The sequence below is a fragment of the Musca autumnalis genome, unplaced genomic scaffold (assembly GCF_047663935.1).
Source record: "Musca autumnalis isolate F117 unplaced genomic scaffold, ASM4766393v1 scaffold_1, whole genome shotgun sequence".
NCBI lineage: Eukaryota > Metazoa > Arthropoda > Insecta > Diptera > Muscidae > Musca > Musca autumnalis.
The window spans coordinates 271,085,600-271,556,924 of NW_027411644.1; the positions used below are offsets into that span (position 1 = coordinate 271,085,600).

Here is a 471,325-nt window from a genome sequence, read left to right on the forward strand (position 1 = left end):
CCTGCTTTAAAAGGATCTCGCTCTGCACGCAGTTTCTCATAAGAATTCTGCGTCAGTAGTCGCATTGTCTTCGTGCTTGCATATACAACCATGAAACCGCCAAACGTAACTTCACATCGGACTCTACTGAGTTTAGACCCACACTATGAACTACAATAACACAAACGATAGAGTAGAAGAACAGGGAGGGAGCAACCCTTTTAAAACCAGCGGAGGGACAAAACGCACCCTGTCTAGGATTGTAACCGCCACACAGAGCCTGTTTTTAAAAAGAAGTAAAAGACGACTATAAACATATTGCTCGCCTCAAATTGGAAGACGAAGCGACTTTCGTTAAACTCGGAAATAAGCTAAGCGCAATCAACTCAATAATGAGTGATGCGAAAAACATCCACAGAGATGATCCTATGCAGGCTATGGCCAATACCAACAGCTGAGTGAAAAAGGGAGCAAATTGCACTGAAGAAAGATGTGGAAGAGACCCACGAAAGCAAAAAGTACAACTGGAAAATAAGCACATACAAGCAAAATAAGTGATAACACAAACAAAGCAGCCAAAAAAGAACTGCTTCAATTTCACCGATGAAGACAAAAGTGAACAAAAATGTTCGCACATCTAGGCCTGAAACCAATCAAGCGCCCATAGGAGGATGAAAAAGATCACTAAGACCACGACTGAGAAGAAACAGCATCCAGATTTTCGAATAAATCTTGTCAGGGGTTGTCAAGCTCAAAACTTTATGATAAAGCAAACCGAAGAAAAGTCGGGCTGACATTTTTAACACCCTCCACCATGAAATATTCTGAGCTAATATGGAATAATTAGTTGTTCTTCCTTATTCAATTTAGACCGAAAATGTAGTGGTAACGTTATATGTATGGGGGGTATACCAAACCATGGACCTGTGTCCGCAATTTTTGGTAGGGAAGTTTTTTGACCACTAGGAACCCTAAATGTCAACTTATAGCTAATTCGGTCTGGAAATTTAGCTAAAACGTCAAAATACTTGAAATCGGGAGGTACCGTTATACGAGTTGGCAAACTATCGTACGATCAGATAACGAAGCCGACCGATTTTTTGACTCGCTCGCTCAGGTATATGTCATCTAATTGGCGCCAGCGCGCCAACTTGTTTACCAACTCGCCGCTAAATTTCGGTTTATTTGAGGGCGGGAAATTTGAGGGGAAGCAAGTTGATGGGCGGGAAAGTTGAGGGCGGCAATCCCAGACAAGTCCTTATACTGCACTCTTTCTAAACTTTGGGTGGGAGTTACAAGAAAGAGTGGTCCGTTGTATTGGATATTCGGACATATTTCGAGGCTGTAAGATATCGTTGTACAACGTTTGGACCAAATCGGTTTCTTCCTTCGAGGGTTATGTTAGGTATTACCCTGTTTAATTGGTGCAGGCTTTATCTCAGGAAGTATGGACTTGCCCCAGAAAAAATGCGCCCGTTAGAAAAATTTTTTGGCAAAAAAAATCAAAACGATCCGAGATGAGCTGTTAAACTGCAAATTTGTGGCCACTCAGAAACTCCCATTTTAGTGGTGTCGTCAAGTTTTCTTGCAGCTTTTAGGCCATTATCTTAGGATGTATGGACTTGCCCTTGAACAAAATATACCATCGTAAAAGTACATGAATGGTAAAGTAAAGGCGGCCGCAAGAATAATATACTGAACAATTTCAAAACTATCCGAGAGAAGATTATAAACTTTACTTTGAAGTTTTTAACTCTTGTGGGGGAGGTACCGGAAGGAGTGGACCGATATGGCCCATCTTCGAACTTAAACTAAATTCAGACTAAATATTACGAATGTCAAATTTTGGAGTCAAAAATTTGGATCCGATCGGTTGCTTCGTTCGAGAGTTGTCGTGCGCACCAGTCGGACTGACAGACGGTCGGACATTGCTAATTCGACTCCAAAATGTCTAAAACAGATTTCGTCCAAACCTACTTGGTGTCTAAACCCACACAAATGTATATAACTTCTTTAGCTCAAAGGCTGAGGGTATAAAAATAGATGATACATGGAACACATGGGAAATTTATAAAAAATTATCAATCGATAGTGATTTTTAAATGGTCGCCTGTTTCTTTGGCAAAACTGACCGTGTGGCGACTATACGCCTTGAGAAATGTAGGATGGTTAATTCTGAGTTTTACACTAAATTTTTTTTTTTTGCCTAGAGTCTCCTGAGAAATATAACGAAAAATAGCAGACGAATCGTTCAGCATCATGACAATGCGAGCTCTCACACATCGATTCAAACCAGCGCCTGTTTTACCGGACCAAACGTGGAATTGATGGGTTATGCGTAGGGTTTTTCATCGGGAATTCCCGAGACGGGAATTCCCGAATTTCCCGCTCATTTTTCAATCCCGCAATCCCGGGATTTGCCGGGAAAAATCACTTTTCGAAAACAATTGGCAACCACCCTTGATCATGAAAAACAGCTGTTTTGTTAGCAGCTGATGTATAGCAATTTCTCATAAACATAAATTGTTCCGGTTGTGTTAGAGGAAGGTAAGAAGAAAACAACACTAAAACATAATTATTTGTTATTAATTGGTGCAATTTAATATTTAGATGGAAACATCAGTGGTGTGGACACATTTTAAAAGAGGAACAGTGGATACTGCCGTCTGCAATATTTGTTCAAAAACTATTTCTTGTAAAGGAAAAAGTACGAGCGGTCTCATACGACATTTAAAAGGAATTCACTCAACAATTATTAATAATAAGGAAAATTCAGAAAGTCCACCCAAAAAAACACGAGTAATCCAGTCAACACTAGATAAGTATACATCAAAAAAGGATTCTTTATGTGTTGTTGTTGGAAAACTTGCCGCTGTTGATGGAATGTCAATCAGAACAATTACAAGGAGTTCCTTTATAAGGGAGTCTATGTCCATTCAAGGTTTCCATTTACCAAAAACTGAAAGAGACATACAACAGCTAATAATTCTGCATTTCACGGAAGTGAAATCATGCATGAAAATTGACATTGAAAGTATGTTGAATAAACGGCAGAGATTTTCACTTGTTATGGACGAATGGACAAGTATCAAGCACCGAAAATATTTAAACATCTGTCTCTTAGGAGATGAGAAAACATTTTTCAACTTAGGTATGATCTATATTCCTGGAAAAAGTGGAGCCAATGAAATAAGAGATTTATTAGACTATCGTTTGCAAGAATATGGTATTAGTTTGGAAAACCAAATAGTTGCAACAATTACTGACGGCCCTAATGTTATGAAGAAAATTGTGAATAATAGCCCAGCCAATGGAATATTTTGTCTCAGTCATGCAATACATTTGGCTGTAACGGATGTATTTTACAAGAAACCAACTGCTGAACATCCTGATAGTGATTCTTCTGTGAGCGATGGTGACGACTTTGATTTTGAAAATAATGACATTGATGGTGTTGGGGAGACTCTTTCAATAGATATTACCTACAAAACAATTTTGAACCAAACACGCAAAATAATAAAATTGTTCAGAAGAAGTCCTGCTAAAAACAATATTTTACAAAAATATGTCGTTGAAGATCATAACAAGGAAATTGCATTAGAACTTGATATTGTAACTAGATGGAATTCTATTGTACCAATGTTGACTAAATTTTTGCTTTTGAAAAAGTCAATTAAAAAAGCATTGATAGATTTAAATAAGGCGGAACTGTGGATTGAAAGTAATATTAATGTGTTACAAACTTTAGTCGATGTTTTGGAGCCCATCAAAATAGCTGTTGAAGCGCTTTGTCGTCCGAACATCAATTTAATTTCTGCTAATGCAATTTTGAATGTTCTCTGTAAGCAAATATCTACGATTAAAAATCCTTTGGCTCAAACAATGTTTGATAATTTAAAACAACGCATAGAAGAAAGAAGAGACAAAAGACTTTATACTCTTATGCAGTATTTAAAGGATCCAAACCTTTTTAATAGTACCGACCCAAATTGTTTATTTGCGCGTTCTACAAAGACACAAACTATTATGTATGCTGAAGATTTATTTGCTCGTCTTTTTGGTGATACAAATGCAAGTGACAACAATATAATTGTCGAGGAAGAACAAACATCAGATATTTTGTTCCAGGAAATTATTAATAAAGCTATTGATCAAGCCAACTTGACCACAAAGCCGATATCGAAAATGTCTCTGAAACAGGAATTTAAATATTTGGAAGGAAGTGGCAAGGTGACGGATAACCTCCAATGTTTATTTGACGCTCTTTTGACAATACGTCCCTCATCAGTGGAAAGTGAACGTATTTTTTCTTTGGCTGGAATATTTGTCAATAAAATAAGAAACAGACTTTCTGATGAAACTATAAATGCTTTGTCAGTCCTAAAAACTTATTTTTCTTCTAAACAAGAGAAACATATTTAATTTATTTATTTTAGATTTATTAATTTTTTTGTTTTGTTTTTCATACAAGGTTCCTGAATTGTTAATGAATTGATCTCAAATGTTTAAGTTTACTTTATTTTGCCCATTTGTAGTTAATAAAACTATTTTTAAAGAATTTTTGCTACTTTTTCTTATGGGCGGGAATTCCCGGGATTGAAAAATAATTCCCGATTTCCCGGGAAATGGATAGGACCGGGAAAAGAAAAACCCTAGTTATGCGCCGTACAACCCTAACTGGGGATCCAATGACTTCATTTTATTCCAGCATATCAAGAAAAAAAGGCGTGGTGGACGATTTTCATCGCCAGTAGATGTTGTAAAGCGTTCAAAAACCATGTTTTGGAGTTGTCTCAATCAAGCCACTGTAAACAACCCAACACATGGTCGTATGTCAAAATGTCCTGAGCACGCTTAGGCTAAAAACGGTTAAACTTAAAAAAAAAGTCAAATGACCCCTGTCGACACTGCGTGTTGCCTAGGCCAGACATTTTTCTAAAGTTCCTTGTAGTATTAATCAGCGAATAATACAGAGCTCGTGAATCGAATAAACTGTATCATGATACGAAAGCTGATGCTAAGGTCTCACAAGATATAGGAAAATCACGAAAAATTCTTCGTAGTACTCACAAACGAATATTATACCCTAGACAGACGGCAACGTTAATTTGCATTAAGATGTGCATTTAATTTTAACCTGACAGACGACAGTTTCTGCATTTACGAAACATCTGTTTGCTGGTAAACAACTGTTTTGTTGTTGTTTGCAATGCAAATTGTGTCTCAGAGCATGAATATGCTCTCTATGAAATACCTAAATTCAGTTTAAATTCCCTTTGATTTTGTGCATTAAGAATGTGGATAATGCACGAATTAATTTGAATTAAGGCAGATTAACGCTGCCATCTGTCTAGGGTATTAGGGGTTGTTTAAACGCTTAAAACAATAAGTTTTCGTAATTTTGCTGATAAAATTTTTTGGCGACGGTGAGCGCCGTTACTTTTTACTCAGTAATGAGTAAAGTAAGTTACCTTTTCTTATACAATTTTAAAAAAATTACTTGACCACAAAGCCGATATCGAAAATGTCTCTGAAACAGGAATTTAAATATTTGGAAGGAAGTGGCAAGGTGACGGATAACCTCCAATGTTTATTTGACGCTCTTTTGACAATACGTCCCTCATCAGTGGAAAGTGAACGTATTTTTTCTTTGGCTGGAATATTTGTCAATAAAATAAGAAACAGACTTTCTGATGAAACTATAAATGCTTTGTCAGTCCTAAAAACTTATTTTTCTTCTAAACAAGAGAAACATATTTAATTTATTTATTTTAGATTTATTAATTTTTTTGTTTTGTTTTTCATACAAGGTTCCTGAATTGTTAATGAATTGATCTCAAATGTTTAAGTTTACTTTATTTTGCCCATTTGTAGTTAATAAAACTATTTTTAAAGAATTTTTGCTACTTTTTCTTATGGGCGGGAATTCCCGGGATTGAAAAATAATTCCCGATTTCCCGGGAAATGGATAGGACCGGGAAAAGAAAAACCCTAGTTATGCGCCGTACAACCCTGACTAGGGATCCAATGACTTCATTTTATTCCAGCATATCAAGAAAAAAAGGCGTGGTGGACGATTTTCATCGCCAGTAGATGTTGTAAAGCGTTCAAAAACCATGTTTTGGAGTTGTCTCAATCAAGCCACTTTAAACAACCCAACACATGGTCGTATGTCAAACTGTCCTGAGTACGCTTAGGCTAAAAACCGTCAAACTTTCCCACAAAAATGTCAATTGACCCCTGTCGACACTGCATGTTGCATAGGCCAGAAAGTTTTCTAGTGCGCCTCTTAGTATTAATAAGCGAACAATACAGAGCTCGTGAATCGAATAAACTGTGTCAAGATACGAAGGTTAATACTAAGGTCTTACAAGATATAGGAAAATCTCGAAAAATTCTTCGTAGTACTCACAAACGAATATTATACACTAGACAGACGGCAACGTTAATTTGCATTAAGATGTGCATTTAATTTTAAGCTGACAGACGACAGTTTCTGCATTTACGAAACAGCTGTTTGCTGGTAAACAACTTTTTTGTTGTTGTTTGCAATGCAAATTGTGTCTCAGAGCATGAATATGCTCTCTATGAAATACCTAAATTCAGTTTAAATTCCCTTTGATTTTGTGCATTAAGAATGTGGATAATGCACGAATTAATTTGAATTAAGGCAGATTAACGCTGCCATCTGTCTAGGGTATTAGGGGTTGTTTAAACGCTTAAAACAATAAGTTTTCGTAATTTTGCTGATAAAATTTTTTGGCGACGGTGAGCGCCGTTACTTTTTACTCAGTAATGAGTAAAGTAAGTTACCTTTTCTTATACAATTTTAAAAAAATTACATATCAGCTTACTTAACTTAATTAATTTGCACTTTTATACAAAAGGTTCTCTTTGAAGGAAAATAATTTCGACAAAAAAACAATTTGTTATGGGATGAAACAGATAACAATTGTATGTGTATGCTAGTATATGTGATAAATTCATATTTTATGTTATTGTATTGTTTTCTATAATTTGCCAACAGTTTTTGCAAAAAAACATTTTCTATATTTTTTAAATATGTTCATTTGGTTATAACTTCAATAATATTTATGTCTTTTATACGAGTACGTATGTATGTCATGTGATTTCCCTACTTATTTTCTTGCTTTGTTTTTTGTTTTAGTTAATAACATTTAATAATTTGTTTTTAGTAATATTTTCATTATATATGTATGTATATAAGAAGGTAATTTCTATGTATATATGTATGTATAATATGTGTGTATATAATTGTAACTAATTTTTATTTTTCTTTTTATTGTTGTATAATTTTTCTAAAATCTTTTCAATAATTGTTGTTCTTCTTCTTCGTTTCGTTCATTTCATTTGTTCAAGGTACATTTTATGATATGTTTTTGAGTGGAGGAATGGGTTTGCTTTTGGAGTAATTTTTTGTTTATGTGGCTCGAAGCTTATTCGTTTTTGTTTTAATCCTGCAACAAATCTCTCATTATATCTAAAGAGTCCTGCAGTGATTTGGCATAACGTGAAGCACTGGTATCTTCACAGGCATAAAATGCTGAAACACAGAAAATTATCTGTTCCGGATGCGGATTATACGAACAGCCATAACCTTTGGGCGTCACAGGACCATAGCCCATGAAACTGTCCGTAGTTGAGGCCACCTAGATGTTTATCACAGTTTATTAAATTGTTGTTGTTGTTTTATATTCGTTTGTATGCCATTGAAGGTGCATAGAGGATGTTAGAGGTGAGAGAGTGCTCTGTGCTTAACAAATTTACCTTAAATTCAAATGTTGGTGCATTTTTGTTCACTAGTGCTCGTGATTTGGTGCTTAGAGTAATATTTGAGTGCAATATAACTGAAACAAGTAAGAAAAGCGTTAAGTTCGGTCGGGCCGAACTTTTTATACCCTCCACCACAAATTTCAGCCATTTCGGTGGATTAATGTGGCCACAACCTTCAAAATACTATATGATGGCGTGGACCTATACCTACAAATTTCTGGGGGAAAGTTTTATACTCCTAAAGAAGACTAAATACCAAATTTCAGCCATCTCGGTGTGATAATGAGGCTAAAACGTTCAAAATATCGAAAATCGGGAGATATTGTATTATGGGGGCTATATCAACACGTGGACCTATATAAACATTTTACGGTAGAAATGTTTCTTAGTCTCTGAAAAGACAAAATACAAAGTTACAACCGATTCTTTGGTCAAATGGGTCTAATACATTCAAAATATATTAAAATGACGCGTACTTTATAAGGGGCCTTATGTGAGTGCTATACCAAAACGTGGACCTATATAACCCAACTTTGGTAGGAATGTTTTCTGGCCTCTGAAGACACAAAATACCAAATTAAAATCAATTCTGTGGTCAAATGGGTCTAATACATTCAAAATATATTAAAATGACGCGTACTTTATATGGGGCCTTATATGGGGGCTATACCAAAACGTGGACCTATATAACCCAACTTTGGTAGGAATATTTTTTGACCTCTGGAGACACAAAGTACCAAATTACAACCAATTCGGTGGTAAAATAGGCCAAATATCTTAAAAATTCCTTAAAACGACGACGCGTCACGCGTCATTTTGTATGGGGGCTATACGAAAGCGTGGGCCTACATAGCCCGCTTTCAATACCAAAAGTCCTACGTAAATATAACATATTTTCCCAAAATTTCATCAACCTACGTCAATCCGTTCGGACGCTAGAGTGATTTCCACAGACGGACAGACGGACAGACGGACGGACATGGCTATATCGATGTAGAATTGCACGCTGATCAAGAATATATATACTTTGTGGGGTCTACAATGATTATTTCGAGTAGTTACAAACGTAGTGACAAACTTAATATACCCCCATCCTATGGTGGAGGGTATAAAAATATTGGTTTCAATTTATTTTAAGTTATTCTAAAATACAAAAACAACTATAAATTAAAAAAAAAAAAAAAAAAAACTTAAGATTTTCTTCGAACAAACAATGGGATGATAATGTTACGAATTTTGGTAATTACTTATTTTAGCGTCCAAAAAATGATCAAATAATTCGCGCGACATGTCCTTGTTAAAATAATGCGTTAGTAAGGGGTTTTGTAATGAGTATTTTACTGAGATATTATGCTTTTTTGGTTCGTAGATACCTTAAGAAAGCTATTGGCATCTCACGCTTAGAATAACTTGCGGTTCAAAAAATGGACAAAAATACGAATGAACAGCCCAATTGCTGACTACACCGGCCACATTTTAAGAACCCATGACTTGCGAATCTGCGCCTTGAATCACCGTACACTTTGTGGAGACTAAAGATTCATATGGATGAATAAAATAATATCGACAATAAAAAATGAGTTAAATTCTTCATCGCCAATTTTATCCGTGTCGATTGTCGATTGTTAGTCATGAAAACCACACGCAGATCAGAGAATTGCTCCATATCTTAAAGAAGAGTGCAACTCTTGATCTGAGCCGGGAAAGTTCTCCAGTGAGCAACTGGGAAGACATATCTCTGTCGTACGATGAGATGGATACCACGGTTACTCCATCTCCATCGAACAGAGAAATGTATGGATGAAACATCGGTCGTAACCGATAGACCCATTCTTCCCAGGCAGGACGAATGATGGATGAATTTGTAGATAACTACATGGACCACTCCCCTACATTCCCAGGGAAAGGAACGTTAAGCACAACTACAGAAAAGCACTGCATTAAAGGGACATCCTGTATCACTACGAAAACAGGTTTAATTAACTCAATCGTGGCCAACACTAGCCAAAAAAACGAAGGTCGTGAGGGTCGTCCAAAATCGGCCGTTGTGCCAAAAAAATTAAGCCGTTCGTGAACGGATAATGCAGGATCGCCATGTTATATACCGTGAGATAGAGGCATTCTTGGACATTTCTTCCACAAACTAACATTTCATATTGCATGAACACCTGAAGGCAAAAATGGATTTTTTCCCTAGATCCTGCAAAATTGGTCAATCGCCCAAAAAAGGCTCTTGAAGATTGGTTCAAGGAAATAGTGAATAAAAACAATCGCGGTGCTTCAAACGACATTTATAAGAACTTCACAGACGACGAATCTTGGATCTATGCTTAGGAGCTTGAAACAAGACAGGAATCGACCGTTTGTGTCTTCGAAAGCGAGCCAAATCCAACGAAAGCTGTTCGTGGAAGAAGACCTTCGAGCAAATGGTCGCCTGATTCTTCTGAAAAACTGTGGCGTGTGGCGACTATACGGCTTGGAAAATGTAGGACGGCTAATTCTGAGTGTTACACTACAATTTGTTTGTCTGAAGTCTCCTGAGGAATTCGAAAAACGAACAACAGAAGACGAATCGTTCTGCATCAAGACAATGCACAATGGGCCCAATGGTAGGTTTCTGAGGCAAAAAGTCTATTTTTGAAGTCATATATTTGTATAAAATAGTAACGGGATTAGATTCTTAACACTTTGAGCCACTTAGAAACACAATCATTTCCACCTGGCAACGCTTCATTGCCACATACCGGGCTGGCAAAGATATTGCATCTTACATTGTAAAATTTTATAAAAATTTATCAAACGAAGAACAAATTTGTTTCGCTCGACAATTAAAAACCGCTAACTTAATAAACAATTTTTTTAATGGATAACACGTGTAAAGGTATGTAAATTAATATTCTGATTAAGAATTAAAATAAGTTAGATTTGGTAAGGAATATTTGATGTAGACTTGTGGTATATTTTTAGTGTAGTTTATATTGTAGTTTATATGGTTTTTGGAATAGAACTCTCGGTATTGCGACGTATTGTCGAAACTATATATATGTGATATTACTATTACTATCACTATTACAGTGAGTACTATATGTGTAGAAAATTTCATGTCCGTATGGATCCGAAAACTTATAGAAAAATACTTACAGATAGCGTGACACTTAAAAATGTGGATATTTTTATTTATTAGACTGGGTTGGGACTGGACGATGCTCAATATGACACAAGTCGCCAAATTTTATAGTAATCTTATCCGAGTTACACCAAGCATTGGAATCTTCAATATTCTAGATCTTTAAATTTAATAACTGGTACTAAAAACACCTACTAAATTTCAAGATCTTAACCTATAATTATAAAGTTTTCAAATAACGGACGCGATCGCGGTTTTCTACTTCCAAAACATAAATTAATGATAGAGGTCACAATTACTATTGTTTTGTATACCAATACGTCTAATAATCTCTGAGATTTCGCGTTTGGCTAAAACACGTTGTGGGGGAGGTCTCCCACCCCCTCCATTTTTCGGTATAAAAAGTACCTTATGATAATTTTATCAAATTCGGTCCAGCCATTTCAGATGATTTATATTTCGAACATCATGGTATACCTGAAAAATTTTCTATACATATATATGTAGATATATCAGATCAGAACCAAATTTTCAGGACATGATTCTAAACTGAACAGGATTTACCATATCAAATTTTAAGGCGATCGGATGCAAATTGTGACCTTTGTGGGGCTTAAATATAAAATCGGATTAAATCGGATGAAACATATATATGAAAACTATGTCTATATCTGAACCGATTCTTACCAAATTTTGCAGAAGTACTTTTATGCCCATTATAAACATTGGAACGAAATTTGGTAGCTCTAGCTGCTTCCAGTGACTTGTTGCCTCAAAAACCTGTCATTGGGCCCAATGTGCAATGCGAGCTCTCACACATCGACTCAAACCAGCGCCTGTTTGCCGGACAAAACGTGGAATTGATGGGTCATGCGTAGTACAACCCTGGCTGGGGATCCAATGACTTCATCCAGCACATCAAGAAAAAAAGCGTGGTCAACGATTTTCTTCGCCAGTATATGCTGTGAAAGCGTTCAAAAACCATATTTTGGAGGTGTCTTAATCAAGCCACTTTAAACAACCCAACACATGGTCCTGAGTACGCTTAGGATAAAAACTGTCAACTTTTCTAAAAAAATGTCAAATGACTCCTGGCGACACTGCGTGTTGCCTAGGCCAGAATGTTTCTTCGTGCCCCTCGAAATATGTAATTCGAAACTGTCAAAGATTGCTACTCTGCAGCGAGCTGCATCAGTTCTCATTACAGGATCAGTAAAAATTACTGCTAAGGCGGCCTTAGATGCTGTATTGAATATTCCTGTTGAACTGAAGGCTCTGCACCAGGCATCCCGAGGTAATTTGAATATTCAGCATCAGCTATCCAGAGGTGCTTTTAGGCTCATAGAACTAAAAATGCGGCGTTTCTCACCGAATTGATATGCAAATGTTTTCTAATGGCACATGGTGGTCGGGTCTCCACCGCCGAAATTAAAATTTTTCATAAAATTTTCGAAAATTTAGCTTCCAAAAAGTCATATTTTGTCCAGTGGGCCCCCCGAAATGAATTTCTGTGCACTTTGGTGGAATGAGTAGGTCTATAAAGACTCCCTTCAGCTCGTCTATAAAGACCCCCTTCAGCTCGTCTATAAAGTCTCTCTTTAGCTCGTCTATAAAGACTTCCTCCAGCTCGTCTATAAAGGCCCCCTCCAGCTCGTCTATAAAGACTCCCTCCAGCTCGTCTATAAAGACTCACTTCAGCTCGTCTATGAAGACTCCCTTCAGCTCGTCTATAAAGATTCCCTTCAGTTCGTCTATAAAGACTCCCTTCAGCTCGTCTATAAAGACCCCCTTCAGCTCGTCTATAAAGACTCCCTTCAGCTCATCTATGAAGTCTCTTTTCAGCTCCTCTATAAAGACTCCCTTTAGCTCGTCTACAAAGACTCCCTTCAGCTTCTCTATAAATACTCCCTTCAGTTCGTATATAAAGACTCCCTTCAGCTCCTCTATAAAGACTCCCTTCAGCTCATCTATAAAGACTCCTTCAGTTCGTATATAAAGACTCCCTTCAGCTCATCTATAAAGACTCCCTTTAGCTCGTCTATAAAGACTCCCTTCAGCATGTCTATAAAGACTCTCTTCAGGTCGTCTATAAAGACTCCCTTCAGCTCTTCTATACAGAATCCCTTCAGCTCGTCTATACAGACTCCCTTCAGCTCGTCTATACAGACTCCCTTCAGCTCGTCTATACAGACTCTCTTCAGCTCGTCTACACAGACTCCCTTCAGCTTGTCTATGCAGACTCACTTCAGCTTGTCTATAAAGACTCCCTTCATCTCGTCTATAAAGACTCCCTCCAGCTCGTCTATAAATACTCCCTTCAGCTCGTCTATAAAGAATCCCTTCACCTCGTCTATAAAGACTCCCATCAGCTCCTCTTTAAAGAATACCTTCAGCTCTTCTATAAAAACCCCTTTAGCTGGTCTATAAAGACTCCCTTCAGCTCGTCTATAAAGACTCCGTTCAGCTCGTCTATAAAGACTCCCTTCAGGTCGTCTATAAAGACTCCCTTCAGCTCGTCTATAAAGACTCCCTTCAGCTCGTCTATAAAGACTCCCTTCAGCTCGTCTATAAAGACTTCCTTCATGTCGTCCATAAAGACTCCCTTCAGCTCGTCTATAAAGACTCCCTTCAGGTCGTCTATAAAGGCTCCCTTCAGCTCCTCTTTAAAGACTACCTTCAGCTCTTCTATAAAAACCCCTTTAGCTGGTCTATAAAGACTCCCTTCAGCTCGTCTATAAAGACTCCGTTCAGCTCGTATATAAAGACTCCCTTCAGCTCGTCTATAAAGACTCCTTTAGCTCGTCTATAAAGACTCCCTTCAGTTCGTCTATAAAGACTCCCTTCAGCTTGTCTATGAAGACTCCCTTCAGCTCGTCTATAAAGACTCCCTTCAGCTTGTCTATAAAGACTCCTTTCAGCTCGTCTATAAGGATCCCTCTTGCTCGTCTATAAAGACTACCTTCACCTTGTTTATAAAGACTCCCTTCACCTCGTCTATAAAGATTTCCTTCAGCTCGTCTATAAAGACTCCCTTCAGGTCGTCTTCTATAAAAACCCCTTTAGCTGGTCTATAAAGACTCCCTTCAGCTCGTCTATAAAGACTCCCTTCAGCTCGTCTATAAAGACTCCGTTCAGCTCGTCTATAAAGACTCCCTTCAGCTCGTCTATAAAGACTCCCTTTAGCTCGTCTATAAAGACTCCCTTCAGCTCGTCTATAAAGACTCACTTCAGCTCGTCCATGAAGACTCCCTTCAGCTCGTCTATAAAGACTCCCTTCAGCTCGTCTATAAAGACTCCCTTCAGCTTGTCTATAAAGACTCCCTTCAGCTCGTCTATAAAGACTCCTTTCAGCTCGTCTATAAGGATCCCTCTTGCTCGTCTATAAAGACTACCTTCACCTTGTTTATAAAGACTCCCTTCACCTCGTCTATGAAGACTCCCTTCAGCTCGTCTATAAAGACTCCCTTCAGCTCGTCTATAAAGACTCCCTTCAGCTCGTATATAAAGACTCCCTTCAGCTTGTCTATAAAAACTCACTTCAGCTCGTCTATAAAGACTCACTTCAGCTCGTCTATAAAGACTCACTTCAGCTCGTCTATAAAGACTCCCTCCAGCTCGTCTTTAAGGACTCCCTCCAGCTCGTCTATAAAGACTCCCTTCAGCTCGTCTATAAAGACTCCGTTAAGCTCGTCTATAAAGACTCCGTTCAGCTCGTCTACGAAGACTCCCTTCAGCTCGTCTATAAAGACTCCCTTCAGCTCGTCTATAAAGACTCCCTTCAGCTCGTCTATAAAGACTCCCTTCAGCTCGTCTATAAAGACTCCCTTCAGCTCGTCTATAAAGACTCCCTTCAGCTCGTCTATAAAGACCCCCTTCAGCTCTTCTATAAAGACTCTCTTCAGCTCGTCTATAAAGACTCCCTTCATCTCGTCTATAAAGACTCCCTTCAGCTCATCTATAAAGACTTCCTTCAGCTTGTCTATAAAAACTCCTTTCAGCTCATCTATAAAGACTTCCTTCAGCTTGTCTATAAAAACTCCTTTCAGCTCGTCTATAAAGACCCTCTTTAGGTGGTCTATAAAGACCCCCTTTAGATCATCTATAACGACTCCCGTGAGCTCGTCTATAAAGTCTCTCTTCAGCTCGTCTATAAAGACTCCTTTCAGCTGTTTTGTAAAGAGTCCACTTTTTCTCGCCTCAAAAAAGTTCCTTTCTTGTGATTAAATTTTTAACAATTTATAGCAAAATAATTAACTACAAAATAAATAAAATTAAATAAATATTTAATTAAAAATACAACTTAAAAATTAATTGTCACAATTGGCAAAGTGCGAAGTGCTCACAGTAATGTGCAATTATTATTTAAAGAAACAACAACAAAACAAAAAAAAAAAAAAAAACAAATTATGAATGTTTAAAAATAAAAACCGAAACCATTTCCCCTTACCTGGCTGGTGGATAACAGGAAGCATTGTGATATGGCATAGGATTCATCTGTAAAAAGTTCATGCAATTCACCGGTTGCCTCACGACTTGCCTCTCTTAAGCCCAACAATGGTATATCTAAGCCATGGCCAAGGATATTTTGAACCATAACTTCAGTTTGGCGGGCCACTGCACAACGGAATAATTCACGCAAATGATCTTTCTGTAAATGGGAGTTAATGGATATGTTTAGACATTTTCAATTGTCCGTATGGTATTTGCTTTGCAACTTACACTGTATATACTAAATTTGACTTTGCGTGGATCTTCCTCTTCTTCGCGATCACTTTCCAGGGTAACATTGGCACCTTCACCCTGGCACATGGCCTTCACCCAGTCCAAGGCCTCGGTACTGGCACTGCGTATACAATCTACACGACCCAATAGGAAACGCCGGGTTGAAGCACTCTCATAGGTGGCCACCAAATGGCCATAGAGTCTGCAAAAAGGGGACACATTAGCAAAGAGTGGTAAACGAATATGTGGGCCATATAATAACCCCAGCATGAGTAAAGGGGTTATCAAGGAAATGGCAAAGAAATCGTATTTCTGATATATTTTCTACTTACTTATAATAAGCCAATTGCAAGGATAATTGAATATAAACATCGGGACTAACTTGACAGGCTTTTATGAAATTTTTACCATAGCCCTTATAACGATAAACATAGAAGTCCAAATTATCGATGGCTCTGCAAAAAAAAAAAAAACGTTTTAACACATTTCCAACAACAAGAATAATCTTCGTGTCATACTTATCAAAACTAACAGCTGCTTCCGCAAAACGCCTCTGAATCTCTGGAGCAATTTCCCACTCCAGACGTTCGGGTGGTGGTAAATGGTGTTGTGGCACACCTTTGTCTTCACTGGGATTTGCAATAATCCCTTTATAGATTTTCTCCAGCAACTGGACCACGGCAATACCCTCCGAGGTGGAATGTTCATAGCAGAGACCCCATGTACCGTCGGTACAAATAATGATTTGCATGGTCTTGTCAAACCAACGATTACCCGAGTTATAATCACTGCCACCGCCATGCAACATTTCATGGGCCATATTTGTTTCATCGCGGCCACCAGCAAAGTGGGTGGAGGGTGTAGCACCAGTAAAGCCTCGGGCATTAAAATTCAACGGCAATGGCTCATCTAAAGCCAATAAAATCAATGCCGTCTCTATTAAATCTATGTTGCGTTGATTCTTCTCATCCAACTGTAGGGTGGCACGATCTCCGGCCCAGCGGGTGCGTGGCTCAGCTGTTAACAAACCCATTGGCGGTGGTTTCGATGGTAAGCATTGGGCATCGCTCATTACATAAAGTATCTGTGAAGCTATTTCACTCTCCGTCAATTTACCACGATCCTCAGCCTTAAGGACCACACAATACATTTGATTGCGACACGTTATAATCACATGTTGATTTTCCGTTTTTCGTTGTGGCAAATATTGGGAATCACGTTCAAGGCCTGGACGACGACAGGAGCCCAACAAACGATAATATTGAGCCATACACAGGGGTTGATTTTTCTCCCGCGACGTGGCTCTTTCTTGGGGCAGTTGGTCACTATCCAACATTTCTTTGTGCAACAAAATACCATCGAGAATGCGTGCCGCAAATCGGGCAACATCATGAACCGTGGCAAAACGTTGAGGTGGAAAAACCATACCCGGATTAGAGTTAATGGGCAGGGCCAAACGCACATCCATGTACATGTCATTTAGCCAATAGTAGTAGGCCTGTAAAAAAAAAAAACAAAACAAAAGACAACGGAATATGAATGAAAATTTCACAATTAGTAAATTGATTTATCGAGTACAAGATCTTGAGAAGAAGAAGAAGAAGCATGGTTCCTATCGGTCGGACAACTTCTTCATTGTGTTATACATGTTAGAATTTATGAACAGGGTCTTTGTGTGTTCTGTTTATGATAAGAAATCACAAAAATTCCTAAATTTTGTTAAAAAATTATTCATGTTTTCTGTTGTGGGTTTTTTGCTGCATTTATTAGGGTGTGACGATATTGGCAAATAATAAATAATTAAAGTTAGAAATTTTTGTCTCATAACAAAGGCTGTTTTTGAAGTCGGAAGTTGACTAGAATTCCAGGGCCTTGGTTTACTTCAAATGCCACCACGTTTTGAGGTGACCTATTTGAGTTTTCTTTCGAAGTTCTGCATGTACCGACAGTGGCTTCGTATTAAATCAAATTTTTATATTGAGGGTATATTAAGTTTGTTTTTCCGTTTGTAACGCATTGACGTAGGGGATGAATGATACCAAGCAACGGTCTTGACCGGCTTTAACATGGCAAAGCCCAGGATTTATCTTGGTCCCTCTTTCATCTCAAGTGAACACTGACCTCCCCGTGGTGTCACCTGGGGAACTGCCTTTAACACCCGTTAAAGGTAGTGAGCTAACATGTGCCGCGCGTTCACCCATAAGAACGTTAAAAACTTGGGTTTGGGCGTCGGGTTAGTAGCCCTCCCCTAGAAAAAACATCCTACTATGAAAAAACGAAAAAAAAACGCATTGAAATAATCATTTGTTACCCTATAAATTCTTGATCAGGATAAAATTCGGAGTCGATCTGAACATGTTCGTCTGTTGTAATCACTTAGCGTCCACAATAATTGAGCTAGAACTCTATATTATTGCACTCGAGTATATTTTTTTCATAGGCAGGTCAGGTTCAAAGATGGACTATATCGGCCCATGTTTTGGTATAGCCCCCATATAACGGTAACTTCCGATTTTCGGTAGCTACATTTTGACTAAACCTCCCATAATTTGACATTTGAGGTTCCATGCATTCCCGAAATTTATGCACCAAAAATAGATCCATGTTTTGGTATAGCCCCCATATAACGGTACCTCCAGATTTTCACTATTTTGAGGGTTTTAGCTAAATTTTTGACAGAACTCGGCCCGGCAAAACTGGTAAAGTTATTCTCCTTTCTAATGTTCACTTTAAAATAATTTCGAGGTCATGCGCAGGACACCGGAGGAGCTCGTGAAATATATCTTGGTCTGCTCGCCCTTATGTTAAAAGTTTAGCTTTTGTCCGAATTGTAACAAAGTTTTCCTCTGGGCTGAAACTGGAGACCAGATGTTTTGTCCTCTGACTAACTACAAATCCGTAACCAAATTGGTGCATCATATCAGAGCAGATACTATACAGTATGTCACATTCGGGTTTTGTTGTGACGCCTTTTCCAATCCATCGTGTTTCCTGTACCTGTGCGTAAAGTGCAACTTCTCTGTAAAGACTCCGAATATTCCAGGTGCCGATTTGCAGATCATGGTCCTTGAAACGTTTGTGGGTGGTCGTGAAGTTTGTTTTTTCATAGTATAATGTGTTCTTTATACGTGTGGGGGTTACTTAACCGACGGCCAATCAATTTTTTATCGGGTGAAACAGAGGCACATGTTAGTTCACTACATTTCACGGGTGTTAAAGCAGTTGTCCGGGTGCCACCGTGGTGCAATGATTTGCACACCCGCCTTGCACGCTAAAGGTCGTGGGTTCGATTCCCAGGCCAGGCAACATCAAATTTTCAACGGTGGCAAAATACCCCTCAGTAATGTTGGCGACATTTCCTGAGTATTTCAGCCATGTAAGACTTCTCTACAAGTGGTGTCCTTAGGACACGCCGTTCGGACTCGGCAATACACAGTAGGTCTCATATCATTGAGCTAATATGAATCGGGGTGCACTCATTGATATGAGAGAAGTCTCCCCTGTCCCGTCTGGGATGTTTGTGGAACAATTATATAATTATATAAAGGCAGTTCTCCAGGTGATATTGTGAAGGTCATTGTTCACTTGAGATGAATGTGAGGTCAATATAGGCAAGTCCTGGGTTTTGCCATGTTAAAGACGATCAGTTGTTGTTGTAGCAACGCAAATATGCTCGTTCGTATATTTTATTTAGTTATCCTTCTCTGGTTCCTCTGCAACTGGACTGCTTGATGTGCATTTTCCGGAATCTATGATGATGTTGAACATCTGGGAAACTGCTTCTCACCATGGGGAGGAGTAGCGCTTCTAGAATCTATGCTACTGGCGACAAGAGGTAGATTGACCTGTGCTAGCATCCTTGCCTGCCTTCAGTAGCGTGACTACTCTGCCAACTTTCTCGGCTTCTGGTACAATATGGGTGGTTAACGATAGATCGAACACTTGTTAAATACTCAACCCCGTGTTCATCCAGTGCTTATGCATTGTCATTGGGGTCCAACGCTTTGGATAATTTGGCGATTCTTCGGCTAGGAGAGCTATTCTTATACGGCATAGCAAACTACTTGTCGCCCTATCACTCTCGGTTTGCTCTATAAACTGCCGATTAAAATAATATGCGCACCCCTTCGGGTCAGTTACTGTCACACCTTTGAAAGTAACAGACGTTCTCTTGGATTTGAGAGAGATTTAACCGTTGACCGCAATTTACTCAATCCTGTAGCAATGTTGCATTGCTTCGTGTAGTCTTTATCCGATTATGTTCGCCTACTGGCCTGTTGACTTCAATAGAATGTTTTCTAACTCTTGGATCTTCTGGTTTCGTACGAGGAAGCTCATGACTCTCATTTGCTAGTGCCGTCATCTCTTTTGGGAAATTTGGTCTGATTTCGTGTATTCGACCGGCAGGTATGTAGCTAGCGGCTGCAGCAATGATGTCCCGGAAAATTATCTCAGTTCCGCAAGGATATGAGGGGATGGACAGCTCTCCGAAGCGGTAGTTGGTAAATTATCTAAAACCTAAATCAGTTTTTCTATGCTTCAGAAAAGTACGTGGGTCAGAGGTTATGAAGTGGGGTGGTCTGCTTACAGAGACGATGATCAGACCAAGGGAAATGAGGGGTTGCCAGGTGATGTCTGGAGAGCTGTGGCAATCTACTCTCATCCTTCTTACTCTAGTTCTTCATTCAACGCGCAAAACGTGGCCATTGTCTAGGACAGAATGCCAAAGCTCATGATGAGCATTGAAGTTCCCTAGTAACAGACGGTTAGTGCCCTCTAATAGCGAACTAATGTCTGGCATATAATGCAAGGCACAGTTTTTCATCGGTGATATGTACATACTCAGCAACCCTACCCCGACAATACCATACTTTACAGCAACCCCCACACATTCCACGTATTGGTCATTAGAGTCGAGCTCAAGCGTAATAAGTCTGCACCGTTGCAATTGAACTGCACGAATGATGAATTTGCGGGCTGCTGAACAACAACTTGGGATGTTAGATGCTGCGTTTGTTGTTGTTGTTGGGGAGACTACGGGGGTGTCTCTTATTCTGACGACGAAGATGATTCCAACGACGAAGTTGGAAACACTCTGGGAGATGCTCTGGTGCAGCAAACAGCAGTATCGTTTTGATTGCTGTCGTAATACGAAGGTGATGTCGGCCACCCAAACATTATTTTTGAGTTATCTGTAGCAGATTATTTAAAAAAAAAATACTCCGTTGCCCGATATAAACAAAACTTTAGAGCAACGAACAAAGCGATAGTCAACCTCGGAAAACTATCGATAGTCGGAAAACTCTCGATAGGTTTTCCGGCTCTAAGAATCAGTAGTTCTGCCTCTGAAGTGCACCCATTCCCTATATCCATTACATATCGCAGAAGTTGACATATGGTGGATGCGGATCTGGCAATCGAAATAGAATAAATGGCTCTGGGTTCTTCTTTATCTCGGTAGGGACTAAAAGAGCTCGAAGCAGGCATTCCGGGATACATTTTGCCGCTCCAATGGTAAAACCAATAAGAAAAAGATTAAAGTCGGGCAGGACCGACTATAATATACCCTACACCACTGTGAATATGTAAAATATATATGGAAGCTATATCTAAATCTTAATCGATTTCGATATATTATTTCTATCCTTATTTCTAGACCAAATTCCGTCAAGCATTTCTAATTTCATCAAATTTGGACAGATATGGGGTGTTTGGTGCATCAAATTCCGCAAAGCAGACCAAAATATATATGGGATCTATATCCAAATCTGAATCAATTAAGATAATTTTTTGGCACATTTATTTCTATACCAAATTCTATTTGGTATAGATTTTTTTACGATTTTTCGTAGGGGAACTCGATCAGATTTCGTTCGGAGAGAATGTCGGAAATAAATTTCCCTTCGAATATACCAATATTTTTCTTCCGATATTGGTACGAATTTGGATCGATATGTCGGAAACAAATTTGGCACAACAACCACCTTTTGTATATATCTAACTCCTTGCTGTTAGATATAAACTAAAGGTGGTTGGTTTCATTTTAGTTTGTTGTCGAAAAGCAAAATATAAAATTCGCATCTACAAGTTGTAAATATTTTAAATAAAATGCAATATATTATAATTCAAGCTAGTGCTGATAGACTCAACATATTCGTACACAAATTTTACAAATTTCTACTATAACTACGAAATAATAACAACAGTGAAGATCATTAGAACGTTAGAAATTATAATCTTCCAATAAAAACATAACGAAGATCGATTAATAAATAGGAGATGTCAGAGAATAAATTCTTTTCTTCGATATTCGTACGACGTTATTCCAAAATGGTTCAGAAATCTTTACGAAGATTCGGAAGGTACCTTCGATTTTCACACTACATTATACCGAAATCGTTCAGAAATCTGTACGAAAATCTGGAAGAAAAACTTCCCTTTCGGAATTTCCCAAGGATTTTCATCCGATTTCGTGATTTAGTTCTGAATTCTGACCGAAATCTATCCGATTACGCTCCGACATTTCGTTCCGAAATTATGCTAACCTTTTCACACAACTTTCTTTACAACTTTCGGATCTGACGTCGAACGTAGCGTCCGAATATTGTTCCGATTTCGTTACGATGTCGGTACGATAGGTTTGCTGGGTATCTACCATTTGACACGGTCAAAAGTGTGCCTCAACGGTTTTCGACCCCACAAATGTTAAGACAAGTTAAAGTCGATTTAGACATGTCCGTCCTTAGGGAATGTACCGACATAATCCATTTTGGAAATGGGTCTTATTTTGGGAGTCAATTCTCTCGATAGATACATATCTCGCCAACCAGTCATTTCATTTGCCCATCATATAATTTAGAGCTTTTGGGCCATTATATCGGGAAACATGGACTTGCCCACGAAAACCATAATATCGCTGTAAACTGGGCCACTAGGAAACCGCACTTAAACAAAAAAGTTGAATATTTGTGTAGGTGGTATCCTAAGGAGTAAACTAAGTTTGAACAAAATATTTCGGGATCTAAAATTTGGACAAAATCGGTTGCTCCGTTTATGAGATATGGCGCATACCATTTTAGTGAATATTTTGGAAAATTTGTGGGGTAGTACCGTCAGGAGTGGACCTATAAGCACCACCTTCGACTTTCATCTAATATTCGAGGAAATATTACGATATGCAGTATTCGGTTCGGGTGTTGTCGTGCGCAGCTTTCGGGTAATTTTTTCAAGAAGTATGGACTTGCCATTGAAAACACTTGTGCCATCATAATAGGGACATTGAATGCAAACTGTTGCAAGAAAATTCAAAACGATTCGACTTGCACTTTTCCGAAATTTTGTGTAGGGGGTATCCGAAGGAGTTGGCATATATGGACCATTTTCTAACCTGAACTATGTCTTATAGAAATATTACGATGTCCAAAGTATGGACCAAATCAGTTACTACCTCAGAGAGTTATCATGCGCACCATTTTAGTGAAGAGTTTTAAACTTTTGTGGGGGAGGTACCTGAAGGAGTGGAACGATAAGGCTCATCATAGAACTTGGCTAAATAGTATGGCTGCTAAATTTTGGACTGAATCGGTTTATCCGTTCGAGAGTTATCGTGCGCTCCATCCACTATACATGGTGCCATAGCGGGTTTGTACAGCATTCGGGCCATTTTCTCCGAAAGAAAAAACTTGCACCGTCGTAATGGGTGGCAGCGAATTCAAGTTGTTTCAACAAAAATCAAAACGATTCGAGAGGTGATCTTAAACTTCACATTTCCGAAATTTTGTGTGGGAAGTACCTAAAGGAGTGGGCCAATACAGTCCATATTCGAAATGTATCTGTCTGGTAGACGCTTCTAACCGTGCGCATAATTTTTGCGTAAAATTTTGAACCGATGTGGCCCATCTTCGAAATTAATTTAAGTTTGGACAAAATATTACAAAAGCCAAAATTTGGACCAAAACGGTTAATCCATTAATTATCGTGCGCACCAGCCAGCCAGACAGACGGAGGGACATGGCTAGCTCCACTCCAAATTTGTATACCCTCAGCATATATGCTAACGAGGGTGTATACACTTTCATACGGGCAAAATGTGTCTCATCGAAATAATGGTTTTAGACCCCAAGTATGTTTGGGCGAAATCCGTTTCAGACAATTTGAAGTTGAGGCTGGCTGGAGTGCACGGTACCGCTCCGGTACCTCCCCCACAAAAGTTCGAAAATGTTCGGAAAATTTGTGTGCAACGTGAAATTCCTACCAGACTTAGATGAGGTTCCAATATGGACTCAATCGGTCCACTTCTTCGGGTACCTCCAACACAAAAGTTCGGAAAAGTTCAGTTTAGGACCTGCTGTCGGATCGCTTTGATTTTTGTTGTAACAACTTGTATTCACCGCCTCCCATACTACGGTACAAGTTTCATCTGGGGCAAGTCCATACTTCCTGAGCAAATAGCCTGAAAAGTGCAAAAAAAAACCCCTATGACACCGTGTTTAGAGGATGGAGCGCGAGATAACTTTTGAATGGATCTGCAGACTCGGTTCAAAAATTGGCCCTCGTAATAATTTTCCAAACTCAGTATAAGTTCCAAGATAAGCCATATCGGTCCACACCTTCAGCTACCTTCCCCACAAAAGTTCAAAAATGTTCGGAAAAATTGTGCGCACAATAACTCTTGAAGGGAGTGGCCGATTTGGTCCATACTTTACACATCCTAATACATCTGTCATATGTATATGCGGTTTGAGTATGGACTATATTTGTCCATTCAGTCGGGTACCTCCCACACAAAATTTTTTATAAATTCACTTTAAGTCCTGCTCTCGAAACACTTTGATTTCTTTTGAAGCAACTTGCATTCGCTGCCTCAATTATGACGGTAAATGCTTTTTCAGGCGCAAGTCCATAATTCTTGAGAAAACAACCCAAAAGGTGTCCAAACTTAGTTTCAGTTCGAAGATTGGCAACAACTTCCTGTCACTTTAAAAAATGTCACTAAAATTGGATGCACGATATCCCTTGAACGGGGCAACCAAATCCTAATATTTTGTCCAAATTTAGTTTAACTTCTAAAATGGCCGATATCGATCTTCTCTTTATATTACCTCCCCCACAAAAGTTCAACAATTGTGTCGATCTGTCCGTAGATGAGGGTATATCTCTGTCGGCAAAGCCGGCTGATACTTTTTTACTTGTCTGATCCGAATTTCGTCCAAGCATACTTGGGGTCTAATACCATTATTTCGATAAGGCACATTTTTGGTAGTATCAAAGTTTATAACCCTCTTTAGCCTAAAGGCTGAGGGTATAAGAAATTGGCTCTTACCGGAATAGTGGTATCTGGAAACCAGATGTTTTAACCTCTTGGCTATTATGGCTGCCAGTGGGTCATCTCTAGGTTTTGTTGTGACGGCTCTCCCACTCCATCGTATTTCCTCTATAGCAGTTATATCGGCCTTTTACTTTTCAAGTACATCTGCCAATGAGTGAACTGTATCTTCTCTATAAAGAATTCGAACATTCCAGCTGCAGATTCACAGATCGTGGTCCTTAACACGTGTCTATCACAACCGATTTATGTTTTCTTCGTGGTAGAAAAAATTGAAAGTTCGTCTGCCTATGGTAATTTGTTGTTGACTTAATTTTATTTGGCAAAATCACCCATTATACTATTTCTCAATTTGACTTTGCTTGGATCATAAAAGAAACCTTGTCGACTAATCGAACCGTTTCATGTACGTAATTCCATCACAAGTATTTCTTAAGCGAGGGGAAACCCATTTTATCTATACTCCCACCAAAATTCAATAGCATCTCAACAAAGAAATTACATTTATTGCTACGGTTGGTTTTTCTTGCGAAGTGTCCCATAGATGTTCACTTTCATCTTAATTTTGAAAAATTGTCAAAATATGTTAACTGTCAAAAGATAACAAATCAAACAAAAAATAACACATTTTATGTTATTTTATTGTGAAATTTCCCATTGATATGATCAGTGAGTGTTTGGGGCCCTTATCATCATCAAAATTGCTTCTAAGATTTTTGATACCTCTTTATTTTCGGGCAATCGAATGATGTTGTCGCAGAAGAAGAAGAAAAAAACGTATAAATGTTGATATCGATCTGAAGATGGAATCAGTTCAACACATTCATCAATTGTCGACGTATACTAACTAGCAGGATGAAAGGTACAACAGAATCATCATCGGGAATAAATATATCAAAAAAAAAGAGAAGAAAATAAATTTAAATAAAACTGGAAAAATTGGAAATATTTGGAGTGATTGTTTTAAAATGTTTTTGTGAAAAGTAGAATTTTAAAAATAAATAAAAATTCTGCCCAATGGCACATTTCCAATATACAAAACTGAAACCATTAATCGCCTTAAAATTAATTTTCTTAATTTTTTCTTTTTTCTTTTTAGCTTTTGGACTAGTCTTAACCACCTTGGGCTTTGTAGCCTTGGCTCAAAGTACCCAACTTGATTACCCCCTGACATGTGCATCCCAAGAAATGGGAATACGTTGGCCCAACTACAATGACAAATCCGAGTATTTTGTTTGCAATCGTTTGGGTGGAAAACCCATGGTTATCGACTGTAATCCCGGTGAATATTTCACCTTTGTCTTGCAAATGTGTACCAGTGCTGGCAAATATATTCCCGCTCCTCCAGTAAGCAGACTACCAATTGCCGCCTCAGTGCCCGCTGATCGCAACCACAAGGAAACTGGCAGTGTAGGCCATCCACCAATTGAAAACAGCGAACATGAAATGCCCATTGTTCCACCAACTGTCGATATTGCTGCTGTGCCAGAAGCACCAGTTGTTGAGGCTGCTGTTGATGCCAAACCCGTTGAAGAAGTTGCTGTGGTAGATACAGCTGTTGTAGAAGCTGAAGCCAACAAAGAAAACGTAGAAGCTGTTGATGTTCCATTGCCTCCAACACCTGCTCCCACACCACCAGTTGTTAGTGTAGAAGAAGAAAAACCTGTTGCCAAGAAACCATCCGCTGACAAGAAGAAGTCCAGCTCTAAGAAGACCAAAAATGAAAAGAAGAAAACCAACGACAACAAGTCTAAGGCCGGTAAGAAATCAGGCAAGAAGCCAGCAAAGAAGGAAGATTCTGGCAAAAAGTCCAAAACTCAATCCAAGAAGAAGGAGAAGACACCCAAAGCTTAGGGAAATTTAAGAGACAAACATACACAAATTTAAATAGAATATTTCCGTTATTTTGAACTCAGCATATTCTGAGATGAATTTCCAAGTCCATCGGCTTGTTTTAACTTATATTAAAATATTTTAATAAAATCTATACAAGCGGAGATACACAGCAGCACAAAAAACATTATTTATTATAGGTTTATTTTTGCAGAATCCACGGGGACTGTATGACGTGGCTTTAGTTTAGGGTTGCTGAAGGCATCTGTGTTTACTGGTGATAAGATAGCCTTCATTTTGATAAACATCGGCAATTGAAGAAACGTAAAAAATCATTAAATTCGGCCGGACCCTACGCCATTAACTTATTTCAAATAAGTTTAGAATATTCCATGGCGGAGGGTCCGGCAGAATTAAACGATCGGGTGCCTCCGTGGTGCAATGGCATGCACACCCGCCGTGCACGCTGAAGGTCGTGGGTTCGATTTCCCGGCCAGGTAACATCAAGAACTTTTCAACGGTAATGTTGGCGACATTTCCTGAGTATTTCAGCCTTGTAAAACTTCTCTACAAGTGGTGTCTTAAGACACGCCGTTCGAACTCGGCGATAAACAGTAGGTCTCATATCATTGAGGTAGTATGAATCGGGGTGCATTTATTGATATGAGAGAAGTCTCCCTTGTCTCTTCTGAAATGTTTGTGGGACAATTACAATTACATTTCGAATAATAATTTTTCTTTCTGCTATGAAAGTATGAATGCCCACAATTTTAGTTGGAGAACATTTTTTACGGCCAGCTAAAATCTTGAAAATACCTAAGATCCGGAAGTACCGTTATGTGGGGGCTATACCAAAACATGGACTTATGTTGACAGTTTTATACCCTCAGAATTTATGCTAACGAGGGTATATACACTTTCATCGAAGTAATGGTTTTAGACCCCAATATTTTGTCTAAACTTAGTTCAAGTTCGAAGATGGGTTATATAGGTCCACTCCTCTCGGTACATCCCCCACAAAGGTTCGAAAATGTTCGGAAATTTTGTGCGTACGATAACTCTTGAAGGGAGTAACCGATTCGTTCAATACTTTGCACATCGTGATATTTATACCAGACTTAGATGAGGTTTCAATATGGACTCAATAGGTCCACTCCTTCGGGTACCTCCCAAACAAAATTTCGGAAAAGTTCAGTTTAGGGCATGCTCTCGAATCGCTTTGATTTTTGTTGTAGCAACTTGTATTCACTGCCCTCTATACGACGGCACATGTCTCATCTGGGGCAAGTCCATATTTTCTGAGAAAATAGACTGAAAGTTGAAAAAACACCGTGTGTAGTGGTTGGAGCGCAAGATAACTCTCGAACGGATCTGCCGATTCAGTCCAAAATGTGGCCTTCGTAATATTTTGTGCAAACTTATTTTAAGTTCGAAGATAATCCATATCGGTCCACTTCTTCAGGTACCTCCCCCACAAAAGTTCAAAAATGTTCGGAAAAATTGTGCGCAGGATAACTCTTGATGGGAGTAACCGATTTGGTCCATACTTTACACATCCTATACCTACCAGATATAGATTAGGTTCGAACTGTATTTGTCAACTCGTTCGGGTACCTCCCCACAAAATTTTGGAAAAATTCACTTTAAGACCTGCTCTCCAATCACTTTGATTTTTATTGAAGCAACTTGCATTTGCTGCCTCCATTACGACGGTAAAAGTTTTTTTCAGAGGCAAGTCCATACTTCTTTAGAAAACAACCCGAAAGGGATAAAAAACCCCTATGGCACCATATATAGTAGCTGGAGAACACGATAACTCCCGAACCAATCAACAAATTTGGTCTAAAATTTGGCCTTCCTCAAATTTTGTTCAAACATTGTTTCAGTTCGAAGATGGGAAAAACTTCCGGTACTTCCCCCCAGTATTCAAAAAATTTCACTAAAATGGTATGCACTATGTTTCTTGAACGGGCCAACCAATTTGGTCCAAACTTTGGATCTCCTAATAATTTGTCAATATTTAGTTTAATTTCTAAAATTGCCACTATTGACCTTCTCCTTAGGACAACTCCCCCACAAAAGGTCAACATTTATGTCTAACTGCAGTTTAGGGTCAGTTCAAATATTATTTGGAAATGTATACCGATGCTGTTCGTTGTGGTCCTGTTTATGTTTTTCGTGGACAAGTGCATGCTTCCTGGCGTAAAAATATGTATGAAAATATGATCCACTTCCATAATGGACTATGTCGGGGCGTTACGAAATAAGTGCCCAATGAAATAACTCCCCAAACTGAAAATGATATAAGTCCCCAAAATTTTATACACAAAACAACAACAACTATAATTTAAATTTTTGGGGATTTATTTCATTTTTCTGGGGATTTATTTCATACAAAAATTTGGGGACTTATTTCATTATGAAATAACTTCCCAAATTTAGAAATGAAATAAATCCCCAAAAATTAGTTTGGGGACTTATTTCATTTTTCTAAAATTGCAAATTATTTAGAAATTGCAATTATATCCCACTGGACACGCAGTCGTTGTGCTTTCTCATGTAGTTATTGCTTATCAAGTAGTTTTTTGAAGAGCGTCTACTGATCAGCATGGAAGTCGAAATTATTGCCGTTGAGAAAAAAGTTCGAAGATATTATATATTCCAAAAATGATTTACACACAACACCTGCATTTGCAGCATAAAAGGTTGCAAATCAAGAGTGAATGTGGAAGATGGAAAGTTTTTTAACAAAAAAAAAAAAAAAAAAAAGAAAATATGGAGCTTAATCATTATAATGAAGAAGGAATATATGTATATAACTAAAAGCATAGGGAAATATGATTGTGAAAGTAAATTGTTTTTGATGAATGGTAGTACCAGTAGTTGTTTGTGGGAAAAAGGACGTGTCTTGGTTTCAAGTTAAAAATTCGCGCGAATTTTTAACATGATACCAAGACACGTCCTTTTTCCCACAAACAACTACTCGTACTACCATTCATCGTATTTGATCGTAAATTGTTTTGTTGTGAAAATAGGTTGATATTTTGGTATGAAACCAAAATTCGCGCGAATTTTTGTGTTGTTGTTAGACAATAAAAACAACTTGCCAAAATTGTTTTTTTTCGATCTCTCAGAAGAAACCAGTATTTTTTGCTTTATGAAAGGTGTTCTTGAAATGCAGAAATTTGAACTTTGACAAGACTTTATGAGCACTATTCCTATAACACGGTGCCCTTGAAACAATTTTAAATTGAAGGTGCTTACACCTTAGAAGTTTTTGCGGATTCTGAAACTACAATGTTCATAGATATGAAAAATCAAAAAACAAAAAAATCGCCGGAGCGCTTTTTAAATAGATCGCGATTTAAGTTGACATTTTTAAGGGTTGTTTAGGTTTTCACGATTTTCTTTAGAAACCGCAAGTCCTATCAAAATGGGGCTAAAGAAAATGTTGTAGCTATGAAAATTCTCTACAAGATCGACTTTTATGGTATTTTCGTAGTTTTTACCATTTTTGAGTTATAGAAGTTCAAATTGGGACAATGCACTGACTGTATCGCCCCCTTACAAAACAATGTCATGAAGGGTGCGCCTTAACTAACTTTTGATGAAAACCTCTTACACAGGGAAAGTTTTTGTGAATTCTGAAACAGCAGTGTTCATAGATGAGAAAAATCCAAAAACAAGAAAAAAATCGCTGTGGGGATTTTTAAATAAATCGCGGTCAAAATCCATATTTTTAGGTGTTTTTTTGGTTTTCACGATTTTGCTTGGAAACCGCAAGTCCAATCGAAATGGAGATAAAGAAAATGTTGTAGCTGTGAAAATTCTCTATAGGATTGATGTTTATTATTTATTCCCAGCCTGTACCATTTTTGAGATAATGAAGCTCAGTTTACATTTTTAGGTTTTTTTTGTTAGGGTTTCGCGATTTTGCTTGAATACGGTAAGTCTTATCGATATGGGACCTGAGAAAATCTTAAAGCAGTGAAAATTCTCTACAAGACTGACTTAAGTAACTTATCCTTAGTTGTAACACTTTTTTAGAAATATAAGTTTAAGTTGGGAATTTGCAGTCATGACATTGTTTTATAAGAGGGCGATACAGAATTGATTTGAATTTGAATTGTCCCAATTTGAACTTCTATATCTCAAAAACGGTGAAACTGCCGAGAATGCCATAAAGATCAATCTTGTAGAGAATTTTCATAGCTACAATATTTTCTTTAGTCCCTTTTTGATTCGGTTTCTAAGCAAAATCGTGAAAACCTAAACAACCCCTAAAAATGTCAACTTAAATCACGATTTATTTAAAAAGCGCTCCAGCGATTTTTTTGTTTTTTGATTTTTCTCATCTATAAACATTGTAGTTTCAGAATCCGCAAAAACTTCCGAGGTGTAAGCACCTTCCATTTAAAATTGTTTCAAGAGCACAGCACATAATACAGCAATTTTTTTTTCTGTGTATATGTTATCAGTTACTATTTTTGCTGCATACGAACAAAAAACATAACAATCGATGAAAGTTTTTGCGGAATTATTTCATTTTTAAAATTGGGGACTTGTTTCATAATGAAATAAGTCCCCAAATTTGGGGAGTTATTTCATTTTATTTTGGGGAGTTATTTCACTTCGTTGGGGAGTTATTTCATTTAAATTTTTGGGGACTTATTTCATTATGAAATAACGCCCCAAATTTGGGTGCTTAATTCCTTTTCAGTTTGGAGACTTATTTTGTAACGCCCTATGTCGGCCCATTCCTTTATTACCTACTTTGCAACTGTTTTAAACTTTAATCTTAATCCACATTTTTGTCGGCAAGTTCAAATGTCCCAAAAGGGCCACAAAATTCTGAAAAGACCCTAACTAGGCTGAGGGTATATCTCCGCCGCCAATCCGACTGATACTTTTTTTACTTGTTTTATTTTTTACTTGGATGTTTTTTGTGGGATGTTTGTGGAACAATTATTATTATTATTACATTTTTTGACCACTGAGAACAAAATTTAGTCAATTTAGGCAAAATTTAGATAAAAACTTTAAAATGCCTGAAATCGTGTAGTACCGTTATATAAAGGCTATACCAAAACCTGGACTTATGTCCATAATTTTTGGTGGGGAAGTTTCTGTACCATTGGGAACTCCAAATGCCAAGTTACAGCCAATTCTGGTTAAAAATGAAGATAAAATCTTTAAAACACTTGAAATCGGGTGGTACCACTATATGGGGGCTATACCAAAACCTGGACCTATGTCCACAATTTTTGGTGGGGAAGTTTCAGTACCATTGGGAACCCCAAAAGCCAAATTACAGCCTATTCGGGTTAAAAATGTAGATAAAATCCTTAAAATACTTGAAATTAGGTGGTTATAGCGGTAATATGGGGGCTATACCAAAACCTGTACCTAGGTCCATAATTTTTAGTGAGGAAGTTTCTGTACCAATGGGGTGTCCCATTGCCAAGTTACAGCCAATAAGAAAGATACAATTCTCATAATACGTGAAATCGGGTGGTACCGCTATAGGGGGGCTATACCAAAACCTGGACCTATGTTCATAATTTTTGGTGGGGAAATGTCTGTATCATTGGAAATCCCAAATGCCAAATGACAGCTAATTCGGGCAAAAATTAAGATAAAAGCCTCCTCCTATGGCGTGCATAAATTAAAATATGCACCAACAATTAAACTTAGCTATTTTTAACACCATGTGATTATTTTCACCATTCAAGTACCATCCGATCATCTTCCACAATTATTAGCATCTTCCTTCGTGGGAAATGTTTTCGATATTGAACTAAAAATGCGTGATTATGGTTACACTACAAACAATTAAAAGTGGGAAGAAGGCGACGTCATGACTAATTCAAAGAGTTCCGCAAATTATTTTAATCGGACAAATAACCCGTGAGTGACAGGACGAAAAGAAGAGTATATATAGTCGCCTTAGATCTCTTTCTCTTGAGAAGGAAGTATCACAATTTACAATGGATGTTGTTGCAATTGCCACTTGGAACGCTAACTTTTCCAAAGCTTTGGACCCTGACGGAGTCTTTATGGTAATGTTGAAACAGATGGATTAGCCGAGAGTTGAGATGTCGGATTTTTTATGAGGAACCCCCCTTAAATGTTTAGTATCGTTTGATTTTAAGATTGCCAAAGTTTGAGCACATTCGGAATATGTTACCAACTCACGGTGCTCTTGAAGCAACTTTAAATGGAAGGTGCTTACACCTGATATGTTTTTGCGAATTCTGAAACCACAATGTTCATAGATGAGATGAAGTCGTCATTTTTAAGGGTTTTTTAGGTTTTCACGATTTTGCTTGGAAACCGCAAGTCCTATCGACATAGGACAGAAGAAAATGTTGTACCTATGAAAATCCTGTACAAGATTAACATTTACGGTAGTTTGGTAGGTTTTATCGTTTTTGAAATATAGAAGTTCAACTTGGGACAATGCACTGACTCTATCGTCCCCTTATAAAACAATGCCATGACTGCAATTTCCCAACTTAAACTTACATATCTCATAAATGGTACAACTTAAGAAAAAGATACGAAAGACAATCTCGTAGAGAATTTTCACGGCAGCAACATTTTCTTTAGACTCATTTCGATAGAACCTGCAGTTTCCAAGCAAAATCGTAAAAACCTAAAAAACCTAAAAATGTGAACTTTGACCGCGATTTATTTAAACATCCCTCCAGCGATTTTTTCTTGTTTTTTGATTTTTTCTCACCTATGAACACTGCTGTTTCAAAATCCGCAAAAACTTCCCAGGTGTAAGCGGTTTTCACTAAAAGTTAGTTAAGGCGCACCATGTATGACATTGTTTTATAAGGTAGCGATACAGTCAATGCATTGTCCCAATTAGAACTTCTATATCTCAATAACGGTAAAACCAACTAAAATACCGAATATATTAATCTTGTAGAGAATTTTAATAGCAACACCATTTTCTTTTGTCCCATTTCGATAGGACTTGCGGGTTTCAAGCAAAATCGTGAAAATTTAAAAAACCCCTAAAAATGTCAACTTGAATCGCGATTTATTTAAAAAGCGCTTCGACGTTTTTTTTTTTTGATTTTTCTCATCTATGAACATTGTACTTTAAGTATCCGCAAAAACTTTCAAAGTGTAAGGACCTTCTATTTAAAGTTGCTTCAAGAACACCGTGACCCGCAAAGTTTCCATAATAATTTGTATGGGGCCAAAGGGGAATTTTTACGAGAAGAAAGCCGGCTAAAGAATAAAATACTTCAAATATTCTGGACACTGACTTCCGCGTGATGTCACCTGGGGAGCTTCTTTAACACCCGATGAAGGTAGTGAGCTAATATGTAGCGATAAAACACGAACAATAAAAACTTGGATTGGGCGTTGGACTGGTAACCCTCCCTACAACACATCATACTATAAAAACATAGCCAAAGAAAAAGAAGAAAAACTAGCTCTGCAAACATATTTCAAGACCATGATCTGCGAATCAGCAGATTCCGCTCAACTGACTCACATACTCGAAAATAACGTTCCTTGTCCCGATAATGTGGAAGCGCAATAGCAAAGAATAGCTCACACTTTTCAAACTGAAGCAAAATCAATACTTGGGTACCAAAAACAACCACTTAAAAATTTATGGTATGGTCAGGAGTGTCGTAAGGCTACTGAGTAGCGATAACAAATCAATCCCAAACGACGGCATTGCGTGTTTACAACCTAGCCAAAGTGAGGTCCAGACAACTGTTAATGGGCTTAAGAACAATAAGACAGCAGAAGCAGATGGGCTGCTTGATACTGATAAGGAGTATGCATCAGTTGATCAGCAAAATTTGGCTGGAGGAATGCATACCCAACGATCTGTCTGCTATGTCCCGTTATAACGTGTGGTTTTATCTAGGGCTGAGGTAGGCTCAGTCGCTGCCAGGGTCGGCCTAAGAACCCACAATCCTTAAGTAAAACACGAGTGGTTACAAGTTTAATCTTTGTTGTGAACTCTTGGTGTTTACCCTGTCGGACTTTTATTAACCAGTTGATAAAATGATTGATAATAGATCGATAATTTTTAAACTGACTAAAAGCTGGCTGAAAAGTTATCTAGAGATGAACCACTTTGAACAGAAAAAAATTTCGGCAATTGTCCATGTCTAGATAACTTTTCGACCAATATAAAGTTAGTCGAAAAGTTATCTAGAGGTTAACCACTCTGAAAACAGAAACATGTACCGTCTGCAAAGTATTTGTGTTTGTCGAAGAAATAAGGCACAAATGTATAAATAATTCGCACTTGCTTTTTCTTAATATTCTTCGTATAAATGCAGCATCCAGTTATAGAATACAGTGTTGATGGACTGAATATATTCGTACATATTACTCATATTATTCTGGAATTAAAAAGGAACATAAAGGAAATATACAAATTTGCCACTTCTTCTCTCTAACAAAAAAGAGAGAGAGAAAGACAAAGAGAGGGAGAGAGAGAATATGAAAAGTCAAAAATAAAAAAGACACAGAAACAAAAATTGTTTTTTTTTTCACATTATGTTTTAAATTGACTAAAAATAGGCAAACAAAAGTTAGTTTATTATCAGTCGAAAAGTTATCTGGCGTTGGACAATACTGACTACTCAGGCGCTCATCGCCTTGTAAAATTAGTCAGTTGGCATAAGGCAAAATGATCGACAAAATGCCACTTATGTTTAAAAAAAACTAGCTTTATGTGAGCTTTAAATCGGCCACAGTCCCTACAGGGCACCGACGTAGCCAGGGGGGGGGGGGCCCGAAATGATTTTCAATCCCATAGGATATTAGCTTATGCTACAAATTTTTTTAATTATTGAATAAAATTTTAAAATGTTTTAAATGTTTCAAGAAATATGTAAAGTATTTGGAGGAAGTATTACAGAGAATTATTTAAATACATTGGTTACTTATTGTCCAACATATTTGAAAGTATAAAGACTAATTAACATGTTAGGATTTTTGAGCAATTTTCCGCATAGTTGTTAAGTTTTAAGGTGTTGTTTAAGCGTTTATTCGTAATTTTAGGCTGACGCAAGTGTTACTGAGTTCAGAACAAGATGTTCATTTGTATTTGTTGAACTTTGTTGCATATTACGTCCAATACTTTGGCTTATAAACAACATCTAGAAAAAACATTCTTGCGATATTTTGTCTTTGAAATTTTTGATAAGAGCAATTCAACAATAAAATATAAAATCGTTGCTTAATTTTGTGGTTTTAAATTTTTGTATATAGTTTCTAACACGTTTTTGTTATGAACTATTTTGAACATCATAACAATTACAAATTCTTTATTATGTTTGAAATTTGCAAAAAAAAACTATATCAACCATTTTTTATGATATAATTCTGTTCCACCGCAGTGTCGCCCGTTGAGATTATTTGAAACTGGTCTCTTGCTACAAATTAGTAAATGCTATTGTACAAAAAAAGGATTTTTCTGTCGTATTTTTCAGGGTGATTATGAATGAAGTTGATATTCATAATTGGGCTGTTCGACCCTTCGAATGATAATAAAATCAAGATTATTGAGGTTAAAGTTAATATTTTATTTATTGCATATTATTTCCAATATTTCGAAATTACATTGAAATGAATTGTATTTTGGGGCGTACTTTCAATGGATACACATTTCTAGAAATGTTCCCTTTTCCTTCTTCGGCAAAGGACTTTGTGACGACAAACGAAATCAAACAAGTGAGAAAAGGCTATAGTCGGGACGGGGCCGACCATGTGATACCCTACACCACTACCCCTGTGCATAAGCTTTTCACTGGAAAACATTTCTTTTAGGGAATAAAATCCGACTACCACCAAACATAATATACCTCTTTCTCTCTGGGACCCCCATAAGCAACCAACATTTCGTGACTATCCGATCAAAATTACGACCTGTAGCGTGATTAAAAGGTTTAGATGGACAGAAAGACGGACGGACGAACACACGTAGATCGACTCAGCTCGTCGAGACATTCATTTTGGTATATATAAGTATGGGTCTACGATGCGTTATTTCGATTGCGTTACAAACTTTTTGGCCAAAGCCAACATATAATACCCTCCCCACATAGTGGTGTAGGGTATAAAAAAACTTGTCGGAAACAGATTCTTCTTCGTCAAATTCTCAACAAGTATCAGTCGGCTTTGCGGACAGGAATATATCCTGAGCCTGTGTGCACTGAAACTTTCATCTATGGAGAGATTGAATAGCGGCTTCATAACCAAAATCCTTTAACCCGAAGGTATGTATTAGGAGATTTTCAGAATTGTCTAGCCATTTGCGGACGTATGAACTTGCCAACAAAATATAGATTTTATCATTGATCACAAGTGTTGCGATGAAAGTACCTGAAGAAATGGACCGGACCAACATAGTTTATTTTGGAAGTAGATATTATTTTGGGGGTCATTCCTCTTAAAAGATATTGCGCCCACCAGTCATTTCAGTTCTTCACCAATGTAGTTCATTTTCGAGTTAAAACTAAGTTTGGACAAAATATTACTAAATTCAAAGTTTGGTCCAAATCTGTTGCTCCATTCAAGAAAAATCGCACATACCGCTTTAGCTAAAATTCTTGAAATTTGAGGGGAAATACCAGAAGGAGTAGACCGAAAATCACCATCTTCGAACTTTATATAAGGCTCGCAGAAATATGGCGATAAACAAAGTTTGGACCAACGTAGTATCCGGTTCGAAAGTTGTTGTGCGCACATGGTAGGTGCCGTAGGTGTTCTTTACAGCTTTCGGGCCATTTTCTCTGGAAGTATGGATTTGCCCCTGAAAAAACTTGTACTGTAGTAATAGCGGACCCGAGAACGCTTGTTGCAAAAAAGCAAAGCGTTTATTTATTTAATATTTTTACTTATAACTAAATTATTAGCATAAAGGAAGTGAAACCATATTTAATAATTATCCAGAGAGGTCTTAAACTGCACTTTTCTCAAAAATTTAGAAATACTCTGTGGAAGGATATCGAAAAAGTGGATCGATATTGTCCATATTCGAATTTGATCGAAATTTGGACAAAATATCACGAAGGCCAAATTTTGGACAGAATCGGTTGATCTGTTCGAGAATTATCGTGTTCTCAAGGCAGCAACCCAGATGGACGAACATATATAAGTGGACTCCAACTTTTCTGAAACACATTTCTTCCAAACACTCTTTGCCCTTAAAACCATTATTTCTAAGAGGCACATTTTGAGTAAATGCTAAGAGTATAAAAAATGTAGATTGGAGAAAATTATGTTTATGGATTTGTATACATGTATAGACCTTGGATTGGCGCCAGAATTTCATTTTAAAAGTATTCAAGACTGGTTGCCAGAGTTTTCCTAGTTCCTGATCAACTTATGAGAAGATCCACGATAGGAAACCATAATTTCTATAAGAGAAGCCCGACGATTGTCCCGCGATTGGGTGCTAGAATTTCATCATGGATAGACTCACTATTGCTCAGCATTAGTTCTCTATCAAGAAAACCACTATCAGCCTTCAGAAATTCTTTGCGATAAGATCTACGATTGGACACCAAAATATACTTAGGGAAATAACTACAATTGGTTTCATTATGACAATAGCAACGATTGAATTTCCGAAATTGACCACATTCTGACACGGCAGCGTGATAAAAGACAAAAAAGAAGGCACATGTCTCGGCGTTTTTTCCTTTATTTATATAACTGCTAAGTATACCTGTAAATATAAAAAATATTACTGGATAACGTCATGATATCCGAACGTTACCTCTGCATAAATCAATTCTCTACTAATCTCATTTTCTTTTCATAAATTACTCAATAAAATTGGAGTGGAAAATTAAAGCCTTGATTTTGAGCTTTTGTTAAGTAGGAAAGGTCCTCATTATTCCATGTAAACAAAAAAGTTAAATCTTAAGATATTTCTAAGGGTTTTCGATTGTATACTAGGCCGGGGCGATTTGTATGGAAGGAAAAAAGTGTTATCGGGCGCCTGGAGTTTCTGATTCTTGGGATTGTACTGAGCAAAAAAGTCAACTAGACCATATGTCTACGGTGAAAATCGAGCCCCCGGATTTTGGCTTGAAGTTATTTTTCAAGGATTTTTGAATATTTTGGCATATAAGAACCAAACCTCTGAGATTTTCGATCCAACACAAAGACAAAAATTGTAGCCAAGACAATAATAAAGAACTCTCTAGTACATCGCAAAATCATTGGAACGCTCCTTCAGGTAGTTATGGCCTCGAGAAGGTGCACATTTTTCGGAAAATATCGATAAATGACACTGTGCTACAAAATGGGACTCAAAGTCAGTTGGTGGAAAATTCCTTTTGGAGATGAAAGCCCTTGGTGAGTGTACTAAGAACCCAAAAGGAAATATTCACCATAGGTCAAGTTTCCGAGATATCGCGTGATTAATGGTTTAATTTTGGACCCTTAATTTGTGAGAAAATAGCTTCATATCTCTCTCTACATTTCTTCGGTCAAATCGAATGGTGAATCTTTTTGTAGAATATTTCATCCCTCTAACTCAATTCCTTTCATGTCCTTTTCGTCCTTTATTTTTTGAACCATAGTAAAAGTAACACAAGACGAGATTTTAAAGCATCCAAATATTCTACAAAAATGTTGTTCAGAAGATTTTAGGTACGGTTCTCATTGATGACCAATCGATATTTCCCCGTTTTCATGGTCCTTTTTGACATTTACCCGGTTTTTGTTCAGAAAACTATGTTTTGTTTTTATGTATATTCGTTATTGGTCTGTGGTGCTTCTGAAATACTTACCATAAATAGCTCTTGTAATGACGAACACGTTAATAACAAATTTTATTTGAGGATAGATCCGGTTACCTATTTTTTTGAATCGGATATTCTGATATGAAAACCGGTTTTAACTAACCGATTAAGCGTATATGTATATCATTAGAAAGCTAATATAACGGTCAATCAAATGACAGCAAGTAGCTTAATACAACTTTGTTGGTTCCGTAGCTAGAAAAAAAAACAGCTTTCTTAAACCGATTTTGATGTAAAATATCACTGGTTGAAAAATTCTTTTTGGCGATGAAAGTGATTGATAAAAAAAACAACATAACATAAATTCATCTCGCCATAACTCAGAAGTTTGACCTATCTGACCTATATTTTACATCAAAATCGGTTTAAGAAAGCTGTTTTTTTATTCTAGCTTCGGAACCAATCGGTTAATCGGTTACTTAAAACCGGTTCCAAAATCGGTTTTAATATCAGAATATCCGGTTCAAAAATTTAGATAACCGAATCTATCCTCAAATAAAATTTGTTATTAACGTGTTCGTCATTACAATAGCTATTTATGGTAAGTATTTCAGAAGCACCACAGACCAATAACGAATATACATAAAAACAAAACATAGTTTTCTGAACAAAAACCGGGTAAATGTCAAAAAGGACCATGAAAACGGGGAAATATCGATTGGTCATCAATGAGAACCGTACCTAAAATCTTCTGAACAACATTTTTGTAGAATATTTGGATGCTGTAAAATCTCGTCTTGTGTTACTTTTACTATGGTTCAAAAAATAAAGGACGAAAAGGACATAAAAGGAATTGAGTTAGAGGGATGAAATATTCTACAAAAAGATTCACCATTCGATTTGACCGAAGAAATGTAATGTCAAAATGAAGCTACAATAACGCTTTAGAGAGATATGAAGTTATTTTCTCACAAATTAAGGGGCCAAAATTAAACCATTAATCACGCGATATCTCGGAAACTTGACCTATGGTGAATATTTCCTTTTGGGTTCTTAGTACACTCACCAAGGGCTTTCATCTCCAAAAGGAATTTTCCACCCACTGACTTTGAGTCCCATTTTGTAGCACAGTGTCATTTATCGATATTTTCCGAAAAATGTGCACCTTCTCGAGGCCATAACTACCTGAAGGAGCGTTCCAATGATTTTGCGATGTACTAGAGAGTTCTTTATTATTGTCTTGGCTACAATTGTTGTCTTTGTGTTGGATCGAAAATCTCAGTGGTTTGGTTCTTATATGCCAAAATATCCAAAAATCCTTGAAAAATAAATTCAAGCCAAAATCCGGGGGCTCGATTTTCACCGTAGACATATGGTCTAGTTGACTTTTTTGCTCAGTACAATCCCAAGAATTAGAAACTCCAGGCGCCCGTGATGGTTTTCAAATCGCCCCACTCTATTGTATACTCCTTATTTTGGTCTTACCGAAGTGGTATCACTGAATTACATAACATTCACTGTAGTTGTGAGTTATTTGATAAATGATACACCCAACAATATATGCGATTATTAATATATCCATTGTTTTGAACATATATTAACTCTGATATATTGTCAAAAAGACAAGGGACATTGGCCAAGAAGTCTTACGTCATTTTATTTAAAATATAGTAATGAACATTATTTTATCAGTAATATAAGTCTAAAATAAGGTTTACGTCTTTGATAAATAAGAAATTTTTGCTAACATGAACTTTCAAAATTTTGTCAGGTGGGCCCCCCCGAAATGAAATCCTGGCTACGTCCCTGCTACAGGGGTAGGTATTGGTTGAGTTCGTTTCTGTGTTATTCGGCGGCTGTCGGATCGGCAGTGGCTCGGTAACCGTCTGGTGTGGCTCGGCTCTACAAGACTCGGGCTGCTGTCGGCTCGGGGCAATCGGGTAGCTTTCGGCTCGGCAGTTGTCGGGTGGACTCGGCTCTACACGACTCGGCTCTGGGCTATCGGGCGGCTGAACATGAACTTTCAAATTTTCAAAATTTTGTCAGGTGGGCCCCCCCGAAATGAAATCCTGGCTACGTCCCTGCTACTGGGGTAGGTATTGGTTGAGTTCGTTTCTGTGTTATTCGGCGGCTGTCGGATCGGCAGTGGCTCGGTAACCGTCTGGTGTGGCTCGGCTCTACAAGACTCGGGCTGCTGTCGGCTCGGGGCAATCGGGTAGCTTTCGGCTCGGCAGTTGTCGGATGTGGTTCGGTAATGCTTTCGGGTGGCTGTCGGCTCGGCGATCGTCGGGTGTATGACACGAGTCGATGGCATTCGGGTTGATGTAGGGGAAAGAGGTCGGTCAATATTTAGGAGCTGACTATGAGCATTGAGCTGGCTATGAGCGTTGAGTTGGATATGAGCGTCGAGCTGGCTATGAGCGTTGAGCTTGTTAAGAGCTTGGAGCTTGCTAAGAGCGTTGAGCTTGCTAAGAGCTTGCTAAGACCTTGGAGCTGACTAAGAGCTTGGAGCTTGCTAAGAGTCTGGAGCATGCTAAGAGACTTGGAGCTTGCTAAGAGCTGGAGCTTGCTGGAGGAGCGTGTTCAAATCGTAGCTAACGAGTAACGAGACTGCGGACGAGTCACACGTCTTGCCGTACTTTGTCGGCTGGTGATCGACGACTTTGGTGAATAAAAACTGGGTGGTAACACGAAGTGAATGAGAATTATTGTGCAGCAGTGGTTATCGTTAATTACACCGAAATTAAATTTGTCCACTATGCTCATTGTGTAGTGGTGGTTGATGGTAATGAATACATGTAGAAATACATATATGAAACGGTCACGTTACACCGTGCACAAGAAAGAAGACAAGACGGTTTGTGCCAACTACTCCAGAAGCATGAGTCTTCTACCCATCGTATATAAAGTGCTGTCGGCCGTATTGTGGAAAAGGCTAAAACCTATGATCAATGGAATAATCGGGTCATGCCAATTCAGTTTTAGACCTTGGAAATCTAATGTTCATTCTAATTTATACAAAAGGAAAACATTCCGACACATCTATATATATAAAAGAGCTTAGTGAGTGAGTGAGTGAGTGACTGAGTGACTGAGTGAGTGACTGACATATCATCGCCCAGACGAAACCGCTGAAGCTAGAAAGCTGAAATTTGGACTGTGGGTTGCTGTCGGTGTGTAGGGGTGAGATAAGGCTGGGTTTTTGGAAATTCGACCTAGAAGGGTACGAAAAGTACTAAAAGGTACTAAATATGGTACCCTTTGTATTAGGCAAACGGGAAGAGCTAGAATTCTGAAATTTGGAATGAGGGTAACTGATATAGAGTTAGAAAGATGTACCAAAGGGTTTTTGGAAATTCGACCTATAAGTGTACGAAAAGCTACTAAATTTGGTACCAATTGTATATATTGAGCGGATATAGCTACAATCTTCATATTTGTTATGGGAATCAAGGTTGGGAAGTGGTGTTGATATAAGGAAATGATTTTGGAAGTTCGTACTAATGTGTACGAGTAGTACTAAATGGTACTAAATTTGGTACAATTTGGATTTGGGTGAACGGATAGAGCTGAAAACCTGAAACTTGGAATTTAGATTACCGTTGAAACGTACGATTGAGATATGGATGTACTTTTGGAAATTCATACTTATGTGTACGAAAAGTACTAAATGGTACCAAATTTGGTACAATTTGGATTTAGATAGACATGGAAACCTGAAATTTGGAATTAAGATTACTGATGGAGTAAAGGATTGAGGTAGTTTTGGAAATTCTTACTTATGGGTACGAAAAGTGGTAAACGGTACTAAATTTGGTACAATTTAAATTTAGGTGGACGGATAGAGCTGGAATACTGTAATTTGGAATTAAGATTACTTATGGAGTGTAGGATTGAGGTAGTTATGGAAATTCGTACTTATAGGTACGGAAAGTACTAAATGGTACTAATTTTGGTACATTTTGGATTTGGGTGAACAGATAGAGCTGGAATCCTGAAATCTGTAATTAAGATTACCTATGGAGTGTAGCATTGAGGTAGTTTTTGAAATTCGTACTTATGGGTACGGAAAATACTAAATGGTACAATTTATATTTGGGTGAACGAAAAGAGCTGGAATCCTGAAATTTCGAGTTAAGGTTACTGTTGGAGTGTGGGATTGAAGAAGTTTTGGAAATCCGTACTTATGGGTACGAATAGTACTAAATGCTACTAAATTTGGTACAATTTAGATTTGGATGGACGGATAGAGGTGGAATCCTGAAATTCGCAATTACTGTTGGAGATAGTTATTGAAATTCGTACTTTCATACGAAAAGTATTAATGGTATTATGAATAGAGGTGGAATTCGGAAATTTGATATTATAGCCGCTGTTGGTGTGTAGGGTTGAGATATGGATGTGGTTGTGGATATACATACAATAAGTGTACGAAAATTACTAAGTGGCACAGAATTTGTTCCAAATTGTTATTGTGTAAAGGCGTAGAGCTAAAATTGTGAAATCCGGTATTAGCATAGCAGTTGACGTTTAGAGCGGAGATAGAGATGAAGTTTTGGAAATTCGTACTAATGTATACGAAAAATACTAAATCGCGGTTGGGATATAGTTTTGGATAAAAGGAAGTAATTTTTGAAACTTATACATACTATAAGTATTAAATTTGGTACCAGTTTGGTGTTGCATGAAGGGACATACATAGGTGGAATTGTTGTATGAGGGATTGTGTTGGTGTTTATATACGGATTTTTTGAAATGCATACAAATTCTAAAATTAGGCTGAGGGCTGGATGATTTATTGAGAAATACGAAATGTACTAAATGGTATTAAATTTGACGTTGGGTTGGAAGATGGAAAAAAGGCCTAAAAATGTCTCAAGAATTAACTGCTATATATAGGGTAACATCCTCTGAATAATAGTTTTTTCATCATTTATATATTGTTTATTTGTATATTATTCCTTTTCCGCATACGAAGTAGCGGGTATTTTGCTAGTACCAAATATTTATCGACTATAAAACCCAATAATGTCAAAGGTGTTCCAAGCCATGTGTGAGTTTGGTATTCCTGCAAAATTAATATGCAGAATAACATTAACTGGCGCGAGAACATGAGTTAAAATAGGAAAAACCTCTCCGATGAAATATGGTTTCCGACAAGGTGAAATATATCGTGTTACCTATTTAACATCATGCTGAAAGATGTCATTCGATTTGCAATTGTGTACACACGCAACGATAACAAGTTAAAAGGAAAATTGGGAAGTACCGTTCTATGTGGGCTGTTTCAAAACTTGAACCTATAGCAACAAATATGCTTACTTAAGCCAAAGTAGCATCTGTTGGCCAATATAATTCTTCTTTTTATTTGACAACTGATGTCGTTTGTTGTGTTTACGGCGGTGCCGAGGTATACGAAGTCTTTTACTACCTCAAAATTATGGGAACCAACTTCAGCAGTTGGTCCGAGCTCAATGAACGCATTGCGCGTCGACACCATCAACTTGGTCTTCTCGCCGTTTACCGCCAGACCCACTTTAGCAGATTTTCCTTCGACCTTCGTAAAGGCATCGGTTACTTCTTTTACTGATAGTTTCCTCTGCAGTGTCATAAATATAACAAGCCTCATTTTTGAAATAAATAGAAGAAGAAGAACAGATGCTACCTTAGTTTAAGTAAACAGTTTAAAAGCAGAACCACTTCTATTCAAACAAAAATTACACTCTAGCAGAACACCGATACTACCGGTACTTATGTGTGGATCCGAAGCATGGGTACTTGCGAAAGCAGATGAGGAAGAAATTGTGGTGTTAGGGAGAGGCATTTTTCGAAAGATTTATAGAAAAATTTGAGATGACGTTGAATACCGGCTTCGTATAAACCACGATTGGTACCAGCGGACCGACATCGATGCATATAGTAAAATGTATCGAGTTACAACGATTGCGTTGGCAGCGATATGTCAGCAGGATGAAAAAAAACAGGTCAAAACTCTGATGGAATGACGATATCACAACACATGTCGTCCAAAATTGTAAATAAAGCAGAAGTCCGGGGTGTTTGGTAATCTATGCTTAGGTCGGTTTATGGAACAAAACTTTCTGTGTAGTACAAAAGCCATATAAATAGAAGTTGAAGTTGAAGTTGGAATTTATTGAGTCTTTTTACGAGTCATTAAAGCAAAATACAAACATTATTGGACATACTTAAAACTATAGTGTATTGTTTTAATAACGGTAGAGGAGATTCAACTCGTGTTTTTAGTGATACGATAGACAATTTTTTAAATTGGAAAATAAAGGGTAACACGCATGCTCATAGCGTTAACATCGCAGGCCATATAAATAGAAAAAAATTGAATATTGAATAAATAAACTCAATGGCTTAGTATGAGAATGACAATTAGTTGGAAATATTTTATCAGTCAAGGTGTACGATGACATTTTAATCAAAACCGTCACATTTGATAACTGGGTAATGTCTATTGTCCAATAGACATTAAGGCTGATAGTGGAAGAAACTTGGGTGAAATTTTGATATGATTCTGACTATTTACTGTTATTTATACACCACAGAATGACATTGAAATGGTATTTTCAAATTGCAAAACAATACCGGCAGTGCAAGATTGATCTATTACATGTACATATGTACATACATATACAGTGCCCGAAGTAAAGACAAGTTCACATTTCGGAAATTCATTTGGAAAATTTAAGGTTACCAAAACTAACGAATAGATGACTGTCAAAAATATTCTATCGGCGAGAACTGTGAATTGTTTGAATACATTTTTGAATTCCCTCTATTGCAGGGATGATCTTCTTTGTAAAGACAGTATACTCAGCGATCCCACTGAGTTGGCTTTGCATTTGCTTTTCTCCCTCCTGTTTTCAAGTTGATTGTATTTTGTTGGTCTCCACTACTCTATAGCTATAACCGAACATTTCACTTGCTATCAGAATAGCTATCGATCATGTTTTGCATGTCACACTTATGTATTTGTTTACCGCTATTCCATTTTATAAGGAAAAACAAAAATAGATTATTTTGTGACGAAATTGACTTTCTGAGAAAAAATAATTTGACCAATGTTCAAAATAATGCTTTATCGAATGTCACGATTAAACTCAAAGCGTTGCTGGGATTTTTAGGTATTAAAATTAAAAGCAACGTTGTGGTTTATATTTGGTATGATTTATTCTATTTGCCCAGCAAGAATTTGGGAACCACATGAACTGAATAACCCGTTACAAAGCTATGTAAACAGACTACTCTCTGCATTACCAGTAAACTGAAAAAAATGAGTTATTCTTAAAAATGTTTCAAGGAAAAACTACTTACTGTACTCATTACTAAGTCATAAAGAATCAACTTTGGTCACATTGTATATCGTAATTCCTTCCAGTCATATATCTGGTTTAAATAGTAGTAGTATATATTATTTATTATTTTTTTCAGATATAGTACATTTTTACAATAGAAGCATGTATATTAGGCCGGGGCGATTTGAAAACCTTAATGAGCCCTTCTCGTGTCTGATTCCTGGGATTGAACTGAGCAAAAAAGTCTACAGACCATAGGTCTACCGCGAAAATCGAGCCTCCCGATTTTGACTTTAAGTTTTTTATCCACGTTTTTTGGACATTTTAGCACGGCCAAACCATTGAGATTTTCGATCCCATACGAAGACAAAAATTGTAGCCAAGATAGAGATTAAGAACTCTCTAATACATCGCAAAAGCATTGGAACGCTCCTTCAGGCAGTTTTGACCTTGAGAAGGTGTAAACTTTTCGGAAAATGTCGATAGATGGCACTGTGCTACAAAAGCTGACCAGAAAAATATTCAAGCGTTCTGATGCAAAATTCTATCGTGTTGGGATCCATGGACAACGAAAATGCCTTTAGTTCGTTTGGGCCACTTCGTTTTATATTTTTATAACGGTAGACCATAGGTCTACCGCGAAAATTCCTGATGGCCCACAGGGTCTCTAACAAAAATTTCATCACGCCATAACGCGGAAGTTCGTCTCACGGCGGATCTGTCCTTCAGGGTTCATAATATACTCACCAAGGCCTTTCTTCTCCAAGAGGAATTTTCCGTGCCCCAGACTTTCACCTCCATTTTGTTGCACCGTGTTATCTAATCTAATCTAAAAAAATGTGTTCAGCGAGGTGAAATGTACCACATACGGGGCTATATCAAAGAGTCAACCTATCTTTAAATTTTTTGGCGGAAAAGTTTTATAACTGCAGGGAACTTCAAGAGTCAAATTGAGAGTAGTTTCATCAAAACAATGTAGACCCTCAAAAATGGACGCATGTTGAAGAATTTTAGTGAAGAAATTTCGTGACCGCTGAAAATTCCCGAAAATCGGGAGGTACAGTTATATGGGGGGATATACCAAAACATGGACCTATGTTGACGATGTTTGGTGGAGATATTTCGTGACCACTGAGAACCTCAAATGGCAAATTACAGCTAGTTCGGTTAAAAATTTTTGCTAAAATTCTCAAAATACCGAAAATCGGGAGGTACCGATATATGGGGGCTATACCAAAACATGGACCTATGTTGACGATGTTTCGTGGAGATGTTTCATGACCACTGAGAACCTCAAATGTCAATTTGCAGATAGTTCGGTTAAAAATTGTGGCAAAAATTCTCAAAATACCGAAAATCAGGAGGTACCGTTATATGGGGACTATACCAGAACATGAACCTATGCCCATATCCTTTGGGGTATAAGTTTGTTGATCAATAGGAACCCTAAGTGCCAAATGATAGCTAATTTGGTTTGCAAATGTGGCGAAGAACGTCAAAATACCTTAAATCCGGAGGTACCGTTATATGGGGGCTATACCAAAGAGTGGACCGATATAGTCCATCTTCGAACTTGACCTGCCTATGGAAAAGAGACCCTCGGGTGCAACATTTCAGCACTCTATTTCAATTATTGCGGACGCTAGAGTGATTACAACAGACGGACATGCCTAGATCGTCTTAGAATTTTATCCTGATCAAGAATATATACTTTATAGGGTCGCAAATGATTAGTTCGATGTGTTACAAACGGAATGACAAACTTAATATACCCTCCATACTATGGTGGAGGGTATAAAAATAAAATATCGTATGATATGAATTTTAAGGCACTGACCTATAGCTGTCTGCCTTCTATACAAAAATTAAGAAAGTTGTTTAAAAGATCGTTTTAATTAAAATCAAATTCAGACATTATTTGATTTCTATACTGAATACAGACTCTAATATAACTTGCTAGCTGATTCCAGTTTACAACATAACCATTTAATATATCAATTAATTCTTCTTCATTTAGCAAAACCTTTTTGAACAAGTAAAAAAGTGTCAGTCGACTTTGCCGACAGAGATATACCCTCAGCCCATGTGAACAGAAACACTTTTTGGACATTTGAACTTGCCGATAAAACCGACATAGTCCATTATCGAAGTGGATCTTATATTGGGAATCATATCTTTTCGATAGATATCGCGCTCACTAGTAATTTCAGTGAGTCATCGTATAACTTTTGGGCCAGTATGCCAGTAAGCATGTAAACGGGACCATTTCGAACAGCATCGGTATGCATTTTCAAAGGATTTTCGAACAGACCCTAACATGCACTTGGACACAAATGTTGAACTTTTGTGGAGGAGGTATCCTAAGGAGAGGACCGATATGGGCCATTTCAGAAGTTTAACTAAATCTGGACAAAATGTTAGTGGATCCAACGTTTGGACCACATTTTAGTGGCATTTTTTAAATATTGGGGGAAGTACCGGAAGCTGTGGACCGGTATTGCCCATCTTCAAACTGAAACTGAAATTTGGACAAAATATGACGAAAGCCAAATTTTGGACCAAATCGGTTGATCTGTTCGAGTGTTATTGTGCTCTCCAGTCACTACAAATGGTGCCATAGGGATTTTTTTACACCTTTCGGCCTGTTTTCTCAAGAAGTATAGACTTGCGCATAAAAAACTTTTACCGTCGTAATTGAGGCAGCGAATGTAAGCTGCTTTAACAAAAATCAAAGCGATTCGGAAGCACGTCTTAAAGTGGACTTATCCGAAATTTTGTGTGATAGGTACCCGAAGGAGTGGACAAATAAAGTCTATATTCGAACCTGATGTATATCTGGTTGATATATTTGGATGTGTGAAGTATGAACCAAATCGGTCACTCCCTTCAAGAGTTATTGTGCGCACAAATTTTCCGAATATTTTTGAACATTTGTGGGGGAGGTACCTGAGGGAGTGGACCGATATGGCTTATCTTCGAACTTAAACTATGTTTGGACTAAATATTATGAAGGCCAAATTTTGGACCGAATCGGCAGATCCGTTCGAGATTTATCTTGCGATCCAACCATCACACACTGTATCTTAGGTTTTTTTTTTGCAATTTTCAGGCCATTTTCTCAGGAAGTATGAAGTTGCCCCTGATGAAACTTGTACCGTCGCATGGTGGGCAGTGATTACAAGTTGTTACAACACAAATCAAAACGATTAGAGAGCAGGTCCTAAAATGAACTTTTTCGAAATTTTGTGTAGGAGGTACACGAAGGAGTGGACCGATTCAGTCCATATTGAAAACTGATCTATGTCTGGTAGAAATTTCACGATGTGCAAAGTACGGACCAAATCGGCTACTGCCTTCAAGAGTTATCGTGCGCACAAATTTTCCGAACATGTTCGAACTTTTGTGGGAGAGGTACCGGAAGGTGTGAACCGATATAACTCATCTTCGAACTTAAACTAAGTTTGGACAAAATATTACGAAAGACAGATTTTGGACCAAATCGATTGATCCGTTCGAGAGTTGTCGTGCGCTCCAGCCAGACAGACAGACGGACGGACATGGCTAAATCAACTCCACAATGCCTGAAACGGATTTCGTAAAAGCATACTTGGGGTCTAAAACCATTGTTTCGATGAGGCACATTTTGACCGTATGAATGTGTATATACCCTCGTTAGCATAAATGCTGAGGGTATAAAAACATAATATGTACTGAATTCTTTTAAAATAGGACATCGGCATAAAAATGTTGTAAATTTTCAACTTTTTGCTTTTTGCATAGTAAACACATGCGGATTCTGTTAGGTCCAAACATGTTTTTCTTGTGGTGAGTAATTGATGAGCTTAAATAGATTTGGCCCACACTTGGATCCAACTTCGAGTAAAAACGGGTTGTTTCAAGTTTCAATTTTTTGTTTGCAAATGTGCCGTTTAAAGACATGTCTCGGATAGTTGTGAAATTTTGTTTTGGATTAGCCTCAATATAATGTAACGTGATAAAATGTTCACGTACATAATACAAGAACTACTACCCTTAACATACAACCATACCAGCCATTAAATTACAAACCTACACTACGTCATTACTACCTATCTGCAGAGAAATAACGTCTTAGACAACAGAGATTTGCATTTTAGTGCAACATCACAACATTCATTGTCATTACTATAACAAGTAATTCTCATTTACCCCGTATCTCGAGTTACCCAGATATTCCAGAGTTGGATGTTGATGGCGAGCTTACTACTTCAGCGAGCTAGCTACAGGGGTTGGAAAAAAAGACTGTTCTATATCCGCTGACTTACACCTCGGTGTTATAGCTTTGGGGATACTTTTTGTGGGCTACCAATTAAGTTGTGGTGGCTAATACGTACACAGGGCTTTAGAGTCAGCTGTTCCACAGGGCTTTGGGTCAGCAGTTCCACAGGGCTTTCGGGTCAGCAGTTCCACAGGGCTTTCGGGTCAGCTGTTCCGTAGTTATAAACCAATATAGAATGGTAGAAATTAGACCACAACACTAGACTAATACCCGAACCCATCGTGTTCCCGATCATCTGCAGCCAAATACATCGTATCCCCGAGCACCAACAGCCGAACGCCGAATCCATCGTATCACAGATCATTCACCGAATACATCGTGATCCCGAACATCAGCAGCCGAACACCGAATACATCGTGTTCCCGAACATTAACAGCCGAACCCATCGTATCCCCGATCATATACAGCCGAACACCGAGTCCATCGATCATTCACAGCCACGCACAATATATCCCCGATTATCGTTAGAACAAACATAACCACCAAAGAATCGTCTAGAGCAGAACTCACCGACTCATCGCTAACCCGTATCCAGTCTGCCTGAACGATCTTAACGAACGATTTAATCCCAAACTCTACAATTGAATATATTTTTATCGCTTTTTAACACAAGTAGATTGTAAATTAGTATTTTATCAATAAAGAATCCGATTTCTGTCCCAAGGAAAGGGAGAATACTAGTCGTCCAATTTCGTATGGTTTAGAGGGTCCTTATGGAGACCCTGGATGCGACTGAGCTTACCCCAGCCGACGACAAAACCACGTTTCAATAACAGAACCATCCGTTTTTAGATACTTTGATATTTTTATATTCTACACAACACTGTGGTAAGGTGTATTATTTCTTTGTGTATAAGGATAAGAGTCGAGAGAGAGAATCATTTTCTAAGTCGATTTATGCATGTCCGTCCGTCCGTTCGCAGCGTGGAATATCATTGTTTTAGCCATAGAAAGAACGCTAATGCTTTTGGTGAAAATTGGTTCAGATTTGGATATAGCTCCCATATATTTTTCGGCCGATTTCAAGTATTTGCTGAACCACCCAGCCTATATATGTACAATTTCGATGAAGTTTGAAATATGCGACTGAATTCGGTTTAGAAATAAACGTGCCAAATTATATCGAAATCGGTGAAGATTTTGGATATAGCTCCCATATATCGACGCCTCCAAACAATAGTATGCTAAGTCGACTTAGCATGTTTTCAAGTTCTTTACATGTTTATATTTAACGTCCTTTTACTTAAATTCTGTCAAATTTTGGTAATGATCGGACAATCCGAACAGAAGTTATAAACAAATATTTCCTTAGCATAGTACTGAAGGTCAAAGAAATTTCCAAACTTTAAGAGCTTGTCCTGCAAAACTCGCTTTTCAGAATTAGCAAACTATTATTTGGAGGTGTCGAACGTCCTTTAACTTAAATTCTGTCTAATTTTGGTAATGATCGGTCAATCTGAACAGAAGTTATAAACAAATATTGACTTAGCATAGTACTGAAGTTCAAAAAAATTTCCAAACTTTGAGAGCTTCTCCTGCAAAACTCACTTTTTATACCCTCCACCATAGTATGGAGGGTATATTAAGTTTGTTTTTCCGTTTGTAACGCATTGAAATACTCATTTGCGACCCTATAAAGTATATATATTCTTGATCAGGGTAAAATTCTAAGTCGATCTGAGCACGTCCGTCCGTCCGTCCGTCCGTCTGTGGTAATCACTCTAGCATCCACAAAAATGGAGATAGGACGCTGAAATTTTGGGAAAATGCGTCTTTTGTTTGCAGGCAGTTCAAGTTCGGTGATGGGCTATATCGGTCCACGTTTTGGTATAGCCCCCATATAACGGTACCCCCCGATTTACGGTATTTTGACGTTTTTAGCTACATTTTCAGACCGATTTGGCTGTAATTTGACATTTAGGGTTCTTAAGTGTCAGTAAACATATATAACAAAACTTGTGGACATAGGTCCACGTTTTGGTATAGCCCCCATATAACGGTACCCCCCGATTTGCGGTATTTTGACGTTTTTAGCTACATTTTTAGACCGATTTAGCTATAATTTGACATTTAGGGTTCTTAAGTATCAATAAACTTATGTAACAAAAGTTGTGGACATAGGTCCACGTTTTTGTATAGCCCCCATATAACGGTACCTCCCGATATACGGTATTTTGACGTTTTTAGCTACATTATCAGACCGATGTAGCTATAAATTGACATTCAGGGTTCTTAAGTGTTAATAAACTTATATATTAGAAGTTGTGGACATAGATCCACGTTTTGGTATAGCCCCCATATAACGGTACCCCCCGATTTGCGGTATTTTGACGTTTTTAGCTACATTTTCAGGCCGATGTAGCTATAATTTGACATTTAGGGTTCCTAAATGTCAGTAAACTTATATAACAAAAGTTGTGGACATAGGTCCACGTTTTGGTATAGCCCCCATATAACGGTACCCCCCGATTTACGGTATTTTGCCGTTTTTAGCTACATTTTCAGACCGATTTAGCTATAATTTGACATTTAGGGTTCTTAAGTGTCAATAAATTTATATAACAAAAGTTGTGGACATCGGTCCACGTTTTGGTATAGCCCCCATATAACGGTACCCCCCGATTTGCGGTATTTTGACGTTTTTAGCTAAATTTTTAGACCGATTTAGCTATAATTTGACATTTAGGGTTCTTAAGTATCAATAAACTTATGTAACAAAAGTTGTGGACATAGGTCCACGTTTTTGTATAGCCCCCATATAACGGTACCTCCCGATATACGGTATTTTGACGTTTTTAGCTACATTATCAGACCGATGTAGCTATAAATTGACATTCAGGGTTCTTAAGTGTTAATAAACTTATATATTAGAAGTTGTGGACATAGATCCACGTTTTGGTATAGCCCCCATATAACGGTACCCCCCGATTTGCGGTATTTTGACGTTTTTAGCTACATTTTCAGGCCGATGTAGCTATAATTTGACATTTAGGGTTCTTAAATGTCAGTAAACTTATATAACAAAAGTTGTGGACATAGGTCCACGTTTTGGTTTAGCCCCCATATAACGGTACCCCACCGATTTACGGTATTTTGACAGTTTTAGCTACATTTTCAGACCGATTTAGCTATAATTTGATATTTAGGGTTCTTAAGTATCAATAAACTTATGTGACAAAACTTGTGGACATAGGTCCACGTTTTGGTATAGCCCCCATATAACGGTACCCCCCGATTTACGGTATTTTGACGTTTTTAGCTACATTTTCAGACCGATTTAGCTATCAATTGACATTTAGGGTTCTTAAATGTCAATAAACTTGTATAACTAGTGGACATAGGTCCATGTTTTGGAATAGCCCCCATATAACGTTACCGCCCGATTTCAGGTATTTTGAGAATTATACCAACAAGTTTTAACCGAATTATCTGTAATTTGAACATTTGACATTTGAAATTCTTAGTGGTCACCACACCTCTCCACCAAAAATTGTCAAGAAAGCCCCCATATAACGTTACCTCCCGATTTTCAGTAATTTGATGATTTTAGCTACAATATTAAACCGAACTAGCAGTAATTTGACATTTGAAGTTCTTAGTGGTCACAACACCTCTCCTGTAACGGTACCTCCCAATTTTCAGTAATTTGGCAATTTTAGCTACAATTTTTAACAGAACTAACTGTAATTTGACATTTCAAGGTTGTAGTGGTCACCACACATCTGCATCAACAATTTTCAACATAGCCCCAATATAACGATACTTCCCGATTTTCGTTACTTTGAGGATTTTACTTAAAATGTTTAACCGAACGTAGGTCCATTTTTTTGTATAGCCCCAAAACAAACCTCCCGATTTTCCGTACCTTAGCTTTATTTTTTGGACGAACTTTCTGTAATTTGAAATTTAAAAGTCAACAAAAATTCTGCAACAAAAATTGTTCATTTAAGTTCATATTTTCGTATAGCCCAGATACCTCCGAACTAGCTGTTAATGACATTTAAAGTTCCAACGTTATGTACCGATTTTCGATATTTTGAGGATTCTAGCTAAATTTTTTAACCGAATTAGGAGTTATTTGACATTAAAGCCTCCCATCAAAAACTGTCAACATAGGCCCATGTTTTATTATAACCCCTATATAACAGTACCTCCCAATTTCTAGCCCACCAAAAATTGTCAACAGTTAGATATAGGCACCATAAAAAAGGGCCTCCCGAATGAAGCATTTTATGTACATTATCTGACATTTTAACGTACTCACTTAAAGTTGGGGACAGGAATGAATATTTTATGGTGGAGGGTATGAAAAGTTCGGCCCGGCCGAACTTAATGCTTTTTTACTTGTTAGACTTAGCATACTATTATTTGGAGGTGTCGATATAATGTCAGCCGATTTCAAGTATTTGCTGCACCAAACACGCTGTATGTGTCCGATTTCGATGAAATTTGGAATGTGTTATTGAATTTGCTCTAGAAATATATTATATCCAAATCGGTTTAGATTTGGATATAGCTCCCATTTATATTTTCGGCCGATTTGAGGTATTTGATGGAATGTGTGACGGAATTTAGTCTAGAAATAGGTGTACCATATTATATCAAAATCAGTTCTCGGCAGGACTTGATCATGCGAACTTCTGATTTCAGATTACTTTGAAATGGGGTACATATTGACTAACGGATCCGAATTTTTGCTGGGTACCACCCGATTTCAGGTATTTTGAAGTTTTTTTTTTATCGATGGTTTTGGGTAAATTTGGATGTAATTTGGTATTTTGGGTTCACAGTGGTCAATAAACCACCACAAAAAAAAAGTTGAAAATATATTGTATTTTGTAATAGTCCCCATAAAACGGCTCCAGCGATTTCAGGTTTTTTAAGTATCTACATTTTCGGGTAAAATTGCTATTAATTCATTTGCAATTAATGGTTCCCAGCAGTTAAAAAATGCATCAAAACTTGTGGACATAGACTCACGTGGTGGTATAGCCCCATATAACGGTACCACTCGATTTTTTTCAAGTTTTAAGCCGACCAAATTAGCTAAAAATAAGTATTTCGGGTTCCCAGTGGTCAAAATGCCTCCACCTAAAATTGTGGGTATAGGACATACATATATGACTGCACCGTCCGACTTCAGTTATTTTGAAGATTTTTTCTACATTTCCTAGTGGTCAGAAAACTTACCCACCACAAATTCTGGACATTAATACTTTTTGTAACAAAAAGAAAATTAATTTTTACATATTAATTTTATACAGCCATAGGCTGAGTGATTTTGGCTAGGCCATGTCATGAGCATGAGAAATGACGAAGCCACTAAAAAGGGCCTGTGAATACTGATTACATGGCGGTACAGGCAATGCGGAGCAATTGGTCAATGACATCAAAGTGCGCGATATTCGAAATTACGAAAATAAAACAAGATGTGGGGAGAAGTGAAAACCAGTTCTTAGATCAGTTTATGGGTCAAATGTGAGATAGCAAAAAATATACGAACAGACACAACACGAAAGTTAGACAGATAGCCACAGCATATTCCAATCAACTAGCCCAATTACTTAATCAAAGCACTCCTCATCCCGATAACATATCAGCGCAATGGCAAAGTATTGCCCACTCCATGCAAACAGCCGCAAAATCCATACTTGGATACCAGAGACCTCCTCCTCCAGGAATCCATTGTATGATCAGGAGTGTCGTGCTGCTACCGAAGAGAAAAATGCGGCATATAGGGCTACCTTACAATCAGTAGCAACGCGTAGCGCACGAGAGAGATATCGGGAGAAAAGGAGAAACGTCTTTTCCGCAGGAAAAATAGGGAGATGGAAAAGTGGGAGTGTGAAAAAATCGAGATGTACAGGAACCAGAATGAAGTCCGAAAATTCTACCAATGAGTCAAGCATCAAACTGATGGCTTTGGTACAGGTACCTCCTCCTGTAGAGACCAGAAAGGTAATTTGGTAACTGATACAGATAGTGTGCTCAGGATATGGAAAAAAAATTTTCAAAACTGTTGGTATCTAATAGCAGCAAAGACGACAAAGATACCACAGACCCAATCCCAGAAGATGGTATTGAATGTATACCGCCCAGCCAAGATGAGGTGAAGACAGCAATAAATCGGCTGAGGAGCCGATGGCTTACCAGCCGACCTGTTGTAAACCGGAGGCGACACGCTGATAAGGTGTATTCATCAGCTAGTTAGCACCATCTGGCAGGAAGAACGAGTACCCGACGATTGGAACCTGAGTATCCTGTGCCCCGTCCACAAGAAAGGAGATAAGACTGTATGCTCTAACTATAGGGGCATAAGTCTTCCCTATTGCCTACAAGATCGTGTCAGGGATATTGTGCTAACGACTAAAGCCTATGGTCAACAAGATAATTGGACCATACCAATGCGGCTTTAGACCTGGCAAGTCCACTATTGACCAGATATTTACCCTGCGGCAAATCCTGGAGAATACACAAGACATGCAGATAGACACCTACCACCTTTTTGTCGATTATAAAGCAGCCTTCAACAGCCCGCTGCGTTCAAAGGTATTCCAAGCCATGTCTGAATTTGATATCCCCGCAAAGCTCTTACGGCTTTGTAAAATGACTTTAACTGACACGAGATCCTCAGTTAAAATAGGAAAGAACCTCTCCGAAGAGTTTTGTACCGAAAGAGGTTTCAGACAAGGAGACAACCTTTCGTGTGATCTCTCAATATCCTGCTGGAAAAGGTTATTCGAGAGGCAAACGTCAAAAGAAGTGGCCCAATCTACACCAATAGCCGCATGTTACTTGCTTATGCTGATGATATAGACATCATGGGATGATCAGTAAAGGAAGTAACTGATACCTTTATGAAGGTCGAAGGAGAATCTGCTAAAGTGGGTCTGGCGGTAAACGGTGAGAAGACCAAGTTGATGGTGTCGACGCGCAATGCGTCCATCGAGCTCGGACCCACGGTGGAAGTTGGTTCCAATAATTTTGAGGTAGTAAAAGACTTTGTCTACCTCGGCACCTCCGTAAACACAACAAACGACATCAGTTGTGAAATAAAAAGAAGAATTGTATTGGCCAACAGATGCTACTTTGGTTTAAGTAAGCAGTTTAAAAACAAAGCCTCATCTCGTCAAACAAAAACCAGTAAGGAAAGGATCATAGTCGGGCGGGGCCGACTATATAATACCCTAAACCTCTGTGAATATGTAAAATATAAATCGGAGCTATATCCAGATCTTAACCGATTTTGATATAATTTGGCACATTTATTTCCAGACCGAATTCAGTCACACATTCCAAATATCATTGAAATCGGACTTATATATCGTGTTTGGAGCTGAAAATACACGAAATCGGCCGAAAATATATATGGGTGCTATATCCAAATCTGAACCGATTTCGATATAATTTGGCACATTTATTTCTAGACTGAATTCGGTCACACATTCCAAATTTCATCGAAATCGGAAATATATAGTGTGTTTGGTACAGAAAATACGTGAAATCGGCCGAAAGTATATATGGGAGCTATATCCAAATCGGAACCGATTTCGATATAATTTGGCACACTTATTTCTAGACCGAATTCAATCAAACATTCCAAATTTCATCAAAATCGGACGTATATAGCGTGTTTGGTGCAGCAAATACGTGAAATCGGGCGAACATATATATGGGAGCTATATCCAAATCTGAACCGATTTCGATATAATTTGGCTCAATTTAAGTGGGAACCACATATGTAAAATTTCAGCTAGTTCAAGCAAAATACCTAGTTCCCTAAAATACCTTAAATCGGGAGGTATCGTTATATGGGGACTATACCGAACCGTGGACCTATCGTGACAATTTTTAGTGGAGCAATTTCGCGGCCATTGGGAACCTCAAATGTAAAATTTCAGCTGGTTTGGGCAACAAATGCGGCTAAGATCCTTAAAATACCTTAAATCGGGAGGTACCGTTATATGGGGGCTATACCAAAACTTGGACCGATATAGCCCATCTTCGAACTTGATCTTCCGACGGCTAAAAAAATGGTACTCCCCAATTTTCAGCGAAATCGGTCAACAAATGCGACCTGTATGTTGCGGACGGACGGACAGGCATAAATCGACTCAGAAAGTGATTCTATGTATATCCCTAGAAGGAACTATGGGTTTATCTCGCTTCCTTTTGTATGTTACATACAAATGCACTAACACATAATACCCCTTACCACATAGTGGTGTAGGGTATAATAACGCTCTACAGACCAGACAACATCAGAAATTTTGTGACTTGAGACATGTACGTATTTCATTTGTTGGAAGTGTTCGTTTGAAATCTAAACGTAAATTGCTTCTTACATCCTTCGATACATATAGCTTTTAGGGAATTTTTATGTGCCATCGTACATTCGTTCCAAATGTTAACTTCTATTTACAACCTATTTATGTATGCCGATAAAAAAATGAATGCGTAAGAAGCACTACCAAACTCGAGTGTGGTTTTCAAATTTGTTTTTTGTTTTGAAGCAAAAGCAAAGAAAATAATATTTCCAAAACGAAAGTTTAGGTTTGTTTCATGCGCACACATTTTCGTTTCGAAATACATAAACAGGCTGTTAATATTGCATGTGTACCCTTCATTCACATGAATTCCCAGTGGCAACTTAAGGGCCGACTGTGTCGTCCTTCCACCTTCTTATAATCTATATTTTATATACCTGATGAAGCTATAGCTATCGATATATTACCTTCTAATCCAAACACTTACTTGCCAATAAGACCAGAGCTTCGTTATGCATAAAATCTGGTATTTCCATTGATTTGTAACTTTCGTAAGTTTTACATATATAGCGCATTTAAAAAATAGCGCACAGGGGATAACCGTCTTCTCCGAAATTCAACAAAATATATAACATATTTCCACCATTGGCCATCTCTGTACATCATCTGACGATGATATGGAAATCGGTTCAGAGGTTTTGGAGATATAACATATTTAAACAAGTAAAAAGTCGTTAAGTTCGGCCGGGCCGAACTTTTTATACCCTCCACCATAAAATAGACTTAATTAAATTTTAGGTGGAACAACTTTTCGATAATATATAGACTCCTACTGCCACCCACTATTGCTTAAAATACACTGTGAACACAAATGTTGGGGCAGAGATAATTCCTTTTGGAGATAAAACCAAGGGCTTTGTGTATATTAGAAACCCCGAAGGACAGATGCGCCGTGAGTCGAACTTCCGCGTTATGGCGTGATGAAGTTTTTGCAAGAGACCCTGTAAGCCATCATGAATTAGCATTATATCTTTGTTTGTTGTTTTTGTAGAGCACTTAAGCAACAGTGAACAAAGATATAACGCTAAGTCCTGATGGCCCACAGGGTCTCTAACAAAAATTTCATCACGCCATAACGCGGAAGTTGGACTCACGGCGGATCTGTCCTTCGGGGTTCATAATATACTAACCAAGGCCTTTCTTCCCAAAGAGGAATTTTCCGTGCCCCAGACATTCACCTCCATTTTGTTGCACAGTGTAATCTAATCTAATCTAAAAATATGTGTTCAGCTAAGTGAAAGGTACCACCTACGGGGCTATATCAAAGAGTCAACCTATCATTAAATTTTTTGGCGGAGAGTTTTATAGCTGCAGGGAACTTCAAGAGTCAAGTTGAGGGTAGTTTCACCAAAACAATGTAGACCCTCAAAAATGGACCCATGTTGACGAATTTTAGTGAAGAAATTTCGTGACCACTGAAAATTCCGGAAAATCGGGAGGTACAGTTATATGGAGGGATATACCAAAACATGAACCTATATTGACGATTATTTTTGAATAGACAAAATTGTAGCTAAAATTCTCAAAATACCGATCATTACAGCTTTTTCGTTTAAAAACTGTAGCTAAAATTCTCAAAAAAATCGGGAGTACCGTTATATGGGGGCTATACCAAAACATGGACTTATCTTCACGATGTTTGGTGGAGATGTTTCATGACCACTGAGAACCTCAAATTGCAAATTACAGCTAGTTCGGTTAAAAATTGTAGCTAAAATTCTCAAAATACCGGAAATCGGGAGGTACCGACATATGGGGGCTATACCAAAACATGGACCTATGTTGACGATGTTTCGTGGAGATGTTTTATGACCACTGAGAACCTCAAATGTCAAATTGCAGCTAGTTCGGTTAAAAATTTTAACTAAAATGCTCAAAATACCCAAAATCGGGAGGTACGGTTATAAGGGGGCCATACCAAAACATGGACCTATGTTGACGATATTTCGTGGAGATGTTTCATGACCACTGAGAACCTCGAATGTCAAATTGCAGATAGTTCGGTTACAAATTGTGGCTAAAATTCTCAAAATACCGAAAATCGGGAGGTACCGTTATATGGGGGCTATTCCAAAACATGGACCTATGTTGACGATGTTTGGTGGAGATATTTCATGACCACTGAGAACCTCAAATGTCAAATTACAGCTAGTTCAGTTAAAAATTGTAGCTAAAATTCTCAAAATACCGAAAATCGGGAGGTACCGATATATGGGGGCTATACCAAAACATAGACCTATGTTTACGATGTTTCGTGGAGATTTTTCATGACCACTGAGATCCTCGAATGTCAAATTGCAGATTGTTCGGTTACAAATTGTGGCTAAAATTCTCAAAATACCGAAAATTGGGAGGTACCGTTATATGGGGACTATACCAAAACATGAACCTATGCGCATATCCTTTGGGATATAAGTTTGTTGATCACTAGGAACCCTAAGTGCCAAATTATAGCTAATTCGGTCTGCAAATGTGGCGAAGAACGTCAAAATACCTCAAATCCGGAGGTACCGTTATATGGGGGCTATACCAAAGAGTGGACCGATATAGCCCATCTTCGAACTTGACCTGCCTATGGTAAAAAGACCCTCGGGTGCAAAATTTTAGCACTCTATCTCAATTATTGCGGACGCTAGAGTGATTACAACAGACGGACAGACGGACGGACAGACGGACATGGCTAGATCGTCTTAGAATTTTATCCTGATCAAGAATATATATACTTTATAGGGTCGCAAATGATTAGTTCGATGTGTTACAAACGGAATGACAAACTTAATATACCCTCCATACTATGGTGGGGGGTATAAAAAGGCATGGTCGGGCCATTAGGTCCCAAATAAGTACCATTGAAAATTAATTTTCAAACCGATGCCTTTGCAAGATTTACAAAAATATCGCCCTCCGAAATTCAACAAAATATATTGCCTATTTTCACCAGGGGTCATCCCTGTACATTCTCTGAAATTTTCAAGAAAATCTGTTCAGCACATACACACATTGTCTTTTATATACATATAGGAATATATGCATATGTTGTAGGTAATACGAACCCCAATAGCTTCTCGGCGTTAATAAACATTTCCAATGATTTGCATTTTTTCCATGAAATTTATTTTATTGATATTTTATTTTACGCCTTATTAAAATTTATTAATGTTCTTTTCAACTATTGTTCAATGTTGTAGATATTCAGGCTTTGTCCATATTTTTTGCTAGAAATATTTTTAACTTTTTCGCTTCTAATCTTCTTCTCTCGCACAAATTGTAATTTTTGGCCAAATAAAAAAATGAATTAATGAATGAATGAAAATATCAATTCTATGAACAGATTTTCATATTTTGTGATATTTGTGGTTTGTCTTCGTATCTATTCAATTAGATTGTACTACGAATAAGTCTTTGTTTTGGGGATGGGGGAACACGCTTAACACAGAGAAATACCAGTTTAATTATGGTAGGTTTATTATCTCTTTTCCAAATATGTTCTGCAAGCTGATTGCGCTAGCTAATCTTTTTGTGGGTCTGATTAGAAATTACATAGAAATATCAAAAAAAAAAAGAAATTAAAAAAGGAACATACTGAAAACTATTGATACAAGAAATCAGTGACATTAACGTGTGATGATATTGTTTTTGTTGGTTTTGCTTGATTGACAGTTTTCAATAGGAATTCTAGACCAATTTTATTTCATATAAAAACCTCAAGTGGTTGATGAGTTAATCAGTGTTTTCCAACATCGTCTTCGGTTAACAACAATTTGAAAGAAATATTTGTTCGAGTCAAGATCAACGGAATAAATAATATTCAAAAAAAAAAAAAAAATGAAAGCGGGTAATTATTTTATTTTAATTTTGTTTTGGTTTCCTCCCTTTCCCGATTCAATGGATTCTATTTCAATTGTATTCTTATTTTTCTAGTATTTTTATTATTTGGGTTATTGGCCATGAGCCTCAGTGCAAACTCGGCAACATATGAGTGCGACCAAGTACCTGATTATACAACCGAACTACAATTGGCTTGTGAAGGTTATGAACTTGAATATCTTTGGCCATGTTATGGAAATGTGCAGCAGTACTATCGTTGTCAAGGTGCTGGAAATCCAATTTTGGTTAATTGCCCATCTGGTACCTACTTCAGTTTCGTATTACAAGAATGTGCCACTTGCATAAATTACATACCATCTCCATATTGTGAAACTTTGAAAACGGAAAAGGCTCCAGTTTGTGTACCTATTGCCGAAGAGGGTACTACCACTCCAACAACCACCCCAACCACCACCCCAACTACTACCCCAACCACCACCCCAACTACTACCCCAACCACCACCACCATTACTACTACCAAAGCTCCTGAAACTACTCCTACTACTTCAACAACAACAACTACTACTACCACAACAACAACTACTACTCCAGCTCCTACTACCTTGGTTCCCCCACCACCATATCCATCTACCGTAAATCCCGATATTCCAACACCACCTGTTGCTCCTCCCACCCCACCAACAATTGAAAATATTCCACCAATTGAAACCAATCCTAGCCTAAACTAATTTTCTGGCATACATTGAGTTGAATACAAACAAATAAATATTTGCAATTTAAGGGGTTATGACCACTTATTGAGCACGAAAAATGAAAATTGTCATGAATTGTTTACAAGAAATCTACCAAATTTTTTTCAGAAGATTTTGTTTTCATCTGATAGACCACACATTGAGGTACTTTTGGAATTTTTTTTTTTGCTGAAAAATATTGCACAGTGTTCTAACAAATGGTCGTCTACGAAATGCTGTTATTACTAAAGCAGTTTGCGGTGCCCACTGTAGCTCGAAAACGAAAAAAACCGATCAGTTTATGTTTTTTATGGGACCATTAATAACCTAACAATCTTGAACTTAAGCGAAGGGGAATTAAAAATATACATTTTAAACAAATTGTGAACTGTTAAAATTTCGATTTTAACTAAAAACAAGTAATAAAAGGATATATTCGGACGGGGCCGACCATGTAATACCATACACCTTTACTCCTGGGAATTAGCTTTCCACATATCAAACTTTCTTTATGGAACAAATAAATTTATTGTAAGAAGTAACTTTGTGGATCCTGGTACCGTATCACACCGAGCTTAAATGTTAATATAATAATTATTTCACAAACATCCTAGAAGGGACAAGGGAGACTTCTTTCATATTAATGAGTGAGTGTACACCGATTCATATTCGCTCACTGACCCACAGCTTATCTCCGAGTCCGAACGGCGTGTCCTAAGACACCACTAGAGAAGTTTTACATGCCTGAAATACTCAGAAAATGTCGCAAACCTTACTGAAGGATAATTTGCCACCGTTGAACATTTGATTTTGCCTGGATGAGGAATCGTTTTGAAAAGAGGTGGCAAAGCGGCCCATGCTGCAATGTATGTATAAAAATCCAATTGGACGATTAAAACGTTAGGGCACCATGCAATTTGCAGTAATGCAAAAACTGGGAATGGGCAAATGTGGTTCTCTACACAAAACCCATTATATATTAAGCAGTAGGCCCGTTATCTAGCAGACACGTTATTGCAATTTGCATCAGGGGGAAGATCAGTAGATCTATTTCCATATGTAGTTTACTTTGTCGGTATATGTCCTCCAGGAAATAAAATATAGACCAACATATTTTTTTTTTACTTTTCATACGATATTCACCGTCAACGCAGATTGGTCAGTAGATTTTTCGAAGAATTTTTCTCTCAAACACACAAAGCACTGCCATGTCTGCTTGCGCAAGTACCCAGGCTTCGGAGCCATACATCAGCACGGGTAGTATCAGTGTTTTGTAGAGCGTTATTTTTGTTTGACGAGATGTGGCTTTGTTTTTAAACTGCTTACTTAAACCAAAGTAGCATCTGTTGGCCAATGCAATTCTTCTTTTTATTTCACAACTGATGTCGTTTGTTGTGTTTACGGAGGTGCCGAGGTAGACGAAGTCTTTTACTACCTCAATATTATAGGAACCAACTTCCACAGTCGGTCCGAGCTCAATGGGCGCATTGCACGTCGACACCATCAACTTGGTCTTCTCACCGTTTACCGTCAGACCCACTTTAGCAGATTCTCCTTCGACCTTCATAAAGGTATCAGTTACTTCTTTTACTGATCGACCCATGATGTCTATATCATCAGCATAAGCAAGTAACATGTGACTATTGGTGTAGATTGTGCCACTTCTTTTGACGTTTGCCTCTCGTATAACCTTTTCCAGCAGGATGTTGAAGAGATCACACGATCTGAAACCTCTTTTGGTACCAAACTCTTCGGAGAGGTTCTTTCCTATTTTAACTGAGGACCTCGTGTCAGTTAAAGTCATTTTACAAAGCCGGATGAGCTTTGCGGGGATACCAAATTCAGACATGTCTTGGAATACCTTTGAACGCAGCGGGCTGTCGAAGGCTGCTTTATAATCGAAAAAAAGGTGGTAGGGGTTGATCTGCATCTCTTGGGTCTTCTCCAGGATTTGCCGCATGGTAAATATCTGGTCAATGGTGGACTTGCCAGGTCTAAAGCCGCATTGGTATGGTCCAATTATCTCGTTGACCATAGGCTTTAGTCGTTCGCACAATATCCCTGACACGATCTTGTAGGCAATAGGGAGTAGACTTATGCCCCTATAGTTAGAGCATACAGTCTTATCTCCCTTCTTGTGGACTGGGCACAGGATACTCAGGTTCCAACTACAAAGAAATAACAGGGTATATTAGGCTGTAACCCTGTTATCTTATCATGTACACCAACACAATTGACGTCAATAGAAAGGTCAAGCGTTCCTCTTCCAAGTATAGCTAACTTGCCCGGAATGTCTCTTCCAGGAATAAATATAAAAGCTGTATATTAAAATTTTTCACAATTTTCACACAAAAGTTGTGGTCCATTTAACCATCTTAATATTATCTGATCGCCATCTCAAATTGCAAGCTTCTTCTTTGTCATATTCTCTTACCTTATTTAAAATTTCGAGGCGATCGGACTATTATTGCGACCTACAGAGCAGCTACAAAATCGGATAAAAATTGTGTTTTTGGTCCATTTCACCCGCTAAATATTTCACGATCTCGCCGAGATATGAAGATTGGTATACCACATTAGGGGTCTTCGACGAGTATTTCGCGGTGTTACATGAATTTTTACCAAAACAAACTTATAATACCCTTCCCACATAGTGGTGTAGGGTATAAAAATTATAGTTTTTTCGCCATAAATTCGTCAAAATTTTTTTAAAAAGTCTCTCGCTTAAGTACAAGCTTTTTATGTGTATAATAATTAGAGTTGGGCAATCTCGTTCAATTGAACGATCCGGATCACTGTATCATTGAGCTTATATGAATCGGGGTGCACTCTTTGATATGAGAGAAGTCTCCCTTGTCCGTCTGGGATGTTTGTGGAACAATTATATATAATTAAATTTGTCATTCCGTTTGTAACACATTGAAATATTCCTCGGAGACCCTATAAAGTATATATATTATTGATCAGGGTAAAATTCTAAGTCGATATAACCATGTCCGTCTGTCTGGCCGTCTGCTGAAATCAAGATACAGCTCACAATATTTAAGAAAGAGCTTTGTAATTTGGTAAAGAAGTTTCTATTACTCCTAGGATGTTTGTTATTGCAAATAGGCTATATCGGTCCACCTTTTGATATAGCCTCCTATAGAACGGTACCACCCCATTTTCGGTATTTTGAAGGTTGTGGCCACAATATTTCTCAGAAATGGCTGAAATTTGGTATTTAGTCTTCGTTAGGGTTATAAAACATTCACCCAGAATCTTGTTGGTATAGCTCCACGCCTTAGTATAGCCCCCATAGAATGATACCACCCCATTTTCGGTATTTTGTAGGTTGTGGCCACAATATTCCTCAGAAATGGCTGAAATTTGGTATTTAGTCTTCTTTAGGGTTATAAAACATTCACCCAGAATCTTGTTGGTACAGGTACACGCCTTAATATAGCCCCCATAGACCGGTACCACCCCATTTTCGGTATTTTGAAGGTTTTAGCCTCATTATCCGAAATGCCTGAAATTTGTTCTATTTAGTCTTTGTTGGAGGTAAAAGCCTTTCTGAATGAAATTCGGTATAGGTCCAAGCCTTCAGCAGCCCACCGAAATGCTAGAAATTTGTTCTATTTAGTCTTTGTTGGAGGTAAAAGCCTTTCTGAATGAAATTCGGTATAGGTCCATACCTTCAAATAGCCCCCAAAGAACGGTACTTCCCGATTTTCGTAGTTCTGAAGGTTGTGACTTCAATATCCCACCGAAAGACTGAAATTTCCACGGTACTCTTGAAGCAACTTTAAATGGGAGGTGCTTACACCTGGGAAGTTTTTGCGGATTCTGAAACTACAATGTTCATAGACGAGAAAAACAAAAACAAAAAAATCGCCGGAGCGCTTTTTAAATAAATCGCAATTCAAGTTGACATTTTTAGGGGTTTTTATAGGTTTTCACGATTTTGCGTGGAAACCGCAAGTCCTATCGAAATGGGACTAAAGAAAATGTTGTAACTATTAAAAAATACTCTACATGATTGACCCCGATGATAATTTTGTAGGTTTTACCATTATTGAGATATTGACGGTGACGTAGAGGATGGAAGATACCAAGGAACGGTCCTGATCGGCTTTAACATGGCAAAGCCCAGGATTTATCTTGGTCCCTCTTTCATCTCAAGTGGACACTGACCTCCCCGTGGTGTCACCTGGGGAACTGCCTTTAACACCCGTTAAAGGTAGTGAGCTAACATGTGCCGCGCGTTCACCCATAAGAACGTAAAAAACTTGGGTTTGGGCGTCGGGTTAGTAACTCTCCCCTAGAAAAGCGGCCTGCTATGAAAAACGAAAGAAAAGAAAAACAAACCCCTCTAAATTTGACGAACCCCGCAAATGTTTTAAGGACCATGATCTTGCGAATCTGCACCTGGAATGTTCGCACTCTTTATAGAGAAGGTGCAGTTTAGGCATTGGCAGATGTACTTGAAAAGTACAGTACATCCAGGAAATACGATGGATTGGGAAAGGCGTCACAAGAACACCTAAAGGTGACGCACTGTGTTATAGCTACAATGACACAAAGCATAAGTTTGGTTGCGGATTTGTTGTTGGTCGGTGATTAAAACATCTGATCTCCAGCTTCACCCCAGTGAATGAAAGACTCGCTGCAATTCGATTAAAAGCAAAATTCTTCAACATCAGCTTTATTTGCGCTCATGCTCCCACTGAAGAAAAGGACGAACAGACCAAAGTTATATTTTACGAGCGCTTAGAAGAATCTTATGACCGTTTCTCTGCCTATGACATTAAAATTATTCTAGGCGAGTTTAATGCCAAAATTGGAAAGGAGAATATCTTTGGCGCAACAGTCGGGAAATTCAGTCTCGCACTCCTCGTCCCGATAACATATCATCACAATGGCAAAATATTGCCCACGAGGAGAGAGGAGAAACGTCTTTTCCGCAGGAAAAAGGGAAATGGAAAGGTGGGAGTGTGAAAAAATCGAGATGTACAGGAACCAGAATGAAGTCCGAAAGTTCTACCAAAGAGTAAAACATCAAACTGATGGCTTTGGTACAGGCGCACCCTCCTGTAGAGACCAGCAAGGTAATTTAGTAACTGGTACAGATAGTGTGCTCAGGTTATGGAAAGAATATTTTTCCAAACTGTTGGTATCCGATAGTAGCGATGACGGCGAAGATACCACAGATCCAATCCCAGAAGATGGTATTGAATGTATACCGCCCAGCCAGGATGAGGTAAAGACAGCAATAAACCGTCTGAAGAATAATAAGGCAGCAGAAGCCGATGGCTTGCCATCCGAGCTGTTCAAAACCGGATGAACGCGTACCCTACGATTGGAACGTGAGCATCCTATGTCCAGTCCACAAGGGAGATAAGACTGTGCGCATCAATTACAGGGGCATACGTCTGCTCCCTATTGCATATAAGATAGTATCTGTCATATTGTGTGAGAGACTAAAGCCTATGGTCAATTAAATTATTGGACCTTATCAGTGCGGCTTTAGACCGGGCAAATCTACAATTGACCAAATATTTACCTTGAGACAAATTCTTGTAAAGACCCAAGAAATTCATATCGACACCTTCCATCTTTTCGTCGATTATAAAGCAGCCTTCGACAGCCCTATACGTTCAAAGGTGTTCCAAGCCATGTCTGATTTTGGTATTCATGCAAAGCTCATTCGGCTTTGTAGAATGACATTAACTGATACTCGGTTAAAATAGGAAAGAACCTCTCCGAAGAGTTTATTACCAAGAGGTTTCAGACAAGGAGACGGCCTGTCGTGTGATCTTTTCAACATCCTGCTGGAGAAGGTGATACGAGACGCGAAGTTCAAAAGAAGTGAAACAATATACACGAACAGCCATATGCCGACGACATTGACATCATTGGTCTTACCAATCGAGGAAATAACTGACACCTTTGCAAAAGTCGAAATGGAATCTGCTAAAGTGGGCCTGGCTGTAAACGGCGAGAAGACCAAGTTGATGGTGTTGACGCGCAATGCGTCCATAGAGATCGGGCCAACTGTTGACGTTGGTTCCTAAAATTTTGAGGTAGTTAAGGACTTCGTCTACCTCGCCACCGCCGTAAACACAACCAACACACATCAGTTGTGAAATACAAAGAAAAATAGTCTTGGCCAACAGATGCTACTTCGGTCTGAGTAAGCAGTTTAGGAATAAAACCACAACTCGTCAAACAAAAACAACGCTTTACAAAACACTGATACTACCCGTGCTGATGTATGGTTCCGAAGCCTGGGTACTTTCGGAAGGGTACTTACTTTAAGAGAAAAATTCTTCGAAAGATCTATGGACAAATCTGCGTTGACGGTGAATATCGACGTCGTATGAACCACGAGCTGTATCTGCTATACAAGGACATCTGTATAGATAAACGTATCGAGATGCAACGATTGCGTTGGCTAGGCCATATCATAAGAATGAGCAATGATGAACCCGCTAGAAAGGCGTATAAATACGTGCCACATGGCGGTGCACGCAGAATTGGCAGGCCTAAGCTTAGATGGAGCAAACAAGTGGATGAAGAGATGCAAATGCGCGGTATTCCGAAAGTGAAGCAGTAAGCAGAGAGAATTGGAATTGTCTTAGTTCGGCTTATAGAACAAATGTTCTGTAATGGACAGGCTAAGTAAGTAAGTAATACTAAAGACCTCCAACAAGAAACCATGTTATGACCAGGAGTGTAGTGCTGCTACCGAAGAGAAAAATAGGGCTGAACTACAATGCGTAGCGCATGGAACAGGTATTGGGAGAAAAGGATAGAGGAGAAAGGTTTTTTCCGCAAAAAAGAGCAACATGAAAAAGCAACGGGTGTGAAAACAGCGAACAACACAATGACCGAAAGTTTAAAACGTTTGTGTAGGATATACCCGGAGTTGTTGTTGTTGCCAAAATTTGAGAGAAATATTATGATATGCAAAGGTTGGACCACTATAAGTCACCCTTTTCGATAGTTATCGTGTGCTCTAGCTATTTTAGATGGTGATTGTAGAATTTCCATTGTCCAAACATCATGTCAGGAAGAACATTTCAAATTAATCCTCGAAGAATTTTAAACTGCACTTAAGCAAACTTTTTATTTGTTTTGAGCAGGGTTTCGGAGTCGAAGTATTTTTGACACGACTCCGACTCCAGACCAGTTTTTTTCACGACTCCGACTCCGCGTCGACTCCGAGAGTGAATTCCTATACCACTAAAATTAAAAAAAATGTGCAAAATTTTTTAACTGTTTCCTATATTTCGGTCTATATAGGCTAATATGTTAGTTTTTCGTTACATCTTCTTTAGAAAGTGCATTCGTTCGAATATAATACTCATCTACAGAACATATGTATGTAAATATGAAGTAAAATTCATAGCTATATGCATGTTTGTTTCTGCTGAATCTTACATTGAAATAGCAACAAAATACAACGTGGAAAGTTTTTGCCCGTTTTACGGATATTTTGCACGAGCATATTCTTCTTTCAAAATTTGTGAAAATGAAGGGCCAATACAAACTATAAGGACTACATGCGATAAAAATTATAAGCAATTCATGACCAAGTTTTAAACTGAATGTAAGTCAATGTCCTTAGCCTTAAAAAGAGATCCCCAGTTGTAAATCCCTATAAAAGCCAGTTTTCATGATTTTTTCCGAGAAAACTACGAACATTTTTTGATAGATTTTTTTCTTCATCTGAACGAATCCCTGTTTTTAATAAAGCATTTTGCGGTGCCAACTCTAGCTCGAAAACTAATAAACCGATTGTCATATATTTTTGTGGTCGATTTCTAAATGTCATTTCGAGAAAAACACGTTTGTATTTTATATGCTGCATACAAAATACAATAAATGTTCCCTTCCGACGCTCATATCTAAGGAAATATTGTTCCGATCGACTTTGACCCTATATTCAATGCTATTTATACTTTTTATTTTTTCTGAAATTTACAAGTGGGGATCACCCCTTAAACTAAAAATGCTACATAAATGTTCGGGTGAACATTTTTGTACAAAATTCCATCTTGTGTTACTTTTTCAGTTCAAGAACAAAAAGGAAATGGAAGGAACTGAGCTAAAAGAACAAACAATGATATAAAGCTATTTTCTCAATCATTCTTGGGGGTCAATCAAAAAAACTCATTGCGATATAACTCAGAAGTTTCTGCTATGTGATACTTTGGGGTTCTTAACATACCCAATAGGGGCTTTCATGCCGAAAGGGAATTTTCCACCCCCAGACCTTCCTTGATTTCCATTTTGTGTCACAGGGTATTCAGTAGGATTTCCCATAGAGACCACAATGTCTTTAATAGAAGACAAGTATGACTTCTCATAAAAAAGAAGTTGAGAAGACCAGTAGACCTTTGTAAGAAGACCTGTAATTCTTCTGGCAAAAGAGGTGAAAGGTCTAATCTTAATTCGATTGTCACAGAACTTTACTTTTGTTTGCAAACATTTAAAGGATCGATTGGACCAACAAAATACGGATAAATTGACTAGACGTTAGAGGATATTATATATCCTGTGAATTGTCCTCTAACATAGTTTGTATATATCTTGTCTTATAGCTTTCTTTTAAAATAAATAATGATTTTGGAAAACTTGTTGGTGTGCCGAATTTAATGTTATATTTCTATAACGTAATTCTGCCCGGAGTCGGAGTCGAGTTATTTTTTTCGACTCAGACTCGGACTCCAGCAAAATTGCTCGACTCCGACTCGTAGACTCCGACTCCGAAACCCTGGTTTTGAGAGAGGTTGTCCGGTATGGAAAATCTTCGAACTTAATCTAAGTTTTAGAGAAATATTACTGCACAACTTCGGCCAAACAGTATACTAAATTCGTAAGTTTTCTGATGATTTAGTTGTTGCCGGCTTGTTTTATACCCTCAGCATTTATATACCCTCTATACAATTTGATACAACAAAAAATGATGGGTTTAGACCTCAAGAATGATTGGACGAAATCTGTTTCATGCAATTTGGAGTAGGTTGAGCAATGCCCGTCTGTCTGGCTGGCTGGTGCACACGATAACTCTCGAACGAAGTAGCCGATCGGGTTTGGCATTAGTAATATTTTATCCAAATTTAGTTTAAGTTCTAAGACGGACCATATCGGTTCACTCCTTCCGGTACGTCCCCCACAAAAGTTCAAAAATGTTCGCTAAAATGTTGCGCACTATAACTCTCGAAGGGAGTTAGTAACATTAATTGCAGGCAAAGATCGGCTTGGAATATGAATTATATCGGTCCGCTCCTACTTACCTTCCACACAAAATTCGAAAAAATTGAAGTTTAAGAGTTCTTCTCGGATCTTTTGAAATTTTTTCAGCAGGTTGTCCTTGCGGCCCCTTTTAAGACGGCACAATTTTTTTCTGGGGCAAATTTATACTTCCTGAGATACCAACTAAAATGGCAAATTCCCAAAATAACTCTCGCAGGGAGTTTCTGATTGGTCCTAACTTTGCACATCGTATTATTTCACCTAGTCATGTATAAGGTTGGAATATGGACTATATCCGTCCCGTCGGTCGTATACACCCCACACAAAAATTGGGAAAAGTGCAGTTTAACAGCTCATATCGGATCATTTTGAAATATTTTTAGGAATGTTCTTCTTGTGGGCCCTGTTACAACTGCGTATATTTTTCGGTCTTTACTACCTGAGATAATGACCCAAAATCTCCAAAAAAGCCTGCTGGTACCGACTAAACTGGGTAGTACGTAAGATAACCCTCGAAGGGAGAAACCGATTTGGTGCATCGTATTATGTCAGAATATCGACTACATCGGACCACTCTTTCGGTTACCTCCCACACAAAGTTTTGAAAGTTTGCATTTCAAGGACTCGTCTGGGATTGTTTTTAAATGTTTGGCAACAAAGGCAGCATACAACCCTAGTTAAGACGGTACAATGTTTTCGGGGGCAAATCCATACTTCCTGAGAAATTGACCCAAAACTCCGGGGCTGAGGGTATATCTCTGTCGGCACAGCTGATTGATTCTTTCTAACTTGTTTTTGGAGCTTTTGATATACTACCTGAGGAAGTATTGTAAAGTAACATAGAATTTTGTTCCGATCGACAAAGTTAATAAACAGTTTCGATTTTTCGAAAGTGACAAGTAGGGCTAATGGCTCCTTTAAGTAATGACTCCTTTATCGAAGTGCATCAAAATTATTTCTTTGGAATGTCTATTGCATAATACACATCCCACTATCATTTTTCAAAATAGCTAACATCCACAATCACATTGTGGTATAAGCTATGACTTTCTACTTACCCAATTATCTTCAGCTTCTCTCTTGTCCAGCAAATATTGATGTAACTTTGGTCCCAGACCATTTGGTGCCGTAAATTGTTTAACAATCGCCTTTGTACGTTCTAGCTGGGCAGGTGTAGTTATTGGTTCCAATGCCCTTATATATTCGGTCATTGTTTGTTCCAACGGTGGTACAGGTACTTTAGGGAGTGTCTGTAAAGAAAACGAATATTTTGTACAATATTTTCTATTTTATATTTTTTGTTTTAATATTTTGTATTTTAAATGTTATAATTTATAGTTTTTATTTTACTAGCTGAACCCGGTGCGCTTGGCTACCCCGACTAATATAGAATATAAATGAATGAATAATTATATTAACATTATTCCTTTAGTATTTTAATGCATAAATTTAGGAGATATGAATGCGTTCTATATCCATTCTGGGCTTTGTATGAAGATTATGGTATTTTTGTATGTGTCAGGAAACATATCTTTTCCAACTATATGTACACCTACGTAGGTAGCATTTACACATTTCATATACTCTTACACTCTTAATCACAGCTCCAAAATACTCGCTCGAATTCTACTCGCGAGTGAAATTCGAGCGAGTTCGAGCTGGAGTACTCCCGCGAGTAGAAAAAATCAATCGAGTATATTCTATTTTTACTTGTCACTCGCGAAGCATATTTCAGACTTGCTAGTTTTTACTTGCGAGTGAAAAGTGTTTGCGAGTACGAGTACTTGAAGAGTAAGAGTGGGAGTGAAAATGCTCGAAATAGAGTACGAGTTTACTCGAAGATTAAAAGCGAGTAGGAAGCATGTATTTATTATTTGACCGTTTGTGTGTTCGTGTGTGTGTGATAGCGAACAGTTTTTGTTGTTGCTGTGGACTGAAGGTAGAAAGGGCAATTTGTTCGAAAGTTCGGAGGGGGGTGGTCCGACTTTCCCTATTAAAGAAGAGAATTAATATAGGAATATCAATAAGTTTGAGTAACTTAAGTTTGAGGATAGTTGTAATTTATGGGAGTTATCCTTTCCAAGTGCCAAATTATTAGACAGCGGTATCCTATGCAAATGCATATATGGTTAGGATGGTCGTAGAGAAAATCTGATTAGACAGAAACTCGTTTTAACACAAAATAAAACGAATTAGGCCCAGAAATGTTTGCATATTTTGCATATTTTACATTTAGTGCATATTTTGACATATTTGCATAAAATGAGCATATGCAAAAATATATACAAGGATTTGTGGTCTAAAAATCCCACCGAAATGGCTGAAATGTGGTATTAAGTCTTTGTTAGGGGTATGAAACTTTACACCTGAAATTTGTCCGCATGGGCCCACGTCTTCATATAGCCCCCATAGAACGGTACTTCCCGATTTTCGGTACTTTGAAAGTTGTAGCCTCAATATCCCACCGAAATGACTGGAATTTGGTATTTAGTCTTCGTTGGGTCGGTATAGGTCCACGTCTTCATATAGCCCCCATAGAACGGTACCTCCGGATTTCTGGTATTTTGAAGGTTGTGGCCTCAATAACCCTCCGAAATGGGTGAAATTTGGTATTAAGACATCCTTGGGGGTAATAAACTTTCCACCTAAAATTTTTCGGTTTAATTTCAGGCTTTCATATAGCTCCCATAGAATGATACTTCCCGATTTTCGGTATTTTGAACGTTGAGGATGTGGTTATACATTTCTCTATTTTATTGACTTGTCTGAAAAGAATTTTAAACAGAAAAATTGTACAAACAAACATTTTCATGACAAACGCTTTCAAAGGCAGCGCAAAAAAAAAAACGTTCGTCATGAAGAAATACAATTCAACTGCCAAATATCCGTGGTTGTAGAAAAACCAAAAGTTCTAGAACAGAGAAGCCATCCCACAGTCGATACGTCTGAAGAGCTGCTCAACTAACAGAGAAACCAGGGCCCTATTCCTCGAAACAACTTATCGCTTTTCGTTTTGCATTTATCAAAAAGTAGTTATTTTGAAAAGTGATAACCTTTTTTTGTTCCACAAAATTACTTTTCAATTTCCCTTGCACTTAGCAAATTTGTCTATCACTGTTCTTTTAGCACAGTTGTTGTGCTCTCTTGCTCAATTTTTCCGCCATGTTGGTAAGTCTCTCAGTTCTCTTGCAAAGTGTGAATGATATTTGTTCCACAGAACGTTTTATCATCTTTGCATTATTTTTTACTTGGCAATAATAAATAAGACATGTAAAATTGAGACGAGCGAAAAAATGAAATGAAACTGATATTATTAAAAGTAAATAAAATAAAATAAAATAAAATAAAATAAAATAAAATAAAATAAAATAAAATAAAATAAAATAAAATAAAATAAAATAAAATAAAATAAAATAAAATAAAATAAAATAAAATAAAATAAAATAAAATAAAATAAAATAAAATAAAATAAAATAAAATAAAATAAAATAAAATAAAATAAAATAAAATAAAATAAAATAAAATAAAATAAAATAAAATAAAATAAAATAAAATAAAATAAAATAAAATAAAATAAAATAAAATAAAATAAAATAAAATAAAATAAAATAAAATAAAATAAAATAAAATAAAATAAAATAAAATAAAATAAAATAAAATAAAATAAAATAAAATAAAATAAAATAAAATAAAATAAAATAAAATAAAATAAAATAAAATAAAATAAAATAAAATAAAATAAAATAAAATAAAATAAAATAAAATAAAATAAAATAAAATAAAATAAAATAAAATAAAATAAAATAAAATAAAATAAAATAAAATAAAATAAAATAAAATAAAATAAAATAAAATAAAATAAAATAAAATAAAATAAAATAAAATAAAATAAAATAAAATAAAATAAAATAAAATAAAATAAAATAAAATAAAATAAAATAAAATAAAATAAAATTAAATAAATTAAATTAAACTGAAATAAAACGAAACAAACTAAAATAAAATAATATAAAATAAAATAAAATAAAATAAAATAAAATAATATAAAATAAAATTAAACGAAATAAATGAAATTAAATTAAAATAAAGTAAAATAAGATCAAATAAAATAAAATGAAGTAAAATAAAAAATAAAATAGAATAAAATAAATTAAAACAAAACAAAATAAAATAAAGTGAAATAAAATAAAATTAAGTGAAATAAAATAAAATGAAATAAAATAAAATTAAATTAAATTAAAAAAAAAAATAATAAAATAAAACAAAATAAAATAAATTAATATGAAATAAAAATAAAATAAAATAATTTTAATAAAGATTAAATAATAATTAAACGAAATAAATTAAAATAAGATCAAAATAAATCAAATGAAGTAAAATAAAATAAAAAATAAAATGAAATAAAATAAAAAAATAAACCAATATAAAATAAAGTGAAATAAAATTAAATAAAATTAAAGTTAAAAAATAAATAAAATAAAGTAAAATAAAATTAAGTGAAATAAAATAATCTAAAATAAAATGAAGGGAAATACAATAAAATTAAGCGAAATCAAACAAGTAAAAAGCGTTATGTTCGGCATAGAGTAATTAGTTTTCTTTCTCCACAAAGTAGAGAAGTTACTTGTCAAATTATAACTAATTCGTTCTAGAAATGTATCTAAAAACCTTAAAATAGCTGAAATCGGACGGTACTGCTACATGGAGGCTATAAAAAAAGTAGACCTATTTCCATAATTTTTTGTGGAAAAGTTTCTTGGTGATTGACTGAATTATACCGAATTGGGCCTGGAAATGTAGCTAATAACCACAAATTAGCTGAAATAGGGCGGTATATGGGGGCTATAATAAAAGATGGGCCTATGTCGGTAAGTTTTGGAAGCATATTAAAACTAATTCGTTCTGAAAATGTAGCTAAAAGCCTTAAAATAACTGAAATCGACGGCACTGCTATATGGGGGCTATAACAAAGATCAACTTCCAACTTGATTTAAGACACGTGTGAACAGCATTACATCCCCCTATCTCAACTCGTTCGGAAGATAGCGTGATTACAACAGACGGACGGATGTGGTTAAATCAACTTAGAATTTTACGCTGATCAAAAATATATGTATATATGTATATACCTTATATACGATGAGTTACAAATGAAATATTATGATGGAGGGTATAGTAATAAATAAAAATAGTCTCTCAAATAGAGTTTAGTCTAAATGTAAAATCGGGAAACATCGATTTGTGAGGTTGTTCGCAGGGTGGAAGTTCGGAATGGGGTTGTTCGTAGGGTGGAATTTCGGATAGTGAGAGTTCGAAGTAGGATGGTTGATTCAGAGGGTAGAAGTTACAATTTCTTGTCATAACCGTGTTTTCAGTATTTCCGAACAAAATCTCGCTTTAACAATGTACATTGGCAAAGAGAACGTTTACCTCGCAAATTTAAGGCAAACTTATCAAAATTTGATCTGCAAAATCAAAATGCAGAGTTTTCTGTGGAACGAAAGAGCAAATTTTTTGCAAAATCTTAGCAAAATACGCTTTGCCGTTACAACTTTTCACTTAGCAGAAATAACGTTTGTGGAACAGAAATAAAAAAAAGAGCTACATTATTTTGAAAAGTAAGCAAACTCACTTTATAATTAACAACTTATCACTTATCAAAAAATAATGGTTCTGTGGAACACTTAACTTTGAGCATTGTCAAAAATATTGATAAGTGCAAAATGAAAAGTTGATAAGTTGTTTCGTGGAATAGGGCCCAGGTCATAAATTTTGCATGTGCAAAAATTTATGCATTTTGCATATGTCATATGTTTCGATTGCAATTTAATCAAAAGCAAAAAATATGCCCAGTCTCAAAATTTTGCATGAATCGGACCAAAAATATGGGTTGCATAAAATTCCGCTGTTTACAAATGTTTTGCACTGTATAATTTGGCAAATTTATTTCTTGACCCAATTGCGTCACACATTCCAATTTTCATTGAAATTGGGCACACGTATCGTGTTTGGTGCATAAGATCCTTGAAATCGGCCGAAAATATAAAAGGGAGCTATATCCAAATCTGAACCGATTTCAATATAATTTGGCAAATGTATTTCTAGACCCCCAATTCCGTAACACATTCCAAATTTCATTGAAATTAGACATACATATTATGTTTGGCGCATAAAATACAAGAAATCGGACGAAGATGTATATAGGAGCTATATCCAAATCTGAACCGTTTTCAACATAATTTGGCAAATTTATTTCTAGTTCCAATTCCGTCACACATTCCAAATTTCATTGACATTGGACATACATAGCGTGTTTGGTGCATAAAATCCATGAAATCGGCCAAAACTATATGTGGTAGCTATATACAAATCAGAACCGATTTAAATATAGTTTGGCATATTTATTTCTAGGCCAAATCCCGTTACACATTCCAAATTTGGAGACTGTTTCTTCAACCGTTCATACTATATCAGCATACAAAATCTACATTTTTGGAGGTACCTCCGATCCTGGGACTATATCTCTGGATCAAGGCGGAATTTCGAAAATCAATATAGCCTATTTTACCCTCAAATTTTCAGGAAGATCTGTTTAGCCATTTTCGAGTACATAAATAACAAACAAACGTGCAAACATTTTTCTATTTTATATATAGATATTTTATATTTTACATTTTATATTTTATATATTATATTTAGCATTTTGTAGATTATAGTTTTTATTTAACTAGCAAAGTGCCCGCTAATTCGTATGCAGAAAGGATATAAAAGACAAATAAACAATATTTAATGTAGAAATGTTGAACACTGAAAATTTCGTTGTACTTATACCAATTTTAATTAATATTTTTTTTTTATTTCAGTTCTGTTCGTACCACTTTAGTTCGATGTTCACAAAAAATCATTTCACCGCTACACATTAACAGCGAGCCACATATTCTGAGGTATTTATGCGAAGAGATATCTGTCCTCAGAAGGTAAAACATTCTTCTGAAAATAAAAACACCCAAGACCAATTTTAGTATCTTTTCTTAGTTTTATTTCCAATACGATTTCAGCCCTCAGCGACCCTCATACCATATATCAGAATTTGTAAGCATTTAGAAAAAAATCTTATATTATTGTTCATGCAAACCAAAATGGTACCAAATTTGTACCTTTTCGTACATCTAGATATAACTTTCAAAAAACAAGTTAAAAAGTATCAGTCGGCTTTGCCGACAGAGATATACCCTCAGCCTGTGCAAATTGAAACACTTTTTTCACAAAAAAACTTATGTATTTAGGGGGTTTCAAAATTTTGGTCGTATGAACCGACAAAAATTTTGATTAGGATTAAAGTTCAAAAATTTTGCGGAAAAGGTACTTAAAGGAATGGACCGACATAGACCATGGGGTGCCATAGGGGGTTTTTACACCCTTCGGACTGTTTTCTCAAGAAGTATGGACTTGCCCTGGAACAACTTTTACCATCGTAATTGAGGCAGCGAATGTAAGTTGCTTCAACAAAAATCAAAATGATTTAATAGCAGGTCTTAAAGTGAACTTATCCAACATTTTGTGTGGGAGGTACGGGATGGAGTGGATATTTGTCCACTCCATATTCCATATTCGAACCTGATCTATATCTGGTAGATATTATGAGAATGTGTAAAGTATGGACCAAATCGGTCACTCCCATCAATAGTTATCGTGCGCACAATTTTTCCGAATATTTTTGAACTTTTGTGGGGTAGGTACCTGAAGGAGTGGACCAATATGGCTTATCTACGAACTTAAACTAAGTTTGGAAACAATATTACGAAGGCCAAATTTTGGCCGGAATCGGCATTTCCGTTCGAGAATTATCTTGCGCTTCCACCCATAAACATGGTGTCATAGGGTTTGTTTTTCAACTTTCAGGCTATTTTTTCAGGAAGTATGGACTTGCCCCTGAGGAAACTTGTACCTTCGTATAGGGGACAGTGAATACAAAATGTTACAACAAAAACCAATGCGATTCGAGAGCAGGTCCTAAACTGAACTTTTCCGAAATTTTGTGTGGGATGTACTCGAAGGAGTTTACCGATTGAGTCCATATTGGAACCTCATCTAAGTTTTGTAGAAATTACACGATGTGCAAAGTATGGACCAAATCGGTTATTCCCTGCAAGAGTTATCGTGCGCACAAGTTTTGCGACAATTTTTGAACATTTGTGGGGGAGGTACCTGAAGGAGTAGACCCATATGGCCCATTTTCGAACTTAAATCGAATCTGGACAAAATATTTCGATACCCAAAATTTGAACCGAATCGATTGATCCGTTCGAGAGTTATCGTGCGCACCAGCCAGCCAGACAGACAGACGGACGGACATTGCTAGATCTACTCAAAATTGTCTGAAACGGATATCGTACAAACATACTTGGGGTCTAAAACCATTATTTCGATGAGGCACATTTTTGGTCGTATCATAGTGTAAATACCCTCTTTAGCCTAAAGGCTGAGGGTATAATTATCTTCTAATGTCAACCCAATATATCAATCGCGATTCTCATTTACAACTATATCAGTTCCTCCAAAACCAATTATAGTACTTTACATATAAATACATAAGTACGAATTTCCTCCTCCCAATATATCAAAATTTCTACACCGACAATAACATCAAATATTAACAGTATGTAATCTTAATTCCAAATCTCAGGATTCCAACTCTATCCGTTCGTTCAATACACAACTGTACAAAACTTAGCATTCTTCGTAGCCATAAGTACCATTTTCTAAAACTGAAGTAGGTAATCTTAATTCCAAATTTTAGGCTTACAGCTCTATCCGTTCGCTCAAATCAAAATGCTACCAAATAGTACTTTCCATACCCATAAGTACGAATTTCCAAAACTTCCTCAATCCTACACTTCAATGGTAATCTTAATTCCAAATTTCAGGATTTAGTAATTTTCGTACCCTTATGAACGAATTTTAAAAACTTGCAGAATCCTACAGTCCGACAGCAATCTTAACTCCAATTGTAAGGATTCCATCTCTATCAGTTCACTCAAATCTGATTTGTACCAAATTTAGTATTTTCCAAATTTCCAAAACTACCTAGTTCCGCATTTCAGGATTCTAGCTTTATCCGTTCTCCCAAATCCAAGTTGTACTAAACTTAGTATCATTTAGTACTTTTCATACACTTATAGGTGGAATTCCCAAAAACCCTTTGGTACATCTTTCTAACTCTCCATCAGTGACCCTCATTCCAAAATTCTAGCTCTTCCTGTTTGCCGACCACAATATTACCTTTTAGTACTTTTCGTATCCTTCTAGGACGAATTTCCAAAAACCCACCCTTATTTCGCCCCTACACAAGAACAGCAACACACAGTCAAAATTTCAGCTTTTCAGCTTCACCGGTTTCGTCTGGGCGATAATATTTTATTTAGTCCCTCTACTGGTTCTTTGATTTACGAATTATCGACATGTAACAGTTACTGGAGTATCATATCCTGCTCCTTGGGCCAAATTTCGCATTCACAGTTTTTGCTCAAAAATATGAGTCTTTGGCTTTCCCAACACATAAAAGATTGTGAATTCGATTTATATCTAATATTATCAAAAAATTTGTTTCATGTTGCCATAGAAATTACAAAGAAACCTCCCCTTTAAAAGGACCAAAACTACCTTTAAGGTAACAACGCAACTCTGTTAGCATTTGTAGGTCTCACTCTCTCCATTTGTTTGAAGCTCCCCCAAAAAATTTGGGAACTGTTTCCCATTTTACTGGTAAGTCCCCAGAGGATAAAGACGACGAAGTTAGTTTACGTCGTCGTTTGTGATGAAATGAGTTTTATTAGGTTGTCTACAGCCAGAAGATTTTTATCTATGTGTGTGTGTGTGAGTTTGTGTTCTGATGATTGATACCATAAATGGTAGTGGTGTTTTGTCCGAACCCCAATAACAGAGACACTTATTCGTTTTCCCTCCAAACATTTGGAAGTTAAATATATCTTCTCTCAGTAAATGCGTCTCCGTAAAGTGCCTGCATTCAGTTAAAAATGCGACGGTTGTCTTTTTACAAGAACAAATATGTTGTTATCGCTTTTTTATCCGTATGTGGTCACAACTGCGTGACTTACAGGATTATAAAAAGCGACACTTTATGTTGTACAAAAACAAATGCTTCAAGTCTGGAGCATTGATACTACTATCTGTTATAGAGAGTATTGTTTTCAAAACAATAGTGGCAGCATTACAAAAACAATTTGATTGACGTGATTTCTTCATTCCTTGTAAAGTTCTGTTAGCTATCGGTACAAACTTTATACAAAAATTTAAATGAAAATAGAGCTGTTTAGTTTATTTATTGTTTATTTACAACTTTTATAAAAAAGTAAATCAAACGTGTTATTGTTCATTTAAACTCAATGTAAATGCGGTTATAAAAGGTGTATTGTATTATAAAAATTGTTTCTTTTTGATCAATTTTGAAATAAAATGCACCTTTTATAGCCGCAGTAACATTAAATTCAAATGAATAATAATACGTTTGAATAAACAATAAAAAACTAAATAGCCTTTTACAGATACTGTCGCTTCCGTCACTACTTAAAGTTTCGTAAGCGGTACCTGCATGAGTACCTAATGCACACTCAAAGTGCCCCGGTTCCGACACTCCAACTGAATCGCATAAGAAACATACAGCAGTGACGGAAGCGATAATAGAGTTTGGGCCGCATAAGTGGAACAGTTTCTTCAGTCATTTTTGTCTTTTCGGATACAAATGCGACTGTCGCAGTAGACACAACTATCGCCTTTCAGTGACTTTTGCGTCAAGCAGGCGATAGAAAATGTTTGGAGGGTTCATTCATGTTTGGCGCGACATGTAACTGTGTTGTGTTTGTAATGTTGTACTGGTGTTTTACGGGTATTAAGGATACGTGTACACATTATATCCTTGTTAATCCTATTTTAATACAACGAACGACAGAAACGAAATAAAAGCAACGTGGCAAATACATCTAAATGTTGATTTTATGTTTTGTGTTGATGCTGTGCATATAAAATGAGAAATAACTTTATTTTGTATTTGTTGGCTTCTCTTTTGGGGTCGCTAATCTTAGAATGGGGGAGTATATGCGTTGGGTGGGTTGTCTAAGGGATGTTGTTGTTTAACACGATTTTCATTTCAAATGTCTGCTTTGAAAATGAAAATCGAATTGTAAACGAAAGAATAAAAAAAGAAATGTTTCTTTACAACTTTCTAATACCTTTCGAATGGTGTTCACTTGAAACTTAGAAAGGGGCAAATTGTCTCCTTCAATTTTTAGCAGAAAATCCAATACAATTTTGTTGTTGATTCAGGTCATTTTAAAGTAGGTATTCAAGTTAATATTTCACTTTATACATACTAAAAAAGATGATGAAAACTAAAGTCTTTGGGTCTGGCCAAAATAAAGGCCTGGGTACATAAGCTGCCTCACACTTACTTACTTACTTAGCTGGCCCATTACAGAACATTTGTTCTATAGGCCGAACTAAGAAGAGATCTCCATTCCTCTCTATTTGTTGCTTTGCACTCTGGAATAACGCGCCTTTTCATCTCATCATCCACTTGTTTGCGCCATCTATTCCTTGGCCTGCCAATTCTGCGTGCACCGCCATGTGGCATGTATTCATACGCCTTTTTCATCATCGCGCATTCTTATGATATGGCCTAGCCAACGCAATCGCTGCATCTCGATCCGTTTAACTATATTGATGTCGTTGTATAGCAGATACAGTTCATGGTTCATGCGACGTCGATATTCACCGTCAACGCAGATTGGTCCGTAGATCTTTCGAAGAAGTTTTCTCTCAAACACACCAAGCACTGCCATGTCTGCTTGCGCAAGTACCCAGGCTTCGGAGCCATACATCAGCACGGGTAGTATCAGTGTTTTGTAGAGCGTTATTTTTGTTTGACGAGATGTGGCTTTGTTTTTAAACTGCTTACTTAAACCAAAGTAGCATATGTTGGCCAATACAATTCTTCTTTTTATTTCACAACTGATGTCGTTTGTTGTGTTTACGGAGGTGCCGTGGTAGACGAAGTCTTTTACTACCTCAATATTATAGTAACCAACATCCACAGTCGGTCCGAGCCCAATGGATGCATTGCGCGTCGACACCATCAACTTGGTCTTCTCACCGTTCACCGCCAGACCCACTTTAGCAGATTCTCCTTCGACCTTTATAAAGGTATCAGTTACTTCTTTTACTGATCGGCCCATGATGTCTATATCATCAGCATAAGCAAGTAACATGTGACTATTGGTGTAGATTGTGTCACTTCTTTTGACGTTTGCCTCTCGTATAACCTTTTCTAGCAGGATGTTGAAGAGGTCACACGAAAGGCTGTCGCCTTGTCTGAAACCTCTTTTGGTACCAAACTCTTCGGAGAGGTTCTTTCCTATTTTAACTGAGGACCTCGTGTCAGTTAAAGTCATTTTGCAAAGCCGGATGAGCTTTGCGGGAATACCAAATTCAGACATGGCTTGGAATACCTTTGAACGCAGCGGGCTGTCGAAGGCTGCTTTATAATCGACAAAAAGGTGGTAGGTGTCGATCTGCATCTCTTGGGTCTTCTCCAGGATTTGCCGCAGGGTAAATATCTGGTCAATGGTGGACTTGCCAGGTCTAAAGCCGCATTGGTATGGTCCAATTATCTCGTTGACCATAGGCTTTAAGCGTTCGCACAATATCCCTGACACGATCTTGTAGGCAATAGGGAGTAGATTTATGCCCCTATAGTTAGAGTATACGAATACACCTTATCAGCGTGTCGCCTCCGGTTTTGAACAGCTCGGCTGGTTAGCCATCGGCCCCTGCTGCCTTATTATTCTTCAGCCGATTTATTGCTGTCTTTACCTCATCTTGGCTGGGCGGGATACATTCAATACCATCTTCTGGGATTGGGACTGTGGTATCTTCGCCGTCTTCGTTGCTATTGGATACCAACAGATTTGAAAAATGTTCTTTCCATATCCTGAGTACACTATCTGTATCAGTTACCAAATTACCTTGCTGGTCTCTACAGGAGGATGTGCCTGTACCAAAGCCATCAGTTTGATGCTTGACTCTTTGGTAGAATTTTCGGACTTCATTCTGGCTCCTGTACATCTCGATTTTTTCACACTCCCGCTTTTCCATCTCTCTCTTTTTCCTGCGGAAAAGACGTTTCTCCTCTCTCCTTTTCTCCTTGTATCTCTCTCGTGCGCTACGCGTTGCTACGGATTGTAAAGTAGCCTTATATGCCGCATTTTTCTCTTCGGTGGCAGCACGACACTCCTCATCATACCATGGATTCCTTGGTGGAGGTCTCTGGTATCCAAGTATGTATTTTGCGGCTGTTTGCATGGAGTGGGCAATGCTTTGCCATTGCGCTGATATGTTATCGGGATGAGGAGTGCTTTGATTAAGCAATTGGGCTAGTTGAGTGGAATATGCTGTGGCTATCTGTTGTGATTGCAGCTTACCGATGTCTAACTTTCGTGTTGTGTCTGTTCGTACTTTGTTTGCTACGTTTAAGCGGGTGCGTACCTTTGATGCAACAAGGTAGTGGTCCGAATCAATGTTTGCGCCTCGGAACGATCGTACATCCAACACGCTCGATGAATGTCTTCCATCTATTACAACATGATCAATTTGGTTTCTTGTTTTCTGATCTGGAGACAGCCAGGTGCCCCTATGAATATCGACATGATTAAATCTGGTACTGCTAACTACCATGTTTTTTGCAGCTGCAAAGTCTATCAGCCTCATACCATTGTCAGACGTTTCACTGTGGAGACTGAATTTCCCGACTGTTGGGCCAAAGATATTCTCCTTTCCAATTTTGGCATTAAAATCGCCTAAAATGATTTTAATGTCATGGGCAGGGCAACGGTCATATGTTTCTTCTAAGCGCTCGTAAAATATATCTTTGGTCTGTTCGTCCTATTCTTCAGTGGGAGCATGAGCGCAAATAAAGCTGATGTTGAAGAATTTAGCTTTTATTCGAATTGCAGCAAGTCTTTCATTCACTGGGGTGAAGCTGGATACCGGATGTTTTAGTCTCCGACTAACTACGAATCCACAACCAAACTCATGCTTTACGTCATGGCAGCTATAATACAGTGCGTCACCTTTAGGTGTCCAATCCATCGTATTTCCTGTATGGCAGTAATATCGGTCTTGTACTTTTCAAGCTGCCTCACACAGTGGGTAAAAATACCGGTCTAGTGTGCAGAAAATAAAAAAATGTACTTGAGAGAAACTATGAAACGTTAGTACAGAATTGAACTAGAGTGTTGACTGTACTTAACGGCATATATGTATAACAATTAGAAATTGTTAGTCATATTCACTATATATTGAAAACGAAGTACTTTCAGTAATATTCAGTAGTATTATATCCCTCCCGATTAAGGATACACCCGTATATCCTGATTTGGCTTGCTTTTTCTTTCTTTGCTTATCGTAAAATTTCTACTAGACTTAGATAAGGTTCCAATGTAGACTCAATCGGTCCACTCCTTCGGTTACCTCCTTTTGGTTTGAGCTCAAGATAACTCTCAAACGGTTCTGCCGATTCGGCCCTAAATTTGGCCTTCGTAATATTTTGTCCAAACTTAGTTTAAGTTCGAAGATAAGCCATATCGGTCCACGCCTTCAGGTACCTTCCCCACAAATTTAACAAATGAATGAGTGACCGGTTTGGCCCATACTTCTTTAGAAAACAGCCCAAAAGGTGTGAAAATCCCTATGGCACCATATGTTGTCGCTGGAGAGCACTATTACTCTCAAACTGATCAACCGATTTGGTCCAAAATTTGGCCTTCGTCATATTTTTTCCAAACTTAGTTTCAGTTCGAAGATGGGCAACAACTTCCGGTACTTGCCTCCAATAATATGGTATGCATAATATCTCTTGAACGGGACAATCAATTTGGTCCAAACTTTGGATCTCCTAATATTTTATCCAAATTTAGTTTATCTTCTAAAATGGCCGATATCGATCTTCTCCTTATAGTACCTCCCCAACAAAAGTTCAACAATTGTGTCGATTTCTCCGTAGATGAGGGTAAATCTCTGTCGGCAATGCCGACCGATACTTTTTTACTTGTTATTACTTAAAAGTGCAGAATGGATTGATTTTGAACTCTAATTATAACTTCTACCATAAATTATATATACGCAAATCAGATTTCAGGATTATATGGTTAACATTTTAAAAATACCGATAATCGGGCGTAATCTTTCTATGGAGGCTATATCAAAAAGTGGACCTCTACCGGCAATTCTCTGTCGGAATATTTTATACCACCAACGAAGACTAAATGCCAAATTTCAGCCATTTTCGTTGAATAAAGCTGCTAAAATCTTCAAAATTAATCAATCGGGCGGTACGTCCTATGGGGGCTATATCAAAAAGTGGACAATTCTGAGGAACAGAATCCTCTTGCGAAGAAGTCGACGCTATAAAAAAATTATAATAAAGTGATTAAAATCTTCATTATATTTCTTCCATATTGAGATCAGGTATGAATATAGTAGTGATCCACAACTTCAGGCACTGCACACAAAATTCCGCAAAAATGATGTATAAGAACATGTCTCGGTTCGTTTTGAAATTGTTTGCAATAAATTGAACTTGCGGTCCCTATTATGACAGTACAATACTTCCTGGGATATTGGCCCAAAAGCTTAAAAAACTCCTGCCGGCACCAACTAAGCGATGAGCATAATTTCCTATCATCGTCTCCGTTAACAGACAACCCGTCTTCATAACCTCTGACCGACGTAACTTTCTGAACCATTGAATAGCTGATTGAGAATTTACCAATCACCGCTTCAGAAAGCTGCACATTCCCTCAGATCCTCGAGTAGCTGAACGAATTTTCAGTGACATCGTCACAACCCCAGTCGCTCGCTACATAGCTGTAGGTCGAATACTGGTCGAATAATAAATTTCCCAACATAAGCAAAGTGGTTGGCAAATAAGCGTGATAAACTTATACGTACGAACCCTGAATACCCAAGAGTTAGGCAACTTACTCTCGAAGTCAACAGGCTAGTAGGTCAGCTTAAGCGGAACAAATGTTTAGACCACCTGAAGCTATGCATAATTTCCAGCAAAAATACTCATTACAAAAGCCCATACTAACCCATTATTTTAATAAGTGCCTGTAATACTTATGTTAGTTCCCAAAAATAACCACTAATTGCGCGCGACATGCCCTTGTTATTAAGTTAGTAAGCAGTTTTGTAATGAGTATATTTTCTTTGTACAGATTAAGTAAATTGTGTCCAACGGTTAAATCACTCTGGCATCGGGGAGGATGACAGAACGGCTATTACGTTCAACTGCTTGACACATCCGTATAAGGGCCCTCTCAGTTGAGGAGGTACCACAACAATTTAAGATGATCAATGTCGTCCGAAACGCGAAATCATCCAAAGCATTGGGCCTACACGGAATGCTTAAGCATCCCGGTGTTGTGTATTTGACAAGTGTCCTGAATTTATCGTTAGCCACCCATATTGTACCTCCCCACTACTGAAGTTAGGCAAGGATCCCAACAGAGGCGATTCGTACTGGCTGATTCCAATCCAATCGGCAGTAGCGAAGATTCTAGAAAGGAGAACATTCTTCCAATGATGAGAAGCTGTTTTTTAGTTGCCCAACATCAGCATGGATTTCGTAAAATGCGCACTACCACAACAGCATTATGCGCCATATCGACACATATCAGACAAGGACTGAAACAGAACAGCTTGTGTGACCTACATTATAGCTGATGACCTATCGAATTCATTCGCTACCGTCAACCATGCCAAGCTGTTTGAGGACATAGAAAAGACTTGCTTCCAGTCGTGTTTAAAACTTTATGTGTGACGCCAGTCCTTTGTGGAATTAAGAATTAAGAAATCGAAGACCCGTAGAGGGAAACAGGGAATTTCCCATGTCGGGGTGATATCTCCGGAACTGCTTAACCTCTTATGAAATTGCACACCTTCCAGATGCCATAGAGATCGATTGATCGGATGATTGTACGATTTTGTCATCGGGTCCTATCTTCGATGACATATGTGATGGGTTTAATATCTACATAGCTGACATGGGGCAGTCCGGAGTATGAATACATATTTCCATTACCACACTGAAGGAAGAAGGTCCTCAAGTCTCTGGCTAGCAGCACTTCGAATGCTGACAAAGAAACCTTGTTGATCTCTCACAAAGGCCAGTGTAGTATCCAAATGTTAGTGCTACACAGTAGGGATAGGTAAGTCGACTTTAGATTAATCGACTTTTTGCAGTCAAAAGTCTAAAAATATTAGTCGACTTTTGTCTGGAGGGAAAATCGCATAACCGATTATCTTGTGATAGATTTTCGAGTTTGCCCATAGATTGTTGACTTGGCGGTTTTACACTTTTGGCGGTTTTTCAGTTTCAAAATAAAACTCGGAAATCGACGAAGAAACCTTGTTGACCTATTTCAAAACAATAGGCCGGTCTGTTGTAAGCCATGCGACGCCACTGTGGCATGCAAATGTTAGCGCTACGCAGTGGAACAATATTCAAACTTGGCAGAATGCCGACCTGGGACCGCAACATGGCGCCTCCTCATACCACCAATGAACAATCTTCATGAGGAGACGAACATTTTACCGGTGCATCAAGATGTACCTTCTTGGATGTTATTGCCGTGAGTATCCCTGCCACAATCTAGGGAACAGGCTTTCCCCACCCAGGGACGTCAGGAGAGATCTTCATAATCTCTATAGAGAGCGAGGCCCAAGGGTAGAAACGAGAACCTCTAGAACAACAAGTGCAGTTGAGAGGATTGTTGTGAACTGCTCATCGAATTTAGTCTTTACGATTCTGATTCCAAAGACATAACGGTCCGAAACCTAAAAACAAATCCTGACCAACAAAATTGCTGCTGCGCATGATACATATCGACTGACAATTGGTATATCGTGATATTTCTCTCCAACCTTAATCAACTTCGAAGAGGGACTATATCGGACCGACCGAACTCCCTCCGGTGCCTTTTGTAAGTTCAAAGTACAATTTTATGGCAACCATAAATTCAATAGCAACTTCAATCGTCAAGCAAAAATGTGCGGTGAGGCGGAGAGCTTATTTTCAGAAGAACAAAGGAAGAGCAGGAGTAACGTGAGAGTGAAAAACTCGTTATGGATAAAACTTCAGACTGAAGGGTAGAAGATGGTGAGAAGAATCTGCTAAGTGATACCATTGGCATACTCTGTGTCTGGAAAGAGAATTTCATCAAGCTTTTGGTATGGAATATGGGCGGTATTGAACACACACCAGAACCGATCCCAAACGATGGCATTGAGTGCTAATAACCTAACTAAAGTGAGGTCTGGACAGTAATTAATCGGCTGAAGAACAATAGAGCAGCAGGATGGTCTGACGATGGGCTTCCATGCCGAACTGTTCTAGACCAGTCGCGACATACTGACGGAATGCATACGAAACGATTGGAACCTCAGTCTGCTATGCCACGTGCACAAGAAGGTAATGCCAAACTATAGAGCAGACCGATAAAAAACATGTAACCTGTTCGACTATATAGCCACCTAGCCACCAGCAATACAACATCAAAAGTGTTCCAAGTCATGTGTGAGTTTGGTATTTCCACAAAATTAATACGATTATGCAGAATAACATTAACTGACATGTAATCAGCTGTTAGAAAAGGAAATAACATCTACTAGCCTTTTAATACCAAACAAGGTTTAAGACAAGGTTACAGTCTATTGCGTGACCGACCTATTTAAGATCTTACTGGAAAAGGTCAATGTATATGCATAACATGCCCTATATACAATGGAGGAATTATGCGCCTTTTATTCCTGGCTCAAGTATATGGGACTGGTTCTGTAATATCATCATCGCTGCTGGTGGATACGAGGGGCACTAGAAAACTTTCCTGCCTAGGTAACACGCGTTGTCGCCAGGCTTCATTTGACATTTTTTTTTGGAAAGTTTGACAGTTTTTAGCCTAAGCGTACTCAGGACAGTTTGACATACGACCATGTGATGGGTTGTTTTCAGTGGCTTAATTGAGACACCTCTAAAATATGGTTTTGAACGCTTTTACAGCATCTTGTGGAGACGAAAATCCTTGACCACGCCTTTTTTCTTGATGTGCTGAAATCAAATGAAGTCTTTGGGTCCCCAGTAAGGGCTGTCCGGCGCATGACCCATCAATTCTACGTTTTGTCCCGTCAAACAGGCGCTGGTTTGGATCGATGTGTGAGAGCTCGCATTGTTATGATGCAGAACGATTCGTCTTCTCTTCTTCGTTTTTCGAATTTCTCAGGAGACTTCAGGCAAACAACTTGTAGTGTAGAATTAACCGTCCTACAATTTTTCAAGCCGTATAGTTGCCACACTTTCAGTTTTATCGAAGAAACAGGTGACCATTTGATTCGAAGGTCTCTTTCCATGAACAACTTTCGTTGGATTTGGTCGCTTTTGAAGACCCAAACGCACGATTCCTGTTTTGTTTCGGGCACCTGAGCATAGATCCATAATTCGTCGTATGTGACGATCTTATACATGTAGTTTGAATCACCGTGATTGTTTTTATTCAAAATTTCTTTGCACCAATCCACAAGAGCCTTTTTTGAGCGATTTGCTGGATCTAGCGAGAATAATGTATTTTGCGGCCAGGTTCATGCAATATCAAATGTTAGTTGGTGGAAGAAATTCCCAAGGGTGTCTCTATCTCACGGTATATAACATGGCGATCTTGCATTGTCCGTTCACGCACGGCTTAATTGGCACAACGGCCGTTTTTGGACGACACTCACGACCTTCGTTTTTTTCGTTTGAATCCATTAAACCAGTTTTTCATAGTACTATAGGATGGGCCTTTATCGACACAGAAAGATTTGATTTCATCGATGTACTCTTGCCGTGATTATCGACGTCGAAAATTGTGAAAAATGGCCGGACGAAAATGTTCACAAGTAAATTCTATTTTTTTGCAAAATGATTTTTTAAGTCACTGTAAACAAACCATGTCAAACTCTCCCGAGCAAGCTTAGGCTAAAAACTGTCAAACTTTTCAAAAAATGTGACAAATGGCGTGTTGCCTAGGCCAGAAAGTTTTCTAGGTCCCCTCGTACTAACGGTTAAAAAAAGTTCTGTCAGATCAGATAAACGGTCAATTTTACGTTTCACACAGAGCGCACGATAACTCTCGAACGGATAAACCGATTTGATCCAAAATTTGGATTTCGTAATATTTTGTCCAAACTTAGTTTAAGTTCCAAGATGAGCCACATCGACTCCTTCGGTTACCTCACGAACAAAAGTTCAAAATGTTCGAAAAAATTGTGAGCACGACAACTCCTGAAGGGAGTACCCGAATTGGTTGATACTGCCCTGTATGAAATGTCAATAGTGAATCTATACTGACTTCCTACTGACATTGTCAACAGTACTACTGACAAACTGTAGACAACTCATGTAATTTCCTATAGACAATTTGTATGAACGTGTTCATTTGAAAGTCAGTACTGACATTGGAACTAGTATGTCAGTAATAAGTCAGTAGTTGCTGAGGAACCATGTGTTGACATTGGAGGTAGTGAGTCACTATAGACATTGGAGGTAGTAAGTCAGTAGAGACATTGGAAGTAGTAAGTCAATAGAGACATTGGAGATAGTGAGTCAATAGTACATAAAGGATCAAATCTTTCACTATTAATTTTTGGGTCTATTTGGAACTTTTTGTAGATTAAAAAGCTTAATAAGACGATGAACTTATACTTTTGTTTAAATAGTATATTTTATTAAAGAAAAACATATAATATGAAAAGTATAAAGCCAATGTTTTCAAGGATGTCTAACCAATAATAAAAAAAATCGTTTTCATTGTCAGAAATGTCATCACCTTTTTGTTTTCTTGGCCACAAGGATTGGTGTGATTTATCTGCTTAAAATATTTCTTACTCTGCTACACTAAACTTTTTATCAGGCGATTCGCTTAATATTGATATAACATCTAGGAATTGAAAAGAATAAACATGTATAAATAAGCATAACTAAACAAAATGTCCTTAAATTTGCTCACACATTACATTTGTGTAAACATTGGAAAAATCTCGCAATCGATTTTGCCAAAAACCCCTTCAACATTTTAACTCATTATTATGCCGTGTTCAAATATCGGATGTAAGTTGAGTTCATCATTTCCAACGAGACTGGACAATATATTCAGGCTCCATAATATTCTCTAAAGATTCCATAAAATGTCTAGCTGTCGAAGTTTCACCACAAATGTTGTCAGCCGCCTCAGAATTTGTATTTTGATATAGAATTGTCTATTTTTTCACTTGTCTGTTATTTTCCTTTCCTAATTTCCTTTGCTCATGCTTATTGTTATTAAAATTATATATTTTATTGATTTTTCACTAAAACACTTTTTTTAAACGAACCGACAAAATTATTTTACGCCAAACAATTAAGAAAATGTAGAAAAAATAAGAAGATGTCTTGTTGGGCTATCAGTTTTCAATATAAACAATGCTTCTTCTTATTAAAGTAAAAGTATCAATTGTTGACAACATGTAGACAAAGTGTTGACTTTGTCACCATAATAGTAGACAAAGTGGTGACATGTCGACACATGATCCCATACTTCCTACAGGGTGTGTACATTGTGAAATTTCTAACAAACATAGATGAGGTTTCAATATGGACTCTATCGGTTCTCTGCTTCGGGTACCTTCCACAAAAAGTGTCGGAAAAGTGCAGTTTAATTGCTTTGATTTTTGTTGCAGCCACTTGTATTCGCTACCCCTATTACTACGATACAAGTTTTTTTCAGGGACAAGTCCATACTTCGTGATAAAATAGCACGAAAGTTGGAGCGCACGATAGCTATCGCACTGATCAACAGATATGGTCCAAAATTTGGCCTTTGTAATATTTTGTCCAAACATAGCTTAAGTTTGAAGTTTCAGTTCATAATAGGTCGTCCAAATTTATTTAACTTTGAAAGTTTAACATTTTTGAGTAGGCGCTGTTTAGGGTCTGTGAAAATATACTACGGGAAATTATACCATTGCTTCTCTTTAAAACGACATTATGTTTTTCGTGGGAATGTCCATGCTTTGGTGTTCCAGAAGCTCTAAGTTATACGGTGATTAACTGAAATGACTGGTGGACGCGATATCTATCGGAAAATGTAATATGTCGAGCCATTCCTTCACGTACCTCTTCCGTAACACTTTGGGCTTTAACTTCAAATATATATTTTTGTAGGCAAGTTCATACGTAAAAGAGGGCCCCAAAATCTGAAAACATCCGAATACCTAAATATTGGGTAAAAGGATTTTGGTTGGATAGCCGGTATTCGATTATATCTATATTGTCCATAGATGAACGTTTCAATTCGCATATGCTAAGGGTATATCTTCTATCTAGTGGGGTGGGTATGAAGGCCAGACTAAAGACAAACTCATCTCTAGTTTAATGACATCTACAACACAGTTATCATAGGGTATTAATCGAAAGTCTTTATCGTTCAAAGGTCTATGTTTCATACTGTACAATAACTTATTTTCCACACTGTAAAACCGTAACGTAGAAACTGTGTTTGAGACAGAGACACGTAAACTAACATTGCGAGTAATCTTATTTGTTATAATTAGTAATGCAAATATTTTCAAACATGTCGGATGTTTGAGTGTTCTCCCCTTGTAATTTATTTCATTGCTCCCCCATGGAAATCATACTTTGTTTTACCATCATTCGTCAATAAAATACCCAGAGTATCCTGGGAAGGATATGCTGCTACTGTTTCACAAAGAAGTACTTTCCAGGTTTGTCTGTTTGTCCAACAGTAGCAATGAAACAAACTCATTGTTGATGCAGACATACAGACAGACAGCTAAAAAGAGACATTTCAGTCCGAGTTTTCGTCGTTGTCGTCATTGTTCGTTGATTTATTCATTGTGTCATTGTTGACTTATTTGTTTGTTTGTGTTGTTTTTCTCTTCCTAGCTTTTGCCTGTTTGTTTGGTTAAAGCTGCAGCTGTCACCATGACAATTCTATTGTGTTTTCCTGTCCTACCTACCTCTACGTTGTCCCCTCTGAGTATGGTTTGGTTTTCTCTAGTTTGTACTTTTGTGTCTGTATGGATGTCTGTGTAAACTTAATATATTCTCTGTTTTAATGTCAATCGCAGGAATGAAGATGGTCGAAAGTAAGGTATACAGCATCAAAAGAACAAACAAACGTAAGAAAGCAAAGCTGTTAAAACTAAGCTTTCAGGTTGTCTACGATTATTTAATAAAATATTTATAGAGAAAATATATAAATGGATTAGTACGTTAAATTCAAGGGTGGGGAATTTTAATTTAAAAGAATAAAAGTTTAACTCTAAACATTGACTACAACTAGAAAAAAAACAAGTAAAAAAATATCAGTCGGCTTTGCCGACAGAGATATACCCTCAGCCTATGTGGTTCAAAACATTCACCTACGGACAGATCGAATGTATTTTGGGTCTTTTCAGCCATATTTGGACAAAAATGTGGATTGGGATATAACTTCAAAAGTGTTGCGGAGGAAGTACTTAAAGTAATGGAAATTGATCTTATTTTGGGAGTTTTCGATAGATATCACGCCCACTAGTCAGTGGGTCATCGTATAACTTTTGGAGCAATATGCCAGGAAGCATGAACTTGTCCACGGAAATCGCTATAAACAGGACCACAACGAACAGCATCGGTATACATTTTCCAAAGGATTTTCGAACAGACAGTAAGCTGCACTTAGACACCGATATGGGCATTTAGGAGACGGCCGATATGGGCCATTTTAGAAGTTAAACTTTGGACAAAATATTAGGTGATCCAAAGTTTGGACCAAATTGTTTGCCACGTTCAAGAGATATCGTTCATACCATTCTAGTTAAATTTTTTAAATATTAGGGGGAAGTACCGGAAGTTATGGACCGGTATTTCCCATCTTCGAGCTGAAGCTACGTTTAGACAAAATATGACGAAGGTCACATTTGTACCAAATAGGTTGATCAGTTCGAGAGTTATCATGCCCACGAGCCACTTTTCGGGCTGTTTTCTCAAGAAGTATGGGCTTGCCTCTAAAAGAACTTTTACCGTCGTAATTGAGGCGGCGAAGGCAAGTTGCTTCAACAAAAATGAAAGCGATTCGAGAGCAGGTCTTAAAGTAAATGTTATGTAAGAGGTACCCGGAGCAGTGGACAAATATAGTCCATATACGAACCTGATCTATATCTGGTACATATATTAGGATGGGTAAAGTATGGACCAAATCGGTCACTCCCTAAAATAATTATCGTGCGCACTACTTTTCCGAATATTTTTAAACTTTTGTGGGTGAAGGAGTGAACCGATATGGCTTATCTTCAAACTCAAACTTAGTTCGGACAAAATATTACGAAGGCCAAATTTTGGACGGAATCGGCAGATCCGTTCGAGAGATATCTTGCGTTCCAACCATTACACACGATTACATAGGGGGTTTTTTGCACCTTTCAGGCTATTTTCTCGGGAAGTATGGGCTTAACCCTAACTAGACTTATAACGTCCTATGAGCGACAGTGAATACAAGTGGCTACAACAAAAATCAAAGCGATTCGAGAGTAGGTCCTGAACTGAACTTTTCCGAAATTTTGTGTTTGAGGTATCCGAAGGAGTGGACCGATTGAGTCTATATTGGAACCTCATCTAAGTCTGGTAAAAAATTCAAGATTTGCAAAGTATGGACCAAATCGGTTACTCCCTTCAAGAGTTATCTGTCACCAAAATTTCCCGAACATTTTCGAACTTTTGTTGGGGGGAGGTACCCGAAGGAGTGGATCGATACGGCCCATCTTCGAACTTAAACTAAGTTTGGACAAAATATTACGAATGATAAATTTTGGGCCCGATCGGTTGCTTCGTTCGAGAGTTATCGTGCGCACCAGTCAGCCAGACAGAAGGACTTACATTGCTAAATCGACTCCAAATTGTCTGACACGGATTTCGTCCAAACATTCTTGGGGTCTAAAACCATTATTTCGATGAGACACATTTTGCCCGTATGAAAGTGTATATGAAGAAAAGACAAAATTTTTTAGTTTTCCATAAAAAAAAATTAAAAAAATTTTTTTTAAGCTACATGAAAGATTTTTGGTACATAGATTGGGGAAAAAATGTCATTTTTAAATCTGTTCGTGATACTAATTTTGGTTGTTGCGCGCAAAAGTTATGGCGGTTTCAATTCTGATAAAAAGAAAAAAATCGTTAAAAGACTGTAATCATTATATTGAGAAACTCTCTTAATTAGGGGCTCCCTACATACTATATGTTTACTGAGGTCCCATAACATTAGTGAAAAAGTTGTGTATTTTCGCGGAAATTAGGAAAGCATTCAAAACAATTGGTAGTTTACAACTTGTTCTAATAAAATTCAAGCTGTTTATGCATCTGAAAAATGTATAAAAAATATGTACGTAATCTAAACATCGCGAAGATTCAAATGAAACCAAAACTATACACATCCGTTTAGCGGTTTGCATATTATAGCAAAAAACAAAAAATATATTAAGGAAATTTATAAAATTTTTGTAAGAGAAAATATTTATTAAAATTTATTTTGTGAGTTATTTGAACAAAATATAAGAAAAATAGGTCGGAGTTTTACTTCTATTTTAGTTAAATTTCACGCAATAAATCATATTTTTTATTCTAATCACTTCTCGAAAACACGCTAACATCTATCAGAAGATATGGATATCTTTCAAATAAATGTTGGGTTCCTTTAAATGGGGTATAATCTTGAAATAAAATTGTATCGGGTAATGTTCATTTTGAAATGCGTGTAAATCGCGAAATCCTCAAAATCACTTGATGCGCATGCGGTTTTCCAATACAGCGAATTCTTCTCTTTTAATTTGTACACATTTGCCAGGATTTACTTTGGCCGCTAAGATGTAGCATCGTCTGCAGTTTAGTGTGCAACAAAATGTATAACGCTTATATATTGCACAAAGTGCATACACTTTTTATGCGCATCCGATTTCACTATCAACCGTGAAAAAATACATCGATCTAAACATATTTCAATAAAATCCATCAAGAACCGTGGATGTAGCATCACACAGTATTTTTTGGATAAATCGGATACAGCTCCCACGCCACTAAATTTTTCAAACCGCTGTTTTCGCACAAACGCGAGTGATGATTCACTTTCTTCATTGAAATGGAAACGATCCACATAAAACACGAATTAGTCAGCGATATTTTGAAAAACATTTTTCGCAAATTTTTCAATTTTTGCAGTAGCCATTTCCGCCGTTCTAGTAGATGGATTTTCATGATCTGTGATTCATATGATCCGGATCGTCGAAAAACTAAAATATCGCGGGGTACCAGCACACTCAAAACGATATTGTAAATACTGTACCCAAAAAATAGGTTTTTTAGAAAAAATATCACACTAAATTTTGGCCTTTGGCAGTAGATTACTCTGCTGCTGTGTGGGCTACATACTCAATATACATATCAGATTATGCGAAATCGCGAGTTCTTTAATCCTATAATTGGTTTTTCGAAATATCCGATTGCGCATCCCAGTTACATAAAAAATACAAAAAACACCTGAAATCCAGCTTCAAAATGTCAGCATCCATAAAAGGTGGATGCAGTGGAAATTTTGGAAAGTGATACATTAGAAGTGTAATCTTCATTTTGTATTCTCCTACTTTTACTTTGGACAGATGTCCGTCATTTGAATGGTTTAATCAGAAATCGAATAGCAATGTAAAAAACCTGTTTAGCTTCGACGTTTTTTACCTATGTTTTTTCCTTTACGCGGTCGTAACTACCACGTAAATTAAATTTTTTTGCTAAATTTTTGAGCTTTGTACAAAAACATCTAAAATAATCCAGCAATAGTCATAGTTACTGGTAAACTACAATAGTTCGCGTATTATAATAGTGCAAACCTTGGCTTCATGGAAACTAAAAAATTTTGACTTTTCCTCATATACTCTTGTTAGCATAAATGCTGAGGGTATAAAAATACTGTTGTACTTGTATTCATGATCACAAGGAGTACCATCATTAAAATTTTAACACCATCCGGGGAGTGATCTTAATGAATCAAACTCGTGTGAAAGAGGTACCTGAATGAATGAACTGACATAGTCGATCTTAAAACTTGATTTTTGTTTGGGAGTCACTATTATGTCAGAAATTATGGACTTGGTCGCCAAAAATAATATGTCATTGTAGACTGTGTGAACTGAAACTTTCATCTGTTGACAATTTCGCATCGAATACCGACTACGCAACCAAAATCCTTTTCAGTTTCAGATTTTGTGGCCCTTTTTGGTCGTATGAATTTGACGACAACATATGTACATATAATTGGATTAAAACTCAAAAATGATGCCGTACCTGAAGGAACTGGATCTTATTTTGGGATTAATTTTTTCGATCGATATTGGTCGCTCCTGTCATTTCCGTAAGTCAACGTATAACTTGGAGCTTTTGGACTACTATGTCAGGAAGTATGTATGAACTTGCCCATGAACAAAAATGTTACCTTCGTAATGAGAGCAAGGAAAACAAATTGTTGCAAAACGAATCAAAACGATTCGAGCGTAGCACTTTTCCCAAATTATGTGTGGGAAATACCAGAAGTATGCCATAATCGAACCTGATTTATACCATGGACCATATCGGTTTCTTTCTTCAAGAGTCGTCGTGCGCACCATTTTAGCGAATATTTTTGAGTTTTTGTGTGGGAGGTACTGGAAGGTGTGAACGATATTGCCCATCTTCGAACATAAACTAAGTTTGGAAATAATATTATGATGGCTAAATTTTGAACCGAATCGGCTGATCCGTTCTAGAGTTATGTGCGCTTCAGTCACTACACGCGGCGCGGTAGGGGGTTTTTACAACTTTTGGACTTTTTTCTCAGAAAGTATGGACTTGTCCCTGAAGACATTTTAAGTACGTAATAGGGTAGCGAATGCAACAAAAATCAAAGTCATTCGAGAGCAACATTAAACAGCACTTTTCCGAAATGTTGTGTGGGATGTACCTGACATTTGAACCTACCCTTTGTCTCGCAGAAATATGACTATGTGCAAAGTATGACCAAATCGGTTATTGCCTTCGAAAGTTATCGTGCACACCATTTTACCGAAATTTTTGCCATTTTTGAACTTCAACTAAGTTTGAACAAAATATTACGAAAACGAAATTTCAGACTCGATCCGTTGAGGCCTCGGGAGTTATCGTGCGCTCCAGCAACTACAAATGGTGCGGTACGGGGTTTTTACAACTTTTAACTCAGTAGTCGTAAAGCTTATAAGTGCGACTGCGGCTTAATGCCTTCTTTGTCTGGATATACATTTAGAACAATCGGAAAGCTGAGCTCGCCCCATACCAGCTGCTCGGATATCCGAAATTAGTCCAAATTTCCAAGCAGATGCGCCGGGACTAACAAATAGAAGTGATGGACTTCGTTGTACGAACCCTGAAAGCTCAAGAGTTAGTGAACTTGATCTTAAAGTCAACAGACCACTTGGCGAGCATAAGCGAAAAAAGTGGCTAGACCACCGGAAGCAATGCTAGATTGGTACATATATGATTAATTAATTAAATCACTCTCGATTCCGAGAAAGAAATATTTTAGAACCTCTCTTACTTTCAACAGGGCACTCCCGAGAGTGATAACGTGTAGAGAAGTGCACTGCGCCGTGTAAGAGCCATTTCAGCCGAGGAGGTACCACCACAATTTACAATAAGCGATATTGACGTTGTCATCCAGAGTGTTGAACCTACACGGAATCTTTACTGTAATGCTTAAGCAAATGCATGCACCCCGAGTTAAGTATCTAACAAGTGTTCTTAATTTGTTGGTAGCAACCCATTATTGTAGCAGAAGCCTGAAAAGTTGACATGGTGGTCCCGCTACTGAGGCCAGACAAGGATGCCAGCAGATGTGAAAAGTACAGACTGATTTTCATCCTGTCACCAGTAGAGATGATCCTAGAGGCATTATTCCTCAGCATAATGAGAAGAAGTTTCCCAGTTGCCCAACATCAGCATGGACATGGTGTCATGAGTATGGACGGATTCTGGATAATACATAGTACCACAATAGCATTACACGTCATATCTATGCATATCAGCGGAGGACTGAACCAGCAGAGGCCTTGCGACAGAATAGTCATGGTGGTTCTTGATCTATCGTTGGATTTCGATACCGAGGACATAGAGAAGACTTTCCCCCAGCGTGTTTGAAAGGTTGTGCAATCAGAAATAAATAGAAATTCAGAAAGAGGAAGTCTAAGACCCGTAGAGTGAAACAGGAAGTTCCTCAAGTTCCTCTACCTCCACACGGCTTATAGGTAATAATGTATGTTGGTGATTGTATGATCCTGGTGTCGGGTCCTATCTTTGATGATATATGTAATATAATAAATATCTATATATCTAGCGCTGTTCTTTCAGCAGAGGAATATGAAAATATGAGCCTTTAAATCCATTGTCACACTGTTCATCACCCGGAGCTGAAATGAGGCTCCTCCTGAACATATTGGTCGATGGTGTACTAATTCCGGCAACTACACGCAAAAAAAAATCGGCCTCTCTAACATATGTCCCAAACATATTTTGCAGCAAACATATATATGTTTGCAACAGTCCCAAACATAATATATGTTTGGGTCTGCAAACATATATATGTTTGGGTGGAAACAAATATATGTTTGGGTGCAAACATATATATGTTTGGGTGCAAAGATATTTATGTTTGGGTGCAAAGATATATATGTTTGGGTGCAAACAAAGATATGTTTGGGTGGAAACAATTTTATGTTTGGGTGCAAACATTTTATATGTTTGGGTGCAAAAAAATACAAACCCAAAAGGCAAAAAAAAAAAAACAAACACATGCACCAGTGGGCGCTTACTGAGAGCAAGGGAGCGTAAAATTCAATGTAAAACACTTTAAAATGTGTGCTCACTTGCTCTCAGTAAGAGCTCACTGGCTATCTCTATAGTATACACACAAATGTTGTGGTTTTTTATTAAAAGGCAAAAGAACAACAAACACATAGGTACATACAAAATTCCAAAGAAATACATAACACACTTTAATAAAAGAAAAACTGATTGAAATATATAGAAACGTAGAAACGTAGTTGAACGGTTCTCCTTAGTTGTGAAATAAAACAAATTGCCCTCATAGTTGAAATCATCAGCGGGGAATCGGCATCTAGAATCAAATGATTATGTAATGTAATAAATAAATATGGATATGCCATATTTCAAATATACATAAGTATGTATGTAATTACCAATATTAAATGCGATTTCTTCCTTGTCCAATAAAATAATTCCATTCAACTTTCCGATTCAATTATAAAATGTATTGGGCATTTAATTTACTAAAAACACAATTTCTTTAAGAAAACACAAAACACTGATTTATTCACTCACTTTACCGTCTTGACTCTACAAAGGCAACTAAAACACTGAAGAAAGAAAAAAATATAATTCATATCATTTCTTCTTTTCTTCTTCGTTGGTTAACAACAAAACAAGAAACACACGAGTTTGACGCATACATGCCACCAAAGCCCCCTTCTTCGCTTCTACGTCTTCTATTATACAATACACACAACTCTTTATTATAAAGCAGCATTCCACAGCCGCGAGAGCACTGTTATTACTCTCGTTGACAAACATCCTCTCTCCACCCATGAAAAAAATGTTCTAACATAAAAACATGTTTTACCCAAACATATCAAATTGAGATATGTTACAAAATGTTGCAAACATATATTTGTTTGGACCCAAACATATTATGTTTGGATCCAAACATATATTTGTTTGCAACCGGTCCCAAACATATATTTGTTTGGATCCAAACATATTTCTAACATAAATTTTTCTGCGTGTAACTACATCAAGATATTGGCTGTAAGGTTCGATAGCATATTTAAGTCGTCCGCATAATTAGAAGTAGTAATGTTGCTTAAATCGCAGGCAGTCAGCACATGGGGTGCTGACAAAGAAATCATGTTGACCTCAAAAAAGTAATAGACCGTAAGATTTGCGGCGCCTGCGTGGTGTGCAAATGTTAGCGCTACGTAAGAATATTCATGCCAGAATGCCGACCTGAGGACTGCAACAGGGTGCCTCCTCATGACACCAGTGAACCACGTTCATGAGGAGATCAGCTCAACACGATGTTTTCGATGCAGTACGTGCTTGGGTGTTATGTCCGTGAGCATCCTTGACACAATCTAGTGGAAAGGCTTTACTCAACCAGGCACGTCAGGAGAGATCTCCATGATCTAGAGATGGAGAGAGAGGGCCAAAGCTACAAACAAGAAGCTATAGATCAACGAGCTTATCAGACACCACGCCTGATGCACTTGCGCAGTCAGTTCAAAAATATAATGCCGTACCCCCATCCACGCAGCAGAAGAACGCCAACTGTCAAAGTAATCTCGAATTATTTTAGGCCAATTAAAATTGGGTTCAAACTGATGGCACAATGCCCAATACTTGCCTTACATGTTGATTGGGACCTCATGACACGCTGCATGCACTAAACTGCCCAGCTAAACCCACTCGCCTGAATCCTGATTCTTTATGGATGCAGCCAGTCCAGGCTGTAGAATATTCGAATTTGAACTCAGAGTTGATTGGGACTTTAGACTAGACTTCGGATGAGCAGAAATCTGTACTTGTTGTCTTAGTGTCAAGTGGGGTTTTACGCGATGCCATCTAGGCACGTCAGGGGATATCTCCATAATCTAGAGAGAGGGCCAAGGGTACAAACGAGACGCTCTAGATCAACGAGCCTATCACACAGGCGTGGATATCATTCACACTGATGTACTTGCGCAGTCAGTTCAAAAATATAATGCCATACTCGGAGACCATCCCCATCAATCGCAGCAGAAGAACGCCAACTGCCAAAGAAAACTCGAGTTGTTTTAGCCCAGAACTGATGGCACGATGCCCAATACATGTTCTACATGTGGATTGGGACCGCATGACACGATGCCCAATACATGTTCTACATGTGGATTGGGACCGCATGACACGATGCACTTATTAAACGTTACAGCTAAACCCACTGACCTGACTCCTGATTCTTTATGGACGCAGCCTGGATAATTTTTGAATCTGTGTTCAGAGTTGATAGGGGTTTTTTGACTAGACTTCGGCTGAGAAGAAATCTGTATGTGTTATCTTAGTGTCAAGTTGGGTTCAAAGTGTTCACTTGGCTTTAGGAGTATTTAGGCAAGTTTGTGTTTTAGATTCATGTGGGGTTCTAAACGTTCCATTGTCGAAAAGGATATTTATTAATGTTATATGTAGTATCACGTTCTAAAAGTTCCCTTGTCCCTCCCGAGAGTGGTGTGTGTGTGTGTCTTAAAATCATGTGGCATTCTTAAATTACGCTAGACTTTAATGATAACTTTTCGCGCCTACGTGCTATTCCTGCTATGTCACAAACTACGTACAGTAACCGTCCTTCGTAACCTCTTGTTCTTTTCCTTCTAATGGCCTACAGCAAAATGGGCCTCAGCGTAATATTTCCTTAGTATTTCGGACATCTAAAACTTTCTTAAACTTTGGGACTCGGTGATAACAAGAAAGTCTTATATCAAGGAGCTAATATGAATCGGAATACACTCAGTGGTTTTAAAGAAGTCTCCCCAGCAAAAATTCGGATCCGGTAGTCGTTATGTAACCCATTACAAAGTAATGTAAACAAAAATAACTACTTATATTACTCATTACTATGTAATGAGTACGGTGGCACAGAGCTTGTGTGTCCGACTACAAATCAGAGGGTTGTGTGTTCAACGCTCACCGCCGGCCGGGTGCATTTCGTGTTCGTTCGTGTGTGTGGTATTGTATGTAGTGTGTTCGGCTACAAAGCAGAAGTTCGTATGTTCTAATCCAGCAAATAGCGAAATAAAATAAAAATAAAAAATATAAAAATATTTGTTTTTATCTTATAGCTTATTTTTCAACTTCTAGTAGTTAAAGAATAACTAGTTTTTCTAGTGGCTGCAGAATAACTAGTTATTCAGTGCTACATGCCCTTGTTAAAATAATGGGTTAGTAGGGGGTTTTGTAAGTAGTTACGGCTGAAAAATCCCTTACAAAATCCATAATTTGGTATAATAATTTGTTTGCTAGGGATTCGGGAACATACATATATAATACACATATGTATATGTATATTCACGGCTGTTGTTCTACCCTCAGCCTTTAGGCAAAGAGGTACCCTTTGATACTACGAAAATTGTTTCTCATCGAAATAATGGTTTTAGACCCCAAGTATGTTTGGACGAAATCCGTTTCAGAGAATTTGTCCGTGCGTTCACCGCCTGACTAGATGGCTGGTGCGCACGATAACAAAACGGATCAACCGATTTGGTTCTAATTTTTCATAATATACAGTTAGGCAAGAAAGGTATTGCAAAAACCAAAATTGTAGGAGATTTCATATTAATTGTTCGTTTATGGCAACAAATTATGTAAAATCTATACGGTTTTTTGTCCAAATATCTTGCTATAGGTCCTTACAACAATATTCCGTCAAAATATGCAAAGGTTATTTGCGATTTATAACAAATACGGTCAAAAATAAGAATTAACTACAATTTGGGGGTGACAATAAAAGTATTGCAAAAATTACCAAATCGATGGTTTCTTCGAGAACTACCAAAGGTGTGTTCTTTAATGAATTGTCTATCCACTTTGGACATTCATTGGAGCATTAATGAACTTAGTTGAACCAAAAATTAAGGCTCGGTATGTTCCACTCTAAGGATACTGGTTCCCCAATTTTTAGTAAATCTTGATCCTACGTTGGAGGATATTTTTGGAGTTTTTTGTTAAATTGGACCCAAACATTTTATGAGGGTTGATATCAGGATGTTGGCCCGATGTATTTAAGAGTTTTGTTTTGTTATATTACATCGGCAATTTACACAAATAAGATTAACATGTCATTATCTGAACTTTGGTGGTAGTGGTAGTTGACTTTGTTTGAGCTTTCGGGATCGATTTTTCTGACTTTCAGACTATTGACTATTAAATATTTCTTAATGATGTCAGTGGGGATGTCTTCCCAATCATTATTATATCCGTGGACCCAATTTCGCATATTATTTTCCATGGTAAAGAATATAGTACCCAAATATACGGTATTCCAGCTTCTCCAGTAGCGGTTTAATATCCATATTTGATGGGTTTTATTGGATTTGGCGCAACTTTTTGGATTTATTATGATAGCAGAGGATAATATCTATCCTCTTAGTAAACATTAAATCATATCAATACCATTGAGTGACGAAATAGTGCTCTGTCGTAGGTCGTTCCAAAATACTAAACTGGTGTCAATTTTTTCCATATACTTTCCAGAGGTATTTCGATGTTCTCAAAGCCAAAATCGGACTGTTTTGCATTCTTCCATTATCCTACAATACATATTGAGTCAAATATTCATTCTTTGCCTACTTGCCTGTGGCCTATTCGTCATTGTTTATTGTTAATATGGTCCCATGCGTTTTTTACCTGTCTGAAGACCCTCCATGACGGCATTTTTTTTATCACTGAACTTTATTACATTCAATACTGTTAGTGTATTATTAGCCGCAAAAGTCATACAAATGCATAATGACCTCAAAAATTTGCAACAATTTTATAGTTTTATAGTACTGATTTTCCCGTTGCAATACTTTTATTGTCACCCCCAAATAGTAGTTAATTCTTATTTTTGACGGTATTTGTTATAAATCGCAAATAACCTTTGCATATTTTGACGGAATATTGTTGCAAGGACCTATAGCAAGAGATTTGCACAAAAAACCGTACAGTTTTTACATAATTTGTTGCCATAAACGAACAATTAATATGAAATTTTCTACAATTTTGGTTTTTGCAATACATTTCTTGCCTAACTGTATTTATTTTAATAAGCCATATCGGTCCACTCCTTTGGGTACCTCCCCAACAAAAGTTCAACCATTTTCGCTAATGTGGTGCTCACGATAACTCTCGAAGGAAGTAACCGAATTGGTCATAGCTTTGATAATGGTAATATTACTTCCAGGCATAGATCTGGTTTGATTATGGACTAAATCGGTGTACTACTTAGTGTACCTCCCAAAAAATTTTAGAAAAAGTAAAGTTAACCAGCTCCTCGACGGTTTGGAATTTTTTGCTACAAGTTTTTCTAACGGGCTCTGTTACGACGTCGCAATTTTTTATACCCTCAGCATTTATGCTAACGAGGGTATATCACGAATGTTGTCAATTATTTCATATTCCATTTCAGAAAAAAGGGATACATTTTTTTCGCGCTACATCAACGATTTTTGATATGTAGGTTAAGAAAAAAATTCCCAGTACAAATCTGGTCGCGAGCCAATTTTTGGTTGTTGCGGACAAAAGTTATGGCGCTTTTATTTCGCTTTTTAAGAAAGAAAATATTATAAAAACGCTAATTTTTTTAATGAGCACAATTGTTACAAAAAATTTCCCTCGAAGTGACTTCAGCGAGTAGATTGCATAATACCTGCAAAATGTTACACAGAATACGCGGAATGTACATAAAATTGATAAATTATTGAATATAAGTCAACTTTTTTCAAAATTAAGGCCCATTTAGTGGTCATAAAATTACCTAAAAATTTGTTGTGGATCAAATCTTCACGGCGAATCAAATGAGACTAAAATCATGCAGATTGGTGTTATAGTTTCGATGTTACAGCCAAAATAAGTACATATTTTGGTAAAAAAAATAATTTTTTGTTTGAAAAAAATTGTTTTCACATCCATTATGTAGTAGAAAATATTGTAAAAATCTATAGGAATACTTCCTTCATTTTGCTTAAATCTCCCAATAAAATTGACGGATTTTGCTTTATTGACATTCATATTAAAGCTTTCCCATTAGGGAAGGTAATTGGGTTTATGAGGATATATCTCAAAGCTTCTGAAATGGAAATAGGGGTCACATAACCCATTTTAATTTATATGCATTTTAAAATACTTGTAAATCGCGTAATTATCAAAATCATTTTGTCCGCATGTGATTTTCATGTACAGCAAGACCATATCTATTATGTTGTATATATTTTTCAAAGTATAATTTGGACTCTAAGATGTAGCATCGGCTGCATCTTAGCATTAAAAACCCTATAAAATATCGCTAATTTGCGCAATGTGCATACAATTTTTGTCCGCATCCGATTTCAGTGTCCACCATGAAAATCTACATCGATATATATCTATTTGAAGGCGATAAATCAAGAACCGTGGATGTAGCATCACACACTATTTTTTGGGATAAAATGAATGTAGCTTCCTTATCAGTGAAGTTTACAAATCTCTGTTTTCGCTAAAACGATGATGCTGCACAAGTTTTTTCATTGCAGTGGAAACGATCCGCAGAAAACGCGATAAAATACGCAATATTTTCAACAACAATTTTAGGTGATTTTTCTACTTTGGAATTTCTCGTAACTCGCGTTTTAGTAGATGGATTTTCACGAGGAATGATTTATTGGATCCGGAACGTAAAAAAGTAAAATGTGCAATGGAGTACGAAGTATTCTAGAGACAATTGGAAATATTAGACCCGAAAAATATGATTTTTAGAAAAATGTTCGCACAAAATTTCCGCATTTGGATGCATTTTTTTATGAAGCTGTACAGACTACATTCACAATATACGTATCAAATAACTCAAAATCGCAAGTAGTACAATCCTATATATGATTTTTTGAAAAACCTGTATGCGGAATGAAATTAGGAGAAAATTTCAAAAAACACTGTAAATTTGGCTTCAAAATGTCAGCATCATTTAATGGTAGAAGCAGTTCAAATTTTGAAAAGTAATACATTAGTAAAATGATCCTTATTTAGTTTGCTTCTACTTTTACTTTGACAGGAAAATCGAGAGAAGTGTGGTTTACTCACAAATCGAGAGAAAACAAAAAAATACATGGTGGCTTCAACCCATTTTTACCCATTTTTTAACATAAATATACCCACAGCTTCCACGCAAATTATCTTTTAAGGCCAATATTTTTTGCCACGTTCAAAAACATTTCATTTTATCCAAAAATATTTAATTTTTATAATATACAATCACAAGTCGCGTGTTCTAAAAGGGTAAACCTTGGCTTCAGCTATGTTAAATTTTCAAAAATATTGGTGATATACACTTTCGTACGGGCAAAATGTGCCTCATTAAAATAATGGTTTTAGACCCCAAGTATGGTTTGGACGAAATGTGTTTCAGAAAATTTGGAGTCGATTTAGCAATGTCCGTCCGTCTATCTGTCTGTCTGGCTGGCTGGTGCGCACGATAACTCTCGAACGGATAAACCGATTTGGTCCAAAATTTGACTTTTGTAAAATTTAGTCCAAACTTAGTTTAAGTTCGAAGATGGGTTATATCGGTCCACTCCTTCCGGTACCTCCCCCACAAAATTTCGGATAAGTTCAGTTTAGGACCTTCTCTTCTCTTTTTTTGGTTGGAGCGCAAGATAAGTCTCAAACGGATCTGCCGATTCGGTGCAAAATTTGGTTTTCGTAATAGTTTGTCCAATATAGTTTAAGTTCGAAGATAAGCCATATCGGTCCACTCCTTCAGATACCTCCCCCACAAAAGTTCAAAAATTTTCGGAAAAATTGTTCGTACGGTAACTCTTGAAGGGAGTGGCCGATTTGGTCCATACTTCACACATCCTAATATACCTACCAGATATAGGTCAGGTTCAAATATGGACTATATTTGTCCCTCCATCCGGTACCTCCCACACAAATTTTCGGATAAGTTCACTTTAAGACCTGCTATCAAATCACTTTGATTTTTGTTGAAGCAACTTGTATTCGCTGCTCAATTACGATGGTAAAAGTTTTTTCAAGGGGCAAGTCGATACTTCTTGAGAAAACAGCCCGAAGGGTGTAAAAACCCCATATGGCACCATATGTAATGGCTGGAGATCCACTTCCATAATGGTCTATGTCTATCCATTCCTTTAAGTATCTCCTCCCCAAAACTTTTGATCTTTAATCCTAAACAGTCGGTTCATACGCCCAACATTTTTAAAACCCCCTAAATACATACTTTTTTGGGAAAACATTTTGTCAATATACACAGGCTGAGGGTATATCTCTGTCGGCAAAGCCGACTGATACTTTTTTAATTGTTCAGTAGCAAGTCCATAATTCTTGGGTAATGACCCAAAAGCTTCAGAAAAGCATGCCGGTACCAACTAAACTGGATACACCTAAGGTAATCCTCGTATAGAGAAACCGATTTGGTCCAAACGTTGTAAATCGTATTATTTCTTGCAGACTCGGATTATGTCCGAATATTGACTACATCGGACCACTATTTCGGGTATCTCCCACAATAAGTTTGGAAAGAGTGCAGTTTAAGGACTCGTTTTCGACAACATGTTGTGTATGCGGCCCTAGTTACGACAGTACAATTTTTTACGGAATGATACTTTCTTACTTCTTTTAATATCCCAGCAAACAAATCGTACCGACATCGTAACGAAATCGGAACAAAATTCGGACGCTGTGTGTCGGATCCGAAATCGTAACAATATCTTAACGAAAGTTGTTTAAAGTTGTTGGCATAATTTCGGAACGAAATGTCGGAGCGAAATCGCATCGATTTCGGTCCGATTTTCGAACGAAATCTGAAGAAAATCCTTATGAAATCCGGAAGGAAAAATTAATTCCGACATTCGCTCCGATATCGAAACGAAATCGGTACAAAATCTGAACAATTTCCCCTCTGAAAAATCGTTAGAAATCGAAACGAAATGTGAACGATTTTGCTTCCAAAATTGTTCAGACGTGTCGGACATTCGACATTTGGTTTGTGGGGATTTTTATACCTGTTTTTGATTGAATAGCGATCTTTATATTGGGATGTTGTTCTCGAACTGACAATTGCCTTTACATTTATTTGTAACTACTAAAATATTTAAAATACTTACGTCAGGAAATCCATATTCGTCTACGGATTCTGCAGTGGAAAGCCATCGTTTCGGGAATGAAAGTATTGAATCCTTCCAGCCTGAAAGTAAAACAAATCATACATTTATTGACACAACATTATAATTTTTTTATTTATATATTTAATTTAGTGGGATCTCCTCCCAAAATAAGTAGTTAATGGTAACGACTTCATTACCCAAGTAATGGTCGTCACCCTTCATTGTCTTCCACAAAAAACAAAAAAAGATTTATTTCTTATGTGTATTGTTCGTATGACAGATTTATTGTAACTGCTTTGGTAATTTTGATTAAATGTAACCAAATATCCCCCATGTTACGAAGGACATTGGTGGCCTTAAACTAGTGGCCAACCACAAAAACGACACAGGTGTAGGATTTAAGGGCTTAAGTCTTGTCTTGTGGTGTGGGTGTATTTGTGTGTGTGTATGAATTAATGATTTTCCCTCTTTTAATTAATGTCATTTATCATTTTGGTTGGTGTGTGAAGGTATGAGTCATGGTGTGTTGATGCGGATTAGGATTGGCAAAAACTGTTCACCCACAACTACTATTCTAATTGGTTTTTCCTCAATACTATGTTGACAAGGACAATCATTTGAACATGTGTGCGAACGAACTATCATTGAACAAAAGGGATCAAATGAATTCTATTGAATCTGTAAGGTAATACCAATACCTTCATACATATGTACGTGCAAATGACGATAGTCTGTTGAGAAACTAATTAATCGATTAGCTTAAAGCGAAATCATTGAAGGTGAACCGGAGATGTTTTCAATAGCATTGAATGAAAGATGCCTTGAATAGAATTGGGTACGTGGAAGGAAAAAGAGGGTATGAGTGAATTCAAGCTAGTTTACCCTACAGCACTATGTGGGGAGGGTATTATAAGTTGGTTTTGGCCAAAAAGTTTGTAACACATCGAAATAATGGTCATAGACCCATACTTATGTATATATACCAAAATGAATGTCTCAACGAGCTGAGTCGCTCTGGCTATGTGTGTCCGTCTGTCCATCTAAATCTTGTAATCACGCTACAGGTCGCAATTTTGTCGGATGGTCACGAAATTTTTGTTGCTTATGGGGGTCCCAGAGAGAAAGAAACATATTATGTTTGGTAGTCGGATTATATTCTCTAAAAGAAATGTTTACCAGTAAAATTCTTATGCACAGGGGTAGTCGTCTAGGGTATCACATGGTCGGCTCCGTCACGATTATATCCTTTGCTCCCTTGTTTTTTCTAGTTTACAAATTGTAGTGTACCACTCAGAATTAGCCATCATACGTTTCTCAAGCCGTATAGTAGCCACATGGTCAGTTTAGCCGAAGAAACAGGCGACCATTAGCTTTGAAGTGCTTTTTCCGTGAACAACTTTCGTTGGATTTGGCTCGCATTCGAAGTACCCCACGTTCGATTGCTGTGTTGTTTCGGGCTCATACGCATAGACCCAAGATTCGTCTGTGACGATCTTTTAAACGTCGTTTGAAGCACCGCGATCGTATTTATTGATAATTTCTTTGCACCAATCGACAAGAGCCCCCTTTTTTAACAATTTTCAAATTATGCTGGATCTGATGAGAAAACTCAATTTTTCCTGCCAGGAATTCATGTAATATCAAATGTTAGTCGGTGGAAGAAATGCACATGGTTGACTCTATCTCTCGGTATATAACATGGCGGCCTTGCATTATCCGTTCACGCACGGCTTATTTTTTTTTTGGCATAACGTTCGTTTTTGTACGACTCTCACGACCTTCGGTTTATAGCCAGTCTTTCATAGTGCTGTAGGAAGGTTCTCTATCGACATACAAAGATTTAATTTGATCGATGCACTCTTACTTACTTATCTGGCCTATTACAAAACATTTGCTCCATAAGCCGAACTAAGAAAATATATCCAATTATCTCTGTTTGTTTGTTCGCCTTCTGGAATACCACGCGGGGTGAAGCTGGCGACCAGATGTTTTAACCTCCGCAAAATCCGCAACCAAACTGATGTGTCATGGCAGCTATAATACAGTGCGTTCCACTCCATCGTATTTACTGTATGGCGGTAATGTCGGCCAATGCGTAAACTGCACCTTCTCTATAAAGAGTGCAAACATTTCAGGTGCAGATTTGCAGATCATGGTCCTTAAAAAGTTTGCGAGGTTCGTCAACTTTAGAGCGGATTGTTTTTCCTTCCTTTCGTTTTTTCATAGTAGGCTGCTTTTTTCTTTACTAACTCGACGCACAAACCCAATTTTTTAATGTTCTTATGGGTGAACGCGGCACATGTTAGCTCACTACCTTTAACGGGTGTTAAAGGTAGCTCCCTAGGTAACGCCACGGGGAGTTCAGTGTTCACTTGAGATGAAGGAGGGACCAAGATAAATCCTGGGCTTTGCCATGTTAAAGCCGGTCAGGGCCGTTCCTTGGTATCATTCTTCCCCGTCGATGTACTCTTGTCGTTATTATCCATGTTGAAAATTTTAAAAAAATGATTGGATGAGTGAATTCCATTTTCCACACTTCATCGTATGTCAAATGTCCTGAGTACATTTAGGTTAAAAATTGTCAAACTTTCAAAAAAATGGCGTCGGGCAACACTACGTCAGAAACTTTTCTTGTTCCCTATGTCATACGTATTTAGATCAATACACATCTGATTTCCACCCCAATCGCACGGCCTGTTCTTCGGTCCTTCACCGATACATTTGTATATGGCGGATAATGCATTCTCCGGAATCCATGCTGATGTTGGGCAACTGGAAAACAACTTCTCATTTTGAAAAGGAGTACTGCATGTAGAATCTTCGCTACTGGCGATAGAATGGAAATCGGGATGAACGCGCAATATGAATGACTAACGGTAATCACGGTGTACCTTAACCAAATTTAAATGGAAGGTGCTTACACCTGGGAAGTTTTTGCAGATTCTGAAACTACAATGCTCATAAATGAGAAATATCAAGAAACAAAAAAAAAAAATCGCCGGAGGGATTTTCAAATAAATCGCGATTTAAGTTCGCATTTTTAGGGGTTCTTTAGGTTTTCACGATTTTGGTTAGAAACCGCGAGTCCTATGTAAATGGGCCTAAAGAAAATGTTGTAGCTGTGAAAATTCTCCACAAGATAGACCTTCATGATATTATCGTACGTTTCGTCGTTTTTGAGATATAGAAGTTCAAATTGAGACAATGCACTGACTGTATCGCCGCCTTACAAAACAATGTCATTAATGCAATTTCCCAAATTAAACTTATATATCTTGAAAATGGTACAACCTAGGAAAAAAAATAAATAATCCAATCTTGTACAGAATTTTCAAAGCTTCAACATTTTCTTTAGTCCCATTTTGATATGGCCTGCGGTTTCCAAGCGAAATCTTGAAGACTTAAGATAAAAACCTAAAAATTTGAACTGAACCTCTATATCTCAAAAATGGTAAAATCTACGAAGAAACCTAAAGGTCACTCTTGTAGAGAATTTTCATAGCTACAACATTTTCTTTAGACTCATTTCGATACGACTTGTGGTTTCCAAGCAAAATCGTGAAAACCTAAAAAAACCCTAAAATTGTGAATTTTGATCGCGATTTATTTAAAAATCCGTCCGGAGATTTTTTTATGTTTTTTTTATTTTTCTTATCTATGAACATTGCTGTTTCAGAATCCGAGAAATCTTCCCATGTGTAAGCGGTTTTCATCAAAAGTTAGTTAAGGCGCACTGAGCATGATATTGTTTTATGAGGAGGCGATAAGGTCAGTGCTTTGTCTCAATTTGAACTTCTATATCTCAAAAACGGTAAAAACTACGAAAATATTATAAAGGTCAATCTTGTGGATAATTTTCACAGCTACAACATTTTCTTTAGGCCTATTTACATAGGACTCGCGGTTTTGAAGCAAAATCGTGAAAACCTAAAGAACCCCTAAAAATGTGAACTTAAATCGCGATTTATTTGAAAATCCCTCCGGCGATTTTTTTGTTTCTTGATATTTCTCATCTATGAGCATTGTAGTTTCAGAATCTGCAAAAACTTCCCAGGGGTAAGCACCTTCCATTTAAAATTAGTTAAGGCGCACCGTGTAATGTTAGGCATTTGTCATATACTCAACTCCAGTTTGTACAGTTGGTGAAGCATTACCATTGAGATTTTGTGTGTTTCTAACGATTTGGATGACATCTGCAGCATAGCTCGTCGTACGTGGTATCTTCTTCTCTGGGAGGCCTCCTATATGACATAACATAATCCTTTCACACTGTCTTACTACGGGTGCTCTATAAACTGTTGGTTAAGATATAATGTGCACTTCTTCGGATGTGTCACTGTCACGCCGTTGAAAGTAACAGTCGTTCTACAGCGATACCCCCGAATTTGCAACTCTAATATAAGTTGAAAGGAAATTGTAGTGTCTTGAAATCAAAAAGTGTTGCGGAACTGATAAAAAAATAGTTAAAGTGACATGATTGGTCGGTGACTACCTACACTTATAGTCAAGCGAAACTTTAATCACTCGGGTTCCACTTTATCAAATCTGCGACAGTTTTTGAGCGCAAATAAGCCTTGGGGAACCTAAAATCAATCGTAATATAATGTTGGGTTCCTGGTCGTTGTAACATTGTTCAATTTCTTACGGCTGGTAAAACAGCATCGGTATAGGGATAGCCAGATTTGGTACAAAGAACTCAGTTGCATGGTCACCAAGGCAATTCGGCCAATCATCTTCATACTCAAAACCAACTTTTTACTAAGAATAGCTACGAACCACTACAATATTTTATATTATGCAAATGGGAAGAAGACGACATTGCTGACTACTGCAGACTATGCAAAAATGAAGACGAAACAGAGACAATCGAGCACCTACTATGTCACTGTATCAAGAGGCTGAACCCTTCTAACACAATCTCCAGCGAAGCTGGAAAGAAAACTTTTGCTTTTAATTATTTTAATATCTTTTCTGTTTCTACAGTATCTACTTTCTCTATCTTTGCTTTCAGCACTTTGCAGGATGAACACAATGGTCTCCATGAGAAGTAGCTGTCAATTACGACAGCTACGTGCCCTTTAATTTAACATAGAAGTCGTTCTATCATCTTTTTTTGCGTATTTTGGAGTGATTTAACGGTTGTCGAGAAAATACTCAAATGTCTTTAGCAAATGTATTTATGAAGGCGGGTGGTCTGTTAACGGAGTCGGGGTCTGATGGGTTGCCAGGGCACGTTATTTATCAGAACTGATTATCTGAATGTATTATGTGGCCACTAGTGCCCTTTTGGTTAAGAGACCGTACCACAGGCTTTACGACCACCGGTACTAGTTGCGACTAGGTCATTGGAAAACACCTCAAATCTGCCCTCCAAAAGCAAATTAATGTCAGGCACACCATTATATCAGCGGTATGTACACATTAAGCACTTTTACCTTGGCAGTCCCACGCTTCACTGTTATATATCACCAGAGCCAAGTTGAAGCGATATAGGTCGATTCTGAACAGTCATCATCTATACTGAACTGACATCAACCCCATAACAACATCTGGGATATCTGCGTCGTTTTCGTTATACTGGATACCAACAGTTTGGAAAATGTTTTTCCACAACCTGAGCAGGACACCTGTGTCTGTCGTGCTCAAGAGAATGTGTCTGTAGCAAAGCCATCAGTGATGTTTCACTCTTTGGTACAATTTTCGCACTGGCTCCTGTATATCTCGATAACACTCCCGCGTTTTCATTTCTGTCTTTTCCCATTCTCCTTCGTACTGTTTATATGTCACATTTTTCACTTCGACAGCAGCACGACACTCCCGGTCATACCACGGTTTCTTTGGTGGAAATCTCTAATATCTAAGTAAGAATTTTTAGGCTGTTTGCTTGGAGTGGCCAATACTTTGCCACTGTGTTGATATGTTGCCAGAATGAGGAGTGTTTTGATGAATCAATTGGGACAGTTGAGTGGAATATGATGTGGCTACCTGTTGTGATTGCAGCTTACAGATGTCTAGCTTTCGTGTTGTGTCTGTACGTGCTTTATTTGCAACGTTTGTTTGCTCCTCGGAACTATCGTACATCCAAATCGCTCGTTGAATGTCTTCCATCTATCACAACGTGGTAAATTTGATTTCTTGATTTCTGATCTGGAGACAGCCAGGGGCCCTTATGAATGTCGAGATGCTTAAATCTGGTCCTGCTAACTACCATGTCCTTTTGCTCTGCGAAGTCTATTAGCCTCATTCCATTTTCAGACGTTTCACTGTGGAGACTGAATTTCCAGAGACAATTCTCCATTCCAATTTTAGCATTGAAATCGCCTAGAATATTTTTAATTTCATGGGCAGGACAACGATGAAATGTTTTTTTAAGTGCTCGTGGAATATACCTTTGGTCTGCTCATTCTTGTCTTCAGTAGGAGCGCAATGAGGTTGATGTTGAAAAATTTTGCTTTTATCCGAATTTTAACAAGTCTTTCATTCACTGGGGTGAAGCTGCCATGCCAAAGCCGGTCAGGATCGTTGGTTGCTATCTTTCATCCCCTTCTTCAGTGATAAACAGTGGACATAATTATTCCACTGACAGATCCAATCATCAAGAACTTAATCCATAATCTTTCACCACGTAGCACAGTGCGAAATATGGGAAGTTTAGTGGAACTTTAAGGAATTTTGAAAGTACATAAAATTAATTAAATTTTTATTGAATTCGAAAATGCCTTTTCTAGCATAGATTTAAACCTTTTTTATACTTATTTTACTGATGAAATAATTTTCATTATTTTTTTTAATTCATATGGCGTCAATTTTATCTTTTTTTTTAGGACTATTGTGGCAATATGTCACAGTTAATATATAGTCAAAACAATGAATATATTAATAATCCCATATATTTTTGGGCGCATAATTTATCAAATAATTCACAACTACAGTGAATTTTATGAAATTCAGTGATATCACTTCGGTAAGACCAAAAGAAAGCGGATACAATCGGAAAACCCTAGAAATATAACATTTAATTTTCAAATATCTTAAAATTATAATTTTCAAATATATGCAAAATCCCATGTCTACTTATCACAAAGAATTTCTGAAGGCCGAGAACTAATGCTGAACAATAGTTAGTCTATCCATCAAGAAATTCTAGCACCTAATCGCGGTTATGTAAATGACAAATTCTGTCGCCAAATCGTGCATCTGTCAATAGACTACTTTTGGCGTCCAATCGTCGGACTTCACTTATAGACATTCTGGTTTCCTATCCTGGATCTTCTCATAAATTGATCAGGAACAAGGGAAACTGGAATCCAGTCTTAAATTCTTTTAAAATTAAATTATGTCGCCCAATCCAAGGTCTATACCTGTATACCTTATTTTAGCAAAAATCCTTAAACACAATTTTTTCCAATCTAAATTTTCAAAATATCGTGATATTTTGATCAAGTTCGAAGATGGCCATATCGATCTACTCTTTCGGCAAACTTCCGCAGAGTATTTCAACATTTTTCAGCGAAGTTCAGTTTAAGGCCTCCCTGGATAGGCTGTATAAGCTTAAGACCTCAATGGTCATGGCTTCACTTCCTTTATGCTAATAATTTAGTTATAGGTAAAAATATTAAATTAATAAATAAAAAGAATTCTCTGGAAATGCTTTGCTTTTCGGCAACAAGTGTTCTCGGGGCCCCTATTACTACAGTACAAGTTTTTCAGAGGCAAGTCTAAACTCCCAGAGAAAATGGTCCGAAAACTGTAAAGAACACGTAAGGCAATCACGTACCTTAGTGCGCACGACAACTTTTGAACCGGATACTACGTTGGTCCAAACTTTGTTTATCGCAATATTTCAGCGAGATATTTAGATAATATTTAGATATTTAGAAATTTTTACTGAAGGTATTCCTTGTGTTTAGAGCGGTATTATGTTTTTCGTGGGCAAGTCCACATTTCCTGACATAAGAGTAAAAAGGTGAAAATTATACTTTGGCGAACTGAAATGACTGGTGGGCGCAATATCTTTTAAAAGGAATGATTCCCAAAATAAGATCTACTCCCAATTTGAACTATGTCGGTCCGGTCCATTTCTCCATACCTCCTCCGCAACACTTGTGTTCAATGATACAATATGTATCATTGTTTGCAAGTTCATAAGTCCGGAAATGGCTACAAATTTCTGAAAATCTCCTAATACATAGTTTTTGGGTTTAAGGATTTTTGCTGTGTAGCCGCTATTCGATCTGTCTATAGATGAAAGTTTCAATTCACACAGGCTCATGGTATATTCCTGTCCGCAAAGTCGAGTGGTACTTGTTGAGATTTTGACGAAGAAGAACCTGTTTCCGATATGTTTTTAGATTTCGTTTGTCGTCACCAAGTCCTTTACCGAAGGAGGAAAAAATTAACATTTCTAGAAATGTGCATCCATTGAAAGTACTTCCCAAAATACAACTGATGTGGGTTTCTATGACGTTTTCTTCTGGTTTTATTCAAAGAGTAATCGACAGAAAAATCCGTGAAGATAAAATTCCCCGGGCCCCCCCCCCCTGGCTACGTCGGTGGTATGCCATGACTTTTATATTTTTTCTTAATATTTTACAAAACAATTATGATATTTACAAAAAAAAAAAAAACATTGTTCCACAACATCCCATACGGGACAAGGGAGACTTCTCTCATATCAATGAGTGCACCCCGATTCATATTTAGCTCAATGATATGGGACCTACCGTTTATCGCCGAGTCCGAACGGCGTGTCTTAAGACACCACTTGTGGAGAAGTTTTTCAAGGCTGAAATACTCAGGAAATGTCGCCAACATTACTGAGGGGTACTTTGCCACCGTTGAAAAATGTTTGATGTTGCTTGGCCGAGGAATCAAACCCCCAACCTTCTGCGTGCAAGGCGGGCGTGCATACCATTGCATTTAAAAAATGCAAAAAAAACTCTTATTGTTTTCGTGCAATTTTAGTCGGAAAGAAGTGTTTTTTTAGGTTTTCAAAATTATTTTTTTCCGTGGATATTTAAAAAGTGAGTCCCGTACATTCCCGTATTAAGATATATATGATCTGGAAGATTGGGGTCTCCTCTGTTCGCAAAGCCGTAAAACAGCTGCGGAGACGTGCATTTTTTGATGCTGTGATGCAAATACCAATATACGTTAAAAATTGTAACGCAGTTCCAACCTGAACTTGATCTGAGAGAGCGCCACACTATCCACTAATATAAGAAACAATTTTGCAACATTTTAGGAATCTACGCCCTTTCTTTTAAAAGTTATTATTAAAGTTCCGCTAAAGTGTTCATATTTCGCACTGTGCGTAGGCGGTGTATTTGCACTTTTGGGCTTTTGTTGAGGGAGATATGGAGAGTATTACTATATGCCACAAAGACTGACTGCAGTAAAAACCTGAACTTAACTCCACTTTAAGCGGGAGAAACCCGTTTTGGAAACCGATATTCACATAAGGATATGCCTATTTCTGCCACAGAATTTTATGTTTTACGAAATTAAATAGTAAGCCCATGTGCACCAACAATTTCGGACGATCCGATTAGCGAGCTTTAGAAGGACAGACTGGCCGACGGAAACACATGGGTAGACCTACACAACTCCTCGCTGTGTTACCAACTTTTGAGCCAAACCAATCTTCCCCACATAGTGATGTAGCGTATAAATAATATAAAATTAAATTTCATTACCTGGTCTACAAAAATATCTTCCACATTTTTCTCCAATTACAGCCACATCAAAAACACCTTAATGAAAAAAATTATTTCATTTTCTCCTCCCTTAATTGGTTGACATCCCGCAATGAAAAATATTAGATATTGTAGTACTCCCCCGTAGCAACTCTTATTTTGGAAAGACAAATACAAATAGTCATTGTGGCAAAAAAGGCTTTAATGAAGATGAAATACATTTTGGGGATGTTGTGTGGAAATTGTTCTGTGGGAGGAATATATTAAATCTACAAAAGGACACGCGTCATTTACAAATATTGTTGTTACCAAGCATTTCTTAGAAGTACAACAACCCCAAAAACGTTGGTTAGTAACATTTATAAAAAAAATACCTTGGTCGTTTGGAAAATGCAAATTTCAAACATTTTCTTTTTTTAAAGATAAAATTTTATTCAAATTTAAAATGTCTACAAATATTAAAAATGAAAGCCTAAAGGAATAGACAGTATATCACCAATATTTTTGAAAATTTAACATAGCTGAAGCCAAGGTTTACCCTTTTAGAACGCGCGACTTGTGATTGTATATTATACAAATTAAATATTTTTGGATAAAATGAAAGGTTTTTAGACGTGGCAAAAATATTGGCCTTAAAAGATAATTTGGGTGGAAGCTGTGGCTATATTTATGTTAAAAAATTGGTAAAAATGGGTTGAAGCCAACATGTCTTTCTTTGTTTTCTCTCGATTTGTGAGTAAACCACACTTCTCTCGATTTTCCTGTCAAAGTAAAAGTAGAAGCAAACTAAATAAGTATCATCTCACTAATGTATTACTTTTCAAAATTTGAACTGCTTCTACCATTAAATGATGCTGACATTTTGAAGCCAGATTTACAGTGTTTTTTGACATTTTCTTCTAATTTCATTCCGCAAACAGGTTTTTCAAAAAATCATATATAGGATTGTAGAACTCGCGATTCTAAGTTATTTGATACGTATATTGTGAATGTAGTCTGCACAGCTTCATAGAAATCTGCATCCAAATGTGGAAATTTTGTGAGAACATTTTTCTAAAAATCATGTTTTTCGGGCCTAATTTTTACAATTGTCATTCGATTTCCTCGTACTCTATTGCACATTTTAGTTTTTTACGTTCCGGATCCAATAAATCATTCCCCGTGAAAATCCACCTACTAAAACGCGAATTACGAGAAATTCCAAAGTAGAAAAATCACCTTAAATTGTTTTTTTGAAAATATCGCGTATTTTATCGCGTTTTCTGCGGATGGTTTCCATTGCAATGGTTTCCATAGAGTCCAAATTATATTTCGAAAAATATATACAACTTAATAGATATGGTCTTGCTGTACATGAAAATCACATGCGGACAAAATGATTTTGATAATTACGCGATTTACACGTATTTTAAAATGCATATAAATTAAAATGGGTTATTTGACCTCTATTTCCTATTTCAGAAGCTTTGAGATATATCCTCATAAACCCAATTACCTTCCCTAATGGGAAAGCTTTAATATGAATGTCAATAAAGCAAAATCCGTCAATTTTATTGGGAGATATAAGCAAAATAAAGGAAGTATTCCTATAGATTTTTACAATATTTTCTACTACATAATGCATGTGAAAACAATTTTTTTCAAACAAAAAATTATTTTTTTGACCAAAATATGTACTTATTTTGGCTGTAACAACGAAACTATAACACCAAACTGCATGATTTTAGTCTCATTTGATTCGCCGTGAAGTTTTGATCCACAACAAATTTTGATGTAATTTTATGACCACTAAATGGGCCTTAATTTTGAAAAAAACTTAACTTATGTTCAATAATTTATCAGTTCTATGTACATTCCGCGAATTCTGTGTAACATTTTGCAGGTATTATGCAATCTACTCGCTGAAGTCACTTCGAGAAAACTTTTATGTAGCAATTGTGCTCATTAAAATAATTAGCGTTTTTATAATATTTTTTTTTTCTTAGAAAGCGAAATAAAAGCGCCATAACTTTTGTCCGCAACAACCAAAAATTGGCTCGCGACCAGATTCGTACTAGGAATTTTTTTTCTTAACCTACATATCAAAAATCGTTGATGTAGCGCGAAAAAAATTTATTCTTTTTTTCTGAAATGGAATATGAAATAATTGGCAATATTCGTGATATATGGTAAAAACCAAATTTCATTTGCAATTCCATTTGAAAAAAATTAAAATTTTTTTTGCGAGTACATCTACGATTTGTGGTTAGCGGTTAAGGGGAAAACTTTGGTTTTAAATCCGTTCTCGGTCACAAAATTGGCCGATGCGAGTAAAAGTTATAGCAGTTTTTATTCTCATATGAAGAAAAATATTTAAGAACGTCTTATATGTTTTTATGCATAAATCTCTAACACCATTCAATATATACGTGGACCTATACCGACAAAGTTCGGGTAGAAAGTTTAAGACCCCCAACGAAGACTAAAGATCAAATTTCGGAGGGACGTTGAGGCCTCAACCTTCCAAAATACTGAAAATCGGGAGGTATCGCTCTATTGGGGTTGTATGCAGGCGTGGACCTATATCTACAAATTTTAGGTGGGAAGTTTTACACAACGAAGTCTCAAAACTAAATAAAGCCATTTCGGTGGGATGTTGGGTCCACAACCTTTAAAATACCGAAATCGGGAGGTACCGTCCTAGGGGGGCTAAATAAAGACGTGGATCTGTACCGACAAGTTTCAGGCGGAAAGTTTTATACTCCAAATGACGACCAAATACAAAATTTCAGAAATTTCGGGGTGAAAATGAGCCCACAACCTTCAAAATACCGAATACCGGGAGGTACCGTTCTATGGGGCTGCAAGAAGGTGTAGACCTATATCGACAAATTTCAGGTGGGAAGTTTTGCACCTACAACGAAGACTCAATACGAAATTTCAGCCATTACGGGGTGATCATGAGTCCACAACCTTTAAAATACCGAAAATCGGGAGGTACCGTTCTATGGGGGCTATATAAAGACGTGGACCTATACCAACAAATTTCAGATGGAAAGTTTTATGCTCCAACGAAGACTAAATGCCAAATTTCAGCCATTTTGGGGTGATAATGAGGCCGCAACTTTCAAAATACCGAAAATCTGGTGGTACCATTCTATGGGGGCTATATGAAGACATGGACCTATACCAAAAAATGTCCAAAGAAAATATCAAATTGCATGCGTTTTGGTGTGATAATAATGCTAAAACCTTCAAAATACCGAAAATCGGAAGGTGCCGTCCTATGGGAGCTATATGAAGGCGTGGTAAAATGTTTTATACCTCCAACGAAGAATAAATGCCAAATTTCAGCCATTTCGGTAGGATGCTGATCCCACTACCTTCAAAATACTGAAAATCGGGAGGTACCGTTCTATGGGGACCTGTACCGACAAAATTCAGGTGGAAAGTTGTATACCCACAACGAAGTCAAAATAGCAAATTTCAGCCTTTTCGGTGGATTTTTGGTCCTGAAACTTCAAAATATCGAAAATCGGAAGATACTGTTCTATGGGGACTATGTGAAGGCGTTTACCGATATTACCCATTCTTAATACCAAATATTCTAGGAGTGATAGAAGCTTTTATACCAAATTTTAAAGCTCTATCTTAAAAATTGCGAGCTGTATCTTGATTTCAACAGACAGACGGACATGGTTATATCGATTTAGAATTTTATGCTGATCAAGAATGTATATACATACTTTATGGGGTCTCCGACGAATATTTCTATGTGTTACAAACGGAATGACAAACATAATTATACACTCCATATTATGGTGGAGGATATAAAAATGTTAACTTTGGCCCCGATTTATTTAAAAATCCCCCTAGCGATTTTTTCTTGTTTTTAGGTTTTTCTCATCTATGAGGTGTAAGCGGTTTATAAGGAGGCGATACAACTAGTACATTGTCCCAATTTGAACTTCTATATCTCAAAAATGGTTAAATCTACGAAAATATCATAAAGGTCAGTCTTGTAGAGAATTTTCACTTCTACAACATTTTCCTTAGTCCCATTTCCAGAAGACTTGCGGTTTCAAAGCAAAATTGTGAAAACCTAAAAAACCCGAAAAATGTGAACATTGGCCGCAAAAAAGACCTCAAGAAATTATTTTCGGCATTTGATTTTTCTCATCTATGAACAATGTAGTTTCAGAATCCGCAAAAACTTCCCAAGTGTAAAGCATCTTTCATTTAAAAGTAGTTCAGGCGCACCGGGCATAGTTAAGGATCTGTTCATAGGGTATTGAAGTGCAGTACTTCCTTTAGTGATTTTTTTGTGCCGTCATGGTTTCTCCAACAGAAATTGATGTATACTTTTAGGCGAAACGCTAATAGAAAGATAACAATTTTGCCCTTTGTGTACATTGGCAAATATTCATTAATAGAATAGTTAATGAACATTATTTCTTCGAACACTTATAAAAGTATGGCCAAAGAATATTTTCAAGGAGATACCATTTAAAGAATAACCTGAATCAATAACAATAAAAATCCAATTATTTTTCGACAAACTATCCACATATCCAAAATGAATTTGACAAGGGCAGAATGGAATGGAATCGATAAAATACAATGTATGAAATCTAATGAAAGTGTAATGCAAACCATTTGAAAATTCTCATCTTACATTGTAGAATTCGATGAAAGGCTCCAATTACATTTAGTTTCCTCCACAAGAGTACTTCAATTTTCAATGCAGTGTGTCTGTGCTGTTTTTTGTTTCTTTCAATTTTACACTCAATTTCCTTGGATACGAAAATAAAGAATAGAAACCTTTGCTCGCTTGTTTTGTGTTAGATATTATTGGGGGAAACCTTATCAAATGACCTCCACCTCCACCTCCCTTACAAAGGAAAAATTCAATGTTTTTAAATGAATTTCTTGGGAATAGACAAAGTTCACATTTATAGTTTCCTTTGAATTGCTTGCCATTACTTCTTCGTCTGGCCTTTGTATGACATTTGAAAGTGGAAACGGAAATGGTGTCTGTTTTATTTCATACGTTTTCTAAGACTGGGAGTATCTTTGGATGTTCCCAGGAAGGAAGGAAGCAAGAATGAAAATCAGACTTGTTAAATGGCGGCTGTATGTGAGTTTTTTTTTCAAGAAACGAGACTTAGGTTCCCGTTATCCTTGGAAGCAGATAAATCGTTGATTTTGAACTTAGCAAATATGTAATTTTGGCCTCAATACTATGTGGGAGGATTATTGAAACGTGTTTTTGACATTATGCTTTTTGTACCTTAGAATATTGACTGTAGATTCTTAAGAATATTGAAAGACAAAAAATCAATATAATGAAATAAAATTCAAAAACAGATTGAATTATGTTTATTTATTACACAAAGTATTTTTTATCTTATGAAAGTCTTTCTTTATAAATTTATGTATACAAAAGCAATGTTTTTTGTCCTTTTTAGCATTACCTTTCCTACAAACATAATTGCTTATAATAACATTAATATAAAATGGTTTTCCGTTATTAGCATCATGATAAGAGAGATAACAAAAGGACAATCTAAATCCTTGTCATTTGACAATAAACAGAGCGTCGAGAAAAGCCACACGACCGACCACCACCATCACCACTGCACGACGTCTCATTTAATAAAATTTATTATACCTTTTTTTGTCCATTATCTCTAATGCAGTCAAAAAAAGGAAACACAAAATAGCAGCCTCAAATAAAAATCTGCTTTTGGCCTAACCACTTAACAAAAGTTTTAACCAACCACTAACACATGTAAACCTGCTGCATGATGGGTTTTTATCAGCGATAGAATATTGGAGTGCGTGTGTTCAACTCATCGTTGTAACACTTGACTGTTTAGTTTGCCGTTAAATATCCGTGAACAGTACATGACATGCGGATGGAACAAAAGGTTGTTTCGAAAGAAGACACGTGCCTACAATTTGAACTTTTTCCAATTATGGATGGGTCTTGTTTTCAAATTAAAAGGGTTATATGAGTAGGAAAAATTGTGTTTTTTAACAATGCTTATCAAATTTGGATAAAATTTATTGGGAAATTGTATTGATAATAATTATACCCTACGCCACTTAATTTGAAACTCATGGAAATGACAGAGTTGTCTCCACGTATTAGGACTTACGTTGAAAGCTAACATCACACAATTAAACTTACATGGGATACTTTGGGGTAACTCACAAAATATTTAAGGATACGTCTCTTGGATGTCCTCTTTGGCTCTTGTACAATGTTCCTGCCCAAGTAAAAAGTAGCAGTCAATTTTGCCCACAGAAATATACCTTCAGCCTTCATTTCTCAAGTTACCTCGTCCACAAAACGTCAACACTTTACGCTTCAACACAGTCTAAGGCCACTTCTCGATTGGTATTGAAAATTTAAAAGCGAGTAACCCTGCATTTTTATTTTTTATTTATTATTTATTTAAATGTTTATTATAATAACAAATTATAATATAATTATAATTATAAAGCACTAGCAGCAAAGGCTATCGGCTTAAGCATTTTTAATAATTGTTCCACAAACATCCTAGAAGGGACAAGGGAGACTTCTCTGATATCAATGAGTGCAACCCGATTCAAGTTAGACGGTGCTCTTGAACCAAATTTAAATGGAAGGTGCTTACACTTGGGAAGTTTTTGCGGATTCTGAAACGACAATGTTCATAGAAGATAAACATTTTTAAATAAATCGCGATTCAAGTTGACATTTTTAAGGCTTTTTTAAGTTTTTACGATTTTGCTTAGAAACCGCAAGTCCCATCAAAATGGGACTAAAGAAAATGTTGTAGCTATAAAAATTCTCTACAAGATTGATTTCCATGACATCTTCGTAGTTTTTACTGTTATTGAGATATATCAGTTCAAATTAGGACAATGGATTGATTGTTTCGCCTCTTTATATTACAATATTATGCACAGTGCACCTTAACTAACATTAAATGAAAACCGCTTACACCGGGGAAGTTGTTGCGGATTCTGAAACAGTAATGTTTATAGATGAGAAAATCCAAAAACAAGAAAATATCGCTGGTTGGATTTTTTAATAAATCGCGATCAAAGTTCACATTGTTAGTTTTTTTAGGTTTTCACGATTTTGTGTCCTATCGAAATAGGACTAAGGAAAATTTTGTAGCAGTGAAAATTTTGTACAAGATTGGCTGATTGATATATTCCTAGGTTTTACCATTTTTGAGATATAGAGGTTCAGATCAAACTTTCAGATTTTTTTCTTAGGTCTTCAGTATTTAGCTTGAAAACCGCAAATCCGTTCGAAATGGGACTAATGTTGTAGCTGTGGAAAGTCTCTACAAGATTGGCTTTCGTAATTTTCTCCTAGGTTGTACCATTTTTGAGATATATAAGTTTAAGTTGGGAAATTGCAGTCATGACATTGTTTTATAAGGAGGCGATACAGTAAATACATTGTCCTAATTTGAACTTCTATATCTCAATAACGGTAAAAACTACGAAGATTTCGTAAAAATCAATCTTGTAGAGAATTTTCTTAGCTACAACATTTTCTTTCAGGCCCATATTGATATGACATGAGGTTTCCAAACAACCTCGTGAAAACCTAAAAAAACCCTTTTAAAATGTCGACTTGAATCGCGATTTATTTAAAAAACGCTCCGGCGATTTTTTTGTTTTTATACCCTACACCACCTTGTGGTAAGGGGTATTATGTTTTTGTGCATTAGTTTGTAACATGCAAAAGGAAACGAGATAGACCCATAGTTCCTTTTAGGGATATACATTAGGCCGGGGCGATTTGTATGGAAGGAAAAAAACCTTAATGGGCCTTTCTCGTTTCTGATTTCTGGGATTGAACTGAGCAAAAAGTCCACTAGACCATAGGTCTACCATGAAAATCGAGCCTCCCGATTTTGACTTTAAGTTTTTTATCCACGTTTTTTGGATATTTTAGTATATAACGGCCAACCATTGAGATTTTCAATCCAACACAAAAACAAAAATTGTAACCAACACAATAATTCAGAACTCTCTGCCTGAAGGAGCGTTCCAATGCTTTTACGATGTATCAGAGAGTTCTTAATTTTTTTATTGGCTATAATTTTTGTTTTTGTGTTGGATCGAAAATCTCAATGGTTTGGCCGTTATATGCCAAAATGTCCACAAAACGTGGATTAAAAACTTAATGTCAAAATCGGGAGGCTCGATTTCTACCGTAGACCTATGGTCTAGTCGACTTTTTTGCTCAGTTCAATCCCAGGAATCAGAAAAGCGAAGGGTCCATTAAGGTTTTCAAATCGCCCCGGCCTAATATACATAGAATCACTTTCTGAGTCGATTTACGCATGTCCGTCTGTCTGTCCATCTATTTTTGTAAACAAAGTACAGGTCGCATTTATTGTCCGATTCGCATGACAATTGGGGAAGATAGTTTTCTTGACCAAAGGACGAACGCTATTTATTTTGGTAAAAATTGGTTCAGATTTGGATTTAGCCCCCATATATGTATATCTTCGCCCGATTTAAGGCATTTGGTGCACGAAACACGCTATATATGTCCGATTTCAATGAAATTTGGAATGTGTCAAATTATATAGAAATCGGTTCAAATTTGGATATAGCTCCCATATATATTCTCGGCCGATTTCAGGTATTTGATGCACGGAACGCGCTATATATGTCCGATTTCAATAAAATTTGGAATGTTTGCCGGGATTTGGCCTAGAAATAAGTGTGCCAAATTATATCGAAATCGGTTCAGATGTGGATATATCTCTCATATATATTTTAGGCAGATTTGAGGTATTTGATGCACGAAACACGCTATATTTGTCCGATTAAATGAAATTTGGAATGTGCGACGGAATTTAGTCTAGAAATAAGTGTGCCAAATTATATCGAAATCGCTTCAAATTTGAATATAGCTCTCATATATATTTTAGGCAGATTTGAGGTATTTGATGCACGAAACACGCTATATTTGTCCGATTTCAATGAAATTTGGAATGTGTGAAGGTGGTTAGTCTATAAATATATGTACCAAATCATATCCAAATCGGTTCAGATTTGGATATAGCTCAAATATATATTCTCAACCGATTTGAGGTATTTGATGCACGAAACACGCTATATATGTCCAATTTTGATGAAATTTGGACTATGTGAGGGAATTTGGTCTACAAATAAATGCGAAAAAATTATATCGAAATCTGTTCTGATTTGGATTTATCTCCGATATATATTTTACATATTCACAGTGGTGTAGGGTATTATATAGTCGGCCCGCTCGACTTTGATTCTTTCCTTACTGGTTTGATGTTTCTCAACTTCCCAGGTATAAGCACCTTCCATTTAAATTTGGTTGAAGAACACCGTGGTTAGTTCACTGATAAGGACCTACCGATATCGCCCAGTCCGAACAGCGTGTATTAACGACACCACTTGTGGGGAAGTTTTTACATGAGAGGTATTTTGCCACTGTTTATAATTTGACGTTGCCTGGCCGAGTGCAAGTCTGGTGTACATAGCATTGCGCAACAACAAATTATTTTTTTTCGGTGAAGCCAATTTTTGTAGTAATTATACCCTCAGCCTTTAGACTAAAGAGGGTGTATACTAGTGTAGCGAGAATGAATGAACTTTTGCCTATTGGTGCCAAAAATAACGTTCATTTCATTTAATTATTAAAAAAAGGTAACGCATATTACGGTACCTACAGATTTTAAAACAAACTCGTGATACAAAATATATTTATATACGGCATAATTATTGTGTTGGTTCTGGCTTTGTTTTTTTTTTTTTGGTCTGTGGCTGAGGGTGTATCTCCGTCAGAACAACTGACTGATTCTTTCTTACTTGTTAGTTTTTATTTTAACGGACGGATGCCTTCGGCGTTAGCGATTCCAATTTAGCATTGATGTGGTCGAAGTTGTGGAGGAAATAGGGTGGGGGATAAGAGGCAGCCCTGTTTTCACCCCTGCACGTTGGGAACAGACAAATTTTTCGGCGTCTCTCGTATGCCATTATTTATAAGGGCGCTCCACATAGCATCTCTGTAGACGGAATCAAAAGCTTGTTCAAAATCCACGATTATGAGATATAGCGGTCAGTTTAATTCAACGGACTGCTCAGTAATTATACATACGTGTGTTGATATGATCTGCACACGATCTCGCAGGGCGTAAACCTGCGACCAGAGTTTCAAATACTAACGCCATATTAGCAAAAGCACCGAATATTTGCAGCTTTGCCTGCTAAAATTTCTTCGAAATATGTTTAGCAACAATGAACAACGGCAAAATTTCACAAAAATATTGCTACCGATGCTGATGCTATTTGAAAATGTCGCTATAATAATATAGTATCGGACACGCATACTCATATTTTGCAGAACACATGATCAACACATATCAGAAAAGAGAATAAGCAACAAAGTTTCAACGGCTTAGCCATGTTTTCAGCAAACAATTGTTTCTGAGATCGGGGTTATCAGTGTAATGCATTAAAAATCACGATATAATTAATTCCACTTTTTCGTTCAAAGAACATATGACATTTTGGTGAAGCCGTTCAAAATATATTTTTTTATTTTTAAACAATAATAATTACTATTTTTTAGGTTCTACCATATGATGGAGGCATTTTGACATTAAATGACACCTTTTTATTACTGCGTTGGCAACTCTAACGCTCTTACGAATGGTCAGCCGACTGCTAAATATAATCGATTATGCCCAACGAAAAAAAGATTAGTTCGGTTGCTTATTTAGCCGTGTGTGTCAAGATTAGCTTTGTCCCTTAACTTTTTTAATAGTAAAAGTAGCAAAAGAGAGTAGTTCTCTCTTCTCTCAGAAAACTGTGAAAATTGCTCTCACGTAACACGTTTTGCACAAAAGTAAAGAAACGGAAAAATAGTAGATCTGGCAGCAATGTCAAAAAACAAACATGGCTGCTTACAAAAAAAAAATAACAAACAAAAGAAATTTCACTGTTTTTTTTATTTTTTTATTTCACTGATTTAAAATTTTATTATTTTATTTTAATTCTTTTTATTTTGCTTTGACAAAGTGCGTAGTTTTCTTTTTTCCTTTTGCCTTAATTGTCAAATAAATTTCAAATCAGCAGTTTGACAGATTTTCCACTTTTTACATAACGAAATTCGTCGAGCAGAAAGTAGTAAAAGAGAAAGCCATTATGGCTCTCTCGTCTCTCACTCTCTTAAAAATTGCTTCCAGTTGTACTACTTTTTGAGGTTAACAAACGCTTTCCGAGTTAAAAATGAAGAAACTTTAACGTAAAGGAACACAGCTATTGTGTAGCAGTTGAAGTGTACTGTTAATGCTAATGTTTTTAGATGCTGGCTTTTAAAAACTGGGTGCGACCTATGCGAACAATACCAAATGCACAGTGGTTGTTTGGTTTGTCTGTTAACTAACAACAATTGTTGCAACAGTGGTAGTTGTTTTGTGTGTGTGGTTTCTTCCCTGCAAACCAAATGTCGGATGTCCGACACGTCTGAACAATTTCGGATGCAAGATCGTTTAGATTTCGTTCCGATTTCTAAACGATTTTTCGGAGGGGAAATAGTTCAGATTAGGAAACAAATTTCCCTAGGATTTTCTTCAGATTTCGTTCCGAAATAGAACCGAAATAGATCTGATCTCGCTCCGACATTTCGTTCCGAAATTATGTCAACCACTTCATACAACTTTCTTTAAGATACCGTTACGATTTCGGATCCGATATCGGACGTATCGTCCGAATTTCCCTAGGATTTTCTTCAGATTTCGTTCCGAAATCGAACCGAAATAGACCTAATTTCGCTTCGACATTTCGTTCCGAAATTATGTCAACCACTTCATACAACTTTCGTTAAGATAACGTTACGATTTCGGATCCGACATCGGACGTAGCGTCCGTATATTGTTACGATTTCGTTACGATGTCGGTACGATTGGTTTGCTGGGTTGATAAAGTCTCAATGTGTGGGTGGGGGTTGTGTTGTGGTTTCTTTTTACAGTGTAAATTGGATAGTCAGACGATGAGACCATTCAAAAGAAAAAGAGAACAAAGTTGAGAGCATTTACCAAACAAGAGAGGAAATATGAGAATGTAGGGAAAAATAGGAAAATGATTTTGCATCTCATGAAAATCTTACATATTTTTGAAAAAATTGTTTCTTTCGGATGGATATAAGAAAATGCACATGTAACTTATGTGAGGTACTTGTACAGTACGAAAAAGCTAAATCACGAACAAAAATATGTAAAAATTCTTGAAATATTTTTTTCTGTGTGCGTCTTAATCGGACTGTAGGGTATCGGAGGAGTGCTCCTTTTCGGACCACAGGGCGATACACTTTCAAGTCCCTTATAGATGTAATAGGCAACCTATGAGTCGGTTGCAACCACAGAATAACCAAGTGGAAGGAATTCAACTATCTAGATTCTTCAAGACTGTGTGGAATTCCTAAACTTCACAAAGGGAGGGAAGTGAACAGACAAGTTGAATACCTTACTAGTGTTCTTCGGGATTGCTGTCAGAATTCTTGCATTAACATATCCAGATAGGAAAACTCAACCAGTTTGATGGAATAAAGATTTGTCCAATCTCAGGAAAACCAGCAGGAGGTCATATAACAAGGCTAGCAGGACCAAACTTAGTGCTTATTGCGACCTAGACCTTCGGGGGGGAGGACGAATTGTTTCTTCCTCCTGGAAGTACTGCAGTCTATGTGAGGATGTGGAAAAGACTGAAACACTCTGCCAGACTGAAACACTCTGCCAAGATTCCAACATCGTTTCCCCTATGCTCTAGCAAATAAAGTGTGTCTATAATTAAAATAAAGGTAGGACTATGGCACACGACCAAACAACCCACCCAGCCGTCTGCCCAACCACCCATCCATGCACCATTACCACCTTTGTCTCCACTTACCCGTCTATACTTCAATTATGACCTCTGGGTTTGATTACTGTGTCTGTATGTATGTCTGGTTGCCAACAACAACCACTCGTCTACCAACGCCGCATACATTTTTGGGGTTGAATGCCGACCGACACCAGTCGAAAAGCAAAAAAATATATACATACATACATACATATATACCAGAGACGTGCTTCTTCTACTAAAATACCGCAACAAATTCTATTTTGAATAACAGTGGTCGGTTGTTATTGCCTTTGTTTCGAAGTCATAACAAATGATTAAGGTTTCCGATAGACTGGTTCAACATTGGTTAAGTTTGGGGAATATATACTAAAACTAATTATAATTAAGTAATTACAATCTATCATTTGTGGTGGTTGTGGGTTGTGGGGGAAATGACATAGTCTGTTTTCATTGTTCCAACTTTTCTAGATTTTGTCTGAGGCCATCGTTTCATAATCATAGAAATTAATATAATTGAACTCAAACGTGTGCCGCAGATATATAATTCTAAAATTGTATTATGTGAATTAGTGTAAAAAGAAGAAAATATTTCCTCTGGGATTGGATATTTCTACATCTTATTGTTGAAAAATCTTTAAGAGGGGAATTTAAAAGATAACGTAGGGCCGAATTTTGATGGATTGAAGGCGATGTAAATAACTCTGAAAATTTGTTTAAATGTAAATTACACTGCCGCTCACTTGAATAGAACCTTCCTGCGAATTTCTTTCAACCTCCATTTTTTTCCGAATTATTAAAAATATGAAGTTTTTAAGTTTTATTATATTTTGCTTCATGTGTTTGATGTAAACTTAGTCATTCATTTGCATTCAAATCCAAGTGGAAAATATTCTCTAAAATGTATGGGAATGACTTATGCGTAAAATATACGATTCTTGCAGACAGTACGCTTCGAAAGATAAACTTGTTGAAAGAAAAAAAGCGAGCTTTGTTAGGCATTACACTTGATTATTTAAAGAATCCTTGCCAAATCAGGATATGCGGGTGTATCCTTAATCAGGAGTGATATACTTTTACTGAATATTACTTAAAGTACTTCTTTTTCAATATAGAGTGAATATGCAGCGATATTCTAATACAATCTTTCTGTATTCCCAAGTTTTAAAGGGGGTTCTCTTCAAATGAACCAAATTTTTTGCTTCAGTTTTTGACTTTGTTGTTTTCCTTGTACAGTTCTTATATAAATTGGATTTGGATGCACGTGAATGACTGAGTTTACTCCAAACACATGAAGCAAACTATAATAAAACTTAAAAACTTCATATTATCTATAATTCGGAAAAAAATGAGGTTGGAACAAATTTTACAGGGGGATTCTATTCAAGTGAGTGGCAGTGTAGTGTAAACAATAAAAAATAAGTAAGAACGGCGTTAAGTTCGGCCGGACCGAACTTGTTATACCCTACACCACAAGTTGTATTGAAGTAAAATGGAATAATTAGTTTCCCTTCGTGTATGAAGAAGACTTAATACTAAATTTCAGCAATTTCGGTAAAACAATGTAAGGCACCATTCTATGGGGGCTATTTCAAAACGTCGATCTATAGCGACAAATTTCTGACGGAAAGTTCTTAGGCTCAAAGAAGACTAAATACCAAATTTCATATATTTCGGTAAGATAATGTGGCTAAAACTTAAAAAATACCGAAAATCAGGAAGTACGCTTCTATGGGGATGTAGGAAGACGTGGACCTCTGATAATACTTTCCCGGAATATTTTATAACTCTTGGAAGACGAAATAACGAATTTCAGCCATTTCGGTTGGATATTGACGTCACAATCTTCAGTATTACGAAAATCGGGAGGTACCGTTCTATGGGGGCTATATCGAAACGTGGACCTATACCGAAGAATTTTAGTCAGAAGTGGGGCAATATGAAAGCGTGGACCTGTACAGGCATATTTCTGGCGAACAGTTTTATATCACATTGAAGACTAAATACCAAATTTCAGCCACTTTGGTGGAATATCGAAGACACAGCCTTCAAAATACGAACAATCGGGAGGTACCTTTCTATGGGGGCTTAATGGACCAATACCGACAAATTTAAAGGGGAGTACCCCCAACAAAGTCTAAATACCAAATTTCAGCCATTTCGGTGGAATATTGAGGCCACAACGTTCAAAATACCGAAAATCGGGAGGTACCGTTCTATGGGGCCTATATGAAGGTATGGACCGATAACGACAAAGTTCTGGGGGAAAGTTTTATACCACCAACGTAGACTTAGTACCAAATTTCAGCCATTTCAGTGTGATAATGAAGCTAAAACCTTCAAAATACCGAAAATCGGGAGGTACCGTTCTATAGGGGCTATATGAAGGAGTGGACCGATACCGACAAAATTATGGGGTAAAGTTGTTTACCCCTAAAGAAGACTACATACCAAATTTCAGCCATTTTGGTAGGATAATGAAGCTAAAACCTTCAAAATACCGTAAATCGGGAGGTATCGTTCTATGGGGGCTATATGAAGGTGTGCACCGATACCGACTAAATTCTGGGGGAAAGTTGTATACCCCTCAAAAAGACTACGTACTAAATTTCAGCCATTTTGGTATGATAATGAAGCTAAAACCTTAAAAATACCGAAAATCGGGAGGTACCGTTCTATGGGGGCTATATCAAAACGTGGAACGATGTATCCCATTTTCAATACCAACCATCCTGCAAGTAATAAAAACTTCTGAACCAAATTTTGACTCTCTATCTTTAAAATTGCGAGCTGTATCTTGATTTCAACAGACAGACGGACGGACTGACGGACGGACGGACAGACGGACATTGTCAAATCGACATAGAATTTTATGCTGATCAATAATATATATACTTTATAGGGTCTCCGAAGAATATTTCGATGTGTTACAAGCGGAATGACATATGGTGGAGGGTATAAAAAAAATGTACTCCAACCTACTTTGCATCTTTGTAAAGTTAAACTTTCTTCTTTCATTGACAGGCTCTGCTTTTGGAATACCCCTACTAGAAGAACGGAGATATTTTCATATTTGAACATTCCGACGTCTGAATATTATGTGACCCTCGCCAAAATCATTAGCCTTCTTCTTCTCTGGGTAGCCTAATCAGCTCTCAAAATTTCGTGATGATTCAATCAAAATTTCGACCTACAGCGTCACTACAAAAACTTTGCATCTTTGTAAAGGTGAACGTTTCTTTTTCTATTGACAGGCTTTGTCTTTAAACAAACAAACAAATACCAGGTAGTTCGGTCAAAAAATGTAACTAAACTCATCAAAATACAGAAAATTCAGAGATACCGTTATATGGGGGCTATACCAAAACATCGACATATCTTGACGATTTTTGATCTAGATGTTTTGTGACCACTGGTAATCTCAAATGTCAAATTACAGATAGTTCGGTCAAAAATGTAGCTAAAATCCTCAAACAACCGAAATCGGGGGTTAGAGTTGCCAATTTTTGGTGGATATGTTTTGTGACCACTTGGAATCTCAAATGGCAAATAACAGCTAGTTCGATTAAAACTTTTAGCTAAAATCTTCAAAATACCGAAAATCGGAAGCTACTGCTATATGAGGGCTATACCAAAACATGGACCAATATTGACAATTTTTAGTGGAGATACATGGCAATCCACTTAAGTATCTATGAACTCAAAGGCGTCCTCGGGAGATGATAACACGATTAATGACCCCACTGACCCTACTTTTTGCAGGTGTGTTGCAAATGCAAGCGTTTCGCGTCATTGCTAAAGAGATGGAAAGGAGGGGACGACACCGAGGTTTCCACATTCAAATTCCTATATAATGAAATTGAATCCCTTCGAAAGGCATCCGGATCAAGTCATCACAATCTTGGTTGTGCAATTAGTGGACTACGTTGAGAAACTAATGAACCCTGCTCAAACGGCGGGGTGTTTTGGTGTGAAACATTGCAAAATGTCATTATCTTTAGTGCCTTCGTCATGGTCTCAACGTACGTTCAATTAAATTGGCAGTGGAATTTCTGTTTTATATCCCCGATTAACACGGATGTGACTCTGACTAAGGGTCTGTGGCAAACCTTCGTAGTGGAAACCTAATAATGGGACCCTTGTGATCATGGTGTGAATGTACATTTTACTAGCGGGTATAACAGAAATAAAAGAAACCCAAAGAGCAAATAGTGGAGTTTGCTCTTTGTGTTTCGTGCGATGATATTAGTGGGCGTTCCTATTGTCTCATAGGGTTTAAGGACGAGAGAAGAATTATTAAGGATTCGTGAATCAGCTACGTTTGATGTTCGAAAGTGGACGTTTTTTTATGCAGCGCTTATGGTTCGATGAATTTGGATGGGATAATTCCTTAAAACCACTTACTCTATCAAGCTGGAATAATTTTGTCTCGAATTCCACAGGTATTAAAGGAATTAGCATTCTACCCACCGATGAATTACTCACGCAGTTTTAATATTGATGGTTTCTGTGACTCATCAGAGTCTTTGTACAAGTCTGAATTGAATTTTTTTTCGAATCCGCTCCTTGCGAACTCTAAGGTTGTCCCATTGAAGAAGATGTCGTTGCTACGTTTGAAACTCTGTGGTATTCTGTTGCTGACAGAGTTAGTCGATTCAGTTCTGCCTCAGTTGGATATTCCGAAGTGTTCTTTGTTCCCTTATTCTGACTCCACTATTGTTTAATCTTTGTTCAAAAACCCGTCTTATGCTTGGACGACTTTTGTTGCGAACAGGGTGTTCATTACTCAGGAGAAAGTGGTAAATGACTGGCATCATGTTCCAACTGATGAAAATCCTGCAGATCTGGCAACTCGGGAGGACTACTTTAGAGTTATATGAAATGTGATCTGTGGTGGCACGGTCCAAACTGGCTCAGGCTACGTAAATCTGAATGGTCCCAAGGTACTGTGTACGATAACTTAAGTAAAAAACACTATTGAAGTTGTACATAGTATGTTCTGGCTCAAAGGAAACGGCAAACACAGATAATAACGGTCCTTCCTCCCGAACGAATTATCTTTCGCGCGAGAGTTTGTCTTGTTTCGAATAGTAACATATGTTTGTTTGCTTCTTTACCAAGGCTATATACCTGGATCCTGTGAGTGATCGTTCAATCCCTTCCTTCGTATTTACTCGGACAATGGCAAAAACTTCGTGGATGCTCATCTAGAACTTAGCTTGAATTTGATGAAGGCTGTCTCAGAAGTGAAGTATGATTATTTTACTCGATACGGGTTTCAAAAATTAAAATGACATTTTATACCCTCCGCCTTCACATGTGAAGGCTTTGGGAAGCTGGGGTAACAAACCTGCAAAGCGCATCTTAAAAAAATAGCAGGACAAATCCGAGGAGTTGTCACTATTCTGGCCTGGATAGATCCATGTCTGAATTCTAGGCCTCTTACTCTTTTATCCGATAGTATAGATGATTATGGCGCTCTCATTCCCGGTCATATCCTCATTGGCGCATCACTGCTGTCCCCAGCCGAACCTGACCAAGTTGAGAACAAAACATACCGCAGTTGCAGTTGATTGCCCAGGAGTTCTGCAGACGATGGAAGTCTGAATACCTGAAGGAGCTGCACAAACGCACCAAGTGGTAAATGGCTCAGTGTGATCTTCGACATTTTGGTGCTACATTGTGACTCACTTGTTGCGAACGAGTGGCACTTGATAAATTTGGTCAGGACGATAGTTGTGGGCAATAAAACCCTGAATCCGTTGCACAAATTGGTAGAGTTGGGCAATCTAGTTCCTGGAGCGGATCGATCTTTCTAGTTCCTTTCCCAAAAGGAACTAGTTCCTTAATATAGTTCCATAGTTCCGAGAGCGATATAGTTCAATGAATCTTTCATCTTTCCCTTTTATCGTTCTTTCTATTTCCTTCGTTCCAAATAGTTCCCAGGCCGAAATAGTTCAATGAATCTTTCTATTTCGTCGTTCTTTTTATTTCCTTCGTTCCAAATAGTTCCGAGAATGAAGTAGTTGAACGAATCTTATTTTTTCATCTTTTGGTGGATGAATTGAAATAAAAATAAATTGAAGCGATGCACCGAAGTGTGATTTACGTTTATTTAACAATGTGGCCGCGTCCGAATGGTTAGGGAAGCGAACGTGAAAAATCGAAGTGGGTGTGGAATTAAATGAAGAAAATTAGTTATACAAATGAAAAGAATTATATGTACGGTTGGAACTATATGAACTAAAGGAACTATATAAATGCAAGAGTCGGATATAGTTCCAATAGTTCCTTGTCCGGAATAGTTCCTTGGAACTAGTTCGTTCCGGAACTACACAACTCTACGAATTGGTTCTTCTTCCTCGTCCCAAATAAATCTTGGTCGCGTTGATGTATTACCCGATGAAAATACATTTTTGCTATTTTGTTGCCCTTAACTGTTTACTACTCTTTCTTCCGAAAAATAGACTTGCCCGCAGACCTTTACAACTTTATGAGTTCTATATATACATTAGGGTTATACATTTTTTGCAATTTTGAAAACTACTATGAAATACGTTGCGGTTTTTTCTCTATCGCGAAAAAAGTTTCCGCACCAAATGTATTGAATTTCACAGCCTGTTCATGTATGTCGCACGAAAACACGTACGCAAGAAAAGCAGTCACTCACTTCCGTCTAAAAAAATCGTTCATGTATTTCGCAAACTATCGTGCGACTCCCGTTACGTATCCTATGCGAAATACTACTAATTTGAATGTACATTTGTAGTTGTACAAATGTTCCATAAATTAGAGGTAAATGAGAAATAAAAATAAAATCCACATATACATACAAACATTGGAATGTGTGTGATTTGTTTGAGAAAATAAAATATGTCGGTATTTTGAATTATTAAAATAATGAATGAAACCGCCATTAAAACGTGTCTACAAAATTTTTTATTTTGTTTCAAGAATGTGTTGCATAAATTTGATTTAAGATTTTCGGTGTTATTCGCGAGTTTACGTTCTACTCGACAGCTACAAAGCAATAGAGTGATTCTGACATTATCTTTCTACAAAAGGCAGACCTTTCGAAATACATAAACCAAGTGTACGAAAAGTGTACGTTTACGTGTTATTTCGTATGGCTTGTCGGTCGCATAGATTTTCGTTTCGTAGGTATTTACATGAATAGAAAATGATTTTCTTTATAAACTCGCGAATTTTATGTTTATATTTATTGTACATATCGCGCAAGAGATTATGTGGTCATTTAAAAAATTTAAATTCAATTATTTAAATAGAAAAATATCAAAATCCCTAGTAATCGCAGTCGGTGCGGAATCTTTTTTCACCGAATCGTCTTAAAAAACTCGTTTTAGTTATCAGCACAATTTTCCCCACATGGTATTGGGGTGGTATTTTTTTGGTTATAGCCCCTTATATATGTACATATATGGCGTTTTCACAGTTTACAATGTCTGCTCTTGGCCTCTCATCTTGACATATTAATTTCTTTAAAATATATATTTTTACTTCAATATTAGTTTTTTTACTTACAAGATTATCCGATTCATTTCTTACCTGTAAGAGACAAAAGAATCGAGTTTAAATTATTTGTCCTTTAATATGCATGTATATATTCCGCTCACAGAATTTACTCCACAAAGGCAATTTTTTTTCAATTAACTGGAATCAAATTATCTAATTTATTTGGCCAGACAACATTCATTGATGTTGACTTTTGCCGCGCAACTCCATCTCCAACCACCAACTGGTTGCACTATAACATTAAGCTTATTGGAAAATTAGCTCACCAACAATGTCAGATTATGTTATATGTTTGTTATACATGTTAGATGATGTTGTTGAATCGGCTGACATGAAATGGGTCTAAATTGAAATGATGCTGAGAAGACATCTCTCGGTCGTATAACTAATTTATTGATTGATCATTTCTTTGATTTCAATTTGATGTGACGTCCAATTAGGCATAACAAACAAGTAAACCAAAAAAAGGAAAAAATCATCCCCCACGCGTGCTTTCCCTCCTCCCAATGGATAGCTTTATTTCCCAAGGGAAGTCAATGGTATAACGACGTTTCACTTTGAAAATCATAAAATATTTATAAGAATCAAACCTTTTCCCAAATACACTTTTCTCGGAAAAAGAAAACAAACTTGCTTAATTTTTTTAAGAGGATAACGATGTTTTTTATGCTCACATGTGTTCGTGTTTGGTGCTATTGATTGAATAAAAAAGAAAAAAAAAATGTAGGCACATTGAAAAAAGGAACTATGTATTTTACGTATGTATATGTATATGTATGTATCTGGGTGAATTAGGGATACACACGTTTTTATTTACATATTTACCGTATTCTGTTTTACTTTGCCAATGTCAACTTCAATTTGTTGTATTTTGTTTTATAAAAAATCCATTTTCTTGTCTGTTCCTTCCTCTAACACAAGTGTGACACCTTCCTGCCTTATAAATGTTTTCCGATGGTTTTGTTATAACGATATCTTAAAATGCTTGTCAAAATACGCCTCTCATAAATGTTGAGCAAGTGTGTTTTGCGTCATTATCAGGACAAATTTAAAACTAAGTGAAATATATGGGGAATTCTGGAGTGAAATCGTACACTTTTTCAAGATGAGGTTTCTGATTTCCTTTATTTTTTGCTGTGATGAAGCTGCTCACCAGCAAAACATTTTAGTATATTTTCAGATTTTTTTGACTAACGGTTCCAGAGATATCGCGCCTTGAAAAACTCAAGTTCTGTAAAAACTATGTGCAAAGAAATACTCATAACTTCTTTAATATTGGTCCAAATAGAAAATTTTTTTTTGTATTTTTTGTTGTATTTTTTCTGTTTTATCAGCTTGGAGATTTAATATTTAAAATCAATTTTTATCAATGATTGTAGTCTTCGAAAACATTTGTTATTTTCATTTATAAACATAGTTTCATTTATAAACATTTGTTTTGTAATTGTATTTAGGAATATATCTTAAACATCTTAAAAACTTCTTCAGTTTGCGATTTAAAGAATAGTTTAGCAATTAGTGTATCAGCATTAGGGCGTTTTACTGAATAAAGTTTTTTTGTGCCTGCGATAACTATGTCCATTTAATATCTCAAATTCAAATCCTCTTCCAAATCCTATTCATCTTCCGGTGATAATATCACTTTAATATTTGCTAAATTATTTATTTGTCATATAATTCCCAAACTGTAGTCTGTTGATCATCAATTAAGTTAGCTTGTCCGGCTGGTACAATAACAGCTAAACCATTTTCCAAATCGGAAAATGACGAAGTTTTTAAGATGTCTAATACCCTAGACAGACGGCAGAGTTAATTTGCATTAAAAATGTCCTAATTTGAATTTATTTTTCACCCTGACAGACGATAGTATCTGCATTTATGAAACAGCTGTTTGTGTTGTTTGTTTGTACCCAGCAGACCATTTCATAAAGCTTTACAAAAGTTCGCCAAAATATGCGAAACAAGTACACTTTCTACCCTTGATTTTTTCACCACGATGAAGCAAAAATAAATGTAATTTATTCGCGATATTTTTGAGTCTTTTTAATATTACAAAAATATTGCAAAACTTTAAAAAACATTTGAGGAAGATATAATTTTCGATAGAATTGGTATGGTGGGTAATGAAATTTTTTGTGAAAATAAAAATTTGAAAAAGAGATTTGTTAGAAGGCGTGAAAAACGATTAGCTGCTATTCAACTCGCGAAAGACCACTACTTATTTTGAAGAAACGCGAAAATTGCTGATTTGCTTTCCATTTTTATTTTCTTAAACATGGAAATTTGCCATATTGCCATATTGAAATTGCTAAATTCAGTTTAAATTTCCTTTGATTTTGTGCATTAAGAATGTGGATAATGCACGAATTAATTTGAATTAAGGCAGTTAATGCAAATTAACGCTGCCGTCTGTCTAGGGTATAAGATAAAAGTGCAAAACAAATTTTGATTTTTTTTTTTATTTTTTGGTAAAATAACAAATATTTTACAATGGTATAAAGAAAAAATTGTATTAACAAACTTAAAAAAATAAAATAAAAAAATAGTAATAATTCGAATCCCACTACCAAATAGGACTTAAAATTTTTGTAATTAATCATAAGTTAATACAAAAAAAACTTTCAAAGTAATCGAAGAGTACAATCATTGATAAAAAAAATCATTTTAAATTTTAAATCGCAAAAATTGCATCAAAGACCACTGTGCAACATTGTTTTTTATTTCTTACTAGCAGACCCCGGTCCGCGTTGCTGGCCCGTCGTAATGAGTTTTAATGACAACTTTTTATCAACTTTATGCTTGAAAATTCAAAAATAGGTATTTTCTACCTCACTTCTTCGGTCTATTGTCAAACCGAAAAGGATTTTTTGTCTGTAACCTTTCTTTTTTGGCCAATCTATGCTTTTTAGGATTTATTATCGTCCATGTCCCTGACTTTTCTTAAAGCGATCTAATTTTAAAGGTTCAAAAGTGGTTAAATCGAATTCTTCCGCTTATTGAGACTTTTCATGGCTGATGGACCGTTGAACCTCACCATTCAAGTAAATTTGTAAATATATAGTTTTTCTTGATCAACCACCGTTGTCTCGAAAACTAATTTGCAACCCGATGCACTCATAAGTTTAGCAAATATAGCGATTATAAAATAATAGGCCCCGAAATTCGTATACAAATATATAGCATTTTGGACCACGGGACATTCCTGAACATTTTCTGAATATTAGGTTCAGTAGTTTTGGAAAAATAATGTTTTGAAAAGAGTGGGCGTGGTCATCAGTTTTCAAGATATAACATATTAAAAAAAGTAGGCCTGTCCGGTATTTTGGGTCCAAATATGTACCTAGGGTGCACACAACTTCATTGCCTGCCAAAATGTATGCTGAAACCGATATAATCATACATTTATTTGACTTATATACAGCGTTTAACAGAAAGGCATGGGGAAGGTACCCCACCTCTTCCGAAATTCATAATATATACATAACAACGGCAAACATTGAGCTTTTGTCACAAATTTTATGGAAATCCCTTCAGTAGTATTGGAGTTATGACATATTAATAAAAACAGGCGTGGTCGGGCCTATAGGCCCTAAAGAAGTACCTAGATTGTAGATTAATCCGTAAATGTTTAATCCGATACATGCATAATTTTGGAAATATAACGTTTTTTAAAAATATCGCACAGGGAGGTACCCCGTTCCTTTTGGAATTCAATAAAATATGTAAACTGTATATGTAAAATATGTAACTGTATATGTAAACTGGGGCGTGGAAAACTTTTCTTTCCAAAAAACCTAAGTTGGGTTATGACAGCATTTGATTTTTATTCATAAAGGTAAGGCGTTTATTTCAAATATGCCCCCTTCAAAATTCAAGAAAATATGCCCGTACATTCCCTGACATTTTCAGGAAAATCGGTTCAGTACTTTTGTAGATGTAACATATTTTAAAATATGTAACATATGTAACATATTTTAAAAAGTGGGTGTGGTCAATTGGATCCTAAAAAAGTGGGTAAGGTCTTCCGAAATAGATACATTCGTAATTATTGTAAATATAACATTTTTAAAAAAGTAGGGTATAGGGGAAGTTCCCCGCCCCTTCCGTAATTCAATTGAATTTGTAGCCTATTTTAAACGGGGGCCATCCTTGTACATTCCCTGGCAATTTCAGGAAAATCGGTTCAGTAGTTTTTGTAGAAATTATAAAAATTGAAAAAAGTGGGCGTACATTTTCTTTGCATAAAAAAATATCGAAATCGGTCTAGCCGTTCTCAACTGATGCCATGACCAACGAACGACATTTGATTTTTATTTTTAAAGACTTAAAAGTTTAGAAAAATCGCGATTTCCTTGAAAATCCCTTCAGTAGTTTTGTAGATATAACCTAATTAAAAAGTGAGCGTGGTCGGATATTAAGTCCCCAAATTAGTACGTAAGGTTGGAGACACAATCGCCATTGACTCGCAAATAAATTCCGAAACCGATACATTCGTATTTGTTGCAAATATTGCATTTTTACAAAAATAGGGCATAGGGGAAGTACCCGCCCGATCCGAAAGTCAAAAAATATGTAGCCTATTTTTATCGGGGACCAACCGCTGAAAGTTTCAGGAAAATCGATCCAGTAGTTTCGTAGATATAACATATTAAAAAAAGTGGGCGTTGTCCAGTCTTAATGCCCCAAATAAGCACGTAAGGTCGGAGACACAATCGCCATTGACTGGGAAATTAATTTTCAAAGCGATACATTTGTAATTGTTGCAAATATTGCATTTTTACAAAAATAGGGCATAGGGGGTGTACCCCGCCGATCCGAAATTCAACCAAATGTGTAGCCTATTTCAACAGGGGGCCATCACTCTACGTTCCCTGAAAATTTCAGGAAAATCTGTTGAGTAGTTTCGTACATATAACATATTTATAAAAGTGGGCGGAAAAGTGGGCGTGGCCAATTTTTCTTTGCATAAAAACCTAAACTGGACTATGACTAACATTTCCACAAAAAATTATCCAAATCGCTCCAGCCGTTTTCAGCTGATTCAATTACCAACAAACGACAATTGAGTTTTATATATAAAGATTAATTAAAATCGTGTCATTTAAAATTTGTCTATACGAACTTTTTTCAATAATTTGAATTTTAATGATTTGATGAAGTCACTATAAGCAGATATATAACTGATTTGGAGCCATACTTTTCAAGAAGTATGGACTTTCTCCTGAAAAGAACTTTTGCCGTCGAAATTGATGGAGCGAATGCAAGTTGCTTCAACAAAAATCAAACTTATTCGAGAGCAGGTCTTAAAGTGAAATTATCCGAAATTTTGTGTGGGAAGTACACGAAGGAGTGGACAAATGTAGTCCGTATTCGAACCTGATATATATCTGGTAGATAAGTTAGGATGTGGCCGATAAGACTTATCTTCGAAGTTAAACTAAGTTTGGACAAAATATTACGAAGGCCTAATTTTGGACCGAATCGGCAACCACTTCACACGGTGTCATAGGGGTTTTTGGTAACTTTGAGGCTATTTTCTCAGGACTTGGCCCTGATGAAATGTATACCGTCGTATAGGATGCAGTGAATAGAAGTTGTCACAAATCAATTCATTCGAGAGCAGGGCCCTATTCCACGAAACAACTTATCGCTTTTCATTTTGCACTTATCAAAAAGTAGTTATTTTGAAAAGTGATAACCCTTTTTTGTTCCACAAAATTACTTTTCAATTTCCCTTGCACTTAGCAAATTTGTCTATCATTGTTTTTTTAGCACAGTTGTTGTGCTCTCTCGCTCAATTTTTGCCGCCATCTTGGTAAGTCTCTCAGTTCTCTTGCAAAGTGTGAATGATATTTGTTCCACAGAACGTTTTATCATCTTTGCATTATTTTTTACTTGGCAATAATAAATAAGATATGTAAAATTGAGACGAGCGAAAAATGAAAAGAAACTGATATTATTAAAAGTAAATAAATTAAACTGAAATAAAATGAAACAAAATAAAATAAAATAAAATAAAATAAAATAAAATAAAATAAAATAAAATAAAATAAAATAAAATAAAATAAAATAAAATAAAATAAAATAAAATAAAATAAAATAAAATAAAATAAAATAAAATAAAATAAAATAAAATAAAATAAAATAAAATAAAATAAAATAAAATAAAATAAAATAAAATAAAATAAAATAAAATAATATAAAATAAAATAAAATAAAATTAAATAAATAAAATAAAATAAAACTAATAAATAAAATAAATTAAATTAATATGAAATAATTTTAACAAAGATTAAATAATAATTAAATGAAATAAATTAAAATAAGATCAAAATAAATCAAATGAAGTAAAATATAAATAAAAATAAAACAATATAAAATGAAGTGAAATAAAATAAAATTAAGTGAAATAAAGTAAAGTAAATTGAAATAAAATAAAGTAAAATAAAAAAAAATAAGTGAAATAAAATAATCTAAAATAAAATGAAGGCAAATACAAATAAAATATAATAAAATTAAGCGAAATAAAACAAGTAAAAAGCGTTATGTTCGGCATAGAGTAATTAGTTTTCTTTCTCCACAAAGTGGAGAAGTTACTTGCCAAATTATAACTAATTCCTTCTAGAAATGTATCTAAAAACCTTAAAATAGCTGAAATCGGACGGTACTGCTATATGGGGGCTGTAAAAAACGTAGACCTATATCCATAATTTTTTGTGGAGACGTTTTTTGGTGATTGACTGAATTATACCTAATTCGGCCTGGAAATGTAGCTAATAACGCCAAAGTAGCTCAAATTGGGCAGTATATGAGGGCTATAATAAAAGATGGACCTATGTCGGTAAGTTTTGGAAGCATATTATAACTAATTCGTTCTGAAAATGTAGCTAAAAACCTTAAAATAGCTGAAATCGACGGCACTGCTATATGGGGGCCATAACAAAGCTCAACTTCCAACTTGATTTAAGACACGTGTGAACAGCATTTCATCCCCCTATCTCAACTCGTTCGGAAGATAGCGTGATTACAACAGACGGACGGACGGATGTGGTTAAATCAACTTAGAATTTTACGCTGATCAAGAATATATGTATATACCTTATAGTTGCAAATGATTATTTCGATGAGTTACAAATGAAATGACAAACCTAATATACCCTCCATATTATGGTGGAGGGTATAGTAATAAATAAAAATAGTCTCTCAAATAGAGTTTAGTCTATATGTAAAATCGAAAAACATCGATTTGTGAGGTTGTTCGCAGGGTGGAAGTTCGGAATGGGGTTGTTCGTAGGGTGGAATTTTGGATAGTGAGAGTTCGAAGTAGGATGGTTGATTCAGGGGGTAGAAGTTCGGAAAAATCTTTACAATTTCTTGTCATAACCGTGTTTTCACTATTTCCGAACAAAATCTCGCTTTAACAATGTACATTGGCAAAGAGAACGTTTACCTCGCAAATTTAAGGCAAACTTATCAAAATTTGATCTGCAAAATCAAAATGCAGAGTTTTCTGTGGAACGAAAGAGCATTTTTTTTTGCAAAATCTTAGCAAAATACGCTTTGCCGTTACAACTTTTCACTTAGCAGAAATAACGTTTGTGGAACAGAAATCAAAAAAAGAGCTACATTATTTTGAAAAGTAAGCCAACTCACTTTATAATTGGCAACTTATCACTTATCAAAAAAAAATGGTTCTGTGGAACACCTAACTTTGAGCATTGTCAAAAATATTGATAAGTGCAAAATGAAAAGTTGATAAGTTGTTTCGTGGAATAGGGCCCAGGTCTTAAATTGAATATTTCCGACATTGGATGTGGGAGGTACCAGAAGGAGAAGACCGATTATGTCCATATTGGAACCTCATCTATGTCTGGTAGAAATTTCGCGATGTGCAAAGTATGGACCAAATCGGTTACTCCATTCAAGAGTTATCTTGCGCGCAAATTTTCCGAACAGTTGTGGCGAGGTTCCCGTGTTGACCGGTATAACCCATCTTCGAACTTAAACTATGTTTGGACAAAATATTACGAAAGCCACATTTTAGAGCGAATCGGTTAGTCCGTTCGAGAGTGATCGTGCGCTCCTGCCAGTCAGCCAGGCAGACAGTCGGATCGACTCAGCTCATTTTGGTATACATAAGTATAGGTCTACGTCCATTATTTCGATGCGTTACAAAATGTTTGGCCAAATCCAACTTCCAACAACCAAACCAACTTTCCACATAATGGTGTAGGGTTTAATAACGAACGAAACATTAAGTAAATAACATTTACCGATTAGCGATACGTAAAATCGATTTCGGTTATTTGATTATTAGCCGTAAAATTTCTAAAATTCGTAATCGACTATTGACTGTGCGAAAACCAGATAATCGATTTTTCTTAATCAGCTTTCGAAAAACGAAGTCGACTATTATTCGTAGTCGACTATTAATCGTGGTCGACTATTAGTCTTAGTTGACTATTGGGTGTACTAAAACCGCGTAATCGACGGTACTTTTTTATACATATATACATCACCGATCACATCAAAGAAAATGGTTGATTATATTGGATTATAATCGGTTTTTGACCGTTAACGAATAATCGAGAGTCGACTTGTTGAATACTCTCAAATAAAAGACTGACAGAAAATCGAGTTTTTAAGTTTTTCAAGATAGCCGAATAATCGAAAACCCGATTATTGCATTTCACTGTGTATCCATTCATATTACCGATAGAAATAATGAAGTTGATGTTTTTTAAATATTAATTCCTAATAAATCGAAAAATATTGGTCACCTGATTTGATTAACCGGCGTATTTAATATTTTGCATAGATAGAAAAGCAATAAATATTGTTAATTTTCATCGAAGACTCGCATTTTTCTAAATTTTTATAGTGGGACATTTCTATATTTTATTACCTTCTCTAACAATATTATACTCATATATTGCCTGTAATAAACACATAAATTCTTTTCCCCAATTGTTAATTTAAAAAAATAATTCTTTAATCATTCTAAAAAAAATTATACCAAAATATCCGAAAACTGTTAAGTCATTACCATCGTTTACAACGTCTTTGGCAAAGTGATAAAATGATTCATTAGATCCGATAAACAAACATTATTAAGCTACAAAAATCACGCTTAAATTCCAATAATAATCAACCATGGCATATGTCTTAATCACCACCACCCCCCACAGCCACCCACTGTATGCCACAAAAATTGCTGAAAATACCATTGTCATGGCAATTATGGCTGGTCTTATACCAGCAGCAGCAAACCAACAACATTGAACCACCGCTGTCGTCTGTCACATAAAACGATAAAAATGTAATCCCTGAATGAAAAATAATGTTTTCACTTGGTATTAGGCAGAGAGTAAAATATATAAAAACTCCAACAACAAGGCTATGAAAAGAAGGTCTTAACAAGAAACAGAACAATTTTCGCCTTCAAAGACCTCTCATTAACTCAAAGGCAACATCACCCGCACCATCACTACCACCACTAACCAATCATTCAGCCAGCCCTGTTGAGCCTTTAAACATTTGGGGGGTTCTACCATGAAATCAAGCAACAAAACAAATGAAGCGCAAACATTTTAAATGCCAAAACAAATCCCATACATTTTGGAATTTTTATCATTAACAAGAAATCTGAATGAATGCCTGGCCGTAGCCCCATCACTGAGTAGAATGTTAAATATGTAGGCAATAAATGTACCAGTAAACTGGAAGAGAGAAAGGAGGGTACAGTGGGTACAATTTAATATGAAATATGTAGAAAAGAATTAATATTTGAAAAGTTTAATTAGTGCAGCCAACAATTGTTAAGCACCAGACAGGAAATTTTATTAAATAGGACGAAATATTTATTGTTGCAGTTTTAAGGTAAAGTTTTATTGATTTTAATAAATGAAAAGTAAAGTATGCCCATTGTCGCTATAGAATATCCGAACAATCAGAGCAATCATGAATAAAAACTCCGTGCGGAGTTTGTTCCCTTTCCCCAATTTCACATTTTTTTATTTCCCTATTTATGTCCAAAAAGGAAATTTTTTGTGGATTCGGTGGTTCTACTAGTTTTCAAAGTTTTAAAATATTGATATTAAAAAATTTAACTTTTTAAAATTATTTTTCGTGCGGAAAATTTCGAGGGAAATATTAATGATTACCCTGAATATCTTTACTTAGGTGTAGAAACTGGTCCAAGGGTCCCACATTGCACTCAAAAGGCTAAGTGGTTAATCCCCTTAGCGCATTGCCATGTGAAAATTCTCTACAATATTCAACACGATATTCGTACTCGGCGATAAGAAGGAGGCCCCATAACCTGTGGCGGGTTCTATGTAGTAGATTGACTCAAAATTTTATGTTTCATATGTTCTTATTTGTGTAGATTTTTCTATTTTTGGAGCGTCATATCCCTGAGTGCCAGCACCGGATTATTTTGGTCCGTGCCGGAAGGAAAATTCTGGACCAATATGAATGTGTTCTGTCTCTCACATCCGCATCCATCACACACAGCGGTCAATGAGATCTAAATAGATGTAGGGAACGTGTGCACTTAAGAGGTTTCTACGGCCTAGCATATGTCAGGGATTACAGCGATGGAGATTATGTGTGAAGATAACCCCAGAGTGTCATAGTCATCGTAGTCATCTGAATGCGACATTCCCAGCGACAGCCCCCCTAATAACAATGACACAAGCAGCGGTTAAACTAAAAACGAATTCTTTATTCAATTTAATTTTCTGAAGAAATAGTGGACTTCCGAAGAAATGGAGGACTTCGTTGGTGGGAAGAAAATTTGGGTCGGAGCGTTGCAGGAAGGTAAGCTCAAAAACAACTGCAACTTTCAGATCTGCCCAATAGTGAAAGTAGAGGATAGGTATTCCTATTGCACCAGGTTGTTGTATATAGACCTATACCTACTTCAGTAACTTATAGATACAATTTATGGGTGTAGCAGTCAAATGTGCAACTGATAAGGTTAAAGTGCCCAAAGTATACATCCCGCCGTGTAATAGCGGTACTCCTGGTAACAGGCCTAACACTAATGTGCTTATGAGTTGTGTGGCTACAACGATTATGTCTGGCCAACTGTGATCCGATTCACTTATTCTAGTGGATCATTCACCGGCAAAAACATATAGCTATTTATCCGCTCTACTATCACCATATCATTTTCTTCAATACCTAGTATGGAATGCCCCAACTCAATGGAAATATTAGAATTAGTGAATATTATCACAGTTCGGTAGAACTAATCGTTGTAACGTTTCAATAAGCAGAACGCCCGACTTCATAACCTTGAAATTCCGCACCGCACGCAATTCATCAACCATAAGAAACCTAACTGGTAGAAGATTAGTGAGTACTGTCTGCTCCAAAAAAAAAAAAAAAAAAAAAAAAAAAAACAGCAACAACAGTTGTCAGAAGTTTTAGATGTGCGGGTAGCAGAATGGATTTTTCGGGATATCATCACTGCGAAATAAACGAAGTATCCCACCATAGGCGGCGGAACTTGCAAATGAACGTGATGAGCTTCGTCGACCAACCTTAATGATGCCAGAATCAGGAACTGAAAATGAAAGTCAAAAGGTTGGTTGGTCTGCGAGCATAAACGAGAAAATGGACTGGATCATCTGTAGTGTCGTAACATTGGACGCCGTAGCGGTAAGCCATGGGCCATATTGATGCACTCCTACAAGTCCCTCCTCCACAAAAGTTCAAAATATTTTCGCTAAAACAGTGCGCACGATGTCTCTCGATGTGAATAAGTGATCCAAATTGGTCTAAACTTTGAATATCGTATTATTTTTCCTGCAGTGAGATTCTCAAACTCATTTTTTGAGTTACCGACAAAAATCGGTAAAATTGAAATACTTATTATTTCTGCAAATAACGATATTTTTCTTAATTCTCTTTCTAGTTAAGCTGTTAGACCTAAGAGATACATTGACAAATTAAGAGTCTACCAAAGTCCCACGCATCCAACCATTACGCTACGTTTCACGGGTGGTTAAGCCGACCTTCAGGCGTATTATATGTTCTTTTTGTGACAGACGAAGGCAAAGCTTGGTAACTAGTATATATATCGCACTTCATTAGATAAATGCATATGCGAAATTATGTCAGTTAATTGAAACTCCAAACTTTTCCTATAGACCTGCTTGGTAATCCCATTTTTCAATGTTCACGAAAACTGTGGTAAGTTTCATTCCTACGTCATTAGTAATTGCTCTTCTATATCAGATTTCGTTAAGTCAGCGACCAATAAAAAGTAGTAGTAAAATATTATCGATAGCAAAAGTGCTGTCAACTTTTATTTGAACTTTTTATTCATAGTTTTGCTTTTTAATTTTAACGTTTTTGGTCGGTAGTTCAAAAAACCTGTTAGAGAATCGAGATTAGGTTCGAATATGGACTATATCTCTTTACTTCTTCCGGTACCTCCCACTCAAATTTAAAGACATGTCTCGGATCGTTGTGCGATTGTTTGCAGCGGGGTGTACTGGCGGTCCCATATTACGACAGTACAATTTTCCGGGGCAAGTCCATAATTCCTAAAATAATTCCAACTAAAATCACTGATTATAACGAAATCACACGGCGGTGATTCTATGCACCGGATTGATTCAGAGAACCAGATGCATATTTTTTATCTCTACATACGTCGCGAATGCTGCAAATTTTTGCGGTAGAGTCGTACAAGTAACAGAGAAGGAGAACTTGCTTTCCTTATACACGGTGCTCTTGAATCAAATTTAAATGGAAGGTGCTTACACCTGGGAAGTTTTTGCGGATTCTGAAACTTCAATGTTCATAGATGAAAAAATCAAAAAACTAAAAAAAAACGCCGGAGCGCTTTTTAAATAAATCGCGATTCAAGTTGACATTTTTAGGGGTTGTTTAGGTTTTTACAATTTTGCTTAGAAACCGCAAGTCCTATCAAAATGAGACTGAAGAAAATGTTGTAGCTATCAAAATTATCTACAAGATTGACCTGTACGGTATTTTCGTATGTTTTACCATTTTTGAGATATTGAAGTTCAAATTGGGACAACGCACTGACTGTATCGTCCCCTTATAAAACAATGTCATGAAGGGTGCACCTTAACTAACTTTTAATGCAAACCGCTTACACAGTTGAAGTTTTTGTGAATACTGAAACAGCAATGTTCATAGAAGATAAAAATCGAAAAACAAGAAAAAATCGCTGTAGGGATTTTTAAATAAATCGCGGTCAAAATTCACATTTTTATGTGTTTTTTAGGTGTTCGCGATTTTGCTTGGAAACCGCAAGTCCAATCGAAATGGAGCTAAAGAAAATGTTGTAGCTGTAAAAATTCTATACAGGATTGACGTTTATGATTTGTTCTCAGGCTGTACCATTTTTGAGATAAAGAAGCTCAGTTTAAATTTGTAGGGTTTTTTGTTAGGGTTTCGCGACTTTGCTTGAATACATCAAGTCTTATAGGCATTTGACCTGAGAAAATCTTATAGCTGTGAAAATTCTCTTCAAGACTGGCTTATGTAATTTTTCCTAGATTCTACCATTTTTGTACATATACAAGTTTAAGTTGGGAAATTGCAGTCATGACATTGTTTTATAAGGAGACGATATAGAATTGAATTGAATTTGAATTGTCCCAATTTAAACTTATATATCTCAAAAGTTGTAAAACCTATGAACACATCATTAAGTTCAATCTTGTAGAGAATTTTGATAGCTACAATATTTTCTTTATACGCATTTTGATAGGACTTGCGCTTTCCAAGCAAAATTGCAAAAACCTAAACAACCCCTAAAATGGCAACTTGAATCGCGATTTATTTAAAAAGCGCTCCGGCGATTTTTTTGTTGTTTTTTGACTTTTCTCATCAATGAACATTGTAGTTTCAGAATCCGCAAAAACTTCCCAGGTGTAAGCACCTTCCATTTAAATTTGATTCAAGAGCACAGTGTATATTCATCGTACGAACCCTGAAGACCCAACAATTAGGGAACTTACTTTTGAAGTCAATTGGCTAGCAAATGAACATAAGTAAAAAAAGTGGCTACACCACCTATAGCAATGCAACATTGGTGCAGGATTAAATAAATGTTGGTCAACTATAAACTTACTCTTGAAGAAGGCGATAGAACGTCTGGACTTTCAACGACGTCACAGTGACAAATCTGAAGAGGTACGCATGTTAGTTTAACCGGCAGTTTTTAGAGCGCCCAGAAAGTTATAGGTCAAAGCGTGTTATGGCATATAAGAGCCGAGGAGATACCACCAGACGTCCTCCCAACTGCGAAATCATCCAATCAATAGTAATGCGTAAGCAACTGAATGAACCCGGAGTTGAGTATTTAACAAGTGTCCTCCATTTGTCGTTAGTCACAGAATGAAATAGGAATTTTCCCAAAGCGGGGTGATATTTTCGGAACTATTTATTTTTTCCACACTCTCCAGACGGCAATTAGATGATGACATGTATGTGTATGTATGTGTGTACGATCATGCCGTCGGGTTCTTTCGACGATGACATATGTATTTCGCCGCTAAATCCACTACCACACTCTTCCTTCCTGGACGTCTGAAATGAGGCTCCCCAGCAAATCGGATTTTCGACACATCTGAACTATTTCGGAAGCAAATTCGTTCAGATGTTGTTCCGATTTCTATACGATTTTTCGTAGGGGAATTTGTTCAGATTTCGGAGAGAATGTCGGAAGTAAATTTCTCTTCGAATATACCAATATTTTTCTTCCGATTTCGGTACGAAATTACAATCTTCCAATAAAAAAAAACAACGTAAGAAAGTAAAATTTATCAATAAAAAAACGAGCTAGGGAAAATGTTCTTCCTTCTATATTCATACGACATTCTTCCGATATCGTTCAGAAATCTTTACGAAGATTCGGAAGGTACATCCAATTTACATATGATATTATTCCAAAATCGTTCAGAACTCTGTACGAAAAATCGAAGAAAAAATTGCCCCTCTGAATTTTCCAAGGATTTTCTTCAGATTTCGTTTCGAAATCGGACTGAAATCGATCCGATTCCGCACCGATATTCCGTTCCGAAATTATGTCAACCACTTCATACAACTTTCGTTAAGATACCGGTACGATTTCGGATCTGACATCGGACGTAGGGTCCGAATTTCATACTGATTTCGTTACGATGTTGGTACGATTGGTTTGCTGGGTCCCATATACATATTGGTCGAGGGTGATCTGATTCCGATCACAAAGTTAAGATATTAAGTTAAAATTTCGATAGCATGTTTAAGTCGTCCGAGATCAGAAGTAGGAGTAATGTTTTTAAGTCGATTGCCGGCAGTACTTGGGTGCTGACAAATAAACCTTTTTAACCTCCTATAAGTGGTATGCACAAGTTAGCTCTAAGAAGTGGTAGGATATACAAATCAGGCAGAATGCCGCTCTGAGTACTGGAACGGGGAGCATTCTCATGACACCAGTGGAATACCCCCATTAGGAGACGATCGTTTTACCGGTGCACCAACACAACAACACATTTCAGTATAATACCTGCTTAAGTGTTATTACCCTGAGGAGAGGAGGACCTCTCATGATCTAGATTTATATACAAAGGTATAAACGTGACCCTCTAGGCCAACGAGTTTTTTAGGTAGGCTTGGATAGCATTCACAATGATGCAGTCGCGCAGGCAGTGCAGGGATACAGTTTGAATACGGTACTTGGGGACCACCCATTTTCCATCGCAGTAGCAGAACGCCAGCGCCCAACGGAAACATGAATCAGGTTGCAGAGAAACCAGATAACTGAAATATATATGAACGAACATAGTTGTTCTGCTACAACAACAACTTATGAGCCCGATAACTTACGAATTGAGTATCTAATTCGGCCGAAACATTGCACGACCTTCCAAACGTGCATCAAGTTTCAAGAGGGACAACATCTTCGGTTTGCTTCCTCACAAAAGTTCATAATGTTCGCCTAATTGCAGTTTAAGTACTGTTCGAGGTTCGCCTATAAAAACTTAAACAAAGGTAGCCCTGGACTTGCCCACGTTAATCATTGGAACGCTCTAAACAGTGCTATGCAGCGTTATAATGGTTTACGTTGACAAGCCCATGCTCCCAAAGCTCTAAAAATCTTACGGTGACCAACAAAAATGACTGGAGCACACGATAGCTATCGAAAGGAGTGACATATCCGAATGTTTATAATTTTAGCTTAAGTGCAGTATCTGTTCGAAGAGGAGGAGAATTAGGCCCACTGTTTATGACACCTATCCACGTTTTTTACTTGTTTAAGTAACATTTTTAGAGTACCCCTAGAGTGACAAGGCAAAGATGTGCAGTTACTGTCAATTTTTACGATAAGAGTAGTTTCTTCCATAACGTTAAATTATTCAAAACTTTGGTTCCGGACGGAATCATCGTGGTTATGATGTCACCAGGAGTACCTGACATATTAAAGCCCTCGACATATCAATATCCATCTTGACTTATCAATATCCATTCTGATAGTTACTGATGTCTGTAAAAAGGCAGGGTAAATCCGCTACTGAACCAACGTATATTAAGACCGATGCAAATGTGAATTGATTTACTTTTATCATCTGTTGCAAAGAGCTTTGAGGATTTAACTCTCTCGGCATCATAATGCTTATAAGCAGGCAAGAAAGACAATTTCTTACCTACATAGACTTAATTTGAAAATATACATTTTCTGGCCCAAAAACATACCAAAATTCCTATAAACGGATTTACCATTATTATAGAGACAGTAAAATGTGAGATTGCATTAATTTTATATAATGAGGTTTTCTTCCCAGTCGGAACACGTGCCAAAAACATCAAATTAGAAGGCATAATTATAGAATGCATAATATAATTCAATATTCGTTTGGAAGGTTATAAACAATCTCCTGAAATTCACGGTAACAATTTATTTTAATCAAATATTCTACATTTAAATCAAAACCAAAATAGGCCAAAGGCAAGTAATGCCTGTGCGTGAGTTACACCAACTTGACTCCCCACAAAGACCTGACATCTCAGCGGGCTACAGCTTACATACCGCCCTTTAATTGGCGTTCGTGAGGGTGGGGGATGAGCTGTCGGTTGTTATTCCCTTACAGCACCAACAACCAACCACCACAGGAATAACATCTTGCACACATCTAACACAGAGAAACCGCAACGGGTACCAACAAACAAAAACAAAAAACGAAACAGGAACCCAAGCGACAAGTAAAGATATCCACAATGAATGATGAAGCAGCCATCAGACATCATTTACTATAACCTTTTCTTTTAACATCCGCCCTGTATTGTTTCCTTTTTTTTATTGATGCTTCCTTTTTTTGCATTCTTTGGCGTATGAATTGTGTGGAACTTAACGTTTTATGTTTATTTTGATTCTCATTTTTACGGTAGTCGGTGGGTCTGTCATTCATTCGTTCATTCATTGCATATTAGATTTGTGGTATTTCAGCCACTCTACCCCTCTACCAGCATAACCTTAAGGAAGGAATCAGCATTATTCCTGCAGTGCTTGAACAACAAAAGATTTCGTTTGCAAGGAAATGTCTTTAAAGGATTTTTCTTACAACCTTAATAAGGAGAATGCCAAGTACACACACACAATTGTTCGTATCCTTCCGTTTCCTTTACAATTTGCTGAAATTGTGGTTTTTCGATGGTGGTGTGAATAAAATTCAGTATTTTTGCAAACCTTCTGGTTTTATTGCTTTCACTACATTCCTTCTTTTGCGAAGATGGCAATTGTTCTTTTTTGCGTTCTTTTTACAATTTAATTTTTTGGCGACAAAAAGGGGTTCGATGCTTACCTTTTAATTGTACCATAACGATTTAATGAACATTTTCCTTAAGCCTCGAATTTCAACGAAATAGTCTTAGAATTTTAATTGAATTTCAGTAAATGTTTCCACGTTTCGGTTTTGTTGACAGTAACAAAGGATTTTTCGTTGAATATTATTCCAGTCGGTTGAACATTTATAATTTTATTTAATTTCTTTAATCGTCAGAATTGTGTCTGAATTAGGGCCAATATTACATGTCTTCTTTTACTATTGGATGGATTTGAAAACGCAAAATAAACCTATTTGGAGGCATTACAACTATAATTTTCACATAAAAAGTAAATGACAAGAATGTCCTCCTTGAAATTTAATGATAACTTTTAACTTTAAGTTAACCAGAACGCCATAAATCTGTTCGCAAAATCCAAACTATAACAAAAGAAGACTTATAATAATGGGGGTTAGTATATATGGGGATGATAGAAAGGTAGGAATGGTCCTAACCGTCTTTGCGATGTTAAAATCCAGGTTTTATCTTAAACTGGCATTCTTATTCGAAAACGTCATATTAGGCGACCACCTGATTTTAGAGAAAGATGTTACCATAAATAGTGGGCCTAATTATTCCACTAACAGGCCCAATCTACGCGAAGAATACCAATCAACGCAATTCATATACACAAGAATACCACTAAATATTGGTAAATTCGTGGAACATACCTCAGGAAGAAATTGAATTGAAGTGCCAAAGGGTTAACACGGTGCTCTTGAACCAAATTTAAATGGAAGGTGCTTACGACTGGGAAGTTTTTGCGGATTCTGAAACTACAATGTTCATAGATGAGAAGAATAAAAAAAAAATATCGCCGGAGCGCTTTTCAAATAAATCGCGATTCAATTTGACATTTTTAACAGTTTTTTAGGTTTTGACAATTTTGTTTGGAAAGCGCAAGTCCTATCGAAATGAGACTAAAGAATATGTTGTTGTTGTTAAATTTGGTTCAATAGCACCGTGATTCAACTTTTGCACAGGAGGTACCTGAAGAAATTGACCTATCTTGGAACTAAATCTAATTTTGGGAGTCATTCCTTTAATTTTAATTGGTCACCGTGGGACTTTTAAGCGCTCTTGAGTTATTATGTCAATAAGCATTTGTGAGGGAGGTACCGAAAGGATTTGCCAGATATTATATGATATATAATATATTATATGATATATAATATGAGAGAAATATTACTATGTGCCAAGGTTGGAGCAATGCCGGTCATTCCATCAGCAACTTTCGGTAGGAATTTTAGAGCTATTAGACCATTATGTCAAGAAGCCTGTACTTGCGGATAAAAAAGGTCCTTCGGTCAAAACTTCTAACCGATTTAAGCCCTTAAACTGAAATTAAGCAAAATAATATTAATCTCTGTGAGGGGGTATCTAAATCTGTTGTACTTGGAATTTTATGTACGTTTGGTACAAATTTTACGATGTGCAAAGTTTCGCCCGAATCGGATACTCAAGTCGTAAGTTATCGTGCTCATCAGTCATTTCAGTTGGTGCCGGCACTTTCATACGGGCAAAATGTGCCTCATCGAAATAACGGTTTTAATCCCCAAGTATGTTTGGACGAAATTCGTTTCAGACAACTTGGAGTCGATTTAGCAATCTCCGTCTGTCTGCCTGGCTGGCTGGTGCGCACGATAACTCCCGAACGGATCAACTGATTCGAACAAAATTTTGGGAATCGTAATATTTTCCCAAACTTAATTAAAGTTCGAAGTTGGGCTATATCGGTCCACTCCTTCGTGTACCTCCCCCACAAAAGTTCAAAATTTGTCTGTAAAATAACTCTCGAAGGGATCAATCGATTTGGTTCAAATTTTACACACCGTACGAGGGCTGAACGATAACTATCTGGCCGAATCAAAAACGGTTTTATTGTTTCTTAAGTAGTCTCCAGCATGATTTATACACTTTTCCGTGCGCTCAAACCTATTGGCGAAGCACTTTTTCCACTTGGATTGAGACACCTCCAAAACATGGTTTTAGAAAGCTTTGACATCATTTTCAGGCGACAAAAATCGTTGACCCCGCCTTTTTTTTCTTGATGTGCTGGAGTCATATGAAGTCATTAGATTCCCAGTCAGAGTTGTACGGCGGATGACCCATCAATACCACGCTTTGTCTGGTCAAACAGGGACTGGTTTGAATCGATGTGTGAGAGCTTGTTTCGAATTTCTCAGGAGACTTCAGGCAAACAAATTGTAGTGTAACACTCAGAATTAACTGTCCTACATTTCTCAAGCCACACGGTCAGTTTTTTCAGCAGAAACAGGCAACCTTTTTCTTCGATGTGCTTCGTCATGAACAACTTTTGTTTGATTTGGCTCGCTTTCGAAGACCCAAACGGCCCATTCCTGCTTTGTGTCAAGCTCCTTAGCATAGATCCTAGATTCTTCGTCTGTGACGATCCTTTAAACGTCGTTTGAAACACCGCGATCGATTTTATGCTCAATTTCTTTAAACCAAGTCACAGGAGACTTTTTTCAGCGATTGTCCAATTTTGCTGGATCTAACGAGAAAAATCCATTTTTTCGGACAGGTGTTTCTGCAATATCAAATGTTAGTTGGTGGAAGAAATACCCAAGGATGCATCTATCTCACGGTATTTAACATGACAATCTCGCATTATCGTACGACGAACTGTCCTGAGTATGTCTAGGCTAAAAACGGTCAAGCTATCCAAAACAAAGTTTCATATGGCGCCTGGCAATACGCGGTGTTGCCAAGGCCAGGTAGTTTTCGTGCAGCCCTCGTATTTTTCTTTCCATATATAGATCGGGTCGAATATGGACTACATTGGTCTACTACTTCTGGTACCTCCCGAAAAAATGAACTTTAGGAGCTCCTCTCGGATCGTTTTAATTTTTTTTAGCAGGTTGTCTTAGCTGCACACCTTTGCGACGGTCCGTAAGATAACTCTCGTAGGGAGTTTCTGATTGGTCCAAACTTTGCACATCGTATTATTTCATCCAGTCACGTATCAGGTTGGAATATGGACTATATCGGTCTACTTCTTCGGGTACTTCACACACAAACTTCGGAAAAAGTGAAGCTTCCATTTGGGGATGGAAGATACCAAGCAACGGTCCTGACCGGTTTTAACATGGCAAAGCCCAGGATTTATCTTGGTCCCTCTTTCATATCAAGTGGACACTGACCTCCCCGTGGTGTCACCTGGGGAACTGCATTTACCACCCGTTAAAGGTAGTGAGCTAACATGTGCCGCGCGTTCACCCATAAGAACGTTAAAAACTTGGGTTTGGGCGTCGGGTTAGTAACCCTCCCTTAGAAAAAACAGCCTACTATGAAAAAACGAAAGAAAAGAAAAACAACCCCCTCTAAATTTGACGAACCCCGCAAACGTTTTAAGGACCATGATCTGCGAATCTCCACCTGGAATGTTCGCACTCTTTATAGAGAGGGTGCAGTCTTCGCATTGGCTGATAGACTTTGCAGCTGCCAAAAACATGGTAGTTAGCAGCACCAGATTTAATCATCTCGATATTCATAAGGGCACCTGGCTGTCTCCAGATCAAAGAACAAGTAATCAAATTGATCATGTTGTGATAGATGGAAGACATTCATCGAGCGTACATCCAGTACGATCGGTCCGAGGCGCAAACATTGATTCGGACCACTACCTTGTTGCAGCAAATGTACGTACAGACACAACGCGGAAATTGGACATCGATAGGCTGCAAACACAACAGATAGCCACAGCATATTCCACTCAACTAGCCCAATTGCTTAATCAAAGCACTCCTTATCCCGATAACATATCAGCGCAATGGCAAAGTATTGCCCACTCCGTGCAAACAGCCGCAAAATCCATACTTGGATACTAGAGACCTCCACCAAGGAATCCATGGTATGATCAGGAGTGTCGTGCTGCCACCGGAGAGAAAAATGCGGCATATATGTAAGTATACTTTACAATCCGTAGCAACGCGTAGCGCACGAGAGAGATACAGGGAGAAAAAAGAGAGAGGAGAAACGTCTTTTCCGCAGGAAAAAGAGAGAGATGGAAAAGCGGGAGAGTGAAAAAATCGAGATGTACAGGAGCCAGAATGAAGTCCGAAAATTCTACCAAAGAGTCAAGCATCAAACTGATGGGTCACCAACATCTACAATTTCCTCAGTCTTTTAAATCTCCATTATAAAATCTTGTTTTTTATATATAATGATTTTGTATTAAACGCCTAATTTCAATCTACTTAAAGCCGATAGCCGTAGTCGATAGTGCTTTTAGCTATAAGTTTATTATAATTTTTAATTGTAATAAATATTTAAATAAATAAATAAAATCAAACTGATGGCTTTGGTACAGGTACATCCTCCTGTAGAGACCAGCAAGGTAATTTGGTAACTGATACATATAGTGTACTCAGGATATGGAAAGAACATTTTTCAAAACTGTTGGTATCCAATTTCAGCGACGACGACGATACCACAGTCCCAATCCCAGAAGATGGTATTGAATGTATACCGCCCAGCCAAGATGAGGTAAAGACAGCAATAAATCGGCTGAAGAATAATAAGGCAGCAGGAGCCGATGGCTTACCAGACGAGCTGTTCAAAAACGGAGGCGACACGATGGTAAGGTGTATTCATCAGCTAGTTAGCACCATCTGGCAGGAAGAACGAGTACCCGACGATTGGAACCTGAGTATCCTGTGCCCCGTCCACAAGAAGGGAGATAAGACTGTATGCTCTAACTATAGGGGCATAAGTCTACTCCCTATTGCCTACAAGATCGTGTCAGGGATATTGTGCGAACGACTAAGGCCTATCTTCAACGAGATAATTGGACCATACCAATGCGGCTTTAGACCTGGCAAGTCCACCATTGCCCAGATATTTACCCTACGGCAAATCCTGGAGAAGACCCAAGAGATGCAGATCGACACCTACCACTTTTTTGTCGATTATAAAGCAGCCTTCGACAGCCCGCTGCGTTCAAAGGTATTCCAAGCCATGTCTGAATTTGGTATCCCCGCAAAGCTCATCCGGCTTTGTAAAATGACATTAACTGACACGAGGTCCTCAGTTAAAATAGGAAAGAACCTCTCCGAAGAGTTTGGTACCAAAAGAGGTTTCAGACAAGGAGACAGCCTTTCGTGTGATCTCTTCAACATCCTGCTAGAAAAGGTTATAGGAGAGGCAAACGTCAAAAGAAGTGGCACAATCTACACCAATAGTCACATGTTACTTGCTTATGCTGATGATATAGACATCATAGGCCGATCAGTAAAAGAAGTAACTGATACCTTTATGAAGGTCGAAGGAGAATCTGCTAAAGTGGGTCTGGCGGTAAACGGTGAGAAGACCAAGTTGATGGTGTCGACGCGCAATGCGTCCATTGAGCTCGGACCGACTGTGGAAGTTGGTTCCTATAATATTGAGGTAGTAAAAGACTTCGTCTACCTCGGCACCTCCGTAAACACAACAAACGACATCAGTTGTGAAATAAAAAGAAGAATTGTATTGGCCAACAGATCCTACTTTGGTTTAAGTAAGCACTTTAAAAACAAAGCCACATCTCGTCAAACAAAAATAACGCTCTACAAAACACTGATACTACCCGTGCTGATGTATGGCTCCGAAGCCTGGGTACTTGCGCAAGCAGACATGGCAGTGCTTGGTGTTTTTGAGAGAAAAATTCTTCGAAAGATCTACGGACCAATCTGCGTTGACGGTGAATATCGACGTCGCATGAACCACGAGCTGTATCTGCTATACAACGACATCAATATTGTTAAACGTATCGAGATGCAGCGATCATAAGAATGAGCGATGATGAACCCGCTAAAAAGGCGTATAAATACGGACCGCTTAGCGGTGCACGCAGAATTGGCAGGCCAAGGAATAGATGGCGCAAACAAATGGATGATGAGATGACAAGGCGCGGTATTCCAGAGTGCGAAGCAACAAATAGAGAGAAATGGAGATATTTTCTTAGTTAGGCCTATGGAATAAATGTTCTGTAATGGGCCAGCTAATTAAGTAAGTAAGAACTCTTCACGGATCTTTTTAATTTTTTTGTTTTTCAGTTTGTTGACCTAGCTCCCCCGTTTATAACGGTACATACTTCCTGTGATAATGGCCCAAAAGCTCAAAAAAATCTCTGCCGACAAGGGCTAGTGTGCAAGATAACTCTCAAACTTTTTGAAACATTTCTTCCAATCTTACTTTAACGTAATTAAATATTTCGAATTCTCTTTAAATCGGAAGTTTGCTTACCAAAAAGTTTGGCATATGCCGATGATTTGGTGTACCCCCTCATAACAGTATCTACCGAGGCTGAGGGTATATATCCCTCAACACAGCTGGTTGATACTTTCTTGCTTTTTAATTATACAGTTCAAATTTAAAACCTCAAAATACGAAAACCACTTTTTCATACCAACGCCTAGTGGCCAAATTTCCGAAAAACCTGACCAAAAATCGAAACAAAAATTTGTATCACTCTTTTAAAATGATGTTTTGTATGCAAATTTTTCCAAAACTCACATGAAGTACGACCTTAACCCAAAAATGTTGTTTTAATTTTGCATATTTCTGGAGTTTAGGTACGATATAGAGTTTTGGTGTATTCTAGGACCTTAGAGTAAAAATTTATGGCGAACAAATTTGTAGAATATTTTGATCTGATACAATCACATTTTATAGGATAAGGGACCAAGAAACCCTTTAATGACAGTCTGAGGGTTAAAAAATATGAAAAATTAAATCAGCGACCCGAAAAACATAAGAACCCGAACGTTAGGCCTAAATCCATTCATTTTTAGAGTTTTGGTCAGGTTTTTCGTAAAATTGGCCACTGTGCAACGATTCGTCTTTGGAATAGCCTTCTATCAAACATACAGATAACATTGTGACACAAAATGGAACTCAAAGTCTGGGGGTGGAAAATTCCTTTCTGAAATGAAAGCCCTTAGTGAGTATATAAATAACCCAAAAAGAAATTGTCCCATAGGTCAAGTTTTGAGATATCGTGTGATGCATTTTTTGATTTTTTTCCTATAATACATGGAAAAGTAGCTCTATATCACTGTTTGGCGTTATTGTATCTTCGTTTAGAGATGACATGTCTTCATTCAAATCGCTTGGCGAATCTTTTTGTAGAACGCTTCATTATTCTAACTCAGTTCCTTTCATGTCCTTTTCGTCCTCTAATTCATGAACCGTAGTAAAAGTACCACAAGATGAGATTTTTCAAAATCCAAATATTCTACAATGATGTTTCCCAGAAGATTTTAGGTACGGTTCTCATTGACAACTAATCGGCATTGTCCAGTTTTCATGGTCATTTTTGACATTTACCCGGACTTGGATCAGAATAAAACTATGTTTTGTTTTTCTGTATATTCGTTATTGGTTATGTATTGGTACGTAGACATACCTATTGGTTATTGCTTATAAAGACATCTGGGGTGCATCTGAAATGTTTACCATAAATAGCTCTCTTTATGCCGAAAACGCTAATGATAATATGATGAACCATGGGTCAAATGTCTTGATGAACTTTAAGTGCATGACAAAAAACAACTTAACACAAATTTCATCCCTCCATAACACAGAAGCTTGCTCTATGGCAGTACTGTCCTTCCGGGTTCACAATATTATCTTCATCGACATGCATCGCCAAGAAGAATTTTTCGCCCACCAAACTTTGATCTGCATATTTACGCGCAGTGATATTTAGGTGTCGATCTGCATCTCTTGGGTATTCTCCAGGATTTGCCGCAGGGTTAATATCTGGTCAATGGTGTCAGGTCTACAGCCGCATTGGTATGGTCCAATTATTTTATTGACCATAGGCTTTAGTCGTTCGCATTATATCCCTGACATTATCTTATAGGCAATAGGGAGAAGACTTATACCTCTATACATAGTTAGAGCATACAGTCTTGTCTCCTTTCTTGTGGACAAGACACAGGATACTCAGGTTCCAATCGTCGGGTAGGGGTTCTTCCTGCCAGATGGTGCTAACTAGCTGATGCATACACCTTATCAGCGTGTTGCCTCCGGTTTTGAACAGCTCGGCTGGTAGGCCATCGGCTCCTGCTGCCTTATTATTCTTATGCCGGTTTATTGCTGACTTTACCTCATCTTGGTTGGGCGGTGTACACTCAATACCATTTTCTGGGATTGGATCTGTGGTATCTTCGTCGTCTTTGCTACTATTGGAACCAACAGTTTGGACAGATGCTATTTCCACATTCTGAGCACACTATATGTATCAGTCACGAAATTACCTTGCTGGTCTCTACAGGAGGATGTGCCTGTACCAAAGCCATCAATTTGATGTTTTACTCTTTGATAAAACTTTCGGACTTCATACTGGCTCCTGTACAGCTAGATTTTTTTTTACACTCTCGTTTTACCATTTCTCTCTTTTTCCTGCGGAAAAGACGTTTCTCCTCTCTCCTTTTCTCCCTATACGCGTTGACACTGAATGTAGAGTTGCCCTATATGCCACATTTTGCTTTCGGTAGCAGCACGACACTCCTGGTCATACCATGGATTCCTTGACGGAGGTCTCTGGTATCCAAGTATGGATTTTGCGGTTGTTTGCATGGAGTGGGAAATATTTTGCCATTATGCTGATATGCTATCAGGACGAGGAGTGCTATCATTAAACTATTGGGCCAGTTGATTGGAATTTGCTGTAGCTATTTGTTGTGATTGCAGATTACCGATGTCTAATGTTCGTGTTTCGTGTCTGTTCGTACTTTATTCGCTAATTTAACTGGGTGCGTATCCTTGCTGCAACAAGGTAGTGGTCCGAGTCTTTTTTGCTAAGTCTATCAGCCTTATTCCGTTCTCAGACGTTCGACTGTGAAGATTGAATTTCCCGACTTTTGGGCCAAAGATATTCTGCTTTCCAATTTTGGCAATAAAATTGCGTAGAATAATTTTAATGTCATGGGCAGGACAACGGTCGTATGTTTCTTCCAGACGCTCGTTGAATATATCTTTGGTCGTTCGTCTTTGTCTTCGGTTGGAGCATGAGCGCAGATAAAGCTGATGTTGAAGAATTTTGCTTTTATCCGTATTGCTGCAAGTCTTTCATTCACTGGTGTGAACCTGGAGACCAGAGGTTTTTACTTTTGACTAACTACAAATCCTCAGCCTTTGTGTCATGGCATCTATAATACAGTGTGTCACCTTTAGGTGTTGTTGTGACGCTTTTCCCAATCCATCGTATTTCCTGTATTGCAGTTATGTCGGCCTTGTACTTTTCAAGTACATCTGCCAATGCGTAAACTGCATTTTCTCTATAAAGAGTGCGAACATTCCAGATTCGCAGATCATGGTCCTTAAAACGTTTGCGGGGTCGTCAACTTAAGAGGGGTTTGTTTTTCTTTTCTTCCGTGTTTTCATAGTAGGCTGCTTTTTCTAGGGGAGGCTTTCTAACCCGACGCCCAAACCCATTTTTGTTTTACATTTTTATGGGTGAACGCGCGACACATGTTAGCTCACTACCTTTAACGGGTAGCGAATGGCGTCAAATATAAAAATTGCGTTCTAGTAGGGACACCCGTTATTGTAGGGAAAATAATAAATTCATCACGCGATATCTCAGAAACTAGACCTATGGCGACAATTTCCTTTGGGTTATTTATATACTCACCAAGGGCTTTCATTTCAATAGGAATTTTCCTACCCCCAAAAATGCTGCTGCACAGTGTAATAAGCAACAACCTGCAGTTTAAAAATGAATTAAAAATGTTCTTTATTAAAATGTTAGCTATCAATATTAATTATTAATAACTAGGACCCAATACTGTACTTATAAATTTAGTCATTTTTATTTTGCGAGGATAAATAAAATAAATAAAATATTACTTCGAAGAGTTACCGTGAGAACAAGCCAAACAGACGGCCAATCCTAAATCGGCTTCAAAATTGTCTGAAACAGATGTGGGTGGTCTTAACATATGTATGTGGATTCTAAAACCACTGGGATACACTTTTGAAAGTTTGGAAGTGAATATGACTAAATTACAAAAATATATAAAAAATTAATAAAAATGGAAAATTAAATTAATTTCTATGAATTCCTTATACGAGTATTACAAGAAATTTGTTATATACAAAGAAAAATCACTTTTTTTCGTATTAAAATATTCGTTTCTCGTTTATTCATGATTCATTGCATACATTCTATGATTACTTTCGAATATGTAGAATATAAAATTTATAACCCTGAAATGATTGCTATTTTCAAAGCAAGTTTTTTTTCTGACGCAGAGAATTTACAATGCCGGTGCTAATGGAAATTGCAAACATGCAATTATCCTGTCGAAAACACATAAGCACACGTGTATATATGTATGTGTGTGTTCACATTCAGCTTCCGGTCATGTATCTTTCCTTTACCATTTCCATGATAATGACGAACGGTGAGGTTGTTGATGGTGGTGGTGATTTCCATTTACTTTATGTGCCTTCCGGTCATCGCCGTCGTCTTCGTCATTATCAGCCCCATCATCATTATTGCGTACCACCACAAATAGCAACAGTAAATTTGTTTCGCATGTGTTGGCTAATATTTGTGTTGTTGGCATAAACATCTGTATTTTCGTGTATTCATGTGGATGTACATTAGGTTTATGACTTTTTGACCTTTTTTCTCAAAAATGATTTCCTTTAGCGGGAATAAATGAAATTTTTCCTATTAATGACTAAAATATCGTTTCTTTTTAAAAATAATATGAAATGAAAAAAAAAATCCCAAAAAATTATTCTCTTTTGCACAACTGAATGGCCTTTAGCCTATTATTGACTATAAAAACTTTTATTCCATTTTATTACTGAAAATGTGTCGCACAAACCTCTTTTAATTGATATGATATATGAAATAAAATTATAAATTATTATTAAATTATATGTGATAATAATAAAATTATATGTGATAATAATAAATATATGTAACTAGGAGACCCGGCGAACTTCGTCTCGCAGTTTGTTAGGTACAGAACTTGATGGCTTTGATTCAAACCTATAATAATATTATTGCTATCACCTTGTTCAGTGGCAAATATTTCTTTGTTTTGAACTGTTTAGGATGATCTTTGAAGCAGATGCACATTAGATAATTGTACTTTCGACAATTGTCAGTTTGACGAAGAGAGAAGGTACTGAGAGGCAAGTGTTTCTGTTTTCTTCGACTCTCTCTCCTATAAACAGACAATAGCTGCGAGACTGCAACTGTAAATCGGGACAAAGATATATTTTTTAAGCAAATAACACATTTTGCGATTTAAATAAAAATATTCGGTAGCATAGTTGAAGCAAAATAATATCATTCATATATATATATATATATCATTCATATATTCGTTTCATAATCGATGGTTTTCAACAATTCTTGTTTTCACCACTGAACACGATATTTCACTCAAGTAATTGAACTCGTAGGAAGGAATGCGATCGTAGGAATTTGAATTTAATGCTGAATATAGTGCTTATTTAAATTTGCGTTTTAATCAATTAACCTATTTTGAGCAGAAAGATCCGATCGTTATCAGGTAACCACCTTCATCAGCTTTTTTCTGACTTCTCTGTTTAACGTGATCTCCCGAATTCTGCTTGCATTGCAAGTTCGGAATTAGATGCAATGGCTCTGGTAACACGGACAAATGCGGTAATTGAATTTTGACTGAGACTGTACTATCCAGTACTTGTTACATTGATCCTTGTTAGCAGAGCTATTCTATTAGTTGCCGTTCTCTGTGTGTTTCGGATGCTTGAAGTCTTGTCACACTAACACGTGACTGTTGTCGATTACTTGGTCACCCTATATTTAATTTCGACGTAAATAACATAGTCAAATTAATATCACAAACTTTTTAACGTTTAAAAAGTATTTACCTACTTATGTCGCCCGATAAAGAATATTTGTCAGATAATTAATTCGACCAAAAAAATCTCCGGTACATCCGATTTTTTTTTCTTTCCAATTTTGAATATCATCGTTTTTCGATGTACATACATACATACAGTGTATCAACAGTACCAGTGTACATATGTATGTATTTGGTCATTTGTAATTGCCTTCCAGCTCTGCGGGAACTAAACTGATTGAATTCATACACCTTTTCAGTGCGGATATCATTTTTTAGTATCATGACAGGATATGAACAGTATCAATATATATCTGGTAATCGTAAATTTTATACGGCATAAATCGGAAGTTGATTTTTCGAAGATGTTTTTACTTACAGTTTGAAAGTATACATATATCCCACAACCTCAGTTCCAATGAAATTACCTCGGAGCTTTTGATTTTTCAAATAACCCACCAATTTTGTGGATTTGTACTTTTTTCCTCAAAACTGTGGAAACCACTTTCGGCGTTATCATCTTCATCTTTTCAATCGGCATCTGACCGAAACCACCACTAATCTTTACAAACTCTAAACTAAGCCCTCTCCTTTTAACCATTTTTCGCTGTTATATTCCTAAAAAGACGCTTGAAAATAAATGAAAATCGATTTAATTGCGAATAAAAAATTCGATACAACTTTAAAAAATTGACAAAACAGAGGCGTACAATGGACCCTCACAGTACAATACAATTTTCGCCAAGGTATACTCCAAACGCGAATCGCGATAGAAATTTGTGGAAAAATTTACTTTCATGAAAAAATATTTTTGCAAAATTTTCGAAAATTTTCGCGATTTTTTTAGGTTTTATCCTTTTCTGCCATGAGACCATTCCGAATTGGTGCGAATTGTCAAAATCAGTTCAGCCGTTCTTGAGTTATAAGCGTAGTAACTAACATCATCCTTTTTTATATATATAGATAGATGATATGATGATAAGTGAGAAACAAACAAAAACAATAGCTTATGCCATTTTTATATCCTCAGCATTTATGCTAACGAGGGTATATACACTTTGATACGGGCAAAATGTGCCTTATCGAAATAATGGTTTAAGACCCCAAGTACGTTTCGACGAAATCTGTTTCAGGCAATTTGGAGTTGATTTAGCCATGTCCGTCCGTCTGTCTGTCTGGCTAGAGCGCTCGATAAATCTAAAAAGGCTCAACCGTTTCGGTCCAAAATTTGGCTTTCGTAATATTTTGTTCAATATTAGTTTAAGTTCGAAAATGGGTTATATCGGTCCACCCCTTCCGGTATCTCCCCCACAAAAGTTCGAAAATGTTCGGAAAAATTGTATACACGATAACTCTTGAAGGGTGTAGCGGATATGGTCCACACTTTGCACATCGTAAAATTTCTACCAGACTTAGATGAGGTTCCAATATGGACTCAATCGGTCCACTTCTTCGGGTATTTCCCACACAAAATTTCGGAAAAGTTCAGTTTAGGGCCTGCTGTCGAATAGCTATGACTTTTATTGCAAAAACTTGTATTCACTGTCCCCTATACGACGGTAAAAGTTTCATTAGAAAATAGCCTGAAATCTGCAAAAACCCCTATGACACCGTGTGTAGTGGTTGGAGCGCAAGGTAACTCTCGAACGAATCTGCCGATTCGTTTCAAAATTTGGCCTTCGTAATATTTTGTCCAAACATAGTTTAAGTTCGAAGACAAGCCATATCGGTCCAAAAATTTCGGATATGTTCACTTTAAGACCTGCTCTCGAATCACTTTGATTTTTGTTGAAGCAACTTCCATTCGCTGCCTCAATTACGACAGTAAAATTTTCAGGGGAAAGTCCATAATTCTTGAGAACACAGCCCGAATGGTGTAAAAACTCCTATGGCATTATATGTAGTGGCTGGAGAGAATGATAACTCTCGAGCTAACCGATTTGGTCCAACATTTGCCTTCGTCATATTTTGTTCAAACTTAGTTTCAGTTCGAAGATTGGTAATACCAGTCTACAACTTCCGGTAATATTTAAAAAATGTCACTAAAATTGTATGCACGATATCTCCTGAACGGGGCAACCAATTTGGTCCAAACTTTGGATCCCCTAATATTTTTTCAAAATTTAGTTTAACTTCTAAAGTGGCCCATATCGGCCCTCTCCTTAGATTACCGCCCCCACAACAGTTCAATATTTGTGTCTAAGTGCAGTTTACGGTCTGTTCCTTTGAAAATGTATACCGATGATGTTCGTTGTGGTCCTGTTTATAGCGATATTATATTTTCCGTGAACAAGTCCATGCTTCCTGGCATACTGATACAAAAGTTATACGACGACCCACTGAAATGACTAGTGGGCGCGATATCTATCGAAAAGATATAAATCCCAAAATAAGATCCACTTCCATAATTTAGCAACACTTTTGAAATTTAATCCTAATCCACATTTTTGTTGGCATGTTGAAATGTCCAAAAAGGGCCACAAAATTCTGAAAAGACCCCAAATACATTCGATCTGTCCCTAGATGATACTTTTTTACTTGTCTTAGGTAAAAACTCATCAAACAAGGAAAAAAGTATCAGTCGGCTTTGCCGACAGAGATATACCCTCAGCCTATGTAAATTGAAACTTTCATCTAGGGACATATCGAATGTATTTGTGATCTTTTCAGAATTTTGTGGCCCTTTTGAAAATACCGAAAATCGGGCGATACCGTTCTATTGGAGCTATACCAAAACGTGGACCTATGTACATAATTTTTATCAGAAAAGTTTTTTAGTCCATTGGGAACCCTCAATGCAAAATTTCGGCATATTTGGGCGTGAAACATATGTAAACTCTTCAAAATTCCGAAAATCGGGAGGTACCGTTATATGAGGTCTATATCAAAACGTGGACCTATGTCCATAATTTTTATCGGAAAAGTGTTTTGTAAGGTGAAAACCCCGCATCTCAAAATTCAACCAATTTGGTTTACCTAAACTTAAATATTCAAAATACCGAAACATTAAGAAGTACCGTTGCATGGGGACTATCCCAAAACGTGGACCGACCTTGCCAATTTTTTGCTCTCGACATTGTCAGTGAACTATAAGTATTTATACCCAAATTCATCTTTTATATTTGGCCACCGTTTATTTGAACTCGCGACATAGTGCAGAGTTTTTTTGGGGTTATGCTCCATTATCTCGGGAATTATGGACTTGCCCTCGAAAAAAAATTACAATGATGTAACGGGGGCCGCACGAACATCCTGTTACAAAAAATTTCATAACGATTCTTGAGGTGTCACTAAACTGCACTTATTTCAAATTTGTGTGGGAGGTACCTGACAGAGTGGACCGATATAATCCATATTCGAACCTGATGTATGCTTAGAGGTTGTATTACCATATTCAAAGTTTGGTTCAATTCGGTAACTCCCTTCGAGAGTTATCGTGCGCACAAGTTTTGCGACAATTTTTGAACATTTGCGGTGGAGGTACCTGAAGAAGTGGACCTATATGGCCCATCTTCGAACTTAAATCAAATCTGGACAAAATATTTCGATACCCAAAATTAGAACCGAATCGATTGATCCGTTCGAGTGTTATCATGCGCACCAGCCAGCCAGACAGACACACGCAGAGAAAAAAATATGATTGATCCAACAATATTCGTAGAGAAAAATATGTATTGTAAAGATATTGTTAAATTCCAAATGTAGTATTGTGATTCCAACAATTGGGTTTTGTTAAATCCAAAAATAGTTTTTGTCAACTGGACAATAGTTCTCTCTTTTCTTCGAAAATTTTTTATTAGATTAGATTTATTAGATTTTTTATTAAATTAGATTATGATAGTTCATACAATCGGTATTGTTAACGATTTTTACAATATTGCGGAAATTCGAAAGTTGTTTTTGTTTTCTATGTTTGGAACAAAATATGGTATTTTTGGATTTGGATTACAATGTTTGAACAAAACAAATACATTTTTGGAACCAAAACAAATATTTTTGTTCCAACAAAAGCGAAAAATATTTTTTCTCTGCGTGCAGACGGGCTGACATCGTACAAACATACTTGGGGTTTAAAACCATTATTTCGATGAGGCACATTTTGGTCGTATCAAAGTGTATATACCCTCTTTAGCCTAAAGGATGAGGGTATACAAATTATGCAGGGATACGAGGTTGTAAAAAAGTCATAACCCTAATGTACATCTATGTTTTTGGATGTGGTGGAGAAATTTGACAGGTTTATTGATAGATGTGTTGCGGAGTTTGTTTGGTCAAAGAGTATTTGGGGGAAAATTGTATGGGCTTTAATAAAGCTATCAAAGAAATACGAGTGCTGCACGATATCTCTATGACCTACACAAAATTGCGTGATGCCAGGGGCCATTTGCATTTTTTTTTGGAAAGTTTGACAGTTTTTAGCCTAAACGCACTCAGGACAGTTTGACATAAATAAATGTCTTGTGTTGTTTACAGTGACTTGAAAAAAATGACTTTGCAAAAAATTTTTAACATTTTTGTCCGATAATTTTATACAAAAAAACAAGTAGGAAAAGCGTTAAGTTCGGTCGGGCCGAACTTTTTATACCCTCCACCACAAAATTCAGTCATTTCGGTGGATTAATGTGGCCACAACCTTCAAAATACCGAAAATCGGAAGGTACCGTTCTATTGGTGCTATATGATGGCGTGGACCTATACCTACAAATTTCTGGGGGAAAGTTTTATACCCCCAACGAAGACTTAATACCAAATTTAAGCCATCTCGGTGTGATAATGACGCCAAAACCTTCAAAATACCGAAAATCGGGAGATATCGTCCTATGGGGGCTATATTAAAACGTTGACCTATATAAACAATTTATGGTAGAAATGTTTCTTTGTCTCTGGAAACACAAAATACAAGGTTACAACCGATTCTGTTGTCAAATGGGACTAATACATTCAAAATATATTAAAATGACGCGTACTTCATATGGGGCGTTATATGGGGGCTATACCAAAACGTGGACCTATATAAACCAACTTTGGTAGGAATGTTTTTTGGCCTCTGGAGACACAAAATACCAAACTACAACCAAGTCGGTGGTAAAATGGGACAAATATCTTAAAAATTCCTTAAAACGACGACGGGTCACGCATCATTTTGTATGGGGGCTATGCGAAAGCGTGGACCTACAAAGTCCTACGTACATATAATAGATTTTCCCAAAATTTCATCTACCTACGTCAATCCGTTCGGACGCTAGAGTGATTTCCACAGACGGACAGACGGACGGACATGGCTATATCGATGTAGAATTGCACGCTGATCAAGAATATCAAGTTTGTGGGGTCTACAATGATTATTTCGAGTAGTTACAAACGTAGTGACAAACGTAGTGACAAACTTAATATACCCCCATCCTATGGTGGAGGGTATACAAATTAAATCTTTGTGTGTCGATAAAGGACCATCCTATAGCACTATGAAAACTGGTTTAATGAATTCAATCGTGACCTACACTCGGCAAAAAGCGAAGGTCGTGATGGTCGTCCAAAAATGGCCGTGGTGCCAGGAAAGAATTAAGACGTGCATGAACGGATAATGCGTGAGATAGAGGCAACCTTTGGCAATTCTTCCATCAACCTACATTTGATATTGCATGAACACTTGGCCGAAAAAGTAGGGGTTTCTCGTAAGGTCCAGCACAATTTGACAATCTCTCAAAAAAAGGTTCTTGTGGATTGGTGCGAAGAAATTGTGTATAAATTCGATAGAGCTGCTTTAAACGACGTTTATAAGATCGTCACTGACAACGAATCTTGGATCTATGCGTATGAGCCCGAAACAAAACAGCAATCGAACGTTTGTGTCTTCGAAAGCGAGGCAAATCTAACGAAAGTTTTTCATGGAAGAAGCACTTCGAAGCAAATTGTCGCCTGTTTCTTTGGTAAAACTGACAGTGTGGCGACTATACGTCTCTGAGAAATTCGAAAAACGAACAAGAGAAGATGAATCATTGTGCATCATGATAATTCGAGCTCTCACACATCGATTCAAACCAGCACCGGTTTGACCGGACAAACCGTGGAATTGATGGGTCATTAGCCGTACAGCCTTGACTAGGGATCCAGTGACTTCATTTGATTCGAGCATATCAAGAAAAAATGCGTGGTCAAGTATTTTTATCGCCAGAAGATGCTGTAAAGCGTTCAAAGTCCATGTTTTGGAGTTGTCTCAATCGGAGTGGAAAAGTGCTTCAACAATTGTCTTGAGGGCATGCAAGAGTGTATAAATCATGCAGGAGACTACTTAAGAAAACAATAAAACTATTTTTAATGGTAAATATTTGCGTTTTCTTTGTAAGGCAAGAAAGTTATCGTGCAGCCCTCGTATTACTGTATATTTTGTACGGATTAATTCAGGATTCTTTACACAGCTACAAATAAAGCTGAAGCATAAATAATTTGGCTTACAATTATTATTTTTTTTTTTTAAGTTCGAAACTAAGTTTTCGAATAAGAAGGAAACATTGACGCATATGTTTTGACAGTTAGTTCAACCAACTGAATCTACATTCTGAGTATCATAAATATTTAAAGTGTTAGTCAGTCATTTACAAACATTTCTAGAATATTTTCTTAACCGCTGTCGACAGGTTACTTTGCTATTTTTAAAATATTCAAAAGCTTGCGGATTTAAATATGCCATAAACAACTTTACCCAACATAGCGGGAACATTAAAAACTTCTACATCTTTGGTGGATGCCTGTGGCTTTGAACATCTGGTTTTGCCATTTTTATGTCTCATTCCGACAAGATTTTTTGGGGGCAAAAGGCAACAAATGCAAGCCTATTGCCACCCACTGCCACCTTCTGTCAAACATCAACAACACAACATCATCACCATCATCTGCTAAGTTTTCTAGGTTTGATGTCAGCCGTTTTATGAAAAAACATCTTCATCCTGGGGAGAAGCGCTGCTGTTGCTGACGCTGCTTCTGCTGTTGTGCCATGTTTCTCCCTGATGTTTGATGTTTGCAAATGGGATTTGGTTGAAAATTTGTGTTTGTTTCCAATTTTAGGATGAAGGGGGGCGTTTATGGGGATGTTTGCTTGCCACATTTGCACTTGTTGTTGATTTTTCATTTTTAGCAATTCAACTAACTTCATTCTTATATTTTTGTTCCTGTTGTTGTTTGTTTATAATTTATTTATGGTGAGATGTGTTTTTTTCAACTTTTCTTTTATAGTTTGAGGAATTTTTGGGAGGTATGTCAATGAAATTTGCTTTATAACAATGTGTGGAATATTCTACGATGAAATGGTGTTGATTTAGGATGATATTGCTGTTGTTGTAGTTGATTATGCCATTCGGGAGGGTGTGAACTTAGTATTACACTGATAGATAATGAAGGTAATATTTGTTTTATTCTTTGTTGTAAAAAATGTCTGTCATTTTTTTATATGACTTGTTTCTGTAGTAAATAATTAGCACTTTGATGTTGTATTGCTAATATTTGTCATACAGCAATAAAATTTAAAATATAGCTGTTAATGTTGTAAGCATGTATAATAATAAAAAAGGACATTTCAATAGAGGTGGGAAGGCTATATTATTTCAGTGCAGAAGACAATTTAGTTATGTCATTCGTATAGAAATGGTGAATAATACTTTCTGGTAAAATGGCGAACTAATATCATGCAAGGACCATGAACTTCATATTATGAAACTGGTACCAACGGCGTTAAGTTCGACCGGCCCGAACTTTTTATACCCTACACTACGAACTGTATTGTAGAAAATAACAGGTTGAGTCTCATTCTTTGGAGGAGCAGAATACCTTAATTTATGATGATTACATTATGTTCACCATTTTCTGCGTGCAGGTTTCCTACCCAAAATATCAAGTTTCATCCACTTCAGAAGGAAAATGTAGAAAACCCCTTTAGAATTGCTTATATGGGGCGTCATGGTACCTCTTTCCAAAACATGTACCATACTTACAATTTTCCGAGTTGAGTTTTGTATCCTCAGACAACACACAATACCAAAATTCAGCAATCTCGGTTTGTAAATTTGACAAGAAATCGAAATACATTAAATTGGGCAATACCGGTTCATGGGGGCTAGACATAAACCTGCATGTATGTATATGGATAATTATTTGCGAGTAAGTGTTCTATCTACAGGGAACACAAAATTCCAATTAACAACCAATTTAGTAGAAAAATGTGAATAAAATCTACAAGAAATCATAAATCATGTGGTACCCGTACATAGGCACTACACCAAAACGACCCATACTGTCTAATTTTTTGCCTGGGATGTTTTGTACCTTCTATAATGTTTTGTGCCCCTAGCAAAGATTAAAAGCAAATTTCAGTAATTTCGGTTGAATAATAATTGTTCCACAAACATCCCAGAAGGGACAAGGGCGACTTCTCTCATATCAATGAGTGCACCCCGATTCATATTAGCTCAATGATAGGGGGCTTACTGTTTATCGCCGAGTCCGAACGGCGTGTCTTAATACACCACTTGTAGAGAAGTTTTACATGGCTGAAATACTCAGGAAATGTCGCCAACATTACTGAAGGGTATTTTGCTACCGTTGAAAAGGGTTTTGAAGTTATCTGGCCGGGAATCGAACCCACGACCTTCAGCGTGCAAGACAGGTGTGCATGCCATTGCAACACGGTGGCACCCAATTACGGTTGAATAATGTAACTAAAACTTTAAAAATACCGAAAATCAGGGATGCCGTTCTATGGGGTCTATATGAAGACGTGGGCATATGGTGGAAAATTCTATACCCTGAAAGAAGACTAAATACAAAATTTTAGCCATTTCGGTTGAATTTTGAGGCTACAGCCTTCAAAATACCGAACATCGGGAGGTACCATTCTATGGGGCTATATGAAAACCGGGGCCTATACTGATAATTCTCTTTATGACCTCCGCATACGGGCAAAATGTGCCTCATCGAAATAATGGTTTTAGACCCCAAGTATGTTTGGACGAAATCCGTTTCAGACAATTTGGAGTCGACTTAGCCATGTCCGTCCGTCTATCTGTCGGTCTGGCTTGAGCGCAAGATAACTCTCGAACGGATTCGGTCCAAAATTTGGCCTTCGTAATACTTTGTCCTAACTTAGTTTAAGTTTAAAGATAAGCCGTATCAGTCCACTCCTTCAGGTACCTCGCCCACAAAAGTTCAAAAATGTTCGAAAAAATTCTACGCACGATAACGCTTGAAGGGAGTGACCGATTTGGCCCATACTTAACACATCCTAATATATCTACCAGATATAGATCAGGTTCGAATATGGACTATATTTGCCCACTCTCTCGGGTACCTTCCACACAAATTTTCGGATATGTTCACTTTAAGTCTTTCTCTCGAATCACTTTGATTTTCATTGTAAAAACTTGCATTCGCTGCCTCCTTACGACGGTAAAAGTTTTTTTCAGGGGCAAATCCATACTTCTTGAGAAAACAGCCCGAAAGGTCTAAAAACCCCTATGACACTGACCCATTTGGTCCAAAATTTGGCCTTCGTCATATTTTGTCCAAACTTAGTTTCAGTTCGAAGATTAGCAATGCCGGTCCACAACTTCCGGTACTTCCACCAATGTCTAACAAATGTCACCAAAATTATATGCACGATATATCTTGAACGGGGCAACCAATTTGGTCCAAACTTTGGATTCTCTAATATTTTGTTCAAATTTTGTTATACCCTACACCACTATGTGGGGAGGGTATTATAAGTTGGTTTTGCTCAAAAAATTTGTAACGCATCGAAACAATTGTCGAAGACCCATACTTACATATCAGGAAAAAATGTCTAAAACTGTCTTTTCCATTTCAAAAAAATCAAAAAAAAAAAAAAATTGTTGGTACTACATCAATGATTTTTGGTATATAGATTAAGAAAAAAATCAGCATTCCAAATCTGTTTTCGTTGCTAACTTTAATCGTTGCGCGCAAAAGATATGACTGTTTTAATTATGATAATTAGAAAAAATTCTAAAAAAAATCGCGGCTAAATATAGTTAGCTGTTATATCCTGTTATCGTTAACTGAATTCGTAACCTTTGCGATGATGCAAAAAATAAGTCTCAATGGATTCGCGAAAAGTCAAATTTGTTAAATAATTTCACGTATTTACAAACATATTTTTGAAACAATAGCGCTCATACTTACGAAAAATATATAAAAAAATTATAACAGCATCCAGACATTTTGAGAAATAAAATAAAACCTAAGTTGTGAAGGTTGGAGCTATAGCATTCATGTTATTTGCAAAAATACGAAGAAACTATTACGAAAAATATAAAATCTAATTATTCTAATTTTATTTTTTATGGTTTTATAGGAAAAGCTGGAGAAAAAAATGTTTGAGTTCTTCGGCATTTTCGTCAAAATTCCACGCAATAATGATGATATTCCGTTGTAACAAATTTTTCGCTTATAGTTTTCCTATTTAATAATATTATTAGAACCTTATATTAAATCACAAGGAATTCCAATTGTAGCATAACGTTAAAATAATGTTATATATATTGCAACATTTAAGACGCATAAAAACCGCTTAATTATGAAAATGACATGATGCGCATCCGATTTTCCAACACAGCGAATCAATCCCTTTTATTTGATGTACAGTTTGTCAAATTCTATTTGGCGGCCACGATGTAGCATCTGCTGCATATTAGGGTGCAAAATACAGTAAAATGGTCATAATTTCCGCGAAGTTCATTTACATTTTATGCACATCCGATTTCAATAATCACCATTAAAAAATACATCATGCTATGCCGTTTCAATGCGATCCATCAAGCGCCGTGGATGTAGCATCGCACTCAATTTTTAGAAAAAATCTATTATATCTCTGGATTTACGAGAGCTCTTAAATATCTTTTTTCGTGCAGTTTAAACACTCGTATCGATCTATTTGTTTAAGTAGAACTGACACATCCAAAACGCGTTTTAATATGCGATATTTTCAAAATAATTTTTTGCACATTTTCGAAATTTGAGGGGTATCATATCCGCCGATCTAGTAGGTGGATTTTTACGCGTCGTGGCTTGTTAGATTCAGAACGTAAAAACACTAAATTTACGCTGGTTTCCACGGAAATCGAATGACGTTTGTTTTTTGAGAAAAAATTACGCACAAAAAATTCTTGTTTGGGCGCAGATTACTGTGATCCTGTGAGGACTACACCCTCATGTTATACATTAAACAAGTGAGCCAAGGCTATATTTTTGTCGGGCCGACTATGTGATACCCTACACCACTACCACTAAAATTCAAAATATTAAAATTGGGATAGCTTAGCGCCTTTGCTCTGAATGTCTTCATTAACACAGGTCAATTTTTTTTGAAACGCATTTAAGTGCATCGGCATTACAACCCAAATAAAAAATGGAAAAGTGGGATGTATGCCAACCATCAATAGGCTTCTTTCTCTGTTAGACCCCCATCAAACCCCAAAAATTCGTGAGGATTCGATCAAAATTTCGTAGTGTGATTGCACAAAAATGGAAAAAGGGATGCATTACCGACTATTGCGATATCTTTGTTGTTTGACCACCTATGACAACCTACTTCACATCGTTGTAAAGGTGATATTTTCTACTTTCCTTGCCAGGTTTTGCTTTCGATATACCTCATACAGAAGGGAGATATTAACTTTGACGTTGGTCTTTTTTCCAAATATTTTTTTTCACATTCCGACCCCTGAATAATATCCGATCATTATCAAAAATCAAAAGGTTTTTTCCTCTGTGGGAACCCCAATAACACCCAAAATTTCGTGACGATCCAATTAAAATTGCGACCTGTAGCGTGATTTCCAAAAAAAAGTGGAAAAATTATATGTATTACCGGCTAATGCGATATCTCCGTTATTTGGATACCTACGCCAACCTGCTTTACATTATTGTAATGATGGGATTTTTTACTTTCATTGTCAGACTTTGCTTTTGGAAGGTCCCGAACCAAAGCTGTGATATTCGTCATTATTATTAAAATTGCAAAAATGAAAAGTTGTGTTCTATTAGCGGCTTTTGCGATATCTTCGTTGTTTGACAACCTACGTAACATCGTTGCAAAGGTGATATTTTCTACTTTCATTAGCAGGTTTTGCTTTTGATATACCCCTTTTAGAAGCGGAGATATTCGCTTTGAAATAAAACGTTGACTTTTTCTCCAAATAAGTTTTTTGCCCATTCCGACCCCTGAATATTATCCGACCATCACCAAAATCAATAGGCTTCTTTCTCTGTAGAGAAAGATGGGGATCAGCCCCCAAAATTTCGTGACGATCCGATCAAAATTGCGACCTGTAGCGTGATTACAAAAAATGAAAAAATGGGATGTATTGCCGACTCTTTTGATATCCCCGTTATGTGGCCACCTACGCCAACCTACTTTGCATCCCTATAAAGATGGGATTTTCTACTTTCATAGTCATTTTTTTTTGAAGATCCCCAACCGAAGCTGTGATATTCGTCATTATTATTAAAATCGCAAAAATAAAAAGTTGGGTTCTATTAGCGGCTATTGCGATATATTCGTTGTTTGATCACCTATGAGAACCTACTTTACATCATTAGAAAGGCGATATTTTCTACTTTTATTGTCAGGTTTTGCTTTTGGTATACCCCGTATAGAAGCTGAGATATTCGCTTTGGAAAAAAACGTTGTCTTTTTCTCCAAATAAGTTTTTTGCCCATTGCGACCCCTATATATTATCCGACCATCACCAAAATCAATAGGCTTCTTCCCCTCCGGGACCCCCATCAACATCCAAAATTTCGTGACGATCCGATCGAAATTGCGACCTGTAGCGTGATTACAAGGTTTAGATGGACAGACGGACAGACGGACGGACTGACGGACGGACACACATAGCCAGATCGACTCAGTTCGTCGAGACATTCATTTTGGTATATATAAGTATGGATATACGACCATTATTTCGATGCGTTACAAACTTTTTGGCCAAAACCAACTTATAATACCCTCTCCACATAGTGCCGTAAGGTGTAAAAAGCCAAATCGCGAGTACTACAATCAACTAATAAGCTTTTAGGGAAATCCAGCTGCGCGTCCCGATTAGAGCAAAATTCAAAAAAACCAATTTTTCAGGTTTCAAAATGTCAGCAACCGTTTGAGGTAGATACAGTGGATATATTAAAAAATCATACATTAAAAACTTCAACTCTGAAGTGTACTCTTTAACTTCTCCTTTGAGCATTAAGCTCTACATCCCAGCAAAAATTCGGATCCATTAGTCATTACGTAACCCATTACAAAGTAATGTAAACAAGCTTCTTTTCCCATTACAAGTAATCTGAAAAATAATGGGATACTTCTTAAAAAAATTACAAGACAAACCTACTTACTTTGCACCTCAATAAGTAATGAGGATGGTGGCACAGTGAATGTCTGTCCGACTATAAATCCTAGAGTTGTGTGTTCAACGCTCACTGTCGGCACGCGAGTTTTTTTAATTAAAAAATAACAGTTTGTGTTGTACATGTGCACTGCACATTTAAGTTCTTAAGCAACCCTTAGTGTTCGTGTGCGTGGCATAGTATGTAGTGTCTTTGGCTAGAAATCAGAGGGTTCGTGTGTTCAACTCGCACAACGAGCGAAATAAAATAAAGTAAAATAAAAGTAAGAAGTGTGATGAAAATAAAAAAATATCTCTACATCAACTGTTCTAAAAATAGAATTTTTTTCAACTTACTTTTCAACTTCTAGTGGCCACAGAATAACTAGTTATTCTAGTGGTCATAAAATAACTACAAACTGAGTGCGACATGCCCTTGTAAAAATAATGGGGAAGAAAGGGGGTTTGCGAGTAGTTACGGCTGCCAAAAATCCCTTACAAAACCCATGATTTTGGGAGGACTTTTTTTGCTGGGATAGTGTTGTAAAACCACTAATTGGAAAATAACATAGTGAAACTCGTTTCCTTCAACGACCACAGCTTCCGCTCAAATTATTATTTTAAGAAACCCCTCGGTGAATCGGGCTAAAACAGTTTATTTTACCGAAATGCGGTCAAAAGTTATGGTATAGTAAAACTGATCGCGAGTTACAATACCCCATACCTCAGTTTCAACATAAGTTAATTTTGTACAAAAAACTTGATATACCAAAATGATTGTCTCGACGAGCTATGTGTGTCCGTCCGTCTGTCCATCTAAACCTTGTAATTTTGGGTGTTGATGAGGTTCCAGGAGGGGAAGAAGCCTATTGATTTTGGTGATGGTCGGATAATATTTAGGGGTCGGAATGGGCAAACAACTTATTTGGAGAAAAAGTCAACCTTTTTTTCCAAAGCAAATATCTCAGCTTCTGTGAGGGGTATATGAAAAGCAAAACCTGCTAATGAACGTAGAAAATTTTGGCTTTTACAACGATGTAACGTAGGTTGTTGTAGGTGTTCAAACAACGAAAATATCGCAATAGCCGCTAATAGAACACAACTTTTCATTTTTGCGATTTTAGATATAATGACGAATATCACAGCTGTGGTTGGAGACTTTGCAAAAGCAAAGTCTGACTATGAAAGTAGGAAATGCCATCTTTACAATGATGTAAAGTAGGTTGGCGTAGGTGGCCAAATAACGGAGATATCGCAATAGTCGGTAATACATCCCATTTTTCCACTTTTTTGTAATCACGCTACAGGTCGCAATTTTGATCGGATCGTCACGTTAATGGGGGTCCCACAGGGGAAAAAACCTATTGACTTTGGTAATGGTCGGATATTATTCAACCCCTGAATATGAAAAAAAACTTATTTGGAGAAAAGGCCAGCGTTTTATTTCAAATCGAATATCTCTCTTCTGTAAGATGTATATCGAAAGCAAAACCTGGCAGGGAAAATAGAATATATCACCTTTACGACGATGTGAAGTAGGTTGTCATAGATGGTTAAACAACAGAGATATCGCAATAGTCGGTAATGCATCCCTTTTTCAATTTTTTGTGCAATCACACTACAGGTCGGAATTTTGATCGGATCCTCACGAAATTTTTGGGGGTTGATGGGGTTCTAACAGAGAAAGAAGACTGTTGATGGTTGGCGTACATCCGACTTTTCCATTTCTTATTTAAGTTGTACTGACCATGTACTTAAATAAGTTTCAGCAAAATTGATTTATGAAGACATTCAGAGCAAAGGCGCTAAGCTATCCCAATTTTAATATTTTGAAGTTTACCAGTCAAAAGCTTATGCACAGGGGTGGTGGTGTAGGGTATCACATAGTCGGCCCCGACCCGACAATTGCCATGGCTCACTCGTTTAACTGCTAAAATGACCGATATCGGTCTTCTCCTTACACACACACACAAGTTCAACATTTGCGTCTAAGTGCAGTTTAGGGTCCATTCGATGATCCGTTGAAAATGTATACCGATGCTGTTCTCTGTGGTCCTACGAGTATTTACAGCGACATTACGTTCTCCGTGGACAGGTTCATGCTTCCTGGCATACTCTTCCAAAAGTTATACGATGACCCACTGAAATGACTAGTGGGCGCAATACCTATCGAAAAGATTTTATGGTCGGTCCATACCTTCAAGAAACACTTTTAAACTTCCACATTTTTGTCGGCAAGTTCAAATGTCCAAAAAGGGCCACAAAATTCTCTGTCGGCAAAGCCGACTGATACTTTTTTACATATTTTTTGCAAAGTGATTTTTTTCAAGTCACTGTAAACAACACAACACATGGTTGTATGACAAACTGTCCTGAGTATTTAGTTTGTGCCGTTTGTTTAGTTGGTGCCGTCAAGGTTTATTGGAGCTTTTAAGCCATTATCTCAGGAAGTATGGACTTGCCCCCAAAAGAAATTGTACCGTTGTAAAGGGAGCCGCCAGGGCAACCTGCTGAAACAAATTTCAAAACGATCCGAACTTCACTTAACCCAAATTTTGTTTGGGAGGTACCCGAAGGAGTTTACCGATATAGTCCATATTTGAACACGATCGATATCTCGAAGGAATAATACGATGTGAAAAGTTTGGACCAAAACGATTTCTCCCTTCAAGAGTTATCGTTCACACCATTTTACAGAAAAAAATTTGAACTTTTGTGGGGGAGGTACCCGAAGAAATAGTCAAAATAGTCAGGCTTAATAGTCGTTGTTTTAATTTTTATTAAAACAACTTCAATTTATTAGTGGGAAATTAGTGTTAAAAAACAAGAAACTAGGGAACTGATGAAGATCTGTGGCGAGATCTGAAACTATAGTCTTCCCTGCCTTACCCCTTGGTAAACATCGTCAATTTTTTCCCACTAATAAATTAAAGTTGTTTTAATAAAAATTAAAACAACGACTATGGGATTAAGCCTGACTATTTTGAAAAACAAAATAGAAGTCGTCATCCCAAATAAAAAACGCCAACCCTCCTAATAATTAAAATTGCTACTTGGACCATATTTGGTAAACAACCAGCCAGACGTCACTGCACGATTCAAAGTGTTTTAGTGCTTTATAAACTCAAAAAAACATGTTTGTTGAATTATGCCAAACTCGCAGTAAATTAGCTGTAACTCGATGCGGTTTAGACATATCAACATGAAAATTTGACACAAGATAAAATAGAAGTCGTAGAAAAAATAGAAATTGCTAACTCAGAAAACGTACTTTTTGAGTTATGCCACTTTTTGAATAAATAAATGTCATCACAAAACAGCACGATAAGAAAATAAATAAAAATATTTCACGAACTCAGTATCTAGGCACAAGAAATACATATGTGTTTAATATAATATACCTAATATACCCACTATATATGTATGTAGGTGTCATGAAACAAAACCATAGTAGGTTTTGTCGTCGATTAGTGAAAAAATTTTCATAATCCTAGCTACATGATCTATCCGCCCACTATGTTCATACAAATCAAATGGAAAATCTTTTAAAAGATACCCAAGTTGATTGATAAATGTTACATTAGGTTTTGCATATTCCTCTCTCTGTATGAAATGAAACACTTTTATGACATTTTCGGTTAACAATTATATTTCCTTTTCAATAGTATTTCTGTTATTTTATTTATTTATTTAGTTATTTTTTGGTTTTGTTTTCTGTTATTCTGTAATATTACATTATCGCTTTCTGTTGCTTTGCTGTTTTGAGTTTTCTTTTTGTTTTTTTTTTTTGTTTTTTAACATTGGTTGTGGTTATAATTATGTGATTTATTTTATTTCTTTTTTCGTATTGGAAATTTTGTTATAATATTAATAACATTTATCTCTAATTATTATAATGTGTATTTTGTTGTTGTAATAATAGTGAAATACTAACATATTAATTTGTAATTAAAAATACTTTCGGTTTTTAATTTTTTTTTTTAATATTTCTAATTTTTATATAAGAGGAAAATTTAGATCAACAACGGAAAAAATAAAGTTAAATAAAAAGATAAGGCAAAAAAAGTATAGAATCACAACGCTGTGAAATCGAAATTTTATTGTGTAAAAGCTTATTTCAACAGAAAATAAAATAAAATCACAACGCTGTGAAGTTGCAACTTTCTTGTGTAAAAACTTATTTAGGAATTTCGTATGTTTCCTTTAAATTTGTTGTTAGGAAATATGAAGTAGACCTGACACAATGTTCTAAGAAATTACAACTTGATCCTGTAGCAAAGACTCTTAATCCAGTTGTCGGTTATCAGCATGGGTTTCGTAAGTAGCACAGCACAACAACAGCGCTGCAAGTCAGCTTTACACAGCCGAAGAGTAGAACCAGTATAGGCCGTGCGATATGATAATGTTGGTTGCACTCCACTATGTTAAAAAACATATCGTGTAAAGTACCCATTATCAAAAGCATTTGATACCGTCAAGCACTCCACACTGTTTGAGGATATCGAACAGTGAGTTCTTCATGTACTGCAGAGATGAGCCCGAAACTGAATGTCCTGTCTAATGTATACGAATTAGGTAGTATGTTCAGGTTAAGCAGAAAAACGAACACACAAATATATAATTAGTATAATAGAACTATTGTTCCACAAACATCCCTGAAGGAACAAGGGAGACTTCTCTCATATCAATGAGTGGACCCCGATTCATATTAGCTCAATGATATGTGACCTACAGCTTATCCGAACGGCGTGTCTTAAGACACCACTTTGTAGAGAAGTTTTACAGGGCTGAAATACTCAGGAAATGTCGCAAACATTTCTGAGGGGTATTTTTCCACCGCTGAAAAATGTTTGATGTTGGGAAACGAATCCACGACCTTCAGCGTGCAAGGCGGGCGTGCATACCATTGCACCACAGTAGCAATATTTAAAATATTCGACCCTATCCCGTTGACTTCAAGGAACAGTTATCATAGTTTATGGGTTTCAGCTATCTAAATCTCTTATCTTCGGGTGATGACCTTTTTCGGTTTTCTGATGCTCCAGAAAGTTCTCTCAGCTAGATCACTCTCTTCATCCTTGTAAATCGGTTTTTTCTATTATAAAGAAATGTGGAATCGGGAGGGCTATTTAGGGAAATATTATAAGGTAAGGGACAGCAGTTTATAAGATTTTATATGTTCTCTTGTCCTCCATTCACAGTGCAAATGTGAATTTATCTATTTAAAGACCAGTGCGAACTGATATTCGTCATATAAGGGCATATATGTATATTAAACCAGTTCAATCCAGAATTCATTTTATAATTCCTTTCCACCCAAAGAAGCTGGCCGGAATACGGCATTTTTTATTACCTTACAACTCAAAGAATCTGACCTGATGTGGAAGAGTAAATCTTAACTTATCTCAGGAAGTCTCCTGGTTTTGCATTTTTGTTGGATGGTGTGGACAACGGCATCGAATCTGTCTCTCATATGACCAATTTTGGCCAGAAGATCGTGGCGTTTGGAAATTGATCAACGATAATAGAGATTATCATCCCTGAACCTGTTACCTGAAGTTATTGTCAAACACGACAGATGTCCGGTCATTTCGCCTACTAGAATTTAGTTGTTGTCACAAATCTATTCGATATCTTGCGGATGGTTTAGGTGAAAATCTACGGAATCGACTTCTGCAATAGATAATAGAGTTGTCCTTTGTAGTTCATTTAGCTGATCTCTACTTTTAGTTCGGCTCTTTTGAGTGAACTTGCACTCACTTTTAGTTCAGTAGTTCAATTTTCATAAAGTCTGCCGTTCAGTCGTCTTCGCATCACTTATCCCATACAACGAAATAAAGCGTTGTTGAAGTTCGAAGTATCGTGTGATATAGTTCATACAGCTGATATTGAACTAGAGTTGTATACTTCACGAATTAACTAGTTTAGTTGAACGGTTCACCGAAAAAACCGAATTATTATACGAGTGAACGACAATATTCGTTAATTTCAGATCACATATCAGCTGTTTGCACTATCTTCCAGGAAACTCTAAGTAGTTAAATTTCATTAAAATTAACTCGCTTTTATTTAGCTGTTGTGGGTAAAAGGAAATTTCCTTTTTCACTTGCATCATTGGTCATTAAGCACGACTCTAACGAGAAATTAATTAAATTAATATTAAAAATGATCTTCGCCCTAATAGGCAAAATTTTTAAATTAAAAATAAAAATCAGCTTGAGCCAGGCTGGGGTTTAAAATCTCATGAAAAAAAGTCTTGTCACGGCTACGCTAACCGTTTGTCCTGAGAGCCATACAATGATTGAGCAAATATTCAGCGTTGTTAAAAACAAATTGCATTTGAAAGAGGAAATGTTAGATGACAACGAAGCCGCTCCATAGCCGATATGTCTGAAGAGTCTCTACAAAAGGCGAAACATGTCACATAGTGGTGGTTGTGTGGGGGGTTCGAATCTTCGCTTTTCATTTTTCACTTGCATCGTTGGTCATTAAGCTCGACTCTAACGAGAAATTAATTAAAAAAAGGAAATGATGTTGCCAAGCTCTTATGTTAGTTTACAACAGTCTGAAAATTATCTACTGAACGAAAGATCAAATCAAAAGGAAAGCCCTGCCGATCAGCCGGTTTTCTGAAGGACGATTACACTACTGAACTAACAAGTATGAAAGTATCAGTCAGCTATGCTGACGGAGAGTTTGCTTCAAAATACATACATGAAATTTTTAGGTGCCGTAAATCATTGACAAATACCAACATTTTTTAGTGGGCAAATTTCTGACTCATAATAACGTGAAATACAATGTGGCGCAAAAGTAATCCTCCTATCAGAAAATGCTATAAATTTTGCGATTGGCCCCTAATGTCAGTTCTGTTTTGACATTTGTGTAGTAGACACATGCGAAATACACGTTAATAAACAATGTTACGCTACACTGCTCCAGAACGCGGAATATTGGTGACTATTAATTTGACCAAAAATAATCATGAGTGATGAGGCGCATTTCCATCTTAGCGGGTACGTAAATAAGCAAAATTTACGCTTCTGGAGCACTGAAAATCCGCCTGTAACCCATGAAGAGTCACTGTATGGTGTGCTGTTTTCGCTGGGAGTCATCGTACCTTTTTTCTTCGAAGACGTCGATGGCCAAACGGTTACTGTGAATGGTGAGCGCTACAGAGCAATAATCAACGAGTAATTTTTGCCGCAACTTGATGAATTGGGATTGGAAAACATGTGGTTTCAACAGGACGCTGAAACGGCACACACTGCACGTGCCACAACGGATATGCTGAAGGATGCATTTCCCGGGCGCCTAATCTCCCGTTTTGGCGATTTGCACTGGCCAGCAAGATCACCTGATTTTACCGCTCCAGACTTATTTTTGTGGGGCTTTTTGAAGTCGCGGGTTTATTTCAAAAAGGCTCAGACTCTTTCAGCTCTTAAAGACAATATCCGTCAAGAATGTGAGGACCTATCGCCTGAAGTTTTGGCCAAAATGATGGAAAATGCCATAAAAAGGGCTCAAATGACAATAAACTGTGGCGGAGGCCATTTATCTGACATCATATTCTCGACTTGATGTAAAAAAATTAAAAGACCAAAAGCAAAAAAATAATCCACAAGAGAAATCAAAGTTTTTATTTTTTTTAATTACAGCTAAAAAACATCGGAAGTTTACTTTTGCGCCACATTTGGCCTGTTCCTTTACTTTTGAAAATGGTAAAACCGGCAAAAGTAGCAAAAGTTGTAAACTGCTACCATATGAATTGTATGGTGTCTGAAGTAAAGGAACGCTTTTCGAGTAAAAAGTGGTAAAACTTGAAGATTCTTGCACGTAAATGAACAGGGCTATTGTATTAAATTACGTTAAACTAAGTTGGTAGGAAATTTTTAACAAGGTACCCAAATGAGTGGACTTATGTAGTTCATATTCCAACCTCATACTTGACTGGGTGAAACAATACAATGTGCAACGTTTGGACCAATTAGAAACGCCCTGTTATTTTACAGATTTCCATTCTATTTCCTGCGGTCAGGGTTTCTTGGAGAGTTTATGCCATTACCGCCGGAAGAATGGATTTGCGCCCGAAAAAAAATTTGCCGTCGTAAAAGGAGCTGCAAGGCCAACCTGTTGAAAAAAAATCAGAACGATCCGAAAGGAGCTCTTAAACTTCACCTCTTCCGAATTCTGTGTGGGAGGTACCCGAATGAGTGGGCCGATATAGTCCATATTTGAAACCGATCAATATCTGGAAGAAACTATACAAAGTTTGTGCAAAGTTTGGACCAACTCGATTGCTCCCTTCGAGAGTTATCGTTCACACCATTTTACAGAAAAATTTTGAACTTTTGTGTGGAAGGTACCTGAAGGAGGGGACCGACACACAGTGGAAAAAAGTACCGATTTAGCGCGCCAAAAGTAAAAATCTATGTTTTATTGCATTTTTGTCCATAAATTCGATATGAAAAGCTATAAATTGACAATTTTATTCATTTATTAATATATTTGGTAAATTTGTATTTTTACCGTAGAATGGTACCTATCGATTTTCGGTATTTTAAAGATTTCTACCACATTATCCAACCGAAACAGCTAGGATTTGGTATTTAGTGTCCGTGGGGGTTATGCATACACTCCTATAAACATTTTCGGTATAGGTCCACGTTTTCATATAGCCCCCATAGGCCGGTACCACCGATTTCGGTAATTTTTGAGGTTTTAGCCACATTATCCAACCGAAATAGATGAAAGTTGACATTTAGTCTTCGTTGGTGGTATAAAATATTCCGACAGGTACACGCATTTATATGGCCCCCATAGAAAGATACCGCCTTATTTTCAGCATTTTTACATAAAAAATACTATTAATAAAAATAGTAATAAAATAAAATGTTGCAGTTTGTTGCAGCTAAAATTTTACAAATTGGTTAAGAACTATGTGTACTAAAAATAAAATAAAAAATCTACGCGCCATCCCTCGACACTCCTTAGTAATAGCTTTAACAATTTGGAAAAAAATCGGATGTCACATGTTTTAAGTGTAAAATCCGAGTTGCAATAAATAACATCTTATATTCAACATTTTTTAAATCACCTGCTTCACGAAATGTTAAATTCAGTAAAGCTTTAAAATTACTTTGTAGGAAGAGTGCATGCGACGATCATAAATTTACTACTAAACTATATTATGAAAACTAGTTCAAAAAATGGCAACCAAAAATGGACCGTTATTCCGCTTAGACTGATGCAAAATAAATTATTTTAATAGCCGTTGCATTCTGTGGATACCTTAGATTAATACTGCAATAATAATTTTTAAATTGGCGTATGTGATTTTTTTGACTTTTGGCGCGCTAAATCGGTATTTTTTCCACTGTGCGACATGGCCCATCTTCGAACTTAAACTAAGTTTGGGCAAAGTATTACGAAATGAAACGAACGTCGGAAACAAACTTCGTCCAAACATACTTGGGGTCTAAAACCGTTATTTCGATGAGGCACAATTTTGGCCGTATCGAAGTGTATATACCCTCCTTAGGATAAACCGTGAGGGTATAAAAAACTACTTTATTCACTCAAAAGAGCTGAGCTCTAGCGTAAACAGAAAGTTGCAATTGTTATCGTTTATTCTTTAATTGAACTTAGTGAACGATCTGACAGACCTAGTACAGTCGCGAATCGTTCAACTGAACTAGTTCGTTCGTTCCTTCTACGGTACATGGGTACTCCGATAAACCTCTTTAAAATGAAGAAAATGTACTGTCATTAAAAAATGTTATCTCACAATTCTGGATACCTCCTTGCTTTCTTTCTTTAGAACAAGTGAACACTTACTCGAATTAAAAAAGTCTTGTCGATAGGCGGCTTAGTGATGAAGGATTGAATTACTGAACTAAAAACGATATAGTTCACTGAAAAAGCTGAAATTTAATGTGAACTGAAATTAACGATTATTATCACCCTTCTAATTTATTGAACTATAATGAAAAAAAAAAAATTACTGGCTTAGTTCAGTCTCTTGTTTGTACTGAACTGAACTAGTTCGTTCGTGGACTATACAACTTCCTTCTACGAACTATGGGAACTACGACAAACCTCTATAAATTGATCAGTTCTGTCATAGAATATATAGAATAGAATATGTTGTTAATATGAATGTTCTCTTTACTTTCCTTCTTTAGAAAATGTGAACAGCAGAATAATATTTAAAAAACATGAAATTAACAAAATAAAAATAAACGGAAAAAATAGCAAAAAAGTATAGCTCAAAAAAATTTTCAATTTTTAGAATACAATTTCCTTTATTTTCTAATTTTTAATATGTGTTTTTATTTTATATGAACTTAATTATATGAACAGATTGTATTTCGTATTTATTTCCATTTTTATTTAATTTTTTTCTTTTTTGAACATATTAACTCGAATTCTGTCTAAAATTGTAAAATTTTGTAATTTTAATTCAATAAGAGGATATATGAATCGGTAGTAGTTTTTGTTTTACTTTCATTTAATTTAAATATTAACTAAACCACATATTTAATTATATTTGTTTGTTATGTATATAGATTATATATCATTGCTACATTTTACATAAAACTAATATTTTGTTTATTTTTAATGTTATATATTTTATATAATCATTATTTGTTATGTATGTATATTCTTTTCGCATATGCATAATATTAATTTATGCGAGGATATGCTTAATATATATGCATATATGTATATGATTATTTATGTGATGCTATGTGAATGATATCTGTATGTATGTATATAATTAACATTTCATGATCATTTCTTGCTGGTGTTGCAATATTTAACTCTAGGCAAAGCTTTATTATTTCATTTCGAACTCCTGGGTCTAAATGCCAAAAGTTAGGCCCATTTATTCATAAACATAAACAAACCTTGAAGGTTTTTTTGCGTGTCTCAAAACTGTGTTTCTTCACTTTTTTGTTGCTTCTTTTAATAACACTTTGAACATGGCTAATTATGCATTACTAACTGTTGCTATTTTTTTTACTTTTAATGTCTTTATTATAATATTTATAGGTTATCTTTTTTTAGGGTTTCTCATGCTATCATAATTTTATATTACTTCACAAATATTACACATTTCCGGCTCTTTTGTTTGTTTATATCTTAATACTTATATTATATTTATATTACACGTAGGTATAATTTATTTAAATACAATTTAATGATATTTTTCTATATTTTAATTTTATATATTTTATTTATTTATTTTTGTTCACTTAATTTCTTTAAATATTTATTTAACTATGTTTTTTGTGTTTTCATGTTTTGGTGGTTTATTTTTTTATTTTCAAATATTTCTGTTGATCATTTTTCTATATAAAATAATTTCATAAATTTGCTAATCTTCACAAGAATTACTGTTTATAACATTAAAATTATTTTGTTGGTCTATTGCATGTTCGGTTTGGATCAAGGACTATTTGATTCACTTTCAATATTACTTTTTTTGGAAACCATATTTTAATATTTCTTATATATGTATAATAGGGCAATCTTACCAAAGTAGAGCAAAAAAATTGAAACGGCAAAAAAATAATTAAATTAAAATTGAATACTTCAAATAACATATGCAAATTGTATATCCATATTTACATTGTAGTACGTTTACACTAGAGTTTTTTGCCGGGTTAACCCACTACGAGAGGATTTATTTGACATTTGCGTTATGGAATTGACATTTGAAATCCAAACCCACTGGCTTAATCCGGTTAAGTGTAACCGAGGTGTTAGGCAATTTTCCTTGCGGCAATTGTCAGCTTGTTGATGAGAGTGGGTGGTGAGAGGCAAAGGGTTACCATATGCCTCACTTCTCTCCCTCAAACTGACAATTGCCACAAGGAAAATTGCCTAATATAAATATGGACTATGTTATTACAAAAAAAAAAAAAAAATATTTCCCAGCAAAAAAAATTATTATAAATCGGCCTAATAACCCTTTATTTTTACAAGGACATGTCACCAGCAATAAGTAGTTATTTTTCGCCACCAAAAGTCGATGAATAAGTAGTTAAATAAGCAATTAAAATTTTTAGTAACAACAGTAAGTACTTATTTGACGACTTTTAGTGGCCAAAACAACTACTTATGTTAAAATAATGGGTTAGTAAGTCAATTTGTAACGATTTTTTTGCTTGGTTATTAAAATCATTTTGAATTTGAATCTTCAATGACTTTTTGTTAAAAGTGATAAATATATACTCCATTTAAATATGTTTCAAATTGATTTTATCTTCAAGTTGTTTTTTTCAATTTTTCCTTTTTTGTTATTTAAATTTTAATTGAGAATATTGCTTTTGTTATTTTTCTGGTTGGAGGATTAGCATTTGATATGTTTATTTATACATTTATATGTTATTAAATTATAATATTTTCTTTTTCAATATATTTATTTATAATTTGATAATTATGTATATATACTTTTATAATTAATTTTAAATTATATACAATATGTTTTCTGTTAAATATATATGTATTTCTTTTAAATATTTATATACTGCTTTGTTTTGTCTGTACTTTTTGTTTGTTTGTAATTTTTTGTTTGTTTAATTGAAACTTTTTGATGGGAGATTTGTTTTTGTAATTGTTTTCGACATGCGTTTTTTTGTTTGTTTGTATATTATTTTAACTAAATTAATTTTTTATATATATGTTCATATAATATATATAATAATAATTTGTTTATGTATATGTGTGGTAAGATTTTAGGTGATTTAAAAATAATAATTGATAATTAAATAAAATAGTTGTTTAAAATATTTCCTTTTTTTAAATATGATATATTTATAACTGATTTTTATTTAGTGGTGTATAACTTAAGAGGGCAGACAAGTTCGACAAACAAATAATGGCTCTCAAGAAATAGTAATAAAACACATTTTTGGGATTGAAATTCCTTCTTCTTGTAAACTTTAAAGAAATAGCCCATTATTCCAGAACTACTTACAAATTACTTTGTAATGATTCGGATGGTGCTAAATGGCCTCCCACGATTTATTTGAAAAATTTAATGTTTTTGATTTTCAAGGAAAAAATCTAGTAGTAATAAAGTAAGGAGTCTGCATCACCATAAATAAAAAGTACTCAACCCGCTGAGATTACAAGGTGACCAAATGATGACCTTATTTATTCCCTTGAAGTGGACATCATGTAGAGAAGAATCATGATCAAAGCAAACATATTTTAATAGCAAAAATAAAACACATTTTTGGGATTGAACCTCCTTTACCTTGTAAACTTTAAAGAAATAGCCCATTATTCCAGAACTACTTACAAATCACTTTCTAATGAACGGATGATGCTAAATCCCACAATTTATTTGAAAAATATAATGTTTTTGGATTTTCAATGAAAAAAGTCTAGTAGTACTTTTTAATAAAGTAGGGAGTCGGCATCACCATAAAGTAAAAAGTACTCAACCTGCTGAGATTATAAGGTGCCCAAATGATGACCTTATTTATTCCCTTGAAGTAGACATCATGTAAAAAAGAATGATGATCAGAGCAAACATATTTTAATATAAATATATTAATATTTTGGTTTCTATTTAGTTCCCACGTTCAAAGTTAGTTGAACCATGTAAGGAATTTTATGGAGAATTTTATTATATAGACAGAGTAGGGAACGACTATAATGATTTGTGGCACTACATTAACTAAAGAAACAAGATGAATAATGGACCTAGTAGCAGTTCCTATGGTTCCATTCGTTGAAAAATACCTTTGAACTGATTCAGTCATGTCTTCAAAATTCAAAAATACATACATTAATATCGGCACAACCGGATCTAATTCATTACACGGATAGCCAAATGTGCTAGCCAGAAGGGTCTGTTCTTAATTAACAGCTTGTCACAGATAGGTGGGACCAATGAACGCAAACAAACAAAACGATTCCCTTACCATTCACACAAAGACACAAACTATTAATATTTTCTGAATCGTTTCGTTCTCAAAACCAAACAAAACCACAAACCTTTCAACTGAAGAAGGAAAAACATGTACGATTGTTGTTGATTCACGAACGAAACAAAATGAATCATTTGTTAAAGTTTGCTGTGCACATTCAGACACACACACACCTTTGATTGTTTAACAACTCTGTAAGCCAGAAATCGGCACACAACAACAACAATTTGAGCAAACACAGTTGTTAGTGCATGGTTTTTAAATTAGTGAGTGGAGAGAGAAGCTCTCTTTGCTTGCTCGCGAGTAAAGAGGTGCCGCATTCTGCTGTAAGCTAACATCACATACGTGGAATATACTGGGGTGGATGTTTCAATCTACCATCAAACGTTTGCAAACGTTTACAGAGTGTATTCGTTTCGTTTTCTATGAGTTGTTGTGAAGTTGAGAACTTTTCATTTTTCGTTTTGTTCGCACTCACAAATGTAAACAAAACGAAACTAAACAGCATATTCGGTCAACTTTGATTGTATTTCGTTTTGTTTTGTTCTTATGGAAACAACGAAACGAAACATTTGCAAACGTTTCATAAAATTTATTTCCGCACGCTGGGTGGGACACAAGCTTACGACATGAACATGATGTAGACATTTTTCTGCGCCTATTTGTTGTTGTAACAGTGTTTTTATTCCTAGTTTGTAAGTTAATTTTCTGCTTTATCTGGCTCTGGGTCCATCTCAAGTTTTAGGAATGTGGCTGCGTCGATGGAATGTAACCACAGAGTTAGTTGAGTAGTATTGTCAGGGCAGATGAAAAGGTTCAGTGTGCCGTGCGGGCCAAAGCCACATGCTGGATACATGTTTTCCATGGTGTCAACCATTCAAGTTTTATATGAATTTGGACTGCTGCACCACGCCAAGCGTAGTTGAGGCGAAACAATTCTGGTTCGTCGTGGAAGCTGTCGCTCCTCAGCCGCGATAAAGGGGAGATGTTTTTCGAGGACCGCATTCAGACAATAGTAGTTTATGGCATCTGATCTGTGCATCTGCGTGAATGCTATTTAAACTTGCTTGAAAGGCTTGTTCTTGTTCTTTCTTGTAACGTTTGACATCTTTTTCTAGATCATGAAGATTCCTCCTAACATGGCTGTGTGGTAGATCCTAGCTAATAGAGTTGGGCAATCTATCGATCTTTCTAGTTCCTTTTCCCAAAAGGATTTAGTTCCTTAATATAGTTCCATAGTTTTAAATAGTTCCGAGAACGATATAGGTCAATGAATCTTTCTCTTTCATCGTTAATTCTGTTTCCTTCGTTACAAATAGTTCCGAGACCGATATAGTTTAATGCATCTTTCTCTTCCGTCGTTCTTTTTATTTCCTTCGTTCCACATAGTTCCGATAGTGAAGTAGTTTAACGAATTTTTCACTTTCGTATTGTTTTCATCTTATGGTGGATTAATTTACATACAAATAAATAAATTACAGCGATGTAACGAGGATGTGATTTACGAAGTGAGTGTGGAATTAAAAGAAGAAAATCAACTATAAAAATGAAAGGAATAATATGCACGACTGGAACTATATGAAATAAAGGAACTATATAAATGCAAGAGCCGGATATAGTTCCAATAGTTCCTTGTCCGGAATAGTTCCTTGGAACTAGTTCGTTCCGGAACTACAGAACTCTACTATCTACCATACGATGATTAGGATGACTCTCACGCTAACACCAAAGCAAGTAGAACAACGTGGAGACACACTGCTGCAGTTCTCCGGGCAGCATTTTGAGAGTTTCGCGGAACAAACTGGCACTGCATAGCTTAGCACAGACCGACCTATCGCGTTGTATGTGGTCAACAATGTTTCTTTATCTGCATCTCAAGTACTGCCGGCTAGGGACTTGAGTACCTTGTTCCTACATCTCAGCTTGTAGCTGTGGCATACGCGGACGACATGAACATGCTGTCGAATGTGACCCCTAAAATTTAGGGTTAGTTTATGGTCGGAATTCTGGTACCGTCGACCATGACATTCAACACTCTTCTTAGCTCTGCCGCCAATGTTGTGAACAGAGTGGCCGTAGATTTAGTGACGGATATTCACATATTCCTCGTGTGGAAAAAGGAGGTAAGAGCAGTCAAAAAGGAGTTCTTCCTCTGACAAATGACATCTGGCAAAGTACCTGACGCCATACGTTACGATCTTAATGCCGTCTGAAGGGGGGCGGAACACAGAAGAGTTAGAGGTTAAACAGTTCCGGAGATATCACCCCAACTTTGGGAACTCCCTGTTTCAATCTACGGGGCTTGGACTTCGTGTTCATGTGTTCCAGAATTCCACGTATGACTGGCATCCACATATATAATTGATTATTTAATGTATCAAACTTGGCCGTAGACGACTCTACGGCTCGATATCCTCAATCATCGTGGAGTGTTTGACAGTAGCAAAGGCTTTTAAAAAATTAAGCGCCAACATCACTGTTCTATCATACAGCTTGCTCTGGTTGAGTCTGCAACTAATACATGTGGAGAGATGGCATGCAGCGCTGTTGTCGTGCTGCTTATTGAAGCTTTAGTCCTCGCCAGAGTCAAAAATAGTTATTCAGTTGCCGATCATCAGCATGGGGATCTACTATTTCTGACGCTGACGAGAACTAAAGCCTCAAGGGTCTTGGCTATGGGTGACAAAAGCGAAATCGGTCTGTACGATTCATCTTTGCAGACTCCTTGCCTAGCTTCAATAGCAGAAAGGTGTGAGTGGCTATCGACAGGTTGGGAACTTTAGTAAGATACTCTACTACCGGTGCATCCAGCTGTTTCATCATTACCATTGGGATTCCATTAGGGGCCAACACTTTCGATGATTTAGCGTTCCTAATGACATTCGCAACATTATCCATTGTAAATTGTGGTGCTTCATTTTCGGCAGGAAGAGATCTAATTCGACGTAGAACTCTTCTCTTCGTCCTGTTACTCCTGGGGTGCTCGAAAAACTGTCGACTGAAATAAAGTAGTCAAACTTGACAGAGGTCCTCTCTCCCTTCTGTTCGAGAGTGACTTAAGCGATACCCACAATTCGTTTATTCCGGCTCAAATGTTGCAACTCTTATGGTGATTTAACCACTTGTTCCGCTTATGCTCACCGACCAACCTGTTAACTTCCATTGTCAGCTTCCTGACTTTAGGGTAGTTACGGGCTTCTTTGCAAAGAAGTATAGTGAGGGCGCCCACTGAGTTTTTTTTGCATTTGCTTCGCTCTCTCACTTACAGTGTAAGTGAATGAAAACAAACAATAAACATTATGTGGTTGTTGTTTTCTTCACCCATACATACACACATACTAAAACATTGATGCAAATTCTTGGGTCACTGAGGTTGGCACGACGAAGCTCATAACGCTCATCCCGTCGCCTCTGCCGGGAAGTTTAGTCTCACTTCGGGTAATCGACCAGCAGGTATATGGTGAACGGCTGCAGAAGTGATGATGTCTCGGAACGTCCGTTCTGTTACCCGAGCATCAGAAGGGTTGTGCAGATCTCTGAAGTGGTGATTACTGAACTCTCTGAAACTCGGCCAATTAGCTTTACCATTATTGACGAAAGTGCGGCATTCAGAGGTGACGAAGCCTGATCGAGACAATTATTGGGAGATGGTCTGATCAAAGAGAAATGACTAGTTGCCAGGTGTCGCCATTTGTCAGACCAGTAGTGGGATTCTGTAACTCATTTTTGCTGTTACCGACAAAAATCGGTAAAATAAAATCGCAAAATTATGACTAAAAACATAAAGAAAAGTTGGCATCACTGTTTGTGTCGGTAGATGCTAGCGACTACTTTCTACTCATCGTTAACTTACCGAAAAATTTCGGTAATTATCGAAATTATAAGCATATTCATTTTACCGACGATTATCGATAACAGCAAAAATGAGTTACAGAATCCCACTACAGGTGACACGATGGTTATGTCTGGCGAACTTTGCCAGTATCCGCTAATTCTGTTAGGGGCGTCCTCATTGACCGTGCAAAACGTAAAGCTATCGATTTGCGCAGCCAACGCTAAACTTTTGTCGTTGTTTCGGAGGACCGAACGCCACAAATCGTGATGAGTATTAAGGTCACCCAAGACCAGACGGTTATGACTCAAAAGCGATGTATTTTTGGGTCTATAACCTGGAATACAGCTATTTATCGGCGGGATTTGTACTCTACCTCGGCAGTTTCACACCTGACTGCTACCCCCAGACATTCCATGTGCGGGTCATTGGAGCCAGGCTCAAGTGAGATAGGTCTGTATTGAACAGACTGTTGCAATAAGAAAGCTATTACCCCACTTCTGGTGCGGTCCTTCCTCACTACGTTGTTACCATCACAACACTGTAAGCTGCAGTTGCTGTTGAACTTGGTTTCCTTTACCGCCGCTACCCTGATATTCTTCCGACACATGAAGTTCACTATTTCCTCGATTTTTAATTTCAAAAAGAATGAATTTTCAGGGATTGGAACAACAGCAGCTTTTGTTAAATGCTGTTTGTGTAACTGCTGTTGGGTGTATTGCGGGGGAGTCGCGTAATCTTCATGCAGCAACATAGTCGCTGTCGTAGTCCTTGCATGGACAAGTCCAGAACAACCCCTTAAATACACCCACTCCCGACATCTATCGCATTTCACCGACGATTGGGTTTGGGCGAAGATGCGGATGTGCTAAAGGTGTGTTTACACTAGCAATCAATGTCATATGGCCTGAAAATTTCCTTCGTTATACAGTCGCTAATGTGTGCAATATTGGGGATTTTCCTTACGCCATTTACTTTTTGAGTCCCCACCAGCAAAAACGCAGTGAAATTACGTCTCCACATTGTCTTTGTGGGCAGATATGGAATGTTTTTATTTCTTTCTTCCGTCCCGGCACGGACCAAAAAGAATTCGGAGCAGACATTCCGGGACATGCTGCATCCAACACAAAAAAATGATAGTAATACAAACATGTGTACACTGAGGTTTTAGCCGCTGACCGGAACACGGGTATTGTTTGGTTCCAGGTGAATTCGGTATCGAACTCGCCGCCGCACAATGGTTCAGAAATCGATTTTCCTGACCAAAAATCAAAATTTTGTTTTGTCAAAGATATTTAATTTCTACATGGGATTCGATAGTAAACATATTGCAACTAAGGAAACAAAAAAATTAAGTCAAAATATTGGAAGGTGTGGGCGTGTTGTGCCCCTAAAGACGAACATTTTCCCCAATATTGGGAAATACGTAATTTTCGCAAATTTCTGTTAAAAGACGTAGCTATTTCTCATTGTTTTTTTGTAATGTAGGTAGAATTGTGTCCTTTTGTAAATTACCGTAGCGTTTACACAACATGAGCTATTTTATTTTTCCTCAGGTACTAAATTTTTTTGAAATTCCAAATTTAGTGAACTAGAACTTTTGTGGAACAACATGGAATAATGTTCTGTTTTCACAGAAAGATGCCCGAGAGTCTCCTTTTTCCGCCCTTTTATACCTTTGTACCCGTCCGTTCCGCCCGTTTAACACTTTTTTCAATTTATTAAAATTACATGGGTAAAAATGTGAGTTTTTCTATATCGTTTCTCATATGAATTACAGGTTTTTGACACAAATTGAATTTTTTTTAGTATTTTTTTTTGTAGAAAACGCAAGAAGTATTTTTTAATTTTTGAAAAAATTTATTTTTTTTCTATTTTTTTAAATTTTTTTTTGAATATTTTTTTTTTATTTTGTTGGTAATTTTATTGTTTATTTATTGGTGGTTGACCACATTTAATACATAAGAAGATATAAAAACCACAAAAACACACATATTTTCATGAAATATAATTAAAAATAAATCAAAAGTTTAACTTTGACCCTGAATTTCTCTGCAACTACCAGACCGAATTTAACATCTTATAATTCATCCGAATGCTGATTGTGTTATATGTCTAAAAAAAAACAGAATTATGAAAATATCTCTATCCTTTCAAAAGTTACAGAATTTTGACCAGGAAAAAACTATTCTGAACCACTGTGCGCCGTGGTATTGGCGACAAATTAAAATATTAATAATTGTTGTTAATTGACAATCAATTGACATACATATGTATGTACATATATAATCTGCACATGTAATCTACATATGTTTTGTAAAATTGTAGATCTGAAGTTATACACCAACAAATGATAAAAAAGGATATACGAGTATGTGTACAGTGAAACCTCTCAGAAATAATGCAAACAATACATGGAACATCAAGGAAATATGTTAATCTCAAATTAGCTAGACAGACGGCAGCTTTAATTTGCATTAAGATCTGCATTTAATTTTACCCTGACAGACGACAGTTTCTGCATTTACGAAACAGCTGATTGCTGGTAAACAACTGTTTTGTTGTTGTTTGCAATGCAAATTGTGTCTCAGAGTATGAATATGCTCTTCCTCTGACATGAATTTGGGCTCTCTTTTACAGTATTGCCATATTAAAATACCTAAATTCAGTTTGATTTTGTGCATTAAGAATGTGGATAATAGGTCTGTCTGGTTACTTTCCCAGCAAGAATTGTCCAGCAGGAACTTTCTCAGAGAGTAAGGAGTTTTTATTCTCTTTTACAAGAAAACTGTAAAAAGTAGACAGACACCTTCCCAGCAAAAACCAGCAAGCAATCAGCTGACTTGCCAAAACAGAACAATTTGTCCGCCAATAAAGGAAAAACATGTTGTATTTCATTTAAAATAAAAAAGAAAATTACCCAAAAAAGGAATTTTTCCGCATTACAACTTTGTTCTCCGAAGAAAAAATACAATTAGGCTTGCTATTTTCACAATAAAATTGTTTTTAATTTTCACAAACATAAATCACCGAATAATTAAAAACAGCTGATTGATTGTTTTCAGAAAGAAGAAGAGTTACAAGTGCTTGCTAGAAGAAATTAGTCCAGCAAGAATTTGCAAACTCTCAGTAACAGAACTGTCAAAATGTCTCTCTCGATTCGCTCTCTTTTGCTGGCTTTCTGTGTTAACAGATGGCTTCCAGCAACAATTGGTACAAATTGTTATAAGTTTTAGGGTAACCAGACAGACCTAATGCATGAATTAATTTGAATTATGGCAGTTAATGTAAATTAATGCTGCCGTCTGTATATGGTATAATTTGTTCTTTAATAACATAAATCCTCCAATTGATAATGTGCACAATTCTGAAAGGTTTCACTATAATTTATTACGAATTAAAAAATTAAAAATATATATATGAAATCGGAAAAATAGCTGTATAGTTTCAGGTTGCAGTTAATATTTTTGTTAGTTTTTTCTTTAATATAAAAATGGCCGTATTTTCTGATATGTTTATGGTGTACAGTTGTTGTGATTAAATTTAATAGACAATTCGTTTCACATTTGTTGTTGTTATATTTTTAATTAATTAATTAATTAAAAAAGAAAATCTAAGTTAACTTGTATATACTTAAGGTGATATATAACGTAATATTTATATATAAATAAATTAACACTAATCAGTGCATTGATTAAAACAAAAACAATGAAAATTATCTATTTAATAAAAACATTTATAAATCACATCAGAAGTAATTAACGCCATATCTATAAAGTATTTTGTTTGTAAGGTACACACATATTTATATATATCATTCATTTTTTAATTGATCCTTTTTTCGGAAATTTATGACTGTTTGACTTTTGCTGTTGCTGTTAAAATTCTGTACACAATGAGGGGCGGGAGTTGAGTCGTCATCGAAAAACCGTGTTTCCGCATTTTTTCGATCCACAGTCATAAATATTTAGGATTTGTAATTGATTGGTAGGTAGATAATAAATATATGTATATGTATATGTATATGGAACAAAATTATAAAAAACATATCATGCTTTTTTTTAATTTAATATTTGTATGTATATACAAAATTTGTTTGTTTGCAATTTTATAAATTTTTAAACACATATAGTGCAGTTTTTTGGAATAAAATACCTAATATATCGTTTAATTATAATTAGAAATATGTATATTTAATAGAGATATATGGCTATGTATATATTTGTATGTACTCATATATACGAAGTATATAATATGTATATAGATAATTTTACTTAGCAATAGTTGATAATATCACTTTTTGGTAATTTTTACTAGGCGAGTCATTCGACTCTGATATGTATCGTTACCTTGGTTGTGTCTTATGTTTAAAAAAACGTGGATTATTGTGTTGCAATATTGTCGGTAAAGGGGTTTACAAAGAATTTTTGGAAAAGTTTTATATAATAGTTCTTTGTTTCTTACTTAATATAAAACCAATAGAAGTGATGAGGTTGGTAATAATATTCGAAATCGCAGACCAGTAACTAGGGTTCTGATTAAATCCCATGTAAATACAATGCTGTGTAAAAAATGACATGAAGGCCTGGGGCTAGACACTTGTTCTATGAATATGAAACGATTAATAGGTTTGTCCTTTTACTTACTAAATTTTGCTGAACAAATTTCCGCAGTAATCTTTAGCAATATTTCAATTTTCAAATTTTGAGTAAAAGAACAACCGTCAGTAAAAAGTTGTTATAATTATTACAAATTATCGGGTACGCGGACAGGAATAATATTTTCTTTATACAATTTTTCATTTGAAATTTATTTCCTTTAGAAAAGCTTTAATTTTAAATTTTGCATAGAACAAGAATTAATACCCTGTCTTGCATTTTTTCGTAAGAAGATTTTAAATCATTTTTTTTTTAATTCTTTGTAAACCTTCTTTACCTTCAAAATACAACAGCAATAAACAAACTGAAAAGTAAATTCAACTAAAATAATTTTTTCTCAAACAAATTTTAAGAAAATTACAATCATCCTGCCGTTTTCATTTCAATATCGAATTGGTTTTAGCATTTTTGTGCATTTGATACATTTGATTTCTTCACATACATTCTTGATATGTCTCTGATATTGATATTGAAATGTGATTTCAGTAAGTGATATTTGTAAATGTCTTAAAATTTATTTTTCGAATTTCATTAAATCTAATTCTTAAATGCTAAATATGTTCGGTTTCGGTCTTTTCATTGATATGATACGATTTCTGGTTTCGACTTAAATTCTATATTTCTTTGGTTTGTTTAGCTTGTAATTTTTTGGTTTAAAAGTAGTTTTAGTACTTTTCTTGGTTTAAATGTAATTTGAGATTCTGTTACTGATTCCATTCGAAAAAAACGAATATACAAAATTATGAATAATATGGCAAATTGTTTTCTTAATTCACGGGTAAAACATTTTTTTAGCGTCATTGATAATTTAAATAAATATAAGCAAGGAGAAGATTTTAGACACAGAATCAATCAAAGGATAGGTTGTCCACACTGTCTATCAATAACGGCCCTGCAGTTCCCAATAAAAATCATTCAAAATAAATGAGCCGATAGACCCCAAATAGAACAGTTATAGAGGAAATACTTGTACAATTGTTACTGACATTTTATGGTCTGTTTCACTAAGACGATTCGAATTCAAATTCGTTCGATTACCAAACTCTTGTTGTTGTAGAAAATGTTTGTTTGATTGAACTCACAAGTAAATCAAATATTTAAAAAAAGAGATGTTTTGTAGTAGTTCGAAAAAATTTGTAAATTTATACAATTGGACGTATAAGCAACATGGAATGCTATAATCATTGCGTATACGCAGTATTTAATATAAGGACATATTTCCCGCATTATTATCACCCTTTATTATGTATTTAACTATAAAAACGTATATCTCATTCGGTCTACATTAACACTATGCAACACTGAAAATGCAAACAACTTCTAGTATGCATTTTTTGAAAGTACATATTTAGACTGCAAAAACCCTAGTAGGGTTTTGTCCTGTCAGATCCAGTTAGGATTTTATGGCCTCATCTAAACCGGGCTAAATCTACACTTTTTTGCATTTATCAGGCCTTTATCTCAGAAACGAATAGGAATTTGGCCATGCTGTCTTTAGCAATATTGTAGGCCTAAACTAGTAGAACTTATCTTTTGAAAAAACCACATCAGAAAAACTCCATCTAGGGCATCAAAATCTATAAAATATAGAAAATTTTACATAATTGCTGAAATTCTGGTCAGTATCGGCTAAACTACTGGGAGTTGAACCAAGTAACCTTTTGCAAAAATCTTCCAAATAAAGTTCTCAACAATTCTTTAGAACATTCTGAAACTCTAAAATGCTTGCTTCATGCTGTTTCAGCGGTATTTTGCATCATATCTTTTACAACACGTATTTCAAACACAGTTCACACCAACAGTTTATTCTCGCATTTCGGATTTCACTACTTTATTGACATTTTTATTAAATCTTCGTTGACAAATGTACTGAAAACGGCATAGAGGCATTTTACAACAATGACATGTTCTGAAGATTTGTGTATTACAGTCCGGGGAATATTTTTTCAAAAGAAAATATTCAGAAAAAATTAACGGTTTTGGAGATACGGTGCGAAATGTATAAAAATTGTGGAATTTTTGCATATATTTTGAAATTTGAGGCAATAAATGTAGTTTTTCGAGTTCATTATTTCTCCAAATATTTCATTCTTGTCATTGCCTACAAATTTGCTTCAGAGGTCAAAAGAAGATACGCATTGATTTCAGAGATATAGCCCCTAATTTCTTTAAAAACTCAATATTTAACCATGTTTAGATGGGGCCATAAAATCCGAGCTGAATCTGACACAACAAAATCCAACTAAATTTTCTTGTCGTTTGGGTCTGTACTTTCAAAAAATCATCAGTTCGAATTGTTTGCACAAGATCACCTTAAAAATGTTGCACAGTGTAATTAAACTACATGCCATGCAACACTCTAAGCTCTAAGCGACAAAAACCGATAACAGCAAAAATTATTTTGTAACAAATTTGCATGTTCCAGCATTTTATTGGCCATATATTACGGGTTAGAGGCTTCATGTTTTTACCAATTATTACTCGAAAAGTGTTCCATTGCCTCAAAAAAGGGACAGTTCACAACTTGACACAATTCAATGTTCGGAATGTGCAAACATAACAAATAAATGCATGGGTACCGAAGACCTTCACCAAACAACCTATGTTACAACTAGAGTTGTTATGCTGCTACCGAATACAAAATCGAAATGTAGATCGATCCTATGATTGATTAGCAACACGGTAACACAATGTCGGCGTACAAGGTTCAGTCAATGCACAGTGGTGGCACTTACATGGAAAGGTGTGACAAAAATACTTCTAAATGCTATATCGAACTGAAATTGTTATCAATGGGTCATAGTGGCCTAAAAACACTCTACGTAAAATATTGGGGTCCTCGGTCCAAAGTTTCGCGTGTTTCCTATGAAACGAATCATCTTGAATTTAAGTATTTTACTGCTACCAAGACATTGTTCAACCAAATTTACTGTAATCCGGTACCAGGAGTTATTATTGTATTGTAAGCATCCCCACGAAATATTTTAGTATTGGTCCATGATTTGGTTTACTCCCCAATGATTTATATATCGATTTATTTGGGCAGATGTCAACCAAATATTCTAAGCGACTATATTCTTATAATGATCGCAGACTTCGGAACATTATCTTATAAAGAAATGTCGTATCGGTCCACTTTTGACCACAGCCTCCATATAGGGTTACCATCTTTTTTTTGTACTTTATAAGATTTAACCACATTTGTCTGCAGAATTACTTGTAATAATGCATTTTTTTACTCAATGCGGGGAAAATTCTCCACTTTTTAGCGTGGTCCAACATTAGGGTGTCCCAAAAATAAAATAAATTATTTGTAAAAGTGATTACCCCAAATCTTTTTTTCGCGAGTTTTCATTACAGGTCTAAGTTACCATGACCATAGAAATCGCTAATAGCACAAAAAACGTTATATTGAAATCAAATTTAAGAAACGATAATAAAATTACTTAAAAGTAATCCAAAAAATATAAATTCAGCAACTATAAAAGGGTGTTAAACTTTTGGTCATAACTGCCAAAACCGCAAATTTCCGCAAAAAGTCTATACAGTTTTAAAATTAACAGGCGCTAGGCTACAATTTGGCACTAGTGGCCATTTGTTCGAATTTGTTGAAAGTGACTAAAAGTTTAAGGAAATCCATTCATCTATATTAAATAATTTCATTTTTACCAATATTATAACCAAAATATTTGGCAACCCTTGCGATTTAGATTAATTTTCATAACTAGGAAAATAAAGCTTAGGCAATTTACTAAATGAGTCATCTTAAGTTAAGGCGTTAAAAATAGTCCTTCGTTTCATAAATTCGCTTAGAATATAAGTATTTTTTCTGATTTTTGAATACATATTTTTCTTAAAAATTAGTCATGTTCATGAGGCGTTTTCTCCTTAAGAACCGCAAAAAATGGAAAAAATAGGTTGAGTTTCGAAAAATTTGGAATGTTTTGAAGCTATTTGCATTTTTAAATTTTTGAAACGAAGACATGATTTTTTTTATTTTTGTCGTTGGGCGCATCCACTGTGCAATGGCCCCAACTATAAAAATAAAATATCGATGACTTGATTTTAAAAATTTTAAAAAGGAAAATAGCTTCTAAGCCATTTTTGAAAACTGAACTTGTTTTTGTCATTACAGTAGCTATGACTATGACTAATTCATCAATGGACATCGACACACATTTCCTATACTCATGGGCAAAGGGAAGACAAACACAAGCACACGTACAATATAGGCAACATCCCTGTCAGCATTTGCCTTAGACGTCACAGCGGACACTAAGTCACTTCCGCGGCAGTCGCATTTTTTCCGAAAAGATAAAAATGACTAAAGAAACTGTTCCACTTTTGCGGACCTAACTGGCTTGTCGCTTCCATCACAACTGGGAGTTTTAAAAGCGATAAAATTGGCATTGACGAAAAAAATATTTTTTTTATTATTATTTTATTTTTTATTGTTTTATTATAATTGTAATTTTTTACTTATATTTTATTACTACTTTACATACTCAGCTGAATTGTCGTCAACATTAATTTTACCACTTTCAAAATCTGATATCGCCTGGCCCGGAATTAGAACCCGGGTATGCAGAATGCCAGCCGAGCATGCCATCCATTGCACCACCGTTCATAATGAGCATGGTTCAATGAAATTGTTTTTGTAAAATGACAACAGTCGCTTTTTACACTTTTTCGACACTTTTAGGAGACGCATTTGCTGAGAGAAGTTATATTTAGCTTCCAAATGTTGTTATCGGCAACATTTTTATATTATTTGAATGTTTCTATAAGACTGCCAAATTTCTATTTTTGTTAAAAATATTTTATTTACTTGTGATTTTAATCAAACAAAAATATTCTTTAATAATAACTGGAGTTTGGAAGTTATTCGAACGAATTTTAATTTCGATATAATATATATAATTGTTCCAAAAACATCCCATACGGGACAAGGGCGACTTCTCTCATCGATATATTCGATATATTACTATGATAACCTTGAATAAAGTATACAAACAACTTCGGTTTTATTGAAGTCCATGGAAGGCGAAAATACTTTTGTTATGAACTTTATCTGAAATAAACAAATAAAGATGTAAAATTCTGCAGCCCAATAATAAAACGCCAATGAAAATAAAAAAATTGCATTTGGAAAAGTAAAAGTTAGATGATAGCGAAGCCGCTCCACAGCCGATATGTCTGATGAGCCTCTCTCAATGGCGAAGCATGTTACATAGTGGGTTCGAATCGCCGGCTTTCCTTTTTCTCTTGCAAAAATCATCGGTCATTAAGCTCGACTATAACGAGAAATTAATTAAAAAGAAAATACCTTTGGGTTTTGGGCCACTTTAAAGGTAGAGAAAAAACGGGGATTCGCAAATTTTCAACTTTAAACTGGCATAACTTCTTTTTTCACAACACATTTGGTATTGATTTAAGCTCAGAAGTATATTTTCATTGTCAAGTGCTTCCCTCGGAATATGTCCCACAGAGATATCCGCCATGGAAATAAAATTCCACAAATTACAAATTAGGACACGTGGTCGTCTTTTTATTCATCTTTGTATTTGTATTTAACCACCAAATTCAGGTTAGCAAAAATTAGGTAAATTCTGAGAGATGCGGGTGAAAATAGAGGGTAAATTAGATGATCGAAGTTTAATCGACCTTCGAAGTTTGTATTCAATTTTTTTTCTTGTATTTTCAATTTTAATTGGGCACAACTAATTTTTTCACAACGGATTTTTATAATTGTTCTTTAGAACAATTCAAACATTATTTTTCAAACAAGCTATTAAATCTATTAACAAATGACTAAGTTTTAATGGTTTAAGGTGTTTCAACTTTTTTGTTTAAATTTTACATTTTTAACGTTGGACTACATGAGGCGTATGATTCTTATTACTGAAAATATATGTCACCCATTATCCAACGTTAAAGGATACAAAATACTAATCAAAAACCAAAAAGTTAAAGCGCACTTCATAAACTACAATTCAGCTTGTGTTTTACAAACTTTTGAGCCAAACCCAACATACCCTCTTCACATAGTGTTGTAGGTTATAAACAGGTAAAATACCATATTCCGTCAATAAGAAATAACCACCGCGAGGTAAGGTGGTGCGTTTGAGAGAAAAATATTTTCGAAATATCTACGGTCGGCTATGTCGACAGAGATATACTCTCAGTCTGTTAGAATTGAAACTCTTTTGGTTTTCCTATTTTTTATACCCTACACCACACTGTGGTAAGCGGTATTATGTCTTTGTGCATTTGTATGTAACATACAAAAGGAAACAAAATAGACCAATAGTTCCTTTTGGGAATACACATATCGTCTGCTCCGTCGGAAAAGGTCGTAAGTCCACTTTTTTTGGAAATCGCGTTTTTGTTACAGGATGAGAGTACAAGTCAAAACACGTCGTATGATACAAAGAAAATGGTTGTATGTCGCGTTTTTCTATATGTTTTGCCCTTATCGGAAAAGCTCGTAAGCCCACAAAACGTACAAATTTGAGTACGAAAAGGTCGTAAGTCCACAGGAAAATATATACTTTAAAGGAATGCTACAGCTAATGTAGTTCAGATATAATGTTTAACGTCATCCATGGTTGGGGTACAATGTAAAGAACTAGCCTACACCTTTGGATGATAATCGGAAGATATTTGGCGGAGCCTGTGGACCAAACTTTTGAACAAAAATGTGATAATTTCTATATTGCAACGAAAATTTACATTTGAAATCTATTTTCCCCTATAAGCGATCTGATTATGAAAGATGGACTTCTGGCCTTTCCATTGATACAAATTGGGATGCTGCATGTGTTCAAATACCTCATATATTGAAAAATTTTGTAAAAAAAAACAAAAATTTTACTGTTTTTACTGTCGTATATCTTACATAACTTTATCAAATGGTAATTTGTGGTTTCTCTAGGGACATTTATTCACATAACGAGATTAGTTTGTATTCTGAATTCAATAAAGTAATACCTACTAACGGACGGGTAAGTGCAATGTTTATATTATTAAATTATTCTAAAATAATAATTGATTGAAATGTAAGTTCGTAAGTTTTATATATAGCGCATTTAAAAAATAGGGCACAGGTGTAATCCGCTCCTGCGAAATTCAACAAAGTATATAGCCTACTTCCATTAAGGGACATCCCTGTGCATAATCTGAAAATTACATGGAATAAGTACTTAGGGTCGGAGATTCAAAAACCGTTGCCTCGCAAATTAATTTTCTGGCCGATACTTTCATAACTTTTGCAAAAAAGCGTTTTTTAAAACATAGGACCTGTCCCCGCCCCCTCCAAAATTCAAACAAATATAAAGCCTATTTTCACCTCGGTTGTTCCTTGCATATTCTCTGAAATTTTTAAACAAAAAATCGGTTCAGCCGTTTTTGAGTCTATGCGGAACATACAAACATACACACATTGTCTTTTATATATAAGATTTCACCCAAAAGTTTTGGTCCATTAAACCCGCTAATAATTATCTTTTCACCATGTTAAATTGCAAGCTTATTCTTTGTCTTAAACTCAAATCATTCTTAAAATTTCGCTCCGATCGGAATATTACTGTGATCTACAGGATAGCTACAAAGTCGGGTAAAAATTGTGGGTTTTGTCCATTTCACACCTTTCGATCATAACCAACATCTAATGGGGTCACTTCTGGTCGGAACCCGACCTCTCCAAAAAATTTCGAGACGGTCGGTCCAAAATTGAGGCCTGGAGTTTTATTACAATTGTTAATGGATGGACGGACACACATAGCTAGATCGCTTTATCTCGTCAAGATATGAAAAAATGGCATGGGGAGGGGTGTCTACAAAACATACTTGTAATACCCTTTCCACATTGTTTTGTAAAGTATAAATATTTTATTTTAAAAACGTCTGTAAATTGTAGGAAAAGGTCGTAAGTCCCTACAAAAATACAAAACTGTACAAGGAAAAGGTCGTAAGTCCAAAGACATTCAATTATCTCCCAAACGCGACGGAATTTTATGAAACAAAGTACAGGTATTGAAGCGGAATAAATAAACGAAGAATACTGCCTTTACCACCATAATAAAATCTTTAATACAGAAAGCGCTGGAATGTTTTTTCTTCCTCCTGAAAAATTTATTGAGAGGGACTTACGACCTTTTCCGACGGAGCAGACGATATAATCACTTTCTGAGTCGATTTATGCATGTCCCTCAGTCTGTCCGTCTGTCCATGTATTTTTGTTTGCAATGTACAGGTCGCATTTTTTGTCCGATTCTGCTGAAAATTGGGGACTAAATTTTTTTAGCCCTAGGAAGAACGCTATTGCTTTTGGTGAAAATTGGTTCAGATTTGGATATAGCTCCCATATATATTTTCGCCCGATTTCACGTATTTGCTGCACCAAACACGCTAATACGTCCGATTTCAATGATATTTCGAATGTGTGACTGAATTCGGTCTGGAAATAAATGTGCCAAATTATATCGAAATCGGTTAAGATCTGGATATAGCTGCGATTTATATTTTACATATTCACAGTGGTGTAGGGTATCATATAGTCGGTTGATCCTTTCCTTTCTGTTTTTTTTTTTTCAAAATGGTGTGGCCTTCTTTCAATGTATAAACTGACGGCTTGATAGCCAGGAGCGTACGATGACCCTCAACCCTCAATGTTTTGTCCAATCTCTCGTGTAACTCATCCACAAAAGTTCAAAATTTTTAGCATAAATGATGTGAAGAAAATAACCGAGTCCAGGTTCGAATATGGTCCACTCCTTTAGGTACTTCACACACAAAATTTCGGAAAAGAACAGTTTAAGGCGTGCTCTAAAATCGATTTACGACGATAAATTTTTTCAGAAGAAAGTCCATACTTCCCGAAAAAATAAACCAAAAGCTGTAAAAACCGGCAACAACGACAACTTTGAAACAGGATACTGCCTTGGAACATAATAACCTTAATTTTTTTCCTTTTTTTGCTAAAATGGTACGCACAATATATATTAAAGGGATGAACCGACTTGGTACAAACTGTGGCTCTCGTAACACATATTTTTTCCAAACTCAATTTAAGTTCGAAAATGGGTCATATCGGTTCACTTCGTGGGGTACGTCTCTCACAAAAGTTCAACATTTTTGTTTAAGTGAAGCTTAAGGTCGTCTATTTGATGATCCTATGGAAAGTTTTAACAAAGGTATTGCTTGGAACTTAAACTAAATTTGGACAAAATATTAGACAGGCCAAATTTTGGACCGAATTAGCAGATCAGTTCGAGAGTTATCTTGCGCTCCAACCACTATACAGGGTGGCATAGGTGTTTTTTGCACCGTTCAGTCCATTTTCTCAGGAAGTATGAACTTTCTCCTGATGGAAATTGTACCGTCGTATATGGGGCAGTAAATACAAGTCGTTACAACAAAAATCAAGCTATTCCAAAATTTTGCGTGTGAGGTAACCGAAGGAGTGGATAGATTGCGTCCATGTTGGAATTTCATCTAAGTCTTCAAGAAATTTTACGAAGTGCAAATTTTCCAAACATTTTCGAACTTCTGTGGGGGAGGTACGGGAAGGAGATAACCAATATAGCCCATCTTCGAACTTAAAATAAGTTTGGACAAAATATTTCCCAATCCAAATTTTGGACCGAATCGGTTGGTCCGTTCGAGAGTCATCGTGTGCTCCAGCTAACCAGCAGATAGACCGACTCAACTCCAAATTGTCTGAAAAGTATTTCGTTCAAAAATACTTGGGGTCTAAAACCATCATTTCGATGAGGCACATTTTACCGTTTTATGAAAGTGTATATGGTAAATTTCAAATTTCCTTTAAAATTACATAGAAAAAAAATTAAAAACTTTTTTGGCGAGCACATCCGCCATTTTTGGTACATGGGTTACGAAAAAAATCGTGGTTTCAAATCTGTTCGCGTTCACAAAATTGGATGCTGCACTCAAAAGTTATATGCGGTTTCACTCTCTTGTAAAGAAAAAATATTTAAAAATTCCTATTGTGTTGTAATAAGAACATGTATATATGAATCGTTAGCAGCATTTGATATCTATCCGTAGATGCTAAAATAGTTGCTAAATTTATTTTTATTTTCGCAGAAAATCAAAAAATATTGAAGAAATCTTGGAATAAATTTTATTTATTCTAAATCAGAGTCCAAAAAATCTCTAAAAAAATTATTTAAAAATTCGTACAGAATCTAGACAACGCGTAGAAAAATGTGAGACCAAAATTATAAAGATCGCGCTTATAACTTGCATATTACAGCAACAACAAAGAACGGAAACTTATTGTTGGAAATTATTTCAAAAATATATTTTTGGTTAAATACGAAAAATTTGAAAAATAAATGTTGGGGTTATTCTATTATTTCGCTAAATTTCGATCCAAATCCTGAAGTATTTTGCTTAAACTTCTACGAAAAAAAGTAATTAGTCATCGTGAAAGTATATTTGCTTTCTGTGATAAGCAATAGAAATAAGAAGTAGAGAGTAATATTGAAATTACAATCAAAGAAAAAACATAGAAGTTAAAAACCGTATAATTCGCGAATTGGTTTAAATCGGTTGAGGTGCATGTGCTTTTCGGATACAGGGAGTCCATGTCTATCAATATGCATGGATTTTCCCATGTTTCATTCAGCGGCCAAAGTGTGCCATCAGTTGCATCTTACTATTCAAAAAACATTCAAGTGGGCAAAAATTACGCGATGTGCATATGATTATAAGGTGCGTCCGATTTCAATGGCCGCCTATTAAAAATACGTCAATATAAATTATTTTAGACAGATTCGTCATGAACTGCGGATGTGCCACCGCATTCTATTTTGGGATAAATAGGGATATTACTCCTGAATCTTTGTAATTTGTGACACACCTTTTTGGCAAATATTATAATCGCGTATAAAGGATTACATTTATGCAAAAATAGTCAAAGAAAATCGCGGTTAAATTCGCGGAATTGTCAAAATATATTTTTGCAGATTTTCCTACTTTCAAGGTATCTATATCCGGCGTTTTAGTTTATGGATTCAAACACGGAAGGGCTTATTAGATCCGGCACGTAAAAAAACTAAAATCACGCGGGGTTCAGCGGTACCTGTACGACAGTTGTAATTTTAAAGCCAAAAAATAGGTTTTTTCAGAAAATTTACGCACCAAATCTTCGCCTTTGGACTCCTATTACTAGGAAGCTGTATGGAGCACACTCATGAGATATACATCGAACGACGTGGAATCGCGAGTTCTACAATCCTATAAACTAGTTTCGATTATTATCTAGTTGCACCATATAATTATAAGAAAAATTCGAAAAACACTGAAATCATAACTTCAAAATGTCAGCATCGATTTTAGGGGGATGCAGTGTATATATCGAAAAGTCATACACTAGAACCATATTGTCTAAGTGGTATTCTTTAGTTCTTTCTTTGAGCACAGGTTTGAATTTTCCGTGGTTTGGCCAGAAATCAAGAAAGAACACAAAAAAACTTGTAAACTTCAACACATTTTTCCCATTTTTTTATATTACCAGCAGCGCAGCTTCCACGAAAATTATTTGTTATGGTCCATATTATGAGATCGTAGCTAAAACACTTCAATATATATAAATGTATTCATATTTTATAAAATATATTAACAGTTCGCGACTTATTAAATGGTGAACCTCAACTTCAACGATTGTAAAACTTTTTTGAATATTACCATATAACCTCGTTAGCGTAAATGCTAAGGGTATAAAAAGCAATTATTTTCCAGTCCACTGGTAATGCAGATGGTTGCTTGTTTCCATTATTTTGTAAAGGTTTGTTGTGATACTATACGTGTTATGGAAAATTTTATTTTGTCAGAAAATGCTAAATGTTTAAGTTTACAAAAAAACTTGGTGTCATGTGGGTTTTGTTGACGTATTCATATATTGTGTACAGTAGGGTTATGCGTTTTTGACATTTTTTCTCAAAAATGACTTCTCGTAGCACGGATGAATGAACTTTTGCCTATTAATCACCAAAATAACGTGTATTCCATTGAAATATAGAAAAATTCAAGCACAAATAAATAGTTTTTGAAAAAAATGTATCAAACGAAAAAAAAAAAAATCTCAAAAATTATTTACTGTCGCGCGAATGAATAAACTTAAGCCAACTAATAACTAAAATAACCATTATTCCATTCAAATATTGAAAAAGGTCATGCATTGAATTTGTTTTGTCAAAAAATTATATTTTGGAAAAACGCTTACGACATTTTTATGATTCTCAGAATTCAAGAAACTTAGTGAGAAACAAATTTTTTGCAGTCTACTTATCTCATGTGGCTCTAAAATTTATTTTCAATTATAAATCTGCTTACAGTGACTTCAAAAAGTTGCCTATAATTCTGATAAATTCAAATTTTGCAATCATTTTTTACGTGAGGTTTTTCTCCGAATAACCTTTGAATTAATATGTTATGTAATCTTATGTAGAAACTCATCACGCTATGATACAGGGATATGAGGTTATAAAAAACTGATAACCCTAGTGTACATACGTGTATAACCTATCATAATGTAATAATTGTTTCTCTTTTAAAAATCTTCTCCTTGCTTAAGATTTTTATCTATACCAAAATAAAATCATAAAATTAAAAAACTAAATCTTAAACTCATAGAGTGTTCTACTTAGATATTTATAGTTTCCTCATTCCAGAATACGAATATAAGGCTACAAATATGCATAAATATTTTCCATTTGCATTTCAATATTGATATGTAAATAGAATATATGTATAGGCCATGCTTAAGAGAGTATGTGCCACGTAAGCTTGACTGACGCTTTGATGTACATTTTAAATGATATGCATTTATGTATGTATTTATATATACTGATAGAAATTTATATAAGATGTATATATATTTATAACTAGTATTTGTATATGACTTGATATTATTTTATATATAGCATAAATAATATCCATTTTGCCTAAAAGTATGCCTTACGACTAATGATATGTTTGTGATAATGGTTGTTGCTTGGAGGCTATTTGTTTTTTTTCTTTCTTAAAATTAATAATATAAGTACACATACATAGATATGTGTGTATGTATATTTGTTTTAATTACTTATGCTAATTTTTTATAATTGTAAGAAAAATATAGGATAGGAGAGTAGAATAAATTTTGTGTGTGGGGAAAAAATGTTGTATAGTTGTTTGGTGTATAATACATTTTTATATAAAAAAGAGTGTCACATTGTTTTATTTAATTACTTCTTTTTATCATTAGCTATATTAGTTTAGTTTGTTTTTTTGTTTTTGTTTATTTCTTAAAAGTTTTAACTATGTTATAGTGTAATAGAACCACTTGTAATTTTTTTAAGTTTTTTTTAGTTTTAACATTAACATGGTTAATTGTTTTCATTTTTTTCAACTGAAAAAAATATTTAAATTTAACAAAAACATATTTTCTTTAACTATAAAACGCACACTTTTCTTGTTGCTGTTGTTGTTTTGTTGTAGAGTTTTGTTTTAACGAAATTTCAATGCTAAACGATCTATAAAATAGAAACAAAAATAAATTACCGCTAATTTTGTATAAGACAACAGTTTAAAATCCTTGTCTGAAGGGATTTGCTGGACCACTTGGTGCTGGGGCCTGCTGTTGTTGTTGCTGCTGCTGCTGTTGAAAGGGATTTGCCATTCTTTGTTGAGGAAGATGTCTACTGTCTGATGTGGGTTGCTGCTGCTGATACATGCCACCCTGCTCCTGATAGCCCGGCTGATAGGATTGTTGATATTGTGGATCTTGCTGATAACCACCGCCTCCACCTTGTTGCTGATAGCCCCCACCCTGAGCCGATTGATAATCATAGTTACCCGCCTCATCCAAATTGGTCTCCTGCTCCTGTTGATATTGTTGCCCATATTCCAGGTGATTCTTAAATTCACCATCCACTGGCTGTTGATCTTGCATAACATACGTCTGGTATTCTTTATTCGGTGGATCTTGCATTAGAATATTAGCCTCATTTTCGAATGGTTTGAAATCGTAAATATTACGCAGTTTCCGTAATACGGGAACATATAGCAAGTTCGAAAATGCTATGAGGAAATTCAATGCTGTAAAACCGATGGCCTCTACCACGCCTCCCGCTATAATGGGACCCACGGCGTAGGCTATCGAATAAGAGATATCGGCAATGGCATAAATTGAACCATATACCGATACATAGCGTACATCCACCAAATAACCCAGTGTGGGCAAGAGGGCAGTATCGATGAGTGCAATGCCAAAGCATATGACACATATAGGAATCATGAGCATTTTATAGGAGGTACAGAAGGGTATGACAAAGCAGGAGAGACCTTCCAGGGCCAAACCACCGGCCGCCATTAACCATTGATGCTGGGGATATTTGCGGGCCATTTTCACTGTGATGATCACACCCAGCACGTGGGGGAAGAAGGCGGGTAGCCACACCATACCGATTTTCCAATTTTCTGTGGTCATATTATCCTCCATCCACAGTGATATTGTGGGTTCCAAAAAGGCCAGGGCCACATTAGACATTGTCAATGCACCGGCACACACTGCAATATAGGGATCCATCAGCAGACGCCATATGGGTATGGTCTCCTGTTTAACTTCTCTACTCTGGGCTAACTGTTCTTTGATTGGCTTCATAACAAGAAGCAGCATAAGGCCATCAATGAGGCACACAAGAGCCAATATAAGGAAAGGCACTTCTTTGCCAGCAAACTGATAAAGTGCCCCACCAAATGGCGGTGCCACAAGACAGCCAAAGCTAATGAATGCCAACGCAATGCCAAGGGCTTGGGATCGTTCATTTTCCTCGGTAAAACGATCGGCAATCATAGCTAAGCCAGAGGTATCAGCAAAAGCTGAACCAGCTCCCTGTAGAGACCGTGCAAAGAACAGAACGCTATAACTGGTGCCACATGCAAACACAGCTGTTGAGAAGAACATTATCGTGAGACCGATCATCATGGGTATATCGTAGCCAATCTTATCGATGAGACCACCTGAGAAGGGATTTACCATTAGCTGGACAATGGCTTTGGAGGCGAAAAGTATACCGGTGGCCGAATCCTGGCCATGATGATCATGGTGTACGGGCAGTAAAAGACCTGTGCGATTATCGCGTACGGGGCCAGGTGTTACTTCTTCCACTTCGAAACTGCCAATTTCTCTGAGATAATCGGGTATTATGGGCACTATTACCATATACAACATATTGTCCAGCAGCAGGGCAATGGACACAATAACCAAGACCAGACGTCGTTGTATGACTGGTTCCCGGATTTTTTCCCATACTATTTCCTTAACTTCTTTCACCTCCAAATTGATAACGGGTATGGTAAACGAAGACATTGTGTGGGTTTTTTTTAGATATGTTCAGTTGAGAGGGGGAGTTTCTTTTAAAAGGGTAATTTAACTAAATTGTTGTTGTTGTTGTTTCGTCTTAAATGCTAATTCTTGTTGTTGTGTGTTTTGCAAATTTTTTGTTTGTACTTTTTAGGGTTGAAAATATTTGAGTAATTCTCTAGCCGAACTATGTTTTTTTCGTATGCGAAATTAACAAAATGCTTTCAGCCTTCATTATTTGTTGGATTCCATTTCTTGTGTTGTTGCTGTTGTATTTCGTAGGGGGGTTTTGTTGTTTCTTCTTAATTCAGGCACATATTTCCTTTTTCTTCTTCTATGGGTTGGGGTTTCTTCCCTATGGCTCTTGCAGCTGCTTTGTTGTCTTGTCTTGTTGCTGGTGGCTTGGGTGGGGGCATCTATCTGCCTAGCTGTTGTTGGTTGCTGTTGCTGGAGTGTGAATTGGCTTTACGTTTGTCTAGTGGCCACAACCTTTAACGACACAGAAACAAGATTTCAATGATTATTCTTTTTTGTTTGTTGTTTTCGTTTTTATGCATATTTTATTTTAAAAATATTTTTTTTTGCAATTTATTATTTATTTCATTTAAAAGTTTTTTTTCATCCCCAAAAAGGATCAAAGTTTGTTCATTTTTAAAATTTCTAGAGTTTTTTTATGATTGAAATGTTGTTTCTGTGCAGCGAAAGGTGTATAGCTCTTGGTTTTTAAATAAACAATTTCAAAGGGAAGTTTCATTATTTCTTTTCATTACAAATCGAGTTTTGTTATTATTTTTAAACAATTTATTAATTTTCTTTTACAAATGTTTTATGATTTTTTGTTATTGATTGTTTTATCTTTTGCTTTTGGATTAAGGAAGCGAATGAAGTTGAATTATAATTTATTATCTACATTTCACTGTTTTAACATACATTTCAATCATAAAACAAATTATTTTACAAATATATAGATTTTTTAAGGAATGATGTAGCATTCAGGATAAATATGTTCTTCAGGATCATTAATTAACTGCTGGGAAAAATATATTAGAAGACAGAACGTCTTTATTTGACAGTGTGGAGCCCAAAATGAATAGAATATAAACTTCTTAATTTCGAATAATGTTAATGCAAATCTGTTCTCCACAAACTAATTTCCTTAGGAAGCATTTACATATGTCCTTAAATTTCATTCTTATTAACCACTATAACGTAGTTGTAATCGTGCTCCCTAGAAACCAATTTGTTTTCTTTTTTTGTCCAAAGCTCACTTTAGATAATCTATTTTTTCATCATTTTATGTAAAGGTAAGTACAAATGTTTACTATTTAAAATATAATTAAACATAAATTATTTAAATATTATTAAATTAAATTATTTTCATATAACATATTTATATATAAAATAGAAAACCGTTGAACAGATATCCTACAATTTTCAGAATATATTAAATAATTTTCTTAATGTAATGTATGCTACTAAAGGCCCCAGAAAACCTTCTGACCTAAGCAACTCGCAGTGTCGCCGAGCGTAATTTGACATTTTTTGGAAAGTTTGACAGTTTTTAGCGAAAGCGTACTCAGGACAGTTTGACATATAACAATGTGTTAGGTTGTTTACAGTGCCTTGATTGAGACACCTCCAAAAGATGGTTTTTGAACGCTTTTACAGAATCTTTTGGCCACGAAAATCGTTGACCACGCCATTTTTGCTAGATATACTTACTTACTTAGCTGGCCCATTACAGAACATTTTTCCATAGGCCGAACTAAGAGAAGATCTCCATTCCTCTCTATTTGTTGCTTCGCACTTCGGAATACCGCGCCTTTTCATCTCATCATCCACTTGTTTGCGCCATCCATTCCTTGGCCTGCCAATTCTGCGTGCACCGCCAGGCTGTCCGTATTTATACGCCTTTTTAGCGGGTTCATCATCGCTCATTCTTATGATATGGCCTAGCCAACGCAATCGCTGCATCTCGATAGGTTTAACAATATTGATGTCGTTGTATAGCAGATACAGCTCGTGGTTCATGCGACGTCGATATTCGACGTCAACGCAGATTGGTCCGTAGATCTTTCGAAGAACTTTTCTCTCAAATACACCAAGCACTGCCATGTCTGCACTGCCAAGTACCCAGGCTTCGGAGCCATACATCAGCACGGGTAGTATCAGTGTTTTGTAGAGCGTTATTTTTGTTTGACGAGATGTGGCTTTGTTTTTAAACTGCTTACTTTAACCAAAGTAGCATCTGTTGGCCAATACAATTCTTCTTTTTATTTCACAACTGATGTCGTTTGTTGTGTTTACGGAGGTGCCGAAGTAGATGAAGTCTTTTACTACCTCAATATTATAGGAACCAACTTCCACAGTCGGTCCGAGCTTAATGGACGGATTGTGCGTCGACACCATCAACTTGGTCTTCTCACCGTTTACCACCAGACCCACTTTAGTAGATTCCATCAGCATATGCAAGTAACATGTGACTATTGGTGTAGATTGTGTCACTTCTTTTGACGTTTGCCTCTCGTATAACCTTTTCTAGCAGGATGTTGAAGAGATCACACGAAAGGCTGTCTCCTTGTCTGAAACTTCTTTTGGTACCAAACTCTTCGGAGAGGTTCTTTCCTATTTAAACTGAGGAACTCGTGTCAGTTAAAGTCATTTTACAAAGCCGGATGAGCTTTGCGGGGATACCAAATTCAGACATGGCTTGGAATACCGCCATGGGGCTGTCGAAGGCTGTATTGTAATCGACAAAAAGGTGGTAGGTGTCTATCTGCATCTCTTGGGTCTTCTCCAGGATTTACGGCGGGGTAAAATCTGGAAAATGGTGGATTTGCCAGGTCTAAAGCCGCATTGATTGGTATGGTCCAATTATTTCATTGACCATAGGCTATAGTTGTTCGTGTAATATCCCTGACAATATCTCGTAGGTAATAGGAAGAAGACTTATGCCCCTATAGTTAGAGCATACAGTCTTATCTCCTTTCTTGTGGACGGGGCACAGGATACTCAGGTTCCAATCGTCGGGTACTCGTTCTTCCTGCCAGATGGTGCTAACTAGCTGATGAATACACCTTATCAGTGTGTCGCCTCCGTTTTTGAACAGCTCGGCTGGTAAGCCATCGGATCCTGCTGCCTTATTATTCTTCAGCCGGTTTATTGCTGTCCTTACCTCATCTTGGCTGGGCCGTATACATTCAATACAATCTTCTGGGATTGGGACTGTGGTATCTTGGTCGTCTTCGCTGCTATTGGATACCAACAGATTTGAAAAATGTTCTTTCCATATCCTGAGTACACTATCTGTATCAGTTACCACATTTCCTTGCTGGTCTCTACAGGAGGATGTGCCTGTACCAAAGCCATCAGTTTGATGCTTGACACTTTGGTAGAATTTTCGGACTTCATTCCGGCTCTTGTACATCTCGATTTTTTCACACTCCCGCTTTTCCATCTCTCTCTTTTTCCTGCGGAAAAGACGTTTCTCCTCTCTCCTTTTCTCCCTCTATCTCTCTCGTGCGCTACGCATTGCTACGGATTGTAAAGTAGCCCTATATGCCACATTTTTCTCATCGGTAGCAGCACGACACTCCTGATCATACCATGGATTCCTTGGTGGAGGTCTCTGGTATCCAAGTATGGATTTTGCGGCTGTTTGCATGGAGTGGGCAATGCTTTGCCATTGCGTTGATATGTTATCGGGATGAGGAGTGCTTTGATTAAGCAATTGGGCTAGTTGAGTGGAATATGCTGTGGCTATCTGTTGTGATTGCTTGATATGCTGGAATCAAATGAAGTCATTGGATCCCCAGTCAGGGCTGTATGGTGGGTAGGTTGTTTTGTTCTTAATCCTAAACTTTGAACTTTTGTGGAGAGATGCCCAAAGAAGTGGACTGATATAGACCATCTTCGAATGTGACGAAAGTTAGGACAACGATTATGATGTGCAAAGATTGGTCACTTTAAGAGTTACAGTTGGTAGCCGTAGGGTTTTACTAGCTTTAGGGGGAACTCTCTTAGTGAGTATGGACTTACCCTCGATAAATATTATACTGTCGAATAACATTAAACATTAAATTCCTCTTGGAGAAGAAAGGCCTTGGTGAGTATATTAAGAACCGCGAAGGACAGATCCGCCGTGAGTCGCACTTCCGCGTTATGGCGTGATGAAGTTTTTGCTAGAGACCCTGTAATATATCAGGAATTAGCGTTATATCTTTGTTCCCTGTTGCTTTATCTTATTTTTGAGATGACATGTCTTTAGTCAAATCGAATGTGGATTATTTTCGTAGAGCACTTCGACCTTCTAACTCGCTTCCTTCAAGGCCCTTTTCGTCCTTTATTTTAAGAGCCGAAATATTCTGAAAAAATCTCGCTCAGAAAATTTTAGGTACGGCTCTCATTGACAACTAATCGTTTTTGTCGCGTTTTCGTGGTCGTTTTGTGCATTTACCCTGTTTTTGTTCAGAAAAAGACTATATTTTATCTGAGCAAACAGGGGTAAATGTCAAAAATAACTATGAAAACGCGACAAAATCGATTAGTTGTCAATGAGAGTCGTACCTAAAATCTTCTGAGCGACATTTTTGCAGAACATTTCGAAGCTGAAAAACGTCATATAGTGGTACTTTTATACCGGCTCTTAAAATAAAGGACAAAAAGGACATTGAAGGAAGCGAGTTAGAAGGTCGAAGTGCTCAATAATCTCATTCGATTTGACTGAAGACATGTCATCTCAAAAAGAAGCTTACATAACAGCGAACAAAGATATAACGCTAACTTCTGATGGCTTATAGGGTCTCCAGCAAAAAATGCATCATGTCATAACTCGGAAGTTCGACTCACTGCGGATCTGTCCTTCGGAATCTTTCTAAGCTCACCAAGGCTTTCATCCCCAAAAGATATTATCTCTGCCCCAAAATTTGTGTTCACAGTGTAATGAGTTGCAAGGACTGTATACTGTAAAAATGACAAAGCCATCCGATACATGGCCCTAAACTGCAAAAATTTCCGAACCATTTTGAAATTTTGTGTGGAAGGTTCCCGATATAGTCCATATCCGAACAAGATTTAAGTAGGACCAATATCAATCACCCCTTTTGATAGTTGTCGTGTCAATCAGACATTTTAATTGGTCACCGCGGATTCTTTAGAGCGTTTGGTCCATTGTGTCACGAATTGTTGACTTGCATACGAAGAACATTATATAGCTGTAAAGAGGAGCACAAGAAGTACCTCCGTAAACATGTTTAAACGCCCTCGAAAAGACCTTAAACTGCACTTAAACAAAAAAATTTTGAACTTTTGTGACGGAGGTCCCCGAAAATCTTTTGCACTATAGACCTTCTTGGAACTTGAGAAATCTTACGATGTATAAAGTTTCGGCCAAATTGGATACTCAATTCATAAGTTTTAGTATTAACCAGTCATTTCAGTTTATGCCGGCAGGGTTATTGAGAGCTTTTGGGACATTGGGGGTTATTCTGAACGAATACTCACTGTGAGTTTTTTTCACTTTCTCCCTTAAGTTGAAACGGCGGAAAGACAAAACTCTCGGGGAATTGTCGTTCAGAATAACCCCCATTATTTTAGGAAGTATGAATTTCCCTCAAAAGCATTGTACAATCGTGAAAGGGAACGCGAGCGAGGACAACCAGCTGCAAAAAATGCATGCCTATTCGTTTTTTAGCCATCGCAATGAACTGGTAAAATGTTCACATCGATTATACAAAAATTGCGGCCTTTTAATAATTTCGTTAAAATTCACCATTGTTCTCACCAAATTACCGATCGCTATAAAATTTCACATTAAGATTTTTGGATCAAATGAAAACAATTTGCAAGCTGTCAGTGCGTTTTGTAAACATTACGCTCATCAAAGAGGGTAGTGATGAAGTTAAACCAATGGGGGAATACTCCAGACTTAAGCAAGCAAAATGTTATGTTAACTTTGATATATGCTTAGGTTTCTTTCTTACAGTGTTTACTGCCTGTTTCAGATACGATTAATCTGAAAGAATTTTTTGAAATTTTGCCTGTTAGGGCGAAGATCATTTTGAAAGAATTTTGTCGATATGCGCATTCGTAACGATGTTATAGCTCTTTAAATATGAAAAATATTTCCCAAATTTTGTTGATAATATTAAAAGTTTTGGATGGGGATTTGATGGGTGGGCTATAAATATACAAATTTAGTACAATAAGTTGACATCAACTGGACATGGGCAAAGTACCATTATCAAGAATTAAAAATTTAAATTTAATAAATAATCTTTTGATAGCCAACTATTGACATCTTGGCTTTTGATTTCCGTTCATTGGACAACTCTTCCTGCTACCTTCTGAGATATATCGATTCAGATTTGGATATAGCCCCCATATATCTTTCCCCGATATTGATATAACTCGATCAATTTTAATCCTTCATGTTTAATTTGTGATATTTTCTTAGGCCCCTGAGTCGTTTTACCGATTTTCGCAAATATGGGTTCAGATTTGGATAAAGCCCCTATATATTTCCCCTATTTTGCTATAATTCGCTCAATTTTTGATGAATAGTCTTTAAATTTAACATGGGATCTTTCCTCAGGCCCCCGTTGAGTTTTATCGTTGACCTATTTTGATGAATTTTTTGCAAAGATACTTACAGGAGTGAAAAATATCAACTTTGGTCCATATTGGTTCTGGTTCGAATATAGCTTCAATTTTTCATTTCGCCCGATGCCACTCCATTACGAATAATTACGTAAGATTTTCTTAATTTTATATAATTTTACATATTTTTTGAATGTTTTTTAATCGAGTATGCAAAATAACATGTAAAGTATCCGACGTCTAATTATTACAAATACTTTACACAAGTATTGTAAAGGAAAAAATTCCCAGCTTAAATATCAATAGCTATTGTAAGGGATCAGAATTTGTTTTCGGCGTAATATTCTTTTGTGTGTTTGAAAACTTTGTGGTATTTGTGTGTTTGATTATAACACCTGGAAAATTTCCCAAGTACTGGTGGTGGTAGACAAAAGTTTACTACTGCCACGCATCTAACAAAGTGGATGAAAATAAGCCATAAAGAATGAAGACGTGGGTAAAACAGCTCACTATGAACAAATCCCTCTTCGACGTGCTAACAAAGTTATTTCTAAACATTCAGGAAAACGAAAAGAGCAAAAGAGATCAAGAAAATGTAAAACAAGTAAACTTTTCTCTTTTGTTCATTGTTAGATTTCTATGTTTTCCATGAAAACGTTGAGTGGAAATAAATGCATGAAAATCCTTGCAAAGTTTTTTTGTTGTTGTTATTTTTGTTAAAGCTTTGGTTCTTAAAAGTTTGAAAAGAGTTTTCCATGGAAACGCTTACTATGGTAATAGAATGTAACAAAAGGTGAGAATGAAGCAAGAAAAAGTGTAAATGGTGTGATGATGCAGTTTATTGGGGCGGACTTCATATTTCGTCTTAATTAGAATATTGAAAAAGTGCAAAATATTAATCCTAAAATTTTTAAAGTATTTCTGCCTTGCAAAAATTTTAGAATGAGAGTAACTTGAATTGTTAGCACATAATTTTAAGTTTTTGTTCCTGTTTTAAAGCTGCTATACATTTATGCATGTTTTGTACATGCCTTGTCCAATTATTTACCAACACGCTCCTCTACTTGACTTCCTTCAAAGAAAAAAAGGCTGTAACAAATATTCATTTCAAATTACTGTTTCCATGGTTGACTGTCTCGCATATGATTATGTTACAGTGGTTCAGTGAGGTACGCAGGGGGGACCATGGGGGCCCGTCGCACAGTGTCACGACCGTGGCCAAAAATGGTAAAAACTAAATACTTCGTTGAACAAATTCATTGATGGGGAGTGATAGAAAACATATTAATTAAGAAGAATCTGAATTTTGGTACTGATACGTGAAGTAGTTTTTGCTATATGAGGATTTAAATCCGACAATTTTAGTTAATACGTATTTTTGTGTGTTTTTTCTAAAATTAACAAATTATATTATGCGTTAATATTTAAAATTTAAAAGTAACGGTAACGGCTGCAAAAATGGTTCCTAAGTTCTCTTGGGATGTAATAAACTTGGCTACACCTTTGTTTGCATGTAAATATTAATCATATGGTGTTTACATTTACCCAAACATGTATTACTAAGTTTATTAATTTTCTGAAGCAAATTTTAAATTGAGTGGAGTGGGAAAAAAATTGTATAAAAGTGTATATCGATATTTTTTGCTGTATGAGTAGCAAAAAGTGAGTACTTCAAATATATAAAGGTCCCAGCTGCAGAGGTTTGCAGACGAATGTGTCACTTCTCTTTTTCAGCGACCACCTCACTGAGAGGATACCCCCTTTTTTAACAAATCGTTTTGCGGTGTTGGCTATAGCCCGAAAATGAATGAACCGATCATCATATATTTTTGTGGGCTTATTAAGTACCTAATAGTCTTGCTTTAAAACGAGAGAATTTTTAAAAATATAAATTTTTTAAAAAATTGTGAACAGCGAAAATCAAAATTCAATTTTTTACAAAAAATTGACCGTTTTTTGACCATTAATCGGTCAAAAATTTTTTTAAAGGAAATTTCTCATATATAAAGACAAGAGTTTGATATATGCAATATGCTCACAAACAATATGAAGACTAAACACCAAATTTCAGTCATATCGGGTGGATATTGAGGCCACAACACTCAAAACACCGAAAATGAGGAGGCACGGTTCTATGGGGGCTATAGGAAGACGAGGACCTATACCGACATATTTCTGGTGGAAGGTTATAAGTCCCCCAACGGAGACTTAATACCAATTTTCAGCCATTTCGATGTGATAATCAGGCTAAAACCTCCAAAATACCGAAAATCGGGAGGTACCGTCCTATGGGGGCTATATGAAGGCGTGGATCTATGCAGACAAATTTCATGGTGAAGGTATAATGCCCCCTGCGAAGAATAAATACCAAATTTCAGCAATTTCGGTGCAATAATGAGGCTAAAATCTTCAAAATACCGATAATCGGGATGTACCGTTATATGGGAGCTATATCAAAACGTGGACCTAAGCCCACAATTCTCTATTGGAATGTTTGATACCTCTGCCGAAGACTAACCACAAAATTTAAATACTTTCGGTTGGTCATTGTGTCTTAAACATTCAAAATACCGAAAATCGGGAGGTACGGTTCTATGGGGGCTATATTAAAACGTGGACCGACCAACCCAAATTTTTGTCCTGAAGATTGTAAGTCAATAATAGGTACGTGTACCAAAATTGATGCACCTACGACAACTCCTTCTATTTTTGGCCACAGTTAATATGAATTCGCGACATAGTGCGTCGCGTGCTTCTAAATACGACCATTTTTTCGCACTCTTGAAAAAGACTTCATTTTTGCAAATTTCTGAAGAAAGAAATAGCTTTTCTCGGAATCTATAACAGATATTTTGTTCATTGTTTTTTGTTAGGTAGGTAGGATTGTTGTCTTTAAGAACCGTTTCAATAAATTACCGTAGCGTTTTTACGAAGTCAATAACATATCCTCATGTACTAAGTTTTAGTGAAATTCCAAATTTAGTGGATTAGAACCTTTAGGCAACAGCTTGGAAAAAAGTTCCGTTTTCAAAGAATGATGCCCGAGAGTGTCGTCTTTCAGCCCGTTTTTGAATTTTTTTTTAAATTCTTTGGTAAATATGTGTGTTTTCTATAAAATTATAGCTTTTTTAGACAAATGAACATTTTTTTTACCCTCAGCATTTATGCTAACGAGGGTATATACACTTTCATACGGGCAATATGTGCATCATCAAAATAATGGTTTTAGATCCCAAGTATGTTTAGACGAAATGTGATTCAGACAATTTGGAGTCGATTTAGCCATGTCCGTCCATCTGTCTATCTGGCTGGCTAGTGCGCACGATTACTCTCCAACGGTTGAACCTGTTTGGTCCAAAATTTGGCGTAAGTAATATTTTTTTTAATTAATTAATTGAATTAATGGAGCAAACATGGCCTAAAGGCGATGATATGATATCAACAAAAACTTCCGAAATGGGAGGCATTACAATTCATGAAGGAACCCCCCTTCGATTGTACATGTGTATGTATTGAGAAAATGATTCCTAGACAAAAAACTTAAAAAAAATTCATATCTACAAATTTGTAAAAATGGTTGTATAAATAGAAGTTATCAAAATCAGCATTTGTCTTCTAGCCATTTACATTCAAAGTATGCCTGATTAGCTGGCCACCAGCGAAACGATCGGAGCATAGGGGTTGGGTGTGTGGTACTTCGCTAGAATTAATTTTTTAATACAAACCTTTAGGCCATGTTAGCTCGATCAATTCAATTAATTAATTAAAAACTTTCATAAATAATGACCTTCGTCCTAAAAAGACAATAATAAATAAAAATGTTTTGTTTAACTTAGTTTAAGTTCGAAGACGAGCAATATCGGTCCACTCCTTCAGATACCTCCCCACAAAAGTTCGAAAATGTTCGGAAAAATTGTGCGCACGATAACCGATTTGGTCCATACTTTGCACATCGTGAAATTTCTACCAGACATAGATGAAATTTCAATATGTACTCAATCGATCCACTCCTTCGGGTACATCCCCACAAAATTTCGGAAAAGTTTAATTTACGACCTGCTCTCGAATTGCCTTGATTTTTGCTTCAGTAACTTGTATTCACTGCCCCCATTACGACGGTACAAGTTTTATCAGAGGCAAGTGCATATACCTGAGAAAATAGCCTGAAAGTTGCAAAAAACCCCTATGACACCGTGTGTAGTGGTTGGAGCGAAAGATAACTTTCGAACGGATCTGCCAAGTCGGTCCAAAATTTGGCCTTAGTAATATTTTGGCCAAACTTAATTTAAGTTCGAAATTAAGCCATATCGGTCAACTCCTTCAGGTACTTATCCCACAAAACTTTAAAAATGTTGAGAAAAATTGTGCGCTCGATAACTCTAGAAGGGAGTGACCTATTTGGTCCATATTTTACACATCCTAATATATCTGCTAGACATAGATTTGAATATGGACTATATTTCTCTACTACTTCGGGTACCTTCCACACAAAATATCGGATAAGTTCACTTTAAAAGCTGCTCTCGAATCACTTTAATTTTGGTTGATGCAACTTGCATTCGCTGCTTCAATTACGACGGTAAACATTTTTCAAGGACGTGCCCATACTTCTTGAGAAAACAGTCCGAAATATGTAAAAAGCCTCTATGGCACCATATGTAGTGGCTGGAGAGCACAATAACTCTCGAACTGATTAACAGAGTTGGTCCAAAATTTTGCCTTCGTCATATTTGGTCAAAACTTATTTTAAGATGGGCAATACCGGTCCCCAACTTCCTATACTTCCCCCAATATACACAGAAAAAAATATTTCAAGAATTTTTACATATTTTCGTTCGTGATGTAGTTTTTTCATACTGTACAGGTACCTCACATAAGATACATGTGAAGTTTCTTATTTCCATCCGAAAGCCACTATTTTTTCAAAAATATGTAAGATTTTCATGAGATGCAAAATCACTTTCCTATTTTTCCCGATATTTCACTATTCACTCTCATATTTCCTCTCTTGGTTGGTAAATGCTCTCAACTTTGTTCTCGTTTTCCTTTGAATGGTCTCGTGGTCTCACCATCGTATTGACAATGTATCAACAAACCACACCACACACATACACCACAACAACATCCCTAAACTACCAGTGTTGTTAGTTAACTGACAAACCCAACAACTACATTGCGTTTGGTGTCGAAAAAACAAAGTTCGTATAGTCAAATTCTTCGCAATTACATATTTGTAATTTCTTTAATATAAAGGCAACATATAATATCTCAACCTAGTGCTGATAGACTCAACATGTATGTACATATAAGCTTCGTTCCAGAACTAAAAGGTTTTTACACATTTAACACATTTTGCACATTTTTCCCCAAAATGCGTTCCCGTACAACAAAAAAGTTGCAAAATGTTCACTTCTCTTTGAACAAAAATGGCGCTGAATAGCTTTCTCTTTAGAAACTTTTTACACATACAAATTTGGGCGAGCAAAAATGTGCAACATGTTTGACGGCTTCTGATTGGTTGATTCACCGACTTTGACATTTGTTCCAGTTTTTTTTGACGTTTCTGCCATTTTTCCGTTCCCGTACATTTTGGAAAAATGTGTATGTGGAACACATTTTCGACAGTTTGCTCTTTTGACACTTTTATCATTAAAAAAGTACTAGAACGAAGCTATAGTTTTATTGTTCTGCTATGTTCACAAGACGATAACACAACTTCAGTGAATATCATTAGAAGAAACGGTTAATTACAATAATACAAAGTAAAAGAATTAATAAAAGTAGCAAAATTTGTCTCTGTTTTGGTTGGTGGTGTGTGGTGGCTAATCAAGTAAAACAGTATTTTTTTTGCTTTATGAAAGGCGTTCATGAAATGCAGAAATTTGAACTTTGGCAAGACTTTATGAACACTATTCCTGAAATGCAGTAATTATTTTTTCTGTGTATAAAAAATGTTACTAAAATGGTATGCACAATATCCTTTGAAGGGGGCAACCAATTTGGTCCAAACGTTGGAACGAACAGATTTTAACAGGGAACATGACAATGGTTGCCCCGTGGATGTAAAAAATATGGCAGTTTCAAACACTGAATTACTCATGTTGTGGTATACGGAAACATCCATCTAATGTAATATCGATCCCACCTCTTATTTATGACATTGATTCGGACAGGCATATAATTTCGTAGAGTTGTAGAAAATCTGCAAAGAACGTTTTAAAAACATACATTGGTCGCCCAATACAGAATGATTGTTCCTTGAGACAAAATAAAAACATATTTCCAATCACTTTGATTATTTAATGTTTCTTCCTATTTAGATATTATAGCGAAGTCTATCAGCATTATGTAATGGTTCATCCCACGAAATGAGAGACCCACGTGGGCATTATAACCCATTACAAAGTAATTTAAACAAGTTGTCTTCGGCATTACCAGTAGGCTGATTAGGGTTATTACTTTTTGACATTTTTTCTCAAAAATGATTTCCTGTAGTTAGAATGAATGAACTTCTGCCTAATAATGCCTAAAATAACATTCATTCCATTGCATAATAAAAAAAGGTTCCGCACAAACCACTTTGAATTTTTTTTTGTTTTGAAAAAGTACTGAGAAACGAAAAAAAAAATCTCAAAAAATTATTTCCTGTTGCACGAATGAACCCAGTCAGCATTTTTTGAAAATTTTAATCAAATTCGAGTCTTTTTTGATCCGACTGCACGATTAAAAAGCTAGAATATGAGCTCATTTTCTGATCATAAATGACTCCTTTGTCGGTAGGAAAACATAACCTCAGGCGACTCTTCTAAACAAATCACAAATGAGTCTTTTTCGAGTCGTATTTCAATCATTTATTGGTGTTTTGTTGATTAATTTCGGACCCTTTTTCGAGTCTTTTTAGAGTCATGTTTATAATCATTTATGAGTCTTTAGGGAGTCATTTATGAGTCTTTTTGTTAGACGAAATAAATTAAAAAAATTTTCTTTTTATTCTTCTTTGTTTCTTTCCTTTGTTTTATAGTCTTTTCTGCTTTGTTATGTCTTTTAATTATCCTTTATGTTGCTTGGTGGTTAGTATACTGATTCTTCATTTCACTTGGCAAAACCTGTTGTGTTGTGTTTGTCTGTACCTTTAATATTATACGTTACATTTATATCAAAATTTTGTAGAAAGTGTATATGAGAATTTTATTTTTTTATTTACAACCAAATAAAAATAAAACAAAGCAATCAGTTTTTAATCACCTAACTGTTCAAAATATGATCAGAGTATACATAATTATAATCACTTTTCAAACACCTGTATGTCCCTTTTTTGATTAAGCATTTTTCAATCTTCCAGATGATCAAAATGTGACAATAAATAACAAAAAATTGTCACATTTTAAACACCTCAATGATTTATTTGTGATTGCTACACATTTGTTGTTGTATTTTAAATTGAACTCTTTTTAATCATTACAGGGAGTCACTTTCGAGTCCCTTTCTGATCACACAAGCGACTTAATCAATTTTTGATCACCAAAAGGACTCTAAAAAGACTCCTCAATGTGATTTTCGAAAAAACAGTCTTCTAAATGCTATCTGGGAATGACCTTTTTGTCTATTAATGACTAAAATAACTTTTATTTCACATACATATTGAAAAAGGTCCGCACAAACTACTTTTAATATTTATGATATATGAAATAATGTTATATATAATACTAGCAGACCCCGGTCCGCGTTGCTGGCCCGTCGTAATGAGTTTTAATGACAACTTTTTATCGACTTTATGCCACAGCCGACCAAGAAGAGGGCACACAAAAATCTCAATATTTGCAACTTTTGACAGTGTGTTAGTAACGTTGTATGCACACATGCTGCAAAACAAAAACAAATCAAAACATTTGTGTGCTCTTTCGTTGCGTTCGGGTCGTGTGTGTGTGAATTGCCGAAAAACTTCGTAACTTTAACAATATCAAAGCACGTCATTGCTTTATGCTTGACAATTCAAAAATAGGTATTTTCTACCTCACTTCTTCGCGCCATTGTCAAACAGAGAAGGATTTTTTGTCTGTAGCCTTTCTTCTCTCTTACGGACTTTGTCGGATTTTTTCGCCAATTTATGTTTTTTTTAGGATTTATTATCGTCCATGTCCCTGTCTTTATCCTAAAGCGATCTAATTATAAAAGTTAAAAATATGGTTAAATCGAATTCTCCCGCTTATTGATACTTATATGTTTTAGCTTTTCATGGCTGATGGACCGTTGATCCTCACCATTCAAGTAAATTTGTAAATATATAGTTTTTCTTGATCGGGGGCGCAACCACCATTGTCTCGAAAACTAATTTGCAACCCGATGCACTCATAAGTTTAGCAAATATAGCGATTATAAAATAATAGGCCCCGAAATTCGTCTACAAATATATAGCATTTTGGACCACGGACATTCCTGAATATTTTCTGAATATTAGGTTCAGTAGTTTTGGAAAAATAATGTTTTGAAAAGAGTGGGCGTGGTCATCAGTTTTCAAGATATAACATATTAAAAAAAGTAGGCCTGGTCCGGTATTTTGGCTCCAAATATGTACCTAGGGTGCACACAACTTCATTGCCTACCAAAATGTATACTGAAACCGATATAATCATACGTTTGGCTTATATATGTATATAGCGTTTAACAGAAAGGCATGGGAAGGTACCCCACCTCTTCCGAAATTCATAAAATATACATATCAACGGCAAACATTGAGCTTTTGTCGCAAATTTTATGGAAATTCCTTCAGTAGTATTGGAGTTATGACATATTAAAAAAACAGGCGTGGTCGGGCCTATAGGCCCTAAAGAAGTACCTAGATTGTAGATTAATCAGTAAATTTTTAATCCGATACATGCATAATTTTTGCAAATATAACGTTTTTTAAAAATATCGCATAGGGGAGGTACCCCGCTCCCTCTGGAATTCAATAAAATATGTAACCTGTTTTCGGGGGGCGTGGTAAACTTTTCTTTCCAAAAAACCTAAGTTGGGTTATGACAGCATTTGATTTTTATTCATAAAGGTAAGGCGTTTTTTAAAAAAGTAGGGTATAGGGGAAGTACCCTGCCCCTTCCGAAATTCAACTGAATTTGTAACCTATTTTAAGCGGGGGTCATCCTTGTACATTCCCTGGCAATTTCAGGAAAATCAGTTCAGTAGTTTTTGTAGAAATGATAAAAATTAATTAATTTAATTAATCGAGCTTTTTATGACCTAAGGAGATTACATTGAAAAATTGATATCTAGCGAAGTCCTACACACACACATCAACCACTATGCGACGATCGTTTCGTTAGCTGGTTAGGCTAACATCATCAGGCATATTAGATGTTGTTGTTGTTGCTAGACAATTTTCGCCATTTGGAGCTCATATTAATACATCCAAGATTGCAATTTTTGCATTTGTGAAGTTCAAATTGACGCTTTTTATTTCCAAAGACGACTCATTTGTCCCCTTCTATTCCAGAAATTAAAAATTGAAAAAAGTGGGCGTAAATTTTCTTTGCATAAAAACCCAAGTCGGGTTATTGCGCACATTTTACAGATCGAATATCGAAATCGGTCCAGCCGTTCTCAACTGATGCCATGACCAACGAACGACATTTGATTTTTATTTTTAAAGATTTAAAAGTTTAGACAAATCGCGATTTCCTTGAAAATCCCTACAGTAGTTTTGTAGATATAACCTAATTAGTAAGTGAGCGTGCTTGGATCTTAAGTCCCAAACTAAGTACGTAAGGTTGGAGACACAGTCGCCATTGACTCGCAAATAAATTCCGAAACCGATACATTCGTATTTGTTGCAAATATTGCATTTTTAAAAAAATAGGACATAGGGGAGGTACCCGCCCGATCCGAAAGTCAAAAAATGTGTAGCCTATTTTTATCGGGGACCAACCCTGTACATTCGCTGAAAGTTTCAGGAAAATCGATTCAGTAGTTTCGTAGATATAACATATTTAAAAAAGTGGGCGTTGTCCAGTCTTAATGTCCCAAAAAAGCACGTAAGGTCGGAGACACAATCACCATTGACTCGGAAATGAATTTTCAAAGCGATACATTTGTAATTGTTGCAAATATTGCATTTTTACAAAAATAGGGCATAGGGGAGGTACCCCGCCCGATCCGAAATTTAACCAAATATGTAGCCTATTCCAACCGGGGGCCATCACTCTACGTTCCCTGAAAATCTGTTGAGTAGTTTCGTAGATATAAAATATTTATAAAAGTGGGCGGAAAAGTGGGCGTGGCCAATTTTTCTTTCCATAAAAACCTAAACTGGACTATGACTAACATTTCCACAAAAAATTATCCAAATCGCTCCAGCCGTTTTCAACTGATTCAATTACCAACGAACGACAATTGAGTTTTATATATAAAGATAAAATGATATATATGTAAAAATACGACTATAAAATAGTGAGAAACCATCGTGTGCCCCAATACCTTTTTTCAGTTAAATATCTGCTTATAGTGACTTCAAAAAATGGTCAAAAGTTCTGAAAAATAAAAACTTTAAAAGCTTTTTGTACTGAAGCCTTTCTTATCGAATCACTTTATAATTAAGATTTTATGTAATCTTATGTAGAAATTCATCACGCTATGATCCAGGGATATCCGGTTGTAAAAAAGTCATAACCCTAAGGCTAATACATTATGGCTTGTTTCTTTATAATTTGACCCACTGTAAACCAACCATACCAAATAACAAGGACAAGCGTATAACAACAACAATACAAAGTAATAATAATTTACTCAAGTGTTGTATGCGTTTGGGGTCGAGTTTTCTATACTTTTGACGGTCTGACAAACATTTCAACATTCACAACATCTACACACAGGTTTGTTAAATGAACTTAGCAGCAACCCCCAAAAATATACTACATATAACTTTAGACTAAAAATACAAAAACTCCTGAATGACGAGGAAAAATACAAATGCCGTTTCGTTCGTTACCTTTCAAACAAGCAAACAAAGAACGAGAACATGGTCATGAAAATTTAATGACTCCTTAGCGTTACTGATGCCTATTCATGCCTGAATAGAAGTTGAGAGGGGAGAGGGGGGGGGGGGGCGAAACGTTATAATAATATTTGTAAAGAATGAACAGAAAAATTGAGCTTTAACGAAGGTTGAGTTACTATATTGTCTACACCAACGCACATATTATGGTATACAACTGTATATATGAATGTACATACACATGTACATATGTATTTAAAGGTTATTTCTTATTCACTTTAACTAACATTGCGTGTAACTGAAGTGGTTCTTTTGAAATGAAAACGAAAAAATAAAACGACGACCACCTTCAAGCATTTCACCATTAATTAATGAAAAAGACATGGAAAGCCAGACCTGGTCAAAACACAAGTACATACGAGTATTGAAAATAAAGGCTATGTGGTTTGTGTGTTTTTGTGTTTGATTTAAAGTAGTATCGTAGTAATAGTAATAGTCGTAATTATTATTACGTTTTACCAAAGTTCATTTCCGTAATGACGTATTTATCGCTTTTGGGTTGAATTGTTAAGTTCTCATTTTCATATTTGTCATTTGTCGTTGGTAGTTACGGCTGGAAAGTGCATTGTTTGTGTAGAGGGTTTTCACGTGTACGTCATTGTATCCACCCGACTGACTCTACTCCACTTGAATGAGTAATTAGTTACCTATAAAAGGTTTACGAATGGTAAAACATTTGTATTGTTGGCTGACTATTGAAATATTCATTAAGATCTATGACATGGAATATTTGATAATTATCGCGTTCCTTTTGTCGCCAATGGACAAATGTTCAATTGACAAATCGATTTTTTGTTATAATTTTTAATGTCAATGGTTACAAAGGAGTAGGAAGAAACTTTACTAATTTTAGTTCAGATTTATATTAGCCAATTTACCTTTGGGCAATTATCAGTTTGTTTGGGAGGGTTATGAGAGGTAAAGGGTTTCCATATATCTCACCTCCCTTCGTAATAAAGTAACAAAAAAAGTGTTGTCACGGCGTGTTAGTGTTCAGAGTCAAACTTCTAACTTTCAAAGACTACGCTAAGCGCTTGTCATGAAAGCTATACAATTACTGAACAAAACATTCAGAATTGTAAAAAACAAATTGCATTTGAAAGAGTAAAAGTTAGATGATAGCGAAGCCGTCCCACATCCGATATGTCTGAGGAGCCTTCTTTACCAAAAGGCGAAACATGTCATGTCACATAGTGGTGGGTGTGTGGGTTCGAGTCGTCGGCTTTAATTTTTCAGATGTATTGTTGATCATAAAGCTCGATTTCCAAGGAGAAATTAATTAAAAATTAATACTAACAAGTAAAAAAGTATCAGTCGGCTTTGCCGACAGAGATATACCCTCAGCCTGTGCACATTGAAACACTTTTTTCATAAAAAACTTATGTATTTAGGGGGTTTCAAAATTTTGGTCGTATGAACCGACAAAAATGTTGATTAGGATTAAAGTTCAAACATTTTGCGGAAAGGGACATAAAGGAATGGACCGACATAGACCATGGGGGTGCCATAGGGGGTTTTTTACACCCTTCGGGCTGTTTTCTCAAGAAGTATGGACTTGCCCCTGAAACAACTTTTACCATCGTTATTGAGGCAGCGAATGTAAGTTGCTTCAACAAAAATCAAAGTGATTCAATAGCAGGTCTTAAAGTGAACTTATCCAAAATTTTGTGTGGGAAGTACGGGATGGAGTGGACAAATATAGTCCATATTCGAACCTGATCTATATCTGGTAGATATTATGAGAATGTGTAAAATATGGACCAAATCGGTCACTCCCATCAAGAGTAATCGTGCGCACAATTTTTCCGAATATTTTTGAACATTTGTGGGGGAGGTACCTGAAGGAGTGGACCTATATGGCCCATCTTCGAACTTAAATCGAATCTGGACAAAATATTTCGATACCCAAAATTTAAACCGAATCGATTTATCCGTTCGAGAGTTATCGTGCGCACCAGCCAGTCAGACAGACAGACGGACGGACATTGCTACTAGATCTACTCAAAATTGTCTGAAACGGATATCGTACAAACATACTTGGGGTCTAAAACCATTATTTCGATGAGGCACATTTTTGGTCGTATCAAAGTGTAAATACCCTCTTTAGCCTAAAGGCTGAGGGTATAAAAATGATCTTCGCCTAAAATGGCAAAATTTTCAAAAAAAGTAGCAATTTTTGCCTAACATAAATCTGAATAAATTTGTATAAATAAACAAGTATCAAGTAAAAAAGCGGTAAGTTGGGCCGGGCCGAACTTTTTATACCCTCCACCATGATATACTCTGATCGGTCGGTCGGTACCATTATATGGGGGCTACAATAAAACGTAGACCTATGTCCATAATTTTTGTTGGAGAAATTTCTCGATCACTGGTAACACTAAATGACAAATTATAGCTGAGTCGGTCTGCAAATGTAGGTAAAAATGTCAAAATACTTGAAATCGGGCGGTACCGTTATATGGAGGCTATACCAAAACGTGGACCTTTCTTGGCAATTTTTAGTAGAGAAGTTTTTTGGTCATAGGGAACCTCAAATGTCAAATTTCAGCTAATTCGGTCAAAAAATGGAGCTAAAAGCCTCAAAATACCTTAAATGGCGAGGTACCGCTATATGGAACCTACACCAAAACGTGGATCTATCTTCACCATTTCTGGTGCAGAAGGATTTTGATATCTTGAAACTCCAAATACCAAAGTGGAGCCAATTTGGGAGGAAAATGTAGCTAAACTCCTCAAAATACCTTAAATCGGGAGGTACCGTTATATGGGGGCTATACCAAAACGTGGACCTATCTTGACAATTTTTAGTGGGGAAGTTTCTAGTCCATTAAGAACCTCAAATGTCAAATTTCAGCTAGTTTGATCAAAAATGTTGATAAAATCCTCAAAATACCTTAATTCGGGTGCCAACGTTATATGGGGGCTATACCAGCACGTGGACCTATATAGTCCATCTTCGAACTTGTCCTACCTATGGAAAAAAGACACTCTGGTGCAAAATTTTAGCATTTTATCTAAATTATTGCGGGCGCTAGAGTGATTACAACAGACGGACCGACGGACATGGCTACATCATCTTAGAATCTTATCCAGATCATGAATATATATACTTTATAGGGTCACAAATGATAAGATCGATGGAGGTGGAGGGTGTAAAAAGGTATCAGTCGGTTTTGCGGACAGATATTTACCCTTAGGATGTGACATAATGAAAAGAAGCAAACCCAGTATGGGTTGTTTTTCCAAAACATTACTATTGTAATGAGTAGTGAGAAAACTATCCGAAATAACGTTTGAAATTTGCCCGCGAACACGTCTAAACCTTTTCTTAAGCCTAATTTTTGAATTTTGTGGGGGAGGTACCAAAAGAAGTGGACCGATATAGTTCATCTATAAATATTATATTGTCGTAATATGACCCGCGAGGACTATCTGTTGTAAAAATTTCCAAACTATCCCAGACATGTCTCTAATATGCACATTTACGAAAAGTTTTGGGTTTTTACAAATTTGTATAATTATGTCAGGTGGCGTGAACTCGCCATTATACCGCTGTAAACGGGACCACACAAATAATTTCGTTAAAAAATTGCAAAGGGTCCTCGAACAGCCCCTAAACTGCACTTTAGAAAATATTTTTAACTTTTTTGAGGGCGATGTTTCCAATAGAGGGCTTCCTGAAACTTTGACAAATCTGATACTCAATTCATAAGTTTTTTTAAGTCAATTTAGTTGATGTCGGCAGGAAGGATACACTTGCACCCGATCCGACAAGAGTTGATAAAGTGCACTTGTGCCAAAAATGTCGAAAATTATGTGGAAGCTACTGGATGGAGTGGACCAAAATAGTCCATATTCGAAGCTTATTTATGTCGGGAGGATATATAATAATTGTTCCACAAACATCCCATAAGGGACAAGGGAGACTTATCTCATGTCAATGAGTGCACCCCGATTCATGTTAGCTCAATGACCTACAGTTTATCGCCGAGTCCGAACGGCGTGTCTAAGACACCACTTTTGTAGAGAAGTTTTACATGGCTGAATACTCAAGAAATGTCGCCAACATTTGCCACCGTTGAAAAGTGTTTTGATGTTGCATGGCCGGGGAATCGAACCCACGACCTTAAGCGTGCAAGGCGGGTGTGCATACCATTGCACCACGGTGGAATCAAGGGAGGATATATTACGACGTGAAAAGTTTAGGCCCAATCGTTTACTCCCTTCTAGAGTTATAATGTGCAATATTTTAGCGAAAAATTTTATCATTGGTGGGGAAGGTACCCGTAGGGGTGGACCTATATGGCCCATCTTCCAACTGAAACTAAGTTTGCAGTTTATATCAAAACTCTCTAGATCATGGATCCGTATGACATACCTGAGTGAGGGAGTCCTATCCATCATACCGTAAATGGGATGACTCTCACGGTAACACCCGAGTAAGTACTGCATCGAGAACTGGCCATTGTGTTGCCGTCCTCAACACATTGTGTTCTGCTGCAGTTCTCAAGGCAGCGTTCTGACAGGTTTATGTTTTGTTCCATCGAGTTTCACTTAAGTTCACGGACAACAATGGCGGCGCATAGCTTACCGCAGACCGACCTATCGATTTATATGCCAACATGATTTCTTTATCTGCACCCCAAGTGCTGTCGGCTAGGAACTTGAAGACCTTGTTCACACTTCAGCTTATCACAGAAACCAACGACATACGCAAACGACGTGAACATACTGTCGAATGTGGCCTCCAGAATTTTATTAGTTATCGGAATTCTTTTACCAGTGACCACAATATTCAACTCTATTCTCATCTCCGCAATGCATGTTGTGAACAGAGTTCCCGTAGACTTACTGGCAGATATTTGCATGTACATACATCTTGCGGAAAAAGGTCGTAAGGTCGGACAAATAGCTGTTCAGACATTTTCAAATAACATTAGAAAACGTACCCCACGCTAAGATCGTACTATCATCCGCACACGTAACGACCTCAATGCCGACTAGAGTTAATATCACACTGCCTTGGGGAACTCCCTGTATCACTCTACGGGTTATCGACTTCTTGTTTCTGAATTTAAGTGGCACAACTGGCATTCACACATATAATTAAATATTTAACGTTTCAAATTCCTCCGGAGAGTAGTTTGTTCGATGTCCTTAAACAGTCTGAAGTATGTACTTGAAAGTATTTACGGCTTTGATAAGTCGAGTTACACCAACACCGTCCTATCGCATGGCTTGCTCGGTTGAATCCTCAACTAATGTGTGTGGAGATGGGTAGATATGTTGTAGTGCTGGGCCGTTTACGGATCCCATGCTGAAGATCAGCAAGTGGACAGCTATTTCTGACGTTGGGGAGGAGTAAAGCCTCAAGAGTCTTTGCTACGGTGTCATATTTGTTAGAACTATCTTAATCAATTTCGACCTTGATGGGCTTATGGATTAAGTAATAGATAATTAAATTGAATTAAATGAAATAAATTAAAAAAAAAAATAAAATCGGTTTGTACGATTCTCCTATCTTGAGTAGCGGAATAACCCTGTCCTTTTTCCAGACTTCGGGCAAGATGTAGTGGGCTACCGACAGCTTGAGAACTTAGTTGTGATACTGATCTACTTTAGAGTTTCAAAACTTGACTGTGGTCCTAGCTTCTTATTTCCCAGGGTTCGAGATCAACTTAACCGTTGGCAACAATTTACTTTTTCTGGCTCCAACCCTTCAGATGATCTATCCACTATTTCTACTTGTGCTATCAACTTTCAGTGTCAATGTCTCCATGCTTGACTCCTCGAAGCTTTGCTATTTTCGTCGCCTCTGCTGAGAAATTTGGTTTTACTTCGGGTATTCGGCCAGCAGGTATATAGCAGGTGGCTGTAGATATGATGATGCCCCGAAAAGTCCTTTCTGCTCGGCAGTTTTATGAAGCGGTAATCGGTGAACTCTCTGAAACTGGAACCATCAACTTTCGCGTGATTGATGAAGGTGTGGGTTCGGAGGTGATGGAGTCAGACGGTCTGACGCCACCCGTCATTTAACATTTATCAGCCCTGGTAACACGGTAGTACGTCTGGCAAACTGTGGCACTCTCCGCTAATTGTGGTAGGAGCGTCCTCATTAACCTTGATATCAATCTGCTCAACCCCTGTAGTCATTATCTAGGTCAGAATGTCATAATCCAAGATTAGCATTATGTTCCCCTAAGATCAATGACCAGACGGTTATGACCTCCAAAATGGCTTAAAGTTAATTTTATAGGTTACCACGCTCGTTTGCTAGTTCCGTTGCCTCTGATGATAAATTTGGTGTCCCAGAACGTCCTTTCTGGTACCAGGACATCAAATGGGTTGGGGAGTGATAAAAGTACGGCGTTCTGTGGTATTGAAATAGGGCTATCAGCTAATGGTCTGACAATGAAAAACGACGTTTAGCCAGGTGCTGTCGTTTGTCAGATCAGTTAAACGATGGAGACATGTGGCCCTGTCCACTAATTCGTACAGCTATAAATTTGCGCTATACTCTGCTCACTACCTAGTCCTCTAAGACCAATCGGATCTGTAACCTGGAGTACAGTTATTTATCGGCGGGTGTATACATCAAGCAATTATACGTCGCACAATGGTTCAGGAATCGATTTTCCAAAAATCAAAATTTTGTTTTGTCAAAGATATTTAAATTCTATATGGGATTCGATAGTAAACATAGTGAAACTAAGGAAACCAAAAAAAAATTAAGTCAAAATATTGGAAGGTGTGGGCGTGTTGTGCCCCTAAAGACGAACATTTACCCCATTTTTGGGAAATACGTAATTTTTGAAAATTTCTGGAGAAAGACGTAGCTATTTCTCGGAAACTATAACAGACCCTGTGCTCGTTGTTTTTTTGTAAGGTAGGTAGGATTGTGGCCTTTTAAAATCGTTTCAGTAAATTACCATAGCGTTTACACAACATGAGCTATTATGTTTTTCCTCAGGTACTAAATTTTATGAAATTCCAAATTGACTAAAACTTGACTAGAACTTTTGTGGAACAACATGTTTTCAAAGAAAGATGCCCGAGATTCTCCCCTTTCAGCCCATATATACTTTTGTACCCGTGCCGTTCCGTCCGTTTAACACTTTTTTCAATTTATTGAAATTACATGGGTAATAATGTGTGTTTTTCTATACTGTTTCCATATGAATTACATATAGCTTTTTGATATAAATTAACATTTTTTTGAGTATATGAGTTTTTATACAAATTATATAAGTTTTATGAAAACCCAAGGAGTATTTTTTAATTTTTGAAAAAATTTAAATTTTTTTGTAAATTTATTTTTACAAATTTTGAAAAAAAAAATATTTTTTCGACTTTTTTTTTTGAATTTTTGTTTTGGAATTTTCTTCTTTATTTGTTGGTGTTTGACCATCTTTAATACATAGGAAGATATAAAAACCACAAAAACAATCATATTTTGATGAAAAATAGTTAAAAAACTCAAAAGTTTAATTTTGACCTTGAATTACTCTGCAATTACCAGATCGACTTTGACCGCTTATAATTCGTCTGAAAGCTGATTGTGTTATCTGTCTAACAAAAAAATTATGAAAATATCTCTATGCGTTCAAAAGTTACAGAATTTTGACCAGGAAAAAACGATTCTGAGCCACTGTGCGTCGCTAGTTCTACACCTGACTGCTAGCACTATACATTCCATGTAAGGGTCATTAGAGATAGGATCCACCAAGATATGTATGAATTGAACAGACTGGTGAAACATGAAAGCAAGATAGTCCCCCCACCCCCACTTCCGGTGCGATTCTTCCACAGTACGTTGTAACCATCACAACGCTGTAAGTTGCAGTTGTTACTGAGCTTGGTTTACTTGACCTTGCTTCAAAGTCCATTGCACCTTAATTGCAAAAATAATACATTTTCAGAGGGGAAACAAAAACGACTTGTGCTGTGTGTTTGATTGCCGTTAGAAGACTGCTGTGGAATCACGATTAATGGGGGCGGTGTTCATGCCGCATGCAGCAACATATTCCTTGCTGTATGCCATCGCATGGGCGAGTCAAGATCAACCCTTTAGATGGACCCATTCTCGACATCTATTGCCTCTCACCGAAGTTTGAGTGTGGTGGATGCGGATGTGTTAAACCCATATTGGTTGTGGGTTTTCCTCCGGGCGACACAAACCAAAAGAATCAGGAGCACACATTTTGTTATATGCGGTTCTCAACCCAGAAAAACGATGCAAATACAAACATATGTACACGGAGGTGTCAGCCCCTAGCCAGAACACGGGTGTTGTGTGCTTCGGAATTTGGTCTATGTAGTAATAAGTGCACCATCAAATCAGCTTAGATTTATATATATCTCCATATATATTTTACATATTCACAATGGTGTAGGGTATCATATAGTCGGCACCGCCCGACTTTGATCCTTTCCTTACTGGTTTTTATTGCCCTTTACTGTGATACCCACATGGCAGACTCTTTCTCAATTGCTTGGCATTATAAATAATGCTTGCATTCCTCACTAGTATGCAACCTTGTAGGTGGATTAATTAAAATTAAAAATCAACCTCATGAAAAAATTACAATTTCCTTTTAGCTTCACTTAGAGTATGTATTATTATAATTCTCTCTTCTCTTTATTATAAAAACATAACGGAACATAATTTAGGATTTTGTGGCATATCAAGGTTTTTAATATCATCCCTAGTAAGAGATACATGTACAACATGAAGGTTTACCTTTCATATCCACAACATGTGGCACTTCATCAAAAATTCACAAGATAAATTATTTTCTTTCCTTCTTTTTGTGTAATATTTGTTTTTATCATCATTGTTTGTGTTACTGTTGTTCGTTATATTTCTTTGGTAATACATTTTGCATTAATATTTTATTTGGCTAAATAAACATTACCCATACCACAGACACACTCATACCTACATACCACATTGACAATAACTGCAGGGGAGAGCTCTATCTACCATGAAATTTTCTATTTTCCTTTTGTTGGAAGCTTTGAAACGGAGTGTTATAAATAAGGGATGACCTTTATACAAGCAGAGACTTATGTTCACCAAAATTTACCTTTTATTGGTAACTGTAATATTTGTTATTGTTGTTGTTCTGTCATTTTACAACAAGGATAACATTTTCCTCAAAACGACAAAAATCATTCTCGGAAAATTAATCATATTAGAAAAATTGTTTTGTATTATCTTTCTTGGGAAATCTTGTTCGTAGAAATGGAAAAGAAAAATAAATTTAGAGTATATTAGAAGAACGATTTAGAAGGTAAGTGATGGGTGATCCAGCAAGAGGTACTTTTTTCAACAGCCTTTTTTTGACAGATCACGCGTGAGTCGTGTCACTTGTCTTGTTATTTTTGTTTAGTACTGTTTGGCATTTTATCATGGAAAAGCTTAAGCTTCTACAACCTTTACAAATCGGTCAACTTTATTAGTAAAATTCGCGTTATGCGGGAAGTGTGTTTTGAGCCTAATTTTGTTCAGTGATGAGGTACATTTCTGGCTTTCTAGGTATGTAAAGAAGAAATATTGTCACATTTAGGAAGAAGAGCAACTTAAAGAAATTCAGAGCTGCCACGTCATCCAGAAAAAATAACGGTTTGTGGGTCGGTGGAATCGGTGGACCCTATTGGAATCAATAAAAAATGTTATAAGTACATAAGTTTTATGAATGTGGAGTAAAGGGGAAATAGCAAAAAATCCCACAGAATTGAATTTTAAACGAGAATAAACAGACGTACGTATGGGCATGTTCCCACAACATCCCCGATGGGACCAGGGTGACATCTCTCATATCAATGAGTGCATGCCGATTTATATTGGCTCAATGATATTGGACCTACTTTTTCTAGCCGCTCTCGCCATTTGTAAAGAAGTATTTCATGGCAGAAATACTCAGGAAATGTGCGCCAATGTTACGCTGAAGGGATTTCCCACTGCCGAAAACTGTGATCTTCTGGTCAGAGATTGAACCGCAGACCTTCTGAGTGCCGACGTGCTGCACAACGGTGGTACCTAATAAGATTTGTATATACACATGGAAGGGATTCCGATAAGTTTTCAAACGATAACCATTTTCGGGTCAAATATGCCGGTAACTGGGTCCCTTAAGAAAACAATACATTCCTATGAACAGTGTAAAACTTAAAAAAAAAAAAAGTAAAAAAGTGTCAGTCGGCTTTGCCGACAGAGATATACCCTCAGCCAATTGTGAAGTGAAACTTTCATCTACGGACAGATAAAAGTATTTAGGGTCTCTTAGAATTTTGTGGCCCTTTTTGGACATTTGAACTTGCCGACGAAAATATGGATTAGGTTTAAAGTTCAAAAGTGTTGCAGAGGAGGTACTTAAAGGAATGGACCGACATAGTCCATTGTGAAGGTGGATCTTATTTTGGGATATATCGGATATTTCAGTGGGTCATCGTATAACTTATGGACCAGTATGCCAGGAAGCATGGACTTGTCCACGGAAAACATAATACCGTTGTAAGCAGGACATCAACGAACAGCATTTTAGAAGTTAAACTAAATTGGGTCAAAATATTAGGAGATGCAAACTTTGGACCAAATTTGTTCAAGAGATATCGTGCATATCATTTAAGTGACATTTTTTTAATATTCGGGGGAACTACCGGAAGTTTTGGGCCGGTATTGCCTATTCTCGAACTGAAAGTATGACAAAATATTAGGAAGGCAAATTTTGGACCAAATCGGTTAGTTCGAGAGTTATCGTGCTCCCCAGTCACTAAATATGGTGCCATAGGTTTCGTAATTGAGGCAGCGAATGCAAGTTGCTTCACAAAAATCAAAGTGATTTGAGAGCAGGTCTTAAAGTGAACTTATCCGTAATTTTGTGTGATAGGTACCAGAAGGAGTGGCCAAACATAGTCCATATTCGAACCTGATCTATATCTGGTAGACATATTAGGATGTGTAAAGTATGGACTAAATCGGTCAAGAATTATCGTGCGAACAATTTTCCCGAACATTTTTGAACTTTTGTGGGGGAGGTACCTGAAGAAGTGGACCGATATGGCTTATGATCGTGCTTAAACTATGTTTGGACAAAGTATTGCGAAGGCCAAATTTTGGGCCAAATCGGTTGATCCGTTTGAGAGTTGTCTTGCGCTCCAACCACTACATACGGTGTCATAGGGGTTTTTGCATCCGTCGTAAGCCGGACAGAGAATACAAGTTGCTACAACAAAAATCAAAGAGATTCGAGAACAGGTCCTAAACTGAACTTTTCCGAAATTTTGTGTGGGAGGTACCCGAAGGAGTGGACCGATTGAGTCCAAACTAGAACCTTATCCAATTTTGGTAGAAATTTCACGATGTGCAAAGTATGGACCTAATCGGTTGCTCCCTTCAAGAGCTATAGTGCGCACAAATTTTCCGAACTTTTGTTGGGGAGGTACCGGAAGGAGAGGACCGATATAACCCATCTTCGAACTTAAACTAAGTTTGGTCAAAATATTACGAAAGCCGGACCAAATCGGTTCATCCGTTCGAAAGTTATCGTGCGCACCAGCCAGCCAGACAGACGGACGGGCATTGCTAAATCGACTCCAAATGGTCTGAAACACATTTCGTCCAAACATACTTGGGGTCTAAAACCATTATTTCGATGAGGCACATTTTGCCCGTATGAAAGTGTATATACCCTCTTTAGCATAATTGCTGAGGGTATAAAAACTTAAGAATTGTTGATTTTACAAATTTTTTATAAATAATAATCAATTTCAATACAAAATGGACGTTGATAATTTTGGCCAAAAAATTTGGTTTTGAGACCACTGTCACTGTCGTGAATGAAACACAAAGCACATGCCTAACAACCGCATTCGGACTTTGACATTGTTCAATATCTTTACACTTTTATATGAAATACATTAATATATAGGACTGAATGTATTGTCCCTAATTAGCTGTATGTATGTTGGTAGTATTAGCCATTTTGACAGTTTGTTTTTATGCCCACCATATAATGGAGGGTACAATTAAATTTGTCATTCCGTTTGTAAGACATCGAATTATTCGTTGGAGACCCTATAAAGTATATGTATATATTCTTGATCAGCATACAATTCTATGTCGATTTAACCATGCCCGTCTGTCCGCCTGTTGAAATCAAGATACAGCTCGCAATTTTTGAGAGAGAGAGCTCTATAATTAGGTCAACGTCACCGTCAACGTCTTCATATAATCCCCATAGAACGGTACCTCCTGATTTGTGGCCTCAATATCTCACCAAAATGGTTGAAATTTGGTATTTTGGCTTCGTTGGGGGTATTAAACTTTTCACCTGAAATTTATGGGTATATTTCCATGTCTGCATATAACCCCCATAGAACTGTACCTCCCTATTTTCGGTATATTGAAGGTTGTGGTCTCAATATCCCACCAAAATGGTTGAAATTTGGTATTTTGTCTTCGTTGGGGGTATTAAACTTTCCACATGAATTTTGTGGGTTCAGGTCCATGCCTATATATAGTCCCCATAGAGCGGTACCTCCCGATTTTCGGTATTTTGAAGATTGTGTCTTCAATACCCCACCGAAATGGCTGAAATTTGACACTTTGACTTCGTTAGGGATATAAAATACTCTACCTGAATTTTGTCGGTATAGGGCCACGCCTTCATATAGCCCCCACAGAACGGCACCTCCTAATTTTCTGTATTTTAAAGGCTGTGGTCTCAATAAACCGCCGAAATGGATGAAATTTGGTTTTTAGTATTCGTTCGGGCATAAAGTTTTCCACTTGCAATTTGTCGGTATAGGTCCATGTCTTTATATAGCCCCGATTTCGGTATTTTGAAGGTTGTGTCCTCAATATCCCACCGAAATGGCTGAAATTTGGAATTTTTTCTTCGTTGGGGTATACAACTTTCCACCTGAAATTAGTATAGATCCATGTCTGCATATAACCCCCATAGAACAGTACCTCCTGATTTTCGGTATTTTGAAGGTTCTGGCCTCTATATCCCATCGAAATGGCTGTAATTTGGTATTTAGTTTTCAATGGGGCTATAAAATATTGCAGAAGCGAATTATCAGTACAGCTACACGCTTTCATAGAGCCCCCATAGAAGCGTAATTAGTCCTCTTTGGGACCAAAAAACTTTCCCCGAAAAATTTCTAAGAGTAGGTCCACGTCTTGATATAGCCCCCATAGAACCGTACCTTTCGATTTTCACTATTTTGAAGGTTATAACCACATTTTCTCACCGAAATTGGTGAAATTTGGTGTTTAGTCTCTTTTTGGGAAAAAAAACTTTCGCCCGAAAATGTTTCAGTGTATGTCCACGTTTTGATTAGCCCCCTGTAACGTGGTTTTCTCGTCGGCTGGGGTAATCTCAGTCGCGTCCAAGGTCTCCATAAGGACCCACTAAACCTTACGAAATGAAAAGACTAGTATTCTCCCTTTCCTGGGAGCTAAATCGGGGATTTATTGATTAAATACTAATTTACAATCAACTTGTGTTTAAATGCGATAAGAATGAATTCAATGGGTATATATTTGGATTAATAGTTTGCATAAGTATTATGCAGACTCGCTGGGGTTTGGCAGCTGAGGAGCTCGTGTTGTGAAGCGGGTTAGTCTTCGGGGAAAACGGTGTTGTTTGTGTTCGGGTGTGAATGATGTATTCGGTATTCGTCTGTAGATGATCGGGAAGACGATGTATTCGGTGTTCGGCTGCAGATGGTCGGGAAGACGATGAATTCGGTGTTAGGCTGCAGATGATCGGGAAGACGATGAATTCGGTGTTCGGCTGCAGACGATCGGGAAGATGATGAATTCGGCGTCCGGCTGCAGATGATCGGGAAGACGATGAATTCGGTGTTCGGCTGCAGATGATTGGGAAGATGATGTATTCGGTTTTCGGCTGCAGATGATCGGGAGACGATGAATTCGGTGTTCGGCTGCAGATGATCGGGGAGACGATGTATTCGGTGTTCGGCTGCAGATGATCGGGAACACGATGGCTTCGGCGTTCGGCTGTTGATGTTCGGAACACGATGGCGTTCGGCTGTTGATGTTCGGGAACACGGCTTCGGGTGTTGATGCTCGGGTATCGGTGTTCGGGAGGCGATATGTACGGCGTTCGTATATTGACGCGATTAATTCGTCGCTCGGGTGTTAGTCTAGGACTACGGTCTAGTTTCTACAATGTACTACTACTACCCAAAGAGTGGAACAGATGACCCGAAGGCCCTGTAGAACTGAAAACCCGAAGGTCCAGTGCCGAATGGAACAGATGACCCGAAGGCCCTGTAGAACTGAGAAACCCGAAGGTCCAGTGCCGAATGGAACAGATGACTCAAGAGCCCTGTAGAACTGAAAAACCCGAAGGTCCAGTGCCGAATGGAACAGATGACCCGAAGGCCCTGTAGAACTGAGAAACCCGAAGGTCCAGTGCCGAATGGAACAGATGACCCGAAGGCCCTGTAGAACTGAAAAACCCGAAGGTCCAGTGCAATTTATTAGCTACCACAATTTAATGGGTAGCTGCCAAAAAGTATTCCCAACTCGGTAACACCAAGGTGTACGTTGGCGGATTCAGAACAGTATTTAGTTCCAACCCGTGTAGCTAACTCCCTGCAGTAGCCAGCTCGCCATCAGCAACCAAATCTGAAATATATGAGTGACTCGAGGCATGAAGTGAATGCGAATTATTCGACCTAAGCACTGACTACGATGGTTGCAAAAATACACTGGAATTAAATTTTCCAGTGTGTGGCCTGTTATACCACTAATGCCACGTAGAGACAATGTATGGTGGAGTGTTGTCAAAGCGCTGTTTACCAATGACTGTAAAGGGGTTTCTTTGTAGTAGTTGTTGTATTATGTACGTGAACATATTGTCACGTTACATCTCCCTCCCTCTTCGGAAAGGGATACTTCGTATACCGGAGGAACCCTTAAAACTAGCATAAGGATTCAAATTTCTTCTTCCTTCTTGACTTTTGTTTCCCTTTCCTTGCCAGTCCTTGGTTTATTCCTCTGCTGTCTTTATCACATTTTTGCTCGGGTTTGTATCTTCCTTTCGCCTGGTCAGAGTCTTCGCTAGTTGGTGAAGTTCTAGGGAGCGGTGAATCGGTTCTCCTCGATAGGGTTGCATGCTCGTTGACATTGAACAATACGGTAACGGTTCCTCTTACGTTAGGTTCCTCTTTTGCAATCGAAGCCGACCGTTGGCTGGGTGGCGTCGGTGCTTTGGTGACGCGGCGGTCAGTTGAACATCTGCTAATGGATTGCCGGCTGGGGTTAGATTCTTCCCCGACAATTTGGTTCGCGCTTTCTCCCAATGAAGAAATTAATTGTGGGCTAAGTCGCAATGGATTCGTCTGTGCTCTGGAGTTGTTGTAATGCTGCTGGCCCCTTTGGATATAAAGGTTCCTGTCCCTGGCGACGTCGTTCGTATCGTCCCGGCATTGACAGTTCCTTGTTAGTATTTCCTCCTTGCCACAATACGAACAGAAGATGTTCCACCTGGCTCTGCATTGGAAGCGAGTGTGCCCCCTTTGCTTACACCTCCAGCAATGCGTTGAACGGTGATAGTCTTCGGCCCGATAAGTAAGCATATGCGAGGTATGTGGACGTTCGGTACGGGCTTCATCCCCTTTTAAGAGTTCAAAGTCGTCCGTAAGTGACATAAGCTCGTCCAAGGTCTGGAAATCGAATCGGCGGATGTAATGGCGATATTCGGGGCGGAGACCATCGTAGATTCGGTCGAGGTGATCCATTGCTCTGAGGGTGGGATGTTGTTTCGCCATTGTCAACATCTGCAGGATAAAGTCCTTCGCTTTTTCCCGGTTATTTTGTCGGCAGTTGTAGAAGCAATGCTCTAATTGTGCTAGATGTCGCTTGGAAAAGAAGAACTTCTCGGCTTCCCTCCGGAAAGTGTTCCAAGACACGATGTCACTCTTTTTCACCCTGTACCATTTCAAGGCATTACCCTCGAGGATGATGGGTAGGGTGGACAGTAAACGGTCATTGGGTATCCCATAACACTCGGCCAATTCCTCAAACCTTTCAAGGAACTCCACCAAGTTTTCTTCGCCAGCGCATTTGAGGTTCCAGCATCGCACAACATTTATGATTTCGGAATCGCAAGTCCCTCGTCGGGAGACAAGTTCAGGAACGGTCAGGGATTGCTTTGTAACCAGAGTTTCCTCTTCGGCTCGCAACTCGTTTTCCAACTCCCGAAGAAAATGTTCGGTCTTCTGCCGCTTCTTCCGCACGAGGTCTGCTAATTGCTTCCTCAAGTATCCGACTGTTAAACCTTCGGTCGGTATTGCCGCTGCCTGACATTGTTCGACGAGCCGCTCCTTCTTTAACAGATAAATCCAACCCAATGACTCCGCTTCCATCTTCTTATCGCATTTCTGACTCGATCCGTTGTCGTTGGCGGTGGTTTCGGGTTTTCCGCAATGCGATTTCGAATCGGGTCCCTGCTCGGGCGCCATTTGTAACGTGGTTTTCTCGTCGGCTGGGGTAATCTCAGTCGCGTCCAAGGTCTCCATAAGGACCCACTAAACCTTACGAAATGAAAAGACTAGTATTCTCCCTTTCCTGGGAGCTAAATCGGGGATTTATTGATTAAATACTAATTTACAATCAACTTGTGTTTAAATGCGATAAGAATGAATTCAATGGGTATATATTTGGATTAATAGTTTGCATAAGTATTATGCAGACTCGCTGGGGTTTGGCAGCTGAGGAGCTCGTGTTGTGAAGCGGGTTAGTCTTCGGGGAAAACGGTGTTGTTTGTGTTCGGGTGTGAATGATGTATTCGGTATTCGTCTGTAGATGATCGGGAAGACGATGTATTCGGTGTTCGGCTGCAGATGGTCGGGAAGACGATGAATTCGGTGTTAGGCTGCAGATGATCGGGAAGACGATGAATTCGGTGTTCGGCTGCAGACGATCGGGAAGATGATGAATTCGGCGTCCGGCTGCAGATGATCGGGAAGACGATGAATTCGGTGTTCGGCTGCAGATGATTGGGAAGATGATGTATTCGGTTTTCGGCTGCAGATGATCGGGAGACGATGAATTCGGTGTTCGGCTGCAGATGATCGGGGAGACGATGTATTCGGTGTTCGGCTGCAGATGATCGGGAACACGATGGCTTCGGCGTTCGGCTGTTGATGTTCGGAACACGATGGCGTTCGGCTGTTGATGTTCGGGAACACGGCTTCGGGTGTTGATGCTCGGGTATCGGTGTTCGGGAGGCGATATGTACGGCGTTCGTATATTGACGCGATTAATTCGTCGCTCGGGTGTTAGTCTAGGACTACGGTCTAGTTTCTACAATGTACTACTACTACCCAAAGAGTGGAACAGATGACCCGAAGGCCCTGTAGAACTGAAAACCCGAAGGTCCAGTGCCGAATGGAACAGATGACCCGAAGGCCCTGTAGAACTGAGAAACCCGAAGGTCCAGTGCCGAATGGAACAGATGACTCAAGAGCCCTGTAGAACTGAAAAACCCGAAGGTCCAGTGCCGAATGGAACAGATGACCCGAAGGCCCTGTAGAACTGAGAAACCCGAAGGTCCAGTGCCGAATGGAACAGATGACCCGAAGGCCCTGTAGAACTGAAAAACCCGAAGGTCCAGTGCAATTTATTAGCTACCACAATTTAATGGGTAGCTGCCAAAAAGTATTCCCAACTCGGTAACACCAAGGTGTACGTTGGCGGATTCAGAACAGTATTTAGTTCCAACCCGTGTAGCTAACTCCCTGCAGTAGCCAGCTCGCCATCAGCAACCAAATCTGAAATATATGAGTGACTCGAGGCATGAAGTGAATGCGAATTATTCGACCTAAGCACTGACTACGATGGTTGCAAAAATACACTGGAATTAAATTTTCCAGTGTGTGGCCTGTTATACCACTAATGCCACGTAGAGACAATGTATGGTGGAGTGTTGTCAAAGCGCTGTTTACCAATGACTGTAAAGGGGTTTCTTTGTAGTAGTTGTTGTATTATGTACGTGAACATATTGTCACGTTACACCCCACAGAACAGTAGTTTCCGATTTTCGATATTTTGAAGGTTTTAGCCACATTATCCTTCCGAGAAGGTAAAGCATGTCTACACAGAAGTGTGGGTATAGATTCAATTTTTAATATAGCTGACATTGAAGATATATTGCAGAGTCATAGACTTCCACGCAGAAAATGATATAGATCAATATTCTCGTATGCATACAAGTACCTTAACGCCGTTCTTACGTGTTGACAGATATAAAGGTTAGACACCCATGAAAGGAACGCGTTTTGTTACGATTAAGGAGATAAAAAACGCGTTTCGGCAGTGTTCCGAGAATTGGACAAACAACGCTGGCATAAATGTATTACTGGGGTATTACTTTTAAGAGGAGAAGATAGTTCTTGATGAACACATAAATACTTTTATTTTTGATTATCTCAATTCAGCTGTAATTCTGCTTTTGCAGCTTTTGCCAGTTTTAATTGGGTACGCAATTAAGTTCGGTAGAGATTAAACAATTTCATTATATAAAATATTATTGATTTTGAATTACCTGAAATTTAGTTATCCTTGAACAATTGTATAATAAGTTGATTCTACTACACAACATACCTGCAAAAAAAAAGAATATTTTATTAAATAAGCATATCTCATATTATAATTTTGTTAAAACAATAATAATGAAATAAATATATCTAGAACTTGGAATAAATATATGATATCCTTAAAATCCACTTTAATACCTATTTGAATTCTGCCTAAATGTTACCTTAATCAATCTCTATGGCATAGGATTTTACTTCTAAACTTGCCAGTATGCCATAATGATGTTAGTTTAGAAGTTTATGAATAAATTATGACACTTTTTGTTGATTGTTCGGGCCTACATTAAAACTTTTAAGTCGCCATGGTATATAATGCTAATTATTATAGTTGGCATTTTCGTTGTTGGAAACTTTTTCAATTTCTTAGATTTACGTAATGTAAATGTGTCGTCCGTCCAACTATTTTAATATGCAAAAATATTTTTGTTACGTTATTAAAAGTAAATTTAAGCTTAGCAAGCCATCACTCAAAGTTTTGTATACCTTTAGGCGGTGTATTGTGGCATTGTTTTTTTTTTTCATAAAATTATCATATTTTTAAATCATCCCCCCATTATTAATGGAAATGTTTTGTTTTTTTGTAACTTTATATAAGGGGAAGGAAGGGCATCAACAACGGCAATAAATATACATTACATTATCTGCGACGATACCATCAGTAATATAAATGGACCAACATCACATCAAAAATATGTAGTGGGGGTAATCAAAGCATAGGTAAAACCACCGTTGGGGACATATTTGTTTGGGAAGTTGGAACAAAAAAGGGAAGATGCGGCAGTGGTTACAAAAAAGCAGGATGATGTGATTTTCTACATAAAAAATAGCAAAATCTGTTTATTTCTTTTTTAACGAATAAAATTCATCGAAATAATTTTCATAAAATTTAAGCCAAGATTTTAAATATTCATACATATTTTTATACCCTCCACCATAGTATGGAGGGTATATTAAGTTTGTCATTCTGTTTGTAACACATCGAACTAATCATTTGCGACCCTATAAAGTATATATATTCTTGATCAGGATAAAATTCTAAGACGATCTAGCCATGTCCGTCTGTCCGTCTGTCCGTCTGTTGTAATCACTCTAGCGTCCGCAATAATTGAGATAGAGTGCTAAAATTTTGCACCCGAGGGTCTTTTTTCCATAGCCAGGTCAAGTTCGAAGATGGGCTATATCCGTCCACTTTTTGGTACAGCTCCCATATAACGGTACCTCCGGATTTGAGGTATTTTGACGTTCTTCGCCACATTTGCAGACCGAATTAGCTATAATTTGGCACTTGGGGTTCCTAGTGATCAACAAACTTATATCCCAAAGGATATGGGCATAGGTCCATGTTTTGGTATAGTCCCCATATAACGGTACCTCCCGATTTTCGGTATTTTGTGAATTTTAGCCACAATTTTTAACCGAACTATCTGCAATTTGACATTTGAGGTTCTCATAGGTCCATGTTTTGGTATAGCCCCCATATAACGGTACCTCACGATTTTCGGTATTTTGAGAATTTAAGCTACAATTTTTAACCGAACTAGCTGTAATTTACCATTTGAGGTTCTCAGTGGTCATGAAACATCCCCACCAAACATCGTCAACATAGGTCCATGTTTTGGTATAGCCCCCATATAACGGTACCTCCCAATTTTCGGTATTTTGAGAATTTTAGCTGCAATTTTTAACCGAACTAGCTGTAATGATCGGTATTTTGAGAATTTTAGCTACAATTTTGTCTATTCGAAAATAATCGTCAATATAGGTCCATGTTTTGGTATATCCCCCCATATAACTGTACCTCCCGATTTTCGGGAATTTTCAGTGGTCACGAAATTTCTTCACTAAAATTCGTCAACATGGGTCCATTTTTGAGGGTCTACATTGTTTTGATGAAACTACCCTCAATTTGACTCTTGAAGTTCTCTGCAGCTATAAAACTTTTCCGCCAAAAAATTTAAAGATAGGTTGACTCTTTGATATAGCCCCGTAGGTGGTACTTTTCACCTAGCTGAACACATTTTTTTAGATTAGATTAGATAACACTGTGCAACAAAATGGAGGTGAAAGTCTGGGGCACGGAAAATTACTCTTGGGGAAGAAAGGCCTTGGTAAGTATATTATGAACCTCGAAGGACAGATCCGCCGTGAGTCGAACTTCCGCGTTATAGTGTGATGAAATTTTTGTTAGAGACCCTGTGGGCCATCAGGAATTAGCGTTATATCTTTGTTCACTGTTGCTTAAGTGCTCTACAAAAACAACAAACAAAGATATAATGCTAATTCATGATGGCTTACAGGGTCTCTTGCAAAAACTTCATCACGCCATAACGCGGAATTTCGACTCACGGCGCATCTGTCCTTCGGGGTTTTTAATATACACACACCAAGGGCTTTCATCTCCAAAAGGAATTATCTCTGCCCCAACATTTGTGTTCACAGTGTAATTTAAGCAATAGTGGGAGACAGTAGGAGTCAATCCATTGTCGAAAAGTTGTTCCACCTAAAATTGTAAAAGGACCCTAATTATTCCATTTTAATTAATTGAGATTATGGTGGAGGGTATAAAAATTTCGGCCCGGCCGAACTTAACAGCTTTTTACTTGTTATTTTTTCTTTTGAACTTTTTTATTAGCCGTCATGGTTGCAATTGTGATTATTGATCGTTGGACTCATACATACTTCCCATACATATCCCAAAAGGAACAGAGACCCAGAAAAAATCCTCATTACAAACCTCCTTTCCCACCCATTATTTTAACAAGGGCATGTCGCGCGAAATATCTGGTTATTTTGTAACCACTGAAATAAGTAGATACTGATTAGATTCTGACTACTTATTTCAGTGGTTACAATATAACCAGATATTTCGCGCGACATGCCCTTGTTAAAATAATGGGTGGGAAAGGAGGTTTGTAATGAGGATTTTTGCTGGGGAGCGTTCTTCATACTCTCTAAATCGCCAGAATAAAACACTTACATTTTTGTTAATGTTAGTTATGGTTTTAATCTTGAAGGGTGTTCCGTATGGTGTTCCGTATCAAACACAGACAAAATTATTTTTCTAGCTTTCCGCGAAATGATTTTCTGATCATTTTTTCGATAGTACCATGACATATAGGCATTTATTTTTGGTCATCAGGATAAAACAATTGTTGAGATATTATTGGAGAATTTTCTTGAAATAACAGCGTAAAAGGGCTAAAATTGATAGATAATTCTAACATTTGGGATTATCAGTAAGAGTTACGCAGTTATGTTATATTTCTGCACAATAAAATAAGATATGACACAGTCAACCTCGACGGACACAATCGAGCGCTACAGATGCTGATCAAAAATGTTTGTTAAAAAGTACTCTTGATACTTTCAACCAAAATCCTTTTTTCCACTAATTATTATATTTCGGAGGTTGCCTGATTTATTGGCTCTTTGTGGACATATGAACTTGTCGACAAAATATATATATTTAGATTAAATATCAAAAGTGTTGCAAAGAGGTATATGAAGGTATGGATCGTATTGGAAGTGGATATTATTTTGGGAGTCATTTCTTTTCGACCGTATAACTTAGAGCTTCTGGACCACAATGTCAGCAAGCATGTACTTTCCACGAAAAACATAATATGGCTGTAAACAGGACCACGTTTCCGAAGGATCTTCGAACAGACCCTAAATTGGACTTAAGCAAACATTTTGAAATGTTGTGGGGGAGGTTTCCTAAGCAGAAGATCGATATATACCATTTTCGAACTTAAACAAAGTTTAGATTCCAAACTCGGCTGATCCGTTCGAGAGTTATCGTGCTTTCCATCCACTACACAGGGCGCCATAGGGTTTTTTTTACACCTTTCGGGCCATTTTTTCAGGAAGTGTGGACTTTCCCCTGAACAAACTTGTACCGTCGCAATGAAGGCAGCGAATACAAGTTGCAAAAAAGTCAAAACAATTCGCGGGGAGGTCTTAAAGTGCACTATTCTGAAGAAGTTGACCGATATGACCCATCTACGAATTTAAACTAAATTTGGACAAAATATTACGAAAGCCAAATTTTGGACCGGAGCAGACAATTCAGACAGACGGACGGACATGGCTAAATAGACTCCAAATAGTCTGAAACCGGTTTCGTCAAAACATACTTGGGGTATAAAACCATTATTTCGATGAGGCACATTTTTGGTCGTATCAAAGTGTATATACATACCCCCGTTTGCCTAAAGGCTGAGGTTATAAAAAACTTGATGTTTTGGTCGATAAAATGATTTTTCCTCTAACAAGTGAGCCGTTTAAAGGTTTGGAAATATTCTCCACATTCAGATGGAGATAATCTGATATGAACGTAACAGCTACCATAGCTTACCACAGACCGACCTATGGCGTTATATGTGGTCAACAAGATTGCTTTATCTGCCTCCCATGTGCTGCCGGCTAGGGACTTGAGGGCCTTGTTCCTACATCTCAGACTGTAGAAAATAACTGTGGCGTGAGCGGACAATGGCATATCGAATATGAACCTTAGAATATTTATGTTATACAGCACGGCTTGCTCTGGTTGAGTCCTGATAAGTGTGGAGATGGCCTGCAGCGCCATGTAGATGATCGGGAACTTGATAATTTTTTTCTTAATCTTGTTCACTGGGTCAAGAGCCGTTTGCTACGGGTGACAAAAACGACATCCGACTGCACGATTCACTTTTGCTTGTATAATTGACTGGGTTCAGTAGCCATACCCCTCAGCCCATTTTCCAGACTTCGGACACGTGTAACGTGACATATAATGTAATTGACCTTAAAGAACCGTTTCTACAAAGTTCGTATGTTTTTGAAAGTTGTTTATTGAGACCTAAGGTACTTTTTATGGTTGTTCGTTTGATTAAACTTTGATCGATTTGATATCTGTAGACCCAAATCCGAGAAAAAATTATAACGGAAATTTGACCTTAACGATTTTGACCATGAAGATGAAGTTGAATGGATTCTATGCTTTCACAATTATTATTCTTTAAGACGAGAGCTACAACTTTGCTTCCACAAGTAAACCAAAATTCTTAGCGGTTTAGAATATATGAGCGTGATAAAATGATGCCTTTTGAGATCAAGCCCTCAGATCTTTGGGGGCCCATAACTGCGAAAATCGAAGTAACAGGGAAAAACGCCGGGACACGTGTCATCTTATTTTTCGTCTTCTATCACGCTGGGTTGTCAGAATATGGTAAATTTTCCATGATTAAAAAAGTTGCACACAGTGTTTTACAACAACATTCAATAACGATACCAATAGGCCTCTGGTTGGTTTACGTGTAGCGCCTATAACCTTGATAGCCTCACATAGTATAAATAAACCTTTTTAAAAACAACACAACTCATGTATTGGCTGTTATTCTGTTACTATATGTTGGCATTTATAACCTGAGAAAGCTCAGGAGGCCCTCCAGACCTAGATCGGGTGTCTTTTCAATCTTCGGTGCATTCGTTTTATCCATTGCTTTGTTTCCGTCATACGGAATAATCATCTAATAAGCAAACATACTTTACATTACTTCTACCCACCCTGATTGGGATAAACTGTTGAACATTGGAGAATTGTATTTCCGATTATCTACAAATCGTTCAGGAACTACTTACTTAATTTCCCAAGTCGTCAGTGCAAGCATAACGACCGATGAGTCGTCATCACGTACAACTTTGCTGGGAAATTTGGCCTAACTTCGGGTATTCTACCAGCAAGTATATAACGAGCGGCTGCAACAGTGCTGATGTCCTGGAAAGTCTTTCTGCTACCGGAACCTTAGAATAGTGTTTGGTGAACCCTCTGAAATCAATTGACCAATTAATTTTTTTGAAGTCGCCGGTCTACTGATGGAGATGACAGGCAGGTGTCGTCATTTGTCAGACAAGTAGTGTGATTCCGTTACTACTTAACGACATAATTGCCGTTAATCGTCGGTAAGTTAGCGATGAAACTAAAGCTGTCATTAAGCTCTACCGATAGCAACAGTGATGTCAACTTTCTTATACATTGCATTCATAATTTTGCATTTTAATTTTACCGATTTTTGTCGGTAACCAAATAATGAGCTACGGAATCGCACTGCAGGTGACACGTTGGCTATGTCTCGAAATATTTGGTCCAAATCTCATTCTAACAAACTCAGTTTAATTTCGGAAAAAGACAATATAAGCCAACGTTTGAGTTATCTATTAACTAGAAGTCAGTTGTCCATGAACCAACCCACCTAACATTTTTTTTTTCGAATTTGTTTAGAATTTCGGTCAGAATCTCTGAACAAATTTCCGATTCTGATGTCGAATTGGGTACGAAAGTTTTATGAATGTGGTCACCAAAATCGGAAAGTTTTTCTAAGGAAATTCTAAAAAAATATTAGAGTTATGCGATGAATTCGGTCCGAATTCGGAAGAAAATTCTTGAAAAATTCAGAGAAAAACTTAGATTTTCTGAAAAAAATTAGTCAGATTTTGGAAAAAATTATAGAAAATTTGGATTTTTTGAAGAAAATCGAGGAAAGGTTTAGATTTTTTAAAAATTTTGGAGAAAGAATCTTGGGCGCTGATGACATTGACACAACACCGAACAAACCCCACTCAGAGATAATTTTCTTTTTATGCGCTTTTCTTTTTATCCCTAAAGTTTTCATTTTGTGATTACAAGTAGAACAATGTGCACGAGTATTTTGAAGCAATCAACACAGGCTTCAATTAATATGTTTTGCGTTTATATTAAAAAAAAAATTGTCGAGGTCTTAGCAAAATGAAGGCCGAAAATTTTACCAGAGTATAAAACACCAGACTGAAGGGTATGGTGCAGCCACATTCTGGTAACGGATACAGACAGCGTACTGAGGATCTGGAAGCAGCACTTCATGAAGCTCTTAGTATCGAACATGGACGGCGATGAAGATACACCAGAAACAATCGTAAACGGCAACGTTGAATGTTTACCATTTAGGCAATGCGAGGTCATGACAGCAATAAATCGGCTGAAAACAATAAAGCAGCAGGAGCTGATGGGCTGCCCGCCGAACTGTTCAATGCTGATAAGGAGTATGCATCAGTTAATTGCCGAAATTTGACAGAAAGAAAGCAATCCTAAAGTTTGGAACCTCAGCCTCCTATGTCCCGTACACAAGAAAGGAGACAAGACGGTCTGTACAAACTACAGAGGCATAAGTCTACTACCAAAAGCGTACAAATGGCTGTCGAGCGAGTTCTATATGGGCGGGAAATATTTCTATAACAAATTTCATAAAAACCCTATAATTTGTTAGGCAAGTTCGTACCTCAGGAAAAGGTCACAAAATTCAGAATAACTCTTAAATAAATATAGTATTGATATATAGATTTTGATTATGCAGTCTGTAAACTTTTGCTTTTTTGAATATTTTCATCATGGAAGGTGCTTACACCTGGAAACTTTTTGCGGATTCTGAAACTACAATGTTCATAGATGAAAAAATTAAAAAACTAAAAAAATCGCCGGAGCGTTTTTTAAATAAGTTGATATTTTTAAGGGTTTTTTACGTTTTCAAGCGTTTGGTTCGAAACCGCTAGTCCTATTGAAATGGGACTAAAGAAAATGTTGTAGTTATAAAAATTCTCAACAATATTGATTTTTATGATATCTTCGTAGTTTTTACCGTTGTTGAGATATAGAAGCTCAAATTAGGACAATTGATTGACTGTATCGCCTCCTTATAAAACAATGTCATGGCTGCAATTTCCCAACTTAAACTTATATATCTCAAAAACGGTACAACCTAGGAAAAAATTACGAAAGCCAATCTTGTAGAGAATTGTTACAGCAACAACATATTCCTTAGTCCAATTTCGAAAGTATTTGTGATTTTCAAGCTAAATCCTGAAGACCTATGAAAAAAATGTGAAAGTTTGATCTGAACGTCTATATCTTAAAAATGGCAAAACCAAGGAAAATATCAATCAGCCAATCATGTACAGAATTTTCGCTTCTAAAACATTTTCTTTAGTCCCATTTCAGTAGGACTTGTGGTCTCCAAGCAAAATCGTAAAAACCTAAAAAAAAACTAAAAATGTGAACCTTGATCGCGATTTATTAAAAAATCCATCTAGCGATTTATTCTTGTTTTTGGATTTTTCTCATCTATTAACATAGCTGTATCAAAATTTGCAAAAACTTCCCAGGTGTAAGCGGTTTTCATTTAAAGTTAGTTAAGGTGCACTGTGTATAACATTGTTTTATAAGGAGGCGATATAGTCAATCCATTGTCCTAATTTGAACTTCTATATCTAGATAACGGTAAAAACTACGAAGATATCATAAAAGTCAATCTTATAGAGAATTTTCATAGCTACAACATATTCTGTAGTCCAATTTCAATAGGAGTTGCGGTTTCCAAGCAAAATCGTGAAAACCTAAAAAACCCTTAAAGATGTCAACTTGAATCGCGATTTATTAAAAAGCGCTCCGGAGATTTTTTTTAGTTTTTTTAATTTTTCTCATCTATGAACATTGTAGTTTCAGAAACCGCAAAGACTTTCCAGCTGTAAGCACCTTCCATTTAAATTTGATTCAAGAGCACCGTGTGTGTCCATTAAAATTTTTAATTTTTGGATATTTTATTACGGCGTTGCTGTACAAATGCCATTTGTCTAACTTTTAAGATGTTTTATATTTACCCACTGTGACCAGAAATTTGTTGCATTGTATCTCAATAAGCTTTATAGCGTTTTTATGTCAAAACAAAAATTTGGTTTGGTTCTTTTTTTCTAAACTTCGCGGCATGGTGAGGGAAAATCTCACATTCAATGGGGGGAGGGAGGAGGGTAATAAAGTAAAAGTCATACCGCACTTTGTGAAATATAACTCCCCCCATATCTGAAAGAAAGTTGATGAAGATAGCAAAAACAAAGTGGCATTAATGTACATACAAACACACCCAAGGATATTCTGATTATAACAAGGAAAACGGTGGTTGTTACCCCACAGTCAAATATCAGACATTGTAAAGCATGATCCTAGCTGGTAATGGGCTACAAACGACATAATATAGTACGAGTAGCTGCTGCTGTTTTTCGTTATAGATTCGTTACACAGCAAATGTTAACATTTGCTGTTCTTGTTGTTATTGTTTATTTCCTTCACAACCTAAAGCACAAATTAGATTTCTGGTCGTCGTCTTACATTTCGCTCTCTGGCTATTCGTATTCGATTCAATGTTTTGAAACATTAAATTGTTGTTTATTAACGCACACAGAAATCGAGAAACCGGTTGGTTGTAAATGTACGAGGAAAATTAACTGGTCTTTTGGGAATAGACCATTATCCTGTTAAGAGTTTTCTTTGCAGACAACAATGTAAGAGCTTTTCTTCATTTTTATATCCTGTGAGTGAATGGCATACGAAACAAGAAGTGGTATGGTATTGGCACATGTGTTGCTTTAACGAACCTACAAATGTTTTAACGTACGTGTGTTTTTATGTTTTCACTTTTGTTGTACATGACACATGAATATGTTGAGTGTGTGTAGCGTGTGTAGTGCAAAAGTATAGCTTATGTTCGAGCTTTGGTTCTAAAAATAAAATATCATAAAAACCAATAGAAAATGAAAATTTATGAGAATCGTACGATTTGTTGCTGCTATTCATTATTCTAGAAAATATACGCCCACTTTAATGTGTTTATACCCTAAAGTGAGGCAGAAAATTGCAATGAAATCCTTTTTTCGACATTTTTTTGTTTTTGTGTTATAAATTGATATTCCTTTGGGGTTTTCAAAATGTATGCTAAAAGTTTGAACATAAATAAAATCCTAAAAGGAAGGATGGAAGGACTTTTATTTGGAGCGTATAACTTTAATTTAGAAATGCGATTTTGGGGAATATTCAAACCAGCAATTCGTTTATATGTTTCACCCACATACCAAACATATCCAGGTTACTTGGGATTCGATCAGAAATACAACTCCACATAACATGTTCAACAGTTTGGAGTTAGCTGTCAATCATTTAAGTCAAATTTGGTTTTTCTACAAAATAATGTCAACAGATAAAAAATCGTTTAGCTGCCACTATTTGGTCATTACCAAAATTAAACAAGTAGAAAGTCGTTAAGTTCGTCCGGGCCGAACCTTCTATGACCCCCACCATAAAATTATTTTAACTGAAATGGAATAGTGAGTTTCTTTTCCTGTCCACAATTTTAGGTGCAAAATTGTTTCGACCACGAATACCCCAAATGCCTAAATTATCCCATCTAATCTAAACCAGTTCAACCATAAGACCGGTTCACCAGTTCACCCATAAGAACGTTAAAAACTTGGGTTTGGGCGTCGGGCATTGAAAGGCAACCTGAAAACCCGCTCTAAAGTTGACGAACCCCGCAAACGTTTTAAGGACCATGATCTGCGAATCTGTGCCTGGAATGTTCGCACTCTTTATAGGGAAGGTGCAGTTTACGCATTTACAGATGCCACACAGGAAATACAATGGACTGGGAAAGGCGTCACAACAACAGCTAAACCTAACGCACTGTACTATAGTTGCCATGACACAAAGAATGAGTTTGATTGCGGATTTATAGTTGGTCGGAGGTTAAAACATCTGGTCTCCAGCTTCACACCAGTGAATGAAAGACTCGCTGCAATTCGATTAAAAGCAAAAATCTTCAACATCAGCTTTATTTGCGCTCATGCTCCCACTGAAGACAAGGACGAACAGACCAAATATATTATTTACGAGCGTTTAGAAGAAACTTATGACCGTTGCCCTGTTCATGACATTAAAATTATTCTAGGCGATTTTAATGCCAAAATTGGAAAGGGGAATATTTTTGGCCCAACAGTCGCAAAATTCAGTCTCCACAGTGAAACATCTGACAATGGTATGAGGCTGATAGCCCTTGCAGCTGCAAAAAAGATGGTAGTTAGCAGTACCAGATTTAAGCATCTCGATATTCATAAGGGCACCTGGTTGTCTCCATATCAAAGAACAAGTAATCAAATTGATCATGTTGTGATAGATAGAAGACATTCATCGAGCGTGTTGGATGTACGATCGTTCCGAGGAGGAAACATAGATTCGGACCACTACCTTCTTGCAGCAATGGTACGTACCCGTCTAAACGTTGCAAATAAAGCACGAACAGATACAACGCGGAAGTTGGACACCAGTAAACTGCAAACGCAACATATAGCCACAGCATATTCCATTCAACTAGCCCAATTGTTTAATGAAAGCACTCCTCGTCCCGATAACATATCAGCACAATGGCAAAATATTGCCCACTCCATGCAAACAGCTGCAAAATCCATTCTTGGAAAGCAGAGACCTCCATCAAGGAATCCATGGTATGACTAGGAGTGTCGTGCTGCTACCGAAGAGAATAATGCGGCATATAGAGCTACTCTACAATCAGTGGCAACGTGCACGAGAGAGGTATCGTGAGAAAAAGGAGAGGGGAAAAACGTATTTTCCCCAGGAAAAAGAGCGAAATGGATAGGAGGGAGTGGCTTTGGTACAGGCACATCCTCCTGTAATGACCAGCAAGATAATTTGGTAACAGATACAGATAGTGTGATCAGGATATGGAAAGAACATTTCTCCAAACTGTTGGTATCCGATAGTAGCGAAGATTGTATTGAAAGTATACCGCCCAGCCAAGATGAGGTAAAGACAGCAATAAACCGGATGAAGAGTAAGGCAGCAGGAGTCGATGGCTTACCAGCCGAGCTGTTCAAAACTGGAGGCGACACGCTGATAAGGTGTATTCATCAGATAGTTAACACAATCTGACAGGAAGAACGAGTACCCGACGATTGGATCCTGATCATCTTGTGCCCTGCCCAAAAGAGAGGAGATAAGACTGTATGCCCTAACTATAGAGGCATACGTCTTTTCCCTATTGCATACAAGATAATGTCAGGGATAATGTGCGAACGACTAAAGCCTATGGTCAACGAAATAATTGGGTCATACCAATGCGGCTTTAAACCTGGCAAATCCACCATTGACCTGGAGAAGACCCAAGAGATGCAGATCGACACCTACAACCTCTTTGTCGATTATAAAGCAGCCTTCGACAGCCCCCCTACGTTCAAAGATATTCCAAGCCACGTCTGAATTTGGTATCCCTGCAAAGCTCATTCGGCTTTGTAGAATGACATTAACTGATACTCGGTCCTCAGTTAAAATAGGAAAGAACCTCTCCGAGGAGTTTAGTACCATAAATGGATTCAGACAAGGTGACGGCCTCTCGTGTGACCTTTTCAACATTCTGCTGGAAAAGGTTATACGAGATGCGAAGGTCAAAATAAGTGGCACAATATATACAAACAGTCATATGTTACTTGCTTATTTCGATGACATTGACATCATGCGTCGATCGGTTAAGGAAGTAACTGATACCTTTGAAAAAGTCAAAAGCGAATCTTCTAAAGTGGGTCTGGCGGTAAACGGCGAGAAGACCATGTTGATGGTGTCGACGCGCAATGCGTACATAGAGACCAGGCCAACTGTTGAGGTTGGTTCCTATAAATTTGAGGTAGTAAAGGACTTCATCTACCTCGGCACCACCATAAACACAAGCAACAACATCAGTTGTGAAATACGAAGAAGAATAGTGTTGGCCAACAGATAATACTTCGGACTGAGTAAGCAGCTTGGGGATAAAGCCACATCTCATCAAACAAAAACAACGCTTTACAAAACACTGATACTACCTCTGCTGATGTATGGTTCCGAAGCCTAAGTACTTGAGCAAGCAGACAAGGTAGTGCTTGGTGCGTTTGAGAGAAAAATTCTTCCAAAGATCTACGGACCAATCTGCGTTGACAGTGAATATCGACGTCGTATGAACCACGAGCTGTATCTGCTATACAACAACATCAATATAGTTAAACGTATCGAGATGCAGCGATTGCGTTGGCTAGGTCATATAAGAAGAATGAGCGATGATGAACCCGCTAAAAAGGCGTATAAATTCCAGCCACATGGCGGTCCACGCAGAATTGGCATACCAAAGAATAGATGACGCAAACAAGTGGATGAAGAGATGACAAGGCGCGGTATTCCAAAAAGCGAAGCAGTAAACAGAGATAAATAGGGATTTTCTTACTTCGGCTTATGGAACAAATGTTATGTAATGGACCAGCTAAGTAAGTAAGAAATCTAAACAAGTAAAAAAGTATCAGTCGTCTTCGCCGACAGAGATATACCCTCAGCCTGTATATAATGAAACAATTTTTTCCCAAAAAACGTATGTATTTAGGGGTTTTTAAAAATGTTGGGAATTTGAACCGACAAAATGTTCACTAGGATTAGAGATCAAAAGTTTTGCGGAGGAGTTACTAAAAGGAATGGATCTACATTGACCATTATGGAAGTGGATCTCCAGCCACTACATATGGTGCCATAGAGGGTTTTTACACCCTTCGGGGTGTTTGCTCAAGAAATATGGACTTGCCCCCGAAAAAACGTTTACCATCGTAATTGAGGCAGCGAATGCAAGTTGCTTCAACACAAATAAAGTCTTAAAGTGAACTTATCCCAAATTTTGTGTTGGAGGTACCGGGTTAAATGGACAAATATAGTCCATATTTGAAACTGATCTATATCTAGTAGACATATTAGGATGTGTAAAGTATGGACCAATTCGGCCACTCCCTTCAAGAGTTACCGTATGAACAAATTTTCCGAACATTTTTGAACATTTATGGGGGAGGTACCTGAAGGAGTGGACCGATATGGCTTATCTTCAAACTTAAACTATGTTTGGACAAAATATTACTAAGACCAAATTTTGGACCGAATCGGCAGATCCGGTCTAGAGTTATCTTGCGCTCCAACCACCTTACACGGTGTCATAGGGGTTTTTTTGCAACTTTCAGCCTATTTTCTCAGGAAGTATGGACTTGCCCCTAATGAAACTTGTACCGTCGTATGGAGGGCAGTGAATACATCTTGCTAAAACAAAAATCAGAGCGATTCGAGAGATGGCCCTAAACTGAACTTTTCCGAAATTTTGTGTGGGAGGTACCCGAAGGAGTGGGCCGATTGAGTCTATATTGAAACATTATCTAAGCCTGGTACACATTTTACGATGGGCAAAGTATGGACCAAAGCGGTTACTCCCTTCAAGAGTTATCGTGCGCACAAACTTTTCCTAACATTTTCGAACTTTTGTGGGGGAGGTACCGGAAGGGGTGGACCGATATAGAGTCGTATTTTTTGATGACTAATTCAATTTACAACAGCTTGTTTTGAAAATTCAAGTTCGATCAGCTGCGCATATGCATCTAGCTTGATAATTGTGATATGTATGAAATTAACAAAAAATTAGTATAAACACCGGGGAGTATTTCAGGATTTCGTGAAATCCAGTGGATTTTGTAGCGTAAGTGTAAACTTGGCATAATAAACCAATAAAGTACGCCTAACCACTACGGGTTCACAACTTTCAAAGGTCATATCTCAGCCAATTTTGCACCGATCGACTTGAAATTTTTTTCCGGCACACTCTATACTACCTGTACTTCAAAATAAGCCAATAATTTTTTTTGGATTTTTTGAAATTGACAAGTACGGATAACCCCTTAATCCTTCTCATATATCCATTCATGTCCGTCTGTTTAAATATTTTAGTGTTTCGATACAATTTTTTCAACAATTGTTGAAATAGACGCCATTTTGAATATATTATAAGTGTAATTCAATTTCCTATAATTTACAAACTTTTTTTAATTTATAAATGTAGGTGGAGCTGGCCTCATTCTTTCACCATTCATGTAGCAAATTAATTTTTAAATAATTTCTCTGGAAGTCAAGAAAGAGGCAAACATGCAACAAAAAAGCAAATTTATTATTCACTCGTTGATTCTTAGCCGACGTAAATGAGTAATTTACTTCGACGTAAGTTTACCTTAGTCATGTTAGGAAATTCAAACTAGGCTAGTGGTCAGTAGCTGACAGTAAAGGCAGAAAAATAAAAGAAAAAAACAACAAACTCGTTGTAACCGTGCCATTGTAAATGTCGTTGTTCGAATGTCTTGTGGTGGTGGATTAAGTATACATAATTTCAAGTGCAAGTGTCCACTACAATAACAAGAAATACAATATATACATTTTCTTCTTAGTCAGGTCGTTGCGCATTGAAATTAGGTTAATTGCAGTTTACAATTAGCCAAAGAACTTTTACATCAAATGCAAAAAACCACAATCACTTGTATATACACTCGCACACACATACATATATGTATGTATACGCTTAGGGGGCACACCTGTAAAATATAATTTCAATAGCAAACAACCAAGAATGAACACACCTTAATCCAAATACTACAAAAACACATACACCTATTGTAAGTGATGACGATGAACTATAAGAAGAAGTTAAAAAAAAATCAATAATGATTTACAGCAGTGCAGAAGATGGGCGGGTGTATGAATTTCTTAGCCATTGACATGTTTACCGATACTTAGCCATACGACAAAAAAATCAATCGTCATCACTAGCAAGCCTATATACGAGTAGACAGAATTAATGAACGAAAACATATCCTTGTAACATGAAACCAAGACCAATTTTTTTTTAATAATTTGTCTTATAATGCTGTTGTTGTTGTTTCCCTGTGTGCAATGTCACAATGACGGTAGACAACTATCACAACAAAAGATCAGCACGTACATATTTGCATAAGATTGAAAAGCAGTGATAAGATACCCCATGACATAGAGAGGGGGAAGAACTAAAAGATGATGGGAAAATAAGCATGGATTTATTTTGATTGGTGGATTGAAACAAGAGGAAGAAGGAGATGTTTTGAATTTTAATGGATTTATGCCATCAGCTTAGTTCTCAGGGGAGTGTGATAGGCATTTTTTGGCAATAGATTTTCTTTTGGATAATTGGTAACGTAAAATTGTCAGAAAGTTGGATAGAGATAATAATTATTATAGAATAATGTTTTTTTTTTCATTTCCATGGATTAAATTTAAAATTTGAGATTAAATTAAAATAAGTTAGGTGAAATAGAAGTCAGCGAACGCCAAGAATACCAATATATGAAGAACTATTGATCATTGTAATAGGGATAAACCTTCATCGGAGTGATCAATCACTACATTTTCTTTTAATTTTTTCCTTTATTGCCCCACACAACGACATCTGGAGTATTATGAGTGCCGGGTGACTACCCAACACCAAACCTTTGCTCCTATGTAGGTTTTCTGCTGCTACAACAACAACATAGGTGAGTCACCAGTGGTAGTTAGCTCGCCTAAGACGTCACTCCCGAGACACGCCGAGGAAGATCGTTGGTGAATTACACAAACAATTTCTACAGTATTATTATGATTAACTTTTATCGTGCATGTCGACACTTCGGAGTGACTTCCAATGCGATTGTGAACGTTTATTTAATAACTCAACACATTTGAATAAATATGGGACATTTTTTTTTCTGATGATTACATGGGACGGTGATGTAATGGTAAGCACACTCGTTTTGCACTCTGAAAAACAAGTAAACCAAGGATATAGTCGGACGGGGCCGACCATGTGATAACCTACACCTTTACCCCTGGGAATTAGCTTTTCACAAATCAAAATCGGCTACTTTGTATATTTTTCATACAAAAGTAATGATCCATTTCACCCGCTAAATAATATCAGATATCATTCAAAATTGTAGGCATCTTCTTTGACCTAAACTCTTACCCGGTGAAAATTTCCGTGACTATTGGGGTAAAATTGCGACCTCTAACGAGTTTATGATTACACTATATACGAATAACTGAAAATATTGGGATGTAACTCTGTTATCTGATCATGCACACCAACACAACTGGCATCAATTGAAATGTCAAGCGTTCCATTTCCAAGGGTAGCTTACTTGTCCGGAATGTATCTTCCAGGAATAAAGATATAAGTTGTATATTAAAAATTTTCACAATTTTCACACAAAAGTTGTGGTCCATTTAACCCTCCAAATATTATCTGATCGCCATCTCAAATTGCAAGCTTCTTCTCTGTCATATACTCTTACCTTATATAAAATTTCGCGTTGATCGAACTATTATTACAACCTACAGAGCCGCTATAAAATTGAATAAATATTATGTTTTTGGTCCATTTCACCCGCTAAATATTTCTCGATCATCACCAATAAAAATAAGGATCTATTCTGGCCTGACCCCGACCTCCATACAAAATTTCGTGACGATCGTTCCATAATTGCGGCCTGGAGCGTCTTTACAATTTATAATGGACAGACGGACGAACACACATCTCAAAATCGCTTTATCTCGTCGGGATATGATGATTGGTATACCACATTGGGGGTCTCCGACGAATATTTCGCGGTGTTACATGCATTTTTACCAAAACAAACTTATAATACCCTTTCCACATTGTGGTGTAGGGTATTAAAATGTAAAAAATAAATAGAAAAAAATAAAAAAATATATTGTTTTTAATTCCAAGAACTATCGCGGAAATGATCTCCAAGAAGTGTCCCTGGAGTGACTTCCAAGACGGCATAGTTCATTTCTTCACAATGGAGTTCACTTCAGGGTGACTTTCGCGACAATCGCCGCGACTGTTTTCATCGCCCTGAGCGACACGCCTAAGTCACTTCCATGATAGTTTTTGCTTGCAGGTCAAGAAGTATTTTTAGATCATAATTATTTAACATATCTTGAAAAGAACTGAATGTTTTTGCAACCCTAACCGAACGAACTGGAAGAAGTTCAACAGGGTACAGCTTTTACAGAGTGGCTGACTTCCGTATCTTCAGTTGCTTTACAAATAATTGAAGATCTACGAAGTATTATGTTTCTTAACGCTGCACAGTGCGAAATATGAGCACTTTAGTGGAACTTTACTCAAATTTTGAAGTACGTACAAATCATGATATTCATATGAAAAGCCATAGGTAAGTATCCCACCAAAAAATACGTCATACTTAATTTTGCAATTTTCCCCGCGAAACAACCAGAAATGAACATAAAAGTTGAGCTTTTTATTCATTATTATTTTTTTATTTATAAATATCACATCGATTTACTTAAGTTAATAAAGCGATAGTAACAAATGGTATTCCAGTAGGCTATGTTTTTCGTTCCTGTTGATTTTTTGGTGTTTACAGAATTGCAAAATATGATATAGTTTTTGTGTTATTCGTCCGCAAAAAAATGCTCTTTAATAAGTTCATAAGAAAAAATTCTCTTTGGAAGATTTCTTTATACCCAGCGTGGACCAGCGTACTAATATTTATATCATTTGAAAGGTAGGAACTTCCTCTATTGGAAAATTAAAAAATTAGCTGCGATTATTTGCGATTCTTAGTAATATGCCATGATTTTCAGTATGACCCCGAAAATATCATATACATAACAGTATTTTTCAAAAGTGGAGAGAAGAACCGACATTGGAAGCTATTGTTGGTTTTGTTGTAGAAAAAATGCGTTCGCCAGTTCTAAAAAATGATGCTCTTAGTAGTTTGAAAACTACTCTTGCTGTTATAATTGATACTATAAAGAAAAAATGGAAGAAATGTGGTCGAAATTTGACTTTTTTAGCAATAAAAATGCTAATATGCCATTTAGATATGGCACCATTAGCCGGATTTAGCCCATTATCAGGTTTTATTTGCTAAATCCAGCCAAAATCTACCAGATTTCCCATACAAAAATAAATCCTCCTTTTGAGTGGATTTGTTTTAAATCTGGCATAAATCCTCGTATACAACTCTGTTTTTTGCAACATGTTGCTAGAAAATACGAAAAGTTGCAAGCTGGCACAAGAAACAAGGTAGATGCATCGGTGAATTGCTACACTAAAAAAAATTAAAAATGTAAAAATTTGTTAACATGGCGGAAAAATTAAATTTGTTTTGATGTACAAAGTTGATATTAATCAACCAAGAATAATATTTATGATTTGTAAACAATAAAAAATTCGTTTATTTACATATTTCAGATGGACAAACTGCGATAAAATAATTCTTTATTTGCTCTTTAGTTAGCATTAATAGCATAATGTGCTAACATTTTCAGTATTAAATAATAAATTTGTAATTTGACGTGTGTTTTTTGAGACGAATTCAATTTACAAAAAATTCTTTTAACGTTTCAAATTCGTTCAGATGGGCTGATGCATCTACCTTGGTAATTGTGCTATGAACAAAAATCAGCTGACTGCCATTTAAATCCTCCAAAATGTATATCTAAATGCAATGAGATTTGTACTGGATTTATTATATCCAGTCGAGGATTTATGGCTAGTCTAAATGAGCTATAAATGGCTTTGATGTAACGTTAAATTCTCGAAGGCGGTAAATGATGAATTTCTTAGTAGTACAAATGCATGCAAACCTATACAAGAATTTAAAAATTGTCACCCAAAAGTTCAAACCAGAAAAGTAAAACACATTGTGCAGACAACTAGCTACGAGGAGTTAGCTAAAGCAACTTCTACAAGCCTACACCAATCAGTAGGCCTATTCTCTAACTTTTTAACAATTCGACAACGTTGTCGACAATAAAAATTGTTTGCAGTAACGATTGTGCTATTCTGTACAAATGTAGACAAATTGTCTGGAGCTGAGCAGGTGAGTTATCGGCAAAAGTTTACAGACATACAAAGTTCTGATGACAGTATGTTTAGTATATCAATGGTACCAATTCGATTGTGCGTCGTAAATGATAATGGAGAAAGCATCTTAGAAATTTGGAAAAACCCTGCACCCTCATCTACACGCTACTGTCGTCCTATCAAGTTCATGTTTGCAAAAGAAACAGTCGGTGTAATTACCGCAGAAGTAAACACTGATCAAATCAATCTATATATATAAAAGAGCTTAGTGAGTGACTGAGTGACTGAGTGAGTGACTGACATATCATCGCCCAGACGAAACCGCTGAAGCTAGAAAGCTGAAATTTTGACTGTGGGTTGCTGTCGGTGTGTAGGGGTGAGATAAGGCTGGGTTTTTGGAAATTCGACCTAGAAGGGTACGAAAAGTACTAAAAGGTACTAAATATGGTACCCTTTGTATTAGGCAAACGGGAAGAGGTAGAATTCTGAAATTTGGAATGAGGGTAACTGGTGGAGAGTTAGAAAGATGTAACAAAGGGTTTTTGGAAATTCGACCTATAGGTGTACGAAAAGTTACTAAATTTGGTACCAATTGTATATTTTGAGCAGATATAGCTACAATCTTCATATTTGGTGTGGGAATCAAAGTTGGGAAGTGGAGTTGATATAAGGAAATTATTTTGGAAGTTCGTACTTATGTGTACGAGAAGTACTAAATGGTACTAAATTTGGTACATTTTGGATTTGGGTGAACGGATAGAGCTGAAAACCTGAAATTTAGATTAAGGTTGAAGTGTACGATTGAGATATGGGGATAGTTTTGGAAATTCTTACTTATGGGTACGAAAAGTAGTAAACGGTACTAAATTTGGTACAAATTGGATTTGGGTGAACGGATAGTGCTGGAATCCAGAAATTTGGAATTTAATTACTTTTGGGGTGTAAGAATTAGTTAGTCTTGGTAATTCGTACTTATGGGTACGGAAAGTACTAAATGGTACTAAATTTGGTACAATTTAAATTTAGGTGGTCAGATAGAGCTGTAATCCTGAAATTTGGAATTAAAATTACATATGGAGTGTAGGATTGAGGTAGTTTCGGAAATTCGTATTTATGGGTACGGAATGTACTAAATGGTACTAAGTTTGGTACATTTTGGATTTGGGTGAACAGATAGAGCTGGAATCCTGAAATTTATAATTAAGATTACTTATGGAGTGTAGGATTGAGGTAGTTTTGGAAACTCGTACTTATGGGTGCGGAAAGTACTAAATGGTACTAAATTTGGCACAATTTATATTTGGGTGAACGGAAACAGCTGGAATCCTGAAATTTCGAGTTACGGTTACTGTTGGAGTATAGGATTGAGGTAGGTTTGGAAATTCGTACTTATGTGTACGAAAAGTACTAAATGGTACTAAATTTGGTACAATTTGTATTTGAGAGAACGGATAGAGCTGGAATCCTTAAATTTGGAGTTATGTTTACTGTTGTAGTATAGGATTGAGGTAGTTTTGGAAATTCGTACTTATGAGAACGAAAAGTACTAAATGGTACTAAATTTGGTACACTTTGTATTTGGGTGAAAGGATAGAGCTGGAAACCTGAAATTTGGAAATGAAATTACTATTGAAGTGTAGGATTGATATATGGGGTAGTTTTGGAAATTCGTACTTATGTGTACTAAATTTGGTACAATTTGGATTTGGTTGCACGGATAGAGCTGGAATCCTGAAATTTGGAGTTATGTTTACTGTTGCAGTATAGGATTGAGGTAGTTTTGGAAATTCGTACTTATGTGTACGAAAAGTACTAAATGGTACTAAATTTGGCACAAATTGGATTTGGGAGAACGGATAGAGGTGGAATCCTGAAATTCGCAATTACTATTGGAGATAGTTATTGAAATTAGTACTTTCATACTAAAAGTATTAATGGTATTATGAATAGAGGTGGAACTCGGAAATTTGGTATTATAGCCGCTGTTGGTATGTAGGGTTGAGATATGGATGTTGTTGTGGATATACGTACAATAAGTGTACCAAAACTACTAAGTGGCACAGAATTTGGTCGAAATTGTTATTGTGCTAAGGCGTGGAGCTGAAATTGTGAAATTTGGTATTAGCATAGCAGTTGACGTTTAGAGTGGATATAGAGAGGAAGTTTTGGAAATGCGTACTAATGTATACGAAAAATACAAAATCGCGTTGGGATATAGTTTTGGATAAAAGGAGGTAATTTTTGAAACTAATACATACATACTATAAGTACTAAATTTTTTACCAGTTTGGTGTTGCATGAAGGGATATACATAGGTGGAATTGTTGTATGAGGGATTGTGTTGATGTTTAGATACCGATTTATTGAAATAGATACCCATTCTAAAATTAGAGAAATACGAAATGTACTAAATGCTATTAAATTTGACGTTGGGTGTAGCAATGAAGATGGAAGTATATCATTAGTGCGTGAAAAGTACAAAATTTGGTATTGGGTTAAGGAACAGAAGTGAAATTCTGATATATTATTGACTTGTCAGGTTCATTGGTAGAGGTGGTCGTACAATAAGTGTACTAGAAGTATTAAATAATACTAAATATTGAGGCGCTGGTGTTGGGTGAATCGATAAATAAAATTTGTTGTGAGGATCACCGTTGAGATTGGATGAAAAAATTTATTTAAATCAGCCTTTGAATGTATGAAAGGTTTCTACATGTAATACCATTGACATTGGGTGAACAAGTAGAGCTAAAACTGGAAAGTTTGAGCTAAGGTCCTGGATTTTAAAAATTGTACTGAATAATGTACTATTGTTTCTAAGTTAAAACGAATTCGGTTTCTAAATAATGTACTGAATGTTTTTACGTCCTGAGAAAAAAGGCCTAAAATAAAATATCTCAAAAATTAACTGTTAGGGTAACATTTTCTGAATAATGGTATTCTACATTTTTATATCACAAATTCCAAAATTGGGTTGGAAAATGTGGATTAAATTTTTAAAATACCCATACCGTTCTTATAAAGCATGGACTGGAATTTAAAATGTAGGCCGCTGTTGAAGTATAGAGGTCTTTTTTTAAATTCGAACAAAACTTGTACGAGCAGTACTTGAAGGAAATTAAATATCAATTCAAATAGGTATTAGTACATCAAAATTTTCAATGTTCTCCATATTAAATATTGTTTATTTGTATATTATTCCTTTTCCGCATACAAAGTAGCGGGTATTTTGCTAGTCAACTTATAAATCAACTTATTCCGACTGCCATATTTTTAGATGGTAAACAATTTGAAGTTACAGCTAATATGATGCTTTGCATGATTGACGGTAAAGTTGGAAATGCTGTATCATCTTGTACATCCTCACAGACATGCTACTTATGTGGTGCTACACCAAAGGATATGAACAGCATCTGCAAAATATCTAAAAAAAATTAAATGAATCCTATTTATCCCTTGGATTATCACCCCTACATGCTTGGATAAGATTCTTTGAATGCGTATTACATATATCATATAAACATATTAAGATATGGCAAGCACGCGGAACAGAAAATAAAAAGAAAGTTGCAGAAAGAAAAAAAAATATATTCAACAAAAGTTTAAAGAGGATCTTGGCTTGCTTGTAGATATTCCAAGACAGCATACCGGAAACAATGGCAATACAGCTAGAAAATTTTTTAGAAATGCCGAAAAATCTCCCGAAATTACTGGAGTGAATTTGAAATTGATCCAGCATTTTTATGTAATATTAGAATGCATAAATAGTGGTCGTAAAATTAATTCTGAAAAGTTTGAACAATATGCTAAAGAAACACTAGATTTACAGCCTGTTTATGTATGTCGACCGAAAGGTTTTTTGCGCTTAGGAATTGGACACCTTCGAAACGAAAATCTAAGCCATACGAAATAACACGTAAACGTACACTTTTCCATTAAATTTGGGTTTATGTATTTCAAAAGGACTGTCTCTTATAGAAAGAGAATGTCAAAATCACTCACTTGCTTTGTAGCTGCCGAGTTGAACGTAAACTCGCGAATAACACCGAAAATCTTAAAACAAATTTATGCAACACATTCTTAAAACAAAATAAAAATTTTACAGACACGTTTTAATGGCGGTTTCATTCATTATTTTGAAGAAATCAATTAAATAAAATAATTCAAAATACCGACATTTTATTTTTCAAACAAAACAAATCACATACATATATTCCAATGTATGTATATGTGGATTTTGTTTTCATTTCTCATTTGGCTCTCATTTATGGAACATAGTTCTACAAATGTACATTCAAATTAGTAGTATTTCGCATAGGAAACGTAACGGCAGTCGCACGATAGTTTGCGAAATACATGAACGCATATTTAGACGGAAGTGAGTGACTGCTTTCCTTTCGTACAGGTTTCCGTGTGACATACATGAACAGGCTGTAAGTCTACACCTTCATATAGGCCCCCCTAGAACGGTACCTTCCGATTTTCGGTATTTTAAAGGTTGTAGCCTCAATATTTCACCGAAATGGCTGAAATTTGGTATTAAGCCTTCATTGGTGGTAGAAACTTTCCCCCGGAAATTTGTCGATATAGGGCCAAGTTTTCATATAGCCCCCATAGAACGGTACCTCCCAATTTTGCTGTATTTTGTAGGTTGTTGCCTCAATATTCCTCCGCAATTGCTGAAATTTGGTATTTAGTCTTCTTTGGTAGTACAAAACTTTCCACCTGAAATTTGTAGGTATAGGTCCCGCTTTATGTTGCCCCCATAGAACGGTAACTCCCGATTATCGGTATTTTTAAGGTTGTGGCCACAACAACCCACCGAAATGGCTGACGTTTGGTATTCTATGAGTCTATGTTGGAGGTAAAAACCTTTCCGACTGAAATTCATCGGTATAGGCACACGTTTCGATATAGCCCCCGTAGAACGGTACTTTCCGATATTCGTTATTCTGAAAGATGTGACATCACCAAAGTGACTTAAATTTGTTAATCTGTCTTCCATGGGGTTATAAAATATTCCAGAAAAGATTTATTAGTATAGGTCCACGTCTTCCTACATCCCCCATAGAAGCGTACATCTTGATTTTCGGTATTTTGAAGGTTTTGTCCACATAATCTTACCAAAATATCGGAAATTTGGGTCTAAAAACTTTCCGATAGAAATTTGTCGACGTTTTGTTATAGCCCCCATATAACGGTACCTCCCGAATTTCGGTATTTTGAAGGTTACCCACATTGTTTTACCGAAATTGATAAAATTTGGTATTTATTTAGTCATCTTCATAAACGAAAAGAAACTAATTGTTTCATTTTACTTAAATACAACTCATGGTGTAGGGTATAACAATGTCGGCCCGGCCGAGCTTAACTCCGTTCTTACTTGTTACTAGTGTTGGGCAATCTCGTTCATTGAGCGGATCGATCTTTTTCATTCCGATCACCAAAAAGATTCGGGTCCTTCACTTCGTTCGTTGGCTCTTTTTCATTCAATAAAACATGTTAGTCCATCATTTTCTTTTGAATATCGTTCATGGTTCCTCTTTTCTACATTGATTGTGTTGTGTGTGTCAGTTTGTGATGCTTTCGGTAACGCAGCTTGTGTGAGTTTGTTTGTGTGCAAAGAATGGTGGTTGTTTTCTTAACGTGGTGGTGGTGATTTTGAATATGAACGAAAGAAGCAAAAAGAACCAGGGAATCTAAAATAACGAGATGAACGAAATGATCTACTGAACGATACGAGCCAACTGAATCATTGATTGTTTTGTGTGTACAAATTTGTGATGCTTGCGCTAACGCAGCTTGCGTAAGTAGATTTTGTGTGTTAAACTAATTATGGTGGTTTTGCTGCAAATTTTGTAAGCAGCGATGTCTTGGCCATCAGAGATCTAAATGAACGAGATAAACGAATGTGCTGGATACGGATCCGTTCGTTCTTTTCACGGAATCGTTCCTTTGAGCCGGTTTGTTCATGAACGTCACAACTCTACTTGTTACTACACCTTTTTCAGATGTAATTCGAATTATTTTAATTGTAATTCGAGAATTCTATTTGTAATTCGTAACATTTCATTTGTAATTGGAGAATTCCATTTGTAATTCGAATTATGCCATTTGTAATTCGAATTATTCCATTTGTAGTTCGAATTATTCTACACCTTTTTCAGGTGTAATTCGAAACATTCCAGTTGTAATTCGTAACATTTCATTTGTAATTCGATTATTCTATTTGTAATTCGTAACACTTTATTTGTAATTCGAGAATTCCATTTGTAATTCGAATTATTCCATTTGTAATTCGAATTATTTTATTTGTAGTTCGAATTATTCCATTTGTAATTCGAATTATTCCACTTGAAATTCGAATTATTCCATTTGTAATTCGAATTATTCCATTTGAAATTCGAATTATTCTATTTGTAATTCGAATTATTCCATTTGTAATTTGAATTATTTTATTTGTAATTCGAATTGTTTTACTTGTAAATCGAATTATTCTACTTGTAATTCGAATTATTCCAATTGAAATTACAAATAGAATAATTCGAATTACAAATGGAATAATTCGAATTTCAAATGGAATAATTCGAATTACAACTAAAACAACTCGAATTACAAATAAAATAATACGAATTACAAATAGAATCATTCGAATTACAAATAGAATAATTCGAATTTCATATAGAATAATTCGAATTACAAATGGAATAATTCGAATTTCAAATGGAATAATTCAAATTACAAATGGAATAATTCGAATAACAAATAGAATAATTCGAATTACAATTGAAATGTTTCGAATTACAAATGGAATTCTCGAATTACAAATAAAATGTTACGAATTACAAATGGAATTCTCGAATTACAACTAAAATGATTCGAATTACACCTGAAAAAGGTGTATTTGTAATTCGAATAATTCCATTTGTAATTCGAATTATTCCATTTGAAATTCGAATTATTCCATTTGTAATTCGAATTATTCCATTTGTAATTCGAATTATTCCATTTGAAAATCGAATTATTCCATTTGTAATTCGAATGATTTCGTGTGTAATTTCAAATAAAATAATTCGAATTACAAATGGATTAGTTCGAATTACAAATGAAATAATTCGACTTACAAATGGAATAATTCGAATTACAAATGGAATTATTCGAATTACAAATAGAATAATTCGAATTACAAATGGAATAATTCGAATTACAAATGTAATAATTCGAATTTCAAATGAAATGTTATGAATTACAAGTATAATTCTCGAATTACAAATGAAATGTTACGAATTACAACTAAAATGTTTCGAATTACATCTGAAAAAGGTGTAGTTTTCTGTTGTACTACGTCTCTTTTATGCCATAAGTAAAAACAAACATAAAATATAACCAAACAACTTCAAAGCTTTTTTGGTTTCTTCATTGCATCTACAAAATTCGCATATATATTTCCCAAATAGCTGGGATATTAATTCAGCATATAATAATTGTACAGAGTGTTGATAGGCATAACATACACGTACAAAAGGGTTGTGTTCGTCATTTGGTTCGATGTCAAAAAAAAAGTCCGGTGGGTTATTTTATAAAAATATTTAAAATGAAAAATCACAAAATTTCTTTTTCCGTCTCTCTCAGAAAAAAAAAAATTCCCCGATTTCGGTACAGCATTCATAATATGCATGATTCTGATCATTGACAACCCTGTTGGAACAGTATCCAAATCTATTATTTTATTTAACAAACAGTTGTAGAAGCGTGTTCTAAATATAGATTAGCACATGTTAAGGTTAATTGTCGGCTTACATGTTTTAGCAAAACCATGAAACTGTAACAAAAGCGATAAGCACATACTGAAGGTGTTAAAATCCCACTGAAACTATGCATTTCAATTCAAGCGAACAGCTCTTAAATACATAAGCAAAGAATATATGTATAAGAAAATTACATAACAATAGCTACCCCTCTTTGTTTTTCATAAACTATGGAATATATTTTCACTTCAATGATTTATTTACTACAAACTATCATAAAATACTTTCCAAGAAATAAATAACAATACCCTTCATGTTCTCCCCTCTTAATTCTGCACCGATTCCCAATGGTAATAATCATAAATGTTTGTAGCAATTATTGGCCAACAACTTCCTTTTGGCATCATTAACGCCTTCCTGTTACACCATCTCTTCTGACAAACATCTTATAAACGACACAGAAAACATTGGCTTATCTCACTCCTCTGCCCCGCCGCCCTTAACGAGTTTGGCAAATTACTTTCCAGCTCATTTATCAATTGCTACGCTATGAAATAACAGACCAACAAAAGAGAGAAGAGAGACCTTTAACCTTCTGCCTCATAAATTTCAAAGAAATATTTGTTCCCTTTTTTCCAAATGTTCTTGTTGTTGCTGGCGTTGGTGTGTTGTTTCCTGAAATCCGATAAATGAAGTGCGTAGCTCAATACCACTCGAGTTGATTTCGATGTATCCTTTTGAATTTGGATCTTTTATGCCTACTTACAGTAACATACCAAACCAAATTCCATTTGAATAAAGTAAGCGTGAAAAAAGTAGCAGCATCAACTGGCCGGCCGGCCACCCCTTTTTTGGTCCTTAGTTCAGTGTCTACTGCAATAAAAAAGCACCACTTATCATTGTGAACGATGAGATGTTCTGCAGCTGAAGAGAATGGGTGAGTGCCAGAGGAGTAGTGAGGGTTGGATTTGAACCAGATGCTCACTGGGTTGGAGGTCGTTTGTTTGAAGTGGTTTTGTACGAAACATCATCCGTACCCATTTATTTTGCTTGTTTGCCTTCTAGCCTGCCAGCCAGACTCGTTTTGTTGAGCTATTCATTCAGCTAAGGCACAAACAACGTCGTCGACGATGACAATAAGAACACCAAGTAAAAAAGGAAAGTGTCAAGTGTTAGAGGATTTAGACAAAAGCTTTTGTTATGCGATACTGTTTTGTCCTTGTTGCTGTTGTTGTTTTTGTTGGCGTTTGAGTTTTTATTGTCCTCCCTTTGTGGAAATTTAAATTGTCCTGCCTGTGTGTTTGTGTGTCATTTTCTTTATTTTTTGTATTTGTTTGGTTTTACAATTATTGCAGTAATAATACGGATATTGCTGGCATGCGGTAAAGGTAATATAATGCAGTGCCAGATTCCATACTTTTTTGTTGGATGAAGGAAAATCTAAATTAGAAACTAAGACAATCAAATTAAAATGAACCCAATTTTTTTCATGCATTTTATTGTCAACCGCCAATGACCTAAGAAAAAAATTAAAAAAAAACATACGTGGCCGTATCTTCTTAGGCCTTGATGTCAAAAGGGATAATTTTGTCATGCACATATCTTCTAAACCACTAGTTGTAGCTCTCTTCTTAAAGAATAATAACTGTCAACACAGAATCTCTTCAACCTCACCTTCAAGGTCAAAATCGTCAAGGTCAAATTTACCTTTTTATTTTTTCTCGGATTTTAGTCTACAGATGTCAAACTGATCAAAATTGAAGCAAACAACCAACTAAAAAAATGTACGTTAGATCTCTAGAACATGGGAACTCTGTAGAAATGGTTCTTAATGGCCAAAATAGCAAATCAAATGAGATTTTTATCCTCTTTTCTCGGTTCCTGCCTCATAGATACTAAACCGTTCAAAATTCAAGAAAACAATGGACCACAATAATGTATCAAAGATATCAGCAAACAACTTTCTGGAACATACGAAATGTCTATGGCCGGTTCTTAAATGTGAAAATAGCCAAAAACTTTTGAAAATATTCGATTTTTATACTTTTTTCTCCGATCCCGCCCAAAAATTAAGGATATAGTCAACTACAAACATGTACCTAAGATTTCAATAAACAACTTTCTAGAACATAAAAAGATTCTAGGAACGGTTCTTCAAGCTGAAATTCACAAAAAATTAAATTATTTTTAACATTTCCCTGGGTCTGGAAATAAGACATTGTTCAAAACTCAAGGAAATTTGAAAGGTTTGTTATTTACGGAACTGAACAGGAAAGAATGATCTAAATTTTAGATCATGATCAAATGATCTAAAATAATCGAATTTTGAGCATGAAGAACCGTTTCTAGAACCTTTTTATGCTCTTGAAAGTTGTTTATTGAAATCTTAGGTACATTTTTGGATTTGAGTGTATAATTAATTTTTGGGCGGTTCGGTATCTGTGGACCGGAATCGGATCGGTTTGATATCTGTAGACTAAAATCCGAGAAAAAAAATAAAAGGGAAATTTGTCCTTGACGATTTTGACCTTGAAGGTGAGGTTGAATGAATTTTTTGTGTTCACAATTATTACTCTTTAAGACGAGAGCTACAACTTTTCTTCTACGAGTAACCCCAAATTCTAAGTGGTTTAGAAGATATGTGCTTGACAAAATGATCCCTTCTTACGTCAAGGCCTCAGGTCTTTAGGGGCCCATAACCGCGAAAGTTGAAGTGATAGGGAAAAACGCCAGGACACGTGTCTTCTTATTTTTGGTCTTCTATCCTGCCGCGGTGTCTGAATATGGTACATAAACAATGACTCAAAAAATTACACACAGTGTTATTATTCGGTCAGCATAATGAGTACGACCGGGAAAATGTCACAGTTCGCCAGACATCACCATCGTGTCACCTGGTCTGTTTAATGAAGTCACTGGCAACACGTCTTTTAAAACCATCTTCCTATAATCACCTTCACCAGCAGACTGCCGAACTTCATCACATCCAATAGCTGCACTTTCATGTCATGAAAATGCTAATAGGCACAGTTTCAGAGAGTTCAGCAATCAAAGTTTCAGTGAACTGCCCAATCCTTCTGATGTTAGGTTAGAAGGAAGAACGTTGCGGGACAGCTGCAGCTGTTCCTTATATACCTGTTAGTCGAAACCCCGTCCCCAGAGGCGACGGGATTAGCAAATGAGCGTCATAAGCTTTGTAGTGCCAACCCCTGTGACCCCAGAGTCATGGAGCTGAATCTGAAAGTTAACAGATTGGTCGGTGAACATAAACACAGCAAGTGGTTAAATCATCGGAAGAGTTGCAACGCTTAAGTCACTCTCGAACCCTGGAAAGAAGGAAGATAGAACCTCAATCACGTTTGGCGACATTATGCTGACTGATACGAAGAGATGCTCAAGTTATTTCAATCGACAGTTTATCATCTATCTGTGACAAGCTGAGATGTAGGAACAAGGTCCTCATGTCCCTAGCCGGCAGCACTTGCTGTGCATATATAGAAACCTTGTTGTCCACATATAACGCGATATGTTGGCCTGTGGTAAGCTATGCCACGTTAGTACGGTCTGCGACTATAAGTGAAACGCGATAGTAAACTATGAGAAACCTGAGAACTGCAACAGGGTGTCTCCTTATGTCTTCAGTGGACGATATATATGAAAAGACAAAAATTATTCCAGTACATCAACGCAATGACATGCTTTCGTTGCAGTAATTGCTCGGGTTTTACCGTGAGAGCCACGCTAACAACCATATGGTGGATGGGACCTCCTACCCAGGTATGTCAGGAGGGATTTTAACGATCTGGAAAGTAAGTAAAGGTTTAAATAGGATTCACACAGATGCGGTCCACAGAGAACAACCCCCATCTAGCCCAAGAGATGAGTGTCAGATGCCCCGACAAACCAGAGTAGTTTTGGCTCAACTAAGCTCGGGATGGTGAAGCCGTCTGAATTCTTATAGCGCAAGCATCGATTATACCGTGCAAAATATCTGCTCAGTATGAGGCACAGGCCCAGAAAGTGTCTCTGGATAAAATGCAGGAGTGTATTAGCATTAAGGCGAGTCTTCGATGCCTATAATATACCACACAACGTCCTCTGATAGATCATAAACGTAAAAAAAAACAAAGAATGAACCTCCCTAATATAAGTTACCCGCGCATATTTTGAAAGAACAATGATCTGCAAATTTGCAATTGGTATGACCGGATTTTTATAGAAAAGGCGCAGTTTGTGCACTCTCGAATGTACTTGCAATGTACTCGTATATGGTCGATAAGAAATACATCATCATGACTTTCTCCTTACGTCAAATTCCGCGGAGGACTCAATGTCAAAAGCATCGCTCCTAATACACTGTGCATTTTTAAGGTGATTTTGTGCAAACAATTCGAACTGAGAATTTTTTGAAAGTACAGACCCAAAACGACAAGAAACTCTAGTTGGGTTTTGTTGTGTCAGATCCAGCTCGGATTTTATGGCCCCATCTAAACATGGTTAAATATTGAGTTTTTAGAGTTTCAGAATGTTCTAAAGAATTGTTAAGAACTTTATTTGAAAGATTTCTGCAAAAGGTTACTTGGTTCAACTCCCAATAGTTTAGCCGATACTGGCCAGAATTTCAGCAATTATGTAAAATTTGCTATATTTTGTAGATTTTGATGCCCTAGATGGAGTTTTTCTTATGTGGTCTTTTCAAAAGATAAGTGCTACTAGTTTAGGGCTACAATACCGCTAAAGACAGCAAGGCGATTCCTATTCGTTTCTGAGATAAAGGCCTGATAAATGCTAAAAAGTGTAGATTTAGCCCGGTTTAGATGAGGCCATAAAATCCGAACTGGGCCTGACAGGACAAAACCCTACTAGGGTTTTTGTAGTCTAAATATGTACTTTCAAAAAATGCATACTAGAAGTTGTTTGCATTTTCAGTGTTGCATAGTGATATCAAAAAATGGGAAAATAATAGAAGATTGGCGAGGTTAGAAATCTGTTTATCTTTTGCTTATGTTTCAGTTATGTATATAATTACAAACTGTTAGTATACCCTCAGCCTTTAGACTAAAGAGGGTATATACAAATGATTTCCTGTAGCACGGATGAAGGAACTTTTGCCTATAAAATAACGTTTATTCCATTAAAATATAAGTAAGTTCACGCACAAATTATTAAAAAAAAATATTGTTTTGAAAAAATTTAAGAAATAAAAAAAATTCTTAAAAATTATTTCCTGTTGCACGAATGAATAAACTTAGGCATACTAATAACCAAAATATTGTTTATTCCATTCAAATATTGAAAAAAGTCAGGACAAATCATTTAGAATAATTTGGTTTTTTTTTTCGTTAAAAAATAATATTTTTGAGAAAAAAAAACGTTTACGACATTTTTATGATTCTCAGATTTAAAGACAATTAGTTTGTTTATCTCATCTGACTCTAAAGTATTTTTTCAATTATATATGTATCTGCTTACTGTTACTTCAAAAAATTGCCCATTATTCTGATTAATTCAAATTTTAAAATCATTTTGTGCGTAAGGGGTTTCACCGAATCACCTTATAATTAAGATTTTATGTAATCTTATGTAGAAACTCATCACGCTTTGATGCAGGGATATGAGATTGTAGAAAAGTCAGAACCCTAGTATATACTTTGATACGACCAAAAATTTGTCACATCGAAATAATGGTTTGGGGTCTAGTATCTGTTTCATACAATTTTGAGTCGATTTAGCCATGTCCGTCCGTCCGTCTGGCTGGTTGATGCGCACCGATTTGTTTCAAAATTTGGCATTCGTAATATTTTGTACAAACTTAGTTTAAGTTTGAAGATGGACCACAAAAGTTCAACATTTGTCTGTAAAATAATGTGAACGATAACTCTCGAAGGTAGTAATCGAGTTGGTCAACGGTTTGCTCATAGTAAAATTGATACAATATGGACTCTATCGGACCACTTCTTCGGGTAACTCCCACACAAAATTACGGAAAAGTACATTTTAAGACCTATTTTCTAGTCCCTTTGATTTTTATTGTAACAACTTGTATTCGCTGCCTTCATTAGGACGGTACAAGTTTTTTTTTCAAGGACAAGTCCGTACTTCCTGAGAAAATGACCCGAAAGCTGAAGAAACCCTTTATGGCACCATGAGTAGTGGCTGGAGTGCACTATAACTCTCGAACGGATCACCAGATTTTGTCCAAAATTTATCCTTCGTAAAAGTTTGGTTTAACTTCGAAAGTGATCCATACCGGTCTTATCCCCATAAAAGTTGAACATTTTTGTTTAAGTGCAGTTTAGGCTCCGTTCGAAGATCGTTTGGAAATTTACACCCAAGCTACTCCTTGTGGTCCATGCCTCGTGAGGTGGTGGTCCAAAAGCTCTAAAGTATATGGTGACCAACTTAAATGACTGGTGGGAGCGATATCTATCGGAAAGAAATGACCACCAAAAAGAGAATCAACTTCGAAAATGGATTATGCCGAGGCATACCTTCAGGAACCTCCTCCGCAGCACTTTTGTGTTTTAATTCAAATCCATATTTTTGTCGGCAAGATAAAAAAATGCCACAAAATTCAGAAATCCCTCTAAGACATAATTTTTAAGGAAAAGGATCATGTGTGGCCGCCTTTCGATTTGTCCGTGGATACAAGTTTCAACTCTCACACAGACTGAGGATATATCTCTGTCTACCAAAGACGATTGATACTTTCTTACTTGTTTAAGTTATTACACATGTGTTTTGATTTTTAACTTACTAATTGTGGTTCTAATGCATAGCTCGTCACCACGGGGCACAGTGACCTTGATGTATGAACACACTAGGGTTACGATTTTTGACATTTTTTCTCAAAAATTATTTCCTGTAGTGAGATAGAATGAACTTTTGCCTCTTAATGCTAAAATATCATTCATTCCACTTTATTATAAAAAAAGGTTATGCACAAACCACATAGAATTTTTTTTTTTAATTCTATGAGACGAAAAAAAAATTCTCAAAAAAGTATTTCCTGTTACACGAATGAATGACCTTTTGCCTATTAATGACTAAAATAACTTTTATTTCATTTAAATATTAAACAAGTGAGCAAAGGCTATAGTCGGGACGGGCCGACCATGTGATACCCTACACCACTACCCCTGTGCATAAGCTTTTCACTGGTAAACATTTCTTTTAGGGAATAAAATCCGACTACCACCAAACATCATCTTTCTCTGGGACCCCCATAAGCAACCAAAATTTCGTGACCATCCTATCAAAATTACGACCTGTAACTTGACTGTAACTGATTGTAACTTACTGTTGTGGTATCTCCCTTGTTTGACCACCTTCACCAACTTACTTTACACCAATGTAAAGGTAATATTTTCTTCTTCCATCGACAGGCTTTGCCGTTGGAATACCCCTACTAGAAGCCGATATATTCACAAAGAATTAAAGTTTGTCTCCACATGACTTTTTCCCCATTCCGACCCCTAAATATTATCTGACTATCACCAAAAGCAATATGTTTCTTCATCTGTGGTGCCCCATCTAGCCACAAAATTTCATGACTATCCGATCAAAATTCCAACATGTAGCGTGATTACAAAAAATGGAAAGATTGGATATATTACTGCCTTTTGCGATATCTCGGTTGTTTGCCCACTTACGCCAACATACTTTGCATCAATATAAAGGAGATCGTTTCTTCTTTCATTGGCGGGCTTTCCTTTTGGAATATGTACTCCTACCAGAAGCGGAGATATTCGCATACGAAAAAACGTTGAGGTTTCTCCACATAAGCTTTCTGCTTATTCCGACTCCTGAATATTATCCGACTACCACCAAACTTAATAGGCTTCTTCCTCTGAGGTACCCACATCAACTCCCAAAAAACGATCCGATCCGATCAAAATTGCGACCTGTAGCGTGATTACAAAAAAATCGGCAAATGGGATGCATTACCGACTATTGCAATATCTCTGTTGTTTGACCACCTACGACAACCTAATTTACATCGCTGCAAAGGTGATATTTTCTACTTACATAAGCAGGTTTTGCTTTTGATATACCCCGTACAAAAGCAGAGATATTCGCTTTGAAATAAAATGTTAACTTTTGCTCCAAATAAGTTTTTTGCCTATTCCGGCCCCTGAATATTATCCGACCGTCACCAAAATCAATAGGCTTCTTCCCCTCCGGGAACTTCATCAGCACCCAAAATTTGGTGACGATCGGACTAAAATTGCGACCTGTAGCGCGATTACAAAAAAATTGAAAAATGGGATGTATTACCGACTATTGCGATATCTCCGTTATTTGGCCACCTACGCCAGCCTACTTTGCATCATTGTAAAGGTGGGATTTTCTACTTTCATAGTCAGACTTTGCTTTTGGAAAGTCGCCAATCAATGCTGTGATATTCGTCATTATATCTTAAATCGCAAAAATGAAAAGTTGTGTTCTATTAGGGGCTATTGCGATAGCTTCGTTGTTTGACCACCTACGACAACCTACGTTACATCGTTGCAAAGGCGATATTTTCTTCTTTCATTAGCAGGTTTTGCTTTTGATATACCCTTATAGAAGCTGAGATATTTGCTTTGGGAAAAAACGTTGACTTTTTCTCCAAATAAGTTTTTTGCCCATTCCGACCCCTGAATATTATCCGACCATCACCAAAATCAATAGGCTTCTTCCCCTCCGGGACCCTCATCAACACCCAAAATTTGGTGACGATCCGATCAAAATTGCGACCTGTAGCGTGATTACAAGGTTTAGATGGACAGACGGACGGACGGACACACAAATCCCAATCGACTCAGCTCGTCGAGACAATCATTTTGGTATATATATATATATATATATATATTCTGACACCGCACCATGATAGAAGACCAAAAATAAGAAGATACGTGTCCCGACGTTTTTCCCTATTGCTTTAACTTTAGCGGTTATGGATCCCAAAAGACCTGAGGCCTTGATGTCAAAAGGGATCATTTTGTCAGGCACATATCTTCTAAACCGCAAAGAATTTGGGTTTACTCGTAGAAGAAAAGTTGTAGCTCTCGTGTTAACGAATAATATCTGTCAACACATAGAATCCCTTCAACCTCAAGGTCAAAATCGTCAAGGTCAAATTTCCCTTTTTATTTTTTCTCGGATTTTAGTCTATAGATGTCAAACTGATCAAAATTGAAGCAAACAACCAACTCAAAAAATGTACGTTATATCTCTAGAACATGGGAACTCTGTAGAAATGGTTCTTAATGGTCAAAATAGCAATCAAATGAGATTTGTATCCTCTTTTCTCGGTTCCTGCCTCATAGATACTAAACCGTTCAAAATTCAAGAAAACAATGGACCACAATAATGTATCGAAGATATCAGCAAACAACTTTCTGGAACATACGATGTGTATGACCGGTTCTTAAATGTGAAAATAGCCAAAAACTTTTGAAAATGTTCGATTTTTATACTTTTTTCTCCGATCCCGCCCAAAAATTAAGGATACAGTCAACTACAAACATGTACCTAAGATTTCAATAAACAACTTTCTAGAACATAAAAAGATTCTAGGAACGGTTCTTCAAGCTGAAATTCACAAAAAATTAAATTATTTTTAACGTTTCCCTGGGTCTGGAAATAAGACATTGTTCAAAACTCAAGGAAATTTGAAAGGTTTGTTATTTACGGAACTGAACAGGAAAGAATGATCTAAATTTTAGATCATGATCAAATGATATAAAATAATCGAATTTTGAGCATGAAGAACCGTTTCTAGAACCTTTTTATGCTCTTGAAAGTTGTTTATTGAAATCTTAGGTACATTTTTGGATTTGAGTGTATAATTAATTTTTTGGGCGGGTCGGTATCTGTGGACCGGAATCGGATCGGTTTGATATCTGTAGACTAAAATCCGAGAAAAAAATAAAAGGGAAATTTGTCCTTGACGATTTTGAGGTTGAATGGATTTTATGTGTTCACAATTATTACTCTTTAAGACGAGAGCTACAACTTTTCTTCTACGAGTAACCCCAAATTCTAAGTGATTTAGAAGATATGTGCTTGACAAAATGATCCCTTCTTACGTCAAGGCCTCAGGTCTTTAGGGGCCCATAACTGCGATAGTTGAAGTGATAGGGAAAAACGCCAGGACACGTGTCTTCTTATTTTTGGTCTTCTATACTGCCGCGGTGTCTGAATATGGTACATAAACAATGACTCAAAAAATTACACACTGTTATTATTCGGTCAGTACGACCGGGAAATTGTCACAGTTCGCCAGACATCACCATCGTGTCACCTGGTCTGTTAAATGAAGTCACTGGCAACACGTCTTTTAAAACCATCTTCCTATAATCATCTTCACCAGCAGACTGCCGAACTTCATCACATCCAATCGCTGCACTTTCATAAATCATGAAAAAGCTAATTGACACAGTTCCAGAGAGTTCAGCAATCAAAGCTTCAGAGAACTGCCCAATCCTTCTGATGTTAGGTTAGCAGGAAGAACGTGCGGGACAGCTGCAGCTGTTCCTTATATACCTGCTAGTCGAAACCATGTCCCCAGAGGCGACGGGATTAGCAAATGAGCGTGATGAGCTTTGTAGTGCCAACCCCTGTGACCCCAAAGTGAGGGAGCTGAGACTGAAAGTTAACAGATTGGTCGTTGAGCATAAGCAAAACAAGTGGATAAATCATTGGAAGAGTTGCAACGCTTGAGTCACTCTCGAACCCTGGAAAGAAGGAAGATAGGACCTCAATCACGTTTGGCGACATTATGCTGACTGATACGAAGAGATGCTCAAGTTATTTCAATCGACAGTTTATCATCTATCTGTGACAAGCTGGGATGTAGGAACAAGGTCCTCATGTCCCTAGCGGGAAGCACTTGCTGTGAATATATAGAAACCTTGTTGTCCACATATAACGCGATATGTTGGCCTGTGGTAAGCTATGCCACGTTAGTACGGTCTGCGACTATAAGTGAAACGCGATAGTAAACTATTCAAACCCGTCAGAGTGCCACCCTGAGAACTGCAACAGGGTGTCTCCTTATGTCTTTAGTGGACGATATATATGAAAAGACAAAAATTATTCCAGTACAGCACCGCAATGACATGCTTTCGTTGCTGTACTTGCTCGGGTTTTACCGTGAGAGCCATGCTAACCACCATATGGTGGATGGGACCTCCCACCCAGGTATGTCAGGAGGGATTTTAACGATCTGGAAAGTAAGGCCCAACGTTTAAACGTTTAAATAGGATTCACACAGATGCGGTCCACAGAGAACAACCCCCATCTAGCCCAAGAGAGGAGTGTCAGATGCCCCGACAAACCAGAGTAGTTTTGGCTCAACTAAGCTCGGGATGGTGAAGCCGTCTGAATTCTTATAGCGCAAGCGTCGATTATACCGTGCAAAATATCTGCTCAGTATGAGGCACAGGCCCAGAAAGTGTCTCTGGATAAAATGCAGGAGTGTATTAGCATTAAGGCGAGTCTTCGATGCCTATAATATACCACACAACGTCCTCTGATAGATCATAAAAGTGAAAAAAAAACAAAGAATGATCCTCCCTAATATAAGTTACCCGCGCATATTTTGAAAGAACAATGATCTGCAAATTTGCAATTGGTACGACCGGATTTTTATAGAAAAGGCGTAGTTTGTGCACTCTCGAATGTACTTGCAATGTACTCGAATATGGTCGATAAGAAATATATCATCATCATGACTTTCTCCTTACGTCAAATTCCGCGGAGGACTCAAGAATGCAATATCACTACTTATCATTTATTACGCGACAATATGACTCCTTTCGACAGTCAATGATGTCTTCAGCCATATATTAATTTGGTATCCCCAAAAAGGGATACGTTGAAGGTGAATATTGCTGACATTTGAAAAACGATATGTCAAAAGCATCGCTCCTAATACACTGTGCATTTTTAAGGTGATCTTGTGCAAACAATTCGAACTGAGGATTTTTTGAAAGTACAGACCCAAAACGACAAGAAACTCTAGTTGGGTTTTGTTGTGTCAGATCCAGCTCGGATTTTATGGCCCCATCTAAACATGGTTAAATATTGAGTTTTTAAAGAAATTCGGGGCTATATCTCTGAAACCAATGCGAATCTTCTTCTGACCTCTGAAGCTAATTTGTAGACAAGGACAAGAATAAAAAATTTGGAGAAATAATGAACTCGAAAAACTACATTTATTGCCTCAAATTTCAAAATATATGCAAAAATTCCACAATTTTTATACATTTCGCACCGTATCTCCAAAACCGTTAATTTTTTCTGAATATTTTCTTTTGGAAAACTATTACCTGGAATGTAATACACAACTCTTCTTTCTTCTTCTTCAGTACATTTCTCAACGACGATTTAATAAATATGTCAATAATGTAGTGAAATCCGAAATGCGAGAATAAACTGTTGGTGTGAACTGTGTTTGAAATGCGTTTTGTAAGAGATATGATGCAAAAAACCGCTTAAACAACATGAAGTAAGCATTTTAGAGTTTCAGAATGTTCTAAAGAATTGTTAAGAACTGCAAAAGGTTACTTGGTTCAACTCCCAATAATTTAGCCGATACTGGCCAGAATTTCAGCAATTATGTAAAATTTGCTATATTTTATAGATTTTGATGCCCTAGATGGAGTTTTTCTTATGTGGTTTTTTCAAAAGATAAGTGCTACTAGTTTAGGGCTACAATACTGCTAAAGACAGCAAGGCGATTCCTATTCGTTTCTGAGATAAAGGCCTGGTAAATGCAAAAAAGTGTAGATTTAGCCCGGTTTAGATGAGGCCATAAAATCCGAACTGAACCTGACAGGACAAAAGCCTACTAGGGTTTTTGTAGTCTAAATATGTACTTTCAAAAAATGCATACTAGAAGTTGTTTGCATTTTCAGTGTTGCATAGTGATATCAAAAATGGGAAAATAATAGAAGATTGGCGAGGTTAGAAATCTTTTTATCTTTTGCTTATGTTTCAGTTATGTATATAATTACAAACTGTTAGTATACCCTCAGCCTTTAGACTAAAGAGGGTATATACAAATGATTTCCTGTAGCACGGATGAATGAACTTTTGCCTATAAAATAACGTTTATTCCATTAAAATATAAGAAAGTTCACGCACAAATTATTAAAAAAATATAGTTTTGAAAAAATTTAAGAAATAAAAAAATTTCCTCTTGCACGAATGAATAAACTTAGGCATACTAATAACCAAAATATTGTTTATTCCATTCAAATATTGAAAAAAGTCAGGACAAATCATTTAGAATAATTTGGTTTTTTTTTTTTTTTTAAATTATATCTTTGAGAAAAAAAAACGTTTACGACATTTTTATGATTCTCAGATTTAAAGACAATTAGTTTGTTTATCTCATGTGACTCTAAAGTATATTTTCAATTATATATGTATCTGCTTACTGTTACTTCAAAAAATTGCCCATTATTCTGATTAATTCAAATTTTAAAATCATTTTGTGCGTAAGGGTTTTCACCGAATCACCTTATAATTAAGATTTTATGTAATCTTATGTAGAAACTCATCACGCTTTGATGCAGGGATATGAGATTGTAGAAAAGTCATAACCCTAGTATATACTTTGATACGATCAAAAATTTGTCACATCGAAATAATGGTTTTAGACCCCAAGTATCTGTTTCAGACAATTTTGAGTCGATTTAGCCATGTCCGTCCGTCCGTCTGGCTGGTTGATGCGCACCGATTTGTTTCAAAATTTGGCATTCGTAATATTTTGTACAAACTTAGTTTAAGTTCGAAGATGGACCACAAAAGTTCAACATTTGTCTGTAAAATAATGTGAACGATAACTCTCGAAGGTAGTAATCGAGTTGGTCAACGGTTTGCTCATAGTAAAATTGTTACAATATGGACTCTATCGGACCACTTCTTAGGGTAACTCCCACACAAAATTACGGAAAAGTACATTTTAAGACCTATTTTGTAGTCCCTTTGATTGTTATTGTAACAACTTGTATTCGCTGCCTTCATTAGGACGGTACAAGTTTTTTTTTCAAGTACAAGTCCGTACTTCCTGAGAAAATGACCCGAAAGCTGAAGAAACCCTTTACGGCACCATGAGTAGTGGCTGGAGTGCACTATAACTCTCGAACGGATCATCAGATTTTGTCCAAAATTTATCCTTCGTTAAAGTTTGGTTTAACTTCGAAAGTGTTCCATATCAGTCTTCTCCCCATAAAAGTTAAACATTTTTTTTATTTTTGCCTTATTAAGGCGAGTTAAACATTTTTGTTTAAGTGCAGTTTAGGATCTGTTCGAAGATCCTTTGGAAATTTATAGCCTAGCTACTCCTTGCGGACCTGTTTACAGCGATATTATATTTTTCTTGGGCAGGTCCATGCCTCTTGTCGTGGTGGTCCAAAAGCTCTAAATTATATGGTGACCAACTTAAATGACTGGTGGGAGCCATATCTATCGGAAAGAAATGACCACCAAAAGGAGACTCAACTTCGAAAATGGATGCATTCCTTCAGGAACCTCCTACGCAGCACTTTTGTGTTTTAATTCAAATCCATGTTATTGTCGGCAAGTTAAAAAAATGACACAAAATTCAGAAATCCCTCTAAGACATAATTTTTAGGGAAAAGGATCATGCTTGTGTGGCCGCCTTTCGATTTGTCCGTGGATAAAAGTTTCTACTCTCACACAGACTACGGGTATATCTCTGTCTACCAAAGACGATTGATACTTTCTTACTTGTTTAAGTTATTACAGATGTGTTTTGATTTTTAACTTACTAATTGTGGTTGTAATGCATAGCTCGTCACCACGGGGCACAGTGACCTTGATGTATGAACACACTAGGGTTATGACTTTTTGACATTTTTTCTCAAAAATTATTTCCTGTAGTGAGATAGAATGAACTTTTGCCTCTTAATGCTAAAATATCATTCATTCCACTTTATTATAAAAAAAGGTTATGCACAAACCACATTGAAAAAAATTTTTTTTTTAAAAAAGTCTATGAGACGAAAAAAAAATTCTCAAAAAAGTATTTCCTGTTACACGAATGAATGACCTTTTGCCTATTAATGACTAAAATAACTTTTATTTCATTTAAATATTAAAAAAGGTCCCGCACAAACCACTTTAATTTTTATGATATATGAAATAAATTTATAACAACACTGTGAACACGAATTTTGGGGCAGAGATAAATCCTTTTGGAGATGAAAGCCCTTGGTGAGTATATTAAGAATCCCAAAGGACAGATCCGCCGTGAGTCGAACTTCCGCGTTATGGCGTGATGAAGTTTTTGCTAGAGACCCTGTAAGCCGTCAGGAATTAGCGTTATATTTTTGTTCACTGTTGCTTTATCTTATTTTTGAGATGACATGTCTTCAGTCGAATCGAAGAAGGATTCTTTTCGTAGAGCACTTCAACCTTCTCACCCCAAAAGTAATTATGTATCTCTGCCCCAGAGTTTCACATCCATTTTGTTGCACAATGTAATATAAAATGATATATATGTTATAATACGATGATAAAATTAGTGAGAAACAAACGGTAGTTTTATTTTGGTTATGTCGTATTTTCAGTTAAATAGCTGTTTACAGTGACTTCAAAAAATTGTCAAAAGTTCAGAATAATAAAAACGTTAATAGCTTTTGTGCGGAAGTTTTTTTATTATCGAATCACCTTATAATTAAGATTTTATGTCATCTAATGTAAAAACTCATCAAAATATCATACAGGGATACGAGGTTGTTAAAAAGTCATAACCCCAGAACACATACAATCTAAATTTTGATGAGTTTCAACGTTACGCTCACCACCGATCATCTTCTTTGTTTGCAACGAATTAACGCTAAACATTGTGTGCGAGAGAGAGGGAGGGACAATCTCATGTGTGTGACCAATACAAACAGATCGGTTGAATTTGTAGTGGTTGGTGAGCCCTGCTCTAATATTTACATCAGAGTGAGGCAGAGAAAATTTTTGGGTCTCTCTTGTGCTCTCAATGAGCGAAAATTTGTTGTTGTTCACAACGTGTTAGCATCTACACAGGCTGTGAGCGATAACAAATTTACGCTCACTTAGAGCAAATGGGCTCTCTTGTGAGTCACAATGCCTACCCTTGATTTACATTGTAAATTTTAGATCAGAGTAAGGTAGAGAAAATTTTTGGGTCTCCCTTGTGCTCTCAATGAGCATACATTTGTTGATGCTCACAACGTGTTAGCATCTACACAGGCTGTGAGCGATAACCAATTCACGCTCACTTAGAGCACATTGTCTCTCTTGTGAGTCACAATGCCTTCCACTGTTTTAGATAGCCATCACCAAAACCAATGACCCAAACTCATCAAATTAAACAAGTCCATTTCACCACTACAAAATAATTATTTAGTTTATATAACTCTTAAAAAAACATTTGTATCATCGGTTATCCAAATTACTTTTCAAAATTGCATACCAAAGTTTTAATAACGCATTATACATGTTTATAGTATCACAACTATCTTTCCAACAACTGATGATGGCCCCTAAAAGTATCTTATAGTTTTTCAAATTACTTTGGGGAAACTTCGTTATGAAGAACAACAAAACAAAAAGTGCAACCAAAACAAAAACTTTTTCCATTTCTTAGTACAAACAAACATAGAAGAATTGCCATAACTTGAAATAAAAACTTTCTTATTATTTCCCACCCCATTCTCTCCTTGTCATCTTTAACTGTCAATTATGTAATTAATTAAGTGATTTGCTCATAAAGTTTAATTGACAAACATACACAAACACATTTACTCACACTTATATCCATTGAATAAGCCCAAAAAACATTATTATATAACACATATAAGTAGAAAGTAATTAGTTTTTGAATTTTTTATTAGATTATCTGGGGAGAAATTATTTTGTTGTTTTTGTTCTTCTTTTTCTTGGAAGAACAAACCAAGTGACTGGCAAACATTGTTACGCAATAAATGTGTATGCAAAGGTGTATGGAGGTGTAGCCTCCTGTCTCTTCCTTTTCTATAGCCCACTTGATTGATGGAAATATACAAAGTTGTTGTTTAAATGACAGGAGTTTGCCATGTAACCTCCTTCACACACGTATATGTTGGTATTTCTATGTACATTTGTATTTGTGGCAATGTTTGTTGTGTGGTGTCTGTATTTATGTCTTTTATTTATAAAATGCTACATTTGTTACGTAACAGTTGCTTTTTTGTGGACAAACTTGTAACAGTGTGTTTCTTTCGTTTTTATGTCATGGTAACAATACTGCCACAGTCACATACATACCTGCCAACCAACAGACAGACACTTCATCGTAGACATGGCTTAAATATTCACAGACAATGACAAGGAATCTATTTTGCTTTTAACTCCACACCTTCATGTTATCATTTGAATTGTGATTTCAATTAAAAATGTTTTACGAGGTCATAGGTAATAATGAGAGACAGACATACAGCACTGATGAGCGAAAGACATTTGAATTTCAAACAGAATTTAATAAATGATTAATGATCAGCGTCAAGACAAAACTACAATCTTGTGCTATTAGCGAAGGGATAAGAAAATGTGGGATCTTTGCAACTCGGAAATTTAAAAATATCAAAATTATTAAGGGGTTACCTCTACTTACAACTTTCTAAAAATCGAAACAAAATTATATGCTTATTTTGAAATACAGGTAAGCTGAAATATGAGCATTGGGAGGCAACAATTTATTGTGATTTGTATGTAACGTAGAAACTTTAAACGCGTGTTTCTTGTAATGGCATACTTGAAGTCGGTGCCAATGACAGATCGAAAACGAATTGACCGATCTTTATATGGTTTGGTGAACTTATTAAATAGATAAAAACTTGTCTTTAAGCGAGGCAGATTTAAAAATGTCCGATTTTTTGTGACAAAAAAGGTAATTTTTTTTGACAAAAAAACGGTCAATTTTTTTACAAAAAACGGTAATTTTTCGTTAAAATCGAATTTTGATTTTGACTTTTTTAAATAATTTTTTTAAAATTCTGTTTCGCTTAAAGACAAGATTATTAGTTTCTTAAAACGCCCACAAAAATTTACGAAGATCGGTTTATTCGTTTTCGAGCTAGCGTTGGCACCGCAAAAGGCTTTCACAAAAAAGAGTTTGAACAACAAAAAATCGAAAAGTAATGTATGATGTGCCCTTTCAGATGAAAGAAAGAAAGAAAGAAAAAATTAGAAATATTGGTAGTTTCTTTGAAAAAAAAATCATTAACAATTATTTTTTTCTTTTTTTGGTCTACACAACTAGGGATAACCTCTTAAACTGTGTAGATGGGAAAACCCAAAGCTTTGAATTCTTGTTCATGAGACAAAGAAGCATCCACAACTAAGTTCTAAAAGAAGCGTCTACACCTTTAAAAAAACAGAAAGGGCTTTTCCCCGGGCTCTATGCTGCTTGGAAGATATCAGACAGTACGTATGATTGTTATTAATTAAAAAGATTATAATAACAATCATACCCACTGGGGTTCCAATAGAAAATATTAATAAAAACGAAAAGTTAAAACACAACAAGCCCATGTGAATTGAAACTTCCATCTACAGACAGTTTAAATATATGTAGGGGTTTTCAGAATTTTGTGGCCGTTTTTGAATATTTGAACTTGCCGACAAAAATGGGATTAGGTTTTAAGTCCAAAAGTGTTGCGGGGGAGGTACTCAAAGGAATGGATCGACATAGTCCATTATGGAAGTGGATTTTATGTCGGGAGTCATATCTTTTCGTTTTTGGGTTATCGTATAAATTTTGGACCTGTGTGCTCTAAATTATACGGCGACCAACTTAAATGACTGGTGGGAGCGATATCTATCGGGAAGAAATGACCACCAAAAAGAGAATCAACTTCGAAAATGGATTATGCCTTCAGGAACCTCCTCCGCAGCACTTTTGAGTTTTAACTCAAATCAATGTTTTTGTCGGCAAGTTAAAAAAATGGCACAAAATTCAGAAAACCCTCTAAGACATAATTTTTAAGGAAAAGGATCACCGTTGTGTGGCCGCCTTTCGATTTGTCCGTGGATAAAAGTTTCAACTCACACAGACTGAGGGTATATCTCTGTCTACCAGGAAGCATGGACATGTCAACGGAAAATATAATATCGCTGTAAACATGATCCCAACGAACAGCATCGGTATACATTTCCAAAGGATCTTCGAACAGACCCTAAACTGCACTTAGACACAAATGATGAACTTTGTCTTCGAACTGAAACTAAGTTTGGACAAAATATGACGAAGGCCAAATTTGGACCAAATCAGTTGATCAGTTCGAGAGTTAACGTGCTCTCCAGCCCCTACATATGGTGCCATGGGGGTTTCTACAATTGTTAAGCTATTTTCTCAGGAAGCATGGACTTGTCCCTGATGATGCTTGTACCGTCGTATAGGCGGCTGTGAATACAAGTTGGTGCAAAAAAATCAAAGCAATTCGAGAGCAGGTCCTAAACTGAATTTTTCCGAAATTTTGTGTGGGAGGTACCCGAATGTGTGGACCGATTTAGTCCATATTGGAACCTCATCTAAGTCTAGTAGAAATTTCACCACGTACAAAGTATGGACCAAGTCGGTTACTTCCTTCAAGAGTTATTGTGCGCACAAATTTTAGGAACATTTTCGAACTTTGTATTGTTTGGTATCTTCTAAGTAGCTTATAGCCCGATGACCTAGGACAACCTTCACTTTTTCCGATTTGTGTGTGGAAGGATCCCAAGAAGTGGAGCGACATATTCCATATTCCAACCTGCTACATGGCTGGATGAAATAATATGATGTGCAAAGTTTGGTCCAATCAGTCACTTCCTGTGAGAGTTATCTTGCAGATTTGATGTCAGGGCGTTTGGAGATTTTCACCTTTTATCTCAGGAAGAATGGATATGCCCCAGATAAAAATTGAACCATCGTAAATGGGACCGCAAAGACAACCTGCTAAAAAATCAAATCATTGACTTAAGCTAAGTTTGGGCAAAATAGTGCAAAATTTGGGTCGAACGGCTGATCCGTTCGAGAGTTATCGTGCGCACAGCCAGCCAGATAGACGGACGGATAGGGCTAAATAGCCTCCAAATTACCTCAAACTAATTTCGTTCAAACAAACTTGAGCTCTAAAACCATTATTTAGACGAAGCAAATTTTTAGTCGTATCAAAGTGTATATACAACATGAGGCAGGCTGCGATTTGAACCCACGCCCTCGTAAGTATATGAAAATGTAGTCACGAGGTGTTCGAGGTACCTACACCGCAAAAGATAACATAGACTATACCCAGTTTTTCAATAAATAGCAATTGTCTACTTTGACATAGGCATGTAACTAGTTACTCATTGATTCTAGTTACTTTACACCCAAAAATGGCACACAAAATAGCCTATAGCCTGCTTTTGCCACTGGAAATGGGCTTCCCTGCCTATCATGCCAATTCACTAGTTACAGGTAATGCGGCGTGTAATATATTGACTATTTTAGAGACTACCGATGCATAGTGTAATCGACAATGTTTCTCTCTTGTAATCTCTTTTCCACATTACTTCTTTTTTTAACAAAATAGAAAAAAATATTCTTTCATTTTGTTTATTCATAATTAAGAAAATTTATTGATGCGTTTGTTGTGAACAAATTTAAGATGCAAAAGAGAACGTGTTACGAGCTATATCATAGAAAGGATGATTAATTTAAGAAGAATATTTTTAATATATATTTGGTAAGTATTGATACATATCTTCACATAATTCACCGAATTGACTGGTTACTGGTAATGCAGTGAAGGGACAATTGGGTTTCCCAAGACTATCGATTTGACTGATTACTGGTAATGCAATGAAGAGACAATTGCCTTCACACGACTATCGAATTGGGTGGTTACTGGTAATGCAGTGAGGACACAAGAGACCCCTTCCTATGACATCCCCATGTTACATTCACCAGTCTATAACATTGCGAGTAGATTGGGTGGTAACTAGGGGTCTTTACCAGTAGCCAGCAAAATTGCTAGTTATTCCCTAGTTATCCGAACAACTGGGTATTGCTTTCAAAAAATTCTAAAAGCGATTTTCAAAATTTTTCTATGTAAATTTTTCCTAACAGTTTTAGAGCTCAAAGAAAATTTTTTGAACTCTCACATAAACACGGTGCTCTTGAAACAATTTTAAATGGAAGGTGCTTACACCTCGGAAGTTTTTGCGGATTCTGAAACTACAATGTTTATAGATGAGAACAATAAAAAAACAAAAAAATCGCCGGAGCGCTTTTTAAATAAATCGCGATTTAAGTTGACATTTTTAAGGGTTGTTTAGGGTTTCGCGATTTTGCTTAGAAACCGCATTTCCTATCAAAATGGGACTAAAACAATTATTGTAGCTATGAAAATTGTCTACAAGATTGACCTCTATGATATTCTCGTCGGTTTTACCGTTTTTGAGATATAGAAGTTCAAATTGGGACAATTCAAATTCAAGTATTTTATACCCTACACCACACTGTGGTAAGGGGTATTATGCCTTTGTGCATTTGTATGTAACATACAAAAGGAAACGAAATAGACCCATAGTTCCTTTTGGGGATATACAAATAATCACTTTCTGAGTCGATTTATGCATGTCCGTCCGTCTGTCCATGTATTTCTGTTCGCAATGTACAGGTCGCATTTTTTGTCCGATTCAGCTGAAAATTGGGGACTGTAATTTTTTTAGCCATAGGAAGAACGCTATTGCTTTTGGTGAAAATCGGTTCAGATTTGGATATAGCTCCCATATATATAGCTCCCACTATATACGTCGAATTTTGATGAAATTGGAACTGTGTAAAGAATTCTTGACATTTTTGAACAAAATGAAACTAATCTGTATTTAAGATCATCAAAAGGATATTAATTGGTTTTAATGGCAGTTATAGTACTTATAGTGACAAGTCCAACGTACACTGGATCGTAAAATCCACAAAAATTGGTCATCTAAAAATACAACAACTGTAGCGACAAAATTCCGGGTGTTATGTCCTGTTTATGATTTTTAATGCCATGAAATGCTCAGAAAAGCTCTAAAGTTTCAATATGGGGTGATCTTGATCGAGTTTCGACTTGTCCTGTTTGAAGAAACGGGAATTTCTTGAGGAAAGCCCATACTTTTGAGGCCGTTGTCCTTTTGAAACATGTAATAATCCTTAATCCTTACACATAAGGACTTTCCTTTTCAGGTTATTTACTCACAAATAATGTCCTTTTTCACATTCCCACCAAAAATAAATAGTAGGAGAACCTCAAGTTCCGGTGTAAGCCCTACAGTGACAATCGACCACCAGAGAAGGATATGATAGCTCTTTTAACATTTTAATACAGAGCTTTCTCTGCTGTTATAACGCATCGATTGTGCAAACACTTTCTGAAAATATGTGTTCGCTTCACTTAAGACCAAAATATAACTAAATAAATCAGTTAGAAGTAGTTCATTAGACAATAGTAGTACATTAGAAACTAGGGATACCAAAAGCATGTCCGATACAGCTGAAAGGCCGGTAGGACAGTATAACTGTAAGGCTTACAACGGACCTTGAGGTTCTCCTACTATTTATTTTTGGTGGGAATGTGAAAAGGGGCACAATTTGTGAGAAAATTACTTAAAAAGGAAAGTCCTTATGTGTAAAGATTAAGGATTATTACAAGTTTCAAAGGGACAATGGTCTCAAAAGTATGGGTTTCCTTCAAGAAATTCCCGTTTTTTTAAACTAAACAAGTCGAAACTCGATCAAGATCACCCCATATTGAAACTTTAGAGATTTTCTGAGCATTTCATGGCTTTAGAATTCATAAACAGGCCATAACACCCGGAATTTTGTCACTACAGTAGTTGTATTTTTGGTGACCCATTTTTATGGGTTTTACGATCCAGTGTACGTTGAACTTGTCGCTATAAGTACTATACCTGCCATTAAAACCAATTAATATCCTCTTGATGATCGTAAATACAGATTTTGTTTCATTTTTTCAAAAATATCAAGAATTTTTTACACAGTTCCACGAGGATTCTCCGTTGTATACTAACTTTTGCGACATAAATTTTGGTATTTTTGGGATTCGAACCCTACATTTGCTAATGTATGCAAATATTGCGCACTTTTAATTGTTATTACGGAAGACAACCTTCTTGTCTATCAAATAAACCTAATTGTTTGTTTTTATTTGAAAATTTTGCCTATTAGGCGAAGGTCATTTTTTATTAATTTTTTAATTAATTTCTCGTTAGAGACGAGCTTACTGACCGAGATGCTTTTTGAAAAAGGAAAGCCGACGATACGAACCCACACAATCACCACTGTGTGACATGCATGTTTCGCCTTTGGTTTAGGAAGGCTCCTCAGACACATCGACTGTGGGGCGGCTTCGCTATCCTCTAACTTATTTCCTCTTTCAAATGCAAGTTGTTTTTTTACAAAGTTGAATTTTTTGTTCAAATCTTTGTATGGCTTTCATGACAAACGCTTAGCGTAGCCTTTGAAAGTTATGAGTTTGGTTGTGAACACTAACACGCCGTGACAACACTTTTTTCCATGTGTTTTTCAAGGACGTGGGTTCGAACCCCAGCCTGGCTCAAGCTGATTTTTTATTTTTATTTGAAAATTTTGCCCCCCACTATGTGGGGAGGGTATTATAAGTTGGTTTTGGCCAAAAAGTTTGTAACGCATGGAAATAATGGTCGTAGACCCATACTTATATATACCAAAATGAATGTCTCGACGAGCTGAGTCGATCTGGCTATGTGTGTCCGTCCGTCAGTCCGTCCGTCCGTCCGTCTGTCCGTCTGTCCATCTAAACCTTGCAATCACGCTACAGGTCGCAATTTTGATCGGATCGTCACGAAATTTTGGATGTTGATGGGGGTCCCGGAGGGGAAGAAGCCTATTGATTTTGGTGATGGTCGGATAATATTTAGGGGTCGGAAAAGGCAAAAAACATAGGTGGATAAAAAGACAACGTTTTTTTCCAAAGCGAATATCTCAGCTTCTATATGGGGTATACCAAAAGCAAAACCCAACAATCAAAGTGGAAAATATCACCTTTCAAATGATGTAAGGTAGGTGCTCGTAGGTGATTAAACAACGAAGATATCACAATAGTAGCAAATAAAACCCCCATTTTCATTTTTGCAATTTTAATAATTTTGACGCATATCACAGCTTTGGTTGAAAATTTTCCAAAAGCAAAGCCTGACTATGAAAGAAGAAGATCCCGTCTTTACAATGATGCAAACTAGGTCGGCGTAGGTAACCAAATAATGGAGATATCGCAATAGTCGGTAATACATCCCATTTTTCTATTTTTTTGGAAATCACGCTACAGGTCGCAATTTTGATCGGATCGTCACGAAAATTTTAGGGTTAATGGGGGTCTCACAGATAAAGAAGCCTATTGATTTTGGCGATGGTCGGATAATATTTAGGGGTCGGAATGGGCAAACACTTAATTGGAGAAAAGTCAACATTTTATTTCAAAGTCAATATCTCTGTTTCTATAAAAGGTATATCAAAAGCAAAACCTGGCAACGAAAGTAGAAAATATCGTCTTTACAACGATGTAAAGTAGGTTATCGTAGGTGGTCAAATAGCAGAGATATGGCAATAGTCGATAATGCATCCCATTTTCCGATTTTTTTGTAATCACGCTACAGGTCGCAATTTTGATCGGATCGTCACGAAATTTTGGGGGTTAATGGGGGTCCCAAAGAGAAAGAAGCCTATTGATTTTGATGATGGTTGGATAATATTCAGGGGTCGGGATGGGCAAACACTTATTTGGAGAAAGGTCAACGTTTTATTTCAAAGCCAATATTTCTGTTTCTTTAAGAGGTATATCAAAAGCAAAACCTGTCAAGGAAAGTAGAAAATATCACCTTTACAACGATGTACAGTAGGTTGTCGTAGCTGCTCAAACAACAGAGATATCGCAATAGTCGGTAATGCATCCCATTTTCCGATTTGTTTGTAATCACGCTACAGGTCGCAATTTTGATCGGATCGTCACGAATTTTTTGGGAGTTTATGCGGGTATCACAGAGGAAGAAGTCTATTTAGTTTGGTGATGGTCGGATAATATTCAGGAATTCTTATGCGAATATCTCCGCTTCTGGTTGGAGTATTCCAAAAGGAATACCCGTCAATGGAAGAAGAAAAGATCTCGTTTATATTGATGCAAAGTTTGTTGGCGTAAGTGAGCAAACCGAGATATTGCAAAATTCAGTAATACGAGTATACCCAATTTTTCCATTTTTTATAGTCACGCTACAAGTTGGAATTTTGATGGGATAGTGACGAAATTTTAGGGGTAAATGGGGGCCCCACAGAAGAAGAAGCCTATTAATTTTGGTGATAGTCGGATAATATTTAGGGGTCGGAATGGGGGAAAACTCTTTTGGAGACAAATTCAAAGTTTTATTCTTTGTGAATATATCGGCTTCTAGTAGGGGTATTCCAACGGCAAAGCCTGTCAATGGAAGAAGAAAATATTACCTTTACATTGGTGTAAAACAGGTTGGCGAAGGTGGTCACATAAGGGAGATACCACAATAGTCGGTAATGAATCCAATTCTTCAAATTTTTCCAATCGGATGGTCACGAAATTTTGGTGCTTATGGGGGTCTCGGAGAAAAAGAGGCATATTATTTTTGGTGGTAGCCGGATTATATTCCCTAAAAGAAATGTTTACCAGTGAAAAGCTTATGCACAGGGGTAGTGGTGTAGGGCATCACATGGTCGGCCCCGTCCCGACTATATCCTTTTCTCACTTGTTTTTTATTAATTTTTTAATTAATTGTTAATTGTTTGTTGTTTTCAATAAGTTATAGTGATATTTATCCCTAATACATTTTGGTTTCAACGGTGTATACTAACTTTTGCGACAGACTGTATATTTTCGGCCGATTTCACGTATTTGCTGCACCAAACACGCTATATAAGTTCGATTTCAATGATATTTTGAATGTGTGACAGACTGACGGTCTGGAAAAAAATGTGCCAAATTATATCGAAATCGGTTAAGATCTGGATATAGCTCCGATTTTTATTTTACTTATTCACAGTGGTATCATATAGTCGGCTCCGCCCGACTTTGATCCTTTCCTTACTGGTTTTTTATACAGTTAGCAAAACTATTCTTTCAAAAACTGTATCCACATTAGGGTTATGACCTTTTTACAACCTCATATCCCTGTATATTAGCATGATGAGTTTCTACGCAAGATTACATAAAATCTTAATTATAAAGTGATTCGATAAAACATTTTTCCACACAAAAACCTTTTATTTTTCAGAACTTTTGAAGTCACTATAAGCAGATATTTAACTGAAAACAAGGTATAGGGGCACACGGCATAACCGAAATGACATAACCGTTGGTTTCTCACTATTTTATCGTCGTATTATTACATATACATATAGTATTTTATTTTATATATAACATTTCATATATCATAAAAATTAAAAGTGGTTTGTGTGGGACCTTTTTCAATATTTGTGTGAAATAAAAGTTATTTTAGTCATTAATAGGCCAAAGGTCATTCATTTGTGCAACAGGAAAAATTTGTTGGAGATTTTTTTTCCTTTCATAGTATTTAAAAAAAAAAATCAAAGTGGTTTGTTTGGAAGCTTTTTTTATAATAAAACGGAATGAATGTTATTTTAGGCATTAGTAGGCAAAATCTCATTCATTCTCACTACAGGAAATCATTTTTGAGGAAAAATGACAAATACTCATAACCCTAATCCACATTTTGCAACTTTAATATATTGCTACTTAAAATTTTAACAAAATTCGTCTTTAATGTTTCTGGTAGTGATGTAGAATTTTGTATTACATATTTAGCTGTGCAAAGGCAGAAAGCCAAGTATAGGTAAGAAATCGAAACCGGTTGCCTAAAGCTATTGTGGTGTTGAAGGTACAAACTATTGCTAAAGATTGTACATTTATTTAATATCTTAAAATTTTTCTTCAAAATTTCTTACATTGAGTTTGTATATTTTAGATGTTTCTTTCCTTTTATTAAAGACGAAAAGAATCGTACAAAATTATTACATAAGAGCTGTGAGCATGCCTGAGATCCGTTCGCATTAACGCCATTGCTGTTGAAAATATTCATGAAATGGAGAACACGATAGGTGAAAAAACCTCAATAGGGAGTCTAACAAACTCTCACCATTGCTACAAAATATCTCAAGCAGCTCTCTGCAACTGTTTCAATGCCAAAATGTTTCTATTTAAGGAATCTTGCTGAATAACAAACAAAATTTAGCTGAATTGGTTCTGCAAAGTGTGTGTTCATGTTCTTGTTCTTCTTGGTCTTTGTCCTCTTGTTCATTTTTTGTTATATACATACACAAGTATATAAAAATAATAAAAATATATTTCACCTACACATACTCGTACACTGATGCTAGGTATATAACTATACTAATCCAAAAATATACATATATACAATTTACTTGTGTACATAAAATTTTAAAGAAAAAATTATATACACAAATCTCTGCTTTCTTTGCTTTTCATTTGAACTAAAAATAGTTATTTTGTTTCTTTAAGAAATACAAAGACAAGTTTTTCTCCTCTAACAATTAATTGATGTTACGTAATATAAAATTACGTGATCCTCATCCTTAGAGCCTCGAATGCCTCTTACCTGTATCACTTGGTGCTATGTTGCTTAAACGATTTGTTATAAAACCCCGTAGATTGGAGACAACACGCTGTGGCGAATTTGGGCCACTGCCGATGGAGAAACTTCTTAACTTGGAGAACAGGGCGGCCGAATCACCGCTACTGCCACTGCCTGTGGCGGCGTTTGTATTGGGCTCGTTAGAGGACGCCACTGTCAAAACTTTTCAAACGATTTGTATTTTTATGGAACTTGTTTAATTTTGAACACTTTTATTTCACTACTTGATTTTTTTTTTACAATGAGAGTGAGATTTTCTTTAAATTTTATATTTTTTCAAAATTTTATTTTAAATAAAAAAGTTTTAGTATCCGTCCGTGTTTTTTCGTTTATTGTTTGACTCTCCACTGCAGTCTCTTTGTTAGTATTGATATGTAATTTTTGTTAATCCTTTATTTGGAATTGCAGAAAATTTTCACTGACACTTTTTTCTTTGGTAAGGGATCGTCGATTTCGAATAACCGCTGCGAAACACCCAGACACGTTCAATTTGCCTTAAATTCGTTTTAAATAAAATTTTTAATATCGATTTTTTGTTTCGTTTGCTTTTTAATTGGAGGATAATTTTATGCTGAATATGAATTTTGTGTCTGTCTTAGCAAGTCCAAGTTGATTTTTTTTTATTCCTTGATTCTTTTCTTTTTTGGTATTGTGAGTGTTTTTTTTTACACTAGACTTCGGACGAGCAACCGTGGCGTTCGTTGTTGTCGTCCAGGCCAGAGCAAAGGTAACTTCTGTCTGGTAGCAAGAACACGTTGAGACCATCACATGCCCGTGCACAAGCTAGAATTTTGCACAGCGGGTGGGGGGTGGTGGAGCTGCAAAGGCAAGCTTGGAATTTCAGTACCAGTTGGTACTAAAGTGAAAGCATTTCAACACCCAGCACACCACCCACCCACTCACAATGGTATGTGCTTTCCAAGCAATAAAATATCACAGGTTCTCACTTTTTCCATGCATGAGAGAAAACAGCGAGTGAGAGGGAGAGCATGAGAGTTTACATATGTTTTAAAGGGGGATTTTTGTTTGTTTCCAAGGGTCATTTGTTGTCTCTCATTCAAAGGAATTTTAGGACACATTTCTATTAAACGCAGGCGCATTTCTTGGCCAGCTGCTAAAGCTGCTTCTTCTATTTCTCTTTCATCGCCAATCTCCATTGCTTGAGACAATCATGTTCCACCTTTCCGCAATAAAACAATACACTTGTTTCCACATCTTCCTTGCTCGTTAATGAGGAGAGGCTATATTTTATTGTTCTCTAGCATTTTGTTTCTTTTGGTCTCATATCCTTTGCCAGCGTTCTTCTTGTTTTTGTTGTTTGGTATTTAATGTGGTGTATATGTCTGTTGCAAGTTAGTTGTTTTTTTCTCTTACTAACATTTTACCCCCGTTTGGCTTGTGGCATTTTTACCCACGTACCTATGTATGTTCGATTATTCATGCCATAGCTGTCAGGATATTTGGAACATCGAGGCGAAAACACTCCAGAAAAGAACACCAACACAGTTGCCTGTGAGGTTGTTGTTGGAATTTTGTTTTTATTTTTAAACAAATCTCCCCGACGCGTGCCATTCGTTGTTTTTTGTTTGTTCAACTCACAGAATTCGAAGAATTCTTAGTTGATACGTGCTGACATGTTGCAAAATATTTTGATTTTGGTGTTTCTTTGGAAAAGCCGAAAAGTGAGTGTGATTCTCATTCATATGAGAATACTAGACACTTAAAGAGTTCGGTTTTTCGCTAAAAAGGCATCATTTCAAAAACTGATAAGCCAATTGATAATTCCCTTCGCCGGGATGAAATCATGATATTGGTAGCGATCAGTAAAATTTTGCAACACTATCAGTTCGTTTTGAAAAACATTACTCTCTGTAATAGAGAGTAATGATGAAGTTTAAGCCATTGGGGGTAACACTCCAGACTTAAAAACAATCGAATGTTAAAATATTTATTTAGATTTTACCTATATGATATTTATCCCGCTTTACGCGGACATATCTGAATTTCTTAAAAAACTTTTCGATACCTTAAATTATATGCTTCATACTAAGACGTAAAATTAGGTAACAAATAACAAGGAACGTCCATAATTACTATTAACATGACAAAGTCCAGGATCTATCGGACTTGTTGGCCTATTACAGAACATTTGTCCTATAAGCCGAACTTAGAAAATATTTCCATTCCTCTCTGTAAGGTTTTTATTTCTTTCTGAAATACCGCGTTTTTTCGATCTCGTCTCCCACTTGTTTGCTCCATCGAAGGCTTGGCCTGCCAGTTCTGCGTGCACCGCCGCACAGTGGTTCAGAATCGTTTTTTCCTGGTCAAAATTCTGAAATTTTTGAACGGATAGAGAATTTTCATAATTCTTTTTTTGTTTTTTTTTGTTAGACTGATAACACAATCAGCTTTCCGATGAATTATAAGCGGTCAATTTCGGTCTCGTAGTTGCAGAGGAATTCAAGGTCAAAATTGAACTTTTGAATTTTTTTACTATTTTTCATCTACATATGAGTGTTTTTATGTTATATCTCTTCCTATATATTAAAAATGGTCAAACACCAATAAATAAACTATAAAAATACCAAAAAACCAAACAAAAAGTTTTCCAATTAAAGAAAATAGTCCTTGGGTTTTCATAACACTTATAAAACTCATATAAAAACTCATATACTCCAAAAAATGTTAATTTGTGTAAAAAACTGTAATTCATATGGAAAATGATATGGAAAAAACACACATTTTTACCCATATAATTTCAATAAATTTAAAAATGTGTTAAACGGACGGAACGGGACGTTATATATAGTATATATGGGCTGAAAGAGGAGACTCTAGGGCATATTTCTGTGAAAACAGAACATTGTTCCATGTTGTTCCACAAAAGTTCTAGTCCACTAAATATGGAATTTCATAAAATTTAGTACCTGCGGAAAAATAAAATAGCTCATGTAGTGTAAACGCTACATTTAAAGGCCACAATCCTACCTACCTAATAAAAAAAATAATGAACACAATATCTGTTATAGTTTCCGAGAAAAAGCTATTTCTTTCTCCAGAAGTTTGCAAAAGTTACGTATTTCTCAAACCTGGGAAAAATGTTCGTCTTTAGGGGCACTCTACGCCCGCAACTTCCAATATTTTGACCTATTTTTTGGTTTCCTTAGTATCATTATGTTTACTATTGATTCCCATATAGAAGTTAAATATCTGTGAAAAACAAAATTTTGATTTTTGGCCAGGAAAATCGTTTCTTGAACCATTGTGCGCCGTGTGGCCCGTATTTATATGCCTTTTTGGCAGGTTCATCATCTCAGCCAACGCAATCGTTGTATTTTGATACGTTTAACTATACTGATGTCGTTGTATAGCAGATAAAGCTCGTGGTTCATACGACGCACTGTGGGCGAAATTCAAATCCAACGGATAAAAAGTCCGAAAACTAACCAAGATGTAAGTAAAAATCATTAATACAGTATTTTTCCAAACATACTGGTAGTATTGCATTTAATGGTTATTGGCCGTTATAACGGTACATTTACTAGGTTTTTTTTTGCAAATGATAAAATAGACTTTTTCTGATAACTAGTATGTTGACAAGTACCATAATTTATTTTTTTTTCAGAAAGTTTGGAAGTAGTTTTTATAAAAAAAAAATGATCAATTGCATACTCCGAGGTATCTACCAAGGTTTCGGAGTCTACGAGTCGGAGTCGAGCAATTTTGCTGGAGTCAGAGTCTGAGTCGAAAAAAATAACTCGACTCCGACTCCGGGCGAAATTTTTTCCACGTTATAGAAATATAACATTCAATTTGGAACAAGAACTTTTTTTAAAAATCTTTATTTATTTTAAAAGAAAGGTATAAGAAAACATATATGCAATCGGTATCTTATACTAAGTTAAAGGACAATTCACAGGATATTTACTAGGGCATCATAAATTCGTTATTGGTCAACGAGAGATTCATCTCGCCATAACTCAGAAGTCTGACAAACGGCGAATCTTGCTTCTAGTATTCATTATATACTCTCAATGAGGGCTTTAGATGTAGACATTGAAATAAGCGGATCTGTCTGCCAGCATGCACGAAATTCAGTTAAATACATAATCACAGAGTTATCACAAGAAAGGATCGGGTAAAAGTGATAAAGGACAATGAAAACATGACAACATCGATTTCTCGCCCTAGTGGACCGACCCTACATTAAATTTTCCTAGCGACATTTTTGTAGAATATTTTTCATGCACGAAATCTCATCATGTGCTAATTTTCAAGTTCCAGAAAACATCCATCTGCCTTCGTGCTGGGTGGTGTACACAATATATCTCAAATATTTCAATAAAATTATCCACTTCACATCAACGTTTAAAATGTAAGCGCTGAATTTTAGTTTAAGGAGTGATCCCTACTTATAAATTTCAGAAAAAAATTTGAAAGTATAAATAGCATAGAATATGTGGTAAAATTTTTAAGTCCATCGGAACAATATTGTCTTAGTATGAGCGTTGGATGGGAACAATTTATTTTATTTTGTATGCAGCATATTTATTTATTTATTTATTTATATTTATTTATTTGATATCCCACACGACAACAACTAAGTGTTATAAATGAGAGTGTGGGTTATTGATATTACAAAACGTATAATGAAAAACATAATCTTTAAATGTGTACAATATAGTTAGATTGGGAATACATAATTAATAGAATGAAAAGAAATAGAGACAGAAGATTGAGTTTAATCCTAAAAATACTATAGACGATATTCACAAATATTAATACAATATATAAATATAATGAATCCAATGGTAGCAGCTCGATAGATTATATTTGCCCAAACATTTGGAAAAGAGAAGACTTGAATATTTCAGCATTGCCTTGAAGTTGGTTATTGTATGGGAGTTGGTTCCAAAGTTTGATTGCGTATATAAAGAAGTGCCATTCCGAAAATTTACTTCGATGACGTTGGATGATGAGCTTTTTTCCTCTGTTTGATTGGGCGAAACTTAAATTGTCGTAAAGATATTTTGGTTCCTTTGTGTATATAATCTTATGTAGGTAAGTCAGGACTTTAATTTTTAGGAGGTTATCAAATGTTACGCCATATAATTTATGTGAATACAAGACTAGGCTATCTTGCCGCCTGAGACCAAAAACGTACCTCAGGATGGCATTGTATGCAACGTTTAATCTGTGGTGACTCTTTTTGTCACATGATGCAAATAGTTCACATCCATATAAGAGCTGAGGAATAAGATATGTTTTTGCTAGCAACATTCTGATGTGCAATGGAGTAAAGAATTGAGAAACGTAAAGTGTTCTTAGCATACCAAATAATTTTCCGCAGATTACTTGTATGTGATTGTGCCATGTTAGTCGATCATTGAAGTGTACTCCGAGATTTTTGACTACCTTTACGATGTCTATGACCTGGTTGTCCAGTATGATATTGTTTGACAACGGTGATCGTGATGTAGTTGATTTACTTATTATCAAGCATTTAGTTTTGGAAGGATTTAGAAATAGTCCATTATTCGTTGCCCAAGTATGAACTCTGCGCAAGTCATCATTCAAAAGCGCGATGTTAGATTGAATATTAGCTTTAGGACTGCTTAAGTATAGCTGCACGTCATCAGCGTAAACATGAAATTCAGAGTGGATGATATGATCTTGCAAATCTTGAATATACATCGAGAAGAACAGGGGCCCGAGGATTGAACCTTGTGGAACACCGGCTTTTAAGGGCATTGCACTAGATACTTTATGATTGGCAACAACAGCTTGAGTTCTAAGGTTCAAGTAAGAGTTAATAAGTTTAACGGCAGTGTTTGAGAAATAAAACAAGGTCTTCAGTTTGTGGCACAGTATCTCGTGGTTTACACAATCGAAAGCTTTCGAGTGATCCAATAGGACTAGAAAAGTGGTGTTTGCCGAATCTACGGATTTCCGGATGTTTTCTGATACGTCCATTAAGGCCGAGATGCAGCTATGTTTGGCTTTGAAACCAGACTGGCGATCAAATAATAAGTTTTGACCATGAATATAGTTTGTAATTTGCTTATGGATAATTTTCTCAAAAACTTTAGATAGGTATGGGAGGATCGCAATTGGTCTATAGTCTCTATTTGGTTTAATGACAGGAATAATTTTTGCATGTTTCCACATGCTAGGGTAAGTGCTTTTTGTTATTATATTGTTGAAAATGTATGTTACATGCGGAAGAATAAATCGTAAGAGAAGTTTGAAGAATTTTGGATGTATCATATCCAATCCCATGGCATTTGACTTCACTGCAAGGCAAGAGTTAAAAACTTCCGAAGATGAGACACAACAAAATTCCAGGGAGTTTACATGCTCAGTAGTTGTGATAAGTTCAGATGATTGTGTGGGATGTGTTGTTGACGTTTGAAGAGGTAAAGAGATTTGATTTACATTCACGAATTGTTTATTCAATTCATCAACATCAACAGTGTCATCAATGGGTTGATTCATGTTTTTGCCTATTCCAATTTCCTTTATCACTTTCCATTTCTTTTTTGAGTTTGCGGCTGTACGAAATCTGGTTTCATAGTGCGCAGATTTAGCTATTTGTATCATTCTAGTTACTTCTTTTCTTGCAATTTTATATTGTTCGTGAAAGGAAGGGATCTTATATCGCTTCCAGCGGGCATAAAATCTGTCTCTCTCATCAATTAAACTTTTGATGGTGTTGCTAAACCATGGGTTATTCTTTTTTGGCTTGACATTCCGAAGACGAACATGGTTACTAAAGAGCCAATATATTTTGTGCTGTAGGCAATCTATCTGGTCATCTACATTGAGTTTGTGGTATATATCATTCCAATTCATATTCAAAACGTCATATTCGAGCTGTTGCATATCAATTCCATGGAAGTCGTAGTATTTCTCTGGATGAGCTTGAGTTTGTGTATTGAACTCGTAAGTCATAAAAATTAGATCGTGCTTTGAGAAACTCGGGACTGACAACTGATCATATAGTAATACTTTTTCTGTGTTGTTAACAATAAAAAGATCTAAAAGGGTGTTGCAGGTGAGGGAAAAATGGGTGGGTGTATTCGAGTTTACCACCGAGAGGCCAATGGAATTTAGACTCGGTACAAGATTATTGGGTTTCAGCAAATTACAATTAATATCTCCAGTAATTATAATATCTGTGTATTGAACAGTGAAATTTTCAATTCGCGTTATTAGCTCATCGTAGTTAATGTGTTTATTGGGCCTGTAGACGCAAGCTAGGAATAGTTTGTTTCTATTTATAGTAACTTCGATGAAGATATACTCAATACGATCTTCTTTACACGATTTACTTAGCACTTTGCATTGTATATTTGTTTTAACAAAGATTGCTACACCTCCAGCATGAGTGGTTCTGTCATTTCGAATAATTTTGAACCCATTGGCATGTACCATCGAATCAGTGATGGAATTATTGAACCAGGTCTCAGATATGCAGATAATATCCACTGAGGAATCTTCAAATATATGTCGAAATTCGTCAATTTTTTTGCATAAACTTTGAGCATTGATATGGCAAATTCGCAGACCTTCTTTTCGATTACTAAGAATATTGATGAGAGTTTTGACATTATCTCTGGAACCATACAATGACATTTCATTTGATGAAGACATAATAAAGTAATTTTAAGGCAATGCTATAGTAAATTGATGAGGATCCATTGGAGTGATGAAGTTGTGACGAGAAATGACTTCGAACAGCGCTGTGAGTTTGTAAGGAACGGTTGCTGTAATATATTGTTAAAATGAACAAGAAGACAGGAAGTTGGAATATTATGTAGTTGATAGAGACTATGGTGATTTGATCGAGATGTATGTTGAGTGATTTATTTTGAGTGTAATAATCAGTTTTATTCCGATGTATTGTTATGATTGCTGCGAAATAAATAATTTAACTTATTTAAATCATCTATGTGCACGGGTTGATCAGTTTGCTTTAGTTTTACGTATACTAGACCGCGAAGCGAATAAGCAGAGAAGATGGCGTTTTGCTTTCTAAGCTTTATGGCGGCTTGTAGAATTTTATAGTTTGTACTTGTGAGATTTTCATTCACATATATGGGTTTATCGGATTGTAGACCAATGTGCGACAGAGTAAGATTACTTTTCGTATTCTTTTTAAAGAGGGCATAGCATTTGAGGAAGTAATTTTTGTCATAAGCCGATGTTAATTTAGCAATGATGACGTCCGACTCAGATTTATTATAGCGGAGTCGGAAGATAGAAGTATATGCAGGAACATTTGTGGCAATTACATCACAGATGACTTGGAAACATTCGTGCAAGTTTTCATTTTCGATGTATGGCACGCCAGAAATCCTGAGGTCGCACGAAACGGCAAGATTTTCTTGACGTTGTAGTTGTTGTTTTATTTTGATTATTTCATTTTCATATTGTTTTTCATTGAAAGATTCTAAATTGTTAATTCGAGTTTCAATACTGTTTACAGTCTTTTCAACTTCAATGATTTTTTTATCCACCTTATCTAATAGCTTTTTCTCGACTTCAGTAAGTCTTAAGTCCAACTCACAAACTTTTTCGTTTAGCCCGGATAATATTTTTAATTCCGTTTCATGCATCAATTGTTTTATTTTATCAAAATGATCTTCCAGACGTTTTTCCACCACGTTGAGAATGCGAAACGCAGAGTCTGTGGAAGATAGACGTGGTGTTTTAACCGTTTTATCTATCGTTAAATTAAGAAAAGACTCCCTTGGCCGTTTTGCGGAACCGATATCATCGTCAACATGTGGGGTAATTTCACCATCACATACGTTTTTCAAACTAGCCATCGTTATTTTATAGTCTTGCGATCCAATTAGTAGAAAACGCAAAGTGGATAATTTTATTTTGCGACACGTGATCAATAATCGCAAGGCACTACACGGTTACAGTTTTGATATGGGTACACAGGTACTCGCTGTTTGTCTCACACTAATACCAGTATTAGTTCGAGAGGGTCAGCTGATATTGTTTTTGTTTACGTTCGTGAAGTTAGACTTCTTCTTTTCGCGGAATGAGTGAAAATAATTATAGTCAAAAATAAAATATATTTTGGTAAAATTAAAACTGATATTATTCACCGCGCGGTTTACACTTTTACAGTTCTCGTACCAATAAATGTGAAGAATATCGTGGAGCAGAAAATAAGCAATGTTTAATAATGTATAGTGTATCAGGTGACGTAAAAAACAACAATATACGCGGACAAAAATATAAACAACCGCACAAACGAGTGATTTTTAAGCTGTGTTTTTCTCGAATTCGGCCACAAAAATATATGACAATTGGTTTATTCGTTTTCGAGCTAGAATTGGCACCGCAAAATGCTTTAATAAAAACAGGGTTTCGTAGACGGCCTCAAAACTTCGTAATATTTTTCTCTTTCAGATGAAGAAAAAACTGCCAAAAAGTTACGTAGTTTTCTCGAAAAAAAAAATCATGAAAAATGCATTTTATTGCGCTTTACAACTGGGAGTCTCCTTTTAAGGCTAAGCACACTAAAATGTTGGATTACATCCAGTCTGAAACTTGGTCATGAATTGCCTATAATTTTTATTGCATGTAGTGCTTATGATTTGTATTGCCCCTTCATTTTCACATATGTATTTTGAAAGCTTAAAGATTTTCTCACGCTTAAAGATTTTCTTTGCAAACTAACTTTGCTATTTTTCTAACTTTGCTATTTTTCAATGTAATATTCGGCAGATACAATATTGATATCTTTGAATGTATTCCCTTTCCAATGAATATGTAAGGAAAAACTAACACATTATCCTATATAGGCCAAATTTAGGACAAAGTTAAAAATATGTGAGCCAAAAATACCTCGACTCCGAAACCCTGGTATCTACTCCAAAAATGTCGTCTGATTTTTTTTGCCTTTTTTCATGTTATCATCAATTTTATAAATGCATTCACGGTGCGCCTTAACTAAATTTATATGGAAGGTGCTTACCCTGGGAAGTTTTTGTGGATTCTGAAACTATCAAAGTTCACACTTTTAGGGGTTTTTATGTTTTCACGGTTTTACTTGGAAACCGCACGTCCTATCGAAATGGAACTAAAGAAAATGTTGTAGAGGATTTTCACTGTTACAACATTTCCTGTAGTCTCATTTCGATAGTACTTGCCGCTTTCACCAAAATCATGAAAATCGAAAAAATCCTAAAAATGTGAATTTTGACCGCGATTTATTTTCAAATTCCTCCCGCGACTTTTTCTTGTCTTTGGATTTTTCTCATCTATGATCATTGCTGCTTTAGAATCCACAAAAATTTTCAAGGGTATTCGTTTAAAGTTAGTTAAGACGCATCGTTCATGGCACTAAACAGAGAGAATTGGAGATATTTTCTTAGTTCGGTCTATGGAACAAATGTTCTGTAATGGGCCAGCTAAATAAGTAATAAAAGAGAATATTTTAAAAATATAATTTTTTTCGATTTGTTCCATATCCACACTTACGACACAAATGTGAAATATTAAACACCACATGGACCAAAGTGACAAATAATTTTTCCATCTTTGCCTCAATAAATTAAAAATCGAAAATTAACGCTTTGATTTTTGAAAGGTGTTTTTAAACTTGCAAATTTTTAAAATATTAATTTTATAACTGAAAAAAGTTTAAGCTTTCGCATCGAAGCGTGGATATCTCGGAAACTAGAGCAGATAGGAGAAAACCGACCAAAAATTCAGAAAGAGCATACCGGAAAAAAAAGTAAAAAATGGTGTATGGGGCACTTAAGCATGATACCGACGGAATGTATTTTATCAATCGTGATCAATTTGATTTCTTCTTTTGTGATCCGAGACAGCCAGGTGCCCTTATGAATGTCCAGATGCTTAAATCTGGTGCTTCAACCTACCATATTTTTTGCTGCTGCGAAGTCTATCAGATGTTACATTATGGAGACTGAATTTTCCGACTATTGGACCAAAGATACTGTCGTCTCTAATTTTGGCATTAAAATCGCCTAGAATAATTTTAAAGTCATGGGCAGGACAACGGTCGTATGTTTTTTTCTAAGCGCTCATAAAATATATCTTTGGCCTGTTCGTCCTTGTCTTCGGTGGGGACATGGGCGCAAATAAGAGTGATGTTGAAAAATTTACCTTTTATGCGAATTGTGGCAAGTCTTTTATTCACCGGGCTGAAACTGGAGACCAGATGTTTTAACCTTCGACTAACTATAAAACTGCATTCATACTCATGTTTTGTGTCGCGGCTGTTATAATACAGTGCGTCACCTTTAGGTGTTGTTGTGCCGCCTTTCCCAATGTATCATATTTCCCGTATGACCTTGTACTTTGCAAGTACATTCGCCAATGCGTATGCTGCACCTTTTCCTATAAAGAGTCCGGACATTCCAGGTGCAGATTGGCGGATCATGGTCTTTGAACATTTGCGGGGTAATCAACTTTAGAGGGGTTTCGTTTGATTTTCTTTTCTTTTTTCATAGTAGGGAAGTGTTACTAACCCGACGCCCAAACCCAAGTTTTTAACGTTCTTTTTGGTGAAAGCGTGGCACATGTTAGCTCACTACCTTTAACGGGTGTTAAAGGCAGCTCCCCAGGTGACACCACGGGTAGGTTATTGTCAACGTGAGATGAGAGAGGGACCAATCTAAGTCTTGGGCTTTGCCATGTTAGAGCCGGTCAGGACTGTTATTTGGTATCTTTCGTCCCCTACGTCACCCAACAGGTCTTTTTTAATAATCATAAAAATATAGGTCATTGTTTGTTTGTGTACATCATACATTATATGCCTGAAAAGAAAGTGATTGGGAAAAGTAATTGAAAAGCTTCTAGAAATTCCGCAATATAAAAAAAAGTTTACCTTTTACAAAAATACGTTTACAGTTTACAGTGTCTATGCAATAAAACCTCCAAAAACAAGTATTTTTCTTTTTCAGCCAAAGTTTTGCCATGAATATCACCGTTTTTGATTACAGTGATAAGAATAATGGAGGGAAATGTTGTAGCTGATGAAGCAAAGTCAAGAAATCGTGTTAAAGCGTTTATTTTTAAGCTGATCATTAAGTGTAGAAACTGCTCATCATCGTCATTGCCTGGGAAATGTGTGTGTGTGTTCTTTAGACAAAACACTCAAATAGAACAGACACACAACAGTTACATGGCACACACCAACCCACCCATACACACACACAATCTAATCTAGATAAACGACATTAATGTCCTTCCCATTTGTGTGACAAATGACAAACGAATTGGCAAATTACTGGTCATCGTTGTTGCTGTTTTTTCTTTTTTTGCTTTATTTTGAGAGCTATTGCTGGTATTGACAAATGTTGGTGAAGACCGAACAAAGAAGTGGTCCTTGGAATGATTATTTGTTTTACTGCCCATGAATTGTTTTCCTCTCCCCCCTTTTTCGTCAATAACAACAACTGGTGTGACATGTCTTGAGTATGTTCTATTGTTGGTGTTTTTTTTTCTTACTTTATCTATTGTGTCTTGTATTTTTTGGATTTCTTTGTTCATTGTCTTACAATCTTAGCACCATTTGTATGCTTGTTTTTTCTGTACTCCCACATTTGACATAAACTAAGTTGTACAATGAAAAAGTTACATTTCAAATTTTATGTCGGAGAAATACATCAACTTTTACTTAACGAAAGCGTAAAAATTGTCTCATCTTCCAGCGCGTTTTTTTTGCGTTTTTATCTAGTAAAATCATCACGTTTTGTGAAGAGTGTATAGAATTTATTAGACATTTGGTTTTTGGTGAGTCAGCGAAAGATTATGGTTTGTAACGAACTGACGGTTTTGTTCCCACAACACTCCAAAGGGACAAAGGAGACATCTCTCCTATCAGTGAGTGCACGCCGATTCATATTGACTCAGTGATATGGGACTTACTTTTTATCACCGAGTACGAAAGACATGTCTTACGACACCATTGCACGATGGGGCCAATGACAGGTTTTTGAGGCAAAAAGTAATTTTTTCAAGTCAGCGATTGAAATCAAATAATAACGGAATTATATTCTTAACACTTTCAAACCTCCAAAACCAAAAAATTACAATCTGGCAACGACCCACGGCGACATGCCAAGCTGTCAAAGATGTCATAAATATGATTCCGTTTATTTCTGATATTCAGTCGTAATTAAACAATTTAGGTATTTTGGCGCCAAAACCTGATCTGTTGATATTATCTATTTTTTAAAAATGGAAAATACGGGTAATGGTATTTAAATTAAGATTATTATTAAAAGTGTAAATGTAATATTAGATGTGGTCAATAATTTATTGTGTCAGGAAGTGACGGTTTTTTATGTAGTCTGTGGTATCGTCCATGTGTTCTTTGGAGTAGAACTTTCGGCTTCAGGGTGCATTCTCGTAAAAATATGTATCTGATGAAAGGTGGCAATGTCGGCTAACAGATTTTGAAAAGAATTTTTGCCTATACTTGCGAATTAAAAAATTACCAACTTCCAGATTTCGTAAAACTTAAAAATTTGGATATTTATACCCTACACCACTATGTGGAAAGGGTATTATAAGTTTGTTTTGGTAAAAATTCATGTAACACCGCGAAATATTCGTTGGAGACCCCCAATGTGGTATACCAATCTTCATATCTCGGCGAGATAAAGCAATTTTGAGATGTGTGTCCGTCCGTCCGTATGTGCTATTTTAATTGGTTATGATCGTGAAATATTTAGCGGGTGAAATGGACCAAAAACATAATTTTTATCCAATTTTGTAGCGGCTCTGTAGGTCGCAATAATAGTCCGATCAACGCAAAATTTTAAATATGGTAAGAGTATATGACAAAGAAGTAGCATGTAATTTGAGATGCCGATCAGATAAAATTTAGAGGGTTAAATGGACCACAACTTTTGTGTGAAAATTGTGAAAAGTTTTAATATACAGCTTATATCTTTTTTACTGGAAGAGACATTCCGGGCAAGTAAGCTATACTTGGAAGAGGAACGCTTGACCTTTCTATTAATGTCAATTGTCTTGATGTACGTAATCAGATAACAGAGTTACAGTCTAATATATCCAGTTTTTTTGTTTGTAGTATTATAATAAACAGGCTAGAGGTCGTAATTACTGCTCAATAGTCGCGAAATTTTGCTGGAGGTAAGAGTTTAGGTTAAAGAAAATGCCTATAGTTTTGCATGATGATCTGCTATTATATAGCGGGTGACATAGACCATTGCCTTTGTATGAAAAATATACAAATTTTATTTTTGGTCCATAATTTAATTCCTGGAGGGCCTATACCTGCAAAGTAGCTTACATATGGAAAAAAACTACTGACATTTCCCCTGATGCAAATTGCAATAATGTGTCTTCTAGATAACGGGCCTACTGCATAATATATAATGGGTTTTGTGTAGAGAACCCCAATTTTCTCCCATGCTACAAATTATATCTACCGTGACAGAGAATTTTTCAGTTCAGTTGTCCAATTTGATTTTTCATACAAATATTGCAACATTTCGTCGCTTCGCCAACTATTTTGTACTCTCGGCCTTTAGGGTGAAGGGAATATACATATACAAAATACGACCAAAGATGTGCCTCATCGAAATAATGGTATTAGACCCCAAGTATATTTGGACGAAATTCGTTTCAGACCATTTGGAGTCGATTTAGCCCTGTCCGTTCATCTGTATCTCTTACCGTCTAGATGGCTGCTGCGCACTATACACTTCGTAATATTTTGCCCAAAATTAGTTTAATTTCGAATATGGGCTATATCGGTTCACTCCTTCGGGCACCTCCCCCACGAAAGTTCAAAATTTGTCTGAAAAATTATGTGAACGAAGTGAGCAATCGATTTGGTCCAAACTTTCCATATATTATTATTGCTTCCAGATATATATCGTTCCACACCTTCAAGTACCTTCCTCACACCTTCAAGTACCTTCCAAATTCGAAAAGTGAAATTTAAGAGTCCCCTCGAATCGTTTTGAATATTTTCAGCAGCTTGTCCTTGCGTTCCCCTTTACGATGGTACAATTGCAATGGCAATTCCATACTTCCTGAGATTATGGACGAAAAGCTCCAAAAGGCAATGAACAACAAACAAGAAACCTAACTAAAATGGCAAATCCGCAAGATAACTCTTAAGGGGATTTCCAAAATTTCTAAAAAATAATTCTCAAACTTTTTCATGCCCAAAGTTGCCACTTGTAGAGAAGTTTTTCATTGCTGAAATACTCAGGAAATATCGCCAACATTACAAAGGGGTATTTTGCCACCGTTGAAAATTGTATGTGGCCAGGCCTGGGCATTCAGGGTGCAAGGCGGTTGCACATAGCTAGGGTAGGGTATCACATGGTCGGCCCCGTCCGACTATAGACTTTGCTTACATGTTTTAATTTTTGGTTGGAAAATCAGCGAAAACCTAAACATCTTATAGATTGGATTTCTGCAAAATTTAATCGAGGTGTCAAAGACAACTTCATGACGGAAGTTAAAAAGCAAATTTATAATTTTTTGAAATTTTGCCTTTTTAGGGCGAAGATCATTTTTAATGATTTTTGTTAATTTTCTCGTTTAGAGTTAAACTTGATGATCTGAAATTATTTGCAAGTGAAAAAGGAAAGCCAAGGACTCGAACCCACATAGTCACCAAATTACGTTACCTGGTTTCATTGGTGGTAAAGCAAATCTTCGGACGTATCGACTATGTAATGGCTTCTCTGTCCTAGAACTTATCGTTTTTCAAATGCAAATGTGTTTTTGTACATTAACGCGGATACTTGGCCACAGAAATGTATTTTCTTCACGACAAACGCTTTTTGCGCTGACTTTGAAGTTATGAGTTTTGGCTTTGAACGCTAACACGCCATGACAACGAGAAAATTAACAAAAATCATTAAAAATGATCTTCGCCCTAAAAAGGCAAAATTTCAAAAAATAAAAAACAGGCTGAGCCCGGCTGGGATTCGAACCCACGTCCTTGAAAAACATATCAAAAAAAGGTTGTCATGGCGTGTTAGCGTTCAAAGCCAAAACTCATAACTTCAAAGTCAGCGCAAAAAGCGTTTGTCGTGAAGAAAATACATTTCTGTGGCCAAGTATCCGCGTTAATGTACAAAAACACATTTGCATTTGAAAAACGATAAGTTCTAGGACAGAGAAGCCATTACATAGTCGATACGTCCGAAGATTTGCTTTACCACCAATGAAACCAGGTAACGTAATTTGGTGACTATATGTATGTTCGAGTCCTTGGCTTTCCTTTTTCACTTGCAAATAATTTCAGATCATCAAGCTTAACTCTAAACGAGCAAATTAGCAAATTTATAATATTTGTGCACGCCTTAACCAAAAATGGATAAAAAATTGGAGGTCAAAAAGTCGTGTATTTCAATTTGAAAGCATATGGTTAGCTAGCGACACAGTATTTACCCTAGAACAAGGTAATGATAAAAAGAAGAGAGGGCGCCCTAATGTGGATTATAGTGAAGGAAGAAAACTTGCTTCGGAAGTCTGCTATGAACACGGCAACAATACCAAACCCTTGATTCATGCCGCCTCTGTTTCGGCAAATTTGTCAAAAGAAAAATAGTTAAACTATGTTCTCAAGGAAGTTCGGTATCAACCAACTAAATTGAGAAAACAATTAACTTCGACAGAGAAAATTTATGAACGATATATCCAAATCTGAACCGATTTCAATATGATGTCTCAATAATGGTTTCTAGACCAAATTCCGTCACACACTTTAAATTTCATCACAATTGGACATATATAGCGTGATTGCTGCACGAAATACCTAAAATCGGGTGAAAATATATATGGGAGCTATATCCAAAGCTGAACCGATTTCGATATAATTTGGCATACTTTTTTCTAGACGTAATTTCGTCACACATTTTAAATTTCATCGAAATTGGACAGAATTTGCGTGTTTGTTGCACCAAATACCTAAAATCGGGTGAAAATATATATGGGAGCTATATCCAAATCTGAACCGATTTCAATATAATTTAGCAAACATATTTCTTGACAAATCCTGTCACACGTTTCAAATTTCTTCGAAATTGGACAGAAATTGCGTGTTTGTTGCTCGAAATACCTCAAATCGGGCGAAAATATATAAGGGAGCTATATCCAAATCTGAACCGATTTCACAAATTTCAAATATCATCATAATTGGACAGAGTTTTCGTGTTTGGTCCATCAATTACTCGAAATCGGGCGAACATATATATGAGAGCTATATCTATATGAAACGATATCAACCAAATTTGGCAGATTAGCATCTAGGCCGTTTATAAACATCTGCACGAAAATTTGAAGGTCTAGCTTGAACCTGTGATTTTTTGCCTCAAAAACATATCATCGGTCCATCGTGCATTGGTAGAGAAGTTTTTCATGGCTGAAATACTCAGGAAAAGTAAGAGAGCATTACACTGAGGGGATTTGTCACCGCTGAAAATTTTGATGTTCTGGTTAGGGATTGAACCACAGTGCAAGGCCAACATGCTTAAACTGGCTCCCATGATCGGAAATGTTCCACATTGATATAATGGTTTTAGACCCCATATCTGTTAAGATAAAATCATTTTTTCAGTCAATTTGGAGTCGATCTAGCTATGTCCGTCCGTCTGTCTGTCTAGCTGACTCGAACTTTGTACCGACAAAAGTTAAGAAAAATTTGATTAAATACAGGTATGTTACACAGAAAAAAAGCCGCCCGAAAATTTTGATTAACTTTTAATCAAAATTTTCGACATTCATTATTTGCGAATGTCGATAAAATATTACAAACATATTGGAAAAATATTTATCAAACATGAAAATGTTAATGCCAGAAGCATTTATTACAGTTTGGTGTCAGTTTGTTTAAGACGTTCCCTGTGATCAGATCGAAAAGTGTGAAAATAAATCAGTGTTTATATGTAAATAATGGTGCTTATACATTTTATGTTTGGAACCAAACTTTGTACTTGAATCCAAAAATCGGAAAAAGGAAACTGGGAATATTTATTTGGACGAAGAAGCAATCGCACGGTAATAGTATTTTGTGTATTTGAAATATGATGTACTACGTATTTATTACATTTTATTCCAGATGCAGATTTTTCGCTGATGATTTTTATTTTAACAGGAGAATTTGTTTTATTTCACATCTAACGAGAAGCTTTCAACGAGATTCCTGTATTTTATATTTAAAAGTGTTTAATTTTTTTCTGCTATTTAAATTGAAGTGTGACGCTAAATTATTATTCTGTTATAAATTGTTCTATTCCGTTGTTCTTTCATTTGTTATTTCCTGTCCGATTTATAATTGTGTATGTAGCTAGCGTCTGTTGTTGCTTTTGTGTTTGGCATTTCTATACATTTCAATAAAAGAAGCATCCACCATTTATAAATGTGTGTGTGTATGAATCTATCTTTTTGTAGCTTTTGGGTTTGTATTTAACAAAAAAATCATCAAAATAATTATAAATATGAACATATTTTTATCGATATTTACTTGATATTTAATCAACCTTATTGTATATGTGATAATTTGTTTAGCAAATAAAAATTCAAAAATCGATAAACCAGTTTGTTAATATGAAAAATATTTTATCGATTGAAAAAAAATAACATTTAACAAAATTCTTAGTAAGTATGAGAATTGCTTTATCAAAATAATTTGTAATGAAAACTACAAATTTTTTTATCGACGATTGTCAATATGAACAACAACAACTTTAATCGGCAGAAAATCAATTAAAAATTAATCAGATTTTTGAATTCTTATAAAAAGGTTACAATTTTTTTCTGTGTAGATGTTGCCAGAATGGTTTTGTAGGGCTTCCCCAAACCCTGTACCCTGTGCAAAGACTACCTGCTGGAGAAAAATCAAAAACGATCCGTGATAAGGATGCATTTTGCCAAAATGTTCAAGATTTTTTGTGTGGGATCTGATACCTCCAATCCATATTGATATATGTATGGAAGGAATATTATTATCAGGAATGTTGGGAACAAATCGGTCACTTCATTCCCATACCACAGCAAGAGGTTGAAGAGATCACACGAAAAAAAGGACTCCTTGTCTGAAACCTCTTTTGGTACAAAACTGTTCGGATAGGTTCTTTCCTATTTTAACTGAGTATCGACTGTCAGTTAATGTCATTTTACAAAGCCGAATTTGCTTTGCGGGGATACAAAATTCAGACATGGGCTGGAATACCTTTGAACATAGGGGACTGTCGATGGCTACTTTATAATCGACAAAAAAGTGGTAGATGTCGATATGAATCTCTTGGGTCTTCTCCAGGATTTGCGGCGGGGGAAAAATTTCTGGTCAATGGTGGAATTTACAGATTTAAAGCAGCATTGGTATGGTCCAATTATTTCGCTAACCATAGGCTTTAGTCATTCGCACAATATCCCTGACGCTATATTGTACCGATACCTCTCTCGTGCACGTTGCTACTGATTGTACAGTAGCCTTATATGCCGTATTTTTGTCTTCGGTAGCAGCACGACACTCCTGGTCATACCATGGATTCCTTGTTGGAGGTCTCTGGTATCCAATATTTTGCAATTGTGCTTATATGTTATCGGGACGAGAAGTGCTTTGATTAAGCAATTGGGCCAGTTGAGTGGAATATGATGTCGATATTTGTTGTGATTGCAGCTTACCGATGACCAACTTCCGTGTTGTGTCTGTTCGTACTTTATTTTCTACGTTTAATCTGGTACGTACCTTTGCTACCGCAAGGTGGTGGTCCGAGTCTATGTTTGCACCCCGGAACGATCGTACATCCAAAACGCTCGATGAATTTCTTCCATCTATCACAACGTGATCAATTTGATTTCTTGCCCTTTGAACTGGCGACAGTCAGTTGCACTTATGAATATCGAGATGTTTAAATCTGGTACACAGAAAAATATTACTGTATTATATGAATATACACACAATTCTTGTCTTGCCAAGGTTAGAATTTCTGCATTTCATGAACGCCTTTCATAAAACAGAAAATACTAGTTTCTTTTGAGAGATTGATAAAAACAATATTGGCGAGTTGTTTTCTTTTTATTGACTAACAACCACCACACACAACACCACCACCAACCAAACCAGAGACAAATTTTGCTACTTTTTATTAATTCTTTTATTTTGTATTATTGTAACTTACCGTTTCTTCTAATGATTTTCACTGTAGTTGTTATCGTCTTGTGAGCATAGCAGAACAATATGAACCATATGTACGTACATGTTGAGTCTATCAGCACTAGGTTGAGATATTAGATGTTGTCTTCATATTAAAGAAATTACAAAATTGTAGATGCGAACTATTTCGTACAGCCAATTACTTTGTTTTCTTTCGACAGCAAACGCACTGTAATTGTTTGGTTTATTAGTTGTGGTGGTAGTTAAGCGTAAAGCGTTTATTTCCCTGTAGGGACTGTGGCCGATTTAAAGCTAACATAAAGCTAGCTTTTTTTTAAACATAAGTGGCATTTTATCGATCATTTTGCCTTATGCCAACTGACTAATTTTACAAGGCGATGAGCGCCTGAGTAGTCAGTATTGTCCAACGCCAGATAACTTTTCGACTGATAATAAACTAACATTTTTTTTGCCTATTGTTAGTCAGTTTAAAACATAATGTGAAAAAAAATTTTGTTTCTGTGTGTTTTTTATTTTTGACTTTATATTCTCCTTCTCCCTCTCTTTGTCTCTCTCTCTTTTTTTTGTTAGAGAGAAGAAGGGGCAAATTTGTATATTTCATTTGTGTTCCTTTTTAATTCCAGAATAATATGAGTAATATGTACGAATATGTTCAGTCCATCAACATTGTATTCTATAACTGGATGCTGCATTTATACGAAGAATATTAAGAAAAAGCAAGTGCGAATTATTTATACATTTGTGCCTTATTTCTTCGACAAACACAAATACTTTGCAGACGGTACATGTTTCTGTTTTCAGAGTGGTTAATCTCTAGATAACTTTTCGACTAACTTTATATTGGTCGAAAAGTTATCTAGACATGGACAATTGCCGAAATTTTTTTCTGTTTAAAGTGGTTCATCTCTAGATAACTTTTCAGCCAGTTTTTAGTCAGTTTAAAAATTATCGATCTATTATCAATCATTTTATCAACTGGTTAATAAAAGTCCGACAGGGTTGTATTTCAGTCGGGTTGTGTGTTGTTGTGGTTTGTTGATGTAGTCTCAATGTGTAGGTGAGACGATGGAGGGGGTTGGTTTGTCGTTGATGTTGATAGTGGGTCAATGTGGTGGTAAGTGGATGAGACCATTCAAAAGAAGACGAGAACAAAGTTGAGAGCATTAACCAAAGAAGAGAGGAAATATGAGAGCAAAGTAGGGAAAAATGGGAGAGTGATTTTGCATCTCATGGAAATCTTACATATTTTTGAAAACAAAAAATAGTGGCAGTCGGATGAAAATAAGAAACTGCACATGTATCTTATGTGAGGTACCTGTACAGTATGAAAACTCTACATCACGAATGAAAATATTTAAAAATTCCTGTAATATTTTTTCTGTGTACTGCTAACTACCATGTTTTTTGCCGCTGTGAAGTCTATCAGTCTCATTCCATTGTTAGATGTTTCACTATGGAGACTGAATTTTCTGACTGCTGCACAGTGGTCCCACTTGTATGGGAAGGTGCGACAAAAATATTTATAATCGTCGGATCAATCTGATTTTTTCAGAATATGCTAAAAATAAGTAAAAAATACTTTAGCCAAAAAATCATCAATGTGGGTCTATTTTTTCCTATAGCCCCCATGTATCGGTACCACCCGATTTCAGTTATTTTGAAGCGTTTATCTACATTTTCGGCCCTAATTGGCTGTACTTTGGTATTTGGGGTTCCCAATGGTCAAAAACCTTCTGCGCCAAAAATTTTGGTCTTAGGTCCAGGTTTCGATATAGCTCTCATATTATGATACCTCCCGATTTCAGGTATATTGAAGATTTTATCAAAATTTTCGGCCCGAATTGGTTGTAATTTGTAGTTCTCAATGATCAAAAACCTAATGCGCCAAAAATGGTGGTCTTAGGTCCAGATTTCGGTATAGCCCTCATATTACGGTACCTCCCTTTTCAGTTATTTTGAGATTTTTATCTACATTTTCGGTTCGAATTGGTTGTAATTTGCTATTTGGAGTTCTTACTGGTCAAAAAACGTCTCCGACTGGTATCGTGGACAAGAAAGGAAACAAATTATTCCATTTGAGGTCAGATGATTTCATGGTGGGGGATATAATAAAGTTCGGTGCGACCGAACTTTACATTTTTATTTGTTTTTCATATTATATGTAGCATCATACATATATAAAAAATATACAAATGTAAAAAAATACACACATAAGAAGATCCCAAAACAAAAATATCTAAATTTTTAAAAAAAAAACCAAAACAAACAATTAAAACACAAAACAAAGAAGAAACTGAGAATACAGTAATACGGCATAGTCACTGAAACGATCAGAGGCATCGTCAGTATTTTTAACGTCACACAAAGAAATGCAAATATATGCAGCTGGAAACAAATTTTTTGTAAAATTGACACTATTTTCAACATTCTTCAAAAAATTAGGAGAGTGGCGAAGGATGGCGAAGTTAGTAAAACTCTACTTCAATTTTTAGGACTTGGGAAAAATCCACAAAAAAAGTATTATAAAAAATGTGATTACCAGCACATTTTATGCGTATAATGTGTACACATTTTTATGTAAATGTAATTAGAAAACCTTGTACTAAAACTTCCATTTCGAAAAAAATAATTTTATCCTTTGAATTTTGAGTTACTTGCCTTGTAAGAAGTCACAACCTTACTGATGTTTTTAAAGTTTTTAAGAGAACATACGTAAATGTCAACTTATTCTGTTTTGTTTTGTTAAATACCGTTATAAATTACAAAAACAGTGCTGGAATATTAAAATATAATATGTTTAGAGAAAATTTGCTGAATTGCCGCAGAGATTTGCTGATATCGATTTTTAGAATTTTGTCGCAGTGTGTGCTGTGTCAAAGATATTCTCCTTTCCAATTTTGGCTTTAAAATCGCCTAGAATAATTTTAACGTCACACAGTGTTGCCGCGTGGACAAAAATCAAAAAATTTGATCTTAACTTTTACATATGTTTATGTTTTTTTTATACAAAAAACACATCCGGTACAAGGAATCTGAAAGAATTTTGTCGATATGTGCATCCATAATGATGTTATAGCTCGTTAAATATGAAAAATATTTCCCAGGTAATCTAAGGCGATAATCATATGAAAATTAGACGACATTTAAAATAACATTTTCTGCAAAATTTGTTGATAATACTAAATGTTTTGGATGGGGATTTGATGAGTGTGCTATAAATATAACATTTTAGTACAAAAAGCTGACACTAACTGCACATAGGCAATGTACCGTTATCCAGAAATCAAAATTTAAATTTGATAAAAAAATTCAAAATTCTTAATATTTAGTAGAGCAGATCTTTTGATTGCCACCTATTGCCACCTTGGTTCCTGTTTTCCGTTAATTGGACATCTCTTCCAAATCAAAAATGTGTAAAAACATTCTGCCCATCCCTGCAACCTTCTGAGATATATCTGTTCAGATTTTATATAGTCCCCATATATATCTTTTCCCGATTTTGCTACAACTCGTTCAATTTTGATCGAATAGCCTTCAAATTTAGTATGTGTTATTTTCTTAGGCCTCTGAGTAGCTACACCGATTTTTACAACAATCGGTTCAGATTTAGATATAGCCCCTATATATATTGCTATAACTAATTTGCTATAACTCTGCCAATTTTAATCGAATAGCTTTCAAATTTAATAAGTGATATTTTCTAAGGCTCCTGAGTAGTTTCACCGAGTTTAAGGTTATTTTTCAAAAATTGAGCGATTTGTAGCAAAATCGGTGAAAGATATATATGGTGGCTATATCCAAATCTGTACCGATTTTTGCGAAATCAAATCAAAATCGGTAAAACTGAACAGGGGCCTAGGGAAACGTCCCATATTAAATTTGAAGACTTTTCATCAATAAAGATATATGTATATAGGAGCTATATCCAAACCTGAACCGATTTTTACGATCGGTGAAAATACTCAGGAGCCTAAGAAAATATCAAATATTAAATTTGAAGGCTATTCGATTAAAATTGACCGAGTTATAGCAAAATTGGGGAAAGATATATATGGGGGCTATATCCAGATCTGAACTGATATAAACCAAAGTTGATATTTTTCATTACTGTGCCCTCATAAGTACTTGTGCAAAAATTCATCAACCTAGGTCAACGCCTTCTATTTTTGTCCACATTTGTATGGAAGCGGCAACACTGTGCGTCATTGGCAGGACAACGGTCATATGTTTCTTCTAAGAGCTCGTAGAATATATCTTTGGTCTGTTCGTCTTTGTCTTCGCTTGGAGTATGAGCGCAGATAAAGCTAATGTTAAAGAATTTTTGTTTTATCCGTATTGTAGCAAGTCCTTCATTCATTGGGATGAAGCTGGAGACCAGATATTTTAACCACCGACCAACTACAAATCCACAACCTAACTCATGCTTTGTATCATGGCAGCTATAATACAGTGCGTCACCTTTAGGTGTTGTTGTGACGTCTTTCCCAATCCAAGGCAGTGATATCGGCCTTGTACTTTTCAAGTACATATGCCAATGCATAACTGCACCTTCTCTATAAAGAGGGCGAACATTCCAGGTGTAGATTTGAAGATCATGGCCCTTAACACGTTTGTGGGTGTCGTCACTTTTAGAGGGGTTTGTTTTTTTCCTTTGGTTTTTTCATAGTAGGCTGCTTTGTTCTAAACCCAAAAAGAACCCCATAGTGACAATATGAAGAGTATAAGGTCGCATAAGACCCCAGCAAAATGTTTGTAGCCAAAGAAGTAGTTGAATCATGAGTGCAAGTGATTTCTGGCTACATCTTTTTGCGTGAAAGAAGTCATGATTTTTACAAGGGCATGGTGCAGTGAGGATACTGTCTAATTTGCTTCTTAAGCACACATTTTGCATTAGTTCTTTGTAGAATAAAATATTTGAATAAATATACATTTCATGGAATGTATTTTGAGTTGATTTTCCGATTCATTTCAAAATTGATTCGCAAGCATGCATTTTGAGGATATGGGAGAATTTAACATCTATTAAGCGAGGATTTTCACTGATTTGAGACCTCAGGGCCATTTGGAAAAGGCATTTAAAAGAGTTGTGGTAACTTCTAATTAATATTTATGGCCTCTTTTCTAGTTTCGTTCAAATTACAACCAAACTCATGTTTTTGTAGAACATTTTTGTTTGAAAAAACAGTAGTTTGATAATAGTTCGATAGTCTTAATGAAATTGAAATATAATGAATATAAAACAATGGAATACCTCAAATAAATCATTTTAAAAAGCGACTGAGTGCAAATAAAAATCAAATACTTTTATTCTAGAAAGTTAGCTTTTATTACTCAAAAATACCAAAAACATCTTAAAACGCTTCTTGCATAGAGTCATGCCAATAGGTGATAAATATCTAAAATTGATTGCTGACTTCTTTCACGTAAAAAAGACATAGGGGGTTATCATGAATGAAATTTCCCCGTGAGTTTCGTCCTTTCGCCGTTGCAACTTAAGGGAGAAATTGAAAAAATTCACGGGGAATTGCCGTTTATGGTAACTCCAATAGTCACTTGCAATCATGATTCAACTACTTTTTTTGGCTACAAACAAATATGCAGTCTGACATTTCTTGCACCTATGACTATCTTTTTGGATACAAACATTTTGCTGAGTAATTAAAATACCATAAAATAAAAAATAATTTAAAAAAATTAAGTTTCAGTGTTTTATTTAAAAATGCACTTAAAACTAGAAAATAATTTGTCGCTTAGCCTCAATAAGTATATTCATTCTCATGATAGAATCTCTCAAATAAAACGCTTGCCGTTTAATTTTGCCACCATATATAATTTAAATGCAAGCGTTTTATTTGAGAGATTCCATCATGAGAAAGAATATATTTATTGAGGCTAAGCGACAAATTATTTTCTAGTTTTAAGTGCATTTTTAAATAAAACACTGAAACTTAATTTTTTAAATTATTTTTTATTTTCAACTTTTTAGTAAATACATTTTTTTGACCACTGAGAGCAAAATTATTGTCAATTTAGGCCGATAATTTAGATAAAAACTTTAAAATGTCTGAAATCGTGTAGTACCGTTATATAAAGGATATGCCAAAACTTGGACTTATGTCCATAATTTTTGGTGGGGAAGTTTCAGTACCGTTGGGAACACCAAATTCCAAGTTACAGCCAATTCTGGCTAAAAATGAAGATAAAATCCTTAAAACACTTGAAATCGGGTGGTACCACTGTAAGGGGGCTATACCAAAACCTAGACCGATGTCAAAAATGTTTGGTGGAAAAGTTTCTCTACCATTGGGGACTCCAAGTGCCAAGTTACAGCCAATTCGGCCTAAAAATGAAGATAAAATCCTTAAAACACTTGAAATCGGACTGTGTGGACCTATGTCTAAAATTTTTGGTGGGGAAGTTTCAGTACCATTGGAAACCCCAAATGCCAAATTAATGCCTATTCGGGTTAAAAATGAAGATAATATCCTTAAAACACTTGAAATCAGGTGGTACCGCTATATGGGGGCTATACCAAAACCGGTACCTATGTCCATCATTGTTAGTGAGGAAGTTTCTGTACCAATGGGGGGGTCCCATTGCCAAGTTACAGCCAATTCGGCCTAAAAATGAATATAAAATCCTCAAAATACCTGAAATCGGGTGGTACCGCTATATGGGGGCTGTAGAAAAAATGGGCCCATATTTTTGTATTGTCATCCAAATCTGAAAAGTGTGCAAAGCTTCAGTTCGATTGGTCAACTGCAACTGCGTTAAAATGAGTTACTAGATTTGAAGTAAATCGGGTGGTACCGCTATATGGGGGCTATAGAAAACAATGGACCCATATTTGATTTGGTTTCATATTCATGTATTGTCATCCAAATCTGGAAAGTGTTTCAGTTCGATTGGTCAACTGCAACTGTGTCAAAATTGAGTTACAATATTTGAAATGGAAGTTAAAAAAACACCGTTAAAACACTGTTAAATGGACCATATTCATGTATTGTCATATGAATCTGAAAAGTGTGCAAAGTTTCAGTTTGATTGGTCAACTGCAACTGTCTGAAAATCAGTTACCAGATTTGAACTAAACGGACACCAAAGCAAGTTAAATAAAACACTGTAAAAATGGGCCCATATTGGTTTTGGTTTCATATTCATGTATTGTCATCCAAATCTGAAAAGTGTACAAAGTTTTAGTTCGATTGGTCAACTACAACTGTGTGAAAAATGATTTACCAGGTTTGAAAAGCAAATTAGATAAAAAAAAAGTGTAAAACAGTGTAAAAATGGACAATATTGATTTTTATTTCATATTCATGTGTTGTCATCCATATCTGAAAAGTGTGCAAAGTTTTAGTTTGCTTGGTCAATTACAACTGTGTTACCAGATTTGAAAAGCATGTAATATTGAACACTGTACAACACTGTAAAAATGGACCAATATTGGTTTTGATTTCATGTTCATGTATTGTCATCCAAATCTGAAAAGTTTGCAAAGTTTTAGTTCGATTAGTCAACTACAACTATGTGAAAAATGAGTTACCAGATTTGAAAAGCAAAATACCGGAAATCGGGTGGTACCGTTATATGGGGGCTATAGGAAAAAATGGAACCATATTGATTTTGGTTTCATATTCACGTATTGTCATCTAAATCTGAAAAGTGTGCAAAGTTTTACTTCGATTGGTCAACTGCAACCGTTTTAAAAATCAGTTACCAGATTTGAAAAAGGGGGTTAAGTTAGACACCGTAAAAACGCTGGTAGAATGGACCAATATTGGTTTTGATTTCATATTCATGTATTGTCATCCAAATCTAAAAAGTGTGCAAAGTTTTAGTTCGATTGGTCAACTGCAACTATGTGAAAAATGAGTTACCAGATTTGAACTAAACACACACCAAAGCAAGTTAAATAAAACACTGTAATAAAAACACTGTAATAAATTGTTTCTTGTGTTTTTAAGCATTTTTTTTTTTGCAAAAAGTTATTATAAATTTAAACATTGCTAAAATGTGAAAATTTTGTGAAATGGATTCAAATCGGACATTGCCAAAATGTGAAGAACGGAATGCATTTTTCATGACTCTGCGTTGACTGCTTCTAAAAAAGCTATTCAATCACTACTTAACATAGAACAACTTCAAATAAATTTTGCTGGGACCTTTTTTCTTCTATTATGCGCCGATTCATATTGGCTCAATGATATGGGACGTACATTTTGTCGCCGAGACCTTACCGCGTGTCTTAAGACATCACTTGTAGAGAAGTTTTACTTGGGTAGCTATTTTTTAACTTCTACTTTATGACCAAGCAGTGAAAAATCCTTTGGTATTCCTCTTAACTTACTCAGTTGGTCTTCTAAACAAGTCAATATAAAATGAAAATAATTCAAACAATAATAATTATGATTTCACATTTCCGAACACCGTTATTGTCTTGACTTGTATTGATTTATGTATTTGTTCATATTCTGCTCTAAATAATTCCACAGACATAAATCAGCGTGTCTTCTTCATACCTTGAAATCGTGTATTTTTTAACACTATTTTTGCAAACACTCATGGACAGGATTTGTGTGTATGCGTTATAGCTGTAGTTGAGGTGTTTCACCCACGTAGAGGATAATGTGTATGTGCGTGTCTTACATAATACACAACATTTCGTTTCCAAGCTAGCAACCAAGCAAGTTGTAAAAACACAGGTGCGAAGCGAAATGGAAATTCGAATATTTTAAAACAAAAAAATTAGACGTAAATCCTTAAGAAGGGAGGACTTCTACCCACCAAAAACAGCCATACAAATCCCCTACTAACCCATTATTTAAACAAGAGCATGTCGCTTGAAATAAGTAGTTAGTTTTTGTCCACTTAAATAAGTAGTATCGACTTTAAGTAACTACCTTTTAAGTACTTATTAAGTGGCCAAAAAATAACTACTCATTTCTTTTCACCTTGTAAAAATAGTGGGTTAGTAGGGGGTTTTGTAATTAGTGTTTTTGCTGGGTCAATTAAGGATAGTAAAGAATGTTGACCGGTTCCATGTTTATCTTAATAATATAAGTCCTTTTACGACGGATCCGAACAGTGTATCGAAGATATTAAAACACCATTTACACTACCAGTATGTTGAGGAGTTTAATCGCAGCTAAAAATGTGATGCTTTGTCGGAGTTTCTAACCCATGACATTCAGTAGGCGAATCATTGAACGGCACATATTGTTCTTAATATTTAAATAATTTTATGAATTGAACAAAAATGTGCTGGGTCTTGAGAATCGATTTGAATATTAACATGAAATTCTGGGATGATCAGTTAGATGTAGTTTATAAGGAAAACCCCTCGATTTTGAAGGCGTAAATCTTTAAAAATTTAAGGCCCCTCGAATTTCGCAACTTTCACCAGGTCAACTATCAGTATTCGAATATTTTCCTTACTAAGTGTGCTAAAGACAGACTGGCAAAACCAAATATAACTTTCAAACACGCAAACTCTTCACCTAAGCATTTACAATTTAGCCTTTAGATAGAACAAATCACAAACACACACACACATGTTCAAACAATTTTACTAAACTTTCATTTGACTGTGGGTAGAAGCAAAAAATCCCCAAAAAAAAATCCTTTAAAATACAGAATTGTAAATTTTGCAAAAATTCCTAGATTACTTTAAGAGATAATTTGTTTATTTTCTATTATTCTGTCTGCAGTTATCCGACAGCAAAACCAGTTAAGCATTTCATGTTATATACACGAACAGTTTTTTATAGCAAGAAGAGGCAACGCATATATTCGAAATCCTTATCATCATGGCATTATTATATGAATGTAATTTTTCGTTGCAAATTTAAGTACCCTTGATAATTTAAGCACGTTCCTTTTTTGCTGAGGTATGTAAGGTGAGTTTTTTTGTAGGATTTGAGAAGGTTACAAAATACATTTTTCATTTTCCCTGCAGATGTGAACTTTTCAATAGAAACTTTTTGGAGGATTTCGGTTTTTTTTGTTAAACATTTGTCACAATACAAAGTCCTTAGAAAATCATCGTAAATTTACATACATATAAAATTCTGATAAAATTTCAAGGGACAAAAGAATAATGCACGAAATAATTATTGCATATAATTTTTAACTATAACAAGTAAAAAAGTATCGGTCGGCTTTGCCGACAGAGATATACCCTCAGCTTGGATGGATTGAAACACGTTTTTCCCAAAACAAGTAAGAAAAGCGTTAAGTTCGGTCGGGCCGAACTTTTAATACCCTCCACCACAAATTTCAGCCATTTCGGTGGATTAATGTGGCCACAACCTTAAAAATAGCGAAATTCGGAAGGTACCGCTCTATGGGGCTATATGATGGTGTGGACTTATACCTACAAATTTCTGGGGGGAAGTTTTATACGCCTAAAGAAGACTAAATACCAAATTTCAGCCATCTCGGTGTGATAATGAGGCGAAAACGTTCAAAATATCGAAAATCGGGAGATATTGTATTATGGGGGCTGTATCAACACGTGGACCTATATAAACATTTTATAGTACGTCAAACCGTTCGGACGCTAGAGTGATTTCCACAGACGGACAGACGGACGGACATGGCTATATTGATGTAGAATTGCACGCTGATTAAGAATATATATAGTTTGTGGGGTCTACAATGAGTGTTTCGAGTAGTTACAAACGTAGTGACAAACTTAATATACCCCCATCCTATGCACAGTGGATCCACCCATTGACCAAAAATAAAAAAAATAATGTCAAAATTTTCGTACAACATCTGGCAACTCTGACAGCTATGACATGGACCTTTTTAAAAATATATTAGTTTTTGTTTCATTTAAACGCGATCTTCTTAAGAATAGCTTAGAAAGTCGGAACATTTGACTAATATTTTTTATTGTAAAGTACAACCTATATTTAAAGTGCAAGTAAATATATTCAAAATATCGCAAAACTAATACGTATAGCAAAATATTATATTGGAGGAGGTAGTAGCTTAATTTTCATTAAAAAATAGTGTTTTAGTGTGTTGTGAAATTCTAGTTAGCTGCATATTTTCTTAGCCTATTTTGTAATGCCAATTCGATCATATACTTAAATTTGACCTAAGGTTTTAGTCATGATGCCCACCAGTGCCCACCTCGGGAATAAATCTCCAAAGTAGGTCATGGGTTTAAGATTATTCAGTATTAAAATCAGCTGCCATCTAGTGCCAGACTATAAATGGTGGGTCGCTGACTAAAGCTGCCCTAGAATAGGGTTTCTATGGATATATTAGCGTATAACTCTGTTATCTGACCACGTACATTAACATAATTGGCATCAGTGGCAAGATGAAGAAATCTTCTTCCAAATTTGTCTTACGTTGGCGGTACTTGCCTTCCAGGAAGAACGCTATAAGATCTATATTAAAAATTTTACCAATATTCAGACGAAAATTTTGATTTTTTTAATCCGCTAAATTGATTGGATTTTATGTTGTTTTGGAGATTGTTTTGTTTCCCCAAGCCTATTTTTGCATCATAAGATAATCGGGACCTTTGTTCATGTTATTTTGTATTAACAGCGTAAAACAATTCGTACCGAATACCCCCTCCAGAGGGGTAAGGGGGGAGAATGTTACGCTCGTGGTTTCTTAAAACACTCTTCGCAGCAGCACAAAGTTGTAACCGGCCCATTGGCTTGGTTTTTACACTCTAAATATTTTTGGCCACTTTCTCCATACAAATGGATCCACTGTGCTATGGTGGAGGGTAAAAAAAAATATATATATATATAATATATATATATAATATATATATATATATATAAAATATATATATATATATTTAGGGGGTTTTCAAAATTTTGGCCGTATGCACCGACAAAAGTATGGATAGGATTAAAGCTCAAAAATTTTGCGGGGATATCGATAGATAGGGTTTTTTATCACACTATCCTGCGAAAAACATAATATAGCTATATTCGGTAATATATTCGGTTCGAGCCCTCCAGCCACTATATATGGTGCCATAGCTTTTTTTTATAACTTTCGGGCTGTTTCCTTAAGAAGTATGGACTTGCCCCTGAAAAAACTTTTACTGTCGTAATTGAGGCAGCGAATGCAAGTTGCTTCAAAAAAAAAAATCAAAGTGATTCGAGAGCAGGTCTTAAAGTGAATTTATCCAAAACTTTGTGTGTGAGGTGCCCGAAGGAGTGGACAAATATAATCCATAATCGAACCTTATCTATATCTGGTAGATATTTTAGGATGTGTAAAGTATGGACCAAATCGGTCACTTCCATCAAGAGTTATCGTGTGCACAATTTTTATGAACATTTTTGAACTTTTTGAACTTAAACTAAGTTTGCACAAAATATTACGAAGACCAAATTGTGGACCGAATCGGCAGATCCATTCGAGAGTTATCTCGCGCTCCAACCACTACACACGGTGTCATAGGGCTTTTTTGTACCTTGCAGACTATTTTCTCAGGAAGTATGAACTTGTCCCTGATGAAGCTTATACCGTTATATGGGGGACAGTGAAAGCAACTTGCTACAACAAAAATCACAGCGTTTCGTGAACAGGTCCTAATCTGAACTTTTCCGAAATTTTGTGTGGGGACGTACCCGAAGGAATGGATTGATTGAGTCCATATTGGAACCTCATCTAAGTCTGGTAGAAATTTCACGATGTGCAAAGTATGGACCAAATCAGTTACTTCCTTCAAGAGGTGTCGTGCGCACAAATTTACCGAACATTTGCGAACTTTTGTGTGGGAGGTACCGGAAGGAGTGAACCGATATAACCCATCTACGAACTTAAACTAAGCTTGGACAAAATATTGCGAAAGCCAAATTTAGGACCAAATCGGTTCATCCGTTCAAGAGTTATCGTGCGCACCAGCCAGCCAGACAGACGGACGGGCATTGCTAAATTGACTCCAAATTATCTGAAACATATTTCGTCCAAACATACTTGGGGTCTAAACCCATTATTTCGATGAGGCACATTTTGCCCGTATGAAAGTGTATAGATATGGTAAATAACAAAAATGTTTTGCAATCGATGAATCCGAGTTTCACCCTTTCAGAATTCGCGAACTGTTAACATATTCAATAAAGTATGACTACAATTCTTTAAAATGAAGTGTTTTAGGAGGGATCCCATAATGTCGACCATTAAAATTAATTCTCGTGGAAGCTGTGTTGGCATCAATGTAGAAAAATGGGTAAAAATGGGTTGAAGCCAACAAGTTTTTTTATGTTACCATGCGATTTCTGGCTTAACCTTACATTTTATAGACATATTCCCAAAGAATGAATCACAGAATACTCCATGGGCAATAAGATGGCAGTGTATGATTTTTCGATATATCCACTTCATCGACCTAAAATTGATGCTGACATTTTGAAGCCGGAATTTCGGGGTTTTTTGAATTTTTTTAATAATCCGGACGCGCAAGAAGATAATATTCCAAAATCATAACACGATTATAGAACTCGTGATTTTACGTCGTTTGGTACATATCTCATGAATGTGCTCCTTACAGTATCCTAGTAATTGGAGTCGAAAGGTCAAAATTTCATGCGTGAATTTTCTTACAAAACATATTTTTTGCGTGTAAAGTTTACAGCTGTCATTCACTTTCCTTTGAAATACGCGTGAATTTAGTTTTTTTTACGCGACGGTTCTAATGAAGCCTTCCGCGATCGAATTCATCTACTAAAACCGCGGATATAGATACCTTGAAAATCGGAAAATCAGCAAAAAATATATTTTGACAAATCCGCGTACTTAACCGCGATTTTCTTTAAAATTTTTTACATAAATGGAATCCTTTTCTCGCGATTATAATATTTGCGAAAACACGTGTCATAAAAAAACAGAGATACGCGAGTAATATGGGTACTTCGCCAAAAATTTAATGTGGAGGCACATCCGCGGTTTTTGAAGAATCTATTTGAAATAGGTGTATATTGACGTATTTTTGATGGGCGCTGATGAAACCGGATGCGCATCAAAATCGTATGCACATTGCGCGACTTTTACCAACTTTAAGGTTTTTTGCAGTGCATGATGCAACTGGCGGCACACAATGGCCGCTGAGTGAAACATCGAAATATGCATAAATATTGAAATAGATTGATTCGCGTTATCCAAAATCGGATGCGCATCAACCGACTTTAACTAATTCGCGAGTTACAGGCTTTTTAATTTTCATATATTTTAAATGATAGTAATTTCAATATTACTCTTAATTTCCTATCCTTATAAGTAATCACAGTAAGCAGTTAGGATTTCACGATGGTAAACCATATATTTTGATAAAGTTTTAGCATAATACTTTAATTTATGTATTAGATTTTAGCGAAATAGTTGGATAACTCTCAAATATTTTTTTTTAATTTTTCGAAACAAACCAAAAAATATATTTGTAACAATATTTTCCAACAATGAGTTGCTTCTCTTTTGTTGTTGTTATAATATGCAATTTATAAAGCCAATGTTTATAATTTTGGTTTCACATTTTTTTACGCGTTGTCTAGTTTCTGTACGTATTTTTAATTTAGTTTTTAGAGGTTTATACGGACTCTGAGTTAGTATAATTTGAATTTATTGCCAGATTTTTTTAATTTTTTTGATTTTCCGCGAAAATAAAAACAGATTTTGGAAATTTTGGTGCATCTACGGATGGATATCAAATGCTGTTACTGATATATGCTTACATTTTCTCAATACAAAAAATAAGAAATTTTAAAATATTGTTTCTTTATAAGAGGATAAAAACCGCTATAACTTTTGCGCGCATCGGCCAATTTCTTGAACGCAGATTTTAAACCAAATTTTTTTTTTTAACTCTATACCAAAAATCGTAGATGTGCTCGCAAAAAATTTTTTTAATTTTTTTCAAATGGAATTGCAAAGGAATTTTGTTATTTGCCATATACCCTCGTTAGCATAAATGCTGACGGTATAAAAATAATAGAACAATTTAATGTGGCAATGATGTAGGTGATTGTAGGAAATTGCGAACTCTTCCAGTTATTTTGGTTCCTTGACATATTCGACTTCCGACTTGACATATTTATTATTAAGTTAATTAATTTAATACCCACAGTGAACTCGAACAACGAATTACAACTGAGTAGTTTGGAAATTTAATTTGACAAAAAACCCTTAAGAATCCGTAAAATACGTGAGTACAGTAACATTTATGGTGTTTTTACCACAACTTTGACCTATCCAAATTAAAATGTCAAATTACAGCTAATTTTGCCGCAAACTGTACTTAGCCAAAATCTTTGAAATTTGTGGATGATGTACCGGAAGACGTGGACCGATGTAGTCTATCTTCGAATTTTATGTATGTTCGGAACAACTAACACGGCGTCCAAAGTTTAGACCAAATCATTGTTGTTTTTGTTGTAATAACATATGATCATTATGTGTTCGTTCTCCGCTTAATCTAGATCTGGTTCTACATTTATGTCTAGGAATATAGCTGGGTTGTAACCGCAAATCTACTGGAGTAAGTTAAGTTGGTTTTGCAGGACTGTTGAAAATGTGCAGTTGCATCACATAATTGGGGCTGTCCCATCTCGAACGTATTTGTACCAAAACTACTCTTGTTTATGGGCAGCTAACATTCTTTATTCATTACACATTCTTTTATTCTTCACTCGAGAGCATACCAATGTGTTGCTTTACTGTAAGGACCTTTGTCTCCTGATATAGATGGTCCACTGAAGACATGACAAGGCATTAAGTTGCAGTTCTCAAGGAAGCGTTCTGACAGTTTTGAATATTGTTCCATCGCTTTGCACTTATGTTCGCGGACCACAGTGGCGTCTCATAGAATACCACAGACCGACCCATGGGTAATATGTGAAAGTTTCAAGAAGGTTTCGTTATCTGTACCCGAAAGTGCAGCTAGCTGGGGAATGGAAGTCTTTGTTATTACATCTCAGCTTGTCGCAGATAGCTGAGACACGCGCGGACGACGTGAATATCGGTTAAATAGGAAAGCAGATTTCACAAATGACATTGGGGAAGGTACCCGACGCCAAGATCATACAACCATCCTCAGATGTAACGATCGCAATGACGTTTGGATGGAGTGGAATACAGCAAAGGTAATCTATACGATGATCTCAAACAATGTGGAGTGCTTGAAAATATCATAGACTATCAAATAGCACTGCGCATTATTGTTTAGCCCTCGAGTGATATTAGTGGAAATAGTGTGCAGCTCGATGCTGGAAATGAGAGAAAACGGGATATTCTTTGCTACGGGCGATATTGAAATCCCTGCCTGGCTTCAGTAGCGAGACCAACGTACCCATTTTCCAGACTTCGGGTACGACATAGAGCGCCAGTGACAGGTTGAGAAAGCTGGTGAGATACTCGACTCCTGGCTCAGTTTTGCTATGGAGATTCCATCAGGGCCCAACGCTTTCCTAATGGCATTTAGCGTTTCCAATGAAATACATTGAAAATGTTGGTAGTTCCTCTTCGGTAGCAAGAGATCTAATGCGACGGAGTACTCTTCTCTGCACTCCGTTTTTAATGGGTTACCCTGTCATTCCAGGGTTGCTCGTAAAATTTTAGCTTAAAATAACTTGCGCATTTTTATGGATCAGTCAGTATAACGTGACCAAACCTGACTGAAATCCTATCATCAGTCTCCCAGGGATCCAATGTAGCAACACTTCAGATGTTGTAACCAGTTGTTCCGCTTAAAACCTATAAACTTTCAGTGACAGCTGCCTGACTCTGAGAGCACTGAATTAGCTCGAAAAAATTCATCACGCTCAATTGTCTCTTTTGTATAGGCTGAAGCAGTAATGATGTCTCGGAACGTTCCTTCTGCTACCTAAAACAGCATATATACATATTTTGGGGGAGGGGTACTAAGTCCATACTTCCTCAAATAATGGCTCTAAACCTCTATAATTAAATTGTTTTGGGCAAAACGGTCTTCGGTTGTGCAGAGGTTTTCGATAAGCCCAATGATGAACGTCACAAATTCTAGCTAAAAGTCTATCTACGTCAGGACTATCGTCAGGATTATATCTGTTGGCAATGCCGATTGATACTTTTTTATTCGTTATTCTACTAAAAACTAATAAAACGGTATGAGTCGGCTAAAAAATATTCACCTCAAAATAAAATCTTTTTATTTCAGTAGTTAAAGGTTAGAGTTGTATAGTACATGAACGAACTAGTTCAATTGAACGATTCATTGAATTAACAATCTAGTTCAACATGTCGTTCACAAATGCATAAAGTGACGCCGCACACTGTTGCCGCGTGGACAAAAATCAAAAAATGTGATGTTAACTTTTGCATATGTTTATGTTTTTTTCTTACAGTAAACACATCCGATACAAGGAATCTGAAAGGATTTTATCGATATGTGCATCCATAATGAAGTTATAGCTCTTTAAATATGAAAAATATTTCCCAGGTAATCTAAGGCGATAATCATATGAAAATTAGACGACATTTAAAATAACATTTTCTGAAATATTTGTTGATAATACTAAAAGTTTTGGATGGGAATTTCATGAGTGGGCTATAAATATAACATTTCAGTACAAAAAGCTGGCATTAACTTCACATGGGCAATGTACCGTTATCAAGAAATCTAAATTTAAATTTGATAAAAAAATTCAAAATTCTTAATATTTAGTAGAGGAGATCTTTTGATTGCCACCTATTGCCACCTTGGCTCCTGTTTTCCGTTAATTGGACATCTCTTCCAAATCAAAATGTGTAAAAACATTCTGCCCATCCCTGCAACCTTCTGAGATATATCGGTTCAGATTTTATATAGCCCCCATATATATCTTTTCCCGATTTTGCTACAACTCGTTCAATTTCGATCGAATAGCCTTCAAATTTAGTATGTGTTATTTTCTTAGGCCCCTGAATAGCCACACCGATTTTTACAACAATCGGTTCAGATTTAGATATAACCCCTATATATATCTTTCCCCGATTTTGCTATAACTCGGTCAATTTTAATCGAATAGCCTTCAAATTTAATATGTGATATTTTCTAAGGCTCCGGAGTAGTTTCACCGATTTTAGCAAAAATCGGTTCAGATTTGGATATAGTCCCCATATATATCTTTCCCCGATTTTGCTATAATTCGCCCAATTTTTGATGAATAGCCTTCAAATTTAACATGGGATTCCTCAGGCCCCTGTTCAGTTTTACCGTTGACCTGGGTTGATGAATGTTTGCACAAGAACTTATGAGGGCACAGGCCTAAGAAAAAATCCCATGTTAAATTTGAAAGTTATTTTTCAAAAATTGACCGATTTATACCAAAATCGGTGAAAGATATATATGGAGGCGAATCCAAATCTGTACCGATTTTTGCGAAATCAAATCAAAATCTGTAAAACTGAACAGAGGGCTGGGGAAACGTCCCGTGTTAAATTTGAAGACTATTCACCAAAAATTGAGCGATTTATAGCAAAATCGGGGAAAGATATATATAGGAGCTATATCCAAACCTGAACTGATTTTTACGAAAATCGGTGAAAATACTCAGGAGCCTAAGAAAATATCACATATTAAATTTGAAGGCTATTCGATTAAAATTGACCGAGTTATAGCAAAATCGGGGAAAGATATATATGGGGGCTATATCCAAATCTGAACCGATATGGACCAAAGTTGATATTTTTCATTCCTGTGCCCTCATAAGTACTTGTGCAAAAATTCATCAACCTAGGTCAACGCTTTCTATTTTTGTCCACATTTGTATGGAAGCGGCAACACTGTGCGCCGTCGTCTGTGTTATGTGATGCCTTCGTAATGTGATGTGTTTGGATCAAGGTAAATGGGTCGAAAATGAAGATTTCTATAAAAAATATAAAGACAACAACGTTTAATTTTGCCACCATTTATAATTTAAATGCAAGCGTTTTATTTGAGAGATTCCATCATGAGAAAGAATATATTTATTGAGGCTAAGCGACAAATTATTTTCTAGTTTTAAGTGCATTTCTAAATAAAACACTGAAACTTAATTTTTTTTAAGTTATATTTAATTTTTAACTTTTTAGTAAATACATTTTTTGACCACTTTCTCAAAATTATAGTCAATTTATGGACTGGACTTATGTCCATAATTTTTGGTGGGGAAGTTTCTGTACCATTGGGAACTCCAAATGCCAAGTTACAGCCAATTCTGGCTAAAAATGAAGATAAAATCCTTAAACCACTTGAAATCAGGTGGTACCGCTATATGGGGGCTATACCAAAAAATTTACCTATGTCCATAATATGTATGTGGAAGTTTTCATATGTAGTGAGGAAGTTTCTGTACTAATGGGGGTCCCATTGCCAAGTTACAGCCAATTCGGCCTAAAAATGAAGATAAAATCCTCATAATACTTGAAATCGGGTGGTACCGCTATAAGGGTGGTATACCAAAACCTAGACTTATGTTCACAATTTTTGGTGGGAAATGTCTGTATCATTGGAAATCCCAAATGCCAAATTACAGCTAATTCGGGCAAAAAAGAAGATAAAATCCTCAAAATACCTGAAATCGGGTGGTACTGCTATATGGGGGCTGTAGGAAAAAATTGACCCACATTGGATTTGGTTTCATATTCATGTATTGTCATCCAAATTTGAAAAGTGTGCAAAGTTGCAGTTCGATTGGTCAACTGCAACTGCGTTAAAAATGAGTTACCAGATCTGAACTAAATCGGATGGTACCGTTATATGGGGGCTATAGGAAAAAATGGACCCATATTGGATTTGGTTTCATATTCATGTATTGTCATCCAAATCTGAAAAGTGTGCAAAGTTTCAGTTCTAACCAATCGAACTGCAACTGTGTGGAAAATGAGTTACCAGATTTGAAATGCAAGTGAAATAAAACACCGTTAAAACACTGTAAAATGGACAAATCTTTGTTTTAATTTCATATTCATGTATTGTCATCCAAATCTGAAAAGTGTGCAAAGGTTTAGTCCGATTGGTCAACTGCAACTGTGTCAAAATTGATTTACCAGATTTGAAATGCAATTTAAATAAAATACCGTTAAAACACTAAAAAAAATGGACCAATATTGGTTTTGATTCCATATTCATGTATTGTCATCGAAATTTGAAAAGTGAACAAAGTTTCAGTTCGATTGGTCAACTGCAACTGTGTTAAAAATGAGTTACCAGATTTAAACTAAGCGGACACCAAAGCAAGTCAAATAAAACACTGTAAAAACACACAACATCAGATTTTTTGACAGTCAACTAAATGAAGAATGTTTTTTTTTTTCTTAAATTAATACTAACTTAATCTCTCTTTATGAACAATGAACTAGATTACTGAACTAGTTCAGTTAAAAGAGCTGAACTATTGAACTAGATGTTTCAATTGAAATGGATTGTACAACTCTATTAAAGCTTAACGTGATCGCACAATAATGCGTATACGTGTTTTTGTAGCTTATACGACCAGATATTCCAATAGAGATATGAGATACAATCTTATTCGCTAAAAGGTCATATTCGTCTTATTATAACCTTCACACGGATGGACATACATAGCTACATCGTATCATCACATCAAAATATGTATAGCTTTTACATGAATTTTGAGCAACGTTAAAAAATGATTGCCCATTTTTTCCAAGAATAATCTTACACTGACTAATGTTAAATAAATAAATTATTTCTGAGAACCCTTAACCCTGTGCCAAAAATGTGATTCCATAAAATGTATGAAGCCTTTACAGACAATTAGACATGCCAAAGAAATACATTTTAAATAAATAAAAAAAACCTTGCGCAATATTCCTACATTCACAAAATTTAAGTTATGGAAATGATAATTTAAAATTTGTTTATATTAACTTTCTTTTATAAACTTTATTACAATGATGTATCCTCTGCTTTTATAAATTTACTTCAATTTAATATTTTCCAAGGAAAAGAAACAAACAACTTTACAAAGACGCTGCTGGCACTGAAAATGTCTTGCTATCAGTGTCCCTCCCTGGTGTCTGGTACACATCATCTCTTTGCTATCAGCAAATAAATACTGCGCCTCAAAGCGCCTTTACAGAAAAATAACGACACAATAAAAAGGCAGTTATTAAATTACCATAATAAATTAATTAAATACCATCGCAACAACAATGGTAAAAAACAACAATGTTGTCAAAACGTTGCAAAGCGTTAGTTCTCCTAAAGACATCGACGTCAAATGATAAAAATAAAACAATGACAGCAAGAATTGCCAGCCTGACTGTCTGTCACAACAATTGTGATTGCAATGTACCTTACAAAAGGTAACAAAATTGTCTTTATAAAAATATATACAATTTACTAGGAAAGTAGATGACTATAACTGAATTTGGGTAGAGCATCTGATACCAACTAAAGGTAATATATATGTAATAAATATAATGATGTCTAGTTTGGAGTTGAAGATTGGGGAAAGATTTTCAAATATACTGAGATATTATATAAATGTCTGTCTGTGCTTTAAATTTATCAGGCGGGATGATCTCTAAGATATGATAAAGAAGAATAAAAAAATCACCCAAATTATATCCGATTATGAACTTACAAACTTGGATGAAAGATACCAAGCAACGGTCCTGACGGTCAGCATCATATTTAATCTTGACATTAATAAGGGAACCTGGCTGTCTCAAAATCAGAAAACAAAAAATCAAATTGCTCACGTTGTAATAGATATAAGACATTCATCGAGTGTGTTCGATATACGTTCGTTCCGAGGAGCAAACATAGACTGGGACCACCACCCTGTTGCAGCAAATGTACGTACCCGGTACGTACTAGCCAATTCACACTGGTCCCAACCTGCGACAAAAATCGAAAAATCGATATCAGGAAATCTCTGCGACAATTCAGCTAATTGTCTCTGAACATATCATATTTTAATATCCCAGCACTGTTTTTGTAATTTATAACGGTATTTAACAAAACAAAACAGAAAAAGTTGACATTTACGTATGATTTCTTAAGAACTTTAAAAACATCCGTAAGGTTGTCACTTCTTACAAGGCAAGTAACTCAAAATTGAAAGGATAAAATTATTTATTTTCGGAATGGAAGTTTTAGTACAAGGTTTTCTAATTACTTTTACATAAAAATTTGTACACATTATTCCCATAAAATGTGCTAGAAATCAAATTTCTTATAATACTTTTTTGTGGATTTGTTTTTCCAAGTCCAAAAAATTTAAGTAGAGTTTTACTAACTTCGCCATCCTTCGCCACTCTCCAAATTTTTTGAAGAATGTTCGAAATCTGGTCGTTTCAGTCAATATGCCGTATTACTGTATTCTCAGTTTCTTCTTTGTTTTGTGTTTTAATTGTTTGTTTTGGTTTTTTTCTTTAAAGATTTAGACATTTTTGTTTTGGGATCTACTTATGGGTGTATTTTTTTACATTATATATTTTTGATATACATATGTATGATGCTACATATAATATGAAAAAAAATGTAAAGTTCGGTCGCACCGAACTTTATTATATCCCCTACTATGAAATATTCTGACCTCAAATGGAATAATTTGTTTCCTTTCCTGTCCACGATACCAGTCGGAGACGTTTTTTGACCACTAAGAACTCCAAATAGAAAATTACAACCAATTCGAACCGAAAATGTAGATAAAAACCTCAATATAACAGAAATAGGGAGGTACCGTAATATGAGGGCTATACCGAAACCTGGACCTAAGACCACAATTTTTGGCGCAGAAGGTTTTTGATCATTGAGAACTCCAAATGGCAAATTATAACCAATTCGGGCCGAAAATGTTGATAAAATCTTCAAAATACCTGAAATCGGGAGGTACCGTAATATGAGGGATATACCGAAACCTGGACCTAAGACCACAATTTTTGGCGCAGAAGGTGTTTGATCATTGAGAACTCCAAATGGCAAATTATAACCAATTCGGGCCGAAAATGTTGATAAAATACTCAAAATACCTTAAATCGGGAGGTACCGTAATATGAGGGCTATACCGAAACCTGGACCTAAGACCACAATTTTTGTCGCAGAAGGTTTTTGATCATTGATAACTCCAAATGGCAAATTACAACCAATTCGGGCCGAAAATGTTAATAAAATCTTCAAAATACCTGAAATCGGGAGGTACCGTAATATGAGAGCTATACCGAAACCTGGACCTAAGACCACAATTTTTTGCGCTGAAGGTTTTTGACCATTGGGAACTCCAAATACCAAAGTACAGCCAATTAGGGCCAAAAATGTAGATAAAAGCTTCAAAATATCTGAAATCGGGTGGTACCGCTACATGGGGGCTATAGGAAAAACTGGACCCATATTGATGATTTTTTGGCTAAAGTATTTATACCCTACACCACTATGTGGAGAGGGTATTATAAGTTGGTTTTGGCCAAAAGTCGCAATTTTGATCGGATCGTCACGAAATTTTGGATATTGATGGGGGTCCCGGAGGGGAAGAAGCCTATTGATTTTGGTGATGGTCGGGTCGAGGGGTCGGAAAGGGCAAAAAACTTAGGTGGATAAAAAGACAACTTTTTTTCCAAAGCGAATATCTCAGCTTCTATATGGAGTATACCAAAAGCAAAACCTGACAATGAAAGTAGAAAATATAACCTTTCTAATGATGTAAAGTTGGTGCCCGTAGGTGATCAAACAACAAAGATATCACAATACTAGCAAATAAAACAGCTTTGGTCGGAAACTTTCCAAAAGCAAAGCCTGACTATGAAAGTAGAAGATCCAGTCTTTACAATGATGTAAACTAGGTCGGCGTAGGTAACCAAATAACGAAGATATCGCAATAGTCGGTAATACATCCCATTTATCCATTTTTTGGGAAATCACGCTACAGGTCCCAATTTTGATCGAATCGTCACGAAATTTTGAGGGTTCATTAGGGTCTTACAGAGGAAGAAGCCTATTGATTTTAGTGATGCTAGGATAATATTTAGGGGTCGGAATGGGCAAAAAACTTATTTGGAGAAAAGTCAACATTTTATTCCAAAGCCAATATCTCTGTTTCTTTAAGAGGTATATCAAAAGCAAAACCTGGCAAGGAAAGTCGAAAATATCACCTTTACAATGATGTAAAGTAGGTTGTCGTAGCTGCTCAAACAACAGAGATATCGCAATAGTCGGTAATGCATCCCATTTTCCGATTTTTTTTTGTAATCACGCTACAGGTCGCAATTTTGATCGGATCGTCACGAAGTTTTTCGAAATTTATGCGGGTCCCTCAGAGGAAGAAGCCTATTTATTTTGGTGATGGTCGGATAATATTCAGGAGTCGGAATAAGCGAAAAGCTTATGTGGAGAAAAGTCAACGTTTTTTTTTCTTATGCGAATATTTCAGCTTCTAGTAGGAGTATTCCAAAAGGAAAGCCCGCCAATGGAAGAAGAAAAGATGTTCTTCATATTGACTTTATATTGTTGACGTAAGTGGGCAAACAACCGAGATATCGCAAAATATATTATAAAATATAATATATCCAATTTTTCCATTTTTTGTAATCACGCTACAGGTTGGAATTTTGGTCGGATAGTCACGAATTTTTGGGGGTTGATGGGGGCCCCACAGAGGTAGATGCCTATTGATTTTGGTGATAGTCGGATAACATTTAGGGATCGGAATGGGGAAAAACTTATGTGGAGACAAATTCAAAATTTTATTCTTTGTGAATATATCGATTTCTAGTAGGGTTATTTCAACGGCAAAGCCTGTCAATGAAGAAGAAAATATTACCTGTACATTGGTGTAAAGTAGGTTGACGAAGGAATAAGGTCAAACGAGGGATATACCACAATAGTCAGTAATGCATCCAATTATTCCATTCTACAGGTCGAAATTTTGATCGGATGGTCACAAAATTTTGGTTGCTTATGGGGGTCCCAGAGAGAAAGAGGCATATTTTTTGATAAAAAACCAAAATATGTTTGGTGGTAGTCGTTCCCTAAAAGAAATGTTTACCAGTGAAAAGCTTATGCACAGGGGTAGTGGTGTAGGGTATCACATGGTCGGCCCCGTCCCGACTATAGCCTTTGCTCACTTGTTTTTATTTATTTTTAGCATATACTGAAAAAATCAGATCGATCCGACGAGTATAAATATTTTTGTCGCACCTTCCCATACAAGTGGGACCACTGTGCAATGGCTGGTAATAGAGTTGGGTAATCTAGTTCCTAGTTCCTTGTACTAGTTCCAAAACGTATGAGTATGAGAACATCATGAAATATAACGTGTGATTTGGTATTGAGTCTTGGTTGGTGGAATAAAACTTTCCCCCCGAGATTTGTCGGTACAGGTCCACGCCTTAATATAGCCCCAAAGATCAGTACCTCCCGATTTTCGGTAATTTACGATAAACGAAAGGAAACTTATTGTTCCATTTTGCTTAAATACAATTCGTGGTGGAGGGTATAACAAGTTCGGTCCTACAGAACTTAAAACCGTTCTTAGTTGTATTATTCTCCATACTTCTCTCGATAATGACCTGAATGTTCAAAAAACCCGCTCAAGTAGTATTCTTGCAATATGAAAAGTATTGTGTTTTCTTTGGATCGGTGGAAAAATTGGGTCCACCACTCCTGTTATCGTTTTTTGTACAGTCGTAGACTAAGGGTATTAGCTGTTTGCGAAGCGTTCCAATTTTTTTTACTTGTTATTATGATAACACTGTGACACAAAATGGAGGTGAAAATCTAGGGCAGAGATAATTTCTGTTGGGGATGAAAACCCTTTGTGAGTATATTAAGAATCCCCAAGGACAGATCCGCCCTGAGTCGAACTTCCGAGTTATGGCGTTATGAAGTTTTTGCTGAATACCCAGTAAGGCATCTGAAGTTAGCGTTATATCTTTGTTAACTGTTGTTTTAGCTTATTTATGAGATGATATCTCTTCCGTCAAATGGAATGAGGATTATTTTCATAGAGCATTTCGACTTTCCAACTTACTTCCTTCCAAGTCCTTTTCGTCCCTTATTTTAAGAACCGCCATAAAAGTACCACAAAATGACGTTTTTCAGCTTCGAAGTGTTCTGAAAAAATTTAGCTCAGAACACTTTAGGTACGACTGTCATTGACATTTACCCTGTTTTGGCTCAGAAAGAACTATGTTTTGTGTTTTTGAATATTCTGTATATTCGAACATAAATAACGAATATACAAAAAACAAAATATAGCATTTTTTCTAAACAAAAACCGGGTAAATGCACGAAAGGACCATGAAAACGAGTCAAAATCGATTAGCTGTCAATGAGAGCCGTGCCTAAAATTTTCTGAGCGACATTTTTGCAAAACATTTCGAAGATGAACAAGTAAAAAGTCGTTAAGTTCGGCCGGGCCGAACTTTTTATACCCTCCACCATAAAATAGTCTTAATTAAAATGGAATAATTAGGGTCCTTTCACAATTTTAGGTGGAACAACTTTTCGACAATGCAATATAGGTAATTTGCCCTGTTTTTGAGACATAAATTAATAACAGCGGAATTAAAGGATTTTTTAGCTTTTTAAATTATTTATGTCTAATAGTGAGATAAAACAAAGATTTTTACAGATAAATTCGGATATAAGGAACAACGGTTATAAGCAACTACGTATATAACGAACAAAGCTATTTTTTCTAATGTCATTTTTATTAGTTTTCTTATACACAACAAACTGATGAAAACGATCACGGTAGTAAGTAACAAAAATTTTGCCCCCGCGAGTAGATTTTCCAACGAATTGTTACTACAGTTTTGTATATTTTTTAATATACTTTAATAAAGACGAGTTTAGTACTCCCTTAAACCGTATCAATGATTAATATGTAATAGAGAGATAAAATAAAGCTTACCGCTGCCGCACCGTTTATAGAAAACCACGGATATACCGAACAATTTGTCGCTATTACTTATTTTACTTGCAATGAAATTGTAAACAGCAATATTTGTTACATTTATTATTTATTTCCTCAAACCAAACTTCCACAATTTTAAGACTTTTTATTGAGAAGTAACCTCATAAAATCTCATAAATATCAAAAAACGGGCAAAATCGGGTTTTGAAACCTAGTAATACCAATGCAGAAGACTTTCAGTAATGTGTTCTAGGTGGCAAAATCACGGCCAAACACGGCCAATTTAGTATAAGAGTTTAAGAAAAATAAAATATTTATTTCTGACTTTTTGTGTTTTTTGGTCGCTACCCAAAATGTTTAAGCTATATGATATATGAAATAAATTCCTCTCGCAATTGCCAATCTATTCCATTTTACATATATTTATACTTGGTTTATTTTTCCGCGGTTTTAAGTACATTGAAATATGCCTTACAATATATATTTTTTAGTTCTTCTTCGAAATTCTCACTTTGACTGCAATTTAAACCGTGATAATGACGCTATTTTAAAAAATGTCATTCATATTAATAAATTTTGACATGTTCTTTTTTCAATGCCAACTAAAAAATTATTATTATTAAAAGTTGCAAAATCGACTTTTTGCCTCAAAAAACAGGGCAAATTACCTATAGTGCAATGGATAGACTCCTACTGCCTCCCACTATTGCCTTAATTAATTACACTGTGAACACAAATGTTGGTGCAGAGATAATTCCGTTTGGAAATGAAAGCCCTTGGTGGGTGTACATTAAAAACCCCGAAGGACAGATGCGCCGTGAGTCGAACTTCCGCGTTATGGCGTGATGAAGTTTTTGCAAGAGACCCTGTAAGCCATCATGAATTAGCATTATATCTTTGTTTGTTGTTTTTGTAGAGCACTTAAGAAACAGTGAACAAAGATATAACGCTAATTCCTGATGGCCCACAGGGTCTCTAACAAAAATGTTATCACGCCATAACGCGGAAGTTCGACTCACGGCGGATCTGTCCTTCGGGGTTCATAATATACTCACCAAGGTCTTTCTTCCCCAAGAGGAATTTTCCGTACCCCAGACTTTCACCTCCATTTTGTTGCACAGTGTTATCTAATCTAATCTAAAAAAATGTGTTCACCAACGGGGCTATATCAAAGAGTCAACCCATCTTTAAATTCTTTTGGCGGAAAAGTTTTATAGCTGCAGGGAACTTCAAGAGTCAAATTGAGGGTAGTTTCATCAAAACAATGTAGATCCTCAAAAATGGACCCATACTGACGAATTTTAGTGAATAAATTTCGAGACCACTGAAAATTCCCGAAAATCGGGAGGTACAGTTATATGGGGGGATATACCAAAACATGGACCTATAGTGACGATTATTTTTGAATAGACAAAATTGTAGCTAAAAGTCTCAATATACCGATCATTACAGCTAGTTCGGTTAAAAATTGCAGCTACAATTCTCAAAATACCGAAAATCGGGAGATACCGTTATATGGGGACTATACAAAAACATTGACCTACGTTGACGATGTTTCGTTGGAGATGTTTTATGACCACTGAGAACTTCAAATGTCAAATTACAGCTATTTCGGTTAACAATTGTAGCTAAAATTCTCAAAATACCGAACATCGGGAGGTACCGATATATGGTGGCTATACCAAAACATGGACCTATGTTGACGATGTTTCATGACCACTGAGAACCTCAAATGTCAAATTACAGCTAGTTCGGTTAAAAATTGTAACTAAAATGCTCAAAATACCGAAAATAGGAAGGTACGGTTATAAGGGGGCCATACCAAAACATGGACCTATGTTGACGATGACCACTGAGAACCTCAAATGTCAAATTGCAGATAGTTCGGTTACAAATTGTGGCTAAAATTCTCAAAATACCGAAAATCGGGAGGTACCGTTATATGGGGGCTATACCAAAACATGGACCTATGTTGACGATGTTTGGTAAAGATATTTCATGACCACTAAGAACCTCAAATGACAAATTACAGCCAGTTTGGTTACAAATTGTAGCTAAAATTCTCAAAATACCGAAAATCGGGAGGTACCGATATATGGGGGCTATACCAAAACATGGACCTATGTTGACGATGTTTGGAGGAGATGTTTCATGACCACTGAGAACCTCCAATGTCAAATTGCAGATAGTTCGGTTAAAAATTGTGGCTAAAATTCTCAAAATACCGAAAATCGGGAGGTACCGTTATATGGGGACTATATCAAAACATGGACCTATGCCCATATCCTTTCGGATATAAGTTTGTTGATCACTAGGAACCCTAAGTGATCAAATTATAGCTAATTTGGTCTGCAACTGTGGCGAAGAACTTCAAAATACCGCAAATCCGGAGGTACTGTTATATGGGGGCTATACCAAATAGTGGACCGATATAACCCATCTTCGAACTTGACCTGCGTATGGAAAAAAGACCCTCGGGTGCAAAATTTCAGCACTCTATCTCAATTATTGCTGACGCTAGAGTGATTACTTTATAGGGTCGCAAATGATTAGTTCGATGTGTTACAAACGGAATGACAAACTTAATATACACTCCATACTATGGTGGAGGGTATAAAAACGTCATCTTGTGGTACTTTTATAGAGGTTCTTAAAATAAAGGTCGAAAAGGATATTGAAAGAAGCGAGTTAGAAGCTTGAAATGCTCTGCAAAAATAATCCTCATTCGAATTGACTGCAGACATGCCATCTCATAAATGAACTAAAACAACAGTTAACAAAGATATAACGCTTATGCTTTACAGGGTCTGCAGCAAAATCTTCATCACGCCATAACTCGGAAGTTCGACTCAGGGCGGATCTGTCCTTCGGGATTCTTAGTATACTCACCAAGGGCTTTAATCCTAAAAAAGAAATATCTCTGCCCCAAAATTTCTGTTCACAGTGTAATTTGTAGTTTATTTCTTCAAAAATATTTTTTTTATCACCAATAATCAATTTTTATTTAAAGCAGAAATAAATAAGTCAAAAGATTTAAGAAACTTTGATCTATAATAAACTTTGATCTATAATGCCTCTGCGTCCTTGATATCAAATTTTTTTATAGTTTACATGTACACAAAACAACCTTTTAAGCACTCTGCTATAGTTAATGATTCCCGCAATATCAATTATATTCTTTTATAAATGTTATGTTGTCGCATTTCATCTTCAGAGAATCCACGAACTACTTTAAAATTAGCAAAAAGGGCAAATGCATTAAAAGAAAATTAACGCTAAAAAAAAAACTTTTTTGTTTGTTCGGTTAGCAACAGCAGAAACATAATCGTTCTACCTGATAATTAAATTCTCAACTCTGCTTAATATTTACTTTCAATTAAATTTTTTAAATTCGCCGAAGGCTTCAATTTCCAAGCAAGTCCTGCCAGCAAGGCTGTCATGAACATAAGGAACGGCAAATGGAATTTGTATGCAATGTTTTTGTTGTTTCTATTGTTTTAGTTGAATCGTTTCTTGTTTTTGTTCTTGCTCATAAGGTTAACAATAATTATGTAGTTTTTTTTTTCTTGGTATTTTTTTTCCAAATGTCTGGAGTTCAAGGTAGGTACAGCAGACCAAACCCAAGTGCCACCAAATAAACTTAAGCAAAGTATGGAAATTATAAATGCTAGAAAAAAACAAACTTCAAATAATAGCTACATAACCCCATGATGTCGGAATTTCATTCATTCATTCATTTCACCCGGACAAATGAAAAATAACAAACATTTCACATCCCACTGCAGTTAAAGGTGGTGGCGGTGGGCCATGGAAGGGGTTTAACCAACGGCCGACAACCGACCTCACTATGTTGCCACCCACTCAAAGGCATTTATTTTAATATGAGCCTTGTGGCAATTAAGGCAAAATTGAAAGATAGACAGAATGAAAACATGAATAATGAGTAAACATTAGTAATGCAAGGAGACAAGAGGATATCGAAGGCATGTCTTTCGATATATACGCAAGGTTATTGTGGAAAAAAATTACTAGAAGGTTAGTTGTAATTTAGTATGTTGGTAAGTTTTGAAGGCTTTAAATTGATAACTGCAAAATCTTTAAAAATAATGTTTAATGTTCTAAAAGGATTCACGTACACTTTTAAAGCACTTCTTGAAGAAAGTTAGTTCCGTAAGTTGGACTTAGAATGCACCTTAAAACCAGCCGACCTTTACTCAACGTCTCGTTTTTCTCTTGGCCTTTTTAATGGAGATTTGGTAATTCCTTTCTGTGTCATTGTGATCGGATGGATGCATAGGTATTTTTGCATCATCTTTCATTCTCATTATATGACCGAGCCACCGAATAATATTAACTCTTGATTCATACTACATCGATATTAAACGACAACCTAAATCAACTAAAAAAAGTTTCGAAGACCAGTTCAGGCGATATTCATTTATGCAAAACAAGAAAGAAAATAAGTATGAAAGTATCAGTCAACCCTCAGCCTATGACGAATAAAAAACCAAACACAATAAAATATGCTGTATAAAAAATATACTAATTTTTAATCAGGAGTTTGCTTAAAAATACTTGGAATCTGTAGGTATGGTAATGTGGGATATACAAAATCATTGACATTTACTAACAATTTAGAGGGCAAACTTCTGATTTAGACAGAACACAAAATATTTAATTACATTAAACTAAGTTTAGAAGAAATTTTTTAAAATGTTGGGAGTTATCCTACCCAATATCCATTTTAATATGTGCAGGCAGGGTTTATGGGGCTTTTGGGGCATTATCTCTGGAAGTATGGACTTACTCCAGAAAAAAATTGTACAGTTGTAATAGGGACCGTGAAAACAACCTTCTGCAAATAATGTCAAATAGATCCGATACAAGTCCTCAACCTGCACTTTTACCGAATTTTGTGTTGGAGGTACCCTGAGGGGGGGACCGATATATTCGATATTCCAACCTGATACATTAATGGATGAAGTAATACGATGCCCAAAGATTGGGCCAATCACAAACTCTCTGCGAGAGTTATCTTGTCGATTTTTATACCCTCCACCATAGGATGGGGGTATATTAAGTTTGTCACTACGTTTGTAACTACTCGAAGTAATCATTGTAGACCCCACAGAGTATATATATTCTTGATCAGCGTGCAATTCTACATCGATATAGCCATGTCCGTCCGTCTGTCCGTCTGTGGAAATCACTCTAGCGTCCGAACGGATTGACGTAGGTTGATGAAATTTTGGGAAAATATGTTATATTTACGTAGGACTTTTGGTATTGAAAGCGGGCTATGTAGGTCCACGCTTTCGTATAGCCCCCATATAAAATGACGCGTGACGCGTCGTCGTTTTAAAGAATTTTAAGATATTTGTCCCATTTTACCACCGAATTGGTTGTAATTTGGTACTTTGTGTCTCCAGAGGCCAAAAAATATTCCTACTAAATTTGGGTTATATAGGTCCACGTTTTGGTATAGCCCCCATATAAGGCCCCATATAAAGTACACGTCATTTTAATATATTTTGAATGTATTAGACCCATTTGACCACAGAATTGGTTGTAATTTGGTATTTTGTGTCTTCAGAGGCCATAAAACATTCCTACCAAAGTTGGGTTATATCGGTCCACGTTTTGGTATAGCCCCCACATAAGACCCCTTATAAACTACGCGTCATTTTAAAATATTTTGAATGTATTAGACCCATTTGACCAAAGAATCGGTTGTAACTTTGTATTTTGTGTTTCCAGAGGCTAAGAAACATTTCTACCATAAAATGTTTATATAGGTCCACGTGTTGATATAGCCCCCATAATACAATATCTCCCGATTTTCGATATTTTGAACGTTTTAGCCTCATTATCACACCGAGATGGCTGAAATTTGGTATTTAGTCTTCTTTAGGCGTATAAAACTTCCCCCCAGTAATTTGTAGGTATAGGTCCACGCCATCATATAGCCCCCATAGAACGGTACCTTCCGAATTTCGGTATTTTGAAGGTTGTGGCCACATTAATCCACCGAAATGGCTGAAATTTGTGGTGGAGGGTATAAAAAGTTCGGCATTAATGCTTTATATAATGTTATAGAATTAAGGGTCAACCGTTTCTTACCTGTATACTATATAATACAAATGTAATTATAATATTTTACTACTTGAATAAATAAATAAACAATAAATAATAAACAAATTTTATATTAAAAAAAAAACAATTTTATTTTGATTTTTTACATTTTTTGTTTTTTTTTGTAGTTTATTTAGGGTTTGATCTTTTAAATAGTCTGGACCATATAGAAAACACAAAAACAGTCATATTTGACGCAAAATATGAAAAAAACTCAAAATTGTAACATGATCGTTGTTGATTCACCGGAAAGCTAAATGTGTCATCAGTCGAATAAAAAATAAGCAAATATCTCTATCCGTTCAAAAGTTACAGAGATTTGACTAGGTAGAATCGATTCTGAACCACTGTTCATCGTAGTAGGGCCGCGAGGACAACCCCATGGAAAAAATGTCTAAAGGATCCACAACACTTTTGAGAATTTTTATACCCTCAGCCTTTAGGCTAAAGAGGGTATTTACACTTTGATACGACCAAAAATGTGCCTCATCGAAATAATGGTTTTAGACCCCAAGTATGTTTGTACGATATCCGTTTCAGACAATTTTGAGTAGATCTAGCAATGTCCGTCCCTCTGTCTGTCTGGCTGGCTGATGCGCACGATAACTCTAGAACGGATCAATCGATTCGGTTCAAATTTTGGGTATCGAAATATTTGTTAAGTTCGAAGATGGGCCATATAGGTCCACTCCTTCAGGTGCCTCCCCCACAAATGTTCAAAAATTGTCGCAAAACTTGTGCGCACGATAACTCTTGTAGGGAATAACCGATTTGGTCCATACTTTGCACATCGTGTAATTTCTACCAAACTTAGATGAGGTTCCAATATGGGCTCAATCGGTCCACTCCTTCGGGTACCTCCCACACAAAATTTCGGAAAAGTTTGGTTTAGGACCTGGTCTCGAATCTCTTTGATTTTTGTTTACGCAAGTTGTATTCGCTGTCCTTTATACGACGATATAAGTTTCATTAAGGGGAAGTCCATACTTCCTGGGAAAATAGCCTGAAAGTTACAAAAACCCCTATGACACCGTGTGTAGTGGTTGGAGCGCAAGATAACTCTCGAACGGATCTCCCGATTCGGTCCAAAATTTGGCTTTCGTAATATTTTGTCCAAACTTAGTTCAAGTTCAAAGATGGATTATATCGGTCTACTCCTTCCGGTACCTCCCCTACAAAAGTTCGAAAATGTTCGGAAAATTTGTGCGAACGATAACTCTTGAAGAAAGTAAACGATTTGGTCCATACTTTGCACATTATGAAATTTCTGCCAGACTTAGATAGGGTTCCAATATGGACTCAATCGGAAAACTCCTTCGAGTACCTCCCACACCAAATTTCGGAAAAGTTCAGTTTAGGACCTGCTCTCGAATCGCCTTGGTTTTTGTTGTAACATCTTGTATTCACTGTCCCCTAAACGAAGGTACAAGTTTCCTCAGGGGCAAGTCTATACTTCCTGAAAAAATAGCCTGAAAGTTTAAACAAACCCTATGGCACCATGTTCATGGGTGGAAGCGCAAGATAATTCTCGAACGGAAACTCCGATTCCGGCCAAAATTTGGCTTTCGTAATATTGTTTCCAAACTTAGTTTAAGTTCGTAGATAAGCCATATCGGTCCACTCCTTCAGGTACCTACCCCACAAAAGTTCAAAAACATTCGGAAAAATTGTGCGCACGATAACTCTTGATGGGAGTGACCGATTTGGTCCATACTTTACACATTCTCATAATATCTACCAGATATAGATAAGGTTCGAATATGGACTATATTTGTCCACTCCATCCGGTACCTCCCACACAAAATTTTGGATAAGTTCACTTTAAGACCTGCTATTGAATCACTTTGAATTTTTTTTTTATTTTTGGCTTATTAAGGCGAAGGCCATATATAATCAACATTTTTGTCGGTTCATACGACCAAAATTTTGAAACCCCCTAAATACCTAAGTTTTTTGTGAAAAAAGTGTTTTAATTTGCACAGGCTGAGGGTATATTTCTGTCGGCAAAGCCGACTGATACTTTTTAACTTGTTAATTAGGAGTTTGCTTAAAAATACTTGGAATCTGCCAGCTATTTAGTGAGCAAACTTCAGATTTAGACAAAACACGAAATATTAAATTACCTTAAACTAAGTTTAGAAACAATTTTTGAAAATGTTGGGAGTTATGCTCCAGACTATCCATTTTAATATGTGCAGGCAGGGTTTATGGGGCTTTTGGGCCATTATCTCTGGAAGTATGGACTTACTCCAGAAAAAAATTGTACAGTTGTAATAGGGACCGTGAAAACAACTTTCTGCAAAAAATTTCAAATACATAGATCCGATACGAGTCCTCAACCTGCACTTTTACCGAATTTTGTGTTGGAGGTACCCTGAGGGCGGGACCGATATAGTCAATATTCCAACCTGATACACAAATGGATGAAGTAATATGGTGTGCAAAGATTGGGCCAATCAGAAACTCTCTGCGAGAGTTATTTATTATTATTATTATTATTATTATTATTATTATTATTATTATTATTATTATTATTATTATTATTATTATTATTATTATTATTATTATTATTATTATTATTATTATTATTATTATTATTATTATTATTATTATTATTATTATTATTATTATTATTATTATTATTATTATTATTATTATTATTATTATTATTATTATTATTATTATTATTATTATTATTATTATTATTATTATTATTATTATTATTATTATTATTATTATTATTATTATTATTATTATTATTATTATTATTATTATTATTATTATTATTATTATTATTATTATTATTATTATTATTATTATTATTATTATTATTATTATTATTATTATTATTATTATTATTATTATTATTATTATTATTATTATTATTATTATTATTATTATTATTATTATTATTATTATTATTATTATTATTATTATTATTATTATTATTATTATTATTATTATTATTATTATTATTATTATTATTATTATTATTATTATTATTATTATTATTATTATTATTATTATTATTATTATTATTATTATTATTATTATTATTATTATTATTATTATTATTATTATTATTATTATTATTATTATTATTATTATTATTATTATTATTATTATTATTATTATTATTATTTATTACCTTTAGGCCAACATCTCAAGAAGTATGGACTTGCGCAAGAAAACAATTGTACCGTCGTAAAGGGAGCCGCAAGGACAACCGTCTTAAACTTCACTTTATCCGAATTTTGTTTGGGAGGTAACCGATGGAATGGACCGATATTGTTCATATTCAAACCCGATCTATATCTGGAAAGAAACACATCTAGTACGATGTTCAAAGTTTGGACTTAATCGATTGATTCCTTCGAGAGTTATCGTTCAAAACAATTTACAGAAAAATTTTGAACTTTTTTAGGGGAGGTGCCCGAAGGAGTGGAACGGTATGGCCCATCTTCAAACTTAAAGTAAGTTTGAACAAAATATTACGACAAAATATTGGTTCGAATCGATTGATCCGCTCTAGAGAGACAGACGGACGGAGTTGATTTAGCCACGTCCCTCCGTATGTCTGTCTGTCTGGTAGGCTAGTGCGCACGATAACTCTCGAACGGATCAACCGATTCGATCCAAAATTTGGTTTTCGTAATATTTTGTCCAAACTTAGTTTAAGTTCGAAGATGGGTTATATCGGTCCACTCCTTGCGGTACCTCCCCCACAAAAGTTAGGAAATGTTCGGAAAATTTGTGCGCACGATAACTCTTGAATGAAGTAACCGATTTGGTCCATACTTTGCACATCGTGAAATTTCTTCCAGACTTAGATGAGCTTTCAATATGGACTCGATCGGTCCACTACTTTTTGTACCTCCCACACAACATTTCGGAAAAGTTCAGTTTAGGACCTGCTCTCGAATCGCTTTGATTTTTGTTGTACCAACTTGTATTCAATGCTCCCCATACGACGGTATAAGTTATTGAGGGGCAAGTCCATACTTTCTGAGAAAATAGCCTGAAAGGTACAAAAAATCCCTATGACACCGTGTGTAGTGGTTGGAGCGCAAGATAACTCTCGAACGGATCTGCCGATTCGGTCCAAAATGTGGCCTTCGTAATATTTTGTGCAAACTTAGTTTAAGTTCGAAGATAAGCCATATCGGTCCATTCCTTCAGGTACCTCCCACACAAAAGTTCAAAAATGTTCGGAAAATTTGTGCGCACGATACATTTTGAAGGGAGCGATCGATTTGGTCCATACTATACACGGATGTATGTCAGGTTTGAATATGGACTATATTTGTCCACTCCCTCGGGTACCTCCCACACAAAATTTCGGACAAGTCCATTTTAAGACCTACTCTCGAATCTCTTTGATTTCTGTTGAAGCAACATTCATTTGCTGCCTCAATTACGATGGCAAATGTTTTTTTCTGGGGCAAGCCCTTACTACATGAGAAAGCAGCCGGAAAGTGTAAAAACCCCTATGGCACTGTATTTAGTCGCTGGAGAGCGACGAACTGATCAACCGATTTGGTCCATAATTTGGACTTCGTCATTTTTTCCAAACTTAGTTTTAAGTTCGAAGATGGGCAACAACTTCCGGTACTTCCCCCCAATGTTTAAAAATGTCACTAAAATGGAAGGCACGGTATCTCTTGAACGGGGCAACCAATTTAGTCCAAATTTGGATCTCCTAATATCTTTTCGAAATTTAGTTTACCTTCTAAAATTGCCGATATTGATCTTCTCGTTAGGGTACTTCCCCCAGTAGAAGATCGTGATAGTGGGCGCGATATCTATCAAGAAGATTTTACTCTTAAATAAGATCCACTTCCAAAATGGACTATGTCGGTCCATTCCCTCCTCCGCAAAACTTTTGAACTTTAATCCTAATCCACGTTTTTGTCGGAGAGTTCAAATATCCAAAAGGGGCCATAAAATTCTGAAAAGACCCTTAATATATTCGATCTGTCCGTAGATGAAATTTTCAATTCACATAGGCTAAGGGTATATCTCTCGGCAAAGAAGACTGATACTTTTTTACTTGTTTTTAAACAAATTGAGTTCGCTTTATACTCTCAATTGAAACAGACGTACCTCTGCACTGTATCGGATATTAAATCGTTCATTTGATATTACATATTGTTATAATAAATTATTACTGTGCTATTTGTATTTATCAAAGCGGACCTTCAATCGAAACAGAACACAAAGATTTCAAAAAGAAAATTAAAATATTTTGTTGCAGACGAAATGTCTGCACCAAAGCATAGAAAAACTTTGCAAAAGTCAAGTAATAAATTCTTGCCTTTACAAGCTCTTGATGACACTGATCAAGATGATGAGAATGCCATTGAAATTGACGAAAACCCTCAACAACAAGAACAAAAACAAATTTTGCCTCCCATTAAAGCAGCGACGACCACAGCAATACAACCAAAGCGAAGACATGTATGAACGTATGAGTGAAAAAAGCAACAACCACATTATGTTTTTGTTTGTTTTCATTTATTTACACTGTACGTGAGAGAGAGAGAAGCAAATGCAAAAACAACTCAGTGGGCGCCCTCACTATACGATCTAAGCAAAGAAGCTCGTCCCTGCATTAAAGACTTGGGACAAACTGTTAAAAAAATACAAGAACACGGCGTGCCTTAACAAATTTAAATGGAAGGTGCTTACACCTCGGAAGTTTTTGCTGATTCTGAAACTACAATGCTCATAGATGAGAAATATCAAGAAACAAAAAAAATCGCCGGAGGGATTTTCAAATAAATCGCGATTAAAGTTCACATTTTTAGGGATACTTTAGGTTTTCACCATTTTGCTTGGAACCCGCGAGTCCTATATAAATGGGCCTAAGGAAAATGTTGTAGATGTGAAAATTCTCCACAAGATTGGCCTTTATGATATTTTCGTAGGTTTTACCGTTTTTGAGATATAGAAGTTCAAATTGAAACAATGCACTGACTGTATCGCCTCCTTATAAAACAATGTCATTATTGCAATTTCCCAAATTAAACTTATATATCTTGAAAATGGTACAACCTAAAAAAAATAAATCATCCAATCTTGTAGAGAATTTTCACAGCTTCACTATTTTCTTTAGTCCCATTTTGATATGACTTGCGGTTTCCAAGCAAAATCTTGAAGACTTAAGATAAAAACCTAAAAATTTGAACTGAACCTCTATATCTCAAAAATGGTTAAACCTACGAAAAAACCTAAAGGTCATTCTTATAGAGAATTTTCAAAGCTACAACATTTTCTTCAGACTCATTTCGATACGACTTGCGGTTTCCAAGCAAAATCGTGAAAACCTAAAAAATCCCTAAATTGTGAATTTTGATCACGATTTATTTAAAAATCCCTCCGGCGATTTTTTCAATATTTTTTATTTTTCTTATCTATGAACATTGCTGTTTCAGAATCCGCAAAAACATCCCATGTGTAAGCGGTTTCCATTAAAAGTTAGTTAAGGGGTACTGTGCATAATATTGTTTTATAAGGGGACGATACAGTCAGTGCATTGTCCCAATTTGAACTTCCATATCTCAAAAACTGTAAAACCTACGAAAATATCATAAAGGCCAATCTTGTGGAAAATTTTCTCTGCTACAAGGTTTTCTTTAGACTTATTTACATAGAACTCGCGGTTTCCAAGCTAAATCGTGAAAACCTGAAAACCCTAAAAATGTGAACTTAAATCGCGATTTATTTGAAAATCCCTCCGGCGATTTTTTTTGAGATCAATATCTCATCTATGAGCATTGTAGTTTCAGAATCAGCAAAAACTTCCGAGGTGTAAGCACCTTCCATTTAAATTTGTTAAGGCACACCGTGAGAACTATTTGGAAATAACAATATTTTGGACTATTTGATTAAAAAAATGTCCATAGGCCAGCCAAGATCATCCATATACGTTAACGTGACTGCAACAACAACATATTTTCTCTTTATTCTCATCTGTCGTGGTTTAGCAAAGGGAAGTCTCGCTCAGAGAGCCTAATCCACAAAATATTTGAGCACCACCGCCATAGGCGTTAAAATTATGTGTGAATCAACAGAAACATATGAAAAAATAAAAAATGTTCTCACTGAAAACAAAATTCAATTCTTTTCTCATAGTAAAAGAGAAGATAATCTATTTAAAGCATGGGTAGGCAATGTGCGCTTACTGAGAGCAAGTGAGCATACATTTCAATGCATTTTACATTGAAGTTTTCGCTCACTTGCTCTCAGTAAGCGCACATTGCCTATCCATGATTTAAAGCTGTGCTGTATAATTTAGATCAGGAGGAGGCATTGTGACTCACAAGAGAGCCAATGTGCTCTAAGTGAGCGTAAATTTGTTATCGCTCACAGCCTGTGTAGATGCTAACACGTTCTGAACAACAACAAATTTACGCTCATTGAGAGCACAAGAGAAACCCAAAAATGTTCTCTGCCTCACTCTGATTTAGATGGTCGATCAGCTGATGACGTAAAAAATGCTCTCATTAATTTGGGTTTCAAATGTTGTGACGTTAAATCGGTCATCAAAACACATGGTGATTTCGAAGATACGCTCTATATTGTTTATTTCGAGAGAGGTTCCGTTAAACTTAATGATCTACGTCAGAGAGCTAGGTCTCTCTTTCGAGTAATTGTTAAATGGGACTACAAAAGGAGGATCAAAAACAAATTAATACAATGCTATAGATGCCAGATGTTTGGACATGGTGAAAGAAACTGCAATGTAAATCCCAACTGCTCAAACTGTGCCGGCAGACATTTAACTACTGTTTGCCCAAATGCAGATAAAAAGAAATGTGCTAATTGTGCTGGTGAGCACAAATCTACTTTCGAAGGTTGCCCAAATAGAAAGACTTATTTGGAAATTAAAAACCGCCTCAACAAATCAAATCAGAATCGTAATTCTGAAATGTCTACAACTTTTAATTTTTCCAATGAAGACTTATGCAAATTTGGGGCAAAAATCGTATAAGAAGTCTAATATGTCAAACAACATCAAACAAATGAATTCTGCAAATAGCCGTCCGGTCGGAAATTTCTGGACTCAACAATCTGGCAACGCTGCAACTAATACTAATTTCTCTCCGCTCTCTAGTGATCAAAACCTTTTCTCTGAGAGTGAAATAACATCTCTTACTTTCGATATTATCAATGGATTACAACATTGTAAGAATAAACAAGAACAATTTAATACGATTGCTCAATTAGCAATTGAGTATTTGTACAATTCATCTAAATCAGAGTGAGGCAGAGAACATTTTTGGGTCTCTCTTGTGCTCTCAATGAGCGTAAATTTGTTGTTGTTCACAACGTGTTAGCATCTACACAGGCTGTGAGCGATAACAAATTTACGCTCACTTAGAGCACATGGGCTCTCTTGTGAATCACAATGCCTCCTCCTGATCTAAATGATGTCTCCTGACTCTATAAATATTATGTTTTGGAATTGTCGTAGTATCCGAAACAAATACGCTGAACTCTTTAATTCTCTTCAAATTAATAATATTGATGTATGTTGACTCTCTGAAACTTGGTTAAAATTCTCACATAAATTATATCATCCAAATTATAATTGTATTCGTGTAGATAGAGAACATTCAGTTGGTGGAGGTGTTGCCTCTGTGATTCCGACAAAAATAATATCTGTGATTCCGACAAAAATAATTGAAAATGTTGGTATAGAAATTTCTAACAATTCATGTAATATAAACATTTTTAGCACATACTTCCCAGGAGGCTCGATATCACCAGAACATCAAAACCTATTTAAATCGGATTTACGCAAACTTTGCAATATAAGTGGATCTTTTTATACCCTCAGCATTTATGCTAACGAGGGTATATACACTTTCATACGGGCAAAATATGCCTCATCGAAATAATGGTTTTAGACCCCAAGTATGTTTGGACGAAATGTGTTTCAGACAATTTGGAGTCGATTGAGCAATGTCCGTCCGTCTGTCTGTCTGTCTGGCTGGAGCGCACGATAACTCTCGAACGGACAACCGTTTAAGTTTCGTTTAAGTTCGAAGTACAGCCCCCACAAAAGTTCGAAAATGTTCGGAAAATTTGTACGTACGATAACTCTTGAAGGGAGTAACCGATTTGGTCCATACTTTGCAAATCGTGAAATGTCTACCAGACCAATATGGACCCAATCGGTCCACTCCTTCGAGTACCTGCCACACAAAATTTGGGATAGGTTCAGTTTAGGAACTGCTCGCGAATTGCCTTGATTTTTGTTTTAGCAACTTGTATTCACTGCCCCCCATATGACGGTACAAGTTTCATCAGGGGCAAGTCCACATAGCCTGAAAGTTGCAAGAAACTCCTATGACACCGTGTGAGGTGGTTGGAGCGCAAGAAACTTTCGAACGGATCTGCCGATTCGGTCCAAAATTTGGCCTTAGTAATATTTTGTCCAAACATAGTATAAGTTCGAAGATAAGCCACATCGGTCCACTCCTTCAGGTACCTCCCCCACAAAAGATCAAAAATGCTCGGAAAATTTTTTCGTACGGTAACTCTTGAAGGGAGTGGCCGAATTGGTCCATACTTTACATATCCTAACATAACTACCAGATATAGATCAGGTTCAAATATGGACTATATATGTCCACTCCATCCGGTACCTCCCACACAAAATTTCGGATAAGTTCACTTTAAGTCCTGCAATCGAATCACTTTGATTTTTCTTGAAGCGATTAGCATTCGCTACCTACATTACAACGGTAAACGTTTTTTCAGGGGCAAGTCCATATTTCTTGGGAAAACAGCCCGAAAAGTGTAAAAAACCGTATGTCACCATATGTGGTCTTCGTCATACTTCCGGTACTTCTCCCCAATATTTAAAAAAATTTCACTAAAATGCTAAGACGATATCACTTGAATGGGGCAACCAATTTGGACCAAACTAGGGATCTCCTAATATTTTGTCAAAATTTAGTTTAACTTCTCAAATGGCCCATATCGGCCCATCCTAAGGGTACCTCCGCCACAAAATTTCAACATTTGTGTCTAAGTGCAGTTAATTCCTAATCTTCATTTTTGTCCGCAAGTTCAAATGTCCAAAAAGGGCCACAAAATTCTGAAGAGACCTTAAATACATTCGATCTGTCCGTAAGTGAAAGTATCACTTCGCATTGGCTGGGGTATATATCAGTCGGCTTTGCCTTTTTACTTGTTTATTATGTGGTGACTTTAACAGTAAACACAGAAATTGGGGTTGTTCAAGGGCAAACTTCTCAACGAGTTTACAACATTTTTACCAATTTCCATATTACATCCTGATGATCATATGTATATTCCACCTTCAAACAGGTCCTTACCATCTACTTTAGATTTGATAGTAACAAATTCGCCCAATTATGTTTCGCAAATAAAGGTGAGAAATGAGCTCAGTTCAGATCATTTGCCAATAACTTTTTCTCTGAAAACCGAGACATCCTCCAATTTTCTTGGCTTTGACTACAAAAGAGCAAATTGGAAAAGGTTTAAGTCTCAGCTGGCGGTCGACTTGACTGATATTCCAATGGTATTAAATGAATCCATAACTACCGATAATGTTGATCGTAATTTAAAATTTCTTGAGGAGAAACTAATTCAAGCCGAAAATACGTGTGTACCAAAATTAACTACTCCTTCTAATTTCATGAAGTTACCCAGGAAAATATTACATCTCATAAAACGTAAAAACTATTTTAAGCGGCAGTGGTCAGCCTTATGATTAAGCGGCAGTGGTCAGCCTTATGATTATAATATGATGACTCAACTCTCTTTAATTATAACCCAATCCATTTCTCAACTTCGCAACAGAAATTGGAATTCTCGTTTAATGAATCTTAAAAAGAGGGACAAACCTTTTTGGAACATAAGCAAAGTTTTGAAAAGAATCCCACACCTTGAAATTGCTGATCAAAAAGTATATTCCAGCAAGGAAAAGGCCATTGCTTTGGCAAACAGTTTTTCTTTTAATCACACCATCGCAAATCACCTAGGTAATCTGTCTCATAGCCAGATGATCTCAAATTTCATGGATCGCTTTCATAACATTGATTCAAATACTTGTGTCACTGATATTATTGATTGCGAGCATATTCAATCCTTAATTCGTACAATGAAAAAGAAAATGTCCATGGGTCCAGGTGGAACTTTATAACTATATTTGGCGAGTGGATAAGTAGTATTAATTTAATTACTACTTATCCACTCGCCAAATATAGTTATAAAGTTCATAACATTTATTTTTAACTGTTGCCTGAGAATAAATTATTTCTCTACAACTTGGAAGTTGGCTAGGGTTATTCCAATATAAAAAAGTGGAAAGCCACCAAATTCTGTTGGTAGTTACAGGCCTATCAGTTTGTTAAATGTTATTGGGAAAATCTTTGAAAAAGTTATTAAGGAGCAAATAGTTTTATTTGTCGAAAGGCATAATATTATTCCCGACCAACAGTTTGGATTCAGAAGTTTTTATAAAACTTTTTATAAACTTGTTCAATTTGGTTTCCCTCTAAATCTAGTAAAACTCATAAACAGTTTTTTTAAGAAACCGCAAATTTTATGTCTGTGTTAATAATTCTGTTTCAAATGAGATTGCAGTAACGGCGGGCGTACCACAAGGGTCTGCCTTAGGACCTCTATTATATATAATATTCTGCTCTGATTTCCCTAAGTTAACCCAGATAAAGCCACTGGTCGTTTAAACGCCACAAAAAATGGTTGTAAAAATTGACGTAAAACCCTGGTTTTTTCGAATATTTTTGTGGGGGTTTTTGCATTTTGTAATAGTATTATCTGCTATCTGTCATTTCACGCTTATAACGCTTCATTTGACCTACGCATTTCCACGCAAGTTGCCTAAAACCCAAGCTATTCAAAAAAATCGACTTTTTTGTAATTTTAGACATTTGATGAAAAATTTAAATATGCGATAAAAATTTAATCATAAATGTTGGAATCATATAAAGTCAGGGATTTGTTAGGAATATAGTAAGAGTATTTTCTCAATCAAAAACCAAGGGATTGGCATGTAAGGATACACCAATATTACCCTCCAAAGTTTTTGACACTTTTAAAAGAAGCCCCGATTGCAGGAAAACTATACGTTTTAGAGAATAAAGTTATATATTAAAAAGTTATTTATTAAAAGTTATTTATTAAAAGTTATTTATTAAAAAGTCTCAAAAATATAATTTTCAAAAAAAATTTTAAGTTTTCTCGCAAAAAAATTCTTGGCGCTAAGTGGGTTAACCCACTGCTACACTGCTTTATATGCTGATGATGTTGGAATTTTCACATCAAGTCAATGTCCTCAAACTATCGCAGCCTCCCTCGAAAGAGCTGTTGAAAGTATTAATTCATATATGAACAAATGGAAAATTAAATTGAATGTGACTAAATCGCAGGCCATATTTATACCCTCAGCCTTTAGGCTAAAGAGGGTATTTACACTTTGATACGGCCAAAAATTTGCCTCATCGAAATAATGGTTTTAGACCCCAAGTATGTTTGTACGATATCCGTTTCAGACAATTTTAAGTCGATCTAGCAATGTCCGTCCATCTGTCTGTCCGTCTGTCTGTCTGTCTGGCTGGCTGGTGCGCACGATAACTCTCGAACGGATCAATCGATCCGGTTCAAATTTTGGGTATCGAAATATTTTGTCCAGATTTGATTTAAGTTCGAAGAGTTCGGTCCACTCCTTCAGGCACCTCCCCAACAAAAGTTCAAAAATGTTCGGAAAAATTGGCCGCACGATAACTCTTGAAGGGAATAACCGAATTAGTCCATGCTTTGCACATCGTGACATTTTTACCAGACTTAGATGGGGTTCCAATATGGACCTTATTGGTTCACTCTTTCGGGTACCTCCCACACAAAATTTTGGTTAAGTGCAGTTTAAGGCCTGCTCTCGAATCGCTTTGATTTTTGCTGCAGCCACTTGTATTCACTACCCCCATTACGACGATATAGTTTTTTTTAGGAGCAAGTCCGAAGTCAGCACGAAAACTGCAAACAACCCATATAATACCATGTGTCGTAGTTGGAGTGCACGATAACTCTCGAACGGATCAACATATTTGGTTAAAATTTTGGGTCTTTCAATATTTTGTTCAAACTTAGTTTAAATTCGAAGATAGACCATATCGGTCCACTCCTTCCGGTACCTCCCCCACAAAGGTTCAACATTTTTCGCCAAGATTGTGGGCATGATAACTCTAGGAGGGAATTGAGCCAAACTTTGCTATTGGTAATATTACTTTCAGGCATAGATCGAGTTCTAATATGGACTATATCGGTCCACTCATTTGAGTACCTCCCACACAAAATTTGGAAAAAGTATAGTTTAACAACTCCTCTCTGATGTTATTAATTTGTGACGCAGCAGGTTGCACTTGCGGCCCCTGTTACGACGTTGTAATTTTTTTTCGTGGGAAAGTCCATACTTCCTGAGATAATGACCCAAAAAGGTCTAGAAAATCCTACCGGCACCACCTAAACTGGCTAATGTGTAAAATAACCCTTTAAGAGAGAAATCGATTTAGCTCAAACTTTGTAAATTGAAAAGTAAAATTGTAATATATTTAAATTCAGAAAATTAAGTACAACATATTTAATTATATAGTCTGTAAGGAAAATATCCACAGACTAATAAAGAAAAAAAATATTTCCTACTGATTTGTATTAGGTCCGAATATGTACTACATCGGATCACACCTATGGGTACACCCTACCCAAAGTTTGGAAAAAATGCACTCGTCTTGGATCATTCTGAATTTTGCTGCAACATGTAGTTTTTTGCGGCTCTTTCCATCCTGGAAAATTTTCCCAACAGCTAAAAAACCTACAGAAGTATTGTGTTAACTTTTTTTCTTCGGGTACGTGGCTGAGGGTATATCTCTGTCGGCTCAGCTGACTGATACTTTCTTACTTGTTTTTACTAGAAAAAGAAAATCCTGCAATTTACCAAATGCACCTCTCTATATATCAAATCATTCCATTCCTTGGTTACCAAGTGTAAAATATCTAGGTATAATTCTAGATACTTAATTACTCTTTCGTGATCATATCAAATTTACGAAGAACAAATTCAATATCGCTATCAAGTTGATGTACCCGTTAAGTAATAGATTCTAAATTCTAAATTATCATTTAACAACAAAATACTGATTTACAAATCTATTTTTCAAACCATACTTATGTACGGTTCGCCCGTTTGGTGAGTATGTGCTAATTCCCATATCAAAACACTACAAATTTGCCAAAATACACTTTTAAAATTAATCATGAGATTACCCTGGCATTATTCTACAAATAGACTCCATTTTCAAGCTGGAGTTAAAATGTTACCACAAAAAATTTCAGAATCTCAGGAAACATTTAAAATGTATTGTAGCATGTCGACCAACCAACTCATATGTAATTTATACAACAATAGTACTGCTTAATTTATACTTACATGTAAATTTAACCTTGCTTTTAAGGATAAAAATCAAAATGTTTTTGCCATTATGCAAATATCTCTAAAAATACATTTAATTTCATAGAAGTTATATATATTTTTTAGAGTCTTATATACAAAGGTTTTTTTATTTGTAGTATTTCCATTTGTAAAAATTTATATTTATACAAATTTTTCTGCATTAATACTTTATATAATGTTATAGAATTAAGGTTAAACCATTTCTTACCTGTATACTATATAATACAAATGTAATTATAATATTTTACTACTTGAATAAAAAAATAAATAATAAACAAATTTTATATTTAAAAAAAAACAATTTTATTTTCATTTTTTAAATTTTTTGTTTTTTTTGTAGTTTATTTATTAGGGTTTGATCTTTTTAATAGTCTGGAACATATAGAAAACACAGAAACAGTCATATTTGACGCAAAATATGGAAAAAACTCAAAATTGTAACATGATCGTTGTTGATTCACCGGAAAGCTAAATGTGTCATCAGTCGAATAAAAAATAAGCAAATATCTCTATCCGTTCAAAAGTTACAGAGATTTGACTAGGTAGAATCGATTCTGAACCACTGTTCGTCGTAGTAGGGCCGCGAGGACAACATCATGCAAAAAATGTCTAAACGATCCGCTACACTTTTGAAATTTTGTGTCGGAGGACCCGAGCAATCCAAAAATGTATTGAAGAAATATTACGATGATCAAACCAAATCGGTTTTTCTCCTCGGGAGTTATAGTTCGTATCATGTTAGCGAAATATTTTAAACATTTGGTGGTACTACAGAATTAGTGGAAAGATATGGACCATCTTCGACCGTGATCTAAGTTTGAACAAAATATTACGAGAGGTAAAATTTGGACAGACATCTGGGCTAAATTGACACCCAAATACATGGAGTCTTAAACCATTATTCCGATGAGTCATATTTTTGATCGTTTTAATACCCTCATTAGCTTCCATACATTTTGTAGCCGTGTATGTAGTACGAACTTTCTAAAATCATGTCATAATTCACCCCTTCATAAAACAATTCAAAATTTCATACAAAATTTCTCTTTTTGTCAAGAATTGGTAGACCAATAAATAATTCAGTCAGACAACCACCTAACTGTTTTGCACTTTTTATTTAACATATTTTGGCTTAACAAAATTTCTGCTGTTTACAAATATCATGGAACATGTTCGAAATAAATTGTCATTGTTGACAGCCGTTTGTTTAAACATTTCTCTTAAATCTTAACAACTAATACCTTAGGTCATGTTTATCCCAACAATTCTTTATACACCTAAAAAGCGGCTCAAATATGTGTCACTTGCGTCACTTGTCCACAGTCTACTGGGAATATTCAAATGAGATTTTATAAGGATTATGTTTTCAAATAAAACTCTTGTAAATTTTTTCTTGGTTTTATGGCGGTTGTTGCAACAAGACAAACAAAATATTGTTTTTTGCTTTGCTGGAAACTGTACCCCATTTCGCCAAAATATTTATATACATTTTTAAAAGGATAATTTAAAGTGGCATGAAATGTTTAATATATTCCATAAAAAATGCCGGAACCGTAATACCCATCACCCAAAATGAAAAGGATATAAAAATTACTTTAGCTCACACACTTTATTGATTCCACTGAAATTGCCTCCCAGGGAAACATTTTTCAAATTATGACACGAACGAAGCATCAAAAGATAAATTGAGTTATAAGGTGACGCGATATGTAACACAGCCGCTATGGTTTCACTTGTTTGGTGAATCCATACATACATATATATACGTATGTATGTATGCCGCTGCACTAAATAGGTAGGAAATACCATATATTTTATTGTCAAAGCGCCAATAACCTAAAATGACAGAGTATCCAAAAGCACTTGTCGCTTAGGTGCAAAAAGGAACCCCAATTGTGTGTATTAAATTCGTGTCACGTTAGCCATACTCGTTTAAATTTTATTGAAATTGAGTTTAATTAGTTGGTTTATTTTCCTTGGCATCTTTAAAAGTGTATAATTTGATACCAAATTTACGACTGTCGTAAAATGAAAATTTTAATTTAAAGATCAGACAAATTTATGACAACAGTCTAGACTCATATGGCAGGTTCAATGAAATCTTTGTAAGAAAATTACATGTAATGGAATATCGGCAATATATTCAGAAATCTGTTGAATACGGTTAAATTAAAATTAGGACCCACATTTTTAAAATATGTAATCGTTATAAACGATGACAAAAAGCTACCATCTACATTACTAGTGGCTTAAAAATCATTGGTTATTTCTTTAAAATTGTACAAGAAAACCCCACTTATGATGGAGGTTGGAATTTTATTTGTCATTCCGTTTGTAACAGATCGAAATATTTGTCGGAGAACCTATTAAGTATGGATATTCTTGATCAGCATAAAATTCTTAGTCGAAATAATCTTTGTCCGTTTTCTGTTGAAATCGAGAATGGTTATTTCATTAAAGATACACATGGTGCTCTTAAACCAACTTTAAATGAAAGGAGCTTACACCTGGGAAGATTTTGTGGATTCTGAAACTACAATGTTCATAGATGAGAAGAATCAAAAAACAAAAAAATTGGCGGAGCGCTTCTTAAAGAAATCGCCATCAAAGTTCACAATTTTAGGGTTTTTTTTGGATTTTCACGATTTTGCTTGGAAACTGCAAGTCCTATCGAAATGGTATTGGAGAAAATATTGGAGCTGTGAAAATTTTCTACAGCATTGACATTTATGATATTTTCGTAGGTTTTACCATTTTTGGGATATAGAAGTTCAAATTAAGACAATGCACTCCTTATAAAACAAACAATGTCAAAATGTTGTAGCTGTGAAAATTCTCTAGAGGTTTGACGGTTATGATTTGTTCCTAGGTTTTACAATATAGAAGTTCAGGTCACATTTTTAGGTTTTTGTTTCTTGTTAGGTTTCAACTATTTGCTTGAAAACGGTAAGTCTTATGGAAACGGGACTAGAGAAAATCTTATAGCTTTGAAAATTCTCTACAAGATTGGCTTTTCCTAGGTTGTACCATTTTTGAGATATACACGTTTGCCAATACAATTACTTTTTTTATTTCACAACTGATGTCGTTTGTTGTGTTTACGGCGGTGAAGAGGTATACGAAGTCTTTTACTACCTCAAAATTATAGGAACCAACTTCAACAGTTGGTCCGATCTCAATGGACGCATTGCGCGTCGACACCATCAACTTGGACTTCTCGCCGTTTACCGCCAGACCCACTTTGGCAGATTCTCCTTCGACCTTCGACCTTTGCTTCTTTTACTGATCGTCCCATGATGTCTATATCATCAGCATAAGCAAGAAACATGTGGCTTTTGGTGTAGATTGTGTCACTTCTTTACTAGCAGGATGTTGAAAAGATCACACGAAGGAATGTGTCCTTGCCTGAAACCTCTTTTGGTACTAAACTCTTCGGAGAGGTTCTTTCCTATTTTAACTGAAGATCTTGTGTCAGTTAGAGTCATTTTACAAAACCGAATGAGCTTTGCGGGGTACAAAATTCAGACATGGCTGGGAATACCTTTGGGCGTAGGGGACTGCCGAAGGCTGCCTTATAATCGAAAAAAGGTGGTAGGTGTCGATCTGCATCTCTTGGGTCTTCTCTAGGATTTGCCGCAGGATAAATATCTGGTCAATGGTGGACTTGCCAGGTCTAAAGCCGCATTGGTATGGTCCAATTATTGTTGACCGGGCTTTAGTCGTTCGCACAATATCCCTGACACAATCTTGTAGGCGATAGGGAGAAGACTTATGCCCCTATAGTTGGAACATAAGACTTATCTCCTTTATTATGGACGGGACACAGGATGCTCAGGTTCCAATCGTCGGGTACGCGTTCTTCCTGCCAGATGGAGCTAACTAGCTGATGCATACACCTTATCAGCTTGTCGCCTCCGGTTTTAAACAGCTCGGCTGGTAGGCCATCAGCTCCTGCTGCCTTATTATTCTTCAGCCGGTTTATTGCTGTCTTTACCTCATCTTGGCCGGGTGGTATACATTCAATAACATTTTCTGGGATTGGATCTGTGGTATCTTCGTCAACTTCGCTACTATTTGATACCAACAGCTTGGAGAAATGCTCTTTCCATATCCTTGGCACACTATCTGTATCAGTTACCAGATTACCATGCTGGTCTCTACAGGAGGATGTGCCAGTTCCAAAGCCAGCAGTTTAGTGTTTCTCTCTATGGTAGAATTTTCGGACTCCATACTGTCTCCTGTACATCTTGATTTTTTCACACTCCCGCTTTTCCATCTCTCTCTTCTTCCTGCGGAAAAGACGTTTCTCCTCTCTCCTTTTCTCCCGATACCTCTCTCGTGCGCTACGCGTTGCTGCTGATTGTAAAGTAGCCCTATATGCCGCATTTTTCTCTTCGGTAGCAGCACGACACTCCCGGTCATACTATGGATTCCTTGGTGGAGGTCTCTGGTATCCAAGTACTGATTTTGGGGCTGTTTGCATGGAGTGGGCAATGTTTTGCCATTGTCCTGATATGTTATCGGGACGAGGAGTGCTTTGATTATGCAGTTGGGCCAGTTGAGTGAAGTATGCTTTGGCTATCTGTTGTGATTGCAGCTTACCGATGTCCAACTTCCGTGTTGTGTCTGTTCGTACTTTGTTTGCTACGTTTAATCTGCTACGTACCTTTGCTGCAACAATGTAATGGTCCGAGTCTATGTTTGTACCTCGGAACGATCGCACATCGAACACGCTTGATGCATGTCTTCCATCTATCACAACGTGATCAATTTTATTTCTTGTTCTTTGATCTGGCGACAGCCAGGTACCCTTGTGAATATCGAGATGCTTAACTCTGGTACTGCTAACTACCATGTTTCTTGCAGCTGTAAAGTCTATAAGCCTCATGCCATTATCAGATGTTTCACTGTGGAGACTGAATTTCCCGACTCTTGGGCCAAATATATACTCCTTTCCAATTTTGGCATTAAAATCGCCTAGAATAATTTTAATGTCATGGGCAGGGCAACTGTCATAAGTTTCTTCTAAGCGCTCGTAAAATATATCTTTGGTCTGTTCGTCCTTCATTGGGAGCATGAGCGCAAATAAAGCTGATGTTGAAGAATTTTGCTTTCAATCGAATTGCAGCGAGTCTCTCATTCACTGGGGTGAAGCTGGAGACCAGATGTTTTAACCTCCGACCAACTACAAATCCGCAACCAAACTCATGCTTTGTGTCATGGCAGGTATAATGCAGTGCGTCACCTTTAGATGTTGTTGTGACGCCTTTCCCGTTCCATCGTATTTCCTGTATGGCAGTAATGTCGGCCTTGTACTTTTCAAGTACATCTGCCGATGCGTAAACTGCACCTTCTCTATAAATTGTAGTCATGACATTGTTTTATATGGAGACGATGCAGTCAGTGAATTATCCCAATTTGAACTTCTATATCTCAAAAATGGTAAAACCTACGTAAATGACAGTCTTGTAGAATTTTTTTCACTGCCACAACATTTTCTTTAGTTCGATTTTGATAGGGCTTGCGGATTCCCAGCAAAAACCCTAAGAATGTGAACTTTGACCGCCATTTATTTAAAAAGCGCTTCGGTGATTTTTTTTGATTTGATTTCTCTCAGCTATGATCATTGTAGTTTCAGTATCCGCAAAAAATTCGCAGGTCTAGGCTCCTTTCATTGAAAGTTGGTTCAGGAGCACAGTGCACAGTGCAAGTAGGAGTATTTTAGATAGAGCTTTATAATTTGAAAAAGAAGTGTTTATTATGATGATTGGTATTGAAAATTAGGTATATCGGTCGACGTTTAGATATAGCCGGTTTAGAAAGATAGTGCTCAATTTTAGATATTTTTTAGGGTTTTAGCCGCATTATTCAAAAAAGTGGTGGCAAGTAAGCCAAGGCTATAGTCGGACGGGGCCGACCATGTGATACCCTACAGCACTACCCTAGGGAATAGGCTTTCCGCAAATAAAAATTTCTTTATGGAACAAATAAACTTATTCTACACGGTGCGCCTTAACAAACTTTAAATGAAAGGTGCTTACACCTGGGAAGTTTTTGCAGATTTTTAAACCACAATGTTCATAGATGAGGAAAATCAAAAAAACCGTAGGGATTTTCAAATAAATCGCAGTCAAAGTTCACATTTTTAGGGTTTTTTTTAAGATTTTCACGTTTTGGCTTGGAAATCTGTCCTATCTAAATGGGACAATGCACTGACTACATCGCCTCCTTAAAAACAATGTCATGTACGGTAGAAAGATAACTCCCGATTTTCGGTATTTTAAAATGGCTGGAAATTGGTATGTTGTCTTCCTTGGAGCTACAAAACTTGTTCTCAGGAATTCGTCACTTCAGTCAGTTTTAATCCAAGAAATTTGAAAGTACTGGTCCTTTTTTTTCATATAGGCCCCATGGAACGGATCCTCCTCATTTTTTGGTATTTCGATAATTTTAGTCAACTTATCCAACTAAATTGTATTTAGCCTTCGATAACGGAATACAATATTCATTTGCGCCATATGATTTTACCCACATATCACGGTACATCACGATGTTAGCTACTTATCCAACCAAAATGGCTTTATTTCGGATTCTAAATAGCTAGAACAAAATCCAAGCATCAGTATAGGTTCATATTTTGGTAAATACGCCTTGTGAGCTACCTCCCGATTTTATATGTTTTAAAGGTTGTACACACATCGTGCAAATAGAATGACTGTAACATGGTATTTTGGAAGTGGAAATCATCGATCTTCCATTCGAATTAAACCTTGTTTAAAGGCACGTGATATTCTTCAGTAGGCATATTCCACTTCTAGAAACGATCCTTGATGAAGGAAGAGTTTAGTACATTACATTTGACTTCAATACAACTTGTGGTGGAGAGTAGGGGTGAGCGATTGTCGTGTTCGTCGCACTAGAAAATGCCGATTTAATTTTGTCTTCGGTGATCGGGTTTCCTGTCTTGTTCGATTCGGTATTAGTATTATTTTCTGGTCTTTCATCATCAGTGAATGCCGTTTTTATATATTTGTGCCAAAAACACTTTCTTTCTTCTGTCTCGAAAAAAGCTTTATTACTTTCGTCTATGAGTAGAGCGGGATGAGTTTTCCGTTATATTCCGGATGCTTCTTTTAATTTTTTTTAATTTTTTTCAATTTCTTTGCATTGTTTGTTTAACTGAGCGTTCTTTGCAGCTCGTGTGGCGTTTTTAATTTCTTGGTTTATTTCCCAAAAAGTTTCGTTGTTGCTTTTTGCATATTTTTCGCTTTTCGCGAAGTTCTAGAATCTCTGCTGTGATCCTGATTCTTCCTTTCGGTTTGCTTTTGTTCCTAATATATTTGTGGTTGTTTTAAAATTGTTTTCAATTTGTTCCGCAAGTCTTCAGAGTATTATCTGTTGACACTGTTAAGTTCGGTGTTCATATATTCTTTTACCCTTTGTTTTATTGATGGATCCTTCAGTTTTTCTATATCAGGTTTGGTTTTTATACCCTCAGCATGTATGCCCCGCAAACTTTTGAGCTTTAATCCTATCCATACTTTTGACGGTTCTTTGGGCATATGAAAACCCCCAAATACATAATTTTTTTTTTTTTTTTTTTTTGGAACAAATTCTTTCAATCCACACAGGCTGAGAGTATATCCTTGTCGGCAAAGCCGACTGATACTTTTTTACTTGTTTTTTTTATTACCCTCAGCATTTATGCTAACGATGGTATATACACTTTCATACGGACAAAATGTGCCTCATCGAAGTAATGGTCTTAGACCCCAAGTATGTTTGGACGAAAATTTGGAGTCGATTAAGCAATGTCCGTCCGTCTGTCTGTCTGGCTGGAGCGCACGATAACTCTCGAGTGGATCAACCGATTCGGTCCAAAATTTGGCTTTCGTAGTTTAAGTTCGAAGATGTGTTTTTTTCGGTCCACTCCTTCCGGTACCTCTCCCACAAAAGTTCGAAAATATTCGGAAAATTTGTTCTCACGAATAACTCTTGAAGGGAGTAATCGATTTGGTCCATACTTTGCACATCGTGAAATATCTACCAGACTTAGGTGAGGTTCCAATATGGACTCAATCGGTCCACTCCTTCGGGTACCTCCCACACAAAATTTCGGAAAAGTTCAGTTTAGGACCTGCTCTCGAATCGCTTTGATTTTTGTTGTAACAACTTGTGTTCACTGTCCCCCATCAGACGGTTTTATCAGGGGCAAGTACATACTTCCTGAGAAAATAGCCTGATAGGTGCAAAAAAACCTATGACACCGTGTGTAGTGGTTGGGGCGCAAGATAAATCTCGAACGGATCTGCCAATTCGGTCCAAAATTTGGCCTTCGTAATATTTTGTCCAAACATAGCCATATCGGTCCACTCCTTCCGGTACCTCCCCCACAAAAGTTCGGAAATTTTCGGAAAATTTGTGCGCACGATAACTCTTGAAGGTAGTGACCGATTTAATCCATACTTTGCACATCCTAATATATCTACCAGATATAGATCAGGTTCGAATATGGACTATATTTGTCCACTCCTTCGGGTACCTCCCACACAAAATTTCGGATAAGGTCACTATAAGACCTCCTCTCGAATCACTTTGATTTTTGTTGAAGCGATTTGCATTCGCTTCCTCCATTACTACGGTAAAAGTTTTTTCAATGGCAAGTCCATATTTCTTGGGAAAACAGGCCGAAAAGTGTAAAAACCCCCTATGTCACCATATGTGGCGGTCGGAGAGCACGATAACTCTCGAACTGTTCAATCGATTTAGTCCAACATTTGGTCTTCGTCATATTATATCCAAACTTTGTTTCATGGGGCAATACCGGTCCACAACTTTCGGTTTCTCCCCAATATTTAAAAAATGTCACTAAAATGCTAGGACGATATCACTTGAATGGGGCAACCAATTTGGTCCAAACTTTGGATCTCTTAATGTTTTGTTAAAATTTAATTTAACTTCTAAAATGGCCCATATCGGTCCTCCCTAAAGGTACCTTCCACACAAAAGTTCAACCTTTGTGTCTAAGTGCAGTTAATTCCTAATCTTCATTTTTGTCAGCAAGTTCAAATGTCCAAAAAGGGCCACAAAATTCTGAAGAGACCTTAAATACATTCCACTTCGCATTGGCTGAGGGTATATATCTGTCGGCAAAGCCGAGTGACACTCTTTTACTTGTTCTGTATCAGGTTTGGTTTTTTAAATATTTTTTCTTGGCATTCCCAACTATATGCAGGTTTTACATAATAGGTGGTTATGGTCGGAGGGGACGTCAGCTCCGGGATATGTGAAACATTTCACAGCACAAGAACAGTATCGTCGATTTATTATATAGTCGATTTGATTTCTAACAGATTTTTCTCTACTGTCTTGTGGCGATCTCCATGTATACAGTCGTCTTTGGTGATGGCAGAATAGAGTACCCAGCCCGAATTTTCCCGTAACATCGGTTGTTTCAATATGTCCCACCTTGGCGTTGAAATCTCCTTGGATAATCGTGATCTCCTGTGGCTTTGTCATGTTCATAAGTTGTTCAACATCGCTGTAAAATGTTTCTATTTCATCGATATTTGCAATACACGTAGGTGCATAGGCCTGGATAATATTTACATTAAGTCGTTTGGTATATATTTTTATCATCATCATTCTCTCCTATAATGGGATGTATCCATTTACACAATCGGCTATTTTATTCAATGATTGCAATACCTCTCCTGTGAACGCCCTCGTTGTTTCCCAAATGCTATACATTCGTATTTTGTGACCTAAATTCGCCACTTTCGGTCAACCCTGTTTCACTGATTCCTATTATATCTATCTTCATTCTTTTCATTTCGTCGCTAGGACAACCTACTGATAAAAGAATAAAAACGATCCAAGAGGTGCTCTTAAAGATCACTTTTTCCGAATTTGGACCGATATAGTCCATATTCCAACCTGATACATTACTTCATGAAATAATACCATGTGCAAAGTTTGGACCAATCAGAAACTCCCTGCGAGAATTATTTTGAGAATTTTCCATTTTAATTGGTGCAGTCAGGGTTTCTTGCAGCTTTTAGGCCATTATCTCAGGAAGTATGGACTTGCGACTGAAAAAAATTGTACCATCGTAAAGGGAGCCGTAAGCACAACCTGCTGAAAAAAATCAAAACGATCCTCGAGGTGCTCTTAAACTTCATTTTATTCGATTCTGGTGTGAGAGGTACCTGAAAAAGTGGACCGTGATAGTCCATATTGGAACCCGATCTATGTCTAGCAGGATTAATACGTTGTGCAAAGTTTGGATCGAATCGATTGCTCTCTTCGAGGGTTATCATTCACACCATTTTACAGAAAATGTTTGAACTTTTGTGTGGAGGTATTCGAAGAAATGGAACTTAAACTAAGTTTGGATAAAATATTACGATATCGATACTGATCGGTTCGAGAGTTGTCGTGCGAACCAGCCAGCCAGACGGACGGACGGACATGGCTAAATCGACTCCAAATACATTTTTGGTCGTATAAAAGTGTTTATACCCTCGTTAGCCTAAAGGCCCGATTTTCTTAAGGAATATTTTCACAATTTAAGAAAATAATACTCTTAAAATCGCTCGATTAAAAACACTATTTTTTCTTACTACTACAAATTAAGAAAATTCTCGGAGCGGATACTGACATAATTTCATAAATTAAGTAAAAAAATAATTTTGAAATTAAAAAAATAATTGGTAGTTATGTCCACATTTTTGTGGTAATTATGCCCTCTTTGCTTTACGGACATAACTCCCAACAAATTTTGGGACTTATGTCCGGGCACCGAGTGACATAGTCATGACTATCGCTAATTCTGGTAGGGGCTATTCATTGGCCGTGCAAAACGTAGACCTCTCAATTGGCTCAGCTAGCGCTATATCCCTCTGGTCATTACCTAGGCCCAACTGACTTAACTCATGATGAGCATCAAAATCCGCTGAGACTAGACGATTATGACCTTCCAAATTCGGACTACTGTTAGACCTAAAACATGGATTAACCCTCAGGTAATCCATGTTTTAGGCCTAACAGTAGTATCAAAAACGATGGATTCTTTCTACTTGTTTATGAATATTTTATTCGAATAATTTTCGGAGAACAAAGAAAATTAAAAAAAAAAGTTGTCCGACCATAATTATTTTTATATTTTATGCTCATCACTCTGCAGCATCAGATTCCATAAAAGCATTTCAAGCATTTTTGGTCCATTCTGAAATTAAATCTAGCTTTTTCTGAAATGTTTGATATTTGACAGATTTCTTATTACAAACAGGGTAAAAAAATATAAGTTCTTTCAATTTTCATTTACCGTTACCATATTATATAAAATTTTATTAGTGTCCTCTTGAGATTTTGTATACAATTTAACATTCTTTTCTCTATCGTTATGAATGAAAAACGCACATTTCAATACAGTAGCAATTGCAAACACACATTCATGCATATATAAAATACTAGCAAAATGCCCGCTACTTCGTATGCGGAAAAGAAATAATATTCAAATAAACATTTAATATGGTGAACACTGAACATTTTTATGTACTTATAGCTATTTAAATTGATATTTAATTTCTTTCAAGTACTGTTCGTGCATGTTTTGTTCGAATCTCAAAAAAAAGACCTCTATACTTCAACAGCGACCTACATTTTAAATTTGGAATTTTGGAATTTGTGATATCAAAATGTAGAAAACCGATCGATTCCCCGGTCCGGCAACATCAAATTTTCGACGGTCATGTAAAACTTCTCTACAAATGGCACGTAATGCACGCCGTTCGGACTCGGCGATAATCAGTACGTCCCATATCATTGATCTAATATGAATTGATATGAGAGAAGTCTCCCTTGTCCCGTCTGGGATGTTTGTGAAACAATTATTACATTATTTAGAAACCGAATTCGTGTTAACATAGAAACAATAGAACATTATTCAGTACAGTTTTTAGAATCCAGAACCTTAGCTCATTAGCTTGTTACAGTTTTAGCTCTACTTGTTCACCCAATGTCAATAGTATTACATGTGGAAACCTTTCATACATTTAAAGGTATTAAAATCCACCTTTAAATTAAACATTCTGATCCAATCTCAACAGTGATCCTCACAACAAATTTCAATTATCGATTCACCCAATACCAATATTTAGTATTACTTAATACTCCTAGTACATTTATTGTACGTCCACTTCTAAAAATGAACCTGTCAAATAGATAATATACCTATTCCTTAGCCCAATACCAAATTGATTGCAATTTTGTACTTTTCACACACTAATTATATTATTCCAGCTTCATTACTACACCAACGTCAAATTTAATACCATTGTGTATTTCTCAATAAGTCAGCCAGCCCTAAGCCTAATTTCAGAATTTGTATGCATTTAAAAAAAAAAGTTCTTATCTAAACACCAACACCATCCCTCAACAACAATTCGAAATTCCACTTTATCCCTTCAACGCCAAACTGGTACCAAATTCAGTACCTATAATATGTATAAGTTAAAAAACTACTACCTTTTATCCAAAACATAATCCCAACCGCAATTTAGTATTTTTCGTATACATAAGTACGTACACATAATATCGAATTTTACAATTTCAACTCTATTAATTTACACAATAACAGTTTGAAGCAAATTCTGTGCCATTTTGTAATTTTGTAAGTATATCCACAACCACATCCATATCTCAACCCTACACATCAAGAGGGTCTGTAATACCAAATTTCCGAATTCCATCTCTATTCATAATACCATTAATACTTTTCGTATGAAAGTACGAATTTCAATAACTATCTCCAACAGTAATTCCAAATTTCAGGATACTACCCTATCCGTCCACCTAAAACTAAATTGTACGAAATAAAGTACCATTTAGTACTTTTCGTAACCATAAGTACGAACTTCCAAAACTATCTCAGCCCTACACTCCAACAGTAATCTAAAATTCAGGATTCCAGCTCTCTCCGTTCACCCAAATATGAATTGTACCAATTTAGTACCACTTAGTACATTCCGTGCCCATAAGTACGAATTTCCAAAACTTCCTTAACCCTACACTCCAACAATAACCTTAACTCGAAATTCCAGGATTCCTGCTCTATCCGTTCACCCAAATATAGATTGTACTAAATTAAGTGCCATTTAGTACATTTATTTATTTATTTTATTTATTTATCAACTTTACAATAATTCTAAGCCATCGGGCCAATTTAAATGAATTACATTATATTACATATGTGTATGTTATCACTACTCAGAGTGCATATAAAACTAGGTATATGATATAATCCTATAATTACAAATACTCCAAGCCATAAGGCTAAAACAAAATACAAATATTTATATTCCCACTACTCAAATGTAAGAAAAGATTAAAAAAATGTAAAAAAATAAACTATAGATAATAATAAGGTTATAACCCTTCATATTTGAACTGACAGTTAAAAACAGTGAGATCACTAAAATAATAAAAAAAAACAATTTGGCGTTCATCAAACGATGGAAAGAGAAAGTATCTGAGCGTCAGAGCGTCGTCCATACCCATAAGTACGAATTTCCAAAACTACCTCAATCCTACACTCCATAAGTAATCTTAATTATAAATTTCAGGATTCCAGATTTATCTGTTTACCCAAATCCAAAATGTACAAAACTTAGTACCATTTAGTATTTTCCGTACCCATAAGTACGAATTTCCAAAACTACCTCAATCTTACACCCCATAAGTAACTTTAATTATAAATATCAGGATTCCAACTCTATCTGTTCACCCAAATCCAAATTGTACCAAATTTAGTACATTTAGTACCTTCCGTACCCATAAGTATGAATTTCCAAAACAACCTCAATCCTTCACTCCATCAGTAACCTTAATTCCAGATTTCAGGATTCCAGCTCTATCCGTGCACCCAAATCCAAATTGAGTACCATTTAGTACTTTCGTACAAATTTCCACAACTTGTTCAATCCTTCAGCCCAATAGAAATCTTAATTCAATATTTCTAGATTCCAGCTCTGTCCGTTTACCTAAATTTAAATTGTACCAAATTTAGTACTTTTCGTACACATAAGTACGAATTTCCAAAAATAACCCTCATATCTCAATCCTACTCTTCAATAGTAGTCTTAATTTTAAAATTCGAGTTTCCAGCTTTATCCGTTCACTCAAATCCAAATTGTACTAAATTTAGTACACTTTAGTACTTTTCGTACACATGAGAACGAATTTCCTTTCTTAAACACCACCTCCCATCCATTATTTCCATACCAAATTTCAAGATTCTAACTATAGCCGTTCAAAATATACAACTGGTACTAAATTTTATAACTTTTAGTACTTTTCGTACACTTCTAGGTCGAAATTCCAAAAACCCTTTGGTACATCTTTCTAACTCTCCACCAGTGACCCTCATCCCAAATTTCAGAATTCTAGCTTTTCCCGTTTGCCTAATACAAAGGATACCATATTTAGTACCATTTAGTACTTTTCGTACCCTTCCAGTTCGAATTTCCAAAAACCGAGCCTTATCTCACGCCTACATACCAACACCAACCTACACTCAAAATTTCAAGCTTCTAGCTTCATCCGTTTCGTCTGGGCATTGATTATAAGGCGGTCAGCCACACAAATGAGAAAATTTTTAGTACATTTTAGTGCATTTCGGATCCTTCTAGGACGAATTTCCAAAAACCCAGCCTTATCGAGCACCTTCGCCCCAAGATTAACCCTCGCACAAAATTTCAAGATTCTAGCTTCAGCCGTTTCGTCTGAGCGTTGATTATTAATCAGTCAGCCATACAAAAAGCACCATTGTTAGTACATTTTAGTACTTTTCGCACCCTTCTAGGACAAATTTCCAAAAACACAGCCTTATCGGGCACCTTCGCCACAAGTCTAACCCTCACCCAAATTTTCAAGATTCTAGCTTCAGCCGTTTCGTCTGAGCGTTGATTATTAATCAGTCAGCCACACAAATGTTACCATTTTTAGTGCTTTTCGCACCCTTGTAGGACAAATTTCCAAAAACCCAGCATTATCGAGCACCTTCGCCACAAGACTAACACTCACACAAAATTTCAGGTTTCTAGCTTCAGCCGTTTCGTCTGGGCGTTGATTATTAGGCGGTCAGCCACACAAATTTGAACATTTTTAGTACATTTTAGTGCTTTTCGCACCCTTGCAGGACGAATTTCCAAAAACCCAGCCTTATCGAGCACCTTCGCCCCAAAACTAACCCTCACACAAAATTTCAGGTTTCCAGCTTCAGCCGTTTCGTCTGGGCGTTGATTATTAGGCGGTCAGCCACACAAATTTGAACATTTTTAGCACATTTTAGTGCTTTTCGCACCCTTGTAGGACGAATATCCTAATTTGGGAATTCTAGCTTCAGCCGTTTCGTCTGGGCGTTGATTCTTAATCGGCCTCCCACACAAATGTGACCATTTTTAGTACATTTTAGTGCTTTTCGCACCCTTGTAGGACGAATTTCCAAAAACCCAGCCTTATCGAACACCTTCGCCCCAAGACTAATCCTCACCCAAAATTTGGGAATTCTAGCTTCAGCCGTTTCGTCTGGCCGTTGATTCTTAGTCGGCCCCCCACACAAATGGTACCATTTTTAGTACATTTTAGTACTTTTCGTACCCTTCTAGGACGAATTTCCAAAAACCCAGCCTTATCAAGCACCTTCGCCCCAAGACTAATCCTCACACAAAATTTGGGGATTCTAGCTTCAGCCGTTTCGTTTGGGCGTTGTAGATCTGTCAGTCATCACATTACTCTTTTATATATATAGATAGAAGGTGCCCTCCTTCTACGAGTATGTAGTTTGAATAACAACAAATATAGTAACTGGGGAATGGTTATAAGTTCGCGCATTAGAAAAACAGTTGTGTGAATAATTGTTTTTCATAAAAACTAGCGTGCATGTATAGTAGGTACGTATTGCTATTATTTATTAGGTCATTACTTATTGATTTATAAACAGTTGTGCTCAAATTATTACCTACATATTTACATTATTGCGTTCGCTTCAAATGCCGAAATTGTAAAGGCGAATGATTCACACTAGGGTAATGACTTTGTTACAACCTCATAGCCCTGCATCACAGCGTGATGAGTTTCTACATAAGATTACATAAAATATTAATTATAAGGTGATTCGGTGAAAAAACCTCACGCACAAAATTATTTTAAAATTTGAATTTATCAGCATTATAGACAATTTTTTGAAGACACTGTAAGCAGATTTGTAATTTAAAAAAACTTTAGAGCCACATGTGATAACCAAACTGGCATAACATTTGTTTCTCACTAATTTTATTTAATTCTGAGAATCATAAAAATGCCGTAAACGCTTTTTTCACAGATATAAATTTTTAACAAAAACAAAAAAAAAAATTAAATTTGTTTAAAGATGTTTGTGCGTGACCTTTTTCAATATTTGAATGGAATAAACGTTATTTTAGTTATTACTCGTAGTATGGTCCAAAAACCACTTTTCCAAACAAAATGTTAAAAAATTAGTTTTGATTATTCATAATGGGCTTAAGTATATATAAAATTGGAAAAATATATTTTTCAAATTAAAAACAAAATAGGAGCACCGAAAGGGTTAAGCAATTGGGCCAGTTGAGTAGAATACGCTATGGCTATCTGCTGTGATTGCAACTTAGCGATGTCCAACTTCCGTGATGTGTCTGTTCGTGCTTTATCTGCAACGTTTAGACGGGTTCGTACCTTTACTGCAACAAGGTGGTGATGGGAATTTATGTTTGCTCCGCGGATCGTACATCCAGCACGCTCGACAAATATCTTAATTCTATCACAACCTTATCAATTTGTTTTCTTGTTTTCTGGTATGGAGACAGCCAGGTGCCCTTATGAATGTCGGGATGCTTAAATGTGATACTGCTAACTACCATGTTTTTTGCCGCTGCGAAGTCTATCGGCCTAATACCGTTGTCAGATGTTTCACTATGGAGATTGAATTTCCTGTTGGTTCAAAGATATTTTCGTTACAATTTTGGCATTGGAATCTCCTACAATAATTTTAATGTCATGGGCAAGACAATGGGCATATGGTTCTTCTAAGCCCCTGTAAAATTTATGTTTGGTCTGTTTGTCGTCGTGTTCAGTGGGAGCATGATGGCAAATAATGCTGATATTGAAGAATTTTTCTTTTGTTCGTATTGAAGCAAGTCTGTTATTTACTGGGGTCAAGCTGGAGACCAGATGTTTTAACCTTCGACCAACTACAAAACTACAACCAAAGTCATGCTTTTTGTCATGACAGCTATAACACAGTTCTTTACATTTATGCCTTTCTCAATCCATCGTATTTCCTGTATGGCAGTTATGTCGGCCTTACACTTTTCAAGTGCATCTACCAATGCGTAAACTGCACCTACTCTATAAAGAGTGCGAACATTCCAGGTGCAGATTCGCAGATCATGGTATACTTTAGAAGCGTTCTTATGGGAGAACGCGTGGCACATGTTAACTCACTACCTTTAACTGATGTAATAGGCCCCAGATGACACCATGGCCGTGCACTGGAAGGTCAGTGATATGAAAGAGGGAGCAAGGTAAACCCTGGGCTTTATTATGCTAAAGCCGGTCAGGACCGTTGCTTGGTATCTATCATGCTCTACGTCACCCCGCAGTTTTCAGAACTAAAAAACGCAAATCAATAAAATGAAAAACCTATTAAATGTAAGCAAATTATAAAAAGTAAGCATGTATTTAACTAGGTCATAACTAAGACTTCGAAAATTTCAATAGCCTACAACAGTACTAACAAAAATCTCATAAGATTGAAAACATATTTCCTTCCTTCGCTGTAAACATTTGTATAAGCTTATGGTTCATACAACTGATTGAATACACTTGGGGCATATAGTATGCGATAAAATATTTATTTGCATGTGTATGGATGTGTGTATATATGATTCTCTATATATGGGTTTAGTTTAAATCAGTTGTGCTGCGAGAGCATGAGAACCAATTGCCGCAAGGAAGGAAATACGATTTTGAACATGAAAATACTCATTTTTAATACGCTTGAATGCCTTCTTCGGTTTAAGTGTATTAGAGAGCGAGCGAATGGTATATCAGTAATGTATAGAGAAATGTCGATACATACCAGCCCCCAAGTCATTGGTGTCGTTTAAATATGTCGCTGTGTGTGTGTATGTGTTATTGTGACGTTTGTGGCAATCGATGTGGGCCCCAAAATCAAATTGTTTTTCCTTACAGACCCACGCACGCATACACACACATACGCACGTACCCTCAGCTAGCCATGAGAAATAAGTGGTGGAATTTTTCAAATTTGTACATGGTAATGACACTCAATCGGCGGTGGAGGATCCAAGTAGGATATCCTTTTGTATGGTTATAATATGTAAGTTTGTAAACTCTACTTTTTAGTGGCAACACAAAAAAGAATAGTGGTTATAATAGTGACGATGACGACGACGACGATGAGCATGACAATAACAACGACCTTACCAAGACCACCACAAGCAACAACAACAACAGCTGTAACAACGTCAACAAAAGAGAATTTGAACAAAAAAAGTGTAGAATACAACAATGGTCTATGACGATAATGTTGCTGCTGAATTCACGATGATGGTGATGATGAGAATGACGAAAAAAGCAAAATGGCTGCCAAAAATTTGTGAATACAGTATGTATGTGTATGGGTATGTGTATACTATATAGAAATGTTGCTTAACATTACTCGACAAAAAAGTACAAAAATAAAAACATGACCAAAAAGAAAAACAAAAAAATTTGAAAAACAGACGCGAAAATATTCCACATTAAAGAAATATTTAATTTTAAACATTTTGTGGTGTAAATAAATTTTGATAACTACTCTCAGGGAGACAATTTTTCATACAGGAAAAAACACAGTAGATGTTTGCCTATGGGACAGAGATAGGAAAATCTTTACAAGGTAATGGAATTATATAAATGGAAAAATTGAGGAAACAAGTCGCAATTTCAAATTAAGGAAGGGTGATATATAAGATTGAATATTATTCACACATATGCAAAACGAATATATGTTTGCTATTACTAAATACGCAAATATTAAATGAAATGGAACTTACACACTTGTAGAGCTGAAAGAAATTTCTCGGGAATGTCACGAATTTAGGTTAGAAAATTGATACACCAAGTCTTGGAATTTAAAAATATCTGCAAGTGGAAAATACGCTAAGCTTGGCTTGTAACTCCTCAAAATAATTATTTCAGAAAGTCCATATAAAGATTTTTCTTAGTTTTCGCGTATCAGTGGTATAAATTGTAGTAAACGTTATAAACCCTAAAATATTTTTTAAGATGGATTAATTGCTTTAGTTGTCTCACTATGCATTAGGTTTGGGACTTTTATAACACAGTATCGGCAAAAGTGAAATTCGAAGAAACAAGGTGATGGTAGGTTGGCACCGATTCCCAACACTTGAACGCCTATTCACTTTACGGGGTAGGGATACACAGTGAAATGCTATAATCGGTTTTTCGATCATTCGGTTTTTGTGAAAAAACTAAAACTCGATTTTCGGTTAGTCGATTATTCGAGAGTGTTGAAAAAGTCGACTTTCGATTAATCGTTAACCGCCGAAAACCGATTATAATCGAATATAATCGACCATTTTCGTTGATGCAATCAGTGGTGGTTATATGTATAAAAAAATTCCGTTGATTACGCGGTTTTATCACACCAAATAGTCAACTACGACTAATAGTCGACTTCGTTTAATAGTAGACTACGAATAATAATAGAATACTACTGATGGTTGACTACGAATAATAGTTGGTTGACTCCGTCTTCCGAAAGTCGACTTAGAATAATCGATTATCCGGTTTTCGCACATTCAATAGTCGACTACGACTTTTAGAAATTTTACGGCTAATAACCGATTAATCGATTAACCGAAATCGATTTTACGTATCCCTATTACGGGGGCAGTCATATCGAAAATACTTTGTATATTAGCATTATTTTATTTACCAAGCTTGAGATATAACCGCAATACAGTTTAAATTGTGACTTTCATCTATGGACAGATTGAATTCCGGTCGCACAACCGATATTCATTTTCTCCGAAATTATATATTTAGGGGTTCTCAGAATTGTTTGGAATTTTTTGGTCGTAAGAAATTGCCGAGAAACTTTTGGAGTATTTATATTGACAATTGTTAAAATAGTCCGGAGAATTTCAGGTACCTGAATCTAAATTATATTGATTGCAACCTAGCCATTTTAGTTAATCACAGTATGATTTTTTAGAGATATTTTTCGTAAATTTTTAATCTGAATAAACTCATTTGTATATATTTTCTGAATTTTTTGGTTGATAAATATTACGTAGTTCTTTTTATACCCTCAGCATTTATGCTAACGAGGGTATATACACTTTTATACGGGCAAAATGTGCCTCATCGAAATAATGGTTTTAGACGCCAAGTATGTTTGGACGAAATGTGTTTCAGGCAATTTGGAGTTGATTTAGCCATGTCCGTCCGTCCGTCTGTCTGTCGGGCTGGCTGGTGCGCACGATAACTCTCGAACGGAGCAAACGATTCGGTTCAAAATTTGGCTTTCGTAATATTTTGCCCAAACTTGGTTTAAGTTCGAAGATGGGTTATATCGGTCCACTCCTTCCGGTACCTCCCCTACAAAAGTTCGAAAATGTTCGAAAAATTTGTGCGCACGATAACTCTTGAAGGGAGTAACCGATTTGGCCCACACTTTTTACATCGTGAAAGTTCTACCAGACTAGATGAAGTTTAAATATGAACTCAATCGGTCCACTCCTTCGGGTACCTCCCACACAAAATTTCGGAAAAGTTCAGTTTAGGACCTGCTTTCGAATCGTTTTGATTTTTGTTGTAGCAACTTGTATTCGCTGTCCCCCATACGACGGTACAAGTTTCATAAGGGGCAAGTCCATACTTCCTGAGAAAATAGCCTGAAAGGTGAAAAAAACCCTATGACACCGTGTGTAGTGGTTGGAGGGCAAGATAAATCTCGAACGGATCTGCCAATTCGGTCCAAAATTTAGCCTTAGTAATATTTTGTCCAAACATAGTTTTAGTTCGAAGATAAACCATGTCGGTCCACTCCTTCAGGTACCTCTCTCACAAAAATTCAAAAATCTTCGGAAAAAAATGTGCGCACGATAACTCTTGAAGGGAGTGACTGATGTAATCCATACTCTGCACATTCTAATATATCTACCAGATATAGATCAGGTTCGAATATGGACTATTGTAACGTGACAATACTATCACGTACATACATAGTACAACAACACAATACCGGCTACCACCCAATACACTGCAGACATACTGAACAGCCATTCAATAGGCAGCAGCCACTACATTACATCTGTCTGCCTGTTGGGTATTAACATGTAACGCAACGGAGAATTCAATTTCAGTGTAATCTCGCCGTAACCATTTTGACGCGCACTGCGAATAATTCTCATTCACTCTGCACTTCAGCCCACTAAAGTATTCCAGAATTGCTTGAGAAGGGCGAGCTTACTACTGCAGGGAGTTTGCTACACGGGCTGGAACAAAAGGTTGCTCTAAGTCCGCCAACTTACGCCTCGGTGCCTAGTGTTGGGAATACTTTTTGAGAGCTACCCATTAAGTTGTGGTGGCTGAAACATACACAGAGCCTTCGGGTCAGCTGTTCCACAGGACCTTCGGGTAAGCTGTTCCACTGGGCCTTCGGGTCAGCAGTTCCACAGGGCCTTCGGGTCAGCAGTTCCACAGGGCCTTCGGGTCAGATGTTCCACTGGGCCTTCGGGTCAGCAGTTCCACAGGACCTTCGGATCAGCTGTTCCACTGGGCCTTCGGGTCAGCAGTTTTACAGGACCTTCGGGTCAGCTGTTCCACTGGGCATTCGGGTCAGCAGTTCCACAGGACCTTCGTGTCAGCTGTTCCACTGGGCCTTCGGGTCAGCAGTTCCACAGGACCTTCGGGTCAGCTGTTCCACAGGGCATTCGGGTCAGCTGTTCCACAGGGCATTCGTGCCAGCTGTTCCACAGGGCCTTCGGGTCAGCTGTTTCGTACTCAGTAGCGCATGGTAGATACTAGATCGTAGCCTAGACTAACTCCCGAACATAAACAGCCGAGCGCCGAAGCCGACATTCATCGTACTCCCGAACATCAACATCCGACTGCCGAGCCCATCGTGTTGCCTAACATCACCAACCGAACACCGAACCCGTTGAATTCCCGAACACCAGCAGCCGACTGCCGAACACACCGCTATCCCGAACATCCACAGCCGAGCTCCGAAGCCGACACCCATCGTATTCCCGAACATCAACAGCCGAGCTCCGAAGCCGACATCCATCGTATTCACGAACATCATCAGCCGAGCTCCGAAGCCGACACCCATCGTATTCCCGAACATCAACAGCCGAGCCCATCGTGTTCCCGAACATCAACAGCCGAACGCCGAACCGATCGTGTTCCCGAACATCAACAGCCGAACGCCGAACCGATCGTGTACCCGAACATCAACAGCCGAACCCACTGCGTTCCCGATCATCTGTAGCCGAACACTGAATTCATCGTCTTCCCGATCATCTGTAGCCGAACACCGAATACATCGTCTTCCCGATCATCTACAGCCGAACACCGAATACATCGTCTTCCCTATCATCTGTTGCCGAACACCGAATTCATCGTCTTCCCGATCATCTACAGCCGAACACCGAATACATCGTCATCTCGATCATCTGTAGCCGAACACCGAATTCATCGTCTTCCCGATCATCTGTAGGCAAACACCGAATTCATCGTCTTCCCGATCATCTACACCCGAACACCGAATACATCACAAACAACGCCGTTTCCCTCGTAGAAGAAGCCGGTAACTCAACACGAGCTCCTCAGCTGCTATATCCCAGCGAGTCTGCATAATCCAACGCCAACTATTAATCTAAATATATACCCATTGAATTCATTCTTATCGTATTTGAACACAAGTAGATTGTAAATTAGTATTTATTCAATAAATCCCGATTTAGCCCCCAGGAAAGGGAGAATACTAGTCTTCTCATTTCGTAAGGTTTAGTGGGTGCTTATGGAGACCCTGGACGCGACTGAGCTTACCCCAGCCGACGACAAAACCACGTTACACTATATGTGTGCACTACTTTGGGTACCTCCCACACAAAATTTCGGATAAGTTCACTTTAAGACCTGCTCTCGAATCACTTTGATTTTTGTTGAAGCGATTTGCATTCGCTACCTCCATTACGACGGTAAAAGTTTTTTCAGGAGCAGGCCATATTTCATGGGAAAACATCCCGAAAGGTGTAAAAAGCCCTATGTCAGCATATGTGGCTCTCGGGCTGTCCTACCGATTTGGTGCAACATTTGGTCTTCGTCATATTTATACCCTCAGCCTTTAGGCTAAGGAGGGTATATACACTTTGATACGATGAAAATGTGCCTCATCGAAATAATGGTTTTAGACCCCAAGTATGTTTGGACGAAATGTGTTTCAGACAATTTGGAGTCGATCTAGCCATGTCCGTCCGTCTGTCTGTCCGTCTGTCTGTCTGTCCTGCTGGCTGGAGCGCACGATAACTCTCGAACGGATGAACCGATTCGGTTCAAATTTTGGCTTTCGTAATATTTTGCCCAAACTTAGTTTAAGTTCGAAGATGAGCTACATCGGTCCACTCCTTCCGATACCTCCCCCACAAAAGTTCGAAAATGTTCGGAAAGTTTGTGCGCACGATAACTCTTGAAGGGAGTGACCGCTTTGGTCCATACTTTGTATAGCGTAAACTTTCTACTAGAGTAATAAGAGGTTCCAATATGGTCTCAATAGGTTCACTCCTTCGGGTACCTCCCACACAAAATTTCGGAAAAGTTCAGTTTAGGGCCATCTCTCGAATCGCTTTGATTTTTGTTTTAGCAACTTGTATTCACTGGCCTACATACGACGGTACAAGTTTCATCAGGGGCAAGTCCATACTTCCTGGGAAAATAGCATGAAAGTTGCAGAAAAACCCCTATGACACCGTGTGAGGTGGTTGGAGCGCAAGATAACTCTCGAACGGATCTGCCGATTCGGTCCAAAATATGGCCTTAGTAATATTTTGTCCAAACATAGTTTATGTTTGAAGATAAGCCATATCGGTCCACTCCTTCGGGTACCTTCCCCACAAAAGTTCAAAAATGTTCGGAAAAATTGTTCGTACGGTAACTCTTGAAGGGAGTGGCCGAATTGGTCTATACTTTACACATCCTAATATATCTACCAGATATAGATCAGGTTCAAATATGGACTATATTTGTCCACTCCATCCGGTACCTCCCACACAAAATTTTCGGATAAGTTCACTGTAAGACCTGATATCGAATCACTTTGATTTTTGTTGAAGCAACTTGCATTCGCTGCCTCAATTACGATATTAAAAGTTTTTTTAGGGGCAAGTCCATACTTCTTGAGCAAACAGCCCGAAGAGTGTAAAACCCCCTATGACACCATATGTTGTGGCTGGAGATCCACTTCCATAACGGTCAATGTCGATCCATTCCTTTTAGTATCTCCTCCGCAAAACTTTTGATCTTTAATCCTAATCAACATTTTTGTCGGTTCAAACGCCCAATTTTTTTAAAACCCCCTAAATACATACGTATTTTGGAAAAAAAATTGTTTCAATATACACATGCTGAGGGTATACCTCTGTCGGCAAAGCCGACTGATACTTTTTTACTTGTTTATCCAAACTTAGTTTCATGGGGCAATACCGGTCCCAAAATTCCGGTACTTCTCTCCAATGTTTAAAAAATGTCACTGAAATGTTAGGTCGTTGTCACTTAAATGGTGAAACCAATTTGTCCGTAGATGAAAGTTTCAATTCACATTGGCTGAGGGTATACCTCTGTCGGCAAAGCCGACTGACACTTTTTTACTTGTTTAATAAAGTGGTCGGCGGTGACAGCAAATGAAAACAGCGTTAAGTTCGGCCGGCCGAACTTTTTATTCCCTCCACCATAAAGTATTCTGAACTAAAACTCAATAACACTGTGGAGCAGAGATAACTCCTTTTGGAGATGAAAGCCCTTGGTGAATATATTAAGAACCCCGAAGGACAGATCCGCCGTGAGTCGAACTTCCGCGTTATGACGTGATGAAGTTTTTGCTAGAGACCCTGTAAGCCATCAGGAATTAGCGTTATATCTTTGTTCACGGTTGCTTTAGCTTATTTTTGAGATGATATGTCTTTAGTCAAATCGAAAAGGATTATTTTCGTAGAGCACTTCGACCTTCTAACTCGCTGCCTTCAATGTCCTTTTCGCCCTTTAATTTAAGAGCCGCTATAAAAGTACCACAAGATGACGTTTTTCAGCTTCGAAATGTTCTGCTAAAATGTCGCTCAGATTTTTTAATTACATATGTACATACATATGTATATTTTTTAACTTTTTAGTAAATATTTTTTTTTGACAACTGAGAGCTTCATAACCAAATTACAGATTAGAAATTAAATTACAAATTAGAACGAAATATGTGGATAAAAACTTGGATCCATGTCCACAATTTTTGGTGGGGAAGATTCTGTACCATTGGGAACCCCAAAAATCCTCAAAATACCTAAAATCGGGTGGTACCGCTATATGGGACTAATGAAAAAAAAGAACCATATTGGTTTTGGTTTTCTATTCATGTATCTAAATCTGAAATCTGCAAAGTTTTAGTTCGATTGTTCAACTGCAACTGTGTGGAAAATGAATTAATAGATTTGAACTAAACAGACACCAAAGCAAGTTGAATAACACTGTGCAACATTTTTAAGGTGATCTTGTGCAAACAATTCGAACTGAGGATTTTTTGAAAGTACAGACAAGACAAGAAACTCTAGTTGGGTTTTGTTGTGTCAGATCCAGCTCGGATTTTATGGTCCCATCTAAACATGGTTAAATATTGAGTTTTTAAAGAAATTTGGGGCTATATCTCTGAAACCAATGCGAATCTTCTTCTGACCTCTGAAGCAAATTTGTAGATAAGGACAACAATACAATATTCGGAGAAATAATGAACTCGAAAAACTACATTTATTGCCTCAAATTTCAAAATATATGCAAAAATACCACAATTTTTATACATTTCGCACCGTATCTCCAAAACCGTTAATTTTTTCTGAATATTTTCGTTTGGAAAAATATTCCCTGGAATGTATTACACAACTCTTCAGAACATGTCATTGTTGTTAAATGTCTCTATCTCGTTGTTTTCAGTACATTTTTCAACGACGATTTAATAAAAATATCAATAATGTAGTGAAATCCGAAATGCGAGAATAAACTGTTGGTGTGAACTGTGTTTGAAATAAGTGTTGTAAAAGATATGATGCATAATACCGCTGAAACAACATGAAGTAAGCATTTCAGAATGTTCTAAAGAACTGTTGAAAACTTTATTTGGAAGATTTTTGCAAAAGGTTTCTTGGTTCAACTCCCAATAGTTTAGCCGATACTGACCAGCAATTATGTAAAATTTTCTATATTTTATAGATTTTGATGACCTAGATGGAATTTTTCTCATGTGGTTTCTTCAAAAGATAAGTTCTACTAGTTTAGGGCTACAATATTGCTAAAGACAGCAAGGCCAAATTCCTATTCGTTTCTTAGATAAAGTCCTGATAAATGCAAAAAAGTGTAGATTTAGCCCGGTTTAGATCAGGCCATAAAATCCGAACTGGATCTGACAGGACAAAACCCAACTAGGGTTTTTGTAGTCTAAATATGTACTTTCAAAAAATCCGTACTAGAAGTTGTTTGCATTTTCAGTGTTGCATAGTGTAATACAATGTATAAATAAAACAAGTAAAAAAAAGTAAGTTCCGGGCCGGGCCGGGCCGAACTTTTTATGCCCTCCACCATAAAATATTCTGATACTAAATATGGAATATTATTTTCTTTCTTGTCAACAATTTTAGGTGAACATATTTTGTGACCATGGATACCAAAAATGCATCTAAAAATGTCTTCAACCGGGCGGAACCTTTATATGGGGCTATATCAAAATACAGAAAATCGTGAGGCCTATGTTTACAGTTTTTGGTGGATATGTTTTGCGATCACTAGGAAACTCAACTGTAAAATTACAGGTAGTTCGGTCAAAAATTGTAGCTAAAATCCTCCAAATATCGAAAATCGACAGGTACCGTTATATGGGGGTTATACTAAAACATGGACCTAAGTTGACGATTTTGGTGGAGATGTTTTGTTACCACTGGGAACCTCAAATGTAAAATTGCAGACAGCTCTGTCATATAATGTAGCCAAAATACCCAAAATCGGAAGGTACCGTTATATGGGGGCTATACCAAAACATGGACCTATGTCCATATCGTTTGGTATATAAGTTGGTTGGTCCCTAGGAACCCTAAATGTCAAATTATAGCTTATTCGGTTTGAAAATGTGACTAAAAATGGCAAAACACCTGAAATCGGGCGGTACCGTTATATGGCGGCTATACCAAAACGTGGACCGATATAGCCCATCATCGAACTTGACTTGCCAGCAAACAAAAGACGCATCTTCCCAAAATTCCAGCGTCATATCTCTATTTTTGTGGATGCTAGAGTGATTACCACAGACGGACGGACGGACGGACATGCACAGATCGACTCATAATTTTACGCTGATCAAGAATCAAGAATATATATACTTTATAGGGTCGCAAATGATTATCTCAATGAGTTACAAACGGAAAAACAAACTTAATATAACCTCCATACTATGGTGGAGGGTATACAAATAGTTAAAAAAGTTAAGCTACAGTGTTTTATTTACAAATGCACTAAAAGCTAGCAAACATTTTACGCTTAGCATCAAGTATTATTATTCTCAATGATGGAATCTGAGATATTAAATTAAAAATTGTCCAAGAACCCAGTCATATTTGACACCTTCAGATCAAGAGTGACCATCTCCCAAAATTCAATATTCTAGTTTCAGACGTTTCGTCTGGGCGTTGTAGATCTGTCAGTCATCATCATTCTTACTTACTTACTTAGCTGGCCTTTTACAGAACATTTGTTCCATAAGCCGAACTAAGAAAAAATCTCCAATCCTCTCTGTTTGCTGCTGTATTTTCCCAATCTGGGATATGTAGCTTTGTGATATCTCGTTTCACTTGTTCGCTCCAAAGAAGCTTTGGCCTTCCAGATCTGCGAGAACCTCCATGCGGCCCGTATTTATACGCCTTTTTAGCGGGTTCATCATCACTCATTCTTATAACATGGTCTAGCCATCGCAATCGTTGTATCTCGATTCGTTCAACTATATTGATGTCATTGTATAGTTGATACAGCTCGATGTTCATACGACGCCGATATTCGCCGTCAACACAGATTGGCCCGTAGATCTTTCGAAGAATTTTTCTCTCAAACACACAAAGCACTGCCTTATCTGCTTGAGCAAGTACCCATGCTTCGGAACCATACATTAGCACGGGTAGTATCAGTGTTTTGTACAGTGTTATTTTTGTTTGACGAGAGGTGGCTTTATTCCTAAACTGCTTACTCAGCCCAAAGTAGCATCTGTTAGCCAACACTATTCTTCTTCGTATTTCACAACTGATGTTATTTGTTGTGTTTATGGCGGTGCCGAGGTAGACGAAGTCCTTTACTACCTCAAAATTATAGGTACCAACATTCACCGACGTAGCCGGGCCCCCCGGGCCCCCCCCCCCGAAATGATTTTCGTTCCCATAGGATATTGGCTTATGTTACACATTTTTTTTAATTTTTGAGTAAAATTTTAAACTGTTTTAAATTTTTCAAGAAATATGTAAAGTATTTGGAGGAAGTATTACAGAGAATTATTTAACAACATTGATATACTTATTTTTCAACATATTTGAAAGTATAAAAATAATGAACACTTTTTTAGAGCAATTTTCTGCATAGTTGTTGTTAAGTTTTAAGGTATTGTTTAAGCGTTTAATCGTAATTTTAGACAGACTGTAAGTGGTACTAAGTTCAGAACAAGACGTTTTTTGTATTTATTGAACGTTTGCAGCATATTACGTCCAATACTGTGGCTTATAAATAACATCTAGAAAAAACATTCGTGCGATCTTTTGTTTTTGAAACTTTTGATAAGAACAATAAATCTCTAACACGTTTTTGTAATGAACTATTTTGAACATCATAAGAATTACAAATTCTTTATTATGTTTGCAATTTGAAACAAAAAAACTATAGTAACCATTTTTTATGATAAAGATTATTTGGAACTCGTCTCTATCTACAAATTAGTAAATGTCTGTTGTACAAAAAAAGGATTTTTCTGTCGTACTTTATAACGACAAACGAAATAAAAAAACTGATTGGAAACAGATTCAGATTCGTCAAAATCTCTATAGGTATCAGTCGGCTTTGAGGATATGAATATACGCTGAGGCTGTGGGAACTGAAACATTAATCTATGGACAGATCGAATAGCGGCTACACAACCAAAATCCTTTAACCCAAAGCTATGTATTAGGAGATTTTCAGAATTGTGTAGACGTATGAACTCACCAAAAAAATATGGATTTTATCATGGACCACAAATGTTACAGAGAAGGTAACTGAAGAAATGGACCGGACCGACATAGTTAATTTTGGAAGTATATCCTATTTTGGGAATCATTCCCTTTAAAAAAAATGCACCCATCAGTCATTTCAGAGTGTCACAGTATAATTTTCGGGTTTTTCAAGAAAAAATATAGACTTGCCCACGAAAAACATAATACCGCTCTAAACACAAAGAATACCGAACTTAAACTGCATTAAACAACTATTCTGAAGGGAAGTGAAGTTGGGATGTATCCATTTTCGAGCTACAACTAAGTTTGGACAAAATATTACTAAAACCAAAGCTTGGAACAAATCTGTTGCTCCGTTCAAGAAAAATCGCACATACCACTGTAGCTAAAATTCTTGAATTTTGGGAGGAGGGAAATACAAGAAGGAGTAGACTGAAAATCACCATCTACGAAATATTGCTATAAACAATGTTTCGCAGTGTCCGGTTCAAAAGTTGTCGTGCGCACCAGTTACTACACATGATGTCCGTAGGTGTTCCTTACATTTTTCGGGCCATTTTCTCCGGAAGTATGGGCATGTCCCTGAAAAACTTGTATAGTAGTAATAGGGGCCCCGAGAACAACTGTTTGCAAAAAGCAAACCGTTTCCAGAGAGGTCTTTTTATTTATTAATTTATTTATTTCATATTTTATTTATAACTAAATTGTTAGCATAAAGGAAGTGAAGCCATGACTACTGAGGTCTTAAGCTTACACAGGTATATTTACTAACACTGTGCAACATTTTTGAGCCAAACAACAACAACGTGCAAACAACTTCTGTCCAGAATTTTCTGAAAGTAGAGGACCAATAGGCAAAACCCATATTTGGGTTTTGTTTTCTTAGATCGTGTTCGGTTTTTATGGCCTCATCTAAACATCGTTAAATATCGAATTTTTAAAACAAATCGGGGCTGCATCTCTGAAACCAATACGAATCTTGTTTTGACATCTGCAGCAAACTTGTAGATAAGAGCAAGAAGAAAATATTTGGAGGAATAGTATATATCTGTATCTATATCTAAAAATTTTATAATTTGTGTATATTTCGCAGCGTATCTCCCAAAATGTTAAATTCTTCTTAATGTTAGCTTTTGGGAAAATATTATCTGGAATGTAATACACAACTCTTCAGAATATTATATTGTTGTAAAATACCTCTACCGCCTTGTTTATAGCAAATTTTTCAACAACAATTTGGTAAATATTTCAATAATTCATAGAAATCCCCAACTTGAGAATAAACAGCCTGTGTGAACATTGTTTGAAATAAGATTTGTAAAAGGTATGTTATGAAATACCCCTTAAACAACGTGAAATAACCATTTAAGAGTTTCAGAATGTTCTGAAGAATTGATGGTCACATTATTTGGAAAAATTTTAGAATTGTTACTTGTTTCAACTCCCAACAGTTTAGTTGTTACTGACCAATATTTCAGAAAATATGTAAATTTTCTATATTTTAACGAGTTTGATGCGCTAGATGCAGCTTTTCATAGTGCATCTGTTTGACACATAAGTTCTACTACTTTAGGGCTACAATATCGCTGAAGACTGCAAAGCAATACTCTTATTAGTTTCGGAGATAAAGGTCCGATCACTGTAAAAAGCGCTTATTTTAGGTCGGTTTAGATGAGGCCATAAAATCTAAACCCGATCTAAGAACAATATGTACTTTCAGAAAATGTCCATTAGAAGTTGTTTCCATTTCCAGTGTTGCACAGTGTAATTATCCAGGTCTTAAACTGTACTTCGCTGAAAATTTTTCAAATACTCTGTGGAAGGTTATCGAAAGAGTGGATCGAATCGGTTGATCTATTCGATTACTATCGTGTTTTCCAGGCAGAAACCCAGTCGGACGAACATAACTAAGTCGAATCCAAATTTTCTGAAACAGATTTCTTCCAAACACACTTTGGCCCTAAAACCATTATTTCGATGAGGCACATTTTGACTAAAGGCTGAGAGTATAAAAAATGTATATTAGGAAAAATAGTGTTCATGAATTTTTGCTAAAATTCTGGGCGCCAGAATTTCATTTTAAAAGTATTCAAGACTGACTGACTGAGTTTTCTTCGTTCCTGATGAATTTATAATAAAATCCACGATAGGAAACAAGAATTTCTATAAGAGAAGTCCGACGATTGGACGCCAAAATAGTCTATTGACAGATGCACGATTGGGCGACAGAATATATGATTACATACCCACGATTGGGTGCTAGAATATCATCATGGATAGACTCACTATAGCTCAGCATTAGTTTTCTATCAAGAAAACCACTATCGGCCTTCAGAAATTCTTTGTGATAAGATCTACGATTGGACATCAAAATATCTTTAGGGAATAACTTCAATGGCAGTAACAACACTTGGACACCTGAATTTCCGAATTTGAAAAACTGACCATATTCTGACTGCGCAGCGTGATAAAAGACACGTGTCTCGGCATTTTTCCTTTATTTATATAACTCCTAAATCTACCTGCAAATATAAAAATACTAGTGGATAACGCCATGATATCCGAACGTTCCCTCTGCATAAATCAATTCTCTACTAATCCCATTTTCCTTCCATAAATTAATCAATAAAATTGAATTGGACAATTGAAGCCACGAAACAAAGGAAAGCTTAAGATATTTCTAAGGTTTTCCGATTGTATACTCTTTCTCTTGGTCTTACCGAAGTGATATCACTGAATTGCATATTCAGTTATTTGATAAATGATACACCCAAAAGTATATGCGATATTGTTTGAACAATATATTTTATATTGTCATATATGTTAAAAAAAGTTCTGAAAACAAGGGGAAATTGGCCAAGAAGTCTTACGTCATTTTAATTAAAAATGATAATGAAGATTATTTCATCAGTAATATAAGTATAAAATAAGGTTTACATCATTGCTAAATAAGAAATTTTCGCCAGCATGAACTTTCAAAATTTTGGTCAATGAAATCCTGGCTACGTCCCTGCCAACATTCACAGATGGTGTGGTGTTTATGGACATATTACGCGTCGATACCATCAATTTGGTTTTTACGCCGTTTACTGCCAGACCAACTTTAGCAGATTCTCTTTCGACTTTTGCAAAGGTGTCAGTTACTTCCTTTACCGATCGACCCATGATGTCAATGTCGTCGGCATAAGCCAGTAACATGTGGCTGTTCGTGTATATCGTTCCATTTCTTTTGACCTTCGCGTCTCGTATGACCTTTTCCAGCAGGATGTTGAATAGATCACACGACAGGCCGTCTCCTTGTCTGAAACCTCTTTTGGTAGTAAACTCTTCGGAGAGGTTCTTTCCAATTTTAACTGAGGATCTCGTCTCAGTTAATGTCATTCTACAAAGTCGAATGAGCTTTGCAGGAATACCAAAATCAGACATGGCTTGGAACACCTTTGAACGTATAGGGCTGTCGAATGCTGCTTTATAATCGACGAAAAGATGGAAGGTGTCGATCTGCATTTCTTGGGTCTTTTCCAGGATTTGTCTCAAGGTAAATATGTGGTCAATGGTGGATTTGCCAGGTCTAAAGCCGCACTGATAGGGTCCAATAATTTCATTGACCATAGGATTTAGTCTCTCACACAATATGCCAGATACTATCTTATATGCAATAGGGAGCAGACTTATGCCCCTATAATTGGAGCACACAGTCTTATCACCCTTCTTGTGGACTGGACATAGGATGCTCACGTTCCAATCGTCGGGTACGCGTTCTTCCTGCCAGATGGTGCTAACTAGCTGATGCATACACCTTATCAGCGTGTCGCCTCCGGTTTTGAACAGCTCGGCTGGTAGGCCATCTGCTCCTGCCGCCTTATTATTCTTCAGCCGGTTTATTGCTGTCCTTACCTCATCTTGGCTGGGCGGTATACATTCAATACCATCATCTGGGATTGGATCTGTGGTATCTTCGCCGTCTTCACTGCTATCGGATACCAACAGTTTGGAAAAATGTTCTTTCCATATCCTGAGCACACTATCTGTATCAGTTACCAAATTACCTTGTTGATCTCTACAGGAGGATATTCCTGTACCAAAGCCATCAGTTTGATGCTTCACTCTTTGGTAGAATTTTCGGACTTCGTTCTGTCTCCTGTACATCTCCATTTGTTCACACTCCCTCTTTTCCATTTCTCTCTTTTTCCTGCGGAAAAGACGTTTCTCCTCTCTCCTTTTCTCCCGAAACCTCTCTCGTGCGCTACGCGTTGTTACTGATTGTAAAGTAGTCCTATATGCCGCATTTTTTTCTTCGGTAGCAGCACGGCACTCCTGGTCATACCACGGATTCTTTGGTGGAGGTCTCTGGTATCCAAGTACTGATTTTGCGGCTGTTTGCATGGAGTGGGCAAAATTTTGCCATTGTGCTGATATGTTATCGGGACGAGAAGCGCTATCATTAAGCAATTGGGTCAGTTGAGTGGAATATGCTGTGGCTATCTGTTGTGTTTGCAGCTTGGCGATGTCCAACTTTCGTGTTGTGTCTGTCCGTGCTTTATTTGCAACGTTTAGACGGGTACGTACCTTTGCTGCAACGAGGTAATGTTCCGAATCTATGTTTGCTCCTCGGAACGATCGTACATCCAACACGCTCGATGAATGTCTTACATCTATCACAACGTGATCAATTTGATTTATTGTTCTTTGGTCTGGAGACAGCCAAGTGCCCTTATGAATATCGAGATGCTTAAATCTGGTACTGCTAACTACCATGTTTTTTGCCGCAGCGAAGTCTATCAACCTCATTCCATTGTCTGATGTTTCACTATGTAGACTGAATTTCCCAACTGTTTGTCCAAAGATATTCTCCTTTCCAATTTTGGCATTAAAATCGCCTAGAACAATTTTAATGTCATGGGCAGGGCAACAGTCATATGTTTCTTCTAAGCTCTCGTAGAATATATCTTTGGTCTGTTCGTCCTTGTCTTCGGTTGGGGCATGAGCGCAGATAAAGCTGATGTTGAAGAATTTTGCTTTAAATCGAATTGTAGCAAGTCTTTCATTCACTGGGGTGAAGCTGGAGACCAGATGTTTTAACCTTCGACCAACTACAAAACCGCAACCAAACTCATGCTTTGTGTCATGGCAGCTATAATACAGTGCGTCACCTTTAGGTGTTGTTGTGACATCTTTCCCAGTCCATCGTATTTCCTGTATGGCAGTAATATCGGCTTTGTACTTTCCATGTACATCTGCCAATGCGAAGACTGCACCTTCTCTATAAAGAGTGCGAACATTCCAGGTGCATCATGGTCCTTAAAATGTTTACGGGGTTCGTCAACTTTAGAGGGGTTTGTTTTTCTTTTCTTTCGTTTTTTCATAGTAGGCTGTTTTTTCTAGGGGAGGGTTACTAACTCGACGCCCAAACCCAAGTTTTTAACGTTCTTATGGGTGAACGCGCGGCACATGTTAGCTCACTACCTTTAACGGGTGTTAAAGGCAGTTCCCCAGGTGACACCACGGGGAGGTCAGTGTCCACTTGGGATAAAAGAGGGACCAAGATAAATCCTGGGTTTTGCCATGTTAAAACCGGTCAGGACCGTTGCTTGGTATCTTCCATCCCCTACGTCACCCAACTTAAGTTCTTTTAAGGTATGAAATTAATATTTTAATAACTTATAATATAATAATTGTTCCACCAACATCCCATACGGGACAAGGAAGACTTCTCTCATATCAGTGAGTGCACCCCGATTCATATTAGCTCAATGTCCGAACGGTGTGTCTTAAGACACCACATGTAGAGAAGTTTTACATGGCTGGAATACTCAGGAAATGTCGCCAGCATTACTCAGTGGTATTTTGCCACCGTTGAGAATTGTTCGATGTTGCTTGGCCGGGGAAACAAACCCACGACAGCCCTTGCACACTGGCGTGCATACCACTGCACCACTGTGGCACCACATTTGAAAACACATTCCAAAAATCAGAAGTTTAATTTTCGATTTAGAAGGTTTGAATTTATTGAGGCAAAGGTGGGAAAATTTTTCTGTCACTTTGTTCCATGTGATTTACAATATTTTGCATTTGTATCATAAGTGTGGATATGGAACAATTCCCCAAAATTCTCTTTTTAAAAAATTCTCTATAACTTTTATATTCCAACAGATATTTCTGTAACTTTTGGCAAATATATATTGTATATACTATTACTAATAAACCTAGTCAACAATATAAATATTTTCTACTGTCAGCTCCTAGCAGTTGTGACGCAAACATTAAAATGCGATTATCTCAAAACGGTAAAATGGCGTATGGAACACTTAAGCATGACACCGACGAAATGCTTTTCACAAACCCCACATCTAAAAAAATACCTTCAATATACGGATATATACATACATATATATTAACTTATCATCAAAATGCTTAAAATGTCCCCCACAATATCAGAAATATTATTGTATCCAAGTGGATTCATTGACTTCACAACTTAAGACACAATTTCGCCTTTCATGACGTATTTAATACATGACTTGTCATGTGTTGTATGCATATCCCCCTAATCTAGCTTATGCAAAAGGTCGGAGTAGAATTATTTATTCAGTTAATTCAAGGATATCCAGTAAATTTCTGTACGAATTGAATTATATTGACAGATAATATTGAGTGCAAGAATTTTAAAATGTCAAACTCTTTAGACAAACATTAATCACTGTAAAATTAAACTACCACCCACAGCTCAATGAATGAATGCATGCAATATTAAACACAAACTCCCACATATTTACTTATGTGGGTACGTCGTATACGTTTGTCATAATTAATGTTGTTCATACGTCGCCTAATCGTTGGAGGACGACGATAGTTGAAAACCAGTAGCATAGACAAAACTACACCTATAGCTACACAGCATTGACAGCGGTAACGGCAATAGTAACTACAATTGTAACGACAACAATGACACTGACAACAAAGTGTGCTCGAATTAAAATGAAACTTGCAACTTTTGACATTTCGATGACCTTACTTAAACTGTGTACGAAAAAAGGCAACAACAACAGCACTTAACACGCACTCATTCAAGCACACACACACAGGCACACATGCATTAACAAAAACAATGTAAGAGCTACCCTTACAAAAGTGGCATGCCAAAAACAACAAAACAGGGGTATAACACCCACACCAACCCTCATACATACACATATAAACATATATACGTAAATTGTTTACACAAATACGCGCTATATTAACAAAACACATAAAACATACACAGACACCATGAGCAGCGAAAACAACAAGAACAAAAAAATGTTGAAACCAGCCAAATAAATTTTATCTGACTTTATCGCTTTAAACAGCAACAACAACAATAGCAAAAAATGTCAGCAAACTTAACCTAAATTTCAATTAAGCTGAATTTCATTGAGTATTTTTTGAGTTCCGTTCTCATTTTGTTCCATTTCAATTCTACTGCTTGCATTCAGCCATGCCGAAGATGATGAAGAAGAACATGAAGAAGAAAAAATTTGGCCATCATTCTTCTGCCATTTGCTTTAAGTGCTCATTTAAGAACATGGCTGCGTAGGAGTGGCCTGTTCCGGCTACCCACACTTATAACCAACACACTCATATAGCAAGGATGAGAACTCTTTATAAATCCAATAAATGGGGGCGTGGTTTAATTGTGAGAGCATTTGATATGTCTCTCAGCTCTGTTTTGATTTGAATTCCTTAAAGGAAAGTAAGTTGATTTAGTGAGAGTAAGAGTAATTCCAATATTACCCCAAGTTTTCATTGGAAGTATTCATTTTATATTTCTCCTCTGGTTATGGGAATTGAGATTCAATGTCATGCTCTGAATTTGGGGGGCTCATTGCCAATTTTTGTTGATGGAGAAAATTCATTCTCCTCAATGGCCAATTTTGTAAGGTGAAAAGCTTCTCTTGTGAACATGGTTAGCGCCAGGTAATTCTTGGGAAAGTAACCATTTCTTAGAAATCTATAAACGATTGTCAACAGTTCATGAATAATTCAAAGAGCTTTTAATAACGTTCTCAATACGGCCAAATTCCATTTTAGTTGAATGATATGAGACTTCCTTTTTACCGCTGAGTCCAAACGAGAACATAGAATGGCACCACCTGTGGAGAATGTTATAATGAGAGTAGGAATTATGATGTTGTCTTGTCAGGGATTGAAATAATTGCGCCTCACTGACATCGACAAATTTTGGAAAAGCTATCTAACATGTGTTCCTCTCGGATCGTTTTGATTTTTTTCAGCAGGTTGTTCTTGCGGCCCACAGTGTAACACTCTGATCGAGAATTTCTTTGGCACTACGTATCTATTTGAGCGGGCAATTGACACTTGGGTATAAAAAGTTTCTTGTTGAAAAACAAGAAACAAGGGAACTGATGAAGATCTGTGGCTAAATCTGAAACTATAGTCTTCCCTGCCTTACCCCTTGGTACACATCGCCAATTTTTTCCCACTAATAAATTAAAGTTGTTTTAATAAAATAATAAAACAACGACTATGGGATTAAGCCTGACTATTTTGAAAAACAAAATGTTCGGAAACATTGTGCACACGATAACTCTTAAAGGGAGTGACCTATTTGGTCCATTCTTTACACGTCCTAATATATCTACCAGATATAGATCAGGTTCGAATATGGACTATTTTTTCCACTCCTTCGGGTACCTCCCACACAAAACTTCGGATAAGTTCACTTTAGGGCCTGCTCTCGAATCACTTCGATTTTTGTTGAAGCAAATTGCATTCGTTGCCTCCATTACCACGGTAAAAGTTTTTTCAGGGGCATATCCATACTTCTTGGGAAAACAGCCCGAAAGGTGCAAAAAAAAACCCTATGGCACCATATGTAGTGGCTGGAGAGCACAAACTGATCAACCGAATTGGTCCAAATTTTGGCCTTCTTCATATTTTGTTCAAACTTAGTTTAAGTTCGGAGATTGACAATGCCAGTCCACAACTTCCGGAACTTCCCCCAATATTTAAAAAAAGTGTCACTAAGATGCTATACACGATATCTCTTGAACGGGCTGAGGGTACATCTCTGTCGGCAAAGCCGACTGATACTTTTTTAGTTGTTAAAGTTTAAACCCCAACTCGTTTAAATTTTTTAAAGTTTAAGCCCCCCCCTCGAAATTTTTTAAGTTGGGGTTTAATATACCCCAACTCGTGAAATTTTTTAAGTTGGGGTTTAATATACCCCAATTCATGGAATTTTTTAAAGTTTAAACCACAACTCGTGACATTTTTTAAATTGGGGTTTATTATACCCCAACTCGTGAAATTTTTTAAGTTAGGGTTTAATATACCCCAACTCGTGGAATTTTTTAAAGTTTAAACCCCAACTCGTGAAATTTTTTAAGTTGGTGTTTTAATATACCCCACCTCGTGAAATTGTTTAAGTTGGGGTTTAATATTCCCCAACTCGTGGAATTTTTTAAAGTTTAAACCACAACTCGTGAAATTTTTTAAATTGGGGTTTATTATACCCCAACTCGTGAAATTTTTTAAGTTAGGGTTTACTATACCCCAACTCGTGGAATTTTTTAAAGTTTAAACCCCAACTCGTGAAATTTTTTAAGTTAGTGTTTTAATATACCCTAACTCGAGGAATTTTTTATACCCCAACTCGTGAAATTTTTTAAAGTTTAAACCCCAACTAATGAACTTTTTTAAGTTGGGGTTTAATATACCCCAACTCGTGGAATTTTTTCACTTGAACATGAACTTGCGACATAGTGCGGCCCCTGGAAGTATAGAGTATACTTCCTCAGATAATTTTCTAATAGCCCCAAAAAACCTTGCCGGCACCAACTAAAATAGCAAATACGGAAGATAACTCTCGCAGGGAGTTTCTGATTGGTCCAAACTTTGCACATCGTATTATTTCATCTAGTCATGTATTAGGTTGGAATATGGACTATATCGGCCCAGTCCTTCGGGTACCTCTCACACAAAATTTGGGAAAAGTGTAGTGTATTTTGTTTACTTCTTTTCTTTAGGTCCGAGGGTATATCGGCACAGCTGACGGATATTTTTTTATTTGTTATACCCTCAGCCTTTAGGCTAATGTGCCTAATCGAAATAATGGTTTTAGACCTCAATGTTTGGACGAAATCCGTTTCAGACAGTTTAGAGTTGATAAGCCATGTCCGTCCGTCTGTCTGGCTGGTGCGCACGATAGCTCTCGAACGGATCAACCGATTTGGTTCGAATTGTGGGTATAGATAGGCCATGTCGGTACACTACTTCAATACCTACTCCACAAAAGTTCAACAAATTCGCTAAAACTCTCGAAAGGAGTAACCGCATTGGTCATATCTTTGCATATGGTAATATTACTTCCAGGCATAGATCAGGTTTGAATGTGGACTAATTCGCTATACACCTTCGTGTACCTCTTACACACAATTTTTAAAAAAGTATAGTTAACAACTCGTCAGGGATCGTTTTGAATTTTTTTTTTTTTTTTCAAAAAGTTCTTCTTGCTGGCCCTGTTACCACGGCACAATATTGTTTGGGGGCAAGTCCATACTTCCTGTGAAAATGCTCCAAAAGCTCCAAAAAAGACTGCCGTTCCAACTAAACTGGGTAGTACGTAAGAAAATCCTCGAAGGGAGAACCCGACTTAACCAAACATTGTACATCGTACTATTTCTTACAGACTCGAAATATGCCAGAATATTGACTACATCGGACCACTCATTCGGATATCTTCCACACAAAGTTTGAAAAGAGAGCAGTTTAAGGACTCATCTGGTATCGTTTTTAAATTTTTGGCAACATATTGTTTATGTGGCCCTAGTTACGACGGGGGCAAGTTCATACTTCCTGATAAATTGGCCCAAAAACTCATAAAACCCCTATAGATATCAGAAGTATTGTGTTTATTTCTTTTCTTTAGGTCCGAGGCTAAGGGTGTATCTCTGTCGGCACAGCTGACTGATACTTTTTTACTTGTTTAAATAACATAACCTCCAAAGGTTATAGGGTTCAAAAGAATGGTTGTTATAAGATCCAATTGATTTTTGGTCGTTACGATCGCCATAAAATCGACTATAAAGACCATCGGACGTTGTGACCGTTAAATTAATAACAATTTCACAAAAGAAAAATTTTAAAGTCCATCCGACTTTACGTAAATCCTATGTTGAAAGCCGCAAGTCGGGTATTTACAAGCGCATTGAAGTTGAAAGGATATAAGATTAAGGAGGACCCCAGACGTACTTTCTTCTATGGAAGATCGAAGATCATTATACCCTCAGGATTTATGCTAACGAGATCATATACACTTTCGAAATAATGGTTTTAGACCCCAAGTATGTTTGGACGAAATGTGTTTCAGAAAATTTGGAGTTGATTTAGCCATGTCCGTCCGTCTGTCTGTCTGGCTGGAGCGCACGATAACTCGAACGGATCAACCGATTCGGTCCAAACAAAATTTGGCCTTCGTAATATTTTGTGCAAACTTAGTTTAAGTTCGAAGATGGGTTATATCGGTCCACTCCCCACTAGAGGTGGGCGCGTGTCGTGCCGTGAGTAGTGCGTGTTCGTGCCTTCTCGAAAAACGCCGTGTTTGTGCGTGTCGTGCCGGAATGCATTTTTGGCCGTGCGTGTTCGTGTTTTTTTGTTCGGCACGGTTTTGCACGACACGACTAAACACGATCTAAACTATGTGACACGATCGTGCTAAATTTTTGGTCTCCCTTTAGAAGTCGTGCAATATACCTTACGAAACACGAACATCGAACAATAATATAAAACCGACCAAAATATTCCTGAAATTATTTGCTTCGTTTTTGTAGTCTGGTACTTATTGCCGTTTTGTTATATAGAGGCCATAGTATGAATGAAAAAAGATTATGTTTGTTTGCCATTTGTTTTGTTCATGAGAGCATAGACTAATGAAGACATAGACGCCGGAATGCTCTAACCGAGTATGTTGGAATTGAATGTGGTAACTAAGAAACTCAATATAAAATGCCAAAAAATACAACTTTACAAATATTTTGTTCTGAAAAAAGTCTACATAGGGTTAGTTTTTGATGGGAACTATATCCTCAGACAAAAATATCCAAGAAAATATTGTCTTTTTCCCCAAAAATCGTCTTCGAACTTTTTTGAGCTTTCGGGTTTGAGTGACTTGACCGCGGAAAACTTGAGTAATCCGTCGTCTGTATATTCATTAGTCTAATCTTTGGTCTAAAAAACTTTTGAAAGAAAGAGTAAGAAAGATGTGCCAAAGGTCGAAAAGTCCTAAATGGTAGTGAGTTTAGTATGATTTGGATTTGAAGAGCTGGAATCCTGAAATTTGGAATTAAAATTACTATTGGAATATAAAATTGAGATATGGAGATAGCTTTGGAAAATCGTACTAATGTGCACGAAGCAGTACTAAATGGTACGGTTCGCTACAATTTGTATTTGCGTGAACAGATTACTGTTGGAGTGTAGGATTGAGGTAGTTTTGGAAATTCGTACTTATGGAAAAGTGCTAAATAGAACTACATTGGCTATAATCTGGGTTTAGGTGAACGGATAGAGCTGAGATATGAAAGTACATTTTGGAAAATCGTGTACGAAAAGTGCTAAATGGTACAAAATTATAGAATTTTGTACAATTTGTGATTTTGTAAAGGGTAGAACTGGAATTTTGAAATTCGATATTAGATTAGCAATTGGTGTTTAGAGAGGAGGTAGGGAGGAGGTTTTGAAATTTCGTACTTATTTATACAAAAAGTACTAAATAGTACTATAATGGGTTTCAGGGGAACAAATAAAGCTGGAAAAGTGAACTGGGGTTAGGATATATGATGAATATAAGGAAGTAATTTTTGAAACGTTTACCTATGTGTACGAAAAGTTGGGTAACATGTTGGTACCAAAACCATTTTGGTATTGTGTAAACAGTTAAGGTACTAAATTTGGTGTTGGGTGTAGGAACAAAGCTGGGATTATATAATTTAGAAATACGCTATTTGTACAAAAAATACGAAATGGAAAAAATATTTGTTATGAAGATCACTCTAAAATTTGAGACAAAGTTCTGAGTTTGAAAAATTTTACTGAATATTGTTCCATTGATTTGATGTTAACGCCTATTTTTAAATTAAACTTTTATATCCTCTGAGTATTCAAGGTCCAAATTTAAAGAAAATTGGTACCGTTGTATGTGGATATACGAAAACGTGGATTTTTATGGCCATTTTGAATTTCGAAAACTTAACGGACCTATTCGCTAACCGCTAAAGCTAGAACCTTGAATTGTGAATGTGCGTTATTGTTGTTGTGAAGGGGCGAGATAAAGTTTAGTGTTTGGAAATTCGTACTGGAAGGGAATGCTGTGTTAGTGAAGGGGTAAAACCAGGAGTCAAATCTGAAATTTGAAATATGATACGTAGTTTTGGAAATTCGAAATAAAAATATGGTAGCTGTGTAGGGATGCGATACGGCAGATTTTTTTTTTTGTTCTAAATTCTGACTACAATCGAAAAAAAATGGTAATAAAAATAGGTCTCAGTACAAAAGAATCTCCAGTATTCACCATTCCGGTATTAAATATTGTTTATATATATTTTGTTCCCTTTCCGCATACGAAGTATCGGCCGTTTGCTAGTCTAAAATATTTAAAACAAGTAGCCAGGAATCTTTTGGCTATACTCGTCAGCTCAGCAACCAGCGAGATATTTTTTTTCCACATCTGGAAATATTCTCAACGAAAGGCGTACTAGACTTTTGAGTTCTAACTTGGACAAAATAATGTTTTTAAATAAGAATAGAAAAATTAGAAGTACATATGAATGTTTTTTAAAAGCACCTAGCACATTTCTCCTTTTTTGTAATTTCGTGCGTGAGTGTGCGTGTTCGTGCCTTCTCGAAAAACGCCGTGTTTGTGCGTGAATGTGCATAAAAATTTTAGTCCGTATTCGTGCATGTTCGCGCCTAATTTTTTAGGCACGCGCCCATCTCTACTCCCCACAAAAGTTCGGAAATGTTCAGAAAATTTGTGCGCACGATAACCCTTGAAGGAAGTAACCGATTTGGTCCATAATTTGCACATCGTGAAATTTCTATCAGACTTAGTTGAGGTTCCAATATGGACAAAATCGGCCCACTCCTTTGGGTACCTCCCTGCTTCGATTTTTGTTGTAGCAACTTGTATTCACTGCCCCCATACGACGGTACAAGTTTCATCAGGGGAAAGTCCATACTTTCTCAGAAAATAGCCTGAAAGGTACAAAAAAGACCTATGACACCGTGTGTAGTGGTTGGAGCGCAAGATAACTCTCGAACGGATCAACCGATTCGGTCCAAAATGTGGCCTTCGTAATATTTTGTGCAAACTTAGTTTAAGTTCGAAGATAAGCTATATCGGTCCACTCCTTCAGGTACCTCTCCACAAAAGTTCAAAAATATTCGGAAAAATTGTGCGCAAGATAATTCTTAATAGGAGTGACCGATTTGGTCCATACTTTATATATCCTAATATATCTACCAAATATAAATCAGGTTCGAATATGGACTAAAGTTATCCACTCCTTCTTGTACCTCCCACACAAAATTTTGGATAAATTCACTTTAAGACCTCTCGAATCGCTTTGATTTTTGTTGAAGCAACTTGCATTCCCTGCCTCAATTACGACAGTAAAAGTTTTTTTCAGGGGTAAGTCCATACTTCTTGAGAAAACAGTCCGAAAGTTGTAAAAAACCCCTATGGCACCATATGTAGTGGCCGGAGAGCTCGAACAACCTTCAAAATGCCGAAAATCGGGAGGGTATGTTCTATGGGGCCAATATGAAGGAGTGAATCAATACCGAAAAGATAAATATCCCTAACTAAGACGAAATATCTAGTTTCAGTAATTTCTGTGGAATATTAAGGCCAACAACTTGAAAATACTGAAAATCTATATCAAAACGTACAGCGATATAGCCCATTTTCAATACCAAACATCCTAGGAGTAATAACTTCTATACCAAATTGTAAAGCTCTGTCTTAAAAATTGCTAGCTGTATCTTCACGCAGAAAAATTTATGTTAGAAATATGTTTGGATCCAAACATATATATGGTTGGGACCGGTTGCAAACAAATATATGTTTGGATGCAAACATAATATGTTTGGGTCCAAACAAATATATGTTTGCAACATTTTGTAACATATCTCAATTTGATCTGTTTGGGTAAAACATATTTGTTTATGTTAGAACATCTTTTTCATGGGTGGAGAGAGTATGTTTGTCAACGAGAGTAATAACAGTGCTCTCACGGCTGCGGAATGCTGTTTTATAATAAAGAGTTTGTGTGTATTGTCTAATAGAAAACGTAGAAGCGAAGAAGGGGGCTTAGGTGCTTTGATGGCGTGTATGCGTCAAACTAGTGTGTTTCTTGTTTTGTTGTTGTTAACCAACGTAGCAGGCGAAGAGGATAAGAAGAAATGGTATGAATTATTTTGTTTTTTCTTTCTTCAGTGTTTTAGTTGCCAGCGTAGCGTCAAGACAGTAAAGTGAGTGAATAAATCAGTGTTTTGTGTTTTCTTAAAGAAATTGTGTTTTTAGTAAATTAAATGCCCAATACATTTTATAATTGAATCGAAAAGTTGAATGGAATTATTTTATTGGACAAGGAAGAAATCGCATTTAATATTGGTAATTACATACATATGTATATTTGAAATATGGCATATCCATATTTATTTATTACATAATCATTTGATTCCAGATGCCGATTCCCCACTGATGATGTCAACCTTGAGTAAAATTTGTTTCATTTCACAACTAAGGAGAAACGTTCAACTACGTTTCTATATATTTTTTCTTTTCAAAAGTGTGACTACTTACAGATTATTTCAATCAGTTTTTCTTTTATTAAAGTGTGTTATGTATTTCTTTGGAATGTTGTATGTACCTATGTGTCTGTTGTTGTGCCTTTCGATAAATAAAAACACCATTTGTGTGTATATTATAGAGATATCAAGTGAGCTCTTACTGAGAGGAAGAGAGCATACATTTCAAAGTGTTTTACATTGAAATTTACGCTCCCTTGCTCTCAGTAATCGCCCACTGGTGCATGGGTTTGTTTTTTTTTTTTGTGGCTTTTGGGTTTGTATTTGTTTACACCCAAACATTTAAATTGTTTGCACCCAAACATAGAAATTGTTTGCATCCAAACATAAATTTGTTTGCACCCAAACATATAATTTGTTTGCACCCAAACATATATTTGTTTGCAGGACCCAAACATATGTTATCTTTGAGACTGTTGCAAACATATATTTGTTTGCTGCAAAATATTTTTGGGACATATGTTAGAGAGGCCGTTTTTTTTCTGCGTGTTGATTTCAAAAGACGAAGAGACGGACAAGGCCATTTCGACTTGGAATTTTATGCCTATCAAGAATATATGTATATTAAGGTGGTTTTAACTCAAAGGGAAAAATCGGTGATGGATATTTAAGATTTTTTAGTTTTGTTAGATTTTAAGATTGCCAAAGTTTGATCACAATCGGAATATGCTAACAACACGTGCCACTGAGGCCTCGAAGTAGTAATTTGTATAAGTCCAAGAGCGAATTTTCACGAAATCGATCTACAGACCACATTTATTGTCCAATCGATGAAAAAATGTTACCAGTTCTTGGTTGTGGCTAAAAAACTATTCCTACAAAAAATTGTGAAAATTCATATATTGCCAAAGAAAGGACCCATCCGATTTTCGTTATTTCGAAGGTTTCAGCATCATTATATATAATAATTGTTCCACAAACATCCCAGGCGGGACAAGGGAGACTTCTCTCATATCAATGAGTGCACCCCGATTCATACATTTTATCGCCGAGTCCGAATGGCGTGTCCTAAGACACCACTTGTAGAGAAGTTTTACATGGCTGAAATACTCAGGAAATGTCGCCAACATTACTGAGGGGTATTTTACCAACATTTAGAATTTGATGTTGCCTAACCGGGGAATCGAACCCACCACCTTCTGCGTGCAAGGCTTGTGTACATACCATTACACCACGGTGGCACCCACCGCATCATTATCAAACCAAAATTAATGAAATTTGGTATTTAATCTTCAATAGGGGTGTAAAAAATATTAAAGAACATAATTATCAGTATAGATCTACCGTTTTTATACAAACTCCATAGAAGGGTACATGCTGATTTTAATTTAATGAAATTAATGAAACTCGGTATTTAGTCTTCATTTGAAATACAAAACTTTCCTTCAGAAATATCTCGGTACAGGTCCACATTTTGATATAGTCTCATACAGTACTTCCGATTTTCGGTATTTTAAAAGTTTTAGTCATATTAATTAACCGAAATTAAATAAATTTGGTATTAAGTCTTCGCTAGTGGTACAAAACATTTTTACATGTACAAACAGTCCATGTAAAAATATCAGACAGCATAGTTCCACGTTTTGGTAGAGGGCCCATAGATGGGTACCGTCAGACTTAAGCTTTTTTAAAGATTAATTAGAATTTGGTGATCCCAAAAGATGGAAAACTTACTCGCAACTATCCATATATCCAGGTTTTAGTCCAGGCTCCACGAACCGGTATGAACTTAATATAATGTAATGACAGACAAACAAACATGGCAAATTGTTTATTGACAAACTTATTTTCTTTATTACAACATCGCCATTATAAAAACGCTTTGTCCTTGTAAAGTTGTTCTATAACGCAGCCTTTTAAATACATTTGCTTTTTTGTTTTGCTTTTTCAATTTTGTTTCATACTTTCAATATTTACATTTATTTAACCAATATCATATGCCCCATTGAAGAACAAATCTATGACGTCAATGTGAAGGAATATAAATAGCATCGAAATCATTCATGATTAGCACCGTTGTTACCTTAAACTGAACCCATTTCAATGAAAGAAAAACGGAAAACACAATTCAAAATACAACCTATCAAATTTGATAAATGGGGTTTTGTATTTTTGTTTAGTTTGTTGTTGTTTTTCTTCTATTTGGCATTTCCAAATGTTGTTGACACTCTTGTGAGGGGATGTCATTTACATAGCAAATGGAATTGTAAACGAATTTTGCTGTTCTTTTATATTTTCCGTTTATATAGAAGCTTGATTTTTTAAATAATTTACAAAAAGTTTTATCCTATATCATTGAATCCATTAAGCATTTGACACATTTAACTGATTTTCCGGGCAAAGTTTTTAATGTTTTGTGGAAACTTATTTCATTTTTCCTTGCTGTGCTATAAATGCTAAACACATTGATATACATACATAATTTCATAGAATTTCTGATGAAAATAAATAAATAATAAAAGGCGGCAATAGGAGGATGCGTAATGTTTTCTATTACAACTTGTTGTATCAGTTATTCCACTTAATTTTCTTTTCGGTTTCTTGATTGTCATATACATACGTGCATACATACGTACGTATGTATATATGTATGTATGTATGTATATTCAGAAACGAAGGTCGCCTCTATTGTCGATTTAATCGGTTCTGTTTGACTTTAGAGCTTTATAATAATCCGCAATACATATACAATACATGTACTATACGTACTACAGTTCCATGGTAGTTCAATCTTGACCCAACCATCAAGGACAAGAAGCGATTCTCACTGGGAATCAGACAGCTATAAATGCATGAAGAGAAGATCTATAGAAGAGCAGAAACCTGCAAAAACTCCAAGTAGAATATGTAACAAGTAAAAAAGCGTTAAGTTCCGCCGGGCCGAACTTTTCATACCCTTCACCATAAAATATTCTGAACTAAAATGGAATAATTAGTTTTCATTCCTGTCCCCAACTTTAAGTGGGTACGTTAAAATGTCAGATAATGTACTTAAAATTTTTCATTCTGTAAGCCCTTTTTTATTGTGCCTATATCTAACTATGTATGTTGACAATTTTTGGTGGGCTAGAAATTGGGAGGTACCGTTATATAGGGGTTATAATAAAACATGGACCTATGTTGACAGTTTTTGATGGGAGCCTTTAATGTCAAATAACTCCTAATTCGGATAAAAATTGTAGCTAGAATCCTCAAAATACCGAAAATCGGCACATAACGTGGGAACTTCAAATGTCATTAACAGCTAGTTCGGAGGTATGTGGGCTATACGAAAATATGAACTTAAATGAACAATTTTTTTGGCTTTTAAATTTCAAATTACAGAAAGTTCGTCCAAAAAATAAAGCAAAGGTACGGAAAATCGGGAGGTTTGTTTTGGGGCTATACCAAAACATCGACCTACGTTCGGTTAAACATTTTAAGTAAAATCCTCAAAGTACCGAAAATCGGGAAGTATCGTTATATTGGGGCTATGTTGAAAATTGTTGATGCAGATGTGTGGTGACCACTACAACCTTCAAATGTCAAATTACAGTTAGTTCGGTTAAAAATTTTAGCTAAAATTGCAAAACTACTGAAAATTGGGAGGTACCGTTATATGGGAGCTATATCCGAACATGGACCTATGTTGACAATTTTTTATGGAGAGGTGTTGTGTCCACTAAGAACTTCAAATGTCAAATTACTGCTAGTTCGGTTTAATATTGTAGTTAAAATCATCAAATTACTGAAAATCGGGAGGTACTTTTTTATGGGAGCTTTATCAATACATCGTCCTTTCTTGACAATTTTTGGTGGAGAGGTGTGCTGACCACTAAGAATTTCAAATGTCAAATGTTCAAATTACAGATAATTCTGATAAAACTTGTAGCTAAAATTCTCAAAATACCGAAAATCCGTTATATGGGGATACAGAAATCCGTTATACCGAGGTACCGTTATATGGGGCTCTACCAAAACATGGACCTACGTTCATAATTATTTCGAACATAAGTTTTTTGGCCACTAAGAACCCTAAATATCAAATTATAGCTGATTCGGTCTAGAAGTCTGAATTTAAACGTCAAAATACCTGAAATCGGGCGGTAACGTTATATGGGGGCTATTCCAAAACATGGACCTATGTCCACTAGTTATATAAGTTTATTGACATTTAAAAACCCTAAATGTCAATTTATAGCTAAATCGGTCTGTAAATGTAACTAAAAACGTCAAAATGCCATAAATCGGGGGTACCGTTATATGGGGGCTATACCAAAACGTAGACCACCTATGTCCACAACTTTTGTTATATAAGTTTATTGACATTTAAGAACCCTAAATGTCAAATTATAGCTACATCGGTCTGAAAATGTAGCTAAAAACGTCAAAATACCGTAAATCGGGGAGCACCGTTATATGGGCGCTATACCAAAACGTGGACCGATATAGCCCATCATCGAACTTGACCTGCCTGCAAACAAAAGACGCATTTTCCAAAAATTTCAGACAATTTTGGTGGAGAGGTGTGGTGACCACTAAGACCTTCAAATGTCAAATGTTCAAATTACAGCTAATTCGGTTAAAACTTGTAGGTAAAAATCTCAAAATACCGAAAATCAGGAGGTACCGTTATATGGGGCTATACCAAAACATGTACCTATGTTCAAAATTTTTTTGAATATAAGTTTTTTGGTCACTAAGAACCCTTAATATCAAATTATAGCTAATTCGGTCTAGAAATTCGACTTAAATCGTCAAAATACCTGAAATCGGGCGGTAACGTTGTATGGGGGCTATTCCAAAACATTGATCTATGTCCACAACTTTTGTTATATAAGTTTATTGACACTTAATAACCCTAAATGTCACGTTATAGATTAATCGGGTTGAAAACGTAGCTAAAAACGTCAAAATACCGTAAATCGGGGGGGGGGGGTACCGTTATATGGGGTTATACCAAAACGTGGACCTATGTCGACACCTTTTGTTATATAAGTTTATTGACACTTAAGAACCCTAAATCTCAAATTATAGCTAAATCGGTCATAAAATGTAGCTAAAAACGTCAAAATACCGTAAATCGGGGGGTACCGTTACACAGTGGTCCCACTTGTATGGGAAGGAGCGACAAAAATATTTATACTCGTCGGATCGATCTGATTTTTTCAGTATATGCTAAAAAAAAAGTAAAAAATACTTTAGCCAAAAAATCATCAATATGGGTCTAGTTTTTCCTATAGCCCCCATGTAGCGGTACCACCCGATTTCAGGTATTTTGAAGCTTTTATCTTCATTTTCAACCCTAATTGGCTGTACTTTGGTATTTGGGGTTCCCAATGGTCAAAAACCTCCAGCGCAAAAAATTGTGGTCTTAGGTCCAGGTTTCGGTATAGCTCTCATATTACGGTACCTACCGATTTCAGGTATTTTGAAGATTTTATCAACATTTTCGGCCCGAATTGGTTGTAATTTGCCATTTGGAGTTCTCAATGATCAAAAACCTTCTGCGCCAAAAATTGTGGTCTTGGGTCCAGGTTTCGGTATAGCCCTCATATTACAGTACCTCTCTATTTCAATTATTTTGAAGTTTTTATCTACATTTTCGGTTCGAATTGGTTGTAATTTGCTATTTGGAGTTCTTAGTGGTCAAAAAACGTCTCCGACTTGTATCGTGGACAGGAAAGGAAACAAATTATTCCATTTGAGGTCAGAGTATTTCATGGTAGGAATATACTAAAGTTCGGTGCGACCGAACTTTACATTTTTACTTGTTTTTCATATTATATGAAGCATCATACATATATCAAAAATATACAAATGTAAAAAATACACTCATAAGTAGATCCTAAAACAAAAATATCTAAATTCTCTTTCGAGTTGAGCTATTTAGACCTAATAGGTACATTGAAAAATTAGGAATCCACCGAAGTCCCACACATTCAACCACTATGCTACGTTTCACGGGTGGTTAGACCGATCATCAGGCATATTGAATGGTGTTTTTTAGTGGGTGGACGAATGCTAAGCTTGGAGACTAGCATTTATATCACAAATCATTCGAAATTTGTATATTCGAATTATTTATTTATTTTAATGTTAGTCATTTAATTCCAAACCTTTCCTATAGTCCGACTTGGCTGGTAACCCTATTTTTCAATGCTTTATTACTAAGGCAGCTTTTTTCCACCTTTATTTTTTTTATTTGTTCTTCTGTATCAGAAGATTTTGATCATCATCGGAATCTTTGACAAGTTGATGGTGGCTTAGAACGCTAAGACGCCTGCAACGGTGTCACTTGGTTGTTGGGGTCCCAGGTTCGAATCCCAGCCTGGTTCATGCCCAACAACCAAGTGACACGGTTGCAGGCGTCTTAGCGTTCTAAGCCACCATCAACTTGTCAAAGATTCCGATGACAAATATTGATGATCAAAATCTTCTGATACAGAAGAACAAATAAAAAAAATAAAGGTGGAAAAAGCTGCCTTAGTATTTGTAATAAAGCATTGAAAAATAGGGTTACCAGCCAAGTCGGACTATAGGAAAGGTTTGGAATTAAATGACTAACATTAAAATAAATGAATAATTCGAATATACAAATTTCGAATGATTTGTGATATAAATGCTAGTCTCCAAGCTTAGCCTTCGTCCACCCACTAAAAACACCATTCAATATGCCTGATGATCGGTCTAACCACCCGTGAAACGTAGCATAGTGGTTGAATGTGTGGGACTTCGGTGGATTCCTAATTTTTCAATGTACCTATTAGGTCTAAATAGCTCAACTCGAAAGAGAATTAATTCAAATATCACTCTAAAAATTACCTTCGCCTTAATAAGGCAAAACAAAAAAAATGATTTCAGCATGAGCCAGGCTGGGATTCGAACCTGGGACCCCAACAACCAAGTGACACGGTTGCAGGCGTCTTAGCGTTCTAAGCCACCATCAACTTGTCAAAGATTCCGATGACAAATATTGATGATCAAAATCTTCTGATACAGAAGAACAAATAAAAAAATAAAGGTGGAAAAAAGCTGCCTTAGTATTTGTAATAAAGCATTGAAAAATAGGGTTACCAGCCAAGTCGGACTATAGGAAAGGTTTGGAATTAAACGACTAACATTAAAATAAATAAATAATTCGAATATACAAATTTCGAATGATTTGTGATATAAATGCTAGTCTCTAAGCTTAGCCTTCGTCCACCCACTAAAAAACACCATTCAATATGCCTGATGATCGGTCTAACCAACCGTGAAACGTAGCATAGTGGTTGAATGTGTGGGACTTCGGTGGATTCCTAATTTTTCAATGTACCTATTAGGTCTAAATAGCTCAACTCGAAAGAGAATTAATTCAAATATCACTCTAAAAATGACCTTCGCCTTAATAAGGCAAAACAAAAAAAAAAAAAATATATCTAAATCTTTAAAGAAAAACATAAAAACAATCAATTAAAACGCAAAACAAAGAAGAAACTTAAAATATAGTAATACGGCATATTCACTGAAACGACCAGAGGCATCGTCAGTATTTTTGATGTCACGCACGGAAGCGCAAATATATGCAGCTGGAATCAATTTTGTTGTAAACTTGACACTATTTCAAACATTCTCCAAGAAAAATTGAGAGTGGCGAAGGATGGCGAAGTTAGTAAAACTCAACTTCAATTTTTAAGACTTGGAAAAAATTTCACAAAAAAAGTATTATAAAAAATTTAATTTCCAGCACGTTTTATTCGAGCAATATGTAAAATTTTTTATGTAAAAGTAATTAGAATACCTTGAACTAAAACTTCCATTTCAAACACAAAATATGTATCTTTTCAATTTTGAGTTATTTGCCTTGTAAAAAGTCACAACCTTACTGATGATTTTAAAGTTTTTGAAAGATCATACGTAAATGTCATCTTCTTCTGCTTTACTTTGTTAAATACCGTTATAAAGTACAAAAACAGTACTGGAATATTAAAATATGATACGTTTAGAGACAATTTGCTGAATTGTCGCAGAGATTTGCTGATATCGATTTTTCGATTTTTGTCGCAGGTTGGGACCAGTGTGCGTTATATGGGGGCTATACCAATATGGATGGACCGATATAGCCCATCATCGCACTTGATCTGCCTGCAAACAAAAGACGCAGTTTCCTAAAATTTCATTTCATTTCTTCATTTTTGTGGATGCTAGAGTGATTACCATAGACAGACGGACGGACGTGCACCGATCGACTCAGAATTTTACCCTGATCAAGAATATATATACTTTATAGGGTCGCAAATGCGTTACAAACGGAAAAACAAACTTAATATACCCTCCATACTATGGTGGAGGGTATAAAAATCGTTAACTTCGACTGGTCCCCCACCATAAAATATTCTGAACTAAAATGGAAAATTAGTTTGCGTTCATGTCCAAAATTATAGGTGGAGAAATTTTTCGACCATCCCAAATGTCTGAATATATCTAAAAATTTCTGTGTATGGAAGCTATACCAAAGTGTGAACCTACATATGTTGACAATTTTTGATGGAGAAATTTTGCGACCACTGGGAACCTCAAATGCTAAATTACAATAACTTCGGTTAACGAATGTAGGTAAATGACTAGAAACTCATAAAATCGGAAAGTATCGTTATATTCGAGAAGTTTAGAAGTTTATGTGACAGTTATATGGGCGCTATACTAAAACATAAACCAATGGTGTAGAAGTTTGGCGTACAATGAAAAAAAAAATTGCTTAAATTCTCAAAACACCGAAAATCGGGATCTGACGTTATATGGAAATATACCAGAACATGGATCCACTTGGGCAATTATTAATGGAGCAGTTTTGTGACCACTGAGAACGTCAAATGTCAAAAATGTGGTCAAATAAATACCTAAAATCGGAAGGTAACGTATATGGGGGCTTTACCAAAATATGAACAATTGCTGACAAATTTTTGGTAGAGAAATTTTGTGACTACAAGGAGCCATAAATGTCAAACTACGAGTAGTTCACGCAAAAAATTTAGCCGAAACCCTAAAAATTTTCTGTATCAAATGTAGATAAAATCCTCAAAGTACCTATATTCGGGAGGGAAGATCTAATATGACATTGCGGGAGTTCAATCAAAAAATTTAGCTTAAATCCTCAAAATACCTAAAATCGGGAGGTACCGTTATATGGGAAAACATGGATCTATCTTGATTACTTTTGATGGAGCAGTTTTTTGTACAATGGAAACCTCAAATGTCAGTATAAAATGTGCCGAAAACATTAGCAACTCCTCTATTGTAGGATGAGAATCTTAGCCGAAGAAGAATTTGTAGCAGTCTGTGTAACGTGGATTTGTCCTTGGCTGGGGTAAGACGTGTCCAGGGTCGCCATACGGACCCACTAAACCTTACGGAATAAAAATACGAGTAAACTCTCTTTCTTGTTGGGTTAAATCAAATATTTTATTTAAAAAAAAATTAAAATATACTGATGTTTAAATACGATAAAAATGGGTTGAGTATTGGCAGTTGGAAGCTTCGTACGAGATAAGTGGGCGATGACCCCATCAGCGGATGAAGGCGATTAATAAACGACCAGGAGCTCGATGGCTTGGTATGATATGATGCGTAGATGCTCTGGAACACGGTGATTTGTTACTAGGTGGTAGTAATAGTTTGATGGTGATCGGGAAGTAGATAACTCCGCTCTCGTGTTGTAAATGTTCAGCTACTCGGTGTTCGTATTGATTGTTCGATCACTCGGTGATTCGGGTTGTAGATGTTCGGACACTCGTTGATTCTGCGTTCGTTAGTATTGGTGCTACGCACCTCTAAAATATCTAAAATCCACTACAAGTACTGACTAGTGGAAAAACGCACGAAAGTGGAGTGGAACAAAGGTAGAGTGGAACAACACCCGATGGTGGCATGGAACGACACCCGAAGGTGGAGTGGAACAACACCCAAATGTAGAGTGTAAATTCCTTAGCCACTAGGGATAGGTAAGTCGACTTTCGATTAATCGCCTTTTTGCACTCAAAAGTCTAAAAATCGTAGTCGACTTTTGTCGCATAATCGATTATCTTGTGATCGATTTTCGAGTATGCCCATAGATTGTTGACTTGGCGGTTTTACAGTTTCAAAATAAAACTCGACGAATAGTTGATTATAATCGATTTTTGCGGTTATGAAAAAGTCGAAAGTCGAGTTTTAAGACACCTGAAATAATCGCCAGACCGAAAAATCGTTTTTTTTAGTTTTAGACCAAAATCGAAAAATCGATTATTGCTTTCCATTACCTATACCTATTAGCCACCACAAATAAATGGGTAGCTTCCAAAAAGTAATTCCTAACACACCCTACACTACATGGTCAGTTGGCGGACTACAAACACTCAAGTACTCTAGCCCGTGTGACTAGATCCCTGCAGTAGCAAGCCAGCCATTCCCACAACAAACTCAAATACTACAGTTTACCGTCGTACAAAGTGATTTAGAATTACTCCGAAGTTGTTATACTGGATATTAAACCAAATTGCACTGTAACGCATCCTTCCCAAAGAAATGAATGTTAACCCAAAAGTTTGTATTTGTTGTAAATTGAGGAGTTGAACGTTGATATGTAGTGGGGCCTTGCTGTTTTTGCGATTATGTACGTAATAATGATGTCACGTTACATCTGTTATGCCGACGTTTTTAATACTTCTCAAAGAATATAATCTGAATTTATTGTGTAGCAAAAAATAAATGTTGGCTTTAAAAATAGTTTTCACATGCATTCTAGAGTTGAAAGTAATGAAAAAATCCACAGAAGTACTTCTTTTATTTTCCTTGAAATTCAAAAAAAAGTCTTTATTTATTTATTAAGATAAATAATTAAGCTTCTTATAGAGAAATAGTGGTGAAATAAACCGTTTAAATTTATATGCATTTTTAAAACATGTGTAAATCGCGTAATTATCAAAATCAATCTGTCCGCATGCGATTTTCATTTGTATATGTTTCTCAAAATTTGTATATATTTCTCAAAATTTCATTTGCAGTTTAGTATCCAAAAACCCATAAAACGTCGCTAATTTGCCCGGAGTGCATACACTCTTTGTCCACATCCGACTATATCTATTTCAAGGCACTCAATGCACGTAGCATAAAATATGTGTAAATTGTGTAATTATCAACATCATTTTGTCCGCATGTGATTTTCATTTACAGCAAAGCCATACCTTCAAATATGGATATTTTTCGAAATATAATTTGTACGTTGCATCTTAGCATGAAAAAAAAACTATAAAACATCGCTAATTTGCGAAAAGTGCATACAATTTTTGTCCACTTCCGGTTTCAGTGTCACCATGAAAATCTACATCTATATATGCGACCAATCAAGATCCGTGAATGTAGCATCACACACTATTTTTTGGGATAAAATGAATGAATGTTTTTATACCCTCAGCATTTATGCTAACATGGGTATATACACTTTCATACGGGCAAAATATACCTCATCGATATAATGGTTTTAGACACCAAGTATGTTTGGACGAAATCCGTTTCAGACAATTTGGTGTGGATTTAGCAATGTCCGTCCGTCTGTCTGGTGCGCACGATAGCACTCCGAATACGTTTAAAATGGGTCTTTCGTATTATTTTGTCCAAACTTAGTTTAAGTTCGAAGATGGGTTATATCGGTCCACCCCTTCCGGTACCTCCCCCACAAAAGTTCAAAAATGTTCGGAAAATGTGTGCGCACGATAACTCTTGAAGGGATTAACCTATATGGTCCATACATTGCACATCGTGAAATTTTTGCCAGACTTATATGAGGTTCCAATATGGACTCAATCGGACCACTCCTTCAGGCACTGCCCACAAAAATATTTAGTTTAGGACCTGCCCTCGAATGGCTTTGTATTTTGTTGTAACAACTTGTATTCACTGTCCCTATAAGACGTTATAAATTTTATCACGGGCAAGTCCATACTTCCCGAGAAAATAGCCTGAAAGGTGCAAAAAAACCCTATGACACCGTGTGTGGTGGTAGAAGCGCACGATAACTCTTGAACGGATCTGCCGATTCGGTCCAAAATTAGGCCTTCGTAATATTTTGCCAAGCTTAGTTGAAGTGCAAAGATAGGCCATATCGGTCCACTCCTTCAGGTACCTCCCCCACAAAATTTCAAAAATGTGGAAAATTGTGCGCACTATAACTCTTGGTGGGAGTGACCGATTTGGTCCATATTTTACACATCCTAATATATATATATATATATATATATATATATATATATATATATATAGCAGATATAGCAGATATAGATCAGGTTCGAATTTCGGATAAGTTCACTATAAGACCTGATCTCGAATCACTTTGATTTTTGTTGAAGTAACTTGCATTCGTTGCCTCCATTAAGACGGTAAAAGTTTTTTCAGGGGAAAGTCCATACTTCTTGAGAAAACAGCCCGACAGGTGTAAGAACACCCCACAACTTCATGAACCTCCCCTCAAATATTAAAAAAATGTCACTTAAAATGTTACACGCTATATCTGTTGAAGGGAGCAACCGATTTGGTCCAAACATTGGATATCCTAATACTTTTCCACACTCGAAAACGGCCCATATCGGTTCTCTCCTTAGGGTACCTCTCCCACAAAAGTTCAACATTTCTGTCTAGGTGTAGTTTAGGGTCTGTTCGAAGATCCTTTGGAAATGTATAACGATGCTGTTTGTTGTGGTCCTCTTTACAGCGATATTATGTTTTTCGTGGACAAGTCCATGCTCTCTGGCATACTGGTCCAAAAGTTATACGATTACCCACTGAAATGAATAGTGGGCGCGATATCTATCGAAAATATATGTCCCCCAAAATAGGATCCACTTCCATAACGAACCAAGTCGGTCCATTTCTTTAAGTACCTCTTCCCCAACACTTTTGAACTTTAATCCTCATCCACATTTTTGTCGGCAAGTTCAAATGTCCAAAAAATATAATTTGAAAAAAAAGTTGACATAAAGCTGTGTAGACTTCATTCACGAGACATATTATTTGATATATGATATATGATATGATATGATTTGATACTCAGAATCTCGAGTTCTACAATCCTATATATGATTTTTTGAAAAATCTGTTTACGGAATGAAATTAGAAGAAAATCTTCTTCTACTTATTTGGCTTGAGGTCCAAAAAATTGAAATCAGGAATTTTTCAGTTTTTTTTTTTTTTTTTTGTTTTTTATTTTCAATATTTCGAGTATCGTCAATAGTCATCATCAGGGATTTTGTTTCAATTTAAAAGAACAAATTTTTTTATTACATATATGTATAAAAACAAACATATAGCAATTATTACATTGGACTATAAATTCTTCTTTATTGCGACCGCTTGTTTCATCCTCTCCTGTTGACAAAGAATTTCCAACTAATACTTTCTGTGTTTTTATACCCTACACCACTATGTGGGGAGGGTATTATAAGTTGGTTTTGGCCAAAAAGTTTGTAACACATCGAAATAATGGTCGTAGACCCATACTTATATATACCAAAACAAGTAAGAGACGGCTATAGTCAACCGACCATGTGATACCCTACACCACTTCCCCTGCGTACTAGTTTTCCACTGAAATAATTTTATATGATTGCGACATATTTTTGCCGTCCGGTCATACATACATAAGCTGATATACACGATAACATACCAGAGATATAGCACATACATACACCGTCAATACTGGAAACGTTTGGTGTTATTTTCCTTATTTTATAATGAAAGAAAGAAATATCAAAAGACATTTAGAAGTATTTTTCGTTGATTTTTACCCAATCACCCAATGAAAAAAAACGACAATTTTTTAGGCATTACATTACTTTTGACCAAAGGTAGCACAAACATTTCAAGACTACTATATCATTGCAATTTGCATCAATTTAAATTGTGGGAATTTCATTTTGTAGCATAGCAACTAAATGTAGTTCGTTACAAGCACATCAAAACAATAAAGAAACCCATTTATATGTTAGACAGTGCTTCCGTTATATAACCGCTACATTGATATAATTTGGATAAAAAGAAAGGCCACGAGTTGGTTTTCTAGTTTTGTTTTCGTAATTTGTCTGCATGTCCTCCAGAAATTAAAATGTGGAGACAAAAATTGAATTTTTATATCTTTCTTACAAAAGTTTTGGTTAAATATTATCCGATCATTATACAAAATTACTAGCATCCTTGACCAAAACTCTTATTTCATGCATAAATTTGCCAGTATTGAACTATAACTGCGACCTTTAGCATGAATGTTATTACAATGCACACAATTAAAACTGTGGGATCCTCGTATATAATAGGGTTAACTTGTATATAATAGGGTGTATCAGACCACGTATATCAATTATGTTAATGTATGTTAATAGAGCGTCTTCCAAATATAACTCACGTTGACGTTCAGGATATAATACAAATTTTACACAAAAGTTTTGGAACATTTAACCCGCTAAATATTATCTGATCATCATGTTAAATTGCAAGCTTCTTCTTTGGCGTAAATCCAAACAGTAAATAAAATTTCGCGCCGATCAGACTTTTATTGCAAATTTGTAGCAACGGAGCAAAATATGCATATCCATTATATAATAGGCAGTAGGCCCGTTATATAGCAGACACATTATATGCAATTTGCATCAGGGGAAAGGTCAGCAGTTCTTTTTCCATATGTGGGCTACTTTGCCGGTATATGCCCTCCAGGAATTAAAATATTGACAAAAATAACATTTTTATAGTTTTCATACTCAAGTAATGGTCCATTTCACCCGCATCTTCTTCGACCTAAACTCTTACCTCGTGCAAAATTTCGTGACTATTGAGCTTTAATTTCGACCTCTAGCGTGTTTATGATAACAATACAAACAAAAAACTGGATAATTGACATCAATGGAAAGGGCAAGAGTTGGCCTTCCAAATGTTATTTATGTGGGCGGGATGTGTCTTCCAGGAATAAAGATATAACCGGTATATTAAAATTTTTACAATTTTCACACAAAAGTTGTGGTCCATTTAACCCTCTATATATCATCCGATCACCATCTCAAATTGCAAGCATCTTCTTTGTCATATACTGTTACTTTGTTCGAATATTCGAGGCAATCGGGCTATTATTGCGACCAACAGAGCAGCTACAAAATCGGATAAAAATTTTGTTTTTGGTCCATTTCACCCACTAAATATTTCATGATCATCACCAATTAAAATAGCGATCTATTCTGATAAGAAACCGACCTCCATATCAAGTTTCGTGACGATCGGTCCATAATTGCGGCCTGGAGTTTGATTACAATTTATAATGGACAGACGGACACACGGACACACATCTAAAAATCGCTTTATCTCGCCGAGATATGAAGATTGGTATACCACATTGGGGGTCTCCGACGAATATTTCGCGGTGTTACATGAATTTTTACCAAAACAAACTTATAATACCCTTTCCACATAGTGGTGCAGGGTATAATGAATGTCTCGGCGAGCTGAGTCGATCTGGCTATGTGCGTCCGTCCGTCTGTCCGTCCGTCTGTCCATCTAAACCTTGTAATCACGCTACAGGTCGCAATTTGGTGATCAAACAACGAAGATATCACAACACTAGCAAATGAAACCCCAATTTTCATTTTTGCGGTTTTAATTATATTGACGAATATCACAGCTTTGGTTGGAAACTTTCCAAAAGCAAAGCCTGACTATGAAAGTAGAAGATCCCGCCTTTACAATGATGTAAACTAGGTCGGCGTAGGTAACCAAATAACGGAGATATCGCAATAGTCGGTAATACATCCCATTTATCCATTTTTTTTTGGAAATCACGCTACAGGTCCCAATATTGATCGAATCGTCACGAAATTTTGAGGGTTAATGGGGGTCTCACAGAGGAATAAGCCTATAGATTTTGGTGATGGTCGGATAATAATTAGGGGTCGGAATGGGCAAAAAACTTAATTTGAGAAAGGTCAACGATTTATTTCAAAGCCAATATCTCTGTTTCTTTAAGAGGTATATCAAAAGCAAAACCTGGCAAGGAAAGTAGAAAATATCACCTTTACAACCATGTAAAGTAGGTTGTCGTAGGTGGTCAAATAGCAGAGATATGGCAATAGTCGATAATGCATCCCATTTTCCGATTTTTTTGTAATCACGCTACAGGTCGCAATTTTGATCGGATCGTCACGAAGTTTTTGGAATTTTATGCGGGTCCCACAGAGGAAGAAGCCTATTTATTTTGGTGATGGTCGGATAATATTCAGGAGTCGGAATAAGCGAAAAGCTGATGTGGAGAAAAGTGTACGTTTTTTTTTCTTATGCGAATATTTCCGCTTCTAGTAGGAGTCTTCCAAAAGGAAAGCCCGCCAATGGAAGAAGAAAACATGTCCTTTATATTGACGCAATGTATGTTGGCGTAAGTGGGCAAACAACCGAGATATCGCAAAATATATTATATCAAATTTTTCAATTTTTTGTAACCACGCTACAGGTTGGAATTTTGATCGGACAGTCACGAATTTTTGGGGGTTGATGGGGGCCCCACAGAGGAAGATGCCTATTGATTTTGGTGATTGTCGGATAATAATTAGGGATCGGAATGGGGAAAAACTCATGTGGAGACAAATTCAAAATTTTATTCTTTGTGAATATATCGATTTCTAGTAGGGTTATTTCAACGGCAAAGCCTGTCAATGGAAGAAGAAAATATTACCTGTATATTGGTGTAAAGTAGGTTGGCGAAGGTGGTCAAACAAGGGATATACCACAATAGTCGGTAATGCATCCAATTCTTCCATTCTACAGGTCGACATTTTTATTGGATGGTCACAAAATTTTGGTTGCTTATGGGGGTCCCAGAGATAAAGAGGCATATTTTTTTGATTAAAAACCAAAATATGTTTGGTGGTAGTCGGATTATGTTCCCTAAAATAAATGTTTACCAGTGAAAAGCTTATGCACAGGGGTAGTGGTGTGGGGTATCACATGGTCGTCCCCGTCCCTACTATAGCCTTTGCTCACTTGTTTTATTATGTTCCTGTAAATTAGAGCATAGTGCTCTGTATCGGATTTAAAGTTCATTCGATTTTCTGTTGGCACATTCACAATGTGCAGCATTTCTAAAGAATATCTTCTTTTATAGTTGTTTTCTAGTGCTAAAATATCAACATTTTTGAAGTTCGGTGTGTGTCCTTCTTTTAAACAATCAGCCGCAAGAGCAGTTTTTTGCTTTCTGGTCTGATTTGTGGAAACTAAGTCTGGTCTTAAGTTTAGATTTTGTTGTGACAACATACAGTCAGGGACAAAAGTTTACATACACCCCCTAAATCCCGGGTATTAGGGTTAGTGGTGATGTTTATGAAATTCCAAGAATGCAGGTATATTTCGTCTCACTAATAAACAATATTTAATAGAACAAAAGTATATTCCATAATACAAATAACGGTACATTTTACAAAAACCTAAAAATGATGGGGACAAAAGTTTACATACACCCCAAGGAAATATGAGTATTGCCGTGCAATTTATGGAATTAACAGCAAAATGTATACATTTTATTGTTTTGGCGAATGCCTCTGGGTGTTTGAGATATATTTTAGAGAAAAGAAAATAATTTTTGGGGGTCAAATGCCGTTATTTAAGGTCGAACTTCTTGTATAGCTTGTTAAAGCCGACCCTTGCTTAATTATTTGCGTTTTTAGGTAATGCACTTTAAAAAAAACCACAAAATTAGTGTCAGATTACAAATTTTGAGACCCTAGAAAGCTTTGGTGCTTTTCTTGTGCAAAATATTGCTTCTTGGACGTCGATAAATGCCCGCTTTTCATCAGATTTCTAAGGAAGTTAATAGATTCCGCGGAATTCTTGGTGCAAATTACATATAGAAGGCCTTGAATTGCCTTGTAATATGGTCTGATACAATCCTCTGGCATCAATTGAATCAGAAATGTGAAATATTCTGTTACAAACCTGTTCCCGAAGCTTCCAAAGCATCAAAATGTAAGCACTACCAAAAAAGCATGCAATTTGTACTGTGAACAACGTCGTTTTCGTATTATGATCATTACCGTCACTATAGGGGCGAAAAGTTTCGTGTAATTGTACATTTCTGAGTTAATTGATGCCAGAGGATTGTATCAGACCATATTACAAGGCAATTCAAGGCCTTATATATGTAGTTTGCACCAAGAATTCCGCGGAAGAAGTAATATTTTGCTCACGAACAACTCCAACGCATTCTAGGGTCTCAAAATTTGTAATCTGACACTAATTTTGTGGTTTTTTAAAGTGCATTACCTAAAGACGCAAAGAATTAAGCAAGGTTCACCTTTAACAAGCTATACAAGAAGTTTGACCTTAAATAACGGCATTTGACCCCCAAAATTTATTTTCTTTTCTTTAAAATATATCTCAAACACATAGAGGTATTCGCCAAAACAATAAAATGTATACATTTTGCTGTTAATTCCATAAATTGCACGGCAATACGCATATTTCCTTGGGGTGTATGTAAACTTTTGTCCCCATCATTTTTAGGTTTTTGTAAAATGTACCGTTATTTGTATTATGGAATATACTTTTGTTCTATTAAATATTGTTTATTAGTGAGATGAAATAAACCTGCATACTTGGAATTTCATAAAAATCACTACTAACCCTAATACCCGAGATTTAGGGGGTGTATGTAAACTTTTGTCCCTGACTGTATGTCTTCTGACAACATCAGATTTATCTTCATGCGGTATTTTTGACTTGGTCAATTTTTCTGACCTCAATCCAAATAAGTAGAAGAAGAGAATAATGATCAAAGGTCAACTATAATACACAAACATTAGAAGATAATTAAAAAAACACATCAAATCTGAATTTAAAATGTCAACATCATTTTATAATAGGCACAGATAAAATTTTGAAAAGTTAAACATTGGTGAGATTGTCCTTATTTAGTTGGCTTCTCCTTTTACTTTTAATCACAAATCAAGAGAAAACAAAAAAGCCACGTTACCTTTAACCCATTTTTACGTATTTTTAAGACAAATAGCCACAGCTTCCACGCAAATTAACTTTTAAGGCCAAAAGCATTTAATTTAAAGCACACAATTGACTTCAACTATGTTAAATTTTCAAACATATTGCCCATATACTTCATAGGGTCCCCGACGAAAACTTCGATGCGTTGCAAACGGAATGACAAATTAAATTATACCCTCCATATTATGGCGGAAGGTAGAAAAACTACAAAAAAAACTCAATCCACTTTAAAAAGCTATTAAGGAAGTTAAATAACTGTAACCTTTACATTGACAATTTAAAACAAAAATTGTAACAAATTATAACAAACAACTTTGATAGTCGGCATCACAATATTTTGACATTGGTAGCAATCATTAAAGCAAAATAACAACAATTATCGAAACATTAATAATGCTTCAATTATTACAATTCTGATGTTACATCGATTCGAAATTAAAAGATGTTAAAGTTTTGTTGCATGGCGCCATTCACTTTCAACAAAAGCATGAAATCGAGGCAAGATGAATGTTTCATCTGTTTTTTTTTATTTGTTTTAATGATGACACTCTCAATTAAAAGCCATAACAAAATATTCGGTTGCATTTTATTTGTTTTAAATTGTTGCCATTCTAAACGGAAACAAAAACTAGTTTTTCTTTTAATTTTTAATACTTACATACATACATTTGTAAACACGGTTTGTGGAAAATATTTATTTTTTCCTATTTATTAAAAACTCACTCTTAGCATTTTAGAGCGTCTTCAAGATTGTGACACTGAATTACAAAAAAATGGAACATGGTGAAAATCTCAAATCTCAATATTGATCCCTATTTTTACTAAGCCCGTGGTGTGGTGTTAGGTTTTAAAAATTCTTTGCTGTAATTAAACTGTTGCATGATAGTGTACTATTAACTTTTATTGAAGGAAATTAAATATATTTGAAGTAAACAACAAATTATGATTTCAATGCCAAAACTGTTATGCTTTGTATGGTTATAATTACATATAGCAGTTGCAGGTGTAACAACTTGGTGAAAGAATTGGAGTATTTGATTTTGATTTTGATTTACTCAACCTTCAAAATGACTAAGACAAAATTAAAATGCAATTTTCAAAATTATGGATCAATATTGCCGCAGATATATTTGATTGAGAACACAGTACAATACGAAAAAGTATGAAGTTAACCAAATGTGGACATCACTACGTTATAAAAAAACACCGCGTCTCCCAGTTTTACCCAAACATCACTTTCCCCTTTTTAAGGTGCCACAGTGTGTCCAAAATGTTTTTTGTGACAAAATTCCATATTTTCTAAACGGATGCAGGTAGAGCTATGAAATTTGGAGGGACTGTTTATCAAATTATCTAAATTCGTATATTTATACATTTATAACCTCAAAGCGGCGGTACCTTACCAATACCAAACCTTAAAAATCATTAAAACGAGAACTACCGTTATATGGGGGCTATATCAAAACGTGGACCTATATTGACAACTTTTTGGTAAGGAGATAATTTACGTTATATTCCAATTTTTAGCTACATCGGTTCATTATTGTAGGTAAAATCTTAAAATACTAAAAATCGGGTGGTAACGTTATATGGTGTCTATTCCCCGGCGTCGCAGTTGGTCGCATTTGAACAACGGAACCCCGTGGAACTTTTTAAATAAACCCTGTGGAAAAAAATATGCACGTAAAACCAAAACAAATCCGGTTGTTCTACCGAACTGTAATGCAAATACAATTATTTCTAGGCACATTTTAATGCATCATATTTCGTACTATTAAATAAAACCATTAAAAACCATTAAACAATTCCAATAACACGTCATAAAATGTGATTTCGAATTTCCATGTGATTTTGAATATATTTTTTAACAAAAAGGGTCATGTTATAGGTACCGTTACTTAAAATATAACGGAACAACAAACGAAATTCTGTCTAGCTAACTTGTTTTTAAATGGTTTTATTTAGCCCCGTTTGTTTTTTTATTTATTATTTATTCTTGGGTCAAATTTAGTAATTCAAATTCAAATTCAAAATTAAAATCCAAGATGGCGGCCTCTACAAAATGGCGGATAACTTAGGTTTTATTAATCCCATCAACATGGGTATCAAATGAAAGGTCTCAACAAGTAGAATACAATTTACTGTGCAAAATTGAAATGTAAGATGGCCGCCGCTACCAAATGGCTGATAACAATTTTTTATCAATCCCACCAATATGGGTATCAAATAAAAGGGCTTGACAAGAAGAATACAGTGCACTATACAACCACAATATTTAAGATGGGCGCAGCCACTAAATGGTGTATAATTAAGATTTAAATTTAGAAATTAAATCTGTAATTTAGGTATCTGATTAATCCAGCCTGAGTCCACCACCCAAGTCAAGATTTTTTTATCGTGTTGAGGACTGGGTGGCTAAAAATGATACGTCGTTAGCGGTACACCACCCAAGTTAAGGTGAAAGGATAAAACGAGCCGAGAACTGTATGGCATTAGGGTGGATAAAAATGATATGTCGTTAGCGTTTTCCCCTCAAGACTCAGACGCATCTTGTTGTACATAGCCTTGCCCCTTTATTGGACCTCTGGGGGGTCGACCGTTTAAATGTCCATTACTCGTGGGAACAAAATGGTAAAAAAATATAAAAAATACAAACACAAATAAAAAAGAAACTGCAACACAACGTAAACGAAGGCTTCAAAAAGCGAAAGAAAAGTATAAAGCAAAACGAGCTAAAGAAAGTGAAGGTAATAGAAATAGTCGGTTACAATTAGCGTCAAAAACACCTGAGCAATATGAGGCCAGGTTAAAAAAGCAACGTCAGCGATATACACAAATGACGGCGTCAGAAACGCCTGAAGAATATGAAGCCAGGTTTACAAAGCAACGTGAGCGATACACACAGATGATCGCGTCAGAAACACCTGAAGAATATGAAGCCAGGTTAACAAAACAACGGGAGCGATACACACAGATGTGTGTTGCCTTTAATACTATCATGGGCTTCTACAATACATAAAATGCAGGGCAGCACTGTGGATCACGCAGTCGTATACTTAGGTGCCAAACTGTTTGAAGAAGGTCAAGCCTACGTGGCTCTTAGTAGAGTAAGATCTTTGCAGGAACTACGTATGGAGGAGTGGGACTGCAAGAAACGTTGCAATAATGAAGCACTAAATTAATTAAACAGAATGCGAAATAAAAACTAAAAACTAGAAAATAAAAATGGGTAAAAAACTTTTTAAGTTAAACGGTTTTATGTTAAACATACATTGCAATGTTTAAGATAAATGTACTAAAAACCGAAAAATAATAAAAAAGATACAGTCGTGGGAATTATAAACATATGCATAGACTAGACTAAAATAAAACCGTGGGGCACGTCAATTGTCTACAATCGTTGATTAAAATGTTTGTTTTGTAATGTTACACTATAATTAGGCAGTTGTTCAACCGACAACGATGGACGTGTGATAAGTAGGGCTAGAATGTGGAAACAAGCTAGCAAGCTCGATTATAAGCGAGTTTTGGGGTTTCATAGTGGTGAGCGAGTAGTACTTTGTCGATTAAAGACAAACTACGAGCAGTGAAACGCTTCCTCGCCAGGCAGCAGTGTGAATGTCCAACGATAAACTAGTTGAAACATCTCTTTTATTTACATGGAGTGTATAACTATTGGAATTTCCATGAGCAAGAAATAGTAAGTAATTTCCTCACCGTCTGCGGGCCAACTGCCTAACGACGAATTAAACGATTCTTCTATCGCACATTAAGTCGATAATTTGTAGACAATTGTCGTGCCCCACGGTTTTATTTTAGTCTAGTCTATGCATATGTTTATAATTCCCACGACTGTATCTATTTTATTATTTTTTGGTTTTTAGTACATTTATCTTAAACATTGCAATGTATGTTTAACATAAAACCGTTTAACTTAAAAAGTTTTTTACCCATTTTTATTTATCACTCCATGTAAAATTTTTGGGAATTTTTGAAAAAAAAATTTAAGACTTTTGGGACAAAATATTGGATTTAGACACACTGTGCGTGCAAACCGTTTTCGATTGTTAATAATACGTTTTTCAGTAAATTTCAATAAAGAACATTACAATTCAATACTTTTTGGCAAAAATTCTAATTATACCCTCAGCATTTATGCTAACGAGGGTATATACACTTTCATACGGGCAAAATGTGCCTCATCGAAATAATGGTTTTAGACCCCAAGTATGTTTGGACGAAATGTGTTTCAGACAATTTGGAGTCGATTGAGCAATGTCCGTCCGTCTGCCTGTCTGTCTGGCTGGAGCGCACGATAACTCTCAAACGGATCAAGCGATTCGGTCCAAAATTTGGCTTTCTTAATATTTTGTCCAAATTTAGTTTAAGTTCGAAGATGGGTTATATCGGTCCACCCCTTCCGGTACCTCCCCATAAAAGTTCGAAAATGTTCGGAAAATTTGTACGTACGATAACTCTTGAAGGAATTAACCGATTTGGTCCATACTTTGCAAATCCTGAAATGGCTGCCAGACTTAGATGATGTTCCAATATGGACTCAATCGGTCCACTCCTTCGGGTACCTCCCACACAAAATTTCGGATAAGTTCAGTTTAGGACCTGTTCTCAAATCTCTCTGATTTTTGTTTTAGCAACTTGTATTCACTGCCCCCCCATACGACGGTACCACTTCCATCAGGCTCAAGTCTATACTTCCTGAGAAAATAGCCTAAAAGTTGCACAAAACCCCTATGACACCGTGTAAGATGGTTGGAGCGCAACATAACTCATGTACGGGTCTGCCGATTGGGTCCAAAATTTGGCCTTAGTAATATTTTGTCCAAACATAGTTTAAGTTCGATGATAAGCCATTTCGGTCCACTCCTTCAGGTACCTCCCCCACAAAAGTTTAAAAATGTTTGGAAAAATTGTTCGTACGGTAATTCTTGAAGGGAGTGGCCGAATTGGTCCACACTTTACACCTCCTAATATATCTACCAAATATAGATCAGGTTCAAATACGAACTATATTTGTCAACTCCATCCGGTACCTCCCACGCAAAATTTCGGATAAGTTCACTTTAAGACCTGCTATCGAATCCCCTTGATTTTTGTGGAAGCAACTTGTATTCACTGCCTCAATTACGATGGTAAACGTTTTTTCAGGGGCAAGTCCACACTTCATGAGCAAACAGCCCGAAGGGTGTAAAAACCCCCTATGGCACCATATGTAGTGGCTGAAGATCCACTTCCATAATGGTCAATGTCGATCCATTCCTTTAAGTATCTCCTCCGCAAAACTTTTGCTCTTTAATACTAATCAACATTTTTGTCGGTTTATACGCCGAAAATTTTTAAAACCCACTATATACATAGGTTTTTTTGGGAAAAATTGTTTCAATATACACAGGCTGAGGGTATATCTCTGTCGGCCAAGCCGACTGATACTTTTTTACTTGTTTTAACATAAATATAGCCACAGTTTCCACGCAAAATAACTTTTGAGGCCAATATTGTTTGCCAAGTCTAAAAACATTTCATTTTATCCAAAAGCATTTAATTTGAATAATATACAACCACAATTCGCGAGTTATAAAAAACTTGGCTTCAACTATGTTAAATTTTCAAAGATATTGCCCATATACACCTTAATACGGGCAAAATGTGCCTCATCGAAATAATGGTTTTAGACCCCAAGTATGTTTGGACGAAATCCGTTTCAGACAATTTGGAATTTGCAATGTGCATCCGTCTGTCTGGCTGGCAGGTACTCACGATAACTCTCGAACGTATTAACCGATTTCGTCCAAAATTTGGCTTTTGTAATATTTTGTCCAAATTTAGTTTAAGTTCGAAGATGGGCCATATCTGCCCACTCCCTCGCGTACCTCCCCCACAAACGTTCAAATTTGTTCGCAAAAATTATGCGTGCGATAACTCTCGAAGAGACTAACCTATTTGGTCCATACTTTGCACATACTTGTTATTTTATTTTATTTCGATCTCTGCTGGAGTTGATCATGCGAGCTTCTGATTTGTATTCGAACACACTACACACTAGGCCACGCTAACGAACATTAAGGTTTGTTCCAACGCTTACATTTGGATACATGTTCACTACCAACTGTTCTTTGTTATTTTAACAAAAAGTACCCGGTCGACGGTGAGCGTTGAACACACAACCCTCGGATTTATAGTGGGACAAACACGCTCTGTGTCACCGTACTCATAACTTAGTAAGGAGTAATATAAGTAGGTATTTTTGTTTGCATTACTTTGTAATGTGTTACATAATGATTAATGGATCCGAAGTTTTGCGGGGTAAGTTGCGGCCTATAACAGACCACACCTTCGGGTACCTCCCTCACAAAAGTTCACAATTTTCGGTTAAGTACAATACTTAAGAAATGTTCGAGGATTGTTTTGAAATTGTAATTGTGCTCCAAAAACTAAAAAAATACTGCTATGACTGGGATTGGTGCAATCCTTGAACATGGTAATATTTCTGTCTAACTCAAAAAAAGTTCGAGGATAGACTATATCAGACAAATCCTTGCAATACCTTCCACACAACAGTTCAAATTGTTCTCTTAGTTATTTTTTGTCGAAGGAACATCCATATTTCCTTTCGTAATCACCCAATAGCTCTAAGAAATCCTACGGTGGTCAACAAAAATGCCAGATAGACACGATAAGTATCGAAAGAAATGACTCCCAAGATCCAATTCCAGGATAGATACATTCTACGCAAAAGTTCCACACGTTTGCAATTTAATTCAGTTTAATGCCCCTTCTCGGATCTTATTGAAATTTTAATAGGAAGTAGTCGTTGTGATAATGCTAGAACATTTTTATACATTTTTTCGACTGCCCCATCCAGAACGTAGAAAAGCCAAAACTACCCAAGTTTGTAGAGGGAGCTGACGTCCTTCAGTTGTGATAGATGACGAATGTACTCCGAGATCTGTATTCATACTATAGTTAATTTTAGCATAGTTCACTGTATCTGTGTGGTTTTTTGTGATCAAGATGTTTTCTCTTGTAAAGTTGGGATTCTTTCTCGATACTCCCGATTGTAATATCTTATCCACGATATGATGATTAGGACGACTACCCGTTAACATCCTACCAGGAAAAAAAAATATGTTATACTGCATACTCTTCCATTGCGTTGAATTAGAATTCGCCGGCCATACTAGGGTTACGTATTTCAAAGCATAAGTCGAGTTTTCGATATTTTGATTTTTAGTTAAAAGTCAAAAATCGATCTTTTGGTATTTACTTCGATCTCAAAAATCGAGCTTTGGATTTTTACTCAGAACTGAAAAGTCTTAAAGGAAATTGTCGCCATAGATCATAATAAGCGAAATCGAGAGAGAGGGAAATTTGAGGGAGAATTAATATTTAATTTTTTTGATGTTTCATTACGTATTTCAACATTTTTTAAACATTAATGTTGTCTAAAATCGTCCACAATGCAAATTATTAAAAAATATAAATAAAAAATTACATAAACGTTTAATTATTTATGGTTCACAAAAACTAAGAGTACGTTTTCATAATCTGCCTGTGTGTTAGAACACATGCTAGCTCAGCTATACTATAGATCAAGTTTGAGTTATGGCGTGATAAATTTTTTGATTGACACACATAAATGCTTGAGAAAATGGATTTATAGCAGGGTCGCCCATCTCTATACTGAAAGCGCCCACTGAGTTGTTTTGCATTGATTCCAGATACCGATTTCCCGCTGATGATTTGAACTTTGAAGAAAATGTGTTTTATTCCACAGCTAAGGAGAGGTGTTCAACGATGTTTCTATATAATTTTTTCTTTTTAAAAGTGTGACTTTTTATAAATTATTTGATTCAATTTTTCTTTCATTAAAGTCTGTTATGTATTTCTTTGGAATGTTTTATGTGTCTGTTGTTGCTTTTGCTTATTTTCTATGCCTTTCAATAAACCACCACCATTTATAAATGTGTGTATATGTTTGAGATAGCCAGTGAGCGCTTACTGAGAGCAAGTGAGTATACATTTCAATGTGTCTTACATTGAAATTTACGCTCCCTTGCTCTCAAAAAGTGCCCACTGGCCCATGTGTTTTTTTTATGGCTTTTGGGTTTGCGTTTGTTTACACCCAAACATATATTGGTTTGCAAGACCCAAACAAATGTTATGTTTGGGACTGATTGCAAACAAATATATGTTTGCTGCAAAATATGTTTGGGACATATGTTAGAGAGACGTTTTTTCCTCCGTGTATAAATACGGGAAAGGAACGGCTGGGAGTTGGAATAGTTATAAATCATTCCGCGAGTTATGTCGTCTGTGTAAACTAAAGAGTAAAAGTAACCTGAATAGAGTAAAGCTTTGTGCTTTGAAGAGAAATAAAGTCTTGCGTGAATAAGTAAATAACGTCAGTAAAGCATTTTAGAATCGTAATCCAAAACTAATCCTGTTTTATTTGGTACAAATCGTATCGGGGAATAAAACAACGTCTACACGGGATTAAGTTCAAACCTAATTCCGTAACAATATGTTAACCTGTCACAAGATCTTGCAATCATCCTCATACAAAAAAGTTCTATGCCGTCTGGAGAGAGTGGAATATAAGAACACCCTGCTTCAGTCGGGTGGGTTTTGCCTTATTCCAAGTTCGAATTGACCGAAGGGCGGTTTGATCGATGTCATCAAATAGTATGGAGTGGTTGATGGTACTAAAGGCTCTCAATGTTCAATTGTTGTCGAATTTGACGATTTATTGTCATTTTGAAGATTTTTTGACCCAAAACTGGAAAATGATGTTAGCTTTACTGCTGTGGGTTTTATATCATATGTAGTAAGTGTTATTGTCACAACTATTCGCGAAAAAATCACATAAAGCGATAACCAAACCTAGTTTTAGACTATGTTGAAGATTTATGATGATTTTCCTAATTTTATTGACAATTTCCGATCAAAAACAGTCGGCAACGCTTCTTACAATGCAGTTATAGTAATATGCTACTTACGAAATGTATTCTGAAGATCAGCAATTGAATAGCAATACAAAGCCGGTTAGTAGAAGCTTTGCCTAGCTTCAGGAGCAGGACCTCCGTGCATATTTTTCAGACTCCAGGAACGATGAAGGTGACTACCGACAGAACAAGAACATCCGTAGAATGCACAAAAGAAGATATGGACGTGATATCTTATTATTGTAGCATATCTTCTTTCGTGGCAACTATAATAGAGTGTGTCACCTTTAATTGCCGTTGTCTTGGCATTTTACTGATGATACCACGGCCAAACAGCCAATTAAGACCAAAACTACAGATAAAATACCTGAAAACGGGTAGTACAATTTTATGAGGGCTTTACCCAAACATGAACCTATATAAAATATTTTGGTAGATATCCTTTAATCTTCAGACGAACCACCACATGAGGACCACAACAAAACCTTCACCTACATATATATATATATATTGATAATATTACCCACGAAGGTTTTTTATCCACTGAGAATCAAAAAATTTATGTATTCATGGGAATTGTGACTTTTAATACAAATATTGTAACAAATTGAAAAGAGCATAAACTGCTTTTTATTTTTTGAACAATCATTCTGTTTACTTAATGGTAGCCGACAAAAACAACAACCACAGCAACATTTATGTCATTAATAGAAAACATTGTATAATATCAAATCAAATGATTATGTAATTTTTCTTAAATCCCATTTTGAACCTTTTACACCAGCACAAAAATGAAGTATGCGTACGCATGCGTAACCACCGCGCTTTGTCTGTCTTCATGTACTCTAGGCGACTATGGCGTGTCCCATCATCCATAGTGTCATGTGTGTTTGTTGTACACTTGAACCCATTCCACTTAATAATCATTAAATATTCCACATTTCCCTCAAGTACACATTGACCGACCATCCACAATGCTTTTCTTACCGGCTGTCCGACATTTGGCCATTCCGTTGATAACTGAAGACACGATGTTGATTTTAATGTTATTAAATGAATGGTCATCATAAATCGATCGGTTGATGTTACCAAAAAAGACAGAAAAATCAAAAAAAGATGTGGACAAAAAACCGTAACAAAAACATTCATCAAATAAAAAATATTGAAACTTAAACTGGTAAAACTGACAGCCACAATAACTTTAGATGATGGTATTTATGACAGCAACCAACCAACCACTGCTTTGGCGGAGTGAGACAAGTGTCGAAAGTGAAATTATGCAACACATTGCAATGTTTAAGGTAGCCGACGAAAAATTATTATTATTTCAGGTCATATTTTTTAAAACAATCATATACTGATGTACATACATATACATACAGTTTTAGGTTGGCATAAAGAAAAACATTTAACTACAAGTGGTGTCTGGTCTGGCAGCCGAACGTACCTTAAGTGAGTGTGTGCCCTTTGGGAATGTTATCTCAACCACGCAATTTTGAAAGTGAATTGCAATCATTATTTTGCATCCCACACAATTCGCTATTGGAGATTATCAAAACAAATGCACGTTGTAATAAACAAATGATTATACCCTCAGCCTTTAGGCTAAAGAGGGTATTTACACTTTGATACGACCAAAAATGTGCCTCATCGAAATAATGGTTTTAGACCCCAAGTATATTGGTACGATATCCGTTTCAGACAATTTTGAGTAGATCTAGCAATGTCCGTCCGTATGTCTGTCCGTCTGTCTGTCTGGCTGGCTGGTGCGCAGGATAACTCTCGAACGGATCAATCGATTCGGTTCAAATTTTGGGTATCGAAATATTTTGTCCAGATTCGATTTAAGTTACAAAAAAAACCCTATGACACCGTGTGTAGTGGTTGGAGCGCAAGGTAACTCTCGAACGGATCTGCCGATTCGGTCCAACATTTGGCTTTTGTAATATTTTTTCCAAACTTAGTTCAAGTTCAAAGATGGATTATATCGGTCCACTCCTTCCGGTACCTCCCCCACAAAAGTTTGAAAATGTTCGGAAAATTTGTGCGTACGATAATTCTTGAAGGGAGTAACCGATTTGGTCCATACTTTGCACATTATGAAATTTCTACCAGACTTAGGTGTGGTTCCAATATGGACTCAATCGGTAAACTCCTTCGAGTACCTCCCACACAAAATTTCGGAAAAGTTCAGTTTAGGACCTGCTCTCGAATCGCCTTGGTTTTTGTTGTAACATCTTGTATTCACTGTCCTCTATGCGAAGGTACAAGTTTCCTCAGGGGCAAGTCCATACTTGGGCAAGTCCATAACTCTTGATGGGAGTGACCTATTTGGTCCATACTTTACACATTCTCATAATATCTACCAGATATAGATCAGGTTCGAATATGGACTATATTTGTCCACTCCATCCCGTACGTCCCACACAAAATTTTGGATAAGTTCACTTTAAGACCTGCTATTGAATCACTTTGATTTTTGTTGAAGCAACTTACATTCGCTTCCTCAATTACGATGGTAAAAGTTGTTTCAGGGGCAAGTCCATACTTCTTGAGAAAACAGCCCGAAAGGTGTAAAAACCCCCTATGGCACCCCCATGGTCTATGTCGGCCCATTCCTTTAAGTACCTTTTCCGCAAAATTTTTGAACTTTAATCTTAATCAACACTTCTGTCGGTTCATACGACCATAATTTTGAAACCCCCTAAATATCTTATAGGTATTTATAAGTTTGAAATCTTTCCAAAACACTTTGTTTGCTTCTAACATCTTCTGAGTAAATACATTTTTGGTACATGAAATTCGGGTTCTGCAGTAATATACAGTCGAAATCGCTTATAACGTCATCGTTTATAACGTCATATCGTCTGTAACGATGAAATCCAAAAGTCCCAAATTTGTGATATTTATAGCCCGAACAAATAAATATCGCTTATAATGACATCTATCCATATATGTATATTAAAGAGTTGAGTGATGATGACTGACAGATCTACAATGCCCAGACGAAACGGCAGCAGCTAGAATCTTGAAATTTTGGGTGAAGGTTACTGGTGGGGCGAAGGTGGTCTATAAGACTGGGTTTTTGCAAATTCAAACTAGAAGGCTACGATAGTACTAAAATGTACTAAAAATGATAACATTTCTGTGACTGACCGACTAATAATCAACGCCCAGACGAAACGGCTGAAGCTAGAATCCTGAAAGGGGAGATGGCCACGCTTGGCCCGAAATTGGTCGATAAGGCTGAATTTTTGGAAATTCGAATTAGAAGGGACGAAAAGTCTTAAAAATTGGACCATTTGTGTAGCTGACCGATTAATAATCAACACCCATACGAAACGGCTAAAGCTAGAAACTTGAAATTTTTAGGGTTAAAAAAAAGGTATTAAATGGTACCATTTGTATATGGCGAATCGGTAGAGCTAGAAATCTAAAATTTGAAATTGGATGGAATGTAGGATAGATGTACGAAAAGGTTTTAGAAATTCCAAACGGAAGTGTACGAAAAGTACTAACATAAATTTGGTACCATTTGGTATTGTGTGAACCAGGGTTTCGGAGTATGAGTCGGAGTCTACGAGTCGGAGTCGAGCAATTTTGCTGGAGTCGGAGTCTGAGTCGAAAAAATAACTCGACTCCGGGCATTTTTTTCTACATTATAGAAAGATAACACTAAATTCAGCACACCAATTTTTTTCAAAAAACATTATTTATTTGAAAAGAAATCTATAAGAAAAATATAAGTGAACGGTAGTTACAGGACGATTCACAGGATATTTACTATCCTTTAAGTCTAGACTTTTTCATCTCTATTTTGATTACAAAATTCATGTGGAAAATATTTTTTGGTCCAATTGATCCTTTAATTTTTTGCAAGCAAAAGTAGAGATCTATAACAATCGAGTTATAATTAAACATTTTGCGTCTTATATACAAATCTTCTGTTAGAAGACATAGTGGTCTTCTTACAAAAGTCTACTGGTTTTTTCATCTTGTCTTTTGTGAGAAATCATCCTTGTCTTCTATTAAAGGACCTGTTGGGCTCCGTCAAAAGGCATTATGGTCTCTTCGGATATTCTACTAATTACACTGTGACACCAAATGGAAGTCAAGGTCTAGGGGTGAAAAATTCGCTTTGAGAATGAAAGCCATTATTGAGTATATTAAGTAACCCAAAGGATCCCATAGCTGATATTTCTGAGTTATGACGTAATGATTTTTTTAACGCCTGAGAAACTGATTTATAGCATTTTTGACGATATTGTTTCATCATTTTGAGATGACATGTTTTCAGTTAAATAGAATGAGGAAACTGTTTGTAGAATATTTTGACCTTATAGCTCAGTTCCTTCCATGTCCGTTTTGTTCTTGAAATGAAAAAGAAAAACAACAAGGGATTATCTACAAAAATGTGCCTAGTTAGGTAGGTTCTAAAAAATCGATATTGTCACGTTTTCATTGTCCTTTAAGAGTTTTACCCGTTCCTTTCTCAAAAAATCCGTATGTTTCTGTATTTCGGTACATTTCGTTTAAGTTATTACCTTTGTATGAAATACGGATGGTTATTATGATTATGATTTCTTTACAACCTGATATTCCTGTATCATATTTTGAAGAGCTTTTACATAAGATTAGATAAAATCTTTATTATTATTTATTATAAGATGATTCCATAAAAATCTAGTAAGGACATAAAAATCTAGAAAATCGTCGATCGACTTTATTTTTCAATTTTTTTTTGTCCGCTTTGTGATCAAAAACGTCAGTTTTTTAAACCAAAAATTTAAATGTTGACTTTTCCTGTCCACCATTTCAGTAAAATTTAAAACTTGTTACAAAATGGATCTATATGGGACCAGATTTGTAAGTCCTAGATAAGCCCACAAAATATATGACAAACGATTTATTAGTTTTCGAGCTAGAGTTGGCACCACATAACCCAAATACTTTTCAACAAAAAATTCGGAAAGCATATTAAGTTATACTCTTTCAAATGAAGAAAAATCTACCAAAAAAGTTTCGTAGTTTCGTAAGTTTCATGAAAAATGGCTTTTCAACTGGGGGTCATCGTTAATGCTCTAGAAGCACTGTAAAATTTTGGCTTACATCCTTTTTAAAACCTGGTCATAAATTGCTTATAATTTTGACGGCATGCAGTTTTTATTTGTATTGCCCTTCATTTTCACATATTTTGAAGGCGTAAAGATTTTCGCACCAGGAAAAGTTCCTTCCAGAATATACTCGGGAAAAAGGTAAATCTGACAAAAACTTTCTATGTTATATTTTGTTGCTATTTTTTATACCCTCCACCCACCGACGTAGTCAGGGGGGGGGGCCCGGGGGGCCCGGGTCCCCCCCGAAATGATTTTCGTTCCCATAGGATATTAGCTTATGTTGCACATTTTTTTAATATTTGAGTAAAATTTTAAAATGTTTTAGATTTTTAAAGAAATATGTAAAGTATTTGGGTCAACTACATTGGTTTACTTATTGAAAGTATGAAATAATGAAGAAGTTAGGTTTTTTGAGCAATAGTTGTTGGTAAGTTTTAAGGTGCTGTTTAAGCGTTTAATAGTAATTTTAGGCTGACTCTAAGTGTTGTTGAGTTCAGAACAAGATGTTTACTGGCTTGTAAACAATATCTAGAAAAAACATTCTTGTGGTCCTTATTCTTTATTATGTTTCAAATTTGCAAAAAAAAAAAGAACTATACCAACCATTTTTTTGATAAAACTTCTATTCCACCGCAGTCTCGTTCGTTGAGATTATTAGAAACTGGTCTCTTGTTACAAATTAGTAAATGTCTATTGTTCAAAAAAGGATTTTTCTGTCGTACTTTTATGTTTTGTTCTACCTTTCGAATGTTAATAAAACCAAGATTAATGAGCTTGAGGTCAATATTTATATTTTATTTATTGCATATTATTTCCAATATTTCGAAATTACATTAAATTTCAACTTCAGGGATTTTTTTCTGTCGATTACACTGTGCCACATTTTTAATGTGATCTTTTGAAAGTACAGACCCAAACGACTTGAAACCTTAGTGGTTTTGTTGTGCGATATCCAGCTCGGATTTTATGGCCCCATCTAAACATGGTTAAATATTGAGTTTTTAAAGAAATTCGGCGTTATAACTCTGAAACCAATGCGAATCTTCTTCTGACCTCTGAAGCAAATTTGTAGATAAGGACAAGAATAAAATATTTGGGGAAATAATGAACTCGAAAAACTGCATTTATTGCCTCAAATTTCCAAATATATGCAAAAATTCCACAATTTTTATACATTTCGCACCGTATCTCCACAACCGTTAATTTTTCTGAATATTTTCTTTTGGAAAAATATTCCCTGGAATGTAATACACAACTCTTCATAATATGTCATTGTTGTAAAATGCCTCTATGCTGTTGTTTTCAGTACATTTTTCAACGACGATTTAATAAAAATATCAATAATGTAGTGAAATCTGAAATGCGAGAATAAACTGTTGGTGTGAACTCTGTTTGAAATACGTGTTGTAAAAGATGTGATGCAAAATACTGCTGAAACAACATGAAGTAAGCATTTTAGAGTTTCAGAATGTTCTGAAGAGTTGTTGAGAGCTTTATTTGGAAGGTTTTTGCAAAAGGTTACGTGGTTCAACTCCCAATTGTTTAGCCCACACTGACCAAAATGTCAGCAGTTATGTAAAATTTTCTATATTTTATAGATTTTGATGCCGTAGAAGGAGTTTTTCTTATGTGAGTTTTTCAGAAGATAAGTTCTACTAGTACAGAGCTACAGTATTGCTAAAGACTCCAAGGCCAAATTCCTATTCGTTTCTGAGATAAAGGCCGGATAAATGCAAAAACGTGTAGATTTAGCCCGATTTAGATGACGCCTTAAAATCCGAACTGGATCTGACAGGACAAAACCATACTAGGGTTTTTGTAGTCTAAACATGTATTTTCAAAAAATTCATACTAGAAGTTGTTTGTATTTTCAGTGTTGCATAGTGTTACTCTTTGAATTGTATTTTGGGAATTATGGATGCACATTTGTAGAAATGTTCCTTTTTCCTGCTTTGACAAAGGACTTTGTGACGACGAACGAAATCAAAAAAAAAAAAAAAATACTGAAACAGATTCTCTTCTTCGTCAAAATCTCAACAAGAATCAGTCGGCCTTGCGGACAGGAATATACCCTGAGTCTGTGTGAACTGAAATTTTCATCTATGGACAGATCGAATAGGGGCCACACAACCAAAATCCTTTAACCTAAAGCTATGTATTAGGAGATTTTCAGAATTGTGTAGCCATTTTCGGACGTATGAACTTAGCGACAAAATGTGGATTATATCATTGATCACAAGTGTTGCGGATAAGGTACCTAAAGAAATGGATCGGACCGACATAGTTCATTTTGGAACTAGATCTTATTTTGGAAGTCATTCCTTTTAAAAGATTTTGCTCTCACCAGTCATTTCAGTTCGTCACAGAATATTTTTCAGTTTTTTTTTCAGGAAATATGGACTTGCCCACGAAAAACACAATACCGTTCTAAACACAAGGAATACCTTCAGTAAACATTTCTAAGGATCCTCGAACAGACCTTAAACTGCATTTAACAACTATTTTGATGGTTTTTGAAGGATGTACCGCAGTATAAGGTTCGAAAGTTGTCGTGCGCACCAGTCACTACACATGACGGCCGTAGGTGTTCTTTACAGCTTTCGGGCCATTTTCTCTGAAAGTATGGACATGCCCCTGAAAAACTTGTACTGTAGTAACAGTGGCCCCGAGAACAGTTGTTGCAAAAAAGGAAAGCGTTTCCAGAGAGGTCTTTTTATTTATTAATTTATTTATATCATATTTTTACTTATAACTAAATTATTAGCAAAAAGGAAGTGAAGCCATGACTAGTTAGGTCTTCAGCTTACACTTATCCACTTATTTATTGTCGAGGGAGGTCTTAAACTGCACATCTCTGAACATTTTTGAAATACTCTGTGGAAGGTTACCGAAAGAATGGATTTATATGGTCCATCTTCGAAGATGATCAAAATTTGGACAAAATAAAACGAAAGCCAAATTTTGGACCGATCTGTTCGAGAATCATCGTGTCCTCCTCCAAGACGGACGAACACAGCTAAGTCGACTTCAAGTTTTCTGAAACAGATTTCTTCCAAACACACTTTGGCCCTAAAACCATTATTTCGATGAGGTTTATTTTGACTAAAGGCTGAGAGTATAAAAAATTTAGTTTGGGAAACATTTTGTTCATGGATTTTTGCTAAAAGAATGTATGCATGTATTGATCTTGGATTGGACGCCAGAATTTCATTTAAAAAGAATTCAAGACTGGTTGCCAGAGTTTTCCTAGTTCCTGATGAATTTATGAGAAGATCCACGAACGAAAACCAGAATTTCTATAAGAGAAGTCCGACGATTGGACGCCAAAATAGTCTATTTACATGCACCATTGGGCAATAGAATTCGTCATTTACATACCCGCGATTAGGTGCTAGAATTTCATGATTGATAGAATCACTATTGCTCAGAATATTTTTTTTATCAAGAAAACCACTATCGGCCTTAAGAAATTTTTTGTGATAAGATCTACGATTGGACACCAAAATATCTTTAGGGAAATAACGATAGTTGGTTTCTTTATGACAATAAAAACGATTGGACAGCTGAACTTCCGAAATTGAAAAATTGACCATACGAGTACTCTGCAGTGGAAAATTGAAGCCTAAAACAAGGGGAAATTGGCCAAGAATTCTTACGCCATTTTAATAAAAAAATAGTAATGAAAATTATTTCATCAGTAAAATAAGTAGTAAATTTTCGCTAACATTAACTTTAAAAATTTTGGTCTGGTGGGCCCCCCCCCGAAATGAAATCCTGGCTACGTCCCTGCCTCCACCCCTTCATATGGTGGAGGGTATAAATAATTAAATTTGTCATTCCGTTTGTAACACATCGAAATATTCGTCTGAGACCCTATCAAGTATATATCTTATTGATCAGCATAAAATTCTATGTCGATTTGACCATGTCCGTCTGTCCGTCCGTCTGTTGAAATCAAGATACAGCTCGCAATTTTAAAGATAGAGAGTCAAAATTTGGTACAGAAACTTTTATTACTTGCAGGATGGTTGGTATTGAAAATGGAATATATCGGTCCACGTTTTGATATAGCCCCCATAAAACGGTACCTACCGATTTTCGGTATTTTTAAGGTTTTAGCTTCATTATCCTACCAAAATGGCTGAAATTTGGTACGTTGTCTTCTTTAGTGGTACAAAACTTTCCCCCAGAATTTTGTCGGTATCGGTCCACACCTGCATATAGCCCCCATCGAACGGTACCTCCCGATTTTCGTTATTTTGAAGGTTTTAGCTTCATTATCACACCGAAATGGCTGAAATTTGGTACTCAGTCTACGTTGCTGGTATAAAACTTTCCCCCAGAACTTTGTCGGTATCGGTCCATGCCGTCATATAGCCCCCATAGAACGGTACCTCCCGATTTTCGGTATTTTGAACGTTGTGGCCTCAATATTCCACCGAAATTGCTGAAATTTGGTATTTAGACTTCGTTGGAGGTACTCAAACTTCCCCTTCAAATTTGTCGGTATAGGTCCACGCCTTCATATAGCCCCCATGGAAAGGTACCTCCCGATTTTTCGTATTTTGAAGGTAGTGTCTTCAATATTCCACCAAAATGACAGAAATTTGGTATTTAGTCTACAATGTGATATAAAACTGTTCGCCAGAAATATGTCTGTACAGGTCCACGTTTCGATATAGCCCCCATAGAACGGTACCTCCCGATTTTCGTAATACTGAAGATTGTGACGTCAATATCCAACCGAAATGGCTGAAATTCGTTATTTCGTCTTCCAAGAGTTATAAAATATTCCAGAAGAATATTATCAGTATAGGTCCACGTCTTCCTATATCCCCATAGAAGCGTACTTCTTGATTTTCGGTATTTTTTAAGTTTTAGCCACATTCTCTTACCGAAATATAGGAAATTTGGTATTTAGTCTTCTTTGAGCCTAAAAACTTTCCGTCAGAAAATTTGTCGGTATAGATCGACGTTTTGAAATAGCCCCCATAGAATGGTGTCTCACATTGTTTTACCGAAATTGCTGAAATTTAGTATTAAGTCTTCTTCATACACGAAAGGAAACTAATTATTCCGTTTTACTTCAATACAACTTGTGGTGGAGGGTATAACAAGTTCGGCCCGGCCGAACTTAACGCCGTTCTTACTTGTTATTAAAACAGTTTGCGGTGTGTGCCCACTGTACATCGAAAACGAATAAATCGATCAGCATATGTTTTTGTGGGATAATTAAGAACTTAATTATCTTGTTCTTAAGCGAAACGGAATTGAAAAGTACCCATTTTTCAAATATGGAGAACTGTCAAAGACATATTTTCGATTTTAACTAAAAAATGAGAGCTTTTCGGCGTAAAACCATGAAAAAAAGTTTCCCGCTTAAGGGAAATCAAAAAGGTCGAAAAAACAACAAAAACTAAAATAAACATATGAAGATCGAATTGTCCGTTTTCGGTCTCCGCTTTCACAAATGCCCTTTCGAGAACACTCGTTTAACACTTCGATGTTACATACAAATCACAATTAATTTTTCCTTTCTAACGCTCATATCTCAGGCAATTTTTATCCGATCAAAATTGTTTGCAACGTATTCTATTCTAGCTGTACTTTAAAATAAGCCAATAAAAATTTTTCGATTTTGTAAAATTTGCACGTGGCTATAACATCTTAAATAAAATTGAATCTGCCAGTAACATTCGTGACCTCCCTACACAAAATCCAATTACCAAATAATGGGTTCTTATAAGTAGTACTTTTTGGTAGTCTTAATTATAGGACATGTCGCACTGAATAACTGGTTATTCCATTGCCACTAGAAGTTGAAAAAAAGGTAAAATAACATTAGTTCTATTTTTAGAACAGTTGATGTGCATTTATTTTTAATTTCAGCACATTCAACTTTTCTAAGTAGCTTGTTTACAAAAATTTATACTGTGTTAGTCGGCTCATTTAACTCCCGAATTTCTGCTGGAATTGTTTAGGTTTATTGGAATTTTATGTAAAATAAAGTAGCATCCCACAGTGTGGCCAAATTCAATACTTTATGACAAAAATAAAAAAAATCGAAAGTTCCCAAAAATTGTACATAAAGGAATAGAAAACATGCTAGATAAGAGAGAAAAGCAAAAATTTCGTTGATTGTACCGTTATATTTGAAGTAACGGTACTTATAACATGACCTTATTTTCGTTAAAGCAAACACTCAAAATCGCAAGGAAATTCGTCGAAATTCGATATTATCACGAGTTATTGGAATTTTTAATGGTTCTTTTTGATATCCGATAGTATGAAGCCTAGCTTATTAAAATGTGTTTAGAACTAATTGTATTTGCGTTACTTTTTTATAGAGTTACCTGATTTGCTTTGGAACGTTTTTAAGTGTATATTTATAATTAGTCATTTTTGGATAGCTAAAAAGACTTGCGGTGTCCCGCAGTTCTAATGGTACCCACAATTTAGAGCAGTTCACGAACTCTCAAATTCTCAATAAATTAACTGCGACCACTTGCGACGCCGGGTTACAGACCGCCTATAACGTTACCAAAAATTTAAATATAACGCTTTCTACAAATAATATATCTCCATACCAAAAATTTTCAATATACATAGGTCCACGTTTTCATATAGACGGTACCGCCTAATTTTTGGTATTTTCAAGTTTTTACTTACTTTTGATACCCTCAGCATTTACGATAACGAGGGTATATACACTTTCATACGGGCAAAATGTGCCTCATCGAAATAATGGTTTCAGACCCCAAGAATGTTTGGACGAAATGTGTTTCAGACAATTTGCAGTCGATTGAGCAATGTCCGTCCGTCTGTATGTCTGTCTGGCTGGCAGGCTGGTGCGCACGATAACTCTCTAACGGATGAACCGATTTGGTCCAAAAGTTGGCTATCGCAATATTTTGTCCAAACTTAGTTTAAGTTCGAAGATGGGTTATATTGGTCCACTCCTTCGGGTACCACCCCCACAAAAGTTCGAACATGTTCGGAAAATTTGTGCGCACGATAACTCTTGAAGGGAATAACCGACATGGTCCCTACTTACACATCGTGATATTTCTACCAAACTTAGATGACGTTCCAATATGGACTCAATCGGTCCACGCCTTCGAGTACCTCCCACACAAAATTTCGGAAAAGTTCAGTTTAGGACCTGCTTTCGAATCGCTTTGATTTTTGTTGCAACAACTTGTATTCACTGCCCCCATACGACGGTACAAGTTTCATCAGGGGCAAGTCCATACTTCCTGAGAAAATAGCCTAAAAGTTGCATAGAGCCCATATGACACCGTGTGTAGTGGATGGAGCGCAAGATAACTCTCGAACGGATCTGCAGATTCGGTCCAAAATTTGGGCTTCGTAATATTTTGTCCAAACATTGTTTAAATTCGAAGATAAGCCATATCGGTCCACTCCTACAGGTACCTCCCCCACAAACGTTGAAAAAGGCTCGGAAAAATTGTGCGCACGATAACTTTTGACGGGAGTGACCGATGTAATCCATACCTAATATATCTACCAAATACAGATCAGGTTCGAACATGGACTATATTTGTCTCTCACATAAAATTTCGGATAAGTTCACTTTAAGACCTGCTCTCAAATCACTTTGATTTGTGTTGAAGCGATTTGCATTCGCTACCTCCATTAGATGGTGCGAGTCCATATTTCTTGGGAAAATAGCCCGAAAAGTGTCACCATATGTGGCGGTCGGAGAGAACGATAACTCTCGAACTGTTCAACCGATTTGGTCCAACACTTGGTCTTCATCATATTATATCCGAACTTAGTTTCATGGGGCAATACCGGTCCACAACTTTCGGTACTTCTCCCCAATATTTAAAAAATGTCACTAAAATGCTAGGACGATATCACTTGAATGGGGCAACCAATTAGGTCCAAACTTTGGATCTCCTAATATTTTGTCAAAATTGAGTTTAACTTCTAAAATGGTCCATATCGGTCCACCCTAAGGGTACCTCCCCCACAAAAGTTCAATATTTGTGTCTTAGTGCAGTTAATTCCTAATCCTCAATATTGTCGGCAAGTTCAAATGTCCAAAAATGGCCACAAAATGCAGAAGAGACCTTAAATGCATTCCATCTGTCCGTAGATGAAAGTTTCACTTCACATTGGCTGCGGGTATATCCGACTGACACTTTTTTACTTGTTTGGACACAATTTCCTATAATTTTGCATTTAGGATACCTAGTGGTCAACAAATAAAAATTGGGAACCTAGCCCCCCCCCCCCCCCCCCCCCCCCTCGCATATAATTAAACCGCCCGATTTTGTAGCTTATAGCACAATTTTCAGACCTAATTAGCTACAATTTGCCATTTAGGGTTGCTAATGGTCAAACAACTTGCCCACGAAAAATTGTGGACATAGACCCACAATTTGGAACAGCCTACGTATAACAATACCGCCCGATTTTAGGTATTTTGGCGATCTTAGCTACATTTTCTGACCAAATTAGCTATAATTTTGCATTAAAGGTTGCTAGTTGTCTTTACTAAAAATAGTGGGCATAGGTCGACGTTTTGGAATATCTCCCATATAACGGCAAAGGTTTATTAAGATAGCGGGTATAATATGCCAGGCATCTAAACTTAAAAAATTTAAAAAAAAAATAATAACATTTTTTATTCAATAAAATTCTATAGAAGACGTTGACCGAATATCATGTAACTATATGGGGTGAAAGTCCTCCGTCTGACAAACATCTCCTCCAAATTTCATAACTCTCTCGTTATCCGTTTTAGAAAATACAGATTTTTGACACACAAAAATCCCATTTTGGCCACACTGTACATCCCACAATTATTGTATTCTATTCGTTCTAAGATTAAGTATAGATGTTGCTGTTACTTTCATAGCCGAAAGGAAATGAATTATACCATAACAATTCTGAATATTTCATAATGGTGTGTATTATTTTTATTTCATTGAAATTCTCCCTGGATGCAATGGCATATTCAAAATTAGATATTAATGTGAAAGCGAAAGTTGGTGTCAACATGAATATCAAATCATAGTAAAAAAAATAAAAAACTTACCATTTACTACAAATAGGGTGCGGTTGCAAGGGGTCCATATACGATATTCGTGTTTTTTTCCTCAGATGAAAGAACACAAAAAATGTATCAATTAGTTGAACACAAAAAATAGAACACATTAATAAAAAACACAAGCTCTTGTTCTTTATTTAGAAAAAAGAAGCAAAATAAAAACATTGTTAATTATATCAATTTACAAATATGATCCATTTCAAATTGTGATAAGAAACAGACGATAGTACAAACACGATAAATTTCTTCAATATAAATATGACACAGTTCTGCCAAGAAGTTAACAATCACCAACAGATTGAAAGCAAATAAAATGCATAAAGGTAAAACATTAGATAACATTTTATTTATTGTTATAGAAAATAATTAAAATACGTTTTCTGTTTTAAATTTCACAGTTGCCGTAGTTGTTGTTTTTGCCCTGGTGGCTTTAGCCTCTGCTGCCAATGTACATTTGGCTAGCTTTGAACCACAGGATATTTATGCTGAACCAAATTGCAAAATTGTAAACGACCACAGCCGCATGTTCCGTGATATCTCAGATCCCACTCACTATTGGGTATGCCCCGAAGGTCAAGAGAAGGCCCAATACATTCAATGTCCACCCAATGAGGCCTTCATGGAAAAACCACAAAAATGTGTTCCTTGGGAAGAATGGAAGTGGGTTGAACCTTATACTAAGTAAATTGTAAAATTAAATGAATTGGTATTTTGTGTTTTCACTGAGTAAATGAAAAAATTAAAGAAATATAAAAGTGAATATGATGTGAATGTAATTGGCATTTGTAATAAATTTGATCCATCGAAGCCTTGACCTGCCAGTTCTACATATACCACCATGTGGCACGTACTTATACGCCTTTTTAGCGGGTTCATCATCGCTCATTCTTATGATGTGGCCTAGCCAACGCAATCGTTGCATCTCGATACGTTTATCTATACTGATGTCGTTGTATAGCAGATACACCTCGTGGTTTATGCGACGTCGATATTCACCGTAAACGCAGATTGGTCCATAGATCTTTCGAAGAATTTTTCTCTCAAACACACCAAGCACTGCCTTGTCTGCTAATACGAGTCGTTGTATAGCAGATACACCTCGTGGTTTATGCGACGTCGATATTCACCGTAAACGCAGATTGGTCCATAGATCTTTCGAAGAATTTTTCTCTCAAAACACACCAAGCACTGCCTTGTCTGCTTGCGCAAGTACCCAGGCTTCCGGGTAGTATCCAGGGACGTACGC

General features: G+C 36.3%; 5 protein-coding genes across 6 annotated transcripts; 3 read left to right on the top strand and 2 right to left on the bottom strand.

The window, feature by feature from the left end:
- The first annotated feature begins 2,491 nt into the window (after positions 1-2,491).
- LOC141389541 (zinc finger BED domain-containing protein 4-like) lies at positions 2,492-4,537 on the top strand. Its single transcript, XM_073961172.1, has 2 exons — positions 2,492-2,526; positions 2,590-4,537. Exon 2 carries the CDS (start codon positions 2,590-2,592, stop codon positions 4,399-4,401), a length of 1,812 nt encoding a protein of 603 aa, XP_073817273.1. The 5' UTR covers positions 2,492-2,526; the 3' UTR covers positions 4,402-4,537.
- A 2,593-nt stretch (positions 4,538-7,130) lies between these two features.
- ChAT (Choline acetyltransferase) lies at positions 7,131-315,501 on the bottom strand. Of its 2 annotated transcripts, none has more exons than XM_073961171.1 (8): positions 314,723-315,501; positions 112,392-112,471; positions 74,354-74,545; positions 16,141-17,120; positions 15,955-16,077; positions 15,620-15,824; positions 15,348-15,548; positions 7,131-7,649 (listed from the first exon to the last, which is right to left on the bottom strand). In XM_073961171.1, the coding sequence occupies exons 3-8, from the start codon at positions 74,504-74,506 to the stop codon at positions 7,452-7,454; spliced, it is 1,860 nt and encodes a 619-aa protein (XP_073817272.1). In that variant the 5' UTR covers positions 74,507-74,545; positions 112,392-112,471; positions 314,723-315,501; the 3' UTR covers positions 7,131-7,451. The 2 variants fall into 2 exon arrangements, with proteins under 2 accessions (XP_073817272.1, XP_073817271.1); XM_073961170.1 differs by lacking the exon at positions 314,723-315,501 and adding an exon at positions 112,589-112,687.
- LOC141390861 (uncharacterized) lies at positions 25,803-26,801 on the top strand. Its single transcript, XM_073963802.1, has 2 exons — positions 25,803-25,809; positions 26,047-26,801. The coding sequence occupies exons 1-2, from the start codon at positions 25,803-25,805 to the stop codon at positions 26,799-26,801; spliced, it is 762 nt and encodes a 253-aa protein (XP_073819903.1).
- On the bottom strand, positions 221,065-315,501 carry VAChT (Vesicular acetylcholine transporter). The gene is made up of 2 exons (XM_073961173.1): positions 314,723-315,501; positions 221,065-223,895 (listed from the first exon to the last, which is right to left on the bottom strand). Exon 2 carries the CDS (start codon positions 223,410-223,412, stop codon positions 221,628-221,630), a length of 1,785 nt encoding a protein of 594 aa, XP_073817274.1. The 5' UTR covers positions 223,413-223,895; positions 314,723-315,501; the 3' UTR covers positions 221,065-221,627.
- Positions 315,502-470,306: 154,805 nt separating this feature from the next.
- Positions 470,307-470,855, top strand: LOC141391275 (uncharacterized). Its single transcript, XM_073964189.1, has 2 exons — positions 470,307-470,402; positions 470,478-470,855. Exons 1-2 carry the CDS (start codon positions 470,393-470,395, stop codon positions 470,762-470,764), a joined length of 297 nt encoding a protein of 98 aa, XP_073820290.1. The 5' UTR covers positions 470,307-470,392; the 3' UTR covers positions 470,765-470,855.
- The last annotated feature ends 470 nt before the right edge of the window (positions 470,856-471,325 follow it).

Bases quoted from the DNA above. Each gene is read 5' to 3' on its own strand.
- LOC141389541 (XM_073961172.1), top strand. From the start codon at position 2,590: ATGGAAACATCAGTGGTGTGGACACATTTTAAAAGAGGAACAGTGGAT.
- ChAT (XM_073961170.1), bottom strand. From the start codon at position 112,613: ATGAAGGGTGACGACCATTACTTGG. The intron at 17,121-74,353 runs GTAAGTAGAAAG...TTTTTTTTACAG, and splicing joins GAGAAGCTGAAGATAATTGG to GCCTACTACTATTGGCTAAA. The intron at 15,825-15,954 runs GTAAGTAGAAAA...CCCTTTTTGCAG, and splicing joins TTGCAATTGGCTTATTATAA to ACTCTATGGCCATTTGGTGG.
- VAChT (XM_073961173.1), bottom strand. From the start codon at position 223,412: ATGTCTTCGTTTACCATACCCGTTATCAATTTGGAGGTGAAAGAAGTT.